At 39.2% G+C, this 510,887-nt stretch overlaps 3 protein-coding genes, 1 non-coding gene and 1 pseudogene across 24 annotated transcripts, besides 26 other annotated features; 3 read left to right on the top strand and 2 right to left on the bottom strand.

Moving 5' to 3' along the window:
• Positions 31,033-31,495, top strand: RPL32P25 (ribosomal protein L32 pseudogene 25; annotated as a pseudogene).
• Positions 44,416-411,013, bottom strand: MAML2 (mastermind like transcriptional coactivator 2). 3 transcript variants are annotated; one of them, NM_032427.4, is made up of 5 exons: positions 409,201-411,013; positions 159,710-161,335; positions 59,338-59,541; positions 53,349-53,460; positions 44,416-47,781 (listed from the first exon to the last, which is right to left on the bottom strand). In NM_032427.4, exons 1-5 carry the CDS (start codon positions 409,711-409,713, stop codon positions 46,766-46,768), a joined length of 3,471 nt encoding a protein of 1,156 aa, NP_115803.1. In that variant the 5' UTR covers positions 409,714-411,013; the 3' UTR covers positions 44,416-46,765. The 3 variants fall into 3 exon arrangements, with proteins under 3 accessions (NP_115803.1, XP_011541325.1, XP_047283666.1); XM_011543023.4 differs by lacking the exon at positions 409,201-411,013 and adding an exon at positions 297,575-298,628; XM_047427710.1 differs by lacking the exon at positions 409,201-411,013 and adding an exon at positions 276,745-298,628.
• Positions 52,567-53,766: an enhancer, noted in NCBI's record as "MED14-independent group 3 enhancer chr11:95717913-95719112 (GRCh37/hg19 assembly coordinates)". NCBI's record gives its function as "activates an origin of replication core promoter dependent on BRD2, BRD4, P300/CBP and CDK7 cofactors, and independent of MED14, by STARR-seq in HCT116 cells {active_cell/tissue: HCT116}" and the evidence as "EXISTENCE:reporter gene assay evidence [ECO:0000049][PMID:35650434]".
• Positions 79,855-80,458: an enhancer, noted in NCBI's record as "NANOG hESC enhancer chr11:95745200-95745803 (GRCh37/hg19 assembly coordinates)". NCBI's record gives its function as "activates a minimal SCP1, AML or CMV promoter by ChIP-STARR-seq in naive H9 embryonic stem cells {active_cell/tissue: H9 hESC(naive)}" and the evidence as "EXISTENCE:reporter gene assay evidence [ECO:0000049][PMID:30033119]".
• Positions 107,627-108,127: an enhancer, noted in NCBI's record as "H3K4me1 hESC enhancer chr11:95772973-95773473 (GRCh37/hg19 assembly coordinates)". NCBI's record gives its function as "activates a minimal SCP1, AML or CMV promoter by ChIP-STARR-seq in primed H9 embryonic stem cells {active_cell/tissue: H9 hESC(primed)}" and the evidence as "EXISTENCE:reporter gene assay evidence [ECO:0000049][PMID:30033119]".
• Positions 143,693-143,752: a silencer, noted in NCBI's record as "silent region_3852". NCBI's record gives its function as "represses an Ori minimal core promoter by ATAC-STARR-seq in GM12878 lymphoblastoid cells {active_cell/tissue: GM12878}" and the evidence as "EXISTENCE:reporter gene assay evidence [ECO:0000049][PMID:35858748]".
• Positions 163,603-163,897: a silencer, noted in NCBI's record as "tiled region #5330; HepG2 Repressive non-DNase unmatched - State 15:Elon". NCBI's record gives its function as "represses a minimal TATA promoter and a strong SV40 promoter by Sharpr-MPRA in HepG2 cells {active_cell/tissue: HepG2}" and the evidence as "EXISTENCE:reporter gene assay evidence [ECO:0000049][PMID:27701403]".
• Positions 193,036-193,180: an enhancer, noted in NCBI's record as "145 bp enhancer 300 fragment used in the MPRA reporter construct; PK_construct_2025". NCBI's record gives its function as "activates an SV40 promoter by MPRA in HepG2 cells {active_cell/tissue: HepG2}" and the evidence as "EXISTENCE:reporter gene assay evidence [ECO:0000049][PMID:23512712]".
• Positions 193,101-193,114: a transcriptional cis regulatory region, noted in NCBI's record as "HNF4 motif; enhancer activity is reduced when this motif is scrambled". NCBI's record gives its function as "necessary for full MPRA enhancer 300 activity {active_cell/tissue: HepG2}" and the evidence as "EXISTENCE:site-directed mutagenesis evidence [ECO:0005528][PMID:23512712]".
• Positions 217,405-218,604: an enhancer, noted in NCBI's record as "P300/CBP strongly-dependent group 1 enhancer chr11:95882751-95883950 (GRCh37/hg19 assembly coordinates)". NCBI's record gives its function as "activates an origin of replication core promoter dependent on BRD2, BRD4, P300/CBP, MED14 and CDK7 cofactors, with strong dependence on P300/CBP, by STARR-seq in HCT116 cells {active_cell/tissue: HCT116}" and the evidence as "EXISTENCE:reporter gene assay evidence [ECO:0000049][PMID:35650434]".
• Positions 223,988-224,107: an enhancer, noted in NCBI's record as "active region_5420". NCBI's record gives its function as "activates an Ori minimal core promoter by ATAC-STARR-seq in GM12878 lymphoblastoid cells {active_cell/tissue: GM12878}" and the evidence as "EXISTENCE:reporter gene assay evidence [ECO:0000049][PMID:35858748]".
• Positions 247,840-248,733: an enhancer, noted in NCBI's record as "OCT4-NANOG-H3K27ac hESC enhancer chr11:95913186-95914079 (GRCh37/hg19 assembly coordinates)". NCBI's record gives its function as "activates a minimal SCP1, AML or CMV promoter by ChIP-STARR-seq in primed H9 embryonic stem cells {active_cell/tissue: H9 hESC(primed)}" and the evidence as "EXISTENCE:reporter gene assay evidence [ECO:0000049][PMID:30033119]".
• Positions 248,734-249,626: an enhancer, noted in NCBI's record as "OCT4-NANOG-H3K27ac hESC enhancer chr11:95914080-95914972 (GRCh37/hg19 assembly coordinates)". NCBI's record gives its function as "activates a minimal SCP1, AML or CMV promoter by ChIP-STARR-seq in naive and primed H9 embryonic stem cells {active_cell/tissue: H9 hESC(naive and primed)}" and the evidence as "EXISTENCE:reporter gene assay evidence [ECO:0000049][PMID:30033119]".
• Positions 255,678-255,737: an enhancer, noted in NCBI's record as "active region_5421". NCBI's record gives its function as "activates an Ori minimal core promoter by ATAC-STARR-seq in GM12878 lymphoblastoid cells {active_cell/tissue: GM12878}" and the evidence as "EXISTENCE:reporter gene assay evidence [ECO:0000049][PMID:35858748]".
• Positions 283,228-283,297: an enhancer, noted in NCBI's record as "active region_5422". NCBI's record gives its function as "activates an Ori minimal core promoter by ATAC-STARR-seq in GM12878 lymphoblastoid cells {active_cell/tissue: GM12878}" and the evidence as "EXISTENCE:reporter gene assay evidence [ECO:0000049][PMID:35858748]".
• Positions 311,365-311,514: an enhancer, noted in NCBI's record as "active region_5423". NCBI's record gives its function as "activates an Ori minimal core promoter by ATAC-STARR-seq in GM12878 lymphoblastoid cells {active_cell/tissue: GM12878}" and the evidence as "EXISTENCE:reporter gene assay evidence [ECO:0000049][PMID:35858748]".
• Positions 326,484-326,573: an enhancer, noted in NCBI's record as "active region_5424". NCBI's record gives its function as "activates an Ori minimal core promoter by ATAC-STARR-seq in GM12878 lymphoblastoid cells {active_cell/tissue: GM12878}" and the evidence as "EXISTENCE:reporter gene assay evidence [ECO:0000049][PMID:35858748]".
• Positions 326,614-326,663: an enhancer, noted in NCBI's record as "active region_5425". NCBI's record gives its function as "activates an Ori minimal core promoter by ATAC-STARR-seq in GM12878 lymphoblastoid cells {active_cell/tissue: GM12878}" and the evidence as "EXISTENCE:reporter gene assay evidence [ECO:0000049][PMID:35858748]".
• Positions 347,540-347,599: an enhancer, noted in NCBI's record as "active region_5426". NCBI's record gives its function as "activates an Ori minimal core promoter by ATAC-STARR-seq in GM12878 lymphoblastoid cells {active_cell/tissue: GM12878}" and the evidence as "EXISTENCE:reporter gene assay evidence [ECO:0000049][PMID:35858748]".
• Positions 392,374-393,573: an enhancer, noted in NCBI's record as "BRD4-independent group 4 enhancer chr11:96057720-96058919 (GRCh37/hg19 assembly coordinates)". NCBI's record gives its function as "activates an origin of replication core promoter dependent on BRD2, P300/CBP, MED14 and CDK7 cofactors, and independent of BRD4, by STARR-seq in HCT116 cells {active_cell/tissue: HCT116}" and the evidence as "EXISTENCE:reporter gene assay evidence [ECO:0000049][PMID:35650434]".
• Positions 400,159-400,659: an enhancer, noted in NCBI's record as "H3K27ac hESC enhancer chr11:96065505-96066005 (GRCh37/hg19 assembly coordinates)". NCBI's record gives its function as "activates a minimal SCP1, AML or CMV promoter by ChIP-STARR-seq in naive H9 embryonic stem cells {active_cell/tissue: H9 hESC(naive)}" and the evidence as "EXISTENCE:reporter gene assay evidence [ECO:0000049][PMID:30033119]".
• Positions 407,083-407,377: a silencer, noted in NCBI's record as "tiled region #6339; K562 Repressive non-DNase unmatched - State 1:Tss". NCBI's record gives its function as "represses a minimal TATA promoter and a strong SV40 promoter by Sharpr-MPRA in K562 cells {active_cell/tissue: K562}" and the evidence as "EXISTENCE:reporter gene assay evidence [ECO:0000049][PMID:27701403]".
• Positions 409,256-409,344, top strand: MIR1260B (microRNA 1260b). The gene has a single exon (NR_036125.1). It is a non-coding gene; the product is annotated as a microRNA 1260b (primary transcript).
• Positions 409,630-409,889: a silencer, noted in NCBI's record as "silent region_3853". NCBI's record gives its function as "represses an Ori minimal core promoter by ATAC-STARR-seq in GM12878 lymphoblastoid cells {active_cell/tissue: GM12878}" and the evidence as "EXISTENCE:reporter gene assay evidence [ECO:0000049][PMID:35858748]".
• Positions 411,007-411,196: a silencer, noted in NCBI's record as "silent region_3854". NCBI's record gives its function as "represses an Ori minimal core promoter by ATAC-STARR-seq in GM12878 lymphoblastoid cells {active_cell/tissue: GM12878}" and the evidence as "EXISTENCE:reporter gene assay evidence [ECO:0000049][PMID:35858748]".
• Positions 420,591-457,730, bottom strand: CCDC82 (coiled-coil domain containing 82). 18 transcript variants are annotated; one of them, XM_011542987.4, is made up of 11 exons: positions 457,662-457,730; positions 455,348-455,431; positions 454,072-454,111; positions 453,755-453,838; positions 451,780-452,579; positions 451,087-451,291; positions 441,193-441,285; positions 438,831-438,955; positions 432,798-432,968; positions 426,811-426,996; positions 420,591-421,532 (listed from the first exon to the last, which is right to left on the bottom strand). In XM_011542987.4, the coding sequence occupies exons 5-11, from the start codon at positions 452,563-452,565 to the stop codon at positions 421,464-421,466; spliced, it is 1,635 nt and encodes a 544-aa protein (XP_011541289.1). In that variant the 5' UTR covers positions 452,566-452,579; positions 453,755-453,838; positions 454,072-454,111; positions 455,348-455,431; positions 457,662-457,730; the 3' UTR covers positions 420,591-421,463. The 18 variants fall into 18 exon arrangements, with proteins under 18 accessions (XP_011541289.1, NP_001305665.1, XP_016873796.1 ...); NM_001318736.2 differs by lacking the exon at positions 453,755-453,838 and adding an exon at positions 456,513-456,647; XM_017018307.2 differs by having other exon boundaries at positions 457,183-457,730.
• Positions 457,644-457,903: a silencer, noted in NCBI's record as "silent region_3855". NCBI's record gives its function as "represses an Ori minimal core promoter by ATAC-STARR-seq in GM12878 lymphoblastoid cells {active_cell/tissue: GM12878}" and the evidence as "EXISTENCE:reporter gene assay evidence [ECO:0000049][PMID:35858748]".
• JRKL (JRK like) lies at positions 457,831-461,379 on the top strand. 2 transcript variants are annotated; one of them, NM_001261833.2, is made up of 2 exons: positions 457,831-457,891; positions 458,301-461,379. In NM_001261833.2, exon 2 carries the CDS (start codon positions 458,468-458,470, stop codon positions 460,040-460,042), a length of 1,575 nt encoding a protein of 524 aa, NP_001248762.1. In that variant the 5' UTR covers positions 457,831-457,891; positions 458,301-458,467; the 3' UTR covers positions 460,043-461,379. The 2 variants fall into 2 exon arrangements, with proteins under 2 accessions (NP_001248762.1, NP_003763.2); NM_003772.4 differs by having other exon boundaries at positions 457,831-461,379.
• Positions 478,546-479,192: an enhancer, noted in NCBI's record as "OCT4-NANOG-H3K27ac-H3K4me1 hESC enhancer chr11:96143892-96144538 (GRCh37/hg19 assembly coordinates)". NCBI's record gives its function as "activates a minimal SCP1, AML or CMV promoter by ChIP-STARR-seq in naive and primed H9 embryonic stem cells {active_cell/tissue: H9 hESC(naive and primed)}" and the evidence as "EXISTENCE:reporter gene assay evidence [ECO:0000049][PMID:30033119]".
• Positions 479,193-479,839: an enhancer, noted in NCBI's record as "OCT4-NANOG-H3K27ac-H3K4me1 hESC enhancer chr11:96144539-96145185 (GRCh37/hg19 assembly coordinates)". NCBI's record gives its function as "activates a minimal SCP1, AML or CMV promoter by ChIP-STARR-seq in primed H9 embryonic stem cells {active_cell/tissue: H9 hESC(primed)}" and the evidence as "EXISTENCE:reporter gene assay evidence [ECO:0000049][PMID:30033119]".
• Positions 495,431-495,643: a silencer, noted in NCBI's record as "fragment chr11:96160777-96160989 (GRCh37/hg19 assembly coordinates)". NCBI's record gives its function as "represses an EF-1alpha promoter that drives an FKBP-Casp9 reporter gene in an ReSE screen in K562 erythroleukemia cells {active_cell/tissue: K562}" and the evidence as "EXISTENCE:reporter gene assay evidence [ECO:0000049][PMID:32094911]".

Raw genomic sequence — 510,887 nt, forward strand, 5'->3', positions numbered from 1 at the left:
TTCAAGTTGAAATGAAAAGATTGTAGACAGCAGCACAAAGCTATATGAAAACATAAGATTCTCCATAAACGTACATATATGGACAAATATAGTAACCTGTCCTATTGTACTTTTGATGCATAGAATTTAAATAACAAAGATATTTTAAGAACTATAAATCTATGTTAATGGGTTTACAATATATAAAGATGTAACATGATATCAGTAACATAAAGTGGGGGTGGAGTGGAGCTATAAAGAAGTAGCATTTTTATATATGATTGAGGTTATTATCATTTAAAATAGAATGCTATCATTTAAATATGTTGTACATAATTGCAATGGTATTCACAAAGAAAATATCTATAAAACATACACAAAAGGAAATGAAGACATCCAAGCATATAACTACAAAAAAATCAATGAAACATAAAGGTAGGCAATAAAAAAGGAAAGGAGGAAAAAAAAGGCTACAAAACACAGAAAACAACAAAATAGCAATGGTGCAATGGTAAGTCTTTCCCTATCAGTAATTATTTTAAATGTACATGAATTAAACTTGCCAATCAAAGACACAGATTGGGTGAATGGATTAAAAGAACAAGATACAAGTATATATTGTCTAGAAGAGACTCACTTTAAGTCTACATTCATAGTCTGAAAGTGAAAGGATGCAAAAAAGATATTTCATGCAAATGGTAACCAAAAGAGAATAGGGTTGCCTATACTAGTACCAGGTGAAATAGACTTTATATCAAACACTGTTACAAGAGATGAAGAAGCATGTTGCATAATAATAAGAGGGTTGATTCCGCAAGAAAATATAACAATTATAAATATTTGTGTACTAAACCTCAGAGATCCTAAATATTTGAAGCAGACTTGGACAGAATTGAAGGGAGAAATAGAGAGAAACACAATAATAGTAGGATACTTTAATAATTCACTTTCAATAATGGATAGAACAACAAGAGAGAATGTCAATAAGGAAATAGAGGACTTGAACAACAGTATAGACCAACTGGACCTGACAGACATAGAACCCTCCACTAAATAACAGCAGAATGTGTTCTTCTCAAGTACACATGGAATGTTCTCTGGGATAGACCATATGTTAGATCACAGTACAAGTCTTAAAAAATTAAAGAATGTAGAAATCATACATAGTATCTTTTCCAATAATAATAAAATAAAACCAGAAACCAATAGCACAGGGATTAACTAAGAAAATAGAAGACTCAAAGACTAAAATCAGAGATGAAAGAAGAGACATTACAAGTGATACCAAAGAAATAAAAAGGATAATAAGAGAATACTATGAACAACTGTAAGCCAACAAATTGGAAAACCTAGAAGAAATTAATAAATTCCTAGAAACCCAACCTACCTGTAGGAGATCAGTCAGGGTATTGGGAAAAATTGTAGAAAGATGCAAACCTTCTTGGAAAGCCGGAAGGTTTTACAAAAGCTTCGGAAAAGGATTTGGCTGAAGGCAGCCAGATTCTCTTATCCAGTGCCTGAAAGCTTAGGTTAGATAACAAGGGGATATAAAGAAACTGATCTAGATAGGTTAGTTTACTTAGGCCTCGGAATCTGGCCTTTAATCATCCGCACACAGGACTACTGTTGGGCAGGGGGCAGAGGGCGACCTTGTGAATTGCCCACAAGTGTGTTGCCCCAAGGCCTTTGTCATTAAATCTATACTGAATAGAGCCACCTTGTCAGGGCCATGGCTGCTGACTCTTTACAGCACCCTCCTTGGTGTCTGTGGGCAGCCTGGCCCCCAGCCCACTTTTTCACTGGATACCTGTGTCTGAGTGCATTTGTTCATCCGTCGTTCAGCCAGGGTCTGTGGGTCAGACCCGGCAGGTGGTGCCCCGCATGAGGAACGTGCAACAGATCGCAACAGAATCCTCGAAAATGAAGGTGAAAAGACTGCACAGTCAGTAAGTCAGAAGTCATTGGTGCCCGCTCAGGATTTCCAAGTTCGAGGGAATTATTCAGGCTAGGGTTTCATCATGGGACAACAGTTATCAGCACAACAGAAGCAGTATATAAAAGTATTGAAACAGCTGCTTAAAGCTAGCAGAGACTCGGTTTTGCAGGCTCAATTAAGGGACCTAATGCAAATAGCTGTTTTCCATAACCCATGGTTCCCAGAAGAAGATATGCTAGACGTAGAGCTCTGGGAACAAGTGGGAAGATATCTTAAATAACATCATGTGCAAGGGCAATGGGTCCCAGTAACATCTCTAACATTATGGGCCTTAGATAGGGCAGCTCTGGCCCTGTTTTACACAGAAGAGCCTCAGAAGGGAAGGGAAGAGGAAACATCACCTACCTTACCTACTCCTTATCCCTCGGCCCTGCTATCACCGGGCCAAAACAACAAAGAGGAAACAGATGTTTCGCCTGAGCCCCCTCCTCCAATAAATTGGAAAAAATACAAGGGATATGCTACAGCTATGGGACCCTGTCTTAGGCAAGCAGCATTAGAAGAGGAGCTCTTAGCCTGCCCGGTAGTGCAAGATTGACAGGACAATGAAGTGCATGAACCCATTTCTTTTAATGCTTATAAAGAGCTAAGAAAAAGCACTAAAGAAAATGGAGCCGCTAGCCCATTTATGAATGGAATGATTGAAGCCATGGCAGACAACTTCCGTATGACCCCATGTGACTGGTCAGTGCTAGCTAAAACAAGTTTGGAGCCCAGCCATTACCTCCTCTGGAGGGCAGAATATGATGAGTTGTGCGAACAACAAGCCAACCAGAATAAGGTGGCCAGGCAAGACATAACAGCTGCTATGCTCCAGGGGAGGGCCCCCATGCCGATGTACAACAACAACTAATTTTGATCCCCAGGTCTATCCACAGGTGTCTTTGCACACTCTCAGGGCATAGGACTGAATTCCTGGAAGCAGAGTTCAACAGGGATCTTTTATAAATGTTCAATGAGGGCCACAGGAGCCATTTGTTGAGTCTATCAGTCAGTTAACCCAGGCAATTAAGAGACAAATTAGTCAGGCCCAGGCCGCTGATATATTATTGTTGCAATTGTTTTATGAAAACGCTAATGTGGATTGCCAACAAGCATTTCAGGCAATCAGAGGAAAGGCAGCCACAGTCAGGGAACTTATACGAGCATGTCAATTGGTGGGGACTGAAACACAGAAAGCCAAAATATTAGCTGTAGCATTAAGGCCTCCTAAAGTGAAAAGGGAGAGAGACCCAAATTGTTTTCTATGCAGAGAGCCAGGTCATATGAAGAAGGAATGCCCCAATAATAGAGACCAAGGTAACTCAGGAAAATAACTCACTTCTACATGCCCCGATGTAAAAAGGGAAAACACTGGGCAAATTAATTCAGGTCCAAATTTGATAAAAACAGCAACCCCACAAGTAACCAGGTGGGAAACTTCATGAGGGGCCGGCCCCAGGCCCCACTTCAAACTGGGGCAATGCTAGCGGCTTTCCTCGGTCAGATGGAAGGCCCACAGTCCTCTCTTTCAGAGCAGCCACCACTGGGAGCACAGGACTGGACTTACTCTGCCCCAACAGATTAGTGCTAAAAGGAGAAGACCCTAAAAAGGTTGCAGCTGGGATCTGGGGCCCACTGCCTCTGGGAACAGTGTGATTAGTCCCAGGGCGATCAAGCCTATCCAGTAAAGGAATTAATGTGCTCACCAGGGTAATTGATAGTGATTATCAAGGTGAGATATTAGTTATGATGGAATGTAAAGGTCTGTATATTCTTCCTCCTGGATCAAAGATCGCTCAGTTACTGCTTTTACCATATTGGGTCCCCAGTGCTCACGGAAAGGAAAGGGGAAAGGGAAGTTTTGGAAGCATAGGAGCCACAGGAGTATATTGGAATCAATTAATCACTGATCAGAGACCCATGATCACCTTAAAAATTGGAAATAAGAATGTCACTGACTTATTGGACACGGGAGCAGATATTCCAATCATTAGTGATCAAAACTGGCCAGAAACTTGGCCTTGGGTCACTCAGAAACAAAAAATTGTCAACATCGGGGAAGTGCGCACAGCCAAGCAGAGCACACGCCCCCCAACCTGTTGGATTCAGAGGGAAGAAAGGCAGTTATACAACCTCTAATCATGCCTATCCCTGTTAATCTTTGGGGACAGGACCTATTAGCCCAATGTGGGGGGTCACTCTGCAGACCCCTTTCTAATAATGGCCACTGTTATTATCCTTCCCCTACCCCGGCGTGGCTCTCTCGAGATCCACTTTGGGTAGAACAGTGGCCCTTAAAGGGAGAGATTACAAAGACCCCATGAATTAGTTGAGGAGCAATTAAAAGCCAGCCATATAGAACCATCAAACAGCCCTTGGAATTCACCCATTTTCGTCATTCCCAAAAAGTCTGGTATATGGAGACTTTTGCATGACTTACGTGCTATCAATGCTAATTTGCAACCTATGGGGCCCCTTCAACAGGGGCTCCCCTCCCCCACAGCGATTCCTCAAGATTGGCCTATAATCGTTATTGACTGAAAAGACTGTTTTTATACTATTCCCCTTGCAAAACAGGACAGAGAAAAAATTGCATTTACAATACCAGCTATCAATAATGAAAGGCCAGCTTGCCAATTTCATTGGAACGTGCTTCCTCAAAGAATGCTGAACAGTCCTACCATGTGTCAGTATCATATAAATCAGGCTTTGCTCCTCAGTGGAAAATAATTTCCTAATTGCAAGATTATTCATTTTATGGATGATATTTCACTAGCAACCACAATGGAGCCAGTACTTTTAAAGTTACATGGCTTGCTCGTAAAGAATACACAGTTAGGAGATTTAATCATAGCATCTGAAAAAGCACAAATATCCTCTCCTTGGAAATATCTTGGGTACATACTAACTTCCTAGTCAGTAAGAACTCAAAAGGTTAAATTAAATACTAGAAACTTACGTACCTTAAATGATTATTAGAATTACTAGACGATATTAACTGGCTATGCCCCACCTTAGGCATAACTACTGATAAGTTACAGAACCTGTTTTCTATCTTAAAAGGCAGTGCTGCCCTAGACTCTCCTAGGTGTTTAACTCCTGCAGCACAAAGGGAAATTGAAGAGATCAAGCAAGCTACTTCTCAAAGGCAACTAGATCGCATAGATTCACAGTATTCAGTTCGATTGTTTGTTTTTCCTACCAAACACTCCCCTACAGGGTTAATAGGAGAGATGGCCCCAGAGCTACACTTTCTAGAATTAGTTTTTTGCTCACACACCAGGACTAAAACACTCTCTCCCTGTATCCAGCTAGTTAGTAAAGTCATCTATTCAGGCTGCAGATGATGCAATCTATTACTAGGTTATGACACTGGTATCATCAGAATTCCTTTAAGTAAAAAGCAATTCAAAGCAGTATTGCCCTCATCTGTGGACCTGCAAATAACACTCTCTGATTATACAGGCCATATAGAGCATACCCTTCCTGCTGATAAACTACTTCAGTTCTTATCTCATACTTCTGTGGTTTTGCCTACTAAAATAGTTCAATCCTTCATACCTAACACTTTAACATTGTTTACTGATGGCTCTGGTAAACATGGAAAAGTGGCTGTCTGGTGGAGACCACGTAATTCCCTCACTCATTCTGGATTTACTAGCACTCAAAGAGCTGAGGTTGGAGCCTTAATATTGGCCTTGGAAACTTTTTCCGCTCACCCCATCAATATTATTAGTGACTCTGCTTACTGTTTATTTATTGCAGAACCTTGAGACAGCCCTCATTAAATCCACTCTGGAGCCCACCCTGTGTACACTTTTTCTCTGACTTCAGCAATTGCTAGATCAACGTACACATTCTATTTTTATTACACACATTCACACCCACAGCTCACTCCTGGCCCATTGGCTTATGGCAATGATCAAGCAGACCTACAGGTTATGACATCACTGCTTGACCAAGCCACCCAATAGCATCAATTTTTCCACCAAAATTGGAGAAACTTATCTAAACAATTTCAACTTACCCAGAGACTAGCTAAACAAATTATCCTACAATGCCCAGATTGCCAGCTCACGGGCACATCCCTCCTTCTACAGGTGTTAACCATAGAGGACCAGAACCTAATCAGTTATGGCAAACAGATGTTACACACATCTCTGAATTTGGGAAACTTAGATATGTACATGTATCCATTGATACCAATTTTCATTTAATTAGTGCTCATGCTCTCCTGGAGAGTCTACCCGATATGTCATTAAACATCTTAACTTTTGCATTTATGGGGCGGCCCACAAAAACTAAAACTGGTAATGGTCTGGCTTATGCCAGCTCACAATTTCAACAATTTTGTCACATGTGGAACATCCAACATTCCACAGGCATCCCATATAACCCCCAAGGACAGGCCATAGTTGAACATACCCATTCCACCCTTAAAAATATGCTCAGAAAACAAAAAAGGGGGAATATGAGTAAGGACCCTGCAACACTATTGGCACAAGCCTTATTTTTTATTTATTTATTTATTTATTTTGAGACGGAGTCTCACTCAGTCGCCCAGGCTGGAGTGCAGTGTTGCGATCTTGGCTCACTGCAAGCTCCGCCTCCTGGGTTCATGCCATTCTCCTGCCTCAGCCTCCTGAGTAGCTGGGACTACAGGCGCCCGCCACCATGCCAGGCTAATTTTTTGTATTTTTAGTGGAGATGGGGTTTCACCGTGTTAGCCAGGACGGTCTCGATCTCCTGACCTCGTGATCCACCCGCATCGTCCTCCCAAAGTGCTGGGATTACAGGCATGAGCCACTGTGCCCGGCCAGCACAAGCCTTATTTACCCTTAATTTTTAAAATTTAGATAATAAATTTCAATCAGCTGTAGAAAAGCACTTTGCTAAAACCTCTCAAGAAAACCCACAGTTTTATGGAAAGATGAAAACAGTAATGTATGGTGTGGTCCAAATGAATTGTTAACGTAGAGGAGAGGATATGCTTGTGTTCACACCCCCTCAGGTCCTCTTTGGATTCCAGAATGATCCATCAAACCATACCATGGCAAGGCTAGGACCCAACCCTGTACCAGAAATGAAGGAAATGACCCTGCAGGAACTGCAGCCCCAGATGATGCGGCTTCCTTGGACAACACAAGCCCCAGACATTACCCGGGGGATGCTGAAGAAGATGACTCAGAAGACTGAGTGAATCCTGCTCCAGAAACAGACACTATTCACTCCAGACAATTTGTTCCTTACTACGCTCTCTGTTGTACGTTGCAACTCGTGTAGGCTATTGATCCTTTTTATGCTCTTGCTTTGTCTTCAACCTGTACCTGCTACACTCTATTGGGCTCATATATTAGATCCGCCTTTCTTTCACCCTGTCACCTGGGCAGACACCCCCTTCCCAGCCTCTAATAACATAACTGCTTGGCTAGGAGGGATAGATTTGACCCCAGTGGGGTCCCTCATTAACGGCACACATTGGACTAAGGTGCCAGGTAACACTACATATCACTCCACTATCCTCCCACTGTGTTCAAGTTATAAAAGTTCTAACCCTTACTGTGTACCTGCCCAAACACAATTATGGCTACATCATGGCAAAGGAAATGCCTTAAGAGTCTTAGTTGCAGGTATCCTCAAACTGGGCACTGCAACCAATGCCGCTTTCCCAAACATTCTTCTGGCTAAAGAACAAAGCCAGGAAAGTAATGGATTCCACTTTAGCTGGGAGGTCTGTCACAGGGAACAGGCCCATAGCCTCCAATTAGGCAGTTATAGAATCTTAGACTGGAGCCTCCACAGCCATTTGCAGGGCAATCGTACTGATGTTTTGTGTCTATTATGGCATCAATGACAGTTTCATAGCCACATCCTGTTCCCCTATAATTTGGGCCGATAGGGGGTTGGAATGTCCCAGACCCCAAGTAGAGTCCATGCCACCCCAAGACAATTTATGGCACCTGGGATATCTTAGCATCCCCCCCTTAACACCTGGCATGGGACATATCATAATTCCAGTTACAATTTTTTTATACTATGACCTTTTTTCATAATCACTTTAATCAGTGCCTGATTTGCACTAGCCATCCATATGTTTTCCTTATGGAAAATCTTATTTTATTTTATTTTTTTTAATACAAAAATAAAAAATAGAACCTGCCATATGATCCAGCAATCTTACTTCCAGGAATATATCCAAAAGAATTAAAAGCATGGCCAGGATGGGCGTGGTGGCTCATACTTGCAATCCCAGCACTTTGGGAGGCCAAGGTGGGTGGATCACGAGGTCAGGAGATTGAGACCATCCTGGCTAACATGGTGAAACCCCATCCTTATTAAAAATACAAAAAATTAGCCAAGCGTGGTGGCGGGTGCTGTAGTCCCAGCTACTCAGGAGGCTGAGGCAGGAGAATGGCGTGAACCCAGGAGGAAGCTTGCAGTGAGCTGACATCTCACCACTGCACTCCATCCTGGGTGACAGAGCAAGACTCTGTCTCAAAAAAAAAAAAAAAAAAAGAATGGAAAGCAAGGCCACCACTTGCCTTTACAATAATGATCCAGACTTTGCACACCTATATTCATTTCCTCTCTGATTGACCAAAACTTTGTCATAGGCCACACCTACTGCAAGAGAAGCTTGGAAATACAATGTTTAGGTAAGTTTCTGTATTTGTTTTCTAGTGTCGTATAACAAATTATCACAACCTTAGCAGCCTAACATGACACACATTTATTATCTCATAATTGCTGTGGATCAGGAGTCTCGGCAAGATTTTGCTGGATCCTCTGCTCAGGATCTCACCAGGCTGAAATCAAGGTGTTGGACAGGCTGTGTTCTCATCTGGAGGCGTGATTGGAAGAATTTATTTCCAAACTTATTCAGGTTGTCACCAAATCTCTGCACCTTTGCCATGTAACATAATCTAATCACAGGAGTAAAATCTCATCACATTCGCAAGTCCTGCCACACTCATGGGGAGACAATATACAGGATATATACAGCAGTGTTGAGTCTTGTGGGTAATCTTAGAATTCAACCTATCTCAGTGCCCATTTGCCTAACTAAAAATTTTGTTACTGTGTAAGAAGCAGGAAATAGATTTTGGGAGAGGGCTAATAGTTGTCCTTCTTTTGGTAACAAAAAATCTGTGTGCCCCCTCTTAATAATACACAGAACATGGTTCTTCCTTCTCAAGGGCAAAACTATAAATCTCCTTAGTAATTCTTTACAGCTCAAGGCCCAGTATTTGTGGGAGCAATGCAGTTCTCGGCATCATTTCCAGATATGGCTTCTTGTGCTCTGGTATTCTATACAACTATAAAAAAATTAGATTCACCTCCCCACTCACACATACCTTTATTATATGATGGTGGATCAGGAACAGGATTAGTACAATAAGAAATCATATTCAAAAAAGGAAAGACTGGGAAACAGTTGGTGATTTCTGGAAATTATAAGCTCCTGCTGGATAGGAATAATAAAAACTCCCTGTTTTAACAATAAATGTTTTGTTTAGCTCATTTGGCATTCCATATTTCTTTTCTCTGGGAGGAACACCTTTGTTCATTATTCTCCCTGGCCTGTTTGGAGTACGTTTTTCCTTGCCTATTTTGCTCCATGATACATTTGAGATAGGCATTGGAGAGAATTTATTTTGTGTGGAGGCAGGGAGTTCATCACATCTTTTGCAGCTATCTTCTAGATGCAAGTTTATAGGCCTTCAGGTTGCTTTAGCACTCAAATAATCATAGATTTTTGTATAATAGAACTGACTTGGTGCTTCTTTGCCAATATAATTTCCTCAAAACTTAGGCATCTGGTCTATATTTATTGTCAGTTGTGTGCATGTGTATATGTGTGTGTGTGTGTGTGTGTGTGTGTGTGTGTGTGTGTGTGTGTGTGTATATATATATGTATATATATATACAACAGCCAAAGGTTTCTATTAGAGTAGTTTAATGCATGAAAAGTCTGGTGTTCTCCTTTCTGCCCTCTGTACTCTGCTAGCTATTTTAAACAGAAAAGCATTTCAGATGGAATTAGATGCCTATAAAATCATGAAAGGGATGAAGTAGTGGATTCCAGGTAGCACCTTCAGAAATGATTCTCAGAATGACATAGCTAAACAGGCTTTGCAAAGGAACAGGCTTTAGCAGCCTGTGCTAAAATGAGGAAAGTGGAGATTTGAGAATGTTGCCATTAGAACTGATGCAATTACTATAAACAAGCTATAATCCAACGATCAAGAAACACAGAACTTCAAGGCTGGCAATCAGCCAAAACAGTAAATAGATTGTCTCTGTCTCACTACCATTTTCCAAGTATTTTGTGAATGCATCTAATTAACAGAACTGATGTTATATTCATGACTTTAGTATTTAAGAAAGTCTGAAAAATGTATTTTGTAGCTTTCCCACCTCTGCAGTTTTAGGAAGCCCACTAGAAAGAGTGTGTAAAATGCTGAGTGCCATCCACTATACTCACTACAATTCATCCCTTTGGCTATTGCACTTTCTTTTCTTTTCTTTCTTTCTTTTCTTTTCTTTTCTTTTTTTTTTTTTTTTTTTTTTTTTTTTTTTTTTTTGAGACGGAGCCTTGCTCTGTTGCCAGGCTGGAGTGCAGTGGTGCAATCTTTGCTCACTGCAACCTCCGCCTGCCAGGTTCAAGCGATCCTCCTGCATCAGCCTCCCAAGTAGCTGGGACTCCAGGCGTGCACCACCACGCCCAGCTAATTTTTTGTATTTTTAGTAGAGACAGGGTTTCACCATGTTGGCCAGGATGGTCTCGATTTCTTGACCTCATGAACCACCCGCCTCAGCCTCCCAAAGTGCTGGGATTACAGGCATGAGCCACTGCGCCCAGCCTGGCTATTTCACTTTCAGAAACACCATTCTACTACTACTTAAACTTCTAAATAATAATTGCACAACATATGCTTCCAGTCACAATGAAACTATTCATCATAGAGATAAAAACATGCTTCTATAAAAGGAGAAACCCAAAATCTCATCAGTATCTGTAACTATCTCTGAATGATGTTTACTCCTTTTCTAGTTAAATCACAACCCTGACATAATATCCTGTAACCAACCCAAGGATATTATGGCATTGAAAAATAATATTAATATGATTGAATAATAAAATCAATCAGTCATACTATATAAAACAATAGAGAGAAGAGAGATGAATGAATGAGAAAAACATAGACATAATAGTACAAAGAAGAAAATATGGGCAGCTTTTATAGGCCTTATTTCTGCAGTTTATCACCAAGACATTGATTACTACTTATAATTCTTTCTTCCCAAACTCCTATCCTGTCCTCTTTATCCTCCTTTATTACCTCAGCTAGTTGCTGTTCTTTGCCTTTTTAGATAATCTAAATGTTGGTTGCTGAAAGATATGAACATACAGAATTCCTGCCTGTATTGTGTGTCTGTAACGTTTCATTGTCTTTTATCATTGGATAGCAGTTTGATATGTTCTGGCTGTGGCCCCACTGAAATCTCATCTTGAATTGTAATCCCCATAATCCCCACATTTCAGGGGAGGGACCCAGTGGGAAGTGATTGCATCATGGTGACAGTTTCCCCCATGATGTTCTCATGATAGTGAGTGTGTCCTCATGAGATCTGATGGTTTTATAAGTGTCTGACATTACCCCTGCTTGCACTCACTTCTTCCTGCTGCCCTGTGAAGAAAGTCCCTGCTTCTGCTTCACTTTCTGCCATGGTTGTAAGTTTTCTGAGGCCTCCCCACCCATGCAGAACTGTGAGTTAATTAAACCTCTTTTCTTTATAAATTACCCAGTCTCAGGTATTTCTTTATAGCAGTGAGTGAATGGACTAATACAGTAAACTGATACCACAGGAAGTGGTGTGCTGCTATAACGATACCCAAAAATGTGGAAGTGACTTTGGAATGGGGTAACAGGCAGAGGTTGGAACAATTTGGAGGGCTCAGAAGACAGGAAGATGTGGGAAAGCTCAAAACTTCCTAGAGACTTGTTGAATGGCTTTGTTCAACAAATTGTTCAACAAATCAATGGCTTTTTGAATGCTGATAGTGATATGGACAATAAAGTCCAGGCTGAGGTGGTCTCAGATGGAGATAAGGAACTTGCTGGGAACAGGAATAAAGGTGGCTTTTGCTATGCTTTAGCAAAGTGACTGGCAGAATTTTGCCCCTGCCATAGAGGTCTGGGAAACTTTAACTTCAGAGAGATGATTTAGGATATCTCACAGAAGAAATTTCTAAGCAAGAAAGCATTCAAGAGGTGACTTCGGTGCTCTTAAAAGCATTCAGTTTTATGCATTCACAAAGAGATTGTTTGGAATTGGAACTTACGTTTAAAAGGGAAGCAGAGCATAAAAGTTTAAAATATTTGCAGCCTGACGATGTGATAGAAAAGAAAAAGCCATTTTCTGAGGAGAAGTTCAAGCTGGCAACAGAAATTTGCATAAGTAATGAGGATCCAAATGTTAATCGCCAAGACAATAGTGAAAATGTCTCCAGGACATGTCAGATGTCTTCAAGGGACCCCTTTTATCACAGGCCCAGAGGCCTAGGAGGAAAAAATGATTTCGTAGGCTAGGCCCAGGGCCTTGCTTCTTTGTGCAGTCTCATGACTTGGTGCCCAGCGTCCTAGCTGTGAATAAAAGGGGTCAATGTACAGCTCAGGCCATTGCTTCAGAGGGTGCAAGCTCCAAGCCTTGGTGGCTTCCATGTGATGTTGGGCCTGTGGATGCACAGAAGTCAATAATCGAGGTTTAGGAACCTCTGCCTAGATTTCAGATGTATGGTAATGTCTGGATGTCCATGCAGAAGTTTGCTGCAGAGATGGAGCCTTCATGGAGAACCTCTGCTAGGGTAGTGTGGAAGGGAAATGTGGGCTCACAGCCCCCACACACAGTCCCCACTGGGGTATTGCCTACTGGAGCTATGAAAAGAGGGCCACTGTCCTCCAGACCCCAGAATGGTAGATCCACTGACAGCTTGCACCATTAACCTGGAAAAGCAACAGACACTCAACACCAGTCCATGAAAGCAGCTGGGAGGGGGCTTGCATCCTGCAAAGCCACAGGGGCAGAGCTGCTCAAGACCATGAGAGCCCACTCCTTGCATCAGCATGACCTGGATGTGACATGTGGTTTCAAAGGAAATTATTTAGGAGCTTTAAGATTTAATGACTGCCATGTTGGATTTTGGACCTGCATGGGGCCTGTAGCCATTCTGTTTTGGCCAATTTCTCCCTTTTGGAATGGATGCATTTACCCAATGCTTGTATCCCCATTGTATCTTGGAAGTAACCAACTTGCTTTTGATTTTACAGGCTCCTAGGCAAAAGAGACTTGCATTGTCTCAGATAAGACTTTGGACTTGGACTTTTGGGTTAATGCTGAAATGAGTTAAGACTTTGGAGGACTGTTGGGAAGGCATGATTGTGTTTTGAAATGTGAAGACATGAGATTTGGGAGGGGTTGGGGTGGAATGATATGGGTTGCCTTTGTCCCCACACAAGTCTCATCTTGAATTGTAATCCCAATAATCCCCACATGTCATGAAAGGGACCCAGTGGTAAGTCACTGGATCATGGGGGCAGTTTCCCCCATGCTGTTCTCATGCTGGTGAGTAGGTTCTCACAAGATCTGATGGTTTTATAAGTGTCTGGCTTTTCCCTTGCTTGCATCCACTTCTCTTTCCTGCCACCCTGTGAAGAAGGTGTCTTCTTCTGCTTTGCCTTCTGACATGATTGTAATTTTTCTGAGGCCTACTCATCCAGGTGGAACTGTGAGTCAATTAAACTTTTTTTCTTTATAAATTGCCTACTCTCAGATATTTCTTTATAGCAGAATGAGAAAGAACTAATACACAGTTCAAAGAAGCACTTCTGGAAGGTCCCCTAGATTTCAAATATGTTTTTTCTTGTCTTCATTGTGTAGCAGCACCCCATATCCCTTTGATAATCAGGATCAATCACTAACTGATTCAGTAACTTCTTTTTTACATATTAATTAAGCAATACAGGGATCTCAAAATGAACTGATGTGAGTCTTAACTTCTGCTTTTGTGAGATTATTGTTATTTCCCTTAATGAAATTTTCCATTCCTTGGGTATTAAGCCTGTAATCCAGCAGAGAAGGAAAAACATTTTGCAAATAGGTCATTTGGTACAATAGTGAGTGAACCCACTCTCACTTCCACACCTTCCTTGAGTTATAGATCCACGTATGTCTATGGGAGAGAAAGAGTATCGTATATTGGAAGCCGTCTCAAGGGATGTGTTGTATTCTATAGGGAAGAATATTAATTTTATAAGATATAATCCCCTGGCCAGTGTCATAACTCAGCCTTGATTATACAATTAATGATTCTTGTAACATTTTGCATTGTCTCACTTTAACTGTAAAATGGGTTCCTTGTTCAAATTCAGTGTTAGGTGGAATGCCATGGCAGTGAATATACATTTAGTAATTCTAAAGAAGTTGGGGCTGGGCAAAGCATGACAGGCAGAGAAGAGTAAGTGTTGAATAAGTGTCTGGATAAGTGTCTATCCAGTATAAGTGTCTGTTCCTCTGAGGACAAATCATTGCCCACTTCATAATGGCAGAGAGTAATATAATCAATCTACTACTAGATGACTGGATGCTCCCTCCCAGGTATGCCACCGTATTGAAAACTCAGCATCAGCTTTTGTCACTGGCAACTTAGGCATTTAGTGATGGAGACAGTCAGATTCAGCTTTGCTGAAAGAAAGGACATATTTTTCTGTCTATCTGTAGCTCAATTCTTGCCCATCTGGCCACATTGTTTATAGGCTCATTGAGCAAGTACTGGGGTGGCTGAGAAAATAGACCCACTAACATCCACAAAATAGGACATATTGTCACCAGATTATTGAGAGCCTCCTCTCTCATGGGTAACTAAGTGTGCATTCACATATAACACAAATTTCTCACACTCTGGGTCCATTCCAAGATGTCCATCTACAACCTCTTCCTCACATTTCCTTGTCACCAGTCCTCCAAAATGATTTCTTCTATTCACTTGAACATTTGACCAAACAGCCTGACACTCACCATAAATAGGTATAGAACTGAAATTCTGATCGTGTCTCCTTACAAACAAAGTGAAAAACAAAATAGATCTCACTAGCACAGAGCAGAAAGTAGAATATCATCTGAATGTTGTTTAATATTATTTTGAGTACAAAGGAAAAGATGATAGAATAGCTCAAATAGCACCATAAATGGTTAAACAGAACTGCAGTAAAAATGTAGAATGTGAATCTGTATGTTTCAAGGACCAGAGAATCTGTAAATATATTTTACAAAATCAGCCAAAAAATAATTGCATGTTCTCTCTTTTAAATGGGAGTTGAATAATGTGTACACATGGACATACAGTGTAGAATGACAGACAATGGCAACTCAGAAGGGTGACAGGGTGGGAGGGGAGTGGAAAATGAGAGATTACTTAATGAGTACTGTATTGGTCCGTTTTCACACTGCTGATAAAGACATACCTGAGACTGGGCAATTTACAAAAGAAAGAGATTTAACTGGACTGAAGTTCCACATGGCTAGGGAGGCCTCACAATCATGGTGGAAGGCAAGAAGAAGTAAATCACATCTTATTTGGATGGCTGCAGGCAAAAAAAAAAGAGCTTATGCAGAGAAACTCCCATTTTAAAACCATCAGATCTCATGAGACCCATTCACTATCATGAGAATAGCATGGGAAAGACCCAACCCCATGATTCAATCATCTCCCACCAGGTCCCTCCCACAACATGCGGGAATTATGGGAGCTACAAGATGAGATTTGGGTGGGGACACAGAGCCAAATCATATCTTTCCACCCTTGGCCCCTCCCAAATGTCCTATAATCACATTTTAAAACCAGTCACGCCTTCCCAACAATCCCCCAAAATCTCAACTCATTTCAGCATAACTCAAAAGTCCACAGTCCAAAGTCTCATCTGAGACAAGGCAAGTCTCTTCTACCTATGAGCCTGTAAAATCAAAAGCAAGTTACTTACTTCCTAGATACAATGGGGGTGCAGGAATTGGGTAAATACAGCCATTCCGAATGGGAGAAATTGCCCAAAACAAAAGGGCTACAGGCCCCATGCAAGTCCAAAATCCAGTGGGGCAGCCAAATTTTAAAGCTCCAAAATGATCTCCTTTGATTCATGTCTCACACTCAGGTCATGCTGATGCAAGAGAGGGGTTCCCAAGGTCTTGGGCAGCTCCAACCCTGTAGCTTTGCAGGGTACAGCCTCCCTCCTGGCTGCCTTCACAGGCTGGCATGGAGTGTCTGTGGCTTTTCCAGATGCACGGTGCAAGCTGTCAGTGGATCTACCATTCTGGGTCTGGAGAAAGGTGGCCCCTCTTCTCACAGCTCCCCTAGGCAGTGCTCCCATAGGGACTGTGTGTGGGGGCTCTGAGTCCACATTTCCCTTCCACACTGCCCTAGCAGAGGTTCTCCATGAGGGCTCCACCTCTGCAGCAAACTTATGCCTCGGCATCCAGGCATTTCCATACATCTTCTGAAATCTAGGTGGAGGTTCCCAAACCCCATTTCTTGACTTCTGTGCACTCACAGGCTCAATATCACATGAAAGCTGCCAAGGCTTGAGGCTTGCACCCTCAGAAACCACAGCCCAAGCTCTATGTTGGCCCCTTTCAGCCACAGCTAGAGCAGCTGGGACGCAGGTCACCAAGTTCCTAGGCTGCACACAGCATGGGGACCATGGGCCCAGCCACACAACCACTTTTTTCTCCTAGGTCTCCAGGCCTGTGATGAAAGATGCTGCTGTGAAGACCTCTGACATACCCTGCAGATATATTCACCGTTGTCTTGGTGATTAATATTTGGCTCCTTTTTACTTTTGTTACTTATGCAAATTTCTGCAGCCAGCTTGAATTTCTCCTCAGAAAATGGGATTTTCTTTTCTATCACATTGTCTGGCTGCAAATTTTCCAAGCTTTTATGCTCCACTTTTCTAATAAAACGCAATACCTTTAACAGCACCCAAGTCACCTCTTGAATGCTTTGCTGCTTAGAAATTTCTTCCGCCAGATACCTTAAGTCATCTCTCTCAAGTTCAAAGTTTCACAAATCTCTAGGGCAGAGGCAAAATGCCACCAATCTCCTTGCTAAAACATAACAAGAGTCACTTTTGCTCCAGTTCCCAACAATTTCCTCATCTCCATCTCAGACCACCTCACCCTAGACCTTATTTTTCATATCACTATCAGCATTTTTGTCAAAGCCATTCAACAAGTCTCTAGGAAGTTCCAAACTTTCCCACATTTTCCTATCTTCTTCTGAGCCCTCCTAACTGTTCCAATCTCTGCCTGTTACCCAATTCCAAAGGCGCTTCCACATTTTTGGGTATCTTTGCAGCAATGTCCCACTCTACTGGTACCAATTTACTGTATTAGTCCGTTTTCATGCTGCTGATATAGACATACCTGAAGCTGGGCAATTTACAAAAGAAAGAGGTTTAATTGGACTTACAATTCCACATGGCTGAGGAGGCCTCATAATAATGGCAGAAGGCAAGGAGGGGCAACTCACATCTTATGTGGATGGCAGCAGGCCAAAAAAAAAAAAAAAAAAGCTTGTGCAGAGAAGCTCCCATTTTTTAAAACCATCAGATCTTGTGAGACCCATTCACAATCACAAGAACAGCATGGGAAAGATCCACCCTCATGATTCAATCATCGCCCACCTGTCCCTCTCATGACACATGGGAATTATGGGAGTTACATGATGAGACTTGGGTGGGGACACAGCGAACCCCTATCAAGTACAATGTACATTATTATTCCAGTGATGGATACACTAAAAGCCCTGACTTCACCACTAAGTAACACATTCATGTAACAAAATTACACTGGTACCCTCTACATTTATATAAATAAAATAAAATTTAAAAAAGAAACACAAAAATTTGGATTACAGTGGTAAATATGGCAGATTATATTTTCAAAAAGTCACCACAGAAATATAATTCATTCCACTTCTTCTTACAATGTGATGTTGATAAATCTCCATCAAGAGATGGGATTGATGTTCTCTCTCCTTGAGTCTAGGTTAGCCCATGACTACAAAGAAGTGACATTTTGTGTCTTCTGAGGCTAGGTTATAAAAGATATGGTTTTCATTAGTCCCTCTCTCTCTCTCTCTCTCTCACTCACTCTCTCTCTCTCTCTCTATCTAGACAGAGCAATAGTCACTCTTGGAACACAGTCACCATGTCATGAAGAATACCAGGTCACTTGGAGAAGTCATATGTAGACGTTCCAGCTAACAGCCAACATCAACCAGCTAAAGTCCCAGCCAATATCTAGTTTCAACTACCAGACATGTGAGTGAGCAAGCACTCACATGTTTCCAGTTCTCAGTCATCAAGTCACCCTTACCTTTAAATTATCCAACTGAAATGTAGCTGAAAAAAATTATGCCAACTGTGTCTTGTTCAGAATATGTGAGTGGCTGGGTGGGTATGGCAGCTCATGCCTGTAATCCCAGCACTTTGGAAGTCTCAGATGGGAGGATCTCTGGAGCTCAGAAGTTTAAGACCAGCCTGGGCAACATAGGGAGACTTTGTCTCTACAAAAGTAAAAATAAAAAAAATTAACGAAGTGTGGTGGTGTGTACACATGGTCCTCAGCTACTCGGGAGGCTGAGTTGGGAGGACTGTTTGAGCCTGAGAGATTGATGACTCAGTGAGCCACAATTGCAGCACTGCACTCCAGCCTAGGTGACAGAGCAAGACTCTGTCTCAAAAGAAAAAAAAAGAATATGTGAGCATAATAAACAGTTGTTTTACACAACTAAATTTTAGGGTGATTTTGTTAAATAGCCATAAATAACCAGAAAAGTAAATGTCTAAAACTGGACTTTATTGTGAACAATTATCCCATAGTTCACAATGTGTTGTCTATTATGATGATTTGACAAAAAGAGGCATGAAGCTATCAAAGATTACATACACTTTTCAAACTCATAGATTAAGATTTTTTTATTATTTAATGAACAATAATTATATGCCTGTGATATAGATGAATAAAATGCATTCAGAACAATGGGACAGGTGACTAGCTCCATATAGAATTATGAGGGAGTCTTGAAGTAGTATTCTACTAAATTATTAAATATAAAAAAACACTCAATGCTCACAAGATCACAATGAAATAAGTACATTTATATAATACTGAGAACACTGTAAACTATAGCAATCTTCTTAGTAATAAGGCAAAACATAGCAAAATTCATAAAGAAATTCATGAATTTCTAAATTCATGAATTTTACTAAATATTTACCCCAAAAAATGAGAGAGAGAGAAAAGAGAGAGGCAATGAGATGTTAATTGCAGCATTATCATTAGAAACAAACAATAGAAATGCCCAATAATAGGAGAGAAATAAGGTACATTTAAATAATGAATTATAGCCATTCAAATAATAATCAGAAAAACGGTATAGAATCATGGAGGAATGTTTACAGTGTTTTAAGTGAAAGAATATAAATAGCACTTACCCCATTATTACAATTACAGAATATATATAGTCACATTGATTAGAGCTAGATGAGGAAATATTAGAAGGCAAAATGAACAGAATAGAGAGCCATCCAAGAAAAGTTTTATGTATATATGGGGATCAATTATATGCTTTAAGTCACTTCAAATCAGTGGGGAAAGGATGAACTTATCAAAAAATGATGTTGGCTGCCTGTTGCACTCAATGTTAAAAAGACAGATGATAGATTTTTAATTTTTTTTTTTCTTGAGACAAGAGTCTTGCCCTGTCATCGTGGCTGGAGTGCAGTGGCACGAAGTCTGCTCATTGCAACCTTCGCCTCCCAAGCTCAAGCAATCCTCACACTTCAGCCTCCCAAGTAGCTGGGACTACAGGCATGTGCCACCAGGCCTGGCTAATTTTTGTATTTTTAGTAGAGACGGGGTTTCACCCCAGGCTGCTCTAAAACTCATGGGCTCAAGAAATTGGCCTGCCTCGGCCTCCCAAAGTGCTGGGATTACAGGCATAAGCCAACATGCCCGGCCCAGATAGATATATATATTTTTTAAATCAATCAAAACTATCTTTTTATAGATAGTTTGAGATACAAATCTAACTGTATTTACTACAATGAATAGAAAAGTAGAAGTAGAAGTATAAAATGCAAAAGACTATTTTTATAATTTTTGGATAAGAAATACCTTAAGCAAATCAGAAAACTAGAAACCAAAAAGGAAAAGACTACCAGATTTGACTATATTAATATGTGAAACTTGTTTCTGGTAAGTGATAACATAAACAAAAATAAAAGAAAGGTGACAAACAGGAAGAAAATATTTATTACATATAAAATAACAAGGGAAAAATGACCATACTATACAAAGAGTATCTACAAATCATAGGAAAAGCAACATCTCAGCAGAGGACATAAGAAGATAATTCATGGAAAAAATGTGATTATCTAATAGTATGCAAATTAAAATATAGTACACCTTGCTGCTAATAACGAAGATAATTAAAATAGAAATGACATCATTTTTACTCATAGGACAGAGAAAAAGGACTTACTGACAGTAAGTAGTGTTTGCAAGCATTCCAAGAAAGACACTCATATACTGTTGGAGGATGTCTAATTTGGCACAGGCAGTATCTATACAAATTTCTAATATGCTTTTTGATCCCAACATTGCACTTACAGGATTCTACCTTGGTAAAATATTCTAACTTGTGCATAAAGATGGGTGTTCGGCTGGGTGTGATGGCTCAGGCCTGTAATCCCAGCACTTTGGGAGGCCGAGGAGGGTGGATCACTTGAGGTCAGGAGTTCGAGAACAGCTTGGCCAACATGGCAAAACCCCGTCTCTACTAAAAATACAAAAATTAGCTGGGCGTGGTGGCACACACCTGTAATCCCAGCTACTAGGGAGGCTGAGGCAGGGGAATCACTTGAACCCTGGGGGTGGAGGTTGCAGTGAGCCGAGATTGTGCCACTGCACTCCAGCCTGGAGAGCGAGACCCTGTCTCAAAAAAAAAAAAAAAGGGTGTTTATTATAGACATACACACACAAACACAAAGGAAATAGCTTAACTGTCCATTTAAAAATAATCGACTGCACAGCTATTCAAGATCTCCAAGACATGTTGTTCGCAAAAACAAAAAAGTTGTCCAATAAAATATTTGATTAATATATATTTAGAAAAAATTGCAGGCCTTAAATCCATGTATATAAATACATATTAAAAGATCTTCAGGAACAAGTATCAAACTAGTAATCATGTTTACCTCTTAGGAAAATTAGTTTAATTGAAAAAGGTGAGTATCAAATGGAATTTTAGCATTCTACTTTATATATATTGGTACATATAAACTTTTACTATCAAGCACATATTTATGTATGTTGAAAAGCAATGAAACTAAAAATGAAAGTAAAGAAGCAAATGTATTACAAAGGTACCTATAAATTATCTTTAATAGCAATCATTAGGTAAAAGCATTATTATAAGCAATTTTCAAGCTCTTTTATAAACACTGTATTATCACACTTTATCTTCACAACAATTCTATGAGGTACAGAAGTAGGTATATATTATTATTATTATTTTGTACTTGAAGATACATTCTTAGAGAAGCTAAGTAATTTGCCATACTTTGTATTATTGCATTTACTGAAAATGCAGCCTCTTTCTTTCTCATGAGAGAGAGGCAGATGTAATGAGTTTGTCTTATAAGTGTGGTATATGAAAGTTCAAAAACACACACAGATAGGCATGTGGCTATAGCCTTTTTTGCAGAGTTTGCAGTTATAACAATCTACAGACTGAGAATTATGAAGAAAATCAAGATAATTAGAACCATTTTAAGGTTATGATATAATCAAATAAAATATGAATGTACTTTACAAACAGTAAAATGCTATGCAAATAGAAGTTATTACAGTGGTCTCTGTTGAGCAGCAGATGGCTTAGCAGAACTAGAAACCCTGAGTAGAATTCTGGCTCTAATACTTCCCAAGCATGTTTCTGTAAAATGCAGTTAATATTCTTTACTTCCCATCCCATATTCCTACATTATGTGCATATAACTACACATACATACATATAGGAATATGAGAAATAAGTGAGATGATACATATAAAGGCATCTAGTATAGTGCCTGGCAAGTTATACATGCTCTGTGGATACTAGTTCTATATGAAATTCATTTTTAAAAAAGAGACATATAGCATAGGTCAGACCAAAGCAAAGCGGAGGATTGAGCATAGCTAAAATTTTGGTGGTAATTGAAGACCCCAGTGCCTCTAGTTTTTTTCTGGTGACCTTGGAGATATGTTAAAAAATATCAACAGACTGAGCTATCTGAAGTAATTTTTAGAGAAAAGCTGTCTTTGTGTTTGAGTATATTAATCTAATCATTTCAGACAATGATCTCTATTATTGTGATTTAATCTAGCAACTGTCACTTTTGCATTGAGTAAATTAATTTGTCTCCGTTTGATCACGGCTCTTAAACTACACAGCTGTGGACATGTTGCCTTCCTTCTTTGATTCATTAAAATTACTTTCACATTCTTGGTATTTTCATGACTGCTTGATATATTGCTTCAAGCATTGGTAAGTAGAGAAAGGATTTCTGGTGGTTTGGGAAGGATGAATTTGTCCTGCAAGATATTACATCTTGATGTATTGCTATTGAATCACCTGGAAAGTACTGAATGAACTGTTGAGCTTTGGTACCTATTTTCAGTGTCTAATGTTGGGTATCTAATGTACATCACACTTATGTGGTATACATAAATATAAACATAAATATAATATATAATATAGAAACATGTTGTATATAAGATAAATATATGCATAAATATAAACATAAAGTTGCTTATACTTTCAAGGTTATCTACTGCATTTCTACTGCAACTTATAACAACAAAAGGGTATATAAGAGATAACCACCTCTCCTTGACCTTAATTGAATTTGTGTTTTGAGTTGAAAACTAATCTAAAACCCACATTTTCACTTAGGGTTACAATCTCTTTGAAATATTCAGACTTGAAGATAAAATCGAGTCATCTTCAAAATGACTTGAAAATTTTTTTGCTTCTTTCTCCCTTGCCACAGCCAGATGAATTTGACATATCTTTGCTAACAACTTTTCCATCCTAATATTAATGCTCTCACACCTCCTTTAAATCTTTGCTCAAATGTGTCTTTTTTTCAGGCCTAACTTGAATATCCTATTTTAAAATTTATATACATCCCTGAACTCATTTCCTTTATCCTTCTCTAATTGTTTCTTTCTTATATCACTTATTAACTGTTTCTTGTCATATAATGCACATATCTGTTGTTTATTATCGGTGGCTCTTAGCTAGTATGTAAACTCCATAAAGGAATCTTGGTTGACTTTGCCCACCGATATGTCTCAAGCATCCATAAGAGGGCTTGGCACAAAGTAGACATTTAATAAATATATATTTGAATGAATGAATGAATATGTTTCATAGGTGCCTCCTTAGGGAAAAAAAAACTTTTTTTTTCAGACAGGGTCTCACTCTGTCACCCAGGCTGGAGTGCAATGGTGTGATCATGGCTCACTGCAGCCTCAACCTCCCAGCCCAAGTAATCCTCACATCTCAGCCTCTCGAGTAGCTGGGACCACAGGCATGCACCACCATGCCTGGCTAATTTCTTTTTATTTTTTGTAGAGACGGGGTCTCAGTACTTCACCCAGACTGGTCTTGAACTCCTGGGCTCAAGCAAGCCTCCTGCCTCAGCCTCCCAAAGTGCTGGGATTACAGACATGAGAAACACTGGCCTCAAGAAAATTCTTGATCTGATTTGACAATGCTCATAAGAACACCATTTAATCACAAGGGAAAATGGTATTCATGGAGACTGTTTTGGATGAGTGATTGACTTTCTGAAGAATATGTTCTCTTCGTAAAATATGTGACTAGGTTTAGTTCTAAAATGTATATTCATCTCTTTGGAATGCTTTCATATTATTTGTGATTTAGAATACCCTACTAGTTCAAAATATAACATCTGTGTGGTTATATGCAAAGATGAAAAACTAGAAACTTTTTTTTTGTATTACCCAAATAGAGATCTTTGATCTCTGTGTTTAAATTTCAAAGCTTGAACTCTAGAATCACAGTGCTATATTCTTAGATGCTATTCCTATACTCCAAAGGTCTTAAGGCAAATGAAATACTGGTTTTTTAAAATAAGAGTGAAGTTAGAGGAAATCTCAGAAAACGGTGTCATGCTTAGCAGTAATTTGATGGCAGAGAAGAAACATCAACAAAATCCTTCTTTTTTATCTCTCACATTTTAGGGCTACAGTTTCAAAATATATAGACTTCACATATGTTCCTAGGCCTGCAACATTTACATAAGGTAAACTTGAATAGGAAAATTGAGGGGAAAAAAGAGAGAAGGGGTTGATTGTGAAGTGTTGCTCTTCGGAGTTGTACATGGCCCAATTTTTTTAATTAAACCCTTGAAACATAGCTTAAGATGTAATCAGTCAATTCTTTACTGAATGCAGATTCATTAGGAATAGCCAAACAAGTCTAAACTAATGCAATTCACTTAGAAAACAAAAAGCCCAAACTAAACAAGATAACCTAATTAAAGATTTTTGACTTAATAACTCATGTTTGTTCTAGAATAAAAGAATTTACTGGATAGTTACCTTCTTCATCTACATTGTATTTTGGCAAATATTTATTGAAACTCTCTTTTCCACACAGGTTTTAAGGTGGCTCGTAACAAAAGCTACATGAAATTAAAAGAATAAAAGACCCAGAGAAAAGGTTAGACCAATATGCCAATGTTAACAGAATCTTAAGATTTGGCCCTGAGCTTTCTGGCAGCCATATATAAAATTAAACACACCATCAGTTATATCGTTCTCATTATCAGGAAGGAAGAATCACATGAGTCTTTCAGAAGAAACAAAAGCTCTTTATAGCATTGAATTACACACAAAATTTCTCACTGAAATTTTATATGAAAGATACAGAGTAATATGTAAAATTCCTCCGTAATTTACATGACTGTTTCTTGTGATAATTAAAAAAATAAAAACAGAGGACACCATCAGAAATAAGTACATGATCCTTTGGGAGCGCTGGATAGGAATAATTAGCTCAACTTAGGGGTATAAGGTAGGCTTCCTGGAGGAGTTGATACATGAACTTAAAATGCATAAATTATCCAGGTGAAGAAAGAATGGCAGGCCGGGCGCGGTGGCTCACGCCTGTAATCCCAGCACTTTGGGAGGCCGAGGCGGGCGGATCACGAGGTCAGGAGATCGAGACCATCCCGGCTAAAACGGTGAAACCCCGTCTCTACTAAAAATACAAAAAATTAGCCGGGCGTAGTGGCGGGCGCCTGTAGTCCCAGCTACTTGGGAGGCTGAGGCAGGAGAATGGCGTGAACCCGGGAGGCGGAGCTTGCAGTGAGCCGAGATCCCGCCACTGCACTCCAGCCTGGGCGACAGAGCGAGACTCCGTCTCAAAAAAAAAAAAAAAAAAAAAAAAAAAAAAAAAAGAATGGCAGGGAAGGGCATTGCAAGCACAGTAAACAGTACACCAATTCTTTGCTCTTCTAGTACTCTGATGTTCAAATAGTTATGACATATTTAATTAGAATTTGGTTTCTTGTTTATATGAATAATTCAGTAAAAGATGCAGTCACTACCATTCTAAAAACCTTAATTAAGTAATTCCTTCTTAACCTAAATTTGGCTTGGTTCTCATGAGAAAAGATGGAAATTGGTGAAAACGACTTGTAGGTCGTATAGTTTAACCTATATAATGTGCTCGCAGCTGTCCCTCACACCGTTGCAACATTCCTAACATATAAAAAGCCTCTAAGATGGGATTAGGAAGGCATGAAGTCCTCATCAAAAGAACACAAATTAGGTCCTTCATTAGGGGTTAGAACTTCAGGTGCAAGGAATGTGAGGATTATAAATGGGACCAGATTGGAGCCGTCACAATCTTTTGATCTTCCATCCCACAACTCTAGAAGAATAACCAGTAAGGGAAATTTTCTAGGTCACTCATTCCTATCTTTGGTAGCCAACTATAACCAAGATGACTTCTAGAATAAATAAAGCATGCATGAATGGCTTAGAATGGCTCCATTTTGAGCCTGTGAAGAAGAGCAAAAGATGTAGATAAGGCTGACATATTTTCAAGCCTGATTCAATAGAGTAGATGATAATATGGGAATTTCATATAGCTGGTGCTCCAGCTGTAGATAAAGATATTCTATTTTCCTAAATTGTCATCTCTGGATGCCTTGATAAACTAGTATAATTGCTGTGGAAGGCAGGACAAAACTTAGAAATTGGGGGTAATGAACATATGAGGACTAATATTTGTATATGTGGATGATCCTCTTTTAATACTGGTTTGAACCAAGGTGAATCAAATAGATACTTGGAAACAGATTGTTAAGAGGATTTTAAAAGTCTAGTTTTGAACACATCATGTCTTCTTAATTTAAACAGAAGGCTTAAAACCATCAAGTTTACTTGCTGAAATTAATCCTGAGGTGTTAACTAGCTATATGATCCTGAGAAATTTATTTAATTTCTTTTTGCTTCAATTTTTACTTCTGTACACAAGTGATAATAATATCTATCACATAGTTTTTAAAAAATATGAAATGAGTTAGGACATGCTAAATGCTTCTAATAGTGTTCATCATACAGAAAAAAACTTTAAGTGTTAATTCTTATTGAAGTTGTGGTTGTTATTATGTAGAGAGACCCCTGAACATAGACCTTCTCACTTCACTTCTTCACAAGAATAAATATCTATTGAATGGATGAATGAATGTTTACTTATTTTCACCTTACCATAAAAAATAGCACTTTTTTTCTCTGCTGAAATGGATTTTCTATAGGTAAATATAATTATCCAGTTTGTAGATTCAAGGAATTTAACACTAAAAGGAATAGGGTGGAAACTGGAGTCTTTTAAGGAAAGATGGAAGGGCCACACAGAGCCAGCTAGAGACAAAATCCATCCAATAGCTTTCATTACTTAGGATGTGGACAGGTATCCTCACAGTTTCCTCTGTTATTATTAGTTGCTTGACATTTAATACATTTCTAGAGCAGAAAGAAGAAATAAATATGATGCACTCATCAATAAAGAGATGATGCAAACTACAATAATTTTAAAAAGCATTTATCAAACAATGTAAAGGAAAAGTGTGAGAGGCTAAGGAACATAAAACTAGGTGATAAAATGAGATATAGAAATAAAATGGAATTAACAAAGAAAGATTAAAAATCAATGATATACAGAAGTATCCTCCTTATCTGTGGTTTTGCTTTCCAGTTTCAGTCACCCGCGGTCAACCTCAGTCCAAAAATATTAAATGGAAAATTCCAAGGATAAACAACTCATAACTTCTAAATTGTGTGCTCTTCTGAGTAGTGCCCAGGATGCGAATAATCCCTTTGTTCAGAGTATCCATGTTGTCTCTGCTACTTGCCTGTTAGTAACTCAGTAGCCGTCTTGGTTTATCAGATCACCTGTCACAGTATCTCAGTGCTTGGGTTCAGTAATCCTTGTTTTACTTAATAGTGGCTACACAGTACAAGAGTAGTGATGCTGGTGATTTGGATATGTCAAAGAGAAGCTATAAAGTGCTTCCTTTAAATGAAAAGGTGAACGTTTTTGACTTAATAAGGAAAGAAAAAAGTTGTATGCAGAGGTGGCTAAGATTTATGGTAAGAATAAATCTTCTCTCTGTGAAATTGTCAAGAAAGAAAAAGGAAGCTGTGCATAGTATATCTAGAGTTTGGTTCTATCTACAGTTTCAGGCAACCACTGGGGGTCTTGGAATGTATCTCATGTGGATAATGGGGGACTACTCTATAAAAAAATAATTACAACCAGAGAACTAAAAGTTGAAATAGTGAAAATAATAAAATAAGATAAAAATGATATGAATGTATAACCAATGCATGATATTAGGAATAGTTAGTAAAGAAATGAAAAAAATCAGCTGGGTGAGGTGACGAACCTGTATTCCCAGCTACTCGGGAGGTTGAGGTGGGAGTATCGCTTGAACCCAGGGGTTAGAGACCAGCCTGAGCTACATAGAAAGATTCTGTCTAAAAAAAAATTTAAAAAGTAAAAATCCATATAGGTTAAAAGGGGGAAATAGTTTAAAAGGGTAATCAGAGGTTTCAAATAAAAGTAGAATACAATGTCCAGAAAATGTCACCTACTTTTGTCCTCTGAAGTTCTCTCAAAGACTCCTTAGCTACATTCCCTTAGAACACAGACCAGTATTCCTTTACCCTGTTTTATGCCTTAAGCCTTGAATGCAGTCTTTAAACTACAGCTATCAATTCATGCAGATCCAAATTCTTTCCTCGAACACAGCAAAAAGTCAGGTGTTTCCCCACTCTGGCCTCTTGTTTTAAAACTTTAGTTTCTTGATATCATTATTACTGGAAAAGTATCCCATGTCATGTGAAGAAGTGCTCCTCAAACTTTAGTCTCTGTATCCCCTTAGTCAGGCAAAGCAAACAAAAGTAATCTCTGGAAAGAGTGGTGTTGAGCTTGAAGATAAATCAGTAAAATGTCGGTTTTTTAATTATTATGTACAAAGTATTTTTTTTATTGCAAATACAAATATATCAGTGTTTGCATTTTATAGAAATTCATATTCTTTAAAGGTCGCCAGAATACACTCTTAGGATAAATTACACAGAACAGCATTTGGCTAACTATACCATAGGATATCAATTAGGGTTATGTGGAAAACACCAAATAAACTTAGAAAATTCCAGTTTCTAAATAAGTTAAACGGTTTTGTTTGCTAGAGAAAACTTCCAAAACACCAATATCTTTTATACTTCTCTAAGAATGGGCTCTAGTACCTTCTATACTAACTTGAAAATGGAATCCCTTTGAGTGTATGTTGCAAAGCCCAGAACTAATATTTCATGAAATATACTTTGAGAAACAGTTTCTAGAGAAAGAACTATACAGAGAGGTAGAAAAATCTAACTCTCTAATCAAGTCTCTACAATGTCTGAATCCAATTGTGTTACTGAAGGAATAATAGGAAGAATTCAAAAAGCCTGACATTATATTGAAATGGGAAGGGAACCATCATATCTGGAAAAGTGATAGAGCCAACTGAACTTTCTTTTTAAAATCTGGACTCTCTGAATGGAGCACTACATGTTTTTAACTTCAAAAACTTAAAGTAGTTTGAACATGCTTCTTTGAGGTGAAATATGCCTTAATATGTTTTGAATCTAAAATAAAAGAAAATAAATATACATATGCAATGTCTTATTTATTGAATAACTTACTTCCAGGGTCAGTTAAATTTGGAGATCCAAATCTTTATCCATTTCTTTTTGAGATTTTCAGTTTTTCTCTATGTCACATGAAGTGCTCGTGTCATTGCACAAGTGCAAATAACTTCTTGAGGAAAGAAAAACTGCTATGAGACATGCCAATATTTTATGCCCCAACTGAGACATCTGTGCACACAATTGACATTCAGAACTCCCTGGTATACATTATTTCATAAGCCTTTGCATATTTTGCTTTCAAGCCCTATTATTATTGATTTAAAAGAAGTGAAACTTTTTTTTTTTACAAATATTATCCACTACCTTTGAAATGCTAAAGTGAGAATCTTTGAAATGAGTTTGGAAAAAATCTTGAATAATCCACATCATCATAGACATGTAACACTCAAATGAATTCACACAGTCACTGCCCTTTAACAGCTGTGTTTTTTCTATCACATTTAATTTTAATATTTGCAACTATACTTTAGTGTAGTTATAGTGCCCTCTCTATGAATATACTTTCTGGATTAGAGAAAGGACGCAGAATATTTTTCCATAACAAAGTCATTTGGGTTGAATTGTCAAAATCTAATCCTCATAACACCACTCTCTTTTGATTTTGTAAAGTGAAAAAAGACATCTACTTTAACACACTCAGAGCAGGATTAAGACATCTTTCAAACCTTCTGATCACTCCAAAGATTAACAAAAATGCCTTGCTAACTTTAACCAAAAGACCAGATGTAGAATAATCTTCTATTTTTCCAGCAAGTATTGAAAGGCAGGATTATACAAATGGAGACACACAAATATAAATGGGGGTGCTCTCTCTCTGTATCTCTCTCACTATTCATATATACTTTTTCTTTAGTGCTTTGAAAACTGACATGTTGCTTTTAGGTTAGTATATGAATCAGTAATGAGTAAAAACTACTTTGAAGATTACTTAATGTTATACTCATTCATATTGGAGATAATTTTCCTTAATATTTGTTGCATGTTTTTCAAGAATAAGTGTTAAAAATCAGTTTTAATTTTTAAACATACATAACCTCTGTGCCATTCTGTCTTCACTTCCCATTAGTTTCCAAACAAAGCCCTACACAATCTTTAGTTGATTTCCTTACTGTTTAGTAGAGTAGATGTCCTCTTATGTGATGTGAATAGAAGTGGTAGTTGGTTAGTTAACTTAAAAAAGAAAAATAAAATTGGGTTAAACAGAATTATGTATGTATGTTAAACAGAATTATCTATGTATACATTATATACATACATATATAAATTATATTTTTAAACTTAAAACATAATTTTAAAATTTATTTTTAATGTAAAGTTTATAATGTGCCAGCATTCACAAATCTTTTTGATGTTAGGGCCAAGGCCTTTCTTTTTGATATGGTTTTATTCTCTGAAGTCTTTCTTGCATGAATCACATACATAATGCATTTTCTGATTTCAATTTCTGGTTTCATTAAAATGGAATGGAAACTTAAAGACACAAGGCAATTTGAGTGCAAAATCCTCATACTTAACGATCAATTAGTTGATCAACTGCAATGCTCCTTCCGTTTTTCACATTCTTAATTTGACAGCATTTAAAAATTTTTTATTGTAAAAGATATTAAATACACAACATATAAATAAAGTCTCTTCTGTGATGCTGCCTATGAAGGTGGCAGCCATCTCCTATTCACCATCATAGCCACACTCAGACCCCTTGTGGAGCCCAAGATTGTCATAAAGAGGATCAAGAAGTTCATCATCGGGACAGATCGATATGTCAAAATTAAGTGTAACTGGTGGAAACCCAGAGGTATTAACAACAGGGTATGCAGAGGATTCAAGGGCCAGACTTGATGTCCAACACTGGTTATAGGAGCAACAAGAAGACAAAGCACATGCTGCCCATGGCTTCTGGAAGTTCCTAGTATCCAGTGTCAAGGAGCTGGATGTGCTGCTGATGTGCAACAAATCTTACTGGGCTGAGAATGCTCACAATGTTTTCTCAAAGAAGAACCACACAGCCATCATGGAAAGAGCAGCCTAGCTCATCATCAGAGTCACCAATCCTAATGCCAGGCTGCACAGCAAAGAAAATGAATAGACAGGTTGTGTGCACGTTTTACTTGTGTTTAAAGAAAACCATAAAAACTGCCAAGAAAGGTATGAATAAATTAAGGAATAAGATAACAAATAATGGCATACACAACAACCAGGTTAAGAAACAGAACACTACCAGTACCTTAAAAGCTCTCTTTGTTCCCTAGACGCAACCATTAGGCTGGCTTTTATGAGAATTAGTCTCTTGCTTTTCTTTGCGGTTTTGCCAATCTGTATTATAAACCAAGAAGTATCTGAGACAGGTCTCAATCAATTTAGAGTTTTATTTTGCCAAGGTTAAGGACTATGACCTGTGACACAACCTCAAGAGGTCCTTCCTGACAATATGTGCCAAAGGTGGCTGGGTTGCAGCTTGGTTTTATACATTTTAGGGATACAGAAGTTACAGGCAAAGACATAAATCAATGCATGGAAAGTATACTTGGCTCAGCCTGGAAAAGTGGGATATCTTGAAGCAGTGGGGGAGTTGGGTGGCGGGGGGATTTCCAAGTCATTGGTGCATTCAAAGATTTCCTAATTAGCAATTGGTCGAAAGAGTTTAGCTCTGCCTAAAGAGTTGAAGTCAGCATAAAGAAATATTGAGTTAAGATAAAAGGAGAGGTTGTGGAAGCCAAGGTTCTTATCATGTAGATAGAGCCTTGAGGTAGCAGGCTTCAGAGAAAATGTCTCTTATCAGGCCTTAAATGGTGTCAGACTCTGCATAAAAGACATAGTAAGGGAAGGAGATTCTCTATAGAATGCACATTTCCCCCACAAGAGACAGCTTTGCAGGGCTATTTCAATATATGTCAAAGAAGTATATTTGGCAGTAAAGTGACTTCCCTCAAGGCCTGCTATTTGTCATGTGATGCTATACCAGAGTCAGGTTGGAATCTGGTATCTTATTGCTATCAAGAGCCTGCTTCGTCAGTCTCAAGATCTCTGTTTTAATGTTAATGCTGGTTAGATGTTTCTAAACTCCAAAGGGAGGAGTATACAGTGAGACATGTCTGACTCCTTCCCATTATGGCCTGAACTTGTTTGTCAGGTTTCTTTGGGATCCCGTTGGCCAAAAAGGGGTCCATTCAGTCGATTGGGGAGCTTCGAATTTTATTTTTGGTTTGCAGTATGTATTCTTAAATAACATCTTGTTTAGTTTGGCCTTTTAAAATATTTTTTAAAAATAGAATCAAGGTGTAGGGTTTTTTGTGTGTGACTTGCTTCTTTCATTCAACATTATGTTGATGTATTTAGCTCATTCCCTTTTCTTGTAGCATTACATTCCATTTTATGACAATACCTCAATTTACCTCTTCTAACATTGATGGACATTTAGATTTTGTTTTAGTTTAATTCCCCCCACAGTAGATACTAAGACAAAGATCTGCATGCAGGGAGTTTATCTGGAAGGTGATACCTGGAAGCACTGTGAAGGCGTAAGGAAGTGAGACCTGGAAAGAATAAGAACCAATAAAGCATTTATTTATAAGCAGATTACCACAATGAGCAACCAGGCTTATTCCCACTGGGAACTCTGAAAGATAGTGTGAAACACACATGAGACTTATCCACTAAAGGAGAAGGGATCTGGGCTATTTATCCACCATCCTAAATTGGTTGAAAGCCCCCTTTGGGACAGAAATTCTCTTCTACTTAAGGCTTGTCCCAAGTATTCTGCTAAAGACGATGCCCTCAGGCAATCGTCAAGAAATATGTAGGAGGCAATCATCTTGACAGCAGCTGTCTAGGATAGATTAAAGCGATATGGATGGAGCCCTTTTGAGATCTGCTACTGCAACCCGTTGCACCCTTCAGATCCACTCAACCCTCACACTATGTTCACTCTATGTTGTCACTGATTCTTCAAATTTTTAAGGTACAGGTACCTGAAAAAGAGAAGAATAAAAGGCTTAAATGTAGATGGAGTAAGTACACTCCCTACTGCTGTAGTTGGTCCTGAGGCCATCAGTTGATATTCATCATCTCCCACCTTTACCACCCATGGTAGACTTCCCTTGGTCAGAATATCTCTTGGATGCTTCTCTTGGTAGGTGACCCAGTCCTTTATCTTTGAGGGAATTGAGTTTCTGGTTACCTTGCCCTTTTCAAGACTAGGTAGTTGCAATTGCCCATGTGCTATTATCACTGGGCATGGAATCACCAAGAGGTACCCTGGGGAATTCTGAGTTAGAAAAAGTTGCTGACTTTATACTATAGATGCTTCCTGTCAAAGAGCATGGTAATTATCTATTTGGTCTTTAAAAATGTTCTTTATTAGAATTTGATAATTTTATGCATGTAAGGCTCAATACACACACATATACATGTATATCCACACATATCCTAGATTTTGATGTTACTGTGAATATGATTTTCAAGTTATGCTTTTTAATAGTTGGTGGCATATAAAAACTGCTTTTGTGTGTTGATTTAGTTTCCAGAAAATTGGCTAGATTCTCTGGGGTTTTCTAAATGAATAACCACATATATTTATGATTATCCAATTATGATTGTTTTGTTTCTGTACAATTTTAATGTATTTTTTTTCTTTTTTTGTTTTCTTGTACTGAGTAGGACTTCCACCAGAAGATCAGGTAGGAATGGATGATAGTGGGCATCCTCTTCTTGTTCCTGCCAACTTTTTAAACCAACTTTGTACTCCTGGGAGAAACCCAACTTAGCCATAATGTATTATGTCTTTTATATACAACTGGATTGTGTTGGTTAAAATTGGGTTTAAGATTTTTGAAACTACATTCATGAGTGTGACTAGTCTATAATTTTCCTACCATGTGCCAGCCATGTCTTATGTTTGTGTCATGATTATGCCAGCTTTAAAAATTGAGTTGGAGACCGGGTGCAGTGGCTTAAGCCTGTAACCCCAGCACTTTGGGGGGCCAAGGCAGGTGGATGACCTGAGGTCAGGAGTTCAAGACCAGCCTGGCCAACATGGTGAAACCCTGTCTCTACTAAAAATACAAAATTTAGCCAGGCATGGTAGCATGCGCCTGTAGTCCCAGCTACTCTGAAGGCTGAGACGGGAAGAACCACTTGAACCCAGGAAGCAGAGGTTTCAGTGAACCAAGATTGCACCACTGCACTCCAGTCTGGGCCACAGAGCGAGACTCCTTCTCAAAAAAAAAAAAAAAATTGAGTTGGAAATTGAAAAGTGTTTCTTCTTTTTCATTCTCTGAAAAAATTCATATAAAATTGGCCTGAACTATTTCTTGACTATTTCATAAAATCCGGCTTTTTTGTCCTGCCTTTTTCTTTGTGGCAATAATTTGAATGACTGTCTGAATTCCTTTAATAGCTATCAGGCTATCCAACTTCTCTATCTTTTGCTAAATCAGTTTTGGTGAGTTGTATTTTGTGGTAATTCATTCATTACCTCTAAATTTTCAACTTTATTGCCATAAACTTGTGCACAATATCTTATCATTACCTGTTTAATCTCTGTAGTTTCTATAGTTATGCTCCTTTTAAATTCCTAATAATGTTGTCATCTTCTCAATTTTTTTCAATTTTCTCAATTTCTTCAGAGGTTTGTCAATTTTATAAATATCTTAAAGAATCAACTTTTGGCATTGTTAATCCTCCCTATTATTGTATGCTTGGTTTAGCCCTTACTTTATTAATTAAAATATGTTCTTTGTTATTTCCCTTACTTTTCTTCAGATTTTTCTTGCATTCTTGTTCTTGTTCCTCAAGTTGAATTTTTAAAAATTCACTTTAAACTTTTTTTCTAATGAAAGCAATTAAGGGAACAGATTTCGCTCCAATTCCTCAAGCAGCATACATATTCTATTATTGTTTAAGTACAGGTTTGCTTGCCTTCCTTCCTTCCTTCCTTTCTTTCCTTCTTTCTTCTTTTGTGTGTGTGTGTGTGTGTGTGTGTGTGTGTGTGTGTGTGTGTGTGTTTTGGGTCTGGCTCTGTCACCCAGGCTGGAGTGCAGTGGTGCGATCTCTGCAATCTCTGCTTCCTGGGCTCAAGTGATCCTCCCACCTCAGCCTCCTGAGTAGCTTGGATTACAGGTGCACACCATCACATCCAGCTAAATATATATATATATATTTATTTATTTATTTATTTTTTGTAGAAACAGGTTTTCACCATGTTGCCCAGGTGGTCTTGAACTCCTAAGCTTAATGGATCCTTCTACCTTGGCCTCCCAAAGTGCTGGGATTACAGGTGTGAGCCACCACGTCTGGCGTAATTACAAGTATTTTCTATATTTTTAGTTTTGCCATCCACTCATGAGTTGTTTCGATTATTATTATTATTTTATTTATTTATTTATTTGAGGCAGAGTCTCACTCTGTTGGCCAGGCTGGAGTGCAGTGGCATGATCTCGGCTCACTGAAGCCTCCGCTTCCCGGGTTCAAGCAATTCTCCTGCCTCAGTCTCCCGAGTAGCTAGGATTACAGGCATGTGCCACCACACCTGGCTAATTTTTGTATTTTTAGTAGAGACAGGGTTTTCACCATGTTGGCCAGGCTGGTCTCAAACTCCTGACCTCAGGTCATCCACCTGCCTTGGCCTCCCAAAGTGCTGGGATTACAGGCATGAGCCACCGCGCCCAGCCTAGATGATTTTTTTTAAATTTTAATTTTCAAATGAATGAAGTTTCCATGTTATCTTTTAAAATTATTTCTAGCAGGTGAATTGGGGGAGAAGAATGTGATCACACTAATGCTGATTATTTGAAATTTAATGATGCTATTTTATGGCCTATAATGTTATCAATTATTATGAATATTCCATGCTTAAAAAGAATGTTTATTCTTCATTCACTATGGACAATTTATGTTGATATTTCCAAGCTTCTACTTTATTTCTTTACATACATTAAACAGGTTTTTATATGTGCCTGCTATTTCTGAAAGCTGAAGCTTTTGTGGGTCTTGTTCTGCTGTCTGTTGTTTATGCTGGTGCTCACTCATGATGCTTTGTTTATATATGTGTTTTGTGATTTTTGATAATGGATCTGATGCTGGTTTTCTTTGACACTTTGTAGAAACTTTCTGAAGCCTCCTAAGAGAATTTGATTCTATTTTCTGCTGTTGTAGCCAACTGGGGACACCCCAAATACAATTCTCTACTCAAATATTTTTTGACACACAAATTTTATCAATGCAAGCCCAAATGCATATGAATGCCCTCTGGTGGTTATGCGTTTTCAGGGGAGAATTTTTCCCCTTTGTGACACAGCAGAGTTTATTTCATTTTTACCCTTACTCAGTGGTTGTAATTTCATGGAGTATCAGCTTTTTGTAGAGGATATTTTTATTATAATCCTCATCTCAAGCATGCCCTAGCCTGTGTATCCTGCCCCCCATAACCTATGCAGCTGCCAAAATGTAGGTTCAAGGTCTCCAGAGTTCAACAAAAACTATCAGGGCAAAAGCTGTCATTGACACTTATGTCCAGGGATTCATAATTTTTACTTCAAGTCTGGAATTGGCATATTTGTTACTTTGGTGGTAACCTGCTGATCTATTTTTTAAATGCCACTTTATCTTTTTTCGTTTTCAAGTGGCCTTATTGAGATATAAATCACACACATAAAATTTTCCCCTTTAAAGTGTACAGGTTAGTGGTTTTTGGTATTTTTAGAGTTGGACAACCATTACTACTATCCAATTTTAGGGCATTTTCTTCACCCCAAAAAGAAATCTATTCCCATTAGCAGTCATTCTTCACCTCACCCCCTAGCCCTAGGCAATCACTAATTTCCTTTCTGTCTCTATGGATTTGTCTATTTTGGATATTTTCTAAGAATTCAGTCATATATCATGCAGTGTTTTGTGATTGTCAGCTTTCACTGAGTATAATGTTCTCAGGATTCTTCTATGTTATAGCATGTATCCCGTACTTAATTTCTTTTTATTGCCAAATAATACTCCACAATAAGAATGAATCAGCTTTTATTTATCCATTCATCAGCTGATGGACATTGGATTGTCTCTACTTTTGGCTATTATGAATAATGCTGCTTTGAATATTCATGTACAAGTTTTCAAGTGGACAACATATATTTTCATTTCTCTTGGTCATATACTTCAGAACAGAATTGCTGGGTTATAGGATAATGCTGTTTAACTTTTTTTTTCTTTTTTTTGAGACAAGGTCTGGCTCTATCACCCAGGCTGGAGTGCAGTGGCACGATCTTGGCTTACTGCAACCTCTGCCTCCCAGGCTCAAGCCATCCTCCCACCTCAGCCTCCCAAGTAGCTGGGACTACAGGCATGTGCCACCATGCAGGGCTAATTTTTGTATTTTTTTTGTAGAAACAAGGGGTTTTGCCATCTTGCCCCGGCTGGTCTTGAACTTGTGAGCTGAAGCAATCTACTTACCTCGGCCTCCAAAATTGCTGGGATTACAGGCATCAGCCATTGCCCTCAGCCTGTTTAACCTTTTGAAGAACTTCTAGATCTTTTTCCAAGTGGCTGGACCATTTTACATTCCCACTAGCAGTGTATGAGAGTTCCAATTTCTGCACATTTTTGCAAACATTTGTTGTCTGTCTTTTTTATTATAGCCATCCTAGTTAGGTATGAAGTATTATCGCTATCTCATTGTGGTTTTAATTTGCATTTCCCTGATGAATAATTATATTGAGCATCTTTTCTTGTGTCTATTGACCACTTGTATATCTTCTTTGGTAAAAAGCCCATGCAAATGCTTAGGCTGTTTTTAAATTGGATTGTCTTTTTGTAAAATTGTAAGAGTTTTAAAACTATTTTTAGATGCCTCTTATCAGATGTATAGTTTATAAATAGTTTCTCCCATTCTGTGGCCATTTTTCTATTTTCTTGATAGTGGCTTCGAAGCACAAAAATTTTTAATTTTGATGAAGCCCAATTTATCTATTTTTTCTTTTGTTGCTTATGTTTTTGGTGTCATATCTAAGAAACCATTGCCTAATTCAAGCTCATGAAGATTTACACCTATTTTCTTCCACGAGCTTTATAGTTTTAGTTCTTAATTTAGATCTATGAACCATTTTGAGTTAACTTTTGTATGCAGTGTAAGGTAGGGGTCCAACTTCATTCTTCTGCATGTGGATATCCAGCTGTCTCAGTACTATTTTTGAAAATACTGTCCTCTCCCCATCCCCACCAATTGTCCTGGTACCTTGTCAAAACTCAAGTGACCATAAATGTGAAGAACAGACATACAGATCCATGGAATAGAATTGAGAGTCTATTCCATGGATCTGTATGTCTATACTTATGCCAGTACCATAAAATCTTTATTTCTGTAGCTTTTTAGTAACTTTTGAAATTCCCATTTTATTTTTAAATCTAGTATTGGGACTTTCAGGGTATTTCATCTGCATCCTGCAATAACTCTAAATCAAAAACTATTTATTCATTTATTTACAGTAGAATGCCATTAGTGGTCATTCCAAATAACTGAGCTTTTTTCATTTCTAACGATCTATGTCCGGTATAAAAAGACATTTAAAATAAACAATATAACAACCATGTAGTCCCCATCCAGCTAAGAAAATAACATAACACAATTATAATAAAGATCTCTGTGTACAATTTCCCAATCACATTTCTTATAATCCATTTATTCAAAGATGATCAGCATCTTAAATTTATGTTTACCATTCCCATGCATATCTTTATAGCGTTACTGTCATTTCCAACCACCTGCTCTACTATATATCCTCTCCTATAGAGGCTATACTTTAAATACTTGATGCCCAGCCTCTCTTGAATATCTGAAAAGCCATAAAACACAGTCAGAGCTAATGAGGTATAGTTAAAAGTCTCTAGCTTGGGTGATCTTTCCGAAATGAAAACGTAAAGACTTGCTATAGGCAATATTTTTGCCCTTCATATTGTTTTCCTTTCCACTTTTTTTTAGCTTGGAACATAGACAGGAGGCTGAGGTAATGAGTCTTGTCATCATTGGTGACAAGAATGAGGAAGAAGGCTTTTATGCATACCCATGGCAGAGATGAAAGGTGAAAATAGCCTGAGTACCTGATAGCACTGTTAGACCCTTGTTCCTGGTCAGGATTGCCCACCCAGACCCCTTGTTCCACAAGACAAATACTATGTTTCATCACATTCATACCATCGATTATAAGACACATCATTATTCCATATACCACTAAGAAAAGAAAATGCTATTATACAATAATATAATATTTTCTCTTCACATCAATTGTAAATGATTACCTAATTTTACAAATAAAAAATATGAAAAACTTGTGTTCTTAGAGCCCATGAAATATTTTAAAAACCCTTCTCTGTTTAAACCACCATCAGGTGGGATTTCAAATACCTGCGATGAACAGTTTCCTAATTGATACCATTCTGTAATAAACGGACAAATTTAGATTAAGTTAATGTATTTGAAAACAGAGAATGAGGAAAATCAGGCTTTCCTGAGAAAGCTGCAGGCTTGTTATATCAGACCTGGGCCAATGTATTGGCAGATGTATTCCTTTCCCTTTTTCTGTTCTGATCTATAATGCCCTCCTTCAGACTACGTTCCAGCTGAGTTCAGCAAATGAGATACATTTCCTGGAGAGTGAGAGAAGATGAGTGAGGGTGGGGATTGTATTCCTTCTCCTCCCTCTCTGTCGTAAGTGATGTTTCCATTAACAGCTGAAACTTCTCCCTGGATCTGGCTCCTACCAGACAGGCCAGCCAATGTTGCAGCATCTGCTTAGTGATCCTGGCTCCTTGTATTTTTGCCCTTGCATCCTAGAAGCTGTAGTGGCTTCTTGCTTTTGTTCATCTCTAAATGGTTCTCACCTTTCTCTATTTGGCATCTCTGCTGTCTATCACCTGTGCAACCAATTCCTTGCATTAAAATCTCCCTGACACATGAAATATTTGAATTGGTTTTCATTTCTCTAATTAGAAATCAGTTGAGACTTTTTAAAGAATGTTGAATTCTCAATCCTAAGCTAAAGTTATTGTATACTAAGTCAGAGAGATAGGGATGTTAGCAGGAGATATGACTGGGACCAGAGAGAATTCTGATTCTCTAGGCCCCTCCCAAGCACCTTATATAATATACTCTCTGAGGAAAGAGACAATTATTCTCAATGTAAAATGCAACTGGCATGCATCCTGAGGACAGAAGAAAGTTTTTATGTCTCTTCTCCCCCAAGCTGTTGATTCAAAAGCTCAAGGGCAAAATAATTTTTACTCTTAAGATGTTATCTATACATTTTAGTTTCTCTTCCAAGTAGAACTCATCCTTACCATTATCCTCTTCTCTTTCCACACTGAATGTTTATTGTATACACTGGAGGTGAATAAACATCTTTTGGGCTTAGGTTGCTGGTCTGTCTTCACTTGGCAAAAGAGTTTACCTCACCTAGCTGTGCTGGTCTAAGAGGTGAATGCAGCAAACAGATGAGATTTAGATTGTCTCTCTATAGGAAGAAGGTGAGTGTGTTTGGATTATTAGTGAGATTTTGTAATTTAAGATATGGGGAATACAGTGTGTATGAAAAAAAGGGCAGCCAGAAAAAGGTAGTAAATATTTGTGAGGTTTTTTTTTTTTTACATCGGTTTCTTGTATTTATTTATTTTTTTCCCTGACAATAACAACCTGATTTTCCTTTGAGAAATTACCCCTTTCTCACCCTCAGCCCATTTGGTTTCGGTGGTATTAATACTACTTCTGCCTACAGGGATAGACATTTGATTCAGGCCTGGCCAATCAGTACACTGTACCTCCTTGGCCAAAGTGATTGTTCAGGGATGGGCACACACCCTAATTAAAGTCTATGAGACACACAGTTAGGTCTTTTGAAAGGAAAACATTCACTCTGTTTATGCTGAACATGGACTTATGAGGATGTTAAATCTGGAGGTTGTCAACCACTTTGCCAATATAAGAGAAGGGCATGCCCAAGGATGGAGACAAGACACAGGGAAGCAAAGGCGAGAGACATAAAGGAACCAATTCTTGACATTGTTGAGCTGCTGTATACAGCCATACCTAAACTAAATATCTCCCAGAAGTTTTAGTTATGTTAAGCAGTACATTCTTTTTTCTAAGCCTGTTGGAGACATGTTTTCTTTCCATCCTTTCTCCCATCCTTCTATCCTCTTTTTGCTGAAAGAACCCCAAAAGAAGTTTCTATATATGTATGCAGTATTGTATATATTATTTTCTCTTTCCTACCCTTCCTCCTTCCCTTTTGCTGAAAGAATCCTAAGTATTGTAGAAAGCATTTGTATATTCTTGCACATCCTAGAGCTGAAGATGACTTACATTTGATAAAAGGGAATTTAAGATGCTATTTATGTAAACAAACAGAAGCTCTCTATTTATATTATTGCATGCAGATCAGCATTTTGGTTTTAAAAACCTAAGCAACAGCATTTTGATTTTAAAAATCTAAGGTCAATATGTTTTCTTAATTCTCATGGTACAAGGTTTTAGTTATTTTATTGCTGCCAATGAAGCTGATCCTAGGACACTCCTGGTACTTCATCTATGATATTTGGCTCTGTGTCCCTACCCAAATCTCATCTCAAATAGTAATCTCCATGTGTTGAGAGGGACCTGGTGGGAGGTGATTGGATCATGGGGTGGTTCCGCCATGCTGTTCTTGTGATAGTGCAGGAGTTCACATGAGATCTGATGGTTTAAAAATGGCAATTTCCACTGTGCATTTTCTCTCCTGCCATCACATAAGACGTATCTGCTTCCCCATTTGCCTTCCACCATGATCGTAAGTTTCCTGAGGCCTCCCAGCCATACAGCACTGTGAGTCAATTAAGCCTCTTTTCTTTATAAATTACCCAGTCTCAGGTAGTATCTTTATAGCAGCACGAGAACAGGAACTTAAGGATATTAGAAGCTGTTACACTGCCATTTACAAATCACAGAAGTTCATTAATATATACCCAATGGAGTATATTACTCAAAGTACTGATTTTCTCCTAAAATAAAATTTCTTTATTTTAGAAAGGATGCTAATGAGTCTTTTTTTGGCTAATTTTCTACTTAGTTTTGGAAGAAAATCTAACACAGGGTTTTAGAGTTGAAAGGGAATAGTGTTATTTCAGCCCCAAACCCTTTTTTTTGGGGTGCAAAAACAGTCACAGAAATGTAAAAGAGAAATTGTGGATAAAATGGTTAACAATTTGAACAGCCTTTGGCAACTAAAGGTTGGGAAGGAGCTGAGCTTTTCTCTCTTTCGTACTTACTTTTCCACTCTCAGTTCTACTTCCATGGCTACACAATGGGGTTCATAGATAATTTTGTAATTACACATTTTTCTCTTAATCTGTATATACATTATTTATTTTTTTAAAATGTGGATTTTATTTCCTATCTGACCTTCCAGGCTCATTAGAATAGGGACTATATAAAAATGTGAATTTCAGGCTGGGTGCAATGGCTCATGCCTGTAATCCCAACACTTTGGGAGGCCAAGGGGGGTAGATCATGAGGTCAGGAGATCGAGACCATCCTGGCTAACACGGTGAAACCCCATCTCTACTAAGAATACAAAAAATTAGCCGGGTGTGGTGGCGGGTGCCTGTGGTCCCAGCTACTTGGGAGGCTGAGGCAGGAGAATGGCATGAAACTGGGAGATGGAGCTTGCAGTGAGCAGAGATCACGCCACTGCACTCCAGACTGGGCGACAGAGCTAGACTCCATCTCAAAAAAAAAATTTTCAATTTCATTATAATTTCATTATTGGTTTATTAATAATGCTAATAACAAAGACAATGTCACATACTTTTTTAGTAGAGGGGAAAGGGATAATGAGAGCTTAACAACATATTTAGACAGCAGTGCAGGAGAATTTGGAATGGTTCTTCTTGCCTCCTCTAAAGACCCATCTTACTCTCAACCTCCTTGACTCTCAAGAAGGGCTGTGTAAATATGTCCAGTCGGGCTGTGTTTACCTAGCCTGTGTTCACTAGCCGGTCTGACCAAATGCCACACAGCAGGCCAGGCAAATGCCCACAGTGCCTGCGAATTAGGTTGTATTTCCCTAGTATTTAGTAGATGCCATGCATATAGAATGTTAATACAAACTTTTTAAGTCAACTAAAGAACACTGTGACAAGTCAACATTTCACTCGTTCAGAAGCTTCCGAGAGACTAAACTTGCCTTTAAGTACCCATTATTATGAATAGTTTTCAGAACTTTGTATAATGAAGCAACAATATTGTTGATAACTGAAAGTATGATTTCATACAGGATAACGATTTCTGAATTTTTTTTTTTTTTTTTTTGAGATGGAGTCTCGCTCTGTTGCCAGGCTGGAGTGCAGTGGCGCAATCTGGGCTCACTGCAACCTCCGCCTCCCGGGTTCAAGTGATTTTCCTGCCTCAGCCTCTCGAGGAGCTGGGACTACAGGCTCCCACCACCACACCTGGCTAATTCTTTGTATTTTTAGTAGAGATGAGGTTTCACCATGTTGATCAGGATGGTCTCGATCTCTTGACCTCGTTATCCACCCGCCTTGGCCTCCCAAAATGCTGGGATTACAGGCGTGAGCCATCACGCCTGGCCTACTTCTGAATTTTTTTAAACAGTTTTTTACACATGAAATTATACGCAATACAACATACTTGTTTTACAAGTTGAAATCTTTACCGTTATGGTACGTTTACAGTAATGCAGGTAACATTAGCGCATTCACTTAGAGCAGAGTTATTTATCTTCATAGGGCTTAATACAAAGCCAAGACCGAATTACTTGCTTAAACTGCTTTCTAGTCTTTGACTTAAAACAAAAAAGAAAAATTGCTTCTACCTCCTCTCTATGTCAGGATGATAAACAATGCCAACAATTAAGTGGTCTGGTATTTCTAAAAATGGCAGATTGTATTCCAATAGCTCTTAAGTTGTAAATCTTAAGGTTTTAGCTAAATATGTCTATCAAATTGTCATTATCTCTGCTTTCAGGAAAATTATGTCACCTTTGGTAATAGGCTGCTAACAAACAAACTACAGACTACACATCATGTTTTCCCAAAGAATCCTGTATTTTAATGAATAGCTGAATAAATAGACATTAATTATGAAATTCACATTAAGATAGAAGAAAATCCAAACATTCTGATTGCTTTATCTCTTAAATTTGATAACTACTACAAAACATACTATTTATGTTAGGGTAAAAATAAGCTGACTCACAGGAGTGTAACTGGGAAGTGCTGGCAGATATATACAGTAACATGGAGGAGCCATACAACAAAAGCGTTTATATGTACATCATTTTTTTTCTTTTTGTATGGAGAAATGCTGCCTTATAAAATCGGAAAACACACAGTAGACTACATGCAACAAGGACCAATACAATGTGCACAGCAGAAGAATCAAATAAGACACAAGAACTATGGGTTTAAAAAAGAATTTGGGAGCAGGACAAAAAACAAGGATTGAAACCTGGAATGCTTTCTTATTGAGGTTTCAGAATATAAATTTGTCTAACAAGCCTCTTGATAGTTTTCAAAAGTTCCCACTCAACCACCTATGGTTTAAGTGTAGAGCTAAAAATAAACCATCATATTATACAAAACTTTGCATATTAGCATACAAAAGGTAGCAATTTACTTTTTGTATAAAATATAACCTTTTGATAGTATATTTATTTCACATATGTATAAATATAACCCAAAGAATATGTTTGAAGTATTTCTACCAAAATATTCTTTACAAAAGTTTACAAAACAAGTAATTTATTTATATTTACAAACTAGCACAGGGAAGATTCTGGGCCAGTGATGTTGGTATTGTAAAGAAGGAGAGTGCTTCCAGACATTTTAAAGACTGGGAGACAGCTTTGCAGAATTTTCAAAGTGTGTTCTTTTTCTTTGAACAGATATTGAAAGACTTGATTATTAAATAACTTCAGCTAAATTACATTTGATATTTGAATATGTGAGCATAGAACTGAAAGGGCTGAAGATAACCTTTGCTCCTCTGTAATTAGGAAAATGATAGTGATATTTTGCATTCATTCCAAATCAGCACACGTCTTCCCCATTTTACAGCTGATCTGGATGTGGACACTAAGGTTAAATGACTCAACAAAAACTCTTTAATACAGTGCTCAGCCCTGAGGGACAAAACCTGGATATGAAGAGTCCATCTAGCATGTGGCAATGATTCATCACATCAGGGACAAAAGAACAAACAGAATGCTCCTAACAGACCACATTCCATTTTGTTGCTCACCCAAATCCAAATAATACGTCCAATGAAGGACAAATTGTTTTCCCTCTTGATTATGCGTTCCTTCAAACTCCGTGAAATACATTTGTACACACTGGTACTTGCCATCCCTGGTTCTTATCTCCAACCAAAACATGATATTTTCTAATCTCGGTTTTCTTCTCCAAACTTCCTTTTCTTATAAACCAGCCTCAGTCATCAAAATGAGTAGGGAGGACGAGGTTCAATTTCACTCAGCTTGGGAACAAACCAGCAGGCATCAATCATAATAAGCAACATCCCAGGTTATTTGTAGCCAAATAAATCTTATTTATAGCAATGTCCACTGGGTTTTTTAAAAAAGTGAAATCTAATGCAGAGAGGTGTGCACCAATATTTCAGTATGATTAGGACAAGTCTTTGTTATATCTAAAATTTCATTTGGAATGGATTCAGATATTCGTTGTGGAAGCCAAAATCAAATTGCACAGCTCTATATTTTTGTTTAATCACTAGACACAGCATCCCACTGAAGTAGAGGATTGTGGGAAAATTGTAAAAGTGAGGAGTGAATATGGGGAAGAAATTCTGTAATCCACTGGATGTTTTCTAGGTTCTCTGGCTTTTTCTTAATTTGCATACTGTTTGGTTACTCCAAACAAACCTATAACATTTCAATCTATCCTGCAAGCTTCAGGAAAATTAAATGAAAAGACACAATGGAAAGATTAAACCATACCTATCTATTAGAGCAAATTAAGGAGTTTGTTGCTTGGAACTAGTACCTCCTCATGACATGGGGTTTAAATAAACTACAAGTTCTATTACCTTTTTTATTTTCCAGGGAAAAAGAAACTTGGGAAGGCTATTTTACACAATTAATTACACATTGACACCACAGTTCTGTTTGGATAAATTGGATACTGTATCCTGGAGTTTAGACAGGGAAAAGTGATCCCAATATTTTACTTTCAGGTGTAAGATTTAAAACAAGAATTTGGACCAAAATGTTCATCACTGCAGTTACTTTCTGCTTTCCATTTTTAAGCATGTTATCTTCATGTAGTCCACCTGAACATCAACAGTTCAGCCTCTACAGAGTTTCTGTAATATACTGCCTTTTAGTGCTTGGAGTTTGTAAATTGTCTTCCCTTTCTTCTTTAGGAATTGTTCCCCAAGATTTCATCAAGATTGATGTCTTTCATCCAGTCATCATTACCAGGCTCTGTCTTCAATAAAGAATCAATGAAATCAGCATCACTGTTTAGGGCAGGGCCCATGTTATCATTTTGTTGGCTGAGGAAGTCAAAAGCTAAGTCACTGCTGTGGTCAGTTCCTTGAAAAGCCCTGGAACTTTGGTTGGGTGAAGGAAAATTGCTGGGCGTCAGGGATGGTGGCTGGTTGATGCCCGTCCTCGACTGATTCAACCCTGTTCCTGACTGATTCAAATTAGGCAAAATCTGTGTGCTTAGCTGATTGGGTCTGAGATTCAGACCCCTGAGGGGACCCATGGTTTGCCCATTTAGTGTTTGGCTCATTTGGTTCATGGGTCTCATTTGCACTGCTGGTGTTAACTGGTTAGGAGGAGCCACTGCCCTCTGGGAAAATTGCTGGCTACCTACTGCCTGTTGCAGTGACTGATTTGGGGTATAGGCTGCAGGTGTACCTGTGGGGAAGCGGACTCCTGCAGACGTCAGGGCTTCTTGCTGTTTGCTTGTTCCTTCTTGAGAGGCCCAGTTTGGTGCAGTTGTGTTGGATGTGATCATTACGTTTGATGTTCTCTGTGGTGGCATGCTTGCCATACTATGGGTTAAATTTGGTCTCAATTGTTGTGAATTACCAACAGATCCAGCTCCAAAAGTGGCTACATTGTTATTATTACTTGGCCCTAAGGTAGGTGGCCGTGGCATCATAGGGTTGTTTTGATTTGCTAACAATTGCTTTGGGTTTCTCTGTTGGGTCAATTGATTCATTCCTGAAGTGACACTGTATGTGTTAGGTTGATTACAAGGCAGATTTCCATACATCCCCATATTCTGAACTGCTGTAGATAATGATGGCATTCTTGTCCCGTGAGAAGTAGACAGGAGGCTGGAATTGGGAGTTAAAATGGTGTGTGTTGAAACTGGGTTTGCCAAAGCCTGGTTAGAGTTTAAGCTTATTGTGGATGAGCCACCTGAGAAAAAGAAGAGAATTTTATTAGTTCGTAGCAGCATGTTATCTCCTCTGTAACTGCACTTTTCAATAACTCATCAATCTGAAACTGCTTTCAGGTGTAAGACAATTTAGGCGAAATAATGATCAAATAAATTATATAAAAGGAACAAGACAGCTCTTAGGAGGAAGGAGCACCTGAGGTCACTTTTTGGTTCAGAAGTTTACATATTACAAAAAGAAGACTAAAATAGAATAGTTCTATCTTGTAGGTTTTATTTTATTCCTCTTCTGAAGTCATTGAAGGGAGGTAATAGTCAATCTTCCATTTTGAATTAGCTTTACTATGTTCCAAGTCCAGAGACTACAGTCTTGATTAGTCAGCTCTCATGAAATCCATGTTACTGTTTACCCCAGGTCCAAATGAGAAAGTGTGGATGAATGCTACACACGGCTCCTAGATTAATATTCCCAAACTATGGCCTTGAAAATCATGTCCCATTCTTTGAATCATCCCCATTCAAGAAGCTACCCCAGTGACTCCCCAGTGTTCAAAGGGTAAATCTCCATCTCTTTAAACATCTGGAATTCAGTGCTCTAGAAATTATCTCATAAAGAAATTCTTCAGTTCCAGGAGGTGTAGTTACTATCAAATTGTTACTCAATGCACTGTGAGCCACCTTTGCTTATGGGATTTCCCTTCCTCACTGAGCCCTATATTTTCCTCAAGGTTCAGGCTAAGGCCGAAGCTCCTCCATTAAACTTTCTTTTATCTTCCAGCCTCCTCTCTCCAGCAGTATTTGCCCTTCGAATCTTTCATTTAACACTTAGTATTGGGCAATCTGTGGAGTCTCAAAGTGCCTGCCAGTTAAACTGATGCCTGTCAATAACTGATAGGATATTGACAGAGACCCAGGAGGCAGACAAGGGTCTCCCCCACGCCTTCAAACCTAACACAGCCTGAAGGCTGAAAAACTGGACTGCTGGTCCTGGATGAAGACCGCTTCCGACTGACTCTTTCTGAATAATGCCCACCTGTGCACTGGGAAGACAGGGTGGAGCCTTGGGAAGTTCGTGCCATTTGCAGCAGTGAGGAGCCTGGCCTCTCCTGTTCCTGTGTGGTGACCTGGAATTCAATCTGTGAGGTGGGAAACCTGCTAGCAGGACTCTCTCTCACTTTGCTGAGAGTTATTTTTCCTTTTTGCCGAATAAATTCCATTTTTCCTCATCCTTCCATGTGTCCACGAACCTAATCTTTCCTTGCCATGTGACGAGAGCCTGGTTTTAGCTGAACTAAGGAGAAAGTTCTGCAACAATATGGAACAAGTGCCTAAGCCACAGGCTGTGTAATAAGAGGCTCCACACAACAGATAGTGACTAATCAACATATTGAAATCTTCTTGACTTCTGGAGGTTAAAGTCATCACGAGGAAATATTTTTGGAGGCAAAGATGATCAGGGAGGCCCAGAGAGTCAGAGATTCTGAGAAATACAGAGCTAAATACACATAAGAATATCACAATGTCAGTGGATGGGGAGAGCATGTCTGCAATTGTAAACGTGGGCTATCCCCTGCTGCTTAAGGATACGTAGGTGGTATACATCCTGAAAAACTGAGGGCCAAATGAACACAGTAGCTTTGCTATTTATTTATAAATATGCCCCCAACTAGACTACATACCCCTTGAAGGCAAGAACAGTCTCTTGTATCTCCTTGTATCTGTGTAGTGCATTGTGTAGTGGGCAGTGTTTGATGAAGAGACATAACAGCCAGGTAGGAGACACTTGAACAATAACTGAGATGACATACAATGCCAGTAAGATTCAGCAATATCATCTTTGTATCTGAAAGTTTCATATCAAGGGAATTTATATTATGAAAATGCTGTGGAAAAAAATGTAGAGGTTTTAAAAATTATCACCTGTAGTCGCCCTGTATTTTAATGATATGGCCTGAGAAGGTTTATAAGGAAAACAATCTTTTTAAACAACCAGAATAGAGAGAATTTCCACAAAGATCACAAAATAGTAACAGTTAATGTTTAAAAGCTCCTAACAGGTGACAGAGACTGTTCCAGGTGCTTTTCATACTCCATTTTTAATATCAAAATCTGGGAAAGGTAATCATTATTGTACCAAGATTAAAATAAAAAATGATTTTAAAAAGAGTTTGTATTGCGTTTTGTTGCTTATTTCATCATCAGAAGACATGGGAAACGCAATGCTCTAGAATAATGATTCTGACCCACTTGAGTGTCAGCAGTTGGATGCTAAGGATTTCTCCCTTAGAAAAACACCAATATTCACTGTGGAAGAGACTGCTAGGTGCCTACCCAATATCCAACCTCTCTATATTCCTTCGAAACAGAGCTTTGGTTTTAGAAACAGAGCCTTCTTTAGAAACAGAGCAATGTGCTCAGCTGAAAAACCACATTCCCCAAACTTCCTTGTCGATGGGGTGGGCGGGAGGGTCCAGGTGAATATGTTCTGGCTAAGGGAATCAGATTTCTTTTCTTTCCTCTTCCTACCTGGAATACAGGTATGAGACTAGTGATGTGGTAGCTACCAGGCAGCCCTTAGGATAGAAGCCACATGCTGAAAGAGATGGAGTGGAAAGATAAAAGATGCTTGAAATCCAGCAAGCCAGCCCTAGACTACTGTGCCTGGGATCCTTTTATGTGAGTAGGAAAAGAAAAACCTCAATATCCACCTTGAATTGTGTATAGTATTCCAAAGGGCGCCCAGCTTTTTCAAAGCTCGCTCATAGGCCATGGTATTAAAAAACCATGTTTTAAGTACAGTATGCACTGCATAACAATGTTTGGTCAATGAAGGACTGCATGTATGACAGTGGTCCCATAAGATTATAGTGGAGCTGAAAAATTCCTATGGCTGTATTTTAGAGGACACTCTAAAATAATTATTAAATGCATTCGCTCACCACTCACTGACACCCAGTGTGACTTTCAGTCCTGTAAGCTCCATTCATGGTGAGTGCCCTACACATATGTAACATTTTTTATCTTCCTTTATCATATATAAAAAGCATAGTAAATGTTTTTACTATGCTTTCAATAATTATTTTGGAGTGTACTCCTTCTACTTATACAAAAAGTTAACTGTAAAACAGCCTCAGGCAGGTCTTTCAGGAGATATTCCAGAAGAAGGCATTGTTATCATAGGAGGTGACAGCTCCATGTGTGTTATTGTTCCTGAACACCTTCCAGTGGGTCAAGATGTGGTGGATGACAGTGATATTGATGATCCTGACCCTGTGCAGGCCTAGGCTAATGTGTGTTTGTGTGTGTTTGTGTCTTAGTTTAAAAAATAAAAACAAAAAATTTTTAAAAAATTTTAAGTGAAATAAGCCAGGCACAGAACCATACGTTCTCATCCATATGTGTAAGCTAAGTTGCTCTCATAGAAGTAGAGAATAGAATTGCGGTTTCTAGAGGTGGGGAGGATGTGGGGAGAAAAAGCTAGACAGAAGATGGTTAATGGATACAAAATTACAGCTAGATAGGAGGAATAAGTCCTGGTGTTTTGTAGCACTCTAGGATGACTATAGTTAAGGATAATTTATACTATGTTTTCAAATACCAAGAAGAGGATTTTGAACGTTCCCAACACAAAGAAATGATAAATGTTTGATGTGATGGTTATGCTAACAACACTGATCTGGTCATTACACACTGTTTACATACATCAAAATATCCTACTGTACCCCATATATATGAACAATTATATGTCAATTAAAAATAATTTAAAAATTGTAAGAAAATAGAAAAAAAGCTTCTAGAATAAGGATATAGAGAAGAAATATTTTTGTACAGCTGTACAATGTGATTGTATTTTAAGCTGTGTTATCACAAAAGTCAAAAGTTTAAACAATTTAAAAGTTGTAAAGCAAAGCAAAAAAATTAATGTAAAAGTTAATTTATTATTAAAGAAAGAAATTTTTAAAAATAAGTTTAGTGCAGCCTAAGTGTACAGTGTTTATAAGGTCCACAGTAGTGTACAGTGATGTCCTAGGCCTTTGCATTCACACGCCACTCACTCACTGACACCCAGTGCAACTTCCAGTCCTGCAAGCTCCATTCACGGTAAGGGCCCTATACAAATGTACCATTTTGTATCTTTTTAATTATATTTTACTGTACCTTTTCTATGTTTAGATACACACAAACTTACCATTGTGTTATAACTGCCTACAGTAGTCATCACACTAACATGCTGTATAGGTTTGTAGCCTAGAAGCAATCAGCTATATCATATAGCCTAGGTGTGTAGTGGGCTAGATCATCTAGGTTTGTATAAGTACACTTTATGATGTTTGCACAATGAAATTACCTAACAACGCAATTCTCAGAACATACCCCCAACATTAACCAACACATGGCTGGAAACTGCATCTTATCTTTCAGCCTCCTTGAGACAATCAACTAGAGAATCCTGTTTTTGCTCTGAGGCGAAGTAATCTTAGAGAGTGGAAAACATACATCCCATTCCTAATGTTACTTGTTGTCTTTAGAGACAGTGTCTCAATATGTTGCCCAGGCTGGCCTCGAACTTTTGGGCTCAAGCAATCCTCCCACCTCTGCCTCCAGAATAGCTGGGACTACAGGCACGTGCGACTGAGCCCAGCTCCATTCTCAATTTTAGTTGAAAGAGGCAACCTGTTGTATTTGAGGGGGTTTAAATAAGTCAGGACAACATATTTAAAAGTACACTTAACAGTACCAGGAAGTATTTATAAAATAGGGGTGTTCACAGCCTTTCTTTCTTTAGAGAATCTTCTTTATGGCTTCCTGGACAGATGAAGGTAACAGGTAAGGCAGAGAGAACTTAGGAAACCCAAGAGCGTAAACTTAACTTACATCAAAAAGTGCAGAGCATTTTAGACAGTTTTGGGCAGAAGCGTATTGAATAGTTGCTGAATAGGAGAAGGCAGAGCAATATAGGCTGGGTTTGGGAAAGGTTCTTTTGGAGTTTCATGAGCGGGAGGAGAGAGAATTTGGGGGACTTTTGTACTTACCATTTATTTTATACTGAGAGAGCTATTAAGAAGATTTGCTTTGTGATTTAAATGGAGTTCACCTTTGGTGTTTTTGAGAGACTTCGTGAAAACTAAATCTGCTTTTCAAGTATTCCTTGGTGGCAGGACCATTTGTCTTTGAAGGGGAAACCTTGGAGATGGGCTCAATGGTGGATACAAAAAGACTAGGATTTGTGAAAGTTACACATGTGCCTGTCTAAGAGGGAGAAATGTCTGCTTACCTTCTACTACCTGGGTTAAGGTATATCTTTGGAAGGAGAATGATTGAACCTAACAGAAAAATATTTAGCTCTTTTGAATTCTCAGAGGTAGTCCAGAGAGTGGTGAAATATGTGAGTACAGGGCATGACTAAGCAAAAACTGATGAAAGGACTAAAAAATATTTAACTGTAGTCTTGGCATGAAAGTCAAATGGGAGTTAGAAATTCTAAGAAAGATATTATAATCATATGTGAGTTACAGGGATTATTGAAAATTGAAGTTTTTTTTTCCTTTCACAGCTATAATTTTTATTAATTTTTAAGAACACTTACCAGAATACTGAGCAGTTGGTTGCATATTGCCCACATTTCTTCTTTGGTCTTTATAATCTGGAGGTGGCCTTGACAAATGTCGGTTTATCTGATCTTGTGGAGCAATTTTCTCCTTGAGAAATGATATGAAAGCATATTATGTTGCATCATTCCCTTTTCACTTGTGAAAATACATGTAAAATTTTGTAAAATTTCAGAAAATATAAGAACAATTTTGCAATCATGGGTTACAAATCATGACCTTATTTTGTAGTCTTAATTCAGAGACAAATCTTTTCAATTTCAATAAACTTCCTGTATGGAAGTATAATTTCTACTTTTCCATAACAGTCAACATGTGTTTTGGTTCTAGTAACTACTCCTATTTTCTTTATTTTGCAATTCAATTTCAATGAGAACTAAATTTCTGTGATTTTTCAAGATGCTAATTTCTAATTTTGTCTAAAAACAGACACAAACAAGGTCACTGTGCAACCTCCAAAACACCAAACACCCCCCTCTCTTGTTAAATGAGTGATAGCTACTTCTTTATTCAATGAGAATAGCACATCTGATATGCTTTGGCAGGTACCTACGTAGAATTCTGGTCCCACACAGTGGGGAAAGCATAGGAGGTAGGGTTTTCAGATAAAATACAGAACATGTAGGTATTCTGTATTCTTATTTGTTTTTGTTTGTTTGTTTGTTTGTTTGAGATGGAGTCTTGCTCTGTCACCCAGAGTGGAGTGCAGTGGTGTGATCTCGGCTTACTGCAACCTCTGCCTCCCTGGTTCAAGTGATTCTCCTCCTCCTGAGCCCCTGGGATTACAGGTGCCCGCCATCACGCCCAGCAAATTTTTGTATTTTTTTTTAATAGAGATGGGCTTTTACCATATTGGCCAGGCTGGTCTCGAACTCCTGACCTCATGATCCACCCAGCTCAGCCTCCCAGAGTGCTGGGATTACAGGCATGAACAACCGCGCCCAGCTCTGTATTCTTATTTGTTAAATCTGATGACCCTAGGTAGGAGGAGATGTCAGGAGATAACCAACAGGTACCGATATAGGCACTATATGAATTTTATCTCTTTTTTACCTTCGCATAAACAATTCTTAAAGGTAGGTATGATTATTTCCACCTAAAAAATAAGGAAATTAAAGCCTTGTTAGGCTAAGTAACTTGCTCAAGGTCACACAGTGGTAGAACTGAGACCAAATCCTGAGTCCAAAACTCAGGCTCTTTCCTGACACACAATACGAGGCCCCTTGCTACTCTGTTTCTCAGCTCCCCATTCTAAAAGCACAGGTTTGCTGTCCTCCCTTCATTTCTTCCTTTTGGAATCAGCCTTTTGATCTTTAGAATAGGTGACTTTGGAAGCTAAGAGAAAAAAAAAGAGACATTCTTTTAATATGTCAATATCCTCAGTCAAAGACCACTAGGAACACAGCTGTTGGCTTTATTACTTGTTGCAGCAAGGGAGAACACACATCATGAGGGGTCACAGGGTGTCTCAGTAGGAGAATGTTAGAAAGAATCTGTCCTGAGATTTGGACTTTGAGTGATTTCGGAAGAGTCTAAGGAAATGGGGCTTTGTTCTAGATTGGAAGCTGTCACAAAGTAAAGTCAATTCTAACTGAATAAAGAAGTAGCTATCACTCATTTAACAACAGAGGGGGGTGTTTGGTGTTTTGGAGGTTGCACAGTGACCTTGTTTGTGTCTGTTTTTAGACAAAATTATGAAGTGTTATTTTGTCTCATTTTATCATGGTCTCAGAGTAACCCTGTCTGAGGTTGACATTCTGTAGGATTGTTTATACCCAACAGAGAACAAAACAGCTTGGCTGTGAGTATCATATCAGCTTTGGGAATTAAGGGCTGCTTTTTATCTTGTTTGGTATGGATCAGGGAGTTTTTAGAATGACTTCACTGCAATTTTGTATGCATCCCAAAGCAATCTCAATTTTCAAAATAAAAATAATCAGCATAGGTAGACGGAGAACACTATAATTATAGAAAAGTCAACAAATAGAAAAGAAAACTTTGTAATAGATACATGGGTAAATTAGCTGGAAAACAAATGTGCACTGCCTAACTTAGAACTGACTTAAACCATGTGTTTCTCAGTTTCCCATCACATTCCAAACCTTCTTAGTAGAATAAGTCTACTATAAAGGAGAGGAAAAAGCCTTAAAACAACAACAAACCAAATTTAAATTCTTGTTGCTAAGAAAAAGGCTTGAAAGACACAGTTTTTTGCACATAAGTAATTCATATAAAACACAATTTTGATGAGCTAAGTGTAAATGAATCAGAAACATATGGATTACATTTCTTTTAAACATGGGTTTACAAATTAAGGGAAAAAGTGGTTGGTGAAATGCTCTTTGGTTTTGCCCAAACCCTAAATGTTTAAGAAACAGCTTGAGATGTTCCATGAACCCAAATGTGGTGATGTTCAACCAGCTCTGCTGTAAACTGTTGTGTGAGATGACAGTTTTGATTTTATGCCAGCATGGACTTTCTGAAATCCACTCTTTTCCAAAAGCATCTGTCATTCTTTCTTATGTAATTAGGTGTTTCTACCGTTTATACTGAAGACAGGATGTGTGTGTGTGTGTGTGTGTGTGTGTGTGTATGTGTGAGAGTGAGAGAGAAAGAGAGAGATAAAGAGAAGAAGGTGCTTGACTTCCCATCATAGACTATATTGTAAACCTGGATTTATTTTTATATATCTTCAATCTAATTATTGACTTTTTTTTTTCTTTTGAGATGGAATCTCACTTTGTCATCCAGGCTGGAGTGCAATGGCACGATCTCAGCTCACTGCAACCTCTGCCTCCCAGGTTCAAGCGATTCTTCTGCCTCAGTCTCCCAAGTAGCTGAGATTACAGGTGCCCGCCATCATGCCCAGCTAATTTTGTATTTTTTTAGTAGAGACGGAGTTTTACCATGTTTGTCAGGCTTGTCTCCACCAGAGGCTAAACTGTTGTTCAAAGGGTTTTCATTTATATATATATAATATTTATAGTATATATATTTATATTATATATATTTACATTATTATATATAATATTTATATTACATATATCATTTATATATATATATCCAGAAATTTAGGTTTCTTAAACTACTCGTTCACAAATGACTTAGATTAATAACCTTGCATATGGACATAACACAGAACTGCCATGTTGTTCTTTTGTGCTGAAGAGCAGCAAAGACTAGCCTGCAATACTGAATAGAGATGGCTACATTTTGCAAAAGACTGACATTCCTATTCTGTGCAAGTGTAAACATATAGGCCATTCTTGAGAATACTTTTATGCAATATGAAATTTAATTTATGAACTAATATCTAATGATAACCCAATCTGTTGGACTTGAAAACCCATTATAGAAATCATCTGTTATAGTACATATCTGTTCTGCTTCAGTTTCTCCATCTGTAAAAATGTGAGATGTGGATAATTATAGGACCTCCCTCATATTTCTATTTAATTCTGTGAAAATCCAGCTTGGTGCCTGGCATACAGTAGGTACACAATGCGTGTTGGTAATTACGATGTCCGTTGTAATAAGTACTATTCATGTCTCTTCTTTGTGCTTCATTGGTAGGAGAATAATAGAGAATAAGGATAACAAACTTTCATGAGACAACGTCTCAATTTAGGTGCCTATGTGGCCTTGCCAACTGACTGCAAATGACCACAAAGCATATGCTAATGTACAGTGGTATCAAAGACCACTTCTTCCTGGATATGCTAAAAAGCACAGACACCCTCAATGGTGTCCAAACAAAGAGAAATGTGAATGGTTTTTAAAAATCACAAAAACAGCAGCCTCATTCTCATTCATCTCACAGTTTATGCCACTGCCCTTTGCACCTGTCCTAGTGGTGACTCAACTGGGGCCCAGTGGGAGTTAGCCCAGTGCCAGGCCAGGACCCTCATGGAATGTATATGCTACCACTTCCTTGCCTTTTAACAAGAGCTGAAAATCAACCTCTGTGTGTTATAATTCATGAAATTAGTAGTATTGATGGTAGTGATGAAAGTGTACCCAGTAAGTCAACCTTAGATTACACATTTTTCTCTCTGCTGTCCTTGTTTCTAAGTTCTTTAGCTTATAAGGATAAAAATGGGAGGGGAAGGGAACAGGGGGGAGGACTGGAGTTTTCAAAACTATGATTTCTAGAAGAAACCAGTTGTGTCACTTTGTGATCCAGTCTGTGACTCCCTTAAACCTTATGGCAGTATTCAACGTCATCTGTAATCTTATTTCTCAATATTCCTTATTCCAGGTCAAATAAATTTACTTCTCACTATTTCTTTTCACATGCCCTGAATACGAAACTTATTCCACTTGTAATTCCTTTAAAAGTGTGGTTGTTATACTATGTTTACTTTTTATCAGGCATTAAATATTTCATAATGCAATCTCAAACTCACCAACAAATTCACACCCAGGCTGCACCTTTTGGTGCTCCACCCTCCACCTACAATAGTGGACCCCACCTACTCTATCAGAATCCTACAGTCCTTCAAAATCAATGTCAAATTTTACTTCTTTGGGAGACTATCCTCAATCTTTGCAGGCTGGATTTAATCTTTCTTTCCATTACATTTTCTCTTACTTTTTATACTTTTTACTGTAAAAAGTATACTTTTTTCTCTTACTTTTTATACTTTTTAGTATATTTTATACTTTTACTATAATGCAAATCTGAATCTAGTACTTCCCCTTGTGTTAAATCCTTAAAATCTCTTCTGTTGCTTTTTAATGTAAATTCTGGCCTCTCAAGCCCTATCCTCCTGCTTCTTATCCCATCTTTACCCATCAATTCCCCCTTCTCGTGCACACTCAATACCTTGGCAGGCATAATATGTAGTATCCTTTATTGTCCCTAGGTCTTTGAATATGCTGGTTGTTCTGGCTGAAATAACCCTCCTACTCATCTCTTACTCCACTTTCAGATATTCGGTAGATAGAAAGTTCTTTCTGAAATCATTTCTAGTAGTTACCAGAGTATGGCATTTAATCACATGCATTACAATTGGCCAATTTATCTGACATATCCTCAGTGGGCTCAAGGCTTCTCTAGGGTGAAGAGAGGATTTGCCTTGTTTATGGCTCTCCCCTCATTGCAAATTATTATTTACTGAATAATTATAGCACTTGTGATACCCTGCATTTCTGACTCTCACTACAAAGCTCCTTGAATATAAAATTATTTGATTTTGTTGTTATCTTTTCTGTATACTTTAGCTCTAATTCACCTGGAGATGCTTACTTTTTATTTCATTTGGCCAAATAGTTTGAAGGGAGGCAATGAAACCAGGGCTGAGCAGATAAATACTGAAGGAGGGTTAATGCATGAAGAGTGTGTGGGAAACACAATCTTGTCTTTCTTAAACAGTCAAATATTAGGTTGGTGCAAAAGTGATTACGGTTTTTGCCATTAAAAGTAGTGGCAAAAATCGCAATCACTTTTGCATCAACCTAATATATACAGTGCAAATGGGAAATGTATTTTACATTTTCTTTTAAAAAATCCCCCATTGTGAGTTGCTTTATTTTGGAAGCCAAATCTTGGTTTTGAGGCTCCATGTTGGCTTTTAAAATTGCTTTTGAAACTCTTATCTCTAAAATCAGTTTGGATTTGAGTTGATTCAAGTTCAGTTTACTGTTTCTGCCCCTTAAGCCTGGGGAACAACACTGGTTTCTTTTGCCTGATTCAAATGCCCATGTTGGTTGTTCTAGACATTCCTGGGCTGGGCAGGGCTGGTTAGCAGAGGTGCCATGCATTCCAAGTGTCCAGCAGTTGTTAAATCAAGTTTGGGTTTTTTTTTCTTCCTGCAGTACACTAAATGTATGGAATTATCCTCTCTTACAGTCAGCACACCTTTGTTGCTGTCACGTAAGTAGGCACAGTAAATATAAATGGAAAAGAATAAACTCCCTCTGTTGGGTCAACAGGTTTGTTCAGTAGAAATTAAGAGAAAGTTTTACCGCGTCAGCCAGCATCTGCTGCTGGAGAAGAAGTTGCTGTTTCTGCTCCATGATCTGCCTCTGTAGAGTCTGCTTCTTTCCCATCAATTGCTGATTCAACAGTGATTGCTGGGAGTTCATGTAACCACTTCCAGTGTTTGGATTTGAGCAGGGGTTAGGACTTGGACTGGGGCCTGTGTTCTGGCCTACCACAGAGTGTTGATCCTAAAGAAGAGAAAGGGGGAAGGAAAAGCTACTGTGAATTAAAAAAAGAAAAATGTAGCACAAAGATCATACACTCAGATTCCAAACATTTTTCATCTTATTAAAGATCAAACATGGTTAAATGGGTTGGAGATCAGAGAATCGCTTTTTAAATGTAGAAGAAATAATTGCATAACACAGCAACCAAAGCAGCTGGGTTAATGACATTAGGGCACTGGAAAAGCTCCCATGAGGACTCTGATTGTGGAACCTCCACATTCCAGAAGGTGTTTATGGAACCTCAAAGAAAACTACCATAAAAACATATGGCAAACCTCTCAATTTCTCAGGAATAAACATCATAACCTAACAAATCCTTCCTTTTCCCAAAGTTAGCATGTATCATTGCTGATCCTGCAATGAAAGTCATGTTTTAATTCACGTGTTTAAAAGTTGAAACTATTTTGGACAGAAGGCATTTTGCCTTACCCAGCTTTCTGTGACAGAAAGGCAGGAAGGCCTCTAAGTTTCTGTTTTATAAACTCAAACTTGGAAAGGACTTCACTTCTCAGGGCCTTGTAAATTTTGTTCCGCAGTCAACAATTCAGGTATCTCGGCGCAAGAATCTCAGTAAAAGAATACCCGACACACTGACAATGAGAAAATATTGATTAAAAACTCAACTGTATATCAAATAATATTGGGTATTGGTGAACTGCCTTTCTAATTTGAGGTCTCTACCAATTTTTTGGCATTGACAGATCAGGACTCTGCAAGACAGTAAGCTAAACCCAGTTGAATATTCTCATTAATTCCCAATGATGTATTTAGGATTGAGCTCTACACTAGTACACTAGTAGGGTTACAAGAAGACTAGAAAATATGGTTATCACCTTAGAGAATTTATCACCCAAGTGAGGGAGAAATGCTTACATGTATAAATATAAGAAAATGTAAAATCAAATTTTAGTTTACATGATATAAACACTAAGTCAAAAATTGTTATACTTTGATCAGAATGATCTGGGAATCAGCTTATAAGGCAGATGCCCTGGCCTTGTCCCAGGGATTCTGAGGCTATAGATCAGGGTACCTCCTTAGGTTATTCTGATACTCATTGGTCCAGGGAATATGCTTTGGGAAACACTGAATACATGGGAACAAAAGAAATCCAACTCTCTCTTTTTTTTTTTTAAGAGACAGAGTCTCACTCTATTACCCAGGCTGGAGTGCAGTGGCATAATCATGGCTCACTGCAGCTTCAACCTCCCAGGCTCAAGCAGTCCTCCCACTTCAGCCTCCTAAAGTGCCTGGGACCACAGGCGTGCGCCACCTGGCTAATTTTTAAATTTTTTTTAGAGACAGGGTGGCTAATTTTTAAATTTTTTTTAGAGACGGGGTCTTACTATGTTGCCCAGGCTGGTCTCAAAGTCAAGGGCTCAAGTGATCCTAGATCCTTGGCCTCCCACAGTGCTGGTATTACAGGCATGAAGCACTGTGCCCAGAAAAAAAAAAAAAAAATCCATCTGTCATTCACCAACTAAACTATGTAAGGTTACAAGACATAAAAACATTAAGCAGGGAGTTGGGTGCGGTGGCTCATGCCTGTAAACCTAGCACTTTGGGAGGCCGAGGCAGGTGGTTCACCTGAGGTCAGGAGTTTGAGACCAGCCTGGCCAACATGGTTAAACCCCATCTCTACTAAAATATGAAAATTAGTTGGGTGTGGTGGCACATGCCTGTAATCCCAATTACTTACTCAGGAGGCTGAGGCATGAGAATCACTTGAACCTAGGAGGCAGAGGTTGCAGCGACCCGAGATTGTGCCGCTGCACTCCAGCCTGGGTGACAGAGCAAGACTCTGTCTCAAAACAAAAACAAACAAACAAAAAACCACAAAGCAACTCCCATGATACCACATGAGTAGAGGTGGTAGGTACACTGTTTGTGGAAATTATCTTTTTTATTTCTTTCTCTTTCTTTAACTATGTGCCGAGCTGAAATAAATAAACAAGTAAGTAAGTAAGCCACAAGCCGAAAGCCTTGGCCTTGCTTTAGTAATCTCTGAGGCTACAGAGCTCACCAGCTGCCTCAAAAGCAAAGGGTTACAAAATAATTCTAAGGGCGACCATCCACTGAGGCTTATTATCAGCCAGTCACTGTGGTCCGTGCTTTACGTGATTTATCTCATTCACTCCTCCCAACAAAACAATGAGCAAGAACTTGTATTATTAACCCAACTTTGCAGATGAGAAACCTGAGCTCAGAGAGATCACATAGCTGTAAGTGGCCGAGGAGGATTTGAAGCCAGGTCTGTCTGACCCCACAACTCTAGTTCTCAATCAGTACACTTTACTGCCTGTCACGTGAGACAGGAAGCATTGAGAAGAAAGATTTTTGTACTTTAAACCTGGGCCAACCCATCAGTTCATGCAGCACTCTTCCCAGGGTTGAGCACCCTCAGGTCAGGAAGGTGGAAAGAAGTGTGTTGGAGAGAAGGACAGGGGAGTGAGGACAGGGTGGGGAGATCCTCTTCACTAGTTAGTAAAAAATAATTACAGCCATCTCTGAGGTACATCCTTTGAGCAGCTTAAGGAAACCATCCTCTAATATATTTACACCCCTATGACCAGTCAGTTCTTTCAACTTTAAATCCATCATGAATTTCGGAGACTTCACCGCCTGTGTTCTATAAGCCACTAAGAATGTGGACTTGGAGACAAGTACTTGAGGGTCATTGACAGAATGGCAAATGAGGATCGGTGAGCTGAGTGTCTTGGAGGGCAAAAGGAGGAGGAAATACATGGAGGATTGGGGGCTGGGCCTTTTGGTGCACCCTGAGTAAGGACAGGGAAGCAGAGCCTGTGACAGGGGGAAAGAGGCAGGATCAGGGAAGCGTAAAGACAGCTGGAAGTGGTGGGGGAAGACATCAAGGTGGGAGAGAATGTATTGGAGATGGTAGTTTGCTTTCTACTCTCCACTTGAACCAGAATAGAAAGAGTCTGCTCTTTTCTTTGTTAGTTTGGAGTTTTATGTAAGACTTTCAAAAGAAGATTTTGTGTTTTTTTGTTTTGGTTTATTTTTTTAAGTAGCTGACAAGCATAGGTAGAAAAATTCAAAACACTTTTCTTTTCATCTTCTTTGCATTGCCATGCAATGGACAAGACCATAAGCTCCGGAGATAGGTCCACCTTGGTTCATACCCCAGTTCTGACACTTAGTTGTGTGATGTGGCAGAAGTTAATTCACCTCTCTAAGCCTCAGTTTTCTTATCTGTAAAAGGGAAATAATAACAGTATGGATGTCACAGTTTCCCTACAAGAGTTAGGGGAGATAATCCAATACCTACCACGTAGTAAGCACTTACTAAACAATAGCTGCTCATAATTATTAAAGTTATTTCTACACATAGGAACAATAGTCTGTTTACGTTTGTTTTCATTGTGAAACAAAGGAGATAGAACTCGCAGACTACAGAAAGCTGTTCTGTGTCAGGTCTCTGAGAAATGTAGAGGTCTCAGTTATATTGCAGATTATGAGCTGCCAGGGATTTGGGAAATTACCTTCATCCTCCTACTTGAAGATGCCAGAAGATGGGTGGGGTATCATTCTCTGATGGGCTGTCTTTTGGGGTGTGCTTCTTTCTTCTCAGTTAGGGGCTTAGCTCAGGTCTCTGTTAGCTTTGCTCTTTGCTGTTCTGGTTTTTATTCTTTTAACATCCAATTATTTATGCATAGTGCAATCATGTACATTTACTAAGTACCGTGCCTTAGTTTCCTCATTTGCAACATAAAGGTAATACATTAATTACCTAAAATTTAACAAGATGAATTTTAGAACAGTGCCAGGGACTTAGTAGAGATGTTTGATACACTTTAACTATTATTATTTTGTTATTTCTGTATTTTTAAATATTAGATGTTTTATATCCAATGAGTCTTATGAAGGAGCTCACACTGTAAGTGTACCTGGACTACAGATGTGGTGTGTTTGGCCCCCATCATGTTTGAAACACAAATTGCTCTTTTTGCTCTCCAGGTGGCCACAGCAGCCTCTACTATTCCTTACTTTATTATACCCACCCATTTTCCTCACTTCTATCATTTGCCTGGTCCATGTAGGCCATCTGAGTTTAAGATCTCTGGCATACAGTTTATCTGGGAAGATAAGCTACACATACCACACACTCCACATATCCACTCACCCAAAGTTATGACAACAAAAAGCAATGCATAATCATTTCCATTAGGTGGTATGATACCTACTAGTGTCTTAAGATTAAAACCCAGATCATGGCATACATTTACCTATGTAACAAACCTGCACATCCTGCACATGTACCCGGGAACTTAAAAGTTGAAGGAAAAATCAATCAATCAATCAATCAATCAATCTCAGATCACCTAATGCCTAGTCACCCATGAATCCATCAATCCATTAATGCATTTGACAAAGTATACTGAATGTCTACTCTGTGCTAGGCAGTTTTTTATTTTCTAGAGACCAAAATGTACTTAGAAATGGGGAAAATGAAGAGAAAGAAAAGAGGTAGACAGAGTGCTCAATGTTGGCAGAATTGATGAGCTCCAAAATAACTTCCAGAGAATTCTGGAAAACCAACCTTTTCTAAGATTTATAAAAGATCTGCATGCCAGGAAAATGTAACTATGTCTCTTTCTCTCTCTAATCAAACAGATAGACTGTGCTAAATGTAGTTTATTTCCTTCACGGTACCAAAAGATACTTTAGGACCCTTTTCCCTAGGGTCTGAAGGGTTTTCCAAATTTGAAACTGGTGCTTGGGTGAAGGGAGGTGCCCTGGTATGGAGGAAAGAATGAGATAAATCCTTTCTTGTAATTTTGTAAAAGATTTTTAAATCTTGTAGTTTCTAACTCATGGGTTTTACCATGTACCTACTATATACATTCTTTGAATTCATGATTGAAGTAATATTTCACTGCTCTTGCATTTTTTTGCCCTTATGTTTGCTGTAAAACACAAAACACCTCCTTATACAAGCTTGCTGTCATTGCCAACATGTTGTGCAAACTTTAGTACATAAAATAGTTTGAAAGAAAAAACTGCTTTGATGCATTGGCTTCGATTTTCATACTCAGCCTCACTCTTTGCCTTAAATTCAACCCATGTAGAACTTAATAGAAATCATCTGTTTTTTCCCCAACACACATTTTCTCCTGAAGGGCATATGAAGGCTGTGGTAAAAATCGCACATTCTCAGCTGATAGATGAGAGTATGTGTGTATGTGTGCATGCATGCATGTGTGTGATTGTGAAAGAATTAGGCTATTTCCATCTAGGTAGTCTTTCACATAATAGAAAACCCAGTTTTCTAGACAAACCGTAGTTAAAGATTGATTTGGCAGCAAGGAATAGTCAATGACTGGTTCAAATCATGAACTTGCATGATCTTTCATTTTACATGTTCTTTTTCTGTTTTTACCTACAAAATTACAGAGTTTGGTTCTAACCTACAAAATAGGTTTCGCATCCAATCCTCCTGGGTTTTAAATCAATTATGAGTGCACAATAACGTATATTTATTGTGTACTCCTAGATAGTTTTCCACGTTTGTGAGTGTGTGTGTGCATGCGCATTTGAGATTTTTAAAAGTCTTTTTATAGTATTAGTCCCTGAGATAGTGTAGCATGCCAGTGCTTAAGTATGGATAAAACTTCTTGGTCCCTGTTTTAACCCAGCACAGGACTGCCAGACCAATGAAAACATGTTTGTATTCTTTTTATAAGGTTCAATCAATCAACCTGTCTTTAGAATTATTAAGTTCACTGCATTCTTATTCATTAATTCAACAAGTATTTATTAAGCATTGCATTCTTCTGGGCCTTGGGGATAAAGCAGTAAAAAGATACTGAAGGGACTTCTCATGAACCTAAAACAAACAACATTTTTATGAGTTTTAGAATCATAATCGCTTAGTGGGATACACATCTTTTTCTCAAAATGCCATCCCAATCAAAAAGCATTTGAGATCTTCATTTCAATATTTCTGAGCTGTACACAAGTGGTCCCGAGCCCACTCTAAGGCCCACTGGTGAGCATCCTCTTCTTCTAAGGCTTTGGCCTTGTCATTAGAAATTCACTGCTCTGTCCCTAACCACTGCTAGTATTTAGTCATCCTATCTCTGCTCTTTTACTCTGAGAATGTTTTAAAATTATCTCAAATCAGTAGTGAAGATCTCATAATACAGTCATATATATATATATTTTTAAAATGTTTCCATCCTCATCTGTCATTTAAGAAGATGCTAGATATTCTTGATCAAACTGCTATACTCAAGAATTTTGGACTCAAACTCTATACAGATACTAGACTCTTTATATAGCAACAGCTTCCTTATATAGCAAAGCCTATATCTACCCATTTATCCACTTTTCTATCTATCTGTCTGTCTGTCTGTCAGTCTGTCTGTCTGTCTGTCTGTCTGTCTGTCTGTCTATCTATCTATCCACCCCATCCATCCATCTACGTACCCAACCTCCTTACCTGTCCATTCTAGTCCAAATCTCCAAAGTGCACTTTCTTCTACCACATCCCTAGCAAATGATCATTCAACCTCTGCTAAAATTACAGAAACATTCTTGATGTATTATTTGGAATGCTCTTCAGAACTCCAAGCTGCTATTCTTAACAGCATCTGAGCAAAGAAAATGCTTTGGACATGATGGGTTTCATTCATTCACTTATTTTCTAAAAAGTAGGTACTGACTAAGAATAACCTATGTCCTGGGCATTTCATCAGGTGCTAGAGAAATGGAGATAATTTGGACACAGTTCTTGTTTGCAACGCTTTTACCTCCAAGGAGAGGAGATAGTCATAGTCACACCCTGGATTGTGGGCAGTCTTATTAGGAGGGTAACAAAGTTCATGCAGCCTGCTGGAAAATCCTGCCACTTGACTATATTTTTAAGTTTTCCAACTGTGCTACTGATGGATCATTTATTTCCTAGAATGGTCTCAAGGATGTTAGGAGACCATTTGGTAAATCAGGTATATGATGACCGAATCTTTTAGCTTGAGGCAAATAAAACATGCTCACAAGTTAAGTAAGCTCACAAGGAAGCTGGATGCATGTTTTAACTTATGGAAAAAAATCTGGTTAAAAATGCTTTCCCCAATTTTTTACTTCATTGGTTTAATATCTTGCCTATGGATGACCATGGGAAGTACTAGCTCACTGAGGTTGCAATCTATGTCTACAAACCTGGGAGACAATTAGGAGAACACATGAACTCTTTTAAATGGGTACCCTTTTTCCTTAGAAGACAAATTACCTGTCCTCTGTGTTAATTGTGTTTCTCTCAAAGGCAGTTTGAAGTCCTTTTGTAAAAAAGTCCAAATTAAAAAATTAAGAACAAACCTCACTGTCCCAGCCTTCTACCAGTGTATTCACCACTAACCTTTTCTTTAAATTTTCTGGGATAAATATTTAAAGAAATAGTATGTGTGAAGAAAATCTTGTAAATCTATCCAAAATCTATCCAAAAGCAGAGGATAGGCCTGGCTACTAGGTGTTACTTTGATAAAGTGTCTCTGTAAATCATGGTCAATATGTGAGAGATCTTTAAAAAAGATGTTAACTAATAAAATCACTGGGACTACCTCTTTCTTTCATTTCAATGGAATTGTAAGGACTCTGTCAGGCAGGATTGATTTCAGCAAAAGGTAGAATGGGGTACAAAATATCCCTTGTTTCACTGAAGTATATACAGAAATAGTAAGACTCGTTGGATTCAGTCAGTTTTATAGTTAAAGCAGTTTTGTGGGCTGAACACTGACACAGTAACTTTCACAAAGTAGGCAAAGTTACCAGGCAGGTATTGTTCTCTTAATTAAAAAAAAAAAAAAAAGCTCTACAAAATATTTGTCTTGTTCTAGGCATTTGGGTAAAATAGCTCTCTGTTCCTCTTCACTTATTTTGGAAGGGGACTGTATAATGATTTTCCCCCCACAAAAATGAAGTAATGTAAATTACTTGAGATCCATGAGAGTATTTTGGCGTGGGATGACTGCCCTTTCTTTTTCTTGGCTTCTAGAGCTAGGCATCCGCAATTTGCAAAACAAATTCAAGATAAAATACCCAGCTGGGCAAGTCTGTACAGTAGATCTCACAAACTGGTTTGCTATTCAATCTTTCTTCTCCCTACCCACTTCTCTCTTTCCCTCTTTTTGTCTTTCTTTCCCTGTCTCAATGAACTAACTGCTCAACTGTTCCTCTCGGCTATTCATCTTCGGAACTGTCTGCCGATGAAGCCATTTATTTATCTCTGTGACTGAAAAACAAGTTGTCTGAACTGTTTCAGATTCCCAATAAGCTGGCAGGCCCACTTGCTCAAAGTTATTTATTTGGGGCATTAATAGTGAGGTGGTTGTGGGTGGCCAAAATAATTGAGCAGTTGTTGTTTAACACAGCAACGACAACAACAATGACAACAAAACAATTGTCAGGAAATCAGCCAGGAAACAGCTTGTAAACAGAAAAGGCTGAAGGGATGAAACTCTCCTATCTTCAGGTTACCAGATCTTTCAGTTTCTATTTCAAGGGTCAGCAAACTATGGCATGACGGCCTAATCCAGCCTGCCACCGTTTTTGGTAAATAAAATTTTATTGGAACACAGCCATACACATTCATTCATATGCCTGTGGCTGCTTTCCCACTATAATAACAGAGTTGAATAGTTGTGCCAGAGACCTACGGCACACAAAGCCTATAATATTTACTACCTGGCCCTTTACAGAAAAAGTTTCTTGACCCTTGCTGTACTTGGCTGTATTGGACAAATAATGTGAGATACTTTGGTCTTTCACATTAAATTTTAAAAATGCCTTAGATGAAGTACCCAGCAATCCTTTGAGATAACTGGCAAGTTGAAAATAAGAAATATTTATCATAAAATCTGTTTACATTAGCCTTCCACTTCAGTAACAATTACACACAGCAGGAACTAAAAAACAACTTACAGATCTTTCATCCAACTCTATTTTACAGATAAAGACGCTGCCCAGAAAGTTTAAGGAATTGACTTGCACAAGGTCACACACCTAACTGAGAGATGAGGAACACAGATCCCAAATCTGGGAAAATATATTAAGAAGAAATAAACAGAACAAAGTCTATTCGCTTGAAAGAATTGTAGCTTATCTGATATAACTTATTGGGGGTGAGAGGTTGGGTGGTGGAGATGAAGGTCAAGCTTGAAAAAACAGAAGAAAGTATTTGGTTTAGTATTCTTCTTTCCCCTTCACAATTGTGAATAGTAGCTGCTTTCCCCTTCTATTTAATAGGAAATTTTCTTTACTTGCTCAGTACCTTCTCCTGCACCGTGCAGAGAAACCCCAATCATATGTTTATAATGTTTATTTCAAATGATTAGAATGAATTTCATAGTCACTACAGAGTTTATCCTTCAGATGTTACCCAATTTTTAAGTCACCAGGACGCTGTGTCTATTCTCAGCCTCTGGGGTGGACACGTATTACGGGTTGGCACAGAGACCAGTTCCATGAGTGAGAAAGCAGCCTTCAGTGGGAGAGTGGCCAGGAACAAAACGTCAGTGGGTCAGGGTGGAGTGGGAAGAGTTTGGTAACTCAGGGGAAGGAATGAGAAATTTTTCTTAAAAGAGAAATTCTGCAACTTTAGAAGGATTCTTTGTGGCAGATTTCAAATTTCTGCTCTATAAGTTGGCTTTTAGCTTTCTGCCTCTAGAGCAGTGGTTTCAAACATTGATTTGGATCATAGTTCCTTTTGAGGATTTCACATAGCTATGGATTCTGCATCTCCTCCCATCCCCCAAACACATATACAACTAATAATTTTGTCTACAATTTCAGGGAGTTTACAAACTCTCTAAACATCCACAGATTATCCATAGAGCTCAGGTTGAGAACTCAACCCCCCCTCACTCCCCACCGCAAACGTTGGTATTTATGAAAGTAATAAAATGATTTTTCCCTTGGATACAGCCTCTACACTGTACTCCCAGCTTAAAATCATACATAGCTCTTCACTAACTTTGGGATCACGTCCTAACTCCCAAGAATGGTATAAAAGGCCTTCCATGATCTGGGCTCTGCATCTTTCTCCAGTATTATCTCTCAACACATCCTTTCCTCACCCTATACAATGGTGATACTAAACTACATGCAGTTCTCCAAACCCACAGAGCTCTTTCTCTTCTCCAAATTTTTGTAAATGGTCATATCCTCTCTGCCTGGAACACTCTTTCTCTGCCTTTTCCTACCAGGTGAACATCCTTTTTTTCTGGGCTCAACTCAGATGTAATTTTTTTTCAGGAAGCCTTCTCTGACCACTTAGAACTGAGTTAGGTGGCCCTCTCCTGTGCTTTTGTGAGACCCAGTACTGGCCCATTAGGCAGCCTTTGTCACTCTATATCACAATTGCTCATTTGCTTATACCTCTTTCCCATTTTAAGTGCTTTGAAGGCTGGGACATGTTCATTGTGAAATTCCCAGGGTATAGCAGACTCTCCATAGATGTTTTCTGAATTAAAAATATATGAATGATTGAAGAAGCAATGTGAAGGAAAAAATGAGGACAGAACTTCCTGCTGTGAGGCACATGGTGTGAAAATGTTGGCTCTTTCCAAAGGCAACTGGAAAACCAAAGTGGGGGAGAAAGGCAAAGGTTGAGCAACATTTTTGAAGCCAATGTTGTTTTTATGGGTGTGCCACCTTAGAAGGACCTTTGGCAAATAGAATGTCTTAGGAAAGAAAAGTTAGTGGTGAATGATGATGGAGATCATGATGACAATGACGATGATGATGGGGCTGATGAAGATGATGATGGGGATGATGAAGATGATGGGGATGATGAAGATGATGACAGGGATGATGAGGATGATGGGGATGAGGAGGATGGAGATGATGATGATGATGGGGATGATGAGGATGATGATGGGGATGATGAAGAATAATGATGGGGATGGTGGGGAGCATGATGGGGATGATAAGGAGGACGATGGGGGATGATAAGAAAGATGATCGGGATGATGAGGAGGATGATGAGGATGATGAGGATGATGAGGATGATGGGGATGATGAAGATGATGATGGGGATGATGAGGAGGATGATGGGGATGATGAGGAGGATGATGGGGATGATGAAATGATGATGGGGATGATGAGGAGGATGATGGGGATGATGAGAAAGATGATGGGGATAAGGAAGATGATGGGGATGATAAGAAGGATGATGGCGATGATGAAGATGGTGAGGATGATGATGGTGATGATGAGGATGATGATGGGGATGATGAAGATGATGATGGGGATGAGGAGGATGATGGGGATGATGAACATGATGATGGGGATGATGAGGAGGATGATGGGGATGATGAGGATGATGGGGATGATGAAGATGATTATGGGGATGAGGAGGATGATGGGGATGAGGAGGATGATGGGGATGATGATAAGGATGATGGGGATGATGATAAGGATGATGGGGATGATGAGGAAGATGATGTGCATGTGTTGGAAGGCAGGGAGAAGGCACACTGATGGAATAAGAGTTCTACTAGTATTAATACTTCTCATTTTTTGAAAGATAAATGCCAAGCCATGTGTTGAGGGCCTGCATTTTTTATCTTAATGAGTCCCCATAATAATTCTGTTTTAATTATTATTCACATTTTAAAGATAAGGAGATTCAAGTTACAGAACTTGTCTTTTTTCCCCACATGTATGCCTTTAAAATCAAAAGTACTTTAAAGGCGATTGAGCTTAGTAAACAAGATAATAAGCAAATATATATACATTTTAAAATCCCTCTGTTCAAAAAGGGATTTCAGTGAGTAGACAGCACTAGTGAAAGGTGGGTTCTGGGATCAGGCAGACCTGGGTTCAAATTCCAACTTTGGTTTTTTCTAAGTTGTATAGGGGTAATATTTAATAAATTTTACCTCCAATGATGATTAAGAACAAATAGCATAAAGTAAGTGAAGTATCTGGTATACAACAGATTCAAAACAAATATTAATATCTATACTTAAGTCAATTTGATATTAATTGAATATCATATAAATTTTCTGAATATCATACATATAACACAAGGCATTAGATTAAATAATATACAATTTCTGATCATCAGATAGTGATGGTAGCATAGTATTTATAGTAATACTAGTAATAAATCAACAAACAATAATTATCCAGAAATGTTCTCACTTAAACTTAGTAATAGCTGAGCATTACCACCACTGCCTCTACCAACTAAAACAAGATTAGGAAATTGTGTTTAAGAGTAATTTTATCTTTTGTTGAGTTTATTATATGAGTTGAATAAACTGTCAATCCCCTTTTCTTTTCTCTTTGGTAGGCTGTATATCAAGCCTATACTTTCTCTTCACAAAAGCAAAAGGATATACATTAGAAACTAGTTTTATACCATGAATTTTCCATTCCTCTAGAAATATTTGGAAAGTATTATGGTTTTGGGTAGGACAAGTTATCAACATTTTCTATTCTCATTAAAAATGAAGGCAATTCAGTAAATGAGTAGTGATGGAGTCTAAAGAGGGGTAAATGATACCACAGTTCCAAAGAAAGAAAATCACTTTTAAAGGGTTAGTTCTTAAATCAAAATGATGGCCAAATTATACATGAAACAAATCCGGAATAAAAAAATTGATTTCCAAAGATGGCTTCTTATACTCTATAAAACATATATGATCTCTCCTTTGGGAATAAAAAAAACCCAGTATGTAATTTTGACTCTGGAATTTCACCTTAATGACAATTGTATAGACTACTTTTGGCTGCTTGTTATACTCTTCAAGATAGCAAAGTGAGAAATCCAAGAAAATTCTCACATGTCTCATGTGATATCCCATGAGAATATATTGTAATGATGAAAAAAAATGGAGCTTTTGTAGTTAGAATGTCTGTGTGTAAATATTTGCTTCATAATTTACTAGTTGTTTTTCTTGGGCAAATTATACAATTTTGTATATTTTGACTTCTTGTCTATTATGGAAAAAATAATAGTGCCTTCCTCATGGAATTGCTGTATGGCTTGAATAAGATCATGTAAATAAAATATGTGACACAGTCTCTGGCCCCTATGAGGTGTTTGCTATGGTTTTAATAATGGCGTCTCCTCCAAAATTCCTGTTGAAACTTAATCCTCAGGGTAGTGGCACAAGAGGTGAGCCCTTATGGGAGGTGATCAAGTCATGAGGGCTCTGCCTCCTGACAGGGATTAGGTGCCCTTATAAAAGGGATTGAGAAAGTGAGTTCAGTCCCTTTTTGCTCTTCTACCTACCACCATGGAAGAATGCCATGATGAGAAGGCACCTAATCAGTGGAACAGGCCCTCACCAGACACAAATGCCAGTGCATTGATCTTGGACTTCACAGCCTCCGTAACAGTGAGAAATACATTTCTGTTCTTTATAAATTACCCATTCTGTGGTATTTTGTTATAACAGCACAAATGAACAAGACAGTTTCCAAGAAACATTAGCATTTATTTTAACTATTATCTGCTCTGACAATTTTTACTTCTTATCACGTATACTGACATTTAATTGATTCTTCTAGAAATCTGTTTATGTGAACTGTAAATCTTTTAAATTTTCAGTCTTCCCTTATGACTTCTCTAGGCCTTACTTTCTCCAACTTTAAGATATGGAAATTAGACTATAATTTCTCAATTCCACTCTAGTGCTAGAATAGTTGAAATTCCATTTTTATTTAATCAAAGGAACAATAAATACCACTGTGATGAAATAATTTGATTTTTTTTCTCATTGAGTCAAAAATACAAACTATCAACAAGAGATGCAAAGATTTTGCCTCTATAATGAACAAATAATAGATTGATCCAGTTGAGGGTGGAGAGTAGGGGATCAAGGTGGTTGTCTTCTGATGACATTGAAGTAAATACACTGAAGCTTGGGAATGGAAATGTTGAATAAATGTATTAGGCTGAATTCTGGACTGGATTTTCAAGGCATAAGGTAGAACTATACAGCTTTGGTAATAAGTTCTGACTTTTCTCAACTAATTCTAACAAAAGATTCATATTTTTCCCTAATACTATAAAAAGAATACAAAATATTTTGCCACAGATAATTTTTATGCTTTGAATCTCTCCATTCTGTACTAAAATATACAAAATGTATTAATCTGTAAAGTAACCTACAAATTTTGACATACTTTTTCTCATGAGAAATGAGAGAATGTCTCGGTTATTACAGGTTGTCTATTAGACATGGGAATCTAGGTGCACAAATATAGTGACTGTGGTCAATATCTTCCAATGTGTTTGTGTAGTCTAATGTGACATGATTGCTTTTTTGAATGTACTATTATAATGGACAGAAAGGACATTAGAAAAGGAGCCATCTGTTCTCTGTTAAATGTAGCTATGAAGTCTCTCTTGGATTAGCAAAGCAAGCCACTAAATACTTCAGTGAGACTTCAAAAAAGCTGAGTTCTCCCTAAGAATCACTAAGGGATGAACTTCAAAAGATTAGAGGTTTCACTTGGATCAAATCCCAGAAAATCAAGTTATTTACCAAATCTTATTTATGCAAACTATATAAACACATTTTGATCTGCAGGGTACCAAAATGATGTTTTAGAAAAATGATAACCTTAAATGAAAAGTCTACTGTGGAGAAGACTGAGGAAAGTCAACTTTTTTTTGGTCTGATTATTTTGTCTGTCTACATTGATCAAATAAGCGGTACAACTACTGCCAGATCTGATGCTACTCTGTGACTATGAACATAGAAAACAGTACCTAAATTTTTTATTAATTCTATTGGGAAATAAGATTGGAGTATCTTTTTTTTTTCTTTTTTTTTTTTAAGATGGAGTTTCGCTCTTGTTGCCCAGGCTGGAGTGCAGTGGCATGATCTCGGTCCACTGCAAGCTCTGCCTCCCAGGTTCAAGTGATTCTCCTGCCTCAGCCTCCCGAGTAGCTGGGATTACAGGCACGTGCCACCATACCTGGCTAATTTTTTGTATGTTTAGTAGAGATGGGGTTTCACCATGTTGGGCAGGCTGGTTTCAAAGTCCTGACCTCAGGTGATCCGCCTGCCTCGGCCTCCCAAAGCGCTGAGATTACAGGCGTGAGCCACCACGCCTGGCCAGGAATATCTTATACACACACACACACACACACACACACACACACACACACACACACGAGTATTTTAATGTTTTGTTTCTTTTTGTTTGGAATTACAAAGACTAGGTAGACTAGTAAGCCTAAATTATTTCTAGATATCAATCTTTTTTTTTATTATTTTTTTAGACAGAGTCTCACTCTGTCACCAGGCTGGAGTGCAGTGGCATGATCTCGGCCCACTGCAACCTCCCCCTCTTGAGTTCAAGTGATTCCCCTGCCTCAGCCTCCAGAGTAGCTGGGAATACAGGAGCGTACCACCATGTCCAGTTAATTTTTTTTTTTTTTTTGTATTTTAGTAGAGATGAGGTTTCACCATGTTGGCCAGGATGGTCTTGATCTCCCGACCTCGTGATCCACCCACCTCTGTCTCCCAAAGTGCTGGGATTACAGGCGTGAGCCACCATGCCCAGCTGATATCAATCATTTTTAAAGGCGTTTTTCTTCTATAAAGATTTCTAGTATATCTTTGGGTTCACAGAATGACTCTTTACATTAATTCATCAAAATAGAAAATTCAGAATAAGGCAGGTCTATCTTGGCACCTTTCCAACATAGGTAACTGGTATCACTTGGATCCTGCGAGACAAAATATGACTATATCTTGCATTATCTGCTAACGAATATATCAATTGTTTATTTACATGTATGTTTTCTTTTACTACATAGTGGTTATTTTAAGAATATGAACTGTTTTATTCAATTATGCACTCCTATTAGCATATATAAGCCTGATAGAAAGTAGATATTAAGTATATATTTGTTGTTAAGTAAACAACTAAATAATTACTTGAAAATCAGATAAACTTCATTTATAACATGATTTATAATTACTTAGATATTATTAAGAAAGTAACATTCTCAGTAAACTATCGCAAGAACAAAAAACCAAACACCGCATATTCTCACTCATAGGTGGGAATTGAACAATGAGATCACATGGTCACAGGAAGGGGAATATCACACTCTGGGGACTGTGGTGGGGTGGGGGGAGGGGGGAGGGGTAGCACTGGGAGATATACCTAATGCTAGATGACGAGTTAGTGGGTGCAGCGCACCAGCATGGCACATGTATACATATGTAACTAACCTGCACAATGTGCACATGTACCCTAAAACTTAAAGTATAAAAAAAAAAAAAAAATTTTTCAGTGAAATGACGAATATCAATATTACATATCATATAACAACATGTTTTACCTGGGAGTACTTATTAATGTCAGTTCAATATAATATATAAACCTTTTCATTTGTGATTAAAACCTTGAATGTAAATTCAACACACACAGATTTACGTGAACTTTTAACCTTTTTTTTCCTCAGCAATTTGGGTAGGTTGGTTGTATCGGATTCTAGTTACTTGTAACTGAAAACAGATCCTTGATTTGAACATAACTGTCCAGTGATTTTTCAATTTGGTAAACATTTGTGGCTTATGTTCCTCACTGCTGATCAGGAGAGAATGCAGGAAGGGAGACTGATATATCGTGCAGTTACCAATGTTTACATTGTTTTGTACTTTCCAGATTCATGTGGTGCTTTTTTAAAATGATATACATTTGGGACTGGAACAACTTTTCAGCTGCTGGCTGGATCCAAATAACAGTTCACTGAGTACATATCTGAACATTTCTAAATATTTAAATCAAAACTGTGACTAAATTTGAGCCAATTAGATCCTCTTTAGAATTTGAAAATATTGTTATCTAGCCATCCTCAGAAGAAAAACAAAAACAAGTTTTAAAAACAGCCCTCTTCTCCATAAAGTTAACAGAACTTGGGCCAAGCATGAGAAATGCCACACCACTGAGTATCATGGAAATTTAAAATCAGTCAACTATTTGCTTCATGTACATGTTGCCAAATAATTGGCCTAAAAATTATTTAACTAAACTAACGGAGTCAACTAGCTGTTTTGGTATAAAATGAACAGCTTGATTATCTCATCCCAGGACATGATTTCCTTGATAGATTTTTGGTTGAAGTTCATCATATTTATCTAACCCTTGCCAGGTATTCACTTCAGTTTTCTTCCTGAAGACACAGCTGTATTGACACCGCTGAAATTCTAGCATCATTTTTAAAAGTTGCTTTTTTCAAGGTATTGGGTAAGCAATAGTACTTCATTTGGGGAAGGTGTTATGTTAATAAATATTTTGAGAGTTAACTAAATGAAAGTATTTTGAGTTCTTTGGAGGCAAAATAATATTGTTAGATGTAATATTAATGTGCAATTGACTAGCCATATAGGTCATATGGAAGGAAGAACAATTCAGTTCCTTTAATCACTTAATGCTAACGATGGCCATTCGCATGTATAGCAGTCCTTCTGCACCTCAGCGCTGCAACTTTTCCTTTACATCTTCATTAAATCTAAATATTTTCTCACGTATTTTCTTTACCTTGATCTGACAGCTGGGTTCATGGCTTTTCCCCAGATAATATGCCATTCATTCAAACACCCTACTATTGCTTTCTATACCAGGAAGGTGCTAATCTTTGAATTTAACTGGGTCCTGGTCATAAGATAAAGTGGAATGGTTTCTTTTTTATATATAGGGAAAGCACTAAAGATCTGAATAATTTAGTTTATTTCAGTAATTTAACTATATTTGTTATTTACAAAGAAATCAAGGAGAGACTATTGGTATGTGGTGAATAACTTCCAGTCAAATCTAACATTAGTAGAACCAACTGTGTACTTACTACTCTACTGCACTGCTCTTCAGAAGGTAGAAGAAAACAACGTAAGCATTGACATATATCTTCACTTCTTAGGGAAGCCAGGAAAAGCACAGTTATTTACCTGTAAACATTTGTTACAGTGAAGGAGGGCTGTACTGTTTCTATTTAAATGCAAATAATAATTCACAATGTTGTGTAGAGAGTGATTTATTTTGATACGTTTTCCCCCTAGCCCTAGGATTTTAGGTCAGCTACTAGAAATATTGCCCAAGGACATCTGTTCAAGAACCAATTTTACAAAAAGGTCATGTATTCCTTAATATAAGTATCTATGGTCAAGGATAAAAAACCAATCAGGCCTAACAGGATTTATAAGGCGTGGGTTATGAAAAGATGTTCCTTAGAGGGTTGCAGTTCTATGAACTGAATCAGGAACAATTTGGAGCTTCGGGAATGATCTACTTACTGCAAACTGTAATATGTCTTAAAAGACCAAACCAATTATAGTTATCATTATCATTATAAACCTTCTGCTTTCTATCTTAATTATATTACTCCATCATAACTTCAACAGATAGATACTGTGTTCAGAGAAAATTTACATTCTATATCCTAATTATATATGGATACATATTTAAACATAGAAGCAAGACTTTGAAAATTAAAGTGTTTACAAGTTATACACTGTGACTATTTCTAAGAAAACTGGATTACTATTTAGAGATTTATATAAAAAACTGATTTTCCTGTGTGGGAAGATTTAGAGCAAATCTACTAGAAGATACAGGGGCAGATTGGCCATTCCCCAGTCCCTTCCTACTTTTATATGTAGGGGACACTTAACAAGAGACAGGTCCTTGGGTTAGACAGAATCACTTCTGGGATCAAGTGGAACATTCATAGTTACCTGTAGACCAGGTAGGGGCATAGGATGCTGACAGAGGCTACATTTTAGATTTCTTGAGGTACAAACAGTCCCTACTCAACTTCCCTGATTACAATGTAGATGAGTTAAGAATAGTGGCGAATGAAAAAAGAGAGAACAATAGAGACACATAGTATTTTGAACCAAAAAGTTATATACAGATGTAAAACACAAGAAAAGTTGCTTCATGCAGACACATCAAAAAACTATAGCAGATTGCATTTGTTAGAAAGAGAGAGAAAGAGAGACAGAGAAATATTTTTGCCTGGGGATAGTAAGCATAATCTGAGAATATCACTAACAGTTTTAGTTGTTCTATATTAGTACTTTCATATAAGTATATATTTTAAAAGTAATTTCATGATGATGCAATTATGTTTAGAAGAAATTCAGAGTTTTATAAGGTCACTTTAATCCAGAAAAATATTCTTTAAAGTTTAAAAATACTGTTTTTTTCCTCCTTTAAAATGTTCCATTGATATTTTATTGCAGTAAAATATTCAAAAATGGTTATGCTTACTATTTCTCATCAGTCAGAATGGCTCTTATTAAAAAGTCAAAATATAATACATGTTGATGAGGTTGCAGAGAAAAGGGAATGCTTATGCACTGCTGGTGGGAATTGTAGTTCAGCCACTGTGGAAAGCAGTTTGGAGATTTCTCAAGGAACTAAAAATAGAACTACCATTTGACCCAGCAATTCTATTACTGAGTATCTACCTTAAAGGAAAATAAGTCATTCTACCAAAAAGCCACCTGCACTTATATGTTCATTGCAACACTGTTTACAAAAGCAAAGACATGGAACCAACCAAGGTATCTACCAATGTTGAATTAGTAAGAAAATATGGTACATATACACCATGAAATACTACATAGCCATAAAAAAGAATTAAATCACGTCCTTTTGTAGCAACATGGATGCAGCTGGAGGCCATTCTTGTAAGTGAATGAACACAGAAAGAAAAACCAAATACCATATGTTCTCACTTATAAGTGAGAGCTAAACATTGAGTACACATGGACATAAAGCTGGGAACAACAGACACTGGGGACTCCAAAAGGGGGAGGGTGGGAGAGAGGCTGGGGCAGACAAAGTACCCATTGGGTACTATGTTCACTATTTGGGTGACGGGATCAATAGAAGCCCAAACCTCATCATCATGCAATATAACCATGGAGCAAATCTGCACATGTACCCCTTGAATCTAAAAACAAGCAAACAAAAAAATGGTTATATAAAAGTCTGCAAGCTGTAATCAATGACAGAATAAATGGAATTTTTTTTCTTAGCCTTTAGGAAAATGCCAAGACATATTCCCACCTCTCACATGAGTTGGTGGTTTAAGAATTTGGTTTGCAAAACACAATTTAATATTTTATTTATAGAAGTCAAGAGAAATGGTAACAATTTAAAATTTTGATTCTTGAATATCTGTGCTTGTTAAAAAGAAAAGGTGTGTGGGTGTGTTGAAGGGTTTTTATTCCATTACTACCATAAAATCTACTTTTATTTACGTCTTTTAGAATCAAACTTTTAAAACATTTGCTAAAATTTCATAAATCTCATATGCCAAAATTCAGCTGAGCCAAACTCTTAGTTACCTGTTCTCCGTTTTTGAGCTGCAGTAGCATTTGGTAAACAGAATGCCCAGAACCTCCTCTGAAAGCACCACTAGCAGGCACTGTGAGAGCATTTTCATTCAAGTTCATTCGACTTGGGCAAAAAGAGAACAGCGGCTTACATCAACTGAGGATCAGTGAACACAATCTCATAGCAACAGACACCAAAACAGTCCCTCATTACAAGCCTTGTCCAACAATCAAGTCTTTAACGAGAACAAAGGTTGACAGTGATTAATCATTAAGCGGTTCCCTGTTCCTTGCTGCACGTGTTCACAGCAGCCTCCTACAGAGGCAGTCTGGCATATTTCCTGTCTCTGTGCTCCACTGTGCCATGTCTGAAGGGACGCCCAGGCAGCCTTCTCACTATTTTAATTTCAAATGCTACAAACATCTACAGAGTCTCTATGTGCACATGTCTTGACTTTTATTCTGAGCCTGGCAGACTCTGAATGGATATAGGGAGTATGAACATAATAAGCCGTTAACTCCACATCTGCTTACTAGATTATGTTCAAAGACAGTATAAGAAATTGATTAAACACTGTTTTCTAGAATAAACCTTTGAAATCTGTTTGTTTCCTTAAGCAACACAATGATAAGTTGCTATAATTTAGTTGTGCAGTGAACAGAAGATACCTTCACTACTGTTTCTACATAAAAATAGCTTCTGTGTTGTCAAAGCACCATGCTTTGACAAGCAACAAAAACATTTTCAGAAACCTCTTTCAAATAATTCTGTTTCACAAGGCAACAGAATTATAAAGTCAACTAATGCTGCCACCATTTTATTCAATGTTCCCTTTTCCTGTGTCTTTTTTATGACCTGTCTGGGCATTATCTATCTTAGTTGGTCATGCAATAGCATATGTATTCACCTTAACAGACTAACTTGGAGGGTTTTTATTTTCTCTCTTTCAACATGTACATTTCACTGATGACCATGTTGCCTGTAAACTGCTAGGAGCTCAGGTGAAAAGAGAGAGTTATGAGATACAGATTTCTGAGAGGTGAGGGGCAAGGGTTAATTGAAATTTTTAAAATGATCAAGGGAAGTAGGTTATGTATCAACAAACATATTGTTTTTCCAATAACAAATGTCACATTTAAGAACAACAAAATGAGATAACCCTAAGCATTCTTTGTATCTATTCACTTCTCTCTTCAAAGTAATCAGAATTAAGTAATGTGAGGTCTCCAGTAGCTCATGTAGTAGATTATAACTAGTCCATCTACAATATAAAAGCTAAAGTATAAAATCCAACCACAAAGTGATACAGGACTGCTAGGAAGGGAAGAGTGTGGTCCCTTTAAATGACATGGAATGGGGGAAGCAAAGTACTGGGTAGAGAAAGGCAGGTCCCTGGCAAGGGCTCCACTCCAACGACCTAGGTGAGGACAGGCACTTCCTGCCCAAATGTTGCATTTCCCAAGACCACCTGGGCCTGCCACAACCCCATCCTGGGCCTATAAAAACCCCAGACCCTAGCAGTAGACACAAAGGCAGCCAGACGTCGAGAGGAGCACACTGGCAGAGGAGCACACGCACAAGCACTGGCGCCTGCAGGCCGTCAGCAGGACACTGGCGGGACGAGGTGGGGCTGTTGGAGGAGAGCCAGGGCCACCGAGCAGCCCACCTCCAGGGAAAGAGCATCTTCCTTCTGGTTCCTCCATCTGCTGAGAGCTACTTCCACTAAATAAAACTTTGCATTCTTTCTTCAAGCCCACGTGTGATCTGATTCTTCCTGTACACCAAGGCAGGAACCCAGGATACAGAAAGCCCTCTGTCCTTGTGATAAGGAAGGGGATCTAATTGAGCTGGTTAACACAAGCCACCTATAGACAGCAAACTAAGAGAGCACGCTGTAACACATGCCCACTGGGGCTTCAGGAGCCGTAAACATTCACCCCTAGACATGGCCGTGGGGTCGCAGCCCCACAGCCTGCCTGTATGTATGCTCCCTTAGAGGTTTGATCAGCGGGGCACTGATGAAGCGAGCCACTTCCCCATCTCACACCCTGCGAGGGGGACAAGGGAATCTTTCTTGTCTCAAAAGTATAAAATATGCAATTCTCCCAGTATACTCAGCATTTTAGTATACAGCTGCAGTTTCTTTAAACTGAGTATATTCACTGAGGAATGGGAAATGACAATGCCACTCTACGAACAAAAAGACTACCTTATTATTGGTAACTAGGCTCTCCACAGGGATCCTTGCGACAGGGATGACACAGTGGTTGTTGACTCACATTAATATCAAAGCAGCCTGAGAGGAAACCACATTCAGAAAATGAACTTAACCACAGCCTCCTGGAATCAACATTTAAAACTAACATCGGTGAACTCTGAACTGAGAAGGAAAACAGTGATGAATTGTAGAGAGAAAGCTTTCAGGTTTTCAGGTGGTCTCAAACTACATTCTTACAAACCAACCAATTGATTATTTTGACTCAATTCAACTTGTAGTAAAAAACTCTAACTGGTTCTGTGTTATCTCTGCAGTTAGGGTACGTCAACTTCACCTCACACAAACATACTTTTAAAACAATATTTGACTTGAACTGGTCTGCTTATCCTCTTTCTCTAATTTGAAGCTCCACTTGTAACATTTGGGGGCTTATGTCAAAGTCTTAGAACAAAGACTTAAATCAATTACAAGTTAAAGGACTTAAAACTATGTGTAGATGGCATGGAACATTGAAGCAATTTCCAAATCATGGGGTATGCAAATCTCAAAGAAATTCCAATGCATGTTTGAGTCATTAATTCATCAATAACTATAATAGCTATCATGTGTTGGACACTTTCTCCATATCAGTCACTACACTGGGCACTTTATACACGATCACATTTCATAACTATAATAACCATCTATGTACTAGCCACCCTATTAGTATCTCCATTTTATAGATGAGAGAACTGACATTTGGAGAAGCTAAATACTTCATCTAGTTAGTCAGTGATTGAGCCAAAAGTCTATCTCAGGCAGCCTGACTCCAGAGCCCTGCCATAATATCCGAAAAGAAATAATACAAAACTAAGGCAGCCAGAGCCCTTGATCTAAAGTGGTGGTAAATCTATACTATTGGCACTTCATATGGAAACATGAAGCAATTTAAGCTACTACATAACAGTACAGTTCAGTTATATAGGATCTGCATTTGATATAGGAGTAATATGACGTTGAATAAGTAGCTTCATTTTTCCAAACCCCAGTTTCCTCATCTATAAAAGTAGTAAGGTGCCCAATTCCCAGGGTAGCAGTGAGTTTTAATTGAGATAATATGTGTAAAAAGTATTTTGTAAACACTGTACTCCAGCTGGTTGACCATTATGGTTTACTGTGAAATATAAAAGAATGAAGCTTCTGACATGTTTTCTATTGGGCCAATTCAATAGATGTGGAAGAGCTAACCATAAAATGAAAGTGCTAAGAAGGCAAAAAAAAAAAAAAAGGGGGGGGGGGCAATTCATGAAGACATATTAGTGATGACCCATGTGTACCAAAATGTGTAGAAGATCCTTTATGCCATGGGGAAGACCAAAGTGACCTGAAAAATAAGTGAATTGTCTGCAGGCTTTATGGCATTAGATACTAAGAATATGAACTTTGTACTTAGACAGACCTGGGTTTAAATTCTGAACAAGTTAGTCCAGTCTTAAGGTATCTAATGTTCTCATTAATGATATTGAATCATGAATGTAGGGATTAAAGGAGAGAATGCATATGAGGTGCTTCATACTGACAAGGCTCAGTTAATGTGGTGACTATTATTATTATTATTTAACTTCTCAGGTCAGTACAGTATAAAGGAAAGAATGAAATTTCAGGAGAGGTATGTATTAGAGATAATACATGCATGGCTGGCCCTAGGGAATGTACATAAAAGACGTATTTGGGGCATCATCAGGTCGCTTCTAAAGTCCTTTTGTTCAAAACTTAATCTTTATTTAAACTTTATTTAAACTTATTTATTTAAATAAATGATCCACTTATATCAAGAAATCCGATTGGGTCTCTGTATCTCATGTAGATAGACTGTTTGGTTCAGTGAACTGTCCTCCAATTTACACCATGAATCTGGAACTGCTTTCTGACTGATCATGAGAACAGACACTGCCTACGTGTACATGGGGGGAGGGTGGGTGGGCAGTGCACATTAGGAGGGAGCAGAGAGCAAAAAAGTGAAGGGGAGGGGAGAGAAAGACTAGAAGATGAAAGCTGGAGATCAAAGAGTCATTCTGCCCATCCTGCTCCTAGCAGCCACAGGAAGCTCTCTGGTGGTGATCAGATTACCAGATTACCACTTGCATCAGATTCAACACCCTTGCCAGACCCCTGTCCCTCCACCATGCCTCTCACACCTTACTTCTGTTGATGTTTTAGAGTCCCCACCTCTCCTAAGTTTGAAGGGAGCACATACCATACTGTCTAGCAGAGATATTCAGATTCTAGGAGGAACACTTTTTGTGGGGATAAAAGCTAACTATGATGACATTTTACAAAAGCTTTTGGGAAGAAGAAGAAGGGCTCCTATGTTCATATAAACACAAATATGCAGATTGCCCTTCTCATCGTAGTTTGTGTGGAATTATGGACTTTAGGGACATTAAAAAAGGGTCCATATAATAACTATTGTTAGTATCCTAAAGACTAAACTTTCAATTTAGAGTGCTTTCGGATTGTGTTCTAATCTGAGACTTTTTTGAATTTAGGAGGAACAGATCCAGAAACTCTATAGAAAAGATTTGTTTAAATGGCTCAAAAAAGGGAGATAAAGAATCAGCCAAATGTTGCTAGTAACCCTTTCTTTTGATATATGGAAACTATATAAAATGTAAAATTTCTGAGAATAATACTGAAGTGTAGTAATTTTAAAGGCAATTAACTATGTGAGGAATAATCAGTAATAATAATAATACTCAACATGTATTGAGGGCTTGATATGTGGAAGGCATATTACTAAACAATTTGATTACCTTGTTTAATCTTTACAACATTCTTTTGAGGTAGGTAGATCTTACTATTCCTCCCATTTCATAGATGAGGAAAATGAGGCTTAGACAAGTTAGCTAAATTGCACAACATTTGTTAGTTAGTAAATGGCGAATCTAAATCCAGTTTGGAAAAGCAGATGTGCTTTGGTTATGCATACCTTGATTTCTGAAAAAGTGCAGGTAACTGAAGTCTTAAAAACCAAAGCACACTGAGAGATTACCCCTCCCTCCCTCTCTCCCTCCCTCCCCACCTCTTTTCTCCCTTCCCTCCCTCCCTCCCTCCCTTCCTTCCTTCCATAAAACAAATACATTTGCATTCCTACTGTGCCTACAATAATAACTGGGGTTATAGTGGTAAATAAATCAGAGCTCTGGCCCTCATGAAACCAACATTTTAGTGTAGGAAGACAGATAATAGACATTTTAACAAATAATATATGATGATAAATACTATAAAGAAAAAGAAAACAGGGCTGGAGGCGGGGTGTGTTGCTGGTACAGGTAGGAGTGGGTAGGGTGAGCAGAGAAGACTTCTAGGATAAGATGACATTGGACCTGGAAGAAGTGAGGGGAGAGCCTTGTGCACAGTGGAGGGATTTCAAGTCCTGAGTTCTTGAGGTGGGAGCATGTTTCATCCGCCTGAAGCCTAGCAAGCAGGCCACTGTGCTGCTGTGCAAGAGGCAAGATTGGCGGTGGGGTGCAGGGGTGGAGAAGCAGGGGAGACATGGTCCTGTGGGGCTTCGTAGGCAACTGTCAGAACTTTAGCTTTTACTTGAATAATAAGGAAAGCCATTAGAGGATACTGAGCAGAGGAATGACATGATATATGTTTTAAAGATCACTCTGTCAGCTATGTGGTGAATAGTTTGTACGGAGAAAGAAGATGAGTAAGGAAGGCTACAGGAATAATTCAGAGGTGAGATGGCAGGGGCTTGGGCCAGAGTGGTAGCAGTGGGAAGTGGCTGGATTCCACATAGTCTCTGACGGTAGAGCCACTAATAAGCAACTATGAGATTTTGGCCTGAGTATAGGGAAGTATAGAGTTATCATTTTCTGAGATGGGAAAGACTGTGAAACAGTTTTGCTTTCTGTGGGGAGGGAGTTGGAGGAGTTGGAAATAGGGAATTTAACCTGGGATATGTCAAGTTTGAGATGCTTATTACACATCCAAGTGGAGATGTCAGGAAGGCAACTTGATATATGAGTCTGGAGTTCAGGAGAGAAATATAGACTAGAAATAGAAATTTAGGAGTTGTCAGCATAGAAAAGATACTGAAAGTCATGAATTTGGATGCTATCACCTAGGGAGTGAGTATAGATGATGAAAAGGAGTACAGTAACTGTCCTCTGGACACCCCATCGTTTGGAAGTCTGGTATATGAAGAAGAAACTAGCAAAGGAGAGTGCAAACCATGAATGAGTTGTGTCCTGAAAGCTAAGAGAAGAAAGTATGTCAAGGAAAGGAAGTGATTAATGGATTCGATGTTCCTGATAAGTCAAGCTCCGTCGCCCAGGCTGGAGTGCAGTGGCACCATCTTGGCTCACTGCAACCTCTGCCTCCCAGGTTCAAGCAACTCTCTTGCCTCAGCCTCCCAAGTGGCTGAGACTACAGGGACCTGCCACCATGACTGGCTAATTTTTAGTAGAGATGGGGTTTCACCATGTTGGCCAGCCTGGTCTTGAACTCCTGACCTCAAGTGATATGCCTGCCTCCACCTCCCAAAGTGCTGGGATTACTGGTGTGAGCCACGGCGCCTGGCTGAGAGTTAAGAATTGACCACTGGAATTGGCAATGTAGATATCACTAATAGTTTTGACAAGAGCAGTTTCACTGGAAATCTAGAGACAAAAACGTGATTGAAATGAGTTTGAGACAAAATGAGAAGAGAAGTAGGGAGTTAGGATTGGGGATAATTTTTTTCAAGGAGTATGGCTGTAAAGCAGAAAAATAGAGAGGTAGCAGAAGAAAATGTGGAGGTTTTTTGTTTATTTTGTTTGTTTCTTAAGGTGAGTTTTAGGTTTTATGCCTATGAGAATAGTTTAAATAAAAAATGGCAAATGCCTTAATGTAAATTCTTCCCCTTATTTTTTCTGCTTTATAATATATACAATTTAGTATATAAGTTCTGATTATATATAGTTAGTTATATAGCAAGTAATATTGCTAATAAGTGTGGCTAGTGAAGTTATAATAGTGCCAGTGATAGTCTTTGGCTATCATCCTGATCATAACAATCATTTTGAATATAATCTCTGTAGGGTTTGGTCTTTAATACCTTGCAACAGGAAGCTATTAGCTTCAACATGGGGTCCTCTGGGTAGGAATGCATGCTGAATGTGCTCCAAAAATCACAGACAAGTTTTTGAATAAAATACAGTTAGAGCCATAATATGGAAAATTGTTATGGAAAAAATTAGTCACTCACTCACTTGAGATATAACTCCTGGCATATCAGATTTTATTTTAGCTAAGGTAACCTAACTTTCTGAGTCCTGTAAAAATAATTTAAATTCCCCATTTTAGCCATTTCAGCAGCCAAGGGCTGATAATAATAATTATAATAATAATAATAATAATAATAATAATAATAATAATACACATGTAGAACCAGACACCTGGCAGTGAATAGTGGATTGAAAAGCTACTGGAAACAGTCTAGCTGGGGAAATGGTAAAACTTAGAAGACCTTAATATTGGAAGAATATGATTATACATCAAAGTCCATTTTAAGTAAAACTTTTGTTCAAAAATCCAGTTGCTAGTTTATACGTTTTTCTCCATACTTATGACTCAAAGTTCAAACTTTGGTTGTCCCTCTGAGTCTCCTAGCTCTGGAGTTTACGCTATTCAGTCGTTAAGTGCTGTTTAAAGAGGCTGCGAAGCACTTTCTAGTTAATAGATTCACATTCTCTACATGGTCAATGTTGGAGGTGCCAGTCAGTGAAGGGGAGTGCATGCAGAGGGAACAACCTTGCACACACAGATTTAGTAGGGGGAAAAGGAAGAGTAATTGGGAGGGTTTTTCTGGACCCTTACTTCACTTCTAAACTCCAATAAAGACCATCAAATATTGCCAAGAGTATCCCCAGGCAAAAGTGCCTTCAAAACTCCCTTTTGCTGCTTTTTCCCCTCTCCATCAGATTCTCATTTTTGAAAAGCAACTCTCTTCTGCCCAGGACTCTATAGTCTGCTTCTTCTGCCAGCTTCTGAAGTCTAACCCACACTTGCCTTCCTATTAGCACCACATGACTCAGATTTATAAAGGTCTCCTTTTTGGTATCAAAATGTATCTAACTTATGGCCAATTTCTCTTGTTCTCAGCTAGGTCAGGACTTTGCAAACTTTAATGTGCATATGAATCACTTTGGGATCTTGTTAAAAGGCAAAGCCTTATTCGGTAGGTGTTAAGGGAGGGGGTGACTGGGGCACTGAGTTTCTGAATCTCTAACGAGCTCCATGTGATTCTGATGCAGTGGATCCGCAGGCCACGTGTGAACTGATGAGAGCTAGGTGACTGAAGCTTCATGGATACACTACTGTGAGCTAAGGTGGTAGGGAGTTATTGTATGTCTGCTTTCAGACAATGTTTACAGTTTTACAGTATATTTTACACATTAATCATATAAATGAATAAAACAGGAATTTTAAGTCTTAGTGGCAGAGTGTAAGGAAGAAAATTTTGGTCAGAATGAGAGAGACAGAATGGCCATTACTCCCTTTCAAACTGAATTACCTTTAAGTCACGAGAACTCCAGACCTAGCCTTTGGTGGATAAAACCAGAAACTCTCCTCTTTGAAGTTTAGTCTCAAAAGAGTAGGGACAACTATGCTATATGGATAGAAGGAAATAGGGGATAAATAGTGCTAGGAATTATGGATTTCTTCCCTTTTTTTCTTTTTTCTTTTGTGGTGTGTTTATGTATATCTATATTTATGAGTAGAGTTATATGTAAATGTGGAAGCCTTCCTCAAGTTGATCTTTTCACCCTTGAGCCTAAATCAGTCACCTCTCCTATGTGCTTCCATAGATTCCTGGGTTTCTCCCTGTTGAAGCTCTTGTCACACTGTATAGGTTTGTTCTCTTCTCCATTAGACTGGGAGCTCTTTGAAGGAAGGACTGTATCTGGTCACCATTGTATCTACAACCACCAGCATGGCCTTACTCACAGCAGTGCTTAATAAATATTTGTTAAATGAATGGAAAATCGATATATTTCAGGTTTCTGTAACTGGTGCTTTAGTTTCCCAACTAGAGGGGGAGGATACGAATCCATCATGACCCCAGCAGATGAAAGCCTCCTTGTGGGCTACTCACTGAATGCCTGCGGCTCTCTGTCTACTGGGCCTAAGGTAGGACTGCACATCCTGGCCTCCTTGTAGGTGGCTGGGACTTCTGGTTAGCTCAAGCCAGTGAGTTGTGAGCTGAAGTAATGTGTGTCTCTCTCTGGCTAAGAATTTATTTGTTAATGCTAGCCACTTGAGGACTCGCTTTTCTCTCTGGTACAGCGGCTGGCAATGTCCTGGTTGGTGGCTGCTCCAACACCTATAGTCCAAGAGTGACTATGATGGGCAGAACCCCTTTCCCCCATCGTGCACGTACAGTGTAAGAAAGAAAATTCTGTGTTTTAGCCATTGAGATTTTGACATTATTTGTTACTGCTACATAACTTCACCCATCCTGATTAACAGAGGTTGTGAGGGTAATGCCAAGAACTGAGGGATGCCATGTCCTGCCTCTTCCCAGTCCCAGCATTCCTCTTTGCCTTGAAGCTGGGCTCCAGGTGCAACCCAGATCCAAGACTGTGGTTCTGAAAGTAAGGCTTTGCCTCTGTTCTTGAAACAGAGTTCCTACCTTGAACCTGGTTCAGGTTGAAGGATTCCTGCCATGTGTCCATGACTAAGCTGGGGTCTCTGTAGGCCAGGCCATCTAGGATGGGAGGAGCTGCCTTGCCTAGGGCTGGCACCCTAGGGCTGGCTGGATCTCTATCACTGCTCCTGCTCCTCCAACCATGTGATCCATTCACAGGTCAGGGCACCCTGAAGAAACTACGTTGAATTTCATTTTGCTCATAACAGTATTCCCAAGGGTTATCTGGTGCTGTATTCTGTCTGCCACAATGATCTCCATCGCTAGCTCCCGTCCTGAATCTTTCCTGAGACCCCAGTGCCTGTCCTATAATCAGGAAATTTTGTCCCAGTTTCCTGCCTTTCTCATTATGCCCTGAATCATGCAGTTAAATGGGCCATGTGTATCTGCATCCAGAGACATAACAGATGGGATCTTGGGGATTAAGGTAGCAAACAGAGAGCAGAGGGCTTTTAGAAGGATTAGTCTTTCGCTTGGTGGGAAGGGTAGAGAAGGACACTGGGGAGCTGATTTGAAAAGGGTCACTGGGGCCCATAAGCATATGTGACAGTGGTTGGATTTAGTTAGCCCTCACTGTCCCTGTCTATCTGTCCCCCGAATATCTGTAGAGGAAATAGCACTAGGCTAAGAGGCAAAAAACATGGGTTTGAGTGCTGGCTCTGCCACTTACTTTCTGTGTGACCTTGACAGATCAGTTAACCTCTCTGAGCCTATGGAAAATGAAGCTAATTATATGTGTCTAATGTGGCCCATAATGAGGCTGACTGGGATCTCACTCACAAGGATCAGATGAAAGGATGTTTGAGGAAGCACTTGGCCCATTATAAAGTGTTTTTTACAGGTAAGGCAGTATTATGACAATGAGGATGTTTGGAACAGATGGGCAGATGGACTAGGCCAGTAGACATGACGCTTAACCTCAAAACCAGTGATGATGGTATCTTTGTGTTTAAATAGAACCAGGCAATTGTCACATTATAAAAAAATGACTGCTAAAGATACTGTATCTGAAGAAGGTAAGGCATGCAGGGGATCCCCAAGACTGGGGCTGGGTAGAGCTGAGCAAGATTCAGTGAGGAAAAGAGTTCAGGAATGAGAAGTTAGAAGAGGATGAAGCCCCTCTGCAGTGGGCAGGCTGGAATGGACGATCCCTGGCAGGCCACTCAGCCCACTATGCTACTGACAGAAAACTTGGACCCTCATCAATCAGGGAGGTTCAACCACACTGCGTCCCTTCCTGATTTGCAGTCGCGATGGGCAGAGGTACAAGGGGAGAAGCTGCAGACGGCATTGTTGCCATATGATGGAGTCACTGTTTGCATATTTTGTTGCTGGGTAGTCTTGAGGCCTCTGGAGGACCTCCTTTTTCTTATATTAATTCCCAATGCACCCACTTGCCGAGCCCAGCCTTACCGCCTCGCTTTTCAGCACAGTTCCCACACATGTCAAAGCTTTACAGACTGCCCGGTAGCCAGGCAGGAGCAGCTGGCAAGGCTCCCCAGAATGGAGCCTGGACCACCCAGCTAGTGAGACGACTGATGTGGAATGTGGGTTCATGTTGTGGAGTGCAGCAGGCCCACAGTGCTACATGGGATGTCCCATCTGTGGGCGTGGGATCTAGGAGGCTATGGGGGAAATGCAGGCAGACTCCATGAGTTCTCCTAAGAGGCCCTGGAAACATGAGGGTGGCCATTGATCACAAGGCCTTTCCACCTAATGGCTTTTCCTATACAAGTAGTTCACATCTCGAACATTTCCAGGCTTAGAGCAAACAGAATATGGCTGAGAAATTCTGAGCAAGGCAGAAGGTAAGAAAATGCAAGGAGAAAGTTAGGGAAGCTGGAGAAATGTGAGGTTATTAGGATGAGCTGCTTCTATCAAGAGGTAGTGAACAAGAGGGCAGTTTTGCTGAATAAGGACAGAATCATCTTAAAAATGGATAAGTCTCCTGCAGTAAAGTGACAGATTAATTAAACTGCAAACCTTCTCAGTTGTCTAGGTCTGGAGAAAGTTAAGATATAAGATGATCATAAAAATGGAAAGTCCAGATATCAAAGACACAAAATAGCTGAGGCAAAGACTAGGGAAATGCTGGTAAAGGAGATTTCAGCAGTAGAGAAGCAAACCAGTGAGGGGAAGATCTATTTTTTAATAGATGATTAAAAATTTTCTCTCAGGGAAAGATACTGTAGGTTGAAATGAAAGAGTTGCGATAGTAGAAAAGATTATTTTTGCAAAATGCCTGAGTTTGGAGAAAGAACATGGGCTTACAGCCCCAACTTCATAACTTCCTAATTGTGCAATCTTGTAAAAGTAGTTTGACCTCTCTATGCCTCAATTTCCCTCTATACAAACTAGAGAACTTAGTAATGTCAAATCACGGGGATACAATAAGGCTTAAAACAGATCTTGCATATGAAGACTGTTGGAAATCTGTAAAGTTCTAAACAAATGTTAGCTTTTATTATCACAGAATTTCTTTGTTTTCCTCCACTATATTTCACACTTTCTAAGCGTGCAGACATGCACTCATGTTGCTAAAAGCCACATCTGTTTTTTGAGTAGGCTGGTCATAGGTAGAACTAAAAGGAATAATTGGAAGACTTCCTCTGGCTATCTCTTCTGGTTTCCTACTGAGTAGAGTAAATTTCAAACCATTATCTGTGGCAGTTATGTCTCCCCAGCCCTGTGCCTAAGGATCATTTTTGGCTGTCACCCATTCACCTTACAGAACTTCTCGGAACGGTTCTGGTACTTTCACGCCCTGGCAACTGTGGATATTTTGTGCAGGAGGCCTAGACTGCCCTGCCACTCCTTCTCCTTCTGCTCACCTCTTACTCAGCCCTCCACATGCAGCTCTGATGCCACCTTGCCTGTGTCAAACTGGCCACATCCTCTCAGTGTTTCCACAGTGCTCTGTTCAAAACTCTGTTATATGCTTATGGACTGCTGGTGGGAATGTAAATAAGTTCAGCCACTACGGAAAGCAGTTTGGAGATTTCTCAAAGAACTTAAAACAAACTACCGTTCAACCCAGAAATCCCATTACTGTGTATATACCCAAAAGAAAAGCAACCGTTCCACCAAAAAGACACGTGCACTCGCATGTTTATCACAGCACTATTCACAATAGTAAAGACATGAAATCAACCTAGGTGTCTGTCAACTGTGGATTGGATAAAGAAAATGTGGCACATACACACCATGGAATACCCCACAGCCATAAAAAAGAAAAAAATCATATCCATTGCAGCAACATGTATGCAGCTGGAGGTCATCATCCTAAGTGAATTAATGCAGGAACAGAAAACCAAGTAGTGTATGTTCTCACTTATGAGTAGGAGCTAAGCATTGGGTACACATGGACATAAAGATGGGAACGACAGGTACTGGGGACTACTGGGGGAGGGGGGAGGTGGACAAGCACTGAAACACTACCTATTGGATACCATGCTCACTACTCGAGTGACGAGATAATTCATACCCCAAACCTCAGCATCATATACTCTGGTAACAAACCTGAATGTGTACCCACTGAATCTAAAATAAAAGTGTAAATTATTGTTATTATTATTTGAGATGGAGTCTCGCTCTGTCGCCCAGGCTGGAGTGCAATGGCACAATCTCGGCTCACTGCAACCTCCACCTCCCGGGTTCAAGCGATTCTCCTGCCTCAGCTTCCCACGTAGCTGGGATTATAGGCATTTGCCACCATACCCAACTAATTTTTTTTTTCTTTGTATTTTTAGTAGAGTTGAGGTTTCACCATGTTGGCCAGGATCGTCTCAATCTTTTGACCTCATGATCCGCCCACCTCAGCCTCCCAAAGTGCTGGGATTACAGGTATAAGCCACCGCGCCCAGCCAAAAGTATAAATTATTTTTTAAAAAGATTCTGTTATAGCCTCTGATTATAACCATTATAGAAGCAAACAACAAATAAACCCCAGCTAACATTTATTGAGGGCTTATAATGTTCCAGACACCTTAAGAAGCATTGTACATAGACGATCTCACTGATTCTTCAACAAGAGTTTTTCTAAGGTAATGCTGTTCTTATGCCTATTTTATAGATGAGGAAACTGAGCCTCTAAGAGGTTGAGTAACTAGCCCCAGTTAGACTGCAAACAAGTAATTAACTGTTTTTAACCACCATCTGGACTGCACTGTTACAAACTGTTCATTTATCAGTCTCCTCCTCTCCCATTAGACTAAGAGTGTTCAAAGAAGAGGAATCACACTTTGGCCAGCAGTATACCTGCAGCCCTGCGGCTAAAGTTTGCTGAATGAAAATATAAGTGGGCTCTCATTTTGAATATAAGGTGAGTTCATGAAACAACCCTAAAATATCAATATCCTCTGTACATTGAGATCATAGGGACCACCCAAGAGAGATAATAGTTGGGTTTGAATTGGATCTTTGGCCATCATTTTAAGTCTCTCATCCTCTTAGCAACACTGGTAAGAGCATCGGCTTCTACCGTGGTGAGATGATGCATATGTGATAGATAAACCCAACCCTCCCTTCCTTCAGAGGTGATTCACATTGTCAGTAGCATACAAGCAAGGGAGAGGGCTGTAAATCTCCCCCTATTCTTTATGTAACCCTCTCTACAGGGTTTCCTTTTCAAGGTGATCAAAAGTATTCCTTTTGGCATCTGTTTGCTCAGCACATATGACTAAAATTCAACAGGATATAAAAGAATCCATTTATATTTATATGTAGTAGATGGAAAGGAGGGATGATGTAGATGCAACACGAGTAGATACGGCACAGTAGATACAACATGAGAAGGACTAAGATGGTCCCAGCATTGCTATGGGGTTAAAAAAAAAAAAAAAAGGTATCTTATACAATGCATTTGTTTAGCATCCTGGCAAATAAATAAATAAATAAATAAATAAATAAATACTCTAATCAAATCTTCACTATATTGCTAACACCTATAACAGTCCCTGGCACATAGTAAGTACTTAATAAGTGCTTCATGAATCGATGAATAAATAAACCAATGAATGGACAACATTGTAGGAAGCTTGTTTTCCTACCTACAGGAAGTACAGGATACTGGTGCCTCTGGAGTTTCTAGCTAAGGTGACAATGCCCAGGATTGAGCTGATGGGACTTTGATTACTGAATTGGCTACAGTCTCAAGATAGCTCTCAACAAGCAATCCTTTGAACAAACCTTACATTTTGTCACTCATGCATTCATTTATTCATTCATTCATTCATTCATTCACCCATTCAGCAAATTTTTATAGAGTGCTATTAAAGCTAGGCACTATGACAAGTACTTCACATACAATGCTGAGAAGTATATGCTATTATAATCCCAGTTTTACAGATGAGGAAGCCAAGACTCAGAGTAGTTAAGTAAGTTCTCAAGACCACACAGTATGTGGCCAGGCTGTGATTTCAACTTAGGACTCTTTGACTCCAAACCTCCCTCGTATTCTCTCCTTTATACTGTTTCTGACCTTAAGGAACTCAGAGTTGAGCATGGGAATGATCTGGAAAATAAACACAATGTGAAAAGTGCTCTGACAGAGGTAAGGACTAGGTGCAGTGGGACCACAGAGGAAAGACATCTAACTCAGATCTGGGGAGAATGGAGCCAGGAAGGAACATTAGAGGAGATGCTATCCTCAGTCACGGAGGAGGGCTGGGAGCGAGAGGCAGAGACACAAAGCTGAGGGGAGCGTAGTACATTCTTTTTCAGGTTATTTTATTTTATTGTTTTATTTTACTTTTTGAGACAGTGTCTCATTCTGCCACTCAGGCTGGAGTGCAGTGGCATGATCATGGCTTACTGTAGCCTCAACCTCCTGGGCTCAGGTGATCCTCCTGCCTCAGCCTCCCAAGTAGCTGGGACTACAGGTATGTGTTACTGTGCCCGGCTCATTTTCGTATTTTTTGTAGAGATGGGGTTTTGCCATGTTGCCCAGGCTGGTCTCAAACTCCTGAGCTCAAGTGATCTGCCTGCCTTGGCCTCCCAAAGTGCTGGAACCATGGGCATGAACCACAGCACCTGGCCCATTTTTCTTTGTGTGAAGGGACTCATAAGTAAACAAGGTCCCAATAATGTCTAGTTGTCTGCATCTTTTTCTATTTATTATTTGACTAAATTTAAGGGATGCTATCCCACAGATTGAGTATAAATGGTAAGTATTAGGTACTTCAGTCTGGACCTTGAAAGTTTTAAAAATAAGATTTTTCCTCATATATTTGCTCCCTCAAAACACATATGCTGCCATGTGCCACAGCACCATTGCATGTGCTGTTCTCTCTGCCCCAAAGACTCTTCTTTCTCTCTTATAAGCATTTTACCACGTTTTCCTCATTTCTGCACCTGGCTAATTCCCATTCATTCTTCAAGGTTTAAACTCCACTTCCCCTGGGAGGCCTCCTCGACCCCAAGATTAATTTAAGTGTCCCCTAATATTGTCCTCTAAATCCCTCTGTCATGACACTCATCAGGCTTTTTTCCCCATTTACTTAATTATCTGTCACTCCCTTTAAACATTACACTCCATGAAAGCCTATGACTGTCTTTTCACTCCTATATCCTTAGTGATCAGCAAAGTGCCTGGCACATAATAGGCACTGATTAATAAATATCTGTAGAAAGAATAAGTATTTGATAACTTTTTTTCTTCTAGAAAATAAAAATTCAATACTCAGCAAAGTCTAACATCTAGGCAGTAGAGTCAGACTGGAGAAAGGAGAAAAAAAGAAAATTATGTGTTCTGAAAAAGGGCAGAGGGAAATGTGACACAGTATAACATTGCTGTCCTTTATTGTATCCCTTTACTGTATTATTGTATTTACTTCCTGAAACACATAATAATTTTCCAGGTCTTATCAATAGTAACATCCTATATTCTTACATCCCCAACACACAGACCATTTTTTTTAAAATAAGGCTATAAAAATGTCATTCACCACATTCAGGACAGTGTTGCTTTTGCCAGATTTATGGCAACTGAATAACACAGAGAGGAAATCCTGAAAGTCAGAGGTGTACTCTCCAGGCCCCACTCACTATCTTCTAAACATTTTGAACTGAATTTTACATTTTTAAGTGGATCAATTCCTCATTTCAACCCAAAGGTGCCTGTCTGTTTCTGAAATTTGCAACATCTGCTAGGGAAGTGAAGAGTGAAACGGTTTTTTTTTTTTTTTTAACATCAAATAATAATAAAAAAAAAACTTTGTTGAAGGACTGTGGATTTTCAATTTGTTCCACATGAGACTATTTCAGGAAATTACCTTTTAACTGGTGCTCATCTTGTTTGTGCAATAATGTTCCCCTGATAGGGATGGACTGTGATCTAAGAGATTTTTACATCGTAAAAATGTAAAATCTCTTCGATTTTTACATTGGGAGACTAGTTTGTCTTCCAAGGACAATATCCAGGTTTCTAGTTGTTTGCCGTCTCAAAGAGATTCTTTACCAATGTGGGAGACCAAAATTTCTCCAGTTTCTAAAGCTGGAGTCATAATTAAGGCAAAAATTATGCCTTCCTGTGAACAAAATTTTTAGAGGATAATCTAGATAATGTAGTTTTTCATTGTTGGAACAGGGTAACGGATGGTACTAGGAGGAAATTCTCAAAAATAGGCTGTGTTAACATCTCTCACCTGTATCTGTCCTCCCATCTTCTTCTCTGCTCCTATTCTCTCCATGGACTGGAAACTCCCACCATTTGTCATTCACTGGCTTAAAGCTCTGACTTTCTATGTTCAGTGGCGCTTTAAAAATTTAGTGGTGAGGTTTCAGGAAATGAAAGATTTCAGGTGCTCAAAGATAGGCCTAAAGGTCACATTCAGAAACCCCATCTCATGTCAAACAGAGTTTTTTGTTTTTGTTTTTGTATGTTACCAGACCACAAAATATTTCTGGAAAAAGTGTTCAGCTAATTTTTTTAAAAGACTCACTTTAAAATTCATATGGAGCCAGGCGCGGTGGCTCACGCCTATAATCCCAGCACTTTGGGAGGCCAAGGTGGGTGGATCACGAGGTCAGACGTTCGAGACCAACCTGGCCAACACAGTGAAACCCCGTCTCTGCTAAAAATACAAAAAATTAGCCGGGCGTGGTAGCGGACACCTGTAATCCCTCAGCCTACTCGGGAGGCTGAGGCAGGAGAATAACTTGAACCTGGGAGGCGGAGCTTGCAGTGAGCCGAGATTGCGCCACTGCACTCCAGCCTGGGCAACAGAGTGAGACTCCATAAAAAAAAAAAAATCATATGGAAAGATAAAGTTCAGAAATAGCTAATATCATTGTTTTTTTAAAAAAGGAAGAGAAGATGGGGGAATTACTCTACCAGGTATGTGATGACCTATAACAGCCATTGTGATTGAAACAATGTGAATTGGCTTTGGAAGAAATGAATAGATAAACAGAATAGAATGGACTAGGGAGTCCAGAAACAGACTCACAAATATAAGGAAAATTGTTATATAAGAATAATAACATTACAAATCCATGAGGAAAGAATGGAATATTTAACATATGCTTCTGTGACAACTGTTCATCCAAATGGAAAAAACAATTACATCTTTACACCATGGCATCCCCAAATATAGAATTACAGTTGAATTTCCATCAACATCCCTAGGAAAACAGCTCAAAACTCAAGCTGTATACATGGTAGAGATCATTCAGGTTTTACTGAGTGTTCTATAGTGACCCAGTTCCAGAGGAAGGCAGTGACCATTGACCTGACAGAGAACTGCCAGAACTCTACTTAAAGGCAGCCAAGCAGGCAGAAATACTTCCAGTGGTAATTTCACTACTCCTGGAGTACTAATACAAAACTGGGAACCCAAGGCTACATCAAGATCCCAAGGGAAAATGGTGCTAAATATGCTATAGATCTCAGTTTGAGTGACACTCACTACCAATCCTTGTTCTTATTAAGGGTGGACAAATAAGGATTCATGCATTCTCTCTTTCCTTCCTCTGAACACCTAGAGCATTCCTAGTCTTGGGAGATTTAAGTACACAGAGATTAAGAGTTTGGTTAGGAGTCACCCAAACCTGGGCTTGAATTCTAGATCTGACTGTAAATGACTTGGGAACAATAGTAGCACGTACGTTTCCTAGGGTTACTGTAAGAATTAACTAAGGTAATATATCTCAAAAGCACAGTAAAGTACCTGGCATGAATAAGTGCTCAACAAATTTGTGCAATTATTATTGGCCTTTTCTCCTGCATTACACGTTTTAATGTTTCTTTTCTCACTGGATACCAGGTTTTGTAAAAGGTACTTTTACACATTTATTTCATTGAATCCTATGAGCTAAGTGTTATTATTTCCATTTAACAGTTTGTGTGTGTGTGTGTGTGTGTGTTTGTGTGTTTTCTCTCTTTGACAAAACTGTAAATTAGTGTTTTCCAAACTATGCTAAAGAGAAAAACAAATTAGTTTATTTACTGCAGTACCTCTCAGAGTCATTGGTATGCTAAGGAGTATTGCTAATTTCCAGAAAAGAGTATTCCTTAACATAGTTCATGACCCAAACAGTTGTTATTCTCAGAATACAGCATGGGAAAATGTGCAATAAAGATTCACTGAATGAATGGATCCAGTTTCATGCTTTTTTTTGCATGCCCCCAGTGCGTAGCATGCTTGGGGTACAGACAAAATGTTTCATAAATTCCAGTTGCTTGATTTATACGTTAAATTACCTATATCTGGCCGGGCACAGTGGCTCATGCCTGTAATCCCAGCACTTTGGGAGGCTGAGATGGGTGGATCACGAAGTCAGGAGATCGAGACCACCCTGGCTAACATGGTGAAACCCCGTCTCTACTAAAAATACAAAAAAATTAGCTGGGCATGGTGGTGGACACCTGTAGTCCCAGCCTCTTGGGAGGCTGAGGCAGGAGAATGGCGTGAACCCGGGAGGCAGAGCTTGCAGTGAGCTGAGATTGCGCCACTGCACTCCAGCCTGGGTGACAGAGCGAGACTCTGTCTAAAAATTAAAAAAAATAAAAATAAATAAAAAATTACCCGTATCTTTGTACATCAGTGGGCCAAGATGGGGAGATGCTATCTCTTTACCTGAAAGTGAGCCCACAGTTTTAAATGTCCACAAATTAAGAATGTTTGGGATCAAATCCTGGCAAGAATATGGATCAACTGGAATACTCGAACACTCCAGACAGGATAGCAAAGTGGTGCAGCCACTTTGGAGAACAGGTTGGCAGATTCTTATAAAGTTAAATATACACTTACCATATGACCGAAGAATCCCACTCCTAGGTATTTATTTAAGATAAATAAAAAGTTATGTTTCCACTGGGTGCGGTGGCTCATACTTGTAATCTCAGCACTTTGGGAGGCCGAGGCAGGTGGATCACTTGAGGTCAGAAGTAAAAGACCAGCCTGACCAACATGGTGAAACCCATCTCTACAAAAATACAAAAATTAGCCGGGCGTGATGGCAGGTGCCGGCAATCCCAGCTACTTGGGAGGCTGAGACAGGAGGATTGCTTGAACCCTGGAGGCAGAGGTTGCAGTGAGCCAAGACTATGCCACTGCACTCTAGCCTGGGTGACAGAGCAAGAGTCTGTCTCAAAAAAAAAAAAAAAAAAAAGTTATGTTTCCACAAAAATCAAATTGGAAACAATCAAATGTCTCTTATTTGGTGAATAGATAAACAAACTATCATAGATTCATACAATGTGATGCTACTTCGCACTAAAAAGAATTGAATTACTGATATATTTAAATCACAAGGTTGACTCTCAAGTGCGCTATGCTAAGTGAAAGAAGCCAGTGGCAAAAGGGTATATACTGTCTGATCCCATTTAAACAAAATTCTGTACAACACTACAGGGATACACCAGCAGTTGCCAGGACTGAAGGTGGGGGAAGAGGTTGAATACAAAGAGACACAGAAATTTATAAAGGTGATGAAAATTCTATTAATAGATTGTGGTTATGGTTACATACCTATGCGTTTGTCAAAACTTGGGGCACTTACATACCCAAAAAGTGAAATTTGTAGCATGTAAATTATAGCTTAATTTTTAAAACAGGGAGACTCTCCCTTGAAATGGTCTACAGCTTATTTTACTTCTTAAGACAACAAAACTAATACATGCTATTTAAGCACTTTTTACAAAATGGCATGGAATGTGCTAGTGTAACCTCCTAAGATGACTGCTGTTCACAGTTCCCTCAAATTCCTTTTCCTGGCATTGCTCAACCTTATCTTGTATCCAAGTGGTTTCCAAACCCTTACCTGCCCTGGGGACAATTATTTCTACTTCCACTTTTGCAACATTTATCATGTAGTACCTTATATCAGAGTTCCTTCTCTGTCTTATCTTCTTAGGATTGTAAGTTCCATACAATAAAAATCCATGCTTTACTTGTATCTACCACAGTGCCTGTTAAAATGCCTGGCAGGAATGCCATAAAGAATGTTTAACACATAAATGAATCTATGCTTAGGTAATAGTTTCAAGTCTGTAAGTCCTTCAGAGACTGTGAGCTCCTTGAAGACAGGGATTGTGCATACCTAATCTTGTACTAGACTTGACGCACTGTAAATGCTCAAAAATTTTTGAATAAATGGATTCCAGCAGATTCTGATTAATTTTGTTTTGGATGGTGCATGGCAGAGGAATTGACTCTTGGGGTGAAAGTTGTGGTCTGGTGAGAGAGCACATGGAAGAGGAGAGTGTACCCTGGGTCGCGTCTGGGAAAACCTAGTGACAGAGGGTAAATGTGAAACCTTCCAGGTTGCATTGGCTGGGTTTCATCTCTCATCACGAGATTTTTTTCAGAGAGCTCTTGGAAGGGAGATATTCCATTTGGATCCAGTTGGAATTACTAACAGAGGATGGGCTGCAACACGGCAGGTTTCCAATTGTGTTTCTTAGGCTTGAAACTCTTCCCAGAAGCAAAGATGATGAAGGCTTCATTTGTTAGGCATGAAAATAGAAAACACTTTACAAAGGGTTTTAAGGAAAATCTTTTCTTTCCTATTATTTTTATCCCCCACTCCCTATTGTTGGCCAATCCTCAAATTTTAAACTCTTTGGGGAAAGAACAACGTTCCTTATAGCTCTTGTTACTAAACTAAACTAAGTGGAAGCATTGAATCTACTTTATTGGATACATTTAATGAGGTTTTAGTTGTAATAATTATGGTTAAATAGTTCAACATCTAAAACATTGTAGTACTTTAGGTGGCCTGAGGGGAATGCGTCTCATAAAGATATATAATAACATAATGATCACTCATAAAGTCTGGGTTTTATACTGTTTGTATCTAATGACTAACAACCAATCCAGGAAGCACAGAATATGACCCCCATCTCCCTGTCCTTTCATTGCTTCTAAAACAGCACAGTCAGCCAGCTAGGGCAGTTGGTCAAATACTTTGAAGTGTGTGTGTGTGTGTGTGTGTGTGAGAGAGAGAGAGAGAGAGAGAGAGTGTGTGTGTGTGTGTGTGTCAGAGAGAGATTTCTTCTGTTTAAAAACATTTGTTATTTATGAAACCACATAATTAAAAATAATTCCATCAACTTACTATAAAGCTCCATTTCTAATGCAAAAAAATTTTGTGGAAGTAGCAAAGTAATAAGAAAAGACTTGAAGCTTTTCAAATTCTGCCCAGAATACCAAAATTATTTTTGATACTTTAATCTTTTTTGATACTTTATTGAGCATTCAAAATCATTTAGCATCACGAGAAATCTTAAAAGCATATTCTAAAGGGAAAATACATGGCATCTCTGAGCACTGGACTCAGACTATCCACTATAAATTTGAGGTCATATTTTGTCTAGATGGCATTTTTGGGGGTCAGAGTTATTGGTTTGATCATATAGGGCCAGTTAGCTTTTTCTTGGACTCTAATCATTGTAACCATATGGTTTTCAATATATGCCCTTAGTCACATGGGGAAGCATATGGGAGTGTCCAAGAGGTTTAGTTTAAAAGATTAAAAGGCTTGTCTGCTTTCTGAATTATTTGAACCCGTCCTCATAGGCAAAGGTCCTGGAATTAAGGACAGACTAATATAATTACTGGGTAATATGGGAAAGCTACCTTGAGGAAGTGGAGGTGGAATTTAACTCCCAAAGAAGGAAAAGAATTTGCATAACTACCACAAAGATAAAAGATTAGAATTCTGGAATTGTGTGGTACCCTTTAGAAAGGCAATCAGGGCAAGTGTGAGATAGGTCAAGAGAGGGTAGACATATCAGTGGCAGGAATGTGGAAAAGAAACCACGCTAGACTGGAAGAAAGCTATGCGAAGCCAACCATAAGTAATTCTGATTTTAAAATTTCAAATAGAGTGTCTTTTAAAAAAGTAGTGCGTGTTTTAGGTATGCCCATTATTTTCTCACAGCACCTTCTTTTGGAACAATCTGCTCTGCCTAGATCAATCAAATTCTTGTTTTCTGAGGATGTGGATTCTACGGAAGATAGGAGACTGGGTCTGTCAGGTGTTAGCTCCTGGCACTGGAAAGTCATGTAGAGCAAGAAATAGTATCGTGGTAACCCAAAGTCCTGTGCAGGCTGAAATCACTGGGCAACAGTAACTAAGATCTTTGTAGAGGAAACTTCAGAGAGGAATGAAGCAAGAGATCATGAGATCTCAGAAGGAAGGAAGCACAGAGACAGGGAAGATTACTGCTGTGCTTTCCCATTTTTTGGTATTCTCCCAACATTGGGTTCTCTAAGACTCCACTGTATTCTTCCAGGAAATCTTCATATATTCAAAAGAGACTGAGGAGATTTCTGTTCCATGAAATGCAACAGTGCCTCACACACAGAGAGATGAAAGGAAGACAAACAAATTCAAAATCAAAAGGCCTCCATTCGAGTCCTAGCTCCATGTGACCGTGGGCAAGTTACATAACCTCTCTGATACACGTGCTGGGCATCTGTGAACTAAGGGTTAGGATATAGACTCCTCAGTGAGGCTACAGGGATTAAATGTGAAAATGGTCTGAAACTGTGCCTGTCATACAGTGAAACCCTCAAAAAACAGAATATAACTGAATAAAATAATGCACAAGTATAGCAATTTTAAAAAACTTTACCACAGTATTATGTTCAATTAAAACAGATTTTTGTGGAAAACATAGCTATTCTTTGAGATGCTACACATGTAATTCTATAATAAAGTAGGCACATGACACACAGAAAATCTCTCATCTAATGAGTGGCTTAACCCCACCGGAATGACACATACAAACGGACATAATCAAAAAGCCGGGGGTAAGATATAGGTATAGGGCCCAAGAAAAAAGATGGTATGTCTCAGGTTTTAAGTAGGGGTAGAAGGGCACTTTAAGTTCACTCTAGAGAGTTTTATTTCCTCTAACAACTAGGAGAGGTGGATCTTTCATTCATTTTAAACTCTTTTAGCACTACTCTCTGCAGGAATATGATGGGAAAGAACACATGATCACCATTCCTGACTCAGAGCCCCTGGAACAGGTCTGGTCACCACCACAATCACAGTTGCAGTGGACGGTGAAAAAGCACTTGGTGTGAAAATAAGATTTTAGGAGCTCACGATAGGATGGCAAATAGGGATACATTGTGATTTGAGGGTTTCACTTCTTTCTTTCCTACTTGGCCCATGATGAGGGAAACTAGATCTCAAGATTCAAGAATATGTTGAATCCTTATCTATTTAAATTTAGAGATTTAACCAAGAAGTCCCATTGTAAAAATAACTCCGGGGCTGAGATGTGGCGATCCAAATTCCTGAAAATTGTTAACCCCCAATAATTCTTACTGCCTTGAATTCCCCAGGAATGACAGTATATTTCTAATTTCCAGGTGTGCTGCGGCTAACTTAAACAAGATAAAACACCTTTCATGGTATTTAAAAACACCAGTGGGTTTTCTCCCTATAGTCTCCACTCCCAGCTCAGAGGACTGTAATCCTAAACTTGGAGCACCATCTTAGATAAGTGAAAGCGGAGTAGATAATTTTGAACTGGATCCATCTTGGAAATTTGATCGGAGTCTGAGAATACCGCCTAGGTTGTTCCTGCACTGCCGTCGGGAGCCAACGCACCTGGGCTCTTGCCAGTACTTGCTTTCTGCCCAGTCACCAGATGCATTCTGGGATGTTTCTGCCCACAAGCAAAACTTTGGCTTGTTTTTCTTCACAGCAACTAATGCCTCAGAAAATAAAAAATAAAAAAACAACAACAACAAAAAAAATAACTCTGGCTTTGCAGTTTCCCTGCTGCCTTTAAACCTGTAATGCTAAATGACGTGCCCACAATAAAATAAGAATAAGTGCTCTTTTCTCCTTTTAAAAATCACCAGTGGCTACAAGATCTTTGGCTAAATTGTCCAAAAGTCCAGGTGTTCTCTCTCTTGCTCTTTCTCTGATATATACACATGCATTTCGAGACAAACACCCTTATACACGGTTGTAAGACAGTTTCAACTTTATTTGACAGCTGTTTGCAAATTTAGCCCTGTTACTGAAGCATGCATTCACCAGCTGGCTGGTGACCATGGAAAACTAATAAATACTTAAAGAGGTCTCCAATCAGTGAGCAAAGAAGCTTAGATTGATACTATGACTTCTGAGTTTTGAGGCAATCACCAGTAACATAGAACAGGCCAATTCAGAGAGGACGTGCAAAGGGGAAGAAACCAAAAACACACAGGTTAGAACCAGCAATTGGCTGGATCTTTTCTCCCAGAGGGAGCTGTGTTCAAAGGCAATTCACCCACAGAGCCTGGATGTGTCACCAGCCAGGAGCTCTCGCTGGGCATTCTAAGCTTTGTTTCTGTTTCCTTGACTGCTATTTGTTTACTTCAAGGCTCATAAACTTGCCTCTTGATATTTTAACTCCCAATCCTGACAGTGACAAAATACCCCAAGAGATGGCTTGGCTAATAAAGATCACTAGATATAGGCTAAAATTAGGCAGGGTGGGGCTGTGAAAATAGGTATTACATTAACGTACTAAAGAGAATGTTGAAAATCCACATTCTTGTGCCATAATTAGAATAACATTGTAATATTCTGGCATCTATATTTTACTCGTAAAATATGAAAGCAGGTAAATATTAAGAATTTAATAAATATATACTTAATATAAAATGAAGGAATCTGAGGAACATGCTCCACCAAATTGAATTCTATGGAATTTTACTGTCTTGTGCATTAGTAATGTGTGTTCTATGGGAAAGGAAGGTTGTGGTTAGAAAATAATGTACTAGACATTTTTTTGTTTGCTTGTTTGTTTTACTGTGGGTCTTAGCAACACCTGTATTATATCGACATACACATCTTCATCGTTCCTTATACTCATTTAACCACAGAACCATTTTGGTGTATGTGGTGAAACTAGATTTTGCGTAAATCAATTTGGAATGTCTTCTACTGAACACATCTTAGGAAATGTTGATCTAAGGAAAAACGCAAAATAGATAAAAATTATGACTAGATCTTGAATAAATTCAATGTTTTAAACTGGTTCAACTATTCAATCGCTTAGAACTTTCTCATCCAAAGCAATGTGCTAGGCACTTAAGCCCTATCTGGAGGAATTCACAGCAAGAGACCCATATACCAAGCTTGCTCTTACTGCATGGTATTTGTATTTGCTGTTTCCTCTAACTGGAATGCTCCTCCTCATGGTCCTTACTTTATCTGGGTCACTTCTCCAGTGTTGCCTATAGAGAAGTCTTCCCTCATAACTTATCTAAAATAGCACTTCCATCACTCTCTAACTCTCTACCTTGCTTAATTTTTTTCAAAGTACCCAAAATGATTTTATGTATTTCCTTATATACTTATTGTTCATCTACTCTATTGAAACCTAGCCCTATCAAAGACATAACTGTTTTATTCAACCTTGTATCTTCAGCACTTAGTATAGTATGTGGCATTTAGTAGGTGCTTAATAATACTTGTCAAATGAATGAATGAATAAATAAATGAATGAAAATAATTCTAGGCCAGGCGGAATTACTGGTGGCACACATCTGTAATCCCAGCACTTTGGCAGGCCAAGTTCACTTGAGCCCAGGAGTTTGAGACCAGCTTAGGCAACATAGTGAGACCCTGTCTACACAAAAATGTTTTTAAAGAATTAGTCAGGCATGATGATGTATGCCTGTAGTCCCAGCTACTTGGGAGGCTGAAGCAGAAGGATCACTTGAGCCTAGGAGGTTGAGGTTTCAGGGAGCCATGATTGCACCACTGAACTCCAGCCTCAGTGACAGAGCAAGACCAACTCAGAAAAAGAGGAGAGGAGGGGAGAGGAGGAGACAGAGGTGAGAGAAGAGAGAAGAGAGGGGAGAGAGGAGGAGAGGAGGGGAGGGGAGAGGAGAGAGGAGACAGGAGAGGGGAGGGGGATAAGGGAGAGGGGAGGAGAGGAGACAGGAGAGGGGAGAGGGGAGGAGGGAAGAGGAGAGGAGGGAACAGAAAAGAATTCCATAAAAGTAACATAGGAGGAGCTAGAGGAATTTGGGTTGAGGCTGCTAAGAAAGGCTTTATGGAGAAGATGACATTTGAGCTTTGCATTGAATATGGGAAGGTTTCTGACATGGCGCAAATAGAATAAATAGTTTAGGATAAGAAAGAAAGCTTAAAGGCCCAGAAGTAGCCTTGAAAAAGTAACCTTTAGACAGGCAGGAAAAGAGATCATCGGCCGGGCGCGGTGGCTCACGCCTGTAATCCCAGCACTTTGGGAGGCCAAGGCAGGCGGATCACGAGGTCAGGAGATCGAGACCATCCTGGCTAACATGGTGAAACCCTAACACGGTGAAACCCTGTCTCTCAAAATACAAAAATTAGCCGGGCGTAGTGGCGGGTGCCTGTAGTCCCAGCTACTCAGGAGGCTGAGGCAGGAGAATGGCGTGAACCCGGGAGGCGAAGCTTGCAGTGAGCAGAGATCGTGCCACTGCACTCCAGCCTGAGCGACAGTGACAGAGCAGGACTCTGTCTCAAAAAAAAAAAAAAAAAAAGATCATCACAACCTGGGGCTAGCAGCCTATTCGCTGCACTCAGGAATGAGACACTTCCAAAGCAACACAAGTCCTCAAACCGGGGTTCCCTTTAGATGTCTGAGCCTGGCCTATTCTATTCATGTTTTCCTGGTTCAATAGTTTGTTCATTCATTATATTATTTATTATGTGCCAGGTACACTTCAAGGTGACAGATAAAGCAGACATAAAAATCCTGGCATTCATAGAACTTACATCTAATGAGGAAATAATATAATAAATGTCATAATTATAGTACATATTAGAAGATGGCAAGCATTACAGAAAAATAGAGTAACAGAGATGAAAAGTGTTGGGGTAAAAATTGCATTTTCTAAACTTTCTATTGCAGTATAATACACACACAGAAAAGTATCATATCATTAATGTACAACTCTGAGTTTGCACACAATATATGACCTTTATGTAACTAGCTTGGAGAACAAAAAACAAAACATTACCAACAGTCTAAAAAACCTCCTTGGCTGGGCACGGTGGCTCACACCTGTAATCCCAGCACTTTGGGAGGCCGAGGCGGGTGGATCACCTGAGGTCAGGAGTTTGAGAACAGCCTGACCAACATGGTGAAACCTCGTCTCTACTAAAAATACAAAAATTAGCTGGGCATGGTGGTGGGCGCCTGTAATCCTAGCTACCCAGGAGGCTGAGGTACGAGAATTGCTTGAACCCAGGAGGCGGGGGTTGCAGTGAGCCGAGATCGTGCCACTGCACTCCCTTCTGGGCGACAGAGTGAGACTTTGTCTCAAAGAAAAACAAAACAAAAGAAACCTCCTGTGTACTTCTCATAACTAACCACCCTGCCTAAGATAACTATTATTCTGTTTTCAAATAGCAAAGCTCAGTGCTGACTGTTTTTGTACTTTTATTTATATAAATGGAATTGTATATTATGTATTTTTAATCAGGCTTCTTTCTCTTCAACATTATGCTTCTGAGATTCATCCACGTTGTTGCATGTAGTTGTAGATCAGTCATTCATTGTGATTGCTGTAGAGTATGTTCCAGTATGTGATTATACCACAATTTATTTACCCTTCCAGTTGCTGATGGGCACTTGGGTATTTTCTAGTTGCTGGCTATCCTAAATATTGCTGCTATGAACATTCTGAACACATGGATTTTGGTAAGGGTATGGATTTTCAAGTAGGTTGGTTACAGCAGGGCTCATTAAACAGGTGATATTCAAGGCCAGGTGTGGTGGCTCACACCAGTAATCCCAGCACTTTGGGAGGCTGAGGCAAGTGGATCACTTGAGGTCAGGAGTTCAAGACCAGCCTGGCCAACATAGTGAAACCCCCTCTCTACTAAAAATACAAAAAAAAAAAAAATTTAGCCGGGCATAGTGGTGGGTGCCTGTGGTCCCAGCTACTCAGGAGGCTGAGGCAGGAGAATTGCTTGAGCCCAGGAGGTGGAGGTTACAGTGAGCCAGCCTGGGCAACAGAGTGAGACTCCATAAAAAGAAAGAAAGAAGGAAAGGAAGGAAAGGAAGGAAGGGAAGGAAGGGAAGGAAGGAGGAAGGGAAAGAAAGAAAGAAAGAAAAAAGAAGGTGGTATTCAAGCAAAACTTGAAGAGTCTATGGAGGTGATCCATGGTCATCTGGAGGAAGTGTGTTCCATTGCGTTTCAGTCAGTAGGAACCTCCATCAGGCAAGAGTGTGCCTGATGTATGAGAAATTGTAAGGAAGCCAAACTAGCTGGAGTGAGTGATTTTTTTTTTTTCTGAAATGCCTATTAAATCTGTCCTTTCTCCCAGTTTCCATTGTCTGCCTGGATCTAGCCCTTCTCTTTTTTCTTTCTTTTTTTTGGGGGACAGAGTTTCACTTTGTTGCCCAGGCTGGAGTGCAATGGCGCATCTCGGCTCATAGCAACCTCCGCCTCCCAGGTTCAAGCGATTCTCCTGCCTCAGCCTCTTGAGTAGCTGGGATTACAGGCATATGCCACCACGCCCGGCTAATTTTTTTTTTTTTTTTTTTGAGACAGAGTCTTGCTCTGTTGCCCAGGCTGGAGTGCAGTGGCACGATCTTGGCTCACTGCAAGCTCCACCTCCCGGGTTCAGGCCATTCTCCTGCCTCAGCCTCCCGAGTGGCTGGGACTACAGGCGCCCGCCACCATGCCTGGCTAATTTTTTGTATTTTTAGTAGAGACGAGGTTTTACCGTGTTAGCCAGGATGGTCTCGATCTCCTGACCTCGTGATCCACCTGCCTTGGCCTCTCCGAAAGTGCTGGGATTACAGGCGTGAGCCACCATGCCCATCCATACCAGGCTATTTTTGTATTTTTAGTAGAGACCAGGTTTCTCCATGTTGGTGAGGCTGGTCTCGAGCTCCCGACCTCAGATGATCCACCTGCCTCGGCCTCCCAAAGTGCTGGATTACAGGCGTGAGCCAGTGTGCCCAGCTGCCTTCTCTTTTTTCTCAGGGACTACTGCAGTAACCTCCCGTGGTCTTCCCCACTGAGGTCAGAGCCACCCTTCTCAAACCCATACGTAACCATGTCACACTTTTATTTAAAATCCCAATTTAGCTCCCTACCGTATAAAGTCTAAAGCCTTTAGCCTGAAAACCAAAGTCCTTCACCATTGGCTCCCATCCTACCTTTTCGTCTTTAAGCCAGGCCTGTTCCCCATGAAGCCTTTTCTCCATCTTCCTTATTTACCTAATGTCACAAAGCTCAATGAAGTCCTTGTTAAGATGATGCTTGTTACCAACCAATCGTTAACGTTCTTTTTTTTTTTTTTTTTTGCGACGGAGTCTAGCTCTGTCACCCAGGCTGGAGTGCAGTGGTGCCACCTCTGCTCACTGCGTCCTCCAACTTCTGGGTTCAAGCAATTCTCCTGCTTCAGCCTCCTGAGTAGCTAGGACTACAGGCATGTACCACCACACCCGGCTAATTTTTTGTATTTTTAGTAGAGATGGGGTTTCACCATGTTGGCCAGGCTGATCTCAAACTCCTGGCCTCAAGTGATCTTCCCGCCTTAGCCTCCCAAAGTGCTGGGATTACAGGCATGAGCCACCACCCGGCGAATCCTTAACATTCTCTTGTCTGGGTACCACCTTTAATTTAGTACTGGGTTCTCCAGGGAACACACAAAGAACACCATCTTTATCTTAGATCAGCTAAATTATTACTTTACTTTTATATCAACGGAAGGAAGGACCAACAGCTAATACTGATATCATTTTACAAACAGGAACACAAAAGATCAGACACATTAGCTAATGGATTTGGGTTCTAACTAGCAAAATTTGCTTCCTGTCCCAGAATCAGCACTATGACTAGAGAGTACAGACAGGGAGGTCCAGGCAGAAGGTCCAATCCCCCTGTCCAGGAACAGAAAAGTACTTCAAAAGAAGGAACAACATAAAGAAGCCTTATAAAAGTTCTCAAATGGAAATGAGAAAAAAACTCTGCCATCTGGGCTACAGAGAAAGAGCTACAAGGGCTGCCAAATATACTTTAATGGTCACTGGTGGAAACCTGGTCTCCCCATATAAAGGGAAAGGATTCTGGAACTTATGCTGCACACAGATGGTAAAGTAATTTGCATTTAATATAAAAATTTTCCCATCAGAGGAAGACCAGAATCGATGAGAAATCCCTGTTCATTTCCTCTGGTTAAAACAACAACAAAAACTAAATGGATGATAGAATGTCTGGTTGAATAATTCAACTATAACAAAATATTTTTTGGGCAGGCAATTATTCTGCATGAAGCACTGCACTAAGCAATAATGGTGCCACAGAGGTGACTATGGGGCAGTGTTTTCTTTCTAGGAACTTTCAGTTGAAAGGATTAGAAAAACACACAGTAACTATCCTACTAAGAAGAAAATAAGAATGCCTTCCAACAGAGGCATTCAAAGAAAGGGTTCCCTAAGTGCTGGTGGTAACTCTGGTAGTAACTTCCATAATGGACTTAAAATAAGTAGATGAAGGTAATCATCTATGTCAATCAGGTGAGTAATGGCCCAGGGCCTATGGCCCATGGAGACAAAGGCAGGTGTGGAGTACACAAAGCCAGAGGGAAATCCTGGAAATCACACCTTGTATGAAGGTTACAAGCTAAGGTAGGAATCCAAGACTGTGTTGCTAACCAAGGGACTGGATAAACAATGGGAACCAAGCTGTGGAACAAGAACAGGGCCCGAAAATTCTTGGGTCTCAGAAGTGCTGGGGTATCTGGCTGGGCAAGAGGGAGGCGTGCCTGGAAGGGTTTTGGTGGTGGACTCTAGGTGCCAGCAGCAGTTTTTCACATGGTTGCATGGATGCCTTAAGTATTTTGTAGAATATAGGACAGAACACACACAACCTATTTGTCATGACATGTAGGGTGGTGGTAAAGGTTCTCTGCTCCCAGTTTTTCCCTTCCCTGCCTACTGCACAAATTCAACCATTCTTTGGGTATAAAATTCCCCCCATTCTCTCCCTTCCTCTCCTTTCATATGGTTATTGAGTATATATTATGTCCCAGGCATTGTGCTAGGCTTAAGAATTCCTATTAAAACACAAATACCCTAGGAGAAACCTTAATCTTGGCATAGAGGGAGTGCTCAATAATTATATTTGGAATGAATGCATGAGGCCATGATCAGCTAACATCTTAGAAAGGATTGTGACTGCAAGCCAGGAAAGAGCAACCATGCAGGTAGCTGGGATGATATACAAGCATTAGCTGCTGAAGTGAATCAAGAGAAAAAGAGGTCCATTGGCAAGTTTTTCTGACTGTACAATTTTGTTCAGAGATGAATCTGTCTCACCTATTTGGAAATGAAAGTTGTTGACGAAAAACTAAGTCATTCAACTCCTTGAAGATGAGGTATTTTTGTCTTCATCCATTGTAATGAAAGGGCTCTTGTTCCAGATAAAAGTATCAGGATGACTTTCGTGAATCAGGATATGCCTGCACTTAGTGTGAGTCTCTTGATCATGCACACTCTTAGGACAGGACCACTGCAGATACACTCATGGAGGTTTTGCCTACACAAGAGCACTTGGTTGAAAAAGCAAGTTAAGACTGAAATATATCCATCCTGCACTTCACCAAGCCTTGCACCCAGGGTGGGTGGGTGGAGATGGGGGTGGTGGTGGTGGATAGGCCCTAAGGAAGAGCAGCCTTTTTCTAATTTGCTCAAAGGTTTTCCTGTATCTGGTGATTTAGGTCATATGGATGTCCCTGGTCACCCGTACTGAGCAAAGTCATTTTTGTTCATCAAGTTCTATATTAACTGTTGGAGCTAGAACAAAAAGCCATTCTTTATCTGCTGTGAGAGAGTATGGTGCCTGCATATTACGGAATCAGAAAAGAACTGAGGCTAAGAAGACCTGGGTGAACCCTAGTCCTGCCACTTCCTTTTTGTGTGGCAGAGGGGAGTTCACCTCTCAGCCTCAGTTTCCTCATCTGTGAGATTAATGTTACAGATTTGGGAATGTCTGAGATCTCCCCAAACCTCAGATGTCTATGATTCTCTCCTAATGCCATCAAAGATTAAGTCCTTTACCCCTTCAATAGTCCTTTCTTGCCATTCAAAACCAGTTTCAACAAAACAAAACAACAATCAGAAAGAAAAATTGGTGTGTATAGAAAGTAACGTTTGGGCTGAACCAAAATTCTTTGGTTCAATTTAATTCTTAATTTAAGAACAGGTCACAGAGAAAACAATTCACCAAATAAAAGGAATATTTTGTCACTCAGATAACTGAGTTAAACAGAGAATACCCTCCAAGTGGATGAAACTTCCTTGTAGAGCCTAGAAGATAAATCGAGACAAACTGGTGACCTCAGGAAACATTTGATTGCCAAAGTGATGTAATAATGGGATTTTTTTTCCCTCGTAACCTTTTGCTGCCCCTCTTTATTTTTCTCCCAGTCAGCACACTTCTGTTTTTTTTTTTTTTTTCCCCCATTCCTGTTATTGTTTTTGGTTTTGCCCTTGGCCTTCTGTTTTGTTAGGTCTTATTTCTGAACGAAAGGCTGCTAACCCACAGAATTTACTTTTGAAAGAAGTGAACGATTTCTTTCTCCTTCTCCTTCACTTGCCTCCTGCCATGCCAGCAGGCAGCGCTGCTTGGTAAGAGAAACTGGCAGGAGTATGCGTCTGAGTTGGGGGAGGAGGAGAGAGGGGAGCAGGCAGGGGGCAGGAGGGAGGATTCTGACCAGCGCAGGTGAGGTAGAAGCAGAGCTAATGAGAAGCATATGCCGCCAACCATTTTAAAGGCAGGCTCGAGCCAAGAGACGTGATGAATTGCAAGAATGTGTTGTGTTCATAGCCGGGGAGCTGGCAGAAATAGCCCAGCTAAAGGACTAGGATGGAAGGGTTTTTTTTGTTGTTGGTTTTTTTTTTCTTTTAAGAACTCAGGCTTAAAAATACATTTCTCTTTGTCAGCAAAATGTTCTAGTTTCAAAACTATGAATGGTAGACTACCTCTGTCAGACTAATGCTTTTCTTTTTACCTCAGATACTGTAAGATACGAGTTACCTTCAAATTAAAGGTAATACCTATACCAAATAGACTTAGATGATAGCAGCTCTGAGCAACTTGGGACATTCTGAATACACAGGACAATTCTAGCCCCTGGATTTGAACAGGTGAACTCTGCTTACATCAGAAGGCCCTGAGGAGGACAGGTAGAAACAGAGCAAAGGCCCAGGAAGATTTTTTCCTTCCTTTCCTTCTCTTTCCACCCTCTCTCCTTCTCTCTCTCCCTTCCTTCCTCCCCAAATTATTTGTAAAGTATCTTCTAAGTGTCAGAGTCTGTTTAGGAAAAGATATGGTGGAGAAATGGAATCTAGGTATCACCTCCAAAACCTGTGCCCTCCAGATCACCCAGGAAGTTGACAGAGGCTTTCCTTCAGAGGCCTACACTAAAGCTCTCTCAAAATGTTTAGTTGGCAGAATCATAGTCCCTACTTTCCAACAATAAGTTTGTTAGAATTGACTCTTGAGTAAGAGCTTAGCCCAAGACTAGATCAGGACCTTACAATGAGAAGACTGTATTTTTAAGTTGAGGCTATCAATAAATAGACAGAAACAAAATTTTGCCTTTGGTACCTTCTATCTTCTTTTTACATGTCTAAGTTTGCTTGTGTTGTTCCTGGCCACTCAGTTTCCAACTGACAGGAGTATAGTGTCCACATAGATGTTGTTTACTCCTGCTTCCCCTAGTGCCTGGCATAGGGCTGGCACTTAATAGCTAATTAAATAGTTGTTCAATGAATAAATGAGTGCTTTCCCTTCAAATGCCCCTATTCTAAATTTCCTTTCACTTTCTTGTTGCTCAACTAACTCACCTCCCAACCCAAACTCCAAGCAGTTTTATCTCAAATCCTTGTTCTGTCATTTTATAATAAAAAACCTTGGGCAAATTACTGAATTCTCTAAGCTTCAGTATCCTCTTCTTTAAGTGGGGTTAATAAAATTTACTTTACAGGTATGCTTTGAGGATTCATTGGAAATTTATATACAGAAAACTTAAATAAAATGCCTTGTCCATCTCTTGGCATGTAGTAAGCATCCAAAAGAGACTGATTACCTCTTTCTTCTTTTCACCCCTTCTGATAATCTCCATCAAGTATTAGAAAAAAAATGTAGTTAAAACTAGGCTTGTTGGCCGGGCGCGGTGGCTCATGCCTGTAATCCCAGCACGTTGAAAGGCCGAGGCAGGTAGATCACGAAGTCACGAGCTCGAGACCAGCCTGGCCAAGATGGTGAAACCCTGTCTCTACTAAAAATACAAAAATTAGCTGGGCATGGTGGTGGTGGGCACCTGTAATCCCAGCTACTCGGGAGTCTGAGGCAGGAGAATCGTTTGAACCCAGGAGGCGGAGGTTGCAGTGAGCCAAGATCATGCCACTGCACTCCAGCCTGGGCGACAGGCAAGACTCTGCCTCAAAAAAAAAAAAAAAAAAAAAAAAGAAAAAAGAGAGAGAGAAAGAAAAAACAACAAAAAACAAGTCTTGTTAAGTTATGAATGAGGAATGAGTCTAATCCTTCTAGACTACAGTAGAAAATATGGAGGTGGTAGGTGGGGTAGTTTGAGAAGCCAAGACGTTTTAGGGTTCATACCCACTCTGTGCTATCTCCATCCTCCATGCTCTGTTTGGACAGCCAGTACCCACTCTAGTTACCTCAGCACTTCAGATCAGGTGTCATAAAAAGGTGCACCACTTTTAAAAGGTTGCTGACACCCCCATACACTGCAGTTAACATTATTCTAACTTAATTTAATAGGTGAGCAAGTTAATGGAAAACAATGAAATCTGGATCAAGAAATAAGAATTTATAAGAATCAAAATGTAGTATAAAATTACATGATCAAAGAAAACAAAGTAAATCCATAAATGTTCATTCCCAATGTTTATTTGATGTCCCAAATAAATAAAGTTTAGGAGGATGAAATCATGCCAATAAAATCCACTCTGAATTTTTTTATACAACTAATTTTTTGCACTGTAATTTAGGCAGAAAGAAAATGATTTTAAATTAAAATTTTTAACACATATAGGTAATTAAATTTATGTGGCTATTTTCTAAGAAAATGTCTTAAGAGGAGTTCAAGGAAATAAAGTATAAAATTTCATTAAATTTACCTTCATTGGAAGAATATATGATGAAATAGATTTTTAAAGTTTCCTAAAGAAACTGTTATTCTATCTGACAGAACCAAAGTCTTTCTTTTTTTTTCCTTCTCTTAGATTGGCATGACCTACAAGAAAATACCCATTTATGGTTTCCAAATGCCAACATGTCGACATTTCTATATTTTTTCCATCCTTCATGCAAGTTTTAAAATTTACTTGACAATTAAACTGCCTAATTTAGAATTTTGCTTGCCAATTGCAAATTCTTTCGTTGCACAGATCTATGAATTAATCAGAACAAAGTAGAAAAGTGCTAGCCATAGTGGAAGAATTTAGTTTAATTTTTCTTCTTGGCAGGAATATGTGTTCAAGTACATTATAAGCAGACAAAACATGTAGCTGAAAATTTTTTGGAAGAGCTATTAAACTTTCCACTATAATGAACCAGTGATGCTTCTAATATCTCAAATAGAATTCTATTGATTTGGAACCTGTTCTCATGTTACTTAGCAGGTCTTCAAGGTAGATAATGAGTTGTAATTACTATTTCCTTTAAAAGGACTTGGACAAGATGAGCTGCAGGGTGGTGACTTCAGAACTGGCATACTATGCTCTATTTTTCTTTACTCCTCTTTGTACTTTGTGTCCTTTTAAAATCATTTGTATTATCAACTCCATTTTAGAATAGGTAATAATATAAAGTAGAGAAATTTACATAAAATGAAGATTTCCCTTTGTCTCACATATATTTTCATCCAAATTTAACTTTCTTTCCATTTCAATAAAGTCCCTTTTCTTTTTTTGACAAAGAAGGTAAAAGTAATTTTTAAAGGAAACATGGAATCTGTTCCCAGTGTGTTTATAGATTGGCTTAATAGAAATAATGCATAGTTTATAAAGCATCTCCATGAAGATATCACTGAACACAGGACATAGGATTTGGACTAACACTAAACCTGACTAAACTCTTGGCTCCACTATGTATAGCTGAGCGACCGTGGGCAAGTGTTGTAATCTCTCTGAGCTTTGGTTTTTGCTAAGAAGTAAGGCCAATAATACTTGGTGACTAATCAAGAGGCTGTAAGTAAAGCATTTTGCACAGTCCCTGGTATACAGTAAGAATTTAATAAACAGAAACTACTATTATCATCCAGGCAGAAGAATAAATGGAGTACTTAATCCTTTTACTAATTCAAGTGTGTGCTAATTGAAATCTCTAACACCTCATTAATGTGGAATGACTTGGGAGTTTAGTGGTTCTCACTGGTCAAAAATTTCCCTAATTACTTAAAGATGTTTATTATCATTAATAATTTAAATCAGGGAAGTCACGACTTCTCTGAGCTACTCACTTAAGTAGATCAAACCCCATCCAACCGTGTTGGAATTCACTCACGTTCTTTCCGAACAGTAAAGCTACCATAGATTTTTACCATGGTCCTTTCAACTTTTTACCTCTCTGATCTCATTTTATTCCATTTTACCCTCAAAACAACCCAGTAAGGAAGGGTAAAACTCAAAAGATCCTTACCGGTGTGGCTCCTGGACCTATTTAATAATCTATTAAGATCATACAGATCTAAGGAAACTGACATCCCTGGGTATTTATACAAGTGAGTGTATGTGTGAGAGAGTCAACTACACTTGAGTTCTGAAGAATGGGACTGTCGGTAGGGGCTGATGTGAAGGGCAGGCATAGGGTGAAAGATCACTGGGCTTGACTCTTGGTTGTTGAAGGGAGGACACCGACTGGCAAATATGGCCATGCCTGTATTATTCCACTCTGGGACATATTTGTGGCATATATGAGATGTAAGAATGAATCCTTCACAGGGACATTGGATGGGTTTTTCAGGCTATGTAGTAAATAACTATTTGGATGGTGCAGGCAAAGAGTTAACAAAAACTCTTTTCCTTTTTGCATGAGAATCTGACCTTTGGTTAACTTCTTAACTTGGTTTCCCTGGAAACAGATAAAGATGGTATGTGTCAACTATGTTACTAGGCAACATTGCATATGGTAAAAATGACCCCTCATTGGTAGAGTGCATCTGGACTGGGAGGAACTATAAATGAACTGCAAATACCTGCTGGCTATGCTTTGGACTTCCCTGAATGCAGCAGTTCTTGTAACTAGCATGTCTCTGGAGAGGACCTTGCAAACTATGTCTATGGAGTTGTTACAAGAGTTACTGACTCCTATGGGAAATAAGGCTCTTAAGTAAAGGCAATTCCTTCACCTGCCCAGTGTGGATCTCATCATTTGGCACCCGAGCTTCCATGGCTCTAATTGCAGAAGAATACCTGATGCTGGCCTACTGGCAAGCTATAGTTCTGATCCTATATTCTTCTGGGCAGACTGATGTCAAATGTGATGTGTGATAGTCTTAGGAGTCTAAATGTCTAGCTGAGCCTAAGAAATCCCCCTGCTGGCTGTTGCATGTTGGTTTAGTGTCATTTCCTTTGGATAATCTGTGAGGCATGACTTTCTGGAAGAGATCTGAAAACAAGGAGGTCTTCTGTAGTGCCTTTATCTATAGAAACTTAAAATTAATTCATCCATCCATCTATCCAACCATCCATCCGTCCAATATTTATTTAGAATCTACAATGTGGTAAGAATTGTGGCAGATAAAACATATATTCAAGGTCCTTTCTCTCAATTAGTCCTCACATTCTATGGAAGGAAAAGAGGTATATATTGATCATTAGTAATACCAGTAATACTAATATCCAATATTTATTAAATACCAGATACTTTGTTAAACCCTTTACATTTAATCTTTAGTTTGACCCTTTCATTTAATCCTTAATAAGAATTCTGTGAAGTATGTATTATTCTACCTACTAATAATACTAATGTGTATTATTCTACACATTTTATAGACAATAAATTTGAGGCATGCAGAAGCTGCCTCAAGGTCACACCCCTAGCATGGCATCTGAGCTCAGGCAGTCTGATTCTAGATCTCATGCCCTCAACTAGTGTGTTATTTAGTGTGATGTGCAACTAAATAGAGGTTCACATCAAGGACTTCATTCAACAGTTTTCTATGCAGGGTCTTCTGCCTCCACTTTCCCATCTCCTCAAATGCCTGAAAGCCCACCAGTTAAAATTAATTTGCGTTAACAAGCAACCATTCAGGAGGCATCAGGAGAACCAGGGAGATAGGCAAAGAGCAGAAAAAGGGCAAACTTTACCTGGATTTAATTGTCTATCAGTTTTATGCCTCCCTGTCTCCAGAGATGGCTTAAACTACTCTCTGACCCAACTTGACCAGCTTCCTTGTCCAGTTCTGAAGGGCCTGGCTCACAATTAGGCAGAAGTGAGCATTGTGGCATTGTATGTCTTCAAGGATTCCGTTTAGAAACTAGACTATGAGATGAAATGAAACAATGCATGTAAAGTGACCACAACTGTACCTGTCATGTCTTAAACACTCTATAAGTCATAGCTATTATTATTCTTTCTTCCTGTATTGCTTGCAAAATGCTACAAACTATCAGAAAGTCAGACCTCTCAGTGGCTTTAGCACCTAGTATTATTTTCAGTCATATACATTCTTTGCATGTCTGTCAGGAACATATTTGTTAAGTGCTTGTTGGGTGAACCAAGGTAGTGACTACAGAAAGTACAGGGAGCCATATTAATCAATATCCATATGATACATTTAGGAACACATACTAGGAAATTTGAAAATGCATTAAGAACCCTTACCATGAGGCATCTACCACATGGAAATTGTCAGGTCTCCAGTTCTTACTCCCCAGAAAGGGGACTGTTTTGACTACAGAGAAAATTTGCTATTATTAATGCTTATCAAGCTAAGTTCATACAGAAATAAGTAAGAGAGTCAGGAGCCACTCTCCTCTTTGTCACACTCCTTGGACTTAACGACACCACTCTGCTTCTGCCCAGTTTTTAGTAAACATGGCCTTCACCATCAGCCAACCTTAGTTCCAAACACTTCTCAGGAGAAACCTTAATGATAGGCTGTGGTTCCTTTTTATCCACCAGAGCTGTCTTGTCTGATATCACATTGATGCCCTGTGTCAATGCCATTTGGATCTTTCCTGTGTATAGAGTCTTAGACCAATTTTCCATTTTGTGAGTTTCCTTCTGCTCCTAACAAAGAACAGAGAAATGCTCTCCACATTCTGCTTCCAGAGCTGCTCAAGTCTCTCTGAAGATTCAGTACCTAGTCTAGGTTTCTTTTGCTGGGGGTTAGATTCTGAAACATTGAGTTCCCTGGCTTCTTTGCCTAGAATGAAGCCTAGAGCCAGAAACGATCTAAGGCAAAGATCTCAGAAGAAGGTCCCACCTCAGGTGATGAGCCTTGCCTGGCCTGAAGTCTAGGGTGAGACTTAAGTGCTGGACTGTCAGCATAGCTTACATTTCACAGAACAAACCAGAACTCCATTCAGCACTCCACTTACTTCATCTGGCAAACATTATGAAGCAGGTACTGTACTAAGTTTGGGGAACAGAAAGTTGGCAAAGACAAGGTGTCTTCCCTTGAGAAATTCAAAGTCATTAATTGTTCATGTAACACAGAATACATTCATGAGTTCATTTTTTTAGAAAAAGGAATATTGATTCTCAAACTCTCATAGAGAAATGTTCACTACTTCCTCTAGCCTGGAGTCCTAAAATGTCTGACTCAATGAAGAAAAATGCCAACTGCCACTAGAGCCTACTCAAATGAAAACTCTGTAGCAGAATGATCTTGATTATCTCAGAAATCCCTGACAGAAATGGAAGCAATATAAATAAACACAAAAGAAAATAGAGGTACTGTAACACAACTATAAATTGCTCTTCTCCCCGACTTTCTTCCAATCATCCAGGGCAAAAGAAGGAAGTTGGTCTTTGTGGCAGAGAATAGACCAGCAGCTGTTCTCTATCCTGCCAAGAGGGGAGAGACTTATTATAAACAATAGCCAACAATATGTCCTTTGGGACGGGAAACTCAGCCAATTTGGAGGGGGCCAGTCTGGAAGAGAGAAGGAGGGTTAATGGGATGGGGGGGTGACCAACATAACAGAGGATGAATTAGGAGAAAACACTATCAAATTTTCCTGTGTACTTATGTTTCTATTACCTCATTAGGGTGATTACATAATGTGACTCCATTTATAAACTAAGAGGGAAGGAAGGGGCGACATTCTCCTTAGCGGTGGCTGATGTGAGACATTAACATACCAATAAGTCATGTGGGCAAACAGTTAACATGTTTGGGAACATCTTTCCTTTCTCTCTTCATCTGTTTGGTATTTTGTCTGCTCCTTCCCTCCTTTCAGCCATATATGTGTATCTGTGACTCAGAAATGGAAATGGAGCTGACAACTTGGGTGCCGCCATTTTGAGAGCTCTTCATGTAAGAAATATATGGAGTTTGTTTTACTGTTTTATATTCCATTGGGAGAAAAAAAAATGAACAATCTTACTTACATGTATTACTATGCATGGGTCCCTTGCCCATTCCTCTCTGCAAAATCCCCAGAGGAGTTCTTAGCCAGGTGCAGATTGGAATTTTAAAGGTTCTTATTTCTTAGGACATTTTTCTACATGTGGAGAAATGCCATTCTTTTCACAGACTAACTTGTCAGTGTCCTGATTCTAAGTAGTAACTCTAGACGGGGATATTTTAGGGGAATGCTGTTTATGGATATACTATTAATTTGTGCCTTAACTTTTTAAATAGCTCACTAGGACAGTAAAATTCACTGAGTGATATTTAACAAATGAGGAAAATGGGTTTCAAAAATGTGAAACAACCTGTTCTGATAGTTAGAGAAGGAGGCCAGACTGCGATCCTGTAACAACAGCAGTTATACAGAACATGACTGTAATAAACAATTTCTAAGGGAGGTTGGACAGTTTAAGGAGGGGTTCCTTTATCCATGGGTTCTTCCAATGAGGGAGCAGTGTGGGAGTGTGACGGTGTTAAGTAGGACCAATTCTATTTAAAAGGGTCCCTCAGAGAGAGAGAAAAAAAGAATTAACTATTTAGCCTGTATTTGTCTTACATATGGTTTTAATTTGATATACTTACCCTTTGTTCCCATATAACCATATTAACCCTTCCCCATTTTGTTATATTACTTCTGGTTTTAATTTTGGGGGCTTCCAAAGGCATTTTTGCAGTTATCATTTCTCAGAAGATGTGCACTGATTCTGTTTGTTCTTATGATGGCAAACTAAATAAAGAGTTTGAGGATCTGCATTACACATGAACAGGAAGGGATTTCTTTATTCAGATTAGAAAAAAATAAATTTTAAATATTTCTATTGTAGACAGTATAGTAGGGAGATTTCACTCTACCTGGGGCCTGGGAAGTAGTATTTACTTAAATTAGCAATCAGTCCATTCATTTAGATCTACTGTTCCATATGTTTTCTGTTCACATTATTTTGGTTACAGTATCTTAGCTATCCAGCAGATGGCATCTGCTTCAAAACTCTCCTAACTTCCATTTACATTTCAGGACAAACAGGATACTGATACATTGAAACCTCCCTTAATTGACTTCTACATTTAGTACCTAGAAAAGGTTGCTGGAAATATAATTAAGGGTAGACCATTCATTCCCTTTTTCTTGGTAAGAGTCATACTTCTCTCTTGCCATGCCCATGGCACTACCATGGACGCCTAAGAAAACCTCAATAATTTGAAAGGAAACATAATCAGAATTAAACCCACAAGCTCTCTTTAAAAATCTATTACTTTAATTGCTTTCAGCACTACACAAGAGCTTAGTATTAATGGCAGATTTAGACAAGCAAAGCTAATCTCAAACCTCCTCTAAGAGAGGAAAGAGGCAGGGGGGAAAAAAAAGAGCCAGCTACTCCAAGAAGTGAGGGTAAATGAATACACAAAGCTTTATGCATAGTTACCATACAGAGCCTTTTCTCTCTATACTTTGTATGAAAAGATGGGTGTGATTGAATGACTTCTAACGTTTAATGACACCTTTGCTCCAGTGCTTTGTAAAGCTCACACATGAATACACTGATCCATTTCCAGATGATCCTGGGGCCCCCATCCTTTTGTGTCAAGCACAAAGAAAAAGGAGAGAGAGGGAGAGACAGAGACAAAGAAACAGCCCATGTAACCAAGCGCCGAACATGATTTGAACAACCAACTTAGTAAACATCAATCTTAGGCTGTGTTATGTGAAATGGAGTCATACTCCAAAAGAAATGTTGGCTACATTTAAAAGATCACTTTGTCTAAAGAAAATGCCAAGTTGAATTTTCATGTACTAAGTCATCTTTCTACAAGAAGCTGACAAGACAAAAGCAACAAAGTGAAAAGGTAAAAAATGGCTCATTTGAAAAAAAGTAATAGCATTATAACCTTTTTTTTAAAAGGGTCTGGTTTCCTTGTTTTATATTATTTGTCAGGGATCAATGTGGCCATGACAAAAGCAATGGGTTAGAAATCAAAAGACTTGTGTGACTTGCTGTGTTACTTTGTGAATCACTTCACCTCCCTGGAAGGCGGTTTTCATCTATGTAATATAAAGGATGGAACCAAATTACTTTTGGGTTCACCTTCAGCTCATGTTTGTTCTAACAGGGCATCCCTGCCCCCACAGGGCAGGCTCTTAGCACTCATTTGTGAGTGTGAGTCATAAGAAAGGATGGTGGAGCTTGGATAGTGGTGGGGTCTGGAGCTAGTTTGCCCAAACTGAGCCATTGGAAAGGATTCTAAAATTCTGAAGCATTTTAGAATCCTTTGGGTCACATGTTCTCTCTTTTAGTTTTATGGCTATTTTCTGAGGAAAAAAAAAAAAAAAAAAGCCCAGGTTGGGAATCCAAAGTCTTTGACATGAATCTCTTTTGTTCTAACTTTTAGCTCAAAATAAAGTGCATTTGACCATTCAATTCTTTATGTGTAGCATCATGCACATTCATGAATCTCTTTAAATCTGGAATTTAAAAATGCCTGACATCTCCTGCCACAGCCGCTGTTAATATACACAATAGATTCTTCAGAAATGCAAGGTTAGAACATTTGAAGCATGAGAATACTGATTTACATGGAAGCTGAGAGTATACAGTATCAATAAAATGTACCTTTGACATCTTGGCTTCCAGAGAAATACACTTTCTTTGTTCATTCACAAGTCTACTCTATTTCCACCTCAGATTTAATTATCTTCCCAGTTCTCATTTGCGTATGTGTAGGCTACCATTCACAATACACCAAGCCCTACGTGTGGGAGGCACAAATCTTTTCATTCAAAAAATAATAATGTGGACAAGCCATTTTGACTGCAAAGTAAGTGCTTTAGACAAAGGCAAGAGGATGTTAATTGTATTCTAAGAATACCAATGTCCTTGAAATGAAATTTGTTGTTTGGTGTATTGATCTACATCAGTAGTGTAGACTTTCAATGATCTAGTTTCACCTTCTGAGTTTGCTGATTAAAGAAATGCAGCCCGAGAAGTATAAAAGGTTTGCCCCCAAATCACCCAGATCTACAGTAGCAGAAGTAGGACAAGAACTTGGGGTTTTCTTTTTTGTTTATGACTTACACACTAGAATCAGTTATACATCCATGAGTGCCATGGATGCCAGGATCTCACTACTGCTGTGCATCCTTTCTGTTTCTCTGACTCTCAAATTTATTCTCTTTGAAGTGAGCTCTCTAGAAGCCATTTCGTTCCTGATTTGGAGTTGATATCCCCTGCATGCCTCTCTCACATCCTTTTAACTTCTCCTAAATGCAACTTAAGCCAAAATAACGTCATTTATCCATCCCTCCATCTCTTCAATGTCTGTCCATTTATCTATCCATCTATTCATTCATACATCCAGGCATCTATCCATTTCTCCATCCAAAAACAAACAACCTCAGAGTGTCGAGTCCTAATCTAGACCTGGTAACCAAAATAAAATAGTATTGTTCCTCAAAAAGCTCCTAATAGAGCTGAGTTTGCTCCTGAATAATCTTTTTAAAAAGTATGCCAGTTTTATAGTTTTTCTTAACAATTATTTTAAAAAGATTCACATTATTACGACAAATGTTTCACTTTCCTTATTTTCTAAATACAGCAACACTTCATCTATTTGGCTTTGGCAGAGAACGAGGTGTTCCACAAAAGTAAACTCTGTAGACCACTGAAACCAAAACTTCTGAACAGAAATCTTCCTTAAAGTGCATTTCATACTTCTCTGCCTTTGGAAACAAAATATACCAAACACAATTTAATCTTTTTCATTTTACACAACTGAGAGTGATCTTTAAGGAAAATCCACTATCATAGTGGACAGGGATATTGTTTTGTATAGAACTTTCCGGGTTTCTCTTTTAATATCGAGCAGTTATCACTTTTCACTGCAAGTTGTGCTTCCTTCCAGCAGTCCTTTCATGAACTCTTCTAATTTGCAGGACCAGGAATCAGAAAATTCACTAAAAGTTAGGTCTTAAATCTGTGTCAGAGCCAGGAAGGCCTCAAGTAAGGGTGTGAAGTAGAGTATCCACATGGTTTTAATGAGTAGATTTGGGGACCAAAATTCCATACTATTTTCTTCTGACTACTTCCAAACTTAGAATAATGTAGAGAGGGCTGGGGATACCATGCCTTCTGGCAAGCTGGCCAGTGCCAGTCAGCCTGATTGGAGCCTTTCATCTTATCCCCAGAAAAGGAGGCAATGATGAGGCCATCCAAGTCCAAGCAGTTTTTGTTTGTTTGTTTGTTTTGTTTTGCTTGTTTTGTTTCTTTTGAGATGGAGTCGCACCCCGTTGCCCAGGCTGGAGTGCAGTGGCCCGATCTTGGCTCACTGCAACATCTGCCTCTCGAGTTCAAGTGATTCTCCTGCCTCAGTCTCCTGAGTAACTGGGACTACGGGCATGCGCCACCATGCCTGGCTAATTTTTGTATTTTTAGTAGAGATGGAGGTTTCACCATATTGGCCAGGCTGGTCTCGAACTCCTGACCTCATGATCCACCCACCTCAGCCTCCCAAAGTGCTGGGATTACAGGCATGAGCCATCACGTCCGGCCCAGGCAGTTTTAAACAAGAGCGAGATTGCCTCTTTGAGGTACCTTGTTTAAATGGAACCCAGTTCTTTCTATTCCTGTTGTAGGAGCCATCAGAATTCTGCCCATCTGCCTGCCAGAATATTTCCTGTTCCATGAGTTATAGTCCAACAATCCCAGCTTCTACTTACAGTGCAACCTACTGCCAAGTCCTATGCCAAGCCCTTCTCTATAATAGGATTTCCTACATCTCTGAGAGTGCTACTATCTTATTTTAAAGGAGGAACTTCCAGCCTGGCCAACATGGTAAAACCCTGTCTCTACTAAAAATACAAAAATTAGCTAGGCATGGTGGTGCACACCTATAATCCCAGCTACTTGGGAGGCTGAGGCACGAGAATTGCTTGAACCCGGGAGGTGGAGGTTGCAGTGGGCAGAGATCGTGCCACTGCACTCCAGCCTAGGTAAGAGAGTGAGACTCTATATCAAAAATGATAATAGCAATAAAAAATAAAAGAGGAACCTGAGGCACAGAGAGTTTAGGCAATTTACCTAGGGTAAGTTAGTAAGAAGGTACCTTGGACTCTTAGCTTGGTTCTCTTTGTCACAAATATTTACATGCATAAGATGGTAATTCTGCAAAACTATGACTTAAATGGATGATAGAATTTCATGATCACTTTAAATTTATACTTCATAATAGCACTAGGTTATAAAATAAGAGCTGCATGGCCATAGGTGAGTAGATAAAAAGCAATAGTTTAAAAAATCAATCTGGATTGTAGCTCATTCCTTGTCCATTTGCAGACTTTGAGTCAGATTTTTAAAACCCCTACTTTCTTGTTCTCTGTGCATGGTTTATGATAAATTGTAAGGTTGAGGAAAACAGAAAGAAGTCAATGTTATGTAATAAACATAGAAGTGAATAAAACTATCCTATTTCGTGTACAAGTTGAGTATCCCTTATCTGAAATACTAGGGACCAGAGGTGATTCAAATTTCTCTTTTTTGGGGGTGGGGAGGATTTTGGAATATTTGCATTATTCTTACCAGTTCAGCATCCTAATCCAAAAATCTGAAAACCAAAATGCTCCAATGAGCATTTCCTTTGAACATCATGTCGGCACTCAAAAAGTTTGAGATCTTGAAGCATTTTGAATTTTGGATTTTTGGATTAGGGATACTCAACCTGCATTTCAAAAATGTTTATTGGGAACTGGTCATGGGATAGACATTTTCCTAGTCACGAAGTACTTAAGGATGGAAGAAAAGTGGTCCTTGCCCTTGAGCATCTGACAGCCCCAAGGGAGATGTAGGATTGTAAGTAAACCACTAGATCAATGTGTTAAGTGCTAAAAGAGAAATATGCTAAAAGGTGCTGGGGGATCCTAACATTTATCTCTGCTGAAGGCGAAGATGTTCAATAAGCTAGTGGGTCTAGTTGGTTGAATAAAGCCAAGAGGGAAGAGGAAGAGTACTTCAGGTCCAGGGAACAGCACAAAGGCATGAAGGAATAAGAGCTTCATGTGGTAGAAGCTGTTATGGTAAAGTGAGGCAAGAACTTTATGTGTTCAAGTTGAAAATCGTTTTGTAAGGTTATAAATGCAATAACTAAAGAAATGTATGATTAAATTTTCTGGCACCATTTTAAGTAGACAAAACATGCAGTTAAGCTTTTCAGAAAAACTAGTAAATTTTACAGTACAGTAAACCAGTGATGTTTCTAATATACCAAACAGGATTCAATTGATTTGGAACCTATTCTTGTGTTATTTAAAATGACTTCCTCAATTTACAATTTTTTGTCCCTATGTCTCTATACGTGGATCCGGACTTGTTAGACCATTTGTTCTATTTTTTTTTTTCCAGAAAAGATCACTATTTATGTTATCGCCCAGTACAAAATCACCCACATATCTATTTTATGACATTTCAAATATAACAGAAACACTGAAGCATGCACAGAGGCCCCAGATCTAAATGAAAAGACCTAATGAGAAGAAAGTGGGAATTTAAGTGAAAATTGCACGGTAGCACACTTCTGTGAGTACAAATGTGCTGCAATTCGTTAAAGCTGAGGCCTTCTTTTTGGAGACCAAAGTGCCATTTCAATGCTACTACTCCCTGGGAGAAAATTAGGGTTCTTTGGCAATAAAATCACCTCTTTAAAATCACTGCCAAGTTTTAGTTTATTAGATGGTAGTCTTGTGGCTGAGATCTAAGAGTTCTTCCTTTTAATACTGTAACAAAGCAGTAGCTCAATGGATAATATAATTCTGTTTTTTTAAAAACATAACTTGTTTTTCATGAGGCCAGTCTAAAGAAGCATTCTTCCATGTCATAGAAAGAGAGACTGAGAACTCAAGAGGTTTAGTGATCTCTGGGTCTGATGAGAAAGTGGACCTAGAACGAGCTTTCTTAATCCCCAAGTTATTCTGGCTCTGAAATATAAACAGACACATACATGAAAGAAAGCAAAATGAAGGGCAGCTGTGCTCCTGTGTATCTGATGATCGGGAACAATAATTGTTTGTTCTATGATTTCTCCTTAAGGAACTTCTCTGCAGGTTGTCGAATTCCCAAGAAAATATTCACATAAGGGATTCATTTAGAAATCCTGTGAATTTGTCTTAAGCAAAATGACAGTTATTCTTTTGATTACCAGAAGTAGTCTGCTTGGATTATTCTTCCCCTCTGGCTTTTCTGGATGCAGAGATGGTGCAATTTCAACAGTTGGGTGAAGGACAGAAGTTCACATGACAGTGTGTGCATCTGAAGGTGACTGAATGCTGTTTGAAATGAGCTGGAGGCAGGAAAGCCATGCAATGCAGGTTCCTTTTTCTGAACAATGTCTCAGGAGAGGAAAATATAAAGGTGAAAATAAATTTGAGAAGATAAATACGGTTCCCTGTTAAGTGCATCAATTGTTAAAATAGAGAGAAACCAGAAATCAGAATTGCTTCCTTGGAATATAGGTGCCTACTACCAGCCCATTTTTGACATCAGAATGTCATGACATGAATAAAGAGCAGAAGATCCACAAATCCTACAAGACAGGCCACTTTCCTCCTAGATAAAAGGCATAACAACCCGTAATTCAGAATTTCAAAAGTAATTTTTTCAGATAAGAAATTTCCATTTCAAACAAAACTTTCCTTTTTCCTTTTCTTTCCTCCTTTTTCTTCTTCCCTTCTTCTTTTCCTTTTTTTTTAATATCTTAATTTTTCTTTCTGTTAGGGGAAAGTATCTTAAATTTATCCTGCTTACTCTTAATACACCTCATAGATATACATTCCAAGTAAGGTGAATCAGATGTTTAACGTGAAAGCTTTGTTCAGCATAGACATTTCACTGAATATAAACCACATAGCAAAATGCGAAACTATCATACTATGAGAGACGAGTTCCACTTTAAGCATTATTTATAGAAAAAAGTGCATATTTTAAAGAAAAAATGATGATTTTAATCATCTTAAAACATTCTACCACTTTAGTAGTCTTTTCTGATAAATTTAATCAATTAAGATAAAATAAGTTGAAAGGGAAGGTTGGAGTATGGTACTTTTTTTTTGCCTTGGTTTGTGTTACATGGAGTGACTCAAAGGAAACAGAAAATTACTACAACTGTGATGTGGCATTTATAATAAGTGCCTCAACCTCATATTGCCCAGACATTAGGAGATTTAACTGGTAATGCCAGTGAGATGATGTAGTATTTCCTGTACTGTTTTAACTTCTCAATAAGCATGTAGACACTGCAGTGAAGTGCAGGTAAAAAGTTCACAGCTGGAGGGGGTGTATAGGAAGTGCTCTGCAAAGCTATAAGCTTACATAGGCATCCAGCTGGAAATAACCTTGTAACAGTGGAGGAGGGAAATACACATGGTAATGATTTACAATTTACAGAATGTGGATTTTAGGGGCTACAATAAGGGTGGCAGAGTTTTCTCTCAAAGGGATTCTGAAATATGGAGTGGTGGAAGGAAGGGAAATGTAGAATCCAGTTAACAAAGCTGGGAGCACTTTAAGAGTATGCCTGCTAATTTTACCTCTTAGACAGGATATCCAGGAGGCAGCGCCCCTTCCCACCAGCAGCTCTCCTTATCCAAAGGGTGCCCAGTCCATTTTTAACATCTGTTTCAAATGTCACATCACAGAGATGTGGTCACTCCCTTTTTAAAAATTTCACCTAGAATTTTGTACCTAAGAACATTTTTTGTTCCTGAGCCTTCTTTAACTGTGACCCCTTCAACTTCTGCCGCCATGAGATTATATTGTTTCGATGACAAGGGACTGTGTCTTACTCATCTCTATTATACTGAAGCCAAATATGATTATGTTGCCAACCCCCCAACCTAATAACAGCTTTTTCAATGGCTTCCCATTGATTTTAGGATAAAACCCAAAACAAACTCTTTAGTATGGCTTATACTCATACAAAGTCTTTTATGATTTGGTGCCCGTCTCAGTCCACCCCTCTGTCCACCTCTCTGGCACTTTGGTGATTTTTCTTTCCCAGTACATTCCTGCTGTCTCACTTCTTGGCCTTGCACGCATTGCTCCTTGGCCTGGGACATGCTGTACACCTATCTCCACCTCTGTTGCTGACTCTGTCCTCAGGGTTCACAATCTTCTGTAGGGGCCCCTTCCTTAACCTCAGAGTTATGCATCTGCACACTCTTTTATGCTTCTCCCTCTCATAACTTGTTCTTTGTTTTATTACTCACTCAGTATTGGTTTTCCCAGCTAGACTGCAGGTTCTGAGAAGTTAGGGGCTGTCTCTGCCTTTTTAGCACTGTACCCACAGTGCCTGGGGCATGTAGCTTGAATGCATGGTTCTACTATATAAGAACTCAATAAATTTTATTTTTTGATTAAGTGAATGATTAATAACCACCATGGACTGAGTAGTAACTATGTATCGATGAGCATGTTAAATACTTTATACACATTATGTTACAAAATCATCACAGTAGTCCCATTATTACCCATAATATGTAATATTACTCCTATTTATAGAAAAGAGGCAATCAAATCTTAGAGAGGTTGCTAATTGCCCAGGATACCTAGCTCCAAATGAGCTGAGGGATGCTTACTCCAAAGCCTATGGCTTTTTATGGAGCTATATTGTTTCTCAAATAACTACCCAATAAATGCTCATTAAAAACAAAACAAAACAAAAAAGTGTAAAAACTTGTGACTATATCAGCTTCTTCCAGTTTGAGAATCTCTCTGTTATTGCATTTGATTTGCAAATTTAGTCTAAATATTCTTTTTTGCCTGTTGATACGATGTCTGCAGGACTAGAGTTCAACCAAGGGCCTCAGTTCTGTTCAGATGCTCCCTGTGTGATTAGAAGTGAGATGAGTTCATGTCTGTAAAATAAGCCAAGAATGGCCAGGACATCTTTTACCTAAGATTTCCAAGCCTCCTGATTGGCTGGCTGTAGGATGTTGTTGTACAGTGCCTTCTAACTCTATTTTCCTGAAGATACATGATTCAGTGTAATGCCAGGTTAGTACCAAGGCTCCTAAGCACGGCAATATTTACCCTACAAATTACGAAAAATATAAAATTAGGTCACAGCACAGCACCTCAATATAAGAAAATTCCCAACCAGCAGGGTGATTCAGTAATGAACCATCTGTGTTCCTGGATGGATCATCTGTGTTCCTGGGCAGATGGATGGAAGCAAAAGCTAGGTGGCCATTGGTCAAGTCCGCTCTAGAAAATAATAAGTTCACTGGTCATGTCTCCTCTAGAAAATATTCATTAGACAAGAGGACTTCTAATGTTCCCTCAGATTCTCTAAGAAGGAACATTTGATAAAACATTTATGTAAGTTATTCTGATAGTTTGTCCGAATGTGGAAAAATAGTTGTATATGTATATATGAAGAGCCCAAACTTTGGATTCAGATGTTACTAAGTTCAAGTCCTTACTCTGACCTTATAGCTATGCATCTTTGGCAAATCTTTGGGGATCTTTCCACCTCAGTATTCTTTTCTACGAATAATAAAGTTCACTATTATATTTGTAGAGGGCAATATATTCAGACTGTGGACTATACCAAGTGCATGATTTTGTGTAAGTTAATTAACCCACATGCACTTCAGTGTGTCATAAAATGTGGAGGGTAACAGTATCTTCTTCAAAATAGCGTGTGAGGGTGAAAGGAACTAACAATGTAAAGTGCTTAGAACAGTGCCTAGCACAAAATAAATCTTCAATTGGTTTTAATTATTAATGTTAACATAATCTTGGAAACAACTGATTTTTTCTCGCTTTTCATATAGAAGTTTTATATTTTATAAACTTGATCATTGTCATTTTGCTTGAACTCTAAGTGTAGAATAAAAGTTAGAAGTTTAAAAGTGATTAGAATTCATGCCATAAACCAAGAAGCCAACATCTCAACAAAGTACTGTGTTCTTAAAAAACTAGAAGGAATGTTTTTGTGTCAAAGTGGACAGAAAATAGCTTTTCCCCAGAACCTAAAGTATCTGAACAAAATTGATCTTTAAGAAAACAATTTGGGAAATGTTCTGAATATATCTGATAGATTTTAAAATGCTTAATTACATTTTAAAAAGCTTCAAGAAAAGTTGCTATGAAAATTGCCCTCGTTTTATCAAATATTTATTCCAAAGCAAATATAAAAAAATAGAGAGAAGTTCTTGTAATATACCCAGGATAGCAATTGTTAGTTTCCATGGCATATCAGGGCAAAGTATGTGATTTTAAAAAAATATCTCCTGTGTCAGTCCTGGTATACAGCACTCTCTCCCTTTCTCTCTCTAGTGCACATGCGTGCGTGCATGCACACACACACACACACACACACACACAGGAAAGAAAATAGAGCAAAGAACCCTGGTTTAGCTGTTAGCTTCCCAAAGTTATTTGGATAACAACTTAGAGAATCTAGCAAGAAGAATCATGATTCATTCCATAAATCTCTCTAGTATTCATAAAGGATGATCCAGGTCTTGTCTGATTCTGGGAGTTGCCATTTATTGTGACCTTTTTATATGCCAGGAACTACAGTAACTGCTTGTCATAAGTGGTATTACTTAATCCTTATAACAATCATGTGTGGTGGGTATTATTCTCATTTTACAGTGATGGAACACAGAGAATTTAGGTACCTTGATGACGGTCACACAGCTAGGAATTGACAAAGCCAGGATTTGAACCAGAGCCCATCTGACTACAAAGCTGAGGCTGTCAGTTGCTGCTCTGTGCTGCCTTGCACTGGGAGAACATGGCAGAGCTGGTGCTGCTGGGATAGGGCAGGCTCCCAGCATTCCACCTGCTCTTGTGCTGGGCCCAGGCGCAATAGGAAACTGGTTAGGTTGGGCTTTGATCCACACATTCTCCTGCATCGAATCCCCCTTTTCTCCCCAATCTCTTCTAAAGAAAGACTGAAAACTCGCTCCAAGAAAAGTGTCAATGACTGCTAATCACCTAATTACCCCTCTTATGGCTCTGGAGCTCAACAAGCAGCCACACCAGTGGTCCTTCAGGAATCTTTTCCACAGGGTGTAGGAAGAGGTATCTTGTTTTCCTTAAGCCCAAGGCTGGCCCTTCCTATCACTGCCTAGTCCTTGCTGATCTAAGCATCAGTGCTGAAGGGTCCTGTCACCAATAGTGCCAATGAGTCTGTAAATAGTGTCATCGTGTTAAATGACTCACTGGGGCTGGCACACACTGACATTCTGAGGGCACAAGGCAGAGCCCCATCTTTGTCCAGGGGAGGACAGAAGCTCCTGAAGCGGGAGAAGATCAAGGTCTCCATCCTCAAAGGACCCTCTGCCCACTGTGGCTCAATGTGTGTGGGAGAAGGGACACAGAGGATGAATAAAATTATATAGGTGGACTGGACAACACACACTTGGCCTTGAGCTACCTATATTTAGACACTTACTCTATATTGATGTTGAATCTAATGATGTTTCCTTGGATAAGAGTTTAGACCTAAAGTGAGACCAGAGTCCATTGAATCCCATAGGAATGAATTATAATAAAGAGTAGGATGAAAAGTCTTTTATTTTTCAGCAAATATTAATTAAACATTTATTATGTGCCAGAAACCCTTTGAGGTGCTAGGAATATGACAGTGAACAAAACTAGGAAGGCTGCAGCTTTCATGGTGCTTAACTTCTAGTGAAGACAGACAGATACTAACAAAAACACAAGTAAATAGAACAGAATGTCCAAAGGTGATAAAGGCTATGGAGACAAATAAACCCAGGTAAAAAGAAGAGAGGTGCAGGGGGAAAGGAAAGAGCAAAGACTCTGAGATGGGCTTGTACTTGGTGCATTCTGGGAAGGCAGGAGCGGCTGGAGGATAGAGAAATAGAGAGAGCGGAGGGAGCTGTGGTAGGAGCAGTGGGCAGTGTGTGTGCACACGCATGCATGATGTGGTAGGCAGATCTTGTAGGGCCTGTGAGGACTTTGCCTTTCACACCTAGTGAGATGGGAAACCAGTGGAGGGTTCTGAGTGGGGAGGAGACATCACAGAACACATAGCCAGAGTCCCTTGTGACATATCACAAACAACACCTAACATGCCTTCCCAAACCAAAACACTAGCCTTGCCCTTCAGAACTGTTTCTTCTGCTGGTAGCTACCATTTGCATGCATTTTTCTCAAGCCATAGCATCTCCAGAATCAATGTTCATCTGTCCAGTGTAGCCTGACACTCTTTTAAAAACAACTCTTCAAGACACGGACTGCCTTTCAAAATGCCTTCTTCCGCCAACAGAGCACACATTTAGAGAAGTAACAAAGGCCATTTCTATCCAAGCAAACGTGTTTCTTGCAGCCAACAGCATAGCCTTATAACAGTAATGTTTCTATTTCAGAGAGTAAATCTATCATCTCAGTAACAACCCTTTAAAACACAAAGTTATCACATGATCTTCTTACTCTATGCAGGATAAGTCAAGACCCAACAAATGAAACACTTCTCCTGGAAATTATATCCCATTTGGTTTTTTTTTTAAATCATCTTTTAAACCTGTCATTGGTAAACCAGATTTAGAACATTAGAACTGCTGCAAAGATTTGTTATGAGAAATCTACTGAGGGTCTATTGAGTTATTTGAATATGATATTTCACATTAATATGGACATTAAAACAGAGACATGACAACGCATATCCGTGACTGCCTCTCTTGCTCTAATTTTCATTTCAAACCCATATTACTTATACATTCCCAAAGAACAACTTCAAATATTATATTTTGCAAGCTTGTGTTTTCAAATTGCTGATTTAAAGGTCTTCTTGACCTTTGTACAGAATTCTAACATTTTTTTCCTGCTTTGTTGGCCTGAGGGTGGTGATAGAATCAAACATGTTTATAAATAGGGCCAAATAAATTGAAAATTTTTTCCTGAGAGAGAGAGTTTTATGAAGAAAATACCTGCCCAAGTTCGTTTTTTAAAAATCCCTCACCCACTGACATTTCTGGTTCAACAAGTTTTCTTCTTAATGTAGTTAAATGTCAACAAAAGTGTTACTGCTTAATTATCTGAGTATCCTGAGTCATAATAATGCATATATCACTTCACTTAGGAAATGTCTTTTCTCAATTAAATTAGCTGTTTTCACTAGAATCCTTAGTCAGCCAATGGAAAAAATAATTTTCCCCCTTATGACTTTCTCTACTACAATAATTGACCTGGGTTCGTTGTCTTTGATATTACAGAAGAAAGTCTGACTTTTCAAATACAGAGGTAAAGTAAGTCTATGAACCTATGAACTTCACTTTTGGTACTTCCCCTAGAACAGCAGTTCTCAGCTCTGATGCACAGTAGAATTTCCTGGGGGAGCTTACTTCACACACACACACACACACACACACACACACACACACACAGAGGGAGGGAGGGAGAGAGAGAGAGAGAGGCCCAACCTGAAGAGACTCTGACTTAATTGGTCTTGGGTAAGCCTGGGCATTTTTTAAAAGTACGTATTTTAGCACTTTGGGAGGCCAAGGTGAGCGGATCATGAGGTCAGGAGATCGAGACCATCCTGGCTAACACGGTGAAACCCCGTGTCAACTAAAAATACAAAAAAAATTAGCTGGGCATGGTGGCAGGCACCTGTAGTCCCAGCTACTCAGGAGGCTGAGGCAGGAGAATGGCGTGAACTCAGGAGGCAGAGCTTGCAGTGAGCTGAGATGGCGCCATTGCACTCCAGCCTGGGCGACAGAGCAAGACTCCTTCTCAAAAAAAAAAAAAAAGAAGGTATGTATTTTAGCTTGAGAACTATAGATAAAAAAGAAGCGATAATTTTTCCTTCCTTCTTCCCTCCTTTTTTTTTTTTTTTTTTTTTTTAAAGAGACAGTCTTCCTCTTCCATCTAGGCTGGAGTGTGGTGGTGTGATCATAGCTCACTGCGGTCTCAAACTCCTGGGTTTATGTGATCCTCCTGTCTCAGCTTCATGAGTAGCTAGGACTACAGGCTACAGGCATGTGCCACCAGCCCAGCTAGTTTTTAATTTTTTTGTAGAGATGGGGTCTCACTATGCTGTGCAGGCTGGTCTGTAACTTCTGGCCTCAGGCAATTTTCCCACCATGGTCTCCCAAAGTGTTGGCATTACAAGGGTGAGCCACTGAGTCTGGCCTATTTTCTTCCTTTCCCTCCCTCCCTCCCTTCCTCCCTTCCTCTCTTTCTTTTCTCTTTCTTTGTCTTTATCCTTCTTTCTTTTCTTCTCCTTTTTCTTCCTTTGTTTTCACCTATAGTGACTATTTGAAGCATTTCTATTTTTTAATTAAGATAAACAAAATTGGCTGGGCGAGGTGGCTCACGCCTGTAATCCCAAAACTTTGGGAAGCCGAGGTGGGCAGATCATTTCGGCCCAGAAGTTTGAGACCAGCCTGGGCAACATGGTAAAACCCCATCTCTACAAAAAAAGTACACAAAAATTAGCCGGGCGTGGCACATGCCTGTAGTCTCTCAGCCACTGGAGAGGCTGAGGTGGGAGGATCACTAGAGCCCAGGAGGTTGAGACGGCAGTGAGTCGCCATAATGCCAGTGCACTCCAGCTTGGGTGAGAGAATGAGTCCCTATCTCAAAAATAAATGAATAAATAATAAAATTCATATAAATAATAATGTAACTTTAGAAGATCTAATTACAGGCAGGGCGCAGTGGCTCACACCTGTAATCCCAGCACTTTGGGAGGCCGAGGCGGGCGGATCACAAGGTCAAGAGATGGAGACCATCCTGGCCAAGATGGTGAAACCCCGTCTCTACTAAAAATACAAAAATTAGCTGGGTGTGGTGGTGCGTGCCTGTAATCCCAGCTACTTAGGAGGCTGAGGCAGGAGGAATCACTTGAACCTGAGAGGCGGAGGTTGCAGTGAGCCAAGATCACGCCACTGTACTCCAGCCTGGTGACAGAGTGAGACTCTGTCTCAAAAATAAATAAATAAATAAATAAATAAGGAGGCCAAGGCAGGTGGATCACGAGGTCAGGAGATCGAGACCATCCTGGCTAACACAGTGAAACCCCGTCTCTACTAAAAATACAAAAAATTAGCCGGCGTGGTGGCGGGCGCCTGTAGTCCCAGCTACTCGGGAGGCTGAGGCAGGAGAATGGCGTGAACCCGGAAGGCAGAGCTTGCAGTGAGCTGAGATGGCGCCACTGCACTCCAGCCTGGGCGACACAGCGAGACTCCGTTTCAATAAAAATAAAAATAATAAATAAATAAATAAGGCATAACAAAAACAGGGCTGAAACATGCCCCTTGTTCACCACATTGCAGGTGAAGAGAAGGAGAGAAGAGCTGCAGCCCCTTAGGGAGCCCAGACCTGGGAGCTTCCCAAGCCAGGGCTGGGACTCCCTCTTTGGGGTCCTGCGGTGCCTGTCATCTCCAAGCTTCTGGGCACCACTGTGTTCCCTGGTGCTAGCCAGGGAAGCTGCTTGCAGTGCCTCTGGTCCAGCTGCAGCCTTGCAGAGAGCTGGTACCTGTGTAGGCACCTGGAGCTGCCCACCCCACTGGCGTGTCTGCCTGCACAGTTGCCAGACCCCGTGCTCGTTCACACACCCTTTTCTGCTCCATGCGACTTGCCCTTGGCAAGTGTGGGATCCAGGTCGGTAGTGTGAGCTGAGCACAGCCTGCTGAGTGGGCGGAACAAGCCCAGTGGGCCGAACAAAACTCAGGCAAAAGTGCCACTGGCCAGAGGTTTCAGGCCTGAAAGGCCACACCTCAAGGATCCTGTAACACAACTATGGGATGCACACAGCTATGTGTTCAGTGCAGGCAGCAAATAAATCTCATTTTAATCTCATGGGTACTAACTACAAAAGGTCTTTGACTTTTTCCTATTGTGTATCTCTGTCTTCACTGGTTAATTTGTTGTTACTTCAGCATCTCTTGTGTAGCTGAGATTTGAATACACCTGCCAGGTGGAAATAGATGAGCCTTCCCTCTAGATATTTACATGAAAGCTAAGGGGCCTTCTGAGTGGAGAAGGTGGGTAGAGGCTTAAGCTGTATTCCTAATTTATTTTCAGTTATTTAGGCATATATGCAGAATGGGACAAGAGTCAAAAGGAAACCAAGTTTTCAGGAGGGACTGGAGCTTCCCGAGGAAATAAAACTATGAAGAACTGTAGAGTCTGGTATAAACAGGGTGCTTCAGCTATAAGACCACAGAGTCAAAGGGCAGTGATTTTGCCAGCATGGCACTGGCACCTGGAACCGTCCTGAACCAGCCATCCTGGCTGTATGTGACCTAGCAAAGGAAAGAGCTGTGTGGAAAATGAAAGAGATGTCACACTAAACTTGGAATTATTTTGAAATCCACAGCCCATGGAGACGTGTAGCTCCAGGCAGTATTGGCCAGTCGGCCCACAGTGTAGCCTGGAGTGGCAGCTGCTAGTATTCAGCAGTTGCTCCTATTTAGGAGAGCTTGTCAAACTCTTGTTTTGGACTCCCAAATACCTGGGGTATAGTTGAGGGTTAGGAGTAACTTTGAACAGGATTGGAATTCTCAAATGAGAAGGTGCAGTAGAAAGGTTGTAACCTGTGAGAATCTGGTCTTGATGTTCTGTAACCTCATGGACTGGTAGACTGAAAAGACTCATGGATATTTAGGTGCACTGGAATTTATTTTTAAATTCTCCAGTCACCAAATCTCATCTCCATCTTTATTACTCCAAAGGCCTTCTTTTCTTTTTCCTCCCCAGTCCATCCTGCATATACCTAACATAGAGGGATACATTAAAACAGGTCAACACAACATATTGCCACTGGCCATTTTGAAGATTGGCTGTCTTTGTAGAAAAATCACCCCTTAAGGCAGACTTCTCTAATTGCACTGCTGGATTGTTAGAGATGAGTCCGTCTTCAGTTATCTTGATTGTTGAGCCAAATATACCATAAATCCTCAAAATGTATATTGTATTTTTTTTAAAGTTAGGTGGGGCGTAAGATTTTACAGGATGTAGAAATGTACTTAATTAGTTCAGCCTTGAAATAATTATTCTTTAAAAAACTGAAAATTTCAAGTAGCTATAGAATATCTCTAATTCCTCTCTGGCTACCATTATTTCCAACATGCAGTGTTCTTACATAGCCCACTTGCCAAAAAAAAAGCTCTTGTTATAAGGTTAAGGCCACATTTCTGTGTAGTTAAAACTTTGCTTCAGGGTATGTCCTGACTGCATATAGGTTAATGGAGCACTGCATGTTTCTTATACAATATTACCTGCATACTTGCTAATACTCGAATTCTAGAGATTCACTGGGGGATACAAATGGATCCAGCATTGATCTTGAAATCAGAAGTTCACAGTTCTAATCAGGTTTCTGAGTAGTGAATGAACTTAGAGAGAAGCTATTAAATTTCTCTTACATATATAAAAAGGGAATAATGATTTTACTAGAAACGTCTCTAAGATTCACACCACCTCTGATATTCTGAACCTAAATTTGAGTATTTACATAGTTTACATAAAGTAAGCTCTTTTGCATCAACGGACAGGGTGGCATGCAGGTAAGGAAGAAAAGGAAGAAGACGGAGTCCCCTCAACTTGAAAGAGCTCGCTGTCAAGGAGAAGGCCACTTACTGAAAGACCTACCTCATTTTAAGGACGGATTGATTACAAAGTGAACCCTGGATGGGACCAGAGATCCAACCTCATGCCAAAAGGACTGTGTGTCTAAAGCAATGACGCCAAAGCCGGCCTCTTACCCTGCTCTGCCAAAGGAAACAAGAAGGCAAATCCGCAAGTCTCCCAACATGATAAACTCCATTTGTCACCCGCTTACATGTGCCTCCAAGACTAAACTTGTCTCATGGTGGCTCCATTTCAGTTAAGTACTTTTAGACCTCAGTCCAAACCCCTTCTCTTAGGATTTGGCTCAAACTATTGATAATCATAAATTTCCATATTTATATTTCCAATCTGTGAGGACTTAAAAAAACTATTATGGAAACCAAGTACAATCTTAGGGAACAGACTGTGTATTTAATTTACACAATGAAACTTGGGCTGTAGCATTAATACTGTAACAATACTGAATAATTTAACTGAAGTGTATTACATTCTTTGTGCTGTAAATCTTTTACTTGTGAGTTTTGTGCAAAATCACCAATTTAGCCTTGCATAAAAGCTTTTGTTTGGCATTTACAGTCTCCTGTCCCTTGGACACCTCCTCCATTTAAAAAAATTAGAATTCCTTGTTGCAGATTCATTTCTTTTCTTTTCTTTTTTTTTTTTTTTTTTTGAGACAGTCTCGCTGTGTTGCCCAGGCTGGAGTGCAGTGGTGCTATCTCAGCTCACTGCAAGCTCCACCTCTCGGATTCACACCATTCTCCTGCCTCAGCCTCCCAAGTAGCTGGGACTACAGGCGCCCGCCACCATGCCTGGCTAATTTTTTGTATATTTAGTAGAGACGGGGTTTCACTGTGTTAGCCAGGATGGTCTCGATCTCTTGACCTCATGATCCACCTGCCTCTGCCTCCCAAAGTGCTGGGATTACAGGTGTGAGCCAATTAAAGGAGTCATGGCAGCTGAAGACAATGACGATTTAATGGAGTGAAGCCGATCTACTATCTTGGGTGGAAAGAGTATGATGTGGTTGGCAGTGCCTTCCACATTCCAGTTAGCCGAGTGCTGTAAAATATTAACACCAACACTGTAATAAAGTAGAAGGTGATACGGCTCTGGTTGGCTATTTATTTACTTATTTGGTAAGTTCCAGTATTGTGCTTAGAATGTACAGGTAAAAGGATCTGTGTAGATTGTGCAGGCTAATGGTGTTCTGTGGACGTGTGTTCATTTCTGAATAAGTTTTTGTTTGCTAAAGGAACTGAAAAAAATAAGATTCATGCAAGGGATTTACCAAACCGTTAAATTTATTCACTTTTCAAGGACCATCGCTTACTCTGAGGTTATGTTCGTCTCAATGCTTTCAGGCTAAAAAATATTTTTTTTCATGAAAGATGGTAATAGTAGGCAGTAGTTTTGATTTTTAATGTACTTACACAGAAAAATGAAATATAGCAAATCCATGTCCGCTTCCATACTATAAGATGTAAAAGTCTGAGGACCACTCAACTGACTATCCATTTCATTGTATTTTTAGGGAAACTGAGGCAGAGTGGCTAACTGCTTGCATGCAGTCACCCAGCTAGTCAGTTCCACTGATGCCGTGTGGCTTTCGATAAGCTCAGATTCTCAAAATACAGCAGGTGTGTGAAGGACAGTATATGCTGTACCTAACAAGTTCAAAGAGTTACCCAGAAACTATTGTCATGTTGTTTTCTGTTTATCAAACTCTTATTTGCAGTCTTTTTGGTCACATGAGAGTTTCATCAGATATCTGCAAGATGTAATTTCTCTCCCAAAACCCCAAGGAAATGCTATCAAAAGATTCATGTCTTCAATAGATTCTATTCTTGGAGAGGTTAATATGGAGGAAAGATCCATGGTCAGTCCACATTTTGTGCAGATGACGATGGCGGCGCAAAGCCACCTGAAGTCATTCACCTTTGCAACTGCATTTGGATTCTATATTGTCTGCATCAGGCATGGAGACGCCCACCGGCTGCTGTGAGAGGAATAAAAGGAGTACTGACAAACGTCATCATACAAAAAAGGTTTCAAATCATTTTTGACACCAGAATAAAAGTTAGATTCCTGTGTCTGTCTGAGATTTCGAGTTATCTTTCTAAATGGCTCTCTAATCGCATCAGCAAACCCTCAGGGAAGAGCCTTCACTTCCTTTCTGTTGTCTGTTAAGCCAAGCACACCCAGAGTGGTCAATAAATAATACTGTGGGAGTACTGGAGGGCAGGGAGTGGTGTTGCATATTTTGCTTTTGATTTTTCCTCTGGAAAAAAAGATGAATTAAGTGACAGAGTGGCAAAAGGAGTAGGCAACAAAGAAACATAGCCGGAAACTTGAGCGTGACTCTTAATTTCACTCTTTTTAGAGCTTTAATGCAAATCCAATTATGTATTTGCTTTCAGTTCTGAAGGTGAGAAATTCGAGGTTAGACATCACAAAGCTAATACATAGATTCCCTAGAGAGGATATTGATAATATTTCATGTTTTCCTCCTGACATAATATTCCCCCAAGTGAAATCCATTGCCTATTATTATTGATACTGTGCTATCCTGGTAGCAAACTTGAAATGTAAGGAAATAGGATTCTGTTCATTATTTCTTACCAGTAAAATTAATGAATCAGAGAAGAAGCTAATGTAGGTCTGTTTTATCACTAAGGTGCTCAGAAGTTCAACCTTCCTTTTGTTCTCCTTTAGAGAAGCTGTACTTACAAGCATTGCAAAGTCTGACAAATTGTATGGTGTCTATTATTATCTGTCTGTCTCCTTCCCAGACAGGGCAGGGATTCTATCTTCTCTATTTTCATACCCTCCAAGACCTAACACAAGCCAATAATATTCCATCAACCATCGAACACATATTTAAGTGCCTACAGAGTGCTAGGGAGTGTGCTGGGTGCTGGGGACTGAAAGAGGGAAGACAGATAATTCTGGAAGGTATAATGTAAAAGAAGAGAAGAGCTGAGCTAGGGGAAGTCGGGTGGGGGTGGATTTGTCTGAGTGGCTTCCCAAAGGAAGTGATGTTTAAGGGGAAACCTGACTGATGAATAGGAGTTTCCCCAAGTTCTCTTTTTCTTTGTCTTTTCAGGTTACTGGAAAAGCTAGTGAGGTTTGTGGCTGGTATCATACTGTTTAATGTGTCATCTGCTACCATGGTCAATGTGACTCTTACTAATCGGCATTCAGATAGCGCCTTGCATATTGATTGTATGCTAATACATTTGAGCCAGTTGGCCTTGCTATGTGACATTCTCATGCTTCCCCAAACGTGAACACTGAAGTGAACCTTGGGTGGCCCTGCTTTGTGGATCACATATCTCCCACATCTCTACTTTCAGAATAAATTTGTTAATACATTCTCCTCTCTCCTGCAAGGCCTAGATAGAAGAAACTCTTAATTTAAAATATTACAACAGAAAGTTATTCTGCCTTTTGCCAAGAGGTGTGATCCTCATAGTCGTTTGAAATATCATCAAGCTGAGTCTCACAGATGCTCAGGGGTGAAAGAAATATGTGTAAAACCTGGAGGTATGAATGGTGTGCATCATGTATTGTATGCATGAGCAGAAACACCAGCCTTGGAGAGAAACACCAGCTTTGGAGAGACACACCAACCTTGGAGAGACACACCAGCTCCCCTCTTACTCTGTTTACTGTTTTCTTTCTGTGAAATTTAAAATTGATTCCATGTGTACTATAATGCAAGCAATGGGGCAAGGCTGCTCTCTTTTGTCTCTCTCTCTCTCTCACACACACACACACACACACACACACACACACACACACACAGCCCTTCAGAGCTGCCTGCTTAACTTCTCACAGCAACTTCCTCCACTCGGATGGGCTGTGGTCCCTGAGGGAAGCCTCGGCATCTGAATTTGGCAGGGAATCCCATTCCCATGGAAGTCAGGGCTGCCCTCACTCCCAAGGAACAGCCTGGGGAGGTTCTCACACATTTGCCTCTGGCTTCACTACAGAATATGTACACTCAAAGGGGACAATAGAGGGGTCTCCCACACCCCACAACTCATGCAGACCCACAGACAGTTGGGAACGTCTTGCTCTGAATATGAGGAAAATGAGATCTATGTGAATCTTCACCAGGCCACAGCTCATACTTCTTGCTGCTGTCTATAAATGAATGTTAGCAGCACTTTACATATCAAAATTGTCCAAGTGGGACCTGACCTTTGGGCCTTTGGATCCATGTTGCATTCATAGCCATTTAGATCTGACCCCATTTCAAGTGTTCAGAAAAATGAGAAACAATTTTACAATAGCAAAATTGGGCCCTCCAACCCTTCCCCACAAAATTGAATGAAATACAAGGAGGAAAAACAAATGGAGATATTTGTGAGAATGACTGACTTCCTTCTGCAAACAGAAATGGGCAAGTTATCAGAGTTAAAATTGCCTTATAAAGTATCTTTATACAGCAGAAGAGATCATCAGAAATGCATTTTTTGGCTCAAATTTCCTTTTATTTCTCCCTTGGGATCTCTCTTTCTGACTTTTTACCCCAACTCTCTCTCTCTTTTTTTTTTTTTTTTTTTTAAAGACAGTCTCGCTCTGTCACCCAGGCTGGAGTGCAGTGGTGCGATCTAGGCTCACTGCAACCTCTGCCTTCTGGGTTCAAGTGATTTTCCTGCCCCAGCCTCCCAAGCAGTTGGGACTACAGGCATACGCCACCATGCCCAGCTAATTTTTGTATTTTTGGTAGAGACAGGGTTTCACTATGTTGGCCAGGCTGGTCTTGAACTCCTGACCTCAAGTCATCCACCCGCCTCAGCCTCCCAAAGTACTGGGATTACAGGCATGAGCCACCGCAACTGGCCTACCCCATCTTTTTTACTCTCTTTCTGGCTTTGCCAATGTAGGCAGTTTCAATTTCATTATATATGTGGGTCGAAACTTTATTTTAGGAATAATCTTGGATGTAAGACTACTACTGCTTTTTCAGAAGCAAACCATTTTGTGGACTGTACTCAGAAATGCAAAACACAGCCTCATCCACTGAGTCCTGCCTCCCAGGTCTGATGTGGAGTCCACAGTACAGGATGGGGAAGACTCTGGGTGTGGCTGCAGCGGTGGTGGGCCCTGCCTTGCCTGGTGCTCTTTTTATAGGCTATAGAAATACAACTGATGACTCAAAACTATTATATCTTGATAAATGAAATAAACAAAATTCAGTCCCTAACACTGGTGTGGATGGGCATTTGGGCAGTACCTACACTGTAAATGTCCATGCTATAAAGAACCCCTGGGAATGAAGAGCTCTGTGCTCCCTCCCAGGTGTTCTTCTGGCCAGTCTCCTTTTCTGTCTTCCCCTGGTCTGAAGGATTGTTCCTCTCTTCTATGAGAGTGCAGCTGAAAATGCTCATAGTCTCTCCATTTCGAACCTGGAGCCAGGCTGAGGTGGATGCCCCTTCTCTGTGGTTTCCATAGCAAAGTGCTCTGTGCACATCTGGGACTTACATTTCTCTCTTGTCCTGCAATTTTCCATTTCACTAAATAGATTGTATTTCTCATTCCACCACCATGCCTGGCTCAATCAGTGTACACTGAACACATCTCTTCTTTTTAAAAGAATGTAATATTCTAGAAATCATGGATAGTACACTGTGTTATCATGGATAGTACACTGTGTTATCATGGATAGTTCAATCATAGATAGTTCAATGTCATATAAGTCAAACAGACTTTGGATAGGCTAGCAGGAGGACTTAATGCACTTTCTTTAAATTGTTCCTACAGGAAAATCTGTACCAGAAATGCCAAACAACTGAATTCAAAATGAATTTCTGGAACTCAACACTCAAAATCAGAGACGGTTCAGAGAGCAGGTATCTACTGCTAATTTCTAACTAAATGAAAGGGCTTCTGCTTCTGAGAGCAATGATACCGGAACAGGAACGAAATGCTGCTAGAGAACAGTGCTGGAAGTGTGTCGACAAAACTGTCTTCTTGTTCTAGTCTATGCAACTTCCCTTGATTAATGAGAGCCATGTCTAGGTGAGAAAAGCAATCAGAGGGCTTCAGCTGTGCCAGCATAAATGGAATACATCAATGGTACTGTTGGTGCTTGCACATGAGACCTGTCAGTAAATTATCCACTAAAAAGTAATGATTCTACCTTCTTTCATTCATTTTAAATCCTATCCTATGTCTCTACTCTTTGTGCTTACTATTCTGCTTTGTTTCCAACAAGGATATCAATTCAAATTTTAAGGTGTGGAGCTTGGAGTAGTCTGCTGGTACAGCAAGCAGTAAGAAGTGTGCTTCATTCCTTCTACGTAGTGAATTTTCCACCTGTAATTCTGAAAGTCCTTTAGGCAGGAGCTAAATGTGATAAATGTCAGCAAATGAACTGATTGGCATAAAAACCAAAATTCACCAGAGAGAAGGGCAAAACCACCAACATATTTTCAGTTGTAACCAGATCAGACTCTAATTGCCTAATACCTAATAAATAGGGGAATAAAAATCTGAAATCTCCTTTAGAAATAACTATTTTAGAATTTCATGGAAAATCTAATAATAAAACTTGATGTACTTGGGACTATGAAAATAATTTAAGTCTTTAACCAGACTTAAATTATATACATACACATGTATATTACACACACATGTGAAAAGGGAGAAAATAGGCCCAGAAAAATAACAATTATCTGACATTGGATTAAACACATGATTGAGCAAATTCCTTGAGGGCAAGGATTGTGTATTTAAGCTTTTTGGCTGAGAGATGCGGTGTGTGGAGAATGGCAAGAATCAGATAAACATGGATCTGGATTCCAGTTCTGCCACCTGCTTAACCTTAAGCAAATTACTAAGCCACTCCACTCTCAACCTCTTCATCTGCAAAGAGGAGAAAATTATTTCTATTTCCTAGAAATGTCATGGAGAAAGCACTTGGCATATAGTAGGTGCTCAACAAATGAGGCTTACCTCCTTATCCCTTCTTTGCATACTCTGTGGCACCAAAGACACCTAGGAAGCTTCTAACACTTTCCCCTTCACACGCCCTTGGTCAGGAAGCGACCATCAGATGAAATGCAACAAAATGAGAGAGTAAACAAACAAATAGAGAGACAAAAGGGATCCAGAAACAGGGAACCTGATCAAGGAAAGGAGTGAAGAGACTCTAAATATGGTGGCAGGAAGTCGTAGGACGACAGCTGTATCAGCAGGCCTAGGGAACACCCATTAAGGCTGTGGCTGGGCACAGAGGGCTGCTGTGGAGATGAGATGTATCAGTGTGGAAAACATATTGAGAAATGTTTCACAGAGCTGTTAGATGGTATGAGATGACAGCCAGAGATGTAAGGAAACTTCACAAATGAAAGAAAAGTTAGGTATATGACCCCTGGATAAGAATTATAATTACAGTGTACTGCTTATCTCAGCAGTAAATACTATTTATCCCTTCATAAATTCTGAAAACACTTATCTAAATTTTTTATCTGACTATATTGTGGCTAAAGGGAAGAGGAAGAAAGGGTTGAAAATAGAACTAAAATCTTCATCTACTATAATAAGATGTAATGGATACGGCCTAAAGTTAATAAATCAAGAGGTATCAGGTATGGATGCATTTAGGCACATAATGGTAAATACCAGGAGAAGCAACTAAAAATGATGAAAGTGGTTTCCTCCTGAGACTGAAAAGAGTGAGGGAAAAGGGGCCAGGGAATAGCTTTTGCATTTTAATATGATTTGTCTTTTCAAACTATATTTACGTGTTACTTTGATAAAGGTAAGACTCAAATTTAAACATGAAGACAGTAATTGCATTTTGGAATCATAAAATTCAAAATAATAGAATAAAATTGTAACAAAGGCAGTGAGCAAGGCCTGATGAGTCAAGGTAAAATCCTTAGCAGCAAGTTTGGGTCCAGACTTCTTGTGTTACGTCTCTCATTCCCATGCTCTTCCTACCACACAGCATACCCCAGTTATTACATTTCTCATGCAGTTGGCATGGTTTGCCACATATAGGCAATGATTAAGTATTTGCCGAATGATAAATAACTACACCAATTGCTGAATTGTTTTTTCTTCATGGTGATTTTGAATGAGTTTCGTCTGGGAAGTGCAGGCGTCATACCTGGAGTTCATAGTTTTGTTCTATCTGAAGGAGTAAGATTATCACATATTGAAAGGTTTCAGAAAGCTGGCCCTGAAACCTGAACCTGATTCTGAGGTAGACACTCCTCAGGTCTAATCCATTTTACATAATGCATGGGTTTGCCAGAGACTCGTTTGAGAAAACTGTTATTTGAGTGAGGCAATATAATGGGCATTTTAATTATGCATTCCTATAAGGTCTGTATGCCCTCTTCATGGGTTAAGCTACAACACTGGTTTGCAAACTAAGTCCTGAAGGAACTTAAAGTTCTGGGAGGTGCCTTAGGAAAATCCTGAAAAGGCAGGGGGTGAGGGAGTGGGGAGGAGGATAAGGGATGAAAGACGTGTTCTTGCTAAAAGAAAGTGTGAAAACTATTGAAATACATCTTCCGAAAACATTATACCTATAACCACATTATCTCAGCTTCCTGGAGGAAAGCCTTTACTGAATTAAAGTATAATACTGAATTAAAGCATAATATTCATTATGAATATGAATATTTATAATATTCATATAAGATTTTATAATGCAGCTTAAAAACAGAAACATCAAAGTCAACAGTGTCATGGTGTCTTTCCAAAATTCCCAGTGGAAGATGTCCATCAAGTTACCTAATTCCCCTGATGATAAATGTACCTTTGAATTTATTTCCAGGAAAAATTTGCCTCCATTTAATGAATGTGTATGGTTTTCATATATTTAAAAAAAAAACTTCTGTATTCCCACATTCTTCCTTTTGACCTTAGTTGCTTGGAAACTCAGAGTTAAATGAGGGCTCAGTTTTGAAAATCACCCATTGCAAGTTTCTACTAATATTTAATTTGTATTATTTTATCGGAGGGTGCTTATTTGCAATGAGAAGCAAACTAACGTTTGTCAATTGCCTTCAAGGCGCAGGCCCTGTGTTCGTTGTATATCTCATGGGTTATTTCATGCACCATGGAAAATTTTCAACAATCCTGAAAAACAGGTATTGTCATTGTCATTTTACAGATGACACAGCTTAGTTTCAGGGAATTTAAGTAAGTTGGCCAGAGTCACATGGACATGAAGATATTTGCAACAGTTTTGAAGTAATATATAAATTCTCAATAATGTATATTTTATATTAAAATTCATATAAAATTATTCAAACCCATTTCATTTTCGTTGATTTCAAGATTATACAGCCTACATATACACACACCCCCATCGCATAACTTCTTTTCTTTCTTTCCTTTGTCCTGCCTTTTTTTCTTTGCCTGTATATTGACACTTTCTCTCAGGCACTGTGTTTGCCCTTGGTGGTACAAAGATCAATTACATACAGACATGGTTTCCAGGAGCTTGAAGTCTAGTAGATGGGTTAAGGTATGGACTTAACTACAATTCAAGGTAGAAAGCAATGAATGTAATGAGAGATGCAAAATGCTTTGTGAGTTCAGAGAGGGGAAAAAGCAATGTCATGGTCCCAGCCCTCCAGGAGTTCACAGTTCGGTGGACCAGAGACCTAAACGAAATTATAATACAGTATGGTAAGAACTATACTGAAAGGTTTGCACTGTGCTGTGGGTACTAGAGGGAGAAGAAACTAACTTTGTTTCATGAAAAGGAGTGATTATAGCAACATGGACACTCAGGGAAGGGGATGGAGAGAGTGAAGGGCTGGGGTTCCAAGATACCAGCAGAACTGCCTAACAAAGTGGACAGGATGTTACAGCCAGTAGGGATCAGACAGTGGTAGGGCAAAAGGCATTCATAGGGAGGAGAGCTGACGCTGTGAGGTCGAGCCCCAGGAAATGATTGTATCTGGGGTAAAGCTGCAATTCCAGGAAGGAGGTCTGGCAAAAGCAATAGAGATAACTAGAACGCCAGTTACTGGCCTCATCCCTAAGGAGTATGGAGCAAGGCAGAATTGCTTAGACACGCTGTCCAACTACCATCTGGAGGGACAAGGTAGCTGGAAAGAAGGAGGTAAAAAGGAGAATTACAGTATCAAAGCACGAAGGCAGCAGCAGTGGAGGCAGAGACGTGGATGGTCATGCAGTGGTGTCGGCAGTAGCACCTGGGAAGGGAGAGAGGAAGTATGCTGACTGCAACGGTTCTAAGCCTGGTTCAAAACGGGGCTCAAAGGGGTACAAGAGTTAATGAAAGTCATTTTTGAAGAATGCTGGGGTTTGAACATGATTGAAGATAGAAAGGAGAGAGTAAAGATGTAAGATACAATGATTGATGGAATACATCTCCTGGAGCAAGAGCTGAAGTTCAATGTTGGCCTCTGAGAAGTGGCACGTGGGGTGCAAGGGAGAAAATGAGACAGAGGATGGGTGAATTCTTGACATTCTGATGTCGGTAGGAGCTGCCCCCCTCCAGTGTGTTCTTTATCCTGCTACTAGAGTGACTTTTCTACAAAGCAATTTTGATTCACTGACATTCAATGCATTTGAATTAAGTGATTACCTTTTGCCAGGTACAAGTTATATTTCTGCTTATAAACTACCTGTGCAGTTTTTTTCATGACTTTCCATTGCCTTCAGGATGAGAGAAAAAAAGTCACTTGGAGTATCCTCAGTGAAACTCTCTTACTTTACTTTTATCCGTATGATTTCCCCAGCATATAGGCCAGTCCAGCCCCCATCAATAGGGCCTCTTCAGAATCACATCTCATAGATTTGATCCATGGGGCAGCTGAGAGGGAATTCTCTGCTTTCCAGCTCTGACTAGAACTGGAAGGACTAGGACTCAAACTAAGACTAGGTCCATGGGCAAATGTTGTTTAGAGAGCAGACTTGGTATGGAGGAAGGTGGAAGTGCTAGCTCCTGTTCCTAACTTCTGTTGGGGGAGGGGATGGGCTCTTAAAGCCCCAGAACAGAAGAAAGGACGATAAGTCAATGGTATAATTTATTTGTCCACATGTTCAACAACTAAGTTTTGGGTCCCTGCAACATAGTAGATGTGTTAGGGGTTGGAATACAGTGGTGAATAAGACAGATGCCACCCCTGTATTCAACTAGCTTGCAGTGTAGTTGGGGGAGATTCACAAGAACAAAGATATATGAGAGGTAATCCATGCTCAAAGAGAAGAAGCAGAGGGAGCTACCAGACCATATAGGATGGGAGCTAATCCATATTAGGAGACCAGGGAAACCTTCTGGGGGAAATGAAGTCTTAGCTGAGACTGAAGAAAATTTAGGATTAGGTTAGCCAAGCTGAGTAGATCAGAAGTGTTCCAGGCAGAAGGAACAGCGTATTTGAAGACCTGGGGGTGAGAGAAAGCATGACACTTCTCAGGAACTGGAGGACATTTATTATGAAGGTTGCTAAGTGTAGAGTGTATATGAGTTTGGGGAGAGGATGGGTGAATGGGTAGGAGTCAAGGGAAGAGAAAGGCTGGGAATGAAAACCAATGACTTTGGAGACTTCGGCAGGATTCAGATCATACAGGGCTTTATAAGCTGCCTATGGAGTTGGACTTTCTCCTGAGAAAATGAAGGCCATTTAAAGGTTTTATGCAGGTGATGACATGATCAAATTCCTATTTTAGAATGCTCACTCTGGTTTCATGTTGGCAAGACTGGAAGGAGGCAGGCCAGTTAGCAAGCATGAGAGGCAAGCAGGAACAATGGTCAGAAGCTGTTCTGGATATGTTTTATCCAAGGGCATGTCCATCCAGAGACTGGGGGATGTGGAGATGGGCTGGCCAGCTTATTAGCCTCATGCCTCTTCCCAGCATGGGAACATCCCTTCACCACTGTTGCCAATAATAACTCCAGCGGCTACATGTCCCCACCCTTCCACCTTTCAAGGCCTGCGATGAAACAGTCTTAAGTCAGTCAGGGCAAAGAGGCTGGTTCAAAATTGGTCTGCAGGGAAAGGGTCAAAGAAGAGAGAGTACAGCCAAGGGGAGAAAGAACTGGACAAAGACTCAGAGTCACACAGTAGAGACGTGAGCCAAAGACCAGAAAGTGCGATACACACACTCCTGTGCTCACCCACACAGACCTGTGGACTACCAAGCAGGACCCAGTAAGCTCCCTGTTTATGAAATTCATGTTTCATAAAGGTGGAGCTGAACTTAAGAGCCCGTGAAAAGCAAACTGTGGAAAATGCTAGTGGTTAAGGGTGGAGAGAACTCACAGTAGAATGAAGGGGAAACAGGTCAACCACCCCTGTTCTTTCATCATCGAGGATCTTGAAAACTTGATTTAGCAGGATGCACAGGGAAGCAGTCATTGGCTTCCCTCTATTATGTTCAACTTAATTTATTGCTTGGAGAATTAGGCACCACTTTATTGTTCAGATTCATTGCATCAAATGCAAACATTCAGCCAGAGTTCTCTAATTAGTATCCAGAGAGCTGCCTAGGCTATGCGTATGTGTGTGTGTGTGTGTTTAAGTTTGGTTTCTCCTGCTTGAGACACAATGTAAAAGGGTTAAGATGATTCACTGACATTACACTTCTCTGATCCTACTAGTCTAAACATTTGTACGGTCTTCTGTTTGAAACCCAGAACTCCTTATAGTAAACACCTTCTGAATCTCAAGTCTTTGTGCCTAACTTTAATTAACCATTAATGTGCAAATTTACTGATTAGTGAACTGGCTAAATGGGTTTTTGCCTCCTTTGGATTTCACAAAAAGAACCACCACCCCCTTCTACCAAACTGATAACAACTGACATCTGATTAGAAAAGGCAAAACTAATTAGAATGAGTGCAAAGGGGATTGTTTGAGTCACCTACATTAATGCACATTACAGTTAAATATCTGTCAGATTTTCCATTAACCCTCTTGCATTTCCATCTCCAGGTTCAAATCTATTTCTTAACCCTACACCCCTTCTTTCCCTAGTTGGAAACTTGGTATTCAACAGGCTAACTTACCCACTAATGCTTTAAATGCACAGCTCTTATTGATGGATGTGACACACAGACAAAGACCTTGGAATGAGAATAATAGAAGCCATTCCCCTAACTGTGGAGTTGAACCGTATGTATTATGATCCCAAGGCTAACATGTTCTTCTTGTTATTGTGTTCATTTCTTTATGGAGGGAAAGAGGAGTTAATTGTTGCCTTACACAAATTCACTCCATTGTGCTCTGAGCTATTACATACTAGGATAACAAAATAAAATAGAAAATAAAGTAGAATATCCAGCAAAGAGAGTTCTATTCTGTGAAAGGTTAAAAAACATGTTTAAAATGAAATTTGTTGACTTAGGGGAAATGCCCACATGATTTTTGCTCACTTCTTATATAGAATGGATTGTTAAGGATTGAGAAAACGTAATGTAATTACTCAATGGGAATTCACAAAGTAATAAGGACAGATACCTCCTTCAGATCAAAAGCTCAGCCAGGGAAGGAACCATGTTTTCCTGATCTTTGAGATTATATGAGTATGAAGGGGGTCATTTAATCTTTTAATCCCCAGTTCCTGGCACATTGTAGGTGCTCAATACATTTTCATCATATGAACGAATGAAGGCAAGAATTATGGTTTCATCCCATTGTGAAACTCTAACAGTAATCCTGAAAAGATTCTTAAATTTGAATGGATGATGTTAAAGAGAAAGAGAATGAATGAATTTTCTTTATTATGTAAAATACCTAACAAAACTCCAGAAATGTTTGCTTTAAAAATTAAACTGCATTCTCACTTCCTTGTGTTTTTTTTTTCCCATTTTAATCTGGGAACAGAGGTACCAAGAAGCCCAGCAGCAAATCAGCCTAGCAATAGAAACAAGAATATGCCTGCAATATGATGAAAATAGCTCAATTTGAAAACAATCTGATTGTTTAATTTTTTAAAAACTCTGAAAATTTTACACTTCCATTACTGCACCACAATTTCTTATTTGATCTCAGGTGTAGCATCAGTAATCCAGAACTGTGCTTGGCAAATAGCAGGCACACAATAAATATGTTTTTAAACAAGTGAATAGAAGCTTAGCTAGAGCTAAGAATGGAGCAATATTCAGTAAGCTCATGGCTCCTGGTAGGCATATCAGGAAACTGAGAGATCTGTGGATTCAGATAAGGCAAGGTCAGTGTGAATTTGACTAAAGATCCCTCCCTACATTCGAATTGACCTAAATTTTTCCCGAGGTGGTGATTTTGCCTGGGACTGTAGAAAACAGTGAAATTTCAAACATATATCATAAAGAAGGCCCTGACAGCACAACCCAAACCACCTCTACCTATTTCCTTAATTTAGGCAGCATAGTAATTATGAGCCCTGACTGTAAAATCAGGCCAATTACTAACCATAACCCTGAGCAAGTGATTTGATCTTTCTGAGCATCAGTGTCCTCACCTGTGAAAAACGGTTGATTATAGCTACCATTTGAGTTATTCGTATATGGCACAAAGTTAGTGCTAATGTTAAAACCAACCAACCAACAGAATAACGACAGAAGAACAAAAAAGACACCAAGTTCCTCCTGCTAATTTTCCAATTATGATTCTTCAATACTAATTATATCAACATATGTATCTGGAAATTCACTCTACATTCTAGTCAAGCACTAGTTTCACGGAGTATTAAAGACAAATTTTTCTTTCCTTTGTAACTTAAAAGATAAATGGTGAAATATCAAAAATAAAATGAAAATGTAAACATAATGCTCCTGGCCTCCCACAGACAACCCACAGTATGTCTGTATCAACCTTGTTCCCTTTTGCCAAGAGTCAGCCAAGGTGAGTTATAAAGAAATCATCAAATGGTGAAGAGTCACTTGCAGTGATCACCTACCATCTCTCGAGTCTCTATCCCATCTTCACTATAGATTTCATGTCATTATATTTACCCTTGACCGCAGGTATGTCACCATTTTTTTAGCCTCCTTCTTTGTTCTGAATATACTGACAAATTTTGTTTCTCAGCTTTTTTAGGACTTTGGCTTGGTTTTACTTTGGCCCTCCAGGCTCCTGACTTCCTCTAACCTATTCTAGCCTATGAACCCAAACTCTGGCACCAGCCTAATTGGGTTACCCTTCAGGCAACCTCTAGGATCCAGCAAAGGAGTGGCTTGGATATCATACTATTGCAAAACACCAAATTCATGATTATTTTCCCATTGGAAAAGGCGTTTCCAGCTGATACAAGATTTCTATTTCTTCTCTGGCCCTTTCATTGGACAATTATAAGGATTTAGAGGTATTGTCAGCATATGAAAGTTACATTGATTTCCCCACTGCCACCCAGGCCAATTTGGAAACAATTTTCTGTGTGTTCATCCTTAAGATTAGATATATACAATACTACCTTAAAGAAGTGGGGCAGAGAACATTAGGAGATGTGCCTGATTTACACCAAGGGTTGATATGGTGTAGAGAAGGATAAACTTGGCTAGGAAGAGAGAGTAGGGTGAGGTTATTAATATATGATTGAGGAACTTGGCTTTAAACTAAGGAGGCAATGTACAAATTTATGTTTCAGTCATAACAAACCATCCATTCACTGGCTGCCTTCCCTCCAAGAAGTTTTAGATATGGGAGAATTCTAAGCCAAATATAGAATCCACTTGAGTTGCATGGATCCAATGTTAGAAAAAAATTCACACTTTTAAGTGACTGATTATATAGCTCTGAAAAAGATCACTTTTTGGTTCAAGAGGTAAGCACTTTTGGCTTAAACCCTCATGAGCCCTGATCAGCCAATAACTCTTTCACAACTTAAGTAAGTGCTCACTGACTTGAAGATAAATCAGAAATGCATTCATTGCATCCCCGTCTTGCCCTATCCCATAATCCTCAAATCAGGAAGGGAAGAAAATTATAGCCAAGAGGTATCTCCATGTGCCAAGCTACAAATATTAGCAAGACAAGAGTCTGCTATAGACATTTTGTAAAACACCAAATAGCATTTGTTTTCCCCATCTCTGGAGAAGAGGTTACTTAAAACCACCCCAAACATGGAGCAATAAGGATTTATTAAACAATTTTATTATGCTGCATCCATCTCTCAGGCATCATTTACCTGTAGGAAAATAGAGGTAGGTACACAGTAAAAGAGAAGGGGCACAGGAATTGCCCACATTCAGTCTCTAGCTGCAAATATGGATCTGTCTGGGTTCAGAGTTCCGACAGGTAAAGGGAAGGTCACCTTGCATATCTATGAGGTGAACTGCAAGCAACTGATCAACAAATTTAGTCTACCAATTTGTAGCAGAGAACCAAGATTTTCATCAGGCTAAAGAGCTTCAAGTAACAAATCCCACAGTAAATCGTCCTGTTTGACACAAAGTGAGTATGACAAGCAGAAAAAAAAAATACATGACTAGTGTTTTCCTTTAAGATGTTTCAGTTGATAAATTTAAGAGTTGCTTAACTCCAAATCCCCCACCCTACCCATGACTTTGGTCATCGGTAACAGAGATTTAGCTGTTCTGGAATGAGAACAGACATTTGTACTGTCTATTATAGATGGAAGAGTTAAAACTACTCTGAGTTGAGAATACATGCCAACACACTGGATGAGACAACGAGAATCAGAAGAACCTTAGAAGTATGTATATCAAATACAAGTTGCTTCCCAAAATTAACATCTTGAGAAGGAGCTCACTTTCTTTAACTGCCTTCAGAGAAAGCTCACACACCACACTTGCAATGCAGCCTTGTCACATCATAGTTACCCCTTGGTTTTGACCCAAAGCAGCATTACCTGACTTGACTGTTTGCAAAAATTGCCCTGATAGGATGAATGTTACTGTGTTGGTAATAATCTACCAAATGTGCTATAAGCCCTAGAGACAATCCCCAGAGAAAATTCTATAGCTGTATTGAACAATAGCATCATTATCAGAATGTGTATACTTCCCTCCTAAATGTGAATGCTTTCCAAAGGGCAATACTTACTTGACTACACAGCTGAAGTATACTTGCTTAAAACTCAGCCACATGATTTTGGGATCATATGTTATAGAATTATTGATCTGGAAGGGACAATGTGGTTCAGTCTATAAAGCTGGGATAAAGCTTTAAATGGGTGGCTACTCCCTGTATCGAAGAGAGGCCCTTAACTTGAAATACTGCCACATTTCCACCACTTTTTAAGGGCCTTTTGGAAGAGATGAAAATTACCTCTGTATCATATATGTCATATGCCCTAGGAGAATGTAAAAAATTATCTAAGGCATTGGAACATGTTTGTTGATTTGGCCGTCAGCACCAGAGCTATTGAACCTCTCTGTGCCTCAATTCTCTTACTCGTAACATGGAAATAATGGCATTTCCCTCATACGGATGAAATGAGATGCCACAAGTAAGGGAGGCAGAAGTCATGCCGGTTATAAATGCTAACTCATTGCTATCTCATTATTTATAATTTCCATTTTTATGGTCAGAAGTCTGGGCCTAGAAAGGGTAAACTGCAATACACTCAAGCTGCTGGATAGTGAAAAATTAGAGATAATTCTCTTTTATTTATTTCCCCGATACTGGTTATGTTAGAACTTGGGATTTACTCCAATGCCTCTCCTATAAAATAGCAGTGCTTTTTTAAAAATAACATTTTGGTGATTTATGGCTCTTTCCATAATCATTATAGTAATCAACTTATTCTAGACTCTGGACTGAGAATTACCTCATTTTATTTTCAATACACTCCTAGGAGATTTTCTTTTCACTCCTATTGATAGGTGAGGAAATAGGCTTAGAGAAGTTCAGTGAGTCCCTTGAGGTGACACAGCTAAGACTGTCAGAGTAAGAATTTGAACCTACATTCATCCAAATCAAAGTGCCTGCATATAGCATTAGAAAATAGTTCTACGACTTGTTTTTAAATGCTCCCAAAATTCCCTGGGTTAAAAAAGGAATTTTGTAAAAAAACATATGTGTGTATATATATGTCTGTACTCCAAGTCCATTCTCCAAAATCTATAATTTTTTAAAAACACACTTCTTAAGTAGAAAAGGGCTGAAAGCTGTGCTTAGTGCATAACTTTTGAATCCTCTTTGAGTCTGGTGTTCTCTTGGCCAACAACTAGGGCAAAGGTTAGCTTGGACAGAGTTTGTGGTGTTTGTGGCATTCTTTTCTGGGCAATAGCCACGAAAACTACTCTAGGAATGTTATTGGAATTAGGATCTGCACCATCGCACTGTCCTGAGATAATTTTTTGACATATAATGTGCTATCTTTGTGCTTAGATAGATAACGCAGACCTGTCAAATTACACGCACAAAGCTATATTCAAAGTTCCTTCCTTCCTTCCAGAAAGAGTTTTTTCTTTTAGGTTCCCTGGGGATCAGGACTTACTCATCAATATGTGCTCTGGAGGCACAGAGCTATGCCTTCATATTGTTCACGTTTGGGGCGGAATAAACCTCTGTTTTATGTTAACCAAACGATGTAAGGTTACCAGAGATTTTTTTTATCTGTAGTCGTGATAATTTCATCTTTTAACATTTAACTCAGACTTTGGTTTTCCAGAAGCCTTCCCTGATTTCCCTTTGCCGGGTAAGATACCCAAACTCTGTGCTCTCATACCTAGCATTGAAATGGTAGTTTAAAAATCCCGTCTCCCTTTCCTTACTGTGCTTGCAGACAGGGATCATGTTTTATTTCAGGCTGATATTCGGTCCACATGCATCACAGGGAGTCATCGCAGGATCATTATGATCATTGGGCATTTAAATATTCCAGTTGGTTGGTGCAGGTGTAGATCAGTCATTTAATACTCAATCCCACCTCCAGCTTTATTCAATACTCAGCATAATAACAACATCTTGCACATGGTAGGTACTCAGCAAGTGCACATTGACTTAATGACTAATTTACTGCTTGGATAAGTGACCATCTGATTGACAACTGGATATGTCACTAACAGCATACATTATAATGCTCTATTCTGAGTAAGCAAGAACCTTTGATCATTACAGATCACAATGATACTAATGCTCTACAGGGAAGTACTAGTCCTTGCCTCTAGATGCCCTCAACGAACCAGGCTTTATGAGGTCTTCATATGACTCCATCAAGACCACTACTGTCTTTGGTCTTGATCTTGTCCCAATACAAACATAATGGTAACCACAGCATAAAGATCAAGCTAAATGGTCTCTGGGAACTCTGTATTTGGAGTAGTAGAGCCCTTACCTGTCTCTGTTGTTGGGAGACTTGGTATCCCATTCCTGCAATGGGCTGATTCTGCATTTGCTGAAGTAGGAGCTTTTGCTGAAGTGGCAAAGGTGACCTTAGCAAAGGCTGGCTTGGTAGAGATTGGGCAGGCTGAGAAGATGGTTGTTGCTGCTGCTGCTGCTGCTGTTGTTGCTGTTGTTGTTGCTGCTGCTGCTGCTGTTGTTGCTGCTGCTGCTGCTGTTGGGCTGAAATTGAGCTCTGCTGCTGTTGCTGTTGTTGAGCTGAAATTGAACTCTGCTGTTGCTGTTGCTGTTGCTGTTGCTGCTGCTGCTGCTGTTGCTGCTGCTGCTGCTGCTGCTGCTGCTGCTGCTGCTGCTGTTGCTGCTGTTGCTGTTGGGTGTAGTGTAGGAGAGAAGGCTTGTTCTGGGAAGGCAAAACAGAAGGCATCTGCTGGTTCGCTTGATCTGAGTTAAAATGAAACAAAGGCTTGGTGTTGCCCTGACGGGGCTCCATGGCTGGGTGCGGGTTGTTAATAAAACTTCGACTGAGATCCTGAGGCTTTTGCTGCATGAGGACATCTAGGTGCCCACCCTGGGCTGAGGGGCCGGCCTTGTACATGTAGTTAGCCATTACTTTCGACTGGCCGCTGCCGCCAGCTACCCCAGGCATGGGGGAGCTCTGTGGGCTGAATGTCTGCTGACCAAAAGAAGGGCTGGGGATTTTCTCCTGCCCAAATGGACCTGGTGATGGTCCAGCAGAAGAGGGCAAGGCTGACCAGTTGGTAGGCTGGTGCTGCTGCTGGTGCTGCTGCATCCGGGCATGCTGCTGACGATTAGCAGCTATCTGTTTGAGCTGCTGGGCATGGGATACTTCCTGCCAGCTTGGCAAGGCCCGGCTTGCTCCGGAGCCTGTCTGAGGCTGAGCCTGGCTCTGAGGGACTGAAGGGATTGGAGACGAAGTGGAGAGGGCAGAGTTGGCCATGGAGAATGCGGGGCCAGCTGATGGGGGCCTCAGCTGAGGAGAGCCTGAGGGGCCCTGAGTCAAGCCCGGTGAGTATTCACTTTTGATCACTATTTTCTCCATGGGTAAGGAGGGCCTAGGTGTGCTCCTCTGGCTTTGCTGACCCAAGTCAATGTTAAATGGGTCATCCTGCTTTATGGTGGCATTGATCATGTTCTCCAGTTCAAGGTCACTCATGGGAGGCACAGATATGTTGGTCAGTTCATTGAACAGTTCCTGCAGCTCAGGATCCATCAGTTGTTCTCCAGGGTCGTCTCCGTACCTATTAGGAAAAATATTCTCTTGGGTCATTTGGCCATCCATGTGCTTACTGCAAGACAGAGTCTCTCCTGGCTCCTTCTTTACCTCCTTTAAGCCCATGTTAAACAGGCCATTGCCAGGAGAATGTGTATGGGATGGCAGAGTGTTAGTCTTTCGCAGGGGTGCTTGGCTCATAGGCAAGGTCCCTGACATAATCTGACTTTGTCCATTGTTTATTTGGAGGCCACCTTGTCCTGCAGAGAGATTCTCCCCAACACGAATTCTTTTGATATCAAGAAATGAGTTGTCCACAAAGCCATTGGGTCGCTTGCTGTTGGCAGGAGATAGGTTAACTACCTGTTTTCTTTTCAAGGAACCCTGGAGCTGAAAGACAGAAGGGAATAAAAAGGAAAAATAAGAAATATGAATCCAATGATGCTTCTCATAAAAAGTGATGTGATATTTAAATGTTTCTTCTATTTACACACAAGATTCAGTTTTTTAAAAAAATGGCACAGAGAGAGCACAAATGAAGCACAATCTGGATTATAATAAAACTCTCAGTAGCACAAACACAACAAAATAAAATATTTCTGGAGGAGCAGATCAATTAGGTTAGAGATCAGTGGTTCCCATGAGTGGTTCATAGGTCAATGGATACAGATTCCTTCAAATATCATAAGAAGTTATTCACAGTACCTAAGATTAAAGCATTGTTATTTTCTGGAGCAAGCCAAAATATTCCACATGCATGCACACACAACTCCTCGCAGCTACAGATGATCAGAGTGTGCACAATTTTAAGCAAGATAGAAAACACTCACAAGTCTAAAGCTGGGAACAAATCTCTAGTTTCTTTTTTTTTTCACAGACCCAACCCCTTCATCACTATTATCCTCTAAGTAAGTAATTAGAATAGTTCTCAGGCCTAAGGAGATATGCTATTATTGTTCATCTACTTTTCTTCCTATAATTCCACTGCTTTGCATCCAAGCCTATGTAGCAACCTTATGTGGACACACAAAAGTCATGAGATGATCATTCCTCATATGAGATACTTTAAGCACTGATTTTCCTGGGAATTCATTTCTTCTGTTTCCTGTAACTAAATCTCGTTACCAAAACGAAAGTGTTAATTGCTTAGGCTCTGGAAGCAGACAAAACTGAGCTCAAGTGCCAATTCTGTCACTGGGTGCTATGTGACCTCAGCAACTTACCTGAGCCTCAATTTTCTCATCTAGAAAATGGGGACAATAGCACTTAACTCACAGGAAGGGATGAGATAATGCATATAAAAGTTTAGAAAGTGCCTGTTACAGTAACAACTCAATAAACAACAATTTGTAGAAAAAGTATGGCTTACTACATGCTGAAAGGGGAGCTTGTCTAAACAGCAACATGTTTAAGTTTTTTTGTGACTGTTAAAGTACTTCATTCACAAACTAGCAATCAGATTATACTTTATGAGCCTTAAAATTTACAGAGAAAGTCTTAAGGGCCATATAAGCACACTAATACATTAAAAAAGAAACATAAAGCATTCATCATTCGTCCTCATATCCTTGTTGATTTGTCTCTGAAGTGAGAGACCATATCTACCAAAGTGTGGCTTTCCCAGTGCTGCAGACCCACTGAAATTATTCAATGTTTTCTCAGCATAACTGTAAAATACACGAGGCAAGAAAACATTTCCTAGATAGAAAATTCTATCACTTCTCCTATCTTCTCTTCTCACTTATGGCTGCTCTCTCACCTGCCTGAAGATTTCTAGGTAGACTAATCAAGAAAAGGAAATTAACATAACTGAGTATATATTACATATCAAACACTTGAATATGGTTACTTTATTTCCCTTAATCTGCACAACAATCCCATTAGAAAGGTATTATTACCCTTAATTTATAAATAAGGAAAGCAATACTCAGAGAGACTAAGTAACTTGCCCAGGGTCACACAGCTAGCAAGTGGGCTTTAACTCAAAGTTTGTGTGGTTCTAAAGCATATGTCATTTACACTCTAACATGCTCTAATTAGTTTGTTCAGGGCTAGGATCAACCTAGTATAAAGGGGCCAGGGGCAGTAACTACAGAGACATCCTAGATTTCAGGTAAAATGATGAGGAATATGGGAATGGCCAGGATGCAGTATAGAGCTGAGTGGGAAAAATCTGCTTTTTGTCATCTGGCTCATCAATATTTGTTTCAATCATCCCTTATTTGTAGTTTTTCTCACTCACAGGTGGTAAATAGTTATGGTGAATGTGTCATGTTGGTACAACAGATTATAACCTTATATCATTGCTGATTGGTAATCAGAGAAAGGAACCTGACCCAAGACAGGGCAATTACTCCCTTCCATGGGAATTTTGGATTTGGAGAAAGTGAGACCAGGCTCTCTTTAGGTGGCTGTATCTACAGAACTTGTGAGCTGTTGTTCCATTGTGTTAACTAGAGCCATAGAGGAAGCAAATCTGTAGAAAGAGAGAAAAATGAAGCAGAGGAGAGACACGTTTTAATACCATTCGGGGGCTTGTTTCCAATCCCAGGTCAGCTCTGCTTGTTTTCTTTGATACATTATGGAATCTTTATAATGAATTTCCCTATTGCTTAAGCTAATACAAATTGGGCATCTGTTACTTTCAACAAAGAGTTCTAACCAAGTTGCCTGAGACTTCACATTTAGTGATGAACAATTTGCAGCAAGGGGCTAGGCATGCTTTGTACCTGGGTGTGAAGCTTCCCCTCTCCCCACATCTCTGCTGTCTCTGCATGATTTGCTGACTCCTAATCTTGTCCACTCACTGGTGTAGACATCATCACAGAACATGGTCAGCTATCACCACATCCAGCAGAAACTCAGAGTTACCACTGTCTATCCTCATGGGGTCAGGAAGAACACAGACCAGAGAGAGTCAGCCATGTTGCTTCTGATTTATTTCAGCATAAATTGCATTTTGAAGGTTCTTTCACAACTAGGAAAGAACAAACAAAGGAGTACATTCTTTTTCCGAATTTGGGTTATCACCTTTGATTTATTTTCCACTGCTTTGAAAAAACCTGTTCAGCCAGATTCTCTCACTGCTCTGGCCACTCCCTGGGCAGTGCAGTATGCGCTCTGGGAAACAGCACTCACACTTTCTTTAGGCTATGAGGAGTGTAGAGACAGTAATAGAATTAGTGATAATTGTATAATAATGAGTCATTTATTGAAGGTCTGCATGTGAGACATCGTACTAAGCACTTTATGTGGATAATCTTATTTAACTCTCACAACTCTCAGAATCTTCACAACTCTATATAAAGTTGATATTATTTCTTCCCCTCCCCGCTTTTGCAGATGAGAAAACAGGTTTAGAGGTTGAGTATCTTTTCAAAGGACAGACAGAGTAAGCAATGAAGTCAGGAATCAAACCACACATTCCCACTGCACAGCCTGTGCTCTGTAGTAAGTGACACCCTAGGCCCTGACAGAGGTAAATGGTACCTACACCTGTGTCTTCAGGAAGCCAGGGATCTCGTCCCGATTCTTCCATTAATTTGTTTTGTTACTTTAGGGAAAATACTCAACTTTTCTGGGCCACAGTTTTCTTCTCCTTTATAAATGGGATTATCTCTGAGATCATTATCCTGCCCAAAGCCAGAAAATAACAAGCACTAAAGGAGGGAAGTTTGTGTTCCAGGCACTATGTGTGGTGGTGTAAGGTCACCACCAAGCACAGCTGGAGGGATTCCTTAAGATGGGGGACAGAAGAAGTCATGTGTGATTCCATTAGGATAAAAGACACCCATCAAAACTTCACTGGGCATGATACTTTACCAAGAGAATTTTGGGGATAGGCTGTGCCCTGCCTTCTAGAAGTTTTTAATCTAGTTATATCACCGAGGCCCACTGTGAATGCCTACATGCAGTAGGCACCAAGCTACTGGCACCAGCACCATACAATCTAAATGATTCTCAAGGATCACTTTTTGCTTTGAAATATCTCCTTTGCTGGACTAAAATTCTTTCATTAGATACATGGTTTGAATTATGGTATAGAGTCTCTCAAGATGCAAATACTCCAGAAGCAACAGAGGAGGAAAACAGTCAATAATACCTCAAGGACAAATAGCTTATGAGAAAATTCAAAGCCAACTTACCAGAACAAGAATAAAGCTCTAAGGGAACAAGACCTAACCAGGGGAATGGTAGAGAATAAAGGCAAGGGTTTAAATAGAGAAGGATGGGGGCAGGACTATGGGAGTTGGGAGCTCCACACTGTGGACCTTTTGGGTGGCTGGAAGAAAAGAGAAGGGAGAAAGGAGAAGTATTAGGGTAGTAATATCCTGAGGGGCTGCAGGGCCTGAATCTTCCAGAAAACAGTTAATGATACTGGAAAGGTAAAGGGAAGGATCTCCAAAACAAATCTTTCACCCAAGGGCTGACCTACCAATTAGGCATGGGACACACAGTGCCCAGGGCTCACAACAGTTATAGAACAGAAGGAAAAAAATAAGATTTTAGGTTAAAGAACTGTTTCAAAATATATTAATTTATCTTTTTGCCAACACGGTCATAAAATATAATTTTTAATATTTTTTAAGGAATAAGGGGCTTCAAAGGCAAGGGTACCTATGTTCTATGAAAGCCTCTCACCTCTTAACTATTGTATACTGAAGGCTTATTCTAGGCAGGCACTCTGTGGTGTAAGTCCTTGTTTAATCTCATGGCTCTCTGAGGCTTGTGCTCTTATATACCCATTTCATAAGTGAAAAAATTGAGGTTCCTGACATTAAGATTACACAGTAAAGATATGGAGGCAGGATGCCAGCCCAGACATGTCTCGTTCCAAAGTCCTAATTCTGAACCACTAGCCATACTGCTGTCTTCCCTTTCGGCCTCTACCTTGCCAAATGCTGACAGTGTGCTGGACACAGATAGCCCAGACAGCCAAGACAAAAGTCCAATAGAATGAAGATGCCTTGTGAGCACAGGGCAGAGGTAAAGGCATTCGGGACACAGGGGGTTGGATGGCAAGGAGAGAATGATGACATCACTGGTGGGAGGTTGATGGTGAAAGTTCAGGCCATCACTCCTGAGGCTCCAATATAGGAGAGGAAAGAGACAAAGGTCATTCGGTCAGTCAAAAAGATTTACTAAGCACCAGAGAGAGTTCTGAACCATATCCTATCAAATCATCCCTGGCATGAGGGAAAATATGCAGATGATTAAGCCAGCAGCAGGATGTAAAGGCTTCCAATCAGCACTACACTCAATCTTTGCACTTTTCCCACTACCTAGGTGGGTGAGAAGCATTTTTTATTTTGCATGATAAATCTGTGCCCCACAATTACGTTTAATTCATGAGACTGTGCATTTAATATCACCCTTTCACTGGCCATCCGAGGAAGGGGCTTGTTTTGGGAATGATTTTCAACAAGGGAAGTCCAGTCTGGTTTGCAGATGACACAGAAATCACTGTACTTTCTTTTGCTGAGATCCAGCAAACTGTTTCTTTTCACTCCCGTCCTTGTTCTCATTCTTCCATTTGGACACCTAGATGCTATTTGAGGCCTGCGGTCTCTGCTGGGGAAAGGCATAGGCCTGTCCGGGGCAGGGTTCCAGACACAGTAGCCTGCCTGCCCCAACAGCTGGGGTTGAAGGTATGAGAACGCCTAGGAACAAGGAAAATCCTGCACAGCAGAACTGGGGCTGGGGTCCTCAGTAAACTGCTTCTTTTTAAGTAGCTATGCTTCACTTTTCCAAAAGACTTGAAACATAAACTTTCTGGAGGGATTTGAAAATGCCATTATTGCACAATCCTCTGGTTTCTGTTTCTTCCCCTGCCCCCATCCCTTTCCACAAAATAAATGCATTCTTTGTCTCCGGTGCTGCCCTAGAAACAGGGAATGTGCCACACAAAGGTAACAATTCAGTCCATAGGTCACTTTTTTTCACCCCAGGTAGACTTCTGTCTTTCTCAACCAGGCATAAACACAAGAACCAAATCTGCCACTGCCTACATACTCAAGGGAATATCTTGGTTCCATCATCTGCAAACTTTCCTCGGGCTATTTTACTCATGGCTGATTAGAGATAGGACTGGGGATAGATAACATTAGAAAGAGACCAATCCGAAAGCTAATATATGACTCTTGATTTGATTCTTGAAGTAAAAATGTTTAGGATCCAGGAATAGTAAATTCTAGCTCCTCAAGTACTTGGAGGTGAGAGTAATTCCTTTCTGCCTTTCCAGTCCTAGCACAAAATAGGTTTGTCAGGCTTTTTACTAAACACAGAAAGAATCTTCACTTCTTATTTGGCCCTACCAAGATCTGAGCTTCCTTGTATTACTAGATATTATTTTATGGCCACACAGTAATTAGGTTTGCCCAACCAGATTTTAAGCTCTTTGAGGGTGGGCATTCATTGCCTTATACTTCTCCAAGTTTCTTTCAGTACCTACCACAATGCTGGGCATATTCTAGGTGTTTTAATAATTATTCGTTGACCTCAGTGCCTGGGAAACGGGATCCTTCTAACTATTGAGTGGGAGCAGTAAAACAATGCTAAAAAGGAGGTTGTGGGTTGTGGGGAATATTTTCATACCAAATTCACAAGCAAATTAATGGTTCCACCAGAATTTTGCTTCAGTGATTATTTACCTTTTGTTTTTACTTTTTTAAAGACATTTTTATACATTTTTTAGTAGAGATGCAGTACTGCCATGTTGCCCAGGCTGGTCTTGAACTCCTGGGCTCTAGCAATCCTCCTGCTTCAGCCTCCCAAAGGTTATAGAGATTACAAGCATGAGCCACCATACTTGCCCATTGATTATTTTCCTTTAAACTCTGAAGTCACGAGAATGTGAAGCCCTGAGAACCGGAACTGTGAAGAAAATGTATTGTCACTCATGTGAACCAGAAGTGAAGGGGTGTATGAAGCTTTGTGATGGACACAAAGTGTTGTTGCCCCTCCTGATGGGACTGCAAAGCTGGGATGCAAGTTGAAGCCCCATCTGGACTCCATGCCCTTCCTGGGTGAAAGCACTGGAGCAGACATGGAGCCAGGGCATGCTTCCTTATGAATTTCAGTAACTCGTACTTTCACTCCTTCAAGAAAACATGTGAGGTGTTTTTGTTTGTTTGTTGTTTTATGTTTTAGGGTTTTTTGTTGTTATTGTTGTTGTTGTTTTTCTTTCTTTTTTTTTTTCTTGAGATGGAGTCTCACTCTCTCGCCCAGGCTGGAGTGCAGTGGCACGATCTTGGCTCACTGCAACCTCCGCCTCCCAGGTTCATGTGATTCTCCTGCCTCAGCCTCCCGAGTAGCTGGGATTAAAGGTGTGCACCACCACATCTGGCTAATTTTTGTATTTTTAGTAGAGACAGGGTTTCACCATGTTGGTCAGGCTGGTCTTGAACTCCCGACCTCAAGTGATCTGCCTGCATCGGCCTCCCAAAGTGCTGGGATTACAGGCGTGAGCCACCACACCTGGCCTTTTTGTTGTTGTCTTTAGTGTAAGGGTCAGAGGAGGCATATTAGATCTTTCTAGAAAATTTGTTCCATAACTTTGTTCCATAAGGTTTGGACCCTGAGAAATGTTACTAGTTTAGTCAAAATAGCTTTTTTTTTTTTCTTTTTTTTTTTTTCTGAAACAGGATCTGGTTCTGTCATCCAGGCTGGAGTGTAGTGGCACAATCTTGGCTCACTGCAGCCTCAACCTCCCAGGCTTAAGTGATCCTTTCCCCTCAGCCACTGGAGTAGCTGGGACTACAGGAAAGTGACAACACACTTGGCTGATTTTAAATTTTTTTGTAGAGATGGAGTCTCACTATGTTGCCCAGGGTAGTCTGGAACTCCTGGACTCAAGGTGTCCTCCTGCCTTGATCTCCCAAAGTGCTGGGATTACAGCTGTGAGCCATTGTGTCTAGCCCAAAATAGCTACTCTTTATGAAGCCCAAGATAAAGCTTTATATAGAAGCAGGAGCAATGCAAATTCAGGTTCTATATAGAGAAAAGAAGTCAACATACTGCCCTTCTGAAGGTACTCAATACCAAGCTCTCCTGTATTCAAAATTTATTTGATGCCTTCCCCACCTCCCCTTTCTTAGATTTAATGGTTGGCTTGTGGAAGAGTAACTCAACGACTTGGAATTTGCCTCGGAAACACTCTTCATTACAGGGCAGAAAAAAGGCATTTCATGATAGCATTTTGTCAGCGTGGACACTTCCATCACTTCCCTGTGGAGAATGTTCCAAGTTTATCTTTAACCAACAAAATAGTCATTGAGGAGAAAGGGAAGGGAACCAGTACAACACTACCTCGGAGAGGCAGACATCTTCTCTTATCAAGACAAATGGGAAGCTGTGGGATCTAGAAAGAGCACAAGACTCAACTGCCAATAAACCTGGGTTCCAAATGCTTCTCTGTTCCTACTTACTGTACAAGTCTAAACTAGTCACTTACCTTACCTGTATGATATGGACAATAATACCCCATGTCTCAGGGTTTTAGTGGGGCTTAGCAACACACATGTAAAGCACCAGCATTATTCCAAGCTCAAAGCAGAGCTCCATCACCGGCAGCTCTTTTTCAGTCAGAGAGATGAACTTGAACCTTAGGCTGGTCTGACACTTCCCACTGTCATCCTGACTATCCTATGGACAAGGCATGTGCTAGAAAAAGAGAAAATGAAGGTAACAAAACCAGATTTTTTTCTCCTCATCTGTAACACTGAATTTGTTTACCCATTCATTCAACAGATACTTATTTAGCACCAGCTGTATATTCTATAAGGGTGCCTACATCATAGGTTAATGCAAGAACCATGTAGCTAAAGCTCAAAAAGAGCTCAGAACATTGCTCTTAAAATACTGTTTTCAGCCAGGCATGGTGGCTCATGCCTGTAATCCCAGCACTTTGGGAGGCTGAGGCAGACGGATCACCAGGTCAGGAGATCGAGACCATCCTAGCTAACACGGTGAAACACCATCTCTACTAAAGACACAAAAAATTAGCCGGGCGTGGTGGCGGGTGCCTGTAGTCCCAGCTACTTGGGAGGCTGAGGCAGGAAAACGGCGTGAACCTGGGAGGCGGAGCTTGCAGTGAGCCGAGATCGCGTCACTGCACTCCAGCCTGGGTGACAGAGAGAGACTCTGTCTCAAAACAAAAACAAAAACAACAACAACAAAAACCACTGTTTTCAATTAACGTTAGAATTAACAAAAAGAAACAAACAAAAAGGAATTTACCAGTCTGTCTGGAAACATAGTGAAAAATAGTAATACAGTATGATCATTGTTCTGGAGACTTGAGCATGGCCTTATTGTTGTAGATGGGAGAGACTCTGCCTAAGAAAGCTAGAAAAGGAATCCCACTCCCTTATAATGAAGTACCCCTCAAATATTCAAATGAATATCATGTTTCATATTATGATATTCTGTTAGTGGCAGTGTAAACAAAACTTGTTGTCCAGCAACAAGGGGATGTTTATATTAAATTAAAAAGTTCAAAGTAGAGTTATTTTCCCATGTAGTCTACTACATTAAACAATATCATTCTAGATCCATTCAGTGATAACCAATAGGATGACCCTACTGACTATATCCTTAGTCATCCTGACTAGTTACTGCAATTGTTATAAAGCAAGGATCTGAGGGGACATTCAGAGATGGACCCTTTGTGTTTAACAGAGAAATGCACATAATATTCTGTAAAAGCCTGAAAAATCCAGCTGCTTTGTGCATGAAATACTTTAACCATGACTCACTTTTTGCCCAAAATATATCGAAGCAAATCCAAAGTAAATGCTATGTCTAAAATGTTTGCAATTCTCATGAAATCTCTAAATGCCCTCCTCAGCAGAATTTACGATGCATTAAGTATCATTAATCAAGTGGCTTCTCTCTCTCCTTTTGCTTGGAGGGCCCAGTCTGGAAAGCTTTCTCTAAAGGGCATACCTCAAGGTCCATCCTACTTTCCCTCATATTTTTTCTCCCTGCTTTAATGATTTTAGCACTTTCTGTCTTATATTGTTCTTGGTAATTGATTCAGGTCTGTAAGTTTTTGACTTCAGTATGATTATAGAAGCCAACAGAAGAGACAGTATCTTGTACTTCTCATCCACTCCCACATGCCCCTCCAAACTCTATTCCAGGAAAGTGCTCAATGACTGCCTGACAATGTGACTTATCAGGCACCTAGTGGCCTGGGAACATCAGATGAGTCAGTTTATGGAGCATCTATGTTTCTCTGCCATTGGCCATGAACCATGCCCCCTTTATAAGCCATATAGCTGATTCTTAGCAACTCTTTGTCCAACTGTAGAGGGACCACTTTAAATATCAGCAAATCCCATATGGCAGGGAGAGTGCCCTAACAGTGTTCGAGGGTTGTTTATTCATTATTTTCGGGTTTGTACTTGGCTACCAAAAAGGTCCCTTCTTTTTGGGAAATAATATGAAACACAGCCATCCCTAACCTCATGGCAGCATTTCTCCCTTCATCTTCAGTGGTTTACCCAACATCAATGGGTATGAAAGGCCCCTATCCTGTCCTTCCCTGTCTGTTTCTCTCAGGTCACATTCTTCATTCTTCTTCAGGCTCCTTCTGCTTTAAGCGCGGTAAGCAATCAAGTATTCTCCATCTACATTCAGTGACTCTGACCCCACATCTCGCCTCTCTCTGCCCCACTGTGTTCTCTGGATAGCAACAAAAGGGATCTCCTTCTCAACCCAAACTCCAGCTACACTACTTTTTTGTTTGTTTGTTTTTCATTCTAAGAACACAAAAGATCATTTCCGTTTCAGATGCAGGCCTTTTGCATATACTGTTTCCTCTCACCGGATATGCTCTGCCTTCATGTAACTCTTCCTTCTCCTATCATAGTTAGCTCCTTCTTTTCCTTAAGTCTCGACTTAATGTGACCCTCACAGAGATATTCCATGGCCATTCCATCTAAAGTACATGTTCATGTTTGTTTTCCATCTCTTGTTTCCTTTACAGTACCTACTATAATTTCCAAATATTTTTATTAATTAGCTTCCAATTTTTAAGTCTGTCTCCACATGTTATAAAATAAACCCTAGAAAGGGAAGCCTGAGTCACATTTGTCTTGTTGACCACTGTATCTCATTCTTAATATAATCCAAATAAATATAAAATAAAAAAGATTATTTAAAGCAAATAAAAATGTGTAGAAGAAAACACGTCGAGATGCCGAAGTACTTTCCGATGGTGGCATGATGATAAATTTTTCTCTTCTACTTTGCTCATATGTCTGTGCCAATTTTTCTACATTGAACATATATTAATTAAATAATTAAGACTGAAATGAACATTTATTGAATACATCTGCCCTTGCTAACTCCCCTTCTCTGATAATCTGACCCCACATTTCCTAGTAGAGGGAGCCTGAAGTGGAACATTTCATTTGTCCCAGCAGACTGGATCAAAGTAGACAGTTGACTCAAGCTGACCCTTTTAAATGCTCTTCTAGTAATCCAGAACTGAAACAAGGTCTTTTTAACAGTATCTGTAGGCATTTGAATTAAGAGATATGGAAGGCTGCCTATATTGTAGTCATTCTCAGCCGTGCACAGCAACAGACAGGGAAAGCAAGTCTAAAGAGATAAGAGAATAAAACTCCTGCACAAGGAGAAGCTAGAATGAGAAACTAGATTGAAAGAAGGAGAAGGGGAGAGGAAGAAGTGAAGAGGGAGAGGGGCAATGAAAGGGGGAGGGAGAAAAATATCCTGAAAACTTTCCAATTCCTAATTCCAGAACTTTGGGAGACTCAATTATATCTGCTACAGTAGAAACAACCCATAACCTTCCAATAAATCTCCCCCTCTCCCAATTTTCTTTTTTGCTTGAGATACTTCAAGAGGGCTTTTATTAGCTGCAGCAAATAATTCCCAACTAAAACAAAGAATAAAACCAATAATCACACTCAATAAAGTTTTCATAAGATAAATTCATATTTTTCTTGATTAATTAAAGTTGAAATGCTGGAAAGAGGCCAAATGGACACATTTATTTTGGTTTCTCTTTCAACTTTCCACGTGTGGTCATTAATCCCACTCTTCCACATCTTTTATGAAAGAAGAGCATTATGAATGAAGACTGAGAGGTGCCGTTCCATGACAGCAGAATTCCAACAGCATGTCTATTGTTTCCACATCTCTCTCCATGGCATTCCCAGGGGAGGTCTGGAGATTACATCTCCACCAATTCTCCCCTCAATGCACAAAAGCATTCTGAAAGTAAAACTTCAATCTGAATCATGTTTGGACAACCCAGGACTGCAATGTGTTAACTGGTTTGGATACAATCACCTGGAGACACAGGTAGGGTGATCAGACATTTTAAGAGGTCCCTGCAATTTCAGGCTCATCTTTAACTCCATTACAAAGGAATGTTAAGCAGCATTTAGAAGGTAGTTTGGCAAAGTACCTGAAAGCAACAAACAGCTTCTTTGATGTTCTTGGCATTGATGTCATCATTCTTTTGAAAGTTTTGAAGAAATATTTTTCTTATAGCAACTGTATCTAGGCTCAATATAAAGTGTTGATATGTGTTTTCTCTGGGCTAATGTTAGCCTGAGTAACTATGAACCATTTAGACAGATACTCTCTTAGAAGGTACCTCAACTTTCACTCCAGTCTATGTTTATTTTCACATCAAAGATACATCTAAGGGGAAATTGCCTAACTAGCTCTATGAAATATGAAGAAGTTTACTAAGATATTTGGTTATAATGGAAAAAAAAAAACCAAAACCTACACTCCAGGCAATTTAAGCCTTTCATGCCTGGAAATGAGAATTTGTAATGGCTGATAGAAAAGGTCCTTTGCTTTCTATAAGGCCTGAATGCAGACTTTTTTAACCAGGCATTAAAATCCCACTACTTGCCACTTATGGAAAATGTTTCTTGATTATTTAAATGACGTTAGGATGGAGGACAATAAAGCCTTTATATTGTTTGCAGTTCAACTCTTCTTTGAAGCAATGTCCTATAGCAATACAATGCCCTCACTTTGATCTGACTTGCTCAGCTCAGTAATTATATGACTGAGATGAATTCTCCACCTGACAGATTCTAATTCTTCATGTGTGGCCATATTCTTTGAAGAGAAAAAAATACCACCTCACCTATATTGAAAAATAAAACTTTTGGCAGGTCAAAATTGTGAATCAATGGTAATTCTCTTTGTCAAAGCAGTAAGCCCTCTTCATTTGATGAGAATCACTGTTTCTCAGAACACGCTTATGAATTTCTTGAAGCTTATCTTTAAACAAGAATATGTTACAGTTCCTTTCTATGAATTCATCATCTTAAAGGAGAGACAGCAGAGTACACTAACCTGGGCCTTGGGTATCTGCTAACTGACTGCCCCTGATTAGAAGGAAATATCCACCCATTCTGAATGGGCATGAGATAATCAGACACTTCAAGGACCTCATTCTGTATCATTCCTTAAAGAACACTTTACAGTGTTGCTTGAGTCTGCTTAAAATTTCAAAAGCACAGCCTTAACTCAGTGAGTCCCTAATCCTTGAAAATATTACTGCTGTTTATTTCATTTGCCTTTCAGACACAATGCAGGACAGATTTAAACAGAGAAAGCTCACCAGCTACAGCCTTGTAAATTGCTTTTAATCCAAGATGTCAGCAGGATTGATGCCACTGGGACTTAACTCCCCCCTACCCAAAACATACATTTCTTCGCTGTACCTGCCTCATGATTAATATCTTGTATCCACTCGTTAGATTGCTAGCTAGAGGATAAAGTGCTTCCTTACACATGACCACTTCGCTGCATTTGTCAAGACTCTAAACATGCCATTGTAACTATGAAAAGAGTCCTTTTTTTTTTTTTGACCAGTGTATTTTCTTCACTGGCCTCAAATCTCAGCTCAAAACTCACTCCTCAGAGCCTAATTCTGATCACTGCTCTATTATTTGTGCCCCTGAAAGCCATTCTGTTCATGGTTTGATTTCTTTGTGTATTTCATGTTTTTGGCTTGTAACTGTTATTATGTCTTTTGCAGTCCCCCGGCAAGATTATAAACACCATTTTGTGTCTCCTATTATCTTTTGAGGCAATATATTGTAGTGGTTAAGAGCCCAAGCTTTGGCATCAGAGATCTGAATTTAAGTCCTTGTTCTGTCTTCTATGAGATAGGAGCTTTGGGGGTAGTTTATGTAATCTCTCTGGGCCTCAGTCTCCTCCTCTGAATAATGGGGTTAATAGTTCCAATTCAGTGGTTGTAGTGAGTCTCAAATAAGATAATGTCTATAAAGTCTGTAACTCAAAATGTGACCAATAATAAATGTTTAATAAATGCTAGTGTGACACTGTGATATAATAAGAAACATATTTGCTCTCTGCCCCTGGGTCCTGGCATACAGTTACTAAAACCCTTGGACTCTCTAACATGATAAGTGTTTCTTTGTAAGCTAATGAGATGACTGATGGCTGGGGGCTCCTGGATAGCCTCAGGAGGCGGGACTGGTTGCCAGGGAAACCAGCCTTCTGATGAGAGGTTTGGGACTTTTGGCTTCACCACCCAACCTCCAGGGAGGAGAGAGGGGCTAAAGGTTGCGTTGATCACCGGTGGCCAATGATTTAATCAACCACGTCTATGTAATGAGGCTTCCATAAAAATCCAAAAGGACAGGGTTCAGGAGCTTCCAGGTTGCTGAACACCTGAGGGTGCCTAGAGGTAGGGCACCCAGGGAGGGCATGGAAGCTTTGAGCCTCTTTCCACCAACCTTGCCATATGCATCTCTTCCATCTGGCTGTTCTGTGTAGCTCTTATAATATCCTTTATAATAAACTGGTAAATGTTAAGTGTTTCCCTGAGTTCTACGAGCTACTCTAGCAAATGAATCAAACCCGAAGAAGAGGTGATAGGAACCCCAATTTATAGCTTGTCGGTCAGAAGCACAGGTCACAACCTAAGGCTTGTGACTGGCATCTGAAGTGAGAGGGAGTCTTATGGGACTGAGCCCTTAATCTGTGAAATCTGGTGCTATCTCAGGTAGACAGTGTAATAATTGAGTTAATTTATGAAACACCCAGTTCGTGTCAGCTGGAAAATTGCTTGGTTGGTGTGTGGGGACCTCTCCACTATCACCACCAAACTCCTGGTATCAGAAGTATTCTGTGGTGAGCGAGAGTAGAAAACACACTTTGGCTGTCTCCATCTTTAATAGTCAGCTATTATTTTTATGTAGTCTTCGGGGTCTCCCATAGAACACAGCATGCAGCAAGAAAGAGAAGGAGTGAACGGCATTTATTGGGTGACTACTTAATAGAAGACACTTTCTAAATATCATCTCATGAATCCCAGCTCCCCTACTTACTAGTAGTGTGACCTTGGGCAAGTCACCTAACTAATGTACCTCAGTTATCTCATCTGTAAAATACACATAATCATTATCCTTATAGGGCTGCGGTAATATAAAGATTAAATAAATACACGTAGACTGCTTAAAGCAGTTTCTGACACATAGAAACTGACCAATAATACCAGCTATTATTGCTATTAAATCCTTACAACAACGTTGAGAGATGGATAAAAGAAACTTCATTTTATAGATGAGAAAAATAAGACTATAAAAGTGTAAGCAGGCTGGACACAATGGCTCGTACCTACAATCTCAGCACTTTGGAAGGCCAAGACAGGCAGATCGCTTGAGTCCAGGAGTTCGAGACCAGCCTGGGCAAGACGGCAAAACCCAGATTCTACAAAAAATACAAAAAATTAGCTATGCATGGTGGTGGCATCTTAGTCCCAGCTACTTGGGGGACTGTGGTGGGAGGATCGCTTGAGCCCAAGAGAACAAGGCTGCAGTGATCATGCCACTGCACAACAGCCTGGGCAACAGTTTGAGTGTTTCAAAAAAAAAAAAATGTATAAGCAACTTGACTAAGTTCATCCAGTCAGTAATTGAACCAGATTTTCCTGACTGAAAATCCATGCTCTCTACAAAATGTATTCAGTAGAGGAAACATCCATTTCATTCTGGAGGGTTATTCCAGGGAACCACTATAGTGATAAGTAGGCCCTCAGAGAACTAGACATCATGGGCAGGGATGAGAGTCAAGCAGGCCTGGGAAGAATGGGTACAAGTGAGCTCAGTGAGATGCAGAAGTCTGGTCTGGCTTTGACGCCATGCAGAGGAACGTGGGCTTCATTATGAAGATCGTGGGTAGGCATTAGTGGACTTCAAGCAGGGGAGTGACATGTCAGTAATGTATTTTGGAAAAATAACTCTAACTACCAAATATTTGCGTGTGGGTGGGAGATAGGATAGCTTAAGCCTGAAGATGGATGAGGTGTCAGCACTCAGTAAGAGAGAGTGAAAGCTGGACCTGGGCTAAGGTGGTAGCAGCAGACATGGAGAGAATGAGAAAGAACTTAGGAACCAGAAACCAAACAAAGTTTATGATTAATTCCATGTGGGAAGTGTAACAGAGAGAGAGGAATTAGGACTAAATACAAATTTCCGGATTAGTGACTGGGTAGATGATGGAGTTATTTGCTGCTGAGTAAAGGAATGTAGGGAGAGGAGTGTGTTTCATGATGGGGATGGCAGGCAAGCAAACGATGGGTTCAAGTTTGGGCATGTTGAATGTGAGATGTCTGTGGGGCATGTAAGTGGAGACATCCCCTGCTAGTGAGATATTCAGGTTTACAGATCAGGAGCGAACTTTGGTCTGTCTGTGCAGATTGGGTTGAAATGCACATAAGCATTGGTTGAAGGAATGAATGTGGCTGTGAGTGTCTAAATGGATTGCAAGGAACAAGAAGAGAAAAGGGTGGGAATGAAACTCTGGGGAACATCAAGATTTAAGGAGCTAGGAGGAAAGGAATAAAGTGGAGGAGATGAAGAGCTGAACGATTATGAAAAAAAGAAGAGAGTGTTTCAAGGAGGGAGTGAGCAACCTCGTCAAATGCTACAGAGGTCACCTGCGATAGGGCAGAGCCATATCGGTGGCATCTGGCATTTGATTGTGATTGGGGGCAGGTGCCAAGTTGCAATGTTTTGAGGAGTGGATGGAAGGTAAAAAAAGGGAAACAAAGTAGGTAGATTCTTCTTCTTAAAAGCTCTACTGGAGGAAGGAGAGAGAGGACAGTGGCTAGAGAGAGTTACAGGGTAGAAGACTTCCTCATCATTTTTAAATACTTCACAGCAGTTGGTACAATACTTGGTATTTTGTAGGTACAAAGTTAAACATTCTAGAATGGAGGATTCCGCCATCTTGCCTAATTCTTTCACTTTATGTTGTTCCTAGTCTTCCAAATTTTCCTCCTTTTCTCTATCCCAACAGGAAATGCAGAGAGGCTGCAATTCCTTGTTCAAATACTAGGTGGAAGGCATACAGTTTGTTTCTTCTGCAGTAGCTAAACAGGTTGTATGTAATAGGAACTTCCGTATGCATCTGAAGCAGAAAAGATAAGAAAGAAGCCAGGCCACAATAAACACAGATATTACAGAGAAAGCATCGGTGTTGCATTCAGGTATTCTTTTGGTTGGGTTTTATTTCCAAATAAATATACGTATATGGCAAAATCTTATTTAAGGAACAACAAAAAAAAATACTCCATGGGAGACTTACAAAAGAGATGGACGGCATTGAGTGGGTTGAATGAAAATTTTGGCAGCATATATTTTCAGGAAATCTGAGGATACTAAAAGCCTATTTAAAATAGTATCCTATTTGATCTTGATAACCAAAGATATTTCAAAGCATCAGGATTGGGTCTAATCGCTTGTTAAATTAAGGTCACATATGGGACTTGCTTTTGACCAGACAGTTTCATGCTCCTGAATAAGAAGGCTCTAATAAAGTTTGATCTTTGGATGCCTATCATGTATTATCAAGCCTATCATTTTCTCCATCAAAGAAAATATAGTCAGAGGTCAGAAAATAAGGGAGTGGGGAGGGGTAGTGGGAAGGACAGAGCAATCCAACAACCCTTGATCCATCTCTGCATCAATTGAGACCATTCTCCACTATCTGTGCTCACATAGTAAGCACACATCATTTTATTTCTTGCTTTTGCTTCCCATCATATTTTTAAACTTTCAATATCATTAAGTAACACCCTTTTTTCCTCCATGATAGCTAGTGTCACAGGTGCTTTTTTCCTCCTTTTTATTATTTTTGGCAGCAGAGAGATTTTTTTTCTCTCCCATTGACCTGTACCTATTCCTAGCAAATTCACTGCTTCATGACAAGCGCCAACAGTCATACGCAGATGCAATTTATCTTTGCGCGCAGCTGGTCTGTGTGCATGTGTGTCTGTGTGAGTGTTCTTCTTTCCCATTGTTTGACTCCTTTTAACTCCACTCAGATCTCTCTAATCACAGTTTGGAATTCACCTGAATTTCCCTGCTGGGAGAGCTGAAAAAGCTGACATCAAGTTGCTAAGACCACAGCTCTGAAAAGGAAATGGCACATCTTTATTGGTGGAACACATTAAAAGATGTGAATGTGAGGTTTTTAAGTAAGATGCTGCATACGCATAACCTCTAGGTGCTTGACAGTGACATTGTCCCACATGTTGGCCATCTCCTCCATAATTAAAGAAAAGCTTTGAAAAAAGAATACAAGTGTTTGATTTTCACACTAAAACATTATTCTGGGAATTCAGAGCCCACAGCTGGCTATGCCCAATCCAAAGCATGGAAATTGTTCACACAAATCTTTTCATGAGGTTGAGGGAGACTTCAGCATTCCAGCTATATTCTGCTCTGAGGGAAACATTTTAATTTCTTTTGATTTCTTATGTGTCCATTCACAAGGTTAGTTTTCTTTTTTTCTAAAAAAAAAAGAAAGTTGCTATAGTAACAATCATCTATCACAGGGCCCCTACTTGAGTACTTACAAATGCTGCTCGTTAAACAAGCAGATCCTTGTGCCACGTGGAAGGCCAGAGAGAAACATCAGTATATCAAGATTGTCAAAGATTAAATGGTGAAAATAAAAGATTTTTAAAAATGGAAACAGAAGCATCAGTGGATGCTTCCATCGGATAGGGCACTCTATACATAACACAGCTATTTCTCTACCACAAGGCCAACCAAACAATTTCATAGTGATCAGACTTGACAGGGCCTTGAAGAAAGCAATTAAGAGGAAATGGGCTTAGGCCATTCCCAAAGACAGTCTGATGTCTGGTTTTTGCTCAAAACTCAGCAGCCATGTTGTGTGGCATGAAGCATGACCTGGGGCAGTGTCCATCTCAGGAGCATGGCCTCGGGCCTGCCTCTCAGAGGCCCTGGAGTGAAAGCAGGGCTCCGCCCAAGAACCTGTGTACATCCATTTCCTTTTCCTGGGAGTAGCTGGACTAAAATGCCTGAGCCGCTGGGTATGCTTCTTGACTTACACAAATGTCACCAGGAGTATTTGTGTGAAGATCATTTCAGTCTACGAAGTACTAACAGGATATAAAAAGCCATCACAGAACCAGAAGGAGACCATTCTTCCCTCCCCTCTGATTCTACTTTCTAGGTAAGAGGAGGATAGGCCTCTGACCTCCCACTCTTGCCCCAACTTCACCTTCTGTGATTATGTGTCTGATATCTATGCATTAGCCATCCCTTTCTTCCATAAGCCTATTAATTTGAAAGAATAACTGATAATACAGGCTTGATTGACTCATTACTTTTTGTGATATAAGGAACATAGGTGGCTTAATTGAAAGTGTTTTCAGAAAGAAACAGAAAAAGAAAGGCAAGAAAGAAAGTGTGAGGGCCACTTGGTCAACTGCTGAGAAGAAACACTGGGGTTTCCCTTTCTGGTTGTGGGCTAAGCAAAAGTTCGCCCTCTGCACTATGGGCTCTCTCTGCATTTGAGTCACAGAAAATCAGTGAGCAAAAAGGCAACAATACAGAAATATGTTTGGCTTCATCTTTTATGAACAATCTGAATTCAGTTTGCATTTTGCAGGGCAAAAAAAAAGGATAGTTTTTCTAGAAAATAGATGGGAAGGAGGAAGAGGAGGAGGAAAATAGAACCCAATAGAAAAGTCTTTAAAAGACAAAAAAAAAAAAAAAAAACTTTGAGGCTTTCTTTTTCTTAGCGACAAGCTAGGGCTACTCACATTTAATCATGCTGTTCAAAAGGAAGCATATTGTGCCAAAATTTCCATGAGGAAAATTTCACTGCCTTGCATTGTTTTATTTCAGACTGCTCTTTACTTTGAGTCTGTATTTTCAAATTCTTTCTTTGAATATTTATGCCCTTAGGCAGACATATTAACTCATTTTACATTGAGAATCTCATTACATCAAGTAAAAATCCTAAGCCTGATAAAATGATTTACCCCCTCAATTTAACTTTTATTTTAGTCTCCCACCAGCTTCCCTGAAGTAGATTTGCTGCCAAGCTATAATACTATTTTAGACTGAGTCATCCAAGCACACTGAACAGCTTTTACTCTGCTCCTAATGTTTCTCCATCCCCGTTGTTTGAAAAAAAAAAAAAAGAAAAGAAAAAAAAGAGAAAGGAACGTGTTTTTCTATGGGTTTGCATTTGAAATGGTTACGAATGATGAAAAAGAAAAATAGGAGGCTTTAATCCAGGGTGTTTGGCCCCTAGGGAACATAGACTACTCTCTCCCCCATCTCTTAACTCCCTAAAGGGGGCATGTAGTGCTATACATTTTTAAGCTCTACTGAGGCCTTGAAACCACTGAAAGCATATGAAGGCGGTTGTATAAGTTTAAGTACACAATGCTTCATTTATTCATGGAGAGAATTTGAAGTCATTCATAGAGAGTGTGGTTGAAAACACCTACTGGAAAAATTAAAAATAAAAATAAAAATAAAACATTTGATGAAGCCCCGCTCTAGGAAACTGACATACCATCTCCAGAGTTGGAGAATTTGAAGAAAAAAAAAATCAGGGAAACAGGCCTTGGTTTTTTAAACATCTAATTTAATTATCTTTAATTTGTTAAATTTTTTTCAAAGACAGAGTCTTGCTACATTGCCTAGGCTGGTCTTGAACTCCTGACCTCAAGTGATCCTCCTACCTTGGCCTCCCAAAGTGCTGGGATTACAGGCATGAGCCATCATGCCTGGCCCCAGGAATCATGTCTTCTGAGGGAAATCCTGACCATTCCTTGATGGTTCAGACTTTGCTATGGGCAAAAATATTCCAGACTGAGAAAGGTACCAAGAGTCTTGGTGAGAAATCAGTCTAGAGGTACCAGATTTCAGTTTCTGTCACCTAATTTCATCGTTTGATCCTAATCTCCTTAGCTCTTGTTCCTTCTCACTCCCTCTTCCCTCCCCACTCAGAACCTCAGTTTGAAATGAATTCATGCAAATCCACCCCACCTATCTCTGCTTTTGCAAGTCCCACTTTACAGCCTCTGGCTTCTGTAGCTTGTGATCTCACATACTCACACCCTCCCTAGACTCTTAGTGATTTATATTGTTGGCTGTGCTGATGGGAAAGCCCAAAATATTTTTGGAAATAAAGAAGTAGCATCTAAAGTTTCACCAGAGAGGCTCTCACCATGAAAGGGAATTGTGAATACTGAAAAGTGTTGCCGGCCTCCCTCCTTTCTGAACTCCTTGAGAACTGGTTAAATGGCAGACTTGAGGGCCCCACATAGGTGTCTTTGTCAGTAGAAAAGGCTCAGGCCCCATCTGCTGAGCTACCATGGCAAGGATTAAGTATACCTGGAATGTGGAACAGAGCCAAGAACTCTGATCCCAATAGGCAAAGAAATAAACAGGAGTAGGGAGGGTGGAGAGGGAAGAGGTGAGCTGGCTGGGATCAAAAAGACTGTTGTCAAGATCTCTAGTGAGGCAGAGGCAGCCGGTATGGAGGTTGGTTAGAAACTGAGCTGTCAGAAGTACGTTTCTGCTGAGGTTCTTCAGGAGAGGACACGGAAGTTCATGGGCTGGCATAGGTCACAGATGGGAATTGCATACAAAGATCCAAAGATACAAGGTAGTGAGGTTTAAGGGGTACATATTAAATGTTTGGTGCTGTGAGGTAGATTATTGGTCTTTTTTTGCTTTTTTTTTTTTCTGTAAGAGATGGGGTCTTGCTCTGTGCCCGGGCTGGAGTACAGTAGCTTGATCATAGCTCACTGTAACATCAAACTCCTGTGCTCAAGAGATCCTCCTGTTTTAGCCTACCAAGTAGCTGGGACTACAGGTGTGTACCATCATGCTTGGCTATGTATTTATTTATTTTTTGGTAGAGATGGGGGCGTCTTTGTAGGTTGCCCAGGCTGGTCGTGAACTCTTGGTCTCAAGCAAATCTCTTGCCTCAGCTGAAGCACTGCGATTACAGACATGTAATCCACCACCACACCTGGCGGATTTTTTTTTTTTTAAACCCCATTCATACTCCAAGTAATCCTGGCTCAGAAATTAAATTAATTCAACTGACCAATATGTGTCTCATCTGTTACCTCCTGCAGGGTCTGATCAGTATAAGCATTCGACAAATATTGAATACCTCTGTGCTGGGCTCTGTCATACACGTGTTCAAGGAGTCACTGGAGTCCAGTGGGGAAGACTGACAATCAATGAATACATAAAATGTCAGGAAGTGATGAATGCTCTGGAGAAACATAAAGCACAGTAAGGGAAGGGAGAGTTCTGTTTTATAGGATGGTCGGTGATAGTGGAGTAGATACCTGAATCAGAAGAAGGTAGCTACAAGCATTCCAGGTCCCAGGATCTCAACTTGAAGCACTGAGAGGTGGAATGGACCAAGTGTTCGGATCCCATCTTAGTGTCTATTCAGGCAATGTTTTCATAGGTCCCCAAAGAAACTGGCTTTGATGAACCTGAAGAGCTATCTCAGCATATCTATGAAAATCAGACTCTGGGGCTGAGAGGGTCTCTCCAAAGCTGGTAAACTTTTTTTTCCCCACCCTGACAAGTCTGAGGCCAGGAAGCTAGGTATCTACTGGGATTCTAATGTAGCAACACAGACAGCAGAGGGGCATTAAGCTCCTGTAAATAACATATGTTTTCTTAGTTGGAGGCAGGGCAGTGCTTTTTGGTTTCTCTTTATACCGCTATAAGTGTGAATAATGCAATTCTGCTTGAAATTCTACATGCTTTTTATTCCTCATCAGACTCTAACTGTACACTAACATTTGCATATGTCCCTTCTCACTGGGTGGGTTCTTAAATGGACTCAATGTACTCTATGCTTCTCTCTCTGGGGATGACTGACAAGAGACGACAAAGACAACACTCAGATATTCCAACCCAACCTGCAGAAGGGCCATATTATAACACTGAAGATTTGGATTCTCTTGGCTCCCTGTATTGCAGTGGGACGCAAACAGAGTCAGCCTGTAGCACGATGTACCTTTTCTGTGTTCTACTCTGGTCTGACAACATGGCAAGTAGGAGGTCCTGGCTTGTGTGTGTAATTTAGAGACAGGTTTTGTACTCAACTGCTAAGCTTTCTGGTGTTCAGCCACTGGGACATATGGAGCTGAACTCTCAGAATCTCTGCAGGATTGGGAGGAAGAAGGTGGGAAAACAAATCAGGTTTCCAAAGTGCTTCTACTAAACAAGTGGATTCCTTTAGCTTGAATGTGTTCCCCTCAGTGGAATATGGTGATGATTCATATGTATGGCGAAGAGAGTGAGGATTTCAACTTTTAGTTTATCAAGAGAATCACTCAATAATGGATATATTGAGTATCTACTAAGTGCAAAGTACTATAGTAGCCTGTAAGAGAAACACACAGAAATAAAATACGTAGCACATGAGGAGGACAACAAAAGCTAAGTAGCGTTTTATAAAGAACAAAGGCAAAGACATCAGCAAGAAGTTAATGATTACTAATAACAAATGATGAATTGAATTGACAGCCATTAATTCAGGTATCTGAATGAACTATCTCCAGAAGGTAAATCCCAGTATTTTTCTTTGTGAGATTAAACAGGGACAATTTAAGATAGATAAAATTTAGATAAGCAGAGATGTGAGGGGAGGGCATCCCAAGGGAAGTGAATCTACAGCAAATGTGGGCAGAAAGGAAATAAAAAAAATATGGAAGTCAATAAGGTACGGGCACACCACTAGCCTTGCAAATTTCCATAACTGGATTACCTTCACAAAGCAACTGGACTCCTTGACATACCCAGTATCTGTCATGCTGCAAAGCTCTTTTTTTTTTTTTTTAAATTTTTTGAGACAGGGTCTCGCTCTGTTGCCTAGGCTGGAGTACAGTGGCGTGATCTCAGCTCACTACAGCCTCAACCTCCTGGGTTCGAAAGATCCTTCCACCTCAGCCTCTTGAAGAGCTGAGATTACAGGCACATGTCACCACACCCAGCTGATTTTTTTTTGTATTTTTTGTTGAGACAAGGTTTTGCCACATTGCCCAAGCTGATCTCAAACTCCTGAGCTCAAGCAATCTACCTGCCTTGGCCTCCCAAAGTGCTGGGATTACAGACATGAGCCACCATGCCCAGCACAAAGCTCTTGTGCTGAGAAAAGTATTGCAGCAAGAATGAAATATGCAAATAAGCATCATTAACAACTAACCCTTCACTACCTTGACAATATACAATCTTCCACTTAGATTAGACCAGAAGATTCTTAGAACAAAAATGGTCTACAATCTGCTGAAAGCTCACCACACCCCAGGACTTAAAAATTGTACTTAATCAAGACAATCAGAGTTATAAGAAGAAGCCTGGAAAAGAACTAAAAAATAATTTGGTCTAGGGCTCTGCCTTTTACCAGGTGACTCCAAACTATCCCAGAAAGACTTCTGTTCTCTTCTTTATATATATACAGATCAAAGACTTCCAAAAGCACCCTCATTTTGTAAGAAATAATTGTGATGAATAAGAATTCATCATTCTGTTGAATTCACCCAACATCTGTGAAACCTGTAATTGTAAGACACTGGGCTTGGGTCATGGCAGATGCAAAGTTGACTTATATTTGATTTCAGTGTTCAGGAAGCACATCATCTGGTAGAGGAAGCAAACATATACACCAATAACTATAAATCAAGGCAGTGAGTGATAGGGGCTCTAGGAGAGCATGCTAAACTACAAGCTACTTGCACGAAAAGACTGTCTTTTTCATCTGCAAATTCCCAACTGCAATGTCCAGCTATACGGTTTGGCTCTGTGTCCCCAACCAAATCTCATCTCAAATTGTAATCATTGTAATCCCCATGGTGATTGGATCATGGGGGCATTTTCCCCATGGTTTTTCTTGATAGTGAGTGAGTTCTCAGGTTTAAAAGTGAAACTCCTCCCTTTGCGGTCTTTCTTCTACTGCCATGAAAGACGTGCCTTGCTTCCATTCATGCCTTCTGCCATGATTGTAAGTTTCCTGGGGCCTCCTAAGCCATGTGGAACTCTCAGTCAATTAAACCTCTTTCCTTTATAAATTACCCAGTCTCAGGTATGTGTTTATAGCAGTGTGAAAATGGACTAACACACTCATCATATAGTAATTTCTCAATAAATGTTTGTTGAACTAAGAAAGACATGAAAAGGGCTAACAGAAAACAATATGGAGAGATGGATCCACAATAATGAAGGTAGGAACAATCTTCTGGCTCTGATTTAGGTCTTGAAGGGAGGAAAGGAACAGAATAAGTCAAGAAGTGATGCAAAAAAATCTCCTGCCTCTTGCTTGGTCTGTAGTAGACATGAGTATGTCCGATGAACAGCCTTGTCATAGTATTTCTACATAATCAAAGACAAAAAAAAATTCTTTTTTTTTCCTTTAGGTTAAACACAACCTCCCCCTTTAACCTTTACTCTTAGTACCTTTTTCCTATTGTTTCATTCCATGATGCTTCTTTTACTCTGAACCCTCTGTCTCTCCATAGTAAAAGAAGGATAAAACTCCTTCTACATCTATTGACTCTTACCATTTGTAAAAACATTTTTATGTCCATTACTGCATTTGATTCTCATAATAGCCCTGTGAGGTGGGTCAGGAAAATCACAGTATCCCTATTATAAGGAGAAAGAAAAGCAGTATTATGGTAGGCAGGATAATATCCCCTCCAAAGACATTCATGCCTTAATCCCTGGGACCTGTGAATATGTGAACTTACATGGCAAAAGAGACTGTGTTCTAAAATTTAGTTAAGGATCTTAACATGAGGTGTTTAGCCTGGATTATCCAGGTGAATGTCATGTAATCACAAGGGTCCTTACAAGGAAGGAGGCAGGAGAGCCAATGAGATTTGAAGATGCTACATTAGCTTTGAAGATGGAAGGGAGCCATGAACCAAGGCACACAGGCAGCCTTTCAAAGCTGGAACAGACCTGGAAACAGGTTGTCCCCTAGAGCCTCCAGAAGGAAGGCAGCCCGGCCGACACTGATTTTAGCCCAGTGAGGTTCATTTCAATTTCTGACCCCTTGAAGTGTAATGTGATGTATTTAAGTTATTTTAAGCGACTCAATTTGTGGTAATTTGTTATGGCAACAATAGGAAACTAATACAGTCACAGTTTAACGACTTGCTGAAATTCTCACATAACCCAGTTATCAGAGCTGGGTCTAGAACTCCTGTAAGCCTGGCTCTATTTACCACTTGGCTCTCTCTCTTAGAGCTACTGTATTTCCTTTAATTAACTATTCCTTCCCCACACACCCTCTTTTCTATCACAGTGCCTCGTTTCTTTCAAATCACTTATCATGATTTGTAATAATTTTATTTATTTAAATATTAATTGTAGCTCTCCTCCTAACAGAATGCAAGTTCAATGAGAGGGCATAGGCCCTAAATTTGCTCACCATTAAGTCCCTAATGCCTACAATAGTAGTCTGACAAATATATATTTGCGAGAAGATTCAGATTTTTTTTTTTTTTTTTGAGACGGAGTCTCACTCTGTTACCCAGGCTGGAGTGCAGTGACACGATCTCAGCTCACTGCAAGCTCCGCCTCCCAGGTTCACGCCATTCTCCTGCCTCAGCCTCCCGAGTAGCTGGGACTACAGGCGCCTGCCAGCACGCCCGGCTAATTTTTTGTATTTTTAGTAGAGACAGGGTTTTGCCGTGTTAGCCAGGATGGTCTCGATCTCCTGACCTTGTGATCCGCCCTCCTCGGCCTCCCAAAGTGCTGGGTTTACAGGCGTGAGCCACCGCGTCCGGCCAAGAAGATTCAGATTCTTAAGGTATGAGGATGCAACAGCTGAGTAGAGGCAGAGAGGCTGCCATGGTGGTCCATGGTCCACTGCAGATCTGAAGGATCAGGAGTAATCTATATGCACTTGCTTCTTTGGGAAGTTGAGATGGAAACTGTGTGATCAGTTGCTGTCCCTGATGACCCCAACAGAGGTCCTCTCCACATGCTCAGGTATGAAGCCAGAAGCCCAGATCCTGACAGATCGCACCACGGTGACACTTTACTCTTCCATCCTCTTTGTTAGTAAGTCTACCTCCCAGCTCCTTAAGCACTTTGTTTCCACTCTGCATCTAATTGCTTTTGGATAATTATATCATTAAGTCTTTGTAATGAATAATAAAAAATAAATCACATCTGTGGAGGGCTGTGGAGCAAGACGCTAGGGTAAGCAAATTGTCAGTTATTTTCCCTTTCTTTGTCCTCATTCCCCTCCTCCCTCTAACCTTCTGAATTAGAATATCGGCCAAGTGGGGACCAAGAATTGTATTTTTAAAAGAGTCCCTGGATGATGATGATGATGATCAGTGAGGTTTGGAAACCACTGACCTAGAGGATGAGGATTCTCAGAGTCTAAAGGAGAAACCGAAGAATGCAGTTAAATTACAAAGATCCTCATGTTTCCTTAGTTCTTGCCTCCAAATCGCTCAAGGGATAGTGTCTTGCTCTACTCAGTAATTCTAGGGCAAGTGCTGTGATTTTGAACCTACAAGATGGGAAAATGGTGCAACAGTCCCTTGGGAGGTAGCCAGATTCATAACTAACGAAAAAGTAGTAATCTGAAGGCAGCCAGAGTCAGGGGGGAGTGAAGGATACTTTGGATGCTATTCCAGGTCACAGGCTCATTTCTGAGAGAGAGAGAAAGGTTCCTAGATCCCCTACTCCGCACCAGCCTTGAAGAGAATCCAAACCCCATCTTTGGCCCTGGGAGACGCTGGCTTCTCAGAGTCTCTGGCACCCCAGTGGTCTCAGATCTTGGTCAGAAATAAGCAGACTCCCAGGGATATTCATTACAGTATATTTCCACTGAGATATAGACGTTCAATATTTGTTCAATTATAGCTTGAACTGCCTGCTATGGGGGAAGCCATTAACACAAGGAGACATGATTCCCCAGTAACAGGAAGGAAAGAATTGGATTTGTCCAGTGGATATTATTAGCACATGGCAAAAAACATTTAACAGACATGTACTTTGGTGAAGTGTCAATAAACCCTCAATAAACATGCTTCAGAGAAGCACCATATTATTTTTGCCTTGCTTCAAATTTAAATTTCAGCTTATCAAAGTATTCCTTATTAATCATAATGAACTCATCCAGTATTAATATAAAATTGTTCTGATTAATGGGCTAGTGCTCTGGCATCTTTCAGGTCACCACAGTGAGGCATTCTTTTTCGCAACATAAAGAAAAAAAAGAGAGAAGACTAGAAAGGCAGAAATGGGAAAGCAATGCCCTTAATTTTGTGTCCATTCCATATTCCCAACTGCGTGATTTTTTTTTTTTTTTTTTTTTTTTGAGACGGAGTCTTGCTCTGTCACCCAGGCTGGGGTGCAGTGGCGCGATCTCGGCTCTCTGCAAGCTCCGCCTCCCGGGTTCACGCGATTCTGCTGCTCCAGCCTCCCTAGCAGCTGGGACTACAGGCACCCGCCACCACGCCCGGCTTTTTTTTTTTTTTTTTTTTTTTTTTTTTTTTGTATTTTTTAGTAGAGACGGGGTTTCACTGTGTTAGCCAGAATGGTCTCGATCTCTTGACCTCGTGATCCGCCTGCCTCGGCCTCCCAAAGTGCTCGGATTACAGGCGTGAGCCACCCCGCCCGGCCCCTGTCTGCTATGATTTTAACTGGCCTGAGAACTGACCTGTGTATGTTAACTACTGCCCTGGGGCGACAGCACAGAAAAGCTCACAATTCTCCAGCCATGTAGATACAGCTATGCTTTGGCCTCCTGACTTGCAGATAATCTCTCTGAATTTCTAAAACCTAATTCTCTACTAAAGGGGTGGAAAACCTGCAGATTTTTTTTTTTTCCTCTAGGGTGATTCTCCAAACTCTTCTGCTCTCCCCTGGAGCTGCAGAAAATCCTTCAGCCTACTTAAGTGCCCTACTGTATATGGGTTCTGTGGAGCAGTCATAAAGAACGGGAAAGAAAGTCAAAGAAGGGAGTTGCATAAGAAATGGATGTAGGACAAATACAAATCTTTTAGGCTGGGTGTGTGTGTGTGTGTGTGTGTGTGTGTGTGTGCACGTGCACGTGCATGTTTGTGTATGAGATTTTTTCCCCATAGAAAATATAAGCAATTCAGTCATAAGAAATTCTATCTCCAAGGCTGCAGTAAACTATCACACCTGTAGGCTTTTATTTTTCACAGAGGACCCTGTAAAATCCAAGGCAGCAAATCAGAATTCTGTGTGGTTTAGAGGGAATGCAACCACAGATTCCAGCCAAGAGGGAAAAGCTCAATTATACCATTCTTTACATGCCCAGTCTCGTTCTCAGAAAGCCCCATGTAAGTGAAATGTGATCCACGATCATGGCCAGGGCAGAGGAAATACAAGCTGCAAGCCCCTGCATTATGCATAGTGAATATCCTTTAAGGTGTTGGTGCTGGAACAGCAGGTCTAATACCCACTTGCCTGATGGGCATGATGAGCAAGGATTTCTGAGTGATGTCATTCCCTTTCAGGGACTGTAGTTGACTCATGGGCTGGCTGAATCCATCTATTCAAAACCATTCAATGCTGAGAGTCCAGCCTTCTACTCCTGGATACTTTTGTGCACAGGACAATCAAGGAAGGAGATCTAAGATGATGAGATGCCCATGTCTGTTTCTCTCACACTGTCTTACTGCCCCCACTGCTGGAAGCATTCTTCTTTCAATCCCCATCCTTCCACACCATTGACTGCAGTCATAGCCAGCTCCTAAGCAGCCCCGTAAAGGCAGGAACCACTAGATCTCCAAAAAAATGCCATCACAATATACCTGAGCAAGGTGTGCTTGAGAGACATTTACAGTCTTTTTTTTTTTTCACGTATCTGCCTGCTTCTACAGGTGACAGCTCCTCCAGGTCAGGGAGCTCACCTGGGTGTTCATGGAGTCCTCCGCAACTCATCCAGAGACTTGCACCTAGTAAGAGCCCAGTAATGCTTGTTGAATAAAGGGGCTGGCAATTTACCATTTGCCTTTGATGTGGTTAATAGCCCACACGTGTCTAGCTTTGTGGTCACATGCAGTGCCCCCAACTAGGCTACGGTGCTTCCGTCCTGTACAGAGAAGTCTGAATTCAGATATGATGACATTTTTAGAGCCTGCTTTATAGTAAGGTTGCACCAGTTATTCAGAGTTTCCTCTGGAATCACCAAGTGGTGAGGTAGGAAACAAGGGAATTAGCAGCCACTGCAGCCTTTATAAATAAGAGACTTCTGTAAGCTGAGGAACAGTGTGCACAGATGGGGAAGGGAGGGAGGAGGACATCGGCTTCACAGACAGAAATTAAGAGTAACCCGGCCGGCATGGTGGCTCACGCCTGTAATCCCAGCACTTTGGGAGGCCGAGGTAGGTGGATCACCTGAGGTCAGGAGTTTGAGACTAGCCTAACATGGTGAAAACCCGTCTCTACTAATAATACAAAAATTAGCCGGGCATGGTGGCACGCACCTGTAATCCTAGCTACTCGGGAGGCTGTAGTAGGAGAGTCGCTTGACCCCGGGAGGCGGAGGTTGCAGTGAGCCGAGATCGGGCCACTATACTCCAGCCTGGGCAACGAGCAACGAGCAACCAGCAACGAGCAACGAGCAAAACTCTGTCTCAAAAAAAAAAAAAAAAAAAAAGGAGTAAACCCAGCAGGTGTCGTGATTTAGAAATGGCTGTCACAGTTCTGTGGCCCACTGATTCCTACACTATTTCCTCTAGGTTCTGTTTCTACCAATGTTCCAGAAGGCATTTATCTTCTCTCCCTCTCTTCCATACACAGCGTTCCTCTGTGTTGGAAGTGGGAGATAGGCATGAATAAGACCTGTCTCTGCCTTTGAACACTCACAGCTAGGTGGGGAGGAGTGGTGTGTTAGCCAGTAATTACGACACAGGATGTTCTCTGGTTTGATTCCAGTGTGCTATGGTAAGAGAACCACCTAAGAAGAAGAATAGAAAGATAGTCTGATCCTGGCTTTACTACTATTTTTTTAACAAGTCAGCCCCAATTTCCTCATCTGTTAAATGTAAACCATAACACTTACTTTACCTAACAAAGATGATTGAGTTGTTTTAAACATTTATTGAGTTAATCCATGAAAATGCACACTCAAAGGATAAAGTTCTGTAGACACCAGGCCTCCTTCTCCTTATCATCATCATCATCACTACCATCATTATGATTTTGTCTATTTAAACACACGCGTGTGTGTGCGTGTGTGTGAGACAGAGAGAGAGAGAGACTGCACATGAACGGATGTGCATACACCTCGTGAAAGGGCATGAGAGGAGGGAAGAAGGACCACCGATCAGGAAAATACTTAAAAGGGTCCATGTAGAACGAGGAATCAAATGCAAAACCTGCCATGATTTGCAAAAAGAAGCTGCTTATGTATTATGCTCAGATGCAGCTTTCTCAAGATATTCTCAATCCTAGGTTCTTTGGCTTCTGTTTCCTCCTGTGTCATCCACTGGTAAGAATGAGTGATGGCCGCATTAATTGACACCTGTCTCCTAAATTGGGCCTTTTGTTACATATCACATGAGAGTCATTTTATTATTTTATTATTACCTTTTTATAAAGCATTATCTGCTTGTGGCCATTAAGCCACCACTTTGGAAGAAAAGACATTGCTGGCTTTTCCTAAGGGAGTTAATGAGTTGCCCTTGAATGACCTGAGAAGCTCATTATTTATACAGATTCTTAGGGGTAGAGGCAGAGAAGCAAATAAACTGAGAGGGAAGAGATAGACACTGGACAAAGACTGTGGTTATTCAAGCAGGAGCACTTTGCCTTGCACAGGGTGACCTTTAGGCTGTGAGGTCCCTGAGCCACACTGTGCAGAGATGGTGCAAAAATACTCTTCCCATCTCCAAGTCTCAGCATCTGAGACTTGTTAGGGGAAGGTGCAGGAGAGGCATGAGGTGACATCTGTAACACAAGTGGGTGGCTACCGCTGGAAGGCTCTGACCCCCACCAGACAAACGTCAGTTTTACAAAAGAGAATCCTGACATCTGTGTACCCAGTCTCTCCAGGGTCTGGGCAAGTGGACAGGGGAGAAGCAGGTTCTGCAGTGTGTGTGCTGGGTTGGCACACATATTACGAAATCCTACGTGTGTCAGTACTATCTGCCTGTTCTCTGCTCTCCGTGCCATGAACGGTTCGTGTTATTTATGATCCAAGCAGCTCTTGACATGTTACTAATGGTGAAGTGAAAGGCAATGAGTAAAGGTCCTCCAGTGAGAGAAGCCTAAAATAAGGCTCTTAATCATCTCCTCTTCCCTTTCCTTGTCATAATCCAGAAAGGCTTTTTTTGTACAGCATTAGACCCAGCAATAATATGAATTTGGCCATGAGGCTGATGTAGAAAGTTAGGGATCAAAGCGTTCTTTATGGGACATTTACCTGCTGAGAAGCAAAGGGCGTAGATTCTGGTTGTAATTGTGCTAGTGGGCAGAACAAGAGTGGCAAAGAGGCCCATTATGGTCCCTGGCCTACAGAAACCCCAAATTCACATTCAGAACAAGAACTCAGACTTCAAGTGGAGCCTTTCCTGGTACACCAGGAAAAAGCTTTCCTTCTGATACGGTCGTAATACTTTCGTGACATGCTGACTTATAAGCCCTAACTATGTAGTCAGCATCTGGATGTGCAAGGTGTTATGCTGGGAGATCTGAGGGATATAGGACATTGTCACTGGTCTTCTGGAACTCAGAGTGTTGAGAAGATAAAGTATAGAAACAAGAATGTAAGATTTTCTGAGAGAAAATGACAGCAGTAAAAACAATAGCAGAGAGGCCCGGTTTGGTGGCTCACTCCTGTAATTCCAGCACTTTGGAAGGCTGAGGCGGGTGGATCACCTGAGGTCAGGAGTTCCAGACAAGCCTGACCAATATGGTGAAACCCTGTCTCTACTGAAAATACAAAAATTAGCCAGGTGTAGTAGCATACACTTGTAGTCCCAGCTAGCTACTTGGGAGGCTGAGACAAGAGAATCACTTGAACCCAGGAGGCGGAGCTTGCAGTGAGCCCAGATCACACCACTGCACTCCAGCTTGGGCAACAGAGCGAGACTCCATCTCACAAAACAAAAAAATAGAATAGTAGAGAAAGCAAGTACTGTATCCGGATTCTGATGACGAGGTGTTAGTTTAGACTGAAAATTAAAGAGGCTTCAGGCAGCACATTGTGCTTGAATTGGATCTTAGAGACTGGGAAGCGCTTTGAAAGCACAGAGGAGGACAACTATTGCAAATTGGCTGAAAAACAATATAAATCCAATTATATATTCATTGATTCATTCAACAAATGTCATTGAGCAGTTCTCATGCGCTGGACACCTTGCTAGGCCCTTAGGATATAGTGGTGAACAACACAAAAAAACATGGAGAACTAAGCGTGATGACAGTGCATGTGGTATGGACATGGGGGGGGTCAAATGGTAGGTATGAGAAAAAGGCTTGAGCAGTATGGCCAGTGCAGTCATCTCAGGTGCGGTTCCTACAGGCTGCCATAGAACACAGTCTCATCACTTGTTGACCCGGTGTTGGTGTTTCCATCTGCAAATTAGGGAAACCACACCCACTGTTTCTTGAAACCATTCGTAAAGTTCAGCTTGAAAGGTGCAGAGTGTTGATGGGCAAAATTACCTAAGCAGTTACATGTGGTTTCTCTTTATCTGTTTCAACTGGATGGGTGATTTGTTGAAGTGTGCACAAGGAAATCATGCTAACAGGTTGGCCAATATGTTAAGATCATAGCTCTCCCTGCATAGTGCCATTTCAATTATTGCTCAGTTAAAAGAAAGTCTTTTCTCTGGATTGAATGGTCCACTATTGTTAGATTACTTATTAAAAAGGATTGATAGGCTGAGGCTGTTTTCACTTAGGATTTGTATGACATGTTCATAACTGAAATGGAGAGTTGCCATAGTTACCTGAGTGAGCTGTTAAACAGAGCAGAGTCTCCACTAAAATCTCTCCATCAAGGTCAACTAGACATTTTCCATCAGCGCCAAATAATTTGCTGGCTAATGGAAGTTAATGAAATTATTAAAAGAGTAGAAGAAATTGCAAATGAAGTTAATAGGGATATATTTTATATTTAAATATGTTTTAGTGACCAGCCATTTCTATGGGGTTCTAACCAGCTGGAAATTTTGGAGTATAACTAGACATCTGGAGAGAAGTTTAGAGTAAAAACACATTTGGATTTTGGCACAGATTACTGCCTTCGAATCCAGCCCATCATTAACAGCTTCTGTACAGTATTGTTCTTCCTCCAGGGGCAATAAAAATGAAGCAAACCTTTGTTCAACCTAAACTTCCTTTCTTGGTCAGCTGTTCCTGCTGACTTCCCATCCTAGTGGCCCTACTGTTTCCATTGGAAACGTCAGAATGGAGAGAACCACAGACTGCTTGCTTTAGAAGTGGCATGTTCAAATCCAGTAATGCAAGAAGAAAATAGACACTGTTTATGAAACAATCACTAGCTTAGTGCTTCTCAAACCTTAGTGTGTATACAAGTCACCTGGATATCTTGTTACCATGTAGATTCTGATTCAGCAGGTACAGGATGCGGACTGGGTGTCTGGGTCTAAAAAGCTCCCAGGTGCTATCAATACTCCTAATCCAGCCGTGTGCAGTGGCTCACGTCTGTAATCCCAGCACTTTGGGAGGCCGAGGCGGGTGGATCACCTGAGGTCAGGAGTTTGAGATCAGCCTGACGAATATGGTGAGACCCCATCTCTACTAAAAATACAAAAATTAGCCGGGTGTGGTGGCTCATGCCTGTAGTCCCAACTACTTGGGAGGCTGAGACAGGAAAATTGCTTGAACCTGGAAGGCGGAGGTTGCAGTGAGCCAAGATCATGCCACTGCACTCTAGCCTGGGCAACAGACAGTGGGAGGCTCAGTCTCGGGAAAAAAAAATACTCCTAGTTCACACACCAAATCTTGAGAAGGAAGGCCTTTGTTTGTTTCATCATTTGCTTATTGGTATCATCATATACATATCAACCTTATATGCCACACCATCTTCTTGCTTGACACACACATGATCTGTCCCACTGACACTGGTGTTAGAGTTTGCTGACACTAAGATATTACACAGCTTCCTATTTATCAGGTTTACATGGCATGGTGCACCTAGGGCTCTCCAATACCTTTTGTGGGATTGTGCTCTCAATTTACAATTACCACTCTTCATAAACACGTAAATAACTCAATAAACAAGTAAACATGGAAACAGCTCAAATGTAGAGTTAGTGACATGTTTCATCACAGGGCAAAATGGCATTTAAGTGATCTTTACTCTTTAGCAATGAATGAAGCATAAATCAAATGTAAATCTGTCAACTCAAGGCAAACCAGAATTCTACTGGCAGGTGGCATTGACGAAAAAAGTATAGAGTATGAGTGAAGTCCAAAATTGTTATTTATATAAAACATGGAGTCTCAGTATGGCTCAGGCTGAAATTTTACAGTATAGTCTATTTTTGAGGACAATCCATTGTTAGGCATTTTGCGTGCATGTATCTGGGGGATGGGGGTAATCTATACATTAGCCAGATTAGCCATCTACATGGCACAAATCTACTGGACAGTATCTAACTCAAGATTTACCAATAATCATACATGGAAAAAAGGTGCTCAGGGCAGCCGTTATGTTCAACTTAGAGATTTGCATTATTCTATACCAGTCTGAAAAATGGCACCCCACCTTGAACATACATACACTGAATTGGTCAGATTCTCACTTTTTCTTTTCCTTCAAAAAAGATGTTCTAAAAATAAGTAAAGAAGAGGTCTCTTCATTATAGACCAGTGGTTCACCTGGAGGACTTTTTAAAACACAGATTGCTGGGCTCTACCTCTAGAGTTTCAGGTCTGAGGTGGGCCTAAGAATCCGGATTTCTAACAAGTTTCCATGTGATGCTGATGCTGCTCATCCAGGAACCACAATTTGCAAACCACTGTTCTAGATCATTACTTTATACCCTTGGCTGCATGCTAGAATCATCTGGGAGCACTTTTGAAAATACCAACACCTGTGCTGAAATCCACACAAACTAAATCCAAATAGGGGGAGGGGTGGGTAGTGGGACACAACTATGGGTAATTTTTTGTTTTGTTTTGTTTTGTTTTTATTTAAATTTTTATTTTAGATTCAGGTGGTACATGTGCAGATTTGTTCCAAGGGTATATTGTGTTATGCTGAGGTTCAGCTTCTCTTGATCCCAACATCCAGATAGTGAACACAGTACTCAACAGGAAGTTTTTCAGCCCTTACTCCTCCTCCTCTGTCCCTACTTTTGGAGTCCCTGGTGTGTTCCCATCTTTATGTCCATGTGTACCCATGGTTAGCTCCCACTTATAAGTGAGAACATGCAATATTTGGTTTACTGCTTCCCAACTATCAGTAATTTTTAAAGCTCCCCATTTGGATCTAACCTTCAGCCAAGGCTAAGAACTACTAGGTATAATGGAAAGTTACCATCTTGCAGCTGAGTACAAGGACATTACCTCAAGATTATACTAGCCCAGGTATATTATAATGATTCTGAGACCATAACTGAACAAAATAATGGGCAGATAAAATGTTCCACAGCTATGGAGATATAAGCCTGTGGAATATTTCAGCTCTATCACCTAATGTGAAGATTATCTTCCTGGCATTTGCTGTGTGTGTGGGTGTTTGGCACTTGGACTCCAAAAAGGCTGTCAGTTCTCCCAGGCAGGGCTTCTTGTGCAGAAGATAAACCAGAGGATCCACCTGCTTCACTAAGTCCACTCCTCTCAAGGGGACTTCCAAAAGGGTGTCATTTTTCTAGTGAAATCATAACATGGTTCAGAAACTCAAGAAGGATATGTGATACTTCTTTCTGCTTCCTCACTCAACAGCTTTCTCTACCTCCTGTCTCATCACAATCTTCCAGTTGGCAAGAAGTTAGAGAGGGATAAGTAAGAAGATTCCAAAATGCTCTAAGCTTGCCAAGCCATAATATGTACCATGGCTTGCTGTTTTAATCTTGAAGAAAGGATCCAATCTAGGGACACGAAAGATGAAGTAAAATCTATAAGTTGGATTTTAGTTGCGTTTAAGAATTATTTGCTATAGTTAGAACATCTGCCATTCTTACACTCAAGGCTTGAGATTTCTTTACAAGGAAAAAAATTTAAGATTTTAAAATTCTAAATAGAAAGATTCTCCATTTCCTACAAATGGTCCTTCAGTCTTTGCCTTAACTACTTGGAGGGAAATATTTTACTTGACCAAATTGTTTATTCTGATTTTTTTTTTTTTAGTAATTAAAACGTTATTTTCTTTTCTTTAAAAAATGGAACTAAAATACGCTTCCTATTAACTTCTACCCTTTGTCCTACACCAATTGTCTAGGACCATCCAAAAAAACCTAATTCTTTTTCTATGTTAGAAATATTTATTAAATGCCTACCATACTAGGCATGGAATGAGGTACAAAGATGAAACAATCCCTTTAATTAGGGGTAGAAAGACAAAAGCATAAATTTCATAACAGAGCTATACAAAATCTGTAGCGAGAGTAATCACAACTACCAGAAAGTCTGAGAACTACCTCAAAATAAACACTATTTAAGATGTATGTTGGGAGAATGGGTAAAATATCAGCAGGGTCCAGGGTAGAAATAAAAAGATACTCCAGACATTCCTGGGAAAGAGAACAGCATACATAAAGGCAAAGAATGACAAAAGGCTTAATCCACCTAGAAGACATAACAATTATAAATATATATGCACCTGAAAACAGAGCTTAAAAACATGTGAAAAAATCACAGAATTGAAGGGAGAAATAATAAAAATAAAAATAGTTTGAGATTTCAAAACCCTACTTTCAATAATGCACAGAACAACTAGACATAAGATAAACAAGGGAAAACAAAGCTTCTACAACACTATAAACCAAGTAGAGCTGACATATATAGAACATATACTTAACAACAACTTGTTGTACACTTGAGAAAATAATATATGCTTTTCTCAAGTGTACATGAAACATTCTCCAGGATAAACTACATACTTACAATTGCGTTTATATGAAATACCAAGAATAGGCAAACTGATAGATTCAGAAAGTATATTAGTAGTTACAGGAATCCATGAAAACAGGAATATGAGGAGTGACTGCTAAGGGACGTGGAGTTTCTTTATAGGGTGATAGAAGTGTTCTAGAATTAGATAGTGGTGATGGTTGCACAACTTTAAAAATTGCCTGGGTGTGGTGGCTCATGCCTGTAATCCCAGCACTTTGAGAGGCTAAGGCAAGTGGATAACTTGAGGTCAGGCATTCGAGACCAGCCTGGCCAACATGGTGAAACACCGTCTCTACTAAAAATACAAAAATTAGCCAGGCATGGTGGCACACTCCTGTAATCCCAGCTACTTGGGAGGCTGAGGTAGGAGAATCTCTTGAACCCAGGAGGTAGAGGTTGCAGTGAGCCGAGACTGTGCTATTGCACTCCAGCCTGGGCAACAGAGTGAGACTCTGTCTCAAAAAATAAAAATATACTAAAAAGCCAATGAATTGTACATTTTAAGGTAAAAATTTCCTAGTGGGCAAGGATCACATCTGTCTTGCACAGAAATAGAATACATAGCTCATGGTGTGTGCACGTACATATTTTGTTCTCACCCATGTCACGTGCAGAAAAAGATCTCCAAAAAGTTAGCCTATGAGCAGGAAATTAGGAAAAAATGAATATGCAAAATGAGGTGAGGCATTTGTTGCAGTACCTTTTACCCTTTAATTCATTTATTCAACAAATAAGTTATTAAGGACCTATTGTGTGCCAGGCCTGCAAGGTAGTAAGGATTCAGCAGTGAACAAGACAGACAATAGTTTGCCAGAGTGCATGCCCTAGTAAGTCTAATTACCTCAGAACTAACCACATTTAGATTTTAGATATCAAGTACAAACTGGCAAAGATAGTTATTTTTGCATTTATAAAGTTATAGAGTAATTCTTTGATTTACATACTCTGAAGAAACAATATGTGAATGACAACAGAAAGGTCAGCATGACAGTAACAAGAAAGTAGAACTCAAAAATAGGAATCTGTTCATGTGTGTTTGCCTTGTTCACAGACAGATATGAGTCATTCTGCAAACATAAACCTATAGTGGAGATGGATATAGCGTGTTCTTAGCGTTCTGACAACAGCCATGACAATATTTCTACCAAATACTGTAGCTCTGATTCCATATCTAACAAGTAACTTACCTTGTAATTTGTCCTCTCTACCTGTAGGAAAGGATTAATTCATCAGTGTATTTGGGTGTTCTGGACTGCTGTATGTTACAGTTCTCATTGTAAAAGTCCAAGTGGTATTTGGGCTTATATATTAGTCTCTTCTGAGTTTGGCAATGTGAGCTATTTCTGAAAGTTTGATAACATTTATATTAAATTCTGTAACATGATGACCATGCCCAACATACTGCTACTTTCTGATGCTTATGGATACAATATTAGAGTAAAAATTAAAATATGTCTACTTAAGTGTTACATCTCATTCAATAATATATAGTGAGTGCCTTCTTCATTGCATGATATCTACAAGGAGATATGTGGATACAGAATGTGTAAGAGAAAACATCGCCCTCAAGTAGGCTTTCCTGGATAAAGATATTTCTTGATAACTTTTATCCAAGGTACTTAAATTTCAAACATAATGAACACATTGAAAAGGAACCATTAAAAGAAATCATTCTATTAATATAAAATAAATATATTCCTGTGTCAGTGTTCTGCAACCTATATTCTGATTTCAATTTTTGTTGAATGCCATTTGGGAGAATGTAGATCGGTAAGCAAAGTAAAATATATTACATTTTCTTATCATTTTTTATTAGTCATTATTATCATTTTCTTATCGATTTTAAAATTTCGCAAGCACCCAGATCTGCTATTTTTCAGCCATTTACATGTCTTCATGCATGGGAGTGGTAGCCCGTATACAGTCATTACACACCTGGATTATTTTCCCTATGAAAGACCTGTGTGAACATTCAGCCTTCTCTTGGTCAATCGACTTGGCAGAAAAACAGTTTAAGAAAATAAAAATATTAAAATATGGAATATTAATTGAAATATATTTTATGTTTTTAAGAAACATATTTGTACTTCAGATGAGGAGTATGAGAATACAATAGAAACCTTTAAAGGCTGTGTATATTACCAGATAAGAATGGTTTATAGGCCAGGCATGGGGGCTCATGCCTATAATCCCAGCACTTTGGGAGGCTGAGGCAGGCAGATTGCTTGAGCCCAGGAGTTTGAGACCAACCTGGGCAACATGGTGAAACCCTGTCTCTACAAAAAATACAAAAATTAGCTGGGCGTGATGGCATGTGCCTCTAGTCCCAGCTACTCAAGAGGCTGAGGTGGGAGTATCACTTGAGCCCAGGAGGCAGAGGTTGCAGTAAGCTGAGATCATGCCACTGCACTCCAGCCTGAGCAACGGAGCAAGACCCTGCCTCATTGAAAAGAAAAAAAAAAGAAAACAGAAAAAAGAAAGAAAGAACAGTTTATAATTAGACATTGCTGACAATTATTCTTTGTAGTTGTTTAGTGCTTTATAGCTCATAAGGTCTTTGTAATGGTTCTCTAAGACTTCTTTACATTCTATTAGTCTCTGAATATGACTTACTGAAGATTATACAGCTAAGTGGCAGGACACAGGACTCTATTTTTTCCTTTAAAGTCCTTATTACAAAATAAATACAAACTACTTTGTTTACTTGTTTACTGTGTTTCTCACCTATTGTGTTACTCACCACTACTAAAGTTCCAGGTAAGCAGGCACCACACCTGCTTTATTCCTCATTGTACCCCAATGCCTGGAATAGTCCTTGCACATAATACATTTTTGATGCATTTTTAATGAATTAAGGCAAGATATCAAATGTCTCTGATTCTAGTGCTTTCCTCCTTATACAACATTAGTGAGTACTTCAGGATTCTGGGATTATTTATTTGTTTAGAAGATCATGCTTCCCATATATTTGAAGGCAGTCAAACTCTTGTTCAAATACTATACTGAAATAAAAAGAGTCAAAGAAGTTTTGCTGTATGTAAATTAGTCTATACTTCTTTCCTTCAAATTCTATTCAACATGTCCAGCTACTTGATACATAGAAATTTTATAATAATATTCTCTACTTTTACTTACCACATTGTGGTAAAAAGTAAGTGGCATGTTTCAACTAATCCAGCCAGTATTGCTTTTATTTCCTCAAGCTAAGAGGGGTAAACAGAAATGGTTACCATGGAAAGTCATAAATACCACTGACTGCTATTTCCTCATTTGCTACTCTATCATGTATTAGGAGAATAAACCAAACTCTCCTTCTAAAAGTCGAGTTGCAGGCATGTGTAGGGCATTACATCCAGAGCTTCTGCAGTTCATTAGATTGCCCAGCTATAGCAGAAGTAGGGATGATAATAACAGTGGACACATATTGAGCATTTACCCAATGCCTGGTATTGCACTAGCAACATGCTATGGTTTGAATGTGCCCCACAAAGTTCATGTGTTGGAAACTTAATCCCCAAAGCAAGTGTTGAGAGGTGAAACCATTAAGAGGTGATTAGGCACAGTCCTCATGAATGAGTTAATGCTGTTATTGTGAGAGTGAGTTAGTTATCATGGGCGTGGGTTCCTAATAAAATAATAACTTTGTCTCTGTTCCCCCTTTATCTCTTGCCTTTCCATCTTCTACCACGGTATGACACAGCAAGATGGCACCTTACAAGATGCCAGCCCCTTGGACTTCCCAGTCTCCAAAACTGTGAGAAATAAATCTTCATTCTTAATAAATTACCCAGTCTCAGGTATTCTGTTATAGCAACACAAAACGGACTAAGACAATACATTATCTCATTTCATCCTCACACCAGGCCTATCAGTTAGGCCTGATATTTCTTCTTATTATTACACTTTTACAGAGGAAGAAGCTGATACTTAGAGATGTTAAGTTTTTAAAGTTCACTCAGCTAGTAGGTGGCAGAAGAGAGGTCCCAATCCAAGGCTTTTTTTTTTTTTTTTTAAACCGTGGTAATGATTTTATAGTATTTTTGTGCTGGAAATAGATAACTGAATGAAACAAAACTGAATAATTACTTACAGTAAAGGTCAGCTTTTTCTTACAATTTGTGTAGCTTTATTTCCTAAAAATTGGCATTTTTTTCCTATCTTTAGAGGAGTGATTCTTCTGGCTCGCTGCTCAAGGCTGCATTCTTAATTCCTAATAGTGACATACATCTCTGAACCTGGGAGGTGGAGGTTGCAGTGAGCCAAGATCATGCCACTACACTCCAGCCTGGGCAACAGAGTGAGACACCATCTCAAAAAAAAAAAAAAAAATTATATTGAAATTAACTGTGGACTCCTTGCACCCAGCTAAGAGCTTGGGACACAGTAGATACTTAATAGATTTTTGTTGAAATGAATTAATTTTGAACTAAACTTTAGTAACTAATCCCATTAAGTGAAAACCAGCATGGCACCAAGCCGACCTGCACTGAGGTGCCAGTGAACTCAATTATACGTGATATGTAAACACATCTAGGAATCAACGTTTTGATCTAGAGTATGAAGAAATCCAAGACTATAGGTAGACATAAATTATTTGAAGAAGTCCAGGTTATATCTAAATATAAATCTATACAGTAAGTCACAATTATCTAAACTTTTCCCACTTACCATCAGTTTTCTCCTCTTCCTTTTTTTTCTTTGCAGAATGAGCCGCATAATTGCTTCAATTTGCCACTTCCCTCTGACAGATGTAGTTATATGTATATATGTAATACATACACACATACATACATATGAGTTGAAGTCAATTAAGATAACAACTGACAAGAAATTAAATATTTAAAGATGTTGTTGATTATGTAGTTATCACAAATGTCTATTTAGCATCCCATATTGGAAAGAAAACCCCACCATGATTATCTCATGTTGGCAGTCTTCCCCCACCCCCCAAACTACAACTGCTACATAGTTACTTAGAGCCTTAATTCACAGTTGTTTATTTCCTGCTTTCACATCCAAAGTTGGGGAAAACAGACCATGGTGAATTTCAAATTTCAGAGCTAATAGCATACTTCTAGTATGGTAGGTATTTATTTAACTTTAATATGAGAAGTTAGGCATCTGTTTTTCTTTCAGCTGATGACACAGTTCATTTTCTCCTCAATAATAAAGAAATTTCAAAATGCATGAAAGCCCACTTTTTGCTTCATTTCCTGTAAATAACTTTACACTTACTTCAAAGCTGACCTTTCACTTAGATCAAAATCCCTGTTACTAAGACCTTGCAGAGAAGAGAACTGAATCAATAGGATGAACATTAAAATAATTGTATCTTGCTTTATTTACTGTACCCTGAACATCTTTGAGGGGTTATAATTTCTGGGGATGCCCTGAGCACTTTGAGTGAAGTATCTGCCAAAAATCACATCTGACTAGTGCCTTGTTATTTTTTTCCACTGTTGTTTTTTAAAAAATGCCATCAGGGAAGCTTAACTACAACAATTCTCTTTCAGTGTCGTCAATTTTCCATGAGTTCAGGCAGGCCACCAAACAGATCTCAAATACACAGAAAACTGTAAGTGGAAACCGGGTTAAAAGGGAAGGAAATGTTGCATGCACTTAATATCATAGAAATCAAGTATAAAGAACAGACTGCTAAATTGTAGAGTGAAATCAGGTTAACCATATTGACTGGAAACCGAATTCAAATTACCTTGCACTTGGTTCTGGGGAGAAATGAGGAGGCTTTAAAAATAGACACCACTGTTTTTGGCCTTTGTTTAAAATAGTGATTCCCAAGACTAAATTTCTCTTACTGTCTCTTACACGCCTGGATCAAAAGAAGCAAATCTGACTAGTTTAGAAAAATCTTTAGGGAAAACCCAATTCCTTTGTCTCTTCAACAAAGACTTTGAATAAGAGTTTAAGTTTGCTTTAGCCTGTGCATTTTAAGAACTGGACAACACATGTACTGGGAGCCAGAAAGAGTTTCCTCACATGATCTAAGCTTTGGAATTCCTTTGTTTCTTGCCTTTCAGATGGAAAAAGAATAACAAGTATGGTATTGTCCACAAACTCATTGACCATTCAGTCTCCATTTTAATATACTACACATACACTGTGTGAGTGTGTCTGAAAGACGGTGGGCAGGGGAGACAGAAGAAACTGTGGGTGTTTATGGTTAATATTAATCACTTGGATAATGAATATTATTATTAGAAAATTAGAATTTTATAATTGCATTAAACCTGAAAATTATTAAATATATTGATCTTTAATACTTGGTTCCTAAGACTGTTATTTTTTAACAATCTTTTTTATGTGCTAATTATATGAAAGGGTAGTCTCTTTCAGTGAAATAATTCCCCCTTTCCATCCTTTTCCCCACAATATTCCTGTATCCATCAAGAACAATGTCTTTATAACTGGTAGGCTTTTTGGCCTCTGTCATTCCTATTTTGAACCAAATGATTAAAAAATGACTGTGGTAAATGTTAGCTAACTTGGCGTTATTAGGGCCAAAAGAAGTCCTTCACATATTTAGGCTAATAAGAACACAGGATTCCGGTTTTTTGTATACCTCAAGATCCTCCTTTTGTAATCAAAGATTTGAACACCCAAAAATGGTGACATGAAGCAAGGTGGAATGCCAAAAAATGAAGAAAAATATACTTTCCTGTCGTCCATGCTGATACCTGTGTTTGTTGGCTGAATCCCTGAAAGCTATTCCTTTGTCTCCCTCTTCAAGTACTGATTTCCAGACAGCCACCTGACCGCCACCTGAGCTCATATTACTGCCCCTTGCCTAGGAGATCTTTGTATAGCTCCTAACTCTGAAGCTTTGTGGCCAAAGGAAGTTATTTATGCCATCTGTAAAAGAGGGAGCAAAATGGCTGCCTCTTATATTGTGTTCCACAAGGGTGCTCAGGAAATTTATGAAAAATCTATTCCAGTGACTGCTGAGATATGAATGTTGAACTCCTAATGGCTGCTAATGGGCGATCTTATTGCACTCTTCCTGTTTTCCTTACCCCCAAGTGGTCAGCCAGCATTCAGAGAGGGTAAGAAAGATGGGGGGGTTGGTGAATAATGATTGCCGGGTAAACCACCAGGGACTGGGTTTGATAATGCATCCTCACTTGGAAATGCCTGAGCAGGAAGCACCTCCGAGACATAGTCCAGGAAGGCCCCAAAAAGCTTTCCAGGTAGAGATCGGTGAGTTTCTATGATCCCCAGAACCTGGGAATCCTCCTGACAACTTTGTATTGTCCTAGGGTGCTTGATTTATCTGGCTGAGTCCCTTACTTTTATATAGACCAGTTTTCTAAAACTTGAGGGCAGATGCTTGTCTTCTACCATAAAATGCTGGTAAGAAAGAGATTTCACAACCCATTCTAAAATTTAATTTTTCTTTAGTCTTCCAAAAATATGAAAAGTCACTAGTTATACTTTCTCATGTAGTAAATTCCAGAACTCCCTTGTCATTTGATACTTACAATACCTTACAAGGAAGATATGCCAGAACCATGTGGTAATAAAACCTTTTTCCATATATATATTGGTAATGTTCCACAAACCAAATCAGCTTTCCTAATACAACTTTGTACAGCGATCAGATACATTAGGCCTATCACTCACCACTGAAAAAAGACAGTGGTGGCTCACACCTGTAATCCCAGCACTGTGGGAGGCCGAGGCGGGCAGATCACGAGGTCAGGAGATCGAGACCATCCTGGCTAACACAGTGTAACCCTGTCTCTACTAAAAATACAAAAAATTAGCCGGGCGTGGTGGCGGGCGCCTGTAGCCCCAGCTACTGGGGAGGCTGAGGCAGGAGAATGGCGTGAACCTGGGAGGCAGAGCTTGCACTGAGCTGAGATCCCACCACTGCACTCCAGCCTGGGCGACAGAGCGAGACTCTGTCTTAAAAAAAAAAAAAAGACAGTGGTATCCAACAATTATCATATCAAATACTTGATATATAACAGTTCCTTTTTTTTTTTTGATATATTTAAGAGAGAATAAGAAATCCCCAACCATGTTAAATTCTTTACCAAGAATCACAATAATTTTTTGATCCCTAGAGAAAGGTGATTTGACAGCAGGAAATCTGACCTCTGGGGCTACCTCTCCCCTTTACCTACTCATAATCATTTTGGTCAGCAACAACTGTTGTTTTTCAGTGTTTTTCATAAAGACAGTGCAGAAGCTCAGGGCAATACCAGATGATGGCAAAGACCAAAATAATACAAAATACTCAAGCAAAGGCAAACATTAAGGGCCTTTGAAATTTCCGTCTCTGTTGCCTATTCCCACTCTTTCCACCCACATCTACTCTCCGTGATGCAATGAAGGCCTGGGTATGTGGGTAGTAATGACTGCATAATTCTATCTTTAAAAAAATCTATTGAATTAAGGAAGCTGCAGAAAATGAGGAAAACTTATTGAAAACCATCAGAACGAAAAGTTCTCAAACCCAAGTAAATTGCTGCTGAGGCTTATCATTGATGATGTTTCACTTTCTTTATGTGGTTAATTGCTTCCTGCCTCCATAGATGATTTTATCCATCTTTATCAGCTTTTGTTTTGTTATTAGTGCCCAGGCATTGGCATGGTTCATCTGGTACTCCATTAGACTTGTGGCAAGCACAAAAGCCAGGACTAAAGGAAGAAAATTAATTGCTTACCCTGCTAATATCAATTCATTTTCACCTTCTTGCTTTGGCCTGACTTCACCATACTGTTGACAAGTTATATTTTTCTTGTTAGTTCTTTGATCCTCAAAAGCTAAAAATCAGCCCAGATAGATGAGAAAGAAAAGACAGCATTAAAACCACTGTTATTGCCTCTGGTGAGGTATGTAGTTTTGGGCTAAGGCACAGCCCTTCTGCCCAACATGAACAGGCTGAGATGAATCTAAGCCAATTTTGATGAATGGCCAGCAGAAGACAAGATCTTGGAGTTTCTTTGAGCAAACCATAAGAAGCTACTCTCTAAATTTTGCTGACTTTATACCAGAGCTCTTACATGCAGAGGCACTTCTCAGCTCCAGTTGATATAGCCTGGAGCAGTGCTGCCAGAGGTAGCAGTGTTGCCCCTAGACGTCACTCTCTCCATCGTTCAGTAGTTCCCAAAGGACCTTCCACCACTCCAGATCTACATGACAGATACCTCCAGAGTCTAGAACTTGAGGGTCAGGCGGCTCTTCCTCCCTCTAGAGCCCACCAGTCTGGATTAGGGTAAGCCTATGGGCTAAGGAGGTCAAATACACTTGACTGGCTCCATTTATTCCATCACGGGCCATGCTAGGAGCTGTCATTTTAGGGACACACAGGAACATCACTGTCTCTGTCTTTCAAATGGCTTTATTTGCTGCTTTTGACTCAGGACTAGGTTGGCCAGATGTAATAAGTAAACATATAGGATGCCTAGTTAAATTTGAATTTCAGACAAACAAGTCATTTCTTAGCATAAGTATGTCTCATGTAATATTTGGCCTGTCTTTACCATACTGTTGACCATATCTTTATTGTTAGTTATCCAATACTCAAAGGCTTAAGATAAGCCTAGGTATATGGGGGAAGAAGGATGACATGACATCCTTCTGGTGAGGTGCTTACTTTTAGGCTGGAGTGCAGCACATTTTTAGTACAAATATGTCCCATGCAACATTTGAGACATACTGGAAAACAAAACAAAACATTATTTGCTGTTTACCAGATATTTAATTTTAATTAAGTATCTTGTATTTTAATATTTAAATTTAATTAAATATCTTGTATTTTACCTGGAAACCCTACCAGGACCCTTGACATCTCCCCTGAAATACAAAGGAGCAAAAGATTCCCTATGCACAGATAGTTCTTTATCTTTATACTACGTAAGAGGCCCCAGCTAGAGCCCCAGTTGTGCTTACCCTGAGAACAGGGCATATTTAGGTCTGTCAGATGGAGAAGAGAAATCCCACCAGGGTCCATTTAAATGAGGAACCAAAGAGTATCGCAAGAAAAAACTCATCCTCAGGGATGAGAGCCAAGGTAAATGAGTTTGAGGCACTATCATAGAAAAAGGGGTGATTCTGAGCACAGAAGACCTCCTCCCTCCGATTGCCTTCCTTCTCCACACATAAGGACCAGGCCTTAGCAATGGGGGTGGTGATACAAAGACACAGGGCATAAAACAAACAAAATAATGTAGCTTTGGAATCAGGAGTTTCTGTATCAGCAGGGGAGCACCGTCAGCTTGAAGCTAGGACCGCCTCCATGTCCACATCGATGGGCACTGGCAGCAGAGCTGGCACTGTGGCCAACATTACCAACAGGGCTGTCTCTGCAGGTGCTAGCGGGACGCATCACCACAGCAATCTGAGGCAGGATGAGAGAAAACTAGCCAAGGCGTTGGGGCGATCAAAAAAGCTAGCCTGAGAAGATATTCATTTAATTAACATTTACCAACGTATAGCATGCAGTCTGTTATGTGTAGCTAACAGTACAATGAAAAGATATGATCCCTAATGTCATGGTGCTCACAATCTAGTGCAGGAAAGCAACAAGACCAGAGACAATCACAATATTGTATGGATAGAGCTATAATAATTTGCAAGCACATATGAGGGGCACCTAACCCCTCTTCAGTTTGGTAGAGTAGGTTTTCTGAAGAAATGACTTCTATGTTGAAACCCAAAGGACCAGTAAGAATAATTCAGGAGGAAGAGTCCATATGAGGTGCCCCTAGAAAATTTCTCATCTATTTGGGAGAAATCTGAAGGGGCTAGAGTTCCCATCTGAATGATGGAAGAATTAGGGAAATCTTGATTTGTGAATGTTACTCTGACTCTCTTTTTCCCTGTTAAACTGGTATGACTGGAAAAATACCCACCACTTGCTAAGGGCTTATTCTGAGAGTTAACATTGAGAAAATACCATGGTAAGCGTAAATGACATGGAGATCTAAGATCTCATAACCCTCAGGTTCCAGTACGATGTTATTGCAGATTCTCTGCAGCACCTCACCAGTTTGCTGACATTACATAGGCAAACAGTATTCTTTGCCCTATATTTTGCACTTTGAAAGTCCTTTTATACTAAAGAAAGTATTGCCAATGCCAAAGAACGAAATTATCCTTCCTTCCCATTGTCAGATCCAGGAAGGGATCTCATTTACAAAAGCAACCTAAATGCAGCATTGATGAGGTTATTGCTTCTCCTCTTGACGTATCTCTCCATCAGGTTTTGCAAAACTGATTTCTCTTCCTCTGGTCAGAGCAGCCTCAAAATAATAGGTTTCAGAATAAGAAAACAACTATTTTTTTGTTTAATCTTAATAATAGGGTATTTCAGGTTTGTCTAATGAAAACCAGAAGCTGATGATCTAACACAATCAAATACTAGCTTTTGTGCAAAAAGAAATAGTAAAATAACGTAGGACCTTGTCTAAATAAGACTTACAACTGATGCCAGCTAAATGGGAAAAAATAGCAATAACCTTTTAAAACATTAATTTAGACTTTTATTGGAATACAAAGGATCTCTAGTGTCTGAAAGCAGGCATTGTCTCTCTTTTTTATTTCAACAGAACTGTGGCTTGAATACAACACAGCAGGGTGTGTGTTTTCTAAAGTTGGGTCATTATCAGAGTGTTCACTGCCGTTTGCCAATAAGCCTTTATTTGGCAAAGTTTAAAACTGCTGACAAATGGGATTCTTCCTGTAGCAGTATAACATGGTACAGCTTAAATATGCCTAATTACAAAAGTCCTCCAAGGGCAGTCAAGAAATCTATGCTTTTGAGAAGATTCAGATGGACAGTCCTCAAATATTAATAGGAAACAGGAAAATCTTTGAGCCCTCGGTCATGTCGCTCTTGCTCCTATTATTATGGATTTTAAGTTGCAGGGGCCTGTGAGATTATTCAAAACAATGTCTAGTTTTATCCGAAGCTGCAGGGATTTCCGATTTCCATAAATTTCTCTGGAGACATTTAAGAGGCGGTTTTTTACTTCTGCACACTTTGGTCCGTGGGTTTCTGTGGGTGTGTGTCTGTAACTTTCCTTCCCTGTTCTAATTTGTCCCTGTTCAGAGACAAATAAATTGGAAGATTATTATCCAAAACTCCAAACAACATTAATTCCTTGCACATATTTTGTGCTTTTAGACTCCAAGAATGATAATAGACAATCTCTTTAGAATGTGGAAGGGGGACCAATGTCAAACCATTTAATCACAATCTCCACCTCCAGGAGCCCCTCTGAAAGAACAGAAGCCTTACTTGAACTGGATTTCATGGGAAAATCTGTGCCGCGAACCTTGCTCTCTAATTATAGCTGGGGGAACGTGAGGTTTGTTTGGAATCAGATGTAGCTTTCCACTACCATAATTACACATTTTATTTCAAACACCTCACTGCAGTGTTTGAAGATGTTAGCACAATTGCACTAAGTATCATCCTGGAGTTCTTGCTTGGGAGGTCTGGTAGAGAATGAAGGAACAGGACAGCAATTGAAATGATGAGTTTATAGGAGTCTAATAATTTCATGGCTGGAAGTATGACATAAAGAAATGAGCTTGGGCTTTTTATTCAGAGCTGGGAGTTCTCGTCTCAATTCTGCAGCCTAACTGATAAGACCTTTTACTAACCAGGTAAAACAATTAGCAACTGGGATCACATTGCTGGGAAGATGCTGAGTAACATTAATTAGAGTCTCAAAGGACTTTAAACAAATACGTACATCTAGAGAAGAATTTTTATAATGTAGTTAAGAATGCTTATTGAGAAAGAAACTCAGTGTCTATAATCCATTGCTGACTAGCATGCTTAGCTATGGTTAAATCTTCCAGTAAGCCAAGAATGAGGGGAGAAGAGGGAGGCAGGTTGGGACGAATAGAGTAAGTGGTAGAAGTGGGTTCTGTTCAACCATATGTAGAGGAATTAATCAGCTCTTTTTCATGGATTTAGGGCCCTCAATCCCTATATAATTCCTCAGATATTTGTGCTACCTGCCCCCTTCCCCTCCATGTAGCTGACCTTAGAAGATTAGAAGAGAGAGACCACTGGGCTTATTATCTGATGAATGGCTCTGTTTTTACTGTGAAATTATAGGAAGTGGTTTAAATTGAGAATAATAGAAACAGTAACAAATAATAAGAATACTTGCTATCCTGTGTTAGATCATCTGGCAGGCTATCTGATGAGAGATAGGGTTTCATCTCGGGAAGTTTTAGAAAAGAGGCCAGATATATACCAAGTACTACTCTAGGTATTTCACAGACATTTTGTTTCACTCTTATACAAATCCCGTGGAAGAGAAATGACTTTCCTCATTTTAGATTCTAGGGAGTGACAGGGGACAAGTCAAAGGTAATTTGGAGTGAAGGCTGCCCTGATCAACTTCCAATGCATTGGATTATTTTCATTTCATCATTTTCTCAGTGCTATGGAATCTTTGTGATCCATTAATAATATTAATAATAATCCCTACATTTGTATGGCATTTAATACTAATGGTTTTCAAGGAAGTTTCACATGCATTACCTCACTGGACTCTCAAAAACAAGTCTGTGGGTTGGGCAAACAGGAATTATTACCTTCATTTTAAAAATAGTGAAACTGAAGCTCAGAGAGGTGGCATGCTTTATTTAGGGCTAAGACCAGAGTCCAGCTTCTGTTAGAACTAAGCCTTGCTTCCTGTTTTCCCTTTGGAGACCTTGAGGAAGACCATGAGCCGCCAAATAGCTACCATGATATTGCTAAACCCTGTACCAACTCGTGGACAGTAGTCTCATTAAACGCTCAAGATCCTTGGATGGAGACCAAGAACTCTCTATCTCTGCAAAAATCTCTACAGAAACATTTTTCTCTTTACTCTGCCTCCTCATTTAAATGCTAAAATATTTACAGTGAGTGATAAGTCAGATAACATCATGCTGCCTTGTGAATTTTTAGGGAAAAGATGAAGAGCACATGATAAGGCTGGGAATTTTCAACTGCCTGGCACAGTGGAAGAAATATTTGTCTAGGTGTTAAGACGTGTGGGTTCTGGTCCTGTCTCTTTCACTTATTAGCTGTGTAACCTGTTACTTGTTGTGTTAAAATAAATCCTCTAACAGTTTCCTAAGTTATTAAAGGGACTGTCCTGATAAAATCATGATGTGTGAGGGCTTTTAAAAATTGTATACTTGTTCGGGCGTGGTGGCTCATGCTTGTAATCCCAGTACTTTGGGAGGCCAAGGCAGGCGGATCACCTGAGGTCAGGAGTTCGAGACCAGCCTGGCCAACATGGCGAAACCCCGTCTCTACTAAAAATACAAAAAATTAGCCGGGCATGGTGGTGGGTGCCTGTAATCCCAGCTACTAGGGAGGCTGAGGCAGGAGAATTGCTTGAACCTGGGAGGCGGAGGTTGCAGTGAACCAAGATCATGCCACCTCACTCCAGCCTGGGTGACAGAGCAAGACTCCGTCTCAAAAAAAAAAATTGTATACTTACACGTGTGTGTGCCACACACAAACATTGTGACATGCAGTATGATCACATAAAATATGGATGATTTTCAATCTACTCCTATAACCACAAAGTGAGGGAAAAGGTTTATATATCCATATCATTGTGGTAGCATGGTATCTTACATAAGAGCACCCTCAGGATATAATTTTTATAATATTATTGGTAGCAGGAGCTTAACTATTTGAAGGAAACCAGATAGGTTTCTTATAAGGAATTCCATCTCTTGGGATCCTTGAGCAGGCCATGAGATCTGGTAGGTTTTGACAAGAGAAAATGAGAAACCATGCTCAGGGCCAGTCTGGCTATATGTACTCACTACTTGCTCATAGTTGAAATGATTTTTAAGAATTGTATACAATATTGCTATTAGCAGTGAATCGGGGAGGCAGGACAGGGGACAAACCATGGGACTCAGAGTCAGAAAGGGCTGAGTCCAAATCTAAGATATATCACCTGCCAGCTGTTATGAGTCTGTTGTCTAACATTTTTGACCTTCAGCATCTTCAACTGTGTGAGCTGATCACACCATATCATAGTTTACTTTGAGGATTAGATGAAATCTCTGTGTAAAGGACCTCAAATACTTGCCATGAGATAGGTACTCAGTAAATGGCAGCATCAGGGTTTTCTACACTCCTCATCCTACAACATGGACTCTGAATACAGCAGTGAGGCAGGATTGTGTCATCCAAACTTGAGGATTCCTCATCTATTGACAGTTGTTCATTTGGGTTTGTAAGAGAGAAGTAGTTTGATGTTGAAAATGCTGTTGGTTACTTATTTTTGTTGAGATTCTTTAAAAGTGAAAAGAGGCAGTTGACAGCCTTTTTTAATGCAGAAGCTCTGAGAAAAATGGTGCCAGACCAACCTGTTTTGGCACACTCTTTGCTGAAAATGAAAGGCCATGTGATCTCCTGGGGATCATGAGACTTGAGTTCAACCTTTCAGCTACCCCAGAGTGAGATCATGTTCTATCCTTCATTTATTAAGAAACCATTTATAGAATACCCACTTATGAGTTAGTGTCAAACTCATTGTAGTGTACTTAGTATCTGGCTCATTGTAGGTGCAAGAAAATTTGTAATAAGTAATTATATGCATGACTGAAGAAATAATACTATATATGCTATACAGCTAAACTTTTTTCCTCAATACTTCCTTTTCTATAAGATGAGTGATGTGGACTATAATCTCCCAGCTACCCACAAATCCCCAAGTTTTAACTTATATATTTACATGGCTTTAGATACAATCTAGGTCCCTACATGACTGTAATATGGATACATAAAAGTTTATAGCATAACCCTTATTTTTATACTTCCTGCACTTATCATTTTTTTCATCCTTTATCCTTGAATTCATAACAGTCTTAGGAAATGATTCATGAATGCATTAAACCCTCCCTTAATCAGATACATGAAAAATTATAGTGTTAGTTTATATTTTTTTAAATCGTAGATCTGATTTATGGCTTTTATAGTTCAAGTCAGAAACTTTTGGATTCGACTCTTCCATGAGCAAAGGCTATGTGCTTTAAGTAGAAAAAGTTTCTTTACCTTTTCCACGTAGGTGAAGAAACAAAGACAATTTAACTAAAACTTTCCTTTTTTCTTTCTCTCCATTGATTTCTGGCTAAAACCCTTCTTGGGCAAATTTTGCACCAAAGTAAACTGGTTATAAGGAAAGGAAAATGAATTTAGAGATGATGTAGTTTTTTACACTCCAGTATGATTTCCGAATCTATCACATGCACATTGTAGGGGTATTGTTCGGAGCAAAGTATGCACTTGGGGTACCCCTGTGTTGTGTCTTAAAAGGGGGATTGTTTTTGCCACAGGACATAGAAAAGAATGGTCTGATGCATGCTAGTCACATCACCTGCCACTCTGAAAGAACAGTCAGGGGCTTTAGGCATAATGAAAATGAGGAGTAAAATGCTGGGTGTTTATCTCCAGCATTCCAGATAGAAATATATCTCTGTCCAATGAGAAGCATCTCCTTTAACAAGACTGTGGTGCATTCATCTCTCCTGCGTATACACGACGAGCACACCTCATCTGTCACGTCGGGACATGTTAAAAGGAACCCTCTTCCCCTGCTCCTTTCTACTCTGAATAAGTAATTATGAAAAACAAATCATTGCCATGTCTCTTTCTTTCTTCATTTTTATTGGGTTTTGTCTGCCTGTCTCCCGTGGACATAAAGAATTGTTCTGTTCATTCAGATTCAATGATTTTCTTTGGGGGGTTGTTTCAGATAAAACAGAAGGTCTGATTTTGTCAGGCATGCAGCTCTGAAAGTCTCTTAGAGCAACTATACATATGAATTTGAGGGCAAAATGTCACCCTCTAAGTGAACTGAATGGAGAAAACACAATAGAAGTCTGTTAAAATGCTGCTTTGGGTAACATGAAAAAAAAAAAAGCCTAGGTGTGGTCATTCTTTCTGGAGGCCTGGTAGGTGCCTGTCTACACTATGATTTGCAGGGTGCCTACCCGCCTGAAGCTGAACATTATTTTATTTAATGCATTGCTTTCCCTGAAATGTTGGGGATCAATATGAAGTGGGGAAATGTCCTTCTGGCCTGAAAAGTCTGAAAATTCTGAAAAATACACACACACACACACACACACACACACACACACACACACACACACACATAAGCACGCACACTACCTGATAGGAGAAGGCAGGAAGAAGTAGTGTGTGTGTATGAGAAAGACAGACAGCACATGTGTGAGCTGATTAGATGATCTCATAAAGTGGTTTGGAAACCAAAGGACAGAGGAGTTGAGACAAAGCTTTAAGTCCATCTACATTTTGACGAATGGATTCTGCCCAGGCAGGAAGCTAGAAAGGCGTAAAACAGGCCCAGTTAGCATGGATGTGAAATTGATTTCTGAATCCTGACCTCACATATAGCCCTATTGCTTAAGGCGGCATCTTAAACCTCGTCACTTTAGGATCTCCCTCTTAAAGGTTCCAGTAGCCCTCTGTGACGAACATTGCCTTCCACTGTGACATGCAACCCAGTCATGTGCCTCATCCACGGTATCACAGAAGCTCTTCAAAATTGAAAAGTAGGCCAGGTGTGGTGGCTCACACCTGTAATCTCAGAACTTTGGGAGGCCGAGGTGGGCAGATCACAAGGTCAGGAGTTTGAGACCAGCCTGGCCAACATGGTGAAACCCTGTCTCTACTAAAAATACAAAAAGAAAGTTAGCTGGGCATGGTAGCATACGCCTGTAATCTCAGCTACTCAGGAGGCTAAGGCAGGAGAATTGCTTGAACTCAGGAGGTGGAGGCTGCGGTGAGCTGAGATCACGTCACTGCACTCCAGCCTGGGTGACAGAGTGAGACTCCGTCACAAAAAAAAAAAAAAAATGAGAAGTTAAGTTTTCAGCCAGGCGCAGTGGCTCATGCCTGTAATCCCAGCACTTTGGGAGGCCGAGGCAGATGGATCATTTGAGGTCAGGAGTTCAAGACCAGCCTGGCCCACATGGTGAATCCCCATCTCTACTAAAAATACAAGAATTAGCCGGGCATGGTGGCATGTGCCTGTAGTCCCAGCTACTCAGGAGGCTGAAGCAGGAGAATTGCTTTTGAACCCAGTAGGCGGAGGTTGCAGTAAGCTGAGATCACGCCACTGCACTCCAGCCCAGGCGACAGAGTGAGACTCTGTCTCAAAAAAAGAAAAGTAAAGTTGTCCTCAGTCTGTCTCTGTTTGCCTCTGTCTGCTCTCTGTCTCCTTCTCTTTGTCTCCTTCTGTCTTCTCTCGGTCTCCTTCTCCTTCTCTCTTCTAAATTTCTCTGCTGATCTCTCCTTCTTCCTTTGTCTCTGCCTGGCTCTGCCTGTCTCTCTGTCTTTATTTGATCCACCGCCATGTTCTTAACTGTCACCTCAATGCATATGACTCCTGAGTCATCATGGCCAGTACTAAATTGTCTTCTAATTTGTACTCCAAAACTTCTAACTACTTGTTGGATATCTTCGCCTGAATATTCTACCCCTCAAATTATCATGTACCAATCTAAATTAAATTCAATATCTAAATAATTGACTTGAAATTTCGTTAACAATTTTTGACAAATACAAAAGTTATTGCCATCACAGCAAGAAAAGCTTTGCTCTTCCTCCTGATTCATACATCAAACATTTACTGAGTCTCTACTATGTGGGAGTGATGAAGTCACAAAGCTGAAAAAGATAATCCCTGCTCTCACGAAGCTCAGCTTCAATGACAAGTGTGTAATCAGAATACACAGTGCTTGGATATGAGACCTTGCAAGATAAAGTGAGAGCACATAGGAAGGATACCTAACCCAGACTGGGAGCAGGGAGTGGGTTAGGGTGCCCGGGAAGACTTCTGGGAAGTAGTGACACTTACCTTGAATCCTATGGGTTGTGTAGGAGTTAATCTAGTAAGGGGATGGAGAGAGACGTCAGCATTTCTTGAAGCATTGGCAACAGTACACAAGCCCAGACAGACAGCCTGGCAACTCTGAGGAAATTGCAAGTAGTTCAGGATGATGAGAGCAGAGAGTTAGGGCAGGGACATGCTCAAAGCACCCACACCCACAGCTTTGGGGTCTTAGAGTCATTAATGAGCGACCCATTCCCCCTCACCCTACATAAGATAGTATTAAGCCCTGAAAATTTGACTGCCACCAGATAGTCCTCGTCTCCATCCCTGTGGTCACTACTCTAGTTCAGACCTGCTTTACCCTTGTAGGGCCACCATACTAACCCCTGCTTGACAGTTTCCAGGCCTCCCCAACTCTAGTTTATTTTGCCTCCCATTACAGCATTTTTCTGAAGTCTCCCTGCTTAAAGCGTGTTCTACAGTCTAGCAGCATCAGCATCACCTGGGAACTTCTTGGCAATGCAGCATCTTAAGCCCCTCCCTAGACCTACCGAATCTAAATGTATACTTTAACAAACTCTTTTGGTGATCTGAATGCACATTAAAGTCTGAAAAGCATTGCTTTCAAGCATAGCTCTACTTATCTCCCATCATTGCTGAAACACAAAACCTTCTGTTGCTCACTGGTGCCTGCTGAATACACTTCAAACTCCCTCGTCTAATTTTCACTTTCTTCTAGCCTACCGGGACACTTTCCTTTTTCAGAACATGCTCCATCCATCCTTCCTCAGCTCCTGCCTTTGCCCTTGCCTGGGACACTCTTTCACCTCTCTTTATCCTTCTGATCCATAGGGCTGAGCTAAAATGCAGCGTCTTTCTTGATTTCTCCAAGGGGTGCCTCTCCCATCATTGGGCATCCAAAATATTTCCATTATTTCTTCTTAGTCTGTCATATCTTGCATTACAGTTATGAGTTATATTTCTTGACAGCAAGTAATCCGAAAGCTCCTGAAGGGCAGAAACTATATCTAACTCATATAACCGGCCCTTGATATGGTTTGGATCTGTGTTCCCACCCAAATCTCATGTTCAGTTGTAATTCTCAGTATTGGAGGTGAGGCCTGGTGGGAGGTGATTGGATCGTGGGGATGCTCCTTCATGAATGGTTTAGCACGAACTCCTCAGTGCTGTTCTCATGATGGTGAGTGAGTTCTCACATCTGGTTGTCTAAAAGTATGTAGCACCTTCCCCCTCTTCCTTTGTCCTGTTCCTGGCATGTAAGACACCCGCTCCTACTTTGCCTTTCACCATGAATAAAACTCCCCTGAGGCCTCCCCAGAGCAGATGCTGCCATGCTTCCTGTAAAGCCTGCAGAACTATGAGCCAATGAAACCTCTTTTGTTTATAAATTACTCAGTCTCAGGTATTTTTTATAGCAGTGAGAGACTAATACAGCCCTTAGGATTTTAGTTCATAGGTGATCAATACATATTTTTAAGATAAATTGTTGAAAAAATGTTTATAGCTAGGCATAGTGACTTATGCCTGTAATCTTGGCACTTTGGGAGGCCAAGGCAAGAGGGCTGCTTGCACTTGAGGCTAGGAGTTTAAGACCAGCCTGGGCAACATATTGAGATCTCATCTCTACTATTAATAAAAATATTAGCCAGATATGGTGGTGTGCACCTATAGTCCCAGCTACTTGGGAGGCTGAGGTGGCAAGTTCACTAAGCCCAGGGGTTTGAGGCTGCAATGAGCTATGATTGCACCACTGCACTCCAGGCTGGGCAACAGAGTGAGATTCTGTCTAAAAGAATAGGTGAAAAAGAGTAACTGCATATTGTTATCAACAGCAAAAGAAATGTAGACTCATTCAGCACTCACTTGGTAACATCCAACAAATGACCTCTACTGGATTTAAATGACAAATCGAGAAACAACTTATTCCCAACTACTACAGCTATTAAAAATATAATCGACAGAGAAGATAGAACACCAGTTGAAGTTCTGTCCAAATGTTTAAGTGTTAAAACTCTGCAGTTCTCACTTACCTTAAATATCATATAGCACATGGCCAGCAAGAATTCTAGGTGTATAAAACTCATTCTCTCTTTTCTTCCAACTAAAGCGAGGGACCGTGGGGGCTAGCCATAAACCCTTTGATCATTTTCTTCAGTGTATCATGTGAAATTTGTTTCAGTCTCCTGACACATGAACACATTTACCAGAAATATTCCTTAGAGCCAATTTGTATAAAGCAAGGAAGAGTCATGGTGGGTGTAGCAGAAACTTGCAATGTTTCCAGGCAAGGAAATACTGTGTTCACAGAATGCTGATTTGGTAAAAGAAGGAGAGGAGTTTTGCTGGGAGAATACCAATGTAGTTTAACAATGCAGCTCAAACATGTCGGGGCATTCTAGGTGACCAGCTCTCAATGACAAGCCCTCAAGACAAGCAGCCTGCCTGCCAGAATCTCACAGATTGGATGCAAGCAAGGGAAATGCTCCATCTATCTCTCTCAAGGTGGAGGAACCAAGGAGGACACTGCAGTTATATTAAGTGATTCTAATTATCACATTTCTACAGCCAGAATGCAGGGTAGTTTTACCCACTGATTCTCCCAGCAGGAGCCAGCCAGAAGAAAAATTAAGAGGATGCTTTGGAAATCTTCTTTTTTCATACTTAAATTCATAGATGGTCAAGGTATAAAATTTAGGCCCCATCTGGATTTTCTGCTTCTGTTTTTAGAATTTTTTTTTTTTTTTTGCATGAGGTCCCAATTAGTCCAAAACAATGAGGCATCCCTTAATCCCAAATGACGCTTGCTCCTACGCCTGTACCTTTCCTTGTCCTATCAAAACATCAAGACTTGTAGTGGTATTATTTGTTAGGAGGACCACACGATGGCAGTTAAGCATGTGGTCCCTGGGGTCAACCCACTTGGGTTCAAGTCCTTACCCTGCCTCTTCCTAACTGTATCATCCTGGCAAGTTATTGTAACATTCTGCCTATTGAATCTTGCCTTTCTTTTATATTTTGGTATTTTGATCATCATGAATTTATTAGGATTAATTTTGGTTTTTTAAAGGATTACATTAAAATATTATTAATCTTGATTACTGAGGTTTTTGACATTCTCTCAAATTTTTTACCCAAAGCAAGTGAGGTAGTGGCCTGTGTTTCAGTTGTCTCATCTATAAGGGAAAGTTAAAAATAGTGGCTGGGTGTGGTGGCTCACACCTGTAATCCCAGCACTTTGGGAGGCCAAGGTGGGTAGATCATGAGGTCAGGAGTTCAAGACCAGCCTGACCAACAAGGTGAAACCCCATCTCTACTAAAAATACAAAAAATTTGCTGTGTGTGGTGGCACACACCTGCAATCCTAGCTAATCAGGAGGCTGAGGCAGGAGAATCACTTGAACCTGGGAGGCAGAGGTTGTAGTGAGCCAAGATCGCATCACTGCACTCCAGCTCTGGACAACAGAGCAAGACTCCGTCTCAATAAATAAATAAATAAATAAATAAATAAATAAATAAATATGATAAAACAAAAATAGTAACGATGTCACTGGATTGTCACAAGGAATAAAGATGGTAATATACTTACAGTGTTTAAAACAACACTTTGCAAAATATGTGAGCTCTCACTATGATTTTCTTTGACTCTGCAAATCTGTTCTTCCTACATTAGAGAAGGAGGACTACTTTAACAAAGCTTCTCAAACTGAACTTTAACAAAGAATTACCTAGAGAGCTTGTTAAAAATAGATTCCTGGACCCTGCTCCCAGAAATCCTGATTCAGTAGGTCTCGGGTGGGGCCTGAGAATTTGCATTTCTAACAAGCTCCCAGGTGCGGTAGCTACTCTGGGGACAAAACTTTTGAGCAGTCTGCAACACAGAAAATGCAACTGGAGGGCTCCCTATCAAATCTTGGATTGATTTGCTACCAGCACATACACTTACTCCAAATAATAGCTGCTCCTACCAACCTCCTCTCAGACATTATCCAGGTTCAATTTGAGAAATAGAATCAGTTGCCAGTTGCCTCTGCAGCTTTTATCTGCATATCATAGTCTTCCCTTTAGAACTTGTAGGCTGTCTTATCAGTGCTTATCCTGACTTTGTAAATGAATACTTAGAATAACATTGCAGAAGTGAATAAGACCACCCAACAACAAAGTATTTTCAGTATTGGTTGGTAAAGAGGCCCAGTATCTCAGTTCAGTTCAGTTCAACAAACTCTCAGAGGTAGCAGGCACTGTGAATAAAAAGATGGAAGGACCCAGGATATTCACCCAGAGTGCACAGTCCTTTGAGGGAGAGGGACACATGAACATTAACTTACGATTCAGGATGTGACAAGATAGTAACGTGCAGAGAGTGCCATGGAGGAGCAGAAAGGGCACCTTAACCTATCCTAAAGGTGCCAGGTAAGATGTCCTGGAGGAAGCATTAGGTGAAGTGACTCTTCTCCACATCTGAGGGTTACTGCCAGCAGCCTGTGAAGCCCCAGTAGCTGTAACACTCCGGCCTCTTGGCTCCTGATTCACTGTGCCAGACGTGTGCTGGGTCCTGATCCTCCCCGTTCTCCCAGGGAGTGCCTGCTGGCAGGGAGCAGTGCTCTGCTATTCCACGCGGTAAGTCTCATCAAGCAGGCCCTCCTAGATGCCTATGACTGGGTAAATAAGTCTGCCTAATTGGGGACTTCACTTGCCAAGCTCCATCTTCCACCTTAGTCCTTTTTTAAAATGAAGAACAGCGAAGTTTCTTAATTCATTTGGAATTCAGGTGGGAAAAAGAAATGCTCTACATTGGGCTCCCTTCCAAACTTCAAGAAAGGATAGTATCCAAGCTGGGCCAGAAAGGGTGAAGAGAATGCATCAGATGATGATGAGATTCCCATAAAGGAAGTGGTCCTGGGAATGCTGACAGGGCTGAGAAATATTTAGTTCCACCCTGCCTTCTTGCTGATCACATTCCTTGAAATGGTCCTTTAAAGCAGGGTCAGGTTTTCTATGATGAGACCTTGTACATTTCTCTGAGCCCTATTTTCCTCTAAACAATACTACCCACCTCATGGGCGCTGTAACAATTCAAATATATATATATATATATATATATATATATATATATATATATGAGGAAAGTCTCTGGCTACCTAGAACACCCTGGTCCAATGTTTAGCTGTTATTCTCCAGGTTGCAAAGGACAGTGCTTTGTTTCTACTAAGTTGCTCAGTGATGAATGCTTACTGGAAGCCTAGTCACTTCTTCAGAGCAAGGGAAAGAGAAAGAACTGTCCCTGCCCCGCCCCTCCTGCTCTCCTTGAATGTGTACATTCCAGAAGCAAAGGCCCAACAAGCTAACTCATGGTCTAAACATTTCTAGCTATGCTGCTGGGCAAAATGATTACAGCCTGAATAATGGCTGTCGCCTGATGTGTGTCTGGGACGTAACTGCAATGTGGCCTCTGTGGATTGGGAACCATCAAGTATTACAAGAGGAAACATAAAAGAAAACACAGCACATAAACAAGCTCCCAGGATCACTGACATAACAAGCTTCTTTACTTCACTACGTAAAACCCACAGAGGAAAAGTGTTGTGCTGACCGCCCCCCACTGGTTCCTATTTCCAGCTCATGGAAGAATTGGCCCTCTGCCTGTCTGCAGACAGGAAATGCTCCTGGTTTGCTAACATGCTTCGCCTCCGTAACCCAGGGCTTCCATCTGTCCACATGGTCAGACTCTCTCCCCCAACCACACAGAGGAGCCTGTTTTCTTCTGACCCCTTCTGCTCTCATCTTCTCCTCAACCCCCTGCAAGGACTGGAGATGGCTCATGCTGGCCCTGTGCCCAGGCAGCCTCCTCCTCCTCCTCCGCCCCTCACACACCAGAGGTTCATGAAATTAGTCACTTGGACTTTCCATGGTTTCGCTGAAGGTCACTTGCTTTAACTGTCAGCCAGGGAAGAGGCATCTCTGCGGGGAGTTGCAGGGCTGTGGTCTCCCTCCTTGAGAGGGAGGCTAACTCTCATTGTTGGGATGGCTGCCCCTGGATAGCACCCGTTTACTGCCCTCCAACTAGAAGGCAAGAGCTCCCTCCAAGACACTGAGGAGGAAGTCAGTTCCCCAGTGACCACTCATGCTTCCATCCTTGACAGGATAAGGCGATTGCCTAAGCCTTTCATGCTTCATTTTTTCCAACTAGAAAAACAAGGATACTTTTCAGATCACAGAGGTAATCTGAGGACATATTAACCAATTTCTGAAAGCCACCTTAAGTTTGACCAGAGGAAGTAAAGAATGGTCATGGTTCATCCAGAAGTACTAAGATTAAATAACAACAACAACAATTCCATCTGTTTTGTTGGGGAGGAAAAGCAAATTACCAGTGAAAGCAAACCTAGGTCTCTTTATACAATGTTTCATCTCTGAGATGGAACTTTAGTATTATGAAGCAATAAAAACAAAACACAGCAGAATCCTAAACTCGATGTTCTTTTGGCCTTGTGTCTCACTTGCAGGGGTGGTGGACTCAGTAACTGCAGTGGTTTTAAAGTCCCCAGCCATGTCTCATTCAGGCAGTCAAGGCAGACTCAGAAGGCAAAAGGGTTCAAATTGTTTCCCTGGCAGTGCTGAGATGATTCAGCAGAGGAAGGAAGTGCCAGAAAGGCAGACACTACAAGAAGAGATTGATAAACATTCTGTGTTTTGTAGGTTTCTCAATGCTGACATTCGGAGAATGCAGTGAAGTTTCAAAACTCCAGTAGTAAAGATGCATGTCAGAATGGGTCAGACCTATGATGCACAAGCTTCCTTTCTAATAGGAAGTGACACCTGGTAGGAGAAAGGGGCTGTCCTACTTGATGTTCTCATGTCCAAAGTTAAGAGCTTCCTCAAACATCCTGATATAGCATCTTGGAGCTTTGCCTGTGAAATCACATAAAGCATATAAGGCAATGTTTATCATCCTGTGTCTCACCACTGGTGGTCTGTGGAGGAACAGCGAGTGCTACAGTAGGAGAATAATTTTCATTATGGAACGTCATGGGACTTTGGCAAAATGCCATCAGCCTTCTGACCCACTTAAATGTTACCTCTCCCCACCACCATTCTTGTCAGTTCACTGGCAAGAATAACATGCTCATGGAGTATGCATGAAAATCATTAGAAATAACTGATAAGTATCTCTTATACAAAATTTGACTTTTGCAAGTAAAAGGGTATTTTACTTATCTGTATGTATCTATGATCTACCCATTTATCTCTACATCAATATTAGATATATCTAATCCCTACACAGAATATTCAGATGATTGATAGCTAGATATAGATATAGATAAAGCTTGTACATGTGGGTTCCAAAAGATTTCCATGGCCAGAAAGAATCCAAATAAAAAGGTTGGGAACTATGTATTTGCTGTTTATATTGCCTTTGTGGGTAAGAACTTCTGTAAACTTGCTACCTGATAATTTAAGATTACATTTTGTTTTCTTTTCCTTTCATTATTTTTACCCTCAAATTACCTTTTCCAAGCTTCAAGGGGTGGTCTCTAATTCTTATATCCCTTTCCATTTTAATTCAGTTCAAGGAGAATTATCTATTGTGTTTCCAGGGCTGTGGTTTTAGTATTCAAAAGAAATATAAATCATATTTCCTGTTCTCAAGGTATTCCAAGTCCTGTGGGGAAGGCAAGGCTAAACAGAAAAAGTGTTTGAGAGAGTATAATTCTTGCTAAAATGAATTACATGGATAATAGGTGCTACAAGAGTCCTATACACTCCAAGATTTGGTGAAAAATCATAGTTTATTTACAGATGAAAGAGTCCTAATTCTCATAGTCTGTTGACACGTGTTGGTTTCCCTAACACAGTGGACCACCCAGTTGTCCTTCTCTAGCTTTGTTTTGTTGGTCCTGGGGTGACCAGGCCCACACATAGAGATAGGCTCTGCAAGCAATATGCTGCCCAGGTTGACCATCTGCCCCAGTTTCCCTGTGTGGCACAGGGGAAGTCCAGAGTGGCCTTCAAAGGGCAGCTCATGAGGAGCTGCAAGGGAGAGTCTGGAACTGGCATGGATCTCTACTCCTAAAGCCTCTGAGAACTTCAAGAGATAGAAAAGCTTTTCCTGAAATCACAGCAGATTTCTTTTGCCTGGGTGGAGGCTAGAACTGACAAGTCCTAATTTATATATGAAGTCTATTGTTTAATTTCACAGAGGAGCTGTCACCAGGTTCTAGAAAGAATGGTCAAGACTGAGACTACCATGTGGAGAACTACTAGTCTGGGCATTTGCTGCCTGAAGGCCCCCTAGCTCTTATTAAAATTATTATTTACAACAAGTATTACCCAAATGCCTGGGTAAAGATAGAGTTTGGTAAGAGGATGTGGATAAGGCTTCATCGTCCCAGACTTACCTTTCAGGAAAGGACATAAAATCTACTGTGTTAAGAGAATAAAATCTTTGGGAGAAATGGTAAATGGTAGAGGAGAAAGTGTGAAAATCCCAAAAGGTGTGCCTTTGGGCCCCTCTAACACCGGAGTAGAGCCTTCTGTTTCCTATTAACTAGTGGGGAAAGGGCTGCTTCTGTTTCTTATGATACAGATTTGGAAAATATAGATTTGCAAGGAATCCCTGAAGGGTTAGTGAAGTTAATATGATTTTCATAAAGACAAGTTGTATCAGAACTTTTGTCATAGAAACTTGAGTGGAAAGAACAGCAGAAATATGAAAAAGAGGAGAAATCAGTGGTCAGTTTTTACTTAGATGGCACAGTCCCTTTTGAAACTTACTGCCAAGCAGTAATCTTTCTAAAATGTAAAGCTTACCAAATGGCTTGCCATCCACTGTTGGATGAAGTCTCCACAGCAGTAAGTTCAATGCCTTTAAATCATCAGCCCTAAATTACCTTTCCAGGCGGATTTGTTGTCAGTCCCTTACCCCATCTCCTGTGAAGCCAATTCAGTTACTAACCGTGCCTCTAAACCACTGATTCTTTTTTTTTTTTTTTTTTTTTTTGAGACGGAGTCTCGCTCTGTCACCCAGGCTGGAGTGCAGTGGTGCGATCTCGGCTGCGAGCCGAGATCACTGCGAGCTCCGGCCTCCCGGGTTCACGCCACTCTCCCGCCTCAGCCTCCCGAGTTGCTGGGACTACAGGCGCCCGCCACCATGCCCAGCTAATTTTTGTATTTTTAGTAGAGACGGCGTTTCACCGTGTTAGCCAGGATGGTCTCGATCTCCTGACCTCGTGATCCGCCCACCTCGGCCTCCCAAAGTGCTGGGATTACAGGTGTGAGCGACCGCGCCCGGCCTAAACCACTGATTCTTAAACTTCACGGAGAATCTGAATCACCTGTAGGGCTAAAGTACAGCTTACGCTGCCAGCCCCGTTTCTCCAGTAGGGCCTGGAAATTTGCATTGCTATTAAGTTCCTAGGTGAGGTGATACTGATGCTGCTGGTCTGGGAAAAAACTACAATTTAAAAACTCCTAACCCACTGCCTCTACTCTATATACTAGTTCTACTTTATTTAGAGTAATATCATATTCCGAATTTATTATAGTTATTAATAGCTGCGTGCTCTGTAGTGTTTATTGCCTTGAATCAGGAAAGAGTATATGTTTTAATAAGTTTTGTATCTCTCTTGCCTGCCACAGTGCTTTTCCCCTATAGAAAGAGATTAATAAGCACTTGTATGTTAAATCAGCAGGAAACCAGGCAGAAGAGATGTGTCTTGTGAGCCTACAAAAAGCCCTGGGGTGCTTATGTTTAGATGATCTCACAGAGTTATTTACATCAAGGCACGGGGGAAGAGCCCCTGATCCTTTATTCTTCAATGCACTCTTCAGGTTGCCTCCTATTTCGTCTCTTCCCTTGGAAGGTATTCTGAATTCTCATTCGAACCTGGCCGACAGAATGGGCTTCCGAATCAGAAAGCTGGATTTGAACCCAACTGTGATACTTACAAATTTTATGGCCTTTAGCAAATAGGTTGACCGAAGTCTCAGTTTTCCAATTTTTTTTTTTTTTTTTGGAGACAGAGTCTTACTCTGTCACCCAGGCTGGAGTGCAATGGCATGATCTCGGCTCCCTGTAACCTCCCCTTCCAGGGTTCAAGTGATTCTCCTGCCTCAGCCTCCTGAGTAGCTGGGATTACAGGCGCCTGCCACTATGTCCAGCTAATTTTTCTATTTTTAGTACATATGGGGTTTTGCCATATTGGCCAGGCTGGTCTCGAACTCCTGACCTCAGGTGATCCGCCTGCCTCTGCTTCCCAAAGTGCTGGAATTACAAGCGTGAGCCACTGAGCCCAACCCAGTTTTCTGATTTTTAAAGTAGGGACTAACACTCCCCAATTTAAAGATTCGTTTTGAGGATTCAATAAAATAAGGAATAGAATCTATGTAGCCCTGTGCTTGCTACACAGTATGTCCTCTTGCAGTATCTATTATTGATTATAAGTGCGCACTTGGGTGAGAGCACACAGTGTGGTTTGAACCAGAGTCCCCGCCCTCTGCGAGTGACCCTTGTCGAACACTTTCCTATTAATCACTCTGCAGGGTTTGACAAAGAGTTGCAGGATAACTGGAGAGGCACTGCACCTTTCCCTGAATATCAGTGACCTCAATTTCTGCCAGGGGAATAAATCTTCCATTTTAATATAATATCTCAAGAGTCAATGAAAAGTAGGAATGTCACTGAAGGAAGCCACTAGAAACTGCAGAGCTGAGGAGAGTGGGAAGTGTCCCTGAGGACCGCTCTCTGAGAAGATGCCTCTGTACTGCAATTAGGAACATTTAGACCCTGAAACGGGAGGAATGTGGTGGGGAAGGCAAGGGAATTAAATTTCCTCAGCCTCCCCCACACAAATCAATCACAAAGGAAATAGGCATTTGAGGGAAAAGTTCCTTTAGAATGTATTTTTCTATTTGTATGTCTATTACCTCATCTCATAAATCTCATTCCCTGCTAGTATGACTACTTGAGCAGAACAGCCCGGATCTTTTTCAGTCTCTTAATAGGTTCATTTTTTACCCTGTAAAACGGACAGAGGAATCTCGGGATCCAGCAGATGGGGAAGTCGCATGTTAAGAGACTGGCAGGGAGGTCACTTGAGATTGAGAATGGGGGATGTGCAGCTGACCCTCCAACTGTCTTCCAGATACTGGAATTATTTACTTCCATGCCAAAAGAAGAATGTGAGGCAATAAAAACATGATCTCAGGGTCTATTCTATATCTTATTTAAGATTGTTTTGTTTCACGTTCAGCATTCCTATGTCCTGAGTTTACTCCACAACTATAGAGTTCGTATGCGACTCCACCGTTTGCACAGCATCAACATGTCCAGGAACTTTCCACATTTTACCTTCCAGATATATCTCCCAGTTTGCCTCCTGTCTCCCAAATCATAAGGAACTGGACGATGAGTTTTGGTTTAGGAAATATAATCATGGCAATAGATGCCCTTCATTTTGCAGCGGAGGAAAGCTGGATCTTACAACAGGTTGGTGCCAGTACCTGTGGGCTGAAAGCTAGCTCTTCAGGCCCTCAGCACATTACTCCCTTCTACTATACCATGCAGCCATCATATTCATTTTCAGCTCTTGAAAACATGTTTTAAATTAAGAAGCATTTAAATGCTGAGAAGACATCCCAGACCCCAGCCTCTGTCTGGTTAGAGACAGAAGAAAAATAAAGTTAAAGGGCATGTACATAACCTCACACATGGAAGCATTCTCTTAATTTTACTTTATCAATCTAACTTTTTTTTTTTTTTTTTTTTTTTCTGCAATGAACATATCCAGTTCTTTACATGCAGAATCAGGTCTGACTTTTTTTTTTTTTTTAATTCATAAGAGGCTCATAAAGTCAAGTCCTGGTACCTCGACATGGTACAAAACAAAGCATTTTATTAAAAAGCTAGTTAGATACTCAGAGATCTTCCAGACCAGATCTAGCGATTGCTATGCTCCCGGAATTGTAGTAGGTTTTAGGTATTAGAGGTTAATAAAAAGATAGGCTGGGCACGGTGGCTCACACCTGTAATCCTAGCACTTTGGGAGGCTGAGGCGGGCGGATCACCTGAGGTTGGGAGTTGGAGACCAGCCTGACCCACGTGGAGAAACCCTGTCTACTAAAAATACGAAATTAGCCGGGCATGGTGGTGCATGCCGGTAATCCCAGCTACTCGGGAGGCTGAGGCAGGAGAATCGCTTGAACCCGAGAGGTGGAGGTTTCGGTGAGCCGAGATTGCGCCCTTGCACTCCAGCCTGGGCCAAAAGAGTAAAACTCCGTCTCAAAAAAAGAAAAAAAAAAAAGGAAGTTAATAAAAAGATAAAGTCCCTGTCCTCATGGAACTTACAGTTGAGCTTAACTACCCTGAACAAGGGGGTCTGAGGAGGGCTCTTTCCTAGGCTGCCCTAGATGCGAAAAGCCTGGAGTCTGGCATAGTTTGATTAAATGACCATCCTTCCCAATTAGCCATGAAAAACACTGCTTGTGTAGCTATGTCATTATCATTTCCTGCTTGGATTAGTGTAATCCATGATATGCAGGCCTTCTGTGCTCCAGCATTTCCTCTGGGGATTTGCAACTTTTGCAAAACCCAGCTTTAGAATGTTGGCTGGAGCCAAGACTTCATTACTCACATTACTCCTATGCCAAGCAAACTTCACGGGCTTCCTTTACAGTGGAGTGCACACTATAAACGTTCCGTAGTTTAAAGAGATGAACAGAAATCTCTTTCCCAAACCCGAGACTGTCTCGGCAGTTTAAGTATACACTTCCCTCCCTTCAAGAAAAAGTTGGCAGTTGCCAGCCCCAGACAAGGTATGTGTTCATCTCTCATTCCCTGTCAAAAAAAAGCTGGATGCTGTAGAAATGATTCAGGCCTTCAGTAGAGTTGATGAGGCTCCTTCCAGTTCTATCAACTCTTCCAGCTTTTCTATTTGTCTACAGTGGCTATTTCCTGGGAGACTCCCTTAGGTATGTCAACTATCTTATACCCACAATATCATTCTTCCAATCATAAGCTCTTATTATCTTCACAAACAAAATAACCCTGGAGATCAACCAGAAATATTTCAAATGAGAAAACTGAAGCTGAGAAAGACAAGGTACTTAGACAAGGTCACGGCTAGGATTAGAACCCAAGTCTCCTAACTGACCTATACAGCTACTCCATCTTCTCCACTAAATAGTTCCTACTCCAGTGACCTGTGACATCTATCTAGTCTCTCTCTACATTTTCAGCAATGATCATTTTTATCTGTAGGTTGTCCAAACCTTTGGTACTGTTCTGGAAGGGTCCTGAATACCAAATACCACTTCGTATTGATAATATTGCTGAGGTAATATCTCAAAATAGATTTTCATTGCCAGAGCAGGCAGAAGCCCATTAAAGGATATTCTATCTTCTGAAGAAATACTGAGCTTTCTTTCTCTCTTTCTTTTTTTTTTTTTTTTTGAGATGGAGTTTTGCTCTTGTTGCCCATGCGGGAGTGCAATGGTGTGATCTCGGCTCACTGCAACCTCTGCCTCCCGGGTTCAAGCGATTCTCCTACCTCAGCCTCCTGAGTAGCTGGGACTACAGGTACCCATCCACGCCTGGCTATTTTTTTTTGTTTTTTTTTGGTATTTTTAGTAAAGATGGGGATTTCACCATGTTGGCCAAGCTGGTCTCGAACTCCTGACCTCAAGTTATCCACCTGCCTCAGCTTCCAAAAGTGCTGTGATTATAGGCATGAGCCACCGTGCCCAGCCAATACTGCGCTTTCACAAATCCAAGCTGCAGGAAACAGATGAAAGAGCATTATATTGCCTTCTGGTTATGGGTCAGTCTATCTCTGTGAATCTAGTCATAAAAGCATAGAAATCAGAGCTGAAAGGGACTTCAGAGATCATCTTGTCAACTCTTTCAGTTTAAAGGTGAAGAAAGCAAGACCCAGAGAATACTAAAGATTTGCCCAAGGCTACAGAACTAGTTACAAGGAACCTGGGCCTGTCCTTTTTTCCCTATCACACAGTGTAGTAACAGAGTCCTATGGCACCTGATATACCCAGTGTTTTTTCCATCCCAGTATTTTACCAATAATACTGTTGCTATTTAGGATTCTATAAGAAATTCCCAAGAAAGAAGAACATGCTCTTGATCTTCTTTTTAGAGTGATACAGATTGTGCCAAAGCCCCAAACTCACCTATTCCATAGCAGGAGGCACAAGCCAACATACAACAAATCCCTGAACACAACACAGAAAAAAGAAGAAAAACCACCCTATCGTGATCTCAAAGAAAGTAGGGTCAAAGATCTGATGGGCACCGCGGACCATGTACCCTTTGATGTACAATGCTTAAGACAGATAGTGTGTCACTTTCATAAGTAAAGCAAGCACAAAAAATGTCAAATTCTGCTTCAAGGGCAATGAGCCTCCCAACAGGACTGATTAGGGGAGAAACCCACCCATCCTTTCTATTTTCCTCTTCATTGAACTTGTGCAATATATTTCCATAAATGTCTTAGTGGCCAGAACTTTCAAGGGCAAGAACTTTCCATTATATAAATAATAGACAACAATTATAGAAAACTTGGAAAATACAGAATATTATACAGAAGAAAACGAAAGAGATCTATCTACCATCTGTAGATAAATTCTGTTAATTTTTCAAATATATCTCACCACTGTTTCTTCTAGGCATGCATATGCACAATATTTTTCAGATAAATTGACCTCACATCATTATACATTGCTTTGTAGTGTGTTTTTTTCCCTACACGTTGCAATTTATTAAGAATATTTTTTTTTGCAAGTGGTTCTTAAACTTTAGTGAGCATCAGAATCACCTTGAAAGGCTTGTTAAAACACAGAGTGCTGAATCTTAATCCCAGTTTCCGATGTGGTGGCTTTAGGGCAGAGATCCATAATTTGCATTTCTAACAAGTTTTCAGGAGATATCATTGATGGTGTTGGTCTGGCAAACACACTTTAAGAACCAAAGTTGTACCTTAACGTAATTTTTTTAATGGCTATATTCTTTTGAGCAGATGTGGCATACAACAGACATTAGGGCTTTTCCAATTTTTCAGTTATAAATAATACTGTAATAAATATTTACATTTTACATATCTCTGTTTTTTTAAAAAAATGGCTTTATTGAGGTATATTTCACATACCATAAAAATCCAATTCGTTGTTTCTTGCACATAAATTCTAAAAAGAAGAATTGCTGGGTGGGTCAAAGATTACGAATATTTTTAAGGTTTTTGATACATATCGACAAATTGTCCTCTGAGGTTATACATAATTACGCTCTCACAGCAGAGTACCAGAGTCTCATTTTCTGATTTCCTGGGGGCAACCCAGGGTATTACAATTTTAAAAACAGCATTACCAATTTTAAAAGAGAAAAACAGTATCACATTGTCGCTTTTATTTGTATTTCTTTGACATCAATTGAGGTTGAACATTTCCCCCATATATTTATTTGACATTAGTATCTATGATTTTGTAAATTGCTCTGCCTTAGGCAGGATATTTGTGCAGGTATCATGCACAGCACAAGACCATGAGGACACAGTCATCTTATGGACAGACTAATGGACACAGAGAATATCCTTTGTACAATATCATTTCCCTACAATTCTCATTGAATGCCAGCATTTCTCTCGCTCTCTCTCTCTGTTTCTCTCTCTGCCTGTCTCTTCCTCTCTGTCTCTCTTTCTCTGTCTCTCTCTCTCTGTCTGTCTCTCTCTCTCTCTCTCTCTCTCACACACACACACACACACACACACACACACACACACACCCCACATTATGAAGGACTTTCAGGCTGTGGGAAGCCCCAGGGATTGCAAAAACATGCTAGACTAAAAACTCCCAACTGAATTGAGTGAGTCAGTTTTCTGCAAATAGCCAACTGAATTTAAAGGATAAGTGTGATCATGTTTGTTTAGCTAATTTTAAAAGAAAGTGGTTATTTTCGTTAAGTTAAATAGTTTTCTTATTGTTTCCTTATTTTCTTGTTTTCTTATTGTTTCTGCTCTGAGGGTGTGCAGACTGATAGACGTTCCCCTTGCACAGTGGAAGTTAGAAGAAAGAGGACCCAACCAGACAGCTGTAATTGCTGATGTTTGAAGTTTCCTAACTTGCTGCCACCGAAGGCTTAAGGTCGAATGTCAATAGCTAAAGCATTGGTGAAGAATTCTGCATTCTGAGGTTCGCTGGCATTCACCCAGATGGGGAAGGGGATGTTATGTGTCTGTCACAGGTGAAGGAGGGCTGGTGCCCAAAGCATCCAATACAAAGGTACTGTCTGTTTTAGGTTTCAGCCTATCTAGAACTTTTTAGAGGAGTTTCATTTTCCTAAAATTCTTCTGAATAAAAACAAGGTGACTCCTCTATTAGACCACCCTGATTTGAAATAACAGCATCTTGTTCTGCCCTACTGACTGCTCACCCGCTAAAGGCTACTTTTCATGAATACATTCTTAGTCCTCTCTCTTCTCCCTTTATGCACTTTTCCTGAGGGATGTTCTCTGCTCCCATGGCTTCACCTCCCTCCCTGATGCTGATGATACCAAACACCATGTCCCCATTTGAAAACTTGCTGTTCATTCATCTTAATAAATGCCTGCTGGGAATTTCTCTTCCCTGGAAGGACTGACAGGTGACTGCAACCTAACCTGTTTAAAACTGAGCTCTTTAACTCTCTCCACCTCATACTTCCCTTTCTTGGAGTCCTTATTTCAGTTAATGCCATTGCCATTTGTGTTAGAAAATAAAGTCTAATCTGGACACTCGCTGCTCACTTGAATCCTGCCTCTCCTGCCTCAAACAAGTGTCTCTAATGGGTCCTCCTTTTCTATTCCTGTTGGCCTGTGCGGTAGCTCAGACCTTCCAAATCTCTTGCTCTTACTCCTTCAATCTTCCTAGCTGGCCTTCCTCCTGCCAGACTTCCTTCACACTAATCCACTTTATGCCTTCCACACTGGCCCCCAGAGGTGTCTTCCCATCAGAGAAATCTGATAATGTCACTCCCCTGCCTGAGGAGGCTGCCCAGAGAACTAATCTAAATTCTTTCGCACAGAGCAGAAGATCTTTCACTCTCAGCCTCCTCTTTGTCCCTGCTCCTCACATCAGTCCCATCACCCCTCTCCCAGGCACCTTTGCTCCTGTCACATTTAATGTCTTTTGCCAAAACAAATTATTTGTAGCCATTTACTCCTCCAGGCTGTGTGCATGCTTCTCCCTCTTACTTGTCACAAAATCTCCTCCCGATTCTTCAATACCAGCTGCAATGAATCATCTCATTCATTAATTCACTCATTCAACATATTTATTTTGAGCACCTAATATTTGTAAAATACTGTGCTAGAAGAAGCTAAAGAGACAGAAATCCTGTTCTCACTGAGCCATATATTTTTCTGGAAGCCTTTCTTGACACCGTTGGCAGTTAATAATTTCCTCCTAATTCTCATAGCATTCTGTTCATACATTATCATAGCAATTAACAAGCATATGTAATGACCTATGTATATGTCTGAAGTCTGGATTCCTGCTGAGACTGTGAGCTCCTGCGGTTGGGGCTGGGAGGGTTGCTGCAATAACCAAGTCTTATTCCTCTCCAGCTTTGAGAAGAGTATATCATATAGTAGTTAAGCTCATGGGTTCTGGAGCTGACTACCTGGGTTCAAACTCTGTGCCATTTACAGGCTCTCTAATCTTGAAAATTTTTCTTAATCTCTCTGTGCTTTGGTTTGCTCCTCCGTTGAATGAATATAACAGTAGTAACTATAAAGTTGTAAGGATCAAAGGAGTTAATTTATGAAAGCAATCAGTATAGAATATGGTAGGTGTTCTACCTTTATTAATTCCATTATGGTGCCTAGTAATAGAAAGCCTTCAATAAAAGCTGACTGAATTAGTAGATAGATATTATTTAAATGTAAGATCTATCTATCTACCTATCTAACTCTAGTCAAAGACCATATCATCTCATTCCCAGGAATGAAAATGGTGAGGAGAGATGAAGTCCAGGCAGCCCAGGGCAGTGGCTCTCAGGCTTTAGTGTGCTTTAAAATCTCCTAGGAAACCCATTAAATTTTCATATTTCTGCTCCATTTCTGATTTGGTAATTTTGGAATAGATCTCAGAACCTGCATTTCTAATGAGCCCCCTGTGGATGGAGGGTTGTTGGATCACATTTTGAAAAATACTAGTCCTTGAGAGATCTCTTAGATGCCTTTCCTCATTGAGGGTCCCAGAATGACACACTGTCCCCTGCACAGGGACTGGAGAAATCCTGCTGTTCAAGATGGCATAGTGCCCTGTGAACCTCAGGGTCCTTCCATGGAAGAACATCAGGGAGGAAATGAAGTACATAAAATTCACTATGCTGAGATCAGCTACAAACACATGAGTCATAAAGTTGTGCTGGCTGGTGTGGGGATTTGAGAAACGTTTCTGTGTAATCCACTTGGGTTATTTCACAAGAATTGGCAACGCAGCAATGGTATTTAGGGTGCCTAGTGGTGCTATTCAGATTTGAACTACACCATAAGTTTCATGTAGGCTTAATTTATTATTATTAATCTGCCATAAATTGCTGATGTGACTTTTAGCAGGCCACTTTGCTTTTCTGGCCTCTTCTTTCTACGATGGGTGGGTTAAGTTTCTCTTAACCTTCCAACTTTGTTGTTCTGACTCCCATGCAGGGAATTACATACCACTGACAGAAGGCCTGAACGAGTTAATAACCCTTCATAAGAGAGAATAGTTTACTCTGTATTAACCTCAGCTTCAGTTTCCAAATGTCAATCAATAGCAACACAACTGGATTTTTTAAAGTGAAGAGAGAGTGCCAGCTCCACTGTGCATCCTTATCCAGCACTCAGCTGTAACAGGAATGAAAAAGCACACCTGAAACAAAGACCCATTCTCTTTCCTCCTGCTCTGCCTGCAGCAAACCTGTTCCATCTAGCACTTTCTCCAAATGCTGCATTTTCCTGCTCCCAGGCCCTGGGGATGGGCAACCCAGGAGGTGGGTGCTCGAGCTCCTCCTTCTAAAAAAGTCCTGCTGAGGTCATCTGTAGGAAGTAACCTGGTCACGTCCTGGGACGCAAATTGAAAGGCACTAGCAATAGTGAGTTCATGGCTGGTTTTCTGTAAAGCCAATTCCCATTCTTAACCTCTATTTCTGTTATGCCAGCAGAATGGGGTAAGAAAAGACAAACAGAAAAGAAAGTAAACTTTTTTTTTTTTTTGAGATGGAGTCTAGCTCTGTCACTAGGCTGGAATGCAGTGGCGTGATCTCAGCTCACTGCAACCTCTACCTCCCAGGTTCAAGCGATTCTCCTGCCTCAGCCTCCTGAGTAGCTGGGACTACAGGTGCGTGCCACCATGCCCAGATAATTTTTGTATTTTTAGTAGAGACGGGGTTTCCCCGTGTTGCCCAGGTTGGTCTCAATCTTTTGACCTCGTGATCTGCCCGTCTCGGCCTCCCAAAGTATTGGGATTGCAGGCGTGGGCCACCGTGCCCGACCAGTAAAACTTTATTCTTCTAGTATTACCTAACATGGAGCAACATCTCTGGTTCTGAGTTATTTTGCTGTACATTGTACAGAGGGCTCCACAACAAAAATGCCTTCTGTTTGTTGGTTTCAAGAGGATACAGGTTCAGAGAATGCACAGCATCACACGGTCCCTTTCCACTGGTTCAGGGCACATCATGTGCTACAGTGCACCTGCCCAGCATCGTGCTCACATTCTACATTCCAATGTCCACTTGGGTGGTATTTTCCAACCTTTTCACAAACAAGGGAATCCCAGCCTTTTATTATTTCTCCCTCCTCTGCCCATATCATGGGATGAAAGATTTTTCTTCCAAATTGCATTAATAAGTAATTAATGGAATTTAAAAATTAATCAGACACAGATAATGGCTAATCCATGCTTCTCATCTTCACCAGAGTACCAGTGTAATTATTTTTATCATACCAGCGAAAAGCACAGAAAATTGGCCTCTCAGTGAGTTTATTCAGTCTTATCACAGATACAGTTTGCTTTCTGATAAGCTTTTTAGAAAATTGAAGGTAGCTCAAAGAACCTCGATTATTCCTTGAACACTACATTTTGACAGGAAGCTAAGCAAGAAGAGTGTAGATTCTATTCCTTCACAAAGAAGGGGTAGATGTTTGATGCGTGGATTATCAGGCAGCAAAGGACAGAAGAATGCCTTGGCTAATGCATGGGGCTGGAAGCTGTGGAGAGAAAGGATGAGGGAGAAGGGTGGCTTCTGTGTGTAGATTCTACTTTTTTGTTTTGAGATGGAGTCTTGCTCTGTCGCCCAGGCTGGAGTGCAGTGGCGTGATCTTGGCTCACTGCAAGCTCCGCCTCCCGGGTTCACGCCATTCTCCTGCCTCAGCCTCCCGAGTAGCTGGGACTACAGGTGACCGCCACCACACCTGTCTAATTTTTTGTATTTTTAGCAGAGATTGGGTTTCACCATGTTAGCCAGGATGGTCTCGATCTCCTGACCTCAAATGATCCGCCCGCCTCGGCCTCCCAAAGTGCTGGGATTACAGGCGTGAGCCAACGTGCCTGGCCTCTACTTTTTTTTTTTTTAAACTACTGGTTGAGGAGGTGCAGACTAGTTGAGCCCTGGGTTCCCACTTGTCTTTCCTCTCTCTTACCTCCACCTCTTTTCTTTTTCATTTCCTACTGTCTCCAAGGTAATTGATGGTGGGACCAGAAAGAGGATGGAGTAAAAACCATTGGAGGGAAGAGTGAACTGGGCTATCAGATTGTATGTGAGCTGAGAAGAATACACACTCTTCATTGTCTGCGATTATTATCTAACGGTGATATGTCATCACCTTATTGCATATGTGTTATACCTCCCCAAGACCGGGCGCGTTCTTCTCTGTCTTATTCCCCTCGTGTTTCAAGACTCCATCCAGTATGGGTAGGTGCTCCTCTTCTGTGTTCAAGATATTATATTTAATTATTGGTTCATTTTTCCGACCTTCCCACTCCACTCTGCAATCCAATGAGGGCATCTCTATTCCCAGGGCCCCAGTAAAATGCTTGCATGTGATTCGTGTTCAATAAATACATTTTTAATATATTAGTGAAAATATGTGTAAATACATGTCAGATAAAGGACAGTGTTCCTTCTGGTTGTCAATGCAGTCATGGGACTAATGAAACAGAAAACAGGTACCACCCAAAGTTAAACTCCAGTGAGAGAATAAACAACACGCCAAAGTTCAGTAATGAAGAGCCAAATCAGAGCTGGAGACAGGGTGATAGTAGAAACCAAATAATGAATGGCAGATGCCAAGGGATATGGGTCCAGTTAAAGGCAACCCAGGAAGCAAGCAAGGGCAAAGGAGGTTGTGCATTCTTTAGGGGAGGGAGGCGTCTGTGGAAGGCCCTTGCCTGCCACCTTCTCCATTCTCAGCAGTGTCCCTCAGAAGAAGCACTGCTGGTGTCACAAGGGCTGGGATGCTAACCCCTAAATCTGACAACTTTGGTGAAATTGCTACTTTGATATCAGAGACCATGCCTTCCATGTCTTGGGTATTCCAACAATATTGTCCCACAGTGCCTTGTAGAGAGCGACACTTGGGCAAAGCCCTGATTCAACTAAAACACAAAGCACAGTATATTCTGATAAATATGGCTGGAATTTTTGGTTCTTTTGTACACTTATGTATCCAAAAAGTTTAGACCTCTGCTTATCACATAGTTGGTGCTCAATAAATATTTTTTGAATGAATACATGAATGCTTAAAACCTCATTGCAGGCCATTCTCCCTGTGGTCAGAATTGAGTAGTATTTCTAATTAACCCTCAACAAGGTAGCTTATGGCTCATCAGCAAAGCAAAAGTGGATACTAAATCTTAATGCATATGGATTCATCACTTGATGAAGTGCATCAGAGCCAGACTGGTGGTGTTCAGAGAGTCTCCTTCTCAGGTAGCTTCTTTGCTCATTTCTGAAGCAATCTAAGCCTGCTCCTTTTACAAGATTTGGGTAAGTTATAGCAGCAAGAGAACAGCTTCTTTTCTCAAATTGGTTTCTGTTCACGTCCTCTTACGCGAGAAGGAGGGCTCTGTGCCTAATGCTACATTTCAGAATTTAGAGTAAGATTCAGTGTCTGCAGCCATGCATTTTTGTCCTGAAATGTTGCCCTTGAAATCAATGACATGAAAACACAATATGAGTAGTGGAATAAATTTCATATGAAGTAGCATATGTGTTAAAGGCATTTACAATCCCAGAGAATGTGAGTTTACATTTCACTTGTCCTGCTACAATGCTCTATGAATTTACTCAGCTGGTTTTAATAATAATTTTTTAAGTGGTGGGAATATTTTTCTGTGTGTATATTATGGAATGAGAGACTCTTCCAACAAGAATTTAACACCAGCAGAACACATGTGTACAGATGGAAAAACATGAGTAGTTCTCTTTCATATGTTTTCCAGCCTCTCGATATGTAGAACACCACACACTGAATCAGAGCCAAAGTGCCTTTCAAATGGGCATGCACCCTTTTTGCCAGTTGCCATGGATGATAAGATTCTACTTCCTTCCTAATATCGTTCTCCTCCTTGCACCCCATCATGATCGTTTTTGGCATTTACAAGCCATCTCTTGCCAGGTTCTTGCCTATGCAAACATACTACTCCTCTTTCCCTTTTACAGAGGGGCTCTGGGACCCAGGGGCTGTCGGGGAGATGTGTCCCAGAGCACTTGGACACAAGACTACAGCTATCAACCACAAATATCTTGGAGGAAATGTTTCACCACCAAAGGAAGAGCCTCAAATGTAGAGTATATTTTTTCTCTTTCTACCATGACAGGAAGCAAGAAAGAAGAAAAAGCATTCTAAACAAAATGGTTTTGTAAATAAGAAACCAGAGGGAGGAGCTGATTTTCAGTGGGACAGAGTTCCATCTTTAACAGGTTCAGTTTGAGGGGCCTGGGAAGTCCTGGAGATAAAGGCCTGGAGCTCAGGGCAGAAATCGGGTCCATCCTGGAAAGACTAAGATTTTCAGAACCATCCACACAGAAATGGCAATTCTGGGGGAAGAAACGGGTAGGACACTAAGAGCTGAGACTGAGCTTTATGGGTCATCCACCTCTAGGAGGGTACAGGAAGAAGTATGAAAGGGGCAGAATAACTCGTAAGAGGAAGAGGAAGTACACAAGCTCATTGAATGCCATGCAAGCCACAGGAGACAGAATTTCAGGAAGCAAGGAAGTGGACCCTCAGCGATGGCAGAGGCCACAGGGGCGTCGAGAAGGTAAGGACAGGGACTTCTTTGTCTTCGTTTCTTCTCTCTTGTCCCCCAACATCATTATGTACTCCTCACTTTCTCCAGCTCCTGCCTCACTCCAATAACATTCTGATTAGAACTGCTTCTCCTGAAGGAGGCAAAAGATATGTACTATTGTTTTTGCTCTTTTATTTTTCAGAAGTATGGCCATTTTGTCACCTGTTTCTCTTCAGGACAAGGGGACAGCAGGAAACACTTGTGGCATATCCCCCATGTGCTAACCACTGAGTGGAGTAAAACGGTGATGAAAACATTTAAGCAGCAATGACTTCACAAAAGGCGGCAACAGAATCGTCAAGGCAGAGGAGTTGATCTTGGGAGCAGATGGCCTGTCCTCCCATCCCAGTCCTTCCACATGGCATGAGGGGCAGGTCAAATTCGCCTCTCCTTTCCTTCATACCCTAGAAGGAAAACCCTTCCTGGCTCAGCCAGTTGTCATGAGGTCACATAAGATCTAAAGGCTGCATGAATAGGAAGTCCTGTTAAGGGGATGCCTTGCTTTTCTGTCCTGGAAGGTTCTTACCAATCGCATATCCTCTGTGAACACTCCCCCAGGACACTGCCATCTATGGTGATTTCCCTCATCTGAAATTCTCCAGCCAACATTTAGACATTACCTATTTCACTTTATTTTATTTTATTTTGAGATGGAGTATTGCTCTGTCTCCCGGGCTCGAGTGCAATGGCACAGTCTCGGGTCACTGCAACCTCTGCCTCCTGGGTTCAAGCAATTCTCCTGCCTCAGCCTCCTGAGTAGCTTGGATTACAGGCACCCGCCGCCATGCCCAGCTAATTTTTGTATTTTTAGTAGAGACGGGGTTTCACCATGTTGGTCAGGCTGGTCTAGAACTCCTGACCTCAGGTGATCCACCCGCCTTGGCCTCCCAAAGTGCTAGGATTACAGGTGTGAACCCCACACCCAGCCTACTTATTTCACTTTATTACTTAAGTACCCACAAGCCCAAGTGAAACAATCTCCTTGAGAAGAGCAACTGTGACATACACTTGTGGGATACCCACAAAGCCTGAAGCATGTGCAATTGTTAACCTGCAATAAATGCCTCTTGTGGCACCTATGATCATTCAAATCTCTTGCCACTATTTCCCTCTGACAGTGGATCTGTTTTAAGGGACATCTTCTTGTCTTGGCCTTTGGCTAGAGTAATATTCTTGGAGCGCAGAAACCCTAAGGCATTGTTTTATAATCGCCATTCAGCATTTCCGAGCACTTTGGAAAACATGGTGCGAAGCAGCTCCTTCTTAGCATGTTACACAAGCAACGTTAAGCAAAGCAGGAAGGGGAAAACTAGAGGGAAGGATGGCCCAAACTCCTGGGGCTGACTTCTTAATCTAAGCCTTCTAATAATTACCACAAAGGAATATTTATTTTAGGAGTCTTGCATGCAACTTCATTTCTTCCTCTACTGCTTATTTTGTGACCCAGAAAATTTTACCATCCTTGCAAGAATAAAGGAGTGTCAGGTTTTCTTGCAGTAGAGATGCTATTCCTCATCAAGGGAAATGGAAACCAAATTAAACTTTGTTCTGCAATTTTAAAAACATATCTCAAATGCAAGCCAACAAAAATCTCCCTGGGTCTAGTTGCATTAATTTTTGTATGATGTGCAAAGCAAACCACTGTAGTAGCCCCTGGCTGCAAAAACCCATAGAGGTACCACAGACCTTGTCATACAGTCTAAAAAATCAGAAGACGTGGGTTTACCACCATCTTTCTCCACTTTAGCAATATTTGTCCTTAGCATAACAAGGACATGGAAAGTCAGTGTCTTAATGCATGTAGCAATACTTTCTGAAATCTCAGTTCTTTTGTTTTGTTTTGTTTTTTTTTAGATGGAGTGTCACCCTGTCATCACTCAGGATGGAGTGCAGTGGCGTGATCTCGGCTCACTGCAACCTCCACCTCCTGGGTTCAAGCTTTTCTCCTGCCTCAGCCTCCCAAGTAGCTGGAACTACAGGCACCCGCCACCATGCCTGGCTATTATTTATTTATTTATTGTATTTTTAGTACAGACGGGGTTTCACCATGTTGGTCAGGCTGGTCTTAAACTCCTGACCTCAAATGATCCACCCACCTCTGCCTCCCAAAGTGCTGGGATTACAGGCATGAGCCACAGCGCCTGGCCTTAAACCTCAGTTCTATAACTTACCTATTGTGAATGCAAAATATAGGTTGCCTCTAATTCACATAACACATTGGAGAATAGGAGCATAGGGAAAAAAAGACTCCTCAATGTGTATAGTGCTTTATTGTTTAGAATATGCAATCACTGGAATTATCTCCTTTAATCCCTATATCTACCTTTTGAGGTAAGTATGAGGACCCAAATTTTACTCAAGAAGATGCGGTTCAGAGATGCTGGGTCATTAGCCCAAAATCCTTGAAGAAGTCATTGTCAAAGCCAGTACTTAAAGCAAGGTTAAATCTCCTGGGAAATCCACACTTATTTAACCCCACAAAGTTGTCTCCATATAAAAACTTAATATTTGTTACAATCCATCTTTATGGAAAGATAGATTTCAATGTTTAACTCAGAAAACTGAATAAGCTGTCAATCACTGAATGCTTACTGTAATATGCTAGATACTATATTATGCGATTTATATACATTATTACACTTAATCCTAAAATGATTCTGAGAAAATAATTAAGTGTTTTAGGGAGTAAAGCAGGGGACTCATCTTGAGGTAGGAGAGAGCTAAGGTACCCTGGATCTATTCTGCGGTGCTGCTGATGGTCAGTAGGAAGGACCGCTTTTGGATGGGGCACAGAGTCTTCTTGCCACTCTATGAAACCCTTCAACACAGCTCTGGTCCTGTGAGGGGCCTATGAGAAAATGGAAAAGGTGAGACCACCTTTTCGAAGCCTAGTCTTGTTGTAACTGAACCATGTCTGATGAGGAGGATAGGTGTTGGCAGTTATGGAAATGGCATCAAGGGCTCCTAATTAAGGCCACCAGGTAGTGGGAAGGAAGTAGCTCTGGTTGTTGAGGGCTGGATGAATGTCAGGCACTTTAATCTTTCCAGGGTTTAAAGGGGCTTGGAGGAGCTTCAATGTAGTGATACCGATAGGTGTGAGATCAAAATCAAAGAATTTTCCTGATCGGCATACCACCAGGCAGGGAAAAGAATGACTGAGCACGCTATATGCCAAGCACCATCCTAGGCACTAAAAATACGGAGATAAAAAGGAGAACATATTTTTACCTTTGTAGGACTTAGGGTCTAATAAGGAATAAATATACCATTCATGGTCCTTTTTCAGGTCACCATGCCTGGAGAGGCCAGAGTCACATATGTAAAACAGACATGAAAATGTATCAGGAGAATGTAATTTTACTGAAAGTCTCTCCAGATATACTGCTGGTTTAACTCTTGATTGAACCATAAAAGTGAAGTCACCCCCAAACTGCATGGTGTTCTCAATTACTTGAGTTCAGCTGTCACTGGCAGGAGGCCCTTTGAGGATTATGAATCATTACCTGTATCATGTTATTAAATGGGAAAAATATGTTCTAATAGAATGTGACTGTCAATTTTCAGGGGCATTACAGTCCCCTGGGAACTGAACTGCATCACAAGAGGACAGGCATGTCACCGGGAAAGAAGCAGGCATGCATGTGATATGTACAATCATTCCTTTTCACAACATACGTGGTAATGAGGTAGGTTTTATCCAAAATAGCATAGGAGTACTTGCAGACAACCGTCCAAGTGACAGGCCACTGCCAAAGTTACAAGGTATGTCAATGTTTAATACTAAAAATCTGACAATGTGGTGGGGGATGGGTTTTTATTTGGGGCTGAGTCTTCCCCAGGCCATAAAATACACCTAGAAATATACTCTTTTTCATAGAAAAGCTGCAATCACATTCAGTCTCTTTCTATTATTTTCAAATACCTTTGTGTCTGACCTAAACATTTGTCCTGAAATTATTAGCAACTCCAAGCCTACATTTTGTCAAAAGGATTTCCATGAAAGATAGGATAAGGCATGGGGTGTGGGAGAGAAGTGAGCATTTGAGAGTGGAAATATAGTTTGGGAATAATTAATTTCTTCATGTTGGAATTCACAGACAGTGGCGTTTTTGAGGGAATTTTTGAGGGAAGTAGAAAAAATTGAATATCTGGAGACCTTAGTTGTGTGTGTGTGTGTGTGTGTGTGTGTGTGTGTGTGTGTGTTTAAATAAGATCCTCTACCTGGGATACAATTTAAATCCTGATGAGATCTACAATTTTGTACTCTTTAACTTAAAAAAAAAATAAATATCACAATTCATATAAGCGTTTCTTTCTGGGAATTTTTCTTTCTTTTTTTTCTTTTTTTTTTGCTGACACAGCCAGGCTGAGACATCAACACCTACAAAAACTGTGGGAAAACACATTAAAAGTGATTAGAAAAACAATAAAAGACATCCGTGGGTTTGTGCAACTCTCTCAGACAGTTTTATGAGGAGGATCAAAGATGTGGGCCTCGACTCTGTGATAAACCGAGGTCGGCTGCCATGATGAGGACATGGTTTCACATGAGTGCCTTGTTTTTAATGCCCGTGGAGAGAGAGCAGGCGCACAGCATCTGACTGAGTGAAGGGCCACCTCTCTGAAATCACCCCTGACTTTGATCAGGAGGCAGAGCCAGGGGTGGAACAAATATATTTGATCTGAAGAGTTAAATTCTCCCTCAGCCAGCTTTTTAGGAATGACCTTACTGTGCACTAGGTCACCAGCCACAGAGAAACATCAGTTCCTCCCTGGCATATGTCAGGAAATGGCTGCAGGAGTGATTGCCTCTGAGGGGGAAAAGGGAGCTGTACAACCAATCGCCTAAAACTACCAACACCACATGGAATCAGGGGATGTCACAAAAGCCAGCTTTAATCAAGCTTGATTGTGGAAAACATAAAAACATACGCAGCTGCAGCACAATATCTTATTAATCGTCACCAGTGTTCCAAGAGGTAGGTGTTAATTGTCTCTTGTGCTTCTCTGGGTATGTCTGGTAGCCGGTTTTGCTGTTAACTTGAACACGGATTAGATGTGAGGAAGAACAAAAGGATCAGGAGGATTTCTAGGCAACACAATCTCTTATAAAATGGCATGGCTATTGGGGGAAGAAGATAATGCTTTGCAGAATTCTAATTTTGACCCTCTTCTGAAAAAGGAATCCAATTTTAATAATCATTGCCCGATGAAATGGTCACCCTTGCAGTGCTGCAGGCTGTACACGTGCCTGAATTTGATTAGACGGCATCCCGAGAAAGGGTTCATCTGCTTTTGTCTCTGGGTGATTACGTCTGTGCAAGTGTCTGTCAAGTCTGAATTATTCTGCCTCACATTATATTTCTGCCCAGCAACATAGTGCTGCATGTTGTGACAATGACCTTACCTTCCAAACACCTTTCAAACAAAATGTCTGGTTCACCCCGGCTCATTATAACTAGATATGCCAACTGTTATCCTTCAATCTGAAAAGAGAGAAATAGTTCAGATGTCCAAAAGGAAGGATATGAATAGATGTTACAGAAGCCAGAGAATGGAGAAAATACACAGGATCAAGTAACAATATCAAAGAGAAAAATATGACTTCGAGGTCCACAGCCTTCTCTTTTTTGTTCTTTACCTTCCAGTCCTTCCTTATTTCTTTAACCCCCTCCTCCCAAACTCTTAATGATGTCAAGATTTCTGTTTCTTCCCTCTCAAACCTACATATAGGAAAGAATGTAAGATGAAAAATGGGATCAGATGGCCGAGACTTAAGTCCAGGCTGCTTCCCTAATCAGCTTGGGACTCTGCAAAAGTCAGGATCCTGCTCCAGGTCTCTGAAGGTTAGATGATATTTCAGACTCTTCTGGCCACAAAACAAAAATAAAAAACAAAAAGCCAGCAACCATCACTCCTACTTCAAGCCATTTTAGTATATGTGGTCTAGGAGGGACCTGGGAAGCCACCAAGGTCCAAGATGCTGCTTTCCCCTCCAACTCTCTTTCACTCTTTCATGCCACTCTCAGGACATCTGTGTTTCCCTTGATGCTCCATTCTCCTTTCACTGCCAACTTGTCAGTTTCTCAGAGAAGAGCCACCTTGGTTCAGGTACCAATCCATGGTTCAGCCAGTGGCCACCTTGGCCAACTAGGAGCTGACATTGCTTTCTAGCCACAAGGGCTCCAGACAGGACCATCAATCAGAAAAGGATAGTAGGGAAAAGCAGGTACTATAACCATAGTGGTTTCAAAATCTATTCTCAAGGTCCATTCGAAACTAAGAAACCATGACTTTGAGAAATAAGGTTTTGGATCCCCTTCTGGAGTAATACTGAAGAATGCAGAATTGCCTAAGAAGGTCATAGCTGAAGACCTAGTGTGGGCAGTAGTGATACCAAAGAAGCCAAAAAAAAGGCTGCTGTAAGTTTGTGATGGATGGTGTTTTTCTAAAGGACCACAGCAATACCTCCATTTCATAGGCTCTTCTGGCGATGTGATTTTGACACTCCTCCCCCTGAGAGGTGGGTCTACGTTCCCTCCTCTCGAATCAGAGCCAGAATGTGTGACTTCTCTGACCAACAAAATAGAGTGGCAGTAATGCTCTGTGACTTCCAAGGCTAGGTTATAAAAAGGATACAGTTTCCACTTGGCTCTCTTTTTCAGGATGCTTATGCTGGGAATCCAGCCACTATGTTGTGAAGAAGCCTGGGTCACAGAGAGAGACTACATGTAGGTGTTCTGGCTGACTGCTCAAGTTAAGATCTCAGCCAACAGCCAGCAGCAACCACTAAACATGTGAGTGAGAGAACCTTCATATGACTCCAGTCCCTTGGTCTGTAAGCTGCTCCATCAGAAGCCAAAGGGAGCCAATCTGGACTGACTCCTGCTCAAATTATAGGCTCAAGGGCAAAACAGATGTTGTCATTGCTTGAAACCAGTAGGTTTTGGGGCAATTTGTTATGCAGTTATAGGAACTGGTACCTTCATGTGTGTCCGTGTGAAGAGACCACCAAACAGGCTTTGTGTGAGCAATAAAGCTGTTTATTTCACCTGGGTACAGGCGGGCTGAGTCCGAAAAGAGTCAGCGAAGGGAGATAAGGGTGGGGCCGTTTTATAGGATTTGTATAGGTAAAGGAAAATTACAGTCAAAGGGGGTTTGTTCTCTGGCGGGTAGGAGTGGGGGTCACAAGGTGCTCAGTGGGCAGGAGTGGGGGTCGCAAGGTGCTCAGTGGGGGTGCTTTCTGAGCCAGGATGAGCCAGGAAAAGGACTTTCACAAGGTAATGTCATCAGTTAAGGCAAGGACCGGCCATTTACACTTCTTTTGTGGTGTAATATCATCAGTTAAGGTGGGGCAGGGCATATTCACTTCTTTTGTGATTCTTCAGTTACTTCAGGCCACTGGGCGTATACGTGCAAGTCACAGGGGATGTGATGGCTTGGTTTGGGCTCAGAGGCCTGACAGTACCTCCACTATGTTACAAATTTCACCTAAGAAGAAGGCAGACACACCTCCAGAAAAAGTACAAGTCTAGTGGTTAAATACTGGTGACCCTATAAGGCAGGAGCTGCTTAGCTACTACTTGTCTTATCTCTGCAATGCTTCATGAGAGGATAATTGGGAGTTGGCTCTCCAGATCGAGACTATTTTTTTCTCCTTCACAATAACTTAAAATCTCTGCCTTTCTTTTGAACCTATGCAAACATCAGCAGTATACTTTGTGCAACTATATTAATAACCAAAAAACTTTCTATTAATAGGAAAATCTTCCTTTACTTTCTTTTCTCCTTGCCCTCCCACCCCCTTCAAGTCTTTACAACGTTGAGAATAAGCTCCTAAGATGCAAAAAAATTACAGCTTTTGGCCAAGTGTCAAGGAGAGCTGACATCATATAGAAGAATGGTCATTAATAGTCAACACTCATCCATAGTGGCCTCACACACTGGGCAATGAATGCTGATGGCCATCAGTGACCATCATATCCCAAACTGAAAAGATACTGAGTATCTTTTCTACTGATACTGAAGATACTGAGTATGCTTCACTAAAGCAATAGAACGCTTTAGTGAAATGCACGATCACTGATCAATTCTTTTCTACATTTGTCCTCAGCCATTTTTTTCTTTATATAATATCACAACCACTATCTAATTCAGCGAAAATCTTCCCTTTTATTGTAAATTTCCTAAACTCAGTTTTATGTCTCATCTTGGCTCCCTTAAATGTTAGAATTACTTTTTCATTTGCAGTAGGTATGAGGAAAAAAGACAAACTAATTTTCAAAAGACGTGGTGGAAAATGGATTGTAAATTCAAAGACCTGAGCTTTAGTCCTACTCCTTTGCTGAAGTTTCTTGTGTGATTCTCTGCGTGCCTCCGTTTTAATTTCTATAAAATTGAATATAAGGTCTGCCTTACCTGCCTCCCAGGTTTTGGTTTGTTTGCTTTGTTAAATAGGTATAAAAGCACTTTGGAAAATGTAATGTTCTACAAATATCGAAACAATGGGTCTGAGGATAAAAACAACCAACTATATGAAATTTTAGGTACTCCTAGTCCAGAGCCTTACGCATTCAACAAATATCTATTTAGGGCTTACTGTGTATCAGGCAGATCGCTAGGCACTTGCCTATGTACCAACAGGTTTCATGTCTTCCCTGGTTTCCTTCCCCACAAATTGACCTCTCATCTGATTGACATGATTTCCCTCATCATAGAATTAAACTACAAAAGCAGGGTATTGCTACTAGATGTAGAATTAAAGCACAAAGGCAGGGTATTGCTACTAGAAGCAGGTTAAATTCAACAAACATTAGCTAAGCACAGACTGGCTAGTGTTTTCATTAACAATATTTTATTTAATCCCCATAATAATGCCATCATGTGTATGTCCTTATTACTGTTTTATAGATGAGAAAGTTTAAGATCAAAGTAGTTAAGTAGCTTGCACAAGTCCACACAGCTAGTAAGAGGGCATACCTGAGATTCAAACTCAGGTCTCACTCTAAGCAAATTGTTCTTTTCATTTCAACATGCTCCTTGTCAAGATGTTTGCTCTCGCTGGAGAAGGAATGGGATGGAGATCTCCTTACCATCCACTAGAGGAACAGAGTTTTTTTTTGTTGTCGCTATCATACCCGTTAATTATGATGTAGCAATAGAAAACTTTTGGAAGCTCTTCTTCTTGGACATCCTTTCTTTTCTTTTTTTTTTTTTTTTTTTGAGACAGAGTCTTGCTCTGTCACCAGGCTGGAGTGCAGTGGCATGATCTCAGCTCACTGCAACCTCTGCCTCCCAGGTTCAAGTGATTCTCCTGCCTCAGCCTCCCAAGTAGCTGGGACTACAGGCGTGTACCACGACGCCTGGCTAATTTTTTGTATTTTTAGTAGAGACAGGGTTACATCATGTTGGCCAGGCTGGTTTTGAACTCCTCACCTCAAGTGATCCACCCGCCTCGGCCTCCCAACGCGCTGGGATTACAGGCACGAGTCACTGCACCTGGCCTTGAACATCATGTCTATACATGTTCTATATTCAGCATATTTGCTTATATTTTCCAAAGTCATGAATTTTAGATTTTTTATTTCTTTTTTCTTCCTCTCTTTCTCTCTTCCTTCCTCCTTCCCTTCCTCCGTTCCTCCCCCCCCCCCCTTTCTTTTGAGACAAGGGTTCTCTCTCTGTTGCCAGGGCTGGAGTACAGTGGCACAATCACAGCTCACTGCAGCCTTGACCTCCTGGGCACAAGTAATCCCTCTCACCTCAGCCTCCTGATAACTGGGACCACAGGCACATGCCACCACACCCAGCTAGATTTTTTTTTTTTTCAAATCTTTGTAGCAACAGGGGGATCTCCCTGTGTTGCCCAGACTGGTCTCAAACTCCTGAGCTCAAATGATCCTCCCGCCTCAGCCTCCCAAAGTGCTAGGATTATAAGCATAAGCCACCACACCCAGCCCATTTCTTTTATTATTACTTTATGTTTCAGAGCAGTCTTAGGTTTACTGCAAAATTGTGAAGAAATTACAGAGTTCCACATACTCCCAACTTTGCATTTTTACATGACTGTTTTTCTCTATTTCTATAACCTAATAAGCATGCTTTTCCTACCTTCCTACTGAACTTTTTACTAATATATTATCTAATTGAAATGAGCATACCCAGTACATTTACTAGAATTAGATGTGGGACTCAGAAATAAATCTGCAGGTTTGTTTTGGACCAACTATGGAAAAGCTACCTCAAATATGTGGAGGCCAAAAGTTTGCATTTGCACTCTACTGAACAGGGAGAGATTATGCACTCAGTTCTGTCCTTTGAGGATGGTACTCCCGGGCAGCACTACATCTCTTGTCACTGGGTCAGGCCAAGCAAAGCCCTAAAAAGCAACATTAGAAAAAAACGCATAAAGCTGGGCACGGCGGCTCACGCCTGTAATCCCAGCACTTTGGGATGCTGAGGTGGGCAGATCACGAGGTCAGGAGTTCGAGACCAGCCTGACCATCATGGTGAAACCCTGTCTCTACTAAAAACGTAAAAATTAGTGGGCGTGGTGGCACATACCTGTAATCCCAGCTACTCAGGAGGCTGAGGCAGGAGAATCACTTGAACCCAGGAGGCAGAAGTTTCAGTGAGCCGAGATCATGCCACTGCACTCCAGCCTGGGTGACAGAGCGAGACTCCATCTCAAATAAATAAATAAATAAATAAATAAATAAATAAATAAAAATAATGCATGAACAATGGTAAAGGTGGCGATTTCAACCCTTTATAATTCAGAGCCTATGGATTATTCAAATTCCAAATGGAATGCAAGCAACTCTGAATATAGTCATTTTACTTTTTTTTTTTTTTTTTGAGATGAGTCTCACTCTGTTTCCCAGGCTGGAGTGCGGTGGCGCTGTCTGGGCTCACTGCTAGCTCCGCCTCCCAGGTTCACGCCATTCTCCTGCCTCAGCCTCTCGAGGAGCTGGGACTACAGGCGCCCACCGCCACACCTGTCTAATTTTTTGTATTCTTAGTAGAGACGGGGTTTCACCGTGTTAGCCAGGATGTTCTCGACCTCCTGACCTCGTGATCCAAAAGTGAGACCTCGGCCTCCCAAAGTGCTGGGATTACAGGCGTGAGCCACTGCGCCCAGCCCAAAAAATGTTTTTTAAATTTGTCTAGGATTCGCTCTTGGGCACTAAGTCATTTGGGGAGGGTTTGTGATTTTTCTCCCTCTCAGAAGAACTATCATAGGAAGAAATGAAGAAACTTAAGAGTTCCTTCCTCATACTGTTTAGATTTTATTCATCCAATTGGCACCCAAAATCCACTACATAAAGACTTTGAGTGCTCTGATTTAAAGAAATCTATGAGATGTATGAGTGAGAAATGGTCCACCGAGGCTGAGCTGCTCTCAGTGGAGCTCCTTATCGTAGTGACAAAACTCAGGACAAAACTCCATCTGTGTTACAACCACCTCAGGGACTTTTGGTTACACGCAGTTGTCAGAAATAACAGGACTTTGGTGGAACTGCCTTTCTAGAAAAGGAGCAGTGAAGTGTTAAAACCAGTCTGCTTTCTCTCAGTTGCACAGCTGTGGGCTGACCAGGTGTCACACTGTAGGTTTTTCTCTCTTTATAGCCTGTTTCCAATATGTTTTCACAGGTGCTAGCATAGGAGGGCAGTGTTTTCCAGGGAGGCTCGACCATGTTCATGGAGGCTGAGCGCTGGGTCTTCCACAGAAAACAACTGCTCTCAAGGAAATTACTCATGACTGGAGGATTGTTCATGCCTGTTACCCAGCCTTGTCCACACACATTGCTACTAGTTTGGGGTCTAGATGAACATGTGGGCCGCAGACTGGCATCACCTGGGAACTTGCAAGAAATGCTGACTCTCAGCCTCTCCCCCAGACCTGCTGAATGAGAAGCTGATTAAGCAAGATTCTCAGGTGATTTGCATGTTACTGCTCAGTGTTCCTCAAATTTGAATGTGCATATGGAGTCCAGACTTGGGCTTTAGAACCTTGTGTATGCATCACCTCTTTTGGGCCCTCCAGTCTTCTGGTCTTTGTTTTTATACATTTTTCTCAGCCTTGATAGCCTGCATCTATTTTACCTTGTGCCACAATCCAGATGAGGCACAGTTTAATGTAATATGTATAGCATCAATGCGTGGTGCACAGATCCACAGCATAGGTACCAACAGAAAGCACCTTTCAAATACAGACTCCCAGCCCCTCCCCAGACCTACTGGGTCAGAATCTGCATTTTAACGAGACCTAGGATTTATTTACACCTTACAGTTTGAGGACCCCAAGTGTATAGAACCCACAAATTCTCCCATTCTGATAGACAGCATAGTTTACTTTCTTACTTTAATAAGCTGCATCACATACCTGCACACTAGAGGAAATTATACAGCAATAAAGCATAATTAGGTTTTGCTCCTAAATGAATTAAATATTAGCTTTTACAAATTGCCTATCAAATCACAGGAGAATCAAAGTACTTTTTTGAGTCCCTAGAAAGAACAGATACACAAAAGTGTACTATAAAAGTGGGATGAAGGCCGGGTGCAGTGGCTCACGCCTGTAATCCCAGCACTTTGGGAGGCCACGGTGGGCGGATCACCTGAGGTCGGGAGTTTGAGATCAGCCTGACCAACATGGAGAAACCTTGTCTCTACTAAAAATACAAAATTAGCCAAGCGTGGTGGTGCATGCCTATAATCCCAGCTACTCAGGAGGCTGAGACAGGAGAATCTCTTGAACCCGGGAGGTGGAGGTTGCGGTGAGCTGAGATTGTGCCATTGCACTCCAGCCTGGGCAACAAGAGTGAGAATCCGTCTCAAAAAAAAATGTGATGAAAAGAGGGGCAGATGCAATGATAATTATTTTGTGAATGTTGGCTACTATGTTAAGTAACTCACATGCATTTTATTTTCACAACTCCACTATGTAGGAAGTAGCATTATCCTCATTTTACAGATGAGAAACCGATAGAGAGAGCTTGAAATCACTTTCTCAAGGCTACATAGTAGGTGAGTGTTAGAGTGGCAGTTTGAACCCAATAGCCCCTGGCTTTAGAGCCGGGCCCCTTAACAACTATTAGCCAGTGTATCTCATAGAGAGAAGCTTTTTACACAGAGGCTACCATATGCACAAATATCACAAGCACAGTATGATTTGGTAAATGATACTGAATTCAAAGACACAAGTTTCACTCATTTTAAAATTGTGACTCAAACAAATGTGAATAGTGCCTAGAGGCTTCCTTGCTACTGAACTGTGGTCCATTTTTTGAACATTCCTGGTGCCCTGAGTAATGTACCTTTAACCTTATTTGAAATTCCCAGTATCTTCAGTGGGTGTCTGAGGGGTCTTTCTTACCTCTGTGAATCAAGTTGTCTCTGCACATTCATTTGGATACTTTCTCCCCATCTTTTTTAGAAGCTAAGTGTGATAGCTAAATGAGATAACATATAAAATGTGGCACATAGCAGATGATTAATAAAAGCCACTGTTATTCCAGATTGCTGGTTTTCTCAGACTTTCAAATTAACTCATTACCTAGATGCCAAAAGAAATATATTTGGTATTTTCTTGACACTTAGTAGGTATTCTAGAAATATTTTATTTTAAACAGATGAATGAATAAACAAAAGAATTGAGGTATAAACGTAGCTTCACTTAAGGAATCACTGCTGATCCTATCCCAGGTTGTCTTGGAAGTAAATGCTTGAACTCCCAGCATCATTTATCCAAAGTGAGTAAGAAGTTTTAAACAGGCCGGGTGCGGTGGCTCACGCCTGTAATGCCAGCACTTTGGGAGGCCGAGGGTGGTGGATCACAAGGTCAGAAGATGGAGACCATCTTGGCCAACATCTCTAGTAAAAATACAAAAATTAGCTGGGCATGGTGGCATGTGACTGGAACCCCAGCTACTCGGGAGGCTGAGGCAGGAGAATCGCTTGAACCAGGGAGGCAGAGGTTGCAGTGAGCCGAGATCGTGCCACTGCACTCCAGCCTGGCGACAGAGTGAAACTCTGTCTCAAAAAAAAAAAAAAAGTTTTAAATAACTGTCGTGTTTAGGAATGTCCACCTATTACTGTTCTTCTCCTCTGCTCTGATATTTTTCACTCCAGTCTATGGACTAAGCACTCCAGAAGAGGTGTCTGCTTCTGACTCCAGCACTGTGCATACTGATTCATTCGGCTGGCATTTGGCCTGGCCTTCATGTGGCAGAGGTATCTTTGGCCTATGGTTAAATGGAGTTGTCCCTCTGATGTTTCTGACTTGGCAATGAAATCTCAGTAACCAGAATCATCACTACAGCACCCTGCTATTTAATCTTTGCTGGAAAGTGATGAAAACAGACCTCACTTGTATGAGAACTCTTAGGTTTAGTGAAAGCAATGTGAGAAGTCGCCAAGTTTGTGCTTTGAAACAAGCACATGTTTGAAACCTTAGGTTTCTTTTTCTTAAGCTTTCCCAAGTTGGAAGCTTATAACACAGACATGAAAGTCTGATTTAAGCAGTTCCTATAACCTTTCTAATTTCAGATTTTAAAACTGCTTTTGCTTGAATAGAAAATGGAAAGCCAACACATCTCTCTCTACCCCCATCCTTCCCTGAATAACCTAGATACTTAAGCAATCCTTCCCTTCCCTGGGGCTGTGACTGTAGAGTATTATTTTATTGACTCATAATTAAGAACTTCTGATGAGAAAACCAGTCAACAGAGAAAAATGGCTTGGGGGTCCCACAAGCAAAGAGAAAGCCTGTATGTCCCTATTATGGCAAGTACAACAGGCAGGAATGAGGAGATCTTACAAAAGAAAATCTTTTTGAAAACGTTAAGTCCTTTAAAAAATGAACTTTATGTCCTTTTTGAGGAAGTCAGTTTTTTTTTTTCCTTTCCCATAATGTAATGAAAACGTGAGTGGTAGTTTGAGCTGCTGTAAGATTCAGGGAGTGTATGAGAGAGTGAAATTGTGTGTGGGAGGGGACTGACAATGGAAAGTTGGTGGTGAACACAGAGTGTGGGCAGAAGGAAAAAAGCACATGTGAAACATCTCTGAAAGGAAGTGTCACAGGAAAAACTTTTGAGGCAGCATTCTATGGGGCTGGTCAGAGCACCACCAAAGCTGCTGTGCATTTGTTCAACATTAAAAAAAAAATTCTGCTAAACAAATAAGCAAAAGATTTCAAATGTCCAAAGAGCCACTGAGGAGAAACCATTACTCTTTTAACTGAACAAATATTCCTGGAATTCAGTCACATCTTATTAGTAAAGAGAAGCTTCTAGCTCAATGCTAGAAACTGTTTTGTTTTTTTTTTTCTATATCTGGTTCCACTCATGGAAATGACCACCTCTGCACCCATTATTCACCGGCCATATCTAGTTTAATACAAGAGGTGATTTGCCTCTTGGTGCCTTGAGGTATGATTTGATGAGAGTTTGGTAATGCATATAAAATGGATTTCCATTATCCAATTATAGCCAATAGGACCTAATCTGACTTCTCTGAACAATTTTTTAAACAAGTAGCCATTTTGTATGGCACAAGTTTCGTGCTTATAATTTACTTCCTAGGAAATCTTTATGTATTAATGTAGTGTTTTTACATACCAATAGTTACTCCTAGAAGAGAATAGACTTTTAAGACTCATTTAAAGTGGATGCTTTGAATTCTCCATTTGAAATACCTGAAATAAGCTTAAACACTATTGCGGGATAGACTAGAAAGAAAAGTAGTCTCTTACCACTATGACTAATTTCAGGTAACTGAAAATCTACAGCTTTGAAACTGCAGCACTACTAGTTAATTTGCAACAGCAAATCTGTTTTTCTTCTGACAGATTTACTCATTCATGTCATGTTTCATTATATTCATTCTGTGGACATACAACATAAGCTATTAGAATGTGAAATCTACTTGCTACTTTGTTTGTTGGGCATTTTGTTTTGGTTGTTTAGATCTGATTGTAGGTGTCCTTGCTGAAATATTCAGGAACATCTGTGGGAAGCTAATTCTTCATTCAGAAAAGAATCCATCACAAGAGGAAATAGCTTTAAAAACTGGAACTGGGATACTTATATTTTTATTCAGTTGGCTTAATTTATTATTCTAAAATATTGAAGAGGACTAAAAGAATTTTTCTTCTAAAGTTCAGAGCCAAAGAATCTAGGATTGTATATGGCTGAAGTTAAAAGTAGGTGTCACTAGATGACACAAAGATAAAAAAAATCTTAATTCCTATTTTTTTACTCCCTTTTTCAAGGAATGATTTCACACTGAAAATTTGTTAAGAGGAAACTTTAAAAGCCAACATGGATGAAGACATGTTAATAGAGCACTGAATTTTTAGTTTTAGTGATGAACATGGAGTCTGCAATATCCTAGTATACAAAATGTGGACATTTGATGTGAGGTGAGGTTTTTGGGGAGAGATTGATGGTGGATATACATGTGTTAGGCACTGATCCAGACTTCTTAGGCATTACCTCATTTAATCCACCCAACAGCCCTAGAAAGGAAGTACTGTTGCAGATGAGGGGATCTGTTCATGAGAAAGTTTAATGAACTTGTCCCAGGGAAGGTTAATGAGGGGAAGAATGAAATTTTGAAATCAAGGTTTACTGGCCCACAGAATCCATGATGTTACTAGCCACCTCTTTTAGATGGATTTGTAATGAGTTATACATCCATATCTACAGCCAATCCATGAAAGAATGACAAACCACAGGTCACTTATGGTAAGGCAGGGAGCTGATGTCTCCCAGTCTTACAGAAGACTTTGTGTTGATGACTTAGTGAAATTTATGAACGCATGCAGAATAAATTTATCAATTACCTGGAACTGGGGCCAATAAAAATATTTGGGGTAACAATCAGGATAGAAATGATCTCAACAAACTGAAACTATGAGCCAGCCCTAAAGAGATGACATTTAACGGGGATAAATGTAAATCCCTCTTCATGGACATAAAATATCAGTTGTACAAAATGAGCAGAATTGGAGAGAAGTGATCTAGCAGGGGGTCTCATGTGTAAAAACATTTAATGTAACTCAAGTTATCAAATTTTTACTGAGGGCCTATTGTGAAAGAGACAATGGGGTACAGGGAGTTTTAGCTGACAGTAATTTCAATACTAGTCAATCAATGTAGCTGCCAAAACAATTAATGTAATCTGAGGTTGCATTTATAAGGTTAGTCTTTCTCTAATCTCTTCTTGTCACACCATATTGGCAACATAGCATTCAGTTTTGTGTACCCCCTTTTAGAAGGAGGATTGCCAAACTGATACCTGTTCAGAGGAAATACCAGGCTATAGATGCAGAAAGAGTCTAAACTACTATTATGTAAGAAAGATGCAAAGAAGTGAGGATTTTTAGGTAGTAGAGGAGTCATCAAAGGGGAAGCATAAGAATGGAACTAGGCCGGGCGCAGTGGCTCACGACTGTAATCCCAGCACTTTGGGAGGCTGAAGCGGGTGGATCACAAGGTCAAGAGATTGAGACAATCCTGACCAACACGGTGAAACCCCATCTCTACTAAAAATACAAAAATTAGCTGGGTGTGGTGGCGCATGCCTGTAGTCCCAGCTACTCAGGAGGCTGAGGCAGAAGAATCGCTTGAACTCGGGAGACAGAGCTTGCAAGTGAGCCGAGACCACACCACTGCACTCCAGCCTGGGCGACAGAGCGAGAATCCGTCTCAAAAAAATAACAATAATAAAAAAAAAAAGGGCCGGGAGCGGTGGCTCAGCCCGTAATCCCAGCACTTTGGGAGGCTGAGGTGGCTGGATCACGAGGTCAAGAGATGGAGACCATCCTTGCTAACACGGTGAAACCTCGTCTACTAAAAATATAAAAAATTAGCCGGGCATGGTGGCGGGCGCCGGTAGTCTCAGCTACTCGGGAAGCTGAGGCAGGAGAAAGGCGTGATCCCAGGAGGCGGAGCTTGCAGTGAGCCGAGATCACACCACTACACTCCAGCCTGGCAACAGAGCGAAACTCTGTCTCAAAAAAAAAAAAAAAACCACAAAAGAATGGAATTAGTTGAAATTCTACTATGTGAAAGGAGGTTCAGCTAACTGGATGTAGACCCAAGTTCTTGTCTAGGACCAACACATGGAGTTGTAAGAGAAGAGACTCAGGAAATGGATCATCATGTGAGTTCTGTCAGTGACAGTGTTGAAATCCAGCTGGAAGGCCACTGGATTGGGCTGTTCTGGCAGGAATTCCCGCAATGAACGCTTTCCAACTGGGTAGTATACAAGGTATTTTCCCACAAATCCTAACTATGTGAAGGTTACACGTCTGCAGTTTCCCATCTCATGGATAAGCAGAGTCTAAAGGAGGAAAGTAGAGGCTTTGAAGTCAAGTGAGGGTGAGCTTTCTGCAAAGCCGAGGGTCGAGGCTGGCTGGAAAACAGGGCTGGGAACCTGGGGCACTAAAACATGGTGGGTTGGATGGGCAGTTAGGGAATCATGTGGTTTCTGGGAAGAATGCGATTTGCTCTCACTTTTGAGAAAAGGTGCATGCAACACTTGCTAGCTCTCCAAGACCAAGTTCTTAGAATTCCCAGCTGTGATCCTTCATAACAAGGAACGTCACTGTGACAGGTCTGTTTCCCTAAATTGTGTCCCAGGAAGAAGGAGCCCATCAGGTGCAGAATGCTAGGTCAGGAGTTAATATCACTGGGACACAGATTTCTTAAATGTACAAAGACTTCCAAGGATGCTTCCAATCATAAGAATCTATGATTCTAAGAAAAATGGAGGTGATCTATGATGAGGAATTTTGATATTTTATAATCATGTCCCTGTCTTCCATCTTAAGTCTTGCTAGCACAGTCAAACTGTTTGAAGATAATTGTTTTCAAAAGATCAGGAAGAAATTTGTCTATATGCTAGCATTCCTTGGAATGACGCCTTCTAACTACTCTCAGTCTTCAAATTATCTGGAGGCAGAATAAGACTGCCTTCCAGTCTTATTAAGGGCAGGCCGGTTATCTATACTTAGGATGCCCTATCTTTGGGACATATGCCAGCATGAATGATCAACTGCAACTAGACATTGCCTAGTGACCGTGAATCATGGAGATTTACCTGGTTTGCTTCGTGCAAGCTATCTGACACTGCCTTTGTGTGCAGCAGAATTGAACTATTTTAAAATCAAAATTCTGGTGGAGCGTATGCCTTAAAATAATTTATTAGACTGTGAACTCTAGGAATCACATTGTGGGTGTACGATTAATACCCAAATAAGTGGTTCAGGAAACATTTTATTCATTCTCTGGCTCTTGCCATCTTCCACTGATTAAAGTATGGTGTTGGGGCCGGGTGCGGTGGCTCAGGCCTATAATCCCAGCACTTTGGGAGGCTGAGGTGGGCGGATCACAAGGTCAGGAGTTTGAGACAAGCCTGACCAATATGGTGAAACCCCATCTCTACTAAAAATACAAAAATTAGCTGGGCATAGTGGTGGGTGCCCCTGTAATCCCAGCTACTCAGGAGGCTGAGACAGGAGAATCATTTGAACCCGGGAGGCGGAGGTTGCAGTGAGTTGAGGTCATGCCATTGCACTCCAGCCTGGGCGACAGGGCGAGACTCCATTTCAACAACAACAAAAAAAAATGTGTCTGGGGAATAGAAATTGTGTGGCATTGTGTTTCCACAGCTAGAAAGACACTATCAGTTTGATCAGTTTGCAATCTCTACTTGGCAGAACACTACGTTAAAGATATGCTGATAGATTTTAGTGAGCTATCCTATCTGTATAACATCTTTAGCTCCAGAAATAAGAAGACACAGTAATAAAACAGTGAATTCTGTGTGATTCAAAAAGACAAATTGTATTTTCTGGAACATATGCAAATCAGCAATATATTTACCAATTTCAAATGAAGTGCTCTCCCGTGTAACAAAAAAAAAGGAATTTTTTCTTTGAAGAGCAAGATGCTTTATTTTTCTTTAGTTTTTATCCTTTTTCTTATGAAATGCAAGAAACACATATTTGACTTATCCATTTACTTTAGCCAAACAGTCTCCTTATTTTTAAATGTCTGTGTATACTACTTTGACCTGCATCTTAAGAAACATATCAAAAGTAGCTGACAAATTCTACCACCATATGGTTCATTTCTCTTTTCTTTGTTCCTTTTTACTTCTCACTGTAGCAGTGTCTGCAGAGGGGAGAGTGCCCAGAGTGGAGAGGATCCCAATCTCCTACTATCAAGATCCAAGCATCCTTTTTATGTCCTTCTTACTGTTTGTCTAAGTGGAACTCAATGAGACAAAGCATAGGCCTATCCGTCAAATGGTAAACGATCTAGAACTGGCCTCAAAATAAGAAACAAAAAATTATAGTTGCAGAAATAAAAGAAAGGCCGAGACTCTAATAGCTGGCCAGGTGGTCAGTTCAATACATTCATGCAAACAAATGGTCAATTGAACTGGAGGCTGGGGTGGGCAGTCTGGGGAGTGGGAAGTGGTGATTAACTAGACAGGTCGGGCTATTCAATTAATGGGTCACTTCAGTCCCAGTGTCTGAACTGGCAATACTGTGTATACATAGTTGAAGCTTACATATGAATAAAGTAAAGGTGAGTGTTTAGAGAACTCTCCAGATAATTTGGAAAAGGAAGTAGCTAGGGGCTCAAATTTTGTAGAGTGACTCTCTCCTCTGTTTGAATCTGCTAGATAATTTCCTGTTTCATTTTGTCTGAGCAAAAAACAAGCCTCCTTTATGCAAAACAGTTTACTGCAGGGAAAGAATAAATTTGTTGGATTAAATAATTTATTCTCTTTAGTTTACAACCTGAGTTGGATGAGATAAAATCTAGAAAATCTACAAGCAAAATAACCACATTTTGAAATGTTGCCTTCTTTTGTTCACAGGAGCTAAATGTGCCTCTTCTTTATTAGCCAAAGGCACAAGAACTAAATACAAAATTCCTTGGGGAAAAATGTTGCTATAGGGCTGAGTCCACTGGCTCCTTTCCCTTTCTTTATTCTCAGGAAGAAAAGGCACCACCGAAGGGAAAGCATTAAAATCCTTCTGAGGTTCAATTCATGATCCCTCCCTGCCCCTCAACCTCTCCAGCTTCTCTGACATTTAAAGGAACACTGTCAAATAGGTGAGGCTTTATATTTAGAATGAAAGGCTTAAAAATTCTTAATGACAATAGATACCATTCTTTGATACATATGCTTGGAAAACAGATTAAAAATATTCACATCTTGAACTTGTTTTTCTGACTGTGTCTATGAGGGCAAATGAAATTAGAAGAGCTAAGCATTTTGAACAGTATAGACATCTAAGTTATATAAACCAAGTCTTTCTACTTCACATTTTACCTCAGTCATAGGCTTTCTTTCTCCTATTGACTTGACCTCTGATAGAACCACAAGTCATCCTACTGAATATTCATGCATTCAAATTAAAAAGAAAAGAAAAGAAAAGAAAAACAGTGTCACTCTCTGCAAAGCCCTATGAATCTACACATTAAGCCACAGTGCTCTCCTAGATTTTACCCATGTTTACAGGAACACCTAAATTCACTGCTTGATAGTACTGGGGAGCTTCAGTGTGGGGTAAGAATATTTTCCCAAGAGCACCCAAAGGGGATAAGTGGCTGAAGGAGGAAAGCTCAGAGGAAGAACTTCCATCAAGAACCCAGGGATTGCAGAGTTCTTCATCCATCCAGAAAAATACAGAGGAAGACAAATGTGATTCTTTCATCAGTTCAAAAACTCAGAAAACTAAATATAAATTCTCTGTGCCTTCTGGGTGTCTGTTTCACCAAGAAAATATTGACTCAATCTCTGCTACGAAACATACAGGCAGAAAGCAGAAAAAGAGTGAGGCATGATATACTATGATCCAAAAGAAGCAAGGTGAAACTTGCACCAGGTAACCAACTAGGACTTATACCTCCATAGAATGGACGACCTGTGTGCATATAATTGTAAAGTCTTTTAGACTTGGTCAAAAGGCAAGGGCCAGATCTGTTTACTTGCAAATGGGCTATTAGCAGTTTATGAGAAAATTATACTGTGACTACCAAACTACTATCCATGTAGCAAAAACGACATGTTCCACCATTTTTTCCTCTCGTGCTGATTTACAGTAAGTCACAAAAGAGTTAATGTTCTCTCTCTCCCTTAATCCCTAAAGCAAGTAGGTTAATAGTACCAGTGGGTTGTGTTTATAGAATTGAAACACTGTTATTGTATATGTCAAGAGAATTAAACCTCTCTGATTATCTATACATTTTAAAATGTATCATTTCCTTGCATAGATACATATCTGCAACAAAGATGAAGAAACTGAACATTTAAAAAAGTAAACTAACAATTACATTGTTAGAGAGTAAATGTAAGTAAAAGTGACTATTGTTAATTAATGTTTTCTACACACATTATTAGTGAATGCATGCCTTTAAAAATCAAAATGGAGGATACAATGAGATCATTGTTCGTGTGTTTCCTTGCAGTGATCAGGAAGATAAATAGTTCATCCCAGTTGCTTCGGTGATTTTCATTTTAGGAAAGGTTTGTCATTTTCAGTCAGCTTCAGACAAGGACTCGGCTTAAAAAACCTTTTTCAAAGTGACCACTGTTTTGGGCTGCATGAACATAAAACCCCTCCTCTTGGGGAAATGCTATCTTGTTTTCCTGGATATCGACTTTCTGATGATCCGTGGATACAGAAAAGGAGACGTGTAAAAAAATCACATGCAGGGATTGACCATTGAAGTCAATCAGAAATAATGCAAATGCAAAGCTGTGTGTCTTGCCCATTTACGGGCAATACCAGGCTGGAGAATACCACAGTAGCTCTAGTGAATAACAGGGGATGCCCCCTCCCCATGCTGGTAGCAGGAGGTTCACTCCTTAGGTCTGTATTACTTCTCGGCTGCCCCTTAAACCCTAAACAAGAAATCACTTCTGTCTGTAATGTCTAGGGTAAATAAGGCTAAGCAAAATTATAAATTAAATGTATTTTATTCTCTATCTTTTCAGCCTGCTTAGAATTCATAGTCTTTTCTGTTTCAAACCATTCTTTTTTTGTTCTCCCCACCTATACCTTCTATAGTCCAATGGTTCTCCCCCAACCACCCTCGGCTTTTTTTTTTTTTTTTCAATAGGAGCCAGTACATCTCTATGTGAATTTAAATCACGTGTTATTATTGTGGTCCTTATATTTGAGGCCTTTTCTATAAATGTGGAATGTTAAGCATCAGGAAGCAAATGGCAGTAGGTATTTGAGGGCAGGAGTTTACTCTGTGCCTGTAAAAATCACTCCAAGAAAAGGCAGAGATGGGTGGCCTGCCCAGGTCACTAAGGTCTGGGAGGCCAAAGCTACTCCTGTACAAATGCTGCATGTGGTGTGGTAAAGACCTGAATTGCTGCCCCACTTACTCAGAGTCACCATTGCTTTCTCCAGAATAGATAATGAAAACCAAAGAAGATTTATGTCCAGAGACACATTAGCAATAGTCTATAGACCAAGAAGCCCCTTGCTCCTCCTTCGACATAACTAATTTTGAGTAATAGAAAATAAATCTGGGTCACTTTTTTGTAGCTGTAAATCCAGCCTTAGTAATACTGACCTCCATTAACATAGCTAGTATTTCAAATTCCACTGTAACAGTTGCTCTGACTCTTTGGGGGCTGGGAGGCAATCCAAGTAGCCAGAGAAGCAATTGTTTCACATGCTTCAATCCTGCCACTCCAGAAAAAATATAAGGGGGACTAGGGCAAAAGAAAATCTCTTATTTGTTTTCCATTTCTCATTTCTCGTATCTTTATTGCTTCTCTCTCATCCTTAACCTGTATCTCCCTTCAGCTGATGCCTGATTACCTTCTACCATGTTCAACATTATGATCAGTCACCTACTATGTGCCAGGAAGTGTGCAGTGTGTGAGGATACCAGACCCTACCTACTGGGAGCTTACAGTCTAGCTCAACAGGCACATCATTAAATAAGCAATTGCAGCAATTATATTAAGTGCTGGGCCAAGGGAGGTACCAGAAGTCATAAGAATCCCTCCTCTGAGGGGATAGAAGTGAAGACTTCAGAGGGGAAGTAATGATTCTGGATGTGTAGGACTCAGCCAGGTGAAGTGTAAAAGTAAGGATGGAGGAGAGTGTTCTAAAAGAGGGAACAACATAATCAAAGTTCTGGACAGGAGAGAGATTTGACATATTTGAGGAAGTGAAAATTTTATCTAGAAACTTGCAATGAGTAAGTAAACACCAGGTCAAGAGGAACTGAGAGATTGGCAGACAATGGAAAACCATTGAAAAGGATTAAACTGGGAAGTGATATGTTCTCTTTTGCATTTAAAAAGATCACCAATGGGGATATGGAGAATGGTCTGGATAGGTCTTAAGACTAGAGCCAGGAAGACATGTTAGAAGGCTATCAATTGACCCTAAAGACACTGCTTCAATCCCTTTGATGACAGTGAGTTTGCTTTCCCCAGAGATAGCTTATTGGACCTCAGGACTGCTGTGAGAAACAGAAAATGCTCCTTTACGTGTTGCCTGAAGTTAGGCTCACTGATTTGGGGCATGTTCTAATTCTACCAGCTAGGAACACACAGAATCGCTTGTCAAACATTCTGAGTCAGATATGTCCTCCCTATGTCTTTTCTGAGAAAGGCATACAGAAATTCCCAGCTAAACATCACCAGTTCCCTCATTTGTTCCTCAGATGATATGGTCCATTCAAGTTTTGTAATCATCATGGGGGTAGATGGAGGGTCCCAGTCCTCACAACCATTCTGGTAATTTACTCTTGAATTTACTGGTTCACATGTATCTATTTTGTAGTGTGGCTCCTGAAACTGAAAAACCTACCCCAGGTATTCTGTGAACAGACAGAGTAGAGAGTCTGTCACTGCCCACGGAGAGATGATTAGGCTTCCGGGAAAAGGTGAGAACACTGGCAAAGTTCCGGAAGGAGGAACAATATCCCTTCTTCCCTTCTTCATGAGTCGTACCATCCCTTACTTTTGGCTGGTCACATAACCACCCAAAATAAGGGCTACATTTTCCAGCCACTCTAGCAGCTAGGGGTGACAGAGTGACTAAGATTTACCTGGAAGTATCGTGTGTGACTTCTGGGAAGGGTCCTTAAAGAGAGGGGTAGTCCTGGCTGGGTGCGGTGGCTCACGTCTGTAATCCCAGCACTTTGGGAGGCCGAGGCAGGCGGATCACAAGGTCAGGAGTTCAAGACCAGCCTGGCCAAGATGCTGAAACCCCATCTCTAATAAAAATACAAAAAAATTAGCCGGGCATGCTGGCGGGCGCCTGTAATCCCAGCTACTTAGGAGGCTGAGATGGAGAATTGCTTGAACTTGGGAGGCAGAGTTTGCAGTGGGCCAAAATGGCGCCACTGCACTCCAGCCTGGGCAACAGAGCAAGCCTCCGTCTCAAAAAAAAAAAAAAAAAAAAAAAAAAGAGAGGGGTAGTCCTTGTTGCTGTTGCTGCAGGTATTTTCTCCTTCTTCCCAGCTGGACCACTAGCAGCCATCTTGTCCGTGACAGGGAAGCCCCATGATAAGGTGGGCAGAACCGCAGAAGAGACGGAACGTGGATCCCTGATACTGTTAAGTGTCTCCCTCCTGGTTTACCTACTCTGGGACTTCTTTTACAAGAGACAGAAAAAAAATTTATGTATTTTAACCTACTATTATTTTGCATTTTCTATCACTCACAGCCAAATGCAAATCTGATTGATATACCTTCCATGTTTCAGATAATTTTTTTTTTTTTTTTGAGCAAGTGATGACACAGATGAGTATTTCTTTGTCCATTCTGTAGAATGTGTCCTGGGAATGTGTGCGGGCTATGGCGGTTCTATTGTTTGGGGAAACTCTTTGTCAGTACTTCTGTCTGAGGTTTTACCACGCCCCTCCTATTTTAGGTTTCCACATCCAATAAATACCGTGATGTACGCAGTCTCGCTAAATCTAACTCTGCTTAGTCGAAAAGGTTTCTGTTGACTCATGTGAATATGCATCAGAGGAAAACAGTGACAACATTAATTGGCAGAAAGCCAAACCTACCCAAAAGTTTCCGCATTTTCTATAAATGATGAACAAAATAATGAATGGAAAAGTCCCTCTATATTTTATCAATTTGGACGAATGCCAAAATGCAGATCAATCATTTCATTAAGTACATTCACCTTCTCGCTCCACTGGGAAGGGAATCACTTAACAGCATAAAGAAAACATTACTGAAAATTATCTCTAGTGTGATAAGGAGGGGGAGGGTGGCCAGGAATCAACTCAGGTAAATTAAGAAATAAAAGTGTGACTACTTTAGTATCAGAGGAATTTAGTTATATTATTATCACCTTTGGAACACAGTAAGAACCTTAGTCCGAACAGATGAAAGATTAGCCACAATAAAAATGTAAACATGACCCTAATTAATGATTTTGCTCACAATTAGTCTCTCTGTATATACTCATTAACACTCTTAATGTTCTAGATAACTTTAACATCCCTTGGTCAGGAGAAGCCATGGCTGAGCTCTGCATGGCCCAGCTGCAAAACAGATATCATCTGTAGCTTGGATTTGCTGAGATTCCATGTCCATTTCTTGAGTCAGATCTCAGAGTAAACACAATTCTTCTAACAAGCTATTAGTGAGACTTCATTCTTTTTCTTCTGTTTCTCTTTGAGGAATGAATGGAATCTCTCCTGGGACCTATCCTGTGCCTAAGAGCAAAACAAGCACAAAAGTTCCCACATTTGGTAAACTAAGAGCCTGACAGATTTCATCAGAGAAAGATGTACTAAGTTAGTGTGTCCCTCACAGCAACCCTCCTGCATTTTAATTATTTCCTTCAGGTCATGGCTATGCCTCAATCCACCATGTCTTCCTGCTGACTTCTCAGGAGCTTCTGGACTTTGACAAGTTAACATCTGTAATAGTGCAAAGCATGTGTATTTGGTGGAGGGTGGTGGGGGGATACGGGTGGAGAAATGTTGAAATAGCTTTAAGGATCTGACTAAAAAGGGCCACTTCAGGAGAGGGAGCACCAGAAGCAAGGCAATCAGAGGGCAATGGTACCATCTCTTAATCACATACCATGAACCAAGAGGTGACAATGAGAGGGGAAAAATAGTAAAGACAATTCTATATAACAAAAACAACCAGGATGATAAGCTTTATTTCTGAATTTCTTTGGTTTTATGTTTTGAAAGCAATATTTCATAAGATTACAATGACATTTAACTCTTGGGGGAAAAAAAAGCTTCTGTTTTTTAATAAAAAAGAAAAAAAAGTCTCATTTACTTAGGCCACGAAATCTGAAATACATTGTAAGGGATCTTCATGGACAGATCAGAGCAATAGATATTTAGGTAGTTCCATATAACTACTTACCATAATTACTTGAACCTACTTGATGGATAGATCTATAAAACATTTCTACTATGTAGACTCAAATATTTACAAAGGGAAGTGAATCTCTGGGTATTCAAGAAGAAAAGGAGAAAGAGTAGGAGAGAGTAAGGGGAGGAGGAAAGGGAAGAAGAGAAGGATGTTTAATTGCCTAAAAGGACCGTTCCCTCCCCAATTATAACAGCATTTTGCCATGTACAATTCCATCATAGGCTCTGGGTGCTTTAGAAGTCTATTTAGATTAAGAAACAATTACGCTTAGTTTGGAGTTTTGTTCAATATGTTTCAAATTCTGAGACCACTAGGACTATTCCACATGAATGGCTTATATCAAGGACCTATTTGTAGACAAAAAAGTAAAAGGATTTGTGAATATATCAAAATGTCTATGAGTATAAAAGCTTAGACCAAGTGGAGTCATATGAAGACCTAAGAAAAGGATTTTAAAAGTCTCAAATGGGGCGGGGTGTGGTGGCTCATGCCTGTAATCCCAGCACTTTGGGAGGCCAAGGCAGGCGGATCACGAGGTCAGGAGATCGAGACCATCCTGGCTAACACGGTGAAACCCCGTCTCTACTAAAAATACAAAAAATTAGCCCAGCGTGGTGGCGGGCACCTGTAGTCCCAGCTACTTGTGAGGCTGAGGCAGGAGAGTGGCGTGAACCTGGGAGGTGGAGGTTGCAGTGAGCCAATATCATGCCACCACACTCCAGCCTGAGCGACAGAGAGAGACTCCATCTCAAAAAAAAAAAGTCTCTAATGGAAGTATAGTACCATGAAGGCCTCATGTTAATCACACACAGGAGGAAAAAGAGTCTATTTTCTACCATTGTGGATGAAGTAGAAAAAATCATGTAAGAATTGATTATGTTTCGGCCGGGCATGGTGGCTCGCGCCTGTAATCCCAGCACTTTGGGAGGCCGAGGCAGGCGCATCATGAGGTCAGGAGATCAAGACTATCCTGGCTAACACGGTGAAACCCTGTCTCTACTAAAAATACAAAAAAAAAAAAAAAAAAAAAAAATTAGCCGGGGGTGGTGGCGGGCGCCTGTAGTCCCAGCTACTCAGGAGGCTGAGGCAGGAGAATGGTGTGAACCCGGGAGGTGGAGATTGCAGCGAGCCGAGATCTCACCACTGCACTCCAGCCTGGGTGACAGAGCAAGACTCCATCTCAAAAAAAAAAAAAAAAAATTGATTATGTTTCAGCAGTTTTATTGGAGTAACCAAGTCTACATGAAAGGCAAAGCATGGTCACCAGTTATGGAATCCCAGGTAGGATCAGGAATGCGTTAGGAAAGTGCTAATTGCTTCAATATAATTCTTCAAAGCCTGCAAAAATCAGGGATTAGGAGAATGAAGGTTAGTAAAGCTTGCTTTGGGTAAAGATGTGATGTGAAAGAAAAGCCATAGAGATAGGATCCATTAAGTAACTATGCTGTGTTCCAGATGAAATTTTTTTTTTTTTTTGAAACGGATTTTCGCTCTTGTCACCCAGGCTGGAGTGCAATGGCACGATCTTGGCTCACTGCAACCTCCACCTCCCGGGTTCAAGCGATTCTCCTGTCCTTAGCCTCCCGAGTAGCTGGGATTACAGGCACATGCCACCACGCCTGGCTAATTTTGTATTTTTGGTAGAGACAGGGTTTCACCACGTTGGCCAGGCTGGTCTCGAATTGCTGACCTCAGGTGATCTATCCGCCTCGGCCTCCCAAAGTGCTCAGATTACAGGTATGAGCCATCACGTCTAGCCTCAGATGATATTTTTTACCTATAGAATGTGAGCTCCCAAAGGAAACACCTAGTAAAGTTTTGAACACAGTAACAAGGCAATAAATATGTTGAAAAAAAGGAATCTAAATTGCCTTTTAAAATCATTTATGAATGACAGCACAGCAATTGCAAATGTAACATATCAGGCTACAATAATATAACCAAGCCTCCATATATTCATTTAATCAACAAATACCTATTGAATACCTTATAGATGCCAGGCTGTGTTTTAGGCACTGGGCATTCAGACATATGCAAAACAGAAAAAGTTGCTGACTTCATGGTGTTTACACATCAGTGACAAAGGCACAGCATATCTGGACAATTACCTGAATTAATATGTTTAACATTCTCTAAAGAACAGATATTTTAATGATTTTTCAAATAATTGCACCATGAATACACCAATTGACTAGGTATTTCACTTCCTTAAGAATTGCTGGCTCTGGAAAAGAATGCAACAAGTCCTATCAGATTATGCCTTAAAAATGTGCAAAATGTTTGTTGTCAGATCTGGCTGTACATTTATTAAGCTGTATTCATAATTAACAAATTTTATTTAGTTTTTTTAGATATAAGTCAGCCGGCAAGCTGCTAGGAGCAAGCCTTTACAAAAAAAAGTAAAAGAAAAACATAGTATCCTTTCTCTTGAGGCACTTATATTCTAATGCAAGAAGTCGCAAGTCACAGAGAAATACACTTAAACACAAATGACCAAACATGAACATACTTACTAATTCAAATGCAAAATACATATATGGTGTAGAAACGGAAATGAATCTGTAACATACTTTGGAATGAGTGAATCAGTGCAGGTCAGCCATGCATGAAAATATTTAGCCTACCCAAGGATCTATTTGTTAAATGTTTTCAAAAAATTCAGTGCGGTTATTCTCAATAATATGAGTGCAAAAACACATTTTAAACAGAAATCTTTCTCCTTTCTAATCTACTGTATTAGTGAGTGCTCTCACAGGAAATAGATGGTGCACTTGACTTAGGATAATTCATGAAGGGGTTAAGGACTAATTATCCAGGTGTAAATAGGGTGTGGGGGAATCTCCAGGGATACAGCGGGAACCCAGGGCTAACTACAGAGATGCTGTCAGCATCCCTAGGCCTGAAGGACTGAGGGAGGGAGAGGTTTCTGGAACTGAGGAGAGAGAGTCCTGTGGGGCAGGCTGCCTTGAAAGGAAGCATGGGCCTTCTGACCAGCAGGGACAAAAGGGTGTAGGTGCACTTGGAGGGGCAAATGGAAGACATGTGACATGCACCACATATACTATTGCCCACCCAAGTTAATTAAATAGTCATTCAATATTTATTGAGCACCTACTACGCGCCAACCCCTGTACTATGGAAGGACGCTAAAAGAAGAGTAGGTCATTGTGTCTGCCCTCAATAATTCAGAGCCTAGCGTAGATGACAGACTTACAAACAGACTAAGTAATGTGCATTGATTCAGGCAAGTTCTGTAACAGAAATTTGCAAAAGTGTTGTGAAAACAAAGAGGGTTGAGAAAGAGCTATCCTTTGGAAAGGGACATTACTAGGGAATTGCTGACACACAGCCTTTACCAGTAAGATCAGGTTAATTGTATTCAAGATAATAAAGAGGTCACTGATTTATGGGCCTATAATTCTGATATATTTACATAGATAAAAGCATATGCATTAAGAGGTCTCACCAAAGACTCCAAGAGTTTTTGTTTTTGTTTTTTTAAACCACAATTTATATCAGAAATAGCGCATTGCAGTCACATTATGTTGAAGGAATCTGCTTAAGTTCATACAGCCACTTAGTAGCAGAGAGAGAGGACAAGGACTCAGGTTTCCTGGCTTTCTGCCAAGGTGAATCTTGAAGGTGTAACATGTTTTCGATGTAATTTTAGGTGCACCTAAATTAAATTAGTTGCCTTTCTCCTCTCATCATTGCTCTACTACATTTCATTTCTCTTTATCCTTCATTCTTATTACATTGATCGGAGGGCCTCTTGAAATTGGCATCAGTGAACTTCTTAAGAATCGAAAGCTCAGAGTCCTATATCTGTTGCTTAGCAGTAAATTTCAGTAATGTGTTTTTCACTTTACTTTGTGGTAGCCTGTACTTTCCTGGCGTAATTTCTTTTCATATAATGTGTGAATTTTACAGTATGATGTCAACATGGTGAAATGCATAACCATATGGTTGCCACATAATTGAATGCTCCAGTCTGTTAATTGTGCTTTGAGCAATTACTGTAGTGACCTAATTGTTGCCATTCCTTGTTTTGTTAGTAACAATTATTCAGTCTACTTGAATGCAGCAAACTTACCAATATATTCATTTACTCATTTCTACAAGACTGTGAGTGAACTCCCAGGGACCATCCCCGGGCCTTAACATGATGCCTGGTATATTGCAGATGCTCTATACTTGTTTAATCATCCAACATGCATTTAGCATCATGCATTTAGCATCTAATGTCTAACACATTTCAGGCACTGCACTTGGGGTACAAATATAAATATGACATAGTCACTGCCTTCAAGAGGCTCGGGCTAAGTTTAATTCAATTTTACTGTTTTTTAGGCAGACCAGTACTGTGTGGTAAAACAGCAGGCTTGTGAAGGGACACCTTCAAACATGATAATGAGAGCAGTTGTATGATTCATGTTGCTTAAACTAGAGCCTATGTAGCTCACAGGCTGAATTGACTTGGCAAGCAAAATAATTGCTCTTGCAGTAGCCCAAATGTCGCTGCTTCTGATGAGCTGCCTTCTGCTCTTCTAACTGATGGGACTGATGGCTGGAGGTTGCCTGGCCATCGGAACCCTTTTCTTTTCTTTCCTCTCAAAGGTCAAAGATGTGTCTTCCTTCATCCATCCCTACCTTCTTTGTTGCTCCTTTGGAAAGATTCCCGTCTGGCTTACAGCTAATACAGTTGAGCATTGAGGTTTGTTTCTGCACTTTGTTTTCAAACTTTCAGGTGTTTTGCTCATGTTGTCCATGCAAATTTTTACACGTTTAAGAAGAAACAAAGTTTACTTTTGTGCCTAAGGAAAAACTGATGTCTTTGGTAAAAATGATGCCTTATATGAACTTTCTGGTTCTAAAAGCTTTCTTAATTTCAGTTTTGATTGACTCTTTTTTTTTTTTAATTATTGAGAAGGTTAAGCAATAGAAGTTTTTATGTGTTATCTAGAAATAATTCCTTGATCTTTTCAAAATGCTTTGTGAACATGGAAAATAAGTATAGCTTATATGTTATCAAAAATGAGTTTCTTTATGCAACATGAATATTTGGGGTGAGTATCAGTAATACAAGAGAAAGTAAACAATTCTGCTGAAAAGTGTTTATAATTGCAGAGATATTGAAATTGCCGGATAGGCGGGTGCGGTGGCTCATGCCTGTAATCCCAGCACTTTGGGAGGCCGAGGCGGGCAGATCACGAAGTCAGGAGTTTGAGACCAGCCTGACCAACATGGTAAAACCCTATCTCTACTAAAAATATAAAACAAAATTAGCCAGGCATGGTTGTGTACCTGTAATCCTAGCCACTCAGGAGCCTGAGGCAGGAGAATCGCTTGAACCCAGGAGGCGGAGGTTGCAGTGAGCCGAGATTGTACGACTGCACTGCAGCCTGGGTGAAAGAGCGAGACTCCATCTCAAAAAAATAGAAATTGCCAGAATGGCTGCCAGTGAGTAAAGGTTCATCAGGAAACCCATTTCATTTTGTGCTTTTCAGACCTAAAGTAAAAGAGTACAGATGTTTTCTTCTTTTATTCTTGTCTGCAAAGTCCACACATAAAGTCAACTATGTGAGAAAATAAAAGCTGCTTTGGTTATGGATTTTGGAGCAGCCCTGCAACTCCATATTATTATTTATCAAATACTTTGGAAATTTCTGGAAAAATAGAGGTATGAAAAGGAGCACCGGGAAAACAAATGGTTTTAGAAGAATCTTTTAAAAATATCATGTTTGGTAAATAAAAAACAAAAGTTATATAGACCACGATGAAGTGTTACCAGCATAAAAAAGGGGCAGGGAAATATCATCGCCCAACCTCCTGCAAAAACGCAGTAAATTTAAACCATAACATTCTTTCAAGGTAACTTAAGGAAAGATGTTAAGTCTGCTTCCCTTTTTGTTTTCATACAAGAGATTTAGTCTGCCCTCTATAAAAGGACTTGTTTTCTTGTAACTGCACCAGTTAGACTTCTCTATTGTAATCTGGAAATCTATGGCTTTGGGGTCCTCCAAGCATAGCTTTTTGTTGTGTGCTCTTTCTGCTGGGCAACACTGTGCTGCAAAGGATGTCATTTTAATTATTCACTGGCCCATCTTTTAAGCCTCTTAAAGGTTATAGGGCAAATTCTGTCTAAACACTCAGTAAAAGTCAAGGTAAGGTACCATCTTAGATCCAATTCCCCAAATTAGTTGGTAAATTGTGGTCTCTTTAATGATATTGCTTCATCCTTCAATGAAGTTGATTATAAACAAATTGCAGCCAGCAGCCAAACTCAACACAGATTATGTGCAACTACATAACTGCCTGCCTGGGGCGGCCTCTTTTACCTATGCACATCTTAGGTGAGACTGTGTTCTGGCATGCAGGGCAATAAAACCCAGGCCCTCTGCTGCTCTGCCTGTGAGATAGTGTGGTTGCCTCAGGATATGCCAACACAGTCAAAAGAAAAACAGAGGTGAAATCCACTTTACCGTATGGAGTATAACTGCTGTCCCTTAAAAATTGTCCAGGCAGTATATGCATGGCTGTGAGTAAACCAGTGATGATTACAAAATACAACAGATATCACACCAACTAATCCAAGGGCTCTGCATCTTGCCATTATCGAATAAAGAAGGCACTTTCAAGGCTTTACTGTTTTTAAGATCTATATCCTGGCTTGTGTAAACATATACGGTCATCACTAAATAGATGCCTCTCTGTTACAGAGCCAACAAAGAACTTTTTTTTAAGCCCTCACTTCCTCTCCAGGAAATGGTGTATATTCAGAGAGGAAGCTGTCTTCCTGTTTTCTCCATACTAACACACTTGCTGGGTTTTTTTCTAAGCTCCCAAACTCAGAGTCTCCATCATATGGAACAAACTCTTCTTAGCAACAGGCCACATTTTTTGCTGCAGTGATTTTAAAAAAGATTTATTTTCTGTAAGTCATAAAAAGTATTATTAGTCTAATTTTTCATCTACTGTATTCTCAAGTACTATGTCCCCTCCCAAACTCTATCTTATTCAGCCTATAATAAGGGCATTAGACTCCTCCAATGGGGTTATTCTGTCAAAATTCTTAGCAAAATACATCACCTCCTAGCTTCCCAATTACAAAAGCAACTTGACAGGGCACCTGCTTTTTATTATTTCAGTGTTGTGAGATACAAACCCAGTGTGCCTGGCACCCAAGAATGAAATATAATTCAAGAACGTTTTGTACATTCTGCTCTAATGTTTTAGCATTTCAGCATTGATTTCTGGGACTATTAAAAAAGAACCATTTGGAAACAAACAGAAGTATTTTTCTTTAGTTGTTACAGTCACTTGAGGAACTCTTGTTTCATTTATTTCATGTAGAGATACTTGAAGTAATAAAGTTCAGGTAAACCTGAGAATTAAGGCAGGGCTAACCCTGGATGATATATTAAATGAGATGAATTTTGAGTTTGTTAACTTACTAGTTTATTAATTCTGGTAATATGACAAAATAAAGTTCTTTAACACCCCCCAAAGATAACACTAGTTCACCAGCAATGGATCCAAACCAAGACAAAATCTCTGAATTGCCAGAAAAAGAACTCAGAAGGTCAATTATTAAGCTAATCAAGGAGGCACCAGGGAAAGGTGAAGTCCAACTTAAAGAAATTAAAAAAAAATCATACAGGATATGAATGGAAAAATCTTCAGTGAAATAGACAGCATAAATAAAAACCAATAACAACTTCTGGAAATGAAGGACACATTTAGAGAAATGTAACTTACCAGTTTGTTAACAACTCGATGTGTCAGTTATCTGTTAAGAGTTTTCAAAATGTGGTCCAGAAGACCTCCTGCATCAGAATCATCAAAGTGCTTGTTAAAATGCAGTTTCTCAGTCTCCTTCCAGAATGATCAAATCAGAATCTATGAAGTACCCCTAAGAATTTGCATTTTTGTCATCTTCCCAGTTTGATTACTTAAGTGTGTGACAAAAGACATAAGGGGTTAGTGCTCCCAGGGATATTTACTTGTTCACAGAGAGCAACCAAAGACTTGAAAACTTTGAAAACCTGTAACTTTTTTTGGGTGGGGGGTGGGGGGGCAGTCTTTTGGGACAAGGGTACCTTCTTCACATCCCTCAAATTTTATAATAAAAGCAGCTCCATCTTCATCTACTTATGCATTGGACTCTAGGGATCAAATATCAAGAAAGGCTGGGTGCAGTGGCTCACGCCTGTAATCTCAGCACTTTAGGAGGCCGAGGTAGGTGGATCACTTGAGGTCAGGAGTTCGAGACCAGACTGGCCAACCTGGTAAAAACCTGTCTCTACTGAGGCAGAAGAATCGCTTGAACCTGGGAGACGGAGGTTGCAGTGAGCGGAGATTGGCGCCACTGCACTCCAGCCTGGGTGACAGAGTGAAATTCCATCTCTAAAACAAACAAACAAACAAACAAACAAACAAAAAAGCAAAGTATCAAGAAAAAAATAATTGTATTCTTTATTGGTATCCTGTAACATACTGTATTGGGCAGATATTCTGAAGATAATTAACCTGGGCATTATAAAATCTGTAGGCTCCTTTAATTGTAATTATTTTGAGTGCATTTCCACTTTAACAGTGCCACGAAACTATCGATTATTTTGTAAATTACCCTCCAGCAGGAAAAGAAAGAAGAAATACAGTTTAATTTCTTATATCAAGCAATAGACCTCAATATCTCCCACTATGCATGGAATAGTTAAGAATAGTTTAATAATATATTAGTGGTCATTTCTGGAGGCATACTTTACGGTGAATGTTCAAAATTTTGATAGAAAAGCAGACTTTAAAACAAACTGAAGTGGTGGATTTAGACAATCAGTAGTTAACAATACCTAACTTCAAAGATTCTCAGTTAATTTTGCTTTTCTTTTGTTCTCAATAATGACTACAAAATGTGCCTTACCATTTTATTTTATTTTATTTTTATTATTTTTTAAGACGGAGTCTCACTCTGTCGCCCAGTTTGGAGTGAGTGCAGTGGCACAATTTTGGCTCACTGCAATCTCCACCTCCTGAGTTCAAGCGATTCTCCTGCCTCAGCCTCTCAAATAGCTGGGATTACAGGCACCCGACACCACGCCTGGCTAATTTTTGTATTTTTGTAGAGATGGGGTTTCACCATGTTGGCCAGGCTGGTCTGGAACTCCTGACCTCAGGTGATCTGCCCACCTCGGCCTCCCAAAGTGCTGGGATTACAGGCATGAGCCACTGTGCCCACCTGCCTTATCATTTTAGATATGTCCAAAACACAGTTTATAGAAATTTACCAAATGATTTATCAGTTACTTACTAATTAGTATAGAATTGAGATACCTAAAAGGTATTCATTCATTTAATATAGAACAACACATCAGATCTATGTTCAAACAGCTCTAAAACTTGTTAAGTCCTCTGACAAGTCAATCACTCTTTCTAAGAATTATTTACTCATCTGGAAAACAGGAGTAACAAGAGGAACTGTGTCAAAGAGATATTGGGGGGATTAAATTATGCATATGATGTACTTAGCACAGCACCTAGCATAGAGCATAGAGTAAGTGCCCAATAAATGTTACTATAAATATTATTAATATTTTCTTATCTCTAAGCATAGTGTTCAACAATTAACTGCATACCATGATACTTTTATAAAACCAATATATAGATATATTGTTCAACTTTTCACACTATTTTACTCTATAGCATATGTGAATATAATTGTTAATTATAAATTCCAAAATTTGAAATTCCTTTGTCTCTTCCTTTTCTGTGGCTTCATATATGCACTACTTCCATAAACTACATGTGAAGCTGACATTTTTCTGTCCATTTATTGGACTACATTTAGATTTATATCCTTACCTATCTTTGGATTTTATATAATAATCAGAAATTTGGAGTCAGATTACCTTATGTATAATGGTTAACTTTTAAAGAAATTTAAGTGGATTAAAGTTAAATAAACTTTAGAGAAACCTAAAAGTCACAGAAGCCTTAAAGGTACATACATATTTTTAAAATCCTAATTTTACACTGTTAGCATCTTGATGTGATATCAACACCATTTATGAAGACACTCTTTGTTAATTAGTTTATGGGGTGTTAGGTGAATTATTCAGTAAATGGTTATCAAAAATCAAATATTTAACTATAAACATTGAATGATAAACAATATTCCTCTGATCTTAATAATTGTCGTAAGTACATTACTTCAACAACTATTTACTGAATTCCTTTTGAGTGGAAGACATTGTCCAATGTGATAGGGTCTTTGAAATTAAAAAAAAAAAAAAAGAAAAGCCTGTTATCCAATTTGATGAGCTCAAAGTCTGTTGGGTGAGACAGATGTAAAAAGATATCATAATATAAAAATAAGAATGAAATACTGACTTGCAGGGGCCCAAGGGGTAGTTGTAAGAGAAGGGAAGATCAGAGGTATGGGGGCGTCTTTGAGGATGTCACACATCTGATGTCAGGCAAGTACTTGAGGAAATGTGACAAGTTTATTGTAAATGAATCACAGGGGCCCACAGGGTACCTAGTGGAGCAGATGGAAAGGGGTTGGAGCTCTAATCCTGGAAATTGCTAATATATTACAATAGTTTGGATTCGTCTTTAAGCACTAGTTGAGGATCTAACATTTTTCCTAATAGAAGATCAACAAAGATAAAATTCAGTTTTGAAAGTTATCTGTGGCAGAATACAGAGGGAAGATTAGATAGAATGGAGAGAACTAGGCCACAGAGAAAAGTTAGGAAGCTATGGTGAAAAAAGATGAGTGCTGAACTGACGCAACTGTATCAGTAAAATAGGAAAGCGATGTGCTGGGTTCAAGAGATATTTCAAGATAAAATAAAAATGATTTGAAAACTGGATAGATATGGAACTTGGGCAAGGAGCTGAGAATGCTTGATTAATTTAGGCTATAAAAGGAAGACAAAGTGTGTGTGTGTGTGTGTGTGTGTGTGTGTGTGTGTGTGTGTGGAAGGGGGACTCGTAATCTCATTTGTGGATACAATTTTTGAAGTACCTGTGGGAAACAGGCAGAGATATTCAAGAGGCAATGAGATCTGGCAGTTAAGTGAGAAAGTTAAGTTAAAGATAATGGATTTAGGAGCCAGTGTCAGATAGATGGTAACTGAGGACACAAGAGTGTCTGCGATCACCGAGAAGAGCAGGCAGAATCAAAGACAGACAAGGACAGATCCTAAAGAATGTAACACATTTAAGGGTTTACCCAGGAAGAGGATCCAGCAAAGAAGGAGCAAGTAGAGCAGAGAGAAGCAAGAGGCAATCTGGAAGGCAAAGTAATGGCAAAAACTGCAATGACTTATGCACCAACTTAATAGTAGAGAAGATTTTTTAGGAAGCAGAGATTGTCATCATCTTATCAGTCAGCAGCAGTGGGTGAGCCTCCTCTCAAGAGACAAGGCTGCTAACAAGGAGTTAATTCACTGTCACCACCCTTTCACAATCTCTAGTAGAAGTGCTAGCAGAAAGAAAATAGTCCCATGATAGAGACGGCAGAAGAGAGAAAGAAGGAACAAGACGTTTAGATAACTCATAAATGAGTCATCAGTCCATAAACAAGAAAAAGTCAGCAATGTGACCATTCCTTCTGACATAAAGGAGCAAGAAGACCTCTCAATTAAAAAGAAGTCTTCCTAAGAATTGAGGCAACATGGTAATTTAAGCAACATTGAATCTCTGCAGGCAAATTGCTTGGTATAACTCAAAAATTATTGATGAATGAACTTGGGTAAGACACTCTACCAGCCAGGGCCTCGGTTTCCTCATCTTACAATTAGGAGGAATGGGTAACATAAACTCTATGAGCCTTTTCAACTCAAGCATACCAAGAGCCCATCTGGTCCTCACAAGTATCATATGTGGTAGGAACTATTTTTAGCCTATTTTACAGGTGAGGTGACCAAGATACAGAGAGTTTAGAAAACTGACCCACACAGGAAAAGAGTAGAAAAGCTAAGTTTTGAATTTGGGGCTTTCTGACTACAAAGCCCATGTGCTACAGGACCCCATTGGAGCTCTTAGAACTTTCAAAGTACTTCAGCATTCTTCCTATTTTAAAAATGTGAGGCTATGAGGGAATATGGATAGGTATTGCTACCTGCACAACAGGTAAAGAAACTGGGAATTTACCTACAACTATACGCCCAGTAATGGAGAGCCCTAATTCAGGTCTCCTAATTCTACTCTACTTTATGATCTTTTAAAGACCAGTAATTACATTACATTAACAAACACTAACCTTGAGACCAAATTTAACATCTTGGAAAGAAACCACTGTTACTCTTATAACTGTATAAAATATCCTTTCTTTCTAGAAATCATAGCATCCCATATGGAAGTAAACTATCTGAGATTCTGCCTTAAGAAGTGTAGATGGCAGTTTAAGTATAGCCCTCTAAAAAGTAGCAGCTTTTCCTACATCATCTTACTAGTTAATCTTCCTGGGAACGGGCTGATATTTACTCATCCCAGGAGACCACTGAATTGTCTGGACTCCAAAAGATACCAAGGATAAGGTTTTAAGTTCCCCACCATTAGTCATCACTTGGAGAAAAGTGACAGAGCTCTTTACAGATGCATTGCCTTGTCTTTGCCCTTAAAATTAACAATTTTCAATGAATTTAAATTAGGAAAAGTCAGTAAAGAGTGCCCTCCCTCCCTTAAAAGTGGTCGGTTCCCTGGGTAAGATGTGAAATACTTGGCAGTCTCCAGACGACAGGATCAGATAGGCTAACAATGAATTTGAGAGCTTGCAAAGAAAAGTTAGACAGAATGGATCAGGTTAAAGTGGACACAAATGCCCAACTACAAATTCTAATTATTTTCCTTCCCACTCTTGGAACAAAGAGACAATTGTAAAATATATTTTGTATGTATATATACACAAATATACATATACATATATACAAATAGTGAAAGTATCTCCTATTATTGATGCTCAGAATTTCTATGGAATATAATATATGTGCAGTTTTAACAGTTGAATAATAAAAAATGAATACTTCCTTAGAACTAGGATATAGCTAATTTCTAATATAGGTCTTTTGAGGCCATGCCTAGGTTATTCTGGTAAACTGATATTGTGGAGAAAACGTTTTTGAGTCACGAAATTCTGGATTCAAATCTTAGCACGTCCTCTTAGAGCTCTGTAGATCCAAGTTACGTAACTTTTCAGAGCTTCAGTTTTCAAAACATCTGTAAGATGGAGGAAAGAACACCAACTTTTGGGGGTTCTTATAAAGATTAAATGTGATAAAGAATGTAATCTCTCTAGAACCTTTAGTTCTCATTTCCTTTATTGCCTCCTATTCCTTTGGTGATCATGTACAACAAAATAGGAAACACTTGCTGATGTTGGTAAACCATGAACTCAACTCCAAAGCAGGAGGTTTAAATAACCAAGAAAACTCCAGGAACTGATGCCATTATTTTCCTAATGAGAAGCACTTATAGTCATGCGAAATACACCACACACTTACTTCTAGGTCATTGGCCAACATTTTTGTCCTGAGTGGCAGTGATTGGCTACTCACATTACCCTCTGAAAGCAGCTCTATTTTAGTAGAAGTTGTCAAGTAGCTGATGTATGCTGAAAACTATAGAAAGTCACCCTTTCCTCAAGTTCTTAATTGCATCCATTTGTTTAAAAATGCCAAAAATGCACATGCTCTGACCTTTCTGAGATTTGAACTCAGATCCAGTGAGGAAGTAGAGGCTGAGGATTAGGAAAGAACCATGTGTCTTTGGAAATTGGCCATGTGCCTCGTCTAGTTGACCTTGGATACTTGAGATTGGGTCCAGTGGTTCCCTCACTTTCTTTGCTTCACAAATTAAAAAGATCTAGCCCATAAGAGATGTCTGTGTGTCCATTTCTTGCACTAGGAATATGGGAAAGCTGCTTAAGAAACTGCTGCTTGCAGCTCATGAAATCATGAGTCATTTGTGTAGTAAAGTGAATTGGCCACTTACATTTGTACAAAGTTGAAAAGAGGGTGGGCTGGGGAATGGGGTAATTCCAACTCAGAAATAAATCATCTGAGTGGACTGTATGCCCCTTGAAATGCTGGGGCAGGTTGCTGGGTTCACAGAGAGCAGGTCCCCAGCACTGACATCCTTCCAAGTAACAAATCTTCATCAAGGCCTCACGACCTCTTTAACACCAGCATATAACACAGAAGATTTCAGATCATAGTGTGCTCTCTCTTCCACTTCCTGTTATTTTTAATTCTCTGCTTTGTTTCATGTTTTTAAAAGTCTTTACTAACACTTCTAGGGGCAGCTTCTGAATGAGACAGTGGCCAGTAATTTCTCTGACGAATACACATTGTTGTCCCCTCTTTGGGGCTGAGGAAATCCGAGGCAGGAAATGGTCAGTGGCTTGTTCAGTGTGGTGTAGAAAGGTAGAGACAGACCGACCTCATGAGCAGTTCACCGGTTAATTAAGCCCACTGAACCCTGCTGCCACCTGGAAATGGGTCCTGGGCTCGTTCCTGCACTTCCTCCTCCACACCTGCAGCTGGGCAGAGCCCAGCTGCAGCCACCCCCCTCGGGTGCTGGCTGCCACTGCTTTGGCTGGTTGTTCCCTCTCTTTAACCCATTTCTTTTCACTCTTGGACCTTTTATCCTTTTCAGTCAAATGATAGATCCAAGTCCAGAAATTACAGAACAACAGATTGGAACAACAAAGGCAATGAGAATGTCTTTCTAGCTTTCTAAACTTAGGCCCCCAAAGACTTCCAAACACATTTCAAAAAATTATTATCTAAAAGCACAGGGGAACAAGTTTAAGGCTGAGACATGTACTGCATATTTTGAGACAGAGTTACATACTCAATTTGCTTAAAAAAAAAATAGAGTATTTAGTATCATATTTGCAGAGTCACATGTCCCAGTCCACAGGAACTACACAAACTGTGTCTTCAGAAGTTGGTAGTTGGTAATCTCTTTTAGGCATGCTTAAACCAGAAGAAGAAGATGTAAAATTGGACACAGGAAAAAGATTCTCAGTGTTGCACAGAGGGAAGAACCAGGAAGATCTTAGCCTACTCCTCAACCTAAACCCTCCATTCATACTTGGCCTTTTCTTTTCAGTCTGTAGTTTGACTTTTCTGCCCTAAAGTCTATGGCCCTGATGAACTCCCAGGAAGAGGAAGCCACTGCTTTCTTCCATTTTAATGCCTCTCTTAAGTCCCACCTCAAATTTCACCTTTCTCATAAGGCTTTCCTCAATTCTTCCCAGAGAATTTTACTTCACTTCTCTTGATTGCACCAATTTTTATTGTTGGTACCATTAAATTTGTAGCTTTACATGTAGACATTTTGGAAGTTTTACATGGGTATGTCTGGTCCTGGTATTCTATTTATCCATACTGCCCCAGAGTGTCCAGGCCATGGTGCACTCCAGATTACTTGTAATAAAATGCTTATGGATCATTTAGGTATGCTGTGTATTACAGACACTCTGTTCTGAAAATGAAAAGCAGAAAGAGACTCAGTCCCTGTTCTCAGGAAGCGTGCAGCCCATTGAGAGAAGAAAGCAGGGAAGCAACTGATTAGAAGCCAACGTAATGTGTTTTCTCACAGAGGGTGTGAATTCAGGGCTGGAGCAACACGGTGCAGGGGCATCCAACTCTGGGTAGGACACTGGGGAGTAGAAGTCAGGGTGACTTTTGAATTGAGACTTGAAAAAGCAAAGGTTCACCAGGAGACAAAGGGCAGGGGTAATTCCACCAGGGGCAGGAGGAGGTGCACAAGCAAATAGGTATGTAAGAGGCCATGAAGCAAAGTATTCAGAGAATTAGGAATATGACTGGAGACCAGGGAGTGTGAGAGCAGGATGGTGGGGATGTGGAATGAAGAAGCAGACCAATATGTTCGAATTCAGTGGATGCATAAGCGCATCCAACATACTTTGCTCAGTGCTCATTACATGTTACACTGCTGTTCCTATTAAAGTATAACAAGTATTTGCTTAGCTATTTCACAATTGATCAATTTTTACTAGCTCCATGTCACTGGAAATATTTCCCTTGATCCTTGCAAATGCAGTGAAGGAAAGTGAGAATGCCACTCCTGTGCATTTACTAAAAGTAACTGCACAAGCGCAAATGCACTGTCCATCTAAATAACCAAAAATATAATAGGACATGGTGACTGTCACTCCACGGTGCTGTTGATACAGTTCACACAGCACTAGATGCTGCCCTGCACTGTTTCCACTTATAGCGTGGTATGTCAGTAGACTCTATGAGACACCATATTTAGATTCCATGCTTCAATCCAGAGAACACTGTCCACCGATAATTTATTCGAGCATCTTCCTTGACTGTGTTATCTGTGTTTTTGCTCTATGGTTTCCTATTTTACAGACCCAACCTTTAAGTCCTTCTCTCTTTTTGACAGTAGAAAAGAATAAGACAGGACAGAGAAGCTTGTAGGAGTAGGTGAAGGTGAATAATGGTTGGCAACTTTCTAGTTGATCATATACCTGAGAATACATTACCCTGATGGAGTGAACGCCTTTTGAAACCACAGCTTCGTTCAGATATGTTATTAGTATTAGATTTTACTATGTAGCCACTGCATTAATTTAGCATCATCGTCTTGACCATTCATCCTTAAAAGTATTAACCCAGTGTAATTCAGTACTTCTTTGGTAAACCTTCCATAGGAAGATTACGACAATTTTAGTGATTATGAACTATCTAGGCTTAGCAGATGCTGGTAATCTATGGGAATCATGACCTGAAAGGATTTATGTCTAAATGTGATTTAAAATCCCCCCTTCAAGACTCCAATTTACCTTTCATGCTTTGCATTCTCTCAAAGTACATTTCTCTGCAGAATACTTTTTCCTACTAAATGATTCCAGGCAAGCTTGATATTACATAGGTAAATACATTTGCTTTCTGCGTCGAGGTACTTGTACTAATTCCAAGTTGCTTTGAAAAATGCACTAGAAAAAACGTTTGGTGTGCCTTTTGAATTTTTCCACAGCAGTGTCAGTGACAGAAGGCAGCTGTAACGCAGCTGTAACCCTGGCTTTGACTTGGTTTAAAGGCTGATATTTGACTCCAACTCCAAAAACAATCATCATTCTTATAATTCAATCCTAAGGCACCATGCATCCTCGGTGAACCCCACTTAATTGTCATCTTTAATAGGGGCACTACTTGGAAATCCAGTTTTCAGCATGTCTTTTTTTATCCTCAGCGTACACAGCATGAAATGCATTTTTATCTTGATGCAGAGCAAGTGACTTACTTGGGTCAACTGACTACTATTTTAAGGCCAGAATTTCTTGAATAAATAAAGTATAAAAACTCAGAGATTTTTATATTATTTCCACAAAATTACTTTTGTGAGGTAACTTCCTGCCCCATTGGTCTCATTTTAAAATGGAGCATATTTTATGGGAATGTATAATACTGACACTTTTTCTTTTTGTTTTTTAGTTTATTTGAGGTCTTCACATAGAAGAGTATTTATGTATGCCAAAAAATTCAAATCTCAAAATTTTCCCTCCAATTCCTGACTGGGTAGGTTGCCAAATAAAATGTAAAAGCCCAGTCAAATTTGAATTTCAGATAAATAACAAATAAGTTTTTAAAAGTTATAAGTATGTCCCATGGAATATTTGAAACATACTTGTACTGAAAGATAATTCATTGTTTATCTGAAATTCAAATTTAACTGAGCATTTTATATTTTTATTTGCTAAATCTGGCAACCCTATATCTGGGGGCACTTGAATTATGATCAGAAGTACATTATCTCCAGATTGTAGGTCTGCAAAATTCCCAAAGGACCATTCTTTTCTTGGGTATGTGCAAAAGTGGAGACTGTCCCACCACGCCATTCCCAAAGGCCCCTGGGGCCATCCGGCTCCGGGTCTAATGGATCTAGACAGTGGAGATTAACCAGTCCCTTCTTTAAAGTATGTTAAAAAGCTTTAAAACAACATAAATAAGGCCCTTCACATACTGGGCACTCAATGTATTTAGGTTGAAATCTTTGATGTTCATTAGTGCCAGTCAAGATGAGGACAGAGATAAAATATGACATCTTAGAAACCATTCCTGTACATGTCTCACCTTTCAATCTAAGCACTTTCGGATTCTTCAAAAACCAGCTATAATTCCACCTTGTTCAAGAGGCCTTCCCAGATCACCTCGGGCATGAGTTCTTTGCCACCTCAACTCTCCAGCATTTATCGTTTATACAGTTCATTTGACGTTTAACATATTTTGCTTAATATGTTAACCATCTTTTCATTTATACATTCTTTTAGGAAAAACATAGATAGTAGAAGCCTTGCACCGTGATTTACAGCATGAGCCTAGGAGTCAGACCAATTTTGGTTTCCAATGCTGCCCTGTCCTGTCTGAGCTTTGTAACCCTGAACAAACATCTTTTCTGAGTCTCAGTTCATTATTATTATTATTTTGAGACAGGGTCTCACTCTGTCATGTAGGCTGGAGTGCAGTGGCACAAGCTCGGCTCACTGCAACTCCACCCTCCTGGGTTCAAGTGGTTCTCATGCCTCAGCCTCCTGAGCATTTGGGATTACAGATACCTGCCACGATACCCAGCTAATTTTTGTATGTTTAGTAGAGATGGGGTTTCATCATGTTGGTCAGGCTGGTCTCGAACTCCTGACCTTGTGATCTGCCCACCTCGGCCTCCCAAAGTGCTGAGATTACAGGTGTGAGCCAACATACTCAGCCATCAGTTTATTATTTTTAATCCCTCAGTAAAATGAGACTATTTCATCATGTTGTATTAAATGAGTTGATGCATGTATAGTGTTAACTCTTGGGAAACACAAAGACACTAAATGGTGGCATGTTGTTATCATTGCCATGATCTTTATATTAATATTACTATCTTCTTTTAATCTCCCACAGTGTCCATGCGTTATCAGGCCCTACGTGAATTGATCAAAGGATCTTTGCCTGAGAGTTGACAGAGGCTCCAAATTCCTTGCTGTCTAGAGAAGGGGGTGGGGGAACACTGCCTGTAAACAAATGAGTGACCCTCCTTCACTCTCTTAGGGTACAGATTTCATTCTCTTATTTCTCTTTCTCTGTGCTCCTTTAAACCTGCAGATTTAAGCCACTGCCTTGTGCTCTGCTTGGGATTATGTGAGAAGCAGGAAAATTTCAACTGCCTTAGAGATTTGTTTCCCTAGTGGCACCGGACATGGTGAGCCCTCCTGGGACTCAGAGTCAGCACATGCTTCCTGCCTTACTCTTTATTGACTATTTGCTGCCTCTTTATTTTTTTCTAAGTCATCAGTGAGGAAGTTGCATAACTTAAAAGCTAAGCTAAGTGGGAGTCTGTTTACTGCAATCTGGAGTCATACATATTATTTATCTTCTTTGCAAGTTGTTACAAAATGCAATGTAAAGTGTTCTTATACATGCAGAATTTTTTTTGTCATCCTTGGGTATGCATGAGCTTGAGTTTTTAACATTTTATTTCTGGTTGTATTATAGGTAATAGAGTAACTTGGAAAAAAGTACAATTTCCTTAACAGTCAGACATAGATTTAAAAAAATACAAGTTTCAAATACATCCTCTGAAACCTCTACTGGATTTTTCAAAATAGCAAATTCAAAATCTTTTATATAAAAAGTGAAAAAAAAAGCATCATCAAACTGAAAGGAGGATGCCTTTCTGGGTTGTTCATTCATCAGGATAATATCTGTAAAACTCTAATCTCTTGGAAGACTCTGGCTAAAACAAATTCATTTTTGGATCAGTACCCAGTGCCTTTTTCATAACAGGTATTCAATGGGCATTTGTTGAACCAACTAATGAGAAAGTATTTATTCAACAAGTATTTATTGAGCACTGAGGAGATGTATTACTATAAAATAAGTTCACAGTATATAGTGTTATTAATACTATGGTCATTAATTAATAATAATTTCACCACCACAACACTGTAATGCAGCCTCCAGAAAGCCAGTGACATAAACTGGAAGTTTGGGTGACAGAGTTTACAGCTTCTGATTATTTAGACTTAAAGCAATTAGCCTTGCTGTTCCCACTGTTAACCACAGAGAAGGACATGTTCCCAAGTTTCCACCTATTCACTTCTTGATTAATAACTTTAAAGTCATTCCAAACCTATCAAGACTCAGAGATAGCGCTGGGCCTTTCCTGTAGTGTGGGGTTTGTCTTCAGGAACAAAATCCCACTTCTGCAGCCTGCAGTGTGACCCATCTGTTTTGTATCCCCTGTCATTTTGGGAACAGTGTAACACTGTGGAGGCCAGGCTATACCCGAGGTTAGAGACCCCACCTTTAAAATTATTACTCTGGGGAAAGCAGGAAATATTGTTTCAATCATAAGGATAAAATATGGACAACTATGAACCACTTAAGAAGTTTCATAGCAGTTGCCTTCAACCACAAAACCAAAATCAGTATTGAGCTCTTTGCTTCTGCACAGTATAGGGAAGATGTGAGTGGCAGTTCAGTCAAGCTTTTTTTTTTTTTTTTTTTTTTACTGTTCTCTGGACCTGATTTTGCACTTGAAAATTTCCAAGCTCTCAGAGTACTTCAGTGTTAATAGAAAACAGCTAAAATGTTGCCACATTTGCAGATGTGGCAGATGTGAGCAGAAGAACAAGGTCAGCACACATAGGACCAGGTCTTGGTACAGCAGGAGCATGTGGAGTTTCCAGAACTGCTTTCAGGTGTTTCTACTCTGTACGGTTTTCATTCCCTATTTCCAATACATCATCCCCTGTGTTTCACCTCATTTCCTCCCAGTTTCCGTTTCTACTTTGTCATATATTAATTTGGACCTTTGTAATCTTTGGTTTCCTTCTAGTGGAATCTGGTGATTTTATTAAAACCAGACCAACGAGAAAATGTTTCCAGGTAAGTCTTCAGGCTGGCAGCCTCTCTTCCAATATCATCCCGGTCCATCAGCTGAGCCTGGTAGGTAATCCCACTGTTGCAGACTGGAGGCTTACAAATGCTGCTCAGGGATAGCACTATGCTTGAAACATACGCCTTGTGCTTTAGAAGCCATGAGTTCCATAAGCGCACGCTGAATATGTTTATTAAAGGACACGTGGTCCCATGGAATGTGGCGCTCAGCACTGCACAGCACTAGCAGTCACCCTGAACACTCACTGTTGTCAGTAGCACCATCCAGACTCTAGTGCAGACACCTCTCCATATCCCCTGCTTTGTGTCTTGGAAGCCCAAGGTGGCTTCTTTTGAGGCTGGATTGTGATGCTGCCCATATCAGAGAAGGACACTTCTTTAGAGAGCAGGGAGGAGTTGAGCAGCAGAAGCACTCAGTTAAGAAAAAGACAAATTAATTAACTTGTCAAGTCTTTCCTCTCAGCACGAATGCAAGGGATAATGAGATATCATTTCCCAGGAGTGCCAAGCTTCCATTTTGCTACTTCTTTTCATGTTCTAATTCGATGCTCCAGAAGTACTCACCTATTACCTTGATAACCCCAAAAGTTGCATATCGTGGCCAAAGAACATCTTGTAATATTAAACAATTCCTATGGCCCTTAAAGTTAAATATATGCAGGTCTAGTAGTGACTAGTGTGCTAGGGATTCTTTGGTAATTGGATCACCATTGAACACTAGAATTACTACCAGTTTTATTTTTATAAAAATATTTAATGTGATTTAAATTTTCAAAAAATATAATTTGTTTCATTTAAATAATTATTTGAATGTTATATTCATTAGTTATACTTTGAATTTTGCCTTTTTTCCCAGAAAACTGAAGATTTTAGAAGAAAACTTTTAGTAGCACAAAAGCTAACCTTTAGTTTTGGATTTTTATTTTTACTTTACATTTTTGATGAAAATAAATTCAAATTGTGTGTACTTTAATATTACACTTCATTTTTAATACTTTAGAATCTAATATTTAGATCATTACTGTCAATAGAAGACACGTTATATGAAAACTGTCATTATAACAACATAATTAGGGAATTGCAGAAATGAAAGCAAAAATAAATTTTACAGATTAAGTAATAATATATTAATTATGTATGACCTAATTTTATTACTCATGGAAACATCACCAACCCCACAACAGAATATTCAGATGTACACAATAATGATTACAGTCATCATGGACATTTTGTTGACTTCAAGAATGACAGCTTTCCATATATTTTTCAATTTTGTCATTATCAACATTTATTTGTCAAGGTAGAAAGACAAAGCATATTTTACTTAACCATTTGTTAGCCTATTTATAATGTTTAATATTTAGACACATAGTATGTAGGCTTTCATTTGTCTTGCCCTGAGTCCTAAAAATGTTAGAGGGTAGATCCAGCCAGGTATTTTCTTTTTTTTTCTTTTTTTCTTTGATTGTCATTTTTTTTAACTTTTATTTTAGGTTTTTGTGCAGGTTTGTATTATATATAAAGTGCATGTCACAGAGATTTGTTGTACAGATAATTTCATCACCCCAGTAATAAGCATAGAACTCGATAGGTATTTTTTTCGGATCCTCTCTCCGCTCCCACCCGCCATACCCAGGTAGTTTCCTCTTTCTGAGGCTTATAGTAGTACTGTTCTTCTGAACTACTGCCTTAAGATGATTAGTTTAGGTACAACACAATTGGGTTTTTTCCCAAGCTATGGAATGTACTCTCTCAATTTGTAGTTTGTTTTACAGATAGGGATAAAAGTGTAAGAGACAGCAGCACTGAATTATTTGATATTATAATCAGTTTCCCAAAGTATTTTTTGACAATCTATGTGTATGATTTAATATGCTCCCATATTTTATGCATAAGGGAAAAGAGAGATACATTATTTTATATTATCTTTGGAGTTAGACAACCCTAGATCTGACTTGTCATTCTGCCACTCACTAACAGGGTGACTTATTTCAACTATTTAAGCCTCAGTTTCTTTATCAGTAAAATGGCACTTAAAACACCCACACCCAGAAGGTTTACAGTCAGTACAAGAAAATACATGTAAATTACTTAGTAGATAGTAAATATAAAATAAATAGTTATTAGTAGTACAATGATCCACATTTTAAAATTCCTAAAGTACCAGTCTATTTATTTACTCAATAACCCTCCTTTTCAAACACTCTGATAACTCTCCACTGCCCAAGGTGTGCCTTGTTACCGTATTCAAGGGGCTCCAATATATCCTTCCAACCTTAAATTCCAACAGTGCCCCAACCCCATGACTACTGTCCCTGGAGATCTATACTTTCCTACCTCTATGCCTTTGCTACCACAATTCTATCTATTTGAATGGCTGTTCTTCTTCCAAGGCCCAATTCAAGTTCTTCCAAGATGTCTTCTCATCTTTCAATGTTAATTAACTTTCTTCTCCTTGTGCCCCCATAACACCTCCTCTGTAGCTCTCTCACAAAACTCAATACAGTGAGCTTCATATCATATTAAGTTTTGTGTATGTGTCCATCATCTCTGTTATACTCTCAGCTTCTCTGGGACAGATTATATCTTTGTCACCTCTGCATAAGTGTATCCCCTTCCCAGAGCACATGACATAGTAATTGGCACAAAGTAGATGCACATAATGTTCTTTACTTGAATTTGTTGAATCTACTTCAGAGGAATAAAAAGAAAATAAAAACAAAATTAGGTCATTATTTGGATTCTTCAAGTACTGGTGATTCTTGTTTTCATGGTTACAAGGATTTTTGTTTTTTTTCAAAATGACATTATTTATACTTTAAGACAGTTAGCTAATTTCCAGGAAAAGCACTTTGTCTAAAAGCACTTCTTATTGACAAATTGAACATTGTGATACATTGCACTACTTTAGAAAACATGCAATTCATGTAAATACTCTGGGGGAGTTTCAATGTTTAGGTATTTTAGTGTTTTCAAATCTCTACAAATTCTTTGCTATTCCTCTTTTCAGAAAAGGTGAAAACTACCTTCTTCCTGAGTGCAGGTTTGACTCAGTGACCAGCTTCTAAGGAACAAAATAGAGGGGAAGGAAGTATGGTGTGCAACTTTGGAACTAGGTCATAAAAGACCATGCAGCTTAATTTTTGCTTTCTCTCTTTGATCACTTGCTATAGGGAAGCCAGCCACCATGTCAGGAGGACAATTAAACTGCCCTACAGAGAGGCTCACATGATGGTGTCACCTGTCAACAGCCTTTGGAAGCAGATCTTCCATCTCTATTCATGCTTCAGATGATAGCCCCAGCATACAGCTTGACTGCTACCTCAGGAGAGACCTGTACCAGAACCACCCAGCTAAGTTGCTCTCTGATTCCTGACTCTTAGAAAGCATATGTGGTAATAAATGTTAATTAATTTTGAGGTAATTCATTATTCAGAATAATAACCATGGCCAGGCATGGTGGTTCACACCTGTAATCCCAGCACTTTGGGAGGCTGAGGTGGGTGGATCATTTGAGGTCACAAGTTCAAGACCAGCCTGAGCAACATGGTGAAACCCGGTCTCTACTAAAAAATACAAAAATTAGCTGGGCGTGGTGGCGGATACCTGTAGTCCCAGCTACTTGGGAGGCCGAGGCAGGAGACTCACTTGAATCTGGGAGGCGAAGGTTGCAGTGAGCCAAAAATGGGCCACTGTACCCCACCCTGGGTGACAGAGCGAGACACTATCTCAAAAAAAAAAAATTAGATAACCAATACAGATTGTACAGAGATCGTACGAGCATTCTCATTGTAGTTATTCATAGTTTTAAATCTATGATCATTAATGTCCAAGGTAGCAAGGAAATTTGAGCTGGTTATCAAAAATTGTAATCTGGAACCCACCTTTAGTTGATCACCATTCATTCAATTAATTACATATTTAGCAAATACTTATTGTCTCCTATCAGCCAATCACTATGCTACATCTTAGAAATACAAAGACAAATAAGATATGGTGCATGTTTTTAAAGGCTCAATATCCTAGTGTTCCCCACCACAGATAGCATGGGGATTGAATCTGAGGAGGCTTTATTGCCTAAAAAGTTATTTAAGAATGATTTTATGTCACAGGGAAAGAATTTGGGTGGAATTCAAGAAAAGACTCTGGGCCAATTACAGTTTTAGCAGGTAAGGTCCCAAACAATGCCAGACCAGACAAACAGCTTCAGGCTTTGAAACTAAAGACAGTGGTCTCAGGTTGTGTGACAAATAGAATTCTATGCAATGGCCTGTCTGTCTATATAGTCTCTCACACATAAGAGCAATCATTGCCAATAATGCCATCCTCAGGCATGAAGGACAGTGACATTAATGGGAAGAAAAATATTCCATTAGTAAAACATCCCCTAATTAATTCTAATCTGTTCCCTGGAAAAGCTGCTCTAGAGGAAAGATTTTTTTTCTCCACATGCCAAACTGCCAAGCATTACTTTGGAAAATTTTCCATTTAGTTTCAAGGAATATTAAAATGTTTCACTTAGCAAAAATTAGAAATGAATCTATTTCCTAGCTCATATTATATATAAAGATAAGATTTTTACAGACAGTGTCAATTCTTAATTGAGCATATCAGCTAAAAGCAACTAAATTCTATTAGTCTCTGAATTGACATTTATTATTATTCTTATTCTTTACTATAAAAATGCACTTAAGTACCTAAACTGCATGCCATCTTAGAAACTGTGATACAGCAATGACAGATGTAGCCCTTATTCCCCTAAAAACTTTAAATTTGTCAGATAAAATTAGCAGAAAACAAACAAATCAAAACTGCATAAAATAGAATATCTTCACATCAATTCATTAGTGAAACAGTAAAAAATGTTACGTTCAATGGAGGAATATGAAACACAACAAAAGTGACAAACCAGTAGCTACACTATGCCTCAATAAGTATTCACAGAATCAGCAACATGTCAAGCTGTCTCCTACCTCGGGGCCCTTGTACCTGCTAGCCTTTCCCTACCCAGCAAGTTCTCTCTGCTTAGCTATCATGTTAATCCTTCAGATCTGAAAGCATGTGCCCCTTTCTTCGGGAAGTTCTCCTTGACTCCCTAAAATTATATCAAGTTTTCTGACTCTCTAAACTTTCCTTAATATCACTTATTATAGTTCATAGTTTCCTTCTAATAGGTATATACTTACCCTAGTACCTACGCATAATCCTGTAGTGATCCATTCCTTAATATTGCTTTTCATAGTTCACAGTTATACATTTATGTGATTATTTCATAAATAAGTCTCATTCACAGCTATACTGTAAGTTTCATGCCAAGAATGCAGGGAGTGGTTCTCTCATCCTCCTGTTTCAGCCCAGTGCCTGGCACACTGTGGTTGCACAATATATATGTGAATAAATGAATAAATGAGCAGTATAGTATGTGTTCAGAGCATGAGCTCTGAAGTTAAACATATTTCAGTACAAACACCATAATCTCACTATCCAATTATGTGACTTTTGACATAGTTTGCTCCTCTCTGAGATTCATTCAGTTTTCTCATGGGTAAAATGGAAATAATAATAATAGTAGTTTCCTTATATGGTTGTTGTAAGTTTAAATGAGAAAAGGCATACAATGTGTTTTGCTTAACACCTGGCAGAGAACAAGTGTTTATTGTTGTTGCTGCTGTTATTATTTATGTCTCTGTCGCCATCGAATGAAATCATTACAAACTCGGCCAGGTGCAGTGGCTCATGCCCGTAATCCCAGCATTTTGGGAGGCCAAGGCAAGCAGATCGCTTCAGCCCAGAAGTTTGAGACCGGCCTGGCCAACAAAGTGAGACCCCTGTCTCTACAAAAACTACAAAAATAGTGGAGCGTGGTGGTGCACACCTGTAGTCCCAGCCACTCGGGGGGCTGAGGTGGAAGGATCACTTGAACCTGGGAGGCTGAGCCTGGAGTGAGCTGAAACAGTGCCACTGCACTCCAGCCTGGGGGGAGAAAAAGGGAACACTACAAACTCAATTCTCTCATATTTTTTTCTTCTTGTTCAGGAAGGTGGGAGAGAAAGTACTGATTGAGTCTATCTCTGATGAGCTTCTGGACAGCCCAGTCTTGGCCACATCGGGTTTCCAGACATTTTTGCTGCCTGGCTAACTCCCCATGGCATCAGCTAACTTCAATCACTCCCTCCAGCCATCACCAGGCTGGATTCTTGGTTTCCTATTACTATCTAGAGGTAAAGCTCTTTAATTTATCTTGCTTTTCTCCTTCATGCTAGCACCCAGTTCCTAGGATATGACACTGTGTAGAGCTAGGTCAGAAGAGAAATGAAGTCACACTCAAAAATGGTTCCACTTTTCCAACTTCCAAACACTTTCCCCAAGTCAACCATGTACATACACCTTGACTTTCCTCTCAGGATGACTTCCTGCCACAACTAATGGAGTGCCTGGCTAAAAATAAACAAATAAAATAAGAAGATGGCCGCTGTCCACCTTCCATTGGGACATTTTACTTTTGAGAACAAACATTTAGTCACTGAAGCTGAGGAAGTCCTCATTCAAGGACAGGGTTTCCTTGCTCAGTCGGCCAGACCAGACCAGACAAGCCTCATGCGCCTGAAGGTCCTGGCTCCTGGACCCTCACTGTATTTATAAAGTCTTAACAGAGTGACTGTGAATTCCATTGTGGTGATGCTGCCTCCGGCTGGCAGATGGCCATGGTTTCTAGACTTCATAAGCAATTTTGAGGCCTGCAGATATGGGCATTGAGAGCACTAGGCTCTCCTTTACATATCTATGTTCACGCGGTCTCTTGTAAAGTTATCTTTGACATATTTTAAACTTATTAGTTGTTTTCTGAAAATGTGGCTACTTCTAGTTGAACAAAAAAAAAATGCTCCCTAGTCTCTCACCTCCTGAGGCATAGCTTTGTAGAACAATCTATAGAAATAAAGAGCTTTTAGGAAGTTCAGGGTTGAAACAAAGAAAAAGAAAGTTGTTTCTCAGCAGAAAAATGCAACAAAGCCTTTCTTCTTACCAAATAACTTAAGAATGTCTGAACAAAAACATCCCAAACCTGGCTAGTGCCAGAATTTCTCAGATAAGTCAAGAGAGGGGAAAAACACAAATCACACCCCAAACCACCAAGAGATGAATGAATGGCAAAAAGAAAACAATACATAATTTAAAATGTTGTTAAACATTTAAAGAAGTAAATTGTAACCATTTTCTAGAACAGCAATTATACGTAAGAGTGTTTTCTAATTAATTTTCTTCTGAAAACAATTGGTGAGATCCTGCAGAGATTCCCTCTCTTCCCCCAAGGCCTTTCACACCCCTGGAGCCCCAGGAAGCCCTCTGAATCTCCACTCTCTACCTACCTAGAGGATCCCTTACCAGATACTACCTCGTGTGTCATGTTGTAAAGCATTTCTCACAATGTGGCTAGTCTTTCTAACCAGACTGCAAGCATCCTAGATACAGAAATATAATCACATGATCTCCCCAGAAGCTACCATGGTGCCTTGACTACATATCGATTGATTCATTTAAGAATTTCTAAATGTTTTCTTCAAACCAACAGAGAATAAAAATCTGAATGAGTACTTCATTGCATTATACCAGTATAAAAGCAGAACTGGCAATACCATAAATTTGAAATTACTCACATTTTGAGGAAATTGTAGACTCTTTGGGCTGCAGAGAAATATCATTGCTTGGTGCTCACTCTCACATAACATTCTGTCTTGCAAAATACCAGACAGATATCAAAAGCAGGAAGGTGGGTGTGGATATGGAAAACAGAAATCAATTTGCAGTATTTTGGTATCCTAGAACCAGTGAAACTTTTTCTTACACAGAAAAGTACTATGTTTGGTATGCAAATATTATTATTAAACTTAACACCAGTTGTTAAGTTTTCAGAATTGTTATCCTCAATAGGATAAGCTGAAAATTGAAACAGCTTTAAGAAAAAACATTTAACGAAACGTGGGATGTTTAATGAAAAATTTCCCACAATATGACTGTCCCTGGTCCCATTTTTAGAAAGAAAATCCTGAGCTATTTAGAATATGGAATGATGAATATGGATAGACCTGGCTAGTCTAGAATAGTCTAGGATAGAATATGAGTATGATGATGACAACATTTGTGCAAAAATTTTCAGTTTATAAAAATACATCAAAATTCATTAATACCTCTTTCAAAGATTTATATGTTTTGCTCATTCAAATATTTGTATATATCTATATATATTTGTACATCTTGATTCTCAATTTAAATGCATTACTTCACTTACTGCTCTTTTAAGGATTTATACATATTCTTTTTTCAATGATTTATACACAGTGCTTTTTGATGTAGGCAAATGAAGCAGCTGAAATGTTAGAAGAACAAGGTTGTAACTTAACTACTTTATAGCATCCTATATGCAGAGTTGAAGACTAGACATACTAGCTCCCTTTCTTCAAATGGGTAAACGAATACACAGAAATGTTAAATAATTTACTAAAATGTATGTAGGGATGACTGCCTCTTGAGTTTCCTGATTTCCAGGACAGCCCACATCAGATTATGTTGATTCTTTTCTGGCCAGTCTGAGACCTATAGAGTCCCAACGTTCTCTGATTTCATCCATACCTATCTTTGGAAATAGTCCTCAGGAAATGAGGGAACAATACGAAGCCTAATGTGCTGTGATGTGTGTAGAATATATTTGACACTTGTCTCGCTAATTAAAACTCTACTTCTCTACCCAAATAGCGGTGTTGTAAGAGATCATCACACTCACTTCTGCATTTCCTTCCTTATTTAATGTCCTCATGGTCACATGAGATGACTAAATGCTCAGGTCCTGAGCTACATTTCCATGTTTAGTAAATCAGGAAATAGTGAAAGATATGTCTTGTGACATTTTCATTCCAAACTTAGACTAGGCATGAGTATTTAATGACAAGCGAATAGATGTGAATGAGAAAGAGGTCAAGATTTGAATAATCTGGATTGGTATCTAAAATAATTTATAAGAAAAAATCATATATAGGGGGTTTTAATAAATATATTTCTCTCTATATAAAAACTCTCCTGATTCCCACAGGTAAAATTATTTCCTCTTTCGTGTATCACCATCTGTAGCCCTCACAACTCCGAAAACACTTTATTGTACTAGTTTTACACACCTGTCTTTTAAATGTAAAGTCTCTACAGAAAGGAAATGCGTTGTATTGATTTCTGTATTCCTATTAACTTGAATAATACTGAAATACAGTAGATGCTAAATATGCTTGTTTCATAAATGTGGGATAAAATAAATGTTTCTGTAGCCTACGCCATTAAGGATTTTATACTGGAGCTGGGAGATAATCAATCACGTAATATTTAGTGGTACCTACTGTAGGATGTAAAGGAAGACGACAATGAGATGCACCCTGAGGACTTGGGAATGGCAGAAATGAGATTGTTCTACATACAAGAGAGGGATTTTTGTAAAACTCAACTGAAAGAGAATAGGACTTGACTGGAAACTGCCGACTATATTTAAGACCTTATGAAAAACAAATGTATGAGTTGGAAAGAGAGTTGGTCACTCATGGGAACAATGAGAGAGCTGCAGAGTAATCCTCCAAGTAAGCACTTTGCCAGGACAGTAAGCAGTCAAGGAAGCACTGTCCACTATCCAAGCTCATCGTACAGAAGGACACTACCTACCCAGTCTTGTGGGCAGGAATCTCCTTAGGTTAAAAAATATGTCACCAATCTTCTTGTTCTAATCCTTAAACCTGTGATTCACCTGACTAGTCGCTTTTGCCTTGATTCCATGCTCACCAAGAGTTCTGATGCCTCTAACTAAACTCAAAGAGCTCACCTGAAGGTACCTGAGGACGTAGGTGTCTAGTTATGCTAGATAGGGATATTTTATTTTGAAAACTAATAAATTAGAATCAATCTGATGAATCCGAGGAAGATGAGTTTGCCTCTGGCTGATGTAGTAACATGTGGTATCCTGCCATTCACATCACTGTGCTTGTGAGTCTGAGGGGCAAATTTAGATCCCCCCAAGATGATTCCTCCCTATGGGTACTTGTGGTCTTCCCTAAGCATCACGTCTTTGGCTCCTCCATGAGCCACGTGCCTTTTCTTCAAACGGCTGCACAGATTATGTGCGTAACACTATGCTTTAAACCACTAGAGAGTGATCCAAGAGAACATATAATTAAGTGAGAAATTGTTTGGCATAAACTAAAAGTGCTACAGAAATTCCGAGAGAATAAGGATCACTGTGGTGGGCAATTATCCAAGGAGAGCTTCCTAAAGGCCTATGGTGTTAAGAGGGAACTTGATGTCTGGGTAGGATGTGGGTGGGTGGAAAGAAAAGGAAGGCATTTTTTTTTTTTCTTTGAGATGGAATCTCACTCAGTCGCCCAGGCTGGAGTGCAATGGTGCGATCTCGGCTCACTGCAAGCTCCGCCTCCCCGGTTCATGCCATTCTCCTGCCTCAGCCTCCCGAGTAGCTGGGACTACAGGCGCCCGCCACCACGCCCGGCTAATTTTGTTTGTATTTTTAGTAGAGACGGGGTTTCACCGTGTTAGCCAGGACGGTCTCGATCTCCTGACCTCGCGATCCGCCTATCTCAGCCTCCCAAAGTGCTTAGGATTAGAGGCGTGAGCCACCGCGCCCGGCCAAGGAGGGCATTTCTAAGAGGAGAATGTGGGTTCACAGATATGGAGGCCAGAATGCTGGACCGCATTGCTGAAGTATTAGAACCACAAATTGGGCCAACATACTCTCTTACTTCCTTCAAAATGAAACCTGAAAATTGATGAGAAAAGTAAGAAATCAGCCTTCTTATTTAAGCCCTGATCTGTGAGCATGAGTAAAACAAAATAAAATAAAATGAATCCCAATATCCTATCATGTGTCTAGTTTGAGAGAAGGATATTAACACTCTAATTATTTGCTCTTAAGACCAATTTTTTAAAGCTGTCACTAATGCAATGAAAACATTTACACAAACTTCTAAAGCAAACAAAGAAAAAACAATATCTGTCACCAATAGAAAAGCAAGTTTGAGTGCTAGAGTACAATAAATTATTTATTATACTGATACTGGATTTGTTCTAGAGACTAACATGACCACAGGAAAGGAGGCTTTACTAAATAATTCCTAGTAAAAGAAACTTTTAAATAATTTTTCTTTCATTCACTCTAAAAAACAATCTTCACAGATAGATAAAAGTATTATCTTTAAAAATGCAACATTTATGTCAGGAAAAAAAACAGACATTCATGTGTTTTCCCTACTCTTAAATTCTTTTTTTTTTTTTCTTAATTTAAGATACAGTGTCTTACTCTTGTTACCCAGGCTGGAGTGTAGTGGTGCAATCATAGCTTACTGCAGGCTTAACCTCCTAGGCTCAATCGATCCTCCTGCCTCAGCCACCTTAGTAGCTAGGACAATAGGTGTACACCACCACATCCAGCTAATTTTTAAATTTTTTGTAGAGACAGGGGTCTTGCTGTGCTGCCCAGGCTGGTCTCAAACTCCTAGTTTCAAGCTATCTTCCTGCCTCTGCCTCCTAAAGTGCTGGGATTACAGGCATAAGCTACCATGCCTGACCCCCATTCTTTATAATACCTTGGCATATGGGAGATGAAGGAAATAGAAAACAAAATGATTTTCTCCTAGGCCAGTTGTGATACATCACCTCTTTCACCTGCCGTGTAGTTGGTATTCAGTGTTAGAAAAAGGAGTGAAGTGAATGAAGAAGAACAAGAGGAAGAGATGAAACAGAAGAAGCGAAGAAGTAGTCTGCACCTGCTCAGAAGAAGTGGTGGCCAGGTGGGCCTCCAAAATTAGAAATCCAGCCCTCTCTCCATTTCTTGCCTCAGTCAGCACTGTCTCCATCCTATGTCTTTCCATCCTATATTTAAGTCTTGCTTCTGGATTAAGACTGGCAAAAACAATATACTTCCTAAAGGATCACTTTTCAAACATTTATGCATATGGAATAGCAGAACCCTGTATGTGTGCCCAAGTGAGGGTACGCTGATCTAACTCCAATATACCTTGAGACATTGAACACACCAAGCAGTTAAAATGGGATAACAGAGCCAGGCATGGTGGCTCACACCTGTAATCCCAGCACTTTGGGAAGCCAAGGCGGGCGGGTCACCTAAGGTCAGGAGTTCGAGACCAGCCTGACCAACGTGGAGGAACCATGTCTCTACTAAAAATACAAAATTAGCCAGGTGTGGTGGCACATGCCTGTAATCCCAGCTACTTGGGAGGAGGAGGCAGGAGAATCACTTGAACCCGGGAGGCGGAGGTTGCAGTGAGCCGAGATCACGCCATTGCACTCCAGCCTGGGAAACAATAGCAAAACTCCATCTCAAAAAATAAATAAATAAATAAACACATACATACATTTTAAAAATGGGATAGCAGATTTTAATTCCAGGACACTCAGTCACCAATGTAGGTATTCCATTTGACTCACTCCCAGAGATGTCTCTCCCTCTCTTTCTGTCTGTCTCTTTTTCTATCTGTATCTCTATCTTTCTCACACACACACAAGCACACATATGCATGCACATACTTGCAAAATTAAAAAACACCTTCAAGCTTTCTTTATGGTCCAAGAGGAATTTTGCTGTACAAATATGGTTGCCTTTCAGGAAAACTTAACTTCATTTCCATTTTTTAACTTCTGTTAAGCCACAACTCTGGAATTGTGTTTCTGAAAAAAAGATACGTACTTAAATTTTTTAAGAGATAAGTGAACAATATCTAACACTGATAATGGAACACCCTGTTGTGAATGCATTCAACTTCTAAAAGGAATATAGAAACATAAATCTTTCACATTTAAGTGGAACAATGGTGACACAAAGACAATCCTGAAAAATGACTCTTCAATACTTTGAAATTCTCATAAACAACCTTTTCTCAAGAAGGCTATAAAAAGAGTCAGTTTTGCCTGAGTCAGAGCAATTTTAGCTAATTAATAGCACCCTCTGGACCTATGAAAAATTGACATTCTCCATAACAGACCAAGTTTGGGATGTGGCTCATAAAGAAGCTCCCAACGAGACTTCCATGCTTATTTTCTCCTTTAGATCCAGAGCAAACATCAGCAAACTATGACTCAAGGGCCAAATCTGGCCTGCAGGCTGTTTTTGTAAATAAAGTTTTATTGGAACATAGACACACTCTTTTGTTTATGTATTGTCTATGGCTGCTTTTGGGCTCCAAGGACAGAGCTGAGTAGTTGAGTAGCTGCCAATAGTCATATGGTCCACAAAGCCTAAAATATGTACCCTCTGGCTCTTAATAGAACAAGTTTGCTGACCCCTGATCTAGAGGAATGATTTCCCTCTTCTATTATTCTTTTGAACTGAAAGTCAGGAGACCTTGATTTTAGACTCACTCCATCCTGCCAGTAAACTTCTATGTGACTTTGGGCCAGTAATTACTTTCCTCAGGTTTGGTTTCTTATTTGTAAAGTAAGGAGGGCTGGCCCTGGTGATCATCTATTCCTTATTAATTCTCTTTAAATGTCTGTGTTCTAAGGGGATTGAGACCTCTCAATTTTTAAAAGGAGTTTATTTTTAAAAGGAATCCAAATCAATTAAAAAAGGCATCTTTCTTTTTGTAAGATGTACACTTTCTTTTTCAATGTAAACCAGGGTTTTACACTGAAACACTTCACATTATTTCAAGCATTCAGTACCGAGTAAAACCCCTTGCTGCTGTATCACAGTCATACCAGAAAGCTGCGGGTTAGAGCTGGAGAGAGAACTATAAACAGCAGTAAAATCTGTTTTAGACAAGGCAGCACATCTGCCCACTGCACCCCCTTCCCAAGAAATGCATTGCATCACTTGTGCCAGAGATGAATGCTCTTTTCTGTCATGTTTTGGTAAGTGAGTGCTCTACCTCCTCTGTCGCTCTGGGACCCTGAGGGAAATGACAGGAGTCATCCCACTGAAGGAGCACTTTGAATTCATGACAAAGGCGAAACTTTCTTTTTTCAATAGAAATGGGGCTGCTCACTGTCAAAAACTTCTGTGCCACTGGCATATGCAGCATTACACAACTTCTTTCTAGACATATGACATAAAGCTGCCAAATTAAAGAAATGATAGTATAGCAAGAATTGTCTCCTCTCTTCCAAAATCTTCACAACAGCAAAGAATCTTTTGCAATTGCTACTTGACAGAATAAAAGATTTGAGATATTATGTTATCTTAAAAACAAAATCACCTACGGAGCTTTAAATAGAGATCAGAAAATGCACTAGACCTCAGTTCTAATAACTATTATTTTAAAACCCGAAAGTCTGTATCTTTCAAATAAACATTTTTTTCCCACATTCTTTCTGCCTGGAAAATAAAGGTATTTTGGGGTATCTTTGAGTCTCTGAGCCAGAAATCATTCGTTCTTAGTCTCCATAGTAGGAGACTTTGAATAGAAATATGCATACGTGGAATTTAGAAAGCACCATGAATGCGTACTCACTTTAAAATGTTAGATTTTAAAACAGAAAGGAGAGTCTATCAAATGAAGCCGCTTGAGAGTTTTTATAAAACCCAAAGAGAATATATATTAACATATAACATTGTTATATGTCATCAATCTGGAGGGTTGATAATAACATTGATATCTGGATGTTATCAACCCTACAGATAACATTCAGAGCTTGGTTACTGTCTTCTTAGTAAATATCTATGGTATACTGAGCTCTCTGCCTTTACCACATATTATATAGTTTGGCTGGCAGCTTTGTTTTCAATAAGTGCTTTTCTTTGCAAGAAAAAGATGCTAGTGAGTGCCATCTATCATTTCTGCTAGATCATCTTCCAAAATCCCAAAGAACAGCACTGTCTGCTTTTCTCTTTCTGACAGAGAAACCTCTGAACTGGATGCTAATATTTTGCAGACCAAGCATGAGCCAAAATGGATTAAAAAATCTAAGCTGGCATATCTGCATCAGTCTAAGCAGTTTCAAAGGAAGAACTGCAATGTTAAGCTGATTATTGTAGCTATGGTTCTCCCTTGTCCGGTCCCCTCCCCGAGTTCTGTATTTTATAGTAATTTACCTTCTCTTCTTGGCCAGTCAGTATTCTTCTCATCCTCTCAGATCCTGCTTAAGTCCCATCTCTGTGATCACACTTCTCTCTCGCCCTCACAAAGCTTTGAACATAGAAGGGGCTTATAAAAATTGTTGGTTTGTTTTGAAAGTCTTCCTGGATGACCTCAGCCCATGTTGATCTCTACCTTCCTTAACTCCTTTGAGACTTACTGCCTATCGCACAATTAACACCTTATTATCCTTGGCTCTAATAGCCTGTACCACATAATACATTTCATTTCTTCTTTATAATTGTTTCACAGGAGTTGATTTTCTAACTCCAATTAAATTGTCACCTCCCGATAAGTGAAGCTGTGTTTCCATAATATCTAAACAAACTGTTAGGCACATAGTGGACATCCAAAAAATATTTATTTTTCAATCTATAGCAGCTTTCACATTGCTTGAAAGATTTGATAGTTGTGTCACAGGCAACTGCAGACCAAACTTTTATTCATTAATGTAATATGTAATTGTCGTGTATTGAATCTGGCTGTGGATACAACACATTCGGAAAACTACATAATCTTTTATGCACGCCTACTTTCTTCAAGGCTCACAGATTTCCAGAGTTTACACCTTGCTCATTGTTTAGAATGTGATGCAATGAAAGGAATCTGCTAAGCTAATGTTTATTTTAACAAACACTTTGTTTGAATGCATCCTGACAACTCAAGCATCTGTTTTAACTAGAAACATCAACTGAGCTGACTTACTACATTGATAAAATTTGAAAAATTGCTCAATATTCTGCTTTGTTCTGCCTGTATGGACAAAGTCTAATGCTTTCCGTGCCACCAAATTAGTACTTAAGTGGTTAAAGTAACCAAAGGAGCTTTTGTATACTCTATGCCAGCTGGTGTTCTAAAGAGAATTAGACCTGAAATACCCAGCTCTCAGGACAAGCAATTAGTACAGAGCTTTAGTTGTTTAGTTGGGGGTTTCATTAATATGGAAGAGACAATAAAACTGCCATTTACACTATTACAGAGTCTGATTTAAGCATTTCATGCTAGGACACCTCACATATGAAATCAGTGAAGGGCTTGTATAAAGGAGGAGAGCAATATTAAGCTCATCAGACACAAAACAAAACTGAGCCAAGGTGTATCTGTGTTATGTTTCAAGTCAAATAACACATTCTTTACTTGCAAGTGAGACAAGATTTATTTTTCCTTAAGTGGCTAACCTCTGGAAATAATTTGTGAGACCAGAGAAAAAGAACCCAATTTTGAATGAAATTTCTGCTGTGAGTCCAAACTTTGCTGTCTCTACTGCAGCATTCCCATGATTGCTATGGTTTTCACTTTGCAAACTCCCTCACAATGACATTTAGGTTTAGCTCCTGGATCGATAACTTTTTTCCAAAGTTTGATCCCATTGTAGCTATTATCGCTGCAGACAAAACTTCCTTTATTGATATGATATGTAGAAGTGGGTTTACTAAGGTTTAATGAGCCAGAAATTACTAGAAGAGCTATGTAGAGGCATGTGAGCTTATTCAAGTGTCTGGTATGAACAGAGCTTGTCAGATAAATAATGTGTTTACAAAATGGGGTAGAACATTATTGAGTCACTGATGAAATATAGTTGATGGAAGCTTCTTGGAGAAACAGAACTAAGCAAGAGAGAATTTAAAAAGGGATTTGTTGAAGGATCAGTGTCCAAAGGAGTAAGTAGCCACTTTGGGTTTCAGAAGTCTGTGGAGAAAATAGAAAATGAAGAGGTATTCTGGCCAAAGTCCAAGTAATAAGCAAGCTGTGACACCAGGATTGAACCTAAGATTAGGCACAAGCTTGCCAGCTAGGGAAAAGACAGGTTGAAACAACTACAGCTGCAACCAAAGATGGGAATCACACTAACATTTTAAAGTCAGAATTGGTCCATTAAATACTCACTTTCCTAAACTTTAACATGATGATACAACAGATCCCAATCCTTCTGGCTGCCATAAAGTAAATGTGGTGCTGTTCTCTAAATGGCTGTTATATAGTGTTAGGTTTGAATGATTTAATACTTGGGAGGAGACAGAAAAAGCTCTAGGTTCCAGCCCACTGAGGTGGCTTTTCTTTCCTTCCTTGAGTGATGGCAGTAGAAGAGACGGAAGTGAATAGCTGTTGACCCCTATTGGAGGCTGTACCTGCCAATACCAGCACTTCTCTCAGGAAGCTTAGAAGAGACTGATAGAAAGCCTATGGCTATTTTCGTCAATTTCAGAGTAAAGGCAGATTCCTAGGACGAAATCAAGAATGTTCAGAGTTTGAGTTGTCCTAAAAACTGAGGCTGGAATGTGATTATGCTTTTTTCATGATTCAGAGTTTCTAAATTACTGTGAATTGATGTATCTTGAGTTTATGTTTTTGAATTCAAAGTACAGGCGAATCAAGAAAAAAAAAAGTAGAAAGAAACCTTGGTTTCAAATTTGGGGGCTACCATTTACTAACTGTCCACTTGGAGTTTCCATTTGGAGTCTATTGTATCATTAGGACATAGAATAATAGCACCCATGTCATAGAGCAGCAGTGGTGGTCATGTCCCAGAGTAGAATGAATGTTGGTCAATAATGTAGGTATATTAGTAAGTTCTCAAACATTTGTTAGTATTCTTCACCCCCTGACCCCTTTCTCCCAGCCACTATGACACAGTTGTGGTGACCTGTCCATGTCTTCTTAACATTTCTGAGCTGGACTATTCCCATTGGCAAATTAGGGAAACAATTGATTCTGAATAGGGTGGCTGTAGAGATCATTGAGATTAAGGGAATTTTTCTTATAGGCTTCATAGGCATCATCATCAGTTACAGTCTATGAGAATATATTAACTAATAACTTTTTTCTTTGTGGCTATTACAGCACTTCAATTTAGAAGCTACATTCAAAGACAAAAGCTAAACAAAAGCTAAGGGTCTGTGTCTTAGAATGCTAAATCACCATTAAAATAAACCATTTCAAAAACTCAATTAGCTGTTCAATTTTATACTGTGATTATTCTTTCTCCAGGTTTTTCCTGACATACAAAAAATAGAAAATTTGGTTTGTTTTTTCCATATTAAGAAAGCTGATGTCACGCCTGTAATCCCAGCACTTTGGGAGGCCGAGGCGGGTGGATCACGAGGTCAGGAGATCGAGACCATCCTGGCTAACAAGGTGAAACCCCGTCTCTACTAAAAATACAAAAAATTAGCCGGGCGCGGTGGCGGGCGCCTGTAGTCCCAGCTACTCGGGAGGCTGAGGCAGGAGAATGGCGTGAACCCCGGGAGGCAGAGCTTGCAGTGAGCCGAGATTGCGCCACTGCAGTCCGCAGTCCGGCCTGGGCGACAGAGCGAGACTCCGTCTCAAAAAAAAAAAAAAAAAAAAAAAAAAGAAAGCTGATGAACTGTCTGTGTCAGTGTTATATATTTAGTGGGCTTATTATTATTTTTGCAATGCATTGGCACAGCTCAATTTTAAATGCAATTACCACATTATAATCTTGGCAAGACCCACTGTTCCAAATAATTCTCTGATGTACAAATTAGTCTTCCTACTAAATGAAAACTGCCAGCAGAAAGGTACTATTACAGTATATAAAAATGAAAAGTCTCATTGAAGTACGGAATAACTATAAATTTCATTTCAGAAGCATATACTATATACACACAAACTTAAAAAAGTTATAATTAAGATGTCTAATTCTCCTGAAATAGCACTCAAATATATAATAATTCCCTGTAGGGTATGTAGGCAGTCTGGATCAAACAGCATCTCCCTATGCTGTGAACTAGAAACACTACTAGACTAATAGGTTGAACTATTTCTTCTGCTATTTTTCCAGAATATGAAGATAAACAGCAATTGAAGTGTCATCAGAAGATTCTGCAATTATTTTTTGATCACCAACACCATCGGCTGTTGTGAGGTAGAGTTTTTATTATAGTATATATTTACAAATGTCTTCAACAACTTACAGTATTTTCACTAGTTCTGCCACACAGTAGTACCATACATTGTCTTCTCAGCATCAAAGATTTAGTGCTTTAGCAGAGAAACCAACTCTGAAATGAGGACTTTGAGACTGGCTTTTATTTCCTACTAGGTGGTCCTTCTGGGAAGATCAGTGCACAGCTTCTCTTTCCAACATCTACTAAAAAATCCTTTTGAAACAATGTGGGAGGCTGACGACTATTCCCCTATTGCAGTGGTCCTTGACAGGGGGTGATTTGGCCCCCCAGGAGACATTTGGCAATGTCTGGAGATATTTTTAACTTTTGTAACTGGAGGGAGGGGTCTACTGGCACCTAGTGGGTAGAGGCCAGAGATGCTGGTAAATATCTTATAATGCACAGGACAGCCCCATACAAAAAGGACTTAGTCCAGAAAGAAAATAGTGCCACGGGTAAGAAACCTTGCCCTATTGGCTTCTCTGTCAACATAACAGGTATTGCCTGTGAACATTTGTTGCCAGAGTGAGTGTCCCTGGGACAGTGTTGATTGCGGAAGTCAACAGAGGAGGAGAATTTAAGTCCTCCACTTCCTGCTGGGCTCTCATAAAACGATGCAAACCAATGGGCCCTTGGTTTGTTTTAGGTTAGACTTGTGGAAGTTTTCGAAATTCTAGTTTTGCTCTGTTCAATCATTTTAGAAAATATCTAAGTATCGTTCTGGTTTGAATTAGTTTGTTTGGTCTATTTTTGAACATATTTTGCTTCAGTTACAACATTAATATTTGGGTTTTATTCAGTTCAGGGTTCAGCAAATTAGCAAAATTACAGCTTTGGGTTATGGTTACTTGTTATATATCTTTGCATGAGAGCCCATGCAAGTGTGATTGGAGCAGAAAGCTAAGGTTCATCACAACCATGGCCACTAGAGCTTTCTATGATCCAAGGAAGTTAATTCACTTTTTTACTTTGTTTCTCAAGAGGATTCAACAATGCAAGCACCAAACCAAGTGGATGCCCCTCTTTCTGTTGCTTGGTTTAAAATTAAAACCCTTGATGAATAAAGTGATTTATTTCATATTATATTTATGAAAAGGTAGAGCACTCTCAATGTTTTGAGTATTCCTGAAACTGTTTACTTAATTATACAATGAGAAACAAGACAGGAAAAAACTTCATAAAAATCACTAGGGATTTTAAAAAAATGCCCATGTACTCTTATTTTGCAATGGCTCTGGTTGTGAAATCATCAGACTGAAAAATACTGGAGGAGTGGTGAGGGTGGATTTTAGTGACAAGATTTCCTTAAGGCTGTAAATAAACCAGATTCAGTAAGAGAAACAGAGATGGCAGTTTTCATCATAAAAGGGGGAAAACATTTTCCAGTTGAATTATAGGTACAGCACAAAACAGTTGTTCCGTTTTTAAAAACTTTAGTTTCTGCAGGCTGAAACAGAGCATTTCATTTGGCTCAGTTCATGAAAGCCATCTGCACCTGCTCACGAAACAGCTTAAAGAGAAAAAAAAAGTGTGCACCAAGGATTTTAACTTACACAGACAATAAGGGATAGACTCTGGCACTCAAGCACTGAAAAAGCAGGAGCATGATAAAGGGGAAAGGATCATAATTTTATGAAGTGCCAATAAATAATAACCCCAAATCAGCTTACAGCATCACTTAGGTTTACCTGTGGAAGCTACACTTGCCTGTTCTGGTTGCATGTTTAAAAGTTAAGCAATTAAACCTCAATTATATAGGTTTTTCTTTTATGTAGCCTAGGGTTGAATGCATTACTGGCAGGAAACTTTAGCTCATGAATTCAATCAAAAATCCTTTCATTTGTCAGAACTGCTTCCTGCTGCCTCCTTTAAACATCTGCTTCTCCAGTTCAGGGACACACACACACACACATACACATACACACACACCCCCTCTTTGTTAAAATAATAAGCAATCTACCAACTTCCCTTGCAAAAGTTACATTCTCTCTTACACACACACACACTTGTTCCCAGTAGAGTTTATTTAATGTGTCTTTTATAGCTTCCTTGTCCTTCTCTCTTCCTTTCCGCTTTTAAATTCTGGAAAACCTCAAGCTGACAAAAGAAGACATTTTAAAAATGCGAGGATAAGGCCCGGCCGGCCTCCAGACCAATGAGAAGGAAGCAGAGCAAGGAGGCGGGGGAGGCGGGGTTGGCTGTCGGGAATTGCCTGCACTCCTTAAACGGCAGGCACTTCCTGCTAGAGGAGGCCAGCTCTGAACAGACAGAAATCGGGTGGAAAGCTAGCAGGAGGCGTTGCTCAAGTTCAAAACAATCTGTGCGTGTCCAGGCACGCGCGGAGCCAGACCCCAGCCGCGCGGCTCAGACCTCGCGAGAGCCATCACCTGAGAAATCCACAGCCTTTTCTCATCAGGCTTAGACTGTTTTTCCCATACCTCCAAGAAGGAAGACCCACATGTTAAAACTATGAGAAAAGCTGAAAGTGCCTTCTGAACAGTCATCCTTCTTTTTCTTTTTTTTTTTTTTTTGAGACGGAGTCTCGCTTTGTCGCCCAGGCTGGAGTGCAGTGGCGCGATGTTGTCTCACTGCAAGCTCCGCCTCCCAGGTTCATGCCATTCTCCTGCCTCAGCCTTCCGAGTAGCTGGGACTACAGGCGCACGCCACCACGCCTGGCTAATTTTTTGTATTTTTAGTAGAGAAAGGGTTTCACCGTGTTAGTCAGGATGGTTTGTCGTGATCCGCCCATCTTGGCCTCCCAAAGTGCTGGGATTACTGGCGTGAGCCACCGCGCCCGGCCCAGTCATCCTTCTTTAACCACGACATAGGTACTCAGGTCCGCTGGCCTTCCTCTGCACTGATGGACTTTTCTTTGTGAAACTGATTCAGAGGCGGACCTCAAGTGGCTTATTCCTTCGCCTAAAAATCGTGCTGCTTTTTCCTCTAGTGAAGTCTGGAGTACAAATTAATAAAAACTTGGGGCTGTGCGGCCTAATGGCTCAAACCGTGTTCCAGATGTTTTGAAATATTATTACCCCTTTTGAGAGCCTCAGTGTCTCCCTGGAGGGTAAGACATCTGCCTTAAGGGCACTTACCAAGAAACTACAAACATTTGACTGCACACAACAATGGTATCTTAATAAGACAAGGTGCTTAATACAACTGGCTGCCCTATTATGACGTGTAAGAACGTTTTCATATGTAAGCTATGCTTGCAATTCTATAAGTAGATAAGGAAGCTTGTGGTTGTTACACTTCTAATATATGGATAGAAGAGCTTAAACTCTAATGATTAGAAAATTACTGGTATTCTGAAGTGTATTACAATCAATGCATTCATGATATCTACACGTTGTAATTATTCATCCTTAAATTAAAAATGGTTTATATGGTTATAGCCATATATATCGATTATTGTTTTATTATATTAATAATAGCTAACATTTCTGAGCACTATGTGCCAATTATAACACAAAGTTCTTTACATGCATTATTTCATTTCACCCCTACGACTCTACAGAACTATGATTACATTGAAGAAACAGAGGTTTGTATCATTCATTTGCTATAGGCCAGGGAGTGAGTTAACAAAGCTGTGACTTGAACCCAGCACCTGGACTCTCAGAGCAATCACACACTATTCAACCATCCACCCATTCATCCATCTATCCGTCTGTCTGTCCATCCATGCATCCAATCACCCACACACCCATGCCATCCAACATGAAATGTGTATTATTTGGAAAGACACAGTCATAAGATGTGCACAAAATACTTAAAAAAAGGATCTATTTTGTCCACCTGAAACAAAAGGAACATGCTGTATCTTAAAATGTCAGATGTTAGATGTGAGATTATACATCCATACTGAACTGTAGAAACAATGAATAATACAAGCAAAACCAAAAAAGCCAATGCAACTGATATCAACAAGAAATTCAATACTCCTCTGACATACAAAATATAATACTCAGTGTATCTCTCAAAAGACAATTTTTCTTTGAATTTTCCAAATAATTTGCAAAAATTAATTCAGGGAGCCTTCAGGAAAGTGCCTTCCGAACAGTCATCCTTCTTTTTTTTTTTTTTTTTTTCCAAAACAAAACATGCTTAGCATGCACACTTTTACCACTTTTTTCGAGTGGAAAGTTTATTGGCAATATTAAATTTCACCCTAGATAGGATATGAGAATGTTTTGATAAATCACAATTTATAGTATATTAATGCCATGTGAGAATTTTGTTTCCCAAGTAAGAGCTCACATGGAACTTGGTCATTAAACCTTAAAGAAACCTTTCTCACATATCTATAGGCCTCAAATTGAAATAATCTATAAATGAATTTGTAGATTTCTTTTTAGTTTAATTCCTGAGTATACAGGGCAAAAGCTTATATCCTTTATATAAACTTCTGCTTTGGTCTAAAACTGATATATCTTCACGTTGAGGTTTCATCTGAAATGCACCACGTTTGCTGACTTGCTTCAATATGAATTTGTATGGCTATGAAATTGTGCCCTAACTCAAGCTATTTCTATGTTCACCTGAATCACACCCATACCTAATTTTTTTTTTTTTTTTTTAGACAGAGTCTCACTCTGTTGCCCAGGCTGGAGTGCAGCGGTGCGATCTCGGCTCACTGCAACCTCTGCCTCCGGGGTTCAAGCAATTCTCCTGCCTCAGCCTCCTGAGTAGCTGGGATTACAGGTGTGCGCCACCACATCTGGCTAATTTTTGTATTTTTAGTAGAGACGGGGTTTCACCATGTTGGTCAGCCTGGTTTCGAACTCCTGACCTCGTGATCTGCCCCCCTCGACCTCCCAAAGTGCTGGGATTACAGGTGTGAGCCACTGTGCCCAGCTGCTTAATTCTTTATATTTCACATTCAACAAAAACGTGGAGGCTTATCATGTGCTAGGTACTATGCTAGGCACTGGGGACACAAAGCAACATGAAACATGGTCCCTATGCTGGAAAGAGTTACAGACTTGTGAAAGAGACCAACAGGTAAATACATCCTAAGAACTGGATAAGTGACAAAAATGAAGCATAGGGACTCATAAGAAAGTTTGTTGAGACTCATAAGAAAGAGTGATTAACTCAGGGAAAGTCATTTCCTCTACAGAGCATATCATTCATCCCTTCAACAGGCATTTTTTGGATTCTGAAGTATAAGGAGGTGTTTATAAGTAGAAAAGGCAAAAGAACATCATATGCAAATCCCTGAAGTTCTGAAAGGGATTTCATGTTCGGGGACATGGTTGAACTACATACAAAATGCTATGGAAGCACAAGGCATCATCAAGCACAGTGATTGCTTCTGCCTGGGGTGTCAAGGAGGGCGTCAGAGAGGAGATGGCATGCGATCTACCTCCTCAACATATCCAAAAACTCTGTTTGTAAACTGATAATTCTGAAAGCCATTTCAGGTACACTACAGATTAAGTGCTCAATCTCTTTAGTATAAAACCAGTGAGAAGACTCCTGCATTGTTTCAGTCAAAGTATGAATGGAGTCAAATGTCTGAATTATTTGGTGACAAACAATGAACTGTTCCCACATGCACAGTAGAGACAGTTCAGGCTGCACTTACTGCAGTATCATACCCAGGATTGTAGTTACCCATGTTGACTGTTCAATGTAATATATACAGTTTGAGGTTGGCTCTGAGGAAACCGTTGTGGACACACACAGCATTTGTCAATTACGAATGGAGAACCACCTCCCTCAGACCAGTAGTTCTCACAGTCTCCTCACCCTGTCTCTATTGTTAATGCCAAGTGAAACAAGGACATAATTCATACTCCAGTTGCCTTTCTTTTCATGTGTGGCATGATCAAAAGAATAATTATACAGAGAGGAATTCTGCAGACAAAAATTGCGTGTGATCCTCCTTACATAAGGACCTTAGTGTGTTGCTGGAAACTGTCTGATTCATTCTGTTGACTGGCAGCTTCAGGTTACAAGCAGAGAACAGAGAGCCCTCATTAATGTCTTTCTAGCCTCAAATATGGAGTCAGCTCAACACACACATTTAGTCTTGACAAGTATATATCAGATTCAGACCATGCAAAAAAAAAATAAGTAAACCTTCAGAAATAGTTTGATCACCTCTAAGGAAAGAGGGCACAGACAGCTCAGTTAAGTGACTCTAGAGAAACAGTTTGGAGAATTTGCTAAGAATTCTGAGATAGCAGTTCAGTGGACGAAAAAATGTCACTATGCTTTCAAGTTCCCACACACTCTTGCTTAACATCTTATATCCCCACCCCAACCCACAAGCATAAAGCCTAGATCAGAAAGAAAAAGGTCAAACTTCCTATGGGAAAAATTTAGCATTTTTTACCAGAATGATAGATTGGCATCTGCTTTCCAATCAATTTTACCCTGTTTAAATACAACTTTGTCCACTTTGCAGACGCCCACTGCCACTGCCCCTGCCCCTGTCCCTGCTAGGCAGAAGATGGTGAAGAAAAACAAACTCAGCATCGTTAGTCTCACTGGAAATTCTGGACCACTAACCTCAAATGGGCCAATGGTGCTATACCCATTCTAGCACATTCTTCTGGTTCCATTAACTCTTTCATTCTCCTACATGACTACTTCACACCTTTTCCTCTCTCTTCTAAACCTCCAGCACCTTCTTCCCAATTCTTACTCCCAGTTGCTGGATGAACTTGATTCCTATTTCACTGAGAAAATAGAAACAATCAGCACACCAACAACCTTCCACCAACACATCTGACCACTTAACTGATATGTATACCCACCTTCACCAATATGATAGTCCCTACTGTTGAATACTTGAAAACTGGCTAGTTCAAACTGAAATGTGCTGTTAGTGTAAAATGTACTGGATTTTGAAAATTAAATTTTCCCATTAATGGTTTTATATTCACTACATATTTTAATAATAATTTGTACATATTGGGTTAAATGAAATCATTAAAATTAACTTCACCTGTTTTTTTACTTTTTTTTTTTTTTTTTGAGACAGTCTGGCTCTGTTGCCCAGGCAACAGAGTGCAGTGGCATGATCTCCGCTCACTGCAGCCTCCATCTCCTAGGTTCAAGCGATTCTCCTACCTCAGCCTCCCGGGTAGCTGGGACTACAGGCACCTGCCACCATGCCTGGCTAATTTTGTATTTTTAGTAGAGGCGGGGTTTCATCATTTTGGCCAGACTAGTCTCCAACTCCTGACCTCAAGTGATCCATCCACCTTGGCCTCCCAAAGTGCTGAGATTACAGGTGTGAGCCACCATGCCTGGCGTGTTTTACTTTTTAATGTGGCTACTAGAAAATTTACATTGTCTTTGTGGCTCACATTACACTTAATTGGACAGGGCTACTTTTATTCTCTGCTATTACTACACTGTTACTGGAGATGAAACTACCCTCTCCCTATGCATTAGAACCCCCTCCTCTTTCCCACCCAGGGACTTCACCCCAGCAATTCTCCCTGCTTTCTCCTTTTTCATTGATTTCCCCCTCTAATTGGATCATTCTCATCTGCATACAAACATGCCACTGTATTTTTTATTTTAAAAATACAAAAAAAAATCTTGACTACATGTCATAGTTCAGTTCCCACCTTATTTCTTTATACTAGAACTCCTTAAAAATGTCTGTACTCACTGTCTCCAATTCTCATTTCATTTCTTATGGATCTACTCCAATCTCCACCACTCCTACAAAATGGCTCCTGTTAAGGTGGTGTGTGGCGCAACTAGCAGAAGCTAATTGTTAAATATTCAAGAACTTTGCAAGCTGGTTGTTAAACTGTTTGTAGCTGGAAATTGACTATGATGGGAATATTTCCACAGGGAAATTTAGTAAACACTACAAATCAGGATTTTGCTGTTGTCACTGCTTTTCAGAGAGCCAGTTTACCAGGACACCACTGATTGAAAGTCACCAATGACTTTCACCTGACTCAGTGATCAATTACAGTCTTCAGCTTAACTAATTTATTGGCAGTATTTGACAACAAACTCTTTATCTGACAAATAAACTCTTCCTCCTTCTTAAGTTCTTTCTTCACTAGCCTTTTGGGGCACTATTTTCTCTTATGTTCTCTCCCTCACTTCTCCTCTGTCTCCTTTCTGCTTCCACTTCATCTTTCCGACCTCTAGATATTGGAGTGTTAGCACTCTGTTCAAACGCCTCTTCTTTTCTTTAGCTATACTTCTGCTCCAGGTGTTTTCTTTCAGCCTTCTAGCCTTAAATACATAAATGTACACTTTTAAGCCAGCCCTTGCGCATGAATTCCAGCTTACTTATTCCCCTGACTACTTGGCCTCTCCGCTTGGATGTCTAATAGGCATGTCAAACTAAAATGTCCAAAATGAAACTTCAGTTCTCTCGCCTCTTCTTTCCTCAGTAACCAAAAATGACACTCCAACAATATCCCTCCAGCTCAATAAATGGCAGTTCTAGCTGCACGAGTCACACATTTTGAGTGATCCTTGGTTCAGTTCTTTCTTTGACACCCTACATCCAACGTATTGGCACTACTCTTGGCTCTGACTTTAAAATATATCTAAAATCCACACTTTTCCCCACTTTTACTGCTACTAGCTTGCTAGTAGCTAGTAACTAGCTCCAAGCAACCATCACTTCCAACTTGTGCAACTATGCAATAAACTATGCAACATATCTCCATACAATGTAGACCCAGAGTAAGCCTATAAAAATGAGCTAGATCTTCTTATACTTCTGCTTAAAACACTTTGCTGCCTGTCTTACTTAGAATAAGACCAAATCTTCGTATTGGTCTACAGAGCCCTACAAGGTGTTCCTGCTACCTCTCAGAACTCATCTCCCATCACTCCCACCTAGTTTACTCTGGTCCTGCTAGAGCCTCCCTGCAATTCGCTCAGAGACTTTGCACTTGCTATTCCCTCTACCTGAGAACTCGTTATCCAGACAGTTTCACGGCTCGCTCCTTTACTTCCTGCAGGCCCGCTCTGCATGAAATTAATCCCCTCCATGGCACTTATCACCCTATGGCACACTACAGTATTACCTGTTTATGAGTATACATCCATCTAGGCTTGGTAGACAAATTATCTGCTTTTCTTTTTTATTTAAAAAAATGTTTAAAATTTAAAAATTTTTTATTCTTAAAATTTTATTTTTTAAATTGAAAAAAATGTACATATTCATGAGGTACATAGTGATGTTTCAATACATATAATCATAGTGCTCTGATCAAGATAATTAGCACATCCATCATTTCAAACATTTATCATTTATTTGTGTTGGGAACATACACTATCCGCCTTCTAGCTAGTTGAAACAATATATTATTGTTTGCTATAGTCATCCTACAGTGCTAAAGAACACTAGAATTTATTCCTCCTATCTAGCTGTAATTTTGTATCATTTAATAAATATCTCCCTATCCCTTTATATCTAGCAGTTAGAAGAGTAGTGCTTGGTCCATAGTGAAAGCTCAGTAAATTTTGAATGAATGAATATATTGATGTCACACCAGCAGCTCTGGAGCATGAAGGAAGCTACTATCACCTTCTCTTCTGTGTAAAGCATTAAGTGATAGACACATTTTAAAATGACAAGTGTTCAATTTCTCTGCCAGGCTGTCCTTGCATACAGACTAAATAGGGAGGCTTTTTGGACTGGCAAAACAATTAAATACGACTTGATTCAGGATTAATAGTAACTTATTTGGTGATAATGACATTACAAACTCTTTTCTTCATATTGCAAAAAGAGGATTTCTCCATCTTGAAAGCCTCTTAATTTCATACTTGGAGGACCTGCAGGAAGAACTATAATTGAAACAACTGAAAGTATCCCTTAGGACATTGGCTTTGGTTGATTTGTGGAGTGATGGTAAGGGGTGAGGGAGAAGAGGGAGCAATAAAACAAATGCCAAAGTTTTTAGCAATTTTATATCGCTAGCAATAAAGTAGTCTTTACAATTACATACACATAACAATAACTGTTTCCACCCCGCCATCCCTCATTCTCTTCTGCCATTGATGTTGCCCAAAAACTGAGGCTGAAGTTACCCAGTGAAAATCATGTCCCGCAAAATGTTGTCTTTTACTAAAGATGGTAGAGTACAGGCATGAGGCCTCTCATCCCTAGAATTTTCATGGAGGTAGCTGTGTTTCAGATATCTCTGTAGCTAGAATTCACAGCATGTGCTATGAATCACACATGATTGGTGATCTACGGTACCATTTTTTTTCTCTAAGGTATTGGGATAATTAGATAGGTAGGCCTGAGTTTTAATTATGTCTTATAACATTTTTTATGGGAAAGTGTATTGTGAGATTCAAATTCTTGTTTTATAACTGAATTTTGGAAGACAGAACTTATGTAAGTAAATTGGAAACTCTGGAAACTGCCTGTATTGTTATTAGTAGTAAGTAGGATTACTAAATTTAGAGTTCTAGCTAAGCCCAAAAGACAGGTATGTTTTAACCTTCTATGGTAGTAGGAATAATAAGCAGTGATTATCCCTTTTAATTTTCCAAACATGTTATGAGGTGTTAGAGGTTCCATCCATGGTGGAATGTTGGAGAAGCATCAACAGAAAAAAAGAGGCCCACAAATACAAACCCTTTTTTTTTTTTTTTTGAGACGGAGTCTCACTCTGTCACCCAGGCTGGAGTGCAGTGACGCGATCTTGGCTCACTGCAACCTCCGCCTCCCAGGTTCACGCCATTCTCCTGCCTCAGCCTCCCGAGTAGCTGGGACTACAGGCGCCGGCCACCACGCACAGCTAATTTTTTTGTATTTTTAGTAGAGACGGGGTTTCACCATGTTAGCCAGGATGGTCTTGATCTCCTGACCTCATGATCTGCCCGCCTCAGCCTCCCAAAGTGCTGGGATTACAGGCATGAGCCACCGCGCCCAGTCAATACAAACCCTTTCAACACCAGACGGAGTAGCAAAGACACTCCTGGTTGTATGGCCTGGCTAATTTCCAATTGGGTCTAAATACTTTTTCCCATAAAATTACACTCGTTATGCTGTTGGGAAATATGTGCTTCTCTCTCTCTACACACACACACACACACACCCCACACACACACAGACATGTACAATAGAAAATGAAGTCAACCAACATTAAGTTCTGAAAATGTACTACACATTTTGCTGAGTTCTCTATATAAATAACAGTGAATAGTTACCTTCTACATGTGTCAAGTATTTCACATGCATTATATCTAATCCTCACAATAATGAAAGCAAACCCTTATGTGATGTTTTGTGCAAGGCATTGTTCTCAGCGCTTTACCTTGACTAACTCTTTTTTTTTTTTTTTTTTTGACCTGGAGTCTCGCTCTGTCACGAGGCTGGAGTGCAGTGGAGCGATCTCTGCTCACTGCAACTTCTGCCTCCCGGGTTCAAACAATTCTCCTGCCTCAGCCTCCCAAGTAGCTGGGACTACAGGCGCGTGTCACCATGCCTGGCTAATTTTTGTATGTTTAGTAGAGACGGGGTTTCACCATGTTGGCCAGGATGGTCTCAACATGACAGGCTTATGAGGCAGGAGGCAGACACTAACATCACTGCTATCTTCAGATGAGGCACCTGAGGCAAGAGAAGTTAGATGAGACTTGTCCAAGGTCATATCAGGTGTAAACAGCTCACCTAGGTTTTAAGCATAAGCAGTCTGGCTTCAGTCATGTTCTTACACAGCCACATCTTGCTGCCTTTTACACAACAACCTATGAGAAAAGCAGTTTAATTGTCTCCATTTTCCTGACGAAGAACTGCATAAAGTCCCTTGCCTGGTTAAAGGGCGTAATGGGATCCCATCTCAGGGTGCTGACATGAAAGTGTGGGTTCTCACAAAACAGCCTCCCACTATAATATCGTGTCTCTTTAAACAAATACTTGGTTTCACAAAGTCAAGTGGCATGCCTTAAAATTCTTTTGCATAATCCCCCTCGCACAGAAATACCCAAGGCTCTGCATATAGTAGAGCCTATAGTAGAGCTCAACAGAGGAAAGAGATTCACACAGATTGATTTTGCATCATATGTAAATAGGAGCCAAAAAAACCCTTCAACACCACAGCTTCCCTTTATTCTGAGAAAACTCCAAGGAAAACTGACTTTGATTTTCTAAATCATCTTTTGATTTACTCTAGTAGAGGAAAATCAATGCTAAAATAACTATTGAAAGCCATCTGAGATGTGCTGCTCTAACATGACAATGCCAAGGAATATAGACATTAAATTGATCTTGGAATCCAAGCTCCCCTTCCTTACTCAACACAAGACGAAATCACAAAATCCATATGGAGGAGAAATCTTCCTATCTAGACTGTAGGACTTGTCATTTACTCAAAACAGAATATCTCCCATGCCATCTTGTTTACGAAGCAGCTAATGTTGTTACTTCTGTACTCAAGTGAGTGCTGCCTCTTTGTAATATTGATTGCTGGGATTTTTGCTGGTAGTACACTGACAGAGATCGACCACTAAAATCTTCTGAGGCGCATTTATCTTTCTCTTTGAGAGAGAAACCCCATTTTCCTCAAGAAAAGGCAAAGCTGTTCCAGCACATGTTTTAAATGATTCATATTATCTGACAATGGAAAGGTAAATTCTCTCCCAGGATTTAGGGTATAATTCTCAGCCATCTGAGAATTCTGTTTATCCCACCTTGTCTCCTTGCTCAGAGAATTACAATTAGATGGAAACATCTAATGTCAAGGCATCTGATAGCTCCAGCATAGGATACTGTGACTGCTCCAGATAGATTTTCTCCATGAAAACCAAAGTTGATGGTTAATTACCATGTCCCCTTCTCATTATGGCACTATCAGACATATTTAAGGAAGTGATGAGAAGTCTTTGCAAAGGTATATAAGAATAAATACAATACACTGAAGGTATCACTTACACTTTCTTTAAAGGTAAGAATTTGTGAGACTTCTGGGAGAATTTTGACAGGTCCTATTAGAGGTATTTTAAAACACACAGGGGAAAGTGATTTGATGTTAAGCAGTGGCAAATCTACACAAAAACAAAAACAGTCATCGGAGACTTTCACTCAATACAAAGTTCTACCAGACCTATGCAAATAGTAATCGCATTTTCTAGAAAGAGTTCTAAAGTAAGTCACACACACAAACCTCAGTAGTAGCACAAAACATCCTTTGTTGCCGGACGTGAGAAAAACACACTCGCTTCTAAAAAAAGCCATAGGAAGGAAGTGGAAGAACCTCAGGGGCGAGTGGGAGTGCGAAAGGAATGTTGCAGCTCTTTTTTTTTTTTTTTTTGAACATGTAAGCTTGCTGTGGCTCTTAATAGTAGGGCTAGTAGTTCAAGTAAGTGAAGTAAAATCTTTGGGATCTTTTTTACCTATTCTTGTAAGTGTACTATCAGCCAAATAGGTTTGAAAATCTTGACAAAAGGACGTTGATATTCTGGCTTTACATTGCCCCATTCTAAAAACAAAACAAAACAAAACAAAAAAAAAACTCTTTTAAAAAGCAAAATCAAAAGAACTCAAACACCTGCATATGATTCTAATTTCACACATCTCAAAACAACCAAGATTGCCAAAAGAAGAATTAAAAGTCGTTCCAGAGCAAAGATGGGTAAGCAAAGCAATGTGCTGAAATTTTTGCAATGTAACAAAATGGAATATATTTGTCAGAGGCAGAGGATAAATTGAGGGCTCCTTTTTTTATTTTTTATTTATTTTTTGAGACAGGGTCTCACTGTGTCACCCAGGCTGGAGTGCATGGCGCAATCACAGCTGACTACAGCCTCTCCCAGGCTCAGGTGATTCTCTCACCTCAGCCTCCCGAGCAGCTGGGACTACAGGCGAGTGCCACCACACCCAGCTAAAATTTTTTTGGCATTTTTTTTTTAGAGGTGGGGTTTCCCCAAGTTGCCCATGCTGGTCCGGAACTCCTGGGCTCAAGCGATCCGCCCACCGCCTGCCATGGCCTCCCAGAGTGCTGGGATTACAGGCGCAAGTTACCACACCCAGCCTGAGGGCTCTTTTGAAAACACAAATATGATCATGTCACTTCCCTGCATAAAATCCTTTAATACCTTCTCACTGTGCTAAGGATAAAGACAAAATTATCAATATGGCTTACAAAGCTCTTCATGAACTGTTCGTTGCATAACTGTCAAGCATCATGTTAGAGCTCATATTGATTGAATGCTGATTACTGACTGAGCATAGAAACTATTTCAGTGAATCTTGTAACAACCTTTTCAGGTGTTATCCCCATTTTACAGAAGAGGAACTGGGAAGTTGAGTTACTTGCCTAAGATTATAAAGCTAGAAAGTGGTTATGTCAAACACTGTTGAGGAAATCAACACACATTCCCAATCCCCTCTCACTTGCTGCCTCCATTGTTAGGGGTGGACGATCTATTTTCTCACTTTCACATTTTTCCTGGTTATTTGGGTTGTGTTCTGGCCTATGACACCCAGGTAGAATTCCAACAGAAGATTTCTGAGAAGCTTTGAACTTTCCTGATAAAATAACCTGACACTGCACATCGTCCCCCTTCTTCCTCAACGGGCCATTGTGCCTGGGGCTGCAGCCGCCATTTCCAGATGAGGGAATGACAAAGCCACAGGCTACGAATGCAGAGCAGAAGACAGAAAGAACCTGGATCTGTGATGACCTCATCATGCCCTGTATCAGCCCTGGACAGCTTATTGCTTATTGTCGGACTTTTTGTTTTGTGGAGATAATTTCCCCCCACCGCCTTTTTTTTTTTTTTTTTTTTTTTTTGAGACAGAGTTTTGCTCTTGTTGCCCAGGCTGAAGTGCAATGGCGCGATCTTGGCTTACTGCAACCTCTGCCTCCCGGGTTCAAGCGATTCTCCTCCCTCAGCTTCCCGAGTAGCTGGGATTACAAGCGCCCGCCACCACACCCAGCTAATTTCTGTATTTTTAGTAGAGACGGGGTTTCACCACTGTGGCCAGGCTGGTCTCGAACTCCTGACCTCAGGTGATCCACCCGCCTCGGCCTCCCAAAGTAGTGGGATTACAGGTGTGACCCACCGCACCTGGCCAATTTCCCCTTTTTATATGAACCTCAGTAAGGTAGGCTTTCTGTTCTTTGGATGCCACAAAAAAAAATTCTTAACCGATACAGCTAGGAAGTCAGGATTCCAACTTGAAACTCTGATTCCAGAGCCCGTGAGCTGAATTCCATTCCTCCCTGTTTCTCTCTTTCTTTTGCTCTCTTTGCTACACTGCAGCACATCAGTGGCCACGCTGATCTCGAAGTTCCTCAAACGACCACATTTCTTCCTGCCCCACACACAGCCTTTGCTCTTCCCTCTGCCTGAGGAATCTTCTAATTATCCTTCAGATCTCAGCTTAAATACTGAGATACTTAGCCATGTCAGTATTAAATGGAACCTAAATATTTCCCCCTATACATGGGTTCATAGGAATCTGTATTTGTTCTCTGAGCCTTATCACAATTACAAACAAATAAGAACTTAGTGCTTGTCTTCCCATGTTACATGGTAAGTTCATGAGGTTAGGAACTGTGTTTCTGGTTGTACATGGTAGGCAGTCAGTAAATAGTTATTACATTAATGAATCAATACAGGCATTCCTCGTCCACAGTCAACTCTTGAGCTAGACAGACAAAGATAGGAAGTTACTTATTTTACACATCTGAAGCCACATAAGTATGTCCGGCTGCAATACATCTGGTTTGACTCTATCAAATGCCATAAATATCTCAACAGAAAGAAAGGAAAAAACCTACAATCCAGAAGCAGGCTGTGAAGACAGAGGACACCCCAGTAAGAAAGAAATGAATACTTTGGGTAGTAGCAATCTCAGAACTAGAAAAATGCTACAAGAAAACCGCCAGTGGCAAGACAGGAACTATATTGAAAACAGGGATTACCTTGTAAAAATACAGTTTCCAGCAGACCAAAAATAGGCACAATGTTTCTGTGATCCCAACTTTTGCATTCAGCATTTTGAGAGGTTTTTCTGTGGAAAAGCATTTCCAATTTTACAGTAGAGTTGTAGACAAATGTTGCAATTTATTTAAGCTTTGTTTTATTGTCAAATTTCCTGTAGCCCATCCACTCCATGAAGCAAGAGATAACTGGTTTGCATCATCTTTTTAAAATCACAGCTCTGGATCTGCACTATTGGAACACTCTCTTGTCACCCTGCAATTGATCCTTTCATACTTCTTTCTCCTCCATTGGACTGTAAGTTCTTGAAAGTGGGAATCTTGTGACTCCAATTTTTCAATACTGAGCACAGTGCTGGCACAGAATATGAACTCACTATATCTTGTTACTATAAATGAATAAACAAAATGCATAGGCATGTTAGGCATTTAGTAAATACATGTCAAATTGAATCTTTGATACATGACTTGGAATTACTTCCCTTTCAAGGTATTTGTTCAGTGAGCATAATTATAGAGTCCACAGTCTAACAGTCTTCATTATAGAGAAAAACCGAAAAAGAGCCCTTGGCTTTTCAAGACAATATGCATTGATGGCAACCCCCTTTTTATCATGTGCATATTTCATGCACAAGGACAACTTAAAACTTGGAATGAAAAAAAAACCTCTATAATATTTCTTTGCTCACCAGTGCTGCCCATTTCTGGTATTCTCTCTTTACTGTGTATCCTGGGGGTGATGGGAAGAAGAGGAGAGACGAGAAGGACTTACTAGTAACAGAAAGGAAAATAATGAATTGGGAAGAGGAGCAAAGGGGATGGTGAGGACTGGAATAACAACTTTATAAAGAATAAAAGTCTGATTCCCTTCTATTTCCTGCAGTCTCTCATTGCTCCTGTCTCTGATAAAATGCCTACAGATTTGCTTACTTGATCCTAATTTTATGGCCTGTTCAAATATTACAACTTCTTTTTAAATAAATTAATTTGGAACTAAATGCCTTTAATTTTTACCGTGATAGGTTTGTGGCTCTTGACATCTTTTGGTCCTATTCATCAAAATCATTTGCTAAGTCCAAGGTATAGCAGAGTGGCTTTAACAACAACCATGGAGGATGAATAAAATACATTTTCATATTTACTGAAAGTGAAACTTATAAGCATATATCATCTTCTGCCTACCTTGTAAATATCCCATGTTTTCATTTACATATTGTACCAATTAATATATCTTGGTACTAATCAGAGTGGAATCCACTCCTGACATGGGAGAAAACTACGACAAAAAACATTAGCAGCAAGAAAAAATGTTTGTTTCAAGTATGTGGATTATATTTTCTAGTGCCTTAAAAAAAGAATGAAACTGAAAGAGGCAGCTTGAAGAAGCTTACATGTGTTTAAAACCCACATCCTGTTGTTATCCACTGCCCTGGCACAGAGGAGCTGGGAGGTGAACGTCCTCATTAGGGTCCCTATTAGCTGTGATTTGCAATGGGCTTCTCCAAAGAAGAAAATCACATTCACCCACTGGACAATGGCCCAGGTATCACCATTGATGGGAATCATATATGGAGTAAACATCAAAGCCCAAGAATACAGTGGTCTAAGCCAGTGTGCTTAGAAGTTGCCAGATCCTCCATGCTTCATTCCAGCCACTATCAGCAGATTCTAAATCACCTATGAGCAGAGAGGCCCATCTGCCTAGGGCATAAACGAAATTATAACAACAGTGAGAGAGCCAATGGGAGTCAGCCAGTAAGACTATGAGCAGCATGATGTACTCAGACTTTTGTTCCTTTTTATTTATTTGGTTAAAATACATGTGTTTTTGCTTCAGGCAGATGTTGGTATCCCAGCCTTTTATACAGGAAGCTGTAGAAGGGAGAGGACTTTCTGGGTGGGAGCAACTTATTGTGGAGGCCAAATGGCATTTTTTGTAGGCCCTGAGATTTTTTACGAAAACACTAACTCTGTTCAGAACTCTTTCAAAGGGTGAAGACAAACTTAACAACCTTATACTATAATACAAATAATTACAGAGTGTTGCTTTAAACTTGTATCTTGAAGTTCCTTCTTTAGGTAACTCTGCTTAACAACCACAGACTCTTCTTCCTAATGGCTTATCTGCATGTCTTTTCAATTTTCTAAGTGAAGGCCAGCCCCCTTCAAGATGTTCTACCAACTCAGTCCTATTCTTTCCAGATGTTTTTTTTCTTTTTCTTCTTCTGAAAAGCATGTGTTGATAGACTATGGGGAACAGACCAAGATTTATTTTTTAGCCAGCATTTTCCCCTTGCAACCGTAAGTCATTCTTCCTCAGAAGGCAAGGTGGGGCAAGTGATTCTAATGTGCTTCGCTCCAATGCTTCCATCTCAATAACCCTTTAAAGTGAAAACTGTGGAGAGTGAAGTGAAAAACTTGTCTCCATCTGGAAGCATTTATACAGAGAGGTGTCTTTAGCTTAGTTGTTTGTCTAGAATTTCCATTTATGAACCGACTTGCCTTTCTCCTGTGGGTATGCTGGAGAAAACTCTTTGCAAAATCCATTGTATGCAATAATCCAGTGGCTCCTTCAAACTCAATCAGGCTGGAAAGGCTAAATATGACTCATAGGATTCCTCCAACAAACACAAAGTAAGTCAGAAGTCAAGGAGAGAGTCATCTCGATGTGGACCAGCTTACCTAGCAAGGCAGGGAATTGTCATAAAACCAGTTTCCTGCTTGCAAGACCTTGACTCCTTTCAGTAAAGGTGTCAACTCTTCTTTTTCTGAACAATCTCAATGTGAATGACAGGGCCTGATTCTAGAGGAAGGTGTCTTTAATCTTTTTATGGTTCAGTATAAAGGTTACCTTAAAAAAAGCCTTGGGATATACTTTCAAGATACTGACTTGTGATTTTTTTTTTTTTTTTAAACATCAGTATGTCCTGTTCTAATTTAATCATTATTCTTTCAAACAGGCTGGGAGGAAAGGTTCCTGGACATCCACAGAGAAAACTTATTCAATAAAACATTTTATAATCCTCGGAACACCTGTGCCACCTTCCTAAAGGCCAGTCAGTTCCAGGACTTCCTAAAAATGAAGGTTGGACTGTGTGAATGCCTGTGTGTGTGGGAGTGGAGTCACTCTGTGTGGTGTTGGGGGATGGGGTGGGGGGAAGCAAACTGGCAGACTCTAGAAGGATGGTGGTAGAGCAGAAGAAAAAAGAAGAATGTCTGAATCTGGAGTGGCCCCATGAGACCCAGTCTGTACTCAGGTGACACTGGAATAACAGGAGTTCCTTCTAAAACCAAGAGAGCAGCAGACACTCTGTCATGCCACACCCTTCTCAACTGTCTTATCCCTTGGCCGTCTCCTTTTTAGAAGCTAAAGCAATACATTTTTTTCTTCAGTGTCTCTTGTTCTTGGAATGGAGGTGCAGCATAGTTCCGGCCAATAAGATGGACATCTGATAGGAGAGGGGTGTGCTTTTGGGACACTTTCAGCTTTTCTGATAAGAGGAACACCAGGGCTGCCCTCACTCCTCCCTCCAGTCTGCCAATGTGATACCTGCAGTTTAAGACTATGAGAGAAAGGCATAGAGAATCACAGACAAACTGACCCTGAGCAGTGATATTATTTGAGTCACTAAACTAATACCCATAATGACCTTATATCCAGAAATATTGTAGTGTGTGTGGGAGGAAAAATCCCTATTTGTAATCACTTTATTTCTTACACTGTTAGTCAGTTTTCTGTTATTTGCAGGCAAAAAAAAAAAAAATTCCTAATTGATTCAGCAGAGGAGGCAGATCAAATGAGTAGCCATCAACTCTTAAAAAGGTTGTTTTTTTGTTTTGTTTCGTTTTTTGGGGGACAGCGTAGCTTTGAAAAACCTGAGTGAAACTAAATATTCTTCTGAAGGTAAAACCAATATAGCATATCATGGAGCCTCATAATTTATTTCAAATTTTATGCCTGAAACAACTTACCATCATTACTCTATGCTATGGTTTGAATGACCCCTCCAAAACGCATGTTGGAACTTAATCTCCAATCTGGCAGTATTGACAGGTGGTAACTTTAAGAGGTGATTGGATCATGAAGGCTCTGTCCTCATAAATGGATTAATCCATTCACGGATTAATGGGTTATGATGGGAGGGGAACTGGAGACTTTATAAAAGGAAGAGAGACCTGAGCTAGCACATTAGCACGCTCAGCCCCCTCCGCCACGTGATGCCCTGTGCCACAGAATCCCCACCACCAAGAAGGCTATCAACAGATGCAGCCCCTCAACCTTGGACCTCTCAGCCTCCATAACTGTAAGAAATAAATTCCTTTTCTTTATAAATTACCCAGTTTTGGGTGTTTTGTTATAAGCAAAAGAAAACAAACTAAGACACTCCATCCAGTGGTTCATGACATTTATTGAGAGGAAAGACAAGGTGTATTCTATAGCTATAACCGTAGAATTGCTTTTGTTAAGTATATTTATGTTTATACAAGCCTATAACCTTATTTTCCTACATGAGCCGAAGGTATCGTCTAATGGGGTTCTTGGCTTACCCCAAGTCCTTCTGATAATATTGGAGACTTATAGAGACTTTTGAAAGGAACACAACATAATGAATGGAAAGAGCAAATATCTTGCCTGGTCCCTAGCTAGTGACATGATATTGTGCAAATTACTTTGACTACCTGAGCTCCATATTATTCGTCTATAAAATAAGGAAGTGTTCAATTCAGTAACTATTTCAATGTTATTGTCTAAACAGTTTGATTATAAACAACCAAGTTACCTAACTGCAGACAATTTTATAATTATTTTTTCACCAATATGTGTTATGTTAGATTTCTAATATATCACCATGAACAAATATTTAAATTCTAAAATTTGTATTTGATACGGTCAGAATTCCTAAAATCAGTGGCATTCTCTGACTCAAAGAGTTATTTCCCTCCTGGCTCATTATTCTCCATATTAATGTTTTTAAAAGATGTCCTGAAGTCCTTGCATCTTTCTGGGTCCCAACCAACATCTACTGAACTTGAGTATTTGAGGATGGAACCCAGAAATCCGTATTTTTCACAAGCATTCTGGGACATTCTGACATGTACTAAAGTTCGAGGACCACTAATCTGGAAATAGGTGTCACTGAGACATTGGAAGATTAAAAATTGTGTACGGTTTTTATGATAAATGAAGACAGAGTTCAGTCACAGATTCAGTTTTTTACTTCTCCAAATGTGCTGATTTAAGGTCATTTATAACATTCTCATAGATTAATTTGACCCTCAGTTAGCATTATTATTTATTGTATAAATAAAATTCACAAAATCAAACTGAAAATAATTCTCCCAAGATTTTGATTACTGCTCGTTTTCTTTCCTCTTGTTTTTCCCTCCAGTCACCATTTGTTCTTATTTTTAAAATTTAATCTTTTTTTTTTTCTTTTTTGAGATGGAGTCTCGCTCTGTTGCCCGGGCTGGAGTGCAGTGGCGCAATCTCAGCTCACTGCAACCTCCGCCTCCCAGGTTGATGCCATTCTCCTGCCTCAGCCTCCCGAGTAGCTGGGACTACAGGCACCCGCCACCACGCCTGGCTAATGTTTTTTGTATTTGTAGTAGAGATGGGGTTTTACCATGTTAGCCAGGATGGTCTGGATCTCCTGACCTCATGATCCGCCCACCTCAGCCTTCCAAAGTGCTGGGATAATTTAATCCATTTTTTAAATCCTTGTTTTAATGCTCTGTTTCATTTACTGCCCAAAGAATGGCAAGCTTGTAGATAAACATGGCAAGTGCCATATTTGCCTGCTTTACTATAATCTCAGCTTTCTGCACCTTCTGGCTTATTTTCAATCCTATCATCCATTAATAAAATCAAAGGAGTCATGTTTACTTTGCACCCATGTTTTTCTTGATCTCTCTTTGGCAAGATTTGATAGTAATCATTATACTAATTGCTAATAGTAAACTGCTTCCCCGGGAGTTAAAAAAAAGTTCAGGAATTTCTACTCCAGTTTATATAGTTGATTGGGTTGAGAACAGCATGACATTGTAATATCTATATAAACAATGCATTTCTCAAGAGTAATTTGCTCACCATAGCATTTGGTATACTATCACCTCTTTAATCAATTCTGATTTATTCAACTTTTCTTTTATTACAAACTAGTCAAAATATTCCCCAAAATGTCATGTCCAATTCAGGTATGTTTTGAATACACTGCCTGTCATTGTTAAAAGCAGGACTGAGATCTGTAAGAGAGACCAGCATTGTTTGCCAATGTTTCAAAGCCATTTAAAAGGCAAGATAACTTGGAATAAACAGACTGAATCAAAAAAGGTTAAAGCTATTACAATTCAACAATTTAACAACAATATTAGTCATTGTTATTTCACAATAATATGTTCAGCATTTCTAAAGTGTTTCTCAATCAGAAAATGTTCATGTATCTTACAAAATTTTAAACTACTGATGAGTCACACATAGCACCTTAAAAGGAAGTCTGGTGTCCATTGTGAAAGATAAGAATTTAAGAGGCAGATGATCTCCCACTAATGACATACATTTATCCAAAGGTAAAGCTAAGATAGTTCTGAAAGAAAGGAAAGGTGAAATGGGATCCTGATCTTTTATACAGTACATCCTCTAGCCACAAGGGAAATTCCTTTTGAGTCTGTACTTGGGCTCAGCAGGTATGGAGGGGGGCTGGTGGGACCACAATGACCCCTTTGAATGGTCAAAGTGGTTGGTATCATTAAAAGAGCAACCAAATTGGAGTCAAGAGACCCAAATGTATGTTTCCCAATCCTTATTTATTATTTGTGTAGCCTTGTGCATGTCACCATCTTCCTGGGCCTGTCTGTGCCCTTATAAAAGATCTATAGCATTAGTGTATTAACAGACCTCCTTAGGGGGATTTGGTGAGGGAAAATTAAGGAAATATGTAGAAATCACTCTGAAATAAATGTTGGTTATAGTTATAATTCAAAAAAGACCCAGATCACTTCTTTAGAGCCTAAAAGCCAAGTATGGACTAGAGTGCCAGAGTGTCTCTTGTTTGGGCTATTGTTCTACATTTACCCACAATTATCTCAGCAACTATTCATCCCCAAGTAACCTAACTGGGGGAGCCTAGCCCAATGCAGAGGTTACAGGTCCGTAACTTTTGTAAAGCCCCCTCACAAACTAAGATGTCAGCTGCTGCCAAATTAGTTACAAAGTATGGAACCCATCCATGTGTTCGTTTTTTATAAGGCCCAGACCCCCATTCAGTTTAGTATCTGGAAACCCTGACTTTTGCATGCTGCTGGAGAAAAAATTATCTCCAAACCAATACCTACCTCTGGCAGGAATGTGCATTGGAACAGATTGAGGCAAAAATAACCCATTTGAACACAATATGCAACAGTGTATACAAATATGTTTTACGGCTGGACTTGAGTTCTGATTGTTAACATGTCCTGTTTTGTGCCACTCACTCAAAAATGTGTTCTATTAGGAGTCAGGTTCTATTCCTGACCCTCTTAGTCACGCTGGGCAAGGCATTTCCATTTTCCTTAGCTTTATCTTAACCATCTTGGAATGTCTCCTCATCCACTCTACCGTACTGGTTTCAAGTTATGTCTTCTAAGCTAATAACGGAGGGTCCACAAATTAAGCATTACAAATTGTACTAACTACTGTATTGAAGTAGGAGTCATGACCCCAAACCACTTCTTAAAATGCTCCTGAAATGAAAACGTTGAAAGGAGTACAAATCATTGCTTCAAATACTCTAAAAACTAGTTACCACACAGCATATCTTATTTCGGCATAGGGTACTTATTTAGTTTTGCAAGAACACATTTAATACCCTAGATATGCCTTTCTTCAGCTATAAGCCCACTACATCCTGTGAGGAGAAGAGTTTGAAGAGCAAGACCTTCTGGCTTTCAAAAGTTAGCAGACGGTCAGGAATTACCAATACTGAGGCTGTTAACATTAACCTAAAGAAATCAAGGCATTTCAAATTGTTACATAACTAAACCATGTTATTTATTCTTTGTACACAAATACATAGTGTCAGCTGACTTTCATTAGGAATGTGGTAGAGACAGCTAGAGGACAAGCTACAGAAGAGGCCCAAGCAATTGCCAGTACAAGCAGGCACGATGCAAAGCATTTCTGCCTGTGAAAATGGACAGAAAAGTGGCTGGCTTTAGCGCGGGGAGGACGAGGGGAGAGTTGGCAGAGGCAGAAAATGTGATGGAAAAACAACAGAGTTATTTTCCCCATGAATTACTCTTGCAGGTTGTGTAAACTTTCAAGTGAATAACTAGAATATGGCTTATGATGTAACTGAACAGTACAGAAGTCTGCACAGAGAAAGTCCTGTTCAAAAGAGAAGGAACACAACCACTGGTGAAAGACAGCTCAGCAGAAATGATATGGAAGAGGGGAAGGGAAGTGCTGGGTAGAGGAAGGCATGGTCCCAGGTTAGGACTCCACCCCCACGGACCTAGGTGAGGACAGGCATTTTTGTTTTCCTGCCCAAATGCTACATTTCCCAAGACCACCCAGGCCCCCATCCTGTGCCTATAAAAACCCGAGACCCTAGCAAGGCAGAGACAGAAGCAGCTGGACGTGGAGAGGAGCACATTGGCAGAGGAACACACAAGCGGCTAGACGTTGAGTGGAACTCACCAGCAGGCACCAGCAGGCCACTGACGGGCAAAACAACACAGAGTTTGGCTGGGGCAGTTGGAGGAGCGCTCGGCCCCCAAGCGGCCCAACTTATGGGGAAAATCATCTCCCTTATGGCTCCCCCATCTGCTGAGAGCTTCTTCCACTCAATAAAACCTTGCACTCATTCTCCAAGCCCACGTGTGATCTGATTCTTCCACTACACCAAAGCAAGCACCCCAGGATACAGAAAGCCCTCTGTCTTTGCCACAAGGTAGAGGGTGTAATTAAGCTAGTTAACACAAGCTGCCTTTGGATGGCTACACTAAAAGAGCACCCTGTAACACATGCCTACTGGGGCTTCAAAAGCTGTAAACATTCACCCCTAGACACTGCCCTGGTGTTGGAGCCCCACAGCCTGCCCGTATGTATGCTCCCTTAGAGGCCTGAGCAGCAGGGCACTGAAGAAACGAGCCACTTCCCCATCGTACACCCTGCGAGGGGGACAAAGGAACTTTTCCCATTTCACCTCCTCTGTCAGTACCAAGCTGGTCTGTATGAGGACGGCAGTCTTTGAAAAACAACATATTGGCCAGGCGTGGTGGCTCACACCTGTAATCCCAGCACTTCGGGAGGTCGAGGTGGACAGATCACGAGGTCAGGAGATTGAGACCATCCTGGCTAACACGGTAAAACCCCATCTCTACTAAAAATACAAAAAAATTAGCTGGGCGTGGTGGTGGGCACCTGTAGTCCCAGCTACTCGGGAGGCTGAGGCAGGAGAATGACATGAACCCAGGAGGCGGAGCTTGCAGTGAGCCGAGATGGCACCACTGCACTCCACCCTGGGCAACAGAGTGAGACTCCGTCTCAAAAAAAAAAAAAGAAAAACAACATATTGGTGCGATTCTGAGCTTCACTGACAAAGTGAAATTGACTACCTCTCTAACTGATTAACTATATCTCAATTTCAAATACTGACCACAAAGGTAGAATCTAATTATGAACTGACATATTAAGACCTAGGTGCTTAAATGGTAGGATGTACTTATTCTAGGCTTCCTGTGCTATGACAGGCTTTTACTCTTATGTGGTTAGGTATGTTTCCAGGGACATGCCTCGGTGAATATCACACATGGAAATGTGGTTAATAATGAGCCCCTTCTGTGATGGAATTATTATTCAAGGTATATAAATTTAGAAATACGTGAGGCTTAATAAAACATAACGTTATTGAGAAGTAAATCTCCCATTGAGCAAATCATACATTATTTCACATAATAGGTCCACAGATATTTTTAAGAGAGTGAATGAAAGGCCATGTAGCCTGCTGAGGAACAGTATGTCCCTAATGTATAGTTTTATATATGTGTAAAACCTAGGAGAAAATAAAGCAGATTTCCTTGCAGAGGTAGCAAAATTGTCAGCTACTTGGACTTTCAGGGAAAATACACAGTATTTGAAGAAAACAATAGTGGAGTCAGTGCCAAGCTGATGAGTAAAGTACAGAAACACATTATAATGGAGATGAGCTGGTTTAAATAAGCCCTAAGACAATCAAAAAATTATGTCTCCACTAAACAAAATTTCTATCCCACATATTAAGACTGTGACACAAATAGACAAAAGAGAGGAAATACATGATTATAGATGCTTAATTCGGCCAACACAAACACAGCATATCCATTTCAACACTGTGTGGAATTATTCAGCTTCTAGCTAGGGGAAAAAAGAAAAAAAGCATCAGGAAAAACAAAAACAAAAACAAAATCAAAATCCTTTCCTACAGTTCCCTCAAGGCAACCAGAAAGTGAAACTTAATTAAACAAGTGAAATGTAATTACCTAATGCTTACCGCACATGGTGCTGATTTTCACTTCACATTCTAGGTTCATTATTAACGGGCTGGTGCTGCCCAGAGGTAGGAATAAAAATTCTATGTAGGGGTAACCATTGGCAGGGAGCAAGAGAAGGAAAGTGCTACCTGTTCTGACCTCCCTACAGGGGCTCAATTCCTCCAGTCACTAGTTTCAGCTAGTCACACTTCAGGCTGAGACTGTGAGTAGAGTCTAATTATGGGAGGGCTGTCCCTCAAGCATGGTGGGAGGTAACCCCACTCTCTGGAGGAAGCTGAATCTGAATCTGGGGTTTTTTACACCTCTCAGGACCTCACTGTGATTGCTCACTCAGCCCACTTGCTATTTTCATGCACTGTTTAGAACAACTCAGCAGTTTCTTTTATAGGAAGAGGCATTTGACATAAGGCACCTGTTGAAACAATTTGAAATGTGATTTCATCATGACTCTGGAAACATGGAGATGGCTTTCTTTTGTTGACAGGTACATACATTCAGAACCAGAAGGATGCCATCTCTGCTCTCTATGATTTCATTTTATTATGAAGTTTGATGCTATAATGGTATTTGGATATCTTTATTTAACTTTGTATTTCCCTTTCTACCATAGCATCTTTAAGCATACATCTTAAAAAGTAGGCTGGGTGCACTGACTCATACCTGTAATCCCAGCACTTTGGAAGGCTGAGGAGGGAGAGTCACTTGAGTCCAGGAGTTCGAGAGCAGCCTGGGCAACATAGCAAGACCCTGGTCTTGACAAAAAATAAAATAAAAATTTCAAAATTAGCCAGGTATGGTGGTGTACTCCTGTAGTCCTAGCTACTCCAGAGGCTGAAGTGAGAGGATGGCTTGAGCCCAGGAGTTTGAGGTTACAGTGAGTTATGATCACACCACTCCAGCCTGGTGAGAGAGGGAGACCCTGTCTCAAAGCAAAAAAGTAAGTAAATATTTTTCCTACCTATGTGGCTTCCAAGGAACAAACATTTGAAAAATCAAAAACCCTACTTACAAGGAAAATTGGTATATGATATGGTTTGGCTGTGTCCCCACCCAAATTGCATCTTGAATTGTAGTTCCCCTAATTCCTATCTGTCATGGGAGGGACCCAGTGGGAGGTAATTGAATCATAGGGGTGAGTCTTTCCCATGCTGTTCTCGTGATAGTTAATAAGTCTCACGAGATCTGATGGTTTTATAAAGGGGAGTTCCCCTGCACACGATCTGTTGTCTGCCGCCATGTAAGATGTGACTTTGCTCCTCATTTGCCTTCTGCCATAACTGTAAGGCCTCCCTCACTATGCAGAACTGTGAGTCAATTAAAACTCTTTCCTTTATAAATTACCCAGTCTTAAGTATGTCTTTATTGGCAGCAAGAGAAGAGATTAATACAGTATATACATCAAGCAAACACTAAATTGCTCGAATAAATGCATATTTGGATTAGAATAAATCTCTAAAACTGAGAAACATACTCAGAAAGTTATGAAACAATATAATGTTGGCATCATAATCCACTTCATTCATATACCATGGAAATGACTTGGTTATTTTTATTGGAACTGCTAGAGGGAATCAAATATGCACAGACTTTTGAGAAATTTCAAGTTGCCTGTTATTGAAGATGATTAAGACGGATGACTTCATGGTGGGCATACTGCATCAGGTAAGGGATTGAACTAGGTTTCCTCTTAGCTCTTTTCCAAAGTGTCTATGGTTCTGTGAATCTGGTGAGATTTCTATGGTAGAAAGTCACATGAATCATCATTGTAGGTTTATGCTTCAGCTCTCCATTCAGCCTAAATAGCTATTGTATGTTATGTTCCTGAGAAGGTATTAACATGGTTGTTACTGAAGGGACCAAGGCTATTTCCTTCTGTTTCCTTCCACTCACTTTGGCATGTCCTAGTAAGTATATATATAATCCATTAAAAACCTCTTTTTGCTTTATTTTTTGAGGTACATTCTTTTTATTTTGGGGGGAAATGTCTTGCTCTGTTGCCCAGCCCAGAGTGCAGTGGCACAATCTCAGCTCACCGCAACCTCTGCCTCCTGGGTTCAAGTGATTCTATGCCTCAGCCTCCTGAGTAGCTGGGATTACAGGTCCATGCCACTATACTCAGCTAAGTTTTGTATTTTTTATAGAGATGGGGTTTCACCATGTTGGCCAGGCTGACCTCAAACTCCTGACGTCAAGCGATCTACATGCCTTGGCCTCCCAAAGTGTTGGGTTTACAGGTGTGAGCCTCCATGCCCAGCCTTGAGGTGCATTCTTCATTTGGCTTCCAGGTTGTTCTCCTTCCTCACTTACCACTCCTTCTAGTACCCTCTGGGAGTTTCTATCCCCTTGACCTCTAAACGTTGGGAGCCCCAGAGCTCAGAAACCTCTCGTTAAACCTCATGGCTTTAAATATTTAAATTAGCATAGCACTGATGACTGACAAATGTATGTCTTTAACCCAGACATCTCCCCTGAACTCCAGTCATATACACAAATGATATCTCCTTAGATGGCTAAGACTTGACATCCAAAACTGAGCTCTTGATCTTTTCCTCAAAACTCAATCCTCCCCAGTTTTCTTATCCTTAGTAAAGAGCAACCCCATCCTTGTAGCTGCTCCAGTAAAAAGACTTGGCATCTAGGTTGATTACTCTTTTTTTAAACCTTACATCCTATCCACTAAAATTGCTGGAGTCTCTACCAGATATCCAGTATCCAACAAATACCACTTCTGACACTAGCAGTCTGTTCTGAGATACCACCATTTCTTTTCTTTGAGATGGAGTCTTGCTCTGTCACCCAGGCTGGAGTGTAGTGGTGCGATCTTGGCTCACTGCAACCTTTGCCTCCCGGGTTCAAGCAATTGTCCTGACTCAGCCTCCCGAATAGCTGGGATTACAGACGGGTGCCACCACACCTGGTTATTTTTTTGTATTTTTAGTAGATATGGGGTTTCACCATGTTGGTCAGGCTGGTCTCGAACTCCTGACCTCGTGATCCGCCTGTCTTGGCCTCCAAAAGTGCTGGGATTACAGGCATGAGCCACCATGTCCAGCCACCATTTCTTATTAATACAATAGCTTCCTATATAATCTCCTTAAAATTTCCCTCCTCCTGTCTTTTTAAAAACACAACAGCGAGAATGATCCATTGAATACCTAAGTCAGATTATGCCACTTCTCTGCTTAAAACCCTCCAGTACCTTCCTGTAATGGTTAACATTAACTGTTAATTTGACTGGATTGAAAGATGCAAAAGTATTGTTCCTGGGTGTCTGTGAGGGTGTTGCCAAAGGAGATTAACATTTGAGTCAGTGGATCGGGAAAGGCAGACCCACCCTCAATGTGGGTAGGTACCATCTAATCAGCTGCCAGTGTGGCTAGAGTAAAGCAGGCAGAAGACGTTGGAAAGAGCAGACTTGCTGAGTCTTCTGGCCTCCATCTTTCTCCTGTGCTGGATGCTTCCTGCCCTCGAACATCAGACTCCAAATTCTTTAGCTTCTCGACTCTTGGACTTACACCAGTGGTTTGCCAGAGGCTCTCACACCTTTGGCCACAGACTGAAGTCTTCACTGTTGGCTTCCTTACCTTTGAGGTTCGGGACTTGGACTGGCTTCCTTGCTCCTCAGCTTGTAGGCAACCTATTTGTGGGACTTCATCTTGTGATCCTGTGAGTCAATTCTCCTAATAAACTCCCCTTCAGGTATACATATATCCTATTAGTTCTGTCCCTTTAGAGAACCCTGACTAACACAGATTTTGGTACCAGGAGTGGGAACCAGTTAAGACTTTGGGTGACTGTTGGAAGGGTGTGATTGTGTTTTGAAGTGTGAGGACATGAGATTTGGGAGGGGCCAGGACTGGAATGATATAGTTTGGCTTGGCCCCACCCAAATCTCATCTTGAATTGTAGTTCCCATAATCCTCACTTGTCATAGGAGGGACCCAGTGGGAAGTAATTGAATCATGGGAGCAGTTACCTCCATGCTGTTCTCATGATAGTGAGCAAGTTCTCATGAGATCTGGTGGTTTTATAAGGGGCTTTTCCCCCACTTTGCTCTGCACTTCTCCTTGCTGCCACCATGTGAAGAAAGATGTGTTTGCTTCCCCTCCCACCATGATTGTAAGTTCCCTGAGGCCTCCTCAGCCCTGCTCAACTGTGAGTCAAATAAACCTCTTTATAAATTACCCAGCCTCAGGTATGTCTTTATTAGCAGCATGAAAACAGACTAATACACTTCCCATCTAATTCAGAACAAAAGCTGAAATCTTTTCAGTGGTCTACAAGGCCGTATGCAACCTGCCTCCAAGACCGCATTACTTCTTTGATATCAATTCCCATTTCTCTCTCCTTCGCTTACTGCTCTGACCATATGGGCCACCTTGTTATTCCTAGAGCATTCCAGGGATACTCCTGTCTCAGAATGTTTGCACTTTTTCTTCAGCCTGCCTAAGAATGCTCTTTCCCCTGATGTCTGCTTGGTACTATCCTACACCTCCTTCAGGTCCTTGCTCAAATGCCACCTTCTCAGTGAGGCTTCTATAACCTTCCTATTTAAAACTGACTCCTTTCTCTGACTTATTTTATACCACAACACGTGCCACCATCCAACATCCTATGCATTGTACTTGTGTTGTGTTGTGTTTTCTCTGCTAGAATGTAAGCCCCATGAGAACAGGAATTTTTGTTTGCTCAACATGTGCCTACTACAGTGCCTGGCATATAGTAGGACTCAATAAATATTTGAGTAGATAACATTTAAATATGCTTAAATTTCAATTGTTACATATATTGAAACCTCTTGGTTTACACGCCTCTTCCAGGTTAAGGGCTTCTGTGATCTCACAAGAGGCATCCACCTTATCAGGGTCAAATTTTTCAGACATTTTTCACATAAATGGTCAACTGCCTGAACCTAAAAAGTTTTTAGAAAACAGGACATATTATGAGTGGGAAACAAACAAACAAAAACCAACATATATTTAAATACCTTCCAAGAAAATCTCAGAAGCAGCCCACCAGATTTAGATACTATATACTTGGCTATGTTGTTTTGCAAAGGCTGGAAACATAAGGAAGTTCTGGAAGTCAGCAAACACCAGTATTTGGCCTTAAAATGATTTAACACACACAAAAATGGCACTGTGCCTTTGGAGACCTGGAATGCAGCATTACAGGTTTTCTCCAAAACAGTTTCATTTACTTAACATTACTCTGACCCTTTAACTTCTAACTTGCTGTACAATTAAGCTATTTAAGCCTTCGACTTAGTGCTCTTTGTGCTACAATCTGGGTCTAAAGTGAAGCAAAAACCACCCTACACCTTTCTGTTTTACTTAAGGTTATTCTGTCCCATGAAGAGGTTTACATATGCAAATTTTAGCACCACATCTGTTTAGCACGCAGTTGTAAGGCTGAGACTATTTCTATTTTACTTTTTCATTCCATAAACATTTATTCAGCCCCTACTATATGTGTTTCAGGCACAGAGAATCAGAATTTTTTTTTCTTGCCTGTTTCAATGCAAAAAGTTCCTACGTAATGCTGATCACATTAAAGTTTGTTACCATGGAAACAAGAGGACAGTCACAATCAGAACTGGCATCAAGTTGCATTGAAAGTAAGGTACTGCTTCTGACAGCAATTGAAAACAATCTGAATTCTGTACTGTTTATAAATCAAGGCAATAATCTTGTCTGTCTTGCACAGCCTTTCTTATTTCCCCATAAAAGTTGTAAATGACTTTTGGAAAAAAAGTTTATCTCTTGAAACGTATTTTTTTTTAAAGTTCAAATTAGATTAAAAGGAACACAATTTACTGGGCTTCACCAATATTTGACCTGGGAAAAATTAGGCTACCCCAAAATAGTAATTTCATGCAAATGAAGTAATTTACTGTCATATGTTTAAACAAATGGTTGTTAATTTTGGAACTTTTTTTCTTCTTTTGTAGCTTTCATCCTTATCCTTGTTTATCTTATTCATATTTTTTCTTTCTATTGCAAGTTATTCTCCATAGTGCTAAAAAGAAAAAAGAAAGCAAACATCATCGGAAATATGAATAAGGGACCTAAGTTAGAGTCCAGTTTAGTCTATGTAGTAGTTATGTGACTTAGGGCAAGCTATTTTATGACTGTGGGACTCAGTTTTCTCATCTGCAAAATGGGGGTGATACTCCCTAAATTATTGAGATTTAAATAAGACAATTTGTAGGATGCCTGGTATATAACAAGTAAGGAGATAGCCAGCCTCCATATCAAATTTGTGATATAAGGCAAGATGCTTGCCTTTCCCAGGCCTTCATTTTTCATATATCAAATGGAGATTTAAAACTTTTCATTTACTAAACTCTTTGGATTGTTGCAGGGGTCAAATCCTTATTTTTACATTTTTACAACATGTAATTCCCATTCATTATAAGATAGTATCATCCTGTTATCCTGTCTCCTTTCTTAGTTGCAGTCTCTCTTGGTATTTTCATTTATTCCTAGTTCTTTTTCTTGTTTCTTTTTCTTTTTCCTTTTCCTTTTTTTTTTTTTTTTTTTTTTTTAGAAGGAGTCTCGCTCTGTAGCTCAGGCTGGAGTGCAGCGGCGCCATCTTGGCTCACTGCAAGCTCCGCCTCGCGGGTTCACGCCATTTTCCTGCGTGAGCCTTTCTGCTAGCTGGGACCACAGGAGCCCGCTACCACGCCCTGCTAATTTTTTTGTATTTTTAGTAGAGACGGGGTTTCACGTGTTAGCCAGGATGGTCTCGATCTCCTGACCTTGTGATCGGCCCACCTCGGCCTTCCAAAGTACTGGGAATACAGGCGTGAGCCACCGCACCTGGCCCCTACTTTTATAAAGGATTTCTCATCTTTTTCTTTATAGACATCTTTACACGTCTCTTTCTCTCTACTATAGCTTTCCTGTTGTTGTATTTTTGTTTCTCTGTTAACTATAAAGTTTTAGAGTATTTCTTTTATTTGTCCTTATTCCTTATGAATTATGTAGTTATTTCTATTATGAAAACTTTAAAAACCAGAAATATTAAATTAGGTATTAATTAATGTTTAATTATAGGTTTAGTTAAACCTATTAATTAATTAAACTATTACTAATGAAAAGGCTAGCAATGTGGAATTGCATTGGAAAAATAAAACATAAGTTGAAACAGATGCTGCTCATGAGCTATATAGCTCATATGTCTAACTCTTTTATATCTGGATTAGATGTTTAATTTGGAAAAAAATGCATTCTTTTTGTAAATATTCAAATATTGCTAAAAGGTCTAAGAAGAAAATAAATATCACCTGAATCTAATACCCTAGAGATCACTACTGTAAATAGTTTGATGAACTTGTCATGAATCTCAATGTATATATGTGCATATTAGATATGTATAATTTCACATAAATGGGCTCATTTATACATATTTTAAAGTCTACTTATTCACTTAATTTATTGTTGCACTAATTCCATGTTAATGTATATGTATTGTATCTCAATTTTAATGGCTGCATAATATTCCATTGTATAGATGTATCATAATATATTTAATAAATTCCCTATGGGTGGACATTTAGGTTACTTGCCCCTTTCTGCTATAATAAAAATGCTGCAGAGAATAACCTTTGTGCCCAGATCCCTTTAGAATAATGGCTAAAAATATAATTAATGAATGAGTTCTTAAACATATCCTAACTTTTGCATTTTCTTCTTTATCCAAACACTAAGGAATTTTTTTTTTTTTTTTTTTTTTTTTTGAGACAGAGTCTCGCTCTGTCACCCAGGCTGGAGTGCAGTGGCGTGATCTCTGCTCACTGCAAGCTCTGCCTCCTGAGTTCACACCATTCTTCTGCCTCAGCCTCCCGAGTAGCTGGGACTATAGGCACCCGCCACTACGCCTAGCTAATTTTTGTATTTTTAGTAGAGATGGCCGTGTTAGCCAGGATGGTCTTGGTCTCCTGACCTCGTGATCCACCCGCCTTGACCTCCCAAAGTGCTGGGATTACAGGCATGAGCCACCACACCCGGCCAGAATTTTTCTTTCTTTTTGTACAACTCAGACCATGTGACAACTTAAAGTGAAATTCAACATCAGTGCTGTTGTAGGTAAAACTGCCTGAAGCAGGACACTTGAGAAGTGTAGAAAGCTTTGTTTTTCCATTAATTTTCCCTAAGTTAAACATTCCTACCATAGAAATAATAGCACATATAAAAATATTTCCTTATCCTACAAATCAATAAAAATAAAGACTCTTCAGCTGGTCTCTATGTCTGTTTTAACTTACCTACCTAATTATATCTATTATAATTAGCCATATCATCAATGTCGTTAGCTCTTCACTATGGGTAAGAGCTAAATATTTTAACCCATAGAAGGTCCTACTTCCAAGCTCCAGGAACTTACATTCCTTCATCAAGAGGGTTTTAGAACGACTGGAAAATGTCTAGCATGGTGAGTAGGCTAAGTAAGAATGTTCTAGCCAGGAAGATAGCAGGGAAATCAGTTTTCCCTCACATGCTTGTGCCTGAGGGGATTTTGCTATCTCATGTCCATGAAAACAGGTACAGAATCTATAATTCTCAAGAAAGGAAAAAGGTAAAATAATATCAAAGCAGCTACCGGTTTCCTGGTCCATTCTCTACTTCTAGAGAAAGCAGTAACTGACAGAATAATATAATGTCAGAGACTTTTGTTTCCTTTTTCTCCTTCAAATGGATCCACTTTACTGAGAGGAAGGCTATGCACATTCACTCTTGCTGACTGATAACTCTGAACTGTGCTGTTACACCCTTGCCATCTCTCTCTCTTGGAAAAGATGGTTTTCTGCCTATAGAGAGGACAGGAAGAACAATTTCTTATCCTTGTCAGTGCCCAACACATTTTAAACTTAATCCTAAAATCTAAAACAGCAAAGTCACAGAGGACCGCATTTAAGGAAAGAAAAGTCCTTGTCTGTCTTTGAACAGAGCACCCTCAAAAGCTGAGAGTGACACCTTAGGGTCATGCCAGCCTGTACCGACAACCATAGTTCCAAGGCCAAGTTTAGGCCAAAGAAGATTTTATAATTGAGGCAGAGCATAAGAACTAGCTTTTTGGATCCACGTAGTTAAATGGATCCACACATTGAAATGGCAATGTCTGTGCCTTTAAAACACCAATCAGGTCGAAGTGGCTTGCGAAAAGGCTACTAAAAAACAGAAGAGGAAAAAAATGTGGTTAGCTCCCCATTTTCATAATTATTTCTCCCATTTCCTCCTCTCCATAGCTTCTCAGACCCAAAAAAAAAAAAAAAAAAAAAGCTTTTAATCCTTGCTCTGTGCAGTTATAGTGGAAACCTAAAGGAAACCTAAATCTGGATAGTACTATGATAAATATTGTAAGATTTATGCACTCATCCCACTGATATTTATCAAGTGTTTAGCTCATACGTGCAAGGTACTATCTAAAGCCGAGTGCGGCAGGCCTCTGTACACAGAGCAGGATTCATGCTCTGTAAAAACTCACAGCATGAAAGATAAGCTCAGATATTTATGATACAAGGCAATATATTTAAAGTGTCAGTTCAGTGCCATACTCAGTATAAAAAAGAGAGGAGTCACCCACGGAATGTGTTGAGAAAAGGCATGTAGAGGATACACCATTTTTACCAGGCCAGGAACTATAGCAAACTTAGGACTTCTGTATCTCGATTTTTTTTTCTTTTATTGATACATAATATTTTACATCTTTATGAGATGCATGAGTGTTTGTTACACGCACAGAATGAGAGATGATCAAGTCAGGGTATTTGGGGTATCTGTCACCTCGAGTATTTACCATTTGTATCTGTGGGTATCACTTCATGTCTTCTCTTCCATTACTTTGAAATATACAAAATATTGTTGCTAAGTACAATCACTGTATTCTACTATCAAATATTAGAACTTACTGTCCAGGCGCGGTGGCTCACGCCTGTAATCCCAGCTCTTTGGGAGGGCCGAGGCAGGTGGATCACCTGAGATCAGGAGTTTGAGACCAGCCTGGCCAACATGGTGAAACACCGTCTCTGCTAAAAATACAAAAATTAGCAGGGCGTGGTAGCAAGCGCCTGTAATCCCAGCTATCTGGGAGGCTGAGGCAGGAGAATCGCTTGTGGTTGCAGTGAGCCGAGATCATGCCACTGCACTCCAGCCTGGGCAACAGACACTCTGCCTCAAAAAAAAAAAAAAAAAAAAATTAGAACTTTCTAAAATAATTTAAAATGGAATAAAAGATATCTTAGAAGAATTAAATCCTGAAGTACTAATTTAGTATCCTGAAAAAGTTAATAAGGTAAACAAAATAAATGGCCTGGCACATAGTAGGTGCTCTAGAACTGCTAAAACCCTTCTGTGGGAACTTTTTTTTTTTTTTTTCCATTCTCCAGGGCAGTGATTCTCAAGCTAGATACACAACAGAATCATCTGGAGGACTTGTTAAAACAGAATGCTAAGCCCCATCCCCAGTCTCCAATTCTGTGGATCTGGGGCAGAGTCCAGTAATTTGCATGTGTGATGCCGCTGCTGCTGCTGTTCTTGGAAGCACACCTTGAGAACCACTGCCTGGGGAACAGCTTAGCTGCTATGAGAATCTGATTCTGTGTTCATATTCCGTATCACAGATAGCTCTTGGCTTTTCAATTGTGGTTTCTTTTTTTAATGTCTTACTAAGGGGGAAAAAAAGGAACGCCACTTTATATAAACCTGACCTTTTGGTAAGCCTGGGTAGTAACTTCCCATGTGGAGTAAATTAATCTCTTTCATGCATGCCTCGTGCTCTGGAAAAAGTAAAACAGATTGTGTTAGACATTTACCAAGTACTTTTTCTGTTGGTGGTCACTGCCCTAAGCCTATCAGAACTGGTTTCTACCCTTAAGAAGCTTACAATGTAGTAAGGCGGACATCCCAACAAACCAGACATTGGAGTTCATTGTGTGAGGTGCTATGATGGATTATAAGACATTATGATTGACTGAGTATTATGAAGGGGTGAAGCAAACTCAAGCTGGCAAATTAGGGAGGAGGTAGATCACACAGGCTTTCCTAATGGGATTACTTATGACTCATTGAGTAGTGAAAGATGAATAGGACTTTACTAAACAGAAACTGGAAGGGCTTTCTGGGCTAAGGGAACAGCACAGAAGCATCAAATACACTTTACCTTTCTAGGGCTGCCAGTAGTTTAATTCAGCAATACCACATCACAAAGGTCTTTGTGTGCTTTGCTAATGAGTTTGAACTTTATCATAAAAGCATTTTACAAAGATCACACTGGCAGCTGCATTTTGGAAGGGATTTGCCTAGAGGTAGGATAACTGCGGGGGGTATGTCTATAGCAATAAAAGTGAGAAAATATGAGATCTGAAGGAGCTAACATTGTGGCAGTGGCAGTGGGTATAAAGGAGAAGGGAGGACTAGAAGAGATATTTAAGATGCAAACAATGTAGGAACTGGGTGATTATAGAACTGAAAAGTGAGTGAGAGGGAGGAATCCATGAGAACTCACATATTTCTGGTTAGGATAAAAGACTGATTGACTGACATGAAGACTACAAGAGAAAAAAACAGACTTGGAGTTGAAACTTCAGTTTAGGACACTGAAACTGAATGATGTGTCATTCAAGTGGAAAGGCCATTAGGCAGTTAGATATGTAGGCTTAGAGCACAGGAGAAAGGTCTTAAAACCCTGGGCTTATGGGACGTTACCACGGAGACTGCACAGAGTGAGAAGATCCATTTTAAAGCTGATGATGAATAATATTTTCGTTATAAGGAGAGAAGCAATGTTAGGGGTGTCTTCCCATTGCTGGAGTGGGTCATTTGCAGTATGCAGTGCATAAACTCACAGGCTGTCCTTATGATGACCTTTTGTTCATTCTTACATTCAGTATACAGATGAACAAAGGAAGTATTTTATGTCTTGTAAATTACAAGGGACTATGCAGTATGTAAGGGAAGATACAGGAGAGTAAGGGAAGGAGAAAGAGGGTGACTAACAAGCTTCTCAGAGATTAGCCAAGAACTATGGCATTGAATCTAGGTCTCTCCTGTCCTCAATTTGACACTCTCCACTCCCCTGACATGTTTTGTATTAAAATATATTTTTCTTTTTATGAACATGTCATACCTATGGCTCACCTGTGTCCTTGCTAACCTACAGGTTTGGACAATCTGGAATTGGCAGCATGCATGACTGTGGAGCTTTAAAGCCACCCTCCTGAGAGAAGAGCAGCTGACTCATGTACCTCACCATGCAGATGAGGGTGTGTTATAACCCACAGTGTGTCTGTGTCCCTGGATGAACTGAGCACTTTATAATGGAGTTTTTCTGCATCTCAAAAAGAAGTCACAGATTAAATGGTAACTGCAAGAGCTCATTTCTCTATTTGAGTGAGTGCTTTATCAAAAAAATATTTTATTCCTGCTGCTTTACCACAGGGTCAATTCAAGTCTAAATGAATCTGGCATGTATAAAATATATTTTTATATAGCTCCATATAGAGATATAGCTCTACACAGCCATTAACAGACTCACACACAATCATTCTTTTATTCCAGGTGTGAACTGCTATGCTATTTCACCCAGTTCAAACACAGGTCATTGGCTTTCAAACTAATTTTGGAAAGCAGACACTGTGTAGTTGGTAGGTGGAATAAAATGAAAACAAAAAATTAATATGCATGGCAGTTTAACTAGCTGTGTATCTCTCATGGAAAGGGGGTAATAGTCTAAAATTATTTACTCATTTTTTTTTAAAGTCTTTAAAAGAAGGCAATGAATTGCCAGTAATTTCCCCACCTTAACTCATGGTAATTTGTTTCCTGCTGGGTGAAAACGCAGGGATCTTGAAACTGTTAATGAACTTTCTTTCTCCTGATCTGTACAATGTCAAATTCATTTCTTTTTTTCTTACTTCAGGTTTTACTATTCTGTTTTGTTTGTTCCATTTTTGTATTTTTTCCTGAGGTCAGGGATGATTCTATGGAAGCATGAAAATTTGTAGTTGAAAGGGATCTTAGAACTTCAGCAAGATTTGTGATAGATGGTCAAGTGGGTCTGGGCTCGCACCCTCCCTAAGGTGAAAGACTCACTGCCTTACCCCACAGCTATTTCACTACTTACAGACTACCACACAATAGCCAGGGTGCTGCCCTATTTGCAACATGAACTGGAACATTATATTGGGACATAATGATGAGTGGTAGCTAAAAGTCCTTTCCCTCTGGTGTTGTTATTTGGTTAAATTGATTTACATAATGTTATTCTGTGGTATAAACCTTTCTCATTTATCTCATATATATCCCATTTTAAGCTATAAGCTCCCAGAGGGGTAGGTACTTCATCATTACTTCTGTACTCAAGTATTTTGCATATCTTTGATACAAAGTAAGAACAATGTATATGTATATCAGTTTAACTCTCAGATGAATGAACTAATAAAACTTGTAACAGTATTTTCCAATGTAGTGAGTACATTAAGCATCATTAATATTAAAATGCAAATTAATGCATTATTTGCAAGTTTTCAAATCATGTGTACTTAAGAATTTTCTTTTAAAATGTATCAAAAGACTGAACATTCAAGCTGATTATCATAAAAAGTGTATGTATGGGGGTAATATTCAAAATATTTAACAACCCAGAAGAACATGGGAGCTGTAATTCCCACAAATCACCATGTGAAGGTGATTCCAGGGAAGAGTCAGTCAACAGAGAATAGCCACTGATGGAAGGGAAGTGGGGTCTGGTGGCAGGTGATGGATAGATCACTAAACATTTGTCCAAGAGAGTGCTAGTGTTGCCGCTAGGGGTGAATATTTCTGTTGGGGTCCAGGTCTGCTCTGGCTGGGGAGGTGTGGGGAAGCAAGCAGGAATGGGGCTGCAAAAGGCTGGCTAGGGTAGCCCACAGTGGTATCTGCCCAGGAATCCCTGGGGTCTGGGCAGGGTAGTGGGAGGCACTGGTTGAGGGAAAAGGAATAATAGTTTTTTTCCCTGTTTGTCAGCTGAGTTAGCAGCCCTGGTTTTGAGAAATATTAAAATATGCCTTTGATTTTTGGGGATATCAATGAGTTTTGCAATGAAGTAGAGGGGATCACCAGTTTAAGACTTACTGATCAGTATGGGCAACATGGCAAAATCCCACCTCTACAAAAAAATTAAAAATTTGCTGGATGTGGCAGCATGCACCTGTAATCCCAGCTACTCAGGAGGCAGAAGTGGGAGGATCACTGGAGCCAGGGAGGTCAAAGCTACAGTGGGCTCTGATTGTGCCACTGTACTCCAGCGTGGGTGGCAGAGCAAGACCTGTCTCAAAACAAAACAAAAAACAACAAAAACAAAAAAGACCTGATCTACTGAGCAAACAAACTACCATCACAAATAAATCAGAACTTGAAAAATAATGACTGTAGGCCAGGCGCGGTGGCTCATGCCTGTAATCCCAGCACTTTGGGAGGCCGAGGCAGGCGGATCACGAGGTCAGGAGATTGAGACTATCCTGGCTAACATGGTGAAACCCCATCTCTACTAAAAATACAAAAAATTAGCTGGGCGTGGTGGCGGGCCCCTGTAGTCCAAGCTACTCGGGAGGCTGAGGCAGGAGAATGGCGTGAACCCGGGAGACGGAGCTTTTAGTGAGCGGAGATCAAGTCACTGCACTCCAACCTGGGCGACAGAGCAAGACTCCATCTCAAAAAAAAAATAATAATAATAATAATAATAATGACTGCATGTATGTACTTGGCATGATCATTATGAAGGCATTCTTCACTGTACAAGAAGAGTCACAATGAAATTCTTTTAGCTCAAGCAATTTGAGTGGATTTAAATTATTTTTCAGTAAGGAACTTGGTTTCAGATACAACTTTTCAAGAATATAGCTACTGAGTAGAACAAAGTATGCTGATGTCCACTCTCCAGGTCTTCAAAATCAAAGCAGAATTGAAATCTGCGGCAATTTTTCTAATTTTTTAGTTTTATCTTGAAGCTGTTTGTTTAAATTATCTCTCCATCTTACTGTTAGATTAGAAGACATACTTTTTGCCAGAAATACTCACTTCAATTGCACAGGAAAAAGTGAGGTTTCTTGATTCAAATTAGATAGAAAATTCTGTTTTGACAATATAGCCAAGGTCAGATATGATTTCCCTACAATCTCTAATCATGTTGAATTTTATAATACAAGTTTAAATGACCTCAAAAAATTTGTACTACATTTCAGAGGCAACTGTAACTTCCTTCATGAACATTAGCAAATAATCTTCAAAAATTGGAATGTGACCTCAGTCATCCTCCTCCTTCTCCCTTCCCCTTTTCACTTCAACCTTAATGTACACACTTGCAAATTTTCTTCCACTTATATTTTCCTTTAAAGGCCACTTTCTAGCAGACAATTCAACTAACTGCTGTATTTTTCCATATATGATGCCAGGGAATAGAAACAAGTGAGATAGTTTCTTATATGATATAATTGTTTCCATTAAAAACTCAGGAAAGCAGGAACCAATCCATCAACAAGGGCGAATGAAAGATCGTGTAATCCACAAACTTTAACTTTTGATCACTTATAAAATTTAAAACTAAACAAGCCATAAACTAAAGTGATGTTAACTGTCAAGGTGTGGGGGTTTTTCTTTTTCATTCACTGCAGACCTGTTAAACTTTGTGCTCTCTACAGACCTTGCTGTCCACACCAAAAATGCAATTACAGTTCTCCTTGTCTATTTTAATCTCACATTAGTTTATTAACCAGAAATTAAGTAAGGGCACTCACTCTTTAGCACATTTTTTTGTAGATGTGTGAGTTTAATACTGTTTTCTACAACGTTTATTAGAACACTTGACATGGGAAATAGAAGAATATCAAGAAACCATGAGATGCCATTATACCAACAAAAACAAAATGCAGGCTTTGTGTGCTACAATCTTTTTCTCCAAAAGTGAAAATAAACACTAATGAATGATTCCTTTTGCCTTGAAGAACTAAAAATTTCTTAGTTGAAGTATCTAACTGGAGAAATCTTTAAACATGTGAGAAATGTATCTGGGGCCTACAATTTAAAGAGAAGAGGAACACATTAAGTCATGAACCCACTAGACCAACCAACATTTGTCCTCTACGTTCTGAAGTCCAGCTGGATTCACAAGGGTCGCTGATCATTCCTCATTGAGCTATTATATGCTAGTGATTCACTCCTGCTTTCTTTTACATTTTCGACCTCTTCCTCTCTACTTGCTGATTTACCTCTGCTTTATAAAAGTGGTTATTTTAACCTAGAAAACAAAAATTTGAGATTTTTTGGTCTCTAACTTTCTTCTAATGGACGACTTTCTTCTATATACCATATATAAGTTATTTCCACTTCCTCATCTCCTACTTAATCCACAATTGTCTTCCTTTTTCAAAACTTTACTGAAAGTACTTATCATTTTGCCCTCTAGATAATCAACTATATCCTTCTATCAAACTTTTCTTTCAGTTCTCATCCTCTTACATCTTTCTGCTGCATTTGAGACTATATAATATCACTTCCATTCTTAAAACTCCTTTCTCCCTTGCCAACTGGCTGAAGGAAAGTCGTTTCTCCACTCATACACTCAAAATGTAGCCATTTCTTGATGTGTACCACTTTCAATTTGTCTGTTTAGCAAGATCTTCCACTCCCACAAATTTCTTCCTCAAAGACATATGTGTAATTTCAAAATCACTGTTCCTGAATATGAATCCTCTCCAGAGGTGCAGGTCCATATTTTCAACCACCCAATAAACACTTCCATTTGGATATTTTATCTCCTAATATCTCTAACAACATAGTCCGTATCAAACTTATCACCATCTTCAGCCTGTTTTTCTTCTGTTGCTTTTGCTTCTTTTAATGGTTTCATCTTTCCAAGTTAACAATAGTTTCTTCTCATTGGTTCTCAACACTGAATTGATAAGCTCTTTTCCACAGGTGAGATTTGGAAACCTAACAGTGAATCTGCAATTCTTCTTTATGATTGCAATACTGGGTTTTGAGGTGTCAACATCAGTCTGATGGTGCTAAAGTAACTGTGACACCATTTGGTTTGGCTTACAAATAGTTTCTGAGCTCCTACTGTGTAAGACCAGAACTCTGCTAGCAAAACACCATTAGTTTTTCAGGAATATTAGCAACCGCAGTTTAGAATTGATGAAAGAAAAATATGAATTTGGATCAATGTCTTATCTTTCTTACAAAATCTCCATAAATATTCCTCTCCCATGAAGAATCAGTCTCTTCAGTTACTCTAACTCATCACTCTATAATAATATTTACTCAGAACCTGTAATGTGCTGAACATTCTAATCACTTTAGAAATGTTTTATATGGTAATCCTCTTCACTATCCTATGAAGTACTCATCATTGATTGTTGAATTGTGCCGTATATGGCTGGATGGAGTTGTGCAGTGCATAGTCTATGCAACCATATCTCTTGCCCCAATAAGACCCATTTCACAGTTGAAGATACTGAGCCACAGAGAAAGGTTAAGGAACTTGTCCAAAGTCACACAGCTACTAAGTCAGGATTGAGTGAGTATTCAAACCATGAAAACCAACATTTTGACATGACTCTCTTCTCTTAACAGATATATGAAACCACGTCTACTCATATTTCTACTGTAGCACCTATTGTAAATATTTGCCTTTGTGCTTGTTCCCTTACTTAGAATATGAATCCCACGAACTGGCTAGCCATGTGCAGAAAATTGAAACTGGACCCCTTCCTTCAAACTTACACAAAAAGTAAGATGGATTAAAGACTTAAATGTAAAATCCCAAACTTTAAACACCTTAGAAGAAAATCTAGGCAATACCATTCAGGATATAGGTGCAGGCAAAGATTTCATAGGAAAACACCGGAAGCAATTGCAAAAAAAGCAAAAATTGACAAATGGGATCTAATTAAACTAAAGAGCTTCCGTGCAGCAAAAGAAACTATCATCAGAGTGAATAGACAACCTACAGAATGGAAGACAATTTTTGCAATCTATCCATCTGACAAAGGTCTAATATCCAGAGTCTACAAGGAACTTAAATTTGCAAGAAAAAAACCCCAAACAACCCCATTAAAAAGTAGGCAAACAACACGAACAGACACTCCTCAGATGAAGACATTCAGGGGGCCAAAACACATATGAAAAAAAGCTCAACATCACTGATCATTAGAGAAATGCAAATCAGAACCACAATGAGATACCATCTCATGCCAGTCAGAATGGCTATTATTAAAAAGTCAAGAAACAACAGATGCTGGTGAGGTTGCAAAGAAAAAGGAATGCTTCTATGCTGTTGGTGAGAATGTAAATTAGTTCAACCATTGTGGAAGAGAGTGTGGCAATTCTTCAAAGTTCTAGAAGCTGAAATACCATTTGACCCAGCAATCCCGTTACTGGGTATATACCCAAAGGAATATAGATCATTCTATTATAAAGATACATGCATGCGTATGTTCATTGCAGCACTATTCACAATAGCAAAGACATGGAATTAACCCAAATGCCCATCAATGGTAGACTGGATAAAGAAAATGTGGTACATATTCACCATGGAATACTATACAGCCATAAAAAGGAATAAGATCATTTCCTTTGCCGGGACATGGATGGAGCTGGAAGCTGTTATCCTCAGCAAACTAACGCAGGAACAGAAAACCAAGCACTGCATTTTCTCACTTATAAGTGGGAGCTGAATGACGAGAACACATGAACACATTGCGGGGAACAACACAGAGTCAGTCCTGTCGGAGGGAGCAGGGGGAGGGAGAGCATCAGGAAGAATAACTAATGGATGCCAGGTTTAATACCTAGGTGGTGGGTTGATCTGTGCAGCAAACCACCATGGCACATGTTTACCTATGTAACAAACTTGCACATTCTGCACATGTACCCCTGAACTCAAACATTGAAGAAAAAGAAAGGAATAAGAATCCCACTAGGGGAAAAAGAGATTTAAGTTCTTAAACTGTTAGTATTAGTATATAAGAAGGGCCTAGAATCTTGCATATAGTGGGTTTTCAATAAATTCTAGCTATTATCATTCTTTTTATCTTTTTTTTTTTTTTTTACAGATTTGTCACAAAGTAAGGTGCTAATTAATGTTTGTTGAATAAATTACTATGCCAATTCCCCAATGTGTACAAAATGAATATACATATGACCTAGTCTCAGGAAAAATGTATATGTGGAGAGGATGAAAGATAATTTTTTTCCATATAAGCTTCCTCATCTAACCTGTTTCATATCCAGTTTCTGGGACAGAAATTGATTAAACTATTCTAACGTGGAACTAAGCAATTTAAACTTATATTTACATGGTCACCATATCAGCCGGTGATCTCAATATGGCCCTCAAATTTTGCTGTCATGGATAGTTGTATATTCCAGTGCCAGAAAAAAGTAACAATATATTCACGAGAGAGCAGCCTGATGCGCTGCTCTAGAGATGAAAATAAATTGATATAAATGGAGATACTGAGCAAAAAAATCAGCAGCTAGCACTTATCAGATGGGAAGTGAAAAGATGTTAACTGAGCTTACAAGAATGAAGAATATTGTCATCAGATAGTTGTATAAAGAGGACCCCACAAAACCTGTTATTATAAGAGCATTACATCATGGGAGAAAGTGAAAAGCAATAGCTCTCTTAAATGTATTTGATTAATAACGTCTGCTAAACTTCTCCTTAACAAATGACCACAGTCAGAAATATATATGTCCCAAAGAGAAGCTGATGGTAACTAAGAGGCCCTTTGGGGGAAATTCATCTGACAAAACCCCTCTGGAGGATGTACAGGGGATTATGTGAATGCCTATGTCTACTTCTATCCTTGCATGGTATAACTTTTTTAAAGTAAAGCAAAGCTCAAAGTTTGATGCCTTACTAATGGCCAGTGTCTTGCCAATGGTCCTTTGATTACAACTGGCATTCTAAAGCAAAAATAAACTAAGAAAATTTAATTTCATATAAATGTATTATAGAGACATCTACTTTTTTGTCTTGTCTTTAGTTTTAAAAAAATTAAGAGTAGAATTGGTAAATACAATATTTATTTGAGAATCATCATGGTCCCGACAGACAATCTAGCGTTAAGTAGATTGTTCTACGGTAATTGAACTACAAAACAAAATCATTAAATACTCAGACACCTTATTAAGTGAAAGAATCAAGCATCAACATTATCTTTCAATGTTCTCATTTTCATAATACTCTTCTGCTACATTCTGTTGCTTGATCCCATGTTAAAAGATTAAATGGCTAAAAAGTTAAGAAATCCCAACCCTTCATTTTAATACTAACTCATAGTTCATAAAAGGAAGGGCTTATCAGCTGAATCATTAAATACACGTTGCTTGCAATTTTGTGCAGTGGAACGGAGACACTGAATCCCAAAAGGGCCCTACATAAACTCTGAGAGTAAGCGAAATGGTATCCTGATACACTTTCACCATGTCACTGAAATAATTAAGTTGGGTATTATAAATCTGAATGACAAATCTTGGAAACCACCTGAAAAACCACAGGAAATATTCTATCCTTGTTCAATATATGGAAATAGTTGATGCAAAAAGAAACAGAAGTAGAAAAAAATTAGATCTCAGAGCAAATGTACAATATTTTTTAACATGATCAGGGTAACTGTTACTTGAAGCTGGATATCTGCTGATTTTGCAGATTATGTTAATTGGCTACTATCTAGAACAAGGTATAAAACAGATAAATGGGAGGTCGAGGCGGGTGGATCACCTGAGGTCAGGAGTTTGAGACCAGCCTGGCCAACATGGTGAAACCCAGTCTCTTCTAAAAATACAAAAATTAGCTGGACATGATGACAGGCACCTGTAATCTCAGCTACTCGGGAGGCCGAGGCAGGAGAATTGCTGGAACCTGGGAGATGGAGGTTGCAGTGAGCCAAGATCGTGCCCTTGCACTCCAGCTCGGGTGACAACAGCGAGACTCTGTCTCAAAAAAAAAAAAAAAAAAACAACCAAAAACAGATAAGCACATTTTCCAAATGACCTGTAGGATGAAAATCAAACTGCCAAGCAACAAATGGTAATACCATTATTATTCACGTAATATTAATTCTGACTCTTCATTAGCCTCCAATGTGAATTTAAATTAAGGTATAAAGCTGGTAAATATGTGGCATTCAAACACTTGTGTATTATACATTTAAATTAATTTTAATTATTTTCAGAAGCACGGCGAAACTCAAAAGGTTTTTCTACTATACATTAAATTAAGGTAATTCTGGAATGATGATACCTAAACACAGAATCACATCTTTAAAGTCAAAAATATAATTTTTCTACTAATAAGCCAAGCCAGCACATGTTGAATTTTTAATATGTATGCTCTGATAATTAATTTTGTATTTTTCCAATTACATGGCTATCGCAGTGTACTTAGAGACAGAAAACCGTCATGGGGAAAGGGGAAAGGTGACCATGGTATGTGTAAAGCCTGTTTCATTTTCTAAACATCTTTGAGAACTATGTTAAATTTTAGTACTTTAGTCATGAAATGACAGAATGATAGAAAAAGACTTGGAGGGACATCAAAGCATTTAGTTCTACCTGAAACTTGGCTTTCTAAAAATACGACTGGGAAAAAGACTATTGTGTTTAGACCACAGATTTTTAGTTAAATCTTTGAACTCTATGCAAAGTCTAAGTAATACCACTTTTATTTAACTCTTCAGTCTATATAGTCTTCAAGGATAACTGTGCTTTTATATAATTATCCGGATTACAAATTTAACTACAATAGGCAGACTCTTATTGTCAAGGAACAGATCCTTATACTTAAACATTGCTTAGAATCTTCGTAGGCACTTCATAAATGTTTGCAGAATCCCATATAACTCACGAATGAATGAGTGACCTGCAACTGCTGATGGATTTGAAATAGAGTCCAGATTTTTAATGCATCTATAAATGTAACTTTCCTAACTTGATTCTGTGAGAAGTCTAGAGGCACCTAATTTAAGAGAAGAAAATGATATGTTTATAATCATTAAACATCTTGCTCTGGGTATTTATTTAAATTAATAAAAATTCATAAACCTAGCTAACCTGCGACAGTTTTAAGGGAATATGTGCAATACAAAGTGTAGGTAGAATAGAGTAGTATGATTACGTTTACTTTTAGAGTATGTATTTTATTTGGCATCATGTATTTATTGGTGTGCCTAACATTCTCAGTGAACTGGGTATACACATCATACATTCAAAGGGGCAGAATGTTCTCTCTTAAAAAAAAATCATTTTAAAGTCTTTTGATTACCAAATGCCCACTTTTTAATGTAAAACTACTCAAGATGTTTTGAAGGGACTGGGAATAAATATCAACTAAATTAATCATTACAATCAGGGAAAATCAGTTAGAAAGGGCCTTAGAGATCCTCTAAGCTCTCTCACTTTTCTCTCACTGCTTTTTATAAGCAGTGTATTTTTATTACTTTGTTAGCCGTTGGCAGAGAATGAACATTGAGTATCTTTGGACAATTTCTTCTTAATGGCTGGTGCCTATTTTGTCCTATAAAATCATGTGGAAATGTTGGTACTTTTGGCAATATCTTACTCCTTGAGGGCACTTAATGGTCTTCATTCTCCCCAAAGCTTCTCTCACTCCCAGGTAATAAGCTGAACTCTAACAGAGATACAGTTACTCTTTCAATCCAGTAGAGACCACTTGATTTACCACTCTACTGCACAAAATGGTACCCTGGTGGCTTGAAAGAGACAATGGGGAGAATGTGGCTCATTAAATAGTAATTGATGCTGCTGCTACTACTAATGTTAGTATTGCTGCTAAAATAACTGTGTTGCTTCTATTCTGCTTCTTCTATGTGATTGAGAATTAGCATAGTTCATTCCCATGGAAGGTCAATTGACAGGCTAGCCCAGAAGCATTGAGTAGCCAAACTGATTGGTGAGACAATCAAGATTTCAAGATCTCATATGATCCACATTGCCAGAACCACATTCTACCTCCTTAATCCACAAATGCATTATAAATCCTTACAAATCCTAATGAGATACAGTTTCATGTAAGTAAATTTTAAGATATTTGATATTCCCCTTTGAAGTACCAATTTTTCTTACTTTCGAAAATTAGAATGAAAACCTTCATGAAATGGTATTATTCACTGCCTACTTTCTTAAAGACTATCTTCATCATGATCCAACTCCTGTCTGTATAACTCAGAATTACCATTCTTAACAATAATTATGGCACTGTGTTGTAAAGTGGTGAGGCTCCCAAAGGTCACTCTGTATATAATGCTATGTGCCATAGTCTTTGGCTGTTGGGTTTTTCTGTTTCATTTTATTTTGATTTTAGAATGTTTCTGACTCCTTCATCTTATCAGGCTTGTCACTTTTTGTATGTAGCAGTGTACTTTCTAGAGGTGAATCTGTCTAACTTCTAAAGGCAAAAAAACTTGAAAAAAAGTTGGTAAATAAAGACTTGAAAAATAGAATTAAAGGATTTTCTTAGAGCCATGTGACATCTGTGTTAGTTTTTCACAAGCCTTTTTTTTTTTTTTTTTTTTTTTTTTTGAGATGTAGTTTCACTGTTGCTGCTCACTCTGGAGTGCAATGGCGCAATATCGGTTCACTGTAACCTCCGCCTCCCAGGTTCAAGCAATTCTCCTGCCTCAGCCTCCTGAGTAGCTGGGACTACAGGCACCCACCACCTCACCCGGCTAATTTTTGTATTTTTAGTAGAAACAGGGTTACACCACGTTGGCCAGGCTAGTCTCAAACCCCTGACCTCAGGTGATTCACCCCACCTTGGCCTCTCAAAGTGCTGGGATTACAGGCATGAGCCACTGCGCCCGGCCTTCATAAGCCTTTGTTTATTCCTCCCTGCTTCTTAGTTATAGTCTTAGTTATATTGTTGGAGTTTTAGGAAAAGTAACGTCCAGATGAGGTAAATCTTAGTTCATGTGACATAATACTCTGCTTTTAGTGTATTCTTCTCTTCTCATTTTAGAGATTCTATTTTCTCTTGTATTGGTATTATTTTACAGAAGCCTCTTCAGATCCTTTTTGGAAGGAGATATAATTTATACTTGCCTTATTTCTCTTTTGTGTATTTGTGTGATATTGTATATGCACACAAAGGGGCACGTGTAAGTATGTGTGTGCACGCACACACATGCATACATCATCTTTTTATTCATAGAATACTCTGCCAACCATGGTCTCCTTGGAAGGTATAAGTATGTCTGCGGTTGTAGAGAACAATCACTTGCCTCCTGGATGTATATCACCTTTGCCCAGGAGCCCCTGCAATGTGAGTGGCTGGACTCTGGGGTGGCTGTCTGTCTGCTGCCATAGATCCATGTTCCACAGGAATATCTTTATGCAGCATGTGAGTCTCCATTTGAACAATCATATATTAGGAATCATGCTATTCTTAGGAATCTTTAGAAATACCTGAGTACTAAATTTGTCTCATAACTTAGCAAATGCATATAACAAATGATTTCCTGCACGTTATTGTCATACACCATTTTACCTTGTAGCACATAACTACTGCTGTCATCCTTGGATAGAACTCAGCTAAGTTAGTTCCTCCCTCTTCTAGTAATCATATTTACTATTGAATACAGCAGCATATGATGGAAGTGGTCCAAAGTAAAAAATTGGCTTTATCACAGAATCATAACATTTTAGCATTATATGAGGCCTTAAAAATAACACTTTGGATAGCAGGAATATGCAGACTCCATAAAAAGAAGAGTTCTGTGAAGGGAAGGAAATGAATTTTTATCTATTGAATGCTCACTATGTATTTGGCTGCTAGACTAAATGCTATAGATACTTTTTCCTAATTTAATTGTAACACCAATCCTATGGAGTGTATGCTATTATCCCATTTTACAGATGATGAAACTGAGGCCAAGAAGTTAATTCATCTTGCCCAACCTTAAAATTATTAAAGTCAAGCAGTTATGTAAACCTAGGTCTCCCTGGCCCTAAAGGCCATACTCTTTCCATTGTTCTTCTCTACCATGTCTCTCCTAAGTAGAAAGTTCCTTTTTTATCTGTTGTCCAAAACTCATTTAGCTGGGTTAGTCATTCACAGCAATACTGTAAGACTAGCTTATTCTTTACAGTAACAATAGAATCTTTTTCTAATCCTTTATTCCTTTCAGGGCATTGCTATATGGCTATCATTATGGTAGGCATATTCATGAATAAGTCTGTTCTTTTAACAGCACAGTGTGAGTTTATGAGAGTAGGATATAAAAACAAGGAGAGAAATAGGGAGCAAAGTCTAGCTGTCTCACAGAAGGCAGCCCTAGACCACAAAAGAGGCATATGTAGGTCAATTCAAGTTAGAAAAAAAAAAAAGATCTGATGTATGGGTTGATCATTGTTTATGGATTTTCTATTTGACATTTGATGTCTTCAAATAGTATACTGTCTTTCAAATGGAAAGTAAAAAATGTATCACATAGACTATGCTTGAAAAGGTTATCCACATCTTAGACATGCATACATTTTTAAAACAACAGCTATAAAGTCATGGACAACCATGTGTCTCTTCGAAAGAATCACTAATGAAAATGGATATGATATTACCCCTGTAATGTGCCAACTATCTACATTGTTACTATTAAAGCATCCTTAATCAAAGTTTCTGCCAAGTTCACTGAGAATGTTAGAGACAGTAAAGATTTGGAGCATTTTAATCCACTTATTCAATATAAGTGTGAGCCTGTGGCAGACTAAGATATGAAAAAAAATTCACTGTAATCAGATCTTACAAAATTATGTTATATCTTTGAAATCATCCAGCAGAATGAATAATTTTCCTCGGTCTTTCATATGCTAAAAGGGAGTAAGGGCATAAGGTTGCATTTTTGGTCATCTGAAGCATGTTAAATCATACAACTTTTTTGATGCATATTAAGATAACTATAAAAATACCAAATACTTTACTAAAAAGAGAAAGTTTGAAGCACAGCAAACTAAAAGGAAATAGCAACAGTAACAACAGCAAAATATCAATCTTGAAGACTCCAGCAGTAGGGACCCTCAAAAATGTCAGGCTGAAAAAATGAGACACAGCCAAACAGCCCACGGAAACAGTATGCAGAACAATAATCATTTTGATACTATGCCATTTTCATGTGGTAGCCCAATCTGAGGAAGTTAAAGTGAAACAGACTCACAGAGGCTGGAGAGATTGGTCAACGTTTCACATAAAGACTGAAAGACTGAAGATTTTATACATGTAGCAGAGAGGCAGGGAAGAAAACTCTAGAAAGAGCCAGCGAATTCTAAATGGCCCAAACATCCAGAGTCTAATAGTCTAGTGATTGGTTAAATAATTCTTAGCCCTTTATTTAACCTTGGCTGTTCAGGCCAGAGCTGACTATTCAATTGCAGTTGGAAAATAAATGCTGAATGCCCAAAGTACAGAAATTATTCTGGAGAGAGGCCAATGAATTTTAAGTATTATTTTCAGCATTAGTTAGGTTTTATTTTTAAACCGTTCTTCAAAAGACTGATATGTTCGTTCTTAATTATCTTTGCCCCAAAGCAGTTCTGTCCCCTAAAAAATAAGTACATCATAAAGGAAACTTAGACAAATGCCAAGCTTAAATATTTTCCTTTTGCAAACAATGCTGGCTCCAGAAACACATTACAAACAGCTGGGATTGTGAATTTTCTCTCCTTTAGAAACAAGAATGTTCTCATGTCAAAGGTAACCCATTGTAAAAAAAAAAAAAATTACTGATTTTGTAAAAAATGCACATCATCAATTAGTTCTAAAGATGTAGTCGCCCATAAAACCAAGACCACATGGTGACCTTGGGGTAGAAGAAAAAGAAACAGATAACCATTTTGTGAAAATTTGCGCATTTTCACCAGTTGTAGCTAAATGATTGACATCTTGCTACAAGCAGCTTCTGTATGAATTGTTACAAGGACTGCAGGAAGTTCCAAAGGAAAGAGACAGCAGAGATCACTATTCTCAAGAGGCTCACTGTTAGTGGTATAGTAAACAAATATTTCACATGTAACGAATTCTTACCCCTTATAATTCCCATATAATTTTGATAAGAACAGAATCACCTTTGGAATAAACAAAGAGGTAACATTTATTGAACACTTATGCTAGGGACCATGCTTAATCCTCTACACTGTCCCAATTTATCAACACTATAAAATAAGCATGATTATTATTCTCATTTTACAAATGAGTAAAATGAGGCTCAGGGAGGCTAAGAAAATTGCCCTCTGTCACCAAGCTGCTAAGTGGCAGCATGGGATTGGGGGACCCAGGCTGTCTGATTCCAAGGTTCCATGCATGTAGCCATCAAGAAAATTTACTAGGAAGTAAGGTATTTGAATACAAATTAATTTTGTTCTCTTTGGCCAGTAACATTGACTTTGGTAAAATGACCACAGCATCAACATAAAGGCATATTTAGGAATTTCTCCCAGGTATAGAAGCACATTTTCAAATGATCTTGCCTCTGCTAAACTTTAGTCAGACAACATCAACACTGAGGTAACACCAGGTGAATGAAAGTCTCATTTAGTTTGAAATTAACTCTGAAATATGCACATTTAATTTCTATTACTAATTCACTTTTGCAATGGTCAGAGTTTTTCTGGAAACACTGGTATCTTAAGGGAGCTTTGAAGAGTAATTAAAAAAAACCACAGGCAAATAAACTTTCAATAAAAACAGACAGTCAGGATTAAAATGCTTTTCTATATTTAGAAACATAGGAATGAACTAGCATTTTTCAAATTAATTTGTAAGCCCAGATTCACACCAAGTGCATTTAAAACCACTTCTTACACGCCTAAATGAGATGAACTATAAACAGAAGTTGACGCACGCTAAGGTACTCTGCTGAAGGCCTAAGAGTTCTCTTCAAATGTAAGCTATGAGGACGAAATGCCTATCATCTGGAATGTTTCATCCCAAGACCCTCAGAAGGCTATGTTATTACTTACCCTGGAGGCACAATAGTAATTTAAATATGTAGCCATGTTATTTGATAAAATCCCAACTGAGTATTAAACTACATTGTGGTTCAATCAAATTACTACTGCTCTGCTGCTGTAACACACACACACACACACACACACACACACTTGCATGAACATAAATGTATATGAACATACATGTACCATAGTAGTACCTGATGGTAGTGTTAAAAATAAACAATAAAGAAGTAGCTTCCATATTCATATTAAAGTAAATTCATAATCATTCATCCACAACCTTCTTTTTATAGGCTTCATACACCCTAAAACTGTGGATGTAAAACTTTCTTCCTGTAACCCACAACAAGAAATCCATTTCACATCAGAACAGTAAACACACACACACACACACACACACACACACACACACACACACGAAACTAATGTTTCAGCAAATAAAACTCCTACTGTATGCAGTACATTTTCTTTCTCATTCTATTTCATTTTTTAAAGTACATTTTCTTTTCTTTTTAAATTTTTTAGAGATGAGGCCTTGCTACATTTCCCAGGCTGGCCTTGAACTCCTGGGCTCAAGCAATCCACCTGCTTCAGCCTCCAAGTAGCAGGGACTACAGGCACACACCATCATACTCAGCTTATTTCTTTTTTAAAAAATGTTAGGTACAACTGACAAATTTGATTTTGTGAGCAAATAATGGGTCATGGAATACAAGTTGAAAAAATACTACCCTAAAGTGCCTAAATTCCAGAGGAAAAGTTCACAGTGAAGTATAAAACAAGAATAAAAATAAGAAGGGAGGCCGAGCACGGTGGCTCACACCTATAATCCCAGCACTTTGGGAGGCAGAGGCGAGCGGATCCGAGGCTAGGAGTTCGAGACCAGCCTGACCAACATGGTGAAACTCTGTCTCTATTAAAAATACAAAAAATTAGCTGGGTGTGGTGGTGCATGCCTGTAATCCCAGCTACTGGGGAGGCTGAGGCAGGAGAATTGCTTGAACCTGGGAGGTGGAGATCGCAGTGAGCTGAGATTGTGCCACTGCACTCCAGCCTGGGCAACAAAAGCAAAACTCCATCTCCAAAAAATAAAATTAAATAAATAAATAAATAAATAAGAAGCAGAGAGAAAAATTCTACTGTTAAATTCCAAGTAATGTTTAAAGAACACAGGATTTGCATTAGAAGTCTTCCTAATTGTATTGCATCTTAACAGGCAAAGGGAAAAAGAGTTCTTTGGGTTGGGGGCCAAGAAAGTATCCTAGATATCTGAATTGGACCTTGAATGATAAGGAAAAACAATGTCATATCCACTTCACAGATGAAGAAACACAGGCAAAAGAGGACAAATGCTCTGTTTGCTCAGTCATTTAGTCTCCTGTAGAATTATCATGTGAATTGAATCCTTACTGTGGTGCCCAGCCAACTTTGTCAGGCTCTTCTGTAACTAAAAGTAATGAGTCTTGTCCACCCACCTGTGCACATCATAGGTACTGTCAGCCATGTTTGGCTTAAGAGCATCATTGACCTCAATGACCACTTCAGCTTGGGAAAGGCTGCAGCTGGGCTGGGACCCCAGCTGATGATGGGGAGACAGAGGAAATGAAAATTCCGGAGTGAGGTTTCAAAGACATCTTCATTTACAATTTTGCATTTAAAATTTAATTAATTCAAAAGTTTTCCATTTAAAGTTTTAAATATTTGAGACTTTAATTAAAACAGAGAACATAAGGCCAGACATAGTGGCTTATGCCTATAATCCCAGCACTTTGGGAAACCAAGGCAGGCGGATCACTTGAGGTCAGGAGTTTGAGACCAGCTTGGCCAACATGGTGAAACCCCGTCTCTACTAAAAATACAAAAATTAGCTGGGTGTGGTGGTGCATGCCTGTATTCCCAGCCACTCAGGAGGCTGAGGCAGGAGAACAGCTTGATCCCAGGAGGTGGAGGTTATAGTGAGCCGAGATCACGCCACTGCACTATAGCCTGGAGCCTGGGCAACAGAACGAGACTCCATCTCAAAAACAAAAACAAAAAAACAGCAAACGTAGAGATATATTTCTGACCATTTCTCTTCAAAAAAGATTAGTATGAAGAATTTCAAACATACATAAATTAAAGAGAATGGTAAAATAATCCCCCATATACCCATCAACTAGATTCAAAAATTGGCAAGATTTTGTCACACTTGATTTATTCCCTACATTGTTCTTGCTGCCAAAGTATTTTAAAGCAAATCCCGGCCATAATTTCACTCCTAATTACTTAGTATGCATCTCTAAAAATATTTTCTTTATATAACCAAAATGTCACTATTATACTTAAAAATTTAATAATCCCTTGGTATCCTGTAAAACACAGCCAATTCAAATTTACCAGGCCACCTCAAAAATTGTTTTATTAGAGTTGAATAGTTGAAATCAGGATCAAAATAAGTTCTGCACCTACCCCCCTTGCTAACCCTTACCTTGTACCTATCATTTATATCCTATCATCTCCCACTTCATTCCCCCCAATTTCCCAGAAATTCACTATACTTAGGAAATATAAATATTTTAGTTTTTTCTTCCCAAGTCTGCATGACCACATTGAAAGCAGCATAGCTTTTCTGCAACAGTGACATCCATCTTTGCAGCTATCCACGGTAAGGATATCTTCTATTGCAAACAGCATGCTTATGTTCTGATTAGGTTAAAGTAAAAATGAAATGCATATGTGCTAAGTGATTATAATCATGCAAGAAAGTTCTTTGCAGAGAAACAGTGAGGATGGAATGGCTGAGGTTTGGTGGAGGATGCTGGTAACCAGTGATGTGAATTCCTGGAGAAGTAGAAATGAGCTAAGTTGAAGGTTAGCCTTGAACCAGAAGAAGAACATCCTTTCCTCTGAGACTCAGGAAATGTAAACATAGGTGTAGGTATTCTCTGTTGGTAGGAGTTGAGTTGTGGAGTTTTCTTTGTGAGGTACATGAGACAAGGCCATTTGCTAAGAGTGCTGGGTTATATAAGAGAAGATAACCAAGCAAACAAAGAGGTAATGAGTTCTGCTCTGCGTTAGGCATTGTGCTAGGTTGCATATCTATACCTACACTATATACACAATATGTATTATATACATTTTTCTATGTATATGTGTGTATGTGTGTATAAATATATATATATTAAATACATAATATTATATATATATATATAAATTTCTAGGCCGGGCGCAGTGGCTCAGGCCTGTAATCCTAGCACTTTGGGAGGCTGAGGAGGGTGGATCACGAGGTCAGGAGATCGAGACCATCCTGGCTAACACAGTGAAACCCCGTCTCTACTAAAAATACAAAAAAAAATTAGCTGAGCGTGGTGGCGGGCGCCTGTAGTCCCAGCTACTCGGGAGGCTGAGGCAGGAGAATGGCGTGAACCCGGGAGGTGGAGCTTGCAGTGAGCTGAGATTGTGCCACTGCACTCCAGCCTGGGCAACAGAGCGAGAGTCCATCTCAAAAAAAAAAAAAAAAATATATATATATATATATATAAAATTTCACCAAACAGTTTGTAACACAAAGCCAAGTTGGTATTAATGTGCTGATTTTTACAGAAGAGGGAAATGTGGTTTAGAGAGGGGTTCAGTATCTGCCCAAATTCACAAAGTGGTAGAGGCTGAGTGTGAATTCAGTCTGTCTGACACTAATCATAAGTACTAAGGAAAATGAAAGAGAGGCACAAGTTAAAACATCATAAAATGTCATTTATGGGTCCTGCCAAGATTGGAAACCATATATTCATAACAGCACAACAATACAGTTGGCAAGCAGAAGGCAGCTCTTAGGATTAATCCAGGACTGAGAGGTTTGCCTGGTGGATGAAGTCGCAGAGGCTGCCGGTGCCCTCCCAGACCTCCCAGACACTCACCTTTCCTGTGCATGCTGACAGTTTCTTCACTGGAGCAGCTGAGACTCTCCACCTCAGGGTTTTTCTCTAGCTGTGTGAGCAGGCCTCGCCCTCAGACAAAAGGGAGGTGAGAAGCTCTTAAGGAAGAAGTTCCCCTGGGAGCAGCCCACAGCCAGTGACCCATGAATGTTGGTGGATGAACACCCTAGCTCCGGTGCCTCTGGAGGGAGGACCACTTTGAGACGTGCTCCTCCTTACAGTTGTCCAAACGCTCAGAGGCAGATCCAGCCCTTGCCCACAGAAGTGCCCTGCTGCTTAGCACACCCTGCAGTAGCTTCCTCCCCTTTGCTGTCTCAATTCCCCATGACTTTATATGTACTTCCCAGAATCGCCTCCTGAGCTGACTACCCGTACTGAAATCCTCAAAGTCCACTTCTGGGGAATCAAAACCAAAACAATGGGGAAAAGGGATAAGGAAGTCCAGGAACTGAAAGTGTTGGTAAGTTTAATTTCACTGCCAACCATGAAGTTTAGTTTTGGGAAAGCAGGAACCAAAGTTAAGAGGAGGTAGGGAGAATAACAAACAGTGGAGATAATAGAGGTTTTAATAAGAAAAGAACAGGAGGCTCAGAGAGAGTAAGGAAATTGGGAGGGTGGAAGAGGATAAGAGGGTGTGTGATACTTGAGTTTGAGCTCTCATAGGTAGACAGTTGGAGTTGATGAAAAGGTCAAAGGTAAGGCCATGGGAATTAGTTCTCAGTGGAGCTTATGTGAATGCTAATGAAACTGGGATGTCATGAAAGAAATAGCCGGAGTGTTGAAGTCTTTCTTTCAGGAATATTGAAATCTGCCAGGATGATGGCAGGAGTTGGGAAGATGAGAAGCCTTGGCAAGCTGTCAGAGCCTGGAAGTGACCTGAATATAGCAGACAGCTACGACAAAACATGTTAAAGGCAATAAAACTGATCGGTGCCCATTGCAAAGGAGGAGGGAGAGCTTGGGAGAAGCAGTTTGGAACTAGGATAATGCTGATACCTCTTCCTAACTCTGTTTTGAGGTACCCTAGACTTCTCCATCTTTACCTGACAGGAGTAAAAGGAGAGAAATGTTCTTAGGGGAGAAGCAGATTTCCTGAAGGCCTGGAGGTAAAGGCAGCACACTGTCTGATGTCAGAGAGTGTGGGGAAGTTTATTTACAATGGAAAAGAGTTTTCAGTGTGCACAATGGAAAGCACTGGAAGAGAAATCAGCAAAAGGAAGATAAGCTATTGGAAGAAAGGGAGGATCCCTGTATCGCATGACATCCTCAGGGAGGATTCATGAACCCAGAGGCTTCGGACAATGAGCAGGAGAGGAAGCGGAGCTGAGGATAACCAGGTAAAGGCCAGGATGGTGGTACCATAGAGTTGTATTAAAAGCACAAACTTTGGAATTAGGTCCTGGATTGGCTATTGACTCCGGAATCTTGGTCACATTATCTAAAATCCTATGCCTCAGTTTCCTTTTCTGTACAATGAGAATAAATAGTTACCTCATCAGACAATTTTGAGGATGAAATGTAAAATGCTAAGCTCCACTCTTGGCCCACAATAAACACTCAATAACTGTTCATTAGTTTTCATTATAACTAGCCTTATGGTTTGGATAAGTCCGTTGGTAGAAAGGATTTTAACAATCGCCCAAGGGTCTCATGTATTGTTAGGACCCATGTATTCTTACATCTGTTGGGCAAAAATTATACATATACACATACACCCACATACACAGAGAAATACACCAGTCAAAAGTTGATTTCTTTTTCCTAGAAAGTAAAAATTCTGAATCTGCATTTTAGCCCAGTTTTTCTGTCACCAGGACTGGGACAAATGAGGCACATGGGGTACAGAATTAAGAAGATGCTCATATTCAATGAGCGTACAACTGGAGAATGAGGGCCTCCTTACATGCTACACCCTAAGTACCTGGCTTGCCTCATCCTAGTCCCAGCCCACCTGTCAGTAACCACCAACTCCTCTCCACTGCGTAGGCCAGGCCAATGGTTAGATTCTAGAGCAGAGCCGTCCCACATACAGACCCTGGTCATGCCACATGGATATGTGTTAGAAGCAGAATGACCCTCTTGTTACCCTGTAGATGGCCATGACTAATTGATATGCACAAATATATATCTCAGGGCTCTTCACTAGAGTTTATACATACTGATTCCTATCTTATGTGATACATCTTGGAACTGTTCTAAATTAATTTAAAATATATATGCCATGGTTGAAGGCATATTAATAAATCCAAAGGAGAGAAAATTAATCAGCCACTTTATGAATTGTGCTTCTTGGGCTCACACTCAGATAATCCATTCAAGTGCTGACACTTTTACTTATACAAATTAATAGTACTGGCAAAGAAAGCCTAAATTGAACCATAATTCACACGTTTTATAATTAGTATTACCTGCCAATATGTAGAACTTACCAGTTGCATTTTGGCTACAAGATTAACATTGAAGAGCTATTGCGACCTTATTCTCTTATATTTCTTAGTTCTTATTTTGGCTTAATAAGCACTTTTTGTGTGTGTGCTAGGCATTGTGCAAAATACAGTCTCATGCCACCCTATTCAATCCTTACAAAAGCCCTATCAGTTCTTTCCATTCATTATCATTATTTCTATCAGGTATTTCTGTTCATTATTAAAATATTTCTGCTTAATTTAGTGTTAAAGACACATATTTGTTTTCATGCTATGCCATCACATAATCAGTGTTGTCTGTGGCAGTAATATAAAGAAGAATGTTTCTATCTCTATCCATACTGACTTTCTAAGACACAAATTTTGTTGATTAAAATTCATTGATTATAAAGGCATAAGAAAGTTTAAATTATAAAGAGAAGACCAAGAAATCCTGTTATGTACTTTCATCTGTTGTTCTGGCTCACTCAGCATCCATTCTTCTCTGTGTGCAGTATCACCCTAATTCCCAAGGGAGCCACCCCTCCTTCTGCATGTGGTCTGGGTGGGGCTGTCAATCAAGGTGCCCTCTTGCCCTGGTCACAAAGTGGGCATAGGATCCAAGACATACTAAAGAAACTCTCACTCCTGGAGGTTGGGGAGAATGGCACTTGGATATAAACCAGCTGGAGCTGATTCTCCCCTGAGGAGGTTCCCTGGAGACAGGATTTTCCACTTCTTGCTATCTAGAGTCTTGAAACCCCCTGATTCCTTACATTTTCTAAATTTGGTTATTTTCAGACTTTTCTTGGGTTGCACAGAAACCCCAAGTTCTTGTAACGAATTACTCTCTTGATTAAATTCACCAAAACTCATGCCTGGTGCTTGCAACCAAAGAATACACACCGACACATACCATCTTAGCACATCTATTGTAATTCAGATGTACTACGCTCCAGGTTTTTCATAATCATATTTTTACATAGGTAAAACTCATTTAATTCTGTTCCTGTTGAACACATGGATCATTTCAAGGGCTACTATTATTTAACCCTACAGCGATTATGATTATTTTCATGCATATCACTTTATTTTGGATTCTTTCCTCTGAGAGATTCCAAGAAGTGAAATTATTGAGTCAAAGGGCACAGATATTAGTACAGCTCCTGAAAGATATTGCCAAAATGCTTTATAAAATGGCCCTGACAATTTATAATACATTCACGGGCTCATTTGTATTAAGCCTTCAGTCAACATTGACCATCATGTAGTTTTAATATTCTGCTGCCAATGTTCTCTATACTTTGCTCAAAAAAGTGCAGCACATGACTCACACATTCAACAGGAGAGATAAAACTCCCTACTCTGGCACTCTGAATCATTTCCTCAAACAGTGGTGTATTTGTTAACTTTATGGAAGTATAATTTACCAATATAAAAATTGCTCCAATGTTAAGATATTATGTAATCTCAAAGTACAACTGATGTGCTGTTTCCTTTGGTAATCTTTCTAGAATTATAGTTATCTATATATAACAATTTTCCTCATGGAATGTGCCATAGAGTAAGAGTATAGGAACCATTATTCTGTGAGTTCTGAGGTAAGTATATACTGAAACCATATACAAAAAACTACAAACACAGCCCTTCTAAAAATCCCAGTGTGGCCCATATAAATTTTTTATAATAAAAGAAAGTAAAGAGGTCTATTTTCCTTTCCTCCTTTGAGCTGTTTCAATGCCAAAATTATATCTTAGCAATAGTGACTAGGTCACTGGCCTGTGAATAAGATAGGCTGAATACAAGACACACAATGAGTGTCCAGCAAGAACAGATTTAAGAAAATGAGTTCTTAAGGGGCACAAGTGGGCAGCAGGTCAGGCATGCTGCCCAAGCTACACCTGGCGCCCACAAAAGGCTGGGGTACTTCTGTATAAATCCTGGCCTCACCCAAGGCTGCCAGAGCTGACACATTCCCTATCCCCCTTATCCTCTCTCCAGAATGTCTGAGAAAACAAAAAGAAAAAATATAATCTGAGAACTGCTGCTGTGGGCCAGCTAATCTTGTCACCAAATATGTAGTGCACAATTACTATGAGCAAGGAAGTGGGTGCCAGGATCCAGAGTGGCCCTCAATCTTTATCCATTAATGTCTGTACCTCCTTCTCGAATTCAGCACCGTTTGATCTTTGATCATCACAGAATCTGCTCATTCCAGTCTCCCGTTAAATCTGTGAAAGCTGCTTCAGCCCTACTTCTTGCAAGTCAGTTTCAAGCCTCTCTTATCACAGTGTACAGATTCTGAGGAGGGGACACTGATTCTACTGCTGAGGCCTGGTTCACTCTCTCACCCCTTAGAATAAGAAGTCAGGCTGACTCCTATCATAGTCATGTTTCCAGGAAAGAGCCTAAACTCCTTCTGACACTGAGATCCACAAAAGGGTTGATGAGGAAGCTTGGAATTTGGGGTGCCATTTAAAGATTTTAAGTGGAGACTTGAGACAAAAAGAGTTGCATTTTTAGGAATTTAACTGGCAAATGATAGAGGATAGATTATGGGATGAGAGGCCAGTTTGGAAGTACAGTGACAGTTAAAACATAAGTTGGGAGACATTGGTTAATGTGGATTCAACCAAGGAGAGAGATGGTCCCCCGATCCAGCCAATACTGTATCCTGAGAGTGGCACCCAGGTTTTTCTTTATCTAGAAGACCATCCTATTACATTTCATGGCATCTACTTCAAACAGAATGAATGCTTCCTATTAGTCCTAATTTCCTCGGTAACTTTTTGTACATCTGCAAGTAATGAATGTATTCATATAAACTCTTCTTGCAGCAGGCAGAGGAGATACAGAGACAGCTAACTGCATAAAGTGCTCCAGAAACATAGCCCAAATCACAATGATGTTACACCACTGTGATTCAGGATAAAGGGACCTTAAAGAAAAAAATAAAAACAACTAAATGTGTTTATGCTATGTTATGCTGTTTATGTTTCTTCTATTTGAGAAGCTCCTGACTCAACCACTATTGAAAAATTCCGAAGTCCTATAAAGATACAATTCTCTTGACTGAGAATAACATTCTGAAATATTATTATTAGGTCAATAAATTCTCACTTAAGGAAAAGGAATTAGAGATGCACCATTTATAACAACTTCTCAATGCAAAAACTGAGTTCTGAGGCCAAAAAATATATACACTTTAATCCATTTTTCAGTAACTTTCACATTTTAGTGTAATATTTTAAAATTAAAGCTATTACATTTTAAAATAATATGGAAACAGTAAAAAGATCAGTAGTTGCCTGCAGTTAAGGGAGAGGGAAGGATAAACAGGCAGAGCACAGAGGATTTTTAGAGCAGTAAAATACTCTATGATAATATAATGAAAGATGTACATTATTATATATTTATCAGAGCCCACAGAATACAACACCAAGAGTGAATCCTAATGTCAACTACAGACCTTGGGTGATAGTGGTGTGTCAATGTAGGTCCACTAATTGCAACAAACATACCACTCTGGTGGAGGATGGTGATAATGGGGGTGACTATGCATGGATAGGGAACTGGGAGTATCTGGGAACTCTTTGTATTTTCCACTCAATTTTCTTGTGAACATACACTGCTCTAAAAAATAAAGTCTATTTGAATAATAATAATGAGACAGGATGTATTCTATATTAAAATACATGTGAAACTGTACTATATGAAAAAACTTTGGCAAAAAGAAAGTCTCATCAATTCTCTGATTCCCAAATGTCTAGATATCTGTAAGTTACTATTCAAGTCATCTAATACACAAAGGGAATTTTTTCTATGTTAGAAAAAGTTTCCACAACTTCTATGATGAACTATTCTGAATGTTACTAGAACTTAGAAGTACGGTAACTGGAAATTAAGGCAGATAAAAACATCTGTCTCTATGCAAAATATGTCCCTCAGAGGTTAAACTGGGTGAAAATAAATAGCTAACCTGGCAACCAAATAAAACTACAAAGCAACAAACACAAGTATAAACATTCTGAAAAGTGTTTTTAAAAGACAAAGTGAAATGCTCCTAGAAAATGAACATTTAAAATGTATCATATGAAACTTTAATATCTCACAATAAGAAACATACCTTTCTTCTTGTTATGCTGCAAGACGTCATAGCTGCCTTGAGTATCAAATTATGTATATATAATTATATACATAACATATACATATATAGTTTTCTACAAGTCTCTCAATAAACATATATTCTGAAAATATGGAGCACTTCAGTTGTGCACTTCAGTTGTGCCTTTGATCACTGCACGAGCCCAGGCCCACAATATCAAATGAAGAAGAGTTAACATGTTGACATCTGTTTTAGGCTAAAAATGGAAATTGTGAAGCTCTTCTCTCCTCTTCCAAGAGTTCCCTGGAATGGATCAAAAAGCTTCAAAAGACTTGGCTCCAAGGGAACTTCTAGGCAATGTCTACACAGCACAAAATGATATGGAGGCTTGGCATCTCCCTAAAGAATTAGGGCTGTGTTGACTACTGCAAAAAGGGGACTGAACCTAGCTCCCTTTGTGACTTGAAAGGTCAAAACAGTTCTCCAAGCTCCAGAATTTTCCTTTATGTGGATCTATGTATTAATTTTTCATAAAACCTCAAAGAAAACTCCTTGCCTTCAGCATAGTTAGACAACGACTGAACATCTAGACTGGGCCATGTATTTTGCCAATACTAGGGGTAAAAAGGCTGACTTTCCCAGGTAAGTGAGGCAGAGGAATGTCCTCAGTCTAAATTGAAAAGAAACCTTCCCAAACTTACACTATTTTTTTCACACCAAATCAACTTGGCCTGTGAATTTTTTCTTTCCTTGAGGCTGAGTCAAGATGAACTAGCATTTGCGGGTGGAGTGGTTACTTGAGAGCACACCATTCGTTACAAGGGGTCTTTATATGTAAAGCAGAAACATTTTTGTTTTGCTTTTCAGTTGGAGTGAGCACGAGGAATTGATTCTTTTTTTTCTCCAAAGTTAAAAGAGCAAACCCAGAGACTACCAAAATGTTAGGTTTGTTTATCATTTCCAAGTTGAAATAAAGCGTAATGTGAATACTCAGCACTCTATCTTTCCCTGATTAAAGTGATCCTGCCCTTTGAATTGCTACACAGGATACTGTTCTGTACAGCTCACTCACACGGCTGTAATAAGTCACAACAGTTTGGCACCTCGCCCAACAAAATACAAACTCTCCTGAAGTCTTGAGCTTTCCCATGGCAACATCACAGTCACCAACACAGCAAACAATCACTCCAATCCCTGCTCCCGCTTTCCTTTTCTAACAGCAAAGGATATCATTGCAGCCAGCCTCTTAGAACTGTGCTCATTATCATCTATGAAAGGAGATAGCAACGGAGATCAAGTTGCCTTCAGTGCTGAGCTTAAAGTCAGACCAAAAGCAGGATAAGTACAGGAGCATAGGGAAGTTTTACTTATGCTTTTACTGTAAAGGAAGAGTGAGAGGCTGTATGAAAAGTATATTCCTTAAATATATCCCTTAAAGTATATTCCTTAATGTGCCTTGCTGCCCTGATTACCCAGTGGCTCTGGCTCACTCACAATCTTCATACAAAACTCCCATTCACATCTAGCCCAGGCACTCTCGACAGCAGCTGGGGAGGGGGAAATGCCATCTTAAAGCTGCAACTCCGACACATTCCTGAAACTGCAAAATTGGAACGGCTTTCAAACCTCAGCTGCTTTCTCCAAGGGAATGATCATTCTGCTCATATGGGAAGGCTGCCTAGCAGTAAGAGCAGGGTGGCAGCTCCGTACAGCAGATTAAAGCAGCACCACTTCCTTTATGACCGCTTCTTTTCAGATTCAAATAACATCCTTAGGGGTGCCAGTCTCTTCTCATAAAAAGTGTCTGGGCTCCCACAAATCCCCTAAAATGATAATCTCTTCGTGTGTATTAATTTTATTTTCATTTGATGGCCCATGAGAGTTCAGGAACAGAACTAATAGTGAACCCAAGGGAATGAATGGCCTATGACTCATGGGTGGATATCATTTTATAGGGGAAAGGAAGAGGAGGGTGGAAGAGAGTCCTGGCTTCATGTGGTTTTGAATGCTGATTGTTCTACTCTGGAATTATGGTAAAGCCCTGCGCATGCTCATGGAAGATTCTGGCTTCTTTACAATTCTAGACTCAGGCCTTACACAGTGTTATAGTTTACATTTGGGATCACCCGACCTCAGAAATCAAAATTTCAGAGGGAGTTTCATTTCAGCATAGCTAAAATTTGGGGGGCAGTGGTGGTGGGGCATTAGTCCATGTAATAAAGAATATAAAATACTAATGACAAAGTATGGAAGTAATTATACCAAGATATTTCAATGCTATCCTAAACCACAAGGAGGAAAAAAAAATCCAGTGATTTACTAAACAATAGTAGAATTCTGAAATATAACTGAAGCATCTCTAACATACATATGGGTGACTGCTGTGTCATTCAAGACTCTGTGTATTTAAGTACTAACCCTCAAAATCCATTTTAGTGACAATTTACATAATTACAGTATTACTGGAAATTCTGACATCAACTTTTCACTTACTGCATACCTGATTATGTTTTATTCTTTATTATCCAATCATTTCCCATACCCAAAATCTAATTATGTTGCAATTTTTATCAGTAAGAAACCTACTTTAGACATAAAATATTAAGCTAAATAAACAAATGGTACTTTGCATCAGAGTTGCTCTAACATCTCAGAATACACTTCCCAAAAATTACATCCATGGCTACTTCCTACTTCTTTATGTTTCAGCTTAAATTTAAAGAAACTTGTGCTTTATAAAAAATGACTAGCTATAATAATGTATATTTTTTAGTTTGTTTGCTTGTTTCTTATATGTCTTCCTATTAGAATGTAAAGACCTTGAAGCTGGGGACCATGTAGCTAACCTCATGTCTTACACACAATGGATACTGAGCAAATATTTATTGAATGAATGAATGCTTCATTTATCTATACACAGTGAACCATACATGTGCTATATACTTTCTGCTCTGTGTACTCTTGTCCAAATGTAAAAATGCTGCAGCATAAACAAATAATTCATGGCATAAAATACAATACAATAAAATGAAAATAACTCATTAGTTAAGTTCAGCAAAACAGAGAAGTAAAAGATAGAGAAAGGAAGAAAACTAAGTGCCCTTGCTGGTGTTAGCTGGCAATGTCTTTTGTCTTGAAAGTTCTGGGTGAATGTTTTTGGGTTTTTGGAGAGAATGTACTCCCACTGAAATGAGTAATCCATTGTGTCTAGCATCATACTGGGATTTGGAATGCCATTGTGTTTTAGTATGAAGTGCTTGACAATGCATTCACACCCAGAGGTCAGTTTCAAAACTGCCCTTTAGTTTAACCCTATAGTTGTGATTTAGTAGAAGGATTCGAATAACTGCATAATTTGTTTACCACACATTATTCTGCTCACAATTATGAGTAATTCATTCTTACCTACAGCCATGGAATCTGTACAGAGAACTTCATTCAACCCAGTAGCAGGATTGCTAAGATCATCATGGATGACGATGATGAAGATAGTATCTAACACTGAGCACAGTAACTACCTGCTCACTCTCCCTTAATCTTGCCACCATCCCTGTTAGGCAGGTTTTGCTACATCACCATTTCATAGATGGTGGAATTAAAGCCTTAGAATTAAATAATTTCCCTCAATTTGCTCAGTTAATAAATGGTAGAGCTTGGATTCTAGTGCCCAAGGTATTGACTACTGTGATATTCCACCTCCCAAAGGAACAATTTTTTTTTTTTTTTTTCTGAGACAGGGTCTCACTCTGCCACCTAGGCTGGAGTGCAGTGGTGCAGTCACGGCTTACTGAGGTCCCGACCTCTCCAGGCTCAGGTATTCCTCCCACCTCAGCCTCCCACGTAGCTGGAACTACAGATAACATGCCACCACGCCCAGCTAATTTATACATTTTTTTTTGTAGAGATGGGTTTTTGCCATGTTGACTAGGCCGGTCTTAAACTCCTGGACTCAAGCAGTCTACCAGCTTTGGCCTTCAGAAGTGATTGGATTACAGGTGTGAGCCACCACACCTGGTCAGAATGATTTTTAAGACTCTGAAGTTTCCAAAATGTATATGATGACATATAGGGAGCATACTTGCTTCTTGCTCTTTTAAAAAACTATCATCATATTTGGAGCCAAGAAATCAGTTTATACTGTGATTACGTGAAAAGGAAATTCTTCTATACATAAACTGAGAACTGATATGCAAAGAAGCCTACTATAAAAAAATAGCTAAAATGTTTTTGTTGTCAGAAGCTAAAGGTTATTTTTTTTTTCACTAAGTAATGTAAAAATCAGTATATGGAAAGTCAGAGCAACATAAAACGTTAAAAATTTTGAAACAAACTTTTAGATTCATTTTGCTTAAGAATGTATCAGGGTTTATACCATTTCATCAACATTATTACCTTGGGGATGACTACAGTATGTCAAATTTCACCCCAATGTGACCTGAAACTGCCAGAAGCATGAAATCTCTGGAATCATCTTTCAAGTTACCACATTGCTGCATATGAGTTGAAACATTTCAGTACATAAAAGAAAGATACACATTCTAACCCTGTATCTTCTTGAATACCTTTTCTAATTCACATATTATTAAAGCAAGAAACATGTAAGCCCTTTCTTCCTAGTCCTTAGGTTGGCAATACTGTGGTGTCAGTAATTTATAACATGCTTTCTCATATATAATAAGAAGCACTGGACTAAAGAGTCTGCTGGTTTGACTCTTCACGCAAGTCAATTCAAATTAAGTCACTGTGCCTCTCTGAGCCTCAGTCTCCCCAGGTGTAAAAAGGGAAAATATGGTCAACTCTTCTGCGTCCAGTGTTGTAAAAATAAAATGAGAAATTTCTTTATAAGCTATAATCTGCTATGTGAATGCATGGGACTCTTCTAAGGCATATTTTACAATATCATTTATGCAAATGTAGGTGAATATGTTAACCATATACCAGAAAAGTGGCAATAAATAGCCCAAGAAATGTGTTCAATGGCTAACATCTAAGGAGTCCCAACTATGTCTAGGCACCAAGCTAAGTACTTTACATGTATCATCTCATTTAACTCTCACAATAGCTCTTTATTAGTTATCACCCCATTTCATACATAAGGACATTGTAACTCAGAGAGGTGAGGGAATTTGTTCAAATGTTCACAAGAAAAGACAGGGCTTAGACTCAAATCTAGGTCCAGATAGCTTTTTACCACTTTATTATGTTTCACTATGTTTACATTGGCTAGGAGTTTGAGAAGTCATGTGAGTCCATTCCTGGCATGCAGCAGAATCATGAAGGGAACAAAAGAAGTGAAAGAGTAGGAAGAAATAGAAGAAGCTGGATAGTCACACTCACTTTAGTTCTTTTGTATAAGCCATTAGGAATCCTTAGATTATCTAAGATATTTCTGCAAAGCATCTTATAAAATCAAATTGTGATTCTGGAATATCTCCAACCTTGAATGTTAATCATTCCTGAAATATGAATGCACAATTCACCACATTCATCCCACGGGAGAAGGCAGCAGTAGTAGCAGAGGGTTGGTGCTACAGATAGCTAGAGATGGCGGTACCTAGATAGGATTCTCATAGCTGAGGCCAGCAAAGACACCTCTTCTTGATTGTCCAAGCTCCAAGCTGAGGTTCGAAACACAGTCTTACATGCAGAAATGGTGCTATAGGAAAACATATGTCCAAGTTATACACAGCTTACTTACAAGCTTTTGGAATCTAACTTTGTTATAATAGGGAGAATACCTCTATGATGGTTAAGTTTCACTGAGAGTTAGGCAATCAAAAGTTGTCTACATTTGCTTTTCTAAATAATTTTTTCAAGATCCTTTTTGTGACTTTGATGAGGAAGGCTTTTTTCCAATGGTGTGTACTATTTGATTCTAAGAGCAAAGATATCCTTCTTTGCCAGTGTAGCATGTAACAATAATAAAGCTATAGCCACTGATAAAGATCTATGTAGCTAGAATGAGCAAACACCGGCCAGGCTTGGTGGCTCACACCTGTAATCCCAGCACTTTGGGAGGCCGAGGCAGGTTCAAAACCAGCCTGGCCAACATGGTGAAACCCTGTCTCTACAAAAACACAAAAATTAACCGGGCATGATAGCAGGGGCCTGTAATCTCAGCTACTTGGGAGACTGAAGTGGGAGAATCATTTGAACCCAGGAGGTGGAGGTTGTAGTGAGCTGAGATTGTGCCACCTGCACTCCAGCCTGGGCGACAGAGCAAGACTCTATCTCAAAAAAAAAAAAAAAAAAAAAAAAAGAATGAGCAAATGCCCTGCCTTTCTCAATCAAGTTTATCATCTCACAAAGGAAAACTCCAAAGCCAAAACAGGCTGTCTCAGGCCAAGTCCTAAAGGGCATTTTCTTCTTTAATCACCCAATGAGAATCCAGATAGGTGGGCTTTTGTGTGTGAGAAGTGATTGTAATTCAACATTAGGGAACTGAAAATATCATTGGATTCATCATTACAATGGATTCATCTGAGTCTGAATGGACAGTAGGAAGCCCCGAGAGCTCATCCCAGGAGATGTACAATGTATGTTTTGAAATTTAGTCACTCTTTAAGTAAGCAAATTTGAACAATAGTTGTTTGACAATATGCTAAACTGAATTTCCCTCTAGGAAGTATGAGGCAGAGCACAGAAAGTAATATTCAGGCTATCCACTATTTTTTTTTATTGTGGTGGAACATTCATTACATAAAATTTACCATTTTAATCATTTGTAAGTGTACAAGTCTGTGGCATTAAGCACATTCACATTGCTGTGCAGCCATCACACCGTCTATCTCCAGGCAGGCCATCGACTTACCTGTTGTGAAAAATAGCTTTAGTTTCTTATCAGGAACTAATTTCAGTTAGTTAGGAACTGTACTGTGACACAGAAATAAATAGCTTAGTTGTATTGGAATCTGAACTAGTCCATCTCTTTATTAAATGTTATGCTAGTTATAGGAAGCAATATGTTCTCTTTCATTGGGAAGACAACTATATTTTCTACTTTCCCCAAAAAGTGCAGTGTTAGCGCCAGACAAAATAATAATCTTTAAGATAGTGAGTACTTGAATGTGCTGGCTACTATGCTAAGTATTTTATGTGCATCAACTCAGTCTCACAACCATCTAATCGTCATTATCCCTCTTGCACATGTGAAGGAAACTGAGGTGCGGAGGTTAAATAGATTGCTAAGATCCCACAATTAGCAAGGGGTAGAGCTGGGGCTCACAACCTGATCTATCTAACTTCTGAGACCAATAGTCTAACTCTAAGAGGTTCACAAATCCCGAGGCATCGGCATCCACCTGAGCAGCTGTTAGAAATGCAAATCCTTCATCCCCATCTCAGAACTGGGGTGGACGCCAAGGTGCAATGTAAGCAGCTCTCCGGGCCATTCTGAGGCTCACTGGAATTTCGGAACCTTTGCTCTAGCCACTGCCTCATTGCATTTCCCTTTTTTCACACTCCTTTCCCACCATGCCAAATCCCACCACTTGTTCTTGGTCACACAGTCTTCATTATTGTTCCCCACCTCGCCCAGCCTCCCCAAAATTGCCCCATTCTTCAAACTGACTTTTTCCTTCCTCTTTATAGCCTGCCTTTCTCCCATTAAAGACTCCTCTTTCCTGTCACTGTTTTCTGCTATAATTTAGTAAAAGAAACAAAAACAAATCCTACTAAGCCAATCCTACAAGGCTTTGGTTTGTTCACTCATCAATAAATATTTACAGAGAACCATATATTTTTAAGGTGTTTTTAGGAAGTGATCTAGTGTTTTGGGATACATTTGTGAATAAAAAGACAAATATACCCATCCTCATGAAGGTCCTCATACTTGATTAAAAATGCAGATATTAGGGTTTTACAGCAGAAATTTGGATTTTTCGACATTTGAAATAAGACCCTAGAATCTGCAGTTTATCAAGCACTCCAGGTGGTTCTGATGCCAGGTGAATCAGGTGATTTAAGTACCCTGATACATCCCGTGAAGTAGCTTGAGTAGGAGCACAGTAATTCATCTGGTGTTTCTGCTTTCTAAATTTGTTTGTCTTCTTCTCCCCATAGGGTCTTTGGGAGAGGGCAGGGATATGAAAAAGGAAAGGAAAAAATTTCAGGCAAACTGAAGTAGCATTTTTCAAGAAAGGGAACTTTCTAAGGTCTCCTAAGGCTAGTTCTGCAGAGAAGATTTTGCTTAACTTGAGCCCTGGGTGATGTGATTTAAAGACAGAAAACCAATACCAAAACGGGACAAGAGTCACAGGTGGCCTCTTGGCCTGTGCCCCCTGAGCTAGGCCAGCCAGCTGCTGTTTATAAACCTGTGGCCTGCTAGGGCCTGCTACAGATGGTCTTTTTGGATTATTTCAAAGACAACACCTTTAACTCTGAGTGGTAGTTTGGAATCATTTTAAGTCCTCTTGATATCCCCTCTTTCCTAGTAAGAACAAGACCAGCTTGTTTAACATTTCCTCATACCACAGATATTTTTCATGAGGCCTCACCCACTCCCAGACAATAACAACATCCTTCCTGTGGGTTGGTGACCAGTGCTGCACGTATCTAAGAGGTATAATAAGCATTTTACACGGTGGCATTGCCACCTCCTTCTCTTTGTTTCAACTCCTTCTGCTAAGATAACCTAAAACACAGGGAAACGGGAAAATAGGCAGCTTAACTTTTTTTCCCCTTTTCCAAGATGCCTCCCAAATTCTAGCCCTGAGTCAACTACTGTTCCATTATTCTGTCTAGAAGATAATATAGACTCATTTTGTACCCAATATAAATGTTTGGCACAGAAACAGCCTTCCTTCAAATGGGTCCAGAGGGGAAGTAGTTATGGGAGTGGCAGGGGCAGGCATGGCTCCATCCCAGCCCCCTGCAATCCAGACTCTAGGCCAGAGGACAGACAAAGTCAGCATTCTGAACGGGAAGCTGGTGTTGCAGCCACCAGTGAGGAATTGTATTCTTACTCCACAATTTAAAAGGCCAAACATTTGTCCTACTCCAAACAACAAAGTGCCAACCCTAGAGGTTCCATTTAGTTACAGTAGGCACTAGAAAGCTTCTGAGATAGATAGTATGAGTTTCCTAATCTGATTTCAACAACCTGGGCTGTTTTCCTTAGTTCTAAAGAGTATATTAAAGAGGAGGTTCTCCATCAGACATATTTTGCCTTCCAGGGGATACTTGACAATGTCTGATCCCAATTCATGGTCCTAATGTAGATGGAAGGTGGGGAATGGTATTGAAAAAATGAGGACAAAACGGTGCCAATGGATAATTTGTGGAAGGACATAGTTGTCCTCTTGTTAACCTTAAAGGCTGGAAATGATAACTCTAAACATTCCCTAAATAATCCATTTTGGTTTCCTGTAAAATATATTTATATTGTATCTAATTTATTTCATACTTATATTTTCATTCAAGCTACTACCTCTTGGGCTGATTTTCCTATATGCTTATCTCCACTTACCGTATAAAGTAGAAGTACATTTTATTTATTCCAATGCTATCTCTTTCACACTTTAAAATTTAAACTAGTCCTAGGATCTTGTTAACAGTTTCCAGACTCCTGTTTTTTTCATAGAGCTTTTTACATTTTTGTGCCTCTGGATTCAAAGGGTTCTAATGGTCTTGGTTTATCTTCATATAGCATTCACTCACCCACTCTGACAGGTCAGAATGACTCAATCTCATCATGCGTGGTACCCAGAAGGCCCAACAGAGAAGAGAGCAATCTAGTTGTCCCTGAGGATACTTGGCTCAAAGCCTCCTACCATCCTCTCTGAGCCAGGCTATGCATCCAGTCCCTGCACAGAGGAGCTGGCTGTGAGGAACTATAGGGAAACCCTGGTCTTGACTACACAAGCTTCAGTTTTACATAATGCAACTTCACAACTAATTTTTTCCCAATGGTCAGATCGGCAGGTAGACTGAAGCCATTAAGGTAGCCAAAAGCACCAGTCAACTGGGATATACAGTTTTTCTATCATGTGGACATAGCCTTGCCATCATTCAGCAATATGTAAGCCTGTGACTTTTCTGAAAAACAGAATGAGGGGATCTCTGGTTCAGTTCCTTGAGTTTCAATCTGGGTAAGTGGGTCACTTGTTGCATACTCTTGTAATATCCTTCCACTTAATATTCTAGAGGGATGGATTTGTTAGGGAAAACAGAAGCACCTATTCCTGCTGTTCCTTTATACCCTATCTTCTGGAATAGAATAAGTCAGGGTACTTGCTTGCCCATTCAAGAAGCAACCAGTATACCCAAGCACTCTGGTGGGTACTGCAGATACACAAATGAAAAAGGCAATAAAATGGAGTTTCTACTCTAAAGGGAGTGATAGACCAGAATGGGAACCAATACATAAATAAACACAGAAAATGCAGGTTGTAACAAATGCTATAAATAAAACAAAGAAGGGGCTAAGATACAGAATAACAGAAGAGTAATCTCTTTAGGAGGGATGTTCAATAAGGCTACCATTCATGTTGAGATCTAAAAATTAAGTGGGAGGCAGCCAGGTGATGAGTTGGAGAAATAACATAATAAAAGGCCCTCTGGGGAGAAAGATCTGGGCTCATTTGGAGAATTAAATGATCCACACACAACTTCTGTGTAGTAAGCAAAGGTGGCTTGAAAAGCGAGGCAGGCAGCAGCATGAGCAGGACCTACAGGCTTGCGTAAGGGGCCTGGATTTTATTCTAAGTGCAACAGGAGGCTACTTAAGAGTTTTAAGCAGGGGTAGGATGTAAACAATTGTATGTTGAAAGGTGTTAACTTTTGTTGCTGTACTCAGTATGGACAATACTAGAAAGAAGATGCCATTGCAGCAGTCGAGGGGAGAGGGGATCCTGAACTGGGCCAAAGTGGTGCCCAGACAGGGGATTCAAGCTATGCTTTGAAGATGGAACTGAGCAAATGATCCAATGGCACATAGAAGAGCAGATAGTTGGACTCCTCCTCTGCTGTTGGGGCCAAGCCCCCTCCCCACTCTGGTGGACACTTTATTTAAGAGTTAAGCACTCAGTGTCTTGGCGCTCATTATCTTGCCAAGCCCTCTGGTTTTACTCGTCCTTCAGCTTCAGGCCTGCATTCCACAGATGTTCCTCGGTGTCCTGTTCCTGCTTGCATTCACTGAAATGGTGCCTGTGGAAGGAGTAAATTGTTCCATCTGGGTCACACATGAAGCCAACAGAGCTTCCACAGAAGGAAAGATGCACCTTTGCAAATCTATACATTGGTGCCTCTCAAGGCACCCAGAAGCCACCTGGAAGCATAGATAGCTTTAAAACGTCTATGCTTCAGTGTCTTCAAAGCTAAAAAATACATTTCATATCCGACCTCCAAAAATGCCTAAAATGCTTAAGCCAAGATGATTTCAAAAACTTCCAAGACTTGAGAGTTTCCTAAAAGCCTGTGTCTCCAAAAGAGCCACACATTTCATTCCCAGTAGAGGCCCGGGAAATTATGAGGGTATGTGAGATGCACAAATTTTCAAATACCAGATGTCTTCAAGAATTATACTGTGCCTCCCTTTACCAAAACATACCAACCTACTGAATTGTTATATTCTTTCTGAGGCTGGAAGTTACTAGTGTCCCTTCCCTCTTACTGCCAGTTTCTCTAATGGTCACTCCAGGAAAGAAAATGACAAGAGGAACTGAAAATAGGGCTGCAGGCTGCCCAGCTTTGGAAAGGCAAGAACTTCTGTGGCAGGGAGCAGCTCCTTGGTCAGTGCTGGGCTAAGAAAAATCAGCTGCTTCCTAGCTCAGGTGCCAAGACTGACAGAAGGAGACAGAAACCCCAGGGCACCTGCGTCTTTCTTCTCCAGGTTCCTTTGCTGACAGATGACTTATTTGCAGAGCATATTCAACAGGAACAGCCTGAGTAGGAAAACATCAGGTGGCTATTGAAAGTGCTTTTACGTATCTAAATGGTAAACTCCTGAGGACAAATCAAGACTTTAACACAAGCTGTGAATCCAGAGTTATTCTTCCCACTCAGTACATATGCAAGTGGCAGTCACAACTGGCAAGTGAGAGTTGCTTTAGAGGTTACTAGGCCTCTTAATATCTTGGATATTTTGGGTTGAACTAGGAGGTCATTTCTGATAGCAACTTTTGGCAATGAGTCAGTACACAGATGTGGTTAGAATAAAGAAAGGGCAGATAAAACTGAGCAGTGTCTATGTACCAGATCCTGTAATAAATGCTTTAGGTCATTTGTTGGTTACATCTCCAAGAAAGGTGCCACTATTATCACCATTTTAGAGATGAGATGACAAAACTGAGGCTCAGATGAGTCAAGCAACATGCCCAAGGTAACACAGGAAGAAGTAAGCAAGAGACTTATGACTAAAATCCGATATGATCGGACCCCAAACCTTATTTCTTAAGTTAATATACTTTACTTCCTCACTTTAGCTATCAAAGACAGAGAAGTGATCATTTAAGAGAGTTAACTAATAGAAGAATGCAATCACTAGAGAGTTTATATTGTTGCTACATTTTTCTAAAAACAAAACAAAACAAAAAAACCCTTATTGTGGCAGATAAAGAAAACAGATACCCCTATTTCCTGCTAAGTCTGGTCAAGGCATACTCAGTCTGAAACAACGGTTTGATGTCCTTGTACTTATCCTAATTACATGGGCCCACTGACCTGTGAGATTTGCTATATGAAAAGCAGAATGTAAAACAGAATGTAACACTCAGGAGGGTGAGGATCTTTGTTTTGTTCCCTGATATATCCTAAGGACTTAAAATAGCTGTCCTCAGTATATAGGGGACATTCATTGAATACCTATGAAATTAATTAATGGTCAAATTTTAAAATATTCAGTGGTATAACCTTCCTTAATTAACAACACAGAAGAGGACATGGTAACCTGGGCTATTGGCCAATGTTTATTCATTAATGTGTTAAATGGCCTTTAAGATGGCTCCCAGTGATGCCTACTCCCTGGTACTCATATCCTGTGTAGTCTTCTCCCACACTGTTCCTGGTTTGGCCTATGTGACCAGTAGAATACGGCAGAAGAGAAAATGTGTGACTTTTGAGATAAGGTTGTAAATGCTGTGGCTTCTATACTGATCTCTCTCTTGGATCACTGTTTCTGGAAAAGCTAACTGCTTGAGAACACTCATGCAGCCTATACGGAGGCCATCACAGCAAGGAACTGAGGCCTCCGGTCAACAGCCAGTGAGGAATTGAGATTTTCTCCCAACAGCCATGGGAGTGAACTTGGAAGCAGATCCTCCATCCTCAACCTGGCTTTGAGGGGACTGCAGCCCCAACCAGTAGTTGGAATGCCATCTCATGAGAGATCCTGAGCTAGTACCACCCAACTAAGCAGTTCGCAAAAGTCTGACCCTTAGAAAATGTGTGAAATAATAAATGTTTGCTGCTTTCAACTGCCAAGTTTTGAAGTAATTTGTTACAAAGCAATAGATAACTGCTAAAATTAATCTTGTCATGTTATTAGCATGGCAACTGGAAACTATCTTCTGAACAAAAAGTCATGCCATCAGAGAATTTTAAAATAATAGCTCAATTTTACAAACTCTTCTCCCTCCTAGAAGCTTTTGAAACACAAGATATATTTTTATGTCTTGCTATGGTCTCTTTTGCTTTGCTACTCATTGAATTAGTTATGCACAGATATAGGTACAATAGGGCCCAGATGTGATGTTATGGTTATGTGGAGGAGGAGTATACATCTCCCCCAAAGGAGAGAGGAGATATTCTTGTGAACTTTTAGGAAAAATCTTCCTGCTGACATTAAATAATTTTGATTCTAGTTTAATTTCTCAGGAACTTAAATTCTAGGTTAGGGGAAATATCATAACCCATAAAACTAAATAATCCGATAATTTTTTATTGCAACAAGCACTAGGATGCCAATGAGCATACCACAGTCCGTACATTCTGAAGGCCAACTCTCAGAAGGAGGTGGTTGAGATTTTTCTGAATTTGGCAAAGTACCTACAGTGGCATCTCATTCAAAAAATCATGCAGAGAACATTCACTGATGAGAATTACCAGCTCATTCTGCAGAAGCTACAGTGAACTTGCCATGCTGGCCAGAAAGATAAGAGACATGCAAACTAGACACAACTCCAAAGATACTTTTCCCACCAAAGGCGTTTTATGAGTTAGGATATATCTATGAAATATTTGCAACTCAACAAGGAGGAAAATGGAATGAAGTGGAATGAACTCCTTGTTATATTGATTGGATTATGTCACCTGTCAACTAACAAATTCCACCACAGCAAACCTAAGCAATGAAGTACAGTCAGGGGTCTGCTGACACACTGGGAGGCTGGAGTAAGGGAGTCATTAGACATGAAACTACTCATCACAGCTCCAAAGCAACTCTGCTCAGCTGACTAAAGAATATAATTTTGAGTTTGTTCTCTAGCCCTCTGGTATACTCAAGCTCATGGCAACTCAGGGAAGAAGCACATTTTGCTGACTCTGGAAATGGCTCTGGCAGAACATCCACTCTCATCTCTGAGCAGATCTAATAGGAGTGGAGTAGACAATTCCCACTTGGGGGTTGATTGTATTATATCTCCCCCTTACCCTACTCAACTTCTGCTGGTATAGAGGCATTCTCTTGTCAATTTCCAGATTAATGTACAGTGATAGTCTTCAATTCATTATTACTATAAGAAGACAGGAATAGGAGTTTGTGAGGTAGAGATGTGTGTGTGTTTGTGTGTGTATTTCTTATGCCTGGAAAAACAGCCAGCATTTGTAGCAAATGAATGCCTGCTACAACCAGAAGATTCTTGTCTTTGAAAGTACTTGAAATGGAGAGAAATGGAAAAACCAGAGCAGGAAGTATGGCAATAAGAAAACATATCATATGACAAGGACCAAGAAAGTCAATGTTTTCAAGAGCACATCCAGTTGGAAGAGTGGGAGAAAACATGTGGAATCCACATGCTGGCCAATTTCAGGGCTTATCTGCCTCGGATATGGGGTAGAAAATAACATTTTACCTGAGGGGTAAAAACAACACTGCAGCAACATGCCTTCAAATAGGGTTTGTGTAGAAAGACACACTCATCATTTAGCTGGAGGGTTTCCAGGCCAAGGTACTTCCACAGCATATGGCTGCCCACTGGGCTCGTGACCCTGAAAACATACTTCCAGATCTTTCTATACTTCCCACTTCACAAATGTAGCCAACCTCTGAGCACAGTTGCCCTCTTGTATTGCTAAAGGGATGAAGAAATGCTAAATCCTCTTGGAAAGCTGGTGTTTCTCCTGTGCTGGAATATAAGAATTTGCCTAACACTACTTTTAGAATCTTAAATCACGAGAGAAAGATGTCAAAGTTCAAGCCTCTCCTTTTTAACACTGAAATTCCTCCTAAAGCTCCCGCTTGAAGGCCAGAAGTCACAACCGCTTCAAAAGATTACTATGTGTTTTGTTACACTTGCTTAAATTCCTTCCAGAGACAAAAGAAATAGACATATTTGCGATATTCCTTCCTTTATCATATTTCTGTAGATTCTTTTTCAAGGTCCTCAGACATCAATAATCCATCAGTGCATGTACAAGCTGATGCTTGGCGTTTGGGATATTATTTGTTCTCCTAATGGGACTAGTAGAGTCTACAGAATTTAGAGTGTGCAGGAAGTATGTCTATAGAAGGTTTTTGTTCTAAATATAGGAGATTTTAAGGGCAAAACGATTTACTCAGTATACTAGACTGCCTTCTTTGAGCCATTCTGTTCTGGTCAATCATATAAAATATGTGTGGCCAACACTATTCCCTCCACATGTGTTTAATGGACATTTGTCATAGCAAAATGACCTAGCAGTTCCATTTCTTCTTCCCTTCAAATTACCAATATGACTGGACCATCAAACAACTAAATGCCAATTTTTTTTAAAGATCATGAACAGTTTTGAGTTATATGAGTGGAAAAATGTTCCTGAAGGCCGAGTTTTTTGTTGTTGTTGTTGTTGTTTTTTTCCTTATAGCAACTTTTCAACAGCTAAATTGCTTTTGGTAAATATGAGTAAAGAAAATAAGCTCCCAGTCACAGCACATGTTTACAACGAAGTTAAAGGCTCTTAAAAATAGGGTGTTTGATGGTCTACTGCCAAAATATGAACTCTAGCAGCCTGGAGTGCACCGCTAATAATAAGAGTCAGTGTTGCTATGAAAGGCCCGAGACAGAGCTCCAACTTAGCTTTAACCTTTTCTCCAAGAAGTTCCCCACAATGACAAGGAGACATAAATTTGGAGTTAGAGGTCAAGGTGAGAGGGGAGGAAGCCTGAAAATGGTAAGAGGTCACTTAAAAATAAAGCAAAAAATTGTTGGACTGGGCTCAAACCTGAACTGCAAAAGAGAATGAAAAGAGTTCAGCTGCTATCTGAGGACTGACTGCCTTTTAGAAAAGAAGAAAATGGGCGGGGCACAGTGGCTCATTCCTATAATCCCAGCACTTTGGGAGGCGGGCGGATCACGAGGTCAGGAGATCCAGACCATCCTGGCTAACACGGTGAAACCCCGTCTCTACTAAAAATACAAAATATTAGCCGGGCGTAGTGGCGGGCGCCTGTATTCCCAGCTCCTAGGGAGGCTGAGCCAGGAGAATGGCGTGAACCCGGAAGGCGGAGCTTGCAGTGAGCCGAGATCGCGCCACTGCACTCCACCCTGGGGGCCACGGAGCGAGACTCCGTCTCAAAAAAAAGAAACAAGAAAATGCCTAGATAGATAACAAAATAGATAACAAAAGTCCAACGTAAAGGAAATATGTTAGGCATGAAGAAAGTTACGTTTGCTTTCTCTTCAGATTCCTGAAACTAGAATGAACAGACACACAAAGAAAGGAAATGCCGGATGTCCTAGAGTTAGCTGTTGTGTAGAGTGGAGAATCACAGTGTGCCTAGTATTAGTGGAGTCTTCCCATCTCCACAGGCCTAGGCTTCAGGTTCTTTCGCCCTTGGAACCCCTGGAGAATCTGACGAAACTGTGGAATGCGTCCACACTGAAAATGCATATATGCCATCGCACAAAGTTGTGTATTCAATTTAGGGAACTCACAAACTCAAGAAGCTGGATCATTTATGTTCTAGCATGAAAAGAGGCTACTGGTTTAAAAAAAAAAAAAAGCACTCTCCAAGAGACCATGGAACTTATCTTATTCACCACTCCATTCCTAGTGCTGAGGGTGGGGCTTAGATACAATATCTCAAGACATACTTGCTAAAATGTTTTAAAAGGCAGCTTATAGAAAAATGTGATTCCCCAAAGAAGGTTCCAGTGATCACGTAAGTTTAGGGTATCCATTTTTTTTAAACACATCTGTACGTTTCTGTTGCTCCTTCTAGCCAAAGAGAATTTCCCTCAGAATATTCACCACAGTAATGGTATCTTTAGAATTTCCATGTAAGAGGTGCTTAGGAAGAACGATCTGGTTGCAGGTTGGCGAGGGAGTGAAGCTGAGTTTGTATTGCCCTTTACAAAATGCTGAAAAAAAAAAAAACCCATCTGCATGCTCAGAGATAAGAGGTTTTTGTGTCTTCAAGGAACTTATCTGTCTTCAAGGCACTTACAATGAATTAACTTATTTAAACCCAAACTTATTCTATAAATAGATTTGAGGCCCACTCACAGTATAATCTGGTCCTGATGCATTCCTTCATGGGAATTAACAATTCATCCGGAATCTCTATGGATTATGCTCCAGATTTGGATTCCTCAACCCTGAAGAATCTATCTCAGAAACCGGTCAGCCATGCTGCCTTCTCTGTGCCTGCAGGGCAGATGTCGACAATGAACCACCACAGCTGTCTTTCCCATCATGCGTAGGTATGGCCTTAGAATCCTCCACACAGCCCTCCAGGTGGCTACTGAAAGCTACCCTGGAATGCCAGTCAAAACATGTGTCACTCATAGGCTCTACGTGTTCAAGCACTTTCTACCTCTTAGAAAAGAGACGACTGGCAACAGTCTCAAAGAGTAATCTGTGGCCCCTAGACATTCATTCTGAATTTCATCTGCAGCTTAGATTAGCAGTTAGTTCTAATTGTCATTGGCTTTCAAATGTCTTGTTGCACTTGCCTTCAAAATTCAGGCCTGGACCATGTGTAAGTTGAGTCTGATAATACCTATGTAATTATCTGCTCCTATACGAGGTGCGAAGTCATGATTAGAAACCTTGGCCCTGGCATCATCCTGCTGTATTCAAATTCTGACTCCACCACTTGTGGTTGCATGACCTGGGCATCTTCCTTCACCTAATTTGTCAATTTCCTCACTTGCCAAATGGGAATAAGATAGTACCTATTTCATAGTATAATTGCAAAGATATGTTAACATTCAGAAAACGCTTAGAAGAGTGCCAAACATGATAAACGCTTAATACATGTTATTTTTTTTAATGTGTTGAACCAAAAGGATGCCTTGAAGATCAGTATTTCACATTTGGTGTACAATACATTCAGCCACAGAAATATAAAGAACTGCTGTCCCTTAAAAATTCATGCTTGCCACAGGGTAGTTCAACACACATTTATGGAATGCTTGTGTAATAGATGTCTGACACTATTGTAGGCCATGGAAATACAAAAATAAATAAGAAGGCACATCTTCACCTTGAAGCAAAATCCCACCGATTATGAGTCCCCACATTTTCTCCAGGTAATGAGAAAACATTCATCGGCTTAAAAAACCTATTCCCTACTTGAATCTGAATGGATTCAAAATCACTTCTCAGCAAAGAGCTTCAGGTCTCTCCCTAAAGTTCCATCTAATATATTCATTCTGAAATAAGCAATGGTAAGGAGAAAAAGTTAAGAGACCAATCTTGGTGGCAGAGAAGAGTCTACTTCTTTAATTCAAGATCAAGTTTCTCTTCATAATGACCTTGTAGCCCTCGCTCCTCAGACTTGCTGGCTGACTGGACCCACAAGAAATACAGGTACCAAATTGTGGGCTTTCATACATTAAAAGGTTTTCTCATCTTGCCTTGTATTCTTACAAATTATTGGATTTAAATAAGAAAAAACAAGACTCTTGTTTCAGCCTCTCTTATTCTAGACTTGGTGTGCCCTGGGTGTCTGACATCCTCATTCCATTCATGATTGCCATTCTTTCTAGGGGAGTCATTGCTTCAAATTATGTGTGGGTGTATGTCTGGGAGCTGAAGACATTCAACGTCCCCATCTAGTTGCAAATTTAGTTATACATTTGGGGTTTAGCTATTCAACTTTGCCAGCTTTGTGCCTCCTGCATAGGTCCAGGAGCCCCAGGGGTAGACTGATGCTTACTAGTGGAGTTAGCACAGACAAGTTTGAGCCTCTCATACCTGTCTCTTAAACGAGGGTAGTAATACTCCAGAGAAGAAACTGAAATGATGTTTAAACTGAAATAATGAAATAACACACTCCATAAACTGCAAATTTGCTATTCAAAAGTAAGATATTATTACCATTTCTCAACTTCTCCAAGTCTGTTTCACATTTGTAAACTACAGATAGCTCCATCTTTTTCAGTGATAGCATAAGGTTTCTGTGAGGACTCTGTAGGTCATGTACATATATTATTATTATGACCATTACAAATGCGAGTTATCTTCCTTAGATTTATGCCTGTACCTCCTTGGGACACTGATCATTTTTTTTTTTCTGTTTCTATAAAGAGGAACAATATTCTCCTTCACAAACCGTACCTTTCAGCAGTTTCTCTTTAACTCTCAAAACTTGATGATTTCTAACAAAATGATCACAATAGCTCCAAGGCACAGAAGATGCTGACAAGACCACCTTCTTCCCTGGAAATGTCGGAATCAACATTTCACACAGACTGGCCAAAGTAGCACACAGCCTGGGCCAAAAAGACCACTGTGCAGGCAGATGTCCAGGCTTGGAGCAGCCACGGGCACAGAAACCCCTCTTCTAGCTCTGTGGGTAGAAATTTGTTTATGGTTATCACCTTCCACAGAGTTTCCCAGATTTGCTTTCTTTTAATTAACCCAAATCAATCTCCAATTAGCCATATGAAGTAAGGAACAAAGAGCTGTGCATTGTATCACCGTTAAATTTCTCTTGTTCCTTTGTTTGTTTACTCTCTGTCTACCCCGCCCCCCCCCCATTAAAATGTAAACTCCATTAAACAAGAACTCTGTCCTTGTGTGGTTCAAGGACCCAACACAAGACCCAACATGTAGTAGGCACTCAACATCTGTAACCCTATTCCATCATCTTTTTCCTTGCACCAACATTTTCCTCTTATGGCAGACTGGGCTTTAGAATTTAAACCTGGGAAGAATTTTAAGAGATTATCTAGTCCATGTACTTTTCAAATGGTTGTAGCACTGGAACTCTATTTTTAATCACACTAAAGCGTGTGTGTGTGTGTGTGTGTGTGTGTGTGCATGTATGTGTGTGTGTGTGTTTTAAATGCATAAACAAGAGGTTAAGACCTTGGAGTCCAATTGCATGCCCTTCCTTCTTTCTTTTATATCCCTTTGCTGAAAGTCTTAAAAACTATCTCGAGTTTAGGCTGGGTGCGGTGGCTCATGCCTGTAATCCCAGCACTTTGGGGGGCCGAGGCGGGTGGATCACGAGGTCAGGAGTTCGAGACCAGCCTGGCAAACATGGTGAAACCCCGTCTCTACTGAAAAAATACAAAAAATTAGCCAGGTATGGTGTGATGGGCCCCTGTAATCCCAGCTACTCGGGAGGCTGAGGCAGTGAGCCGAGATCGCACAATTGCACTCCAGCCGGGCAACAAGAGCAAAAGTCTGTCAAAGTAAATAAATAAATAAATAAATAACAAAACAAAAAAAAAACTATCTTGAGTTTAAAAGCCATTCATCTGGTCATTGACTTAACAAATATTTATTGTGAATACAAAATGTGCCAGGAACCACTAGGGCTTGGAATACTTATGGTGAATAAAACTGCCCAGGTTCTTGGTCTCATAGAGCTTACATTGAACGGAATATAGGAAACAACGTGAAATGCACAAATAAACAAAGAATCAAAATAATTCAGATAGTGATAAAAATTATGAAGAAAACAAAACCTCTGTAATGGGATAACATGATGGGAGATTTCGCGAGAGAAGGAGATCAGTCATGTGTGTCTGCTCTAGTTAGGGTAGACAGGCAGGTCTCTCCAGGAGGTGATATTTGAGCTGAATCCTGTACGACAAGAATAATGCAGCCAAGCAAAATGCTAGGGAATCCAACCCGTGTGGGTTGCTGATGGGGAAATAAAGAAGCAAAGGAGGGATGACTGGCCCCGAGGTCATCCTGTTAGTTAAAGCCTGGACCCGAATGGGGGTCTCCTGTCACTCCAGACTTATCATTGTAATATAATGGAGTTTTTCCTTAGTTTCTGTAATTGGCAGGTTCTTGTCTTCTGGAGAAACTTCCTTCAAAACTGATCTTCTTTCCCATACACTTTTATTTTATTTATTTATTTTTTGAGACAGAGTCTTGCTCTGTTACCCAGGCTGGAGTGCAGTGGCACAATCTCGGCTCACGGCAACCTCTGCCTCATGGACTCAAGTGAGTCCCCTGCCTCAACAGATTACAGGTACCTGCCACTGTGTCCAGCACATTTATTTTTTATTTTTTAGTAGAGACGGGGTTTCACCATGTTGGCCAGGCTGGTCTTAGAACTCCTGACCTCAAGTGATCTGCCTGCTTCAGCCTCCCAAAGTGTTTGGATTACAGGCATGAGCAACTGCGCCCGGCCCTTTCCCATACTCTTCAATGTATTTCTTTGATTCTTATTTATCTAACAAGGCACTCATGTAACCAACTTCCGTTCATATATATTAAAAATAATCAGGCCAGACACGATGCCTCACACCTGTAATCCCAGCACTTTGGGAAGCCAAGGCAGGCGGATCACCTGAGGTCAGGAGTTCGAGACCAGCCTGGCCAACGAGGTGAAACCCCATCTCTACTAAAAATCCAAAAATTAGCCAGGCGTGGTGGCGCACACCTGTGGTCCCAGCTACTCGGGAGGCTAAGGCAGGAGAATCACTTCAACCCGGGGGGTGGAGGTTACAGTGAGCCAAGATTGTGCCACTGCACTCCAACCTAGGTGACAGAGTGATATTCCATCCCCCCAAAATAATAACAATCAAAAACAAAGCGCATATGTGTGTGTGCATGTGTGTATATATGTGTGATGGGAGCTTAAGGTATATTTCCTAAGCAAAGGTAAGACCCCATCTATTGGGAAAGAAAGGCAACTTGACTTCCTTTATTTTAATATTTTTAAAAAGAAAAGCCATGTTGCATAACACCAAGATATTTTCACCTAAAATTCCAGCAAATCTTAACAGAAGAAATTCTAAGGTGCTTAGAGGTAACTGAAAAAAATGTCACTATCTTTATGGCTCCAACCTAACAATGAAGCTGAGTGTGTCTACTCTCAGCTTGAATGAAATAAAATGGCAACCACAACCAAATGACCTTGCTCACTTTATGCTAGTTACATCTTGCTCTGTTGTTGAAAAAAAAAATGCTCGGGCTGGCCCAGAGCCTAAGATGTGATCCACAGACACCCCACGCCACCCCCCAAGATCGTACGAGTCATAAAGAAGTGACTGGAAGAGCTGTGCTCTAACTGAATCAAGAGATAGGGAGGGAGAGAGGGGACTGTGTTACCGTAAAAATTCTTTAGATTTAATATCGTTTGGGAAAATTTTTCTTTGTTGGTTTGCTCCTAGAAGCAGATCCCATGCATTTCTTTTTTCCAGTTCTATTAAATCCCTAAACAGAGCTGAGTTTTAAGGGCTTAGGGCTGCCCTTGGGAAATAGGTGATTATACTCTCTGCTTAGGGTTTTAGCGATAAGAAAAAAAGAGGCAGTGGATTGAATTCCCCTCCCCCAGGGCAATTTCTTGACTCTCTTTTATAGTTCCCCGTTAAAGCAGACACATATTTAAAAAATGAAGTGGTGACACATATAAAATCCCATCCATCAATCTGCACTTTTCAATTGTTATGTATATATGAGAAATAGATAGACAAACAGATGGAGAGACGGATGTACACAGCTGAAAGACTAGTTAGTTCTTTAGTAAGAGGCTCTACAGAATATTTTCCTTTTTGTTTTTTTTAATGTTTCATGTAATTATTTCACAAGGGGTAATCGCTTGGGAATCTTTACCCTACAGAAATATTACAAGTGTAATTGAGAGGATCTGGGGAAAAAAAATCAGTACTCTCTCTAAAAATAAATTTAATGAATCAAACTCTACTCCTATAAATGTGTTTCTCAAACTGGAACTCTAAGTCCCTCAGAATATGGCCAGAGATGGAGTGATTTGTTCATTACTTCTAGGAAGGGTATTCAACAATTAATATGGCTTGGACCTCCCCCTTCCGCCATGGCTGGACCTTGTCCCCCACATAACTTCAGACCCTCCTTACTGCTACAAAACATTGCCAATTTTGTCACTGCTCCTTTCAATTCTTCCTCAATAAACATATGTAAGAAGAGACTGAAATTTGAGAAACAAAATCAAATATCAGGGAACTCTGCAAAGTGTGTCATACCAAAAGAGGCCTAAGAAGTGATACAAGCCACATACCAAGTGCCACTTACTGTTTTTCCAAGAAGCAAAGTAAATACCAGGAAGTTAAAGGACATGACTAAATTGCCCTACTAGGTAGTATCAGAGCCAGCACTAGAACCTTCAATACCCAATCCCCTGACCAGTACTCTCATACAGTATCACTACGAATAAGTATAGTAAGTAGGTATAATACAGTATGACTATATCACTCCTTCTTTATTTATTATTTGTTGTGAAGGCTAAGATGGAAAAAATGAGGCTGTTAGGGTAATTTCCTATCAAAAAGAGTGACAGAATTTAGAAGCAGTGCTCTTAAAGATGGGAATGTGCTCACTTTTCCCTGTCTGCTATACCAGCTAACAAAGTCTTCTGTGACCTAGAAGATCGAATGCAATTACATTGCCCATATATATTTGCTATGCTGTTTGAGTCTCCCAAGGGCAGCATAACAGTACAAAGGGAGTGACATCTTTATGAGGTTAACCCTTTTCTATTTTAAGGGTAGACTACTGAAGGCAGATGTGTTCCATGGAGTATAGCAAGAATGCTTGAAATTTGGTAGTTAGAAGGAATGACAGCATCACCCAGGAGGGAAAAAATTAATCGCTGTTTAGAGGAACAGTGATCTGAGGAAGCCTAGGAGAATGTTGATGCACATGAAGTGAATGTGAACTGACAAAGAGGGAATTTGTATGAATTATAATACATTGAGAAGAGACAAAGAGAAAGCAGGAAAACTGTTTGTTAAGCTGTGCCATGTACCAAACAAAACTGTAGGCTATTTCATAAACTGTATTATCTCATTTAATCCCCACAACCTTTTGAGACAGCTACTATTATCCTGAAAAGCAGAGTTATGAGGCTCAAAGACGTTAAGTAACCAGTCCAAGATAACACAGCTAATGAAATAGAGTCATTTTCCATGCTAAAATTTTCCAGCTCTGATTCTGTTAAACTTTTCTACTTACAAACCACCCCAAAAGTTAGTGGCTTAAAACAATGACGCAATATTTCTCATAATTCTGTGGATTGGCTGGGCAGTTCCTCTGCTGGTTTCACCTGGGCTCACTTGTGTGGCCACATTGAGCTGGAAGATTGGCTGGGTCCAAGATGGCCTCACTTGTGTGTGGGCAGTTGGTGCTGATTAGAGTCGGGGCACCTTGGTTCTCTGCATGCTCATCTCCCAATTAGCTAGACTGGCTTCCTTACATGTTGGTATCAGGTCGGTGTTCCAAGAGGGCTTCATAAAGGCCATCCTCAGAAGTAGCACATGTCATTTATGTCACGTTATTGGATAATGCAAGTCACGAGGCCAATCGAGATTCAAGGGGGAAAAAAGCATCCATTTTTTGATGCCAGGAGTGGCAAAGTTACATTACAAAGGGGCGTGTGGGGTGGAAGGGATCATTGTGATCATTTAAAAAGCCATCTACCAGCCAGGCATGGTGGCTGATGCCTGGAATCCAGCACTTTGGGAGGCTGAGGTGGGTGGATCCTTTGAGCCCTGGAGTTTGAGACCAGCCTGGGCAACATGGCAAAACACTGTCTCAACAAAAAAATACTAAAATTAGCCAAGGGTGGTGGTGTGCACCTGCAGTCCCAGCTACTCAGAAGGCTGGCGGGGAGGATCACTTGAGCCCAGGAGGCAGAGGTTGCAGTAAGCAGAGATTGTGCCACTGCACTCCAGCCTGGGTGACAGAGTGAGATCCTGTTTCAAAACAATAAACAAAAAAGACAATCTACCACAGGCTCTAAACTCCATGCTACTCTTACTACCAAAATATTAATAAAAATACCAAATTTCCCCTAACTGTTCTTTTTATAGGTTTATTAAAAATCCTTAATCAAATGACTACTTTTTATAACCTGGAATAGATGTCAGGAAAACTTGGGCTGTAGTCCAAGATCTATTGCTATGGGTTCTTGGAGGCTTTCTCTTTAATAAAAAAATGAGCTTTAAGGCCAGGCGCAGTGCCTCACGCCTGTAATCCCAGCACTTTTTGGAGGCCAAGGTGAGTGGATCACTTGAGGTCAGGAGTTTGAGACCAGCCTGACCAACATGGTGAAACCCCATCTCTACTAAAAATACAAAAAAAAAAGAAAAAGGAAAAAAATTAGCCGGGCGTGGTGGTGGGCGCCTGTAATCTCAGCTACTTAGGAGGCTGAGGCAGGGGAATCACGCGAACCCAGGAGGCGGCGGTTGCAGTGAGCCAAGATTGCACTGCTGCACTCCAGCGTGGGCGAAAGAGTGAGACTCCATCTCAAAAAAAAAAAAAAAAAGCTTTAATTTCTTCATTTACGAAAAGAGGATTTGGTCTGTCTTCTCTCTAAGGGCTTATACAACTCTATAAATTGCAGAATAGTGTCCTATTTTTAGACTAATATGAACTGGCCCTCTAGGGGGATGGGCAGGATAGAGATGAGAGAAGGCTAGAAATGAGATGGCTTCTGTTTTGCAACTCACTCTCTTTCATTGCTGTGGGTGCAGAATTTGGGAGGCAGTGAGCAATCAGAACTCCTTCCCATGTGTGGTTGTAATCTTATATGATCTGGGTGCTACTCTGTTTTCATTTATTATATGCTAAAGTAGCATGGGTCCTCCAGCATTGTACCAAGGATTAAAGTACAAGTCATCACTTTAAGGGCTTCTAGACCTGGTTAGACAAAACAATTCCCATGCAACACGCACTCACACTAGCTAAGCAGATCGGAGAGGTGAAAGGGCTCCTGAGCCAGTATCTTCCTGAGGGAAATGCTTAGCTGGGAGCTCGCTCTCTCAGAAAGATATTGTTGCCTAGTCTATGGAAGATCAGGTTCCCAAGGAGAAAACTAATGTTTAATTTAGCACAAAGACAGCTCAGAGTCACTCTCTGGGGGACTGAGCCTGCAAACAGATCCACATGCAAAGAATCTAAGGGAGAAAAGGAAGCTCTCTTTGGTGCAATGGCTCTAGGACTTGGGCCCAAACTTTACTAAACGGTTGCCTCTGTCTGTTGTTTCTGTCAGGATAGCTCCTCTTTCCTGTTTACTCTCATCTCTGCACTTTGCACTTTAACACTTCTGCGAAACAACCAAATGGGATAATACACTAGCACATACTTTGTGCTGTCTGAAATTAAGTAGCACGGTGTGGCAATCAAATGCGCAAGACTTAGCCGGTTTAGCAAGTATCAGAAACTTAGGTGAACAGAAACATCAACAACAACAAAAAATCCTCATTTCTCAGCTGCTTAGCCAGAGAATGTTTTTATTTTTACATAATTTAGACTCCAGTGACCTCCAGATATGAGCATTTTACACATAAGTAAGACACAGTACAGTACATATTGTATTCAATTAAGCTACTTCTTTGCACCCTGGTTACCAGGACTCTAAGAGATACTGTGTATCCAACAGACTCCCGGTAAGTTATTAGAGGTTGTAGCCGACTTTTGCCTTAACTGAATTTTCTTAGAAACAGACATGTAATTAACTTTCTACTGAAATCTATGAGAGCTACCTGAAAAGAACTCTGTTGTACAATGAGGCATTTAAGGTGTTGGGCTTCATGTGGGTGACAGTTATTAGAGGGCTGGATAAGAATTACAAATATAACTCAGCCACATTTCTGACAAAAGAGAAATTTTAAAGCAAAAATGTTAATGATTCCATGTTAATGTATGAATCTGCCAGAATGACTCAGGAAGCAAGAACACTGTTAAAAACAAAACAACCCAACTATGTTTGACACTACATTTCCTAAGCATTATTATCCTCAAGAAAGGGGAGGAATCTAAGGTTAAATCATGGGGAGTAAGCGAAAAAAAAAAAAGATAAAAATTTTTGACTACATTCTTTGCTCTGAGTTTGGACAATAAATCCATCCTTGCCCAAATATAATCTACTAAAGAATGGAGACTATTTGTTTTCTAATCCTGTCACTTCATAGAAACACCATGCTTTCAATTAAGAATCGTCATCAATAAAACTTGCTTTGAACCCTTGGCAACATCTTCCTCATGTTTTTTATGGAAAACCGCACTTGAGGAGGTACTGAGTAAAGAGATTCTGAGGTGAGAGCCACATCAAGGCATGGAAATTTCAACATGCTCCTGCTTAGGGTTGGAAAGACGGCAAATCTGTGTTGCCTATTCATCTGCAGATGCAGTAAATTAGCAACTTTAGCCAGGGATCTGGCTTTCAAAAGCATAAATTTAAATCTCCACAGTAGGAAGCGTCTAACCTTTTGTGGCTCTAGGACCAAATTCACTTAAGAATTATTCATTAATTTCAATTAATAATTCAATTAAATTGGTAAGTTTGTCTATTTGGTTCCAATGATTCAAAACTCCCAATAGATGGTTTAAATTTCTCATTTACCTACTAAGCCCACACTCCACACTTGCTGGGTAACTGAATGGAAACCCAGACTGAATTCTAGAAGTAAGGAGTCAAGAGGACATTCACTCTATTCAACTTCTAGATTAGGAGTCCTAGAATCTTAGGATTGGAAGAGGTAGTACTTGGTCCCATTCTCAAGAAGGACACTATTTAACATTCTAGGGAGATGGAAATCTATCCCAGGTGATGTCTCCATATTCAACTATTGAGGGAACTGATAATATGATACTCTTCACTAACCATTTTAAGTAAACATTAAAGAGAAAAGCCATGCTCTTCCTCTAAATGTCTGATGCATTACTGGAAACACAATTCTGGGCTGGGAAACCTATGAATCTGATTCAGGTATGTTACTTCACACACTAATAATAACAGCTAAAATTTATTGAGCCTTTACGAGGTGCTAGGCAATTGCTAAATTTAATCAACAGCTCTAAGATGTTAGTTCTATTACTATCACTCCATTTCACAGTCGAGAAAACTGAGGCAAGGGAATTTAATTGACCTATCCAAGAAAACACAACTAAGTGTTAGAGGGGTGATTTGAAATCTGGTCGTCTCACCTCAGAGTTAAGAGTTAAGATCTCAGGCTCTTAACTGCTATGCTTCTTTGCCTCCTTACACAAGCCAACTGTAACAGTTCTATTTCTAACCCCACTCACCTCCCGTCTACACTGTAAATTCAAAGAGGGCAAAGGCTATACTGAAGTGTCCATCAATGTATTCCTGGCACAGTTCATGGCACAGAAGAGCTGTACAAAGATTATTTACTGAATTAATGAATATTTTCCCAAACTCTAAAAAGGACCCATGCATACAATCTTGACGTAAGAGTTTAAAACCTTTGCTAAAACATTAAGACCTTTGGAGAGCTGTAGCATGTGTCAGTATTGCCATTTGCCCATTTTCATATCCATTCCTTCAGTAATTTGGCTATGGTAGGGTCCAGCTCTCTAGTTGTCCTCAACCTGTGGAGAATATGTGAACTTCTCTCTTCATGTCCTCTATAGGGAAGTGGAATAGCTTTTGCTCTTTTACCTCTGTTTCTCACAAATGTGTAGGCCAAGGTTGAAGCTAGTCAATAGCCCATTCACTACCGTCAGCATCCAAGCATCATGCCATGAATCAGGGAGGAGGGAGATGTTGGCTTTTCTCCTTTGCCATCTTTCCTTAGGGTCCCTTACTTTTCCCTTGTAAACAAGAACTAAATGGGGGAAACTGGTATCCAACTGGACCTTAAGGCAAGTAAAAAATTTGTAACACATCTGTATTACAAGCAAGGAAATAAGTACATCTCAAAGACCATCTAAAATAATGCTTTTCTCACGAATTTTTGTTCATGATTTTTTTAATAATGAGAATACCTTTTCCACATTAGTATACAGGCAAACTCATTTGTTGGGAAGACTGATTTACACATCAAGAGAGTATAAACACTTTTACCAACAGGGCATTTCTTGTTTGCACTGGAAGGCCCAGTGAACCTAAGAAGCGAGGTATAGCTTGGTCTGCTTCTTTTACTTCCTCTTCTGCATCTAGCTAGTGTGCTTTAAAACTATGTCCTTTTAGTGTCAAAGGGCATGTCATGCAGTATATAACTCACCATGAATGGGAGAATGTGTAAATAGCAAGGCATTAAGCAGCTCAAGGGACTTGAAGATGGGTAGTACAGAGCACTTAGGCAATGCGCTGTGAGAAGAGGCTGCTGGAGGGGAAATGTAATACTTGTCTTCAAGTATATGAAGGATTATTATTGCATCATAGCTGTTGATTCCTTGGAGCCGTCCTTGCTCTACCATTTTCCAGGGCTTCTGATTTGCTCTTACCGGATCTCCAGGCCCTCCAGGATGTGGATCAATCTCATTTGTCCCCCTCAGTACTCACGTCCAGCCACACTCAGTCAAGCACTGCTCTGTTCCCCAAACACTTAACTTACATGCCTGCACTCAGCGACCCCAATCCCACATTTCCGTATTTTCTCCCTCTTCTCAGGCCCTGCTGGTGACCCATGTTCTCATATAGCTATCCCTGGCCTATATTTGAATCTCTCTACTACCAACTACTAGTGGTACTCATGTTTTGAGCACCTACTATGTATCAGGCACTATGCTGACTGTTTTGCTAAATAACTTTAGCTTTATTTTGCAGATGAAAATACTGATGCCAAGAAAATAACAAAATTATTTTCTCATATTCATACAGCTAGTAAGTATAACATAGGGACCTGAACATGGTCTAACTATAAAATCTATGCATTAAATTATTCAATTTAAGCTTCAGTTTCCTTATATGTAAAATGGGACAAATGTTGATTACTCACCTGTTTTTTGCAGGCCTTACATAAAATATGTAATTAAAAAGCCTTGTACATTCTAGGACTCAGTAAATATTTGTTCCTCTCTTCCTCTGATTTTTCTATATCAGTTTTGGTCCATTCTACCTGGTTAGTACTTTTCCTGTTACTTTATTGAAGTGGTTTTGCATACCATTAGGCTGTAAGTAAGCAGGGACAATGTCTTTAGCTGTATTTCTCCTTATTCTCCCAGGAAGCCTGCTGGAGTGTGACGGAAATTAGCATGAAAATGCAAAATAAAAAATTTAGAATTGTTTTCACTAAACATTGCCCTGCCTGTGAACATAAACATATATAAGGGTCTGGATTAAAGAACAAGAAAGCAGTAGAATCCATTCAGAAAGGCTTAGCTGCCATGGATAGCAGAACTGGATGACTGTTTTCAGATTCCCTTTCAGGCTTTCTTAGATTAAATAACAGTGCTAAACACAAACACAAACAACAACAAAAAAACAAAAACAGCTAATTATGGCCACTCTTTTAGTCATATTTAAATTGGTATGTCTAAGAACATCTGAAAGCCCATATTTAAACATATTGGTATTTAAAAATGTTTACAATACAGAAGCCATAAGTGATTAAACATTACGATTTAGAAACATTTGATGAACATCACCTACCAATATTATTTCAAAGAAAGCAGATGCCTTCTATAAACAAACATTGTCCTAAACAAGCAAGATATCTTGGTTTACATGATAACATCACCTTGATGTCAAAGAAAGGTTTTTATCAATTTTTTGTAAAGTATTATACTAACTCCTCTCTCCACTTGAACCCTTTTGCCTTTGTGAGATCTTATAATTATATTTACTTGAAATAAGTGGTAGGAAGGTCCTAGATAGATAAGAATTCTCCTTTTTTTTTACTTTGTTCTAGAAAACAGAACGAAAATAGGTCAGTTTTTAAGGAAATGATGGCTGCATATATAAATAATATAAACACTCCTATCACTGTCCTAGGAGGACATTTATCATGTAGACAGCCATAGATACCCAGATCTGGCCTCCCACTTACAGCTCTCAACTTTTTAATTGTCAATTGGAAACTTGATTATTATCAGTTAAAAATAACCAGGGTACTCTGGCAATGATTTAACTTGTTTGACTTTCTTAAGCTAACAATTAACATTTTAGACAATTGTTGACAAAATATTTAACTCTCCCATGCATTTGTGTAAACAACTTTTCTAATATGCCTTAGATGTTCTGGGGGACACATCTTTCCAAAGCTTCCCAGGTCCATGCAGAGGCCTGTAAAGTAGATGCATTCAAAGACTCCAAAGACTTTCATAGCATTGCACTAGGATTTCCTGGGACCTTCAGGAACACTTAAGTATACGGATACGTCAGTCTTATCTTGACAGCAGTAAATTTGAAATGCCAATCCCTCTATTTACAATAAGTGCTATTTCATCATTTAAAACCGACAACTGAAAGCTGAGTATACATTTAACTCCTAGAAGAACCAGTATTATCATTCATTGTTTAGAAGTTTATTACTACTAACACTAGTATTGCATTTTGGCAGTGCTTAATTTTTCCTAAAGCTTGTTCAGAAAAACACGCTCATTTGCTTCTCTCAACAAGCTGGGGCAGCATGATTGTCCTCTCTGTTCCACAGATGACTGCTAAGTGACTTGTCCTAGGTAACCCAGATGGTGATCCAGCAGGCACAAAACCAAGGGATGTAGGCTCCTTGTCTGATCTACTTTCTTTCCTCCACATGACATTAGAGAAAAGATAATCTCTGAAGCCAGAGATGACATGGAACCACTTATCTAGTGATCCTAGCAACACAATCTATGCAACAGAAAAAGAGCTTGTCTCAGGCAAAAGGGAAAGATTAATAATGTACCACAGAAGCTCTAAACCTTACTGTTCCATGGACCAGCAATTATTCAGTTTCACAGTTCATTCAAAGATTCAAACATACTTCACCAGAAAATGAGTTAGTGCCTAAAGTCTGCTCCAAGTGGTTAGAAATGCAGATCTGCTCAAAGCCCTATAATCCGGGCCCTCTGAAAGGCCCTGTTCCTGCAGACTCTGCAGCAGCGGGGCTTCCCCTGAACTTGTACTTGAGCTAAATGAAGAAACTGGCTGAGTAAGGGCTGTAGAATTAGGCTGTCAATGTGGACAGAATTAAAACTGGCTTGGAGGTTATTCTTGCATTGTTCTTGAAACTTAAGGCTATTGAAAGGATTCAGACATTATATATTCCTTGCTGTATAATACCCATGAAAGTCAACATTATCCCACCAAACAGAAGTTGTCCTTTCACCTTCATTCAACAAATATTACCCACTGTCTTCAAGGCATTGTACTAGAAGGTATGCAGGATACAAAGCTTTCATCTGAGGACACAGCACATCTTTGATTTTAGATGATCAATATTCTCTCCCTTTCTCCAAAGGACATTTATGGCCACTTATGGCATACGAATTAACTATTAAAGTTATACATTCAACACACCTAAGTCACATAAATCTGGTTATGGACACAGTAGCAATAAAATTAAGAAAAAATTCTGACACTCACCCTGAACAAAGGCCCTTTTAAAATTAATAGCATATCTGAAAAATAAGAGGAGCCCGAGTAAAGTGAGACCTGCCAATGTAATGGGCTTGGTGAATCACTTCAAAATGCCCAGGCCTCCCTTTGGACACAATGTTATCAGGTTAATACAGCACTTGCATCACCATCTCTGAGTACCGTGCTGAGTAACAACGGGCCAAATTTAGCAGCTAAAATGGAGAGGGAATTTCCAACAACCCGTGCAATGCCACATATTCTCAGTGAAAAGCAACTACTAGAAATATACTATCCCTTACCCTCCTAACTTAAACTGTGCCTCTCTGCATCATCACTACACCTGGAGAGGGAGCTCCTCTAAGGGAATGTCTCAGGAGATGGCTGGTGGTTAGAAGAGAGAAAGATTCCCTCTTAGGCCAGAGGTAGCACAGCAGCCAGCTATGGCTTCTGCAGCAGTAAGCTTTCAGTCGGGAAGGGCCAGACACCGCTCCCTCACTTCCCTCCCAGCATGGGTATTGCTACTGTAAAGTTACCACGACCACTAAAGTTGGTTTCATTTCCCATCATGAAACACCCTAGAAAAAAAAGGCTGTCTCAGCTTACTGCCAAGTTGGACAAAAGCAGAAGCTCAAAGAACAAGGCCAGAGGCAAACATGCCACCTTTCCTTCAGAGGCTGGGCTGTGAAGGCCACAAGGGAAGCCCACTGTGGCTCTTCACGGCCCCGCTCCGGCCTTGACACCCCGGGCAGAGATCAGTCTTCTCCACTCAGGGTTGGGCCGGGTGCCTCACTTGCGGTTCCATCCCCAGAAACACTTACCAGGAGACTGTGAAGCACACAAAGCCGCATTATTGGGAGACTTGCAGACAGATTATAAATTTACTGGGGACAATCAAGGCATTTAGATACTTTTGGCTACAGATGCTGGTGACACACACATACATACAAACCTCATTCTTCTCTCCATTTGAGCGATTCTTTACCCCCCTCCTTTACCCTAACATCTCTTTTTTCACAAAACAACCTCCCACTGCTTTCCTAGGGAATTCCAGGGAGAAGCGGGAATAGAGCAGGTGGTAGAAAAAGGATATTAGGCTTCGAAGCTCTAATACAACCCCACAAGCTAGTGCTGCTATTCAAGGGTAAAACTGTAAACCCTGTGCAGTTTAACTGTTGGTAGTTATTTTTCATCTGGAGCTGGCCTCAAGGAGTCCCATTCCTAGGTAGCCCAAGTAAATGTGCTTATGGCTGGGGAGAAAAGCACCATCCTACTCCCCAGAGATTCCCAGGGTCTTCGTCACCATGGACCCAGGCCAGGGATTAAGGGAAGCCAGAAAGAGCCATCCTGAGCGTCTGGCCAGAGGATGTCCTCTCCCGAGAGCTCAATATCAAGCTCCTTTGGAGGAGCAGTTAGACACAATAGCACCATCTCCTTTGGGCTTTTTGAGTACTTTGGGGCTTGCATGGCCATTTCCTGTCGCTTTTGCTAGGGCTGACCTGGGTAAACTGGAGCAGACATAGAATCCAGAAGTCCCATGGAGCTCCAAAAGGGAGGAAGCCTGCAGGGCCACAGGGCAGGGTTCTACCTTCCACCAGAGGCCACTGGTCCAGCAGCTTTGGGGGGAAGCCTGCAAACAGCAGGCAGTCACCTGACCAGGACTGGCACTGAGAATCAATGATCCAAGGGATACTCCTCTGGGATGGTGTGTGTCTGTGCCTCTGGGGAAGAACTTCCAGCCAGAAACTTAATCAGAACTTTTGGGTTTGATATCCTATCACCAGGAGTGGCTGAAGACAAGGTATTTCCTAGGATGATGATCTGTGTAAATAGCTGCTTCGTGCCTGTCTGCTTAACGAATGCTCTAAGGGAGCATTACTGGATTGGACTGGAGTGCTTGGGAAAATAATCGAGATGTGGCTCAGGAGTGAGAGAGTCTAGAGGGAATCAGAGAGTAGGCCTCTTAAGAAACAGTGCCTCCCTAGTCTCTCTTTGGGATATTTTCCCCAAATTTTGTTTTTGACTGAGGGGACATTCGGGGAATTTGCTATTTGTTACAGCTTACCATTTATGTTCTCTTAAGCGAAGAAGAAGGGGGTCACTTCAAAAGGGAGAGGGGAAATGGGGCAAGGAGAAAAAGGCTTTAATAAAGGCCAGCTGGGCTGATAAATGCTTTGGGGCTGAAAAATGGCTTGGGGGCCTAATCAGAGCTGGCTGGCCAAAGCTGGAGGATCCATGAGATAGAACCTTCCTCAGTGGCTCAGATCTTGCCAGCTGGTAGCCTCTTCTTTTATAAGATGTGGACCCCAGAGAGCCTCTGGAAAACTCAGGCTTCTTATCAGTTAAGGAATATCCTATAAGCGAAGGAAAACCCAGGAGTGAGCACCAACAGAACATGATGAGTAGGCGCATGAAACCACCCGAACACACCCAATGGCCTTTAAGGTAGTCAGGTGACATCTTGGCCTTTTTCATTGCCATCCACTCTACCTTAGGCCAAAGCAAACTCTACCCTCACAAAAGGTCACAGGACCACAGCCAGAACCATGAGAAAGCCAGGTGCTTACCGCAATCAGGGCTGAGTTCCTCTGGTCCCCTGGGGTTGAAGCGGGCGGCTGCTGCTCTCCGTTTATCCCACCACTGCCACCATTATTGCTACTGTTCAGCAGGTGCTGCTGGTGGTGATGGTGATAGTCTGGTGGGGGCGGTGGGGCTGCTGTTGCTGCTGCTTGGGAGGCCGCAGGAGGGGCAGCAGGGGGCGGTGGAGGGGCTGTAGTGGTGGCAGCAGTGGCGGTGGCCTTGGTGTGTTTGCCAGCTTTCCTTGCCCCCTGGCCATGCTGTACAAGGCTCAGGAGCTGCAAGGTGCTTTCTCTTTCCCGGTCTGAGCTCTCGGCCCTACCTCGTTCATATCGTCCTTCACAGCTCAGGTGGTGTTGGCGGCAGACAGCGATCCGAGCCCGGAGGCGCTCCACGATAGCACTGTGCACTCTCGGGGTGACTGAGCCCCCTCCAAGGAGCCCCGCCCCAGAGGCCCCCCCTAGCCCTCCTGCGGGGGCCTGCGGGGGCGCTGTGTCCCCCATCTTACCGGACACAATGATTGCTGCCTCTGGGATGGTGAGGTGGAAAGAGGCTACTGCTGGCTATTGCAGGCAAGTCTGTTTTTGACAATGTGAGCTCAGTGTTCAGGGCCACATGAATAGAGGTCTTCAGAGGTTGTGGGGGAGCCGTGGAGAAGTTGTGGGGGAGGGGAGTTAGTAAAAAGAGGGTGGGGAGAAAGAATAGAAACCAACTGGGGGGAGGATAAGTTGGAAACAAACCCTGATTAACTTACTCTAATTGCATTTGACAGCTCTGGAGAAGTTGGACAGAGTTGGTGGATTTTTTTTCCTCCACCAAGCTGACAAGAGCCACTAGGTACTTTGTAAACACACGATCTGGGGGTTAGATCAAGAATTCAGGGATTGTCCAGCAAGAGACAGAAACACACAGCAAAAGGTATTGAGAGAGGTATTAATAGAGAGGACTCCCCCTCACCTAGTTGTTTCCGACAATTCTTTATGGGGATGTTTCTGCAGAGAAACACATTTCTACCATGTCTATGTAACCAGCAGCCTTGACTTTTCCTCAGGTTAAATAAAAAACCAAAACAAAACAAAACAGTGCTGTTTCAGAAGATGTTTAAGTCACTGTTCAAAATGTGCAAAAATCAAGGGAGACTGTCTTTTGGCTTTTAATTTTTCCTCCCTTTCCTTTCGCTCCGGTGTTTTCTCCTCTTTGGGGTACTGTAGGATGTTGTCTTCTCCCAAAAGAGGGAGACAGCTTTTCAACTGTTAACAATGTCAGTAATTGGACTTTTGGACCATGCTTTTTTCTTCAGCTAATCCAATCACCGGTAAAATCCTCACTCCCTCTAAGGTTTCCTAGCCTTAAATGAAAAGCAATCTTAAGTCGCTAGCCACTGAGAGAGATCCTTCAACACATTTTTTTCTTTCCCGCTTACGTTTCTATTCCTCACCCCCGGCTCTATTCTAATACAGTATCAAGAGAGACAAACTCTTCCGAGAGTAATTTACAAACGATGGTCAAACTTACAAACTTCCAGCAAATTGCACCGAGTCATGTCCAGCCACTTTTCTGTCCACTTTTGTACATTCCATCCCCGGCCAGTGGATCTGAGGGTCTGGACTCGCAATAAGCAATCTGGTTCTATCTCCTGTATTTGCTCCGCTTTATAGATGGAAAAAAAAAGTAGCTTGTATTTTCCTTTCTCTTTCTCGTCTGTTGTTAGCCGCTTTGCTGACACTGGCTCGCGCCCGGAGTCACGGCGATACACAGGCTTTCATTGTGCTCCGATAGGAGAGGGAGAGAAAGAGAGAGAGTGAGACAGAGAAGGAGAAAGAGAGAGCCAGCAAGCTGCAGATGGGGGTGGGGGGGCGGGGAGAGGGCGGGAGAGCTCGTTCGAGGCTCCCTGGTGGAAGGCTGGTGCCACTGCGCGAGTGAGTAATCGCAGCCAGGCACCGGGGAAAGGGGAACGCAGAGGGCCTCCCAGTGGCTGAAGAGGTAAATCCCAAGCCCTGCGCATCTCAGCTGCCCTGGCTCAGCTCAGCATCAGACTCGGTTAAGCGGGGAAGGCTGGGGAAATTCCCCAACCTCTACACAACCATTTCACCAGCTCTAAATGTTTAAGAAATTCCGGGCCAGGAATGTGTTTTCCCTTTCAGCCCTACATTACGCCCCGCTGAGGATATCATTTTCATTTTTCAGTATATTGTAAATGACACCACTGAGCAACCTAGCACGAGCTGTGTGAGCACCGAGGAAATGTTCATTAATAGAATAAGGAAGATATGAATGTGTGTGTTGAGGGCGGAAGGGGTTGCGCGTGGAGAGGAGAGGTAATCACATTGTTAGCTCCTAAAGGGCAGGCAGGTGTAGCGTTTGTCTACCTGCCTGCCCATTTGTGTGTCTCTGGATAAGTGAGTCTGGGTGATCACAGGCAAATCAGTTGGGATAAATAAAATATTTTATGAGAATGATACAATTATCGATACCAGTTCTAGAAAAAAACGCTTTTTTTTTGGGAATGCATGATTGCCTATGAAAAACCAAATATAAGACCTGAAGTATCCTTAGCTACCTGGTGCACATATACAATGAGGAAAGTCAATGTGTAGCAGCTGAGTTTCAAAAAGTTTTTTTTTTTTTTTTCTTTTAATGGAGTCTTGTTATGTTGCCCAGGCTGGAGTTGAACTCCTGGGCTCAAGTGATCCTCCCACTTGAGCCTCCTGAGTAGCTGGAACTACAGGTACTCACCACTACTGCACCTGGCTCTGAGTTTCAAGAAGTTTAATAATAGAAACCAAATAGATCTCACACAGATCATTGTTCCCCCATTTTCAAGTGATCCAACCTTTAAAATATCCAATCCTGGCCAGGCACAGTGGCTCACGCCTGTAATCCCAGCACTTTGGGAGGCCAAGGCAGGTGTATTACCTGAGTTCAAGAGTTCAAGACCAGCCTGGCCAATATGGTGAAACCCCGTCTCTGCTAAAACTACAAAAATTAGCTGAGCATGGTGTCATACGCCTGTAATCCCAGCTACTCGGGAGGCTGAGACAGGATAATTGCTGGAACCCAGGAGGCGGAGGTCGCAGTGAGCTAAGATCACGCCACTGCGCTCCAACCTGGGCAACAGGGTGAGTCTCTGTCTCCAAAAAAAAAAAAAAAACTTATTGTGGATTCTGCTTATTTTCAATTATGAAGATTAAATTAAGGTGAGCATAATACTGCAACAGTCAGGACCAAAAATATTCTGGGTATCCTAATTTGGAAGTCATTTGGATTTGAGGTCTCAAATAATATACCTTCAGTAATCTAAACAAACTCTGGCATTTCACGAATATGGTCGTTTCAAACTGAGCTATGGATAGAAATAGGCAAAATCAAGGCAAACATCTCAATACTGGATTTATTTGCAATTTAGTTCCCTATAGGATAGCCTACTTTAGTCCATTTTATTTTCACCAATCCTGTTAGCTTGGAAATGGGGACAAATACACTCAGATTTTTTGTTTGTTTTATAATTTCTTTTATTTCTTTTTTTAAATTTTATTATTATTATACTTTAAGTTTTAGGGTACATGTTCACAACGTGCAGGTTTGTTACATATGTATACATGTGCCATGCTGGTGTGCTGCACCCATGAACTCGTTATTTAGCATTAGGCATATCTCCTAATGCTATCTCTCCCCCCTCACCCCACCCCACAACAGTCCCCAGAGTGTGATGTTCCCCTTCCTGTGTCCATGTGATCTCATTGTTCAATTCCCACCTATGAGTGAGAACATGCGGTGTTTGTTTCTTCGTCCTTGTGATAGTTTGCTGAGAATGATGGTTTCCAGCTTCATCCATGTCCCTACAAAGGACATGAACTCATCAATTTTTATGGCTGCATAGTATTCCATGGTGTATATGTGCCACATTTTCTTAATCCAGTCTATCATTGTTGGACATTTGGGTTGGTTCCAAGTCTTTACTATTGTGAATAGTGCCGCAATAAACGTACCAGTGCATGTGTCTCTATAGCAGCATAATTTATAGTCCTTTGGGTATATACCCAGTAATGGGATGGCTGGGTCAAATGGTATTTCTAGTTCTAGATCCCTGAGGAATCGCCACACTGACTTCCACAATGGTTAAACTAGTTTACAGTCCCACCAACAGTGTAAAAGTGTTCCTATTTCTCCACATCCTCTCCAGCACCTGTTGTTTCCTGACTTTTTAATGATTGCCATTCTAACTGGTGTGAGATGGTATCTCATAGTGGTTTTGATTTGCGTTTCTCTGATGGCCAATGACGATGAGCATTTTTTCATGTGCTTTTTGGCTGCATAAATGTCTTCTTTCGAGAAGTGTCTGTTCATATCCTTTGCCCACTTTTTATGGGGTTATTTGTTTTTTTCTTGTAAATTTGTTTGAGTTCATTTAGATTCTGGATATTAGCCCTTTGTCAGATGGGTAGGTTGCAAAAATTTTCTCCCATTCTGTAGGTTGCCTGTTCACTGTGATGGTAGTTTCTTTTGCTGTGCAGAAGCTCTTTAGTTTAATTAGATCCCATTTGTCAATTTTGGCTTTTGTTGCCATTGCTTTTGGTGTTTTAGACATGAAGTCCTTGCCCACACCTATGTCTTGAATGTTATTGCCTAGGTTTTCTTCTAGGGTTTTTATGGTTTTAGGTCTAACACATAAGTCTTTAATCCATCTTGAATTAATTTTTGTATAAGGTGTAAGGAAGGGATCCAGTTTCAGCTTTCTACATATGGCTAGCCAGTTTTCCTGGCACCATTTATTAAATAGGGAATCCTTTCCCCATTGCTTGTTTTTCTCAGGTTTGTCAAAGATCAGATAGTTGTAGATATGCGGCATTATTTCTGAGGGCTCTGTTCAGTTCCATTGGTCTATATCTCTGCTTTGGTACCAGTACCATGCTGTTTTGGTTACTGTAGCCTTGTAGTATAGTTTGAAGTCAGGTAGCATGATGCCTCCAGCTTTGTTCTTTTGGCTTAGGATTGACTTGGCAATGCGGGCTCTTTTTTGGTTCCACATGAACTTTAAAGTAGTTTTTTCCAATTCTGTGAAGAAAGTCGTTGGTAGCTTGATGGGGATGGCATTGAATCTATAAATTACGTTGGGCAATATGGCCATTTTCACGATATTGATTCTTCCTACCCATGAGCATGGAATGTTCTTCCATTTCTTTGTATCCTCTTTTATTTCATTGAGCAGTGGTTTGTAGTTCTCCTTGAAGAGGTCCTTCAGGTCCCTTGTAAGTTGGATTCCTAGGTATTTTATTCTCTTTGAAGCAATTGTGAATGGGAGTTCACTCATGATTTGGCTCTCTGTTTGTCTGTTATTGGTGTATAAGAATGCTTGTGATTTTTGCACATTGATTTTGTATCCTGAGACTTTGCTGAAGTTGCTTATCAGCTTAAGGAGATTTTGGGCTGAGATGATGGGGTTTTCTAGACATACAATCATGTCATCTGCAAACAGGGACAATTTGACTTCCTCTTTTCCTAATTGAATACCCTTTATTTCCTTCTCCTGCCTGATTGCCCTGGTCAGAACTTCCAACACCATGTTGAATAGGAGTGGTGAGAGAGGGCATCCCTGTCTTGTGCCAGTTTTCAAAGGGAATGCTTCCAGTTTTTGTCCATTCAGTATGATATTGGCTGTGGGTTTGTCATAGATAGCTCTTATTATTTTGAGATACGTCCAATCAATACCTAATTTATTGAGAGTTTTTAGCATGAAGGGTTGTTGAATTTTGTCAAAGGCCTTTTCTGCATCTATTGAGATAATCATGTGGTTTTTGACTTTGGTTCTGTTGATGTGCTGGATTGTGTTTATTGATTTTCATATGTTGAACCAGCCTTGCATCCCAGGGATGAAGCCTACTTGATCATGGTAGATAAGCTTTTTGATGTGCTGCTGGATTCGGTTTGCCAGTATTTTATTGAGGATTTTTGCATCAATGTTCATCAAGGATATTGGTCTAAAATTCTCTTTTTTTGTTATGTCTCTGCCAGGCTTTGGTATCAGGATGATGGTGGCCTCATAAAATGAGTTAGGGAAGATTCCCTCTTTTTCTGTTGATTGGAATAGTTTCAGAAGGAATGGTACCAGCTCCTCCTTGTACCTGTGGTAGAATTCGGCTGTGAATCCATCTGGTCCTGGACTTTTTTTGGTTGGTAAGCTATTAATTATTGCCTCAATTTTTTTTTTTTTTAAGACCTAGTCTCGCTCTGTCACCCAGGCTGGAGTGCAGTGGCACGATCTCAGCTCACTGCAACCTCCACCTCCCAGGTTCAAGTGATTCTCCTGCCTCACCATCCTGAATAGCTGGGATTACAGGCGCACGCCACCCCGCCCAACTAATTTTTTGTAGTTTTAGTAGAGACGGAGTTTGACTGTGTTAGCCAGGACGGTCTCAATCTCCTGACCTTGTGATCCGCCCGCCCCAGCCTCACAAAGTGCTGAGATCACAGGCATGAGCCACTGCGCCCAGCCTTCATTGGAACATACTTCTATCTCTATCTGTTCCTTCCAAGGCTAAGTTCCTCACTACTCATGAGAAAAGCAGAAATATATATTTGTTAGATAAACAGAATTTGAATGGAGAACTGTCATGAGGTGTCATTAAAGAGGACAAAAATAGAAAACTTTTATTTTTAAAAGTTTAGTTTTAAAAAGTTGTCTTCATCAGACAATATCTTCTTTGTACTACTGTGGATATTTTACATTCAGCATAAAAGAAACATGTAATATTTAAACTGAAACCATTCCATTCACTCTGTAGCCCTTCAGTAACATGGAATTTGATTCATAACATGCAGTCCTTAGTCAAATCAGCTATTACTAAATGATGTAAACTTTAACTACTCTGCTAGACATAGACATATCTTAAATTGTGAAGCAGGAATTTAATATTCATACTATATTCCAGTGGTATAGGACACTTCTTTGGAGTGTCTTTTTTTTTTACACATTTACCCTTAAATAGACATTTAATTTCAAGTTGACATCATCATCAACATCTTCATTTCTGTTTCCATCGGTTGCAATTAAAAAATTACTGTTATGCCACAGCACTTCTCAAATATTATCCCTCTTAATCCACAAACAATCCTGAGAGATACTATAACTCCATTTATAAATGAGAAAAACTAAGGCTCATGAAAATTAAAGTACTGGTTCTTGTTCATATAACTAGGAAGTCAATAGACCAGAATTCTAATTCAAGACTGACTTCATGGTGTAAGGAAGGTGTCCAGTTTCAATTTTCTGCATATGGCTAGCCAATTCTCCCAGCATAATTTATTTTGTAGGGAATCCTTCCTCACTTGGGTGTTTTTGTCAGGTTTGTTGAAGATCAGATGGTTGTAGGTGGGTGGTCATATTTCTGAGTTCTCTATTCTGTTCGATTGGTCTATGTGTCTGTTCTTGTACCAGTACCATGCTGTTTTGGTTACTGTAGCCTTGTAGTATAGTTTGAAGTTGGGTAGCATGAGGCCTCCAGCCTTTTTCTTTTTGCTCAGGATTGTCTTGGCTATTCAGGCTCTTTTTTGGTTCCATATGAATTTTGAAATAGTTTTTTCTAATTCTGTGAAGAATGTTAATGGTAGTTTAATGGGAATAGCATTGAATCTATAAATTACTTTGGGCAGTATGGCCATTTTCACGATATTGATTCTTCCTATCCATGAGCATGGATTCCATTTGTGTCCTCTCTGATTTCTTTGAGCAGTAGTTTGTAGTCCTCCTTGAAGAGGTCCTTCACTTCCTTTGTTAGCTGTATTCCTAGGTATTTTATTCTTTTTGTAGCAATTGTGAATGGGAGTTCATTCATGATTTGGCTCTCTGCTTGCCTGTTGTTGGTATATAGGAATGCTAGCAATCTTTGCACGTTGATTTTGTATTCTGAGACTTTGCTTAAGTTGCTTATCAGCTTAAGAAGCTTTTGGGCTGAGACAATGGGGTTTTCTAGACATAGAATCATGTCATCTGCAAACAAAGATAATTTGACTTCCTTTCTTCCTATTTGAATACTCTTTATTTCCTTCTCTTGCCTGATTGCCCTGGCCAGAACTTCCAACACTATATTGAACAGAAGTGGTGAACTCTAGATGGATTAAAGACTTAAATGTAAAATCCCAAACTATAAAAACCCTAGAAGAAAATCTAGGCAATACCATTCAGGACATAGGCACGGGCAAAGATTTCATGATGAAAACACCAAAAGCAATTGCAAAAAAGCAAAACTTGACAAATGGGATCTGATTAACTAAAAAGCTTCTGCATAGCAAAAGAAACTGTCATCAGAGTAAGCAGACAACCTACACAATGAGAAAAAATTTTTGCAATCTATCCATCTGACAAAGGTCTAATAGCCAGAGTCTACAAGGAACTTAAACAAATTTAAAAGAATAAAACAAACCCCATTAAAAAGTGGGCAAAGGACATGAACAGACAGCCCTCAAAAGTAGACATTTATGCAGCCAACAAACATACGAAAAAAGCTCAACATCACTGATCATTAGAGAAATGCAAATCCAGACCACAATGAGATACCATCTCATGCCAGTCAGAAGGGCTATTAGGTAAAAGTAAAAAAACAAACAAAAACACAAAACAAAAACAACAGATGCTGGCAAGGTGGTGGAGAAAAAAGGCATGCTTTTACACTGTTGGTGTAAATTAGTTCAATCATTGTGGAAGACAGTGTGGTGATTCCTCAAAGACCTAGAGGCAGAAATACCATTTGACCCAGCAATCCCATAACTGCGTATATACCCAAAGGAATATAAATCATTCTATTATAAAGATATGTGCACATGTATGTTCACTGCAGCACTATTCACAATAGCAAAAACACAGAATCGACCTAAATGCCCATCAATGATAGAGTGGATAAAGAAAATGTGGTACATAAACACCAGGGAATACTATGCAGTCATAAAAAGAAATGAGATCATGGCCTTTGCAGGGACATGGACGGAGTTGGAAGCCATTTTCCTCAGCAGACTAATGCAGGAATAGAAAACCAAACATCGCACCGTCTCACTTGTAAGTGGGAGCTGAATGATGAGAACATATGGACACATGGTGGGGAACAACACACACTGGAGCCTGTTGGTGGTTGGGTTGGGGGATGGGGAGCATCAGGAAGAATAGCTAATGGATGCTGGGCTTAAAACCTAGGTGATGGGATGATCTGTGCAGCAAACCACCATGGCACACATTTACCTATGTAACAAGCCTACACATCCTACACATGTATCCCGGAAGTTAAAATAAAAGTTGAAGAAAAAAGACTGACTTCCACCTTAATCACTAGTCTGGCTGCCTCAATAGCAAGTATGAAAGGAGTTATGGGGGAGCCAAACTATCTCCAAAGTAGCTCAAAGCTGCTCAAAGGCTGCAGTCTATCCCTCAGTGAACACTCTGGAATCTAAGTAAGTCCTATAATACCTCCTGGGAATGAGTACTATATAGATCTACTCATCTGAATATGAGCAGACAAGTCAGGAAATGTGGCCAATTGCATCCAACTGCCTGTACAATAAACATTTATTTTCCCTTGTTTTTTCCTGTCTTATGGTTTTGTTCCCTCTCTTCATAACCCTAAAGCTTCTGTATAGCCCTGTGATTTCTTTCTAGAATTACTTTCCTTTTACTTGTCCATTTCTGTCTTCCTCATCATCTCTGCTATCAATAGCTACCTAACACTAAAGCACCTAACACTGTAGTAATAAATGACCAAATCTAAAAAATTTACAGTCATGTGAAATGATATGTGAAATAAATGAGCTTAAAAACTATTTTTGTAATTAGCTGGGCATGGTGGTGCACACCTGTAGTCCCAGCTACTTGGGACGCTGAAGCAGGGGAATCGGTTGACCTTGGGAGGTGGAGGTTGCAGTGAGTGAGATCGCCCCACTGCACTACAGCCTGGCAACAGAGCGAGACTCCATCTCAAAAAAACAAAAACAAAAACAAAAAAAACCTGTTTTTGTGTTGTTATTGAATCAATGATATTGATGATGATGATGATAATGATAAAATAATATGTCCTAATACCTGTAAAGGTTAATTCTATTTCTCAACATTTCCATTTTCTTATGAACTACTTGCTTTTTGCCCCCTAATACATGTTAATTCTCACTTCCTAACAGCCTTTTTGCCATTCTTTTAATGTTACCACGACCTTAGAGCCTCTTGTATTCTCCAAATTCCTACAAAGTAGCATGCTTGGTTGCAATGACCTTAGACATCAAACTACCTATAAGCATTTTATGATCAACAGGCAGCTGTTCCAATAGGAAAAGTGCTTCAAGCCAACAAGATGGTTGATCCAGATAAGTCCTTGGAATTATTAGTGCCTTAATTTACAAATTAACTGCATGCTGTTAAAAGTAAGAGATATATTTTAAGATTACTCTTCAGCCATCTCAAGCTTGTCTGTAATGTCCCATATGAGAACTGATGCTTCTAGGTAATTGGAGATACTTTAGAGATCCTTTTTTTTTTTTCATTTCTTCTGGCCTTCCTTTTTATAAATCATTTGTGATCCTTTACCCTTCCTCCTTGACTGTCACTTCTAACTCTGCCTTGCTTTTTTTGTGGACACTGTCCCTTCATCTTCACCTTTCAATTACGACTTTATTTTTATTCCTTGGAATTTAGTTAAGAATTATTTTGCAATATGCCAGGGAAATATGAATAAGTATACAGATATGTAGGGCAGACACAGTGGCTCATGCTTGTAATCACAGGACTTTGAGAAGCCAAGGTGGGTGGATCACCTGAAGTCAGGAGTTCAAGACCAGCGTGGCCAACATGGTGAAACCCCATCTCTACTAAAAAATGCAAAATTAGCCAGGTGTGGTGGCGCATGCCTGTAATCCCAGCCACTCAGGAGGTTGAGGTGGGTGAGTCGCTTGAACCCGGGAGGCGGAGGTTGCAGTGAGTAGAGATCATGCCATTGCACGCCAGCCTGGGTGACAAGAGCAAGACTCCATCTCAAATTAAAAAAAAATACAGATATGTGAAATTTCCATTTCACAATGTTTGAAAAAGGTATGCACTCCTCATTAAACATTAAACATCAGCATCAGTACTGTTACCACAATTGTGAGTTTTTTCCACCCCATTTGTTTACAATAATAATACGGATAATTTCAGGAAATGAATTGTAGAAAATATTAACTCATTTCCATATATGAGCTTAATGTAGCTTTTTATGGATACGTACACTACGGTCCATGCCATGAGTCGCATAATAGATGAATCCAAGTTCAACCAAGACTTCCATTAAGAAAAAATTATCTAAAGGATAGATCCTACTAGAATACCACTTTTAAGAATTAAAAATATAGAACACACAGGGTTCATTTGTTCACTCTGCAACCATTTTACTTTATTACTTTATGGGAAAATTTAGATATGCAAAGCAATGCAGATACCAAAATATGCTTTCCAAGTGTTTTTGGCTGAGTTTGTCTCTTTCAGCAGTTCTGACCCTAAGATACATACTTATATGGAAAAAGCTATGGATAAAAATAAATAAAATACATCTTAATCATCAATATATAGACAAAATTGAATAGAAAAAAGTAAGAACATTATAAAGCATGAAAATTTACATAAAATTATTCCTGAATGTGAGGGTTGAAAGACTCTAGAGGCCTGAAATCTATTTGAAAGAGAAACTTTCAAGAAAAGGAAAAAAGCATTCCTCTACTTAGAATAGATATGCTATGATCTGATTCTGAAGCAATGGGATTGAACTGAATGATATATGAGGTTTCTTCCATGGCCCACTGATTTAGATGATAGCAGTAAAAAATATATTAGTGAAAATCATTTAATACTGTAAAAGAATAAACAGATCTGGACAGGAATTCCGTAAAAATACATGTAGACGTTAGTCTAAATACATTTTTAAGATACAATATATTTTGACTAAACTGACAGGATATCAACAGCTCATTCACTTGACAGTCATCTGTTATAAAGCCATTATTATATAACTTTAAAATATATTTACAGACTTAAAAATTAAGATAATGCTTTTATGTACATCAGATAAAAGTTTAATTAGAGTGTAGAGTGCCACTTCACAGGAATTAAGATAATCATGTTTTAAACAAAATATTTTGCCATGAAGATATAGATAAAATGTACAAACATGTCACATGATACAGAAAAACAAGAATCATGATCTTCACATTTACAGGAATTTAAAAAATCTTCTCTGATGGAAATGTGTTACAACTCAAACTTCTCTTCTTGAAAGTAATCCGCAAAATTGAGATATTCTTCAAGTTGACCATATTTCTGCATATACAATAGAAAAGCTAGTTATTTTACTCAAAGCAATGAAGACAAACTGGGCCTTTGCAAACTACAGACACAATTAGGATAAGTCCATTTCATGGTAATCGTGAACAAAAATCTTTTTATGATAAACAGGAACTTAATTTCAAATAAGCATTCCTAACTCATATATAACTCATATATTTCCATATAGAAAGCATTGGAAAGTGATCAAAGTGAATATTATTAATTTTATAACTGTGTTTTAAATTATAATTTTTATATTATCATGATTACAGTAGAAATGTAGTAACCTCAATAACTTAATAAAAAGTTTGTTGAACATATATATCAAAGGCTCTGCTAATGACTGTCTAGGTACAGTGTTTTTTAAAAGATACTTTTCCTGCCCCTAAGGAGAATACAGTTCAGTAGTAATACACCAATAACAATCAGTAATAAGTGCCAAAGAGGTACAGACACTGTTATGAGGGTTCAGAAGATAGGTCATGGTTAGTTGAGGTAAGCAGTAAAGAGTGGCATTTAAGTTGTCCTGGAAAAACAGATTTGGTAGGCAAAGAGTTGGTGGCAAGACTTTTCAGTAAGAGGGAACAGTCCATCAAAGTGACGTGACAAGAAAATATGGGATTTGACTACAACCTGAGTATTTTTAGGAGAACAGAGAGAGCTAAGACTGAACCAAAGAGGCTGAGTTCAGAGAACAAAAATTATAAAATACTGGTTAAAGAATTGAACAATCATTTGACAGGTAATGGAAAGTTGCTAAAGGTTTTGGAGCAGGGGACTGAACTGATCTCAGGTGTATTTTAAGAAAATCGGTAAAACATTCATTCTAGAATAGTTCAGCAACTAGTTATGGGTCTGTGATAACAATTTAGGTCATGAGGGCCCAAATCTGAGTCATGGCAATGAAGATGAAGAGTAAAGAACAAAGTGTAACAAGTTAAGAGAGGGGTCAAGAATGATTTAGAGATTTCAAAGTTGACAGAGTAGAATAATGGCAGGCTCTTTTGCAGGTTGTTTGTGCGAGGGAAAGATATCATGATTTCAGTTTCAGACATATAGAGTTCAAAGTATTTATTTCAGTGAGGGGATTAATGACATACTAGTTTCTTGACTCTGTTTATGAACTGTGTTTTAATCTTCAGTGAAATGAGAGAGGATCCTGGTGACCCTGACTTTTGTGGTGATAGGGACCTACAGAAGGGAATGTTGAGAAGTGCATTTTCCTTCTACACCTTGAAGGCCATGAAACTCTTTTTTATAACCGTATGATATCTGACTGGATCTCCTTCTCAGGAAAGATGGAAACACATAACAGAAGGGGAAATAGCCTAGGGACTACTTAGGAATTTTCTTTGGCCTAGTACTTAGATAGGTTTTATTAGATATAAGTAAAGTACTCTAGGATTAGAAACCTATACTTTAAAAGTTTGACTTTTTATGTTTCTCATATTACCTTTCCTCATATTCCTTTATTATTTATTAAATTTCTTTTGGAAAATTAAAAATTAAAAAAATTATTTTAAGAGACAGGGTCTCACTATCTTGCTCAGGCTGGCCTTGAACTCCTGGGCTCAGGCGATTCTACCACCTCAGCCTCCCAAGTAGCTGTGACTACAGCTGTGCACCACCACACACAGCTAGGACAATTAAAATCTATCTCAGCTATACTAAGATAGGAGGTTACTTGCTTTTATTGCAAGTAACAGCTAAGATTAATCAATCACTTACTAATTGCTAGGTCCTATACTAAATGCTTAAAACGTATTACATATCTAATCTCCACAATCAAAACCCTAATTATTATTACTGTTTTTGTTCCTACTTTACAGATGAGAAAACTTAGGCTAAGAGAAATAAAATAGCTTGCTCCCAAATTCTACTGCTAGTAAGTGGCAAAGCAAATACTTAAGCTTATACTTTTAACCAGTTTAGAGTATGCTGTTTCTGAGATTTAAATGGTGTGGCTAGGATGCAGCTTTGGCAAGAAAAAAAAAACTTGGAAAGTGAAACTCACAGACATTGCAGTTAGTATTACTCTGCCATCCTCTCTACCTAAAGATACTGCTCTCATAATTCTTTACTAAACATTTGGAGGGTTTTAATAGTGAAGACTACTTATTTTAATAGTGAAGACTACTCTCTTACAACACCTGATGGACCTACTGATGAAAACAGTTGGAATTGTGGAAATGAAGTGTGGGAAAGAGGTCAGAATATAAGAGAAGTTTGGAATCTTCTACTCAGAAGTAGTAGCTACAACTGCAGAAGGGAATTGATTCGCCAAGGCAACTTTGAGAGGATGAGGACAGAATTCAGTGTTAACGGGTACTTTTTAGCAGTGATCCTCAAACTTTTATCTATTTAAGAATCATCAATGCTAAAAATATTGGATGTTTAACATCCACAAGGATTGTCATTCAATAAATCTGGGATGAGGCTAGGGGATTATACACTTTTCAAAAACTTCTAGGTGATTCTGATATAGGTAGTTTAGGGCCATGCTTTGAGAAACATCAGTTTAAGGGGTGGGGAAAAAAGGGGCAAGGGAAAAAGTTGAAAAGGAGGGGAAAAAGAAGAGAAGCGTTTAAGGAAGGCAAGGGATATCTAATTATAATTTTAAATTATTATGTATATGACAATATTTATCAGTGCATTTAAAATTTACATACAACTGTCACTTGTAACAGTTTTACACACAGTATTTACAGTATGAATGGGCATCTGATACTTCTATTGACATGCTTTCTTTACTACCTGGTGTTTATGCATCCACCAGCCAATCCCAACAATACTATCTTCAACTTCCCAGGAAGTCCCATCATCATATACACTTTCTTCTTAATGAACAAATATTCGTTAGAATTTTGCCAGTGTCATATTAGAGTATGTTATTGAACTCTTCTTTAGAATAAGACATGCATTATTATGTTTATTAAATATTTTGGTTTTATTATAATTTTCCTATTATCTATTCTTTTCTTATACTCAAGTTGCTCCTACACCCCTTTAGTATCATTACATTAAAAACGGATCACCCTAGTTCAACCTTTAGAAGGAAGAACAAAAAGAATGAAGTCAGTCTAGTTGGCATGTCTTTGGGAAGACATGCTGAGACATCCTGAGATAATTAAAGTAAAATGGCTGAAGAAGCAGGTAAGGGAAAAAGTAAGGTGTGGAATACAAGCTGGAGGCAGAAAGACAGGAACAAATAGTACGTGTAAGGCAACAAAAGGGGTTGACATAAATGGGAAATATGAGCGGAAAGTGCCATGGAGACGGCATTCAAGTAACACTGAGCCCCAGGCATTCTAAAGGGTTAGAGTAACTGTGACTACCAGACTGTAGCTAAAGGCAGCACACATCACAAAGTACATGCAGTGCTATCACTCAAAGGCACACAGTGAGAGGGACAGACAGAGTGAGGATGGGAAATGTCAGAGCACGTGACAAATTTTGAAATTTCATTACAGCACAAAAAGCTGCAAATGGGTTTATATTGGCTATAAACCTCTGTGGTTTCTAGGAAATCTTTTGAGAAAACCTAGGAACAAATTTTTTAAGTGGAGAAATCTCAAAAAAATGAAGGTCTTTGGTATTTTCATGGGGAAAAAAATGTGTATACTGTCCTAGACATGCACAATCTTGAAATACCTTCAATGCCTAATGCTAAATGTTATTCTTTATGTATAACATGACACTTGGCTTTCTTGAAAAGAAAGCCTAAGCTCCTTTCTTTTCCTAAGAAAAGAATGCCAAGTGTTATGCATAAAGAATAACGTCTTTAAAATTCCAGGTCCCTTCTGGTGTCCTAAACCTTGTTAAGCTTTTTCTAGGATACATGATTTGGAAATGCTTTTTTCTTCAAGAAGTTTAAAGTTCTTCCCCATATATGATACTATTATATAACATATACAGTATATGCACAGTGATTTTTCTATACCTAGTATCTAATTCTTTATAACTGTGCTATCCCAATAGGTTTTGCAGTTCCACTAGAGGGTTGGCAACACTTAAAGGCATCAATAAAAGCACTTAAGAATTTAATGTTGTCTAGGAAAATGAAGACGGGAAGTTATTGAATAAGTGCTCTCTCCTAAAGCAAATGAAAAAGTACGGATAAGCAGGGAGAAGCATTTGGAGTAGGAGAAGTAGAAGCAAAGTAAAAGACAAAAAGCTGAAAAGAATAAAATGAGAGAAAGACTTAAGGATCAAGATGTGGGGGGCAGGCAAGATCACTGGGTGGTGGTTTGTGGTGGGAGAAAAATTGTCAAAGGGAAACCAGTGATGATGTCATTATCTAGACTGGGAGACCTCCACTAAATATGACATGTGCTAAAAAAGTTTCTGTTTTGTTTTCTTTCCATCTGCCTAAGCTCTCTTGCCTTATTTTTTATATTCCTCTTTTACAAATTTCCCTATGATATAGTCCAGGCAATGGATCTCAAGTTAGGCTTTTTTCTTTTCTTTAAAAGATTAAATGTTGATAAGAGTTGCCTGAAAATCTACTATTTGTTCTCTCTTATACATTCATGTAACTAGACTTGTTTTAGAAGACTGCAGTCGTATTAGCATTCTTTCCATATACCATAAACAATTCTAAAAGCTCTGTGAGCAGACCAGAGCTTGTAAGCTGCCAGCAGATCTTCGGGAATCCAGTGCACTCTTCAAAACCCCCACTTTACTCCTGTTATCAAATTTAGTGATCAATAGGATATGGGGGAATCAAAATCAGTGCTGTGGTCTGAAACCTCTGCATTCCCCTCGATCTTCAGTTACAGTGCTCACTGCTCAGTCCCATGTCCTCAAGAAGAGGATGTGGGTGTATTAGAACTGGCAGCCGAGATCCTTTCCTCAGACTGGCACCAGGTGCTTCTTCACTCTCAGGTCACAAGAACTGTTCTAAAGAATAGGAAGCAGACAAGCAGAGGTGAGTCCTATACTCTGTCAAAAAAAAAAAAAAAAATCAGGGGACTTAATATATATGTAAGCAATACATACATAAAAGCGAAAGGACAGAGGTCCTTCAATAAAGGACAGTGTTAATGCTTATTAAAATTTATCTGATGGGCTGAGTGAATCCTTAGAACATCAGGGCATCTATTCAGAAGGACAATGATAAGCATGAAAGGAATGAGCGGAAGAAGAGAAAATACAAACGACAGAAGAAAGAGATTCTCTTAAATTTCACTATCTTTTAATCATTTGTTTCCTTTTGCTGATCATAATTAGCCTTCAGAATCTACATGATAAGATTCTCATATATTCACCTTACCTCCTTAATCCAGCCATTTTCTTTTGACCGCCTGAAAATTCTTTCCACTGTTTCTTTAACTTGTTCATCTTCAACTTCTTCTGTCATTGCAATGGTGCAACATTCCTGGTATAGTTTGAATTTAAAATGTTTCAGTTTATGATAAATTCTGGTACGGCTGGCACAAATTCTGCCAACAGTGAACACCTAAATCAAGAAATAAAGATTGTTATCTGACAACGAATATATATCCTTTCTGGTTTTTGGATTTTCTTTAGTAGTAGAATCAAAATGCATTATTAACTTCCAGTGTTTACACAATGATTCCTTTACCTTCTCTTACTTATACAACTAGTCAAACACTGAGCACCTGTGAGGTTTCAAACATTGGGCTAGGCACTAGAGATATATAAATAAAATACCTATTACCGGTATTAGGGAGCTTACAGTTTTGAGAGAAAGACAAATGGTTACAAAACAACATGAAAAATGGTATGTCCAAGATGCTATGTCCAAAATGCTAGTGAAGAGGGGCACTTAGCCCAATCCAGATAGAACAAAAGTCCCCAAGCAAATCAAGCTTGAACTAAGTCTTGAAAACACAAGAGTTTGCCAAGTTCGGGGGAAAAAAGAGAAATGGCTTTAATGAAAGGCAGAAGGATGGGCAAAGTAAAAAAAAAAAAAAAAAAAAAAAGCATGAAAAGTATGATAAGTCCATATTTATGAAGTTAAAAATGACTGGATTATAATATTTTTCTAGCTATAAGCAACATGTAAAACTGAAACAAACTCTTACACCAAAATTAAGTATTGGCAGTTTTTTACTAGATACTTTTCTTTTCCCCCCCCAAAAAAAATGATCTAAAGTAAAAAAATAAATCTGTGTTTAGGCATACTGATTGCTTTACTTAAGGTGTTATATGTGAATAAGACATTAATATTTTGCTGTCAGCCAGCTATAAGAATTTTAATTCCTACGTTTATATGGACTTCTATAATTCTATGATTAAGAACTCTTTTTATGAAATCAAATAACCAGAACCTTTCTCTTTCAGAATGTTTTGAATGTTTAAAATTTGTTATACAAAACTACAGCTAAAATAGGAAGACAGTCTGACTGCACTGACCAAATTATTTATATATATTTAATATATATTAATATATATTAAATATAGATATTTAAAATATTTACATATTAAAATATTTATTTAAATATATATATATATATTTTTTTTGTTTTTTTTTTCCTGAGATGGAGTTTCGCTTTTTCACCCAGGCTGGAGTGCAGTGGTGCAAGCTTGGCTCACTGCAACCTCTACATTCCGGTTTCCCTGCCTCAGCCTCCCAAGTAGCTGGGATTACAGGTGCCTGTCACCACACGCAGCTAATTTTTTTTTTTTGTATTTTTAGTAGAGACGGGATTTCACCATGTTGGCCATGGTCTCGAACTCCTGACCTCGTGATCTGCCCACCTCGGCCTCCCAAAGTGCTGGGATTATAGGTGTGAGCCACCACGCCCAGCCAATATATTTTTACCTACATCATTTTACCCACTGTAGAAAATGCATCAGAAAGGGCTCCAAACATTATGATATGGTCAATCTTACTCTCATGGAGTAGTAACCTAAGGAAAGAGTAAACTTCCTGCTGACTTAAGTATTTGTGTCTGTACCTAAGTTCACTAATGGGTTATGCTTTCATGAGTACTAGTTTTAATATTTATCTATGCAACTTGTGTTCTGTCTGACAGAAAAATACACTTGTTTCCTGAGGCCACACTGCAAGGAAACATACAAGTGATGATAGACAAAGCAGGAGTATGTTTCCAAAAATGAATAGAAGTTATATCACAATGATTGGCAACAATCAGGTTTGATGTGTTTTCTTGTGAAAACTGTATTTTGGACATTTTGCAACCCTTCTTCAAATCTCCAAAAGTTTAAGAAAAGCATGTTCAGATTTTTGTTCATGGCTCCGTAAAAACCTTCCTGCTTTTCAGATCATTAGAAGTAAACAGGTATTATTGTACATGGCTTATTAAAATTAACTTTTCCAATTCAACCTTATCATCAAAGCAGTCCTGGTAGTAATGACATTTCAGCAATTCACTTGCTAATACTTCCAACTTTGTGTAAAAAGACAACACAAAAGTTGCCGTGACTATAAGGGTACCCTGTGTGTCTCCATTTCTGCCATCAAAGTAGACTGTGTGGGAGAACTCAGCTATAGCTGTTCTACATGAAGTATAGGCATACGATAAAGTGATTTGTATTTCTTTCACATTTATTCTGTATTTCCACAAAACAAGAGGAATTTATCTGTATAGCATTTTTAAGTTGAAACAAGAGGGAAGGAGAGGTGTTTAAAAATCCTAATTTTTTTTCCTGTATGAAAAACAAGTATCCTTTGAAAATATTTAACATTATGGTTTACTTCTTTCCATTTCTAATTCCTACCCCTCTTGGCATCTACTTATCATCATATAGATCTATAAATCAAAAATTACCTTAAAATGTTCTTGTATTTTTTCCCAAAATATGATCACATTTTATATGGAAGAACCTATATGGAAGGGCATCACTGCTGTAAAATTTCACAGAAAACAGTAGATGCAAAGGATAGGTGTAATACTCCAAGTGAACTTAACCCCTCACTCATTCCTGTTTTTAGTGTATTGTTACAGCCCATTGTATTTCTTTATCATATGAATTGAAGTATACAGTACAATACAGCTTACACTGTAGGAATCAATTTGTATAAAATACTAAAACAGGTAACATTAATCTCTGGTGTTAGAATGATTTCTTTAAATGTCCAGAAAAATATATTTAGAACAACTGTAATTATCTAGTTCAATTTCTGTACATTAAGGAAACTATTCTAACAAGAAAATTAGTATAAAAAATACCAGAGAAAAATAGGTGCTGTGGTGAGTGTTCACAAAGCAAATAAAGAAGATGACACATAAATGATGACTGGCCCACTATGCACGGTTAAGCACAGTTATCTGACCTGATAAATATGAGACTGAGTCAGTTCAGTTATCAGTATGAACCAAGTGATCGCACATATGTAAAAATTGGAAATGGAGCTAAAAATTGTCACTGAATTTTGCTAAAGCAGAAGAAAGAATCTCATTTCTAATTTAACAGCTATATCACATGGAGTGTAAATTAAATCTAGATAACAAACTGAGGCAAGGAAATATAATGAAACATGTACCAGGCAGACTTGGTAATATTTAGCTAACTGTAGGTAGCTTTTTGAAGTATTTCTCTAAGCTCTTATTTATAGGCAGAGGAGCCAGCTCCTTATGGAAGTTAAAGTATGAAGAACAAAGAAAAAGGATTCTCAAGGAAACAGTAAGTCTGGGGAAAAGTTTGTTTTCTGTTTCTGGGTCTTCAGAAACAGATAGTACAATACCAATCCAAAGGGTTCTATTTGCCCTTGTTTGGTTTTTTGTTTGTTTTTTGTACAGACATATTATACAATGCCATTTGCCTCAAAAATTATTGCTTCTTCCCACCAAATCCTAAGCATCTTAAGGAGTCTGGATAGACTCTGGGCAAAACTAAACATATATCCAAGATTGTTTTTAGTTCTCCCAAACTACCTTTCAGATTTCACAACTCTCTTTCATCCAGGTAATTTCCTTCTCATCTATGTCCTTAAACTTTATCACAATCTGGTGGTCCAAGGCCTCTCGTCTCAGTACCCTATCAATACTGCTGTAACCAAAATTACTCTTCCCCCACTGATTCCACTTTCCATCAAGGCATCCTTTCTTTCAAAGAAGCTAAAGAAAGGAGAAAAGTTTTCTTATGAAACAAATTTGCTGTTAAGTGAATTCCTTAAAAGTATTATTTGCACCCTCAAAAAGAACCCTAGTTAATGTCTCAATTTTATGTAACTGCAAGCAGCAACACAAAATAAAGAATTAGTCTTCAAAATAACTTGAAGATGGGTGTGGGGTTAAGCACAATTTCTTTTTCTTTTCTTTTTTTTTTTTTTGAGATGGAGTCTCGCTGTCGCCCAGGCTGGAGTGCAGTGGCGCGATCTCGGATCACTGCAGGCTCTGCCCGCCGGGGTTCACGCCATTCTCCTGCCTCGAGTAGCTGGGACTACAGGTGCCCGCCACCTCTCTCGGCTAATTTTTTGTATTTTTAGTAGAGACGGGGTTTCACGTGTTAGCCAGGATGGTCTCGATCTCCTGACCTCGTGATCCGCCTGCCTCGGCCTCCCAAAGTGCTGGGATTACAGGCGTGAGCCACCGTGCCCGGCCAAGCACAATCTTTTTAATGCTCTGGATCATAACTAGGTTTATTTTCTCTCCCTTTCTTTCCTTCTTTACATATATGCATTTACATTGTATTGAAGTAGGATGTAAGATAAATTTTTGTAAGTCATTCTTCACTTTAAAGAAAAAATTACTGAAAAAACAATTTCTCTTTAAAAAATTTAATCACACTCTCTTAACATACCCAATAACTAACTTAACGTTTACATATAGTTATATACGCATACACACATTTTTATATAGATGCCTAGACAGTGCAAATACTAATTGTTATCATACTTTCAAACTAGCATTATTTTTCAACTTCATGATTATACCATTTGCTCTTTACTGAACTGCTTTGCAAAAGATAAACTTATAGACATTGAGTATGTATATAGCTTTGTGACTCTAGCTCTAAAAATCTAGTATTTTTAAAAGATACGTATCACCCCTTTTTTCCTCTAGGAATCTTACTTTCCATGAACTTACTAGTTTCAGTGCAACCTTGATAGCATTGCATTTTATCATTTGATTTGAGAATACTTTGCCACTTTAAGAATTACCAACTGGCATCTTAAGGTAGTTTTAATTATATACCCTTACATGCAGAATAAGCATTTTCCCATATATTTGTTAACTTTTATAGTTTTCTCTTACGTGACTGGCAATATTGATGTTCTTTGCTTTTAGTTCATGCTTTCAGTTTATTGTTTTTTTAAATATTTGAATAACTATTTTATATAGAATCTTTACTGCTTCACAGGAATGTCAGAGCTCTAGAAGTGATTTTCTTACTCCACTTTCCTCTTCAGAATTAGCTATAGACAGCAAAGACCATGAAGGTACAGCAATGTATTTGATATACATAACAGAACATGGTCCCTAATGTACGAAATCACTTTTGCTAGGATTCCAGATATCTTATGTCATAAAAAGTCATAGATCAGTTTTTAAACAATGGGGAAATTTGCATATGACTATTAAATATACATATATATTCATATTTTTATAGTAACATATCAAACAAAACATTACAGACCAATTCTGAATTCATTATCCCCATAAAAACCTTCTAAGTCATTCTTGCAACCCAGATCTCTCAGAGGGATCTGGTCAACTACTGCTCGATAATACTGAGAAATCACTATCCAGTTTAATAGAAGAATTTAGATAAATATTATATTTCCATCTTAATAATTGACTGGGAGGATTCAGAGACAACTTTGGGTCTCTACCTCTCTAAATATACACCTCCTCCATGGATATGTAGACTTACCAGAAAAAGCGCTCAGTATTTCTTGCATTTATAAATATAATTTTCACATTTGTAAATGCAGCAATCTTATAAAGTAAGATTGAAAAAATAAATAGAAGTTGTCAGCATCTGTGCTTTTTATCATTTCACATTATACTGCTATGCTCTTGTCTAAAAAACACTTACTCTTCAGTTTTTTCTATTCATACAGAATTAATAGCATCTTAACTATGTGGTGATTGCTCTAGACTCTGACATACTTCTAACAGAGTCTAGTTGAAGCACAGTGTTTTTTGAATTCTCTCCTATTAGATGAACAGCTATCTTCCATTATTTACTTGTGGGTTGCCAATTTGGTGGATTATATGCTAAAAATGTTTCCACTTGGGTCAAATTTTCCTTAGGATACTTAGGATTATTTATGAAATAAAAATTTCTAAATACTGAAAATTAAGATTAGAGGGAAGAAAATACCTGTTTATCATGTGACATGAAATTATCTATTTGCATGGTCCTGGTGTTATACAACTCTCCTGATAAATGCACTGAATATTTACAGTAGCGATGCAGTCCACAAGCCTGGCAGGAACAGTTTTCAGGATTCTTCAAATGAATACTTACATTAGAATAATTTTCTACTCGCTCCTGAAAACAAAAAATATAAAAAAAAGTTTAAAAGATAAAGAATAAAAATAAAAGTAAGAATCTAACCAATTAAAACATCTTAGGGATTACAATACAAAGAGATATAAGAGCAAAACACCCTGGCATTTCTTACTTTAATACTGAGCACATAGTAGGTATTTTACAAGATATGTTTAAATAAAAAAATTTATAATCTTGGCTATTGCATGAAAATAAACCAGACTAGGAAAAAGCTAGTTTCATATCTCTTACACTTCTGCGGTTGCTACTTCTTTTCCATTTCTCATCTCTAGTTAGTGTTAATGAGGTATTAGTTAAAAATAGGAGCAGCAAAAATGTAGGATGATATAAGAAAAATAATTCCAAGTAGGCTAGTTAAAACTTGAGAAAAAAAATCACATTCACTTTCCATTATATGAATTATATATTTGCCACAAAAATATTCCAGAAATAATTCAATCCTCCTATGATAACTTACTACAGTCCTGGGGAAAAAACAAGTTGGCACTAGGACTGCCACGTGTCTGGTATTCATATGGACAGTTTAATAGCTCAGTTATCAATGAGTAAACAAACTGAGAAAACACTTGGCATTCATAAATAAGCTTCATTATTAAGCTATGAAGTTACTTGTGCCTGAGTATTTCTGCTTATGTTCTAGGCCTGTGCTAGATACTACTATTCTAATTGGTAGTGTAGATTAGGTTTTAATACAATATTTGAACTGCACACAGTGAGCATATTAGCATGGTTACTAAACCACATTCATATCTTCTACCAGACGGATGGTAATTAAGTATCCAATATACTGACAGTTTACTTTTTATATTATATGATTGAAAACTACATTTTCTGGTGGTCAACTTTTCATATTTCTCATACTTCATGGCACTTTATGACATGTATTACTTACAGGCTGAAATTCAGACTGAATAGATAACTAACCACCTTCCTTTCCTGCTTCTGCTATACCCCATGGAAGCACATGTTAAGATGAAACCTTTATCGACCTCTATCAGCTCAGTTCCCTGAGTGACTACAGTCAGCAGAGCACCCCTGATGACTAACACTGGATATATAAGTGAAAATAAACTTTGTTGGGTTAAGCCATTGGGATTTTATTGTTGGTTTATTTTGTTTGTTAGTTATATTCTTTATCTTTTGAAGCATAACCCAGCTTATCCTAATTAAGATCTTACTGAATCATCTGTGTCTCAGTTTTTCAGCTAATACTTTTTGGTATCTTACAGTTATTATCCCAACATCAGATTATCCAAATTCAGTATCACCCACCACAATATGGTAAAACCTAATATGGCATACAGGCATGGGTTTTGGAGTCTGAGACTCTGGGTTTAATACCAGCCTGTCTAATTATTAGCAGTGGAACCTTATGTTACTTTATTTTTCTGAGACAGTTTCCTCATCTCTAAAAGAGGGGAAATAATAGTGCCCTCCAGCTGGCCACAGTGGCGCGTGCCTGTAGCCCCAGAAACTCAGGAGGCTGAGGTGGGAGGATCTCGAGCCCAGAAGTTCAAGTTCAGCCTGGGCCACAGAACGAGACCCCTCTATTCCCTCCAAAAATAGTGTCTTCCTCATGGGGTTACTTTGAAGATAAAAAAAATTTTAGTTTACATGTAGATTACTTGGCTAAAGTTAAATAATCTATAAATACAGTACAGGTATACCTCAGAGAAACTGCAGATTTGGTTCCAGATCACCAAAATAAAGTAAATATATCAATAACGTGTCACACAAATTTTGTGGTTTCCTAGTACACATAAAAGTTATGTTTACACTGTACTGTAGTCTATTAAGCATGCAACAGAATTATGTCTAAAATGTATGTAATTTAAACTACATTTAATTAAAAAGTACTTTAGGTCTAAAAAATGCTAACAATCATCTGAACCTCCAGTGAATAGGCATCTTTTTGCTGATAGAGGGTCTTGCCTCAATAGGATGGCTACTGACTGATAAGGGGCTAGTTGCTGAAGGCTGGGGTAGCTGTGGCAATTTCTTAAAACAAGACAATAAAGTTTGTTGCATCCATTCTTAAGACAACAATAAAGTTTGTTGCATCCACTGACTCTTCCTTTCATGAAAGATTTCTCTGTAGCATGCAATGCTGTTTGATTGTATATTTGATTGTATGTTATACAGAATAGAACTTATTTCAAAATTGGAGTCAATCCTCTCAAACCCTGACACTGCTTTAACAACCATATTTTAAATCCACTGTTGTCATTTCAACAATGTTTGTAGTATCTTTCCTTTCCTAGGAGTAGTTTCCATCTCAAGAAACCACGTTCTTTGCTTATCCGTAAGAAGCAACTCCTCATCCATTCAATTTTTATCATGAGATTGCAGCAATCCAGTCACATCTTTAAGTTTCACTTCTACTTCTAGTTCTCTTGCTATTTCAACCATATCTGTAGTTACTTCCTCCACTGAGGTCTTGAACCCCTTCAAGTCATCCAGGAGGGTTGGAATCAAATTCTTTCAATTTAATTGTTAATGTTGATATTTTTACCTTCTCTCATGAATCATAAATGTCCTTGATGGCATCTAGAATGGTGAATACTTTCCAGAAGGTTTTTAATTTACTTTGCCTAGATACATCAGAAGAATCACTGTCTATGGCTGCTACAATCTTATGAAATGTATTTCTTTTTTTTTTTTTTTTTTTGAGACAGGGTCTTGCTGTGTCACCCAGACTGAGTGCAGTGGTGTGATTTCGGCTCACTGCAACCTCTGCCTCCCAGGTTCAAGCGATTCTCCTGTTTCAGCCTCCCCAGTAGCTGGAATTACAGGTGTGCACCATAATGCCTGGCTAATTTTTGTATGTTTAGTAGATACGGGGTTTCACCATGTTGGCCAGTCTGGTCTCAAACTCCTGACCTCAGGTGATCCACCACCTCGGCCACCCAAAATGCTGGGATTACAGGCCTGAGCCACCACACCTGGCCTGGAATTTATTTCCTAAATAATAAAACTTGAAAGTCAAAATTACTCCTTGATCCATAGGCTGCAGAATGGATGTGCTGGGAGGTATTAAAATGATATTAATCTCCTTGTAAATCTCCATCAGAATTCTTGGGTGACCCGGTGCACTGTCAATGAGGAATAATATTTTGAAAAGAATCTTTTTTTTTCTGAGTAGTAGGTCTTAACAGTGGTCCAAAAATATTCAGTAAACTATGCTATAAACAGATGTGCTATCATTCAGGTTTTGTTGTTCCATTTATAGAGCACAAACAGAGTCAGTTTAGCATAATTCTCAAAGGACCCTTGGATTCTAGGAATGGTAAATGAGCACTGGCTTCAACTTAGGTCACCAGCTGCATTAGCCCCTAACAAGAGAGTCAGCCTGTCCTTTGGAGCTTTGAAGCCAGGCATTTACTTCTTTTTAGCTATAAAAGTCCTAGATGGTAGGCTGGGTGCAGTGGCTCACGTCCGTAATCCCAGCACTTTGGGAGGCTGAGGCAGGCGGATCATGAGGTCAGGAGATCGAGACCATCCTGGATAAGATGGCGAAACCCCGTCTCTACTAAAAATACAAAAAATCAGCCAGGCGTGGTGGCAGGCGCCTGTAGTCCCAGCTCCTCAGGAGGCTGAGGCAGGAGAATGGCGTGAACCCAGAAGGCGGAGCTTGCAGTGAGCCGAGATTGCGCCACTGCACTCCAACCTGGGCGATGGAGAGAGACTCCGTCTCAAAAAAAAAAAAAGGCATCTTCTTCTAACAAAAGACCATTTTGTCTACTCTGAAAAAATCTGTTGTTTACTTTCATCAGTTATCTTAGCTAGTTTTTCTGGACAACTTGCTGCAGCTTCTCCATTAGCACTTGCTGCTTCACCTTTGCACTTTTACGTTATGGAGATGGCTTCTTTCTTTAAACCTCATAAATTGAACCAACCTCTGCTATCTCCAAACTTTTCTTCTGAAGCTTCCTCACCTCACTGAGCATTCATGGAATTGAAGAGTTACGGCCTTGCTCTGGATTAGTCTTTAGCTTACACGAATGTTGTAGCTAGTTTGATCTTCAATCCATACCACTAAAACATTCTCCATGTCAGCAATAAGGCTGTTTCAATCATTTATGTATTATTTTTAATTTCCTTCAAGAACTTTCCTTTGCATTCACAACTTGACTAACTGTCTGGCACAAGAGCAAGAGGCTTACATTTCAGCCTATCTGAACTTTTGACATGCTTTCCTCAAAAAGCTTAATCATTTCTCACTTTAGATTTAAAGTGAGAGACCTGCAACTCTTCCTTTCACTTGAACGATCAGAGGCCATTTTAGGGTTATTAATTGACCTAATTTCATTACCGTTGTGTCTTAAGGAATAAGGATGCCTGAGGAGAGGAAGAGAGATGGGAAAACAGCCAGTTGGTGGAGCAGTCAGCACACACATTTGTAAATTAAGTTCACTATTATATGGGCATGGTTTCTGTCACCCTCAAACAATTATAATAGTAACATCAAAGATCACTGACCACAGATCACCATAAAAGATGTAATAATAATGAAAAAGTTTGAAATACTGCAATAATTACCAAAATGTGACAGAGATGAATAAGCATATGGTGTTAGAAAAATGGTGCCAACAGACTTGCTCCATGCAGTTGCCAAAAACTTTCAATCTCAAAAAAATACATTATCTGCAAAGTGCAATAAAGTGGAATGCAACAAAACGAGGTATGCTTATATATGCTATTTTTCTATTAAACAGTATTTATGCCATGTTCTAAAAGCTGTGCCTGTACTTTATCTTCAAAGAAAATAAGTATATACAGTATTTCATTTCACAATAGGTAAATATTTTCCACCTATGAAGAAGAAATGGGTTCAGAGAGGTTAAATTTATCAAAAGTCAAAAACTCAATAGCCCTAAACTCAAGCCATCCTCCAACTTGAAGTCTTTTAAACTCTTTCTGTAATCCTACACTGTCTTATAAACCTAATCTATGGCTAATTTATCACCATATAATTCAACAAGGCTGAAAAGCCTTGGATGAAACCAAATCTCTTGGCATAAATGAGGTACAAGAACTAATGATTTAAGTGCTAAAAGGATTTTAAATAACTTAAACTTCAATTATCTTTTTATTTTTCCTCTTCCTAATCATTAGAATATAGAATGTTAGAAGTAACAGGGAGAAAACCCTTACAAATCATATAGTACATCCTCTGCTATTAAAGATCATAAAATAGATAACTGGTACATGAAACAAAATGTGGCAAATCTTATAAATTAAAAAGATAAATTATAAATTCTTCAAATTGGTAGAATTAAGCAATCTTAAAGCAAAGAAAGATGCCAAACACTATCTAGACCAGTGTTTCCCAAACAATGTGTTATGGAAATCAAGCAGGTAACAGGTGTTACCTGTTTACATAAACAGAGCTTCACAGAGTAAAACACAAATTTAGGAAATACTGCATTCCATACCACCCTTTGAATATTTATAACATAAATTCACATATAATGCTTGGGAAAAGTCTTCCAGTAAAGAAACCAGCTTACAACCCCTGATTCTCAAATTTCTTTGACCATGGAACTCTCTTTTCTGACATAACAACACCGTGTGAGACAATCTTCTCATTTTAAAAGATGGGCTAAGCCCTGGAGATGTTCTGAAGTTATTCATCATTTGGAACCACTTAATTATTGGATAGATATAGTTAATGTGAAGGATTAAAACAATAATAACTTTTAGAAGATGTGAGAAATAATAAGCTGATTATTTAACAAAGACATGCCAATATTTTAGAAGATTATTCAGTCTGGATTTTAAAATCCTGAGAGGTTTGCTGCCCCCAACCCCCAAGCAGAGATTCAAAAACAAACTGTGTACCTTATATTGCTCTTTCCAACGACTTCTAGATACCAAGCTCTCTAGACGAGGCTGAACAAAGCGGTTATCCAAATAATGAAGAGATGTTAGCATATCTTTTGCATATGATTTTTGCCTTGTGCCATCTGTTCAGGGGATAAACAACAAAAAAAATCATTTTGTTAATTAGAAATATTTAAACTATTTAATACTTAAAAATTTCTTCCCAACTTGGTTGGAAGCATTTTAAATTAGGAAAAAAAATATTTAAAAAATCATTCCATCAGAACATTAAGGAAAAACAGGGTAGGCCGGGCACGGTGCCTCATGCCTGTAATCCCAGCACTTTGGGAGGCCGAGGTGGGTGCATTACGAGGTCAGGAGATCGAGACCATCCTGGCTAACACGGTGAAACCCCATCTCTACTAAAAATACAAAAAATTAGCCAGGCGTGGTAGCGGGCACCTGTAGTCCCAGCTACTCGGGAGGCTGAGGCAGGAGAATGGTGTGAACCCGGGAGGGGGAGCTTATAGTGAGCTGAGATCGCACCACTGTACTCCAGCCTGGGTGATAGAGTGAGACTCCGTCTCAAAAAGTTCCCTTTGTAAGCATCAAGCTTTAACATTACTTTCTGATAACAAAAAAAGTCAGATGAAAAAGCTTATCAAATTATCTTTTATTCTCTTATACAAAACTGACATGAATTAGCCCCTGAATTCCAGATAAAGTTCAAACTTCTGAATAGGCTTTCAAGGCCGTCTACAATTGACTCCATTCTACTGATCCCATGGTAACTCCTTGTGTCAACAAATCAGAATACTCTTTTCTAGCTAGGCGTTTTCCTCATTCTTCTTTAGCATGCTACACTCATTACTGCCTTTCTGATTTGGCTCATAGTATATTCTCTATATACATCTGTCATCGTATGAATTTAAGCTTTATTTTCTTGCCTTATTTGAAGTTTTATTAATTAATTTAACTAATAAATTTATCATGTTTCTTTAAATAATCACAAATTCAAACACCTTACCATAGCTTACAAAGCCCTTCTGTCCTCAGCCTACTCCTCTGAGCTCCTCTCTTTTCCCTCTCTCCTGTCTCATTCCACTTCAGCCACAAAGGCCTTCTAGTTGTTCTTGAACACACCAAACTTACTCTTTCCTAAAGGCCTTAGCACCTCCTTTGCCCTCTGCTAAGCAAGTAATCCACGTATTACTTGCTCCCTTTGCTTCATTCAGGTTTCTGTTTAAAAGCTACCCCAAGAGGCCTTTTTTGACTAATCTAACTAGCAGATAACATAAACTTTACCTTCCCTTATTCTCAATCTTCTTACCCTATTTTATTTTTTTGCAAGAACTAATCACCACTGAAATCGTATTATATTTTGTTTACTCATTTATTGTCTGTCTCTCCCATTAGACTATAAGTAACATGAGTGCAGGAATCTAATATGCCTTAAGTCACTGTCACATCCCCAGCCCTCAAATAATGCCTAGCTTATAGTAGACATTCAATAAATATTTGTTCAATATATTGTAAATGAAATCTTATTTGGCAATTAGTTATTCAACACAATATATTTATAGTCTATTAAATGCCAGATTCTGTGCTAGATGCAAGAGAAATGGGGATATATATATATAAATATAAATATATATATAAATATAAATATATATAAACATATATAAATATAAATAAATATATAAAAATATATATATACATATATATTTATATATATAAATATATAAATATACGTATATTTATATATATATTTATAAATTTGCTCCCACACTATGATAAGGGAAGAAAGCAAAAATACATTTTCAATACAACATGAAAAGTGCATATAAATGAGTACTATGAGTATTACCATACTCAGAATGATGGCGGCACAAATGAGAATGATAAATATTATGTGAATGGGTCATAGATAGATTCATAGTACAAATGTTTTTACACTCACCTAAAACATCTGGGACAAAAAGGGATTCTATTCTAAGAAGAAACAGCATGGACAAAGGCACAAAAGCAGAAAACAGCATGGAACTTTTAATGAAATTCAGAGCTCAGAGAGGCTGGGTTTGGCACATGGGTATTAAGACACTCTGCTGTTTTAGGTGTTATCCTGTCAAATTCACTGTTAACTCCCTAAGGGAAAGGACCTGTCACAAACTTACCTTCCACATATCTCAGATAATGAACACTAACAAGCATTTTACATGAATGGAGTTTTGATGTAGTTGATCCTACAGGGAAAACATTGGAAGGTCTTACAAATGATCCTCATTGGTTTTGTTTAATCTACATAGTTTTAAAAGTGAGGTTGTTTTAAAATTGGAAAAAGAAATAAAAACCAATTGTTTCATTCATAGTATTAACTTACCATATAATGTTCCCAGAAAAGATTCATCTAAAGCGTTGATCAGAAGAGCCTTCACAACTCTTTCAAAATGAGTATAGTGGTCACTAAAAGAATCTGAAATTAATTTCAAATAAATATTAGAACAGAGCAGACAAAATAATTTCTTGAATACAATAGGTTCCATTCTCCACTGCTAAGAAATTAAAACTATAGATAGCACAAACAGCTTAATCATCCTAATTTTATAGCTTCCTCGATGACTTGTTTAGTCACGGAGCAAATCTCCATTTTCCAAACTTACTGGCTTCCAATCCAAAGTGTCTACTTGTAATTTCAAATCTTTACTTCCCAAACTTAAGAAAACTGTTCAGAGAATATTAAAATAAGTTTAAAAAATAAAAATTATCCCTTGCACACCTATATTTAATTATCAATTTGACACTTAGAGTGACAGAACAAGAGAGAAAACCTCCAAAGACAGATTAATATGTCTTATTCTGTAAAACGCGTTACATATGAAATTGTCCAGGGAACTGCTATCTTAGCCAGAACCCCAATGGCTACAAAAACTTCATTTCCCTTTTCATGCTGCCCCAGATTTAGGATTTTCTACATCAATTTAGAAAACTTGTCTATTTCCTTCCCCATACCACATATTTAAGCCCACTTCCTCGCTAACCAAATCTCACACATGACATCATCTGTTGTGACAGGCCAGGCAGTGGTTAAGAGAGAAGATTCCTACTATTCTCATTACTTTTGGATCAGAGTTTACTATGACTGTGGAAATGTTCTCTATCAACCACGACCCATTCCTTGATCCAACAGTCACTGTAGAATACATGCCCTGCTCAGGGCACCTGTGAAGACATATTAAGGGCAGACTGAGTATTTCGAGAAATATAGAAGATGTCTGACAAGGGATTAAAGCAAAATAAGACCTATCATTAGCAACCATGGATAGATTTTGACTCTCCTTCCACTTGAAGTAAAAAGAAAGATGGGATTCAACATGGAAAACCCTCTTCATTTATATTTTAGTTACTCAAAGGGCTGTATAACTCTCTTTCAGACTTTAGGGTACATTTTAGTATGCATTCTTTTCTAAGGAGACACCTATAGAAGTGCTAAAGAGACAAAAATAAAGTAATACTAAAAATAAATGACAATAGCAGATCATTTGGCCATTAGCCTTTAGATGGCCTATGATCAAAGGCAATAATCATGGCCTTTAATGAATATAATATTTTCTTAAAAATCAGTACGGCATAATTGAAAAATGAAATAATACTTCATTTTGTTACACAGGTAAACTCATGTCATAAGGGTCTGTTGTACTGATTATTTCATCACCCAGGAATTAGACCCAGTACCCAATAGTTATCTTTTCTGCTTCTCTCCCTCCTCCTACTCTCCACCCTCAAAAAATTAATATTGTTGACATTTTAAACATCTCTGCCAGATATGTTATAAGCAAGTAATAATGGTTATGAATTTATTTATTAGATAGATTTGTCTAATTTCATTTTGGATTGTAATTTATTTACATTGCCACTAGTGAATCTTATTAAAAATTTCTAAATAAATAAGTAAATAAATTTGGGGGACATGCAAACATTCAGACCAAAAAGAAAAAAAAAAGAAATAATACTTCAATAGAATTTGACTAGACTGTTATCAAACTCTGGACATAATATAATATTGGGCAATTTTATTTGTGTTAAAATCCATCTAAACTGTATCTATAAAAGCATTTCTCAAATGGTATTAAGAGAAACTGGGACTATTAACAGATGTGTTGAGAAACAAATCAAATTCATCCCATGTGCACCTAAGTTTAACTATCATACAAATTGCATAGAATATTTCATCCTACTGAAGGTATCATTCTTGAATGTCCTTATGCCCAGTGCTACTCATTTGCTATAGAGTCTTGAGAACTAACTGCTGCTCTATTTCAAAGACCCTGAGAGGAAATTGAAAGGGCAGAGATCAAAATCATTTGAGAAGTCTTGTCCCTAACCATAAGATTCTTCTTTTATCAATGGATATCAGAATGTACTTCAAAAAAGTCAGGAAAAAGGCACCTATTTCATTATGCTTGAGTAGACTGGTGGGTGGTGGTGGGTTAATGCTCCTGGAATTTCAAATTGAAAAATAATATTACTGAGCAAAATATATGCCAGGCATCATTGTAAGCATTTACATGCATTGCTTTATTTTTCACAACAAGCCTGTGGGATACTACCATTATCCTAGATTCATTTCTGGTTGAGAAAACTGAAATATAGAGAGGATGAAAAACTTTCCTAAGACCAAACAGTAAGTTTCGGAACTAGGGCTGGAACCCCATCTAAGTCCAGATTTCATGTTCCTATCCCCTAGTTAAATATTGTTACACATGGTAGATTTGATATATGTCACAACACAAAATTTAGACTTGGATGGAAAACTGGAGAAAATAAAATTCAAATCTCCCATCTTAAGAAAAATGGCATTCTCAATGACAAAATAACTTATCCAAGGTGACATAACTAGACGGAGGCAAAATAAGGCTTAGAGCTCAGCTCTCCTTCAGAGCTTTTCTCATAGTGCTTTAATCCCTATATTGAATGAGCTTCTGTGGAATGTCCCAGGAATATTGTTTTAAACAATATTTTAAACATTTTAAATAAGTTTTCCCCATGACTATTTAAAAAACTGGAAAAAGTATTAAAGAGGAAACTATATTTGTGTTTATGCATAACTTATTTTTTCTAAGGTAATCAATTTCCTTATAGCCAATCATTTGGTAGTCTAATCATTCTTTGTTGATTTCCATGTATCCTTTATCACATACTAATTTCACATATATGCCAAGATTTTTTTTCAAACCATCTGCCCTTCCTACTGGTCTGGCTGTCATTCTTTAGAATTGTTTTGCAAAGTTTAACCAAAAAAACTAATTTCAGAAGAAATAACTTCTTGTTCTACGCATATTACCTTTCAGAAACATGCTTGTCTCTCCGCTTATCCATGTTTTCTGTTCTGTTTCACAGTAAAGTGTATTTTTTTTAACCTATCAAGCCGTGCTTTTCTTTTTTTTTTTTTTGAGCCGGAGTCTTACTCTTGTCACCCAGGCTAGAATGCAGTGGCACGATCTTGGCTCACTGCAACCTCCGCCTCCCAGGTTCAAGCGATTCTCTTGCCTCAGCCTCCTGAGTAGCTGGGATTACAGGCGCCCGCCACCATGCCTGGCTAATTTTTGTACTTTTAGTAGAGACAGGGTTTCTGTGTGTTGGCCAGGCTGGTCTCGAACTCCTGACCTCAGGTGATCCGCCCTCCTCAGTCTCCCAAAATGCTGGGATTACAGGCGTGAGCCACCGCGCCTGGCCTGCTTTTCTTCTTAATATTAGGCTTAGGAACTTTATTTTGGTTGCGATTGTAGATGGAATTTTTCCTGATTATATCATTTAAGTAATTATTGCTAGTATACAAGAGAACCATTGAGATTTACATACTTACTGTGAATCTGGTGATTTTTCTGAGATCTTTTACCAATTTCAAAATAGTCAGATTCTCTTGGATATTTCTGGGAGATAAGCTTCCTGGGACACTACAGAGCTGGAGATGGACACTGTTAAAGGATTCCTGGACACTATCTCTGCTTTCTCCCACAACCCCCAGGAGGATGTGGTCTTGCTAGTGGTAAATTTATTTCAAGAACCAAGAGAATGTTTACAAATATTCGCTTAGGTAAAAGCATGTAGATTTTTGATGTACTTTCTTCTGGAATGGAGATATCAGCCTAGTGTATGAGGCAGAGGCAGAACAAGAAACTGATTTCTTTTTCTACTTTAACATATCTCCCCTATCTTCACCCTTGTAGGGCAAAAAGAATGTGATGCAAGCCATGAAAAGATATGCTACGTCTACTCCTGCTTTTAAAGTATTTATATCCCTTCTCTTAACTTCTGTATCCTTTGTTAAGTCAGAAACTTTTAGCTTATATGTGTGTACATAATACACACACACACACACACACATATTATGTTCAAATAATGTCTTTTCTTTTTCAATAGTTATATTTCTTTTGTTTTCATGTCTTGTTGCATTTTTCAAAACATCTAGAACAAAGTCAGTAGAAAATATTTTTGTCATGTTCCTCATTTTAAGTATGCTGTTGTCTCTTGGTTTAAAATACTGTCATGTAAAGGACGTATGTTCCTATTACTAATTTTTTAACAACTGCTTTTCTTAAAAGCCAGGTATGGACATTGAATGTTACCAATGTTTCTCCTAGAATCTCAATAAATTATATGACTTTTTCTCTATTGATATATTAATGTGATATATTAATGTAATATATTAATGACTTCTAATATTAAGCCATTTTTATAGTTCTAAAAAGAATGATTAGGGATCTTTTTCTTTATTCTTGTAATTACATAAACAGTTCATACATCTGTTTGCAAAACTATTTTCATCAATTTATTAGCAATGTGGGCCTCTTTAATCTGCATAAATGTGTTACGCATTATGAAAATACCTCAAGAATACTTTCTTCTATAATAACCTTGAATTCATATCTTATGTTTTCCCATCCAAAAATATGGTATGATTTTTAGTACATTCAAATTTTCTTTTACATATCTAAAGTTATACAATTTTCTTCCTTTACATTTCCATTTGTTCTGTATTTCTGCCACTCCCTCCCCCAAATTTGTGAAATAGGGTCTTCGTTTGTAGTCCTTTATTATCTTCTCCTTTATAACTATTTTTTTCTTCTCTACCCTAGAACTTCTCAACTATCTCCTGTCATTCATGAGATTTTCTGTACTGTTAATTCTGCTATCTACTGCTTTCCATAGACTTTATTTCTGACTTTACATTTTAAAATTTTTGGCAATTCTTATTTTAGCTAGCTCCCTTTCACCTCAAATTGTTATCTCCTTATAACTTCTTTTTCATAGACTGCATAGCAAATGCTTTATAGCATTTTCTTGTTTCTTTTAATGAAACACTTTTCACAGTTATTTTCTTCCTCTGAGTCTACCTTTACCTTATACTGCAATAAATTTCACAGGTACTTTTTACTTATCCTAGAACAAGGGAAAGTTCTAAGATTTAATATTTAACATAAATGGTTCTGAGTCCATTCTTAGGCCCACTCTTTATTGTGTTAATAGAATGATTTTCTTTAATTAGTAGATGGAGACTAAGTGGATGTTCACTTAGTCTAATTTCCAGTGTTCTAGCAAGGCACTAGTAGACCGAAATGTATTCTACTCTTATCTCTACTCCTTGATTCTGTCCCTCTGAATATATAATAGAGTACTGGATAAATAATATTTAGTATCCACAAATCTGAAGATTTTTCCTCTTTACCTGCATACAATATTTTTAGTGTGTGAACTATGTAAATGTGGCATGCAATGGACCACTGCTATTTTGTCCCTCTACTCCCTACCATATCTTTTCCAAGAATTGTAGTTTCAGAATAAATATAAAGAGACACTAATAGGGATTGATAATAAAAGAAAAAGACTATGACTGTAGCAAGAGGGAAACTACCCTGTGGTGCATCTCTCAGAGCCAAATGGCAGATAGGAAATTACAAAATGTCTTCCTATAGGTAAGAATTGCTCACTTCAAAAAGGCAAGTACATGGACTACTGATTCCGATTGTCAACTGAAATACTGAATTTAGAGTTAGGAGATTTTCTCCCAAATTCTCATATGTTGAATATGATTCGTTGGCAGGAGAATGAATCTGGGAATACTAGCCTAATTACAACTTAACCCAAGTCGTAGAGTGGTGTTCATTATTCATCACATAGGTTACTGTTTTAATGAGAAAATGTACTTTGATTTTCAAATGCAATTTTTAGAACATAATTCCCTGGCAAATTGAAAACTGTCTATATTAAATTTTATTTATTATATTTAGATATGGTATAAAATTGCTAAATATTAAAAATATCAACTCAATCATAAATTATCACTCTAGAATATGTGAATTTTTTTCTCTAATGTTTGAAAAAATCTGATGTCCAATATTTCTCTGAGTCTTGAACTGTAACATTCAGGAGTCTTTAGCCAATATGCTTATCTTAATCATCTATAGGAACTTAACAATGAGTTCCTATAAGGTGTCACGAACTCTAATGGGTACTAGAAATATAGAAAAGGGAAGCTGGTTAACTATTTAGGTTTTGTTTTTGTTTTTTGGAAGTAGGGGCACCCACATGGCTTGTTTTATTGAGCTTTACTACTTTATATACCATAAAATTCACTCTTTTTGGTGTACAGTTCTATGGCCAATGCATAAAATTACATAACCAACACCAAAACAGTTCTATCACCACCCAAAACTCCTTCATATTACCTCTTAATCATTCAGTTTTGTTCCTATTGAGCCTGAGATGTCTGAAAGTCTGATAACAATCTTCAATAAGATAAAAACAAATTAGGCTTTATGTTCAGGAAAAATCTTGGCTAGAGATAAATGTTTGGGAATTTCTGCTTAACGACTGGACTGAAGTAATGGGAAAGAGACTGCCCAAACCCACAACCAAAATGAAGATAGTTGAGGATGGAACCCCTGGAAACATCAAAATTTACATGGTAAATAGTAATAGAGGAAAGGAATATTACAAACGGAAATGCAAGAAAAGTAGGGTACCACAGAAAGTAGAAGAGCATTCTGAAAGTGAGAGTGGTCAATGGTAGTAAAGTACATGACAATACCTGGTTAATATAAGAACTAAAGGTATTTTGGCAATTAGGAGGGTATCAATAACTTCAGTAAGAACAATTTCACTGGACTGACACAAGCAAGAGCCTGAATACAGTGCTTTGTAGAGTTACTGGGAAATGGGAACAAAAAGATAAAATTTAAAATAGTAGCTAATGGAACATGCCAACTCAAAGGAGGAAAGGCATGAACTTGGTTACAAGTTGAGGAAAAAGAGTTTGTAGGGATAAAATCATTGAAAATAAAGAGAACTGAGTAGATAATAGAGCCGAATGAGAAGCTGTAATTAAGAATACACAAGATAAAATATGTTGCATAAAAACATATACATCTTCCTGAGGTAGAGATGCTCAGTATTAACAGGAAGCCTCAGTATTTAAAGGAAACCTCCTCATATTTACCTAAATGAGTTGAAAACTTATGTCCATAGAAAAACCTGCACATGAATGTTTATAGCAGCTTTATTCACAATTGCCAAAACTTGTAAGCAACCAAGATGTCTTTCAATAGGTGAATGGATGAACAAAACTGTGGTACATCCATACAATGAAAAATATTCAGCGATAAAAAGAAATGCGCTATTAAGCCACATTTAGACATGGAGGAAACCTAAGTGCATATTATTAAGTGAAAGAAGACAATCTGAAAAGTTATATGCTGTGTGATTCCAACTATATGACAGTTTGGCAAAAGCAAAACTATGGAGAGGGTAAAAACATCAGTGATTCAGAGGAGGGAGGAAAGGAGAATGAATTAAAGCACAGGGCATTTTGAGGACAATGAAACTACTCTGTATGATAGTGTAATGGTAGATACATGTCATTACACACTTGTCAAAACCCATAAAAGGTACTAAAAAATGAGCCCTGTTGTGAAGTATGAACTACAGTTAATAACTGTAACAGAGGTACCAAACTAATAAAAGAGGTTAATAATAGGGGAAACTGTGTACGTGAGGAAGTATATTTGAACTCTGTACATTCCATTCAATATTTCTGTAACTCCAAAAGTGCCCTTAAAAAAAACAACTAAAAGGTGTAAAGAAGTTGAAGTTCCCATATGCTAGCCTTTTATTTCCATTAATTGGCAGGAGTTGATATGAGTTGGCATCTCTCAGCAAATGTTCCATCACATTCTAGATAACCCAAAATAGGATATCTCCTAATTGAGTATCCCTGTAATTTAAATGTCCAGGTGGCAAGTGAACCAGTGCCTACTGATATAAGGAAAACAGTCATTAACTTGCAGTGTAGAGATAACTGTAACTGGCATCTCTATAACTGCCAAATTTCTTGAAATTTGATTCATATCTCCAAATCCACTATTTTATTATAAATCATGAGATATAAATCAAGTCATGTCACACTTTATTTTAGTCAATATGGCCTTTTCTGAAATATTTGGAAAGAATGCACTCAAAGAAAAAAAATAAAAGTATATCCATCCAACACCTTGTTCCTACCAGAGCTGTAAAACATCATAAAAACAATCTTTGAAATTTTGTAGAATTATAGGAATCATAATAATAATAATTTAAATATATCCTACATTTTCAGGTTCCATGATTTATATTTTCATGTAAGTAACGTCCTATCTCTGATAGGTTTCACTGTTTGAGAGAAGCTTCAAAAAGTCTGATAAAACCAATGGTTCTCAAAGTGTTTGTCCGCAGACCCCTGATAGTGCCCAAGTCCATTTAAGGAAATCTGTGATTTCAAGTAATAACAATATTATTTATTTGCTTTTTTCACTGTGTTGACATTTTCATTGATGATGTAAAAGCAGTGATGGGTAAGGCAGCTGGCCCCTTAACTTGAATCATGGCAGTAGCATCAAACTACTAGTAATCATTACTGTCATTACCACTATGCACTCACAGTAAAAAAAGCCACTTTCACTTAAGAATGTCCTCGTTGAAGCAGTAAAACTATTAACTGTATTAAATCTTGAATGTGAAGTACACATCTTTGTAGTACTCTATAGGATGAAATGGAAAGTGCATAAAAAGCACTCATACTGCATACCAAAGTACAATGGTTGTTTTGAGGGAAAAACACCTGTGCAACTGTGTGTGTGGGGGGAAAGCCTCATTTTTCATGAAATACCATTTTTATTTGAAAGAAAGAGTGACAAGCTCTGGTTATTCAGACTTGGGAATCTGTCAGACTTTTCTCAAAAAAGAACAAAGTAAGCCTGTCAGTTCAAAAAGAACAATTCGGTGTTTTGTCGCCAATGAAAACAATCAAGTTTTAAAGCAGAAATTAGAATTTTGAAAAACTTGTATGTGCTATTCTGAGCCTGACGGCTTCTCAATACCTGAGAAATATTCTCATGGGATTGGTGGTGATATTAATGAATATAATTAAAAATATATATATAATGAAATATGTCAATATTTTGGAGGATCTGTATCATCCAGTGAACCAGTATTTTCCAAATGACTGATGCATTTTATCACAAAATCATGCATGGGGAAATTATCTATTTAAACTGCACGACAGACCAATGGTTGTAATGCAAGTACTAAAAGTTCATTTATATGGTTTTGAATTCCATATTATCTTTAAGAAAACAGTATCATTTGTCAAATTTTGGCATAGTATCAAATGAGAATATCAACAATTATTTTTAAAATACTATTAAAATACTCCTCCCTTTTCCAGCTACCTGTGTGAGGCAAAATTGTTTTCATACACTTCAACCAAAACAACATGTCACAACAGACTGAACGTAAAAGCAGATATAAGAATCTAGCTGGCTTCTATAAGCTAGACATTAAAGATTTACAAGAATGTAAAACAATGCCATTTATCACATTTTGGGGAAAAATATAGTTACTTTTCATAAAATTGTTATTTACATTAATGTAATAAATTTACTAAGGATTATTTTAAATGAATTAATAAATATATTTTAAATTTCTGAGTTTTGATTTCTACAATGGTAAATATTGACAGGCATAACTCATTGAAGTAAAGGCGTGTTGGGGTTAATAATTTTGAAAAATGTAAATGGTTCCTGAGACCACTGGAATAAACTATTAAACTGACAAGGTTATCTGAAAATGAAACCACAGTTTCTAGTCAATGATTTAGAACATGATATTAAAAGGCTAATTTGATACTTGATAAAATATCATGAGAACAATTCATGAAACATTTTCTTAATATTGAACTTACAAAGAGAATTCTGTTTTACTAATTTCAGTTGTGATGTAGTCAATTTTTCTCCTTGTTGGTTTTTATTCTCTTCATCACCCTCCTCATCTTGCACTACAAAGTCATCGATAATATAATCATCTCCATCTTCATCAGATTCATAATTATCCTCTTCTTCCTCCTCATCAACTTCATCACTGCTTGGGCAAGATTCCTTTTCAGAGTCCTAATTAAATTAAAATAAATGCTTCAGTAAATGGTGCTATTAAAACGGTAAGCATCGATATAAAATTAAAACATTAAATCTGACAGCAAAAAAATGATCCATAGTAATTAACTTCATATTTTAAAGTTAAAAATAAATAATTTTGTCATATTAAATGCTGAACTTTTGAAATTATTAAGAAGAATATACCTTGGTTAAGTGATGTAAAATGTTTAAAATGGACATTAGAATTATAAGAAGTTAAAAACAAGAAAGATCATATAAAATAACAAATAGTCTTTCAATTTTAAAAAAGGATGGACTGAGGCTCATGATAAAACAGTATATTACGTACAATAGTGTAATCAAACATGTTCAAGAATACTTGATTAAAAAATAAATTCTAGAATTATTGAGAAATGGAACGGACTCAGCACTTTTTTATAAAAATTAAATACTTTAAGAAAAAAACTGAAAAACAATAACAAATCCAACAAAATATAACACACCTCAAAATCTCTACCACTACTGCGTCTCTGACGAGATCTTTGTTTTGAGAGTTCTTTGAGCTTCTGAAGTTTTTCTCGCTTTTGTGCAGCTAATGTTTTTTCAGGAGTCTTTTGCTCCATTTCCACTGAAGAACCTTCATCTTCAACCACTCTACGGGGACGTTTAACACCTACTTTTCTAACTAGGATATCGCTGTCATCACTCTCATCACTGTCACACATCACAGAGGATAGCCTTTTTCTTTTTCCTCGCTTGATGTCTTCTTCTTCTAAATCATCCTCTATTATTTGTCCAGTTTGTTTGTTGAGATCATTATCCTCTTGACTTAAATGTTTTTCCTGATCATCCTCTATTATTTGTCCAGTTTGTTTGTTGAGATCATTATCCTCTTGACTTAAATGTTTTTCCTGATCTTGTAAGTCAATATTCCTATGTTTGATTTTGTTCGTTTCTTCTTCATATGTTGAACCGTTGCCAGAGTTAATGAGACACTTACTGTCATTTCCTTCACTTTGAATTTTACTTAAGTTGAGCTCTCTTTCACTTCCTGGTGTTTTATTACAATCAGGTCCCTTGTTACTATCAAGCTCTTCATCATTTTCAAAACTTTCATCACTATCAAGCTCTTCATCACTATCAAATTCTTCACTATCAAGCTCTTCATCACTATCAAGTAATTGTGAGATACTACTTCTTTTAGTTCGCCTCCAATCAACTCGAGATTTCTGCTCAGGCACGTGACTCTTAGAATTTCTCCTTGTTTCATGTCTTCTAACATGTATCATTTTCACTTAAGCTTCTATAAAATAAAGTTGTTAGGAATATAACAGTGATAACCAGATTAGAGCAATGAATGCATTTATGGTATAAATTATATTTATTTGGCTTTATTTAATGGTCCACAAACACAAAATCACATGAAATATCTGAGTGAAGATGGTAGAACATTAATTTAACAAATAATTTACTGAATGCCCATGAAATAATTATATGAACATCTACTCTGAATTACGTTGTATGTTGTGCTGCAAGGGATACATAGAAAAATCATGGTGCTGTCCTTCAGAAGATTATTATCTATATGTAGAACTAAAATATCTAAAACATATAATAATTAAGAAAATTTCAAGGTAATATTTAGTATCAAATGAATAACATAAATAACTGCAAGAGAAGTGGAAAGATGCAGGGAGATCAGTAAGGCAAGTGCTTCACTTTATCTTGAACAGATGTGATCTAATAGCATTCTGAAGGATTCATTGTATTTGAACAGAAAGAACGAAAGAAAAAGGGATGTCAGGCAAGTAATATGGTAAGGGCAAACTCTGGCTTTAAGAAAGAAGATGGTATGTTCAGTAAATAAGCATGGCTTAAAATGTATAAAAAAGAGTTTTATGCTGGAAAAAAGGAGAAAAGAATAGAAAACTGAATGGGATTACCAGGATGACTCACCCTGTAGGCAAAGGATTCTGAATAGAGAAATGATATAAAGTATAAAAGATCAATTTACACGAAGAAAGTTATAAAGTAACAAATGACATAAAGAAGACAGCAGTGAAAAATTGAGAGATAATATATCCACTAAGATTGTAGCCTCTTTATACCTTAGTAAAATGGGAGTGGCTTTCCCCTCAAAGTTAAATACACAATATAACCAATAGAAAACTTAACTAACAATCCAATAATGTAGTTAAGTGAATAAAACAAGTAAGTTCCACGGCAAAGCAGAGCATAGTATTGGGAAGGAAAACAAAAGCTGTCAGTTTATCATTTAGAAAAGAATGAATTCCATTAAAATTATCACAAGTATATATTAAAAGAACAATTAGTGACACGTAAGATAACTAGAAAAAATAACATATGTAGTTCTGTGGTTGTTAGGGAATAGAAATATGACAATGTAATGAGACCGACCTCAAACTACATGTTAGAGGTATATATTGAACTGACAGCTATCCCCACCAAAGAAATCACCTTATGAGGCTGATTATTCCAATATTTCCACCACAGCACAGAATATTCCTGGAGTCTTTCTATAAACCACACACTATAAAAAATCTAAAAATATGAAAATAATCACACTTCATTTTTTATCCCAAACAGTGACTTTAACACCCACTTCATTCACTTGTCTCGGTTATAAGGACCTGTTAGCAGCTTGCAGAAATGAAATCCAACTTAAGAAGATGAGAATTAACTACCATTAAAAATCTTCAAAAAATGTGCTGCGAATTCTGAAGGTAATTACAAAAATTCAATGCCAAAAATTTTTTGAGCAATGGGAATCTTACCGGACTATGTTTCCAGCTTTCCAAGAGGATTACTTTTTTCCTATAGATTGTGGAAGAGAGGATACAGCTCATTTAATTGTACAAATTCTGGTATGTTTATACGGCAATAAGACTTTCTGTATAATGGTTAACACCTCATGTAAAATCAGAACGGGGGCTGCCAAAATTATACAGCAGAAATTATAGCGTGTAGGATGAAATATAACTTTTATTTTTTTAAGAGATAGGTCTTGTCCTGTTGTCCAGGCTGGAGTGCAGTGGCATGATCATAGATTACTACAGCCTTGAACTCCTGGGGCTCAAGCGATATGTTTCGATTTTTAAATTTTTTGTAGAGATGGAGGTCTCACTATGTCCTGATCTCCTGACCTCAAGTGATCCTCCCACCTTGGCCTCAGTGCTGGGATTACAGGCATGAGCCATTGCCCAAAGTATAACCTTATGTCAGTAATTGCTATAAAATATAATCAGCATTGTAATAGCAATCTAACAAATTCTGGTCAACAGGGCAGTCTGCTATTTGAAATTACCCTTGGGTTGCATCTTACAAAAGGCTTATATTAAAATCAGCAAAGATGAAAATTGTGTGTAGTCAAAATTACCCTTTAAAAAAATCTCTATATTAAAGTATGGTTTTGTGTACACTATACTGCGTTACAATACGTCCACCCAGTTTCTCCTCCAGGTTTTAAGCAGCTTACTGTTTCTTTGGTTTAGCACCACACGAACTAGGCATCTTACATTTTTAAGCTGTATAGTACAAAAAAGTATTTGTAAACACATAAATTTGCGTAAGCTAAGTGTGCATATGTGCACGTGTAGTATATCACATTGTAATAACAAAGCATGGCTTTCTAATAAACCTGTTTGAATTGGGAGAAATAATGAAAAAACATTTATGAAAACAATGACAAATATGGTTGCAGTAGATACACTAAAGCAAATATGGACAGTAAAGAACATTAAAGTTAACGATGATTTTTATTAGTACCCAAAAGCAAATTCATATACACTAGATGATTATCTTACAAAACTATAACATGCCCAGAATGTCAGTTATTTATCATGAAACAGGTGATTCCTATGACAATGGTGGAAATGATTAAGAATCACACTATTAAAAACTTATGACTGCACAGTTAAGCCATAAAAGAAACTTTAAGTTTTTAGTGCATTTTCACATTGATTTTTAAATCCTGACAATGATCCTAGAAGGAAGATATCTATTTTTATGTGTAAATATCAAAGCCAAGGACATAGAGTTTAAATGACTTACCGAAGATCACGCAGCTTGTTAGTGACAGAGCAGGGATTAGAAACCGGGTCTCTTGATTCCCCGTCCAGTGCCACACAATGACGGCTGCCAATATCACATTTGTACAAGATAGTAAAAATTAAGCCTTTAAAAATCATTATTTTTATCTCTCATTCATGCTGTATTTTAGTTTCAGAAAAATAACGATTAAAATGGTTTAGAGTTTACAAATATGCTTTTTTAAAAAATTATGTAACCGAATTTTACTGCACGAGTTAGGCCAGAAACTTCTGTAAATTATTATCCACCAGGCAAGAAAAGAGTATTTGCAGACTTCCCTCTTATCATCTTATTAATAACACCAATTGCAAAATTTAAAGGAGTCCCCAGTGAGCCCAAAAGTAAAATTTCAAAGAAAGGCAGTCTCTGATGAGAAACATATTTTGGAAAACTGCAGAATTTGAATGCCTGAGGCAGCATCTTTTATTTAAACAAAATAAATCAGGTTTCATTGGACCAACTGCCAAATTGCCAGGGTCTCTCATATTTCAAAATGACCATTTATATCAGTAAGGTAAAAAATTCTGTTACTGAAAAGGAAAGACACTTTGAATATGTTTGGCTCTTCTTTTTAAATTGTAGGTAGCTTTACTATATTAGCTGGGAAGGGAAGAATGATAACGGAGGGAAAAGGTGAGTGAACCTCGGAAGAGAAATGTGAAGGAAAGCTAGTTTGATGGGTAAGATACCTCTTGGTCTTCAGAATCTACTCAAAAGAGAATCCATGCAAATGAATGTTACTTCTGTATATGTTGAATATACACTTAATTTCCTGAAATGAGAATTTTATCGAGCTTCTGTAATGATACCTTACCTTTAAGCAAAGAGAAAAACAGAGACTCCAAACAGAAAGCATTAAATAAGTGAATGAAGATGATCAATACTATCACATCTTTGTGTTTCATGGTTAATATAAGATGCACATACATAGCTATGTTATCTGCCAAAGAATATATATTAAAGACAATAATCCATATTGCTTGTGTTCTTTCTCTAACACAGTAACTCTATAGCTAAAAGTACTTTGATGATGCCATTTGACTTTCTCATCAGAAGAAATATAGTTCCTTCTAAACTTTGAGGTTAATTCATACTCAAGAAAAGATTCATTCTAGAAATCACCTACTTGCTGTATAAACAATGCAGGTGGTAGTTAACACTTTACAGATTTGAAAGGCAGTGGAACCCCAGGTCATTATTTGAAATTCTACCAGGAGGGATCCATTCTTGGGTGTAAAACATCACTCCTCTTCGATGTTTTCTTTTATATGGCAGTTTGGAGAGCAAAGATTAATAAGCCGAAAAATAATTATTGAATATCTACCAAAATGCAAGCACCTGCTAGGAACTGTGCTGCCACCATTTCAAATAAACATGGTCTCTGCTCCCAAGGAGCTCACAATCTGATGAAATTACTAGGGACACCAAAAACAAGCCAGCATAATACACGATTTGAGGGCTACAGTGTATGATTAAGATCAAGTTCTTATCACACTGCTATGAATAAATTTATCATAGTTCTTCTATTGGCAGGAAAACAAGACAGAACATGACAGAAATAGGATATAAGAAAATAAACATAAAGAGAGGAAAGCCTATTTCCCCCACTTAGAATCACAGTCCAACAGTCCACAATTTCGCAAAGTGGATCCTGCCAGCATGGTATCCGGGATAACTATATTATTCATTAAAATCCGTTAACAATGAAGGTTAATGCAGCAGGAATGAGTGGTAGACAGTGGAATAGATCCTCTCAGGAATTAACACCCGGAAGGGTGACTTTCATGATTACAAACCTCTTTGGCGGGACGCAGGAACCCAGCGCCCGCTAGCCCACTAGTCCGTCACTCTGCCTCCAGGAGGGAGGGGCACAGTAGCTAGGAAACCGGACCCTCAGGCCAAGCTTCGCGATGACGCGCGCAGGACGACGGAAACCCCCAGACCCCAAAAGAGCTCTGCACCGAGAAAACAATTACAAGGGTCTGGAAAGGCCAGAAACCCGAGAAATCACCAACCGAGCTCCCTACATCAGTTCCAAGCACCTCCCCAAGGCGGAAATAACGGGCACCGCGCCCACTGCAGCTCAGCTGAGGAGGGTTAGAGGCGCAAAGGGCTGAGGGGCGTTCTCCGGCCCACCCAAAGAGCGCCCGCGGGAATTTTTCTCTTAGTCCGCGAGGAGGCACGGCTTCCCCCGCCCCTCTCATAAACCATTAGCACCGGGAGCGCGAGCGAGTCCCAGCCGGGAGACAGCCCCGCACCGCCCTCGCGCTCTCACCTTTCAAAGCGCCTCCACCTCTGCCTCCGCCTCCGCCCCTGCCCCGGCAACCAGCTCAGGACAAGCGATGCTCCTCCCCCCCTTCCGGGGACCAAGGGAAGTCCCGCCTCTGGGTGGGGCGAGGGGTGGGGCCAGGCGGCGGGAGGGATCATCTTCCGGGAGCGTGGCTAGGGGCGGAGCGACTGCCGCGCGATAGTCAGGGAGCTGTGCGGGTCCTGGTTGCAAGAGAGGTGGGGAGAGGGGCCTGGCGGGTTTTGAGGGACTGGGAGGACTGTCCCGGCTAAAGCTGGCGCGGGAAACTGGGGCTGCGCGGCGGGAGGGCCCTGCTGCTGGGGAAGGAATCTAATATATCCGTTCCCCTGAGGAAGGGTGCCAGTCCTTGACTCCTAGGCTCTTCGGCTCTCTGTCGTAACTTTGGGGTGTGGCAGGGGTTAGTGACGCGCGGTTACCCGGGATCTGGACGTGCAGGAGGTTCGTGGCCACAATGGGGGTATAGTCTTTCTCACGGCTGCTGGGGTAATAAAACACATGCTTTTAATCCGGATTATCCGCGGTGACATGGGGCCTCCGCTACTGCCCGTATAAGTTAAAGAAAGGCCTGTTCTCTCAAACTTCCTCCTCTTTCACCTTCTTCTGCAGTCTATTTGCCAGCCAACCCCAGCCCGGGAGGGGATCAGGGCCACCAGGTTGCTGGTAAGGATGAAAGACTGAGTGTGTTAAGACTGTTGAAGTGAGCCTGTGTAAGAGAAGGAAGGATTTTGTGGATTGCTACATTGTGAGTGTGGGGTGAGTCCCAGAACCTCGCTATGTCAGGGAAACGGAAGCGTGTGGTGTTGACTATTAAAGATAAGCTTGATATAATAAAGAAACTTGAAGACGGAGGTTCTTCCAAACAACTGGCAGTGATTTATGGAATTGGTGAAACAACAGTTCGGGATATAAGAAAAAATAAGGAAAAGATTATAACTTATGCAAGCAGTTCTGATTCCACAAGTCTTTTGGCCAAGAGGAAATCTATGAAGCCATCCATGTATGAGGAATTGGACAGGGCAATGCTGGAATGGTTCAACCAGCAAAGAGCAAAAGGGAATCCCATATCTGGACCAATTTGTGCAAAAAGGGCAGAGTTCTTCTTTTATGCTTTGGGAATGGATGGTGATTTTAACCCCTCTGCCGGTTGGCTAACTCGTTTTAAGCAGCGGCACAGCATTAGAGAGATTAACATTAGAAATGAAAGATTAAATGGAGATGAGACTGCGGTGGAAGATTTTTGTAATAACTTTCGAGATTTTATTGAACGAGAGAATTTACAGCCTGAACAAATCTACAATGCAGATGAAACTGGACTCTTTTGGAAGTGCTTGCCTTCTAGGATTTCAGTAATCAAAGGTAAATGCACTGTCCCTGGGCACAAATCAATTGAAGAAAGAGTCACAATCATGTGTTGTGCCAATGCAACAGGTTTACACAAACTTAAACTTTGTGTTGTGGGGAAAGCAAAGAAACCTCGCTCCTTTAAATCAACTGACACCTTAAACCTGCCAGTCTCTTATTTCAGCCAAAAAGGTGCATGGATGGATCTTTCCATTTTCCGACAATGGTTTGATAAAATTTTTGTGCCGCAAGTTCGAGAGTATTTAAGATCTAAAGGCTTGCAGGAAAAGGCTGTGCTCTTGTTGGATAATTCACCAACACATCCAAATGAAAATGTCCTAAGGTCAGATGATGGCCAAATATTTGCTAAATATTTACCACCTAATGTGGCCTCATTGATTCAGCCTTCAGATCAGGGAGTCATAGCAACGATGAAGAGAAATTATCGTGCAGGTCTTCTCCAGAACAACTTGGAAGAAGGTAATGACCTGAAATCATTCTGGAAGAAGCTAACTCTGTTGGATGCACTTTATGAAATAGCAATGGCATGGAACTTAGTAAAACCAGTTACCATTAGCAGAGCATGGAAGAAGATTCTCCCTATGGTAGAGGAGAAAGAGAGCCTGGACTTTGATGTTGAAGATATTTCTGTGGCTACTGTGGCTGCCATTTTACAACACACCAAAGGATTGGAAAATGTGACTACTGAGAACCTTGAAAAATGGCTTGAAGTAGACAGTACTGAACCAGGCTATGAAGTGTTAACTGATAGCGAAATCATCAGAAGAGCACAAGGCCAGGCAGATGAATCCAGTGAAAATGAGGAGGAGGAAATAGAACTAATTCCAGAGAAACATATTAATCATGCAGCTGCCCTCCAGTGGACTGAAAATTTATTGGATTATCTAGAACAACAAGGTGATATGATTCTACCTGATAGACTGGTAATACGTAAACTTCGAGCCACCATCAGAAATAAACAGAAGATGACAAAGTCAAGTCAATAATGTCATTTCAATTTTATTGTTCTGCTCATTGTGTTTGTGACAAACTCTTTGCAATATGGCTTAATTTTCTTTGTGTTCTGAATTCTCAGACTTGGTCCTGTGAAATACAGGCACAAAATGTATCTGAAGTGGTTTGAGGATTATGTGTTTTCATCATCTGTGTCTTTTGTCCTTTTATTTGTACAGATAATCAGAAGATGATACTGAATAGATATAAATTACATGTACACATGTATTCACTTTTTAGAATCTGCAATTATACCTTCTGTAACAGTGGCATTCCCTTAATTTTCTAGTGAAAGTTAGAGATAACTGAACAGACTGAAGCACTTTTCTGAAATCTTTTGCTTGATTTATGAAGGCTGCCATAGTTATCTTTTCTTGTGTTAACCATCTTAAATGATGTTTTGTATATTTTAATAGACTGATAGGATGAGAAAGATTTATATTATTAGATTTCAGGATGATTTATAATAATTCAAAAATGAAATTCAATAATGGGGAAATAATTATGAATTATAGAAATTATGCCTTCATTCTCTTACATTTGTGTGGGTTGCAAGAGGGGGAGATTATTCTGGAAATGAAGTAAATATGGGAAGTTATTGCCAAATGAGAGAGAAACTATGGGAAAGCTGATCTATAAAGAGGCATTCTGATCAATTCATTTGTAGGAAACTGGGAAATAAAAACCTGGGGAACTTTAGGTTATTTATACAAAGGGAATAAATAGGCTGATTTTAATTTGGTAAGTTGATCTTTTTATTATGAATTTGGTAATAGTATAGGTTTATTATTTATTCATCTAATTTTATAGTACAGGTTTTGTAATGTTACATGTGATGATATGAGCTCCCACCTTATATGGGGGAACATCTTGGGAATTTGAGATTTAATAAGTTTTTTTTTTTTTTTTTTTAGTGTTTTTACTGCATACTCACAAATGTTGTCTATAATTTGAAAAATATTGTCATATCTGGCCCTTTGATGAGAAAAGGAAATTACAATAATAAAGTTTTATGATTTTAAATAAGTCATATGTTTGTATCCTGTTTTATGAAGAAAGCAGAAATAATTACTGAAAGTGCCAGACACTAAGGAATATTATTGTTTATTATTTTAATACATATAAAAAGGGATTAATCTGCTAAAATGTAATCTAAATCAGAATTTTGATAAATTTTTTTTGTAAACTAAGTATGTTTATTCAAGACATTGAAACTACTTTGCACATATGAATATTAATGTAACTTGTAATTTAAAAGTAAAGTGTTTCCATGCTATTTCATGTTTTGGCCAAAAATTTTTAAAAAATAAATTACAATTGTTCTCTATTAGTCATTTTTTAAAGGTTTAACTTTTTTTGTTGAAATACGTAACATTTTATAGTGCTTTCTGTAGAATACTAAAACTTCAAAAGTATTTTTAGTTTTCCATAATTTCTCTTATTTTCATGATAGGTGTATGTCTATATTTTTCAGAAGATGTGTGATGAAAGTGTTTAAAAATAGTGTTTATTGCATGAATTTCCTCAGTGTAGAGTGTGAAAAACCATCAGAAGTTAACATACATATTGAATCAGATAATGACACGTTCTGCTATAAAGTAAGCTGTACATAAAATAATTTTTCTAAAATGAAAATATGTACTACAGATCTTGGAATTTCTGTCTGGATTTGCACAGTTTTTAAAATTAATCATGTCAGCCCAATGCAGCTGTGTCATTGCCACCTAGTGGTAAAACTAACATTACTGTTAAGCTGTGTGATTTTAAACTTGAATCCCCAGTAAAAGGTTCACTGTTCTGTGGCCATAAGTGTGAATCTTGTGACTCTTTCTCTAGCCTGTAAGAGACTGCTCTTCTTTGGTTTACAGCTATTCTCTGAAATCTGCCAACACTGGTACTCTAGCCCTGTTTTGGATCCTTCTATCCTTAATTATAAAGGCTGATCAGTAGTTGTAGCAGTTGAAGCCAAAAGCTATTTGGGTTCTGTATCTGCCCCCAAAGTTGTATATCCTTAGCTCCTAATTCCTATTCTATCAGTGCCTTACCAGAGGCTGTGTTTGGCATTCTATTTATCTATTTAAAAATTTGCCATTGGCTTATGTTCTCTCACCAGTTTCATGAATTTTTTTCTCATTGATATGCCTTGACACAATACTCTCAGAAAGCCAATAACAGTGCAATGTTTCTTACACTTCCAGTAGTCAAGAATTTTGTGAGAGCAGATATACCTAATACAAGATCATGTAGGAAATTATAATGTTGCTTTTTTTTCTGAGAGATTTGGGCTTTTTTGTGGCGAGGGGGTTGTAGAAAGTTGAATTCTTTGTCATGATGAAATCCAGTAAATTAAAAATTTATTGAGTTTTACTGTATGTCGAAGACTGCCAGCTGTGGTGGGTTTAGGAAAATATGAAAGAAAGGGAAGAGGTTGCTTTCCTTGAACATCTTGAAATCAAGGTGGAAAAACTATACATGTTTGAAAAAAAAAAAAACCCCAAAACCATCTGCCTCAATTGTAAGCTCATATAAAAGAACCAACATAACAAGATGTGAGCTATGTAAAAAAACCATCAAGATTTAGTTGCTTATTCATTTCTCCTCTGATTTCTATTCTGTATACCCTTTACATTCTAAGCTATGCATTGGTCTTGATTTTTGCTGCTCCTGAGTGACTTCATCCTTTTCCCTTATCTGCATGTGATCCAGTCACCCTGTCTGGCTCTATGATTTATATATTCAATTGAGAAATTGGACTTAGTCTAGAAGGGAAATTAAAATTAATGCTTTGCTTCCCATCCATAGTGAACTCTCCATTAGCATCATAATGTCAGAGCCACCCAGATGGGTTAAGAAGTTCAAATAATTATTTAACTCAGTTGTTGACATCTCTACTCATATCAAAATTATTATACCTCCTTATGCCACTCATAAGTGTCAAAATACAGCTCAGCTGCCTTGGTCTGAAGTAGCAACATTATTATCTGTATCTCTTCTTAGCCTTTCCTAATGCATACACATGCCCTTTCTTCTCTCCATTTCCTCCAGTGGGCAGTTGTAGTGGTTTCTTTTTTTTTTTTTTTTCCTTTGGTATCCTTATTGCTACTTAAGTATTAAAATTTAGTTTGTTATGATTCAGCCTTAAAAGATCATCACGCAAATTCTTTAAGACTAACGGACTACACTTCTTAGATATGTACCCTTATCTGTTTTTCCTATTGAAGTCTATGACAACTTTGTTTAATAATTAGTCTCAGGCAGTCCTATGCAATTAGAAGTTGGGATGGAAGCTGCAGGGCACGGTGGCTCACACCTGTCTTTGAGGGGCGGAGGCGGGTGGATCACGAGGTAAGGAGATCCGGACCATCCTGGCTAACACGGTGAAACCCCGTCTCTACTAAAAATACAAAAAAAAAAAAAAAAAAAAGAAAAAGAAAAAAAAATGGTCGGGCATGGTGGTGGACACCTGTGGTCCCAGCTACTCCTGAGGCTGAGGCAGGAGAATGGTGTGAACCCAGGAGACGGAGCTTGCAGTGAGCTGAGATCGCGCCACTGCACTCCAGCCTGGGCGACAGTGTGAGACTCCATCTCAAAAAAAAAAAAGAAGAAGTTGGGATGGAAGAATGACCAATAGCAGTTTCTTCCACAGTGACACCTAATGTGAAAATGAGTGTCTGTAGTGCCTCAGATTCTATAAGAATTGCCATATTGTAAAGTGATTCTTGTGGTTGTGTCTCTTAATACTGGAATATAAGCATCTACAGATCAAAGACTATGGGATCAATGCTTTGCAGAGTAGTATATATTCAACAGACATATACTTAAACACTAATTGTATATCATGTATAAGACATGTTCTAGATCATGTATGGGATATATGGCTAAGACTATCTGCATTCAAGAGATTTACAATGGAAAGGAGGAAACAGACATGTAAGAAAGGGAGAATGAGTTAAGTGTTACTGGAAGAGTGCAAATGAAAGACTAATTCTGATGAGTGGCATAAGGAGGTATAATAATTTTGATATGAGAAGTAGAGATGGCAACAACTGAGTTGGCCTTCAAAAATAATATTTTCATGATGTTTTGTAATTCTTAAGATATTTTCGTAGACACTAGCTCAATGTCCAAGAGATCATCTAAAGGATACATTTGGTTGGGAAAGTAAACCTTAATTTAATCTTAGCTGCAGGGATGAATCCATTTGTTTAACTGAGAAGTCTTACTGAGGCTTTGCTTTTTCAGTCTTATTTCCTTCCTACTGTTTGTAGTCTGGAGAAATAGTTTTTGAAACCTACAAAAGCCCCCAGATTTCTGGACTTTCTCTAAGCCAAGGTATTTAACTGAATGTCAGAATAAAGGTATGCTTTATTTTGCTTATAACTGACTAATTTTCTGAGCTCACTTCTTTCTTGTATTATTTGCTGAACACAGCAAGGAGCAAATAACGTTAATTTTCTGGCTCTTTCCAGCCACTTCCTCTAGAGAAGGGCTTCTTAACTTCAGGGTTATCATGATGCAGATAACTCTCTGTTGTGGGGGGCTGTACTGGATATTAAAGGAGTCTTAGCAACATCTCTTGTCTCTACCTGCCACTTCCTCCCTGCTCCAGTATGACAACCAGAAATGTCTCCACACATTGCCAGATGTCCCCTGGGGGCAAAATTGTGCCTGTATGAGAATCACCGCTCTAGAATCACAAGCTTAGAGTCAGTCTGCTTTCCGAGTTATTGAAAGTAATATTTACAACATGTTTCTTACCACTATTCCATCTTTCCAGTGCCTGCTAGTTATTTCCTTGACGCATATTTCCTACTCACTAATATAATGCCACATATTTGATTATCACAACAGCAGCCCACTTCAAGATACCTATTTCTCTGTTGATTTGGGTAACTGTAGCTGATGAAACCCCCACATTTTAGAGGCTTAACACAGTAAGTGTTGTTTGTCTTTTTCTCTTAGTGGTCTTATGATATAAAGCTTTGTCAAAGCATGACTTTTTTCAAGTGATTCTTGGACCCAAGTGCTTTCCATCTTGTGATTTTGCATCTGCTAAACACTTAGAATCCTTTGCATCCAGTTGGCAGTTGGGAAAAGAGAGAATACACAGTGCACACTTGTTCCTTAATGCCCTTCTTTCAGAAGCCATATACATTCTTTCAGTTCACTTTCTATTGGTGAAAACTAGTCACCTGGCCCTACCTTGATGTGGGGTGGGGGTGGGATGGGTGATGGGAATGACTCCCTAACTAGGCAGCTGTTTCACAATGACAACTTTATATAATCAAAAGGGAGGCACAAATGTTGTTGAATAATTAGCCCTTTGTGAAACAAAAATAGGTACATTAGGGCAGTTATTCTCATAGAACCCATTCAGGGAGCTTTTATAAAAAATATCAGTACATGAGTCTTACTCGCAGAGGATCTGATTTACTTGGTCTAAAGTGACTATGGTGTATCTTTTATTTATTTTTTTTAAGTTCCCAGATATCTCAAATAATGCAGCCAGAGTTGAGAACCACAAGATTGCCCATTTTCAGGGCAAACAAAGTAGACGTAGGAACAAGAGAATAATGGGTTTCTTTGATGAACCATGAAATCAAGACTAGGCATAAAATAATAATGGGGAAACTAAATAAGTGCCGTATTACTAATGTTTTTCCACTCCAAAACTCATGTTAAAATTTAATTGCGAATCTGATGGTAGTGTAATTTCTAGGTGATTAGGCCATGAGTGCTCCACTCTCGTCAATGAATGAACACTATTATGAAAAGGACTTTTGGGAGTGAGCACTCTCTCACTCTTCTGTCTTCCACCATGTGATGACTCAGCAAGAGGGCCCTCACCAGATGCCAGGGCCTTGGTTTTGAACATCCCAGCCTCCAGAACTGTGATGAAATAAATTTCTGTCCTTTATGAATTCCCCAGTCTCAGGTATTCTGTTATAGTAGCACAATGGACTAAGACAGAAATTGGTACCAAAGGAGTGGGGTGTTGCTATAACAAATATCTGAAAATGTGGAAGCAGCTTTTGAATAGTTTTGACGTGACTGCTGGAAAAACGCTGTGTTGCCAAAAATGGAGCATTAAGGGCAATATGGGTAACAGCTCAGATGGAAATAAGGAATATCTTATTGGAAACTAGAGGAAGAGCCATCTTTTTATGAAGTAGCAAAAAACTTGCCTGAATTGTGTCTATGCCCCAGGGCTTTATAGAAGGTAGCATTTAAGAGGAATGAACTAGGATATCTGGCAAAAGATTTCTAAGCAGCAAAATATTGAGAGGACTGTGAAGCTTCTCTCTCTCTTTTTTTTTATACTTTAAGTTCTAGGGTACATGTGCACAACGTGCAGGTTTGTTACATATGTATACTTGTGCCATGCTGGTGTGCTGCACCCATTAACTCATCATTTACATCAGGTATATCTCCTACTGCTATCCCTCCCCATGACAGGCCCCAGTGTGTGATGTTCCCCTTCTTGTGTCCAAGTGTTCTCATTGTTCAATTCCCACCTATGAGTGAGAACATGCAGTGTTTGGTTTTTTGTCCTTGTGATAGTTTACTGAGAATGATGGTTTCCAGCTTCATCCATGTCCCTACAAAGGACATGAACTCATCCTTTTTATGGCTGCATAGTATTCCATGGTGTATATGTGCCACAATTTCTTAATCCAGTCTATCATTGATGGACATTTGGGTTGGTTCCAAGTCTTTGCTATTGTGAACAGTGCTACAGTAAACATGCGTGTGCATGTGTCTTTATAGCAGCATGATTTATAATCCTTTAGGTATATACCCAGTAGTGGGATGGCTGGGTCAAATGGTATTTCTAGTTCTAGATCCTTGAGGAATCGCCACACTGACTTCCACAATGGTTGAACTAGTTTACAGTCCCACCAGCAGTGTAAAAGTGTTCCTATTTCTCCACATCCTCTCCAGCACCTGTTGTTTCCTGACTTTTTAATGATCGCCATTCGAACTGGTGTGAGATGGTATGTCACTGTGGTTTTGATTTGCATTTCTCTGATGGCCAGTGATGACGAGCATTTTTTCATGTGTCTGTTGGCTGCGTAAATGGAGGATTGTGAAGCTTCTCTTAAGCACACATAGTAAAATGCAAGAAGAGAAATTATTTAATAATGGAATTTATAATCAAAAGGGAAGCAGAATGTAGAGAACTGGAAAATCCCTAGCCTGGCAATGTAAAGAATGAAAAAGCACATTTAGGAGAAAAAAACCAAGGCTGTGGTCAAAGAACTGTTGCTAAAGAGATTAGTACGGATAGGAGGAAGCCAGGCACTATTAATCAAGACAATGCGATAATCACCCCAGTGGCATTTCAAAGATCTTCAAGGCTGCCCCTCACATCGCAGGCCCTGAGCTCTAGGACCTTGAGGGCAGAATAGTTTAAGGGATTGGCCTGAGGCAACTTCCAGGAGCTTACCACCCAGGGCTCCCTGGGCTCCCCTTTCCCTGCATTCTGGCTTACAACAATCCTTGACCACCCCAGCTGTGGCTCAAGCAGCCCCAGGTTTGGCTTAAGCAGCCACTTTAGAGGGCACAAGTGGTAAACCTTGGCAGTGTCCACATAGTGCTAATTCTGCAGGCTCACAATGCAAGAGCTGTGGAGGCATGGCTTCCTCCACCTAGATTTCCAAAGATGTGAGACAGCTTTAGGGCACAGGCAGAGACATACCACCAGCAAAGGGTTGTAACTGAGTCTCTACTACGGTAGTGCTTAATGGAGCTACGGGGGCAGTGTCATGTTTGAGGTCCAGTAGAGCCACCAATGTGCGGTGCCAGGCTGAGAAAGCCACAGGAACCTGACTCCAATCTGTGAGAGCTGAATTGTGGGCTGTGTTTAGCTGGGGTGGGGCTGCCTTCAGCTTTGGGGGCCGCATATCCACCCTAGTATGTCCAGTCAGGACATGGCGTCAAATATTTTTCTCAAGCCTTAAGATTTGATGTTGTTTACCCTGTTGGGTTTCAGACTTACTTGGTGCCTATAACTCCATTCTTCTTGCCTATCTCTCTTTTGGAATGGGAATGTCTATCCTATGCATGTTCCATCATTGCACTTTGGAAGCATATAACTTGTTTGATTTCACAGGCTTACAGCTGGATAGGAATTTACTTCAGGATAAATTGTACTTTGAGACTCACCCTTATCTGATTTAGCTGATATTTAGATGAGACTATGGACTTAGACTTTAAAGCTGATGCTGGAACAAGTTAGGACTTTTGAGGGTATTGGGATGGAACAAACATATTTTGTTTATGAGAAAGACATGCATTTTTGTTGAGCCATAGACAGAACACTATGGTTTAAATATTTGTCCCTTCTATAGCTTGTGTTAAAATGTATAATAATTACCAATCTAATGGTGTTGGGAGGTGGGGCCTTTAAGAAGTATTTGGGCTATGAAAGCTCTACCCTAACGAATGGGTTAATGCTGTTATCAAAAGGGCTTTTGGGAGTGGGCACTCTATCACCCTTTCACCTTCTGCTCATGTGGTGATACAACAAAAGGGCCCTTGCAAGATGCTTGCACCTTGATTGTGGACTTCTCAGCCTCAAGAACTATGAGGAAAAAAAAATTGTAAGTTACCCAGTCTGAAGTATCCTGTTATAGCATCACAAATGGACTAAGACAATATGCAAATAAGCATGTGCATATTTCTGTATGTGCATTTTTGTGTGTGTGTGTATGGGGGGGGCATGCAACTGTGGTATCAGAGGAAAGAACGTGGGACTCAACTATATTTGAATCCCAGTTCTACCAATTGTCATTTTGAGATTTTCCATATGGTTCATTTTACAAATACCTATTCCTGTTTCTTGTATACAATAATCTTCTTTTATTTGATCATATTAATTTTACTTATTTAAAAGTTATTTTTTTGATTTCTATATTATCCCTGTCCCTTCCCTACCGTTTATTGAGTTTGCAGTCTTTCATAGAGTTGATACTCCAACATTTGGTAATTTTTGATTGTGTACTTCTAACTGCAGTTGCAATACCATGAAAGACTATGGTCTTTGCTTATACAGCACACATTGGGGAAGTATAAAAACATCTGCTAAGGTTTGCTTGGAGCCACTTATAGGATAAGGAATCGATATTATATCTTGCCAGATGGAAGACTTAGAATCTGGTCTTCTGAGCTTGGGTGCTCCCCATTTTTTCTGACTTTTTGGCAGCTACAAGAGGTATCCCCCTAATAATTACACCAAGCTCTGCTCCTTCCTGAGTATAGACACCTTTTTTTTTTCCTCTCATGTTTAGTCTGGAAGGTTAGGTTATGTGTCTGAATCTTTCTGCTAGGGCTCTTATTGGTCTTGTTTCCAGCTTCACGACTTACACATATAGAACACAATTTTCTTGCACACAGTTTGTGATCATCCGAAAGTTTATCTGCCTATTTTAAGGATGTCTGTATTTGCTTCTTTTAAAAAAGAGTATATATATTTTCTATCATTTATATGATTGATGTAAGATAAGAATGAAGTATCTGCCCTCTCAACCATTTATCTTGATATCAGAAGTCCTAGCCATGTATCTCAGGTGAATCTCTAAATTTCTTTGAGTCTCATAATCTCTAAAATGGGGATACGAACAGTCAAAGCAATCCTAAGCAAAAAGAACAAAACTGGAGGGATAATAGTACCTGAACTTATAGTACAAGGCTACAGTAACCAAAGCAGCATGGTACTGGTACAAAAACAGACACATAGACCAATGGAACAGAATAGATAACCTAGAAATAAAGCCACACAATTACAACCATCTGATCTTCAACAAAGTGAACAATAACATGCAACAGGGAAAGGACTCTCTTTATTCAATAAGTGGTGCTAGGTTAACTGGTTAGCCACATGAACAAAAATGAAACTGGACCCTTTTCCATATACCTTTTATCATATGCAAACATTAACTGAAGATGGATTAAAGACTTAAATGTAAGACCTAAAACTATAAAAATCCTACAAGAAAACCTAAGACATTCTGGACATCAGCTTTCGCAAAGAATTTATGACTACGTCCCCAAAAGCAGTTGCAACAAAAACCAAAAATAGACAAATGGGACCTAATTAAACTAAAGATCTTCTGCACAGCAAAATAAACTATCAATAGAATAAACAACCTACAGAATGAAAGAAAATATTCACAAACTGTGCATCTGACAAAGGTCTAATAACCAGAATCCATGAGAAACTTAAATAATTCAACAAGCAAAAAACAAATAACCTCATTAAAAATGGGCAAAGGACATGAATAGACACCTCTCAAAAGAGGACATACATGTGACCATCAAATATATGAAAAAATACTCAGTAACACTAATCATCAGAGAAATGCAAGTCAAAACCACAATGAAATACCATCTCACACAAGTCAGAATAGCTACTATTAGAAAGACAAAAAATAACAGATGTTGGTGAGGTTATGCAGAAAAGGAAATGCTCATACACTGTTGGTGGAAATGTAAATTAGTTCAGCCACTGTGGAAAGCAGTTTGGAAATTTCTCAAAGAACTTAAAACAGAGCTACTGTTCAACCCAGCAATCCCATTACTGGGTATATATCCAATGGAAAATAAATTGTTCTGCCATACAGACACATGCATTTATATCCCAGCACTCTTTACAATAGCGAAGACATGGAATCAACCCAGATGCCCATCAATGGTGAACAGGGTAAAGAAAATATAGTACATATACACCATAGAATACCTCACAGCCCTAACAAAGAACAAAATCATGTTCTTTACAGCAACATGAATGCAGCTGGAGGCCATTATCCTAAGTAAATTAATGCAGGAACAGAAAACCAAATACTGCATGTTCTCCCTTATAAGTGGGAGCTAAGCATTGAGCACACATGGACATAAAGATGGAAACAATAGACACTGGAGACTACTAGAGGAAGGAGGGTAAATTTGGGGTGAGGGTTCAAAAACTACCTATTGAGTATTATGCTCACCATCTGGGTTATGGGATCATTCATACACCCAGCCTCAGTGACACACAATTTACCCATGCAACAAATCTGCATATGTACCCCCGACTGTAAAATAAAAGTTGAAGAAAAATAGACAAATGATCTAAGTAAACATTTCTCCAAAGAAGATATACTGATGGCAAGTAAGTCCATGAAGAGATGCCTGACATCATCATGGAAATGCAAATCAAAACCACAATGAGATATCACTTAACACCCACTAGAATAGCTAGAATTAAAAAGTCAGATAACGACAAATGTTGGCAAGGATGTGGAGGAATTTGAACCTTCATAAACACCTGGTGGAAATGTAAAATAGTGCAGCTACTTTGGAAAACAGCCTGGCAGTTCCTCAAATGACAAACATAAAGTTACCATATGAACCAGCAACTTTACTCCTAGGTATATACCCAAGAAAAATGAAAACATACGTCTGCACAGAAACTTATACATGAATATTTATAGCCGTGTTATTCATAATAGCCAAAAGGTGGAAACCACTGAAATGTCCACCCGTGAGCAAACGAATTAACAAAATATGGTATATTTATACAATGGAATGTTTTTTGGCCATAAAAAAGGAATGAAATACTGATATATGCTACAACATGGATGAACTTTCAAAATGTTATGGTGATGAAAGAAGCCAGTCACAAAAGACCATATATTGCGTGACTCCATTCATGTAAAAGCAGACAATCTATAGAGATGGAAAGTAGATTAGTGGTTGCTTAGAGCCAGGGGAGTGGAGAATGGAATATGAGGGTGACAGCTCAAGAATATAGAAGTTTTTATTTTTTTGAGGTGATGAAAATATTCTAAAATTGAATCTGGTGATGATTGCACATATCTGTTGAAGGTAATAAAAACCATTGAATTATACACTTCAGTGAATTGCATGGTATATGAACTATATCTCAATAAAGCTGTATAAAAGACTTTAAAAACAAATAAAATGAGGATAATAATACATATTGTTAAGATGATTAAATTAATAATGCATAACATTTTAGGAACTAATGTTAGTTTTTATATTAATAGGAAGGATTAAAGGAATGGAGGGCATCATAAACATGAAGAAAAATGTGAGAGAGTATGATAATTGAAAGAAGAGTTTGTGTTCAAAGGGAGAGATTAAAGATGTGCAACTTCAGGTATTTACAGTATGTTGAGCCAAAGTATACAATCAGTCTTTGGCACTCTTTTAATGTCTAAGCTGTTTTCTCTTATTGTTATATAATAAGAGCCCTTACCCTTTTATTCACATTCTGAATCAGAAGACAACATTTTTCCTATTTTAATTATATGATGTTTATAGATTCTCAATTCAAAGAGATCTCTAAGAGGGGAGAAAAATAATTCTATAACTTTTGGAAGTATCAAGACAAGAAAAAGATTAATTGTGGTTGAAAATTCCTTGCGGTGCATAAATCTAAGATTTTATGGAAAGATAATAACATTCATAGGAAAAGATAAGAGAAACCTGAAAAAGAGAGATGAGTTAATAAGAAATGGGATATTGAAAAGATTAGTAATCAGCATTTGAATAATGTTTTATATCTTTCTGAATAAGGAAAATTAAAATTATGGTCATAAAACATGAGCAATAATGATGGGAGTTTTTAAAAAGTTTTTTAAAAATATATTTTATATTGGGATGCTTTCAAGCTGACCAAGAGCAGTTATGTTGTTTTAGTTGCCACCTAAATGAAATTGTGTAGCAGTGGGAATCTACTTTTTCACTAATAGCATTTTGATAAAAGATCATAGAGATGATTGATATTTGATGCCATTCTGAGATTAAGATAATTAATGGTATTAAGCAGCTAAGCTCTCCTATTTAATCCCCTTTTTAATACATATTGTCTTATCGTCCAGTCTAATGGAATATATGCCTTCTTAGCAAACTCATTGTTGTCTATAGACTGTTCCCCAGCTCGTTCTCTCTGTCTTTTGTTGTTTGATCTCTGTATCTATTAAGAGGTTGGCAAGGAAAGATCCTGAGTGGATTTTAAATTGACACAAATAATAGGGAATTGTCTGTACATATGTAAGGCAAAAAATGTACAAATTCAAGTTTTTATAAAAGACTTGTTTGACAAGGCACTCCTTGTTGTATAAGACATACAAAGAAGAAAAATCTTTGCTATAGAAATGTATGAGAGCTCCATGGCAACTGAAAACAAGATGCTGCATTTGATCGTACAATTAAGCACCACTATTAGTTTCTATTTTCATTTAAGTATTTAGAACTAGTCTATTTTTATTCTATCTATTACAGACATTTTAACAAATAAAACTGGATACAACATGGAAAAATTAGTTTTCCATGAATTAATTTTATAAGCTATATTTGTACCTTAGTAAAATCTCCTTTTTTCTTTTTTTTTTTTTTTATTATACTTTAAGTTTTAGGGTACATGTGCACATTGTGCAGGTTAGTTACATATGTATACATGTGCCGTGCTGGTGCGCTGCACCCATTAACTCGTCATCTAGCATTAGGTATATCTCCCAATGCTATCCCTCCCCCCTCCCCCCACCCCACAACAGTCCCCAGAGTGTGATGTTCCCCTTCCTGTGTCCATGTGATCTCATTGTTCAATTCCCACCTATGAGTGACAATATGCGGTGTTTGGTTTTTTGTTCTTGCGATAGTTTACTGAGAATGATGATTTCCAATTTCATCCATGTCCCTACAAAGGACGTGAACTCATCATTTTTTATGGCTGCATAGTATTCCATGGTGTATATGTGCCACATTTTCTTAATCCAGTCTATCATTGTTGGACATTTGGGTTGGTTCCAAGTCTTTGCTATTGTGAATAATGCCGCAATAAACATACATGTGCATGTGTCTTTATAGCAGCATGATTCATAGTCATTTGGGTATATACCCAGTAATGGGATGGCTGGGTCAAATGGTATTTCTAGTTCTAGATCCCTGAGGAATCGCCACACTGACTTCCACAATGGTTGAACTAGTTTACAGTCCCACCAACAGTGTAAAAGTGTTCCTGTTTCTCCACATCCTCTCCAGCACCCGTTGTTTCCTGACTTTTTAATGATTGCCATTCTAACTGGTGTGAGATGGTATCTCATAGTGGTTTTGATTTGCATTTCTCTGATGGCCAGTGATGATGAGCATTTTTTCATGTGTTTTTTGGCTGCATAAATGTCTTCTTTTGAGAAGTGTCTGTTCATGTCCTTTGCCCACTTTTTGATGGGGTTGTTTGTTTTTTTCTTGTAAATTTGTTGGAGTTCATTGTAGATTCTGGATATTAGCCCTTTGTCAGATGAGTGGGTTGCGAAAATTTTCTCCCATTTTGTAGGTTGCCTGTTCACTCTGATGGTAGTTTCTTTTGCTGTGCAGAAGCTCTTTAGTTTAATTAGATCCCATTTGTCAATTTTGGCTTTTGTTGCCATTGCTTTTGGTGTTTTGGACATGAAGTCCTTGCCCATGCCTATGTCCTGAATGGTAATGCCTAGGTTTTCTTCTAGGGTTTTTATGGTTTTAGGTCTAACGTTTAAATCTTTAATCCATCTTGAATTGATTTTTGTATAAGGTGTAAGGAAGGGATCCAGTTTCAGCTTTCTACATATGGCTAGCCAGTTTTCCCAGCACCATTTATTAAATAGGGAATCCTTTCCCCATTGCTTGTTTTTCTCAGGTTTGTCAAAGATCAGATAGTTGTAGGTATGTGGCGTTATTTCTGAGGGCTCTGTTCTGTTCCATTGATCTATATCTCTGTTTTGGTACCAGTACCATGCTGTTTTGGTTACTGTAGCCTTGTAGTATAGTTTGAAGTCAGGTAGTGTGATGCCTCCAGCTTTGTTCTTTTGGCTTAGGATTGACTTGGCGACGCGGGCTCTTTTTTGGTTCCATAATGAACTTTAAAGTAGTTTTTTCCAATTCTGTGAAGAAAGTCATTGGTAGCTTGATGGAGATGGCATTGAATCTGTAAATTACCTTGGGCAGTATGGCCATTTTCACGATATTGATTCTTCCTACCCATGAGCATGGAATGTTCTTCCATTTGTTTGTATCCTCTTTTATTTCTTTGAGCAGTGGTTTGTAGTTCTCCTTGAAGAGGTCCTTCACATCCCTTGTAAGTTGGATTCCTAGGTATTTTATTCTCTTTGAAGCAATTGTGAATGGGAGTTCACTCATGATTTGGCTCTCTGTTTGTCTGTTGTTGGTGTATAAGAATGCTTGTGATTTTTGCACATTGATTTTGTATCCTGAGACTTTGCTGAAGTTGCTTATCAGCTTAAGGAGATTTTGGGCTGAGACAATGGGGTTTTCTAGATATACAATCATGTTGTCTGCAAACAGGGACAATTTGACTTCCTCTTTTCCTAATTGAATACCCTTTATTTCCTTCTCCTGCCTAATTGCCCTGGCCAGAACTTCCAACACTATGTTGAATAGGAGTGGTGAGAGAGGGCATCCCTGTCTTGTGCCAGTTTTCAAAGGGAATGCTTCCAGTTTTTGCCCATTCAGTATGATATTGGCTGTGGGTTTGTCATAGATAGCTCTTATCATTTTGAAATACGTCCCATCAATACCTAATTTATTGAGAGTTTTTAGCATGAAGGGTTGTTGAATTTTGTCAAAGGCTTTTTCTGCATCTATTGAGATAATCATGTGGTTTTTGTCTTTTGCTCTGTTTATATGCTGGATTACATTTATTGATTTGCGTATATGGAACCAGCCTTGCATCCCAGGGATGAAGCCCACTTGATCATAGTGGATAAGCTTTTTGATGTGCTGCTGGATTCGGTTTGCCAGTATTTTATTGAGGATTTTTGCATCAATGTTCATCAAGGATATTGGTCTAAAATTCTCTTTTTTGGTTGTGTCTCTGCCCGGCTTTGGTATCAGAATGATGCTGGCCTCATAAAATGAGTTAGGGAGGATTCCCTCTTTTTCTATTGATTGGAATAGTTTCAGAAGGAATGGTACCAGTTCCTCCTTGTACCTCTGGTAGAATTCGGCTGTGAATCCATCTGGTCCTGGACTCTTTTTGGTTGGTAAACTATTGATTATTGCCACAATTTCAGCTCCTGTTATTGGTCTATTCAGAGATGCAACTTCTTCCTGGTTTAGTCTTGGGAGAGTGTATGTGTCGAGGAATTTATCCATTTCTTCTAGATTTTCCAGTTTATTTGCGTAGAGGTGTTTGTAGTATTCTCTGATGGTAGTTTGTATTTCTGTGGGATCGGTGGTGATATCCCCTTTATCATTTTTTATTGTGTCTATTTGATTCTTCTCTCTTTTTTTCTTTATTAGTCTTGCTAGCGGTCTATCAATTTTGTTGATCCTTTCAAAAAACCAGCTCCTGGATTCATTGATTTTTTTGAATGGTTTTTTGTGTCTCTATTTCCTTCAGTTCTGCTCTGATTTTAGTTATTTCTTGCCTTCTGCTAGCTTTTGAATGTGTTTGCTCTTGCTTTTCTAGTTCTTTTAATTGTGATGTTAGGGTGTCAATTTTGGATCTTTCCTGCTTTCTCTTGTGGGCATTTAGTGCTATAAATTTCCCTCTACACACTGCTTTGAATGCATCCCAGAGATTCTGGTATGTCATGTCTTTGTTCTCGTTGGTTTCAAAGAACATCTTCATTTCTGCCTTCATTTTGTTATGTACCCAATAGTCATTCAGGAGCAGGTTGTTCAGTTTCCATGTAGTTGAGCGGCTTTGAGTGAGATTCTTAATCCTGAGTTCTAGTTTGATTGCACTGTGGTCTGAGAGATAGTTTGTTATAATTTCTGTTCTTTTACATTTGCTGAGGAGAGCTTTACTTCCAACTGTGTGGTCAATTTTGGAACAGGTGTGGTGTGGTGCTGAAAAAAATGTATATTCTGTTGATTTGGGGTGGAGAGTTCTGTAGATGTCTATTAGGTCCGCTTGGTGCAGAGCTGAATTCAATTCCTGGGTATCCTTGTTGACTTTGTGTCTCGTTGATCTGTCTAATGTTGACAGTGGGGTGTTAAAGTCTCCCATTATTAATGTGTGGGAGTCTAAGTCTCTTTGTAGGTCACTCAGGACTTGCTTTATGAAGCTGGGTGCTCCTGTATTGGGTGCATATATATTTAGGATAGTTAGCCCTTCTTGTTGAATTGATCCCTTTACCATTATGTAATGGCCTTCTTTGTCTCTTTTGATCTTTGTTGGTTTAAAGTCTGTTTTATCAGAGACTAGGATTGCAACCCCTGCCTTTTTTTGTTTTCCATTTGCTTGGTAGATCTTCCTCCATCCTTTTATTTTGAGCCTATGTGTGTCTCTGCACGTGAGATGGGTTTCCTGAATACAGCACACTGATGGGTCTTGACTCTTTATCCAATTTGCCAGTCTGTGTCTTTTAATTGGAGCATTTCGTCCATTTACATTTAAAGTTAATATTGTTATGTGTGAATTTGATCCTGTCATTATGATGTTAGCTGGTGATTTTGCTCGTTAGTTGACGCAGTTTCTTCCTAGTCTCGATGGTCTTTACATTTTGGCATGATTTTTCAGCAGCTGGTACTGGTTGTTCCTTTCCATGTTTAGCGCTTCCTTCAGGAGCTCTTTTAGGGCAGGCCTGGTGGTGACAAAATCTCTCAGCATTTGCTTGTCTGTAAAGTATTTAATTTCTCCTTCACTTATGAAGCTTAGTTTGGCTGGATATGAAATTCTGGGTTGAAAATTCTTTTCTTTAAGAATGTTGAATATTGGCCCCCACTCTCTTCTGGCTTGTAGGGTTTCTGCCGAGAGATCCGCTGTTAGTCTGATGGGCTTCCCTTTGAGGGTAACCCGACCTTTCTCTCTGGCTGCCCTTAACATTTTTTCCTTCCTTTCAACTTTGGTAAATCTGACAATTATGTGTCTTGGAGTTGCTCTTCTCGAGGAGTATCTTTGTGGCGTTCTCTGTATTTCCTGAATCTGAACGTTGGCCTGCCTTGCTAGATTGGGGAAGTTCTCCTGGATAATATCCTGCAGAGTGTTTTCCAACTTGGTTCCATTCTCCTCATTACTTTCAGGTACACCAATCAGACGCAGATTTGGTCTTTTCACATAGTCCCATATTTCTTGGAGGCTTTGCTCATTTCTTTTTAATCTTTTTTCTCTAAACTTCCCTTCTCACTTCATTTCATTCATTTCATCTTCCCTTGCTGATACCCTTTCTTCCAGTTGATTGCATCGGCTCCTGAGGCTTCTGCATTCTTCACGTAGTTCTCGAGCCTTGGTTTTCAGCTCCATCAGCTCCTTTAAGCACTTCTCTGTATTGGTTATTCTAGTTATACATTCTTCTAAATTTTCTTCAAAGTTTTCAACTTCTTTGCCTTTGGTTTGAATGTCCTCCCATAGCTCAGAGTAATTGGATCGTCTGAAGCCTTCTTCTCTCAGCTCGTCAAAGTCATTCTCCATCCAGCTTTGTTCCATTGCTGGTGAGGAACTGCGTTCCTTTGGAGGACGAGAGGCGCTCTGCGTTTTAGAGTTTCCAGTTTTTCTGTTCTGTTTTTTCCCCATCTTTGTGGTTTTATCTACTTTTGGTCTTTGATGATGGTGATGTACAGATGGGTTTTCGGTGTGGATGTCCTTTCTGTTTGTTAGTTTTCCTTCTAACAGACAGGACCCTCAACTGCAGGTCTGTTGAAATACCCTGCCTTGTGAGGTGTCAGTGTGCCCCTGCTGGGGGGTGCCTCCCAGTTAGGCTGCTCGGGGGTCAGGGGTCAGGGACCCACTTGAGGAGGCAGTCTGCCGGTTCTCAGATCTCCAGCTGCGTGCTGGGAGAACCACTGCTCTCTTCAAAGCTGTCAGACAGGGTCATTTAAGTCTGCAGAGGTTACTGCTGTCTTTTTGTTTGTCTGTGCCCTGCCCCCAGAGGTGGAGCCTACAGTGGCAGGCAGGCCTCCTTGAACTGTGGTGGGCTCCACCCAGTTCGAGCTTCCCGGCTGCTTTGTTTACCTAAGCAAGCCTGGGCAATGGCGGGCGCCCCTCCCCCAGACTCGCTGCCGCCTTGCAGTTTGATCTCAGACTGCTGTGCTAGCAATCAGCGAGATTCCGTGGGCGTAGGACCCTCCGAGCCAGGTGTGGGATATAGTCTCGTGGTGCGCCGTTTTTTAAGCCGGTCTGAAAAGCGCAATATTCGGGTGGGAGTGCCCCGATTTTCCAGGTGCGTCCGTCACCCCTTTCTTTGACTCGGAAAGGGAACTCCCTGACCCCTTGCGCTTCCCAGGTGAGGCAATGCCTCGCCCTGCTTCGGCTCGCGCAGGGTGCGCGCACACACTGGCCTGCGCCCACTGTCTGGCACTCCCTAGTGAGATGAACCCGGTACCTCAGATGGAAATGCAGAAATCACCCGTCTTCTGCGTCGCTCACGCTGGGAGCTGTAGACCGGAGCTGTAGACCGGAGCTGTTCCTATTCGGCCATCTTGGCTCCTCCCAAATCTCCTTTTTTCTTATCTTAATGGGGAAAATTGCATTTTATATATTAAACAATAACATGTGTCTTAGATAAACACTTATCTCTTTTAATTTAAGCACTGTTTTTTCCTTTCATGTGACTATGTAATTTCGTCATTCATTCATCTCAAATATTTATCTACCTACAAATATTAACCTACTTCATAAACAAAAAGTTGAAAAAGTCATTCCCCAATTTCTTTCTGCAGATTTGTGACCGTGGACTTGAAATTAAATGTTTAGATATTTTTGTATGTTAGAAAAATGACGCTTGTACTTTAGGTTGTTAGAGTACTTTTGTGATCAATGAGATGATAGGGAGATGCCCAGAAAGATTGATTATTTTTGATGCATTTTAGCATACAAATTGGCTCTTAAAACTGGAATTATTTTGTGGTTATCATTTAGAAATATTTACAATATGAATATTTATTGATTGATTACTGTAAGTGCATTATACAAATAATCCATTTTGTTGACACACATTCCAGACATTTATACATAATACCCATTTTATCTTACTTAGAGATGATTTGTTAGGTTAAAAAAATCTCAAAGACAAAAGTAGAGAGATAAAAAATGCTTAATAATGATTATACTCTAAAAATGCTAAAATATCTAATATAAGTGTTATCTTAAGTGAGTTTTCATAAAATCTTTCCCTAGGTAATGAATGTTTTATTAAATTGCAAAAATGTCTGGTCTGTAATACATGTCTTTTATTTTTACAGTCATCATGACTGATGTGTTAACATTAATCATATATTCCACAGCTTTACAGAGTTGGCTTCTAATTAGGCTATTGCCATCATCCTTATTAAAAGAGCTGGAATTTATGAATTTAGCCTAATTGGGCTAAACCTGATCTGGGTTGACCAAGACTCCTGCATATATTCAAAACAGGAAATTAATTTTCAAGCATGCACCATATTTTTTGTTATTGTGTGGCAATATACAAAGTTACATAAAAACTTTTAAAAGTATAATACACAAAAAGCTTTAAGAAGGAGGCAGATCAAGAACGGCCAGATAGAAGCCTCTACCAACTGTCCTCACCACAGGAGCACCCAATTTGACAACTATCTGCACAAAAAAAGCACCTTCATGGGAACCAAGAATCTGGTGAGTGATCATGATCACTGCATCTGGTTTTAACTTCATATCACTGAAAGAGGCAATGAGGATCTTAGGAAAGACAGCCTTGAATTTCCAACATGACCTCTGCCCAATCCCCTGCCAGTGACCATGTGGCAGGGAGAGAGAATATGTACTCTTGGGAGAGGAAGAGCACAGCAATTAAGGAACTTGCATTGGAATGCAGTGCTGCCAACACTTGGTAGAACTCAGCTGGCACTCATGGAGGGAGCATTTAGACCAGTGTTAGTCAAAGGGCAATCACCCATGCCAGTGGTCAGAACCTGAATTTGTCAAGCCTTGCCATTGTGGGCTAAAGTACTCTGGGGATCTAAAAAAAAAACCTTGAAAGCCTGCCTAGGCCACAAGGACTGCAACTGCTAGGCAAATCCTAGTGCTGTGCTGGGCTCAGAGTCCGTGGACTGTGGGTGGTTGGGGTGGGGAGTGACATAGTGAGAAACCTGCCAGGGCAGCTAAGGGAGTGCTAGTATCACCCCTCTTCCAACTCCAGGAAGTAGAGCTCACAGTTCTGAAAGAGACCCTTTACTTTCACTTGGGCAGAGGAGAGGGAAGAGTAAAGCATACTTTGTCTTGCAACTTGGATACCAGCTCAAACACAGTAGGATAGGGTACCAGGCAGCTTGTGAGGCCCCCATTTCAGGCCCACCCTAGCTCTCAGACATTTCCAGACATGCCCTGGGCCAGAAGGGAACCCACTACCTTGAAGGGAAGGACCCAGACCTGGCATGATTCATGATCTGCTGAGTAAAGAGCCCTTGGCTCTGAATAATCATCAGCAACAACTAGGTAGTACACACCATGGGCCTTGAGTGAGACTCTGAGATGTGCTGGCTTCAGATGTGACCCAGCACATTCACAGTTGTGGTGGCTATGGGGAGAGACTACTGCTTGGGAAAAGAAGGAAGAGTAAAGGGGATTTTGTCTTGAGTTTAGGTACCAGCTCAGCCTTAGTGGAGAATACCACAAAGTGGGCTCTTGGGATCCTCAGTTCCTGGCCTTGGCTTTTGGATGTCATCTCTGAACCTACCCTGAGCCAGAGGGGAGCCCACTGGCCTGAAAAGTGAGTCCTGTGCCTGGCAGCATTCACCACAAGAAGAGCCCTTGGGTTTAAAGCAAACATCAGCAGTAGCCTGGCAGTACCCCCTGTGGGCCTGTGGTGGTAGTAGACATGGAGAGAGACTCCTCTTCATGGGGAAAGGGGAGGAAAGAGTGGGAAGGACTTTGTCTTGTGGCTTGGGTGCCAGCTGAGTGGTGGTAGAACAGAGCACCATATAGATTTCTAAGGTTACTGACTTCAGGCCATGACTCCCTGCCAGCATCTCTGGACCCACCCAGGTCCTAGGGGGAACTTTTCACCCTTAAAGGAAGGACATAAACCTGGGTGACTTCACCATCTGCTGATTGTAGAGCTCTAGGGCCTTAAGCAAACATACGTGGGAGCCAAGGAGTGGTTACAGTGGGCCTTGGGGAAGACCCAGTGCTGTGCTGGCTTCAAGTTTGACCTAGTGCAGCCCCAATGGTGGTGGCCACAAGGGTGCTTGTATTACCCTTCCCCCAGCTCTAGCAGCTCAGCACAGAGAGAGAGGGAATCTGTTTGGGAGATAGCAGAAGAAAAGAACAAGAGTGTCTGCTTGGTAATCCAGATAATTCTTCCAGATCATATCCAAGACCACCAACGCAGTACTTTTATGAGTTTGCAAGAACCACAGCATTACTGGGCTTGGGATACCCCTTTGTGCAAATATGGCTGCAGTGACCAAAAATTTAGATCACAACACTCAAATCTCTTCAAATAACTGGAAAGCCTGCCCAGGAAGGATGCATTCAAACAAGTCCTGATTTGAAGACTACAAGAAATACATCATTTTTAAAGGTCAGGAGATTGAGACCATCCTGGCTAACACGGTGAAACCCCGTCTCTACTAAAAATACAAAAAATTAGCCAGGTGTGGTGGCGGGCGCCTGCAGTCCCAGCTACTCGGGAGGCTGAGGCAGGAAATTCAGAATCCTTCAGATAAATTTAACAAGGAAATTGAAATAATTAAAAAGTATCAAGCAGAAATTCTGGAGTTAAAAAATGCAGTAGACATAGTGAAGAATGCCTCATGGCAGAATTGATCAAGCAGAAGAAAGCATTAGTGAGCTTGAAGACAGACTATTTGAAAATATACAATCAGAGGAGACAAAAGGAAGAAGAACAAAGAAGAATGAAACATGCCTACAAGATCTAGGAAATAGCTTCAAAAGGGCAAATCTAAATGTTATTGGCTTTAAAGAGAAAGTAGAGAGAAACATAATGGTAGAAAGTTTATTCAAAGGGAAAATAACAGAGAACTTCCCAAACCTAAAGAAAGATGACAATATTTCAGTACAAGAAGGTTATAGAATACCAGCCAGATTTAACCCAAAGAAGACTAACTCAAGGCATTTAATAATCAAGGTCCCAAAGATCAAGGATAAAGAAGGATCCTAAAAGGAGCAAGAGAAAATAAACAACATTCAATGGAGCTCCAATGCATCTGTCAGTAGACTTTTCAGTGGAAGCCTTACAGACCAGGAGACAGTGGCATGACATAAAGGACTGAAGAAAAACAACTTTTACCCTAGAATAGCATATCCAGTGAAAATATCCTTCAAACATCAAAGAAAAATAAAGACTTTCCCAACAAATAAAAGCTGAGGGATTTCATCAACCCCAGACCTGTGCTACAAGAAATGCTAAAGGGATTTCTTTAATCTGGAAGAAAAAGATGTTAATGAGCAATAAAAAATCATCTGAAGGCACAAAACTCACTAGTAATAGTTAAGTACAGAAAAATCATAATATTATAACACTTATCATGGTGTGTAAACTCATATTGTATGTAGAAAGACAAAAGATGAAGTGATAAAAAATAAGTACAATTTTTAAGACATAGTGTAATAAGATAAATAAAAACAAAAATTTAAAAGTTGGAAAAAAGTTAAAATATAGCATTTTTATTCGTTTTATTTTTGCTTGTTTGTTTATGCAATCAGTGTTTGGTTGTCATCAGTTTAAAATAATAGGTTATAGGATTATTTGCAAGCCTTATGATAACCTCAAATCTAAGAACATACAATGGATACAGAAAAAAATAAAAAGCAAGAAATTAAAACATACTACTAGAGAAAATCACCTTCACTAAAAGTAAGACAGAAAGGAAGGAAAGGAGGAAGAGAAGACTACAAAACAACCATAAAACAAATAACAGAACGGCAGTAGTAAGTTCTTACTTATCAATAATAACATTGAATATATATGGACTAAACTCTCCAAACAAAAAGACATAGAGTGGCTGAATAGATGAAAAAACAAGACCCAATGATCTCTTGCCTACAAGAAATGCACTTGATTTATAAGGACACATGTAGACTAAAAATAAGGGGATGAAAAAAGATATTCCATGCCAATGGAAACCAAAAAAGAGCAGGAGTAGCTATACTTAGACAAAATAGATTTCAGGACAAAAACTATAAAAAGAGACAGTGTTGGTCAGGAGATCGAGACCATCCTGGCTAACACGGTGAGACCCCGTCTCTACTAAAAATACAAAAAATTAGCTGGGCGTGGTGGCAGGCGCCTATAGTCCCAGCTGCTCAGGAGGCTGAGGCAGGAGAATGGTGTGAACCCGGGAGGTGGAGCTTACAGTGAGCTGAGATCGCACCACTGCACTCCAGCCTGAGCGACAGAGCAAGACTGTCTCAAAAAAAAAAAAAAAAAAAAAAAAGAGACAGTGTTATTATTATATAATGATAAAGTGGCATATTCAGCAATAGGATGTAACAATCATAAGTATTATATACACCCAACACTGGAGCACCCAAATATATAAAGCAAATATTTTTAAAGCTAAAGCAGGAGATAGACCCCACTACAATAATAGATCTTCCAGACAGAAAATCAACAAAGAAACATCAGACTTAATCTGCAGTATAGACCGAATGGACCTAATAGATACTTACAGAACATTTTATTCAACGGCTGCAGAATACACATTGTTCTCCTCAGCACATGGATCAATGTCAATGATAAACCATATGTTAGGCCACAGAACAAGTCTTAAAATATTCAAAGGCTGGGCGCGGTGGCTCACGCCTGTAATCCCAGCACTTTGGGAGGCGGAGGCGGGTGGATCACGAGGTCAGGAGATCGAGACCATCCTGGCTAACACGGTGAAACCCTGTCTCTACTAAAAATACAAAAAATTAGCCGGGTGTGGTGGCGGGCTCCTGTAGTCCCAGCTACTTGGGAGGCTGAGGCAGGAGAATGGCGTGAACCCGGGAGGTGGAGCTTGCAGTGAGCGGAGATTGCGCCACTGCACTCTAGCCTGGGGGACAGAGCAAAACTCTGTCTCGGGGGAAAAAAAAATTCAAAAAATTGAACTAATATCAAGTGTCTTCTCTGACTACATGGAATAAAACTAGAAATCAGTAACAAGACTAATTTTGAAAACTATATAAACACATGGAATATAATATGTTCCTGAATGACCAGTGGGTCAGTGAAGAGATTGAGAAGAAAACTGAAAATTTTCTTCAAAGAAATGAAAATGGAAACATGACATACTCAAAACTATGAGATATAGTGAAAGCAGTACTAAGAGGCAAGTTTATAGCTGTAAATGGTTACATCAAAAGGAAGAAAAACTTTAATAACCTAATGATTCATCTTAACGAACTAGAAAAGCAAGAGCAAACAAAACCCAAAGTTAGTAGAAGAAAAATAATAATAGGTCAGAGCGGAAATAAATGAAATGGGAACAAAGCAATACAAAGGATTAGCAAACAAAAAGTTGGTTTTCTGAAAAGATAAACAAAATAGACAAACCTTTAGTTTAACTAAGAAAGAGAGACAACCCAAATAAATACAATCAGAGCTGAAAAGGGATACATTACAACTGATACTGCAGAAATTCAAAGGATCATTATGGCCACTATGAGCAAATATATGCGAATAAATTGGAAATCCTAGAAGAAATGAACAAATTCCTAGATACATACAACCCACCAAGATTGAACCAAGAAGATGTACCACTTGAATAGTCAAATAACAAGTCATGAGATTGAAGCTGTAATTTAAACAAATCTCCCAGCAAAGAAAATTCTGGGACCCAAAGGCTTCACTGCTGAATAATACCAAACATTTAAAGAAGAAGTAATACTAATCCCACCAAACTATTCCAAAAAAATAGATAAGGGAATACTTTTGAACTCATTATATGAAGCTCATATTACCCTGTATTGAAACCAAACAAAGATACATCAAAAAAAGAAAACTACAAGCCAATATCCCTGATGAACATTGATGCAAAAATCCTCAACAAGATACCAGCAAACTGAATTCAGCAACTAAAAAGATCACCAGTTAAAAAGACCATTAATCATGACCAAGGGAGATTTATCCCAGGGATGCAAAGATGGTTCAACATACACAAAACAATCAATGTGATACAGCATATAACAGAATGAAGGACAAAAACCATGTGATCATTTCAACTGATACTGAGAAAGCGTTTGATTAAATTCAACATCCATTAATGATAAAAAGCCTCAAAAACTGGGTATATAAGGACTGTACCACAAAGTAATAAAAGCTATGACAGACCCGCAGCTAATATTATACTGACTGAGGGAAAACTGAAAGACTTTCTGCTAAGATCTGGAACATGACAAGGATGCCCACGTTTACCACTGTAATTCAACTGGAAGTCCGCGGTAGAGTAGTCAGACATGGGAAAGAAATAAATGACATCCAAATTGTAAAGGAAACAGTAAAATTATCCTTGTTTCCAGATGATGTGATCTTATATTTGGAAAAACCTAAAGACTTGACCAAAAACCTATTAGAACTGATAAACAAATTCAATCAAGTTGCAGGATACAAACTCAACATACCAAAATCAGTAGTATTTCTATATGCCAACAGTGAACAAGCTGAAAAAGAAAAAAAGAAAGTAGTACCATTTACAGTACTACAAAAAAATACACAGGAATTAACTTAACCAAAGAAGTGAAAAATCACTACAGATATGGTCTGGCTCTGTGTGCTCACCCACATCTCACCTTGAATTGTAATCCCCATAATTCCCACATGTCAAGGGCAGGACCAGGTGGAGGTAATTGGATGATGGGGGTGGTTTCCCCTACACTGTTTTTGTGATAGTGAGTGAGTCTCACAAGATCTGATGGTTTTATAAGCGCCTGGCATTTCCCCTGCTTGTACTTACTCCGTCCTGCTTCCCTGTAAAGAAGGTGCCTGCTTATCCTTTGTCTTCCACCATGATTGTAAGTTTTCTGAGGCCTCCCCAGCAATGTGGAACTGTGAGTCAATTAAACCTCTTTCCTTTATAAATTACCCAGTTGGGGGTATTTCTTCATAGCAGTGTGAGAATGGACTAATACAGCTACAAAGAAAAGTATAAAACATTGATGCAAGAAATTGAAGACGACACACACACAAAATAGAAAGATATTCATTTTAATAGACTAGAAGAATCAAAATTGTTAAAATGTTCATACAACTCACATTACTTGACTTCAAATTATTCTACAGAGCTATAGTAACCAAAACAGCGTGGTACTGGCATAAAAACAGACACATAGACCAATGGAATAGAATTGAGGACCAAAAAACAAATGCATACATCTACAGAGCAATCATTTTTGATAAAGGTGCCAAAAATATACACTGGGGAAAGGACAGTCTCTTTAACAAACAGTGCTGGGAAATCTGGATATCCATCATACATAGCAGAAGGAAACTGGACCCCTATCTCTTGCCAAATACAAAAATGAAATCAAAATGAAAGAGTTCAATCTAAGACCTCAAACTATAAAACTACTTAAAGAAAACTTTGGGGAAACTCTCCAGGTCATTGGATTAGGCAAACATTTCTTGAGTAATACCCCATAAACACAGGCAACCAAAGCAAAAATGGATAAATGTGATCACATCGAATTAAAAAGCTTTGGCATAGCAAAGGAAACAATCAACAAAGTGAAGAGAAAACCCACACAAAGGGAGAAAATACTTGTAAACTCTCCATCTGACAAGGGATTGATAACCAGAGGATATAAGGAGCTCAAACCACTCTATAGGAAAAAAATTGAATAACCTGATTAAAAATGAGCAAAAGATTTGAATAGATGTTTCTCAACAGAAGACACACAAGTGGCAAACAGGTATATGAAAATGTGCTCAACATCACTGATCATCAGAGAAATGCAAATCACAACTACAATGAGATATCATCTCACCCCAGTTAAAATGGCTTTTATCCAAAAGACAGGTAATAACAGATGCTGGTGAGGACGTGGAGAAAAGGGAACTCTCATACACTGTTAATGGGAATGTAAATTCGTACAACCACTATGGAGAACAGTTTGGAAGTTCCTTGAAAAAGTCCCAAAATAGACTACCATATGATCCAGTAATCCCACTGCTAGGCATAAAACAAAAAGAAAAAAAAATCAGTGTATCAAAGATATAGCTGCACTCCCATGTGTATTGTGGCACTATTTACAATACCTAAGATTTGAAAGCAACTAAAGTGTCTGTCAACAGATGAATGGATAAAGAAAATGCGGTATGTATACACAAAGGAGTACTATTCAGCCATAAAATAGAATGAGATCTTGTCATTTGCAACAACATGGACAAAACTGGAAGTGATTGTGTTAAGTGAAACAAGCCAGGGATAGAAAGACAAACATTGCATGTTCTCCCTTATTTGTTGGAGCTAAAAATGAAAGCAGTTGAACTCATGGACACCAAGAGTAGAATGATGGTTACCAGAGGCTGGGAAATGGGTGAGGCAGGGGGAAGGGAGAATGGTTAGTGGGTATAAAAAATAGAAAGAATGAATAAGATTTAGTATTTGATAAAACAACTGGGTGACTATATTCAATAATAATTTAACTGTACATTTTAAAATAATTTAATTCTAACACAAAGGATAAATGCTTGAGGTGTTAAATGCCTCGTTTACCCTGATGTAATGATTACACATTGTATACCTGTATCAAAATATCCCATATACCCCATAAATATATATACAACTGTGTACCCCAATAATTAAAAATGAACACACACACACACACACACACACATATATATAATAGAAGTTGAAATAAAAATGCTTTAAAATAAAGGTAGACACACAGGGCATTTATTTTCTATTTACTAGATTAGAATACCTTTTTTCTAATCCTTAACACTTAATAACATACACAAAAAATAGTACTTAAAAATGCAAGTATGACTGTTATACATTCCATCCTCTAACAAGATAAAGTTTATTAAAATGACTGTTTGGCTGTTTGGTGATTTCCTTTCATCCATATCTGCCAAACTGCAAAGTGTAAAGAGAGGAAGAATGTGGTTTGTGGGAGTCAATGTTAAAAAAAAAAGGTATGTAAATAGTCTAATGGCAATAATGAATTAAGTGGATATTCATAATAACATAACATTTAGTGAATATTTACAGAAGCCTTAAATATGGCAGACACTGCTCTAGGTACTTAGAATTTAGCAGTGGACATATATATTGCTTTTAGCCCATGGTATATATTGCTTTTAGCCCATGGTAACACACAACAAATATGTTTTGTTTATTTCTCTATGGATCAACTGACAACAGAGAATTAGTTTGTGACTCAATAAAAGGGTCAACTTGACACTAGAGTTGTTGCCACATAATGGACTTCCTCCAGAAGTATTGAGTTTCCATCACTAGTAGAGTTAAAAGATTGATTAGACAGCCAATTGGCTAGACCATATGGGCTGTTTGATGAGATGCTCTTTTCAACTTTGAGACTCCATGATTCCTTCACATTGAAGGTATGGGGACAGAGCAAATTACCAAAGAGCAATACAAATGCTTTCAGAAGCTTTCATTCATGCATTAGGTATTATAAGTAATCTATTAAAGTATAGGTATTATAAGTAATCTAGACATGATTTAAAGTATATGATAGGATGTGCATAGGTTATATGCAAATATAACAGCTATTTTGTATGATGGACTTGAACATCTGTAGAATTTGGCATCTGAAGGGGTCCTGGAACCAATCCCCTGAGAACACCAAGGATTGCCTAATTTACTATATGTTAGGCACTGTTCCAACCCTTAGGGATCTTGCTTTTACACTGGGTATGATGGTTATTGGCATATAAGCCTTTTATTTGATTCCTCTAGTTTCAAAGAAGTATATTTGGCCATCAAAATATACCCAATTATATAATCTAGAAAGTCAACCCAAATTTAATAAGAATTTGTTAACAAATTTAACAAGACAGATAATGTGATTCTCTTTCAATGACCTTTTGTATTGAATTTCGTAGACATTTGTGGCCATTTCTGCACTTGGGACAACAGATTGACCTTTTCCTCTTCTGTCCATTTAAAATGATTTATTAACTATGCTGCAAAAAGATGATGCAAAAGGGCTGCTCAAAAAGGCTATATTTTGTGCTTATTTTCAATTTGGTGTTATTAGCCATATGTCATATAACCTTTCTAGGAAGAGAAACTATGCCTGGCACACTGATTCTGATTTGCTTATAGTCCTTCAATTTTAAGTCTAGACCAAGTGTAGTGATTACAGTGAGATGGAAGAAGTAATGGTGGACGTTCTTAAATGCCTTAACAACACTCGTCTGTCTATTCTTTCTTGTTTTCCTTCATAGACTCCTCTCCCCCTGCCTTTTCATTAAAATGAAGGTATTTCTTAAAATTCTGTCTAGCTCTTCTATTGTGTTATTCTTCCTTACCATGTCATTCATGTGTACTCTTATCCCAGGTCTAGAATCTACCACTATTAAAAATTTTGGTAAATCTAAACACTGTATTTCCAAGCAACACTACTTTTCTATGTTTTTAGATCAGTGTATCCATCAATCTAGGCTAATTGAAATTTTGAATTGTGTTATAACTTGTTTAACCATTTTCTTTTTATCTGTAAAATTAATTTTGACAACTTTAAGTGACATTTAGCAATTTCTCTAGTTTTAAGAAAATCTGCGTAATTGTTATATTTGTTTGGTTTATTTGAACTACGTTAGTGAGGTGATAAGCTAATTATCACTATGGTAAAATCAACCTCTTATCTCAATACAGATTGCAATTTCAGTGAATAATCACAGTTTTTTGCAATGAATCTTCACCAGAACTCTCTTTATCTAATTCATAAGATGGAATGGTTTGTTGTGAGACTTAAATTCTTAAAACATCCGTGACAATAGATCCCCACTTGTTTGAGTTTCTAATAAAATGATAACAGGTTTACAGATTTTGGCTTCTGTTAGTTTTTAGGAAAGATGAATTAAAGAATTTGTAGATGAGACTTATAATTATCTTTTTGTTCAATGGAGTCCAAGAGGAAGAATAATAAAGAATACCATGTACTTCATTTATTTGCTGTAGATAAAATCCCAAAATCAATGGAAAGGACTTATGTCGCTATACAACCCAAGTAGAAATTTATTCATTTATGGCTGGGCGTGGTGGCACATGCCTGTAATCCCAGCACTTTGGGAGCAGAGGTGGGTGGATCACCTGAGGTCAGGAGTTCAAGAACAGCCTGCCCAACATGGTGAAATCCCGTCTCTACTAAATACAAAAAAAAAAAAAAAAAAATTAGCCAGGTGTGGTGGCTTATGCCTGTAATGCCAGCTACTTGGGAGGCTGAGGCAGGAGAATCGCTTGAACCCGGGAGGCAGAGGTGGCAGTAAGCCGAGATCACGCCATTGCACTCCAGCCTGGGTAACAAGAGCAAAACTCTGTCTAAAAAAAAAACAAAAGAAATTTATTCATTTATGCAGTCATTTACTTGATAAACATTTAAAAGATATATGCCTAAGACTAGGTGGGATGGACTATGTTAACATAAGACATAATTCTTATGGAATTTATGGCCATAACTGCATCTTTAATATTAGGGAGATGTTTACTAGAGTTTTCCCATCCAATCATAGAATCTTGGATCCAGTAGGTAATGCAAATGTCTTGTGATAAAAACTTTTAAAATGTAGTAAATTACCTTGGATGACTAAACTATCTAGATGGATGGACCTTATTCTGAATTTTCTTTGAAACTAGCAGTATTCTAATAGAGTTTCAATTAATTTAATAAGGCTACTTTGACTAATAGCCATTAAAAGGTAGTATAAAATGTGACATTCCTTTTTTAAAAATTAATAGCCCTTACTTTTAGAGCACTTTTGGGTTTATAGAAAAATTATACAGATCATACAGAGAGTTCTCATATACCCCCTCTTCCATATTCCTCCCCACAATTTACCTAATTATTAACATCTCGGTGTGGCATATGTGTTATAATTAATCAATATTGTTACATTATTATTAACTAAGGGTCATGATTTACATGAGGATTCACTCTTTGTATTGTATAGTTTTATGAATTTTGACAAATACATAATGTCATGCATCTATCATTAGAGTATCATACACAATGGTTTCACTTGCTTAAAAATCCTTTTCACACCATCTCTTCATCATTCCCTACGTCCCTTTCTTTCTCCCCCTTGAGTCTCTGGTTTTAAGAGTTATTGTTATATTTTGGATAACAGTCCTTTATTAGATATGTGTTTTGCAAATATTTTCTCCCAGTCTGTGTCTTCTTGTTTCCTTTTATTAACAGTGTCTTTTGCAGAGTAAAAGTACTTATTTATTTATTTATTTATTGAGACAGAGTCTAGCTCTGTCACCCAGGCTGGAGTGCAGTGGTGCCATCTTTGATCACTTCAGCCTCCACCTCCTGGGTTCAAGTGATTCTTGTGTCTCAGAGTCCTGAGTAGCTGGGACTACAGGCATGTGGCACCATGCCTGGCTAATTTTTATATTTTTAGTACAGATGGTGTTTCACCATATTGGTCAGGCTGGTCTTGAGCTCCTGACCTCAAGTGATCTGCCTGCCTTGGCTTCCCAAAGTGCTGAGATTACAGGCATGAGCCACTACACCCGACAGAAGCTTTTAATTTTAATGAAGTCCAACTTACTACTTTTTTCTTTCATGAGTCATACGTTTGGTATTTTATCTAAAAAGTCATCACCAAACCCAGGGTGACTTAGATTTTCTACAATGTTGTTGTTTTTTTTTTTTTTCTAGAGGTTGTATTGCTTTAATTTTACAATTAAGCTTATGAAACCATTTGAGTTAATTTTTATGAAGGGTGTAAAGTCTGTGTCTAGCTTCTTTTTTTTTTTTTGCATGTAGATGTTCCATTGTTCCAGCATCATTTGTTGAAAATATTCTTCTTTCTCAATTGAATTGCCTTTGTTCCTTTGTCAAAGATCAGTTGAGTATACTTGTGTGGGTCTATTTCTGAGCTCTCTATTCATTGATCTATCTGTTTATTCTTTTTCCACCACCACATTGTTCTGATCATTATAGCTTTATAGTAAATCTCCAAGTCATGTGGTGTCAGTTCTCTGACTTCATTCTTCCACTTCAGCATTGCACTAACTAATCTGGCTCTATTGCCTTTTCATGTAAACTTTAGAATCTCTTAATAATCAATTCTCAAAATAACTTGCTGGGATTTTGGTTGAGATTTTCTTGACACTTTAGATCAAGCTGGGAAGAACTGATATCTTGAAAATATTGAGTCTTCCTATCCATGAGCATGGAATAACTCCATTTATTTAAATCTTCTTTCATCAGAGTTTTGTAGTTTTGCTATTACAGATTTGTATATATTTTGTTAGGTTTATGCCTAAGTATTTCTTCTCTCACTCTTCAGTGTTAATGTAAATGTTGTTGCGTTTCTAGATTCAAATTTCAGTTGTTCATTGCTGGTATAGGAAAGTAATTGACTTTTGTATATTAACCTTGTATCCTGAAACCTTCTATAATCACTTATTAGTTCCTGTAGTTTTTTTGTGTGTTGATTCTTTGGAATTTTCTACCTAAACATTCATGTCATCCATGGGCAAAGACAGTTTTATTTATTCTACTCAATCTTATGCCTTTTATTTCTTTATCTTGTCCTGTTTTATCAGCTAGGATTTTCAGTGTAATGTTGAATAGGAGTGAAAGAACATAGTTACTTTTTTAAAAGAAAATATTTTATGAATTTGATAGTAGAATTAGGCAATTTAATCCCATGTTAAATAAGAATATAAAATTTTGATTAGTAGGGTAGCCAAGCTTCTTATAAAATAATAAATTGCTGAGAAAACCAATTTAAATTCCCCTGGAAACAGCGATTTCTGACTGACGTAATGGATCAAAAGGAGATTTTCTTTTAAGTCAGTGTCCAGGGAGTATGTAAAACAATTGAATAAGGAACCCCTCTTATATTAAATACAAAGCACCCAGAGGAATAAAAAAATCAATAAACATACACACATACATGCAAGACACACCAGGGAGCATATAAAACATATAAAATATTCTCATTTCCTAATTCAATTTGATAATAACAACTAATTTTAAAAATCAGACCTTTAGTGACTATTATGGAGAGACATAGTGGGTGAAAGGAAAGAAATTTTTTAGCATCATTATAGACTACCAGATACCTTTGCTGTATTAAGATTTTTTTAAATGGAAAAACAGAAGAGATAAGGAAGAATAGAAACAAAGGATGACACAGTCACATGTTCACAAGACAAAGAAACGCAAACACACATACTCACTTCATACTGGAGTTGCAAATGTGAACTAGCACAGCTAAAAGGGAGAGACAATTACAGGGACTCACAAAATTACTATGTAGGAGGCTTTCATGTGGATGAAGAGACAGGATAACAAGCACCTGCGGAATAAAACACACACACACACGCACACACACACACACGCCCACCATGAAGCTCCGTTCAAAATTCAAATGCATATAATCTGCAGAAAAACAAAGATACACTCATTTTAAAGCGTGTATCCCTGACACATTTTAAAGTGGATATCCCTGTTTCCATTTTGTTTTATAGATGGTTTGATTCTAACTTCATTTGGAAACATAGATGATCTGAAATCTTAATTTTTGAGAAAGAAAACCCAAATTTAGTCTTCAGGAGAGTTTTAAATATCTTGAAACAAAACAGGGGTTGGGATGCGGGAGCAGGGCAATGGGGACATTTAAGATGGAGTAACATCCCCATCTTGTGGTATATCAGAATATTGACTCTTCTTTTTAACACTATTTTGATTTAACATAGTTTTGGGTAAAAACATATCTAACTTGATTATGGGAACACGAGAGAGTAGTGACACAGGAAATTGAATCTGCAATTTCTCAACCCATTAAATTGTTCATCAATGCTGAACTAATACAAGAGTTACATTAATAAGCGGCAGGTTTAATTACTTAGCAGATGGCTGTTCAGTGTTCACCTTAATGTTATCAGACTCAGCAAAAACAAAGAGATGACCCGCATTTGTATCTATCTGTTCTACAATATATTGTCTAGAGGTTTCATTTTTTATTTTATTTTATTATTATTATTTTTGAGACTGAGTCTCGCTCTGTCGCCCAGGCTGGAGTGCAGTGGCGCGATCTGGACTCACTGCAAGCTCCACCTCCTGGGTTCAGGTCATTCTCCTGCCTCAGCCTCCCGAGTAGCTGGGAAGCGCCTGCCGCCACGCCCGGCTAATTTTTTGTATTTTTAGTAGAGATGGGGTTTCACTGTGTTAGCCAGGATGGTCTCGATCTCCTGACCTCGTGATCTGCCCACCTCGGCCTCCGAAAGTGTTGGGATTACAGGCGTGAGCCACCGCGCCCGGCCGAGGTTTCATTTTTAAAAAATGACAAACATTCTTGTTACTTTCTTGCACTTTTTTTTTCTTTCTTTTTCTTTTTCTTTTTCTTCTCTTTTCTTTTCTTTTCTTTTTTTTTTTTTTTGAGACGGAGTTCGCTCTGTTGCCCAGACTGGAGGGCAGTGGCACAATCTCGGCTCACTGCAACCTCTGCCTCCTGGGTTCAAGCGATTCTCCTGCCTCAGCTTCCCAAGTAGCTAGGATTACAGGTGCCCACCACCACGCTCAGCTAACTTTTTGTATTTTTAGTAGAGATGGGGTTTCACCATATTGGTCAGGCTGGTCTCGAACTCCTGACCTCAAATGATCCACCTGCCTAGGCCTCCCAAAGTGCTGGGATTACAGGCGTGAGCCACCACGCCTGACTATTGTCTTGCACTTTCTAATATAACAAAAAGTGAAGACTACTGCCACCACCAAAAACAATGCTTGCTTTGCTATAATCCTTTTCCTCAGACTGAGACACTTTGGCCTATTTAAAATGTGGGTAATGGCTCTAAAAATGCTTGTTTAGGATGCAGATGTATTCTCTATTTTGTCTTCTTTGACATTTTTATGTGGTTTTGGTTCTTTAGCATATGAAGTTTTATTTTTAATCAATCCATGATTTGTCCCTAAGTTGTTCTGATGGGAATATGAGAATACATAAAGGGAATATGAGATACAGCTCCTAGTGACAACATACTTATAGTCTAGTTGAAGACATAGACATGCCTACAAGAATTATAATTTAAAAACAAAACAGTGCGCAAGTTATTTTGATGTGCCACATCAAATTTTGTAGTTCTTTCCATCTTCTGCTTTAGTCACTCAATTCACTTGATAACTCCTTGAGGAGGCATCAACTGGGCATTTACTATTTTCATGATATTGTACTAGGAGCCATGAAGAATAACGAATAAAAGGTGCAGGGAAATATTAAAGCCTTTATAATCTAGTTTGGGTGACTAACCACAAAAATTTTTGGTGCCTACACCTATGTATAATATATTGACATAAATGGAAAGTGTGGGAGTTTTGGGTCTTAAGTGATAGGTCTCTCATTCACATGTTAAACTTATTTTTAAATATAAAGATAAAGAAAATTTAGAAATGACGGAATAAAAATCTGTAACACTGCTTCATTACCAAGTATTTACTATTTTGATGTACAATTGATTTTCCCCCTCATCTCAGGGTTTAGAGTTCTTAAGAACCACTGTGTAGGAGACTATAGCTGAAGCACATAGACCATATTTAGAAATTAGGACAGGATTACCAAGATCTTAACTCTTTTTAAAATTTAGTTAGAAAATATTTAGGAATAACTCTCATGAAAAGGTTCAAGTCTTTCTTGAAGAGAACTACAAAATAAGTAGAGGAACATAAAAGAATCTTGATTAAGTGGATGTTCTTGGGTGTGAAATATTAATATTGTAAAGAAGTAAATTCTCCTCAGATTACTACACAAATAGAATGCAATTCCCATTGGAATCCCAACTTTGCAACGTGGCTCTAAAGTTAATTTTAATAATTAAATTTTAGAGAAGAGCTAAACCTTTTTTTCTGAGGAAAATGAAGAAAGAAGATGAGTAAAGACAAACACAATTAAAATTAAAATCACCTGGTATTGGCAGAGGAAGAGAAAGACAGTTCAATGAGATTAGAAACCCCATAAAAAGTTATATTTAAGAATTTCATATATGATGAAAGTAATATTCTAAATTGGTGAGAAAAGAATGAGTTTGATACAAACTAATTTTGTAACAATTGATCCATCGTTAAAAAAATTTAGATTCTTACCTATTCCATACACCATCCAAATTCCAGATGGGTTAATATTTTAGCTATTAAAAATTGAAATAACAAAATTAATAGAAGAAAATAAATGGTTACATAATCTTAGAAAGGCAGATTTTCCAAGTATGACATCAGAGACAGAAACCAGTAAGCAGAATTTGGTTGATTTTATTGCACACTTATTAATATTGATTGAATAAATCAATATTAAACTACTGATCTTTTTAAAAAGAAAGAAATGAAACCGTGTCAACATATATAGGAAGGCAGTGTATTTTTAACATCTTTCACATAAAAGAAGTCTTATAAATCTATAAGAAAGTGACAAATATATGAAAAATGGAAAGAGAATGCCTAATTTAGAAAAAAAGCAACAGACTAACACTATGTCTCAAGAAAAAAAAGAGAAAAACAAAAACAAAAAAGTCAGAGAAAATGAAACAATGATGGCCAAAAACAGCACCAGGCAATTCAAAAAATAGGTCAAACAATTGGCCTACAATATAAAAAATTCAACTTTTCAAGTAATCACAGATAGGACATTACACATGAATGATGTGAGACAGAGTGAGATTCCATATTTTTATGTATCAAATTATAAAATATTAAAAATCAAATAATACCCTATATTGGCAAAAGTGCTTAAATGAGAGGAGGGTAAATTGGATGAAGCTTGCTTGAAAGCGTTTTAGCATATGCATTTTTTAAATTAGAAATTTACAGCTAGTAGAAGATAAGAAATAACCTAAATCACAGCTGAACTGGAAGAGATTGAGACACAAAAAAACCATTCAAAAGATGAGTGAATCCAGGAGCTGGATTTTTGAAAAAATTAATAAAATAGACCGCTAGCTAGACTAATAAAGAGAAAAAGAGAAGATTCAAATAAACACAATTAGACACAACAAAGGGATATTACCACTGACCCCAAAGAAATACAAATAACCATCAGAGAATATTATGAACTCCTCTATGCACATAAACTAGAAAGTCTAGAAGAAATGGTTAAATTCCTGAACACATACACCTCCCAAGACTGACCAGGAAGACATTGAATCCCTGAACAGACATATAATGGGATCCAAAACTGAATCAGCCTAAAATAGCCTTCCAACCAAAAAAAAAAAAAAAAAAAAAAGAAGCCCAGGACCAAACAGATTCACAGCCTGAATTCTACTAGATATACAAAAAAAGACCTGGTATTGTTCCTGCTGAAACTGTTCCAAAAAATCGAGGAGGAGAGACTCCTCCCTAACTCATTCTATGAGGCCCATATCATCCTGATACCAAAACCTGGCAGAGACACAACAGAAAAAGAAAACTTCAGGGCAATATTCTTTATGAATATTGATACAAAAATCCTCAACAAAATACTGGCAAACCGAATTCAGCAGCACATCAAAAAACTTATCCACCACTATCAAATATGCTTCATCCCCAGGATGCAAGGTTGGTTCAACATATGCAAATCAATAAATATGATTCGTCATGTAAGTGGATCTAAAGAAAAAAGCCACATGATTATATCTCAATAGATGCAGAAAATGTTTTTGGTAAAATTCAACATTTCTTCATGTTAAAAACTCTCAATAAACTAGGTATTAAAGGAATGTGACTCAAAATAATAAGAGCCACGTATGACAAACTCACAACTAATATCATACTGAATGGGCAAAAGCTGGAAATATTCCCCTCGAAAACCAGCACAAGAGAAGGATGCTCTCTCTCACCACTCCTGCCCAACACAGCATTGGAAGTCCTTGCCAGAGTAATTAAGCAAGAGAAAGAAATAAAGGGCATCCAAATAGGAAGAGAGGAAGTCAAACTATCTCTGTTTGCAGACAACATAATCATATCTAGAAAACCCCATAGTCTTGACTCAAAGGCTCCTTCAGCTGATAAAGAACTTCAGCCAAGTATCAGGATACAAAATCAGTGTACAAAAATCTCTAGCATTCCTATACACCAACAACAGTCAAGCTGAGAGCCAAATCAAGAATGCAATCCCATTCACAATTGCCACAAAAAGAATAAAATACCTATGCATACAGCTATTCAGGGAGGTGAAAGATCTCTACAATGAGAACTACAAAACACTGCTCAAAGAAATCAGAGATGCCACAAACAAATGGAAAAGCATTCCATGCTCATGGATAGGAAGAATCAATATCTTCAAAATGACAATACTCTCCAAAGCAATTTATAGATTCAATGCTATTCCTATTAAACTACCAATGACATTCTTCACAGACCTAGAAAAATGTGTTTTAAAATTCATGTGGAAATAAAAAAGAGCCTGAATAGCTAAGGTAATCCTAAACAAAAAGAACAAAGCTAGAGGCATCATGCTACCTACTTCTAACTACACTACAAGGCTATGGTAACCAAAACAGCATGGTGCTGTTACAAAAACAGACACACAGATTAAAGGAACAGAATAGAAAACCCAGAAATAAGGCAGCACACCTACAACTATCTGATCTTTGACAAATCTGACAAAGATAAGCAATGGGGACAGGACTCCCTATTCAATAAATGGTGCTGGGATAACTTGCTAGCCATATGCAGAGATTGAAACTGGACCCCTTCCTTATATCGTACACAAAATCAACCCAAGATGGATTAAAGACTTAAATGTAAAACCCAAAATTATAAAAACCCTGGAAGACGACCTAGGCAATACAATTCTGGACATAGGAACAGGCAAAGATTTCATGAAGAAGATGCCAAAGCAATTGCGACCAAAACAAAAATTGACAAATGTGATATAATTAAGCTATAGAGCTTCTGCACAGCAAAAACAAAAAACAAACAAACTCAAAACTAAAAACAACTGTCAACAGAGTAAACAGTCAAACTACAGAATGGGAGAAAATTTTTGCAAACTATGCATCTGATGAATGTCTAATGTCCAGCATCTACAAGGAACTTAAATTTACAAGAGAAAAAACAAACAACCTCATTAAAAAATGGGCAAAGGACATGAACAGACACTTCTCAAAAGAAGACATTCATGCCACCAACAAACATGAAAAAAAGCTATCACTGGTCATTAGAGAGATGCAAATCAAAACCACAATGAGATACCATCTCACACCAGTCAAATGGCAATTATTAAAAAGTCAAAAAATAACAGATGCTGGTGAGGTTGTAGAGAAAAAGGAATGCCTATACACTGTTGGCGGGAGTGTAAATTAGTTCAGCCATTGTGGAAGACATTGAGACGATTCCTCAAAGACCCAAAAACAGAAATATCATTTGACCCAGCAATTCCATGACTAGGTACATACCCAAAGAAATATAAATCATTGTATCATAAAGACACTTACATGCATATATTCATTGCAGCAATACTCACAATAGCAAAGACATGGAATCAACCTAAATGCCCATCAGTGATAGAATGGATAAAGAAAATGTGGTACATATACACCATGGAATACTATGCAGCTATAAAAAAGAATAAGATCACATCCTTTTCAGGAACATGAATAGAGCTGGAGGCCATTATCCTTAGCAAACTGATGCAGGAACAGAAAAACAAATACTGCAGATTCTCACTTATAAGTGGTAGCAAAATGATGAGAACACATGGACACAGAGGGGAACAACAGACATTGGGGCTTACTGCAAGGTGGAGGGTGGGAGGAGGCAGAGAATCAGGAAAAATAACCAGTGGGTTCTAGGCTTAACACCTGGGTGATGAAATGATCAATACAGCATACCCCCATGACACAGTTTACCTATATAATAAACCTTCACAGTTACCCCTGAACTTAAACATTAAAAACGAATACAATTAAAAATAAAACAAAATTTACATAACTTTCAATCTAGTATTTTTGTGTTTAGGAATTTATCCTAAGGAAAGAATCATGGTTATGTGCCAAGATTGTGTAACAAAGACATTGATTGTAATAACAAAACCAGCAAACAACCTAATTGCATTTAAAAAAAAATTTCAACTTCTACTTTAAGATTCAAGGGGTACACGTGCAGGTTTGCTACATGGATATGTTGTATAATGCTGAAGTTTGGGGTACAATTGATCTTGTCACCCAGTAGTGATCACAGTACTGCTAATAATATGTCACTGGTTATATAAATTAATTTTGACATACCATGTAATCATTAAGCGATATTGCAGAAGAATGTTTACTAGCATAGAAAAAAAATCAATTTTTGACATGAGAAAAGAGGTCACAAAGTGTTTGTAATTCTTGTTCTACTTCTCTGTTTAATAAATACATACATCCCCTAAAATGGTAGGAAGAAGGATTTACAAACGATCTGTAGTAATATTTGGGTGGTGGGCCTAATAGTAATGCTTTTTTTTCATAGATATATTTTGTAGTTTTCTATAGTTTGCATTTATAAATTGTATAATAAAACCCCACAAAATTATATATTTGTTAATTTTTCTTGTAAGAAATTCTTATAAAATTGAAAATTCAGGGTTAAGTGTCCTGGTATATTTGTAACAAGTGTTCTGAGCTAAACCCAGTTGAAGACTGAGAATCCTTGTCAGAATCAATTACCAGTTACTGAGAGAAAAAGCTTTGGTTTCTGGGGCAAGTTGTGGACAGGCAGGCAGAAATCAACCTCAGCTCTTATCAGTGCTGAGCTCTCCCTCCTAGGCTCTGTGCTTGGGAAAAGCTTCCTTTAGCAGAGGCTGCTTTGGGAAAGAAGAATATATCATACCTGGAGCTTCAGCAGAAGTGGAAAATGGGTTCTGTGATCTTTAAAATATTGTAGGGAATAATAAAGAACTGTCATGTCAAAGCTGCAAATCATCTGTCTCCTGCAAGAGGCTCTGATATGGATGCATATTTGCTGTGGAATGTTCTTTCTTATCAGAAAGTCACTTGTGTATGCAAATGTAGAACAAAACGTAATGAGAAAAAAGTTTGAAAAATGGCAAATAAACTCGGTTAAGGTTTAAATAACTCTTTGGGATAATGCAAAAATTTGTCTTTATATTGCAGGCAGAGTTGCTTCTCTGCATAGCTGTTTCCTTTGGAGAGAGATTTCTTCCCTATGTTTGTAGTTTTTAATTTTAAAAATGTTATTTATTTATTTTTTAATTAACAAAGATTGTACACATTTACTGTGCACAACATGATGTTTTAAAACCTGTATACATTGTGGAAGGCTAAATCAAGCTAATTAATATGTATTACCTCACATACTTATCATTATTTTTTGTGGTGAGAACACCAAATATACTCTTTTGGCAATTTTCAATCACACAATACATTATTATTAACTATAGTTGCCATGCTGTACAATAGATCTCTTGAACTTATTCCCTTTGTCTAACTAAAATTTTGATCTTCTCAATCCCAGACACTGCCCTAGCCCCTGTGGACAATCATTCTACCCTCTGCTTCTATAAGTTTGACTTTTACATTATATATATAAGTTTTTGTCTTCAGTGCCTGGCTTATTTCACTTAAAATAATGTCCTCCAGGTTCATACATGTCATTACAAATATTAGGATTTCTTCATTTTTTAATGGCTGAATAGTATTCTGCCTTGTTATTCTGTTTTGCATTACTATAAAAGAATACCTGAGACTGAATAATTTATAAAGAAAAGAGGTTTATTTGGCTCATAGTTCTGCAGGCTGTACACGAAGCATGGCACCAGCATGTGCCTCTGGTGAGGTCCTCAGGAAGCTTATTATCATGGTGGAAGGCAAAAGGGGAGCAGGCATCTCATGGCAAAAGAGGGAGCAAGACAGACAGGAGCAAGAGAGATATCATATTCTTTTAAACAACCAGCTCTTGAATGAGCTCATTACTGGGTGGAGGGTACCAAGACGTTCATGAGGGAATCTGCCCCCTTGACCCAAATATCTCCCACTGGGTCCCACCTCCAACATTGGGGATCACATTTCAACATGAGATTTGGAGGAGACAAATATCCAAACCATATCATCTACTGTGTATATATACCACATTTTAAAATCCATTCATTCGTTAATGGACACACAGGTTGATTCCATGTCTTAGCTATTGCGAATAATGCTGCAACTAACATGGAAGCACAGATCTCTCTTGAACATACTGATTTCACTTCATTTAGACATAGATCAAGAAATGGGATTGCTGGATCATATAATAATATAATGGTTCCATTTTTAATTTTCTGAGGAATCTCTCAACTGTTTTCCATAACGGCTATACTAGGTTACATTTCATTTATACCAACTGTGTGCAAGGGTTCTCTTTTCTCCACATCTTTGCCAACACTTGTCTTTTTATCTTTTTGATAATGGCCATTCTAATAGTTGTGAGGTGATATCTCATTGTGGGTTTCATTAGCACTTTCCTGATTAGTAATGAGCATTTGTTCACATACCTGTTGTCCATTTGTATATCTTCTTTTGAGAAATGTCTATTCAGGTCCTTTGTCCATTTTAAAATCAGATTATTCGCTTTCTTGCTATTGAGTTGAATCTCTTACATATTTTGAATATTAATCACTTACCAGATGTGTGGTTTGCAAATATTTTCTCCCATTCTGTAGATTTTCTCTTTACTCAGTTGATTGTTTCCTTTGCTATATAGAGAAGCTTCTTAGTTTGGTGTAATTCTATTCCATTTTTGCTTTTGTTGTCTTGCTTTTGTGATTATATCAAAAAAATCATTGCCCAGATCAATGTCATGAAGCTTTTTTCCTATGTTTTCTTCTAGAAGTTTTAGAGTTTCTGATCATATATTTCAGTTTTTATTCGACTTTGAGTTGGTTTTTGAATATGATTTGAGATACAGGTCCAATTTTATTCTTCTGCATGTGGATATTTAATTTTTACAACACCATTTATTGAAGAGACTGTCATTACATCATAGTGCGTTCTTGGCATTTTTGTCAAAAGTTAATTGACCATAAATGTGTGAATTTATTTCTGGGCTCTCTATTCTGTTTCATTGGTCTACATGTCTGTTTTTATGCCAGTACCACACTGTTTTGATTGTAGCTTTGCAGTATGTTTTGAAATCAGATAGTCCTTCAGTATTGTATTTAAATTGCAACATGCTTCCACTGTGTGTGTGTGTGTGTGTGTGTGTGTGTGTGTGTGTGTGTAGATGTGGGTGGAAATGTGCTTATTTTTATTTGTTTATATTAGAGTCGTTGGTTAGCGAAGTCAGGAGTTCAGACGAAAACAAAAACAAAAACAAAACTGCAACAGATGAAATGCAAGCAGAGGAAAGACCATAAAAGAGAACTAAGCTGGTTTGTAGATGCTCAACATCCATTGGAGTATAAATACACTATATATAATGGAGAAATGTTAAAAATGAAAACCATTGTCTTTTTTTTTTTTTTTTTTTTTTTTTACTGTGCATGGAAGTGAGATGTAAAGAAAAAAAATTTTCCTTTTCTGTGAATATTGCTTGAGATGAAGCTGATGCAGCTGTGATGAGATTGTCTGCTATGATTGTTGGGGTCACAGGACTGACTTCCATGGGTGCCAAGTGTACTTGCCCCTGAAGGAGATAAATTTTTCCCACTGCCAGTTTTCTGGAACAGAAAATGAGGATGGAAAGGCAGGCCTCGGGTTGGTTAAAGAAGGAACTCCTTTCTTTGTAATGTTGTCTTGAGTCTACTGTAGGTATTCTCATATGCACTTGCAACAGTGCTGGGAAGTAATTTTCTGCCACAAGGAAGCAGGCTTGCAGCTACACAGGGAAGCAAACTGCAAAAGTCCCATAATAATAATCAGGGAGCCTGTAAAAGCCCAATGAGACTAATTCAGGAAGCATGGATTCAGACGGCTGCTATATAAAATGCCTTAATTTTTTTTTAATGTTGTATTTCCCATCTCTTATTTCTGTCTTCAGTAAAGTTTAGATGCAGAATGTAGTATGGACTATGATGAAAAGAGTTAATTAAAATCTGTATCCATGCTTGTAAAGGAGAGAAGAGAGCAATAACTTTGCTTAAGTTCTCCAGAAAATTTGATTTAATTGTTCTGGTGTTTGCATGAGTAGCAGCAGTTTTGAAAACACTACAGGTGATTCTCATGTACAACTAAACTGAGAACTGCTGCTATAGAGGCTAGTGTGGAAGAAGTGGCAACAGCAGCAGCAGCTCTGAGATGATCTAGTAATTGCATAAATGTCGGCAGCTGAGCAATGAGCAGAGTTCCATGGATAGAAGGAGGATTGCAATCCAGACTTAAGAAAGATGAAAAGTCAGGTACTGACAAGGGAATATGAATGCTGTGTTTCTTGCTGAAGGGAATTTCAAGGAGAGGGGACCTGAGATCTTGCTATCTTGCAAGCAGGGGCTATTATAATGTTGGACTTTCAGGTTACATATGAATTACTAAAAATAATAGTCTTCAGAAAGAAATACTTAAATTTTGGGAGTCCAAGGTGACATGATGTCAGAAATATTAATGATTACATTTGATAGTTATTTAAATGTTTCCTATATTTGTCACGTTAAATACTTAGAAAATGTATGTTTAAATAGAATTTAACTTTTGTTAATGCAGCTTTTCAAGCCATTGATTTATAAGGTACAAACAGAGCTAATGTGAGAATTGTTGAATCCATAAACGGTACTAATTTTTGGAATTCTTAACTGTTATGTAGATATTAGAATATATTAATCTCTCCACTAGCTGGCTGACATTACTTATCAGTAACAGAATTTAAGACAAGCATTTCCACTTGCAGCCAGAAGTTAAAAGATTATGAAACAATTGCCAATGAAATTTGTGGCAGATTATAAGACCTGTATGAAATTTACCGAAAGTACAGATTTGCTGATAAAATTGAATCATTTAGGAGATTAACCTTCAGAGGTAAATGGACTACTAAAAACAAGTCTATTGAAAAAGAAATTGCTATAACCTGCTGCAATAATTTGACAAGCTGACAGAAGCATTATATTTGCATATGAAAGAGAAGAGATATAGGATTCATTTAAAAGTAGAAAAATATCCAGTTTGTCATCTGCTCCTATGGTTGTCAAGCTCCTATCGAGTTTCTTAGTCCCAGTCTGAAGACTCAGCCACATTCCAAGTGCTCAAACTAGATTTTGTATTAATTAGATAAACTGTAAGAAACTCTAAGATAGTAACTGAATTTCGAGTCATCATTGTTCCTAGTTCCCACTGATTCTAGTAATTTTACAGATGTATAACTTGGGCTATATCACTTAGTATCAACCATTTTTCTCTGTTTTAATAACTTAATCTCTATCTTGCTTCTACCTGTCTAAGCAATCCTTTTTTTTTCTTTTTTAGAAGTAAAGTGTAGTAATTACACAAATGGACTGTATTAGTCTGGTCTTGCATTGCTATAAAGAAATACCTGAGACTGGGTAATTTATAAAGAAAAGAGATTTAACTAGCTCACAGTTCTGCAGGCTGTATAAGCATGGCATTGCCATGTACTTGGTTTCTGGGGAGGCCTCAGGGAGCTTTCACTCATGGTGGAAGGTAAAGCAGGAGCAGGCACTTCACATGACAAAAGCAGAAAGAAGATAGTGGGGGGTAGAGGTGTCACACTTTACAACAACCAGATTTTGAGAGTACTCACTATTGCAAGGACAGCACCAAGCCATGAGGGATGCACTCCCATGACTCAAACACCTCCCACCAAGCCTCACCTCCAACACTGGATATTACATTTCAAAATAGATTTGGATGGGGACAAATATCCAAACTATATAATTCCATCCTTGTCCACAATTTTATGTCCCTCTCACCTTGCACAATACAATCAGGCCTTCTAATAGTCCCCCAAAGTCTTAAGTCATTCTAGCATTAACTCAAAAGTCCAAAGTCTCATCTGAGAGAAGCTAAGTCACTTCTACCTATAAGCCTATAAAATCAAAAACAAGTTATTTACTTCCAAGATACAATGAGGGTATAGGCATTGGGTAAACATTCCCTTTCCACAGGGAGTAACTGTCCAAAAGAAAGGGCCTGTAGGCCACATGAAAGTTTGAAACCCAGCAGGGAAGTCATTAAAATTTAAAGCTCCAAAATAGTCTCCTTTGATTCCATGTTGTACATCCAGGGCACACTAGTGCAAGAGATGGGCTCCCATGGCTTTGAGCAGCTCCACCCCTGTGGCTTTGCAGAGTTCAGCCCCCATGGCTGCTGTCATGAGTTGTTGAGTGCCTGTGGTTTTTCCAGGCTCAGGGTGCAAGCTGTCAGTGGATCTACCATCTGGGGTCTGGATGACAGTGGCTGCCTTCTCACAGCTCCACTAGGCAGAGCTCCAATGGAGACTCTTTGTGGGGCCTCCAACCCTATACTTTCTCTCTACACTGACCTAGTAGAGGTTCTCTGTAAGGGCTCCACTGCTTCAGCAGGCTTCTGCCTGGGCACCCAGACTTTCTCATACATCCAATGAAATCTAGGTGGAGGCTGTCATGCCTCCATCACTCTTGCATTTTGTGCACCTGCAGGCTTAACATCACTTGGAAGCTATCAGAGCTTATGACTTGCATCCTCTGGTGCCATGGCTTGAGCTGTACTTGGGCCCCTTTGAGCTGAGGCTGGAGCCTCCCACTAGGTCCCACCTCCAACATTGAGGATTACATTTCAACATGAGATTTAGGCAGGGACAAATACCCAAACAGTATCATAGACTTTAGAATCAGAGCACCTGGATTTGGGGAATTGACTTTCTCTCTCTGTGCCATATTTTCCTTTTGTCAAACAGTTTAAGCTTACTCTTTCCTTTACCATTGGATTTCCTGGACCTGCCTACCATCCTGGTCACAGGCTTAGAAGGACCAAATCAGTACCAGACTTTGGGGTCAAACATTGTATATTATTTCTTGTAGAAACCGTGTTCTGCTGAGACTAAATGAGGGGAAAAGGTCTGTCACTCTTGCTTTCAATTGTTGGTTATCTCCAGGTTCATTGGCTAAGTGAACTCAAGTTGACTCTAAGGATCTGATCATATATCTATTCTAAGCATTCTATTTTGGTGTATTCCCTAGGTTTTTGTTTCTATGCCTGACTTCCAATTTTAATAAAAACAGTTACTTGCTGAGGACTAGTTAATTCAGACAAATTCTACTTCTGAAGAAGATTTAAAATCTGGACAAAATATTTACAATCTTTTAATAAAAACAATAGTGTAGAAAAACTTTTGAGATGACATCTGGGAAAGGAAGAATCAAAAAAAAGGTGAGCCCACCTGTAATCCCAGCACTTCGGGAGGCCGAGGTGGGCAGATCACTTGAGGCCAGGAGTTTATGACCAACCTGGCCAACATGGTAATACCCCATCTCTATTAAAAATGAAAAAAATTAGCCAGGCATGGTGGCACATACTGGTAATCCCAGCCACTTGGAAGCCTGAGGCACAAGAATCACTTCAACCTGGGAGGTGGAGGTTGCAGTGAACTGAGATCACACCACTGCACTCCAGCTTGGGCAACAGAGAAAGACTCTGTCTCAAAAAAAAAAAAAAGAAATAGCAAGCATAATATTTGAAGCTATATTGTTTTTCTTCAGGCATTTGCCACTTTGAAAGAGACAACAAAGAGGTTAACCAGCACTTTTGAAATATTTTTGAGATGTAAGTGGAACAAAAGTTGGAGTTGAGAATATGTCAGAGTTTGAGATCTAATGAACATCTTCACAGGGTGGCAATCTCAAGTGGATGTACCGTGGGTATTAAGGAAGCCATAACTAAATCAGCCCATTCACAGATATAGATGAGTATGGTGTAATGTAAGTGGTCCAGAAAATGTCAAATCATAAAATTTGAATTAAGGTAATCTTGGATTGCTAGACCTTCCAGGTACTTGGCAGAAGCAGACAAAATTCCACATTAGAGGAAGATAACATTACCTGAGGTCTCAGATTGTTTTTACAATAATTTTTCAAATGCCATGTTCAGGATACAATCAAAGATAATCAAATATCTGAGAAGGAAAGACAACGTAAGCAAGATAAAGTGCAAAAAGTTAAGAGAAACATACCCAGAGGTACTCCAGATAGTGGAATTATCACACATCCTTTGTAAAATCGGTATTTTACAATGGTTTAGAAATCAAAATCCAAATCTAAAAATTCTAGCAAGTTACTTAAAATGATAAAACACATAATTTCAGATTGAAAAAGAATTAGAGTTTCTATTTCTAAAAGAAAAACATAACAAAAATTGCTAAGGTATTTAGCTCAGTTATGCATAACCAAAGAGAAAATTGGTGAACTGGAACATGTCAGAAGAAAATATTCATTGCCAATTTTATTTAATTGTAAAAAAAATCCACAGAGGGATTAAAAAATCTGGAGAGTAAGAGACATATAGAGTAAGATGGTCTAACCCTTGTTTAATTGGAGTCTCAGATAGAAAGCAGAGAGAGGATGCAGCAGAATTTGAAGAAATAATGCTGAGAATTTTCTGAAATGATTAAAGACATCAGTTTGCAAATTCAAGATGCTTAATGAATCCCAAGAAATATAAATAAAAAGATACCCACACCTAAATATATTATAGTGCAATGCTAAAGGAAAATCTTGAAAGCAGCCAGGAAAAAAAAGAATATTACCTGTAAAGATGTAACCAATGGAATAACAGATAACTTCTCAATAGAAACAATAGAAACCAGGTAACAATGGGATAATATCTTCTTAGTGCTGACATGAGTGAATGGCTGAAACTCTAATAGAAACCATATTTTTTCTGAACGGAGTATAAGGAAAAGGAGCATTTCTGAGTCTGGGAGTATGGCGGTGTGTGGAGAATCCCAGAGAGGAGGGATCCAGAGAAAAGGATTCCCTAACTGCATGCAAACCTGCACAAAGTCTCAGTCTAACCCATAAACTATACATGCACAGAACAGGCCCAATTCAGCATAGCTAAGGCTTTGAAAACTGAACTGAGACTGGAACTGCTTATAGAAGTCTCAGCCTAACCCCTAAATAACACATTCATAGGACAAATGTAGACCAACATAGTGATGATTTCGAGCTAAATGAAGATTAAAATCAGGGCTCACAAAAGGTGAGAAACAGTACAGTCTGAATATACCCAGGTTTTTTGCTTGCTAAAACAAAAACATTAACAATCTCAAGAGGATTAAAATAGGAGCAAGAATCTACACACACAATTTAACATTCACAATTACAATATCCAAGAGGAATACAGGAATTCATTTTACTATTCTTTAAACTTTTCTCTAAATTTGAAATTATATTTTTAAAAAAGTTACAAAAAAGAAAAAGAGTCAAAGGGAAGAAAATTTGAGGCAAAGAAAACATCCTTGAAGTGGGAAAGAGCCTGGCATGTTATAGGAACTAAGAGAAAAACAGTATGGCCGGAGTGTGTTGACAAGGTGCCAGGTGGCAAGTGATGAGGAGCAGAAAAGACAGTGGAAACTGGGGCTAGATCATGCGGGTTCTCATCGGCTATGGTAAGGAGTTTGGATTTGACTCTGATGGGAAGTCACTATAAAGTTCTGAGCAGGGATGTGACAAGATATACCTTGCAGTTAATTTCAGGGAATTATTCTAACTGGAGTTGCTTAGGCTACACATCAGCCTCTGAGTCACCCAATCACTGTATCTACAGAAAAAAGGAATAACTAGGCCTTCCCTTGGTCCTCTTATCCAGAGGATGAGGATGGGGAAAATCCCCACTGGAACCCTGTGGGACAGCCAAAAC

Source organism: Homo sapiens, chromosome 11 (assembly GCF_000001405.40).
Source record: "Homo sapiens chromosome 11, GRCh38.p14 Primary Assembly".
NCBI classification, from domain to species: domain Eukaryota; kingdom Metazoa; phylum Chordata; class Mammalia; order Primates; family Hominidae; genus Homo; species Homo sapiens.

What these genes read in the sequence shown, in the direction of transcription:
- MAML2 (NM_032427.4), bottom strand. Translation starts at nt 409,713, where the DNA reads ATGGGGGACACAGCGCCCCCGCAGGCCCCCGCAGGAGGGCTAGGGGGG. An exon ending in GGAACTCAGCCCTGATTGCG is followed by an intron (nt 161,336 to 409,200) that starts GTAAGCACCTGG and finishes TCTGTCTTTCAG; the next exon opens with CTCCAGGGTTCCTTGAAAAG. An exon ending in ACCAACTGCTCAGTATTCTG is followed by an intron (nt 47,782 to 53,348) that starts GTAAGTGTTCTT and finishes TCTTTTTCTCAG; the next exon opens with GTGGCTCATCCACAATAAGC.
- CCDC82 (NM_001437542.1), bottom strand. Translation starts at nt 452,565, where the DNA reads ATGATACATGTTAGAAGACATGAAACAAGGAGAAATTCTAAGAGTCAC. An exon ending in TTTTCTGGGAACATTATATG is followed by an intron (nt 438,956 to 441,192) that starts GTAAGTTAATAC and finishes TCCCCTGAACAG; the next exon opens with ATGGCACAAGGCAAAAATCA. An exon ending in TCATGTCACATGATAAACAG is followed by an intron (nt 426,997 to 432,797) that starts GTATTTTCTTCC and finishes TTCTTGATTTAG; the next exon opens with GTGTTCACTGTTGGCAGAAT.
- JRKL (NM_003772.4), top strand. Translation starts at nt 458,468, where the DNA reads ATGTCAGGGAAACGGAAGCGTGTGGTGTTGACTATTAAAGATAAGCTT.